The 532,617-nt window shown below is 40.3% G+C and overlaps 5 protein-coding genes and 3 long non-coding RNA genes across 18 annotated transcripts; 4 read left to right on the top strand and 4 right to left on the bottom strand.

Annotated features, from left to right (window-relative positions):
• Positions 1-2,961: 2,961 nt before the first annotated feature.
• On the top strand, positions 2,962-9,603 carry LOC121517830. 2 transcript variants are annotated; one of them, XM_041799885.1, is made up of 5 exons: positions 2,962-3,013; positions 5,125-5,457; positions 5,586-5,894; positions 7,222-7,444; positions 7,544-9,603. In XM_041799885.1, the coding sequence occupies exons 1-5, from the start codon at positions 2,980-2,982 to the stop codon at positions 7,707-7,709; spliced, it is 1,065 nt and encodes a 354-aa protein (XP_041655819.1). In that variant the 5' UTR covers positions 2,962-2,979; the 3' UTR covers positions 7,710-9,603. The 2 variants fall into 2 exon arrangements, with proteins under 2 accessions (XP_041655819.1, XP_041655820.1); XM_041799886.1 differs by having other exon boundaries at positions 6,948-7,444.
• Positions 9,604-11,063: 1,460 nt separating this feature from the next.
• Positions 11,064-15,692, top strand: LOC121517935. Its single transcript, XM_041800053.1, has 5 exons — positions 11,064-11,141; positions 11,447-11,779; positions 11,897-12,205; positions 13,948-14,107; positions 14,204-15,692. The coding sequence occupies exons 1-5, from the start codon at positions 11,090-11,092 to the stop codon at positions 14,364-14,366; spliced, it is 1,017 nt and encodes a 338-aa protein (XP_041655987.1). The 5' UTR covers positions 11,064-11,089; the 3' UTR covers positions 14,367-15,692.
• Positions 15,693-21,653: 5,961 nt separating this feature from the next.
• LOC121517851 (sushi, von Willebrand factor type A, EGF and pentraxin domain-containing protein 1-like) lies at positions 21,654-41,118 on the top strand. 8 transcript variants are annotated; one of them, XM_041799913.1, is made up of 13 exons: positions 21,654-21,765; positions 22,609-22,703; positions 22,832-23,020; positions 27,083-27,188; positions 27,349-27,422; positions 27,510-27,692; positions 28,455-28,634; positions 30,360-30,554; positions 32,319-32,393; positions 33,130-33,180; positions 33,511-33,571; positions 38,481-38,534; positions 38,812-41,118. In XM_041799913.1, the coding sequence occupies exons 2-13, from the start codon at positions 22,646-22,648 to the stop codon at positions 38,864-38,866; spliced, it is 1,281 nt and encodes a 426-aa protein (XP_041655847.1). In that variant the 5' UTR covers positions 21,654-21,765; positions 22,609-22,645; the 3' UTR covers positions 38,867-41,118. The 8 variants fall into 8 exon arrangements, with proteins under 8 accessions (XP_041655847.1, XP_041655850.1, XP_041655851.1 ...); XM_041799914.1 differs by having other exon boundaries at positions 21,663-21,765; positions 22,606-22,703; XM_041799916.1 differs by lacking the exon at positions 32,319-32,393.
• Positions 41,119-59,262: 18,144 nt separating this feature from the next.
• Positions 59,263-75,767, bottom strand: LOC121517951. The gene is made up of 5 exons (XR_005992605.1): positions 75,681-75,767; positions 66,252-66,346; positions 66,078-66,112; positions 62,729-62,804; positions 59,263-59,329 (listed from the first exon to the last, which is right to left on the bottom strand). It is a non-coding gene; the product is annotated as an uncharacterized LOC121517951 (long non-coding RNA).
• Positions 68,026-80,744, top strand: LOC121517950. Of its 2 annotated transcripts, none has more exons than XR_005992603.1 (3): positions 68,026-68,118; positions 77,102-77,247; positions 79,246-80,744. It is a non-coding gene; the product is annotated as an uncharacterized LOC121517950 (long non-coding RNA). The 2 variants fall into 2 exon arrangements; XR_005992604.1 differs by lacking the exon at positions 68,026-68,118 and adding an exon at positions 72,282-72,316.
• Positions 80,745-81,850: 1,106 nt separating this feature from the next.
• On the bottom strand, positions 81,851-126,438 carry si:dkey-261h17.1. Its single transcript, XM_041799412.1, has 8 exons — positions 126,217-126,438; positions 100,332-100,406; positions 99,028-99,254; positions 98,722-98,796; positions 94,057-94,168; positions 93,869-93,921; positions 91,775-91,921; positions 81,851-86,341 (listed from the first exon to the last, which is right to left on the bottom strand). Exons 1-8 carry the CDS (start codon positions 126,296-126,298, stop codon positions 86,144-86,146), a joined length of 969 nt encoding a protein of 322 aa, XP_041655346.1. The 5' UTR covers positions 126,299-126,438; the 3' UTR covers positions 81,851-86,143.
• A 10,452-nt stretch (positions 126,439-136,890) lies between these two features.
• LOC121518166 lies at positions 136,891-158,874 on the bottom strand. 2 transcript variants are annotated; one of them, XR_005992628.1, is made up of 4 exons: positions 158,824-158,874; positions 142,775-142,862; positions 139,258-139,316; positions 136,891-137,022 (listed from the first exon to the last, which is right to left on the bottom strand). It is a non-coding gene; the product is annotated as an uncharacterized LOC121518166 (long non-coding RNA). The 2 variants fall into 2 exon arrangements; XR_005992627.1 differs by lacking the exon at positions 158,824-158,874 and adding an exon at positions 145,317-145,456.
• A 2,651-nt stretch (positions 158,875-161,525) lies between these two features.
• plxna2 (plexin A2) lies at positions 161,526-522,339 on the bottom strand. The gene is made up of 32 exons (XM_041799400.1): positions 521,831-522,339; positions 475,727-477,042; positions 464,199-464,381; positions 383,243-383,377; positions 333,178-333,278; positions 313,533-313,656; positions 306,088-306,241; positions 297,184-297,280; positions 294,438-294,552; positions 291,821-292,021; positions 291,185-291,281; positions 290,755-290,954; positions 272,441-272,592; positions 265,310-265,427; positions 261,359-261,495; positions 256,767-256,934; positions 251,452-251,545; positions 236,126-236,365; positions 233,127-233,270; positions 230,668-230,902; positions 227,249-227,391; positions 222,566-222,834; positions 204,474-204,540; positions 204,147-204,293; positions 202,336-202,495; positions 197,810-197,913; positions 184,718-184,817; positions 176,738-176,928; positions 176,444-176,613; positions 176,052-176,264; positions 175,605-175,755; positions 161,526-167,257 (listed from the first exon to the last, which is right to left on the bottom strand). The coding sequence occupies exons 2-32, from the start codon at positions 476,906-476,908 to the stop codon at positions 167,162-167,164; spliced, it is 5,688 nt and encodes a 1,895-aa protein (XP_041655334.1). The 5' UTR covers positions 476,909-477,042; positions 521,831-522,339; the 3' UTR covers positions 161,526-167,161.
• Positions 522,340-532,617: the final 10,278 nt, after the last annotated feature.

The raw sequence follows: 532,617 nt of genomic DNA, 5'->3' as shown, positions 1-532,617 counted from the left end.
GTCAGCAGATGGAAGCATGAATTGTTCTAAAGTCTCCAGGTAGACAGCTGAGGGCGTTGACTTTTGACTTAATAAAGCACAGAGGACCAACATCAGCAGACAACATGGCACCTCGAACCATCACTGAAACGCTGAACTTCAAACTAGGGATGCACCGATCCACTTTTTTTCAGTTCCGATCCGATTCCGATAAATATGTGCCGATACTGATACTGATTCCGATATATATATATATATATATATATATATTTTTTTTTTTTTTTTTTTTTTTACGATTATTATTGTTGTTGGTATAATGTGTGAGGTTATATGATGCTGTAGTAAACCACCCAGCTCCTCTTATTAAAAAGAAAAAAAAAAAATACAAACACTGAATTGAATTTAAATGTATTCCAAACAAATTTATTTGAACTAGTACTAAAAAATAAATATCAACATTATCCAAAAAACAACAACAAGTGAGTGTAAGTTATAAATTCTTGTCTATAATGCTCTACAATGAACCTCCCGCCACTAGAGACCGCTGTAGCTTCAGCTAATGGCCGCAGCCTTCCTCTCTGACCCTTCACAGGATGTAAACAATGAGCCGGGCGGTGGCTAACCTGTTAGCATATAGTAGGAAGACCGTGGTATGGCAGTTTTCCAAAGTAGTAAATGGAAATAAAGTGGTATGTGGGCTGTCGAGGGTTAAGCTCATGTATGACTATTCACCCGAAGTGAAAAGAGGCCAAATATGAAAGCACGATATTAATCTGTAAAGAGGAACGAAGGCAGGCGGTGCTAGCTTTCAATGCTAGCGCCGCCCGTTATCAGGCTCACGTCACACCCACTCTTCTTTGTGTTCTCTCATCTTTAGACTAGTGTTGACTGTTCTAAATATAGATTTACGTTTAATCTACTGGGTAATTATACCGCTAAGAACATCCTTAACTAATACTAGCTCAGTTACACACAGACTGTCTCGTGTTAGACTGCGGTGCGTTCATGGTCTACCGCAAACTGTAGGAAGGATTTGGATCGGTCACTTGGATCAGCACCGTCAGTCAGATATCCGATCTATTAATTACGTCCATATCGGACCCGTTAATGATATTGGATCGGATCGGTCCCATCCCTACTTCAAACATCTTGGATTCTGTGCCTTTCTGATCTTCCTCTAGATTCTGGGACCTTGATTTACCAATGAAACTCAAATTTTTGTTTCATTTTAAAACAAGACTGGATCACTGAGCAATGGTCCAATTCTTTGACACTTATGACGTCTGTGGTTTGGGATTGGCTCGACACTGAGAACACAACACTTGTAGTCCATTTCCTGGACACGCCTGTGTCTCCAGCCTCAGTCTTCGCCTTGTGAAGCTCCCTGGAGTTCTTGAATCTGCTTTATTTGGCAATATGAAGGCTGAACTCATCCCTGTTGCTTGTCTTACCACACTTTTCCCTTCCAGTCAACTTTCCATGAATATGCTTTGTTACAGCCTCTGAGAACAGAATACCTTTTCAGCACTGATCTTCTGTGGCTTACCCAGCATGTGAAGGGTGTCAATGACCATCTTTTGGACATTTGTCAAGTCAGCAGTCTTCCCTGTGATTGTGGTTGTGGGTGCTGAACCACTGTTAGTCGGTGCCACCGTGGGCCAGCCAGCCCAGGCTTCTGCCATCTGCGGGTGGCGAGTCCACAAGGGGACAGACAGATTGGCGCAGCATCAGCAGTACAGGCCAGTCTTCCTCCCAACCCTCACCTATGATCATGACCTCTGGGTAATGACTGACCGCTCGGGCATCGGGAGGGAGCTAGGAGTAGAGCCGCTGCTCCTTCACATTTAAAGGAGCCAGTTGAGGCGGTTCGCGCATCTAATCAGCATGCCTCCAGGCCACCTCCCCTTGGAGGTGTTCTGGGCAGGTCCAGCCGGGAGGAGACCTCGGGGAAGACCCAGAACTCACTGGAGAGATTATGTATCCTGTCTGGTCTGGGAACATCTCGGGATCCCCCAGCAAAGTGTCGCCTGGGGAAAGGGATGTCTGGGTGGAGCTTAGCCTGTTACCCCCGTGACAAAGATGGCTGGATGTACTGAACCAGAGAGAGAGTGAGGGCTCAAGAAACCTTTGCAAACTGGACTTTTCCACAATATTCTAATATTTTGAGGATTTGGGGGAGCTGTAAGAAGTAATCATCAAGGTTAATTAAAAAAAGTCTTGAAATTTTCACTTTGTTTGAGATAAATCTCAAATATATGGAAGTTTAACTTTAAATCATGGGGGAAAATGAGCTTTAACATGATATTCTAATTTTTTAGGAGGCACCTGTATACTTCATATTCATTCACACCTATCCTCAGCCCCCTCTGAGCTGTGACCGTTTACTTTTGCCTTATAGTAAAACTACCTATGACTATAAGAGCACCCTGCCAACCATGTAAGATTAAGGAAAGTGATAAAAGATTGTAGAACATACATTAAAATGCAACTCAATGATCAAAAAGTTAAAATATTGCATGTGGTGTGATAAAGACTTCAGAGTTCAGGTTTACCTGAGAAAAGATTACATGTTATGAGATGATTTCAATTCAGGAAGCTCCATCAGTATCATGCTGACATCTAGTGGCTCTTTAGGAGACTGACAAAAGAATCCACAATGGCATTATGCAGTATGTTAATGTCAAAATCACTAAATCTGATTCCACAGATTTAAACACAAAGTGAAGAATTAAAGTGGCTTCGGCTGTGCTCATCATCTCAAATCAAGAACAATTCAAGACGAAGGTCTGTTGCAGTACTAGAAGAGTCATTTTTTCACAGGTAGAATGCTTTTTTATAACCTGATCTCAGGCTTCAGAGCAGAATGTGTCGTGTGCTCAGGATGTACTAGCACATTTTACGAACCATACAGTAACAGGAAGTTTAAACCCACCATAGGTCACCTCTTCAGTTTCCTGTGATGATCACTTTGAAGTTGTTCGGGTGGCTGTTCACATCAAAATGAGGATGCTGTGTCTGTTTTTGCTTTTTCATGGTGAGTCGGATGTAATTCTCTTTATTTCAATTGATATGCCTTTTTTTTAAAAAGAAACACAAGTTTCCATTGGGAAAGTAACAATTCATTTTTGACACAATATATTGTACTGTCTGTTGTTGTTTATTATGACTGTTTAAATGACCCTAAACTTTGTTTGTAACTCAAAGATGAAAAGTAAATACCTCATTTAGTTTAAGAACTATTTTCCTGAATGACAGCATACGTTTAGATTCATTTTTGCATCAGAATCTCAGAATTTTTCCTACCTTGTACTGGAAAAAAGGAGCATGATTTGCCAAATATGTGAAGCATTTGTTTCTGTCCGATAATGTTGGCACGATATTAGTATTAGCAGATTATAGCAAGATGAGTTAAATTTCAGTATTGACAGATAAGAAATTTTCTGCTGACATATATGGTAGATATAGCAACTGTACATATCATATCACCTGTAATAATGAGGGGTCCTGATTGAGATCCAGTTTTAACTATTCAAGGAAAATTGCAACTAAATTTTTCTGATACTTTTGACCAGATTTATTTAAGAAAGTTTGGACCTCAAATAGGACAAACCAAGTCAAAATTAAAGAGATAGTACAAACTAAACATCTTTTCAAGGGTTTTCGTAGACATTTTTGCAAAAAGTGTCTGTGCTATTCTTATGTACTTTTGTCTATCTAGTCACAGAGTTACTCTAATAACACTCAACAGACACAGATTTACTCTCATAACACTCAACAGACACAGAGTTACTCTAATAACACTCAACAGTCACAGAGTTACTCTAATAACACTCAGCAGACACAGATTTACTCTCATAACACCCAACAGTCACAGAGTTAATCAAATAACACCCAACAGTCACAGAGTTACTCTGATGACCACTCAACAGTCACAGAGTCACTCTAATAACACTCAACAGTCACAGAGTTAAATAACACTCAACAGACACAGAGTTACTCTAATAACACTCAACAGTCACAGAGTTACTCTAATAACACTCAGCAGACACAGATTTACTCTCATAACACCCAACAGTCACAGAGTTAATCAAATAACACCCAACAGTCACAGAGTTACTCTGATGACCACTCAACAGTCACAGAGTCACTCTAATAACACTCAACAGTCACAGAGTCACTCTGTTGACCACTCAACAGTCATGGAGTTACTGTGATAACACTCAATAGTCACAGAGTTGCGCTAATCACACTTAACAGTCACAGAGTTACTTTAATCACACTCAACAGACACAGAGTTACTCTAATAACACTCAACAGTCACAGAGTTACTCTGATGACCACTGAACATTCACAGAGTTACTCTGATGACCACTGAACATTCACAGAGTTACTCTAATAACACTCAACAGACACAGAGTTACTTTAATCACACTCAACAGACACAGAGTTACTCTGATGACCACTGAACATTCAGAGTTACTCTGATGACCACTGAACATTCACAGAGTTACTCTAATAACACTCAGCAGTCACAGAGTTACTCTAATAACACTTAACAGTCACAGAGTTACTTTAATCACACTCAACAGACACAGAGTTACTCTAATAACACTCAACAGTCACAGAGTTACTCTGATGACCACTGAACATTCAGAGTTACTCTGATGACCACTGAACATTCACAGAGTTACTCTAATAACACTCAACAGTCACAGAGTTACTTTAATAACTCTCAACAGTCACAGAGTTACTTTAATCACACTCAACAGTCACAGAGTTACTCAAATAACACTCAAGAGTCACAGAGTTACTTTAATCACACTCAACAGTCACAGAGTTACTCTAATAACTCTCAACAGTCACAGTTACCCTACTTTCAAGTCCATCAGTCCCAGCAGATGGCTCCTCAAATTGAATCTGATTCTGCTTGAGTTTTTTTTTTTTTTAACCTATAAAAGATTTTTTTCTGCATTTTTTTGTTGCTTAATGTCGTATTAGGTGGATTTATGTTGGTTCTATGTTTATGATTTAATAAAGTGTATGTTCTGCACCTGCTCTGTTTTTTAAATGCTCTGGTTTCTGAACAGGTGTTATATAAATCAATATTGGCTGACAATTATGTTCTTATTGGCCCTTGTTTTTCAGAGAGCCTGCCGCTTCGATGTGACACGAACCAGATCACGGCTCATTTTGCAGGAGAATTCATTCTTTCCTGCACATATGGTGCAGACAGTTATCGGTTTAGTAAAAAGTACTGGTGCCGAGGGGAGTCTAGAGACAACTGTGAGATTATACTGGATTCAGAAGGACGGGCTAAATCTACAATCACACACAGGTCTCGTATTGTGGATGCAGGAGGAACAAAGTTCTTTGTGAAAGTCACAAATCTCCAGTTCAGTGATACTGGTGCATACTGGGTTGGGATTGACAAAGTCTATGCTGACATCATGACTTCAGTTAAAGTGACTGTCACTGATGGTAAGTAGGAAGCATGATTAATGCAAATTTCACTGTGTCATTAATCTTCTCTGGACTGTATTTGGTCCCTTATTCTGCTATTCTGCCAAAATGAGTGCATTCAAGCATGTCTTACATTTCTTTGTCAGTTCCTGTCTCTAAGCCCAGACTTTGGCCCCTGAGTCCTCTGGAGAGCAGGCTGACATGTTGGGGACAGCCGGTGATGGTGCGCTGTGGTAGTGACTGGGGCACCAGCATCCGTTACACTTGGTACTATGAGCAGAACATGCTACGCCGCTCTTCAGACTTAAAGCTGTACTGTGGAAGACTGAAAAGGGACAACGTTGATTATTACTCTATCGCCAGTAATGACGTGAGCAGTCAAAGGAGTGAAACCCTCTCTGTGAAGGTTCTGATTCCTTCAGACAGTGACTGCATCTATGTCATTAAGATGCAAGGTAATAAACTCCTGTTATTATCTATGCAAAAATTTAAACTGCACAATTCTTTTTTCATGTGTTCCTCAAAAATGCATCAAAACATCGTGGCTGGACTTGAAAGGGGATGATCATGTCTGACTCCAAGCAGCCTGACAGAGCTTGAGCAGTTATGCAAAGAAGAAAGGCGTGCATTTTTTTTCTGCTTATTTTGCCATATCTTAGTGCAAGAATTTTTTAACAAGAGTTCAAGTATATTTATTAAGTATGTAAATTTCTTGTTCATATATGTTTGTATACTGGAAAATGGATGAGGTTATGGCATGCAATCTTGTTATATGCTCTCACTTATTTAAGCCAGTGTCAGTAAGCAGGATGTTAACCCACATAAAGTAACACCTATGTCGTTCATGATGAGACTGTGACATAATCTCACTTTTCTGTGTCTTGTAAACAAACCGCTTTGACACTTTTACATGTTTGCTCTAGCCTTGGCTCTTTTTCTTTTCTTTTGCTTTCTTTTTCTTTTATAGATCAGTTATGTTCAGTATAATTTAGCATTTTTGACAAAATCCCCAAAAACTCTTTAATGTCAACAGAATTCTAAGAGGTAACATCAATTAAATAAGAATATGTAACGTAAAATAAGTGCATAAATATTCACCTCCTTAAAGTCAGTATTTAGTAGATGAACCTTTGGCTGCAATCACAGCACTGAGTCTGTGTGGGCAGGTCTCAATCAGGCTCTCACATCTGGACACTGATATTGTACACCATTCTTCTTTGCAAAAGCTGCTCAAGCTCTGTCAGGTTACATGTGGATCCGGCGTGAACAGCCCTTTTCAAGTCCAGCCACAGATTTTATATTTGATTAAGGTGTTGGCTTTGACTCAGCCACTCCAGAACATTCTCCTCGTTGTCTGTAAACCATTTCTGTTTAGCTTTCTTCGTATGCTTCAGGTCACTGCCTTGCTTGCTGGAAAATAAATCTGCTCCCTCGCTGTAGTTCTCTTGAAGAAAGCATAAGATTTTCCTCCTGTGTTTTGCTGCATTCATTTTACCCTCTACCTTTAGGAGCCTTCCAGGGCCAGCTGATGAGAAGCATCCCCCCAGCATGATGCTGCCACCACCATGCTTCACAGTTTAACTCTCTAAGTTAAATCAGATGCACTGTACATGCTTACCTCCTCTATTCACAGTAAATCCAACAGATCTCATTAAGATATAAACATTAAATTCTGAAACACAATCTAATTTAAAAAGAATTTATAACGCACTTCAATCAAAAGCTGTATAGAACTTATTCCTGGGGTCTGGTCTGAGGCTTCATGTTCCTTTTTATCAATAGGTCAACCTGTTTATGACTGTGCTGACAGAATGACAACAACCACCATCTCAACAACCACCATCTCAACAACCACCATCTCAACAACCACCATCTCATCCACAATTTTAACCACGACTCCTTCCCTGACCACCTCCACATGCCCAGCTACCACAGAAATCCACACTGCAGCAACAAACCAATCTTCACCCGTCCTTCAGACTGATCAAGAACCTTTTTTCTGCAGGTAGCACAACTATTCCACTTTTCCCTTCCTTGAAAGAAAGAATAGCAAGAGATAAACTTCTTAAAATGATTACCAGTGATGAAATCTTTGTTTTTTTAGGACACTGATGGGGTTTCCATTGTGGTACACACTTCTACGCTGGATTATCTTTGCATCCTTGCTGATATTCTTGTGCACATTTCTCATTTGTATGAACTCACGACAAAAAAAACGTGCCAGAAGGAGGAGGAAGAGGCAGGCTCGATTCAGACATTTGGCTCGGTGACATCCATCATAGAGTGGCGTTTCTTTTCAAGTCCTATCAGCAGATGCCCTGGTTTTGTAATGTCAAGCTGAATCAAAGTTTTTTTTTTAGTAACGTGTTTATTTGAGTAGAGACAGGGCTGCAATGCATGGCAGCATGTTTATTGGACTGTCTCAATACTGCAGTTATGTTTTTATAAATTTTGTATGTGAGAAATTTGGATTTTTGGCACCACCACGTCGTTTATTCTGAAAACAATATCAGGTCCCTTTCAGTCACTTATGTCGTCTTAAGCTCCATAAAGTAATGGAGAAACATACCACAGACTTCCTAAAGTAGATAGCACTGAATTAAAATTGTGTGCACCTTATACACTGAAAAAAGTAAAACATTGGTTGAACCTAAAAGAAAATGAGGTAATCAATCACACGAAACATTTTGAATTGAATCAATTTTTTTTAATTAGGTAAATGTAAATTTTTTAAGTTCATAGAAACTATGTTTAAAGGTTTAGCAAACCTATTGTTTTAGATTGTCCTAAACTAAAATAAAAAATTTCCCTTAATCAACCGATATAAATATTCCACTCATTTGAACTCAAAATGTTTAAGTTCATACAACCATTTTATAAAGGTTGGTGGGGGCTGGAGCCATTCCCAGCCAGTTTAGAGTCACCATTTAACCTAATGAGCATTTTTTTGAAGGTTGGAGGAGGCCAGGGTACCCGGAGAGAACCCCCACGTGCACAGGGGGAACACGCTAACTCCGCACAGAAAGGCCCAGACCGGGAAGTGAACCAGCAGTCTTCTTACTGTGAGGCAACAGCGCTAACCCCTGCGCCACCATGCCTCTCACAAGCCTTGAAAGTCACCTCAACAAATTTTTCCTGACAACTCTTGCTTCTTTGGCCCAATGGGAGAGCAGAGATGTAATAAAGAGGACATATTTTGCCCTTTAAGACAAGTTTTTATTGGTCTCAGAGGTCCCCAAAACATGCCTGTGAAGTTTATTGCTGAAAAAACAGTAGTATAGGATCCTTGCAGGAAATGGATGTTGCTCTCCTGATGTTTCAGGCACTTCTATCCAAAGTTTGGGCTCTGACTGGGATTTGAACCATCAATCTCCCAGTCAAAAGTCAGCAGAGTAGCTAGGAAGGTCAGCAATCAAAATGTCCTTTTTAACATTTATTCAGGCATAACAGGCCACAACGGACGTGTTTCAACACGTAGGTCAATGCTGGATGCCCGTGCTGGAGTGTAGAGGGAGAGCCTCTCAGAAAGTGACGGCTGCTGTTGCATCAAGTGTTTTTTGAATCCACTCAGGATGTTGTTACGAATATGCATGAGCACAGCAGGCTTAATGCAATAAAAATACATTGATCCAATTTAATTTGGTGTCCAGCTGCCAGTTTAAATAAAAATAAAATAGGTTCAACCATCAAGATAATTTATAAGATTTAGATTTAATGAACAAATCAATAATTTTAGGCTGTTATAAAATGAAAAATCACATCAATCCTACAACAGCATTGTTTTACTTTTTTCAGTGTATAAACAGAACCATATAGGGAAGCCCTCATCCTTTCTCATGGACTCAAAAATGTGAGGAAAAAATAAATAGATAATTAAAAGAAAAGGGGAAAACAAATCCTTTAGCTACCTGTTAACAAGCTACAACATGGTGATCAATAGTGAAGCTAAAACATTAGCTAGCAGTCTGCAGCCATATAAAAGGCCTGAATTCTGCAGCCAGACTGTCTTGGGGAAAATTTTTACAATTTAGTCCAGGTGGAATCATTAACACTATTCTGCCTCTCAGCTGTATAAAGCAGGGACCCCAGGTTTGGCAGGTTGCAACATGATTTGGTACCAGATTTAGGTAAAATAATAAATGCTTGGACTAAAAGTAAAGACTAAAATGGGAGGACTTCTTATGGACTAAAACTAGACTAGATCTAAAAAGGATAGAAATGACTAAAATGTGACTAAAATGTGACTAAAACTAAAATGTGTTTCATTTAAAGACTAAAAATAAGAGTAAAATCAAAAATAGCTGCGAAAATTAACACTGCAATGCTGAAAAGTATAAAGAAGTTTTAGAGCAGCGTATGCTCCTATCCAGACAAGCTCCCTATCAGGGAAAGCCTTGCATATTTAAGACAATGCTAAGCCACATACCACATCCATCACAACAGCATGGCTTCACAATAGAAGACTCCGGGTGCTCAACTGGCCAGCCTGCAGTCCAGACCTTTAACCAACAGAAAACATTTTCTGCATCATTAAACGAAAAATCTGTCAAAGAAAACCCAGGACTGTTGAGCAGCTGGAATCATACATAAGACAAGAATGGGACAGCATTCCTCCCTAAAACTCCAGCAACTATCTCCCACTCCCCAGACGTTTACAGACTGTAGAAGAGAGGATGCTATATAATGATTAGCATGGCCTTGGCCCTATGATTTTTTTTTTTTTTTTTTTTTTTTGGAAGTGTTGCTGCCATCGAATTCAAAATAAGCCAATATTTATCATTAAATGGTAAAATGTCTCAGTTTTAACATCTTATATGTTGTTTTTCCTCAGTTATGAATAAAAAATAGATTTATGAGTTTGAAAATCATTGCATTCTGTTTTTATTTACATTTTACACAGCGTCCCAACTTTTTGGAATCGTGGTTGTATTTTGATTGTAAATAAGGGCCCAAAAGTTAATAAAATATCATCAATAAAAGATTTAAAAAACAGATTAAAAAATTGATAAAAGTAGCGCTGCTCTGAGAAGCTCTACAGACATTCTCTAATATGACAGAGTTCACTTTTATCGAACTGTGTGGGCCTGAAGTGTATGTTCATTGTGTTCCTCCATGTAAATTCACAGTGTGCTTTTACTACTTTGGTATTTCAGCTTAGAAATACATCACATTGAATTACATTGCATTGCATCTGTACTTAAACATAAAGTATGCCTTAAACACGCCTCCTGATGACATTTCCCAAAGGTAGCATACAAAGGCATTATTTAACTTATTTCACATTACATGATTTTGTTTAATTGACATTACTTTGAAGAAATCTGAGGGGGTGAATACTTTTTCAAGGCACTGTCATTACACACAATCAAAGTCATAGACTCAAGTCTGATACAAGGGACTGTGCTCATCATCTCAAATCAAGAACAAGTAAAACTCGGTCCACTACAGTACTAAAAGAGTCATTTTCTAAGGCAGATAGTTTTTGTTTCAATGTGACATTAAGATGGGGCTTCCGCGCAGAATGTGGTTCGTGTGCTGAGGACATAACAGCACGTTTCGGCGTGTCTACCTACCACACACCAACAGGAAGCTTAAACCACCACAGTCCACCTCTGCTGTTTTCTGAGACAATTACAGTTAAGTATACGGGATGGCTGTATGCATCAAAATGAAGGCACTGTTTCTGATTTCGCTTTTTCGTGGTGAGTTGGCTGCAAATCTCTTTTTAAATAGATTATGACATTTCTAAATGGGTTTCTATTGCCATAAATGAAGTATAAAGTAAATTTCATAGTCATTAAATGGGACTATTATTGCAACTTTTTATAGAAACTATGGAAAATCATCTTCCATGTCATTTGAAATACAAAAGTTATACGATCATTTATTTTAAGCAACTATTTTGTTGAAATAGTTTGTTTTGTAAAATTGTTGTTGAATACAGTTATTTATATGATGATTGAGTAACTGATTTGATTCTGACTTTATCTACTGCCTTTGTCTTTAGCGAGCCTGCTGCTTCAGTGTGACAAGAAGCAGATCACAGCTCATTATGGGGGAGACTTCATCATTTCCTGCACATATGAAACAAACCGTTATCTGTTTAGTAAAAAGTACTGGTGCCAAGGGGAGTCCAGAGACACCTGTGAGATTATACTGGATTCAGAAGGACGGGCTAAATCTACGATCACACACAGGTCTCGTATTGTGGATGCAGGAAGAAGAGGGCTCTTTGTGAAAGTCACAAATCTCCAGTTTGGTGATACTGGAGTGTACTGGGTTGGGATTGACAAAGTCTATGCTGACATCATGACTTCAGTTAAAGTGACTGTCACTGATGGTAAGTAGGACGCATCATTATGGCAAATCTCACAGCATCAGTAATCTTTTCTGGTTGTATTTGGTCATTTATCCTGCTATTCTGCCAGAACGAGTGCATTCAACATTTCTTTGTCAGTTCCTGTCTCTAAGCCCAGACTTTGGCCCCTGAGTCCTCTGGAGAGCAGGCCGACATGTTGGGGACAGCAGGTGATGGTGCGCTGTGGCAGTGACCAGGGCACAAGCATCCATTACACCTGGTACTATGAGCAGAACCTGCTTCACCACTCCTCAGACTTAAAGCTGCACTGTGAAGGATTGAAAAGGGACAACATCGATTATTACTGTATCACCAGTAATGATGTGAGCAGTCAAAGGAGTGAAACCCTCTCTGTGCAGGTTCTGATTCCTGCAGACAGCGACTGCATCTATGTCATTAAGATGCAAGGTAATAAACTCCTGTTATTATTTAGTAAAGAAATCAAACTGCACAAAAATTAAATACAAAATGTTTAAAACAGTTTAAAATTATAAGATTAAATATGTACAAGCTCTTTGGTATTTTGTCTAGTAAATGCAAGTCTGTGTGCATTGATAGTATGGTTGCAAGATGTGAAAAGGGTGCAAGAATGCAGACTTAACATGATCAGAAAATATGGAATGATGTAGGCAGATTTACATGAGGTAGATAAGATAATTTAAGATAGTTGATTAGTGCAAATGTGCATATGAGATGAGGCATTTTACCACTGAGAGCCTTCTAACGATATTTGAGTTACAGTGAAGAGACTGATCACTTACAGCATTGAGTACGCTTAATGGATTAAATTGGTAATTACTTTGGTAAATATGCATATGAGTTGAGGCATTTAACTGTGATGAATTAAGTTAGTTAACAGATTAATATGCATGTGCATACATGGATTTTACCACAGTTAGCTTCCTTACAGTATTTGAGTTACAGTAAAGCCGTAAGAGTGGGTGCAGGATATTTTACGTGAAACAGGGCTAAGGTGCTTGTTAAATTAAAGTTCTATATTCTGGTACTCTGTGACTGTTGAGTTGTCATCAGAGTGACTCTGTGACTGTTATGCATTCATCAGAGTGATTCTTTTCCACTAAAGTTGTCTCCGTTTATTGTCTGGCATCCTAACATTTGTGCACATCAAGGCTTAGCCATGGATTCTGACATTATTTTCTGCATCTTCTAGTTCAATCTGCTCATCCGCATTGTTAACTTAATCAATAAAAAGGTCATTCTGTTTTAAGAAAAGGGGTTTACATCTATAAAATGGCTACATTGTACTAAAGCCTGATTTAGTTTTTTTTTATGTCTTTGATAGGAATGGTTGTTATTCAGGTCAAAAATAAAATATGGTTATCACATCTTGACTTTACAACGGGCCATTTTGCTGACATTCATGGGCCCCCAGTTTGGCTGGGCCCCGGAAAGCCCCCCCCCCCCCCCCTCTTAAGAGCAGCCTTGATCATGACATAGCATATAAGCAATATGCCCTCAACTTTGCCTGGAAGGCATAACCCGCCCTCCAACAGCCTTCCAATAAGGCGAAGTCATGAGCTTAACCACTCACCTAATCACCAGTCACGTCTTGTAATACATTTTATTTGAAATGTAGGCTGCATACCTGACCTGTTGTTTACAGTGTTAGCTTGATTTGATACGATGGTGAAGGGTGATTGGATGAGAGGTTAAGCTTATGACTTTTTGACTATTTGAAGAAAATAAAAACATTTAAATAAAAATATGTTAATTTGACCAGAATGTATTTTTATGTTTATTTGAAAGTTGGGCCCCTAAAGCTTCTGTCAAGGAAGCAGCTGGCACATGTTCAAATACAGTTGATGGCCCCTGGTGTAAATGATGGAACTTTGGCAACTCCTTGTGGCCATTTTAATGTACACCACCTCTGTTCACAGTAAATCCAACAGACTGCACCAACCACATTGTCTGATTTCACTCTAACAAAAATAAATTTCATCATTAATTAAAAATTAGAAACAAAAATTCAGAGAAAAATCACAGAAAAAGAACTTCAAGGGAAAAAATACGCTACACTTGTGTCAGGAGCTTTACAGAATTTTTCCTGGGGTCTGATCTGATGCTTTACAGAATTTAAACTGCATGATAAACACATCATTTAGATTGATAATTCTCTTGTTATTCACTAGGTCAACCTGTTTATGACTGTGCAGACAGAATGACAACCACCACCATCTCAACCACAATTCTAACCACGACTCCAGCAGCAGCCAGCTCCAACATGAAAATCCACACTGAAGCAACAAACCAGTCTTTAATCTTCCTTCAGACTGAACCTTTTTTCTGCAGGTAGCACACCTATTCCACTTTTCCTTGCCCTGACAGAAAGAATACCAAGAGATAAACCTGATGATTAGCAGTGATGAAATCTCTCTCTCTTTTTAGGACACTGATGGGGTTTCCGATGTGGTACACACTGCTACGTTGGATTATCTTTGCATCCTTGCTGATATTTCTGTGCACATTTCTCATATGTACAAACTCACGACAAAAACACGCCAGAAGGAGGAGGAAGAGGCAGGCTCAATTCAGACGTTTGGCTCGGTGACCTTTATCATGGAGTGGTGTTTCTTTTCAAGTCCTATCAGCAGACAATGAAGCCTTGGCTCTCTTATGTCAAGCTGAACCAAAGTTTTTTGATAACTTGATTGTCTGGGCAGAGTCAGGGCTATGATGCATGCCAGCATGTTTGCTGGCCTGTTACAATGCAGCAGTTATGTTCTCATATATGTATCTAAGTTAAGAGCTATCTATTACTGCTACCAACAGTTTATTTAAGACACTTTATTTTGCTAATGTAGTGCTCTTTGTTCTCTCTCTGGCACCACCACGCCAAAGCATAGAGAGTCTCTCTCAGTCGCTGTTGTAGTAAGAAGCAAAAAGCACAGGGATATGAAACGCAGCCTTTTAATTTTGTAGAGTGTTGAATTAAAATGGTAAAAGTACCAAGATCACTGAAAAAGAGTTGGAATTCCCATCACTATTACCTATTATGAAAGAGTATTCTCCCTCTTTTGTTAGATCATTAACCAACCACATATCTTGGAAAGCTGAGCTCAGTTTCACACCTGTTGGATAAAGAAATCCCCTTAGGCCAAAAGATCTCAAAAAGCAACACATCATGCTGCAAACTAAAGCATGAGGACCCCCAAAGCAGATGACAGGTTACAAAGGTATTTCTGAGGTTTCAGGGTGCCAGTGAACCACAGTGAGAGCCACTGGCCACAAATGAAGAAAACTTAGACCAGCGGTGAACCTTCCCGGCCTACCAAAATGACTCCAAATATTCTGGGGAAATATTCTTTGGACTGGCTAGACAAAAGTTGAACTTTCTAACGTGACATGTCATAAAAATCATAACGATAGTCAAACATGGTCTGTGGCTGCTTCAGGACTTGGACCACTTGCCATTCTGCTCTCTTCCAAAATGAAAGCTGAGGAAGGATGTTCGGCCATCAATTCATGACCTCAAGCTCAGCAGGACAATGAACACACCAGTGAGTCCACTTCTGAATGGCTTTAAAAAAAACAAAAGGAAGGTTTTGGAGTGTTCATCTCTGTTGTTTGCAGATGATGTGGTTCTGCTGGCTTCCTCAGCTGGGGTCCTCCAGCAGCCACTTGGGCGGTTTGCAGCTAAGTGTGAGCGGCTGGTATGAGAATAAGCACCTCCAAGCCTGAGGCCATGGTACTCTGCTAGAAAACGGTGGATTGCTCCCTCTGGGTGGGGAGTGAGTTTTTGCCCCAGTTGAAGGAGTTCAAGTATCTCGGGGTCTTGTTCACGAATGAGGGTAAGATGGACCGTGAGATCGAGAGGCGGATTGGTGCAGCATCAGCAGTTTTGCAGGCGCTGTACTGTACCGTCATGGTGAAGAGGGAGCTGAGCCGAAAGGCAAAGCTTTCTACTTACCGATCGATCTATGTCCCAACCCTCACCTATGGTCATAATCTCTGGGTAATGACCGAAAGAATGTGATCACAGGTCGAAATGAGATTCCTCTGGAGGGTGGCTGGGCTTAGCCTTAGAGATAGGGTGAGGAGCTTGGACATAATGGGAGGATCTTGAAGTAGAGCTGCTGTTCCTTCACGTCAAAAGGAGCCAGTTGAGGTGGTTCAGGCATCTGATCAGGTTGCCTCCTGTGCGCCTTCTTGTGGAGATCTTCCAGGCACGTCCAACTGGGAGGAGACCCCGAGGCAGACCCAGAACTTGATGGAGGGATTATATATCCCATCTGGCCTGGGAACGCCTTGGATTCCCTCAGGAGGAACTGGACAACGTTGCTAGGGAGAAGGATGTCTGGGCTGACTTGCTGAGCCTGCTGCCACCGCGACCCGACCCCCGGATAAGCGGAGGAAAATGGATGGTGTTAGAGTGGCCTAGTTAAAATCTGGGCTTAAATTTGATTGAGATGCTGTGGCGTGATCTTGAACATGCCATTTATACTCGAAAACCCTCCAGTGTGGCTGAGTTAAAACAATTCTGCACAGAAGAGTGGGCCAAAATTCCTCCACAGCGATGGGAAAGACTCACTGCCTCTTGCTTACTTGCAGTTGTTGCTGCCAAAGATGGTTAGGTTTAAGCAACTACATTTCACATAGGGGCAGGCAGGTTTGGATGGCTTTTTATTTTTAATAAATAAAGTTGCCATTTAAAAATGGCCTTTTGTATTTACTCAGGGTATCTTTGTTGCTGCAAAGTGTTGCACAACCAGTTATTAGGTTTAGGGATGACATTTTCACATTGATCCAGGGAGGTTAGGTTCAGGTAATTTTTTTCTTTTAATAGTTAACATCATCTTTTAAAAACTGCATTTTGCTCAGTTTTTGTTGCTGGCTGACTCTGTCTGTGTTGCTTTAGTGTACGGGTGCACAGCATTTGTTTATTTAACTATCCTGTGTGTGCAATCGCACAACTTTTGTGTACACATGATAAAACACTTTATTTTGGTGTAATTTATGTAAAATGTCTATATGTGAATGTTCTTTGCAGTGCTTGCTACCATTTTAGGGTAGGTTTGTTTTGTTTGTCTTTTTTGTGTTGTATTATCTCAGTTCTACTTTGTTTGTATTGTTAAAATATAAAATTCAATTTAAAAAGGAAAAATATAGCTCATATAGGGTCAAACACTTTAATGGTGTCTATGTTGGTCCACACTACATATAGTCAAACCACACTTTTAAAATGTTAAATATTTTTTTTAAAATCTGCAAGGTGGGTCTCCTCTGGAAAGAGCAAAGCAGAGTCTTCTAGCAGGGCATTGCAAATGGATGAAAATATGCTTGAAAAATTCCTAATTTAAATTATTTCTGATTGAACTAAAGTTTTGTTTTGAGTCTCTTCAATTAATTCTCAACAAAAAAACTAATATGAACTGGTATGTCTGAATGTTTGCGCATTGAAATTGTTCAATAAAGCTCGTTTAAAAAAAACACATTTTGTATTTACTCGGGTTATCTTTTTGTAATGTTAAAATCAGTTTGATGATCTGAAAGATTTAAGTGTGACAAATATTTTTTTTTTAAAAATCAGGAATTTGGCAGATCAAACAAACACTGTTCGCCTGAGTGTTTATGCTCATTGTGTTCCTGCTTGTAAATAGGTCGTACAATAGAGCATTATGAAACAGAGGGCGTTTTTCCAAGCAGAGAAGAAAAGCCACAGATCCCAACCATAAAACATCTCCATTATGTCAAAACCAAAAACTGGAGAAGTGGTAATATAGAGTGGTATTTATAATGACTAATGCCAGTTTATCATGGCTCAGCCCTTCAGGGATGTAAACTCTACACCTTTATTTCCAGGATCTGATCTCATTAACAAACACTGACTCATGGGTGAGGTGGTTTATGCCACGGGAACATGCTGCCAAGTTAACAGGATAACATTACCAGTCACAGAATATAAAATGTTTAACAGCAGACAAACATGTCGTGACTAGGATTATTCTTGAACTTTTGGCTGGTACAACTTTGAAGTCTGATTTGCATGTTATTTAAAAGGCAGGAACTTGATGAAACAATTGGTTTGAAAGTTTGTGAACTTGTTGCTCTGTAGGAAAAGCATAATTTCCCCTCATTCAGCCCAACAAGGCTGGGTCCATGACATCACATGCTATAAATGCTTTGACTGGTTCACATTGTAACTGTTAAAATGACCAACTGTGAGCAATCATCAGATGAAATACATCAATTATACACATGTATGATTAACAGAGGAGATCCAGCTGGATTTTTTATGTGCTCTGATAAATATCTTGGAAAGGTTTCTTCAATGAATGAATCAACCTGATACCAGTATCAGGTATCAATGGCCTAAAGTACTCATAAAACCTGCAGTATCATTTTATAACATGATTTTAACCTCTTATTGTTTGAATGCTAGGCCAGTTGAAGTGCTGTTTGGTGATATTTCACAACAAATGAGGATGACTAAAGTCCAGCAGACTGCAGACTATACTAAATTGTCATGTGGAGGGTTATTAAATTTAGGTGTACTTTTTGGGTGAAACAGGAAATTAAGAGGTTGAATTTGTTGGTCGTTTTGGGCTATTTGATACAGTGGTGAATTACGAGTGTGTGAAGGCAGGGGTTAAAACAAAAAAGGGTACTGCCTGTGGCACTTTAAAGTTTTCTCTAGTATTGCACAGTTGCCCACTGGAGGGCACTCTGTCATATTTTGTCCGGTGGACGGGCAACCAAGAGGGTACTTTCTCACCTATTGTCTATTGGTAGAGTGTCTAAGAGGTCACTTTGTTGCGTATCCTCCACTTATTGGATATCCTTTAATGGCCTCTTGCCATGTTTTGTATACCAGTGAGGCACCAGTGTACTATGCATTGGAATTGTATCTTCCTGTATCCTGTAGCAGGGTAATAAATAATAATGGCACTTTATTTTCTTTGTCCTCCAGGGTGGGTGCTTTGTCACATTTTGGACCCTGGTGGGCACTTGATCTGGCATTGTCCTATGGGAGGGCACCTTAGAAGGCACATAACCACATTTTGTCCACTAGAAGGCCACCCATGAAGGCATTTTGTCACTGGAAAGGCGCCCAAGAGACGACTTACTATAGTTTAACCTTAGAAGTCCTCTCAGAGGGCACTTTTCCATCTATTTTTAACTGGTAGGGCACCCTGGGCACTTTACCTTGATTTGTCCCCTAAAAGGGCACCAATTAGATTACTTTGTCAGACTGTGTACCCTACTGGGCCCTTTATCAGGTATTGTCTAATGGAAGGGCTCCCATGCAGGGGCTTAGTAAATATTGTTCACTGGAAGGGCACTTCAGGTGGGACTTTACCATGTTTTGACCTCTAAAAGGGCACTCTGGGTGGCACTTTACTTTATATTTTCCACTTGTAGAGCATCCTAGATGGCACTTTACCTTGTTTTGTACTTGTAAAGAACACCCATTAGGGCACTTTATTAGATTGTGTACCCTGGTGAGCATGTTATCAGGTATTGTCCACCGGGAGGGCACCAATGAGGGCCCAGTGAATCATTCACACCCCTGGTGGCACTTTACTGATTTTTGTCCGCTGAGAGGGTACACTGAGGGGTCACTTTTCTACTTTTTTTCCTCTGGAAAGGGATCCATGTTAACCTTGCAAAGCAGATGGATACGCCCATTTCCTTGTTTCTCACTGACAAATCCATTTGGCATGTCAGGTTACACCCACGTAGGGATCTTTATCAGGTTTCGTCCACTAGTAAGGCGCCCATGAGAGCTTTTTACTGTGTTGTCCACTGATAGGACACCCTAGAGGGCACATTGCCACATTTTGTCCTCTGGAAGGGCACCAACAATAGCACTTTGTCACATTTGCTTTACTGGGAGGGACACTATGAGGGCATGGCTGGATAGCTCAGAGGTTTACATCACTGACCTTGATACAGGAGATTGGGAGTTCTAATCCCTGTCTGGGCACAATTGGCATCCAGTGTAGAACCTTGGGCAAGGCCCTTAATGCCATGAACACCTGCCTCTGCCTCATATGTTCATTGCTCTGGATAAAACAGTCACATGTCCTCCACTGGTTGGGCATCCTAGATGGCAATTTACCATGTTTTATCCCCTGAAAGGGCACCCTGTAGGGAACTGTGCTATATTTTCCCTCTAGGAGGGCACTTTGTCAATTTTTGTACACTGGTAAGGCACCCTATATGGAATTTTACCTTGTTTTACCCTCTAGAGGGCACCCATTAGGGGAATTTACACATACCCTGTACCCTGTTTGGGAATTTGTCGGTTATTGTTCACTGGGATGACACCCCACAGTGCACACTACCACGATTCATCCTCTTGAAGGACACTCACAAAGGCACATTGTCACAGATTGTCCACAAAAAGTTTGAAAAATACTGTTCTATAGGGGCAGCCACAAGGGCAAATGTTCAGTTTTGTACCCTGGAGTGTAAGGTAAGGTAAAATATTGCCCACTGGGAGGGCACCCTAGTGCAGTGGTTCTCAACCTTTTTTCCTTATGGCCCCCCTACTCATATCTATGAAAAACTAAGGACCCTCTGTAACCCACTTGAAAAAATTAAACATCAATTTTAATTGTTTTCACTGACTAAATTCCAACATAATACATCTACATACACTTATTATTGACAAAAGATTTATATATAAGCTTTCATTATTATGACTGACCACTCTAGAAAAAAAAAACAAAAAGGATCTGTGAATTTCTAAGAAAAAAAACTCAAAAATTCTTGTTTTGAAAGTCCATAATTTACAAGAAAAAATAGGGGTTTTGTTACGTTAAAAGCTAGAAATGTACGTGAACAAAAACATCAGATTTTTGAGACTACAGATCAGAAAATCCAATGACTGTTTTTCAGTTTGCTTTCTTGTATGTTTTTACTTTACACTGTTGTAAACTTGACATTTTTGAGTTTCTATTGTAAAAAAAAATCAAAAATTTTAAACTTGTAAATTTCATTTTCCTTCTTTACGATTTTTTAAAACTCTGAAATTGCGAGATTGATTTAAACATAATCTTTATAATCTCACTTTTTTTTCCTTACATTTTTTTTCTTTTTTGAAAAGAATGAACTGATTCTCTTCATTTTTCAAAATGCTCCAATTTGGGCTAATTTATTAAAAACGGCAAATTTACTGTTGGAGATAGAAACCTGTTCCCCCTGGGTTTTTGTAGATCTCCCCAAGAAGCAGCTACACACCAAAATTCATCAATCTCAGTAAAACTGCCTTTAAAGAGCACAGAAGGTGAGCTACACATATGTGTGCCATTTTTTGTTTTTGAGCATGTTAAGGGGCCAAAAAGGCCAGGGATGCATTCAATAAAAATGAACTGACTAATTTCTATAGAGCTTTCAATAAGGCGCAAAATATAGGCTATGTACATCCAATTTTGACAAGTCTAAGCAGACAGGGTCCCACCTCTGAGATTTATGCCCCCCCAAGGGGTGCCCAGACCCCATGTTGGGAACCACTACTCTAGAAGTTATCATATTTTGTCCTCTTGGGGGCTCAGGAGGGGTACCAATGAAGACACTTCAGCTTGTTTTAGGCATAGGTACAAGAGTGGCATCCAAGAGGGCAATTTTGCCCCCCCCAATAAAAAATATCAGGGCAACAGGGCGGTAATGTCTCTCTCTCTCAAAAAAAAAAAAAAAAAAATCCTCAAAACTCGTAATGTTTTGAAGTCAAATCACCAGCAGATCTTGGGGTGTCTTTGAAAAGGCACGTTTTTAAAAATATAACAAATGAAAAATTAAATACTTGAAAATTTATTTCGGATAAAGTTATGATAACACCCCTTTAACTTCGAGCAGATAATCTGACTTTCATTTCGGCTTCAGAGAAATGCGTCACTGTTTGGCCACGCCCACTTCCGCCAAGACGTCGTAGCAGTTAAGAGGAAATGCCGCCATTATCGAAGTAGAAGTTTACGGAGAGATTCCTCTGACTAAAAGCTTGTTAGGTGAGTGAAAATTTATCTACATGATTGCTAAATAATCCACTAAGGCTTGAGTAAAATTAAACAGGCCTAAACGTAACGGGACAACTAAATTATCTTTGTGATATGAGCTAACGAATAACTAGCTTGCTAACCCCGCCTGTGTTTACCAGACTCCGCTGCGATTTTACAAGTTTTAAGAACGCATCGATGATAAGCCAGTTTAGACTCTTTGTTTCCCACTTACTAACACTTTGTAGTAGAAATGTTAAAAACTGCTCAATTCGGCATTCACCACGTTTAATTTGACGTTAGTTCTGAGTATATGTCGTCAGTTTTACCATTAGGAGTTGCCGCCCACAACGTGTTTGTTAGAGGAAGTGACTGACTTAAAGCACTGAGCAGTGGTGGGCTCTGAATTTTACTGCCATATTGACATATTTTTATTTATTTTATTTTTTTAAAATAAGCCGAATTTGCCAGAAAGATGTATTGTAGCTAACAGGTAGCGGATAAGCCTGGTAAGACGGGCTTAATAAGCAGTGTCACGCCTGTTTGCTGATGTTGTCAGGCTTTGTAGGGAGTTTGGCACAAAGGTATTTTGCGACGGAGGAGTCTGCGTACTTTTTTTCGACCTACCTTGATCTAAGTGCATTTGTTTAGGATTATGTGGGTGTTTTATATTAAACCTGTCCAGTAATAGTGCTTTAGTTCTTATTGGATTCTTAGTTGCGTCTTATATACTGTTAACTATGGTTTAAAATATGTCCTTTGTACACGGAAATGACCTTATTTAAATGAGTTTATCGCTTGTATGAACATCCCAAGGTGATTAGTTGTGTACCTAAATTTGCATTGTTTTAGCAGAAACTGCTCTCAGGCTGCAGCCAAAACTGATCCCGTCATGGCTGTCAGTGTCTTCGTTCTCCTCAGCAGTCTTGGCCTTGTTTTCACAGCTCAAGGTGAGTGGCAGTGGCATAAGTAGGTGGCATCAATGTGATTACACCTACACAAGCTGCTGTTTGGTCTTACACCATCTTATCCTAGCTTCTTGAGTTATTCTTTTCTTTGTCTTTATCCATCAATACAGCTCAAGATTGTACCACACCTACACCAGGACCCCATATGGTTTTGAGAGACAAAGACATTGTCTTAGAAGAGTTCCCAGAGGGGACCAGAGTTGGCTTTACCTGTGAAATTGGCTACGAGATTATCCGTGGGTCGATATTCAGTACTTGCACAGCTGGGAAATGGAGTGACGTGAGCCTGGAATGTGACAGTAATTATAAGCAATTTTCACTATCACTTTTTTGTCAATAACATAGATGCTCTTTCAGCAAGGGATGCATGTGATTATTAGCATAGATTTTAATATGTAATTTATTGTTACATCTAAAAAGAAAAATGATTTTGTCAAAAACACCATTATTGATGCTCAGTATTATTGGCATCACATTGGCAAAGATATGCTTCAAAGGCAACTATCGGTACTGGTAGAGATGAACATTTTTGCCAATATTTGTAACCAATATACTGGCTAGCTCCAAGTTTATGGAGTTTAAGCCAGTGCTGACGGATCTACATCACCTAAAGATTTTTTTCTTTAATCATCCTCATTTTATAAGTTTATTTTGGGGCATTTTTGCCTTTATTTGGAGAAGACAGGGCAGTGGATAGCATCAAAATTCAGGGAGAAATAGTGGGAAATGACATGAGGGAAAGGGGCCACAGGTCAGATTTGAAAATCTAGCCAGATTAGCTTTTGTATCGGCAATGGATGTCCCATTTCTTTTATTTTATTATTGGAAAGTATGCTCTAAAGATTGAAGTTGGTTGATTCATTCACCCTAGAACTTTGAAGAGTGTCTTAAAGACTGTTATTTTAGGTCAAAACCCTATTTATACAACGGTATCAGCTAAATGAACTTGTAAATGTTGGCATATTGGGTATGGCAAAAAAATCCTCTATAATCCTTCACCCTTTCTGTGACCCTGACAACACTTGGTGTCCTACTTTGAAAACACAGTTTTAAGGACTGAAGTTTTACGTCTAAACTACTCCTAGGTCAGTTGTTTTGCACATGAGAAGAATGGGGATTTTTCTGTGTTATTCCAAGCAATTTCTCAGGATTTTTTCATGGAACCACCCTGCACTCCTGTTGTTTTGTACTTATGTCTTTGCATATTTATCACACTTAAATGTTTCAGATCATCAAACCATTTTTTATATTTCACAAAGACAACCCAAGTAAATAAAAAATGCAGTGTCTGAATGATTATTTCATTTTTTAAGGGAGAAAAAAAATCCAAACCTATCTGGCTCTGTGTGAAAAAAGTAATTGCCCCCTGAACATAATAACTGGTTTTGCCACCCTTGGCAGCAATAACTGAAATCAAGTGTTTGCAATAACTGGTGATGAGTCTTTCACATCACTGTGGAGGAATTTTGGCCCACTCTTCTTTGCAGATTTGTTTTAACTCAGCCATGTTGGAGGGCTTTCCAGCAAGAATTGCCCATTTAAGGTCACACCACAGCATCTCAATTGTATTTAAGTCCGGATTTTGACTTGGCCACTCCTAAACCTTAATTTTGTTTATTTTTAGCCATTCAGAGGTGGACTTGTTGGTGTGTTTCGGGTCGTTGTCCTGCTGCATAACCTAAGAGCACTTGGGCTTAAGGGCACAAACTGATGGCCGGATGTTGGCCTTTAGGATTTTCAGGTAGACAACAAAATTAATCATTCCATCAATCACAGCAAGTGGTCCAGGTCCTGAAGCAGCAAAGCAGCCCCAGACCATCACACTGCCAACACCACGTGTGACTGTTGGCATGGTGTTCTTTTAATCAAATGCTGTTATTTTTACACCAGATGTAACAGGCCGCACACCTTCCAAAAAGTTCAACTTTTGTCTTGTCAGTCCACAGAATCATTTCTCCAAAATCTTGGAGATCATCAAGATGTTTCTTGGCAAATGTGAGACGAGCCTTTGTGTTCTTATTGTTAGCAGTGGTTTTGGCCTTGGAACTCTCCCATGGGTGCCATTTTGCCCGGTGTCTTTCTTATGGTTGAGTTATGAACTCTGACCTTAACTGAGGCATGTGTGGCCTAGATGTTGTTCTATGTTCTCTTGTGACCTCCTGGATGAGTCATCGTTGAACTCTTGGAGTCATTTTGGTTGGCTGACCACTCCTGGGAAGGTTCACCACTGTTCCCAGTTTTCTCCATTTGTGGATAATGGCGCTCACTGTGGTTTGCTGGAGTCCCAAAGCCTTGGAAATGGCTTTGTAACCTCTTTCCAGGATGATAGATTTCAGTTACTTTGTTTCTCATTTGTTCTTCTATGTCTTTGGATCGTGGCATGATGTGTTTCTTTTTGAGATCTTGTAGCCTACTTCACTTGGTCTGACAGCTTCTATTTACTGTGTTTTCTGGACTATAAGTCGCTCTGGAGTATAAGTTGCATCAGTCAAAAAATGCGTCATGAAGAGGAAAAAAACATATATAAGTCGCATTGGACTGTAAGTCGCACTTATTTAGTGTGTTTCTGACACACCGTTGTCCGTGCTCTGATAGAGAGGTGGTTGCGTTGCATGAAGGCCCGCCTGCAAAGTCATTTATATTCATCTCATTGGCAACTACCAGGGCATGGAGACGTAAGTGCACCATTGACAAGCCTCTCCCGGCAGCACGTTGTTCAAGCACCCATCTGTGGACTCGTTCCTCCAGCTCTGGCCATCTTGCTTTCAGCCCGCGATTAGCTTTCTTTGTTTTCTTCATTGCAGTAAAAGTAACCTCTGCTTTTCGCCAGTCCCTCACAAGTTTCTCATTCACTCCAAACTTTCTTTCTGTTTTCTTCAAGTTAATGTTTCAGTGGTACAGGAGTAGCATATAGTTGTCACAAGCCTAGAGCACCCTCTAGCGGCTATAGATGTTGTTTACTCCTTGGTTCATGTCAGTCAGTATGAATTAACATTTAAAAACATGTTAAATTATAGATATTTTGATATATAAGTCACACCTGAGTATAAGTTGCAGGACCAGCCAAACTATGAAAAAAGTGCGACTTATAGTCCGGAAAATACGGTAAGTGATTTCTTGATTCAACAAATCTGACACTAATCAGGCCTGGGTCTGGCCAGTGAAACTAAACTCAGCTTTCCAAGAACTGTGGTAATCACAGTTAACTCATGATTTAACAAGGAGGGCTATTACTTTTTACATAAGGCCAGATAGGTTTGGATTTTTTCTCCCAAATAAAAAATTAATCATTCAGACACTGCATTTTTTATTTACTTGGGTTGTCTTTGTGAAATATAAAAATTGGTTTGATGATTGGAAACATTTATGTGTGATAAATGTGCAAAAACATCAGGAATCAGAAAGGGGGCAAATATTTTTTCATGGCACTGTATGTATTACAAGTATAAGTTCCATTAAAAAGGCTTTTAAAGCTTTTTTTTTTTACTCTTAATGTTAACAATATATTTTGAAGAAAATGTACATGTAATCCAGAGAAATGACTGAATGTCTGTTCATGACAGCAGTCCAACATCACTTCCTGCTTTCCAGAGTGACCGCACTCCCATTTGGGAGAAAACAAGCAGAGAGACTGAACAGCAATACAGTACATCAGAAAGCAGTTGTAAATTCTATTGTGTTGTGCTGTCAGAAACAAAATTTATGGTTTGTGACAAGGGAGTGTAGAGCAAGATCTCGACAGCTTTGGGCAAACATTTCAGAGTGGTAAATCGGTTAAATGCGGGGCTGGTGTTGTGTTTAATGACTTTAAGTTAGCGATTGCTCCGTGCCAGTGGAAGTTGAAATCTCCCTGCCTATTTACAGATTCTTCACATATTTACCAATGTATTAACTACTTTTTAAAAGTTAAGTTCCACCTCATAGTATGGTTAAAATCAATGCACAAGCTTTGTGATGTTAGTTAATGGGTTATAGGATAGGGCCATATGTCCAGTTTGATGGAGAGGGTCTGAACAGACACTTCAACACCTATAACTTTAATTAGCAATGTGACAGTGCCAACACCTTCCAGGAAAGTCTTTGGATTTGGGCTCCTACTATCCATCAAAGTGTATGGGTTGCATATTTTAAACTTCAAAATTGCTTAAGACCCCTTCTTTCCCATTAATCACCATCAATGTGAATGGGAATGTTCTTACCCAGAAAGGGGGAGAGTCAGAATATTTCAGAATAGGCTAAAATGAATTGAAATAGGATAAAATCATCAACCACCTTCCATGCATCCCTACTTTAAGTTAAATGAATGATTCTTTTGTGATTTTTCTGTTGTCACTTTGTGCATATTTCTTATCCACAATCAGGAAAGAGCTGCGGTTCAGCTGGAGAGGTGAATGACAATCGTGGTTATGTAGATTACTCCAATGGGAATCAGTTTGGAGATGTAGCTGTGGTCTATTGCAACACAGGGTTAGTAACAAACCAGTAACTGAGGCTTTATTTTCTTTGTGATTATTATAACATTCAATTCCAATATATCTGCTGCATTTTTGTTTGCTTATCAAATAACTAATGAAGTCCAATGGAAGGTCTGAGGTCATTTTAAAAATGTTTTTTATTCCCTTGTTAGTTACAGATTGGTTGGTAACAACAGAATCCGTTGTGGAGCCCAAGGCTGGATGGACAGGCTACCCGTATGTGAAGGTGAGCCATCCCTTTTTTGCACATAGTATATCATTTACAAAGAACTCTATGTATTTCAAATTTAACTTTTGTGCTTTTGATGTGCAGTGGTTACATGTGCTCCACCACCTCGGATAGATCGTGGCACATTCAGTCCAGAGAAAGAATCTCACTACAACTACAATGACATTGTGCAGTACGTCTGTGAGAGGGGTCTTACTCTGAGTCATTCCAAACCACTCACATGCTCAGAAAATGGAACATTTACACCTGAAGCGCCATCGTGTGAAAGTAAGGCTTTTGAAGAGTGAACAGAATCCTCTGATCTGATTCAGCTGAACTTAGACTGTCCATTTTCTCTATGGCTTTGGCTTTTTTTAATTTTAACTGCCCATAAAATGTCCCGTCAGTGCTTTTGCCCAGTTTTACAGAGTACATAGAACTTTTGATATCTAGCGGTTATTTACAATTTTGTGTTTTAACAGTTTCAAATTAAGAAAAGTGATAAAAGGGAATTTGATGTTAGAGTTTTAGTAAGAAAAGGTGGAATTATCATAATAACCACATGTTGGCTGTGCAACTTCTCAGCTTTTAGAAACCGTTAGAATTTTCCAATAGCATAAACAATCACTTTTAGAGGGTAATGCAAAATGTGCTTTCCCAGTACATCACCAGGGTCTGCTGGGTTTTAGAGGGTTTAAAAACTGTTAACAACCCACATTTTGAAAGTGGCTTTTAAATGATCATACTCGTTTGATCATTGTGCATGTTGTGATTGTATGTTATTTGAGTTTATATTAATTCTGTTCCTATGTCTGAGTTCATTTTCTTGTCCGTGTTCTATTGAACATCTTGATAAAAAGCACTTTGTCTCCTGAGTTAAGAATATACATGTTAAAATTATCATTAGAATTATTGTTATTCATGTTATTATTATTATTAAACTGTATTATAACATTAAAACTATGAATGATTTAATAATATTTATAATAGAAATAATAACAGCAGCAATACATTTCTACTGACTTTTATTTAAATTTTTGTCCTCTGCAGATTTCGAGTGCAAACCACCAAATATTGCCAATGCCCTCTGGGAGGCAGGTACTCCTCAAGCTCCTTATAAACACAAGGCTACCGTGACACACATTTGCAAAGATGGATATAAGATGTTTGGAGAGCCTACCTCTGAATGTGATAAAAATGAGTGGAAACCTAAACTTCTAGAGTGTAAACGTAAGTACTGAAGTGAAAGATTCTCTCAGACCTAGCAATAAAGTAAGTAAATTTGTGTTTGGTAGATTATTTCTTTGTTATTACAATACTTCTTGGCAATGCATATAATACCTTTGAAAAGCCTGATTGTTTCCCTTTTAAATGGTGCCACATTTGTAAGGAACATGCATTTGTGGGACGAGCAACTGAGCTTAGTATTAGTAGTAATTTGACAAATCTTTTCTGCCAGTGCCAAACAGCTTATTCTGCCATTGACTCTTCTTTGGTCCCAGAAATGTTCAATGGGGTGAGGTCAGGACTGTTGGCAGGCCATTCCACCCTCTCCACTCCCAAATTCTGGAGGTAGTCTCTGATAAACCCGCTTCTGGGGGTGAGTGTTGTTAACTTGGAGGATAGATTCTAGTCCTACACTGCAGAGATATGGAATTGCTGCTGGTTGCAGAATCTCATCTTGATATCTGCTTTGAGATTGCCCCCATTATGACATGCTTTGTTTTCCAATGCTGCCCCACACACCATCACACTGCCCATAGCAAAAGATGTTACTCTATCAGTGCAGCAATTAGCATGGCGTTCTCCACGACTTCTCCACACTTTGACCCCATAACCAAACTGCGGTTCAGGTTTTGGTTGACATTTTGCAGAGACCAGTGCGTATGGGCCTGATGGTGAAGGGCAGTCATGCAGAGATAGGCTGCATGTAGTCTGTTCCGGATCGTCTGGGCAGAGAGCCGTCAGCCATATTGCCCTGCAGACCTTGACGGCATATCTGTAGAAGACAGCCTACAGTTCCTGAGTGCCGACAAACTGAGGAAACTTCTTGGGTTGTTGTCTTCTTGGGACACCCACTTAGCGGCCTGTCTCAGACATCCAACATTATGCGGGTCGTTGCCTATAGTTTGGAGATGGTACTAGAGCTTGCTCTAAAAAATGCCTCAACTTTGTTTTGTGGAACACCAGCTTGAACTTGCCCTATTGCACGGGCCCTATCCAGATCAGTCAAAGTGGCATGCCGATTCCCGGAGCAGACACCTACTCGCCACTGTGGCAGGACCCATGCTCACAGGTGAGGGTATCAGAAGCTCAAAACAAGAGTCAATGGCAGAATAAGCTGTTTTGGAAAGATTTGGAAAATTTTTCATGGGTGCAACCCACATCCTCAGCTCTGCTGCTCATCCCACAAACGCATGTTCCTTAGTAATGTGTCACCATTTATAAGGGGAATAAACAGTCTCTCCAGTGGTATAAGATTTACTGCCAAGAAGCATTGTTCCAAAAACAAAAATATCTCCAACAGTTGCCTATTTACAAAGCCTACATTTCTAGATACACTGAGCGCAGGATTGAACCCTGATCCTGGTGCTTTTTGGTGAGTTTCCTTCCCCACTCACTCTCCCTATCTCTCCTCTGCTGTCCTATCAAATTGAAGCATAAAGTCTGAAAAATTACCTTAAAAAGGATGCAGCAGCCCTGGCTCAGTCTACTGACATCCATCCTCTGTTTGGCAGCTAAAATGTTTTAATTCTTTAAAAAAATTGCATATCTCATATGTGCTTTCACACATTGTGAGATCAGTCTATTTTAAGCATATAACTACAAACCCTTTTATGTAAAAGAGCAGCGAGAATTGATAACAAACTGCAAATATAAACACAAGCTAAGACATCAGTTAAATTGTCTATCCTTCAGATTTTCATCTTTCACTATCTTAATGTGTCTTTACAGCTAAGAACTGTTCCACACCTGTTGGACAACCCAACTCAAGTCTGAAGGACAAAGAAACATATTCAGGATTTTTCCCACACGAGACCAGAATTACTTTTGTCTGTGATGACAACTTCGAGTCTTCCGGAGGGTCCGCAGTCAGTACTTGTAACCTTGGGAATTGGAGTCCTGGTGTGACGCTGACATGCAAGAAGAGTGAGCTTGCACTTCCAGTTCCAAATGTCTTAGCTACAAATAAACATTGTTGCCAAGCTTTTGTGACAAAACCAGTCTAATGACCAGTTTAAGCTATCCTGTGACTCTATAGTAGTGTTCATTTTGGCAGCTATTTTTAATTTTAGTCTCAGTTTTACTCTTTACATGAAATGTCTTTTAGTTTTAGTCACATTTTAGTCTTTTCTACCCTTTATAGCTTTAGTCTAGTTTTAGTCGACGAAAACTCAAAAACATTTTAGTCTTGTTTTAGTCTATAAGAAGTCCTCATATGTTAGTCTTTACTTTTAGTCCAAGCATTTATTGTCTTACCTAATCTGGTACTGAGTCATGTTAGTGTGTTCTATGCACTCTGCCAAACCTGGGGTCCCTGCTGAGAGGCAGAAGAAATACAGTTGCATTGTTTTTTGACAGATTTACCCACAGTGAGAAATATATTTGGAATCTTCAATGAAAAATAAAAGACGTTTTAGTCTAGTTTTAGTCATCTTGATGAAAACTAAACATGATTTTAGTCAGTTTTAGTCATCACAGATCTATCTTTGTTAGTCTAGTTTTTGTCATGGAAAAAAAGGCTGTCAACTAACATTTTTAGTCATAGTTTTAGTCGATGAAATGAACACTGCTCTATAGATAATGAAGCCAGTCCAGTTACATAATTCAAAATAATCCTGTCAGACCTCTGCATGTATGTGTGGCAATATTTACAAAATATCACCATTAATGGTCAGTTTATACTAGCACTAGAAGCAGTTTTTCCAATAAAATGTTTAAATCTTTGTCTTAAACCATGTAAATGATTAAATTGACTATATAGCACAGAAACCTTTAACGCAAAAAAGGGGAACTCTTGTTCAAAAAAACATTCACATAAGTCAGTTTCTTGATCAAGCCCCCAATCAATGTAAAGTTCTGTCAGCCAAAGAAAGCAAGTTGATATTGTTAATTGTCAGTACAAAACCAATACATTCCAGTGTTTTGCTCCGTGTGCTCAGTTGTTACTGCATTCACAATAGCCTCATGGCATTTTTGCACCTATAGATTCTTTGCAGATGGCATTAAGTCAAATTCATATTCAGGGCAGGAAGTGCCCAGAGAAGCTTAATTGAAATACAAAAGTTTTGTGCTGTTTATGCCTCTGCCAGCAGTTCAAATTGTGGGCTACCTTTAAGTCCTAAAAGTAGGGACACTTGAGGCATCGAAGTTTTGAAGCTTATGGATTAAAAGCCTCCATGTTAAACACGGAGGAGCAGAGTCAGATGTATGATCTGTTTCCTCCAAGCTGTTTGGTTCAGTACAGTTTGGCACTGTGTTTTCACAGATGTCTGTCCAGCCTTACTCGTTGCAATGGGAAATCTGTCTCCTTTTGAACTACAGATCATTTGGCTCAGCCCACTAATAAGTGCTGGTCTTTTGGCTTCCAAACAGCTCATTATTCAGTACCAGTTTGGCTTTTTGAATGTATTATTTTTCAGTAGATGATTTATCTTGATTGTAACTATTATAAATCAGTCTATTTAGTTCACCCTTTTTTAAGACAGCTATACTTTCTTTATATCCATCCCTACAAAATTTGAATAATGTTTGATTAAGAAATGCACAAGATCACTTAAAATATAATCCCATATTGAATTTCAATGTTGGGGAAAAAATTGCAATTAGATTATTTTCCCAAATTGTTCAGCTGTAATCTAAGCACACCCCTCATGTCTGTAACACTGATTAATCCTGTTGTATTTCTTGCAGAGAAGTCACCTCCTGTTGAAGGGGATGGTAGTGATAATGGCGATGACAAAGACAACGGTGATCAGACAAAACCAGGTAGAGTTCATGTGTCAGTACAGTGTGTTTATGTGGGGCTAAAAGCTATGAAATAATAACGTATAATTATGTAACATTACGACACATGAAGCAAATACTCGGAACTATTTCTTGAGTGAACCACTGGGCGGAGTGACACAGTGCAGCAGCCATGTCTGGAGTGTAGTTCCGGCTTTGCATTTAACTTTAAAACATCTCCGTCTCGTAATGTTCCATGATTATTTCATAGCGTGGTGAATGTACAGGTCACAACTTGTCCATGAGAGCATTTTGGAGTTGTTGGATTGTGTATTTGATGAGTTTGATGAGGGAAAGCAAAAATTCCGTCTGCTAACATAGCGTTAGCGGTACAGCTGGTTTAACGGTCCCCCCAGAACTCGAAACAGCTTGCACTGACAACTAAAGGAAACGAACCTATTACTAAGACTATAGGTATTATGGTAATGGGCAAATTTGCGAAAATGTTGAAGTATCCCTTTAATATAATCAAAAACAATTATTGAATAATTTCCCCATATATTACCTGCTTAAAGTGACATAATATGTTGTGATATGATGGCATGTGAAATGTGCCAGGTGTTTGAATTAGCATGGTTTTCTGCACAAACGTAATGAAGATGGAGCCACAGTATTTAAATAGATGGTATCAGTCAGTAAAGCTGTTTACGTTATCTTTGGTGTTAATTTGTTTTAACAGTCACAGTTTCACACACCTTTATTTGTGTTTTTTCCACAGACGACAATAACAACAATGGTGGTAAAATCGCTGCCGGGGTGCTTTGTTGTGGTAAGTTTCAGCTGAATCCTTAAACAACATACAGATTGTAAAGAGACAAATAAAACTGCCTCAATGTTAAACTCTTAATCATTGAACACTCTTCATACAGTTAAAGCCTGGCTGTGTGTTTCCTGTAGTAGTTTGTCAACAATAAACATTACTCAAATATAATACTAACAGAAAGCTGCAGCTGTCATTTTGCTGCGATTATTTAATCACATTTTTATTTCCTGTGAGGATCTTCAAAAATGTACATGGCTCATGGTAAAACATCTTTTTTTTTCTTTTTTTTTATCCCAATATTTTTTAATATCATTTCTATTTTTGTTTTCATCAAAGCCGCTGTTGTTGGTGGTGGTGTCGCTGCTTGGACAGTTTACAAGAAAAAGAAAAAGCAAGGGTAAAATGTTATTTCATGTAACTATGCAGAGTAACCCTAAGCTTTTCTCAATCCCTCTGTGGCTTTTTAACCTTTCCTTCATGTCTCTGTGCTTTCTGTTATTTCAGCCGCTTCAGCTTTGTGACTGTCGAGTGTTAAATGTTTCATGTTTAGGTTGTGTGCTTTTGTAAAGCCTTTAAGTTTTTACTAGGGCTACCAGATATTAATGGTAACATTTTTATCACAGTAATCGTATACTGTTTTCTCCTTGCATCTTCCTGCTTTCACAGTGATGGAAAATAAGGGCACCACTGCGCCTTTGAATGTCACATTTCACTTTAAAAACTCACACACAGCTCAGTATAAAAGTCAAAAGCACCCGGTTATCCAGCTAAACGGTCAAAATCTAGTCATCAAATTAGCCTGCACAAGATTTATGAGGGGTGGAACTAGTTATCTATCCTTGGTTAGAAATACAGGTCTGAACTTCCACGTAAATGCTCCTTTAAGACTCTAATAAAGCCTCACACCACAACCGCCACTGTAGCATCAGTAGATGGTCTTCCTGCTGGACGTAAACATGAGAAGCTTCGCGGTTAGCATCTCATAGGAACATTGCAGTGTGGCAGTATTTAGAACAAGAAAATGGAAATTAAATTATTATATAAAATTATTGTATAATTATATAATCTGCAAACAAAGAGCTGTCAGAGCTAGCTAACTTTAGCCACACTCTACTCAGCATACTAGCCTCACCTCATACCCACTGAATGGGTTTGGCATTGTTTCAGTTTTTTCAACCTCAGTGCTTAATCAGTATTATTAAAACTGTACCAGTGCTTTGACAGTGCCTGAATTTATACTTTTAGAAGGAAAAAATAATAATGGTCAGTGGCAGTAAAAATACTTTTTGTATTTAACTTTAAATTGAGCAACATATTAAATCTTAAAATCAACTATCCACTAAGAACAAATTCTTACAGTTAGTTGATATAACCTTACTAAACTTTGATAAATCATATTTTCTACTAACAACTCTACGCTCTACTCCTAACTACATTTAAGTCTCTGATGTTAGTCCTATTAGAACATGCAAATGTCACCTAACAATTTTAACTACTTAGTTGTTATAGCTAAGTTGTTTATTTTATTTTGGTAATTTTTGAGTAAATTTAAATCATAAAATTCAGTATTAATAATACTTGATGATATGCACAAACACATGACATGCATTAAGTTAACAAAACATTTCATAGCCTACAAAAAGACCAACAAATACCAGAAACACACTAAGAAAGGATGAGAGAGGTGGCTTAAAGTTCCTGCCTTGTGTGATAAATTATCCTCTCTGCAGAGAAGAGCTTGTTAATACAACACATAGCGCACTGCTACCTCCTTCATTTAAGGCCATCGCCCACCAATGACCTCTCCCTCCCTCTACTGTGAATATAAACCAATAATAATCCCTCCAGATCAAAAAGAGCGATTTCCGTGAAACAGAATCAGAACAATCAGTTCAGGGGACTTCTTGAACTTTAACAGCAGTATGTTAACATGAATCAAGTGAAACACTAAACAAGGTTTGTGAATTGAAGCTTTCTCGGTACCGTAGGCCTAAATAATTCAGAGAAATATCTTCACAAAATGTTGAATGGTCAAGGGATTAGAAAAATAAACAGCTGTGATTCCTCAAAACAAAACTGCATCGGAGACAACACACAGTAAATATAATAAAGACGCATACGGTGCTATGTTGGTACCTGATTTCAGGACTCATCCTTACCACTGACGCAGTGACCTTGTGATGATTTCTGAGCATTTTCTCTACTTTAGGCTATTGAAACACAATTTAAATGCATGTTTAACTGGATGAAAAAATAGCCATTGGGGAAAATTACCAGTCAAAAGTAATCTGTACCTTGTGATAGCTATTTTTTTTTTAGTTATCTCTATTTTCATTTACTTATCCTACTTTCTGTGGTTAAGCTAGTATTTTTTTTTCACAAGTTCTTTACAGTCTGCCAAAATAAAAGCAGTTTTTTATTTAAACCTTTTAGCTTAATTTTTAACCTTAACTGAGTTATTTACACAGAGAAAGTGGAAAAGTTTAAACCTGCCACATTAACCAGGGGTCACTGGACCTCTGAGTCATTTTGTACATGAGCTCCTGCATATTCCCTTATTCATTAAACACTGTTTTTCATAGAAAAAGCACTTATGTATCATAATGAAATTAAAATTAAAAATAGTATCATTTGCATTTACTTGAAAAATCTAATTTCTTGACAGCCCTAGTTTTTAGTCTCCCATACACTGTTAATGTTATGAACAAACACTGGTATAACCCTCAAAGCTCTGGTCTGTACAGAGCTCTCAGTCCTTCAAAAAAACTCCTTATGTTGGTTAAATCAGATATGGAGTGACTTCCATTTTCGCTTCAGTTACACAGCAGTCTAGGGGGATAGACCTGCATCCCTCCCTGATTGCCCAACCAAAAGGCTAAACCAATTTAAAAAAAAAAAAAAAAAAAAAAAGGAAAAGGCACACAAAAAATTAGAATTACAGGGGGGGAAAAATGACCAGATTGCTAAAAAGAACACCACCAAATGAACAGAAAACAGTCTTTCAACACAAGAAGTTTGGAGGCCAAGGATGAACAATGGTGCTGTTAGAACCTCAGTCACCTACCAAAATAAGTGCTGGTACAGTTATACCTGAGTGTGATGAGTCACTTCTGTCTCCCAAATGCAGAGAAGGTATGGCTGGTAAAAATGGCTACAATTTTAGTTCTATATTAAACATGTTTATTTAACATTTCTTTTCATAAAAGTCTGGTATAATGATGAGATGATCTGTATCAGATTTTCAAAAGTAAGGCTAGTATTATCTAAACCACTCTAAACAGACTCCAGAAGAGCCAAACTCAAATGCCAGCCTCTGTGTGATACTTAGTTCAATCATTTACTTCAAAGGTATGGAGTTCAGTCATCTGGCCTTTGGTTCCCATTGGTGTCAAATATTTACATGACCACAAAGAAAGCTAATAAAATAGCTGCGTGAAAGAAATTAGTTTAATTTAAATTGGTGCACACAAAAACTTTAATTACCAGAGTTCATCGGCGCACATTTTAAACGATATATAAATATAAGATACAGACTTCACAGTGAAGAACAGGCATAGAAAAAAGGAATGGCACTGAAATATACTTGTACGCTCTTTATTTGAAGAGGTACTGTCTGATCTCTTTACATAGTCGTCTAATTCTGTCTTTATCAGAGAGGAAGTGGTTAGTGTGACACAATTCTGGAAAATTTTATCAGGAAACACATCATCTGGGTGGGGTAGTTTATATTTAATGCTTCACTGGCTAGATAAAGGAGTGTATGGAAAATTAAGTTCTTACTAAACCGCATTAAAACCACCTTATCTTAACAATGAAACATAGCCGAGCCTCTTAACTTTCCAGCTGGGCCTCATTCATCAACCATTCTTAGGAAGAATTTTGTCCTTTAACACGTTTGTGTGTTTCTTTTTTTTTTTTTTTTTCTAAGAAGTTTCTGGCTTAGCTTTCAAAGCTGAAGGTCTTTCACACTGCGTTAGTTGTTTTCAGGTGCATTTTTCAGATCAGTAGATTGATAAACATCAACACTCAAACCTTGTACACCAGGTCTGATGTGTCCATTTTTCTATTAATTACTAAAATTCACAGTGTAAGGCATACTGTGGAGATAAGGGGCACCACTGGGTCCTTCTGCCCCTGCAGATGCCTGTGAATTAAAGCACTGCAAAGTTGGAGAGAGAGAGCAGCTATGAGTAGAAATTTTGTCACTCCTGACCCTGTTTTTGACTTTATCCACTGTCCTCCTCTATCTAATAAAGGCACAAAAATGCCCAAAAATATATCTAAAAAAAAAAAACAAACAAAAAAAAAAAAAAACATTTGATGGACAGGTAAAGTTGATGTTAAATTTACAGATGATACGACCAAGGGGAGGTGAATACATAATCGAGAGTTCCTGCAGATCCTTGAAAAGTCTTAAATAGTCTTAGATTGCGTTTTGAAATTTAAGGCCATAAAAAGTCTTAAAAAGTATAGTCTTCTTCCACAAACTGTTGCATAAATATTCTCTATAATTCAGGGAATTCAGTGTTGGATGTTTGAATTTCCTTGGGGAGGACCCCTCTCTGATTTTATCTGACTCACTGTGATTTTATAAACTCAGCACTGTTGTGTGTGTGTGTGTGGGGCAGGACAGTATAGAACTAAAAGAATGAGTTGTATGAACTGAGTCTGACCAAAAAGATTTAAACCACTGCAGGTCATCTTTATTTTTTAATTTGCAATAATGTTGGAAAAAGTAAAATAAAATACCTCACTTGAGGCTTTGTGCACTGAAATTATCATAAATAAGTATTTGACATCACAGGGAGAGCATGGATCATCAAATTTCATGTTTTCAGACATAGGCAGGCCACAAACAAAGAACTGGATTGGCCTTTTTCACATTCTGTTAGCTGGTAGCAACTCCACATACTAATATGAGCAAAAGCACACAAAAGGTTGTTTTTCTCATGATTGGCCCATTTTAATCCTTTTCTTCTTTTTGCAACCAGCCAGCTGCACTCTAAAACAAGTACAACAACAAAATCTGCATTTAATAATGACCTTGCGTTTCCATTGTGTCTTACTGACTTTTTGGTTCCTCCTCTTAGAGATGAATTGATAACATTCTGCAACTTCAAGCTATGCCCACACACATTTAATGTTTCAGCAGCTAAGAGACAGAGGTTTTCTTTGTAATGGGTGGCTACTTCCTTGTGGGTGAAGCTGGTGATCCTCTCCTTTTCCTGTTCGCTCTTCTTGCTTCCTGTGTGCCTGATCAACTGCACAGTTAGTGGTAATATTGATTGGTGGTTATTGGATTGCAGCAATAAGAAAGGAGATGCTGAAGATAACGAAGAGGCTGTGCAGCTTCAAAGTTGGTAAGAAGACGGACCACTAAGCACAATTTTTTTTTGTAATGCCGAATGAAAAAACACTGCTGATCACGAACAGAAAAGCTCTGATATTTATTCTGTACACCATGATGATTTATTAACATTTCTGTTAACATTTCTTCCTTTTTTTGGGGTAGCATGGCCTCCCGTATCATGCATCAACTTCCTGCATTCTTTTTCCTCTTTCGCAGGGCTGTCAGGGATTTTTATACTCTTTTTAACTGTCTAACTTTGATTACTTTCTCTTCTCTTCATCCTGTAGTAAGCACAGCAGTCCTGTTGCTCCAACATTACTGCAAGTGAATACGTCTGACTAAGAAGAGGATTGTCAGTGGAGGACTCCTATTTGAATGTATTTATCCCGCCCAGGTGCACGTGGATGGTGAAGGCTCATGAACACCCCTGGAATATGTTTCCGAACACGAGTCTGGGATTGTGCATCCTCAGCAGATTGAACTCAAGCCTTAGCATATGCTCTGTGGGGTTTCTCTGATTAGTAGACAGGAAATTATATTTTGGTAGCTCACTCTAAATGCCTTCATTTTAGCCCTGCATAATTCAGCTCATGGTGGGATGCTTTGTACTTCCTTTAAAACAGTTGATAAACTGCATTATTATGGAGGAGATTTTGTTTTTAATCAGAGATGTAAATTTGCACTAAAGCGCACGGCTCAGCTGTTACACTTAAAATCAGATAAATGCATCGCTCAGCTTCAGTATAGCTGACTCCTAGCAGATAAATTAGTCCTTCAGTCTTGTACATTCAACCTCCACCATTACTGAAATAATATCGGATCTGTGAAACAGTTCCCAGCACTGTGCTTGAACATAAGTAATGTTCAATATGCCTTAATGAAGAAACTGTCAAGTTTGTTGTCTGTTTTTGTGGTTTTTCCTGTGTTTCATAAAAATGAACCCACACTGGGGTTTTTAATGGAGGCTTTAATGTTAGCCTGCTTTAGCTAAATCATTATTGAGAGTGTTGAGCTAAGTTTAAATTTGGCACGTTGGTTTTTTGTGCCCTGTGGCTGCACCAAACTAATTTTTCACTTACAAAGAAAAAATCAAATCAAAGGTTTTTGTTTCAAATTATTTTCCTAGAGCTTCAGTTTCAGAATAATTTCAAAAAAGGAGGTAAGTATTATGATGTTACATATTGTTGTATAAAATTTATCTCTGACCCTTTTTTTGCACTTGTCTGGCTTTTTAATCTTTATTTATTGAAAGTAAGTTTGTGTCTGGACATCTCATTAAACAGGTGCTGTATTATTTGTAGGAAGGGGTGAGAGCTGCTTTCATGTCAGCACTACTTTTTATAATAAATTAGTGAAATTAAATAATTCCACTCATGACTGTTTGATCCAAATGTATTCATTTATTATAAAAGACAAAGGCAATTCAATAAATGTAAATGCAAAGCTTAATTCATTTTTTCTTTATTAAACATTGAGCATGCTCAAAAGAAAATATAGTTGATTCTATTTAAATAATAGTCTCTGATACATTGCATTTAGGTTTTCATACATGCAGACTTTCTATCTTTGAGTTTAGTCATAAATATTTAATCAACACAGCAGATGACCCATCAACTATGCTGTTTTCCTGTATAACTACACATGAATAATGTATAATGGCATAGTGCTGTAACTTGGTATGCATCTATAATGCAGCATCAAAATTAAACAAGAATCCAAGATGTTCTTTTAAAGCTCAAGTTAGAAAATATTGAAATGATACATATTAAAAGCCTCTTAGCATTGAAATACTATCAGTACTAGAAGCCTGTCTTTTATTTAAGGTTGCAGTGCCACCTTGTGGATTTTACACTGTACTGCAACATGTGTTAATTAATTCCGAGCAATTGGCCGACAATTTTCCAGTGCAGGAATCTCAAAAAATCTGATTTACTCACTATAAAAAAAAAATGTATAAATGCGTATTTATACCCTCATCAAAACATTTCAAAGTAAAATATTTAACCTTTTACTTACTACTGATAGTTTCATATTTTTTCTTTGCTTGAATTTTTAAGAATAAGAATATTGAGCTTTTAATCCTAAAATATCTTTCTTAAAGTTTAAAGCAGTGTTATTATGAATGCCTAATCCCCTTTCCCAAACGGAGAAGTGCATGTGCAATACGAGCATAAAAGAAGTTTTAAAATCTTGGTTCAGGAATATAGACAAAGTCTCAAACACATCTCATCTCTGCTGCCAAACAAACAGAGCTTTCAGAAAGTAGACCACATGAAAGCTATCTTGGAGTTGCAACAAATTCAGTCACTTCTCTTACTAAGACCCGTTTCCTCAGATTTCTCAGTTTGCCCGGGTGACCAGCTCTTGGAAGAGTCGGGGTTGTGCCAATCTTCTTTGATTTGAGAATTATGGAGGCCGCTGTGCTCTTTGGAGCCTTCTGTGCAGCAGGAATATTTTTGTAGCCTTCCCCAGATCTGTCCCTTTTAATGATTCTGTCTCTGAGCTCTGCAGGCAGTTCCTTTGACCTCATGGCTTGTTTTTTTTTTCTCTGATATGCATTGTACTACATATTAAACACTTATTGTCCATGTTCATTACAGTGTATTTGCTATTTTCCTTCTGTTTTTAAACAACCGTTTTAACTTCCAATATAAAATATCTATTGCATTTTAGTCTCTAGTATTTTAGTGTATTTATAGCAGATTTAAATAAATCACATCACATTTTTTAACAATTTGATCAAAACATAACCTTGCAAAGCAAGCATGTGTCTCACTGGATGAATCCATCTTGCGAAGCTCCCGTCTGAGCAGTTTGGGCCCGGTTAGAAAGTGACAGGACCAATCAGCGATGAGGGGCAGTACTTTCGGGGGCGGTGGAGTCGTGACCTAAGCAAGAAGCAACAAGAGGCTGTTGTAGTTGTGGCGGAAGAGATAAGCGTGGATGCTGCTAAAGCACCAGTTTTATCAGAACTTGACGACATTTCTTCATTACAAGAAGAACAAAGAACAGCAGTGAGTTGTTTTCCATTCAAAAACGACAAAAGTTGGGTACTGACATTTCTATAGTTGCCATGGTTCGTGTTATGCTGTTCTATAGGGTGTTTACTCCTCTGTAGCAGCTACGTCACGTGTTTTGTTGCTCTGATGGATCCATAAAGATGTGACAGATAGAACGTTCATCCAATCACCCTCCGGGTTTTTTTATTAAAGGCTCTGCCCTTTCCCAAATGCCATCTATGAGTGGTTTTCCAGATGGATGTGTGAAACAAATCCATCTGGCGTGTCAGGTTAATCAAAACATCCTCTAGTGTACTAAACCTATACTAACCTAAACTTATTCATATCAAAAGCCGTATCAATAGTAAAGCCTTTACCTCACGCTCATCAAAAAAAAAAACACCTTATCAGTCCAAACAATTGGTAAATGTTTGCAGTCATGATGCTATTAAATTTCTTTTCCTATTAAATTTATCTCAATTAATGCTGTCTGTGTTTGATTATTATATTTTATACCTGTTTTTTAAGCTACAGGAATGCTGCAAACAAAATTCCCTTGTCCTAAATATAATAACCATAAATAACCTAGAAAATACCTATAAAAAACCTAGAATGAAAGTAAACTGAATTTTCCTTTTGGACTTAAAGTGTAAGCTGTAAACTCTTCTTTTTCTAGCACACTGTGTAGTTTCAGAAGGGCGTTATTTACATAAACATTAAGATTTAAAATTTTTTTATCAGCTTAAATAGCAGACTGAAATAAATGCCAATGTCTCCAACAAAGTTACATTATTGTCAGTAGCTGGAACTTTTGGTATCCAATTTCCATCTAGCTAGCTCCCATCTGAGTGCCAGTTTTCTTTCCTTCTGTTGTTATTTAATCCACATTTAAGAAGTCAATGGGTTACCAAATGAAGAGCCATTTGGGAGTTAAATAACAAAATCTACTAAGCTGAGCCAAATAATGTGGATTTCTTTAAAGAGAAAGATTTCCTGTCACAACAAACAAGGCTGGAGGAAAATCAGGTGAGCAAACATGGATAAGATCACAGTTCAATGTGCTAAACCTCGGCAAAAAACTGGACTAAACCAAACTCGACTTTGTGGAAACGGACCGTACAGGAGTGTTGTGTGATACTGCATGTCCAGGCTTTAAACTGAGGCTTTTTTCCATATTCTGCAAACATTAGGATTATTAGCTCCTTTCAAACATGCACTACACTCCAGAGTATATGCAGAGGCTCTCAGAACACAAAAGGGTGACTATGTTCACCCTGACTTAATGTTTAGTAAAGTTATGTAAGCAGCTGATGTTTTTTTTTTTTTTTTTCTTTCAATTTGGGTTGGAATTTCTCTTTAAGGAAGTGGTGGTCAGTCCTGAGGTAAAAGCAACTGGGCCTTATAAAGAAGACACTAAACATGATTAAAACCTCACCACAGTTCATCCTAATGCATTTAAAGAAAAGAAAAAAAAAAAAGCCACACCTCAGTCGCAGAACCGTCCTGAAGGTTAAGACGAGAACTGTCCTTCACTGTAACCGATTTCAAATGGTGCTAGAAACAGAAAGAGACTCTGAACACCAAAAGAAATCGGTCAACCTTGGAAAGAGGACAAAAAGCTTGAGTGGTCACAACAGACAGGAGGTTTGCAGCCCTCTGAGTGATGCTTCAAGGGAGTGATGCTTTCCAGGTGAACTTGTCTCTTCCTTTCACCCGTTCACATCTTGTGACGCTCCACAGCTGCTGGCTGCTGAAATACACATCCCACCCCAAGAACACTGATTTCAAATGGTGCTAGATGGATGACAATACTCTAAGCCACCATCTGAAACCAGCTTCCAAGGGGGGAACTTCTGACACCGGGAAATCATCTGTTGCTTGGGACACGTATATACTAGAAAGAATGGAAAATAACATTAATGATATGAAATACTGGGGAAAAAAGCTTTATCTTTGACAGAACAAAACACATGAAAGGGATTCTTTATCAAAGCAGATGTAGTTTAACTTGCACTCCCATTTAGACTGCTTTAAAATTCTTAAAGACTCCTGAAAATCATTTTAGAGCACATAAAAGCAGTTAAAAATAAAACACTGCAATACAGTCATAACTCTGTGTTAGCAGGCATTTTGAAGCAGTGACAAAAGACAGTAGATGTGAAAAAGTTGTTTATATGGCTGTGTAATGACAAATATCTGACAATATTATTTCGATCAGGACACTTGTTTATGATTCAGTGAATTATGATACTGATGTTTAATTGCCTTTTTTTTTTTTTAAATGAAGACCAAACGAATGTTTTTATAAAATCTAGAGAGGGGAAAATGCTAGGTTTTTCTATAAGCTGCAGTATTTTTACTGACCTGTATAAAATCGTAACTAGGTGTCTGAAGACAAATGGTGGCACAAGTCCTGAAGTCCTTAATGGACATGCATCAATACCTTTAATTCTACCCTGTTTTACTGTGAAATTAGGTACAATTTAAATGTTTGATCAATATTTCAACTAATTCATCTCCTCTTCTTGCAAAAAATGGCTACTTTTCTCATAATAATTAAATAATTTCACAAGTTCTCTGGAAAATTTGCAAAAATTGACACATAACGATGGGGAAAGAGGGTATTAAATTAGTCCGCATTGCAACATATTCAAAAAACTAAACACGCATAGTTGAAAATTTTTTTGAAACCTGGGTCGCAATCTGTTGTAGGTGGGTCCTGAGGCTGGACCAGTTGAGAACCATTGCACTAAATGATACCACAGCTTTTTGTGTTTTTAAGCAGTGAAAATATAACCCTGGTGAATCCATCGTGCAAAACTCCCATCTGAACAGTTTGGGCCTGGTTAGAAAGTGACAGGACCAATCAGAAGTAAGAGGAAGTACTTTTAGATGTGGCAGGGTTGTGACGTAAACAAGCAGCGACAAGAGGCTGGTGCAATTATGGTGGAAGACATTAGTGTGGATGCTGCTAAAGCCTCAGTTTTATCAGAACTTGACATTTCTTCGTTAAAAGAAGAACAAAGAACAGCAGTGAGTTGTTTTCTTTTCAAAAACGCCAAAAGTCGTGCACTGACATGTCTATAGTTACCATTGTTCGTGTTATGCAGTTCTCTATGGAGTTACTCCTCGATGGCGGTGCATCTTGGTAGCGGCTACGTCATGTGTTTTATTGCTGCGATTGGCCCGTAAAGGCGTGACAGACCTTTCAACCAATCACCCTACACGTTGTTTTTTTCCCCAAAGGCTCTACCCTTTCCCAAACAATGTTTCTAGAAGGTTTTCTAGATGGATGTATGAAAAAATCCATCTGGCATGTCAGGTTAGTGGAAATGGGGTAGGGCAGATCTCCAAGTTTGTGCACTGAATGTGCAGCCTGTAGGATTTGGTCATGTGACACAGCGATCAACTTGTGTCTGCAGACTGTAGAGGGTTTTACAAATTTCACCAATTACCCAGAGCACTGATAGGCTCCATAATTAAAGTCCCATTTTGGTGCTTTCCAAATGCAGCAGCATCTTCTTCTTGTAATTTATCTGAAATTACAAACATAAAAATTTCCTTTTCCACAGATGAACAACTGGTAATCTACATCTTGCTCTTTCACGCTGCGTGTCAGAGTTCTGCCCTTTCATTCCAGCTATTCCACAGACTTAAATATTTAAATGATCGATTATTGAACATTAATAAATCGATTCAGAAGCTTCCACCTCCAAATCACGATGTATCTAAGAACTGATTTTTTCTCCCACCTCTACTAAACACGTTGGAGTTCCACAGTCAGGATTCAACGGGTCATTGGAGCAGCTTAACACCCTTTAGGTCTGGAGTCATATTTTAGAGTGAATTAACTCACAAACAAAAATGTAGTTCAAACATTTGAGGTAAATGCCCTTTGATAAATAGACCATATATCTGTAATGTCAGAGCAAAGCCTTCAGGCACCGTTAGACCTTTGTGTGAATCATGAAGCTTAATTTCTCACTAAAATATTACAGTCATGCACAAAGTACCAGATTTTAAGGATTTTCATGAAATCAGTGCCATTTACTAAAATGAAATTTAATGACAATTTGGAACATAAAAATAAATGTAAAATATGGCAGTGGTCCTCAACCTTCTCAGCTAAGAATAAAGGTGCCAGAGACCAGGGACCCCCACTGTACCTGAAGGTGGTTGAAGACAGCCATGCATATTCAAGAACAGTCGTGTGCACACAAGGCCAACTACAAGGGGGGATAAACGGGAGAGCTTTTTGGGGCCCAGCTAGACTGGGGGACCATGGAGGTCAGTGAAATCATGGTCTACTGTAAAGTTAAGCTGAGGTATCCATATCTTATATTCAACCCAAAAATTAACCACTCTTGTCAAAGAAACAAATATCTTTTTATTTAGCTTTTATTTCTGTTTAGTATACTGGCTTTGAATTAATGACTTACAGAGGAAACACCCAGCAGAGTGTTCACAGATTTAGCATGGAGACAAATTTCCTCAGTTCTGCAGGCTGTTTATGTTTATAAATTGACATTTACTGCAGCAACTATCGCTTAAAGTTAAGAACAAACAGCTACAACCAGTAAACAGTAATTACTGCCACTACTTTCAAGGACTCATGCATCTTAGGAAGGGACATAAAAATGTACAAGTGTTTCATTGTTTGCCAAATTTGTTAAGGATATCAGAGGATGTTTGCAAGGAAAAAGCCAACACTTAAATATAATTAGAAATATTTCCAAAACAATATTTTGTTCATCGTTTGGCCAAATGAAGTATTAAAGTTTCAGCATGATAAATGTGATAGCAACATCTGATTTAATAGGATCCAGAAAGTAAGCATCTGCATCTCTATTATTTATTAGGTCTGTATTACCAATCAAATGGATGGAAGTATAAGAGAAAGATGTCTCTTCTGGAATAGCTGATTGAATGAAATGTGGAAACTCTCCACAGCATATTCTGTTTGCAGGCATGAATTATGCATCAACATCCACAACTTGATGACATGAATATGCATATCATTTATTTATAATCGACTGTTACACTGGTTCCTTCTTTCAGTGTGGGATTCTAACTTAAACAAGACACTGAAAGGAAAAACAAATAGCAAAGGCTGCTCTAATATTGTTTTTTTTTATGCAGTTTTACAAACATCTGTGTTTCATGCAGCCCATTAGCAATCACTAGCAAAGTCTGCATTGTCACTAAATCTGCTCGTTCATCCTGGGATATGGCTATGATGTCAAAAACTCTTAAAACATGAAAATGCTCAGTCTTATGAGAAACAGTTTACCCAATGTTGCCACTATTGTCATCCATCCAATCATTTTACAGTTAACTCTTCTAACTGAACTGTAGGCCGATCCTCCAGCCTATCTGTCGCAATGCTGAGTCTCTGAAATTTTGACATAAAATTCTGTGCTAACTGTGTTTCTTATTCCACGGATAACTCTGATATTGGCATTTAGAGGTAGAAAGACACAAAGAAATGCAAAATGTTTCCAAAAATAGGGATCCTGAGTAGCACTGTGTTAGAAGTATTACTCGCAATGTCAGAATTTTGAACCTTGACATGATGCTAGTTAAACTTGAGCATTATCAACCCCTACTTTGATACTACTTTCACGTTATTTCATCAAAAATCTGTCATATTAATAATTAAAATGTGTTTGATGCCAATATAAATTCAAAGATATGCTATAAGACAAGCTAGATAAGCTATTTTTGTGATTTATAATGTGAATGATTTATCTTTACAATTCTGGGAGCTGGTGTTCTTCTGCCCACGGCTGTTCAGTCATGATTGAATATATAACTGCTGACTGTTTAAATCGGCTATTTTGTTTGTATTTATTGTTCTTTGGATGATGACTGTATAATTACCACTACAAATACTAATACACAAGTCCTAGACCAGGGGTCATCAACTCCATTTTCACAAGGGTCAGCTTTTTCTTGACGGACCCTATGGGGGCTGGATATTGAAATACACTGAAACAAAAGCAATATTTTTGTCAAATTATACAAATATAATTTCTCTCCAAAATGAATGGAGCTTTAAGCCTTTCACAATGAGATCAGTCCTTTTCAGCTTTACTGCAGCCAGCCACCAGGGGGGGATTGAGATATTTTAGCTACATATTTCTGGAGCCTTCTTGATGTCCATCACTGAGTTTGATGCTTATATGCTGCGCTGTGATTGGCCAAAAACACATGCAGGAAACAAATCTGTGAAGATTCCCACAGAGGAGGGAAACTGCAATCTCAAAGAGCCTGATGTGGAAAATTATTGCAATAAACTGCAACTTTAATCAAGATAACAATAATTACTATGTGTTTACCATACCAAATTACAGAAACCCTAGCAGGCTTCTTGTCTGATAAGCCGCTAGGTAGACGATTTTCTTTAGACTTCAAGAAAAAAAGTTAAACTAAAACATGCCATATTTTTGCCCACTCAAATTTTCTGAATTTAACAATCCTCTGGCGTGGGATGGGAAGCTGGGGGGCTGATGTGGCCCCCCAGGCCGCCAGTTTTTTATCACTGTCCTAGACAATCAACTAACAGCCCTAGTGCCACATCAGGCCCCCGACAGCCTCCAACCTTACCCTCAGATGATTTTAAATTCAGAAAATGTGAAGGGTAAAAAATGTGTTATTTTTTAAAATCTCTATTGAAGCAGCCCCAATAACAGTTTCAATGCTAGCAGTTTCATATTTGATGAGAAAGTCATTTTTATGCATGTCAATGTTTGTTTCATCCTTGGGTCTAAACGAAAAATTTCAACCTTATAAACGTGCCAGTTAAAAAAGAGGAAATATGAAGCTAAAATATCTCAGTTGTCTCCATGTGGCTGGCTGCAATGTAGGCATTAGGGAGTGATCTTACTACACATGTTGGAAGAAAATAAAAATATTCAAACAAATATGTTAAATAGACCAAAACATACAGTTTATTTTAGTTTATTTTAGTCTATTTAAAGTACAGCCCTTATAGCATCAGCCAAAAAAAAGCTGGCCCTTCTTGATTAATGTAGTTGATGATCCCTGTCCTAGGCAACCTACATGGGGTAACTTTTTGCCTTTGACAATCAAAATATGCAGGAAAACTTCAGCACTGTCCAAAAAGCACAAAAGACCAGTGGTAATTTTGGCAGCTATTTTTCAGTTTAGTCCTAAGCCTGGCACACACTGTGTGAATTCAGTCCGATTCTGCCACAAATTTCGAGTTGCACTTTGTAGTCGTTTGTCGTGCAGTCTACACGAGGACACAGTAGCTGACCACGACCCAACTACAACCCAACCAGCTGCTCCCAACAGGTCTGATGAATTTCTAACATGTTTGATATTTTGGTCGTATGGCTGCACATACACAAGCCACTAGCAGAATCCTCAACTTTGTAGCATTTTTCCTTTGTAAATGGTCAGACAACATCAGCAAGGGAGGGATGGATATGCATGGATTAGTCTTCAACCACAGTGAGACTTTTTCAAAGTAAACTTCACAGATTTTTTGGCATTGTGAGCACTCAGGTCATGCACGACCATCACTCTGTACAGTGTGAGCACTAAAATCGTGGACAACTGTGCGTTGTAAGCGATGACGTTCCTCTACAACTGTCATAGGCGGTTTGAAATAGCATAGTGTATGCTGAGCTTTAGACTTTAGATTGAAATCTTTTGTTTTAGTCACATTTTAGTCATTTTCATTATCTATCGTTCAGTCTTGTTTTAGTTGGCAAAAACTCAAAAGCATTTTAGTCTGTTTTTTGTCTGATTTGTGATTTATTTACGGGGAGAAATATTGTGGATATATGACAGTTCAGCATGAAAATTCAAGTCCCATTTCTGTCTCCTTGATGAAAAGTACAGTTTTTATCATCAAAAGTCAGTATAAAGCTCGTTTAAATCTAGTCTTCATTATGCAAAAAAAGACGGTAGTCAAACCTTTTTAGTCATAGTTGTAGTCGAAGAAATTGACTGTGCAAAAGAGTTGGACAATGTTTAAAAGATGCTAAAATTTTGTCGGTGTCTGTATGCAATTTACAGACACTTTTAACCATAATTCTTATAAAACTGAAGTAGTTTTTTCCTTAAGTTCTGGTACTTTCAGATGCTATCAATACTATTGTATCATTAAAACACATGCATCAAAAAAGTATGAAAAATGTAGACAATCTTTACTATCACTGGACGTCTTTATGCTTGGTCAAACATTGTAGGTAGGCTTTTTATACTTTACAAATATCTAGCATTGTAGATTTGCACTAGACTTATTATGCCACAAGCTTCCAGTTTGTTGAAAATTATAGGATATCCCATGGTAAAACTAATACCGTGCAAACTGTGCTTACATCTGGTTCATCTGAAGGCTACGCATATGCAAATAGAACTAAAATCTTTCCACCAAACAGTTCCTCTTTGGCCTCTTTAATGCTGATGCATGCTAGCAGATCAGTTTTGTGGACATAGTTTTTAATTTATATGTCTCTTCTTTGTCTCTGACTGGATTAAGATGATGTTCCAGTGAAGCTGGACAGCATCTTGGAGGCTGTCATAGCCGTCAAACATTATTCACTGTAGGATGATTTAGGCTTAGATAGAAGTTTGATTCACTGCTCTGTTTCTGACTAGAAACGGCTGCAGATCAAGGAAGAGGGAGAGAGAAAGATGAAATGGAAAACCACTGAGAAAGTGCAAGAACACCTCTCTCTCTCTGTCTCAATCTATTTCTCTCTAACACGCCCACACGGCTGATCTGATACTTGATCCAAGCTTCGTAGATGTGTGAAGGGCCAAAAGAGAACAGACACACAAAACAGTGCCACTGTGTGTGTTACAGGCTTACCTGCAGCTCTCTGCAGACGCTTCTCGATGAGTCTTGTTATTCAGCGGAACGGCGCGATGGATAATCGCATGTTGCTCTCTGACCACTACAACAGGAAAAGCAAGGAAGTAGCAGTCAATCGCTGGCAATGTGAGCCATGACGCAGACATGCAGTTATAATACAGTGAGAGGGTGGGGCAGGGACAGGTAGTGGCCAGTTCACTGCCTTGTTGCCAAGTGCTTCAACAAGGTACAAACCTACCCAACCGCTACAAAAATCAATTTAGCTCCAGTTTAACTCCGAAATTACCCTGGACAATTCATTGTCTTACTTCTAACCCTCCTTTTGCAGCAGGATGCACACCCACACACTACCTCAGTTTCTATTTGTTTACAATGACAACTCCCTCAAATACTACTGCTCTCGAAGCTGATTAAAGTCAAATCTGAGGAAGCTTCCCCCCTAGTCTTAAAACATCAGACACGGCTGACTTTGATTTCCACAGTAAAAGGAAGGACAAATCCCCACAGTCCTTACAAGTCCTTATCAAGCTTCAGAAGCACCAGGCTAAGCCATTTTTTCTGTCCGGGCTGTTTGTGTGCGCGCGAGTGTAAGGCTTTATGTGTGTGTATGCTAGTGTGTTTGCACTGTAGCCACAGTGACGGCTCTGATCAGAGGGCCTGTCTGTCCGTAGGTGTCTGGTTCCTCCGCCTGGATGGCTCAACCCAACCCCGTCAGTTTTCTTTTTTCGGGTTGTTTGTTGCTTGTGTGCCACTGGACCTGTTGTGTAATGCTTATAAAAGATTTAAAGGGACAGGAGGCCTTTAGAGAGTGGTCAGCGACGGAATCAGGAAGCAACAGTGAAGCACCCTGGGGAAACCAGCAGCGTCTTGATATCTTAACTGCGGTCACTGTTTAGGGTATAATTGGATTACAATAGCAAAAGTTCAGTAGGTGAGAGAGTAAACTGCAGTGCTTTTCCAGCAAGTTTTAAGCCAATTCAATTTGATCAAAACAGAAGTTACTGTCCAAAATAAATGTTTAACAAATTATTTGGTGGCAAGGAAGCTTAACTATTGCTGATTAAGTTATCAATATTTTTGATACCTTGATACTACATGCTTAAAACAGGAGTGTTCAAACTACAGTCCAAACTGGCTGGCAATAAATGTAAAAAATAAATTCAAATATAAGCCGCATTAGAACTTCCAGCTTATGCTTGACTATTATACTTCAAAGTTTCAATCAGGGTTGGAAATCAGCACCCACCACCAGCCAAATGCAGGTACTTTTTACCAGTAGTATTGGGTGAATCTGCTCAGCTTACTAGTTACTGAAGCAGGTGAATAAGTAGCCTCACCTGGCAGAGAGATTTTGTTACAGTCAACAGAAGAGGTGCCAAAAAATATCAAGTCACGTCAGAATGGCATATATTAATGTCTACGATTCTCAATCGATTCAAAATTTCCAAGAGTCCGGGGCGCAGATGGCCTAGTGGTTTAAGGCTCGCCCCAATAATGCAGGCAGCCCAGATCCACATCCGGCCTGTGGCCCTTTCCCGCATGTCTTTCCCCGACTTCTTCCGATTCTATCCACTGTCCTACTCTATCATTATAAGCACTAAAAGCCCCAAAAAATAAGTCTTTAAAAAATATCCGAAAATCTATGTTTTTAAACCCCTGAGCCCTTAGCTTTTTTTTTAATAACAACTGTGTCTTGACTGGACTTTTGTCTTGAAAAGCTGATAAAACACCAACCCTGCGGTGCAAAGTCAAGCTCTGAACATCCTTTTCTTTAGGACAATCTGGGCTTAAAAATATGTGTGCTGGGGGAGCAGGTGACCTAGTGGTTAAAGGCGCTCCCCATGTACGCGGGCAGCCCGGGCTCACACCGGCCTGAGGCCCTTTACCGCATGTCTCTCCCCCACTCTTGACCCTGTTTCCGACTCTATCCACTGTCCTCCTCTATCTAATAAAGGCAAAAAAATCCCCCCCCCCAATTACATTTTTAAAAACTTATGGGACTATAAAGACAAAAGAAACAATCTAATCAGAAATTTCTATTTAACGCTGTACATTAATGACTAAGGGATTTTTCCTTTGCACAAACTTGTTTTCCCATCTCTTTGGGACCAAAGAATTAAAAATAATCATTCTGTGACAAAAAGCCTAATGGTCAAATATTTATAAAAAAATCTTGTTCTGTGAATTTGACTCATCATTTAAAGCAGTTCCTGTCTGCAGAGAGTCTGAGGGACACATCACAGCCTCTCTGTGTCTATTTCTCTCCATTACACGTCATTCAGCCTCTCTCTTTCAGTCTGTGCACACGTACTGTGCAGCAAAGCATGACGTGAAAACATAACAGCCTGCCATTGGTTGTCTAACCAGAAATCTGCATAAACGACCAAAAAATGGATTATAACTGAGTAAAAACACATACAATATCAGAGTTGCTGGTGTGGACTTAATCTTTAAAGATCCCAGAAAGTCACCCAAGTTCCAGGCTTGCTAAAAATGTTCTGTAAGAGCTATGAAAGAATGTCATTAGAATGGCACAATGGAGGACTTTCAGAGGAAAAACAAAAAAGTGGCTATGATTTACAGTTCAAAAGTTATTTAACTTTGAATAACACGTCTCTTCTCGTCATATACAACTATGCCAGTCTCAGAGGGTTAAAGGTACTCTACTATATCCTGAGTTTATTTTCAACCACAGGTTCACTGCAAGTGTTATATACCATGTGCTATCTCAGACACAGATCCTGCAGGAGGTGTACAGCTTGTTAGCTGTGCTTTTAGCATTAGAAGTGCTGTTAGCATTAGCAGCACTGTTAGGGTTAGCAATGCTGTCAGCGTTAACAGCTCTAGTTCTTAGTAATGGTATTGTTTACAGTGCTATGCTGTGTCTAACACACTTACCCACTGCCTGCATTGACTATGGAGACCTCGGACAGTCCTGTTTTCCCAAAAGAAAAGTTTTAAGTCTCACTGTTGACTCAACAATCCAAGGTAAGAGGAAGCCTGATTTTTGCCATTATCGCCCAGCCCTACACAGGTTCATATTTCACTTCGAAAACAACTGTGGCCTAAATAGTTTGTCTCTTTATAACAAAATGGACAATATATTCCCATTACTAATCTGTTTTGATTAGTAATGTTCTAGGTGAGTAATTCCACATCCAATTAAATGCAAATTATATTTGAGTTTAGTCGACAGCTAAGAAAACACATTCCACAAACCAACTTCACACTGTAATGGTGCAGAGTTGGTTTCTTGCTTACGTTAGCAGTGCTTGAACTTTACAGGCTTTACGTTTTATCAGGTATTTTTAATAAGCAGTAATATATTAGCAAGCATGAGCCTCAGAGGCTGGACTGTTTACAGTTGCTTGGAAAAAGAGTTGACAATTGTGATTCAGCTAACAAAAAACTGATGTGTCATCTGCATTTAAAATGCAACATATCACACTTTTTTCATTGTTTGGATGGCCTCAGAAAATCTGCTAGCCATTTTGGAGGTAAAGCACTGGTTCGTAGAACACCCAATTGTTTGGAAAGGCAAGTCAGAGGTACTGGAAACCATCCAAAACTGCTGTGGTCTAAGCCAGGTCTAACAATAGGAAGTTAGAAGAGCCTTCACTTCTCTGAAGTCACTACAGTGCACAGTTTACAAACTCAATGCTAAGAGCCAGCTTTTCTACACAAATGGAAAATACAGAGGCAGCTATAGTTCACAGCATGTTATTCCATCAACACATCTTGAAAAGAGAACTAGAGGAAAACAGAAAGAGAGAGAAAGAGAGTGACGCTGACTGTGGAAGCTGGAGCTGCAATGCAGACCACAGGCAGCCACATTCTCTCTTGCATCATCTCAGGGATGTGGCATCTCTCAGGTGTTGTGCTTTTAGCAAAGAGAATGAGGAACCCTGTTTAGTCTTTGGGTTTGAATCATTCATGCAGTGGTCAACCTTAGCACAGGTACGTGCTAGTGCCAGGGATGCATGCTGAGCTATGCTCCTTGTCACTGAGTGAACAGGAAGGCCTGATAAACCCTCACTAGGAGGCCAGGTTGGAAATTAACTTTTCACCTTCCTGCCACTTTGGTGGATTCAAAAATGTACAAGACACTCACATTTTTACCAGACGTTCTTTTTTTTAAAAAAGAGCATAATCCAAACTTTCTCCCACTTTTTAAACGGACTAGTTTCTAACTGTTTGTCTGATACCTATCCATGCAAACATTTGCTGTGTGACATACAGAGGAATGTTAACTCATGCATAATTTCCCTGCTTTTTCACATGTAAGAGAAATGAAAAATCTGTGCATCATTCCTGCAATCTCACCCCGGAATTCAGGACATTTGAGCAGTTTAAAAACACTTTAGGCAACACAGCTCATATGATTATGAGTCAATCTTAGCACACATTCAAATGTAAACATTTGACAGCGGCTCTGACACAGGGAGGAGGAGGCGGGGTTCAGTTAGTGATAAGGTCTGCTAGGTTCTTGTCATAAGTTGATAGAAGCAAACAAAAACTTGTACTCAATTCCTCTTGCTTAAAATCATTTTGTTATTTTACATTTATTTACCTGCCTCAGCGGTTGATAGGTTGAGCAAATTCACCAGACAAGGTTCAAAAATACCAGCATTTGGCTGGTGGCGGGTGCAAATGTCCCATCCTGCTTGGAGGTTACGGCTCTTGTGAAAAATCTTCTCAAAAAAGAGGCATGTGCCACTGTTAATTTGTGGACAAGTTCCTTGTAGCGACTGTCATTTAGTACGGATTCTTGCAAGACATGAGAACATGCTGATCGGTATACATCCAGTTTATAGACTCTGACAAACTGCTGCTGCAACATAGACCTTCTGAACAAGTGTGCAACAAAGCCTGTCCCTTTTTTCTAGGTTTGTTCTCAGACAGAAATTAAAGGCATAACATCAAATTAACAAGAACAAGAATAGGACATATGATCAACAAAATTAATCTGATATTAGCCTATAAAGTAGATACCAATTACTTAACTATGGCAATGTCTTAGACCAGTAGTGATTAGGTCTAACAAAAGTATAAAATCTGTCTAAAATAATCCCTAACAGGCCTGAGCCGAACCACTGCATTACAGAAGGCATTTACGATCATGTTTCAATCAGCTTCCACACAAAGGATCAGAATCTTTAAAAGGCAAACCCCAGTCGTCCTTTACAAGCATTCAAATCTACATCATCATCTACAACATGAGTTTTACAAAAAAAAGCCATACATGAAGTAAACCCATGCTAATATTGAAGTCCTCTTGTGTCCACAAACAGTGTCTCTGTGACCCCAAAAGCTTTGTGTCAGAGACCAGTGCTTCTAAACCAATCAGATGTTGAACTCCAGCTGCTTGCTTGCACAAAGCCAATAAAGAGCTGCTGTGCAGCTTGAAGAGCCAGGGGAGCTCCACCCATCCAATGAGAACCCAGCTTTGGCACGATGGCTTGTGATGCAGCAGCTTTAGGAAGTCCGATGCATGTGAACTGGAGAGGAGCCAAAGAAGAGTCACCAAGTGAGCAAGGTAAACAAGCTCTCTCTCCTCCTTTTTTCCTCCATCTCTCTGATCCTGAGCCATGACATTTACCCCTACCCTGCTCCCTTTCTCCAAGACATACAGAGAGAAAGATAAACAGATAGGGAGAGACACAAGCTGGATGAGGAGAAGTCCAGCCCAGAAGCATCTGCGTCACCCTATCCGTCCCTCCTAACTACGCAGAAACAAATGTATCTTGGGAAGAGTTTTGCCAAATCCCAGCAGCCCTTGAGGATGGAAACAAGTCACATGACTTAAGTGCCACTGGACAGAGACATCGAGCTTTTATATTGTGTGATAGCAACATACAGCTGGATGCTACGTGCTCTCTCCTCCCTTTAACTCCATCTTGAGTCAACTACAACCAGTAGGCCGACAATCAACAGTTCGAGCACAGACACATACCGTATTTGTACATATGTGATGTAAAAAAAATATCACAGCTTTCCCGAACTGAACAACAAACTTGGTCAGTATCTTTTGTAGATTGCTATAATAGCCACCTGGCTGCGTCTCCCTCATAATGGCATATTTAGGGTATAGTTCTGTTTCATTGTAGGTCGGCCGCACCAGGCATGGTTGTATTCACCTATCTGCACAAATGTAATCGCCTGTCTTCTTTTAGGTGGCAAACAGCGATGGTCAAATTCCCCGATAATTCTCTGCAAAACACTCCGGTCTGAGCTTCACTGTGATATTAACAAGCCTCCAGAATATTCTTTTGTTAACCCCTTTGTCACACCTCTGCCCACCCGACACACACCTTACACCATGCCATCAAAACAACACCCAGAGAAACTGTGTCACATCTCCAGCATCCATGTTGAAACTCCCAATATCAGCTCTCACACAACACACATACACAACCACACACATATAGATATAACAGCGACAGGCAGAGCAGATCAAAACTACCAAGGAGGAAGAGGAAGAGGAGGAGAAAGCGAGGTTCGAGGTTGTCCGAAACCATTGTGTCCACTTCAGGTGGAAAACTCGATGACTCTGGGCTTCTGTTATCTCGGCTTCTGTTTCTCCTGACATGAAAAAGTGACGTAGCAACTAATCCAAAATCTCTCTCCCTCACTCTCTGACTTGCTCTCCCTCCCTCTCTGTATCTCCCTCTTTCTCTCTCTCCCCCTTTCTGCTTGCCTCTAAAAACACACGCACTCTTTATTTTCATCTTGTTGCAACAGCAGAACTGCTATTAAGACTGCTACTTCGATCTAACACATATACACAGAGACAGAGCAGACCCTCGTGCATGCGCACGCACAGTTGTGCACATGCGCGCATGATCACGCTATTCCTCTTCCCCAGTGTGACGCAGCACTTAATTCTCTCTGCTTTTATACCACTGTTGTGGCTACACAACGCAACTTCTTGATCAAGCTGAGCCAGAAACACACTTGCTAGCTGCCACACAGGGCAAGTGAGCATGAGCAGACTGCAGTTAAAGGGACCCTACCACCATGGCTCCCTGTCCCTCACTCTGTGACGCTGCTGTGTCCCCATTTCCCCCCGTGTCCCCTTATAATTGGGTCTCTCTCTCTCGCTCTCTCTCTCTCTCTCTGTTTCCCTCTCGGCTGCTCTCCTCTCTGCTCTCAGTTAGACGCACTCTGGCTCCTACGTCTGTGAGGCTGAGCTGACTGAGTCTCCTTGATCACCTGACAATCCACTAGTTTTAAAGGCACATCACCAGCTTGTGTATCAGTTGCATAAGGATTCAGATGGTCTTTTGGCTTTTTAAATACAGTCTTACATGGGATTCCACCGAGCCCTTAATCTGCACAAAGGGGTATATCTACAGGATAGTCTGCTTTTTATTATGTCATTTACAATTTCCATAATTATTCTCTATTTCTCATATTTAAAGTGCTATACATGATCAATGTTGATATTTTTTGCCTGCAGAATGAAGCGTGTTTAAAAATATATAACATATAATAAGACTGACCATCACAACCACACTTTGACACTTTGTCAAGAATAGGTCGACCATGTTTGTACTTCCTCTTTCAGTTCTGGGTATTTCCTACCACAACTCAATCCTAAAAGAAACAGAGACAACTATTTATCCAATTTTTTAAAAATTAAAATAACACTCTTTACAAGAATTAGCAATTATAATCCCCTTAAAATGTATCAGGATTTATATAATATAATATCTATTAGAAAGTGTACTGAATCCATCCAAGGAGTGTAGCTGTTCCTTTAAAACCACTGTCTCCCTGTCTTATAAATAGTCTGTTTTGGTTCAAACGCCGGCACAGTTTATTTTAAGAATTTAGCTCTTTGTAGATTCATCTGATTGTTCACATACCTTGATCAGATGATTCCTTGATTGTTACGTAACGCAGACAACAGAGCTGCGGGGAGATAAAAGGAGAAAAACCCTTGTTAGAGTGCAAAACCAAAGCATAATACCCTTAAATCAACCAGGACTCATACAGCTCTTTTTTGACTCGCAACATGAATTTCAGTCACAACAAATGCGGACTTCAACAAGACACTTTGGCTGACCTGTGAGGCGTGACAGCCCTGTGAACGCTACAGTAGCCATCTCAGAGATAATTCTGCTAACTGCTTGAAACAGAGAGAGACTAAATAGGTTATTATCTGGGCTTGAGCGACAAAAACAGGCACAAGTTTCTCAAACAACAACCATAACTACTCAAAATGTGAAGTATACTGTTTGAATCCTTTGACAGATTCAAAATAGAGTTAAATTATCAAATCAAATTCACTCGTCTGCATTGGTGTATACAGCTGCAATACCGCAGACAATGTCCAGCAGGCACAAAGAGGAACAAGCTGGGTTCTGTCCCTTTTATGAGCTCGTCTGTTCTCAACAAGGCTGTTCTCATTAGGTCTGTCTGCATTTCTGAGGCACAGAGTCTCTTTTATATGCTAAGCTGAAATACAGAGCTTTGTTTCTGCAAACAAAAGGTAAACAAAGTTTTTTTGTTTGTTAGCTAACCACTGCCGCACCTATTTATGACAGTATGTGTATTCAACAAGTGTCTTAATGAATAATTCATATGCTTTAAAAGTTGGAAGAACACTTCCGCTGGGGACAGTGTTTATCCCAACTATGATAACTGTTGGCTACAGCTCAAGTGTTGAACTGCATTCAATTATGTTTCAAAATAATTTTATGCTGCAATGCGGCCTTACTGACCGCCTGAACCTTGCAGTTTTACGTCACATATTTCAAAGGCAAACTTGAGCTATTTAAGCCAAAGCCATAATCCCTATTGTAAAGTATTAAATTTTCCATTATCCTTTATTTACAGGTCTAGATTTTCATTTGACATTTCATATTGCTGTAAATTTTCTTGCCTGCAGCGTTTGTAGCTCGTGATGTCCTAATTCCCCACTGGAGCCATGGGATATGGAGCCCTCAGCTTCACCTTACAGGAGCAAGAAAGGAGAGCATCGGTAAAAGAATCAGCTTTCACCCTGCAGCTATATGGCAAATGTAAGGGATCTGAGGGATCAGAGCACGTTTGCTCAGAGCACACTGGTAGATGCTGAGGGTATCGATTTGAGGACTGAGATCTGTGTGCTCTGCTGGGATAAAGATGCCCTTGGTCTATATGTGCATCCTATCCAAGATAACTACAGTTACAGCAAGAAGTAGAGATTCTAGTAGAGCACTCAAATGCACTGCTCCTTCTGCTAAGAATGTATCACTTTGCACGCTGCAATCCAAACAATCAAACAATGGATGCTTTGTAAATTACATGCTCTAAATTTCTGGGATACACTTTCTATTAAAACTACACAGACGATGTATAAAGCAATTAAACTAACTGCACACAGTGGCAGTTTGAAATCCGAGAAGGGAGATTTGACCTCAAGGAAACCGCTATTTAAAAAAATAGAAAAGTCAAATGCAAAGAATAGATGTTGTGGAGTAGGCCATATTCCCACGGCAGCCATGTTCCTTTGACCTCAAGTTCAGGCTCGGAAATTAAAATGTTGTAACCATGCTTTGTTGTTATTTTCAAAGTCATTTGTCATATTAACATTGAGATTCTGACAGAGGGCGAGATGGGCCTATATTTAATGTTAAAAACATTTTTTATTAACCCTTCAGCTATTATGACATTGAAGCTTGCATTCAACCATATTCTAGTTATCGTTTATATTTGATACTTGAGATACAGAAGACAAGGCTTGTAATATGTTCATTTTTAACAGATTTATGTAAGACTGAGGGAAAACTCTTTGGAAGTCATTGTGCTTACAACCTAACATGACCATACAGGTCTTTCGACATTCTCCACTGTTACTTTTGAATAACTATCATCAAAGCAGCCATCAGTGAAACAATAGATAATTGTTTTCAATGTTGCTGTGCAACTTTAATAGTTTCATCACCATTAATTGCAACATTTCTTAAGTTAATCATTAATTAATCAGATTTTTTGTCCCACTTTGAATTGTCAAAATTTTTCATCAAGTAATTTCTGTTTCATTCTGGACTTTTGTAACATTTTAAACAAATGCCAACTGACATCCTTTTTGGATACAGACTACATTTATTTTGAAAGAAAGTACAGAATTTTTGGTAGATCAGACTTTGACATAAACTTAACAGACAAAAAAAGCTGTTATGGATTGGAAAGGATATAAGAAAACAGTAAAAATGGTAAACGTCTGATAACATGTGCAGATGACTTTTGACTTGTCAGCTGAGCTGTCTGTGAATATTTTAAACCAAAACGAGACATAGCGGAGCAGTGGTGGATGTTTTTTAGATTGCTGCAGCTGCAAAAAGACAACAGTGGTTTAACCAAAGAGTGCAAAGAGGACAACAGAGCATGCGATCAATGCTATAAAAAAATCTATGCACTGATTTTGGACATGTGCATTGCAATTAGGCAGCAGGATACTGTATTTTTGCAAATATACAAAATGTCAATAATTAAAGATTAATTTTAGCCGACACTGGTATTGTTACCAGTATTAAAATGTGTAGATCAGACCAACTCTAGGTCCTTAAACACCATTTAAAGCCTATTTTTACTGCCGATATTTAGAGCGAATACTGATATTAACAGCCAATATATTGTTTGTAAAAAGATATGATAACTCACATTTAAGCTAAAATCTGCAGTTACCGACATCATGCTGATAATATTGTGCATTGCAATTAATGCATTAATGCTGTCATCTCTAATATCTTCATATCTTGAATTAACAAAAGTGTTTTCTATTGCTTCTATGATTATCAAACATAAACAATAACAGGGAAGTGGCTGAATGCTAAAGTTAGCTTTAATCTGATTTTATATCAAGGGTTAATACAAGGGGATATGTGTTCTCTCTCTGTATTTTCCGTATCCTTCTCTATAGCCATTTGTCAATGAAGATATGATACAATAGAAATAGCGGCCAGAATCTCAATGATTTTATGACTTTCAAACTAAAAAATGACAGTAAGACGGGATAACATTTTAGTTTCCCATCCTGAAAAAAACATGTTATGACTATGTTTGTATATGGTTATGAGTCAATTACCAGATAAGACCTACAATCGTGGTCAATACTCTGGCTCAGCTGTAACCCAGCAACCTGCCACTAGTGGCCACTGTAGCTGTTCTTAATGACACAGCCTCTCTGCCACAATGCTTCTTACTGAAACAACATAAGAACAGTGTGGTTTAGCACTATTTTGATTCAGAAGAGGGAGATAAAGTTATCTAGAGGCTGTGTTAGGTTATACTCACATATAACTGAAAGATTGAGGGACAGTAAACAGAAATGTAGACACGAGCCTGCTAAAGAGATCAAAGGCTTGCAATGCTAGTGCTGCTAACATTAGCCACCTTCTGCCCAACAACTTTGCATGATTATGGTGTGACACTGATTTACTGTTGCAGAGTTAAGTTGGTTTACAGAATGTATTTACTTTACAATGTTTTGTCTGAAAGAGACAGTGCAAATTAGTAGACGTCAGGTCTACAATGGTGTCAATATGCCAGATTGTAGCCTTCGGCTGACTTCCATCTGTTGTCCCTGGTAGATCTTGCTTAAAAAACAGGTTTAAAACATGCAAACATGCGATAAGAATGTGCTGTGCACTTTATCTTGCTAAATACCACATGAAGTGTAGAGGAAAAAGCAAATATCAACAGACATGGCCATTATCATTTATGTAAGGTTCAAAACCCACGTTTTAGATTTTTTTAATGAAACGTTAAGATAGTTAACAATAGTTAAACGGTTACATGAATAAATTACCAACAATTGCATCAGCAATTAACATATTAATTTCACTGATTTGTTACAATATTTCATTTCTACAGATACTTTTTTCATTGGTAAGGGTGAGGAGTTAATAGATGAAAAGCAGAAAAACTACTACGATAAAGCAAATAAATTATGCACTGAATTTGTCTTGTGACTGGTAGCTCTATCGTTTCACTACCCCATTGTTAGAGCAACAGTTAAGGAGTGTTTATTGTGACAGCAGTTTGTGTTTGCACTGCAGGACACAGGCTACAGCTTTAAAGATACATCCAAGAGCTGGCCCTTCCTGTCTGCTATTTATGCTCTTCATCCAGTGGGCAGTGTGTTAATTTTAGCCATGTCATCTATCAGCCATGCCTGTTCCACTTCCTAAACCTTAATCTCTCCCTTGGAAAGCTGCCACGTCAGCTCCATTCATATTGTTTTTGGCCTTAATGGGAACAATGGGCGGAGTTTCTTCTGCATCCGAACATACAGGAGTAAAACATGAAAGTTCTTACAATTTAACAGTACTTTACTGAACGTAAACACTGAAATATTACTGTTGTTACCTCTTTGGCAGTTACTGCTTAGGCGAGGGCAAACAGGCTCTCTTGGGGATGTCGTCGTATGATGCAGTATCACGCACTGTGTGATAAAAGAGAAATCTCAGAGAGTTTTATCCTGGGCAGTTCCTCAGAAAATCCCAGGCATTATGAGGAGACATGTCAATCATACAACACAGAGAATTCGAATGTGTACACTACGTTCAGCAGTTTCTGTGATCAAAGAGCAAGGAAGGAAACAACAACACTAACACTGCAATAGAAAATTCTAGACTTTTATTATAACGTGCATACAAGAGTAATAAACAATTTTAAAAAGCTGTTTGCAGCTGTCTAATCGACCCTTTGTTGGTTCTCTGATTGGTCTGCTGATCCATAATTAACAGTGGTGGAATTGTGATATTAATTTTGTTATAGGAGCATGTTTATCAGGTATGTTTGGGCATTTTTGCAAGAGCAGCATGTTTCACGTGAAAATGTATTAACTGTTGATAAATGTAATAAATCACAATTAAAATAACAATTACAAATCTGCAGTTTTTAATGTAATAATCCTACAAACTTCACAAATAAGTTTGTAGAGAGGTAAAAATATCCAGCTTTTAAAAATTCTAATAATTTCCTACGAATGTACCATTAACATGAAAACTAGATGTTTGTGGTCATCGTGTGTTGTAGCCTTTTAACAATACAGCTTAAGTTCAAGTCACATCAAAAAACATAGTCATGGAAATTTTTTGTTTGCCATGAAACAGGAAGTTGTTTTTTCAGATTCCTTGCACTGTTAGAGCCATGAATCTTAGCAGAGTGGATTAAAATGTGTCAAGTATAACGCTCTAAGGAAATTATACAAAACGTACAAAAACACTCGTCACCCACCCAGTTTCATTGTGTCAAAATAACTTAAAATCTCCATCCACTTCGATTGTTTTAGTCATAGGAAGTTTGTTGGATGAACCCCCTCTGAGGGCGTAACTCAAGAAGAGCCATTTGGATTTTGCAGAATTTCCCAAAATTGATATTTATCCTCTCCTTTTCTCATTCAAAAATGTTGTACTAAGATTCATGGCTCTACCAGTGTTTTAAAACTCTGGGGAAAAACTTCATTTTGTTTAGGCTTAAGCTACTTGAACCCACTGGTAATTATAAAAAGGCTACAACAAACATCAACGACCACAACTTTGATTTTACATGTCCACATTACATTTGTGTTAACACAATTTTGAGGAACAGTGACTTTTACCTTCCTGCAAACATGAGTTCTTGCAAATGTAACAGTTTTTATGTTTGCAGTAGGCAACAGCTATTAAGCTTGTAGTTTTCATCCTCCATCTTTTATTGTTTCCGACATCGAAGGATAATTATGAAAAATGCCATTTTCGGCTTAGACTCTGTGCATGACCACACTGGCAATTCAACCTCTTCAAAATTCTCAAAAATTGTTTATTTATGCTCCAAGGTAAGATAGGAAACCTGAGCACTGACAATATGTTATGTTTCGGTATGATGTTTGTTTATAGTAAACTTACCGTAAAATACCAAATAATCGCCGGGTCCCAAATAACCGCCGGGTGTGGCAGTACATTTTGACAAATAAACGCCTGTTCCAAATAAATGCCGAGTGTAATTTATTTACTGATATGTGACTGAGCTGAGAACCGTATAGAATCAACTCCCAACTCCCCCTCCGTTCCTGTTCTTCTCCCTGTTTGAGCTCCGTAGCTCCGCCCCTCTCTTTACGTGCCTCCTCGCAGATGAGAATGTCCACTGAATTGAATACTCACAGTGGCAAAGCGCTCGTGGAGTGATTTTGCTCTGTATTTCCACTGAAATTAATGGCCGCATCACAGGTAAGAAAACACTTCATCTCATCATGAACAAATTCTACACAGGACCGAACACCGCTGTAACTCCACCATTGAATCAACTTCTCACTGAGCTGAGATACAGAAGCTACAGCAGCCAATAAGAACGCTCCCTGTGACCTGAGCCTGACTGGCTGCGAGTACTAGCCTCCTCATTGGCTGGGGCACCCCCGTCTCTTGCTTGTTTTCTCAAGTGAGATAGCAGCGCCATGCCCCGGTGCAGCCAAAAAATAAAAAGTACGACATTAACTTCAAACTGTCTGTCGTCAACTTTGTGTTTGTTTAGTTCCTTACCAGTATTTAAAATGTTTAGAGAGTGTTGAGTTGACAGAAGAAGACAAAGGTATAACTATGGTACTGTAATCTTGTCTTAAAAATGTAAAGGTAAAATTCATACTAGTGTAAATAAATGGTTTGATTAAATTTACCATATTTTTCCAATTTTTGCTAAGCAAGATTTTTGTAAGAAGGGGTTTAAACGCCTGTTCCAAATAGGCGCCTGGTCCCAAATAAATGCCTGGTCTGCTCGGGGATTGAGACAAATAAATGCCCGGGCTATTATTTGGTATTTTACGGTAGAAGCATTATAATGCTGGTATTATTATATTAATGAAATGTTGGCATTGCTTTTCTGCAACAGTAGCTAACTAGCATTAATTTAAACTAACAACTTAACATTAATGTTGATCTAATAAAACTAATTGGGATTTATTCACAGCCTTGAGTCACGTGACCTTTTCATATGTGACTGAAAAAAGCTTAAAACAGAGAAAGCTAGCATTGAACATTATGTGGTCCTGCTTCGTTAGGTATTTCAATTCTCCATCTCTTTAAAACAACACGTTATCGACCCCTGGCAGAGCATCTGTCTGTATTAACCCACTTTTTGTTCCTCTCTGTGTACGCTTTCTCCAACTCATATTCAAAAATTAAAATTATACTGGCAAAACATATAGCCTACAACGAAGACTGTCAACTTCTCCATAGTATAAAGTAGTAGGAAGACATTCCTGCCGACAGGGGGCAGTTCCATGAATGCGATGTCACGTAAAAACAATAAAAACCTCTCTGGTTTATCGCTTTTTGAAGTATTTTGATGACATGCTGCAGGACAACAGCCAACACTTGCTGATATTGGTGGCACCATGCATTGATAAATGTGAAATGATTTTTACAAGTTTTTAGAGATTTCAAGTCATCCTCTTAGATCCTGCTTTATCTTTGTCTTCATTCTTTCACTAAGGCAAAGTTTAAGAAAGAATTAAAACAACTTCATATTAAGATAGCTGGTCAACTCACAGAGTACTGTGGGAAGGAGCCTGCGGACAGGAGATTTTGTCGAACAGCAACCAAGGAGGGCGGGGCTTGACAAAGCGTCATTCAGTTTCTGAGTCTCAGAATTAACTGATATAAAAGTGGCTGCATTTTTGTGCACTTCTGTTCTGGATGCTGCTGCCTGTCTGTTTGCTGTAAAGTAAGAAAGTTCTTACCTTGCACTGACAGATGAAAGTATTCCTTGTTCACTCTGTGAAAAGAGAAAAGGTAAAATTTGTCTGGAAGGCAAGCAATTTCAACTTCAAAGCTTAATTTTCTTGTTTGGGGTCTTTGAAATGTATTTGCCCTGAGCCCATTTAACACAGAGATGCAGAACTGTTTTTTCTTACTGGTCAGCTGAATGCAGTTTATTCTGGAGGTTTGACTTCAAGGGATATCAGGCCATTTGTATCCAAAGCACAACAGACGGATGGTTCTGCTCCTCCTGTCATGAAAGTTTAACCACAAAGTTAGTGAAAACGAATCTCTATTTAGAAGCAGACAGCTGTCATTTGTAAACTGTGTGGATTTACATCAATACTTCCCCAATCAATTATCTGTCTTAAACAGACAGCACTGTTTCTGGTAACTCTGTGCTTCATTCAGCACAAGATGTACAGTAACAGTGCAGAAATACGCCATCCTGTGTTAAATCTGAGTATTGCTTCAGGAGGGTTTGTTTACATCAGGAATAAAAAGTGCGTATGACATAGAAACCTCTGGATGGATGGAGCTGAGTCAATGCAATGGTACAGCATGCGCACACACTTTAGATGAGGAAAAACAACAAAAGTGAGCTTTTAGAGAGAATTATTGGCAATTGTCTCAGCAGAAACTAACTGAAATAATTCTATTTCTGTATACGAACACTTTAAAAAACAATATTACATAATTTTAACTGTGGGCCTACTTACAATAAGAGACTATTGAATGAAGAGGGTTCTAATTGTGCATTTCTTTTCACATGCTACAATTGAAATAAAGCATACTCAGCTTGAACAGCCACTTGAAATGCTGGAGTGCAGAACTCTCTGACAGGTGCAATAACAACAACATCAAGATGCAATATAAATTTCCTGTAAAAGTTGCAAAAGCATGCAGCAGCATCAAATGATGTTTTAAATAAAAATTAAATACGACACAAAAGTTACAAAATACATAGGCTTTCATTCAAATACAACTTACATAAAACTTGATAACCTCCAACTGGAATTTGATCAAATAATAAACAACTTAATCAACAATTATCATATCTTAAGTGCGCATGAAAAACAAAAATTACTAGAAACATTTAAACTGACAAAATCTACATCATGAATAACATGACTACGCAGTACCGCATGGATGCTCAGACCACTCACTCCTGAGGTAAATTCAAGTGCGCAACATCCTCCTGCAGCAGCACGCATCCAGCACACCTCTCGTCTCCATCACACCCTGCTCCTTTGAAGAGCACAGTGAGGAAAATGAGATATAAATACGCTCAGACATGTTTTATAAGAGAGGAGCTGAGAGCAAATACCTTGCTTATTTCCGGGTAACGTTGGACAACTGCGCACTACATCGCATTAATCAAACGGCGGGCATGCGTAATTCTTATTCCCTTTGATAAGGAAAAAAAGCATAGCCGTAGTTTTAAAGGAATTAAACGTTAAACATATAAGTATTGAATTTACAATCTCTTCTTATTTAATATTGTAGAGAAAAATGGCATGTTATTTAACATGACTAAAAACAGCCTACCGCCCACAATAGACGCAATGTAACCTATATCCATATACATGATGGTGTATGATTCACTGGAGCAGGCACTGTTCTGGATGTAAATAGACTTCATACAGGGAAAGGAGATAACTTACCCAGCGCAGCTCTCTCGTAACACATCAGGGGTCTTTATTCTAACTCCTCCGTCCTCGTTCCTAAAGGCTCACATTTATCTCCCATTTATTCTCAAATCCACTCTGCTCCCCTGCACTGATGAAAACCCTTGTCCATCGACATTTTCGCAGCAACACAGCCAGGCCACTCCCAGCCTCACACACCCCCGTTTGCTGATTGGACGAGCCCTAGAAAAGCCTACATGGGATCACGTGCTTTTGACGCATGTTTACAAACAGGCGCAGAGCGGGAAGAGAGTGCAGACGAGACGAGAGAAGTCACTCCCGTCGTTTTGTTCTCTGTTATTCAGCGTTAATTAAAATATTACACCACATTCAGGTAAGATACATCATATACTCAACTGATATTTAATGATATTCAATCAAAAATAAATACTTACATTTAAACGTAGTAAAATTATAAGGTCAAGATATAGCCTACTCATGTAAGATACAGGGGGAAGTCAGCTGACTCATGCTTCTGGAAGATTCTTTCATGTTATTGACTGATCTTGCTTCAAAAACTGCTGATACATATATTTGAGACAATTATCAATAAATAAAAAAGACAACAGCCTGCGAAACTGAAGTTTCGGAGTCTTCCTCGTCACGGAAAAGTACTATATTACAGTGTACCATCTTGATGCGGAAGTTAGTCGTTTGTTTCACTTCCTTAATAACACAAAACATATACAAAAAGCTCGACATTAAATTGAAGTCTCCCTAATTTCTAACCAGTTGCACTGTTGATACAGTTAAGTGCATGTTTTAATCAAATTGTAAAGAAAATGCAGATAGTATTTCCTGTTGTAGCAGCTTTCTTTGAGATGCTAGCAGTGCTAACATTAAACAGCATCAGTTTTATTGGCCAAGTATGCAGGAGTGGAAAGTAACTAACTGCATAACTCAGTTTACTGCATTTGAGTGTTTTTTGGGGGGTATTTGTATTTCTTTTACTACATTTTGAAATTAGTTCCTTTATTTCTACATATGCAAGTTTTAACAAGAGAAACAGTACTTTTACTTGAGTACTATACTCTTATATAGGGGTCAACTTATGTGGGTTTTTCAGGGCCAATTTCGATGCCAATTATTAGTAGCTAATGGCATCGATAGCCTATATTTGGAAACGATATGCATTGATTATGAGGTTTAAAAAAAGTAAAATTACATAATCAAAAAGGAAGGAAAATAAAAAATTTAGCTCTTAACTTTTTCGGCATGAGAAAGACTCACTAAGTCAATGGCACCCAGGATCAAGTGTTGATTGGCTAGTACTCATGTCACACAAACCAATCAGATTGTGTTGTATACGGGACATTTGGTGAGACTGTGGAGAATAAAAATAAAGCCAGAGGAGAAGGCATACCTTTAGTAGAACCAAAGTAGCACACTTTTTTAAATTAATTAACTATATAGATTATCTGTCAAATAAAATGCAGATATCAATAATTGGCTAAATGCCAAATATCGGCCACAATAATCAGCCAGGCTGATTATCGGTCTACCCCTGCTCTTGTATTTGTTGACCAGACTGTAGCACACTGCGAGAGAATCATTCCATATCACATCCCAAAAAGCTGTTGGGCACAGCAAAAACTGAAGAGATGATATCTCAGTGTTACACATTTCAGAGTTGATTTTAACTCCTAAAGTGTAATTTTAACAACATTGTTATTTAAATGGTCTTCAGTGTTAAAGTAATTTGACAGTGACAAAGCCAGTGACTTTAGGTACTCATTGGAGATGAATAATTAATACTCTTTATCGGTGTACATTACCTTGCTATGGCTATGACTCTCTGCTCTGTTATTACCAGAGGAGACACACCTTGCCATGGATCAAGAGTTACTGCAGCTCTGTCATACTGTAAAATATCAAATACTTTCACGTCTAGTTTAACTATGTAGTTCAAAGCTATATACACAGTTTAAAAATGTTAAATTGAATTCTATTAAGACTTTAACACAGTCAATTCTGCTGTGTATTTGACTTTATTATAGAAGTGTGACTTTACCTGGTTGGAGATGTATTCGCTTGCTGTCATTGCAAATAATGAAAGATCATATTTTAATGTACAACTCCTAAGAAGCTGGCCACCAAGACCAGGACTTTCATTTAATTTAATTTTTAACCCAAGTTACTGTGCTTTTACTTGGGTACAATTGTCAAACACTTTTTCTACCTCTGGATTGTTTTTGTTTCTGATGTGAGATACATCTGGACCATGAGTGAAGTTATCCGCTAAGTTAGAGTTTCAGCCAGTGACTTTAGTTGTTCCTAGATGACACAGTGTTTATTTTTCATTATGCATTGCCTTGCTATAAGGTTGACTCTCTGATTTGTTCTTGCCACAGATTTTTCAAGAGTTACTGCAGCTCTTTTGTAATGTAAAATATACACCCCTTCAAAAGTGCAATTTAACAATATGCAGTATGGACCTACATACACACTTTTGATATATTTTTAACTCTGTACAAGTTTAATTACAGTCAATTTTGTTGTGTTTTTTACTTTATTATAGAGGTGTGACTTTACCTAAACAACCTGGTTGGACATCTTTTCTCTTGTTGTTCTTGTCAATAAGGAGGGATCACTGTACAATTCCTCAGTAGTTACTCAGTATTTAAAGTAATTTTTTAAATTTTAACACTTTTGACTTTTACTTGAGTAGATTTAAAGACCAGCACTTTTACTTTTACTTAAGTAAATTTTAACCAGAGTGACCGTACTTTTATTTGAGTTCCATAGTTGTGCACTTTTTCCACCTCCAGCTCGAGCTCTAGTTTGGTGTGCTTTGGCATTTACTGAGGGTCTATAACTTTGTTTAGTCAATGACGTGCTGTTTTAGTTGAGTCCTTAATTTAAAACAAGAAGTAAACAGCAGAGATGGGTGGAAGGCTGTACTAGTAATACTGCATTATTGTTTTGGTTAAGAGCCCCCTGGTGGTAGACTTTTACACATTTAAAGACTCTGTAAAGTAAAAATAAATCTGTATTTAGGTTTGTCATATGATAGATCACTGTGTTATGAACCCCCAGGTCACATTTCAGTCACATAAAGCATCTCCAAGTTTATAAAATTAAGCTTCAAATCATGAAAAATGAGGCAGTAAAATCTGCTCCAGGATGGTGTGGGTGTGTCTATTGAATGAGCTGAAACCACACCCACTCAGGACACGGGTAGTCTGCAGCATTAACCCCCTCACTCATGGTGTCATACTTGGAAAAATATTTTCCCCTAAAAACATGAACCAATAAACAAAACATGCATAACTATAACTTTGCAATGAAACATGAACATTATAGAATGATACAAGAGTACAGGACTGAATGCACAAAATGAACCAGAAGTCCCTGCTCCAGGTGACTGCTTCCTTCCACAATACTGTAGTGTTAGAGGGGCGGGGTCATTCTCTACTGTGGGCTCATGACATCGTGAGCCCACATATTGGCCCCGCCCACTTGAAACCAAGGCAGGAAAGAGATGTAATGGCCTAAATCCAGAATTCAGTCTCATGTAGATCTCAGAGTTTTCAAATGTTTACAGCAACCATATTCTAACATTTCTAGAGTGTTAAGACAAAAAACTTTGGATTTCGCTTTACAGGGTCTTTAAGGATAAATGTTTTAGGTCTGAACTACAGTTATATACTGGCACTGAGTCAGTATCAACCAAAATGATTTGCAAACATTGATGCCCTGCTAAAAACTAAACTCAATCGAACAATTTTTGCGAAGTGAAAACTAAACCAAACAATCCAGCAGCAAAAACTCGTTACAGAAAAACTTATATTGAAAACAAAAAGGTGAACATGAAACAAAAACAGAAACTGATAAAAAAAAAATCTACAGTCACAACCCTGGTACTCAGGAAGTGAACTGGCATCTGTCTAGCTACAAGACCTGTTACCTGACTTGGTCCAACCAGGACTTAAAACATCAACTCTCCAATTCCCAGGCCCAGTCCTCACAGACTAAGCTACTGCTGCCTCTATGATCATGATTGTGTAGATGTAAAGTATTGATCAAGTTTCTTAATTACTATGTTAAATTATATAATTTACATTCTACACTGAAAATCTATGGTTCTAATTTTACCAAGGTCAATGTACTTTTTTCCTCTCACCCAATGGCAGCCAGGACTGGCTCCAGAAACAGGATAGTGAATGGATAGTTTACCTTTTGCATATACTTTTCTGCTGTTGCAATAGAGTTGTCTGTGAAGGATCAATAGAGTTTACTTTACCTGACCTTTATCTTTTCTTGTCTTACTTTCAGTCACTTTTGTCACTTAAACTACGTAGGTTTTTTGGTATCATTAAGATTTTAGTGCAAGGAAAAGCAGCATTTGGAAATACTACATCCATAGAGCAAAATGTCATTTAACCTATTTTCAAAACAAAAAAGGTTTTGCTTTAGATCATTGTGAGTCTCTGAGTTTGCTGTTTTAATTTGCCTTCAGGCCACAGCAGGGGGCATCCTAACCCAACAATATCACATTCAAGCTACTCCTTCCTCCACGTGCCTCACTCTGAGTAAGCTTTTTTATTTTTTCATCAGACAGGGCTGATGTAAATCACTTGCAGAGTGTTGTGTGTATGCTTGTTACTAAGGGTTTACATACAAAATACACAATCCAGTTGCTGTTTCTAGAGGGCTAATATAACACCATTTTATCACCCTAATAAATTAGACCTACAGTGTGTTTTGTGATGATGTAGTTTCAGTGCTTAAGTTGGCTTTAGTAAATAATCATCAGTATGAAATAGAGTGCATAGTCTAAAGTTTACTGCAGGGTGTGATGTCCCTTCTGTGGACAGTTGCATCACTGGAAAAAAGAGAGACAATGCCTTCCAGATTGTTTCCCCTCCACAGATGTTTGGAATAAACGACAGAAAAGAGAAATACGCAGGAAACAGACGGGATATCGATTCAAGTTTCCGTTGTTATTTGATTTTTAGTTGTCTATGGAGACAAAATATTAGATCGCATCATAGCAGTTTTGTTCCCCTCTCATTTGTATCTTTGATGCTTTTCAAACTCAGCCAAGTCCCCTTTATTTAATCAAGGATTTTTGCCCCGTTAGAATTACTTGACTGATGCTACAGTGCATGGAAAAGTCTTCATAATACCTCAGTTCAAGCTAAAAATCACCTCAAGGTGCACATGCATGACAGCAACCTACCATTCATAAGCACTAAAATTCTTCATAGAGACTTTTATCAGGGCTTAAAGTGTAAACTGTCATTTTATATTAATCCGTTAAAATCTGACTATTCTTTGACACAGCTGACAGATGGGACATTTACATGTAGGATGTGTCTGGTCACTCCCTCCTGTGTGCGCATTAGTCAGAGGGGCCCCATATTTGTCTTACAGTGGACCCCTCCCTTAATGTGGATCCCAGCTTCAGAACTGCATAGTACATCTCCCATGATGCATGTTTTTTTTTTTCCTCAAAGTATGTGAAAGTGTATTAAGTTTCTCTCCGGTTTTCGTGCGTTTTGGATTTTGAGAGGATGTCCGTGTAAGCGTGGGCGGATGCTAACTGCTGCTTTCATGCGAGGGTGTTGCATGAGAAATTAAAAAAACCCTTTCACTGCTGCCAAGTTGTCAAAAACATAAATCCTCAAGTTCAAGCGGAGTACACTCCTGTTACATTTTAGAGACCCACTCAAGCCACTCAGAGCAAAATATTTAATCATGATTTAGTGGACTGATTGAGTTTGTAAAAACAAAACTATGTTAACAGCTGGGGCAGCTAGAGCTATGTTAGTTGTGTCCAAGTAAAGGTTAATTGTACCATGGTTACTTTTGGCACTTTTTCCACTGATCAAAAGTCTGTGAAGACTATTTGGTCATCTTGTGCACCGACTCAGATATTTTTTCCCACAGTTTGTGATTCAGCCCGAGGGAAATCATGCATGGTAATTACTTTTGTTGATTTGCAGATCTTTTAATGAGATGAAATGATCCAGTGCAATTAGTTCTGACAACGGTTTTGTTTACCGTCTTCCACAGTAACTGCTAATAAACAGATTTGTGAATTAACTTTTTATCCAGATCAAGACCCTGGCATTCACCATCCTCTTTCATTTCCTGCCCTAGGATATTTTAACCTATCTAAACTTTATTTTAACTTTAAATTTATAGGGATTGAGCACCAGGTGGAAGGTGTCTAGTTTTGGCTACTGTGAAGAAGAGTAATTAATAACATGAACTCACTACTGCACTTAAATAGCCTTTTTTGTGTATTTGTCATTGTTGCGATAGTTTTTTAATTCAGCAATTTTACTTTTTCTAAGGAATACTTTAAGGAGGTATTATATCTCACTTTAGAAGTAGGGTGAAGTGCTACCGGTTCAAGGCACTCTGATGGAGATTCTCCAGAGGCTAGGTCTAAACTTAGTGCACTGGGAACTCTCCTAGAATGCCTGGTGCATCACTGGCAAGATTTGAAATCAGGACAATGATCTTATATGATAAATTAATGTTTTTTCAATGCATTACAGTCCTTAAGATTTCGAACATGCATTTAAAAAATACCTTGTAGGTTTTGGCTTTGTTGTCACATCTTTGTACATTATTCTGTAAACGGCTGCTGATGGCATATCAGGAACTTGAAGGGTCCATCTATTTCATTGGGTAGGATTTCACTGCCACCCCTTTCAGCTTTGTTTCAAGGGGTAACAGGGCACTCAACATAGGGGTGTAGGGATAAAAGTTAGAAACATGACTTGGGCGGAGTCTTCACATCACATCTAAAGTTAGGGGTTTCACTGCAATTTATAAAATATGAGCTTTTAGATAAAAAATATGGTTGAAGACTCACAATCGCTTGTTTTTCCCATGAAGGAAAAAAATCATATCTTACTTTTCAACCACGTTAGGTATGAAAAATAGCTAGTACTCAGTACTTTGAGAGAACATTAAACAAATTTTCTTTTGCTTGAGCAGATTAACAGAGCAGTAATTTTACTACTAAGTAAATCTTAATCAAAGTAGCCGACTTTTACTTGATTGGGTGCAATTTCGTACACTCTTTCCACCCCTGCAGATATACTATTGCATTGCTTTGTCATTGCATACTATTTCCAATCTACAGGTGCACTGTAATATTCTAAGTTTTGCTTGATTAGCGCCATTCATTTGATCTAACACCTTCCAACAACTTCTTTTTGCTAGCAGTGGTGCCTTTAGTGTCAAAGTCATTACTGGTGTTATGGTTAAAAACGTTCCTATGTTAACTGGTGACTCTCAGTCGAGTTTGTAGAAGGTTGTCCTTTAAAAAAAAAAATATGAAGTTGCTTTTTCATTACACTGTCAAAAATACTCCAGGTGTGTATTACATGGAAAACTAAAGAAAAAGGAATTTGATAAGCCTACATTTACATTTGTGCAACCATGTCAGGTGATACAGCTGAAAGATACCAGTTGAATTGTTACACCTGTTAGCATTTAAAGTTGTATCTTAGTGTGCTTGATATTCTCACCAAAATACCTCGTAGACTTTATGTTTTTGTAATTGCTAAACCAGCTGTATTGTAACCAGAGGCGTAAAGAGAATAGGACTACAGTACTCAAGGAAGGGTTTATTATTATTAAAACTTGTATTAGAAGTAAAATTATTGACTTCAAACTGTACTAAAAAATTGCAAGTACGCAAAAACTACTTAATTGCAGTAATTTAAGTAAATATAATTCGTTTCTTTACAACTCTCTCTCCAGGTATACATAGCACGGCAATGTCAACAGGTAGCTAGCCAAATCATGCTTCTGTAGCATTTAGCAGCTAGCTAGTCCTAGCTATGCCTCTCTCAGCAGCTATACTGGTCACAGAGGTAACCTATGTAGTTAACGTGAAATAAAATGCAATGCTGGAAAAAATTCTTAACTCACCGATGGCTACGAGGCTTCAAACACTCTGTTCAATATTTCCAAGCGAACAATAACCCGAGCACTGAGGCTAAATGAAGCAACTGTTTCCTGATTAGGACGCAGCAGCGGTCCGCCATCTTTGTTTTGGTCATGAGGCAGCGAACGTCTTTTCTAATATTTAACAAAGTAATATCTGCTAGCTCAGGTGTGAATACAAGTATCTTTATATTCTGGGAAAAACCTTAATGGAATGTGAGTCTTACAAGTATTCTGTTTAATTATTTGAAAAAAGGGAAAAAAGAAAAACAACGTTTTACACCTGTAATCCTTAGCACTGTCAGCAGCTTGGCCATATTTCTGTCTGCAACTAAGACCATAAACAGAATTTTACAAAGAATCCTTATTGATCTAATTTACCAGATGCAATTAAAAAGAAATGTGTCCATATTATGCCCAATTTGCTTTTCTATGCTGCCTCCTAGTGGCCAAATCAGCTACTTGTGTTGGATTCTTCATGTTTGTTATCCATTTTCTCACTTTACTGTAAATAATCTGCTTTGTTACCTGGTAAAAACCTTTCCCCCTCTTTTTTTGGCTTCAAATAAAAAATAGGGAGATTTAGTATTTCTTTTAGACTTGTGTTGACTGATATGTAGTGCATATGCCCTTTTCTATCACTTACCTTGCTGTCCTTTTATTTGTCATATTATGTACATTTTTTTGGTCAAGTTGACTTATATTTATTTATAAAGCACATTTAAAAAATAGCAACAGCTTACCAATGTGAAGAAAACAAGTTAGAATCACAGTAACTTTAAGTAATATGGGGAAATGTATCATCTGAAAATGTATTAGTATACAGGCTTTGAAATGGAATACAATGCCTATAAAAAGCACTCGCTCCCCCCAAAGAAAACATTTCTTTAATGATAAAGTGAAAACAGGTTTGTACAAGTAATGTTAATGAAATAAAATATGTACTATAAAAGAAGTGGCTGCATAAATATTCATTCCTTCAAGTCAGTATATAGTAGATCTGCCTTTGGCTGCAATCACAGCACTGAGTCTGTGTGGATAGGTCTCAGTTATGCTTCACATCTGGACAATGAAATTTTACTTCTTTCTTCTTTGCAAAAACTGCTCAAGCTCTGTCCCTTTTTAAGTCCAGCCTTAAATTCTCCATTGGATTGAGGTCTTGGCTTTGACTCTGCCACTCCGGCCACTTTGTTGTTTTTAAACCATTTCTGTGTAACTTTCACTGTGTGGTATCTACCTTTACAAGCCTTCCAGGGACAGCTGTCGAGAACAATCCCCACAGCATGATGCTGCCACCTCTGGCTTCACAGTGGGGATGGCGTGTATGTGGTGATTCGCAGTGTTTGGTGTCCGCCAAAGTGAGTTTTATTCAACAGTGGCTTTCTCTTTGCCTCTCTCCCATAAAGCTTTGGCTGGTGAAGAACCCGGGCAACAGTTGTTGTATGTGGAGTCTCCCCCATCTCAGCTGGTGAAGCTTGTAACTTCTTCATAGTAGTCCTAGGTGTCTTGGAGGCCTCTCTCACTTGTCTCCCTTGAGGACGGCCTGATCCAGGTAGATTTTGCTCAGAGCTTTGGAAATATTTTTGTATCCATCCTCTGACTTACACTTTTCAATAACATTTTCTCTGTTTTGCTTGGAGTATTCTTTTGTCTTTGTGGTGTAATGGTAGCCAGGAATACTGATTAACCACCCCAGACAAAGGCACTCAGGTGATCCCCATTTCACTAATTGTGAGGCTACTAGCACCAATTGGCTGGACCCCTTCAAGAACTGTAGTTCTCCAGAATCTCAAGGATGGCATTCATTTCCCTTAATAATAACTTGTAAACACATTATAATCACATTATCCAGTACAGCGTTGAAAAAATGAGGGATTATGGGAACAAAGATGGCCCTGTTACTTCAGAGGTCATTCTGTCACATTTTTCCAGTCAGTATCCACACTGCTCATGATGTTCCAGCCAGGAAGGAAGCTGGTAAACATTCCTTATTGTATTTTTTCCTCCAGCAGGAAACTTTGTCAAAAGAATGACATTATGCAAGAGACAACAGACACTTGTAAGGAGTTTAAAGTCGAGGATTTGCGTGCAGATTTCTTTAACTGTTACTGTTTCAAATCCTTTAATTTGCAGAAACAAAGACTTGAAGGTCGCTCCTTTTATACGTCTTTCCGTGATACCTGTTACCTCCTCATGAACCTGAAAGGTTATCAGAGTTTAGTTTTCATCACAGACTTACTCTGCAGACCCCACCCTCTGACCTCAGGGTCCCAGCCGGTCCCTTGTGTGCTCTCCTTTACCTCCCACCCTTTCAATCCACCCAATATTATCTTACCATCAACGAGTTTAGAAGGGGCGTGCTTTGGCATGGAGAAGGAAAACATGACGTATTTGGCAGCTGCGAGTACGCCGAGGGGGGAGACACCCCACAATAAAAACAGCCAGCTGAGTTTTGTTCGTAATCCCAGATTCCACTGCAAATACACGACTCTTGGCCGGGTGGAGGAAAAGAGAGGTGGAGAAGCTGAAGAGCTGGAGGAGATGAAGGATGGGAGGGGAGTCGGCTGGAGCTGGGGGACGCGTGTGACACTGAAGGAAAGTTGTGAAGGAGAGGAGTTGGAATGATATCCTTTAGGGGTACAGGGGACGCTGGGTGGATGCAAATAAAGGGTTAGTTCACCAAAAATAGAGAGAATGAATGTATACTTTTTCATTTGGGGTCTGGCTATTAGGATTATCCAGGGTTGCTTACAGAAATGAAAAAATCTTCTTTATCATCTTGTTTGTTCTGGAGGATCCACAAAGCACACTGCAGGCTGTTTAAGTATTTACAGTGTTCACAATAAGGACAAGATTTCAGAGAGAAAAGAAGTGCTACAGAGATTTTTTTCAATACTGCATGCAGCACAAATTAAATTCCATTCCTCTGTGATGTTCTGGGCCCGTGGCAGTAAACCCAGAGATGCATATCACAAAGCAAATAAAACTTTCTGGGTAGAAGCAAAAAAATATGGGGTTTTATTGTGTTTGTGTGGATTGATTGAACCATCCCTTTAAATTTGGCATGAGGAAGAGCGCAAGGAATGAGTAAAAGTGGAGCAGACAATCAGAATTCGAAGTGGCAGAAGTACATAAATTCTTTACACCGAAAAAAATGCTCTGGATAAAGTGGAAGTTCTGAGACGACTTATTTAATGTGGAAAATTAAAAGTTCACGGTATTTAACACACTCATGATAATAATCAAAATAAGTCCCTTAAAACAAAGAACTTTTCTTCAGGCTGTTTCTCTGCAAAGCTTTATTGACCTCAGATCTTAGCAGGGAGACAATTTGACATAAACCAATGAAACTTCAAAATAAAATAACTAAAAAACATTGAGTAATTTCACTTTAATTTGAAGATCAGATGAATACGGAGTATCTCATCCCTGCTGCCAGGTTTCTGCAGCTAAATGTTATCAAGAATTCATCTTAATTTACTTTAAAATACTATATCTATGCCTGGAACCCAAATTGCAAAGCATCCAACCTTTATGCCTATCCCTGCAGGTTTCTGGACCCACAGGGCGGTGGCTCCATGTTGCGCTTTCAGGCTCCAGGCAGGGAACCCCAGCTTCCCTATTCGAGGTGAGGTGACTCCAGATTTTGGACTCTGGATCTTAAGGGGCTTTCTTGAATCGCTCTTTGTCTGGACCTAGAGATCTCAAAGTAGAGCTGCTGCCTCTTCACATGGAAAAGAGCAAGGTGAGGTTGTGTAGGCGTCTGATAAGGATGGTCGCCTCCCTGCAGGTGAGTCCGACTGGGAGGAGACTCAGAACTCGCTGGAGGGATTATATATCCAATCTGACCTGGGAATGCCCTGGAATCCCATGGAAGAACTAGAAAATGTAGCTGGAAGGAGGCACGTCGACGTTAACTTGCTTTGCCCGCTGCCTATGTAACCTGACCCTGCGTGGAAGATGGATGTATGGATAGATTTCTATTTGTTGTGTCTGCTTTGATTGTTAAGCATTGATGGATCTAGAAAAAAAACATGTGTTCTTGGTGTTTTTATTCCGTACATTTAGACAAAGCTGGGCAAAAGTCCATTTATCTGTAACCTGTTGATGATCTACTTTTTTTTCCAGTAAACTTTTAACATGAATGTGAAAAACAATAATGAAAACTTTTGATTTTTGGTAAATCTTGTTTCTCTTAATATCATTTTTGTCATTTGAATGTATTTGTTTTGTGCTAAACTAGCCATGGAGATGTTAAAGAGAGAGGGAAGAGTCCTCTGGGTCAGTGGTTCCCAACCTGGGGTCCAGGCACTCCTTTGAGGGGGGCGCGGGACTCTGTCTGCTCTGACATTGTCATAACTAGATGTGAATCTATATATATTTCAAAATGATTAGAAACATAATGTAAGAGGGTTTAGGGTAAACCAAACAATTATTATTATTATTATTATTATGTAAAGAGCACCCATTCATTTTTAGCAAAAAAAGTTTAATTTTTTTGGGAGGGTGGTGTATTTTTTTAGATTACAAAGTTGTAGATGTACAAGAAAACAGTCCCAGAATTTTAGAGTTTAAAAAGTTGAAAATTAACAAGAAAAAAATAGACATTTCTGAGTTAAAAAGCCCAAATTTTGACACTAAAAACTAAAAAAAAATTCAAGTGTTTTGAAATTGTAAGTTTTCAACAGTGTATGGTCAAAAATTTACAAGAAACCATCCACATTGTTATCAATGCAAAGTTCAAAAGCCTCCATCTGTGATGGTGTGGGGGTGTATTAGTGTTCACGGTATGGGTCACTTGCACCCCTGTGAACACATAAATAATGAAAGGTAGATAGAGGTTTTCAATCTAACATCCCTGCTTATTTTAGGGAGACAATGCCTAGGCATATTTTGCAGGAATTACAACAGCATGGCTTTACAGTGAAAAAAGTGCAGGTAAGCCGTATGCTAGCATGTAGTCCAGACCTGCCTCTAAAATTTATGGCACATTAAGAAGGCCAAAATACAACAACATAAACCCTACACTGTTGAGCAAATCACTATGTATATAAAGGAAGAATTTTACTGTTTTACTGTTGTTGTCTTCAGTTCTTAGACGCTTATGGTGGTGCTCCTGTCTCAACTTTTTTGAAATGTGTTTCTGGCATTTTTCAAAAAGACTTTGCAAATCACTGTGTTGTGTTTTTATTGTCTCAACTTTTTGGAATTGAGGGTTGAACTTCTAGAGCTAGAGAAGACAATGACAAAATTTTAAAAACACTGTCAAAGTAACCGAAGTAGAGGAGAAGCTCAATAGAGTGGAGACAACAGAATAAGTACTTGTGTCAAAGTAAAGTTGTCAGATCGATAAAAAATCAAGTTTTTCTGTTTGCAAAGGAAAAGTAAATGTAAAATCTACTGTGGTGGAAGTCTGCTGATGTCTCTAATGGAGACACACTGTGTGTAAAAGAAGCTGAGATTCACCTCACAGAGTTCAAGGTGAAACAAGCAGCAAGTAACAGAGATATCAAAGTGTATTTACATTTAGGAATGCACACGTCCACTGGGATTTACACCGTTTAAATTTGCTCTGTGTAGCAGTTGGATGGTCTCAGATAGTCGATGACCACAGTCAACCTCTTATATTTAAGACCACGGTATGTGCTTTTTGTGACAGCTTTATGCTTCCTCCATACAGCGATAACAGTGCAGCTCTGCTCAGTGGCCTTGAGGAAATATTTTCCTTGTAGGGTGTGGAGGGAGACAGTTTAGGGGAGGAATTCACATGGGGCTCGATGGAGTGATGAAAGGAGGGTGTGTTGGCGCAGAGATGGATGGGAAATAAACGAGAAACGCTGTCACATACAGTGAATGGTGACAGAATGCGAACGCACTGATGGATGCAGTGAGTCGACTCCGGTCCGACTCATGAACATGTCTTTACAAAAGACAGCTGGTGGATGTTTTCACCGCCCCACCCAAACTGTGAAAGACAAAACAGTGTGAAGTGATGTCATTACTAGAGCTCACACAAACCAGCTGTGCGACCATATGTTTGAATTCAGCGTTAGAGAGCGTACATGAGCCGTCTCTGTGGTTAAACCCCCATCGCCCTTCTCACTCACTCCTAAATGATTGATGGTTTTCTTATAATAAAACAAGGCTGACACCAATTCATAAAAAGTTATTTCTTTATTTCTTCATGTTAAATCCAATTCAAATGACAGGGTGCTAGTAAAATGAAACCATCACATTGGAATGTTAGCAATGAAATTATACACAATAGACTGAAAGGAGAAATCAATGCGAGACAGCACATTTATTATCAGAACATTTCCCTCACTCTAATAAAAACATGGCAGTTTCCTTTGTGGATCAATTTACAAAAGCCCACATTTATACTACTAAATTTTCCTGTGATAAAAAATATTTTTAGTCTTTTCTTTAAATCACAGCCTATCCATCATATCTTGGGATTACACTGGTTTTGTCAGTACATTTCTCAAGATCTCGAGTCAACAACTGAAATGGACTCCTTATAATAAGAAACAAGCATCTTTATTCTGAGACTGAGATAAATAAGTCAGGCTATTTAGAAAATAAACATGATTTGTATCACAGAAAAATAAGTAAAATAGGATGTGAGAATTTATGTCCTCATAGGCTGACTAGACAATTTTCAAATCTTAAGGGTGGGAGACCATAGGCAGAAACAAAATGCAGCAAAATGCCTATGACGAACTTTTACTTTGAAGGACACGTCTCCTTCAATTACATCTTTTGTTCCATTTCAAGTCCAAATCAAATTTTTCATAAAAATATTGTCTATGATATAAAAATTTAAGAAATTTGGATCATGATTCACCTGTGGACCAGTTAAGAACAACTGTACTAGATGATCTGACCAGACCACGAGACCACACCCCTGCTGTTTGTAGTAACAGTTTCACAGTGGAGATTCCACAGTAAGATCAAACAAGACGGCAGAAGAAAAACAAATCTACAATATCTTGAGACACTGGAAAGGCACGTATGTTATCATCACACAAGCTTGTTTTCTTTAACAATATTCTACTTGGCCTTGAGTATAGTTGTGTTGATATCTGCTACCATGCTCTCATTGGCTGTTGCAGGTATGCCATCGAACGCAGCCTGATCTGGGATCGTAGTTGTCAAACATGTTTGACTCTTATGATTTAATTTGAAGAAGACTTAGTTGGAACGACGGAAAAAAAAATCATTAACACCTCTACTCGAGGATTATTTGACAAATAATCAGTCGGTGGGGTGCAAATCGGGCCATAAATAATCTAACATGGAGTGAGCTTTAGGGTTTCCCCATCATTCTACAGTAGAAGCAGGATTGGAGATAGCTTTTAAGTGTTAAGATAAACTGTTTAAATGAAGATGAAATTTCCAGTTTAAGTGCCAGAATGAAGAAAAAAAAAATCTTTCACATCCAGTCAATTAAAAAAATGTCTCATCTAAGCAACTTAACTCTCCTTTCTAGCATATTTCTTAATGACTGTATATTAAGATGGATGAAGTGACAGCTGCCTGGTAGTGAAGCCAAAAGATTTAGAGCTCCCCCTGCTGGTTTGCTGCAGTACAGGTCATAAACCGCGCTTCCTAGATGTAAACAAATGGTATAAAAAACTATTTTTGTCAAACTAAGATGCGTTCATGATGGTCTACCATGCTGATTTGTTGACAAATGCGGCTCCTTACAGTATTTCTATCAGCAGAATAGAGGAGAAAAGGCAAAAGAAAACACAACAAAGCTAAAAATACAGTCATAAGTTTCCTGTCTGATTCAAATGGACACATGATTTTTCCTTCCTGAAGACTCGAGGGATCTATGATGTATTATCGGGGGCTTAAATGCATACTTGTGTTTGCAAAAGGGGTGTGGCCCATTCTGGAGCTATATTGGCTTCAGTTCTGTACAATAAAAGGAGATGGGGAAGCACTGTCCGTATTAATATACAATCAATGTTTTTGACCTTGAGCAGAACAGTTAAAGGCTATTTTGAGAGGACATGAACTTTGAAATCTTTGGCACAAAGAGTAAATACACTTATTAAAAATACTGAAAAAACCTATACACACTGTTCAATAGAAGAATAGCAATGGTAAAAAGAGCTTATACAGTATATAGAAAAAAGAATAACACTGACAAATGGATGGATCCGTCTAAGGCCTTTAGGAGTCTGTTGCTCTCACAGTCAGTCGCATGGTTTTCAGTAGCGACTGTGAGGAGGCCTGCCAGCTTTGTGTTTGCAGTGATAAGATGATAAAACAGACAAAACGGTGTCAGTCAGACTTCAACACTCCTCCCTCCTCACCGTAGGGAGCTGTCACTTTGTCGACATATTTTACAAGAATTCTACACTTTTCATGGCTTATGTTACATGCACAATCAGACTCATCAGTCACTCACATTATGTAGATCATCGTCTACCACTTACAAATGACCACGCATACGTACAGTAAGCGAGATAAAATGTGAGGATATACACGCCGTCCATGCACAGTACAGAGGCAAGCATACACACATGCAGCATCTAAAGCAGCATGCATTCACACACACACACACACACACACACACACATCAGTAACTCAAATCTAATAACAGTATATAAGAAGTGGATGTAGCCAGTGTGAAATCATTCACTGATCCAAGGATGTGTTTAAGTAAGTGCAAAATATGTATTTAGGTAACATTATCATGATAATTAAGATTGTTTTATTACAAAGTATTTCACAAAGTCCACCCTTCACTGAATTTTTCATTTATTTATGCAAGATTAAACTGTGACTGAAATATTTATTTCAAATGTATCTATCTAAGTCTGAAGTGTCAGAATAGGTGTACTCGGAAACGGACCAATCAGACAGTGTTTTCCTCACTCATCGCAGGTTTTTGTCTGCCTCTAAATGCTTTCATGTGAACATGGACTGAAGCTGATGTCATATGCAACAATGTAACAAATTGGTCCTTAATTCAGACCAGATCAAACGAACTAGAGGTGTAAAAACATCCTGAGATAACAAAGCTGCTTTTTCCCATAATAATGGTGTGATTTTCCTGGAGATGTCAGAGAAATAACCACAATTTAAATATAATCGCTGGAAATTTGAGTAAAATGAAATACATGCATGCATGTCCTCTCAGGGCTGCTGTAGTGATGCACTTTTAAAATGTTTGTTTTGTCCTGTCTCTTTGTTGAGTCCTGATTTATTCATCTAAAGTCCAAAGAGCATTTTCCATTGAATAAATTAAAGAGACAGAACATTTCTGGAAATTTAGGTCCTGATTTCCCATTAAAGAGGTAGCGGGTCAGTTAAGAACCACTGCCCTTTGTTTATCATCTATTATACTTCAAAAGAGAAGATATTATAGAAAACTAGCACCATGTTTAATGGAGAAAGACTTTAAATTAGTGACTGAGATCATAAAGTGATGATTGAGGTAATAATTCTATACTCAAGTACTCCCCCTGTTTCCCCAAGGCATTCATGACCTCTGAAAACAAATAATGCTTCAGGTTTGGAGGCTGTATTATATAACAGAAACTAAATAGGTCACTATATATGATGGCATCTTACAGCTCAATATCCAGTTACGAATAAGCAAAAAATTTGAAAAGCAACAAGTCTATTATGTAGCGTTATTGGGTCAAGATTATCTATAACCTGCGGTGTTTCTAATTCAAAAAGCACCATGTTCATATCCTAGCCAAAATACTCTTATTTGCAGCTACTCAAAAATCAACACTTTTTAACATCCATTTTTGGTTGATCAGTGTTCTCCTTTGCAACCAGTGACGTCTCCCCCTGCTGGCTGCAGGTTGAAACAGGCTACATCCACTCCTTATGTACAGTCTATGACTCAATCAGACAAACCAGAGCCCAATGGATTTTCTCTCTGAGAAGCTTTGTAAACAGATTCAAGGCAGTGTGATTTATTTCCTGTCTATCTAGGCCTTACAAGAAGCTATTTACTTTATGTGCTTGTTCTGTATTAACTAGTGGAGGATTTACTGGAGCTTTAAAACCAGATGACGTGCAGAGACATATCTGCAGTCATCACTGGAACCAGTGCTGATTAATGCTAACTCTTTTCCCACCCAGAGCTGCCCATCTCCTGTTCCTCAACAACCCAGGGACCGAGCCTTCGTCATCACCAACATCATTCATCACTGTCAGTGCCATAATCGTCAGACTACTTCTCCTGATGTTAATTGAGGCACAACGCCAAAGGAGGAGGCAATAATGGGGTTGTAATAAGAGCAGCATTGATTTAAAAGATAGCTCTGGTCCCTGAAGTTCACTGGAGTCTGTGGGTTTGGGCAGGAGTGGATTCAGAAAAAGGGGGCTGCATATGAGTGTGGGTATGTATGTGTTTGGATGGATGGGTGTGTTTGTAGGGGTAGTTCCTGGGCTGAAGTTATTTGGAGACTATTTCACAGCTCGGTGTCTGCCGTCTTGGCAGTGGTGGAGGTGCCGTTGGTGGGAGGAGGAGAAGGCTCGGTCTTGGCCGCCTCAGGAGACTCTCCGTTAACGCTGGGTTTGTCTGTGGTCTCTGGAGGGGGGTTCAGGGGGGCCACAGATACCAGAGTGTTCCCCTGGTTCTCCTGATCAGCTGGATAGGCTTCCTCTGCCTGTAAATACAGGACACATTAATAATTCAGTATGAGTCGAATGCAGCGTGGTAAAATGAAGTTTCATCTTTAGCAGGGTTATTAGTAAATGACCAAATCTCTTGAATTAAAGTCTCTTTCTGACCTTCAAACACAAGAATGACAAGGTTATTTATTTATTTATTTAGTGTTTCCGCCTGTGATATAACATTTTTAACACATCAATACATCGTTCTTATAAATTAACCTCTCCACATTATAATTTGATCCTTTGGGGCTCAAGTTATCTTAGATACAAGTGGGGGAGCTCAAAGGAAAAAAGGTTTGAAACCACTGGTTTACATGATTCATTACTATTTAGTTTAATGATATAAAAGAAAATGGATTTGTACAGAAATTATCATTGACATCAGGAATTTGTCAGATGGCTTGCCTCCACTGATCAAAAGTAACCATTTGTAATAAAACAGAAAATGTATTGGATGAGTCATGCTGCATCGTGATGCTTCACAGTGTTGAATTAAATCCTGAGACCAGTCAAGATGCACAACTCTAAACTTCATAGTTCCTCCTCCATAGATCCCTCTTCTATGGTACCTTCCCCTGTTTACTTTGCCGCCTCCCTTCTAACTTTTTGGACATTTCCTCTTGGTGTAATTTTTGTTTACTTACTAATAATCACATTCCAATCCCCTTTTTCATGTAAACATTCCTTTATTCTGTATTTAACTGGACTAATAGTCATTAGTCCCTTACTGCAGGGCTTTTCAGCCCATGACCCCCAAAATAAAGGTGTCAGAGACCAGGGACCCGACTGTACCTGAAGGTGGTTGAACACAGCAATCCACATTCAAGAATAGTTGTGCCCAGACTCACATTGTAAGGATTAGACATTACTTTGACTTCAGCATAAATCTCACCAAATGACCGTGCTTATTATTAAACTACTTTAATGCATATATTTTTTATAAAAATGGGTAAAACATAAAATATTACTAGTTTTGAGGAAGGCATCTGGTGACCACCTCTTAGTTTCTCGCAATTAGGGTCCAGACTAGGGCTGAACGATTTGCAAAAACAATCTAATTGCAATTTTATTTCCCAATATTGCGATTAAATATGAGATCATTATTAGGTTCCTCAACATATGCATTTTTCAACAAATTCAAGCAATAAATCATTCTATATTATAACCTACATTCATTCAGGATCACTCATCATACATTTAACCATTTTATTGCAAAATGTGCAAAATGCAGTTTTACTTGCTCCCTGGGTTAGTCAAGCAGCTGACTTTGACTTTCCAGGGAGCACATGGCTAGAAACCCCCTTATGGATGGAGAAATGACAATGTGTATTTAAAACAATGAAATTATTTCAAAGGTAATTAATCAATAGTAGCATGAACCTGAATATAAGGGTCCAACAAGCTTTAAGCTATAAAGGAGGTGGCTGGAGTGGAGGAGGTGAAGCTGGCTTTAAGCTGACTGCAGTTGGGGCTATGATTTCTGTGAACTAATGCTGAGCTTCATAAGTATTAGATAGAATGACCAAGCTATTTTTGCTCACATTGCAAATTTGATACCAACTGCTTTGTTGAAGGGGATTATCATTTTTATGTCACTCATTTTGACTAAAACAAAACATACATAAAACAGAAAAATGAGGATTTTTGTAATCCATCCTTTAAAATGAACACTTGAATGTTTGCATAATGTGCATAAAATCTCTGTCACAAAAATGAATGTATTAAACTGCTGTTTTGACACATTTCAAGTTAAAGAAATACCGCACCTCCGCGATTTGTAGATTTCAGCAGGCCATATTGTGATTTAATCTACTTTGCAATTAATTGCCCAGCCCTAGTCCAGACCCCCACATTCAGATCCACTGCCTCACAACTCTGAGTTTGACTCTATGGAAGCTTAGCTGTCTCTCTGCCTCTGTACTTTTACATTGTGCCCTGTAACACTGTAATAATGGAGTCCCAGTGTGATTTTGCAGAGTTATGAAAGCCTGAGAAGTGTAAGGTGTGAACAAACAGTGAAAGCTTCAACTACACAGAAAAGCAAACACATTAACACAGCGCTGTTTTGCTCTGCTGGCTCTGATGTTTACAGTGACGCTGTTTCACATCTGTTATGTTTCTCTGACCGACTCTGTTGCAAGCTCGGCAGCAGAATAACTTTACACAACCATTCGGTCTTTGGACATTTACCATACAATCCAGTAAAAGACACACCTTTGATACTTATTATTTGATCTAAAATGCAGACCGTGTCTTTTATACCGGTGAAAATCATATGCCAGTGTAAAAATCGGAAAACTACACTGTCTTTACTATCAAACGCTGCCTATGACCCAATGTTATTAACATCCCTTTTTAACTGAGTATTGCAAGCTTTTGCTTTGCTGGTGAAAACATGCTGTGATACACTGTCATGCAGGCCAGGCTGGGTATGCCATTCTTTGAACCACTTTTCTCTCTTAGTAAATCCTGCATTTAAAGAAAATGGTTTTCATAAAACCTCATGTGGTTTGACTGAAATGACTCCTCAATGTAAGAAAACCAGTGACCAGTGGAAGTTGGTGGCACATACTTTAAGCATATTGGTGATGGGTTAATATTTTTACAATATGCAATGCCAAAAATATTACTTTTAGGCTGACAGCTCACCTATCGTACCAGTAGTTTGCAGGATAACAAACTTCTCATGGTGAAAACAGATGGTACAAAGACAGCTACACAGCTGTACAGACACTGCACCGTGTGGACTTTGTTGAACATGATGGAAACTGTCACACAGGAAGACAGTTAAAACATTTTTCTCCCCTGAAACAGACTGCATCTTGTATTTCAGCATGATTTATTCTCTAGATTTCCTGCCATTTATGGTCATAATTTCCCAGTGGACATTCTACACCACAAGAACTCACAGAAACATGTTTGATATAGGTATGCACGACATTACTGCCATGATATCGTTATCAACAGACACGTACAACAAATACATCAGCTATAATTATCAGCCATATTTAGGCAGGACAACATATCTATATCAGCAGAAGTGTTTTCCTTTGTTCATCCTCATTCCTTAAACTTTAATGTGTTTTTAGGACTGAAGCTTTAGGCCTGAATTGCATTTATACATCAGTATTGGTTAAAATAAACTTGTTAATATTGGAATATTGGTAAAAGGTCAATTGCAATCACATGATCCAAAAGGTTTGCTGGGGGCAGAAAGTGGGGGACAGACTTTAGGAACAGATAGGAATGGAGGAAAGTTGGTGCTTAACAGCTCTAAATGGAAAAAATAGTTACATATGTACATTGAGTGCTATCCCTGCACTTTATCAAAAAGTGATTTTTACCCTAGTTTAACTGAGTTTCCTGCTGTGGAGGTGATTTATTTTACAAATACTCCTAGTGTCTAGCATTGTCTTGTCAGATGAAGGGAGACCAGAGTCTAAAGGTGTCTTATACTGAGCTTAGAGGCTTTTATATAAAAAATACAAATTTTATCACAAGCATGCTTTTGATTAAAACAGTGATAGACTATGAACCGAATAAATCTTGTGAGGTAAATAACTGAAAGATGATGAGCCAATGACAAACAAGCCTGTGCGATGAAGCGGCTTTTATGTTAGCAGCGGGAGCTAGCTCCTGTTTGAGTGCCATTTTCCTATCCTCCACCCTTTGTCATTATTTAATCCACATTTAAAAAGCCAAACTGGTGCCAAATGAGGCAGCTCTACTGAGCAGAGCAAAATGATCTCTTATGAGATGCATTTCCAATCAGAATGAGTGAGGCTGGAGGTTGGTGGGATGGACATCGGCCAATGAAAATACAGGCAAAATCAGAGTTTAATGTGCTAAACCATGACACAACAATACTGAGCCAAACCGGACTGCTTTGTGGAAACAGACCATACATGAGTGTTGTGTGACACCACTTGTCCAGGCTTTACACAGAGGCCTTTAAATTCCTGCTTGCTGCCGTTTCACTGTGAGTTTTTAAAAACATTTTGCTTCCATATTTCACTACTGTCGAAACACAAAATTAGCTAAAGAATTAAGAATGTTAACATTTTTACATTTTGAATGCTTGGCATAGTTGTAAACAGCTCGAAGCGTGGCCTTCCTGATAGCATTTCTCTACACAGGGCTGTTTTCTGCTTCTGTGAGAGGTCATCAAAGAACCTATGGTCAAAAAAATCCAACATTGTGTATCCCTAGTTTGCGATTTACCATTCAAGATCAGGAAGGCCGTGACAGGAAGAAGAGCACTAAATTAACCGTACTTACACCACATAGTTGAGGATTATATGAACCAATAACGATTTGTAACAAATTTTGAATTGGGACATGTACCCTGGCTTGTTTAAGAGGGGCAGATCTGATTTAAAGTAAGCTTTAAAATCGTCTTGCATGCACACTAAAACGTGGAAGCCATATTGATTTCTTCATACAACCAGGATTGGATATTGGTAGGTTTAAGATGCATTCACCTTTCCTTAAATTCATGATAAACTCAAAGGGGTGAGTGGTGAGCAGCGGAGTAAACATTGAGGTTCTGTGTACTCATTAGAAAAACTGTAATGTAGATGTATATTTAGTTAGGTGATGGAACATTTATTGCTGGTCGTGAACTAGCTGTGAAAGTAACGTAAACCATGCTTTAATAAATATTAAATATATTCAGAAGATGAATGACTAATCCCTAGAGTACTGCCATACACATTTAGACACATATGTACACTAATGCATTCAATAACCTCCCACACCCTTGCACTATTAATCCTAAACACACAAACACATGCTCTAATGTGGTCTGTATCATGTGATCCAGCTGTGTCTGGCTGCTAGATGAAACGGTGAGCTCTGCAGAGGAATAAAGCAGCAGAGAGCAGGGCGTGGGGCTTTGGATATCGCACACACTCTCTTTCTCTGTGTATTTTCTGTGATAGATGGCCAGCAACATTCCCTAATTAAAACGTTGGCAGCGATCGACTCCAAGGGAAGGAAACAGTGCTGTTTTGATTTCAGATGTAGTAAAACATGAACCCTACCACAGAAAGGCTACGCATGGTGTTACTAAATCTTTAATGAGGGATGTGATTGGAGAAACCAACCAGCACAGGGTTAAAGAATTACACATGTATGATAAAACACCTTCAGGTCATATTTGAGGTCACCAGCATCACTTTGAGATGGTTAGAAACATTAAAGGTGAACAAATTTGAGTCATCACACACTTATCAAACCAAACATTGTGCAGAATCCGCTGTGAAAAAATGCATTAGAATTCCATTCATGGGCTCTGTGCTGAATGATGCACAACATATGGTCACACTCCTGTGGAGCCAGCATGAACATGTAAACAGACTGAGTAAATTAGGTCCACTGTGGGAACATATAGGGTAGAAGAGAATAGATAAGATTACATTTCTTACCAGCCTCACTACCTTGGCGTCGGCCTTGCGTGGGCATTTGAAATAACCAACAGTGATTCCTAAGGCAGCAAGCAGACCACTGACCAGGGTCCCCACTAAGACAGAGGAACCCGATGAAGACGGGGTCTCAACTTTTGTCACACCCAGCTGCAACAACAGTGACAGGGATAAGGTGTGAATATGAAGCCATAAACATCCTAAATATTCAGTTCATTGAACTGAAAAAAAGGCCTGAGCAGAATCAGCTCAGTCATGCATAAAGGCTGCTAAATTAAAGGAATCTACAGTGGAATCCCAGGCATAAAGCATCGACTGTGTACTAAGATAGATAGAGCAACAGACACAGGGCGCAAAGCCAAAATATCTACAGTTCCTTATGCCTCCATGCTAACAGATGGGACATGAGTCAAACTTTAAAGTTGAAATAAATGTCAAATACATTTTTCTCAAACTCAGACTGGATAGCACATGTTCATCTTAATGATTTATGTCCAAGTTTTTACTTTTTCTCAGCAGTTTTTTGAAATAGTTATTTAAAATAAAATAAAACAGATTTACAGTTGAAACCAGAAGTTTACATAACATTTTTTTCTCACTGTCTGACATCAAAGATTTCTGTTTGAGGTCAGTTAGGATTACCAAAATTATTTCTATTTGTTAAATGCCAGAATAATAAGAGAGAGAATTTCCTATTACTTTCTTCAAAGTCAGACGTTCAGATACATTTCCTCAGTATCTGGTATCATTGCCTTTAAACTGTATGTATAAGTTTGCAGGAGTTTTGGCCCATTCTGACTATCGTGACAAAACTGGTTTAACTGAATCAGGTTTGTAGACTGCCTTGCTCACACATACCTCTTCAGCTCTGCCCACATATTTTCTCTAGGACTGAGATCAAAGCTTTGTGATGGCCAATCCAAAACACTGACTTTGTTGTCCTCAAGCCACTTTGTAACTAATTTGGCGGTATGCTTAGGGTCACTGTCCATTTGGAAGACCCATCTGTGCCCTAGCTTTAGTTTCCTGGCTGATATCTTCAGATGTTGCTTCAATATTTCTACATAATGTTCTTTCTTTATGATGCTATCTAGTTTATGAAGTGCACCAGTCCCTCCTGCAGTAAAACACCCCCACAACATGATGCTACCACCCCTGTACTTCACAGTTTAAAGGGAGTTTTCAGGCTTGCAAGCTTCTCCCTTTTCCCTCCATATAATGATAGCATTATGGCGAATTAGTTCAATTTTTGTTTCATCAGACCACAAGACAAATCTCCAGAAAATAAGGTCTTTGTCCCTGTGTGCATTTGCAAACTGTAATCTGGCTTTTTATGTTACTTTTGGAGTAATGGCTTCTTCCTCGCTGTGTGGCCTTTCTGCCCATGTTGGTACACAAAACCCATCTCCTTCCTGAGCGGTATGATGGCTGGACACTCCCATGGTGTTTATACATGCAAATAATTGTTTGAACAGATGAACGTGGCACCCTCTGGCATTTAGAAATTGTACCCAAGGATGAACCAGACTTGTGGAGGTCTCTTCCTGATATCTTGGCTGATTTCTTTGGATCTTCCCATGATGCCACACAAGGAAGCAGTGCGTTTAAGGTGTGCCTTAAAATACATCCACAGGCGCTGCCTCCAATTAACTCAAATGTTGTCAATTAACCTATCAGAAGCTTCCAAAGCCACGACATCATCATCTGAGGATTCCCAAAATTTTTAAAGGCATAGTAATCTTTGCAGAAAGTAAAAAAAAAAAAAAAGATCTCTAAAAATTCCTTATTCTGGCATTAAACAAATATAAATCATTTAGTAAATCCTGACTAACCTAAAACAGGAAAAGTTTACTCTGATTTAATGTCAGAAAGTTAGAAAAAAAGTTTATGTGTCTTTTTATACAGTGTATGTAAACTTCTGGTTTCTATTGCAACATCATGACTGACAGTATTGTTGATTAATGCAGCTCCCTGCAGCCTTTTCACCAGATAAGCACTGTAGAAGAGGAAAGGCAAGAGAAATACAAGAAAAACTAGAGGAACTAGAAGAACTTTATGTTATCATATTAAAGCAGATAATGGCTAATTATCTCTTACCTTTTCTTTCAAAGCAGCACTCTGGACAGCATCAGCCAAAGTACTCAACTTAGCTGCAGGAAGAATAAGTGTTAGAAATATAACAGTTATTTCACTTTAGAAAGTCAAGTAGTGTTTATATTGCATCACAAATTACAATAATGCATTATGACCTTAAAATGTCACAAACATGTGGAATAAACACGCACCATCATCACTGGCCACTTTTATTGTGTTGCCATCCTGAGAGATTTCTAGATTACAGTTTTCCTTGGTGCACCAGCCTGCAGGATTCTCCTGAATGATGCGTTTAGTGGCTTCCTGTAGAAGCATTAACCACCTTGTTAGAGGGAAATGTAAATTTCATACCTGTAAAACAATACTGCAGCTATGATCTTAACTTATTTTTGCAGCACGTCATAACAAAATTAAACATCCACTCAGTGATTGAGAAAGTCCAAAGTAATTTACAGCTTTCTGCACACACATTTCTGACATTTTTTCACCTCCTAAAGGTGATCAAATAAACGCATATTCCTGAGTTTTTCCCCACTAAGCATTGGTGCATAAAAGCCTCTGTGTGTGTAATGGAGACAAAATGCAACTTGGATGGAAACTTGCTGACCACACCTTCTTTTTTCCCACCTTAGTCCTAAACTATGAAATCACCTCATTGCACAATTTTAAGCTCTGAGACTTTGGGAACAGTGTTTTCATTTGGTGTAATGTGATCCAGACAGCCCTCAGTGCTCCCAGAAGACCACTATGAGCAAAACCCCGAATTCTCAGTTAGTAGGGAGTGGACCCACAGCTGGACTCGGCTCTTATGTCCAAATATTTGAGGTGGGGAGGAAGAATCTCCGGCAAAATCACCCCACTGGAACCGATTCTCTTTTCCATCTGTTTGTGTGTCACTAGCGACCCATAACATGTTAATCTCAGGACTCCCGCATTGTCTCAAAATGGGGTTTGCTTCACCTTATGTGGCTTCATGCACTTTTGAGTAGAGTTTCTGCAAGTCAAGACAACTTTGCATTTAAATAAATACACGTACAAAACAGGGGAGTTGCTTGATAATGGAATAAAAAGCAGGGGAAAAAAGAGGAATGTGTGTTTTTTATTTTGTCATATTAGACAGCGCCTTACATAACTGTTGATGACTTGGGGATTTACAGAGGTATTAACTAAACCTCCTCTTATTTTCCACTACTTCAGAGCATCTTTGCCTTATTAAATTTGTTCCACTGATACAGGACTTTCACGCCATTCACTCACTTTTCCCTTAAGAGAATAAACTTCTCTTTCTTTCACATTCTTATGCTAATCTTTTTTCTACATGTATTTTGAACTATCATCAGCTGGCTAATGCTCCTGGCACTAAAGTCCATGTTTAGTTTCAATCCGAGTTGGACAGATGACTTCTGCAGATGGTGCTGGCTCTTTAGATGATACAGTAATGACCCATATAGAGGCTCGCTAAAGTCCGCCAAGTAGGATTGGACTGCTGCTTCCGCTCTGTGCAACTGGACTGACAGACTGTACAATTTAAATTTGGGTTGTGCATTCCAAGGAAATTTACTATTTAAAAGTCACAGTCTAATTATTTGCAGAAAATCTGAACTTCTCATACACGGCGGGGATTTATATATTAGAGTTTGTAAGATGGATGCTATCATACAAAAGAAACTACCATTTACAGGCCAACATATTTAGCATTATGTTACAGCTATGAAAACCTTTGTCCCAATCTTTGTACCTGACAATCTCCTACTAGGTAGAATAGACTGGTTAACTGATCTTTTGTTAAACAATGTCAAGCAAAACACTTGCTTCCTAAGTTTATAGATACAAACCATAGTTCTACATATAAATACAGAATAGATGCTATTTGAAAGATTGCTACATAATGCAATAGGAACTCTACTATAAGCTGCTGTTCAGTTGCTGTATCTCAGTCATGTTTTGTGTTGCTTATTTGTGATGGACAAAAATTATTCTCTGCCATCAGTTGCAAGCTCAATGAAGACAGTCTGGCTGCAGACCACAGATCTTAAACTTGTCCCCTTGCAAATAACTACCGTGAGACGTGCATCCGTCACAACAGAAATATACCCTAAAACTTTCAAAAGCAAAATCAGATGGAACTTCCAGTTAAGGTTAGTATGGGTGTTGAGGTAAGGGCTTGTCACCCAAAAGTTAAAAGTCAAAACCCCAACCTGCAAAACCTAACAACAAAAGTTTAATAAAGCAAAATTAACAGTTTGATTAAGGAGCTCCTAATGAAGACACTACATTGCAACTACCATAGCTAAGGCTGGTCTAACAAGGCTGTATTAGCTACATACATACTATAGCTATGTAGCTAATGTAGCTAAATCTTAAGCTAATGAAACTAAGTTGGCTAAATAGGTAACTTTCACTACGTAATATAACTACTTCTAAAATAGGTCTAACAGCAGCAAATGTAGCATAATGTATGTTTAGCTTTAGCTACATTTGTTATATCACTCCATTACCTACATAGCTCATTTAGCCTTTATGGCTGAACTAACCTTTGTAAGCTATGTAGCTACATTACCTATGCAGCTACATAGTTGTTAGCTTAAGAGTTTTTTTTACATGGCTACTGAACCTACTTAGCTAAAGAAGCCTTAATGGCATTACATTAAGCTTTGTTAGCTATGTAGCTATGTTAGTGATGTAGGTAACAGTTACTACAAAGATGCAAGCCAATGTAGCTACGATAGATTTACCTAAAGCTAACAAAGCTAAAGCAAGCCATCATTCACATAACTACTTCTAAAATGGGTCTAGTTGTAGCAAATGTAGCATAATCTTTGTTTGGTTTCAGCTACATTAGTTATGTAGCTACGTAACCTACATAGCTTACATAGTTTTTTTATCTTAAGATAACATGTAGCTACTGTACCCATTTAGCGTGAGTAGCCTTTATGGCAAAAGACTAAGCGTTGTTAGCTATGTAGCTATCTTGGCTAAGTAGTTAACGTGCCTTCTTTAGCTTTAGCCTGAGCTGTGTTAGTTTTGTTAGTGCTTTTATGGAGGATAAGCTTTTTTCCTGTCAGCAGACTATTCTCTCAGCTTTATTAAAAGTTTTGTAGTTAGGTTTTACAGGTCAGGTTTTTGACTTTTAACTTTTGGTAGCCTTACCCTAACCTTTACCCTTACGTCAACCATAACCAAAATTTCAATCCATTGCTATTTTCAAGGTTTGGATGTTTATTTCAGTTCTGACAGAATTACACACACATTAGTGGTTTGCAAGGTCTGACATTTGAGGTCTGTAACCAGACTGTATTGTTTGAGCTTGCAATGGATAAAATAATAGTTGCATTAAAACTTTGACTCTATAAATGGTTAACTATTTGAAAATTCCAAAATAATTATCCATCTCTAATTTAAATATTCAGTGTTGGAGGTAATGAAGTAATATCTAAAAACTAGTGATGCACCTATTGTTAAAATCAGAGCTGATGCCTATACTCATGTTTAAAATGGCAGTTAAGTCGATGACCAGCCAATGCTGATGTGTTTTTGTCACTTCTTTCCAACATTTTCTCCCAAGCTTGACCACTGAACAGATCAGAGTTTGTCAAACAGGTAACATCTTCTACCTAAAAATGTATATCTTCTCTAATCAGCTGTTAGATGTGCTATGTCCAAGCATTATATAGATATGATGCAACAGATGAACATCTGCTATTCGTATTAGTCTATGCCATTATTTGTAGATGGATGTTGTCAGTCAAAAGGGCCAACAAAAAACTGAGCTCACGATAAGGTTTTTTGATTGAGAAGAAAATGGTTCAAAATAAGAATATTTTAATGTGGAATAAAAACCTAAAGAAGCCACATGAGTATTATCTGTAAATCTAAAAACCCAGATGCTAAAACCACACCCATGCTATCCCTTCTTCAGTCTTTAAGACCCCAGACCGAGAGAGGAAACATCAGCCCTCCTCCTCATTTGTCCCCTGCCAGAAACAAAGTCTGAAGATTTACAACGCCTGAGGAATGTCTGAGGAAAGATCTGCTTTTATCAAGTCCATATTTCCAACTGCAGCTCTTTAAAACACATCTTTTTTCCTCTCAGTGGAGTCAAGGCCCCTTTCTCTTGACTCACGATGAAGGGGTATTAATCACATTTTGTCTCCATCATGCAATCAAACAGGATAGTTTGAAAAGCAAAATTAAACAGAGTGCAATCAAAAGATAGAAAGACTGACAAACTGTAACGACAACCAAGTCTCATTGAAATAGAACACATTTTTCATAAGATCTATCAATGACATCTGTTTTTTAGATATAAAATTGGCTCTTTAATCAAAAAAATTTGCATGCCTTTGAGATTCACACAGTGGATGGGACCTCTGTTAAAGATTAAGGATAAATGTCTATTTGCCAGATTGATCAGAATGACATCTGCAAACAACTTTAGGAGGATGTTCATAGAAAATGTCTGGATTCAAAAGAAAAACTGTTGCATTATAAAAAAAAGGTATGATTTTTATTTGCAATGTTATTTTTGCTTCACAAAGCCATCCTTTGATTGCAGTTATGCCTTTATTTTGCAAACTGAATTCACAAAAGCAACAGCCACCTAAAAGTCTTGACAAAGGGAAAGGTCACTGAGGGGGCACTCATGCACTTGTCTCGTACCCCCTTCCCAGTCCCTCACTGGCCTGCACTCAAACTCTTGGTTTTATTCATCCCAAATACCCGACACCTAGAACATAATTAACTAAAATGCATAGTAGCTTAATGTCAACAGTGTAATTTCAACATCCCTAATAATAAAAGACCTCTTAATAGTGAAATGTCTGCAAAAGATCTACAGGAGGTTAGCTCATACTCACACAGTCAGTTGTTAGCACTGAAACCTTGATGGCACTTTCTGGGATGTCATCTTTTCCAACACACTTCACTTCAGGCTGTGGACACCGAAGAAAGGTAACCACAACATCAGTCATCCATAGTAAAAACACCAAAACACATCAAAACTAAGAAGTATATTTCACAAAAACATCTTTTCAAACATTAAAACCTTGTAAAGTGACATGTTTAGTCTCTCTGTGAGTTGTGTATTTACGCTGACGGCCTCCAGATGAAAAAGGCAAAAAGCGGTTAAAAATGCCCCACCTGAATATGATAACGATACTCACCACAACTGCTTTGACAACAACGGGCTCTTCTGGAGGTGCGACAGTGGCAGGAGCATCAGTCCCTGAGGGACCACCACTGCCAATCACAAAGTTGATAACAGTCGCGGGGAACCTGCTACCTCCAGGAGCAGCAGAAGCAGCAGAATCTGCAGCATCAGTCGCAGCGGCACCTGCATCCGGGGCAGCTGAGGCATCTGGGGCTGCACTGGCGGCTGAAGCGTCCGTTGCTGCAAAACAATACAGAGGTGTTTCTTTTAGACACAGAATCAGAATCAGAATCATTTATTGTCATTGTACACAGGTACAGCGAAACTGTATGCAGCTCCATTCAGTGCAATTATCATTTATCATTGAAACTGCTCTAGGATATGTGCTGTTTTTCAGTCTGTTAGTTTTGGCTCTTATTGTCTTGAACCGTCTTCCTGAGGGTAGCATTTGGAAGAGGTGATGGGCTGGGTGGGGTGAGTCCTTCAGGATGCCAACGGCCTTCCTGTGGCAGCGGGACCTGAACAGCTCCTCTAAGGAGAACAGAGCACAGCCTATGATTTTCTGTGCTATGTTGATGACCCTCTGGAGAGCTGTCTTCTCCTGAGCAGTGCAGCTGGAAAACCACACTGGGATGCAGTATGCCAGTCCACTTTCAATGGAGCATCTGTAAAAGGACACCAGCAGCTTCTTGGCCAGGGCATTGCTCCTCAGGACCCTCAAGAAGTGGAGTCGCTGCTGTGCCTTTTTGATCAGATCCGTCGTGTTGGTTTTCCAGGTCAGGTCATCATTTAGGTGCAAGCCTAGCAACTTGAAGTCCAAGACCCTCTTCCACACAGTCCCTGTTTATGTGTATGGGCTGAGGGTTAGATCTGTTCTCCTGAAGTCCACTATTATTTCTTTAGTCTTTGTTGTGTTGAGGACCAGGTTGTTGATGCAGCACCATTATCCATGATGACAGTTTTTTGACCTCATCCCCGTACACAGGTTCATCTCCCCCTGAGATGAGCCCAACTACTGTTGTGTGTTAAGCGTAGGTGCTTATGTATATCCTTATATCCTTACGTAGCACACAGGTGCTCAATATTAAGCTTTGTAACTTGTAAGATTCATAAACGAAATATATTTAACTGCAGCCATTGTTTTTATATGTTGACATATTCACTGAATGACATAGCGGAATTTTCACTTTCCACACTGAGGGATGAAACACCACGTGAATATCGTGAATTGTTGCATCTATGAGAAGTGCATGTTTAGCAAGCAACTTAACAAAACAGAAAGTTTGGGATATTTTCAACACTAGTTAAGGCTCCTACCAGCAGGGTCTACAGCTGGATCACTTGCAGGGGCATCTGTGGCATCAGGTGCATCATCTTGACATATAACACCATCTAAAAAGGAAGCAAAAACACGGTCATGCTTGCAAGAGTTAAAGCCTGTTGACTTTTATTACATCTTAAGAGAACACAGAACTTCAATATTTTTACTCTTCTTTGTCCTAGTTTGATTTGGAACATAATTTAATATCATCAACTACAGCTCGAATAACTTGGATTAAATTACATTCTCCTGAAGTGAAAGTAAAACACAAACTGTAAAAAAGTGTTTTGCACAAAAGCACAAATTCAAAACAAAAACTAGACTGAAGCTGCAGCAATAGCATGCGATTTATTTTAGTATGTTTGAGGCAGGCTGTAAGCCTCCTTGCAAACATCTACTGATGCAAATTCATGCATGACTCTTTGCCTATAAAAAGAATCCTCCCCTGTGGTACACCCCTATTTACTTCTGCTGTAAAAATTTACATAGGTCTTAATGGGACCTCAAGAGATTTTGGGAAGTGGGCACTTGTAGTGCTGCAGTTTGTCACACATCTCTATTGGCTTTTTTATTTTTTTACATCAGGCACTTCACTAGGTTAGAGCTGTAGCTGGGGCAATGGTGACAAAGATCTGGCTATGCAAGACTCCCCTACCCCTAACTCGCACCAGGTGTCTTCACTAGACTCCAACCTTAACTTAACCCTAACAAATCCTCTATTATCTGCCTAATCATAACATGGGCATATTTCAAGGGCTGGACAGGAGGGATGTAGGGTTTCAAGGGATAATATTCAAGCACACGCCTAGTTGAATGTCTGTGCCAGTGGGGTCACGGCAAAGGGTTCATTTAAGAGCCCTGGCCTGGTTAAGCAAACCTGTACCAGCTAAAGACGCCAAACCACTTCAGCATGTGTTCTCAGAAGCTCTAAATAATAAGCAGTCGTATATGGGTTAATGCTCACTGTCTGCAGCTTATACACACAGTCAAAAGGTTATTAACTCCTGACTACACATCCCTCCTCTGGGACTGATCATGTTCCTGTAATAATCTTGGGATTAGGTTGGGTGGAGCTAAAACCTTTCGGGCATAGAAGGTTAAGAAAAGTCGGAAAACATTTCCAAAGTTCATGTGAGGTCTTTCTGGGGTGATGGATGGATCGCTTCCTTAGGTTACCTTTTGAAGTCTTATGTCTGGTATATATCATGACAGATAAATATCTTGTGATCTTGGTATCAGATAGTGTGGTTAGAGTGCTCTTTAACAATCTAGCGTGTCTTGTTTTATTACTGTCAGATATAAAACTCTATTAAGTGCAACATAATCTATTATCCAAATCCCACTAATACCATAGCAGAAAACTGAAGCATAACCATGTGTTTATGCCCCAGTGGGAATCACACTGCCTACCAAACACAGAGATCTGATTCCCAGTTTTTACCAGAAGCTAACAAAGGAACATTCATCTGTCACCACTTTTCTTGGCACGATAGGAAACCAACAGTGTGTAAACAGTCTGAATTCTGACCAAAACTATGCCGCAATCAGTGAAAGATGTGTTTTGTGCACCACTATAGTGATTTACTACATCACCAGATAGTAATTTGTAGTCCTAAAAACATGTCCGACTTTCCCATGTGCTGGCATGAGTTTTGAATTCTTAATATGAAAGTTAGCACACCCACCAGCTGGAAAATACCAACCACGACAGTAGGCTTTGTCTCAAGCACTGTAGACCATACTTTGTTTTATATTTTTCCGACTGTTGTGTGTGTTGTCTTGACTGTGGCGTCAGCTGGTTGAAAATTGTCCAAGGCAGGTCATGGGCTGCGTTTTAGCTGGTTTAAATGGGCATCAATCCCAATACGTAACAGCGGCAATCAGCTAATTGCCCTCAGTTTGTGCTTCTGTTTAAAAGAGCAACAAAAATCTTCAGCCTTCACTCAGATTAAATAACAAGAACCTTTGTGAGTGTAAAGATTTTATAAGGACAAGAAATATCTTTGGAATGTTTTTAAATCAACTCAGTTTAACAGCTTAATATCGATGCAGACAGGAGACCGCATGGTTAGTTAGTTTTAAAGCTTTTACCTGCCTTTCATTTGGATGGTAAAAGCTGCAATAATTAGGCCTTGAATTATGACTCAATGGGCCAGCAAATAGCAAATGGGTGAAGGTAATTAGGAAGCAATCCTGTGACTTAACGATACTATGTACAACAACGTTTGGAAAGGGATTATTTCTTAGGTTAGAGAAGGAAAAATCTCTCTGATTTTTAACCTCAACACAATTTTTCTCCTGGTTTGATACAGTTTAGAAAAATAGTTATCTTAGCTCCTCAGCTATGCCAATGGCATACTGCTTTCTTCTTTTTATGTTCTTTAATGGTGTTCAGCAAACTGTAAGTGATGTAAATATTACAAGAGAAAGACAAAAAGGTGACAGGCAAACAACAGTACTGTGGTGACACACTTAACTCGAGGAGCCAGTAGGCAAATCAAATATATTTTGAAGCCTAACGCACACCTAGAACGTTATTTTTTGCATTTTGTAATATTCAAAATGCAATTTTTCTTTAATAAATGCACGTCTTCTTTTTTGATATCCCAACAAATCCCGGACCATGGACTTGTTACTGAGGCATTATCGTGCCTTAAGATTTTGATACCGTTATGTCCCTACTTAACATTCATTTCCTCTTAAATCTTACCAAGAACTGACCAACCAAAGGTGTTTTCACATTAGGCATGATGGTTTTGTCCCATGGTCCAGCACAATTGTCCCCCCTTCCTCTCTTCCCAACTGGTCTGCTTTCACATCAGTAGCAATGTTCTGAGCCTGAGCACACCTGCGCATGTACAAAGGCCAATTACTGTAGGCACTAGTTGGTTTATAAATCCGCTGCAAAGAAGAATGAAGAAGAGGCAATTGCATTAGCCAGCGGGATGGACCAGGAGTCTATCCTGCAGGCTAATGCAGATAATTTATTATTTTTGGACACTCCAACAGCGAGTCTCCTTCTACCTCCACATCTAGCATGCAGCGCAGTGGGTAAAATGGACCCATGCTATGTGGAAACATCTATTTCAATGTTATTGCTAATTCTTTACATATTGTTACCATCATTACTGACATTATAGCCGTATCATACAAAACAGGAGCTATGTATATGACCACAACTAGCAATAAATTACTTTTTCATTTGTTGCTTTGTTGTTTCTCTTGTCCTTCTCCTCTTCCTGCTTCTCTCCCACCTCCCCTCTAGCCCTTTCCAATCCTCTTGCAGCTTTAGTAGAGGGCAGTCAACATGAGTCTGGTTCTGCTCGACATCCCTGTTCCTTAAGGGAAGGTTTTTGTTGCCACTGTAATGGGGCTAAATACTGCTAAAGCTGTTCTCATGGTTATTAGTGCTGGTTTTTTATCATAATAAGCTACAGCAGAGTATGGTCTAGACCTGCCCTCTTTGCTTTGAGATAACTTTGGTGAATTGGTGCTATATCAAAAAAGATTGATTGATTTTTGAAGATAAAGAGATGTTAAAGGTTGACTTTATAATTCTACTTGCTGATGAATCTGCATTAATTGTGCCCAAGACTACCTCTTAGAGGGAACTTGGAAATGAAATGAAATGCCTAAGTAGGGTACGTTTGCATTCGAACTGACTATTGAAATTGGATTTTTGGGTCGAGTGTAATGGATCTGTGCCCAAGTCCCCAGGGTGGGAAATTTTAACAACCTACACAATGTTTTAATGGTTGTTCTTTCAAAAGTATTTAACTGTTAAACAATGGCTGGCAAGCATTAATATCTAAATCTTTTTAGAAGTGCAAACTTATTGCTGATGAAGTCCAGGGCGAGGTACAAGCAAAGGTAACAATCAAGTGACACCTTTGGTTACAGCAATAAACATGTCACCAAAGTCTGAATTCATTAAATCAATTAGGAGCAATTATGTTGTATTTTATGTTAACAAGAAATTCTTCTTATATGGCAAATGTAGACTTTATTAAGTGGATGGAGGCCTGGGCATTGTGGCCATGCTTTCAAACCATTTTGATGCAGTCAGATAAAGCCCTTAATAAATTTAATGGGCTAATTTAATGTTAGGGGACTATTATGAGCACAAATAAGTTAATCCAAGTATGGCCCCTGAGGATTAAAACAGTCCAGTGTTAGGTTAGTCATCAAAAACGGGGAATTTCTATCTGTGCTATCTGTGCATAAACCCTCCCCCAAGTTTCATAAATCTAGGTAAAACTGACTTTCAGCAGTATTCCTTCAAAACACAAAGGGCATTTCTAACACCTATGTCAACGTTGAATTTTATTTAGCATTTTAGATGTGTGCTAATTTTCAAACAGAATAGTGCATGTCTAATGCCCCAAAGATGGACTGAAGTGTGACAAAAAGCCCTGCCTTTGATTACAACAGGGCCAAATTGGTTCTCTGGCACTAAAAAGAAACAGGAGATAAAATCTGTGTTATAGCTAAGACATACTCCATTTTTTATTCAAAAATCTGACTGGAGTATTGAACCATGTTGATGCACTTTCATTTGTCTTTATATTGTCCAAAGCCTACTGCTGTATTTATTCATATTTTGAGCTAAGGGCAATAGACAAAGAAGCTGTACTTCACATTTTGGGATTTAGAACGTGTTGGGTAAAAGTTTTTCCAGCAAGTAAGACATCTTTACACAGTCACAGTCTATCAGTTTGGACATAGACACCTCTGACAGCTGTGTGAGAAACATTAGTGTGTTTCCAGCCTGGCCCCTCAGCATCAACATGAATCCTAAGGACAGTCAGACTCAACACAAACACAGAGGAACACATGTAACACTCTCACTCCATAAACACAACAGTAGACTCTCTCTGGAGAGACTTAAACAGGTCAAGAGAGCAAACGTCTGAGGCTGCAGTCCGTGTAACCTCTGGGTTCACTCCTGCTCCTCTCTTACTCGACTACATCATGTGGATTTCCTGCCCTGGCTGTCCTCCTTAGAGTGCTCGGCCTGGGTGTTCTTGTCTTTGACGTGGTGTGTGGTTATGTAGCCCTGCCAGATGTAAGGAGCTAAATCATAGGTTAAAGAGAGGATGAAATATGCTGGCAGCTGGTTAGGAAGCAGAATTCTTTTGCCCAAGTTTGACAAATTAACAACAATGAAAGGCAAGACAAAGGACGATATTTAGCACACATAGCCACCAACTGTTGCTCTGCTCTATCTATGAAACTTTACATGACCACAAGCATTGTTGTTGACATGCTGCTGGAGGTGTTTGCAGTTACTGCTGGTCCTCTTTAGCTGACCCAAATGTACTCCATGTACTTCACTTTAAATATCAAGGGAATGTAAGCAACTCCGAAATTCAGTCACACAGTAAACACGTTGGGTATCGGGTACATAAATAAAGCGATGCTAATCCCTTGGAGCATTGTCAAGAATTTCCCAACTGACAGCATTACATATGTAGAAATGGATTAAGAGAGGTTATTTCTGATATGACGAACCATGACTGCACTTTATCAATTAATGCTGGGATTCCTGGATCCTTTCTAAAATGAAATTATTCATAAAAATGTCTGATATAGAAACAAACGCATGAGAAGATAAGAGAGATAAATTTGAAGGATTAGCTCTTTGTGGAGTGTTGAATCATATATTTTCTTTCCGCCTTAAGTGGACTCAGGAGAGTAAGATAAGGTGAAGGGAGAGACTGTCTTATCATAAATTAACAAAATGAAGACAGATTTCTACATTTAGTTCTGTTCCTTCCAGACAACCTCCTTTTAACCCTCCTCCTCATGGGGAAAAGACTTCAAACTCCCCTCCATACACCAACAGACACACCCATAGACTGGGAACATAGAGCTGTGAGTTATTTCTAAAAGACTTAAATGGCAAAATATTAATTAAACCACAATTCATAATCATTACCCATATTTCTGATGCGACCAAGCTGATGGTAAATATCAGTTGTGCAACTTGTGGTTAAAATGTAGAAGCAATAAAACGCTAAGGATTGAAAATCTTTAGGGATGCAATAGTGCATTGGTCTAGCAGCCTTACTGGCTGATATCGGCCTATTTAACAAACATCAGCCCTCTGTAAATGATGCATGAATACATAGTGTTCATCTTTAGTTGTGTCTAATCAATTTGATGCTGGCATCTACTACAACTAATCGCTGAATCAGGTAAGAGATTTCTTTACTGTGCATAAGAGAAGTCACCTGTTTGATAAACTCTGATCTGTTCATGGTCAAACATGACAGAAAATGGTGGCATGATGGAGGAATAACACTAGAAGACACTGGTATCTGTAGCAGCCATTGACTAAATTATTTTCATTTTTAAGACGAGAACACCCAGGCTGATAGCTTACAAAGTGTGCATGACTATACCTGCATTTTTTGGGTTATTAATGGGCGCCTTAACTTTTTTCACTGCTGTGGTAATGAAACAAGTATCATTTTTAGGGGTATGATCCAGTATCTCATGCTTTTTGTTTGGTTTTAAATCTTGGGTTCAGAATTTGATTCAAAACTGATGTTTGAGAACTTCCAGTGACATGGGTCCTATAAGTTATTAGCAGGGTAGGAGGCAAAACAGGCAGAACAGCAATAACAAAGCTGTTTTGAGGAAATCTCCAAACACATGGCTAGCAAACATGAGGAAATTGCAAGAGGAAAAATGGACGGACAGGAGTACACAGAGACTCAGATTAGCAAAGATATTAAAGAGTTCAAACAAGACATACAGCAGAAGCTAGTCACTCTTAAAGATGAGCTGAAGAGAGAGATGAGGGGAGAGATTGCTTATCTTCAATAAGAAATAAGCTGCAAGCTGACAGAAAACAGCAACAAAATACAGGCAAAGCAGGTGAGCATCACAAAGGAACATGCGTTTCAGAGTTGGAAGGGTGGAAGGTGGAAGCTAACAACACACTGTCGGCGATTTGGGACCAGACACGGCAGATGCAACAGAAAATAACGGACCATCGAAAGAAGATCAAGGAGAAATAATATTAGTGTTTGGTTCAAGGGAACACAGAGCCATCGCACTAAAAAATGACATCGAGTTCGCCGCCATAGATCCATTGTGACAAATGTTTTACAGTTCAAAACAAAATATGTTGATCCTGAGAAATGGATGAAGATACTTATTGGGAAACCAATATTTTTTTTACCATGACTATCCCACTGAAATTGAGCAAAAACAAAAGGCATACATGGACGTCAAAAAACTTTTGAGGGAAAGGGGGATCCTGTTTTGAGACTCTACTTGCTAAAATACAGATACACTGGAACTGACTTAGGATGAGCAAGAGTGCCAATGAAGCTGCACGGGAAAGAGGTTACATGGTGGACTAACCAAGCGGGAATGCCAAGCCTGAGACAGGGAATTTGAGGAGAGGTGGCTGAGTGGCAGGGGATGGGAAAGGCTGAGGAAAAGGCTCCAAAACCACCAATTTAAAACTTAAATTGCTTAAGTTGGCACTGAAGAGAAGGAAAAAGACAGGTTTGATTTAAGACTACAATAGTGCCAGATTCACTGGTAAAAAGCCAACAGGCTACTTTATGATATGTGTTTGACTAAAAAAACAAACAAACAAACAAACAAAAAAAGAAAAACGGAAAACAACTGGGGCTGCAAGCAGCACTCAAGTGTCCTCATGCATGGGTCCAAAGAGGCTTTTTTGTAGGTCTTACGATGGCCAATATGAAAATCATAAGCCTATGCCTAGGCTGAATAGATCTCCAGGTTGTCTAGTATGAGAAAAAAAAATCTGGAGTTGCTCAGGTGAAATGCTTTGGATTAGTTTGATAAAATATGAAACTTGTGAATCGCCAAAAAATGCAAAATTTGACCTTCAGCTGGTTGTAGTCTGCTTCCTGAACATTTTACAGGATGACCCAAACAGACTTTTGTTCTTATCTAATTATGATACATAAGTGTTTTGATTTTCATGCCTGTAGCCCTTACCCAGTCCCCTACCTCACATTAGGGCCCCTGTTTGATGGACTTGCACAATTCCACCAAAATACAAACCTTTCACCGGTGGACAATAATCTGTAAAGTCTGGTGAGTTTTTGAGCAGGTTAAAGCCCCAAAATGAGTGATTCTTCTGTTAGAAAATTACACCGACAGATACAATAGGGTCCTCACCAACCCTAGGTCAGTGCTCGGCCCTAAAATACATACAAACTGATGGTCTGTGACAAAGAGGTGTTTATTTTAGGATCTGCTTCAGCCTGCTGTGCAATAAGAGGCTGCCTGTTATTATTTGACATTGAAATGTTCAAGATAACACAACTTTTGTCTTTGGTGTATTTGTTTTATTTTGATATAACATGTCAAAAATGTGTCAAAGGGAGTCGATTACTGTAAGTAAGAACTCCCCAAGAACACTTCAGGAGAGAACAGGCATTTGTCTAAGTGCTTAGAACAATGCTGGAACAAGCAACATGCCTGTAAACACACTTTTATATGCTTATAGAATTTGGTTGTATTCGGTGTTTAATTTCAGCATCTAAAATCTTACTCTAGCTTTTCTGTCTTGGTTTAGAAGAAGCCCATGGAGAAACACCGTAGTATTTGTGCTGGCCGGAGTCAAGAAAAAATCTCTGAGTATTATTCTGTGATTGTCTGACTGCTTCTGTTTTTGTTGGAACAGGTTTTAAAGATGCTGCTGTGCTCTTGGGTCTCCTTCCCTGCAGTTAGTAGAGAGTCAACCGAATCAGCAAGAACCTTTTAGCTTTATTAAGGCATTTCTCAAGGGTTCTTTCGGATCAAGTTTAATGACCACAAATGGACCCTGCAGAGATACAGTTTCATGTCCAGATTGAGCCATGCAGCCTGCTACAACAATGGATTGTTTATTGTACACTGCCTACCTTAACCACATTCTGTTACATTTTAGTATCTGTGCTTGCAATTTATAATAACTGAAGACAAGGAATCAAGATAATATGGGCCTATTACCTTTATTTCTTTGTTGTTGTGGTATTGAAACACAGAGGGACAGAATACCATCCCCACTCCCCTCTCATCCCAGCCATCTTTCATCTTTCTCTTATTCCACTTAGGGTGGGGAACAGCGAGCAAAATTTCAAGAGAAGCAAACACACACTGGACGGGCGCAGTCGGAGTACAAACAGGGGACAGCAGCTGCAGTAAGTCTCTCTAGGGAGCTCCTCCCCTCCTTGCATATGTGCTGCACTGTCAGAGAGCGGCGAAGCTTGTGACATCATGCATAAGGGGGAATAGCGTCAGTTTGAACTCTCGGGATTTTCACTGAACCTCCGCCCTGACTACAGAGACGACACCTTGGCTGTCAGGCAGTAATGAGCCACACCCTCCTCTTGGTCTTTATCCATATAGTCTGCTTCCAGATGTGCACAGAAAGACCCAAAAGTCTCCCTTCAACCCTGTCTTTTAGTTCCCACCATCAGGAACGTCACTGCCGTTTAAATTGAGCATTCCTTTAGTTTTAAAGACTATCAGGGGAGTTCAGAGACTAAGAATGTTCAACAGAAGGAATGACTTTGGTAGGCTAACAATAAGAGACAAATGGGGCTTAGACTGCATCTAAATGTGTTTTGGATTAATTATCAACCTTTTCTTGCAGCACAAAAAACAAAATTCATTTAACAAGAAATAAAAAGAGAAAGCAGCAAATGGTCATATTTAAGAGGGACAACTGAGAACCACTAGGACTACTTTTCTGTTGAATCACCAACAAAAATATTAAAAAGTACAAACCTTTTTTCTGCTTTTAGGTTTGAACAAAGGCCCTGCAGTCTTACAACCAACAAAAATACATCCTCAAGTTTAATGAAAGGGTACAAATCAGTTAATCTGTTAATCATTAAACACAGAATATCAAAAGATTCTGAGGATCTGGAGAAATCTCTGTGCACAAGGGACAAGGGCTGAAGTTCAATACTGGATGATTGTGATCCTGGGGCGCCTTAGGTGGCACCGCATTAAAAACAAGCATTATTCTGTACTCGAAATCACTGCATGGGCTCAGGAACACTGAGAAATCAATGTCTGTCAACACAGTTCACTGTGCCATCCACAAATGTAAGTTAAGTTGGATCATACAAAGAAGAAGCCATACGTGAACACAATCCAGAAATACTGCAGTCTTCTCTGGGAGAAAGCTCATTTAAAATGGGTTGAGGTAAAAAAAAAGAAAACTGTTCTGTGGTCAGATCAATCAAAATCTTTTATTTTTTGTTACAGGCTAAATAAAGTCAGCAGTGTGATATTGTGTGCTGTAGAAGGTATGAATTAAATTATTTATTTTAGTGAAAAATGCTGATGATTCAAACACTTTGATTTGGCTAAATGATGACAAGTCTTGGCAAAGTTTCCTAGAACATAAATGTGTCTGTTGGTGTGACAATTCTTCCTTGGTGCTCAACATTTTCAGACAAAGTAAATGCCTGCAGATTTAGAACTCATGTCCCAAATCATGACCCTACAATTATTAAAATCAGGCTGTTGAATGTGTGGACAGCTACAATTATGTTGGGACAGTTATGGAATCCACACTGGCCTTTGAGGAGCACATCAGCCTTTGTTTTGTCTTATTTTCCCATCAATAAAAATCTGATGACCTTATTCTTTTGAGCTTTTTATTGAATCTGTGTTTTCTTACTCCCTTGTTTCATGGTTTGGTAACCTACTTAATTTAGTTTGCACCAAACTAAATTGTACATATTGTCATCAGAATTGACTGTGACTGCTCTCATTCTTTGAATTCTGAGTTCTTTGCTGCAGGTTTTGGTTTGTTGCTCCTAAAGGGAGAACTTAACACCAGCAACACTTTGTACCTGTAGTCATAGCACTACTTAACAAAGCAGGCATGATATGATGCTGGGATAGTTTCAACAATATCTCAAACATTGGTCTTTATGTATTTTGTCTGGCTGAACTGTTTGTATCTTCAGAATGCCAAGCTGTCCATCTGCACAGCTAATTTACCTTTTTAGGTAATAATGAAGATTCCTTTAAAACTGAAAAAGTAAATAAAGTGTCAAATTGTCAGAGCCCCTGAAATCCATAAACAGTTCAAAGTACTGTTATTTGCTGCTTCTAAGGCAATCAAAAGGAAAAAATGCCTGGAATTCCTCCATTTGCTAGCTACCTGAATGTGAGAACTATTTTTGTTTCTGCATAGTCGGGTGGCAAAAGTTGACTTTTTCCATCCCGCCCACACCCCTGGTGTTTTCAGAAAAAACATCAGAGCGTTTAGAGAAAAATTAAAAGGAATTAACAACAGGTTTGTGGAATGTTATCGATGCATATCCCAGCACAGGATGTGGCTATCACTGCACGCGGTATGTGGTGACCTCTGGGAGCTGTAGGGGCCGACATGCTGGGGGCTGCAGATAACACACAGAGACACACGCTGCTGGGGTAGCATTACATCCACGATGCCTGTTATCATGGGGACACAGTGCTGAGTCTATCCTCTGCACTGTAATAGCTTGAAGTGATTATTTTACTCCATTTGTTACTCTAACTATTCTTTGCACGAGTACATTGTTGGTTAAACAAAAGGCTGAGAGAACCCTCAAGAGAGAAGAATGGCTCGGACTATGATTGATAGCAGCTACCTACCATTGTTTTTATTCCACCTCTAATTTACTCATTAAAATGGTTTCAGCAGGGCAGTGAAACCTAAAACCAGTGTTTCCAAAACAGCCCATCCAGTTTGTTCTTGGATTAGAATTTGGAAGCAGCAGCTGCTTTTAGAAGCCTTGTGAGCTCGCAGCTTTCCTCCATTCTATGTCAGAAGAACCAGCAGCAGATGGTCATGGACTGATTCCAGCTGCTGTTTTAACATGAAGCTGTGCGGGGAGAGGTTGTAAAAAGATATTGAAACCTATAGCCTTTAAACAATCTGGCTCTGATATGAGGGAGGCTGCAGAGCCAGAGTGGGAGAGGAAGATTGAGAAACAATAGCAGGATAGCTTCCAGAAAAGGCTCCAAGAAGGAAAAATCTGCATAAAATCAAGCTGATGTTTGCATATATAGAGAGAACTAATGAATAAGGAGTACAAACATTTACTCCTATATTACTATATCTGCACTAGCTCCATATAAAATCTAGAATAGAATTTAAAGTGCGACCACTTACTTACAGAACTCTTAATGGTTAGGCACCATTAGATCTCCAAGAACTCTGAGTGCCATATTTCCCCTGTTGAATATCAAGCTCCAAAAATGCAGGCTGGCTTACTGTGCTGACAGTCTCTTGAAGTAATATGGGAGGTAGATCCTTCAGTTATCAGGCCTCCCTCTTTTGGAATCAAATGCAAGTCTGGGCCCAGTAGGCGACACCTTCTCTACCTTTAAGGGTAAGCTTAAAGGTAGAGAAAACTGGACCTCAGCTTGGGAACCAATGATCTACATTTTATTGCCATTTTTCTTTTGTATACCCCTTAGAACTCTGGGTAATATAAGTCAAAACTAAAATACTCCTTTTATAGCCAGTCATGTTACTGACCTGTCCCTAATCTTACTACTATAATCGGCCACATGTCTGTCTGTGTTGATTTGTATGCCACACCATTGCTCCAATCGTCTCTGATCTCTCTCAGAAAACTTCTTGGGTGTACTGTTTTGAAACTGGTGCCACAAAAAAATCATAAATATTCACAGATTTTCAATAAAATACCAAATTGTTGTGCCTTTCTCTTCAGTCCCCCTTTCCTCTGTCCTGACTTTTCTGAGACACCTTGCTGACATCAAATTCAAAAAGAGCTATTATTTGTCATGAACTGCTCAAATGTCTCATCTCCAACATCTGATACGTTGTTTATGTTCTATTATGATTCAAATGTGGGTTTATGAGATCTGCAAATCAGTGCAGCCTGTCTTTATTTACAGTGTACCAACTTTTTTGGAATTTGGGTTGTAATCAGACTGATTTTGTCAGTTATGCTTGCATTACATGAAGTTAGGACACAGTGTGAGTTGATATAGCATTTAACAGTGAACAGGGGATGTTTGTGGGACTCTTTAAAGAGCGGCAGACCCCAACATCATTGCTGTCATGTGCAAACATATTTTTTAAGGAAAGTCTCCTCTGACACGAATCTGCTCCCTGCTGAGGTCTCAGACAAACAGGCCACAGTTGGGGCAGAAGTCATGGAAGTGGGGACGGAGGACTGCCTTGCCCAGCTAAAAGAGAACTTGGAACTGAAGGCAGAACTGTCAAGGGTTCACATGGAACTTCCTGATCAGGGATGGATTTGGTCACATGAAATGGGCATGACTGCTGCCGAACTCAGCCTGACCAAAAAAGAGCTGGTTCAAAAGAGCTGTGAATGGGAAGAAGAAAAGGAACTTCTCCTGGCTAAAATCGACTCCGCTGGTCCAAATCAGACACACCTGAGGGGGGGCGAGGTCTCTAGGAAAGTCAGCACCCTGAAGGGAGCCCACAGCCAGGCCCAAGAAGACCTGGTGAAGAAGAGCCGCCAATCAGAGGAGGAGACCTCCAAGATTAAGGCCTCTATGGAGCAGGCAAAAATGGACCAGAGGAAACAGAGACAGCTGTGGAAGGAGGAAAAATCCTGCCTCATCAACGAGCACAAAGAGGCCACCACAAGGTTAGAGGGGGAACTGAGGGATGCCCAAAATGAGCTCAACAACTACAAGAGCTCACGGGAGAAAGAACAATTTCAGTTCCTCATGTCTCAAATGGAGGAAAGGGCCAAAGCAAAAGCAGCATTGGACCAGGCTCAGGGCACCATAGAGATCCTCACATGCCAGTTGGAGGAGGAGAGATCCCGTCTCCCGGCAGAACATCTAGAGGACTCTAGGATGGAGACAGCTCTGAGAAAGGCTAGGGAAGACCAGGCAAGAGAGGGACAACAGTGGGAGGACAAAAAATCAAGGCTCCAGGTTCAAGTATCAGATTTGGAAGGGGAACTGGCACAGGCCAAAAAGGACCTGGCAAACAAGAAAAGATTGTGGGAGGAGGAGAGATCAGGGCTCCTCAGAGAAAGTGCTGACCTGAGGGACTCTCTGCAGCAGACCCAGATGATGATGGAGCGACAGGCGCTGGACTGGCAGCAGGAGAAATCCTCTCTCCTGGAGTCTATAAACATCATCCAGCAGACTCTGGAGGTTAAGGAAGTCAAAACAACGGAAACATCAGACAGTCTGAGTCAGAGACTGGACAATCTGGAGGTCAAGCTGGAGGAGGCTCAGAAGAAGAAAAAGAAGAAATCTTTGAAGGAGAGGTTTCTGAGTCTGTTTAGTAGAGATTCAGGGGCCTCGACTTCACCTTTGTACAGCATCAACCACTGACTCCAAACCCTCCTCTCTGTCACCTGTTAACAGGTGACTCTAGAAATAAAAAATTGAAATTAACTTCTTGTACAGCCTGCATATTTCAATAAAAATGAACAAAATAATTTACATATTGAATGAGTTTTTTTCAGCTATGCTGACTCATGTTTTGTTGTTTTTAAATTACGCACAGATGTCTGTGTAAAGATGCTCAATAAAGGACCATCTAAAAATGAATCTGAGTTTAAGTTTGCGTAAAAATATGAAGAATGTGAGTGTTTTTTTTAGAGGGGACACTGACCTCGTCTGACCAAAAACTTTCTTCCACTTGACTATGGAGTCTCACATGCCTTTTGGCAACCTCTAGTTAAGATTTAATCTGAATATTCTTCAACAGTGGCTTTCTCTGTGGCCCTCTCCCATAAAGATTTGACTGATGAAGAACCAAGGCAACAGTTGTATGTAAAGTCTCTCATAGGTTATAGGTTATAAGTGTCTTGGTTGCCTCTGTCACTAGTCTCCTTGTTGATTGGCCACCCAGTTTGTGAGGACACACATGTATACACATGTATACACTCTTTTATATCCATCTCCTGATTTATACTTTTCAAAAACATTTTCTTCGAATTGCTTGGAGTGTTCTTCTGTCTTCATGGTGTAATGGTTGCCAGGAATACTGATTAACCAGTGACTGGATGTTCCAGACACAGGTGTTTTATACTACAATCACTTGAGACATCTTCACTACACTCAGGTGATCCCTATTTCACTTATTGTGAGACTACTAGCACCAGTTTGCTGGACCACTGTTAAGTTAGGTCTGTCACTTTGAAGGGGGTGAATATTTATGGTCAATTTTATTAAATCACAGATTTTTAACCATTTAACATTACTATGTAGAAATTTGTTTTCACCTTGACATTAAAGAGTATTTTGTCAGAGGGGAAAATTATATTGAACATGATTGAACTTTGTGGTCCCCTGGGGGGTCCTGGACCTCAGTGTAGAGTTAAACGTAGCTTGACACAAACTTGGTGTAATTAGATTACTTCCTAAATTGTCCCGCCCTACTTCCCACTTTCCAGATTGACCACGCCTCTGTTTGGGCTGTTTAATCTAAATGGTAGAAGGTTAGAAAGCAGTTAAAGTAACCCAGGTCAATGCTTTTGTGTTGCATTTTGTATTTCAAGCAATTGAAGCACTATTTATGACATTTTTTCATCCTAAACTGTCAAAGGGGTGTAAAGTAAGAGCTCAGTGGCTTTGGGCTGAAATTAGAGCAGAGTGAAATGGTCTAATGTGGGGCTAATATTATGTTTCTACTGAATTCAATTCAGTGATGGCACTGTGACAGCAGGAGCTGCAGTCTGCCTGCCTGTTAACAGACACTCCACACATTCACAAATGTATTAATAACACTCAAAAGGTTAAAATTATGGGCACCGGTTTAGCTCAGTTGGTAGTGGAGCACCCATATACAGAGGCTGTAGTCCTTGACGCACTGATGGCAAGATTGATCCCTGGTCTTGGTGCATGTTTGATGCATGTCTTCCTCCACTCTCTCTCCCCATATGTCCTGTCTCTCTTCTGTTGTCCTATCCAAATAGAGGAAAAAGTCCCAAAAAACAACCTTTAACACTAAGCTTTTGCTCAGGATTCCTGTGTGTTCAAAAGAAGTTTCACCTTGCTGCATGTGGCCAAGGTGTTGTGCTCCTTAAGGTTTTATATTTGGTTTCTGTAAATAAAATAACACTGTATAGGTCTAGACTTGTTTTGGTGAGGCATATTGGGCTGACTTTTGTTAAGAATTGTGCTATACAAATAAAGTCTGTGATTGAAATTGGGCTTAAAAAGAGCAAATAGGCACAGTCTTATGTTTTCAATTAGGAAGTATAAAACATAGCTTCCATGAAAGGCCTTTTACTGAACTTTAATTACCACAAGCAATACTCAGGCAGTCCAAAGGCCCATTAAGTGCTTTTATTCCCCAAGGTAAACAGTATACCCTCCTTAAAGACAGCCTTGCATGGCTAACCAGCACACTCCTTGGTTTTCTGCTGGTGTTTGGCCTTACATCACCATAACCTTGGATCAATCAGCGTGCAAAGGATCACTGAGCTGTTTTCGTTCTTGAGCCAGCGTGAAAAAGCACAGATGACACAATGAGCAGAGAGGGCTTCCAAGTTCTTGTTTTGGATCGCGCACAATAATCTCGGGGCTTCTCATTAGCAGAGCAAAGGGGTGATTTCAATCGTATCTGGAGTTTCTCTGCCTCTCTGCTGCTTCGTCCCGCCAAAATCAGGAGGAGAAACCAGAGAAGAAGTCTCTCTTTCTCTCTCCTTTATGCTGGTAAAAAGCAACAGCTGTAAAAGTGCAGCAGGGTGCCAGGGGAACAAGGAACAATAAGCTCACCAGAACAGCAGTAATTGGAAAAGGAAGATTTGAACGCAAACGCTGCGCCTGCTTCTCATTAAGACTGTTCCACTAGGTAAATATTGTTGCTAGACGATCTATTTCTCCGAGTCAACTCCTTTTCCTGGACGATTCTTTAGTTAGCAGCGACAGTGGCTTTGTTTTCTTACCATTAATATGTTTTCTTTAGCTAAAAAAGGAGATAATTCAGAGAGAAAAGGCATTCTTTAAAGTGTTGAGATTCTGATGAAGGTTTAGCAGAAGAACACTGATGTCAGCCGGCGTTTGTTTGATTATTTCAGTGATTTCAGCTGCAGCTTGACCTGGCTCGCTCACATGTAGAAATCACTGAGGCAAACTGGCAGGTTGACAGAACACAGGCTCCGGCTTTAATTACTCTGCGAGCTCACGTGGCTCCTCAGCCATAACTTAAGGCCCTAGTGGACCCACACACCCTACACTGACATAAGACCGCTATCTGCCAGAGCCTTACGTAAAGAAAGACCCACGCCCTCCAGCAGATGACGTGAATCGAAGTCCAACATCACAGCATGGGATAGTAGGAATGCTGGTCAATAGCTGAGGGCCATGAGAAAGAGAGTGGCAATATTCTGCCCATGTTTACATTGGCTTTGAAGAGAAAGCTCATACAATAGAAACATATTTCTTCTTCTAATCCTGAACATTTTGACTTTTCCTAACAGAATGCATGAGCCTGAGAGATCTCATGTCTCTTGTATCCTTTGTGCTCAATCAGTTCAGTTTATATCATCTTGAATGGCATCAATGAAGGTCACTTTAGTGTAGGCAGTGCAGTGAATATCCATGCAAAGTTGATTGCTTTGCTTGTGTGCAAAAGAGACACACACACCAAATATGGAATCTCCCAACCGCAAGTGAATATCTTGGTTTAATGTGGTTCAATTCTAACAGCAATTGTCACAGCTCATTCTGCATCGCCTGGGGCCCTGACTTCGCAAAAAGAAACAGTCAGTACAGATGAAAAGCTGAACAGAGAGACGAGATGTTTTTCCCTTTCTCTTGAGCAGAGTCAAAGCTTGGGTTTTCCCCCTGAAATCTGTAGAGAGGGAGAGAGATTTTATAACGTACTCCAAGAGGCGCTGAATGACATCATCGAAACATTGCAGCCCATGCCCATTTCAACGCTACATATTTGCACGCCTGCATAACTTCTGAATGGCAGCCATAGGAAGCGGGAGCATAAACTTAATCTGTGTGCAAAGAAGTCAGCATCATCAAGCTGCCTCGACATGACAGGAATGTTTGTTATGATAAACATGCTCAATATTAAAAAAACAGCACAACTATATCACTACACCTAAACCTCCATTCACTCATCCTGTTACTGGTTTACCTCAATAAGTGTTTTTTTTTTCATCCTAATAGAACTACGAACACTTCAGACAAAGTTTGAAATATCCTCAAACTTTAAATTCTTGCTTCTGATTTTAAATGCAGCCAACTGCTGTTCAAATTCAAATACTTTTCAGAACTTTTCTGATACAAGATTTAAAGAAAAAGACAATTTCTGTTATATTAAACAAGGATGATATCAGAAAAAGCCCAAAAATAAAAGCAAGATACATTTATGTTATGTGACAGGTCTATATGTGAGGAATAAACCCCCAAATTGTAGGCAAACTCCAGCACACGGTCTAAAACACTGGCAACATTTCAGCACCAAGGAAAACAAAGAATTTACCCAGTACAGGATGGCTACAACTTCTAGTATTGCTGCTGTGGTATCACTATCATCTGATCCTTACTTGATTCACACAACATTTTTAAATTCTGACCTTGTGAAAGCCCTTCAACACCATATCCCTATTACTGTCTCCTATGAGCCATCAAGGGCAACAAGCAGGATAAAAGTAAAATCAGAAACAAGGGCGGTTGGTGGTCAATACAGGTAAAGCAGACAAACGTCACAATTGCAATATTTCACTCTTTCTATAGAATAACAAAGTTCTGTGGGGGTCAAATAATTGGCACTGATACCATCCAGGACCCCCCAGGTGGGGTGCCAAAGATCTATTTGGGGGAACGAGGTTTTGTCTGCTCTGAAGCTGAAAAAATTAGATTTGCATATATTGACTAAAACCATGACAAAGCAGATATTAAGTAGTTCACAAAGGGCTTTGGAAAAGAAAGGCATGCATTGGCCTTTTTAGGGTTTTATCAGTGAAACAATTGAAATGTATGTTGTATTTTGATGGCAGTGTGTCACTTTTTCTTCTCTCTTGGGTGGGGGGTGGGGGGGGGGGGTGAAGATTATACACAGAGCATGCAGGACGCCATATAAATCAGAAATGTTCATGCACCTAAACGCCCTGATGTGTGCATACCTGAAAATAGGGCTGAATGATTTGTGAAAAATAATCTAATTGTTTTTTTTTTTAACCAATATTGCAATTTAATGTGATTATCTTTGGGTTCCTCATCTTATGCATTGTTTAACAAACACAAACAATTAATCCTTTTACATCATAACCAGCATAATATTAGATAAATTAAATTAATGATGAAAGAGTTGAAGAAATATCTAATAGCAACTTTGGCTCATATAGCAAATTTGATATCAATTGCCATACCCAAAGGGATAATAATTTTTTTTGTTATTCTTGTTTTGATCAAGAAAATCATATGCATGAAGAGGAAAAGTAGGATTTTTCTAAAAAATGAAAACACTTGCATATAAGCATAATGTATAGAGCATAAAATCACTGCTGCAAATAAAATGTACAGCAGACCATATTGTGATTTCACCTAATTTGCGATTAATTGCCCAGCCCTACTTTGAAACATGATGGACATTACACAATCAACAACTACACAGTGAACTGCTGCCATAGCTTCACTATCTGCAAAGAGGACAATGCTTATGAAGTGGAAGTCTTGCAAACCAGACTGCTATACTTAACTGGCTCATGGATTTTTTAGACCTGCCCTCAATGGAGAGCGTGGGTGTGGCCTCAACTCTCATTGGCAAAAGTAAGCTGGGTGCATCATGGACTATCATCAGAGGAAAGTGAAATAATGGAATGACAATCAGATTGACCTCTAATTATGTAAGCATACCTTGTGTATGTAAGAAAACAATAATGATGATCTGTATCGGTGCTGGTTTGGCAATTGGGATCAGTTCACCCCAATGGCATCACTACACCATACACACAAATTCCTTTCTATGAACCAGACACAACAAGACTGAGGAGCAGTAAAACCCCTCTGTATTAATCGCAGAACAGTGTCTTAACAATGTCTCCTTTATGGGAAAAAGGCATCCAGAATGGAGCATGAAACATTAAAAATGTCTTTGACTGAACATTGAGGTCACCCAGGCCAGACCTCTGACCCATATACCGCTGCAGAAACATAGTCATATATTGTCAGTGAGGACACAGATTGTGTCTTGTGACCTGTGTGATGACGCAAATCGATGAGAAATTAAAAACTGAAACAGCCGCACAAGCACGCTCATTGTTGACACAGAGCGACAGAACAGTGTTAAAAGGCTTTTCCATTTCTGCTTTTTGGAACTATATGCGATCATGCCTCTGCAAATTCACACCAAAACGCCAGTTGGACACAAGTGTCAAGCATGTAGCAGGTCAGTGTGATTGGAGGACTTCTGTTGGATGTGGTGAAGAATGAGGACGGGTCAAAAGAGAGGAGGCAGCACTGTTGTGATATTCTAAAAGTGGAAATCACAAGGGTTTTGCTAAACCTAAAATAGAGGCAGCCGGAGAGTCTGTACCAGTGCAAGTTACCTATCATTAAACTGCTGCTGGTATGGGTGATATGCAAATGTTGTGAAAGGCCAGACACATTATTAGGAATGGCTGACAAGGAAACCCTTTATATTTAGATAATAAGATAGTTTTACAATCAACATCAGCAATAAACCAAAAAATATCATAGCTGTTTATTAGTTGCAACTTCAAATACAGTGCTTTCATCACAGCGTTAATTTCTTGGCGGGGAGCGCCCCGACTAATTAGATTTCCATGTAAATCTAATTACCATCTGTTAAGCTGCTGATGCAGACGGTATGTGGTTGTGCCTTTTTATTGTGCAAAATACCGACATGTTCCGCCACCTCATGATCTTTTTTTCCTTTAAAAGTAAGCCTTGGCTATTTTCTTCAGTCTGGGATACTCCTTTAGGCTTCCCAAGGTCACTCCAAACATTTACAGCGCCTGTGCCCATACATGGGAGAGCCCTAATGTTTCTGCAGAAGTCGTCACATTAGAGTGTAGTAAGAAATAGTCCTGCTTTAGGAGCAGTCAGACACATGCAGCATCCAAACCATACATCACCCTGCCATTAGCGTCAGACCTCAGACTAATTTGGAGTGGACTTTCCAGCAGGGTTCCCACAGTACTAGAGTTTTAAACTTCCACATGATAATAGTAAATATTAAATGACATTGATACGTTTTGATATGACGGCAACAAAACACAAGGACAGGGCAATTTCCCAGTTTCAATGACTAAATCACTTGTCTAAATTGCACAGAGCTCTGGTAATGCTTCAGCAAACAAAACAATAACACAATATGATGAATACAGATCAGCGCTGTTAGGTTCCACTGTTTGCTTCTTGTTTTAAAATGAAGACTGTGTTCAGTAAAAATGGCACCTCATAAGGCATACTATACAGCAGGGGTGTCAAACTCAATCACAGCAAGGACTGGATTCTGGATTCAGGACAAACCTGAGGGCCTAACAGGGTCCCCTTTTTAACCAAAAACTGTCAACCTTGTTTCACTGGTAAAAAAAAAATATATGAAAAAAAAGGAAAAAAACTTAGCACTGATGATAAATGATTTTGACATTTAAAAAGTTTAAAGTTTAAAGGCTCACAATCTGAGAAAAGTACATTTATTAGTTCAAAAAGGTCAACATATGAAATTGAAAAATAATGGTTTTTAATGGCAAATATATTAAAAAGAAGTCAAAATCATGAGTTTAAAAGTTCAAAATAAGAAATAAAATGTGTAATAATGAAATTTAAAGTTAAAATATGACTCAAAATTTTAAATTGTGAGTCTAAAAGGTCAAACTATGGGATTCTGAAGTCAAAGTTTGTAGTTGAAAATTTGAGGTTAAATACAAAATACTTGGTTAAAAAGGTCAAAATATCACTTGAAAATTTGAATTATGAATCCTAAAGCTTAAAATATTATAGGAGAAGTCAAAATTATGAGTTGAAATGCTCAATGTATGAAATTCAAAGTCAAAATCTTAAGTTTGAGTCCTAACTGTGAGATGCTTAATTGAAAATGTGACAACAAAATACAAATCATTTCTTTTCCCACATTCCTGACTTCTAACCTAAATATTTTTACACCTTACTTTTTTAGATTTTGTAACAACAAGGATATCTTAAACCATCAAGGATAACATAAGTTCACATTTTTATACTTGAGGAAATCTGCAGACTTCATACTGATGGGCCAGTTATAACAGAAATATGAGATCATCTTGTTGGCCCGATTAAACTGTTCCACGGGCCGGATTTGGCCTCCGGGCCGTGAGTTTGACACCTGTGCTATACAGAAACACATGATTTGTTTTCACTCATAAATGTCTCGTAATGAGGGAGAAATACACTGAAAGCGGTCCTAGGTAGAGCAGGCGCTCTAGTGTTGATTTCAGTGTGCACGCTCATGCTGGGACTGCTTCTAGGATACAACCGGAAGTGCCTTTTTAGTGTACTTCTCCCCCATTACGACAAATTTATGAATGCATGAACGATTTAAATAAACCCGTGGAGAACTCCTCTATATTCACCATAACTACCACCTTAACAGTACCTTCAACCACTGATCCCCAAAGGAAAGACCACGCTCAATAAACCACACACAATGCGTCCTATTTACATTGAATCAGGAGTCCATATATTAACTAAATCAATTATCTGGAAACCTACTTTAATATTCAACATGACTCCCACCTTAACTGAACCTTTAACCCCTGATCCATAAAAGGCAGGCATGCCCCTTCAAACTATACACAACAAATAAAACACACCTAAACTCTCTCATTTAACTTGTTTCTAAGCATCATACATTCACTGTTATCAATTTTGAGACTTACATAGCTTCACCTAACCAGAACTGACAATTCTATAACCCTTACACTTAAACCTTCACCAATTTTTTGCCATGCATTGATTTTTGGTAATGAGACTTGCACTGACAAAAGGTGGGTCCACACAATGTAAGAGTGTAAACATAAAGCACTTTAGCACACAGGCACTTTAACTTAACCAGCCAAATCCTCATGGTTTCTTTTTTTTCTGATCTGTCATGCATTTATTGTCTGTCTAGGTTGTTTATGGTACTCTTTATTCTTATCTGTCATTTATTCTCTACCCTTTATTTCTATTGTACCTCTGTTTAATTGATTGTACAGTGTTAACATCAACCTGCCTAGGGTCAAAGGACAGAAATTAGCCGCTGGCTACAATCCTATATATTTACATGCAAGTGTTTAATAATATGTACTGACCTTGATATTTCAAATAAAAATACACACAAAAATACAAATAATCTTATTTCCCACAACATGCCCAGTGAATAAAACACATACATGCCTATCTCAACATGTGCTTAATCACCTTAACATCTTTTCTTTCTGTCCATTTTTTTTTTTTTTTTTTTTTTTTACTTAGGGTAAACCTACTCATACATAGGTAGGTTCCCCTTCACAGATTTGCATGTTTTAACAGTATTAAAGAAGGGAGTGAAGTGAGCATTGCAATCAAGAATCTGACTGATAGATGTTGCTAATATTCCCAGTTTTACACACTGCACCTTTAAATGCACAGTAAGCAAATTCTGCTGCCAGAGGCCTTTCATTAAAACATTAACACAACATGACAAATCAGACCAGCTCCGCCTATCTCTGCTGTTTACTTCTTGCTGAAACTGAGTACCTAGTGCATCAAAAACGGCACCAAAAAAACAGGCAAAACAGCAAACCTAGATTTTGCTTTAACTGATGAATTTCACTTTGCAAGGGAGAAAAGCCATAAACAGTGCCCTTCTGTAGAAGTGCCCTTCTACAATGCTACTTGCAAAGCATGCTGGGGTCACTCCCAGCATGGCTCTGCCTCTCCTTTTAATAACGTTTGCTCCTTATTATAAGAAATTCAACGATAAAAGCTAAATGCTTGTTTACTGATTGGTAAATACACCTTATGGAGAACAGTTTTCAGTGAACAGAGTCACCAATCCAAAATAAGAAGTAAGCAGTGGAGGTTGGAGCGCTGAGTAGCCTGGTCTCTACTCAGCCTGAATATCTGGGAAGGCCCAGTGGGGCATGTTAGGGGTGGGATGGAGGTAGTTTGTGGGATTGAACTCACAACTGATCGCAGCTACCATAAGAAGACACATCTTTTGAACCTTGTAAAAATGAAGCACCCTCTCTAGCTTTGAAAACCACTGGAAACATTTGGGGTAATTTAAAATGCAATTAGAATATAAATGTAACATAGGAGTAGTCATTTTTAAAATTAATATAGACATTTCAGTGCATAAAATCAACATGTTGTAGCTTTAACCATGACCAACAATTACAACAATAAAACACTTACACATTACTTTAACTTAAAAGAAAACAAACAAACTGCCTGAAATGGTATGGACCCCTGAATTTTGTCTCCAGCAGGAGGGCGGGTCCTACAGAGTTTTAGCTCCTCAACAGTCATGGTTACATGTATTTAATGGAACTATAGATGGACTAATATCAATTTTTCTGGGCACTTAGTCCTACATTTGCCACTGCCAACTCCCCAGAGCAGATTAAAAGAATTATACAATCACACAAAGTCGTGTTACAAAGTTTCAGATGACTGTTGGCTTTTCTTGGGAATTACTCTTATCCAACTTTAACCAACTCTCTTAAATCCCTTACACAAGTAAACCTTAACCATATTCTTCAGCCTAAAATACATTATTTTAACTCTGAAAGAAAAGCTGGTCCAAATACTGTGAGTGCATTAACTGAATTTGCCAACTTAAAATAAAAAAAGACTAACACATGATAAAAATGTGAAGGAATTCATTGTTAAAGGACATTAAATTGATTGATCTGACTGTTTTGGGGGAACTTAGCCTTCACTACAATCACTTCTCTTACGCTAACACCTTGACTTTTACTGTAACAACCTTAAAATGCATTGATTCATTACACATGGACTTACGGTTTGAGCCTATAAGCAAGGCGGGGTCCCCCTTTGAGTATAAACAGATTTCAGCCCCACTACTTGCACATTAAATGAAACACACATGTAAACACAAACTTACTTTCACGGTTACAAGGGTGCATACATTGATGGAAAATGATTTCTGGAGAATTACTTCTAACTTAAACATTATCAACACTTCTACAAACCCCACACCTTAACCATGTCCTTCAGCCTAAAGTGCCATCCCCCACCCCCACCCCCTAAAAAAAAAGATAAGTCCCCAAGAAATGTTAGCATGTAAACAGATTTTTGTCTGTAAAACCAGGGCAAAATATATAAATTCACATTCATGCTAATTATATGCAACTTTTCAAGGAAGATGAAGATGAAACTATGGCTTGTTGTTGAATCCATATGCTTTGTGGTCACTTGGTAATATGTAGCAAACATGCAGCTCTCATACACTTATGTATTCATGAAATAGCTTTACGATTCAATGGCACCACTTCAAACACAGCTGGAACCAAAATGATCTAGTTTTGATTTTTACAGTTCGTGCATGTGCATGGTTTAAATCCTTCCAACACATTCAAACACATATTAGCCCCACCCAGATGCGCTGCAGGATGTAAAGCCTAATTATTCTGAACTGCAACTTTCCACTCCAGAGTAGACTCTTTGTGTCTGCAGCCAGCATGCCGCTAACCATGCCTCTGTGTGAAACCTCATAGAAGAACACATCAAAGCAAACCCCCAGAAGTAGTTTGTAAAAACAACTGTTGAAGTAAACATGCTGCTGAAGGAAATCTAGGCAGACTTTAGAGTGGAAAATAAAGGGAGAGTAGAAATTCCAAAACTGACTTTTCAGGGATTGGAGAATTTTAAATTAAATTAAACATTAAAGCAGCTACTGTGATTGATAATTTGAGAAGTACTTACTGCTGAGCAACAGAGCGCAGAGCACCAGGACTCCAGCCATCCTTCCCCAGAGCCCATTCATTCTCCACATGTGCGCAGCCATCCTCTCTGGTCAAACTCAGCAAGCCGGCGGGACTGTGTGTGAGAGTTAAAAAAAAAAAAAAAAAAGTGTATGTGAGGGCTGGGGGAGTAAGGAGTTTCCTGTGAGGTCTAAGTGAGCGGGACAGACGAGCAGGATAAAGCCTGGCTTGTGTTCTGTTGCTCTTTATACGGCCCCACTCCTTTGGCCTCTCTCTCTCGCTCTCTCTCTGCTGTTTCCACACCCCTTTTCTAAATGCCTGTTAACCCGTTTCCCCCAGTGCAACCGTCCCTGCCTCCACCCTTGTCCCTGCATTTGTGAGTGCACATGTGCAGCAAATCACAAGAATGAAATAATGAGACGTTAGCGGGTGAAACCTGACATCCTGTTCAGCTTTATCTTTATTGCAGGTTTGTTTCCTGATGAAAACGAGGGAAAGTTGATCACAGTGTTTTTGCAGTTTCTGCAGACCGTTGCACTTCAGGAAAAGTTTAGGTGATGCTCGAGTAGACATGTAACAAATATAGGATGTTCACAGGGGAATTGTTAAGACGTTGGGTGTGTTTTTACTCATTTTTAAGGCACAGCTAGTAAACAGGAAGGAGTTCTCCTCCTACATGTTGTGTACATACATGAGAAGCCTGTAAAAGTGGATGGCGTCACGTACAACTGTTGGCCCCTGTTTTTGTGTGTCCCCGGACAGATTACTAACACTATAATGATTCATTCATTCAACCACAAAACCACACATGCACGCTTACAGTACACACACACTGACATCATCAACACAACACACATGCTATTTTGTAATCGCACCACATCAGCAGAAAGTGAAAAACTTGTTACACAAATTTGTGTGTATTAGGAGTGTGTGCTGCTGGATATTCGCTCTTCGTGTTCATGCAGCGATGGGCTGTTCCAGAGATCCGGGCAGCCAGGCCACATCTGGAAGCACTGCAGTCCCACCGCTGGGGTTTTCAGGACTGCCTGGAGATTTTCTTGTCAAACAATGCAACCATGTGAGGCTGAAAGAAGCCAAGAGCAGGCTGGTGTCTGAGAACTGGTGCTCCAGATGGTCACCCTGTACAGTATGTTTCAGACCAGATATAGCTTAAGACTGTTAAGGGGCCAAAAGAGGTGTTTTAGGGGACTTTTTTCAAGTTTCAGTCACTTTACTAAATTTCTTCTAAAGCTTCTGCAATTATTTTCCTTCAGAAAGTTAAGCATCCTTATAATCAAGATTCATGTCAAACAAAGCGAAATAGCTGAGAACTTTTTTGTTTCAATCTTGATGGTTAAAGGCTTACAGCTCATAAAAATGAGCAAAAATCCACTATCTCACAATAGTAGAATATTGTGCAAAAGTCCCATTTGCAAAGGTTTCCCCTGCCTTCATTCTCTCACTCTGGTTCTGTACACACAACCATAATCACAGGGATCGCTGACCAGAGTTAATTTCATCAACTTCAACTATGACTAAAAATGTCCGTTGACAGTCTTTTTTTCTATGACGAAAACTAGACTAAGACTAACCAAAGATAGATCTGTGATGACTAAAACTGGAAAAAAGTAAGTTTAGTTTTTGTCAAGATGACTAAAACTAGACTAAAATGTAGTTTGCCAAAAAGGGGAGCAATGGCTTGCCTGTTTACTTATCAATAAAAGTCCATAATATAGATGACAGTAAAAACTGGAGGTCTGAGGCAATCTGATGTAATAAAAATCCTTTATTAAGCAGGGATGTAATTGCTCCCCTTTTTTGCAAACGACATTCTCGTCCATTTCCTGAAGAGCACCCGATTCTTACGACACAGTGTTGGATACTTTGACCCCATGTAGCATTCACCCACCCCCTTTTTTCTAGACTAAAATGTAATTTAGTTTTTGTCTGACATTAAAAATCCATGATATTTCTCCACTGTGGATAAATCTGTCAAAAAACATTGCATCTGTGTCTCTTTTGCCTCCTAGCAGTAGAAAGCAGGGACCCCAAGTTTGGCAGAGTGCATAGAACACACTACCATGACTTGCTATCGGATTTAGACAAGAGAATAAATGCTTGGACTCAAAGGAAAGACTAAATGTGACGACCTTTTATGGACTAAAATTGAAGTGTTTTGTAGTTTTTGTTGACTAAAGCTAAAAAAGGGTAGAAAGGACTAAAATGTGACTAAAACTAAAAGACATGTAATCAAAAGACTAAGACTAAAATTAAAAATAACTGCCAAAATTAACACTGCCACTGACCTAAGTGTTGTCCAGAGGATAATCACCAGCACCCTCCACAAGGAGGGTAAGCCACAGAGGGTCATTGCTGAAAGGGTGTTCTGTTCTCAGAGGCTGTATGAAAGCACATGCATGGAAAGTTGACAGGAAGAGAAAATTGTGGTAAGAAAAAGAGCACAAGCAACAGGGATAAGCTCAGCCTTCAGAGGACTGTCAAACAAAGCAGACTCAAGAACTTAAGGGAGGCTCACAAGGATTGGACTGAGGCTGGAGTCAGCCACCACACACACAGGTCCAGGAAATGGACCACAAGTGTTTTGTTCCTAGTGTCAAGACAGTCCTGAAACACAGATGTCATTAGCTTCTCACAGGGGCTAAGGAGACACTGGACTATCGCTAAGTGGCCCAAAGTCTTATTTTCAGAAGCACAGAATCCAAGGAGCATGAAGTCCAGTGTTTTCAATTGCCACAGTCAGTAGTGGAGGCCATGTCATCTGCTGCTGTTGGTCCACTGTGCTTGATCAAGTCCAGAGGCAACGCTGTCAGCCCACCAGGAGATTTTAGGACACTTCATTCTCCCATCTGCTGAGATGCTTTTTACAGAGATACTGATTTCATTTTCCAGGACCTGGTACCTCACCACAGTTAATCCAAAACTACCAAAAGAGGAAGATGAGAGACACCAGACTCAACAATACAGACAAGCTGAAGGCTGTTATCAAAAAAACCTGGGCTTCTTAACACCCCAGCAGTGCCACAGACTAATTTGCTTCATACCATGTCACACAGATTCAGTAATTTGGGCAAAAGGCGCTTCAACCAATTACTGAGTGCATAAATGAGCAGAATTTTCCAGACGGTCAAAATCTCTGTATTCCAAATCTTTTTTGTGGACTGTTGTTTTGTGATATCTAATATTTTGAGATGATGTATTTCTGATTTGTGTGTGCTATAAGGCATAGTCATCAAGACTTAAAGAAAAAAAAGTCTTGAAATATTTCGCTTTGTATGAGATGAATCAGTAATATATGGACGTTTCATGTCTTGAATTCAATCACAGGAAAAAAAGGGCTTTTTCCACAATATTCTGTTTTTCAATTATTCCATTCACACCTGTATATCTTAGGTGATTAAAAACTCTGACAAAGAGTAAGTTTTGTTTTCAACACGGAGACTATAACGGGGCTAAAAAGTTTGTGCTTGGATATTTAAAATTCATGATATTTCTCCACTGTGAATATACTGTATATAGTATGTTAGTATTTTTAGTATTTTAGGTATTGCTAGTGCATCAATATGAGTATTTTACATTTATATCAATACTACTGACTGATTAGAGGAGCTCAAGGAAAATAAATGTTTAGACTAAAAAAAAGACTAAAATGTGAGACTAAAACTAGACAAACTATGAGTTCTAAAAATGACTGAAATGCAACTAAAACTAGAGAAAAGTTCAATCTAAAGACTAAGACTAAATTTAAAACAGTTGCCAACATTAACCAGTAGAGAACCACTGGTGTAGTGCTGCTTTGATTAAAATGACAAAAATCCATGAAAATAAATGATGAGCATACCACAGCCTCCTAGCTAGTTGCTAGTTCACAACATTTATGTGTACAGAAAGTGGCTGAATTGATGTCAAAGCATGCTGGGATATCTGGTGATCAGCTACAGAGTGGGTGGTGCCACTTTTAACAGCTTGTTTTCCTCTGTCTGTAAATGCTATACCCAGGCATTTAGAAACAACAATGGTTTACTACTCAGTAAATACACCGTGTGGGGTGATGCATTTATTTACGCATTTGTGGATCCATGAACACATCTGCAAATCATTTTGCAGTGATCATAGCTCCTTATGACTGCTTTCAAAAAAATAATGGAATGAATGACACTGTAAATACAGGAGGACTGTGAAAACAACAAATAGATAAATAGAAAAAAAGTGCTTATCTAAAAAAATTCTTAAAATAACAGTCATTCAAAATGTTTATTTAAAAATGTCTGGTTGTAGATAGAGATGAAACAGTAACCGGTATTAGAGATAACCGTGATAAATCCCCCCATGATTATCAAACCATTCATGTTTTAATTATCATGATGAATGTTGATGATAATTGCACTTTAAAATCATGGTGAAAATGGTCAAAAAGGCATTATACGTAGGTTTATTCACTGAGGTGAATGGGGAGAAACACGTTCATGGTTCAACTGAAGAGATGTAAAACACATGGTATCAAAAAAGTGTCAAAAAGACTTGAATTTTGACAACTTTATTGACAAAGTACTTTTATTAATGCACATTTGATAAGGTTTCATGTTTACTTTTAATGTTTATACTTCAAAAAAAGCATAGGCTAGTCCCAGCACTGCTAATTTCATTTATAGCGTTGTTAATACCAATCTTTTCAATATCAAACTAATATCAAACTGAATCTATACATTTTAGGTGTCTGCAAATCCCAACAATAATACTGATAACTGTGATATTTTAGGTCATAATTAGCATGATATGAAATTTTGATATTGTTAAGTTTTCGAGTTGTAAAGATGTAAAAGTCCAATTTGAAGAGATTTTTGTTTCCCCTTCCACAAGATTCTGTTTCCCCTTTCTCAATCCACTGAAGATGTAACTCTAACTATTAATGACTTTGTTGAGTTGCATTGTGGTGACATGTAATAACATCCTGACAAAGGGAGAAGAGGGATATGCGTTTTTAACTGCTGATTAGTCAGTTTTTTTTTCAAGACAAATCTGTTAAATGTCTGTTTTAGCACTTCTCTAATAATAGATTTAAACTCATTCTCTAAACAATTACTTAATGCTATTAAAAGACAATTCAATAAACAGCTGAGATTTTAACTCCCAGAGCAAAAACTGAGAAAATCATTATTCTAGTCTTTAATCTCAAAAGAAGTTAAAGACAAGTTAAAAACAAATGATGAAATAACAATTAGAATAGAGCTGGTGTTAACCTAAATCCCAACTAGTCATTTTTATCCCTTTTAAAAGTATGACATCATTTTATTAATAGTGGAATCTGAAGGCCCAGAAGAGTCAATGGTTTTTGCATTCTTCAGGGTTATTATTCCAATTTTACTTCACTTTCAACAACATTACTCCTAATGACTTAACAAAGTTTAACTCTAAATAATTACTAATGTTTGTAGATCCTGAGGAATCCCTGCCAAAAGCAACCAATTCTTATGCTTTAATATGGAACTTGTTATTGAGCTAATGTTTGCCATGTGTCCTGATTCAAAGTATTAAACACTTTCAGGCAGGAAGAGGAACTACCAGGCAATTTTAATGAGAAAATTTCAGCCATAAATTGTCTATACTGCTTATCCCATCCTTGGTCGGAGCAATCCCATCAGGGGAGAGGCGGGGCACGGCCTGGACCAATCGCGGTCAATCACAAGGCTGACTTATAGAGACAAACAACCTGGTAGGCTCACACCTACGGACAATTTAGCGACACCAATGAGCCTAACAACGTGTTTATGGTCTGCGGGAGGAAGTTAAGAGTACCCAGAAAGAATCCACGCATGCCCAGAGGAATCATGCATACATAAAGTCTTAGTTTGACAGATTCGAAGCAGGAACCTTCACACTTTGATGTAATACTGCTCCACCGGGAGGCTCGAACAAAGCAAATCATATATATTAGAGAACTATTAATTTTTTATAAACAAGTTAACAAGTTAAATGTCATTTCATTTTTAATATTGCTAGTGCAGTCTTGGTACGTTGGGAAAAAAGAGTGTTATGACATGATTTTACACAGTAGGTGGACCCCAACCTGTCCAAACTGAAATAATTTAACATAACCTAACAATGTAAAATGTGTATAAAAGATATACAACTAGTAAATGTTTATAGTCCCCATCTCTTCATATCCACCTTCCAACATCTCCTCTGGCATGAAATTTGTTTGTGGAAGATTATCTCTGCACAGTGCAGTTAACACTTATTTGAATGTGAAGCATGTTCCTGTTTGCAGCTGAGGAATCCTGATTAGCAAAGCCTGGCAGAGGGACTCTTTCTGGAGGATTTAACTTATATCTCTTCCTTCCCTCCATCCCCATCCCCCTTTAGCCACTCTTCCTCCTAACATTTGACTTATTTTGGTTTAAAATGCACAAAGAATCTCTGTGCAGTGAGGGAGGGGGCACTGCGAAGATATCACGAGGATCAGCACATGGCAGTGGAGGCTCTGACCCTCGGGGACCTGTTTGGATGTTTTTCAGGAGTTTTTGGTGTTTAGTAAATCTCCCAGCCAGCTGGATGGAGCTATCATATGGGCATGACTGACATGAGATGGTACAGGCTCATAGGGGGAAATATGGGGGGGGATTAGTGGTAACATAAGCGCATATATTCCTAAAATGCAAACGTTTGAGAACTCTGAAGATTCAGTGGCTGTTTCCAATAATAGCTGTGCTGGTGGCCTTACTTTCCCTTATCTGTCTCTCTGCTCAGGGTGTTTTTCCTCCTTCTGCACTGGTATGTTACAATATCACATGCTGAATTCCAAGTGGTTTTGGACAGTAATGAAGCCATCTTCAGCAGTTCTGGTTTATGTGTTAACAAAGTGCATTAATTACATTTATACTGTATGCCGGATATTGGGGGTTGTTTATACTTTGCATTAAATTTCCTTTTTGGGGATGCAGAAGTTGACAACACTTAGCATGTGTGTCCACACAATGCACTCACAGTTCATTTGCAAAGTCAGCTGCCTGCCTTCTCTGCTGATAACAGTCGATACATAATTTCTGTGGCACTGAGGTTTACCATGGTTTGCTCACTCACTGTCCAGCCTCGCCGGTCACTTGTTGCCTTGAATTGGGAGTGAGTGATGTGTTGTTCAAGAACAATAAAAGTGCATGATGCAAGCTGGCTCCTGTTTGAGAGCAGTTTTCCTTTCTTTATGTTTTTTTGTGCTCAACGGACACAATAAAAGCCCAAAAGATCCATTTGTGGGCTGAAAGGCTTTTATCACTCATCCAAATCTCTCCAAAGACACAGATTTCCCTCCACTACGAGCAAGGCAGACATAAATAAACAAGGTTTTTGTTTACTGGCGGACTACCGCGGACCACATCAGTGGACTGGACAGTCTTTAGTGCATGCCAGTGGGTTGTAGCATCTACACTACCAAACCAATCTACACGAAGGCTTCACAGATCACCTCCATATGCAGTCTGAGCTATCAAATATCAAATATCCTGAGGTCTGTCAACACCTAGCAATATGGATTACCACTTAGTATCTGAATCCACAAAATGGATGTGAATCCATGCTAATGTGATGTATAAACAGGGTCTTAGTTATGTTGTAAACAAAAACAGCGCACTGCTCTTACTGTGTAAGAGGTTGACATTTGGAGAAATGAGGCCTGAAAAGTTGCGATCAGTTCACCCTTTCCCCACTGATAAGCAACTGAAAACAAGAGACAGTGACAGCTGGAGGGACCAAGCGGAAACCTCAGAGGTTGAAAAACAAAGTCAGTCCTGGGGAACAAAAACTGCAGTCCTTTGGTTGTCCTCTTGAGGCTGGCCACAGACCCCACCCATATTAAAAATTCTGTTTGTACAACAGAAATAAACATGCTTATCCCCTGGTTAAGAATGGTCCGAATTAATCATCTTTCTTTGTAAACATTGTACAGGTGAGTGACATATTTTTTTACTCAGCCATTTTGATTATATTAAGGCCTAGGTGGGTGCCTTTCTGTTGTCTGCCTGGAGCCTATGGGTCTGCTTCAGCTTCACTACTTTAAATGTTGCTTGACTGTTCAAAAATCTGTGTGAGACAACCTTTAACTTCAAACTGCACTTTGGAAATCAATGGGTGATGTCAATGAGACTATGTCCATGTTTCAAACCACCTATAAAAAGAACATGGGCAATATTTTATGGCCCAATACAGCCCATTTTACAATAAGCCAATGTCTGACAAAAGCATATGTAGGCAATCAAAAAGTTGGCTAGGTTTTATTTTCATACAAATGATTGCACTAGCTGGGAGTGGGTGAGATGAATTGTAATCTAAAGGGAGCTTTGGTGTAGCCAAATATGATTTTGTTTTCAAACACACATTACCATATGATAGTGTTAGACAATAGTATATAAAAGACAAAGATTCCCTACGAATTTAAGTTTTTCCATTCATGAAGTTAGCTGGGATGCTTAAGCCTGGCCCACTACTGTTTTGACTACTTAATTGAAAACTCACAAAGGTAAAAGTAGAGCTATAGATGTAGTCCTGAAGGTGCTGCAAACATGGGCTGCATATGTTACTGTACTAGCTAGAGGCAAGAATAAATTCAGCAAGAAATTAGACAGAACAAGAGAGCATTTATGCTCGTCTTGCAAGGTCTATGAGGTCTATTTGCTGTTGACAACACAAATGCAGATGCATCATGGCTGCCACATATCACCAGCATTGGTTTGGCACATTGGGTGCTTCATGTTGCAAAGGTTTGTCTTCCCTCGTGTCCTGCCTCCTCAACTGACCCAGAAATCGTTTTCTTCCAAAAGGATCTTCCAATGCATTCCTTAAATTCACATGAAGGAAGCAAGGATGGAGGAGAGAGGAGGCCCCCGGAGGAGCGCAGACCGAGGAAACATTTGTCTATCCTACTCAGAAGTCTTTTTACCAAAGGCACAATGTGATTGGTTTGGAGCCGCTGCATCTGCCCAAAAGCTGCACCTTTGATGGTTCATAACATTTTGTTTAAATTTTCACAGCACTGATCTGCTTATAAGAAAATCCTTTAACAACCCAGTCACTAATTAAACTGATACACCAGGAGCTTCACATCCATGTGAGGAGGAAAACACTGGAGAAACAAATACAAATGTTCTGACTAGAGCTGAATGATTTTTGGAAAATGATCTAATTGCAATTTTTTCTCCAATGTTGCAATTGCAATTTGATATGGGATTATTCCTTAACTCTCTTTTATTCCTAAACAAGGGCAGAACAATTCTTTAAAATAACTAATTCTGATTATTTTGACTCGTATTGCATATTGGATATGAACTGTTGCACTGAAGGTTTTTTTTTCTCATTTGATAAGAAAAAAGCACAAAAATGAAGGTTTTCTTTTTTATGGACTATTCTAAAAAAAATTTGGCACAAATTTCAGGTCAAAGAAATATTACGCCTTCTGCGATTTGAAAATTCCAGCAGGCCATACTGCAATTTAATCTAATGTTCAGTTAACTGCCCAGCCCTAGTTCTGACCACCAACTTTTAGTCTCAGCTGCTCTGTTTTCATGATTTATTAAGGCTTATCTGTTAGTAGATCTCAGAATTACCCATATTCACTGTCTTTGTTTGTAGCTCACATCCCGGTTAGTAGTTGTATATACCCTAAGCTCTCTGGTATGCCCTCTAGAGGTACCCTCTAGTAACAGCTACCACATATTGGCAAGTATATTTGAACACAAACATGAATGCAAGGTGAAATAGCAAGTAAAAATCCAGCCATGAACAATTTACACCACAGGAAATTCTTGTGAGAAAATCTTAGAACTACCTAAAAATATGGGACTGCGTTGGATTGGGGTGGGGTGGGGGGTGGGTCAGGCTAAGAATGAGAACAGCAGATATTTTCAATACATCTGGCTCAAAATTTAGAAAACTGGCAAATTTATCTTGCAATTTGTCCAACTTTACTTGTAAACATAGCCTACCTATTAAGCAAGCTGCTTCACCAACCCTGCAGCTAATGTAAATGTTATACATTATGATGGTAAATTAGATCACACAACTTCCTTCTCTAACTGACATGAGAGGAAACTGTGTGACATTTGCTGTGTAAATGTTTTTTTTATTGTTTCAAGCAGGGGAAACCACTGAGCATATAATGATATTATGCAGTTAATGGGGCTTAAAGCGAGGTTATCTGAGGCCAACCGTGCCACAATAATCAAATCTATTAGCTAAGATCAACAAACATGCTTGGAAGCTGCTGAGAAGCCTTCCTGCTTATCTTTTCATTCATGCAGGTTGTACTGAGGCTTAGCAGAGGGAATGTCAGGTCACTGTGCAGTGAGAGACATCAGTAATGATTGGACCAATGGAGCAGAGGAAACGATGAAAAATTCTCCCTCGTCATACGATGACACTACTGATGCTTCTCCATTCAGCCTGACGAGCTTCTCTCCTCCCATGTCATCCTGTTGACCTACCGATCCATCGCCACTCCCACATCTGAATTCCACGTCTGTTTCCTGCCATTCTCCTCGTGCATGGTTTGTCCTAACAACCAGGCGTCCGTCCACTGTGCCCTCTGTGTCCAGAAGTGTGCAGACAGACCCAGAGGTGACCCCAAACCCATGAAAGACAAACATGGAAATGTATTTATACTCACCCTTAACCCTATTGCTCCTGGTATCTTGTTGTCCATCCTCTCAGGTCTGTTATATAAGACCATGTGAAACTGGACAGGCCTGAGCAGAGGGTTTCCGCACCACAGTGACAGGGCAGCATCAGTATCTCACCGAGGGAGCTTAGTGGAAAAAGCAACAGAGAAAGAAAACTTAGTGACAATGATGTAGTAGCATAGCACAGCAGTCTGACCTATGTGAAACTATGCACTGTTTAAAGGTTAGCAAAGCCACCATGACTTCACCATTAGGTTTGTGAACCTCTCTTTTGGTGTCTGGAGGCATTTTAGCAGTGAATATTTATGTTTTATCAGACCAAATGTGACCATATTCAAAAGACAGGATGCACTGATTCATCTGCATCCTGACTGAACACTCACTGTGGTAACTAATTGTTAATTACCGAGGGGAAAATCAACTGAAAAGTACTGCTGTTTTCTCATAATGAAACTAGTAATAAACAATCCAGGTTTAAAGGCAGAATATAAGCACTAAATGTCAGATTTAATTTTAAAAATTAACTTATTTTTACATTTTTAGTTTTGTACATACAATAACTATGTCCAACAGTTTTCAAAGCCAAATGCCAAAAAAGGAAAACAAAATAACAATGTATTCAAACCATGAGAGCACTTTCAAGGTTTGCGCTTTTCAAAGTAAAAGTCCACTTTTGCATTTCTTTGGGAGAAACTCCCTTTGTTTGTGCATAATGCTTTTATTTTGAAAGGCTCCCAGTTCCACTAAACACTTTATCAAGTCACTTGTGGGGAGGTTTATCGGGGTAAAACTTAGGAAGAATGACAGAGCTAATACAGCGGGGAGACACAGCCAACACGCAACAAACTCATGCCTGGCAAGAAAGCTGTGACGGTGTGTGCCAGAGCAGAAACATGCAGCAGATTCAAGCTGCAAAGCTGCCAGTCTGAAATGGCCGGTTATGGTATGGGAACGGCGGGGAGCGCTCTGGCCAAATGAAGTCACACAACCAGTGTGAACCAAAACATGGCGGCCTCCTGGTGAGTTTATTGTCAAATTTATTCAAAATGCCGATATCTACTGAGTTTTTTGTTCAATATTTATATGAGAGATACAAACATCTATCCAATAAGTTGAATTTGTCTGATCATATCGGGTTTCTTTTAATAAAGCCTGACTGTATTAAATGGTCTGAGGGATTATTGAATCAGATTCTTAGTTAGATGTCCACAATCAGGTTTGTGGAAAACATAAGCTTAAGAGATTTTAATGTTTTTTTGTTTCACCAAAAACATTAAATACAGACTTGTGAACTTTGAAGCTAGTAAGTAGCTAACTCAGACTATATCATGCCAAACACATAGACTCAACTATACTAGTCTGCCCCTCACATGGTGTGTGTTTTGCGCTAGTGTGACTCAAACTAAATTTACTGGTGACACTATGAGGATATTTATAAAAGTTTTGTAGAAAAAGTAAGAGCATGAAATAAAAGTTAAAAACCTAGTGGTGGTGATCTTGGAGTCAGTCAACCCTGTTTCTGATATTATCAGTTAGATCTTCTCTGATCGCGTTCAAGCTTAAAAAATTATGGAAACAGTTCACGTGCAAAAAATATCTTGATAAACAAAACGTATAGATGTCAATTTCTTTAAATCTCAGCAGAGCTTATTTTAGCAGTCATCAAAAAAACCATTAACTGCAAATGCTATGATATATGTAAAGAAGAGTGAAGAAGTACAGCTTACTAATATCTTTTTTCTCTCTGTTCATTGCAATAAAAGGAAAAGTAGAGCTATAGATGAAGTCCTGAAGGTGGCGTAAACATGGGCTGTAGATGGAGGCTTGTGCAGAAAAATTCAATGAGAAATGAAACAGAAAAGGAGATTGCAGTTGCACTTTTGCTTTTCTTGCTTGGCTTTTTGAATTTTTTCTTGGATCTGCCCAATCAAAATTGGCATGGCACTGACATTTTTCTGAGCAGATCAGATCAGAAGCCTATTTGCTGTTGATAACAGGAATGCTGATGCATCACGACTGTCTCCAACAACTGTTTGACGCATTGACTGTGCATGTCCTCAAAGATTAACACAATGCGCTCTCTCTATGTATTGCAATAAATTCTGACTTTTCTGATCCGTCTCAAATGCTTAAATGACATCAATTACTAAACCATTGTAGCCACTGTGGCTTGTATAAGCGGCAAACCTTAGTGTTTGCCCCCTACTGCTAAGCTAAGAGAGTTTATCAGTCATGTACTGTATGAGGCTACTCTAAAAAATGAGATATTCAAGTATGTGAACAATAAGGAGAAGAAAGGGGCAATATTTCAGTCCTGGAATCATTTATAGCATTTAATCTCTAATAATCTAGTGAAAAACCTTGATCCTGTTGCTCTTCATTTCAGGCTGCATCAGTTTGAAGAAGGAAGGAAGACAACCTGAAACCACAAAGACTTTCAGGCTTTCAGGATACGATGTCAACGTCACATTATCTTGACACCACTGACAAGTTCTGTTGAGGAAAACAGACCGCCAGAGGAGACAGAAGCAAACAGTTGAAACAACAGAGGCCTCAGCCTCTTTTATTACATCATGTTCTTAGAAACCCAAAGAATGTTTCTGTGTAAACACAATATTCCCATAAAACACTCTTGTATTTGTCCTGCAGGAAAAATAAGATGAATATTTGACGCATAGTCTTGGTAATCTTGCGCAGAGCTGGAGAAAAGTTCCCCCCTTTTTCATATTGCCTTAATATGCATGACCTGCTGGCTTTATTGATTGAGAGGTTTGCGTTATTCCAAAACACAAGAATCCTGATGCCAAATCCCCTCCCTTTCCTTCTCCTCCCACCTTTAAACTCTCCTTGGTTTTCTCCATTGCCTTGATGCCATACAGATGTTCTTCTTTAGCACTCCCCTCTGGAGGGAGCCTACTCCTATTGTTCATTAAATCAGTCCCAAAGGCCCCTGCTGACCCAGCCCAGTGCACAGAGCGCACAGATGCTGTGTGCAACGGTTTCATGTGCTAATAATCATGCGTGAAACATCAAAAACAATACATTTTGGAAAATCCCTGCTTACAGAGAAGAAAGTTGAGCACAAAACTCTATCTCCTCTGACATCCCCACCTTCTGAAAACTTCCTTTAAAGTCTCCTCTTTGTCCCCGGCTTCCTCCTATCCTTTTCCCTTGTGTTTTACTTTGAAAAGGGCAAACTCTACTAGTCTGTAACTAGCCCTAATTGGCTCTGATTGGCTGGCTCGGCAGACATCTTGAAGTGATTTATGCTCAAGGTTGAGAGGGTTGTGAAGGTTAGGAGCGCTTTGGATCTTGGAGAGGTTTATTCAAAACCCCAGGAGCTTGAAATCCCTGATCGAGATTTAACTTGAGTGTATCTATTAGGGGTTTATCTATGCAGATTGATGCTGAAGAACACCCTTAAACAGAATGAGACTGAAGCACTAAGCTCTTCAAAAGGCATTTAACTGCTTAAATTTATCACTATGTGTGTTTTTTTTATTTAATAGTCCAGATTTTGCTGTAAAGTTGAGCCAAAACTTGAGCGAAAAAGTTCAAGTTGTACAACTTCTGGCTTTTATTTTCAGAAAAGGAAGACAAAAAGGAAATGTTTAAGATATACTTTCCTTAACTTTACCCATAACGGTTGTTAAATTAATACCCTGCTTGTGAAGTAGTATAATTTTAAAGACAGTTCTGCTATCCATGGACCACAGACAATGACAGGCGGCTGTTTGCCTTGCAGTAAAGTGTTGGCATCCAGTAAGTACATCATAAACTGTGTGTGTTCTGGCAGCACATGGCCAGATAAGGCCTGTGGAATTAATTCATTAGAGTGTTGACTGCCCACAGATGGCTCTCATTACATGTATCTGTTGGATTCATCTCTGCTGCCGGCTGTGACGGAGGTCACACAGTGTTAGACTTGGTAATTCTAACCAGTTGTAACTTTTATGCCAAAGCTCGATTTCAGATATTTTGTGGTCTCTTTGGCCGCAATAAAATCTACATAAAAGATCAAATACGGCTTTGTTGAAACAGATGTCGAATTTTTAGTTTCCCTGCAATATAAAGGCCGTGACTTTATACCTAAATTACTCCCTGTGAACTTTTAGCGTGCCTGTGCTTCAATGAAAATGAAGCTAACAATTTCATAGTTTGTTTTTGGAAAAATGTAAACTCTCTTTAGGCTTATGTCCTGCATTTACAAAGCTATTCACCCACACAACCTCTCCATAAGATGGCACTACAAGACCAGCCTTTAAAATCCATCTCATGTCACAAAGGGGAAAGGGATTTCTGCACGACTCAACCCTGCACTCTTGTGGCAGCTGCAAGAACTACAACAGTTGTTATATTTCCCAAAGATCACATATGGAGCCAACTAATACCGTGCTGTTAAACCTGTCTACATGTCATGACTAAAAGAGCCAGAGGAAATATGAGAACATTAGTATCATGTGCCAAACACAGAATAAGTATATCATAATATTTGGAGACCTTGAAGGAAATGTGTAAAGGAAAACCAGAAATAAAAGAACACCTTTGCTCTACAAGCATTCAAGATCAGATCAGTCAGCCAGCAGACTTTACCACATGCACCTTTTCATACAATACCCCCCATAAAACGGTGAAAGCGCTTCTTCTGGGGTACGATGAAGGCATGAGGTGTGTGCGTGTTTTGAAGCAGGGAGCTGCACACCTCCACCCTAGACGTTCTCTGAAGTGTTGCTCTGGGCTCGTCTGGAGACGCTCAGGTCCTCCACATCAAATATTCATTTCACAGAAAACTCCTAAGCCTTAAATAATTCTCAAAGAAGAGTGTGGAAAGAGAGCCTTTGCTAAGCAAGGCACGTTCCTATCTGGACAATGGATTCAGGGAAGCACGAGGATGGAGACGGGAAGAAAGGAGGATGGGAGGGAGAGAGAGAGAAGGACAGAATTGGATCTATTGTACCGGCCTGTAACAGATGGCTTGCTCTGAGAGGTATCAACTGGATACGCTGTGTACAACAGGCCACAGCAGTGTAAAAATTTAAACATGTTGCTGTGTAACAAAGACCGTGAAGTCAGTGTTTAAGCGTCGGAAAATTTAGCTTGAAGCGCTAAAAATTCTGTTGAGATATCACATTTGAAAGTCTCATTTAGCTTCTATTTAAACCTGAATGAAAATGTTTACCAAGACATAGCTCCTCAAAGCTAGGAATGTGAGGCTCATCACTTTCTGTTTAATCTCTCTGAGCACAAAAACGGTTTAAAATCAGAATCAGTCACATCTATCTGAAAATGTTCATTTCAGTGGTTACAAAAGGACTCTCTATTAGAGGAAGCCATTTTTTCATAATTTACTACATGATTGCTCCAGAGGGTTGGGGTTTGGTCAGGGAATTATCTACCCCAGCTGAAAATAAACACCTGCACCTGAAAACAGATAATCAGTGGCCTGCAATCAGTGACCGACAGGCCATCTGGAATTTGTGGAAATGCCAGAGCAGGCAGTTTGAACCAGTCAGAATGGATCTTTATTTCAATGATTAAAACACTAAAAATTATATTCAAACTATTAATGACACTTTTCTCTGGAATGTCTCTCACCAGAAACGGATGTCAACGAAGACAAAATGTTTGGAACCAGCCTGACTTTGTGTTTTAACCTTTTGAACCACACCTGCTTGTATTCTGGCCATTTGGAGGGTAATTTTGCTTCTATCCTCATTAAAACGGTAAAATGCAAAGTAAACATGGTCATGGTATGCACTGTTAGAAAGAAGAAAGTTTAAGGATTCAAATAAATCTCAGCAGAATAGACTGGCAGACACACAGCATTAGCAGCTGCCTTTTGATTGTGAAGAAAGCATAAAAAACAAACCAACTCACCAAGTGTGCTGCCTGGCTTCTGTCTTATGGCAGACCAAAAATCAGAATAAATCCTAGTGATTCTGGTCTCCAAATGAAGGTAAGGGTCCTACAAAAAAAGGGACCCAATTTAGTCTCAAAGGCACATTAAAGTCAAAGTCAGAGTACATGTTTTCAGCATGATTATTTACCAATCTGACAGTTTTAGGAATTCTGGCAGCCTGTCATTTCATCTCATGTAGTGTTTCCCAGTGAACGGCAATCAAGAACACACCTGAGACACCTCACAAACTCTCAAAAGAAAGTCTACCATGTTCGATATTTGTCCTTTCTTCTACGATTTGTTCTGTGATGTCTTTGATGTTTGACCACAGAGTGATCTACATGCTCAGCAGACACAAATGTAAACAAACAAAATGGTAATGCAAAAGAGGACTGATGAAGTTAAGATAGAACCATGAGACAGAGGTAGTTAATCAAGTTCTTGCAAAAAGAAATGTTTGCGAGAAATAGCCAACCCACTGAGTAACTTCCATTAGCGGTGGCGTCAATCGAGTGTATCATTCCTTATAACATCTGGATAGACAAACAAATGTAGTATAGTACAGTTAGGACAGTATGTCACCGTCTGCAATCTGGGTGTCCAGCCCAGCCCCTCTTTCTTCTAACATCAACACAACAGTCACAATGAGTGATCACATACCCCTGTGTAGTCTGTCAGCGACTTTAAGTGTCTGTGATCGCCTGATTTGACACAGTGAATGTCATAACAGACAAAAAAAATCTTGCAGGGACGCAGGTGGCCTCGTGGTTAGTTCGCACCCCATATAAGCAGTAGACCTGGCTTCAAGTCTGACCTGTGGCTCTTTCTCTGCATGTCATTCTCCACTCTCTCATCCCTGTTTCTGGCTCTATCCACTGTCCTATCTCAACAAAAAAGCAAAAAAGCTCAAAAATAAATCATAAAACAAGTTACTGTCTGACCTCAACTCACAGAGTATGCTCCATGCCTTTTCTGGTATCAATATGAAGTTAAGGGTCCAAATAAAACCTAACAACTTGATTTCAAAAGCCCACTTACTCAAGAAACATGTTTAAAAGGCACTTTGCAGACTCTGCTTATCTCCAAAGCAAACGTGTGGTGTTTAGTTCAGCATTTGTTACATCTGACAGTGGTGGACTGTGCAGGAAAGTCCATCCTCTCTGTGTACGATACACTCTAAGAAACAAAAAAAGTGTGACTTGTATTGGCTGAGTAATGTGTCAGTAAAAAACCCAGGGCTTCAGTAGCAAAGGTTGGGTTTGGCTGCAGCAGAAAATTGCAGACTGCAATCATCTGCTACAGCGACAAAAGGCCGATCCATGGTTCACATCAACAACAGTAGCTGTCAGAAATGGCACGCAGTCATCAATATTTGGTTCACCAATGACGCCAACAGTGTGACCTGACTTTAATGGGAACCTGGATCCGGCTGTTATAAATACCAGAGCAAAACCTTGCCGGATTATAACTGTAATTCAAGAAACTTTACAGAAACTAACCCTTGCAATATTTCTAACTTGGACAGAAACTCTCTTCTTAGACTTTTTAAATTCCAAGGCTGTCAAAAAATTACCACACTTTCATTCGCTTGCTACAGTACACATTTTAAAATGATACAACCTCTGTTATTTCAATAGTTGATGGTACTGAAAAGCACTGGAGCTTGAAAAAAAATCAGATCTTCTGTCATTTTAAACCAAAAGTTGCAAAAGCAAACGACAGAAAGCAATGCCTAAATAGCTCAAATATGCTGGTGAAGACTGTGAACAAAAGTGTTGCCAACATATTATATGCAATTAGACACTGGACAGGAGATTGTCTGCATTTTTTGGTAATTAAAATAAAGAAAAACAAACTAGGGTTGTTTGAGTTTCAGTGAGAGACTAGTGGAAATGAGATGCAACTGATGCCTGTTTCAATACCTCAGTAACAAAAATAGAAGCCCTGGGTAGTCAAGGTAAGTAGTTTCTTCTTCTGAATCACCAAAAATTGCAAGACAGCTCCTGAGTGGTGTCTAAATCACACAAGTTTGATCAATGCTGAAAGTGAAGGCAGTGCTTTCTATCTTTTGTCGAAGTTTTTGGCTAAAAACATGACATACAATTTTTAAAACTTTTGGTAGTTTTGAAACGTACTACAAATGTATCAAAAATATCACCATATCCACATCTGATATGATGAAAATCCCTGCAGAGAAGACCAAACTAAAATTTTAAAAGTCTAATGTGGATTCAAGGTTTCCAGAGACATTAAACATACTGACACACCACCTTCTGGGCATTTTCCCTAGCCTAAAAGCATAGAATAAACCATTTTTAAAGTATTGGATGGCGATTACCTATCTGCTTGGTTTACTGGGATTTCATTTCAAGGTTTTTGAAAACCTGCTTTCATTCACTGCTGTCAGTGGGTGTGATAACAACCGTCACATGATCTCATCTGATATGACCTTACTCTCATCTAGGCCTTCATTCTAACTACAATTACACCATACCGGATGGATAATCTGGCACTTATTACCTCACAGTATCTGAGACCTTGACTGAACGAATCTGTCCCCTCTGGTGAACGTGTGGCAGGTGGTGCGTCGCCTTGGCCCCCCGCCCCGGTCCTCGGCCCAGGCGTGCTGATAAGAGCTCAGCGTGGAGAATCAGACAGCGGCGCTCTGGCCTTTCAGGATGGAGAAGGAGAAAATGAGCCATGAAGGAAATCGGAGGTGATTATCTTTATTATCAGCCATGGGAGTAACGGTGGAAACGCCGACCTGTGGGAGGGGGAGAGCGGGATGCACAAGCTGTTCCAGCAGCCTGCTGATTGGCCCATACAAGCTCCAGTGGTAATTAACATCTGCATATGCAAACGAGTGCTCCAGCTAGGGAAATTTGGCAGGCGTTTCTCACCTGCACCCCTCGCCTGGAAGCAGCAGGCTGGCTGACTTTGTGTCGCTGTGTTAGCGTGCATGTGAGTGCATGGACACACACAAGCAAAATCAAATTATATGTGTTGTGTGACTTCATATTTATGTCACAACCCTGTTCCTAAGTGCACTTGTGTGATTTAATGTTTCATTTGCATAGCAAAAAAATCCTTAAGACTGCACTTTTCCAAGGAGCAGTTGGTATAGGTGGAGCAGGGCACCGGGTCGAATTCACGCCACCCACCCACCTCTTTGTTTTTGCTGTGCAGAGCTAAAAGAGATGAGGCCACACAGAGGGAGGCTGTCAGCAGGCCTGCTGGGAGAACCTCATTAGCATCATGGGGTGCTGGTACGAGTCGCGTCCAGAGAGAGGCACTGATTGTCTTCCTAGACCTGCTGATGAGGACAGTCACAGTGCCTCTAAAAGTGGGAGAAGTTGTTGTCAGCAAATTTGGGTGAATACTTTCTTTAAGGTTAGCATGAGGGAAGCAGTTTCCTTTTTTACTTGAATGTTAAGAATGCTGGAAAATTCCCCCTGTCTTATCCTGATAATTATGTAAAATTCTAACCTACTGACCATACATATGTCTTTCCAGGATTTGCCAGTTTTCAGCCTGTTTGACCATGCTTGGTGAATGGGCGGCAAGCTCATCTAGATGTAAAGATCTCATCGCCAGGTACAAGTTGCTACAATTTAGCAGATTTTTGTAACAGCCGATTCTGTAAAAAATGTCACAGAGAACACAAAATTAAATTTCCATTATAGAACTGTTACGAAAAATGACCAGGTCATACAATGAAAGAATGTAAAACTGGCATAGGCTACACTCAGTGCCTCTTTAATTATGTCTAATAGCCAGTAGGGGGCAACCCCAACGCTGCAAAGAAAGGTCAGCTTGCATGACACCAAAAGACAATAACATGACTTTTCAGAAGTCTTCCCCTTTAGTAAACATTTTCCTTATAGTTTATTTTTCTCAGCCCTCGGTTTTAAGTATTAAAGATGTTCATTTTGTTAAAACAAACCCACTTACAGGCTTGCCAACAGAATTGGCTGGGCCCCAGAAAAACCCAGTGAATTGCCCTCCTCAGTTCAGTTGTGATTTAGCTACAGTATCAATGTATTTTATCAAATGCAATGATAGTAGGAAATATTCTGGCTGACAGTTACTTCATTTTGGAGCTGAAAAGTGTCCGAAGCTGTAACTGAGCTCTAATGTTGAAATTATTAATTTGTGCCACTTTTTAACCACTTTTCCTGCCCATTTTTGCCACTATTTTGTACTTTTCATCATTTTTTATGCACTTTTCACAAATTTCTTGCTAATTTTATCCACTTTTGCCACCTTTAACCAGTTTCTGCCACATTGTAACCCCTTTTCATCCTTTTATTTCCTGCTCTATTTTGTCACCTTCTTCCCATCATTGCTACTTTCATAATCCAATTACACCTCATTTTCCACCACTTTTTTTGTATCTAAAACCATATTTGCCACGTTTAATCCCATTTCAAGCTTTTCTACCCATTCATGCAACTTCAAAGCCATTTTGGCCACTTCTTAACCATTTCCACCACTTTTTCTGCCCGTTTTTACCACTGCCCATCTATTTTTGCCTCTGTTATCCAATTGTGCCACTATTAACACATTGTTGGCCCTTTGTACCCATTTCTGCAGGTTTTAAAATCCTGTTTCAACCTTTCTCCCTCGCTTTGACACAATTATTTGCTTATTCTCATCAATGTGGATGCAATTTTCACACATTTTTATATATTTTTGCTACTTTAAAACAATTTTTGCCACATTTTAACCCCTTTTCATCACTTTTTTCCTGTCCACTTTTTGCCACTTTTAACCCATTTTTGCTACTTTTAAAATCCCATTTCACCTCTTTTCCACTGTTTTTTTTTTACTTAACACCATTTTTGCTACTTATAATCCCATTTCACTATCTTTTCTGCCGATTTCTTCCACGTTCAAGTTCACGTTTAATCCCTTTCCACAACTTAATCAATTTTTGCTATTTTTAAACCCTTTCCATTTCCTTTTCTTGCCTATTTTTCCCGTTCACCTATTTCTGCCTCTGTCATCTAATTCTGCCACTATAAACACTTTTTTTTATTTCAATTATTCACTGCTATTTTTGAATCTCTTTACAACACCTTTCCCTGACACTCCTTCCATTTTAACACATTTTAATTCTGTTTATAAGAAAATAGATTTCCTTATTTAAGATGGCTATGTACTATGGCATGAATTAATGACAAAAATGTATTTGTTGCTTTGGTAAGTGTGGTTATTATTCAAAAAAAAAAAAAAAAAAAAACTAACTAAATTATGGATATCAAAGCTAAGCTTTACAATGGACCATGAGCTTCTTGAGCCCCACGATTAGGCTGGGCACTGGAAAGCTCTCCCCTTTATCCCCCCTATGGACGGCATTGCCTACTTAGAAAACAGGTCGTAAATTGGGGTATTTTCACGGTGTGGCTTCCTGTAAATAGCTACAACAGTGTCTATAGTGACCTCTAACCCTTATGCAGACCTCATAATGAGTATCTGAAAACAACAACAACGAAGCCTGGCATGCGTACTAAAATTTATCCAAAATCTTGAATGATTTAGTAAATCTGAGAGACCACACACACGACAACAAACATCTTGTACTCTTTGGTATCCAATGAGATGATCAACAGATGACAGTAACAGATTAATTCACCAATAATGAGTCTCCACTTTCAGAACTAGAAATCCTGCACTGTCAAATACATCTTTTGAGTAAACAAGCTAACGTGGCTACTTGTTAGCTTCCTGGTACAATAATACAACATCAGTTGTGGTCAATCAGACAATCCATGTTGTGTGCCTGGCTGTTCTCAGTATCTTCTCACACAACAGGATTTATGATTGTAAATACTGAGTATGTTTCTATTTTACAATTTTGAATTGCTGTGACCTTGATTGCCTTCTAAGTGCATCAGTGAGGGTAAAAGCACTTAAAACACACCTCACACCACAGAAAATCTGGCAAGATAATCATTAGATTTATCAAATAACTGGGCCTTTCCTGACTTTGGTTGGAATGGGAGAATCAAGCCCAAAATTGGCCCAATTATCTTGTTAAGTGCGCCCTGTCAAAGTGAAGTCAAAGATTTAATGCTCCCACGACAGATTACTAAAAAATTATAAAATCAAAATGCAGGTGAAATGTATTTTTCTCAACCCCAGGCTTGTTTGATACTTGCTGTCAACCTGATTTGTGTTTGAATCATGCATTTTTCCCAGGAGGCTTCTTTTACATGAGTTTTAGATGCTATCAAAAATTATATATATGACATGAGTGACAGCTCCATAGAGGAATGCTGCTTCTGTGGTGCACCAGAATAAAAGAATCTAGGAGTAAGAGGAAGTAAAAATCATTAACACAAGTCATAGAACTTAGCATAAGCATGACAGTCTGCTTCAGACCAACGTCAGAATGTATCTGCTGTGGACTGTGCTGACTACGGGGATCTTTAGTGTTGTCTGTTAAAATGTTTTGTTTTTGCTTACTCAGCGTGACATCAATACCAAGGCCATTTCGACAGATCCCTACAATGCAGATTCTGGATCCAAATGCAGATGCCCCTGACAGGGGGGATGTCATCTCTGTGAAACAGGAAGAGGCTGAGGTAGACGGTCCACAGTCACACTGGCAGCCCAGCCTGTTTATGGTTTGTCCATTTCTGTGCTGTTCTCAAACTTTACGCTGCGACTTCTGCATGCGAGTCCAACAAATGGTGCTGAAAGAGACTCTAAATTATGCAGAGTACACACTGACGTGGCCTGTGTGTGTATGTGTCGTACTGTGGGGCTCTAATGAGAGAGAGAGGCGAGCTGGCGGCAGGTGAGATGGGCTGTAGAGCACACGGAGAATGACAGCTCCAACAGCAGGGCGCACGACTAAAAATAGACGCTGTGCCGAGAGCTCAGACACCTGGATTCCAAGTTGTTCATGATTTTCCTCCGTCCGACCAACTTCTAGCACCTCTACATCCATTATTTTTAATGTTTTGTGTTCAGCTATGGAGCTGCTTCTTATCCTGTCTTCTCTCTGTGAAATCTGGACGGTATCTTTTTTTAGTTTGAGTTTCCTTTGCCACATGTCTCATCCTTTCTCCCAACCATTTCTGCTCTCCAATGTCCCTCCTCACTTTCTACAATCATGAAAAGATGAAGTAAAAGATAAGCATGAAACTAACAGAACAAACACAATAGATCATGTTTTCTGTGCATTCTTTTGTCTTGTAGACTGCTTTTGTAGACCATAAATCAATAAAATTACGACATGGTAGCATTTTTGTGTAGCTAAAACATGCTACTCGTATGTAGCACATGGTGTCATCCTTTTCTCATCATCAATATATATAAACCTGTGAAACCATGCATCAAGTCCGACCGCCAGTACACAACAAGTTAAAAAACAATTCAAATGAACTGGGTTTTATTAGATCAGTAAGTTGAAGGTGGCTAGCATGTTAGCTTAGCTTTGAAATGTGATGATCTTGCAGTGCAATTACAGCATGACTCAGAACGTGCTAACGGCTTTGGATTCTGTGGTTGGCAGCTGCAGCCAGATATTTTTGTCCTATGCACTATAGGTGTATTTACTGACATTTATATTATTATTACCTGTCTTTTATTTTAATCTCTGTGTAGGGGTTCATACTGCCAGCATGGTAAATGCTTTGATTTCTGTTGTGGTACATTTGTAGTCCTAGCTGTAAGAACTAATAATGCATCAGCAGGTTTTGGTGTTTGCAGGAGAAACTATCCATGTGGACAGCAACGGCTAGATGTAAACTAAAGATCTCTTAAAGGTAGCTAGATAAAAGTGCAGCTGACGATGTAACAGGGTAAGAGTCAGAGAGCTGCAGGATTACTTTGAGTTTCATGCATGTTTAATGTGATTCATTCATGTAATTCAACGTTCATGCTTTCTAAAAAACTCTTAAATAACGACTGAGGTCCAGACCTTACAGACATCACCATCTCCCTCCATAAGAAGGACTCCAATATTACAAAGTTTCACTTATGATTTCATTATCCCAACATTTTGAGCCTTGTTTGAAGAGTTGGAGGGACTTCTTACTAACTTGGTAAAACACGGCAAGAGAAGACTATCTGCTTTAACAATTAAACGCTCTGCAATACACGGTCATGTAATGAAGACTGCAGCTCTGACTGTGGTGTCTCTCACCTGTTTAACTTTCAGGATGCCGTCTCTAAAAATGGCCAAAAAAAAAAGTTTGCAAACTTTGAGCAGATTGTCCAAATAACTGTTCTCCGCACCCAGACGGTTTAGAAACACTCAAAGCATACCGACCTGTTAGAGTTCTTTTTAAGGACGTAATCTTAAGTTTCAGTTTCATTTCCAGCCACTGATCCCTAATCCAGAGAAGCAGAAGGGGAGGGTGTGAGTGACCATAGATCTAGCCAAGTGGAGTGCGAGTCTCCCGATCTCCTGAACTTCAGTTTAAAAGCGCGCTACTTTGCTGTAAGTTGTTTCTCCACATCTGTCTCTGTTTACACTCTACAGAACCTCCATAATGTTCCATCTGCAACAATGTTTAATTTGCTAGACATCATACAAGTACTAGCCACATTCATCTTTAGTCATTAGTAATGAGTCTTTTATCAAAATCGCAGGTTTATACATCAAATCATATGTTGTATAACACTTAAATTATTCCACCTAATGGCCAAGTTTTACTGTGAATGTATATTGGTTCCAAATATTAATTACTGGTTTCATGAAATACAATTAATTGTTTGGTATTAGCCCTGAAAAACAATATTTTTTGAATGTTATAAGGTCCTAATAAAACATGCCAAACTATAAGTCATGTAGTAAGACATGCGAACCATAACAAATAATTTCAGTTCCTCTTAATGGCTATTATAACTGTTCAGTCCACTAGCCTAAAGTTAAGAAAATTTTAAGGAAACAGCTGTAATTGTTTATTATTACCTCCCCCAGGGAGGTTATCTGATCAGGTGGGTTTGTTAGTTAGTTAGTTAGTTAGTTAGTTAGTTAGTTAGATTGTTAGCAACATAACTCAAAATGTTATGGACAGATCTAGATGAAATTTTCAGGAAATGTCAGAAATGGCATAAGGAAGAACTGATTAGATTTAGGGAGTGATCCGGATCACCGTCTGGATCCAGGAATTTTTTTTAAAGGATTCTTTACTACTGAGAGACAGGCCTAATAGTGGCGGTCTACGCTGTTACCACTTTACACCAGGAGATGGCAGACATGAGTAACTTCAATCCCAGCAGCATTTTGGGTGTGTTTCTATTCAAAGTTTTGGAGTTTATAGAGTTTGAAAGACGCACGCCTGGTCGAGGAGACGAGTTGGAGCATAACAGAGAGAAAGACAGCTAATTGTAGCAAGAATACCCACAACGCTGGGAGGAACAGAGGAATATACACCCTCTGCCATGACTTCCAGTTGTCCGATGAGACCATGGGTGAGACTGTCAGTGCATCTGTTGGCACCGGAAAGCAATGCTTCCACCATGACTGTCCACCCGTAGCAAAGCCAATGCTTTGCCTCACCATGTTTTCACCCCACCGGGGAGGGAGTAATTGGCAGATGCCGTGGTGGGGGGCACATGGGTACGGATCCAAGAACTTTTTAAAGGATTGTTCACTATTGGAAGATAGGGCTAATGGCGGAGGTCTGCACTCTCCGAGTGCTTTACTAGTTTAAGATGTGATCACAGCAGCTTTGGATAATCAATGTGAAGTTGGTTGGCATAATGTGGCTAATTTTAGCAGTGCTAGCACTACTGACCTTCAGTTCCATTTGAAGGTTAACGCCCACATTCCTGTGCTGAATGAAATGCTTTGAATGAGTTTTAGCTGTCATAGCCTTTGTACAACTTTATCCTCATCTTCTTGATCAAAATAGTGATTACCCATGTGGTTCCTATGTTATGCTATCAGTACTATCAGATCACTGTTGTTTACATTGGGATAGAGAGCAATGTGGCAGCATGGCAGTAATCATACACAAAGCTGAGTAGAGCTGCTAGTAGAGGGCAGCTGTATTATAGTTTAGAGAGAGCATTTAGGATTGTAGGCCTGAACTGATTAAGAATATTTAGACTAAGGCTAAATGACATGTCATTCTGGTGCAGGTCTCCATGAGGCCAGGCGTTTGATTGTTTAGCTGGCTAATGACATAAATTCCTAATGAGAGCACTTCTTTTTTAGATTATGTATTTCATGTCTTATGATCTATGCACTGCTGGAAAGTATTATAAGACAGCAGGTGTCCCTTACAATGTGCAGGCCTAAAATCAGGATATTTAAAGACTTAAGAGAGATTATTATTAAAAGTTGGGCTGCTGTGCCATTGGTTTTGGTACATTTTATACATATTAATCAAATTACAGTCTAACACTTAATTTATCCTTGCTAACAGGGCTACAGTGTTTTCTGAGCAGAATCTTTATGATCTAACCTATGACTCTTATGCATGAATCTAAATGACAAATGGAGCACTGAGCACAGTGTGGTGTAAGGCACCTTACTTTGTTCCAAGCATGCATCAGAAGCACCTTGGGGTGTTTGCTCAAGGACACTCGGAGCTGTCACCCATAAATCTAACCTACAGTGTGATTGCTTTCTGGCCACAGAAAACCAACTCTTAGAACAAAACAATATGAAGTAATCGAAAACTTTTTTTCAGAATCAAATGCGTGGCTACAGAGCCACAAATCCCCTGATGTAGTAGTTTGCCTGACTTCCCCTCAAGATGAACTCAGAGACTTTCAAAGGGAGGATGAAAGTCATTTAACAACAATCAAGATCACATTGAGAAGCACTTAGGTCCAACAAGGTGTCGGGGATTGTTTTATTGTGAAATTAATAGCTGGCCATTCTTTGAAATTGAAGCTAAAAATCACCCCTGGCATCCTTTTTTGCCAACTCACATTAATTATTTCAGAATTTGCCTTGTAATCCAGGCTGAGAATCCTACCCAGAACGAATGGGATGTCAGCTTTATGCAACTACTTGTAAAGGCATTACAGGGCATTAAGTCCCGCGTGGATTTGAATTGGTCTCAGCAGTACAGGATTAGAAGCAGCGGGGATTAAACCTTCCCTAGAGGAAATACAGGAGCAAGGGTGGCCAAGGGATTCAAGATATAGAATACATATTGCTCGATACACTGCCTGCACCAGAAAGTTGACACAGGAATCAACTCCAGCTCAGTAAACTCAGCCAGACTGTACTTTTTCATTATTGCTGAAAACACTGAGTGAGCACTTCTCTGTCTGTTGAGGGTCAGCCAATCAGCTTTTGACACAGGTATGAAAATATTTGTTGGCCAGAATTTATTTATTTTCCCAAGGTGTGGATGATGATTAGCCAAAACCAAGATGAAAGCATTACTCCAATTGGGTTATAATCAGATGAAGACCATGACAACCATAGGTAAAAAAAAACACATAGACCATTCCAAAACCACAGTTTCTGGAGCGGTCACTTAAAACAGACTCATAATGTGAATAAATATGCATGAAGCCTAATATGAGGTCACTACAGACACCCTATAATAGGGCGGCTGTGACCGATTCACAGAGTCTGTCGTCTCTCTACCAGAAGGTCCTTGAACAAGACATTACACCCTGAATGGCTCCTACTGATGCATCAGTGGTGTATGAATGTGTATGGATGCATATGTATAAGGGCTGAACAATATATAGGTTTTTAATCGCGGTTGCACACATGCACAATAGTCACATTGCAGGACATACAACGTTAATCATGAGACGTGGAGTGCATCGTGCTGCCTCTTTGTGTTGTTAGATGGCTACAAAAGGTGCAAGTTTTCTCACTTCCTTCACTGATCTACAATAAAAGTCTGCCAACAGCACCATCGTTTGATCAAGAACCGAGCACTGCAGATAAAACAATAGGGCTGCAGGTGACACTGCTGCAGTCATGGATATGTCACAAGGCAGAATGATTTTATTGTATTTTTGTATGCTTTTATTCTGTGGTTTGTATACAGATCTTTATTTTATGGTTGTTGTGGTTTTATCTGGATTGGTTTGAATTGTCTTGATTTTATTGCATGTTTTCAGACCATACTGCCTTGTTGAGACTGATTTTCAGCTGCAAGACACCTGTGGCTGTACCTGCACTTGAAAGGACAAATTGGCGCACCAATAAGGTGCAGCAGTGGAGGGAGGGCCTACAAGAGCAGGAAGAGGGCCTGGAGGCACGCAGGATGGAGAAACGAGAGGCATGCTGAGGAGTGGTGAAAGTTGGGGGACGAACGGCTTCGAGGACAGACACCGCTAGCAGACGGGCATGAACGCCAACCAGCAGGAGTGAGGAAAATCCAGAGTGTTATGATGCAGAAGACACGCAGCGGCAGAGTGGGGAGCTCTGCCGCCGTTGTGAATATCCTTTGGATAGTAGTAACACTGTGGTACTTTGAGCACGACATGTCTGTGTTTTTTAGATTTGTGGTACACCATACCGGCAGCCTTTTCTCCCCGTGCCCCACTTGAGTGACTGTTTCAGCCTCATTGCGTTTTATAGTGCCTTTTAGCCTCCTTGCCTCTTTTTAGAGACTTTTAACATGTTTTACCAAGCCATTTTACAGACATTTTAGTCCTCTTTTAAAGACATTTTAACCAAATTTACTCTGCTTTTATTGGTGCAAAAGAAATGTCTGATGACCATTAAATCACTGTGTTGCACCAAATTCCTCGTCTGTCTTTTGGTCACTGTATTTAACCTGTCCTGACCCGAGTTTAAAAGACATGAGATTTTGAACTCATTTTATCTCACAAATTTAAGAGTTTTAACTCCTTACATTACAGGTACACCAGCATGACTCTCAATGCTGGCATTTGATAACGTGAGGCTGATCTAACCCTTAAATTCCACATAATCTGTTTGTGCAGCAATCCACACACAAAGCTCTCTCCAGACAAAATGGACATTCACTACAACTACACCCACTCCAGTTCATCTATGGCAAGTCACAGAAGCACCACTCTGCTCTGCTTGAGATATGTCTATTTTCAGCACCTGCTTTGGCAAAACTGAGCAATCAACGTAGAGTGGGTTAATCCAAATGGCGGGGAGAACAAGAATCCAACCAATTTCAAAACACAACCCAATGAACAGAGTCCTGATGGTAAATTACTGCAATACCAACATTACATCCCACCTTATAACACAAGCTACAGATCACCAGTTGGTCAGTACATCACAGAGCTACCATTTCACCACTGATAAAGAAAAGTAAACTTCTGAGGTGAAAAAAAACCCCACAGATTTTTGCATGAAACATCTGTTCTTTGTAGAAAACATAAACCTTTTCACTTTCTAATGTATCTTTCTATGTAACATCTGTAACGTTTATGAGGAAACGAGCCACTCCATGGAGGGGGAAGAGGTGCACCTTTTCACTCTTCACACTGTTCCTCCTCGTCCTCAGTGAGTGTCAGAGCTGCTGTCAGAGGACTGTGTCTGTTCAGAGTATGGGGGTCCAGACTGTAATCTGAAAATGGCTAAAAGACCCAAATAAGACAAAAAAAAAAAAAAAAAGTTTTGTCAGAAACTTCATTATTTTGCAGAAAGAAACGTTTTATAAGCTCAAGTTTATCCAACATTGTTCAGCCCTAAAATAAATGAATACGTCATGACTGATGGCCACTCTACATAGCAGCCTTTGCTATCAGTGTGTGATTGTGGGGTGAATATGTGTGACTGGGTAAGTGTGACCTGAGTCAGAGGATATTCAAGCTCAAGTCCATTTATCCTTCATAAAAATGCCAGAGAAGACTCAAACTGCATGGTAAAAAATGCAAAAACATTTTCACCTTTGAAGTTAATTTGTCTTTCCATTTCAAATGTTTACAGAATTTTTTTTACAACTAAATCACTTAAATGGTATTAAGGCTATCTCCTCCTTCATACTTTGTTGTATTGACACCATTTAAAAAATTCAGTTTCTTCATCATTCGACTGGAATGACTTTTCTCATTTCTAACTTTTATCGTTTTTAAAATATAGCTATTTTCATGCAATTTTCAGCTATTTCTATGCTTTTTCAGCTATTGAATGCAATTTTCAGCAACTAATAGGCCAAAATCAGCTATTTATATGCTATTTTCAGCTATTTTAAGGCTACTTTTAGCTATTTCTAGGCTATTTTCAGCTTTTTTAGGCTACTTTCAGCTACTTTTATCCTCTTTTGAGCTATTAAATGCCATTTTCGGCTACTTTTATGCCATTTTATGCTATTTTATGTTATTTCTGTGCTTTTGGCTATTTTCAGCAGTTCTTCCACAATTCCGCTCTCAGCATTCCCACACAATTTCAGCTGAAATTGCAATTTTGATCTAGTTATGGGTGTGATAGCTATGCACACTTCTGCTAGCTATCATCTCAGCTAATTTTATGACATAACCTGACATATTATTCTTGTTTTTGTTGGTATCGACTTAAAATGTACTTGCACAGAGGTCAGGAGGGTAAACAAAAATCTGACAACACTAGTAGCTACCTACTGATGCATGAAGCTGCAGCATGGGGCATTTCATTTTCCATCTCTTTATAACAGTGCATGTTTATATCAGTAATACCAATTTATTGTAAGTATTTTTTTGCCATGTTGGACCCTTACACAGCACCTGGACAGTATTTAAATCACTAAAAACAGACACTATAATTTAGCCTTAGTGATGTACTGGTATATCTGCTGTAGTGGAGAACCCTGGCATAGCCGCTAGGATTAAAGTCTACAAAGATATGGACATTTTGATGCAACTGGAATGTTTTTGGGTCAGTTGTGCTGCTGCTTGGGGAGAAAAAGGCCAGAATTTGTTCTTTAGACAGTTGCTATTACCTTACATATGCTAGTTCATGTTAAGTGTGAACGTTTGTATCAGGATCACTGTCAGCTGTCAGTCAGTGCTCTGGCTCCATCATGTAAAGTAGTAAGATTCTGCTCAGGTTGACAGCATATGACTGAATTAGGAGAAGTCTGTTAAACACTACTGTATTGCTGTAATCATGGCAGTTATGTCCATGATTTATGCGTCAATGGAAGGATTTTGCATTAATTGAAGACAACATGGTTACCTATACCTCCTTCCTGCCTCTCCGGTCCACCTATGTACACATTTCCCTCTTACAGCCTATTATGCATCTAAATATGTGGACAGCGAAAACGAATGCATTAGCTTGTACTTCAGTGGTCATTTACAGCCATCCTCTGAGGGAAAACTGACCTCAGGGTCATTTCATTTCAGCTGAACACAGTGACCCGCTCCTCCATTAGCAACCTAATGTGATTGGTGGCACACATAAGCTGAGCCCAGTCTGAACTAACAGGCATGTATGAAGACAAACGACCACAATTCACCATGTTTCAGACAGTAGGTTATTCTGTTAGCAGCTAGACTGAGTGGGAAAAGTAGGATCTTCCAGGGTGAAGCCGCAGCTGCAGTGGGGTTGGAGAGGATGGGATGGCCTTTGACGCCCAAACTCTCAACTAAAGTTTAGAGCAGCGACATAATGGGAGAAAAACGAGGCAAATGTAACACAGCATGAAGTGAAAGGGCCATATAAAGGCTAGCAAAATTATGAAAACAAAAAAGTAAGGCTAACCTGATGTATTTTGGCCTCACAATAGTCAGGAGTGACAGGTGTTACGGTTTAAAGTGTCAATTGGGGACTTTAACCAGAAAGCTACTGTTATTAAAGGCAGAGTGTGTCCTCGTGTATGCATCTTTGTTTGGCTAAAAAATACATGTCTGAATAATATTTTGATATTATACAAAAAAGACTGAACAAAAAAAGCATTCACAGGCAATTTACCGTCCTCATAACCTCTGCAACCACACACATCCGCTTAAAAGTCACCAATTAACACGGTCCCTTGCCACAACGTAACACGAGCGCAAACCAAGGCCAAAAAAAAAAACCCTAGGTGAAATCTGCCAGCAAACACCCCCCTTTCGGAGGCTATAACTCGCTTGGATCTAAACATACACACATAATACAAGCATTTACATGTTCAGGGGGACTTACCCTTTCTTGTGATGTCTTTGGGTGCGTTAGAAAAGTCCATCTTGCTTAAGAAGGTTCCTAACTGAGTGAAACGACCCGGAAGTATTTAAGTGTCGGCCATGATAAGGACTGTTCGAATTCTCCAAATGGTAAGGAAAGGAGCTTCATTATTTCCTTTATTATCTCCTTTAGCCTAGGAAACGCTGGACCATCCTTTACCAAAGGAGAGATGAAAAGACGACCCACAATGCTTTGCGTGAACTTCATTTAAAGTGACGCACCTGTTGACCGCTCATCAAAATAAGTGAATAACTTGAATAACTAGAATAACTTTACTAACCCCGATTTAAACCATAAAATTCAGTAAAAGGTATAATACACCTGATAAATGGAAAGCAGTAGGGGAGGAATATTACAGACATGAAAACTTTGTCATTCAACTTATGATCACGATTTCATTTCTTCTCATTTCCATTTTATTTAAATAGTTAACCGATCAGTCAGTATTTTAAACTGTGTTTGTCTTGCTGTTTTGAAATAGTAAAGTAAACGTTTTAAGTTTGTTAATCACAACCAACAAAAGCGATAAAGTCGGCATGTTGCTATATTGTGATTATTATATTTATCATCACAATTCCGCAGGGAAGACGCAGTTTATAGAGCTTTTCACAGAACGAGCTGAAAGGAAGATGAAACCAGAGTAGACTCTGTAATAAATTTAAATGAGACGAGAGAATTAAAAAAAAAAAATGATTAGGTAGGGAATAAAGCAAAAGTATTTAATATCGTTATGAAACAAAAGGACTTGAACATTATTCATCTCGTTGTATTGACTTAGTAGGAAGTTCAGATTAAGAGAAATGTTTCTGCTGTTCTAGATGTTCACAGTTCCTCTTCCTGAAGAGACTTTAGGATATCAAAATCTTAATCTCTGACGTTTTAGCGTTCACAGCACATAACAACACACCGAGTGGAAGTTGCGAATTTTGTAGTCCATCAACGTTAAATTGTAGTTTTTACACTAAAAATACACGTCACGTCCGTAACATCCGCCTAGGGAAAGTGCAGTCGGATTCCTTACTCACCACAGTTCTCCTTTCCTATCCTCCTACCCCCCCACCTTTCCTTAACCCTGTGACGTTTCTGGTCGGGGTTAAGGAAAAGTGAATAGGAAAGGACTTAGGAGGTAATTTTTTGGACTTTTCCAACGCACCCTTTGTCTCCAACGTCTGTTAACTGTAAACGCCCATGAATCCAATTTGAACCCACTAAGAAAAGGCGATCCTTCCGACTCAAGCTAGCCCTTTGGAAACACCACCTTTTAACACTTTCTTGTGCATGTCAGTCATATTATGGCAACTGCCAGTACTTCCATGAATATATTGCAAATATTAATTGCCAATTGTAAACCTAGCACCAATTTATGATACTAGCTTATCAAACTCGAGTGGAAAATCTTTATCTTTTAACGCTAACGGAGAGTGAGCTAGCCGGTGCTTTGTTCTAGCCTACTTGACCGGAACATGGAGCCTTTGCTGGCAGACATAAACGCAATTAAATTGTTTCCATCATTTCTCTTACTTTATTTTTTTTAGAAAATAAAAACCAATTCCATCAGTTCCTAAACCTCTTTAGTTGATATTTGAGGGGAAAAATTGAAAGCTGAAGCTCAAATGTGGCTTTCTAAATCTCGCATTATACTTCCTGTGTACAACCCTCAAAGCATTATGGGGATTGTAGGCTTTAGAAGATATTTGAGTTTAGGGTTTATCCTCAAAATTTGCCTTAATATGAATGTTCCTTAGTCCCTGTAAAGCAGTACAATTTTTTAGGTTTGTTGTATGACACGCCACTGTGTTAAGAACCACCAAGCCAAATTTCCGTCATGAAAAACATGTAAGTTTAGAAAATTAAGCTTCAAAATCAGGAAAATTGAGTCTGCAAAATCTGCTCTAGGATGGTGTTTGTGTGTCGGTTGAATGAGCCGAAGCAGCACCCAGTCACAAGAAGTAAGATCCTCTTAGATTTTAAAAAATGATCTAAAAACTGACTGGGGAAATTATCTGTATGCTTTGCTGGGCCTGTCAGCTGTCTGTGTCAGCCACCAGAGAAACAATTACATTTATGCCATGGCAGGCATGCAGTTTAGAGCTAAAGAGTCTCTGTTTGATTTTCTCATTCTATATTTAACACTTTAGGTATCCTTATATCCCATTTTCTGAGTTATATGAAGTTATGTCTCCCGTTCATGAGACATCTTTGTTGTTAAGCTGCTGAAAACTCAATTTCCTGATGTTCCTCTTCAAAATAAAAGTCTTTCATGATGATGAGCATTGGAGGCTTTTACTGTGACAGACAGGGGAGGGAAAGACTGTGTCTATCTTTGGATAATTTAATTTGCTAAACTTAAGCGTTGTAATGCTGATAGACAGGAGAGATTAAACTGTTGCTGCTTTGAGAGACAATCTCAAGTGAAATATGGATTAAAACACATCTTCAGCAGGTAAAATGTATAATCCTGCACCGTCTTGTTCATTTGAAAAATAGACAACCACTCCAGCTATTAGCTGGTGAACTCTGGCTGGAGCACAGCTGCCTGGCCAGAGCAGAGAGACATTTCAAGACATTTTATGATATTTCTTATACTTCAACAAAAGACATGAATACAAATTTCAGTTCTATGCAATTTTTAACCAGCAAAGTTTATTTATATATAACAACAGTACAAAGTGAATCCTTGGCTTGCAAAATAGGTGTGCTTCATATTTACAATAGGTACACAATAATATATTATCATAACAAAACCAAAGCAAATAAAAAAAACAAGAGAACAACCTTTTTTAAATACTTTAAGTTTCTTACAATTTTCACAACACTTTTATAAAACAAGAAGAACAGACAGCCATTATTATTATCATCATCATCATCATCATCATCATTGCCAGTAAGTACTATTTTACAGAACTCCAGTGTCTACAAAGGGTTTGTTTACAATGTGTTTTAAATGGAAGGATACTCATTTTATACGTGATGATATTTTGACTTGAGAGTAATATATTGATGTGGATTTAAGTTCCCCTGTTTGATGCCATAAAACAAACAAAAATGCAGAATAAATGCTTTGTTTTATATAAAGGAATGACACATGCCAGTCAGAACCACAACACCATCTCTTCGGCAACACCTTAGAGCAAAAAAAGTGCACAAAGCATCTTCAATTAGCCGTCAGCTCGAGCTGAAATGAGGTTGTTATTATGAGCATCTATCCATATTTCACAAAACTGGCAGTCAAATGGGATTCTGCGCTGCAGAAAGAGTAAACAAACTTCTCTCTTCTCAGTTCAGAGTGAATTTAGATGTTCCCAGGAATGAGTGTACAGCATGGAAACAAGCTCTAACTAGTAACAAAAAATCTCTTTCACAAAAAATTTAAAAAAAAAAGGTGCATTCAGCTGTGATTTAAGACGTGTACAAATGGGCTTACGGGATGAATTGCAGTCAGACTAATGATGGAGTGAATCAATATGAAATAACAGGCAGAACTAAAGCGTGAATTAAAATGCATGCAAAAATCTCACATAAAACAAAAAGGAAACATCTTGATAGAAATGATCTCCGAGAGAAAAATCAAAGCCACTCGCTAACCAATTTGTGTGCCTCTGATTATGTTGTCACATTTCTGAATACAGGGGAGCTCATCTAGGAGTTGGAAAGACTCTATTAAACATACATTTCATCCCTTGCAAAAAGGAAAAAGGCATTTAGGTCCTGTTAAAATGATAAAAAGCATTACTCCATACAAGCAATGTGAGGTATGAGGAGGATACAATTCTATTCGCTGAAATTGGGAAGACACCTTAATCAAAAGGAAGAAGTTTTGTGTATGTACTGTTTATGTGTGCCATTGTGTACCTATAGATGTTAAATATGGGGCTAGTGAGTAAGAAGGTGTTTTTTCACATAAGGGGGGAAATAATCCAACTTCTCTCTCTCACTTCTGCCCCCACTGGTCAGACACAGTAACAGCGTGTCAATCATCACCTCATCCTACATTTCTCCTTGCCTGTTAGTTTGATGTTTTTTTTTTTTCTTTCCATCTCCTGATCACACTGTGCACACAACCAACCCAGATCAAAGAGCAGCTTCAAAGCCGGGGCAGGAAACTAGAGCTAAAGGGGTTCTCTCTCTCTCTCTTTCTACCTCTCCCTCTCTCCTCATTTCTCGACACTTCTCTTCAAACAGCTCAGGCGAGTCGAGCGCTGGAAGAGGAGATGTCTGCCTGAGCCCGGCCGTACCCTCTTCACCTTTCCTTTTTTACTTTATCTTGCTAAGACAGTTTGCAACAGAGCGGTGTAGCCAGGTATCAGTGAAAAACTGTTGGGGTCCAGAGCACGGAAAGGACTGCGCCCGAGTTGAGGACTAATAAGATCAGGAACACTAAGCAGGTGGGTATCTAAGGCCACAGAGAAAAGAAGCACCGTTCACTTACTACTGGTGTTTGTCATGCTTTCAACAACACAATTGCAGTATACTGTGCAAACCTTTAAAACTACCTATTTTCAAGTACTTGATGTAAACAACAAGCGAAGATGTATCTCGGAAGAAAATGAAACCATCTTTCCAGAGGACGGGATCTACAGTTTGTTGCCATCCAGCTAGAAGGTTGGAAGGTTACATCAGCCTTTTAGCTTGTGACGTTTTGGTTTTAAGTCAGGAGACACACAATATGAAACATATTCGTCAATGTGTTTTTATGATTTCTTTCCTCCTGCTTTTTGTTCGTACCTTTCATGAGTTTCAAAACCAGCCATTCCAGCTATGTAAGCCTCAACTTGACCCAGCTCTGCACCGAAAATGAGAGCTTTGCTCCCTCTGTAAAGCATAAACCGATATTTTGACACATTAAGTGAACAGTTTGAAACAACAGTAACTTTTGGCACTTGGTCAAAGTAGACCCACGCAGACAGGCTTCTTATTAAGTTTGCAAGAAAATGGGTGGTGGTCAACTGGCCAACTGATACTGGCATTACTCATTGGCACTTGATGAAATCAAGGATGGACCCTTAGAAGACCTCTAAAGTGTGATAGCATGCATGTTAGGTAGACATAAAGTTGTTCCCAAAGAAAAACATTAGTAAAGGTGTGTGGTGTTTAACCTACAGAAACCTATTCAGCATTTTCACACGGTGGTCATTTTCCTTTGCCAACAAAGTAACGGTAGAAAGCAACAACAGCTAAGGTTAGCATTTAGCTGAATAAAGTCAATATTTTATAAGCTAAACTGAACCTACATTTAACCTAGGAATTAGCATTCAGCCACTTTAAACTACTAATTCTGTTAGCTTAAAATCAGAAAAATGTAAACATTTCGCCACTTTGTAGTTAGCAGGTGTGTTAGCTTCAAAGTAGCTGAATGTTGGCATTCAGCTACTTTGAAGCTACAAATTCTGCTAGCTTAAAGTAGCAAAATATTAGCAATCAGCCACTCTGAAGCTACAAGTTTTGTTTGCTTAAAAGTAGCTAAATGCTAAATTTCAGTCACTTTAAAGCTCAAAAGACGCTAAAATTCAGCCATTTTGTAGGTAGCAGTTATGTTAGCTTAAAAGTAGCTAAATGCTGACATTTGACCACTTTATAGCTACCATCTTTATAAGCTTGAGAGAAGTTAAAGGTGAGCATTCATTCACTTTATGGCTACCAGTTATGTTAGCTTTAAAGTAGATATATTTTGGAATTTAGCCACTTTGAAACTACAAATTTTATTAGCTTAAAGTAGCTAACTGGTATCAGCTACTTTGTAGCCTTTAGTAAACCAGATAAATTTATTTTATTTAGTTATTTAACCTTTATTTAACCAGATAAAAAACCCATTGAGACTGAAATCTCTTTCACAAGGGTGACCTGGCCAAGAGGTCAGCAGCACACGTCATAATAAATAATACATATACATATAAATGTTAGCATTCAGCAACTTTGCTGCTAACTGTATTTGCTAAAGAGTAATACTCACTGTATTTGGAGTGTATTTAGACATTCAGCCTTTGACTCCAATAGCTAATGGTATGATATGTATTAGTAAGAAAGTACTTCAATAATAATTGCAGCAAATTAACAACCAAAATTTTAAAATTAGCCGTTTCCTGGTGGTTACAATTTGGTTAATTTTTCTCCATATTAAATGTGACTTGATGCCTCTCTTGATTTTAATGCTCTCTGTTTATCATTGAACCAATCAAGAAGTAAATAAATACAAATATTAGCATTCAGTCGTTTCCAGCTAATAGTTTTATTAGCTTAGAAATAGCTAAATATTAGCATGGGGCCACCATGCAGCTAGCACATTTGCTACAGCTTTTCTAACAGAAAAGTTGATAAAAGCAAAAAAGTTTTTACAGAAACAAATGCTAGTAATTAAGTATTACTATGACAATATTTCCAATTTTACTGTTTTCATGGCTGGATTTGGTCATGTTTCCTTTACATTTACAGTTTATTGATGCTTGAAATCAACATTTAGCCGCATTGAGTGAAGAGGGTAGCCGCACGTGGCCCACGCCTGTTGCCCACCCTTGAGCTTAAGAGTCACTGAAAGTTGACATCATCTCATATACTGGGTGGGAAAAAGTTAGCATTTCATAGCTATTTCATAGCTTACATTGCTAGTTAAATGATAATTTTAACCAGAAAGCAGCTTAATGATAAAGTTAGCTGTCTTCTGGTTGTAGCCTATGGAAGCCCTTGGTAGACAAACATCAACACAAGTCAGGTTTCTCTGCTTTTACAGGACAAGTTGACTTATTTTTTGCTATCTTGAGATAAAACACTGCTTTCCAGTGTTACCATGTTATTTTTCTCAAGAGAATGGCTAAGATTGACATGATACAACAGGGAAAGAAGCACTGATAACTCGAAATAGACATAAATTAGTTAAGATCTTCAGAAAATAGCTTTACTTGTTATTGCATTAAATGTGTGAATAGATGTCTCCTTAGGGCTTCTGCATCAAATACACTATAAAATAATTTGTTTTGACATTGGCTTGATGTCATTCTCAGTTAAATATTAGTCATGAAGAGGGGAAATCAGTGAGATTACCCACACGTATATGACTTAGTGGGACAGTACATTATCACCCTAAGGGTAAAGACAGAGGAGAATGGCCACCATGTGAACATGTTTCATTGCTGCTGGCTGTCTCTAGCTGTACATACTGTGCTGTATGAGAAGCAATGCTAGCCACACTGAGGGTAAATAATGTTTGGGAAGCGGTCGGATGGTTCGGGGCCAGGACGGACAAATGGAGTTGTTCAATTGACGAGCTACTGCAAATATCTATGGAGCTCAGTTCAACTGAGCCCCTTTCTGTTTGCAAAACTCAAATAGACATACAAACAAACAAACAAATAAAACATTTGTACATTCACATACACTGATTGGCAACTGGTACATACATAGATGACCTAACTGCTGGAAAAAGCCTTGGACACCAGAGTGATGCTGATTTTAAGGTCATCTCCTAAATACACTTCATCTCCGTCATCCTCAGGTTTAGGTGCAAGCATGCTGGCTGAACCGTGACCACCGCAAGTGTTCACTCTTCCATGATGAACACACAGTTTCATGTTTCCTGTACACTTCTGATTGGATAAAGAGCATTAGTGTTGTGTGAAGCATCAGTCCGAGGAGGGGTGGCGTGAGAGAAGACGTAGACCATGGCCTGTTTGTGACACACCACCTCTGATGAGTGTTTACACTCTTTATGTCTTTATACAACATGTATGGGATCCTGTGTGGCATATTTCAACTGCAACTGATAATATTCAAATGTACAGGTACAAAAATAAAAATCTGAATGCGAAATCAGCTGTCCAGCTTGAGATCTGCTCTTCTGGGTCTTGACTTGTGTCCGTTTCACACTCAGAAGTGAGTCGAGAATAAAATCTGTCTCTCCATTTGCTCAGGGAGTCTTTTTCTGCACGACACTCATGCACACGCACACCCACGCACAACATACAATTTCCTGTCAAACTGGGAGAAAATATCCTTTGAGAAAAAGAAACAAAAAATAAATAAATACAAGCCATGTTGATGCCTTCTCTGCTGATGTTCCTCCCTCACGCCATTATCAGCTCCGGCTGCAGGGCCTCGTATATTATTAGTCTGTGGGCTCAGAGCTGGTGCCATCATGGGAGGAGTGGGAGAAATACAAACTAAAGCAGTTGAAGTCCGTCCGGCTGTGGATACAGAGAGGTCCCAGGTCTGGCTCATGGTTCAAGCTAGCTCCCATGATGAGAGGTAAGTAATGCCGGACCATATTTTTGAGTGGTCCTAAGAGATTATGGTCCCTTCTCTTTCACTCTCAGCTCTCGAAGGACATGGCAGAGATGAGCTGATCCACCTTGTAGGCTAACCGCTGCTTCCTCGCCTGTTCGTCCTGCTCCAGGGCCGCTGTGATCTGTGAAGAAGACAAAAATGTGGTCGAATACTGGGAATTAAAAACAAACTGTTTCCTTGTGTTTGCTTGTACAACTGCATCTGATAACTAAAGGAAATAATTTATTAAGGCCTGCTTAAGGAGCTGCTTTGATACCAAGGACAGGAGAGCTTCTCATGCTGCTTAAAATAGGTCAGAATATCTGCGAGTTTCCCAGTCAATGCTTCCACCGAAGCTGACAAACATGCTCATAGCTAGAAATGTGTTGGCAGAAAACTTTTACATTCGAAATATGCATATAAGCTGGCTCAACTTAAATGCACCAAATACTTCAGAATTCTGCTTCAACATTATTCAACTTGGATTTCTTACAGTGCACAAGAATGCTATTTTATCTTTATGACACTGAGAATGCATATTTGCAAAAACACACAGAAAAACCAAGGATTAATTGCAATAAAAATGAATTTTATGGAAACAAGCAATGCTTTTTTTATCCATCATATGTAAAGTTTAACTGTTCAATGGATTCTTGAGTATTATGGTCATCCTCTCATAACATTTTAATCCAGTCAGAAGCTAAAGCCAGCTATCAGCTACCCTTAATCAGTGGTAATTTATGAGTAAAGACAGATGCTTTTTGGATTAATTCTTGATTTAGGACATGCTAAGTGCACAGCTAACGTGTAAGCTAATACAGACTCTATACTAAATGCATCGCACCTCTTATCCTTATGACAGTTAGGAGCAAAAATAATGCATACCATCATTTTATCCAAGCCTAAAATAAAACAGAACTAGGTATGAAATTGTGATACAAAATAATTTTGGCTATGCCCAAAACTGAGAGATTTCTGGCTATCTTATATTCACTATTTCTCCTAATATGTCAGGATTTTTCATTGAGCCTCTTGCCATGAGAGCAACATTTGGAACAGTCCCATAACATCCTAACCTCAATCCATGATAGCATTTGCGGCGTTCCTGGCAAGAAGACTAATACGACTCAAATAGAAAGACAGATTTTCTCCAGATTTCAGCTCATGGATTAGAGACGGCAAACGTCATACAGCCACAGAATAATATTGGAAGCTGCAACTTTTACCCCATTTGGCAACAAGTCCTAAACCAGGTTGAAAACATGGACTCCTTAGACCAGTGGTTCTCAACTAGTGGGTTGGGTCCCAAAAGTGGGTCACAAAGCTCTTTCTAGTGGGTCGGGAATGTGTGCCGGGGGAAACAGTCATTTCATACATGTATATTTGTTAGGGTTTCCTATGATTACGAGTGAAAGTTTTCTCAAGATTTCTCCCTTTTTATCTCCCTTTTGTTTAGAAATGAATCTGGTTCATCCAAGATAACATGGAACTCTTAGAGAAATTACCAAACTCCCATGCTATCTTGGGAAAATACAGTTAAATAAGATGCACACATGCAAGTCTTCTGTAATGATGTGCTTTTCACTGTGTTTGTTTTGTCCCTTCTCCCTTGTTCAACATGTTTTTATTTTTTACTTAGGGTGCTCTTTTGTCTTCATGGTGTAATGGTAGCCAAGAATAGTGCTTAACCAAAATTCATGAAATAAATGAAGATTTTCTTTCAAATTTGGGTCGTGATATCTCTTAAGGAGGAGGTGTTGGGTCCTGATGCCTGACCAGTTGAGAGTTACTGCCTCCAATAATTAAGATATACACTAGCTGTTCTTTGTTCCATCTAATATGTGTGTCTATACTTCTTCCCATTATCTATACTACTTATCCCATTCAGGGTTGCAGGAGGCTAAAGCCAATCCCAGCTGTTATTGAGTGAGAACTTGGGTACAAGGTTTTGGTAACAGCCACTTTAATTTTAGTGCTGGACTGCAGTGATGTTTTGTGCTGAAAGCTAAAGCTGTTAGATAAGAATGAATGTATATTTTTTTATAGTGTACCAGTATCAGACAACACTAAAGTCTGAGTATAGGAAACAGAACAGGGAATTGGAAAAAAGGTATCAGAATATCTCTGGAGAACAGCCCGCTCTCCTTGGTTTCTATATGGACGTCACATGAAAGAATAATAAGAGAGTTACATCACTGCCTTTGTCTGTGACAACACCAAGGAATATTTGTGTATTAGCCTTTCCCTTTTTATCTTCGAAGCCCGTTTCTTGTAAATTTGGCATTTGTCAAAGAGGTTCAAAAGGGATTCAGACAGGCTCTCCTCTCGGCTCTCTCATCTAGTGTCTGCCTTGTCAGGATGAATCTCTGTCAGGGTGACACCAACACACATGGCAAAGGCCTTTAATGTGAATATAAAGCAGGGAAAATATATTACAATATGGGCCACGTCTTTATCACCTTTGATATGCATCTCTATATCCCAGCACTGCAGCCTTTATTCCAGTGCATTGTTTCTGGTTTGGGTACCTGTTTTCCACTACAGATTAATCCAACATTGCACCACAGTAGGAACACAGTGTTGGACTGAATAATTGATGATTCAAAAAGAATTATTAATTGACCACTCTTATGCAATGTGACATTTAAAATATTCCGTGGGAAGAGATAAATAATAAAAGGTTTTGAGGACAAAAGTGTCACCTAAAAACAACACGTTTAAGATTACGCAAGTCCCTTTCTTTCTCCTTTTAGATATTTGATTTATCCATTTATATGCATGCAGGTTGATCTGAGGCCAGGTTACACATACAAATCCCTACCCTTTTTTACATGCTTCATTTTCATGTTTATAGCCTAACTGCTACTGTTTGTTCTGATGTGCTCTATTTGCCTTTGTGGTTAAACTTGGTTTTATAAAGTAAAGAAAACTGAATTGAAAAAAAAACAAAAACAAAAAACAATGTGCTTTCAATATGTTCTGCAGCACTGCAACTGACAGGAATGCCATTTACATTAGGATCTTACTTAAACTTTAAACCCCCTAACCTCAGCTTGTAACTGTTTTACATCAAGTGTAGCTTTTCTTGTATTAAATTTTAATCTCATTATCCTACTATTATTAGCATCAGTAAATGTATTAAATCATACGTCTTCAAATCAGTCTCTAATCTGCATTTTTAAAGGTGGCTTTGTCTTACCTTTAATTGCTTAGAAAACATTTAAATATTCTATTAGTCTGACTCATCTAGATGATGCAGTGGAAGACTGATTTACTTTTGCAAGCATACATCTTAACTGGACCTAAACTGGATTCTGAGCATGCTCTACCGCCTCCTTGCCAGGGTTCTGTCCCAGAAGTTGGACAGCACAAATGTAAAACAGAAAAATTCATGTCTTTGTCTGTCTTGGGATATCATCACGAGCTAGGGGGATTCTTAAATGACAAAAGTAAAGTGAAAAATAATCTACAGAGATGTGAAAATGTTCGTGTTTTGCCATTTGACATATATCCAGTTAGCTGCTAGCGATAAAAATAGCATCTCTCCTGATCTTTTCTGCCCTTAATTCATCTATTACAGTCTACTACAAAGGACAAAAACCATTTGCAAACAAATAATTCGCTCTACAGAGAGGTTGCTTGGCTGCAACCAACCATCTTTCCATGACCTGTACCCCTCCAGGGCGCAGAGGCAGGCAGGTAAAAATGTAGCTGACCCCCCTCACCCTGGACACGGACTTTAGGCCTCATGAACAGTACTCTGGCCCTCCCATTGCAGACTCACTCAGAATCCCAGAATCAGTAGACGAAAACCATGCATACCTATATGGACTTTATGTGTGTTTTCAGAATCTATCTCTCTTTTTCTGGCTCTCCTTCTTCATTTTTTCTGTTTCTCCATCTTCTCTCTTTATCTGCATGTCCCTCTATCCCTTTACAGCCCCAACACAGCTTCAACAGATGGCTGCTAAACTTGAATCTGGTTCTACTTGAGGTTCTGCCTGGTAAAAGGAAGTTTTAAATGTTGCTTAGAGCTGAGCTCGTGATAGATTTACGTTAGTTGCAAGTGATCCATCCCATGTTCATGTGTGAATCGCTGCCATCTGGTAAAAGTTTCAGTGATCCCTTCTGTAGACTGAGCAGGTTTCAAAGATCTTATATTGCAGATTCTTTAATATGAGAATGACAAAACCCATTCAATACAGCAATTACATCCAATTTGCAATATGAGTACAAACCATCAGAATTAGATATCTTTAAAGAATTTTTCAGCCCTTGGTTAGGAACAAAAGAGAGTTCAGGCATAATCGCATATTAAATCCTAGTTGCAATATTGAAGAAAAAAATGGCAATTAGATTATTTTCCAAAATCGTTCAGTGACTATAAAGTTAATCCTGAATCTTGTATCTTGAACTCGCTTAAATGGGCATATCACCCCTTCCTTAGACAGCCATACTTCTGTCAATGAACTAGTTTTCCCTCAGTGTTTGTATACCGGGCCAAGGAAAGTTGAATATCCTTATCAAACTATAACTGTAGCATGCATTTAAATGTACTGATTATAAATGAGATTTACGCCTCAGTGAATCTTTGAAGTATAAATGTTGAAAGGCAAAAGATTTAAGGGGTTTTGTTTCAGTGAACTGTAGGTTTTTTTTAAGCCCTTGGTGCAGCAGTAGCTGAAAACATGTCAGCAATATTCTTCTTCTTCTCTTTTATTGCATAGCATGGCAAACCTTTGTTTGCAGCCTGTCCTGTTGCAGAACACACTATCTGTCTGCCCACCTACCATCTTCCTCTCATCTGCTTAAGTGCTCTTAAAGCCTGGCAGCTACAGGCAGAGCGCTTCCTCCTCTTCATCGTAGCCCGATAGCGATCTATTATTAATCTGCTGCACTGTATGCAGGTGCAGCTCCCACTGCCATCTCCCAAATCCATTTAAGTAGGCTGCAGCTCGGGCCCGGTTAGCCTGACACCAGCCCTTTGTGAAGGGGCTGAGTAAGAATGAGCAATGGTGCTAGGATGTTATTTTTTTTTTTATGCAAAGCACTTTGGGAGATGGCGGATACTGCAGGAGTGATGGGGTACATGTGTAGAGTGCATGTGCGTAAAATTACAGTGTTTTGCATATGTCTAAATGCATGTGTGCATCAGGAGGCTACAACTGCAGAGGCAGCAGAAGGGAGTGTAAGATTCATGGGTAGTGGAGGGGGAAGCTGACTGGATAATGGGGGAAAAGAGGAGGAATGTAAAGGAAAGAGGAAGAGAGAGAGAGAGAGAGAGATAGTGTGGTACAACATAAAGGTCAGGCTAATGCTTCCCAGAGGAGGAGCTGACATTAGAAGCAGAATGTCTCCATAAATGCGTCCTCCTCCCCTATCTTCCTCCCTCCTTTTTACGCTTTCTGTGATCTGACAGTGTGTTGCCCATGAGAGCGCCATATAACAGATAGCCCACTCTAACTCAACACAGGCGAAAGGACAGCGCAGCATGCTGAGAGCTTGTAGATATTCACTTTCTGCTGCACGGATGAGACGCACTGTCTTGTTAAGCTCAGGTCTCAGCAGGCCTCTGGGCTTTAGGGAAGTCTACTGACGACTCTGAGCTGACCTCACTAACCTTTGACACTCATGAACAGTCTGGGAACACAGAGGGCAACATACACCAGGGTTAAAGTGAACGGAAATCTGTGAAACGCCTTTTTTGTTCAATTTGAGCTCTCGATCTGCTTGTAATTAGCGGATGATTTAGTAAGGCGGCAGCTCATTACGCAATCAGTGCCTGGGACTGCCCTCCAGGTGAAAACTAAAGGTGGAGGAAGTCAGTATGAAGAACAGGGGAAGGGGAAGGGTTTGTCTGAGATCATCACGCTCTGGAAATGAATTACACTTCACAGAAACAGAGGACTTTAATATAGGGCAGAGTCCAACTTTACGTAAGCACTGATGTCACGATAAATTCAATTAAAAGCTATTTCTATGATCTTTCTACACTGGCAAAGAGACCAGCTTTTACCTTCACATACACTTTGGGGGCTGCTTTATTTCAAATACACTAATAAAAAAAGAAATATTTTGGTCTAATTAACATATCATTGTTTTAACTTTTTAATTTTCCTCTAAAATATAGGTCATTTAAGCTTTCATGAGATCAGTCCTTATCACCTATGCTGCAGCCAGCCACAAAAGGGCAATTAAGATATTTTGGCTTCATATTTTTAGCGCTGTCATGTTATCCATCTCTGGGTTTTTTAATTCTTGTACGTTGTGTCTGGATTGGTGCAAAAAATGTGCAGTAAACCAGGTTTTTACTTTGATTCTCAGGCAGGGAAACTGCACACTCAAAGAGCCTGAAGTGGAAAGTTGACATGAAAAACAGCAGCTTTGATCCAGAACCCACTGATAAGCATGTGTTTATCATGCCACCTTTTAGAAATGCTATGCCCATGTGTGGACCTGCCTATAGAAATGGCTGGACCCTTGACAGATCTAGTAAACTGGTCCTTTACTAATATCCCGAATACACATGAATGTTGGATTTTCAGTGTTTGTGCTAGCCTCCTGGCTAATATTCACCCCTTTAGCCTTACTCAGATCAGCTGTAGCTCATCCGATCATCAGAGATTTGGTTTATGTCAATTACTATTCGAATCACTGTCTGTGTACATGGACATAAAGTCATTTTCTTTTTCTCAAAAATCACTTTGGTGTAAGTTAGTAACAGAGAGTTTTCAGTCTAACTTGGGAGAACAGCCGAAAAAGGAATTGCTTGGAGTGCATGATGTAAACTCATTTTGAAATAAGGAAAGACAGCAAGGGGACAAGGAGGCGTGCAGCTATAGCGGTGTTTGTATACAAAACAGGCAGTCTGTTTCTCCAATGGGATTCCCAAAAACTTCACTGAAAATAATAGTGGAGGTTTAAACTCACAGGGGCATCAGTTCTGATTAAACTGGATCTCGCTCCAGAGGAAAACTATTTTAAGGTACATATCATCTAAAACACTTGACTCCTCACACTTTAATATTACTATGCCTTTTCTGAAGTAATAGAGTATTTTACCATCATGAACTCCTTGTGTGTATTGACACAGGTTTAACAAAATCACTACAGCTACAAATGCTGGGATGGCAGTCCTCAAAAACAAGTCACTTACAGTACAGTCAACAAAAAACATAGGTGGCAACAGACACTAAACTACATGATGCAGTGAATGCTTCAGATAAAAACAAACCAGCATCCAGAGAAAGTTTATCTACACCTGGAACGGCTTACATACAGGATAATTTTGGGTTTCTTCAAACACCAGAAAGTCAAGAGCTGAAAATGAGAAATACAACGTGCTAGCTGGGCAAAAACAAGGTAAAAGACTGCAGCAACACAGCCAACCTCCAGCTACACATGACAAGACAACAGACAGGGTTCCTACACAATAATACATTTTTTTTGAGACCTCTTTAAGACCTGATTTGAGAAAGATGTACACCGTTTTTTTTAAATTGTGAACATCAAAAAGGAAAAGCATGTAAGATTTCTCCCCCCTTCTGACAGAGCTGAATTGTCTAGTTAAATGCACTGTTAATGAAATATCAATTGATACAGGACAAAAGATTTTTGGTCATAAACACCCAAAATTGATTATTTTCGGCTAATTTAATGCATCTTTTTTGTTAATATACTGCACAGAGATAACTTTCATGACATTCACAATAAGAATGTGCTCCAAAAAGAGGATTAAAATTGAATAAATGCAGGCAGAAAAAAAATAGACTGGACAAAGACATGTCTAAGTCAGTGCCTTCGAAAATCTAAGACCACTCACTAGTAAAAAGAAGTCTATTTATGGCCTCAAAATAAAAAAAGTCCAATTTAAGACAATTTTAAGGATGTGTACTTGAGGGCGGTCTTGGTTTCGAGACTGGTCTCAAGACCCCATTTTGAATATCTTGGTCTTGTCTTGGAATTGAGACATTTCTTGTCATGGTCTCGGACTGGCTGGACTCGGGATATTCCATCGAGGGCGGTCAAGACCACTGCTGATGTGCTATTCTTTGACATCATAAATGTGATGATAAGGAGAAGCCCTGGCTAAAACAACAAATAGCTTCAATTCATGTGTTGGCTTGTCTCGGTCTTAATTCCCAAAAGTCTTGGTCTCATCTGGGCCTCGGTGAAGTGTGGTCTCAGGCATGCCTTTGTCTTGAAAAGTGTGTTCTTGACTACAACAATACAGTTTGTATCATCCCAACCAACACTGAGAGACACTGTAAAAACCATGTCTAAATGCTGTCTTCTGAGTAAATGCTTCTTACATGTAAATGCATGTCATAATCAGAGCAAATTTGGTATCCATGTGAACAGTGCCTTAGGAACTCCCAATAAGATTGACTTCAATCAGACAGAAGAAATATTGCACATAAAATCATATATAATACCTCTGCAGGGTGCATCTAAACTATTCCTGTAAGTTGAAGGAAAGCATCACTCACCTCTTCACTGTACTTGCTGACGTAAGAGTAGATCTCATTGAGAGCGCTGAGCATGTTGAACTCCGTAGAGTGGAGTCTGGCCTGCTCTGCCAAATAAGCGTTCATGTCTTGGTCGCTAATGGCTGGCAGCCGATTGATGTCGGCGTAGTACCTGAAGGAGGTAGACGGGGAGGCAACACTTGGCATCAATTTCAGTGACTTACTAAGTCGATGAAACAGTCCAACTGAGACCTAGTAAATTCTTCTTTTTAAAGGCATAATATCACTTTCGCTAACAATGAGTGCCTGATAAGAGTCACTCACTGGAGGCTTTTACTGAATAAAACTGACAATTGTAGGCAAGAAGAAAGAGAATTATGAATCAATTTCCCCAAAGATCCCAGTTTTTATTGTAAGAGGATACAAAAAGAAATGACGGCGGGGATCAGAATGGTGTATAGCTCTTACCTCTCTACCCAGCTCTTGTAATTGGGGATATCTTTAGCGTAGAGCAGCTTATTGGATGGGGAGTCTTTGCCCAGGCGGTGCTCTGAAGTGGAGCAAGAATCCATGAAAGTCTGAGCTACTACAGACAGACAAGCGTCCGTGATGCTGCTCTTATGGATGTCAAACACAAACTGCGGGTTCTTGATCACATTCACCCAGAAACGCAGCGGAAGGCTGGGAGACAGAGACAAAGGGAATGAGTAAGCATCTCTCATGGTTAATGAATACTCCAGCTGAGCTTTACATGACGCAACCTAAAAATAGACTCATCATGTCACGTTTGGGCAGCTAAGACATCATCTAAGGGCATGGTTTTTGTGATTTTGATGTGAAGTCTCTGAAAAAAGTCTCACCAGTTGCTTTTCCACGTGTGACGTACGTCTGTGTCATGGATTCCATGTTTGTCTGCCTGCTCGTCCAGGAAGTCAAACATGTATTTGATGGCGATGGGAAGTGTGCTCCCTCGGTGAACTGTACTGAACAGCGTCTCAAACAGATCGTCCACAAATTTCTGTAGTGTACCCTGAAAGAAAAGAACACAAAGCAGTTAGAAAGTCAGGATAAAAGACAGACAATAATTGACCGAAGAAAGGGATCCCTAATCTAACAGATTAGAGCATGCTGACTTATAGAATCTATCAATGTACCTTGGTGGCTAGTAGCCTGGTCAGATAAATCTCAGAGACCATCTTGCTGCCTCGGTCTCCCTCCTTTTGGTCTCCATGTTCATGGTTCTTCACCAGATGCCATACCTTCACACCACTTTCTAGATCAGGTGTGATCATGGGGGCACGGGAACGCAGGCTGTCAGGACTGCCCGTGTATCGGAATGAAGAGTCTGTCCAGGAAAGAAAATGAGGGTTAAGAGAATTATCAGCAAGACTAATGGACTTTAAGAACACTAAACTTTTGAAAGAGACACTCACAAGCTCTGTACCCTCACAAGCAAACTTTAAAGGTATCATTTGTGTATTTCAAAACTGGATATATCTTTAAGAAGTTACTTTCATTCATGAGAGTGAAGTAAAAGTCCATCTAGGTTTGTTGCTCTTAGCTCTATATTCACACTGCCAAGACTTTGAGCTTGTTTAGGTTTCACTGAGAGTCTCAAACATGATTCACACAGATATTTTTTCATGTAAACCCCTTCCTGTCCAATTGTTAGCCCAGCAAATGTAAAGGAAGAGAGACAGGACACAATACATGGAGACCCAACATGATAAAACAGACTTGAACTTCTATAGCACTTTGCTAGTCAGCTGACTACTTGTAACACCACAGGTCACATTCACACGCATTTCAGACCAGGTTGATGGGTTGTGCATGTTGCCTGCATCTCCCTGCTGTCACAGTCCTGTCTTCCATTACTGTGGTTATCTTCCCTGTGACATGTCCTACTGATGTGGAAACAGAAAGCTTCAGTAGCAGTTGATGTTAAGAGAATGACTTTATTACTATTCTACCACTGTAGATATAGCCAGCCAGCTAACTCGCTCTAAGCACGCTATTGGCTAATAACACTCATGGTGCCTTATCTAATCTGCTCTTGCCTGGCTACACTCTTCCACTCTTTCTCCAAGCTATTCTTGCAACCCTCCTCCACCCCAGCTTCTCCTTCATTATCTGAAGAGCAGGAACTTGTGATGATTCTGCTTAATGCATAAGCGCTAATTAATAACTGCTAAAAAAGGAATCATTTATAGCTGCAAATCGTGTGTGGTTTTTGACAAAGTCAAAGTTAATTGGGTTTCAGTGACTTGCCCAAGGAATACAGCCTACTTGGCCACAGCTGCCCCAAAGATTTCCCAAACAAAGAAAGGACTTTGTTTGGTCTAAAACGCTTAAAGAAATAATAACTGGATTGACTTTGTGCTGCATATCTGTATCTCGATCAGTCGTAGAAAAAGTCATTCTCAGTTGGAGTGCTGAGGAAAGAGAGGAGGAGGAGAGAAGCTGATGGAGACAGTCTTGGTTTGGGAGACTGGTGTGTAAGTGCTACATCTACTGGAAATTTACTCTGAAAGTCACATTATACCTTTAACTCTATTTCATTTCCTTTTAGCATCTCCTTACAAGTCTTTTCCGGCTCTATGTGATGTTAAGAAGGAGATTGCAGTGTTTGTATAATTTAATAGAAGGAAAGAGGACTGAAAAAGATGAGAAGTTGCGGCCCTTGCCATTACATTGATTATTCAAAGCTCTCTTGAAACTAGAAGTGTCGATGACTCACAAGGTGAGAGTAGAGAACATCTCACCCCGGGATAACTTGACTGCATAAAAAAGCCAGGTTTCTACTAAAGGACATGACTTTCAGTCCCTGCAGCCACTCAAGTGGCCTAAAGGTTCCTCCAGCTATTGTTGCCTTGTCAACCAAGGCCTAAAGACCCTTGAAGAGCTTTTGAATGAAACTGCTGGTGTCTGCAAAAGCCATGCTATTTTTCTCAGCATTAAGACCCGCTCTTATTCTATCCCTTGCACTCTGTCCTGTTTAAATAGTCAGCTTACCCGTGTATAATGTTGAAATAGGAAACCAATACTTCCTTGGAGAGTTGTAAATATTTAAAGATGAGTTGGCAACACATCCATAGGGTCAGACTACTTGCTGCTTTGCCAGTCTCTGAAATGCTGCGATTGCCTGACCGGTGAGAAAGAGTTAGCACTAAAAAGTCCCTTTTGAAAGCTCATTTCCTGGAAAATGGATCTTTTTGAAGAAAGAAATTCCATCTTATTGTAAAAGTTCAACCCCATGATCAAGGCATTTTTGTAGTCGAGAAAAAGTCAAGTGAACTTTATATCATCCCTTCTTTTGCCACCTTTGATGTCTTTATTTAGACCCCTGTCTCTGCATTGACAACACACTGAAAACCTGCAAAAATCCCATCATTTTAGGGACAGGTCTTCCATCTTTGATTTTTCTGATAATTGTTTGACTATCTCTTGTCATTTCCTACATTCATCATTTCCCCTTCCTCCCTCTCCATATAATCCCTGCCTCACTGACTGACTGAGACATGGTTGCTGCTGGCTCCTCTTAAAAGCACTTGTAATTGGCTGTCCCCTGCCACATTATACCAGCGCCATGTTGAAAACGTCCCTGTCACACTCTAATCAATGCATCAAAAGATCTTTAATTTGCTAAGAACCGAAACGACCCTCCTTCATCCATACATCCTCATCGTCTCTGCTCTCGTGTTCCGGCCTCCTCGCTCAGCGCTCCTTCTCAATGATAGCAGTTTCACTTTCTCTAATTAGCCCAACATCTCCTCCTGGCAGACGGATCTCTGGAGGTTTTTAGGATCTGAGGATCTCAAGGAGGATCTCTCTGACCTGGTTTCAAAGGCCGAGCTGAACAACAAAGCTTTTCTGCTGATGATACAGCCACTTACACCTTTCAAATAAGACCGACCTGCACCTCCAGACTCAGCACAAGGAAGGAAGGTTTGGGCAAGGGGGAGTTGAATTTATGAACCTGGGTGCAACAATGGATTGAGGTCGCAAATCCAATCTTAATCAAGTCACTGTCTTTTACGGTTCAGCTATTTCCTCATCCCTTCAACCCTACCTTAATCCTCAAAGTTTTAACAAACCCCAAAACCAGACACAGCAAAGGAATTGAAGACATACATTTTTAAGTATCTCACAGATTATCTGTTTATCTTCAGATCAGAAATACTTTGCCTAAACCTCCCATGTTTCAGCAGCAAAGCCGTCCGTATGGGTATAAAAGGGAGAGCTTTATGGGGCCCAGCTGGACTGGGTACCCATGGAGGTTGGCAAAATCATGGTGAACTGTAAAGTTAAGCTGTGATAACCATGATTTATTTTTAACCTGAATAGTAACTAATGATATCAAAGCTACAAAACATGATTTTTATTTATTTATGCTGTAGGACAAATACAACCTTGATTAAACCATTTTCTTAAAACAAAACTACCTTGTTATTGGGAAAGTTAACAGTGTGGATGGAAACAGAGAACTAAACCATTTGGAAAGTAATGTTAGACTTCAAAGCTAGGCCCTGTTTTGCAAAAATGTCAGGATACCAGAAAATAAAACAGAAAAAAACTGAGACATCTTGAAGGAAAATAAATATTCAACACTGAAAAGAGGCAAAAAAAGGGGGAAAAGTGGCACAAAAATGGCCAAAAAGAAGCAAAAATTGGTAAAAACTGACAAAAGAATTGTCTTGACAATAATGAATAAAAATCAACTGTAGTGGGTGAAAAGTGGCAGAAACTGAATAGAAATACCAAAAAGAAATGGCAAAAAATGAGCATAAAGTGGCAAAAGAGAGAGACAATAAAGGGCAAAAAACTGCAAAAAAATGGGCTAATAGTAGCAAAAAGAGGCAAACAACATTAAAATGGGTTTAAGGTGGTTAAACAGTGGCCAAAATTTACTGAAAGTGGAAAAAATGGTTCAAAAGTTGCAAAAAGTTGGGAAAACAGTCCAAATGGGTTAGAAATGGCATAAAGAAGTAGCAAAACTGGCTGAAAAAAATGTTGAAAAGTGGTTAAAAAGCACAAATAAATAATTCATCAGGACTAGCTGACAACTTTTCAGCTCCAAAATGAGGTAGCTGTTAGCCAGGACGCTAGCACCAGTAAACGGATGGATGGAAATGCTTTTTCTTTAAATCTGAGATTCTTGGGACAATGAAATGTAAAAATAACATATTTTGTTGTTTAAAGCATATGGTATTGGAAAGTATCAAAATATGACACATTTTGACAACTTTCAAAGTAATGATGTCACACACCGCCAGGGGCGCCGAAAAGGGGAGAACAAGGAGAAGGATTCTAGGGGCCCATGATTGACAGGGGCCCCTAATACAGTTATAATACTGACAAAATAATATGACACTCAGTAATAAACGTACAATCACACATACATTTTATTTACAATGTACTGGTAACACTAAGTTTATTTGTTTTGGAAACATTTTTTAACGCCTGCCCCCCCTCTCTATTTATGTAAAATGGTTCAGTCCACCTGCTCCGTCAGACAGCCTGCAGAGCGCTAACTTTACACAGACAGCGAGTGGAGGCGGACACGGCAGGATGCCTCAAAAGTCAGGGAGTTAACAAAGACAAGAAAAAAAGCTCAGACAGGAGAAAGAAGTGAAGAGTGAGAGACAGTTTGTCACCCACTTCTTTCATAGGCAAGGTGAATCTGTTAGTGGGTCATGTGATGGAAAGTTCTGGAACATTAGCCTGTTGTCTATTCCTAACTTTGTACATACTTCATGAGCTAGCTCACTTTTCTCCCCATATTAGCTCATATTTCTGAAGAAAACTCTGGATTTATACATTTCACTGTTGTTTAGTTAAACTGACGCATGTTCTGAATAGACACGTCAAGAGCAGCAGCAGCAGCCGTCCGTCAGTCCCCCCCGACCCACCTGAACAAGCCCAAGTACCCCCTGAGGAAGGAGGTGAGCAGCTGTGTGTTAAATTAATCAATTATTATGGAGAAAAAACATTAAAGAATAAAAAATCATTCTGAAATAAAAAAGCCTAGTCTGTATTTATTTCAAAATGATTTTAATGGTTTAAAAAACATCAGCTATCTGTGAAATATAATGTTTGGTCAGTAGTTGAGACTCTCACCCCCTGCTTTGCAGTAGGAACAGAGAACATTTCTAGTGCGTGCAGACTGGGTGACTGCTCTCAATCCAATCAGAGAAATGTTTGCATTTTCTGGAAATCAGAGGGTTAAACAGCAACAACCAGATAGCCTCATATATGTATTTTTTCACCACAAATCTAATGCCATCAGCTGTGAGTCTACAGTTTTAGAGATAAATTAGACCTGCATGTGGGGCTACAAGAGGGAGACAGAGAGCAGTGGAGTACTGGTAGGAAAATCACATTTTCCTTTGTTATTTTTGGTCAAATCACTGCAAACACCATGAAGTTAAACAAAATGGTGAGGCCACCTGAAATGGTGATTATGATGCTATTACGAATGGTATTACATTATAGGAAATACTGAATAATGTGAGCCTTCTTTACTTGGTTTAACATCTGCTGCTGATTTTATTCATTATTATTATTACTATTCATTTATGTATTTTTATTGTTTGTTTGTTGCATCTTGTTCTATAGATGATAATGCTCAAATTACAATAAATCATAAAAGGCAATTGACCATTTTGTTTTTGATGGTGTTTTTTGCTAAGATTTTTTTGAGATTTTTATTTGTTTCTCCACAGATTATATTTGCATTTCATTTTGATGGAAGAGGTTATTTTGTATTTAAGCTTTGTATTTTCAGGTAATTAATTAAGAGAATTTTATGTTCAAGTATTTAAAGAAAGAGATGGGTTTTTGATGAGAGAGTATCAATTTTGCAGCAAATAATTGAATCTAAATGAATTTCATTGTATTTTCAGTGTGTCCCCTACCAATTAACTCCCATCATGTTGTTCTTTTCACAAATATGTAAATGATGGTCAAAAATATCATTAAAATGCATAGTTTTATGTAAAACAGTATCAAAATTTTCCAGCAGCTGGCTGTGGGGGGCCCAGTAAGATTTGTTTTCATGGGGCCCAAAATCCCTGGTGGCACCCCTGCACACCGCACCTCACAGACATGTATTTACACATTTAAATGTGACTTTGGAAGAAAAACAAACACGGAGGACAATCGAAATCTTCAGCTTGCTGTCCTAGTGTGCATTACACTTGAAGCAAAATTCAAAAGAACAAAAAAATACGGGTAAAATCCTGGCTGAGATGAAAGTAGAGTTGTTTGTGATGTTTCATTTAGTTCGTGACACTAACGTTTGTTGAGATGGGATGCTAAAGTTGACACAGACTGAAAGTTCCTGATGAGAGCTTTAAATAGCTCAGTGAAACAACTGAACAAAAATGTGTACATCAACACTTTACAGAGGGGAAAAACAAGTTGAAATTGGACATGTTAAGTGAATGCAATCTCCTTCACTGATTTGGAGAACTTCAGGCAACATGGATAAAAGTCCATCATCTTAGTTCATCCAGATACACTGATGCTGATACAACAGAACAAAGCTGATGTTCATTATTGCAGTATTTTTGATATACTTTATTTAGCTCAAGGGATATAAGTTTAAAAGTCTTCCAATAATGTTGTGAGGTTCAGTTAACTTTTCTGAGTAGAAGAAAGAAATGTCTCGCTGCTTTATAGTTTTATAATGTCATTACATTTCAAAGCCTGTTCTTTTTTTAAACTTCCCCTTCAGTAAAGGAGTTGAATCAGTACGTTTACTTTTATCGTATCTTCTTTGAAAGATATCTGCACTTGTACTGGAATGAAGTATGAGAACATGTACTCCTCCATCTCTGCTCAGACTAAATGGGGCCTTCTTGCTGCAGAGCCCAGCTCCTGGACACATCCAGGCTGCATGGGAAGCTGATTTTAAGGCGAGATCAGGGAGGGAGGGGGCGTCGGTGCCTGGGGCGCAAATTGAGTCAAGATGCTAAGTGTTGAACGGTAAATTGGTATGAATCCATCAGCAGGTGTCGAGGTGCAGCTGTGCCTGCTGTGCCAACCTATGATTGATGAGGGACGGGCACATGCCAGCCGAGGCTCTGCTTTCCATGCTGTGCACGTTCAGCGCCTGAACGCTTGTACACACGAGAGAAGAAGAAAGAGAAAAATAAGGAATGTAGAGCCTCTAAGCAGATCATTCCACTTCATGATGGATGAAAACATCCTCCATGAGCAAGATACCGGAGACTAATTCATGCAAAACTTTTAAAAGAATTGGCTTAATGCAGTGTAGTCCAAAGACGCAATTTTACTGGCTGTTTTTTCTTGTGTCTATCCCTATTTTTTCAGTTCAATCACTTAAGATAGTCATTTTTGACATGTTGATCCAGAGGTACCTGAACCTACTATAACCACTACTTGCTCTGAGAGAGAAGGCCGCTGTGAGCTCTTTGTGTTTAAAAGCCAGCGTTCCCTTTCTCTCCCCTGTCCTGATAATTGGCCGTGCTCACTTATCTGTCTCTGTTTGTGTGAAGTATCATTCACACAGAATAATTAGTAATCACAAGTCGCCTCGTGCTGCTGCGTGTGTCTGGAACGGGACCAAATTCGACACCCGACAGCACAAACTCAAAGCACATCTGACGCATGTGTGAGCTTGCATGCATGTACGTCTGCTCTGCACAGAATGCATCTTCGTTACAATAATATGACGGCTTTAAAGCAGAGTCTGTATCGCTCAATTTTCCCCTCCTCTCTTCTTCTTTTTCTATCTGTATTTTCTCCATTCTTCCACCATCCAACAGAGTTTGGACCTGAACTGAAAAGCAAACTGCTCCACGCTCAGTTGGAGAGAGAAAAAGGTTGGGAAAACAAAGCTGAAGCAAAAAGAACACCAGCATCAAACAGAGCTGACCACTGCTTTCTTCAAATGTGAAACCACCAATATAAAATATATCCTGATGTTAATATAAGTCAAAAGGAGCTACAAAAACGCATCTGTGTGGAATTAACTGTTGATTTACTGTTTAAATATGCCTGCGAATGCATTCATAATCCCATAATATACGATGTTTGGCATCCTGAAATCAATGCCATCGACTTTTTAAGCATCAGCAAGGGTACAAAGAGCAACTAGTTTATTGACTCACCATATCTGCTGATGGAGGAGCGGGATATGCTGGCTGAGGAGGGGATGTTGTATGATGAGGTCTGCTTAGGCACCAGAGCCACGACACAGCGGTCTGACACCTGTAAGAAAGGACAAAAAGAGCATGAATTTGACAGCATTGCATCTTAACCTTAAACAAATCTGCATTAAAAACCTTAAATATATATGTGACATGCAACCAAACATGTAACTTTCTACAGTCAAACTCCTCCTGGGTTTGTTGTTTGCAGCTCAGTTAACACTGACAGGAGAGCGATTCTTTTAGCTTGTCTGTAGCTTTTATTTTCCATGTAAACCCATCCCTGTCCAACCATCAGTCCTGCCACAAACTGTGGGAAGAGAGATAAAGCCTGCTCACCAAGACAATCATGCTGATTTTCCCCATTCCCCCAGTTCCAACCAAACAGCAAAGACCTGATTATCGAATTACTTGAAAGGTTATCTTGATAGATTATCCTGCCTGTATATTGAACACTGAGGACAGCCAAGCAGGTATGAGCAGAATTCTTATGCAGAATGATAGCCAATCAAGAGGCAAGCTGCTCAAATGAGGAAGCACAACAAACACAGCTATAGCAATGATAGTGAACTTGAAGCATCAGTAGACATAAAAAAATGGAGGACCAGCTTGTCAGTTTGTAGCAAAAACACAAGTATTTATATTAGATGTCCTGTAAAATATACCATAATCCAACTTAAAAGGGAGGGAGATGCACCAAAATTGCCACCACAGTTGATGCAGCAGGTGGCTAACAGCTAGCCACATGTAGCTTGTTATAGCTATAGTCCTATTTGAATAAGTAAGATTTTGAGATTTTGAGTGGAGACTCTAGTTGTTGATGAATACATATGTTAGTGTGTGATGTGCTGTTAGTGAATCTGTCAATAAATATCGCTATGTGTGGGGCCTCACATTACAAAATTGGTTAGGGTTTTAAAAATCTTATCGAGTGTCCAAGCTTTAGTTATCTCATAACAGGACAGTTCAATGACAACCAACAGACTTTCCAAACAAAAAGAAAATATTCTGTTTGGTCTAGACACTTCAAAATAATAAGAGCCGAATCAGCTGTAGACTCCACATCAGAACAGAGGTCAGTCCTACAAACAGCTGTTTGCAGGACATTCAGGGACGCCTCGCAGACGTGTTCAAGTTACAACCACTGCACCAAACTTTGAAATACCTGTCAGATTACTAATAGAAGAAGAAGAAGAAATGGTAGAATACAACAGTGCTAACTGAAGCACAGCTATTTAACATCATCGACTCATAATGCCATGTTATCGGGTCTAGACGTGCCCTCAAATGGGTAGCTTGGTTGTGGTGGAAAAGCAAATCCCAGGCCACGCTTGGCTACCACGCCGAGTCAAACCAAGTAGAACAAAGTCGCTTAATGTAATGGTAAAGTCCCATTTGTGGAGGTCTTCCAGGCCAGTCCAACCAGGGAGAGATCATCGGGTAAACCTAGAGCTGGCTGGAGGGATTTTACTCCATCTGTCCATGAGATGCTTTGGAATTCCCCAGGAGGAACTGGAAAACATTGTAAGAGGAACAGATGTATGGGTTGACTTGCTAAGCCTGGTACCACCATAACAGGGACAGGTCATACTACAGGACAAAACTATACCTGCCCATTTGATTGCTTCACCCTTGCAACCCCAAGAAAACCTACATCACACCCAATTTTAGTGTTTTAGCCACCACACCTTCTTTTAGGACCCACAAATATAGAAGATAGTCATAGAAGATGAGCCTCCAAAAGAGCACCAACAGACTTGGAGTTTGCAGGAGGAGGATGCAATGTGTAAGAGTAAAAGTTTCCCTGTTTTTTAAGTATTATATTCTAATTTAATGTAAGGTATGCAAAGTTCAAACTTTGTACAAGACTATTCTTAGTAGGGAGTGTTTGTGTAATGTGGGTAGTACAGAGTAGACTACAAGAAGGAGAGCGAGGCCCTCAGTGAATAGTCCCGTAAGCAAAACATTTCCCAAACCCCTGTACAACCCCTCCTCTCCTGTCATATCTCCTCTCCCTGCTGTTCTCCAGCAGCCCTGTGGCTTTTTTCCTCAGCTGAGCAGAGTGCTGCGGCTGCATGATGGCTGTACTCAACACGACTGTCATTGTCATCCCCTTCACAAACATTAGAGACATGATGTAAGCTTTGGAGCTGGGATAAGATGCTCAGAGGGAGAGAGAAAAGAGAGAGAGGACAAGACAGGAAGAGAGAGGAAGAAGACGACTAGAAAGCTGAATGCCTCATCTCGTGTACACTTCACACCCTTTAAGAAAACGGGGGTACGGGGGTTTAATAATAGCATCAGAGCAGCATGGAGCCGGAGTCAAGGAGGAAAACGGAGAAGAGAAGAGGCTGCATAAAAGATTGTGCATCGTGAATAAAGGACAGAAAATGAGGATCATCCTTTCCCCCCTGTGCAGTTTATATTTACAAAGAGTTCTTGGCTCTTTATTGTGAGCTCTTTTGACTTCAGAGAGGCAGAAAAAAAACTGATGTGAAGACATTTAAAAGCAGGTCAAGGCACACACCTGTTAATCTGTTATTTATCAAATATAGCTGTTTAATTTTTATAAAAATAAATGGTGATGTAGACTTGGTTTTAAGGACACTGATTGAAACACTGACCTTCAGGTAAACCCAGTTTCCATCAGCATACTTTTTATTACTTGCCTTTACTTGTATCATGGGTACTGGAGGCATGGAGGGGAGAGAAAGAAAGCCTATGAAAATCTTCTCACAACTATTTGGCGCTGATTTAAATTGCAAGGGGGATTTGTTGCAATAATGAACAAATACTGAGTTTACCCATAGGCCACTTGTTATATGACAAAGAAGAAGAACCCAAACAAAGGGCAGACTTGGTAAGTTGGATCACAGACAACCTGATTAGATACCCTCCTGTACTTCAAAGAGCTGACTGGGTAACCAGCCAAAATGCCCATCTCTGCCCTGGGTGCTTGCTTTATGGTGACTGCTACTTGACCTACATGAACTCATGTATCCTTGCAAAAACACACGCACTTCAATCAGCAGCTAGCAGGGAACTAAAGTCGAAGAAAACTAAGCGTGGCCGATGGATTCCACGTATATCATCTGACAGATCCACCTGAACGGACCAGACCAATCAGCGTGACTTTAAGGAGAATGAGGTGGTAGCTATGGGAGAGGTTTAGTTGCATGGCTGGCAAGTATGCAATGGTGGCTGGTGTGGTAGTTAGCTCAAATGTAGCTATAGAATAGAGGTAGTTTTCACCAGAGCTGGACCAGCCTCAGCATAAGTTTGTGGTAGTTACAGGCGGGGTTTAGTTGTACGTTGCTACAAGCTGATATACAATAGCTGACAGTGGAGCGACTGGATGCCCCACTGAAAGCTTTTCTGGGGGGAAAAAATGTTTTTTGATCTTTCCAATGGATTTTGGCATGAGTTTGTTTCACCAACTGGCTCCACTTGACAAAGAATGATGTTTGTCAAGTCACCCTCCAGGATTTTTCAAAGGTTCTGCCCTTCCCAAACACAGACTATGGCCAGGTGGATCAACGCCTTGTGTCAAGTTACCAGGTAAGCAGATACATTAATGACAACGTATGCCAAATAAATGTAATTTAGTATAGCAGTCATCTACTCTGTAGTAGCATTAAAGTCAGTATGAGGGTGCAACTAAAGCTTTTAGCAACAAAGTGGGAGGCTGTGGTGGTGGAGTCGAAGCTCTGCCAGCAGCAGAATGGTGTGATTGGTATTAATGAGACAGGAATCACAAAGGATGTCACTTTTAAATGGCTTGCTTATTGGTACAATGAGCTGTGATTGGCTGCTAGAGCTGGGAGACAACAATTTAGTCAGCTGGCAGGTCAGCTGATTGCAGCTGAGTGTGTGGCATCTGCATGAACTGAGGCGAAGCTTCATTTTAGGTCATTATGAAAGGAATAAACTGGTTAACTGCAATCAAACAACTTCTAAGTTAAGGTATAAATGGTCACCAAAGTTAAATATGTGATTAAATTTGCAAAAACATGGTGTAAAGCAGTGGTTTGAAAACTGGGGGGTCAAGACCCACAAAAATGTGTGTCAAGGAAAAAAATGTGGTTATTTTTAGAAATATGGGTTGAAATTTCTCACTAAGAGAGTGGTGGTAGGTTCTGAGGCTGGACCAGTAGAGAAGCACTGGTTTAAAGAAAGGGTTCTCTTCTTCAGAGGTCTTCCAGCAGCCAAAATATGCAATTAAACAATCATGAAACTGCACTTTGACTTTTTGAAATCTTTGAAATGCTACAACTGTGAGTGCACCAAAACATCACTTTTCAGATAAAACACAATACCCAACAGAACTAAAACTTGCATTTCTTTTCAGGGAGCCAACACAACAAACAGCTTGTTGGCTGGCATTTACAGCCCACCCTTAGGAGGGATTTCTGCTTCAGACCCGGCAAAGAAAAACTGACGAGCCTCGAGTGGAGAAATAAACAAAAGGCAAATGCCAGGCTCCGAAAGGAATACCTCAAAGAATTTACAGAGAAGCAGAAAGTTCCTCTTTTCATTTGCTTTAGCAGGACTGTGGCTCTTCCATTCTTTGTTGGAGAATAAGCTGGTGGACGTCGGGATCAGCGTGTACATAGTTCTTCCTTGCTCTTGAGCGCCAAATGCCTCTCATCCTCCCTCAGCCGTGTCCTCACCCATTCCTCCCACTCTCTTTTCGAGCTAATCTCGGCTGTGCTATTAGCTGAAGTTGCCATCTGGCCTCTAGTAGCCACACTGGAGAGACACTCAAAACCGGGTATGAAATCTGGAGGAATCCTCTTACAGCTGCAGCTCTGGAGCCTGGGCCTCTTGGAGAAAAATGAAAAATGGTCTTCCTAGCACCCCAAACCCCCAAGATGGGCATCTTTTCTTTCTTTCCTTACCTCCTTCTTATTCCTCTCCACTTTCCTAAACCTAATTTCTACAGCCCTCTCCATCCTATAGCCTCTTCTTGGCTGAGAATGCACCGAGAAACTCTAATACACCATCAGCGAGGACTTCCGTGAAGTTTCTCTTCCTGTGATACATTTTCTCTGAGGAGCATGAAATAGCTTCTCTGTCCCCCGTTTTCCCTTTGCACCTCCCTCCATCTCCCCCTCTTTCTCTCTGCTTTTTATGGCTGACAGAGAGGCTACAGCAGAGATGGGTCCTTGTGATAGAGTAAATGATTGAAGGCGTGCAGATTCGCCCTTCAGGGATAATCCAGTGTGGGGCTGATAGTGGGCAGGTGTGATAAGGGCTGTGGGCCCTGCCGGTGATAAGGCCTTCCATTAGACGGTGCAGAGCAGACCAGACAGCAGAGTGTGGTCAGCCTCTATCTCTCTCCTCCCACAGCCCCAGTCCTGGCCTGTTTCCCTTCGGTGTCTCATCTCTCTGGGACTCGTGCCCTGAGATCAGATCTTTATCACACCTGTCGACTCTGCCCAGTGGCTTGGAGACACACAAGGTGTGCATATGTGCAACGTTTGATGGGCTAAAATTGGTGAATATAGCTATTTATTTGGTGACACAAGCCTGGAATGTTCCGGAGCCTTGCATGCTGGTCTTTTTGATCAAATTCTTGATGGGTTGTGTTAATTTTCAAAACCAATCAGCTAACATTAGCTTACAACATCATCTTTGGTGGGGACGGCCATTATTCCAGCATAACTTTCCACCGTATGTAGACGATACCCTAAAAAGAACTTCAAAGCGCCAAATTCATTCACTTTCAGTGATGTAACCGTATTTCTTTTTCCTTCAAAAATGATCACATTTTAGGGAAGCATCATTCATTTGATGAATGTAGACACCCAACAAATATAAAAGGTAATCTTACATCGCAGAATTCCCTCGCCAAATCTGGGTGGCCAAAATTCTCATAACCATTTGCAAATCGCTATTGAAAACTAAAAAAGAAAACGACAAAGCAGACAACAAAACACACAAAGATAAAAAGTTAGCTTCAGTAGCAAGCGCAAAAGACTTTTCTTGCCTCTCCCCATCATCTTTGTGCTGTTATAAAGCCTCTAGATTTGAAAGCAGAGAAGGTATTGATGCAAATGCATTTCAAAGGCTATGCATGGATATAGAGAAGTCAAGAACACTGGCAACAAAGGTCTCTTTAAACAGCGTCAGTGATGATTCAAACGGGTCACGGAGGATCAGCTATGCTCTGTTTCTTACTAAACTATTTAGAGTGTCAGAGATGATTGCAAGGGCAATCTCCTCTTCGACTCAACCACGACATGGGAGACATTTTTCACCTCAAAAGAAAAGTTTTAGATTTATAATTTTTTTCATTTTTAAAAAGTTTTCATATCAAAGAGCTGTAAACGTTTGTATGTCTGTTAGTGGTGTTATCAAGCTGAGAGATAGAGATCATAGGCCGTAAATTAGGCTGTATAGTGAAAGCAGAGTGTACATATATAAAGGCAGATGTGCCACTGTTACATGTCGTTTTTACAACCAACAAGAGGAATGAAAGGATTCCAATATTTAGTAATGCAAAAGTAACACTACCCAACAATGATAGCAGAGGTTGCTATGGAGAATTGGCCACCAGTATTTGCTTATCCCATTCATACGCATCCATACACATTTGCCAGCCACTAAAAAAGCAGTCTGAGCAATTTGGGGTTAACTTGCCCCAGGTAAGAACACATTAAAATGTGACGGTAGGCGACAGTGGTTCAATAGGTAGTGACAGTGGTCCTGCAATCAGAAGGTTATAGTTGGATCCCCAGCTCCTGCAGTCACCGAATCAATGAATCCTTGGGTAAGACACTTACACCCAATTTTGCTCCCACTGCTTCAACGGTGGCGTGTTAATAGGTATGAATGTGTATGAATGGGACTAGTTAACACTGATGGCCAGTCTCCATAGAAAACTCTGCCGTCAGTTTGTGAATAAGGAGTGAAATGGTGTGAAAAGGTAGGTGTGACCAGCGGTTTAAAAGCCCTTTGAGAAGTCAGACGAGTAGAAAAGTGCTATACAAGCTCAAGTCCATTTCCTACTCACCGTAGAAGCTGGGATTTGAACCCACAAACTTTTAATTGTGAGACACAGGCGCCCCTAAGAGATCTTGTCACACCCTTAATAATATGTAGCTCCAAATATTTTATATTTTTACTTGCTTTTTACATTGAATTTATTCTATAATGTCAAATCAGATATAAGACTTTCATTCTGTGTTCTTCTTATTTTGCATCTTTTCTTGTGTGTTTTCCTCTTACTTACTTATGCTTTATACACTACAGGCTTTTCCAGCTATCACAGATTGTAAAACTAGTCTGGCACTTTATGATGATTTTTCACTATGAAACAAACCTTAACCTGAAAACAGAAGTATGAGCTAGATTATGGACTCTCTGAACTGTTACACACCTTATCTTTATATTTACTTACTAGACAGCCGTTTATTTCACTTAATGATGCACTCTTCTATGTTTTTTGCAAGATATCTTTTTGGACTTTTTATGCCTTTATTCAGAGGAGGACAGTGGATAGAGTCAGAAACACAGATGAAAGAGCAGAGGACAGACTTGTGGGAAAGGAGCCGCAGGCTGGACTAGAACTCAGGCTGACCGCTTACATGGGGAGCGACCTAACTGCTAAGCCATCTGTGCCCCTCTGCTCTGTCTTAATCAACAGTTTCAGCCATTGCCTCAGTCTGATTGGAGTTCCTTTTCCTGATATGTGGAATTTCAATACGTCTGTATTAAGATTTCTTTTGTGTTTCACGCATCTGCTATGTCTTCATGTCTGCTGCAGATCTAATTTCCTTTGGGATAATAATAAACTTGAAATTAAAGAAGAATCCAAACTCTTTTTTAGAAATCTGTTCTAAGAAACTTAATTCTTTTGGTGATTACCAAAGGCTCATTGCTACCGACCACCAGGTATCAGCATGCCAAGGCCTCTGCCTTCGCCTCTGTAGGCGGTGGGCTCCACATCATGGAAGATAGCCCTGCCACCAGTCGCTCACTGCTTGCTCCAGGGTGGGCTCCCCTGTGTCCTACTCTTGGGGGAGGTTGCTTTGTTCCTCTAATGCTGCCTAATGGAGATCTGGCTGGGAAATGTTGCTGGTGAGGGATGCCTGCTGCCACCACCATGCAGCTCCAGATAAGTGGGGGAAAATGGAAAGATCGATGTTCATAGAGGTTTATACAAAGCTCAATATTGGGACAACAGCCTATTGGGTTCAGGAAATCTTGGGCATTTTCTCAGCATGCGACTAAAACCATCATAAATGTGAATGGTCAGTACTACTGGGAAACTAAGCAGAAGCATCAGTCAATGTCACATAGCATGGTCTCTCATCTGCATTTATAGATTCAGCGTTTACATAGAGATCAATGTCTATAAAGTGAAGGTTTTAAGGCTCAAATATCTCTTTCCTCTTCAATGAAAAATGCTACTAGAAAGCATCCAGATCAGAAGCACCTTAAAATTGCTTTGCTATTTGTCATATCTTTAGATTTTCTAACAACTGGGACCCATGAGCCAAGACATCCAGCATTAGATTAATGACTACTCAGTATTCTAGTATCCATTGGATCTGGGGCTGTTGAAAATAGCCCCTAAATGTCCCAAGTGATGTCTTCAAGGTGGGTAACAAGATCTGCTGTACTTGGCAGGCTCTCCTTATGTGGTCATCAGAGTCTGCTCTCCTTGTTTCTCTGTTCCCTTCACGGTGCAGGAGAGGACAGACGGAGGTCACCAGTCAGCAGGGGAGGGAAGTTTCTTCACTTTCATTCTGATGCAGTTTAAAGAGGGAGAAGTTGACTTTTAGCTGTCTGCTTCTGAGGAAAATTATTCTAGATATACTGTCTCCTTCCCTACATACATATGTACCAAGCCATTATTAATATGCAGTAAAAGCATCAGTCCACCTGTCTTAAATCAACACTTTGTCCACCTGCGTCAGTGTAATTACTCTTACAGAGCCCTGGTGAATACCAACCAGCTCTTGTTTGCAGTTTTGAATCATCATTTATAACCTGAGCACTCTGAAAACCTCAGTTTGTCTGTTAAATATGCCTGATTTAGCCAATCATTTGGATCCCTGCGCACTGCCTGGGTGCTATCCTGCAGGAATGGGGTTATACCGTGCCATGTCTTAGGAAGAAAGAGGTGTGATAAAACTCTTCTTTCAACAGGGAGCAGGATTAAACAACAAAAAGATCCAAATCAGCCATCAGCCTCAAAGTCTCCAATCTTATAAATCTTTTATCTCAACTCCTGTGTTTGAATCTGCTGAATATGTGTGTGTGCAAAGACATTGTTTGCATATTTTGGCATGCTATCTGTGCAAGAAAGATTGTATAAATGCAGAAATAGTGAGCACAGGATTGGAAGTAGTCCACTAACAGCGAGTACCAAAGTGTTGAATAAAGATTAAATTTAAATGTGTGTATTTATGTTTTTAATTTGGGCATAGCAGGGAGCTGGGAAGGTGTGCATTTCCATATCCAGGTTATGTAAACTATTATTTCCCATGTGGCAGGGGTAAATAGCCAGTGGGGTTTCTTGGGATGCTGGGAGCACCTATGAATTTTAATGCCTCTGTCTGGTCCCAGTGTCTCTGCTATGGGAGAATTAGCAAAGACTCTGGGTGATGCTCCATCTCACTCTGCATATTTCAGACCCCCTTTTCAATATTTCCTCTTTTTACTTCCTCACTCTGGGGCCTAATGAGCTGTGCTCCCTTGTTGTGATCGGCAGCCAGATGTGCTGTTACAGCTGCCAATGCAATGGCGTGGTGTGTGACGCAAACGCAGACTGACAAGGGCCACTGCCAGCTCGTCAAAACAGTAATGATGCACAAGAGTCTATACTGTTCCCAGCTGCCCCTATCCATTTTTCTCTTTCTCATCTCTGTGTTGCCCTGCAGCTCGTCAGCATCTCCTCTGAAGTTCCACCATGTCGGGCTTTACATTCTGCACAGGGACCCTCACATCCGTGATCAATAGCCATCCTCAGATCTGCTATTGAGCGAGGGGGGAAGTGAAGCGGCCACACGCGTGCGACTGTGTGCCCCATAGCATCTCCCTTGGCTAACGATGGCAGACAGACTGCGACGCAAAGGATGTGAAAAACAACAGAGAGGGCCATTATGTTGTGGAAGCAAACAAACTGCAGCGCTTCATCAAGGATTAAAGGACTGCAGAGACAAGAGAAGAAGAGGTACTCAGACCATGAGAGGGACACTGGAGGCAATAATGGCAGAAAGGATGCACATTGCCAGGCAGCGAGAGAAGGGAATAAATGGGAAATGGGTGAGAACAATGCAAACAAGTCAGAAATGTTACAACAAAATCTGACAAAATTGGTTGTGGTGTTTCCACTGCAGGAAATCTCTCCAGGGACTAAGAACTTTTGGAGCAATTTAGTGGATTTCAACACCACAATTCAAGGTTTACACGAACTCTGTGGGGGTTTACTTCATGCCCTGAATTCTACTAAAGAGAGGTGTTACTCTCTGTATGTACAATGACATGAGGGTGGGACTTTCGGCATGAGCATTTGTGATTGGTGGAATGCTAACAGCATAATATGCCTTATCTTCATGGGTGTACACCTGGTTGGAAGGCAGATAACAGACTTGAGGCAAATGATCTCTTAGGGCTATGGTTATCAGATTTTTTGATACTTTGGTATGTGTTGATGCCACGTGTTTTTCAAATGATAAATCCTCTGCATTTTTAAGCTGTTTTAGAGAATTTTTTTTTGCTTTATTAGATAGGAGACAGAAAACACTGAAAGGAAAGAGAGGAGGATGGTATGAAATGGGGATGAGAGAGTGGGGAATGAAATGTGGAAGAGGAGACACAAACCGGATCTGAATCCAGGCTGCCCAAGTGCACTAGTGGGCCCCAAAGTTATTCCTAATGGTCAGTGGAATTAAAACAGTAGTGAAGCAAGCAAAAGAAAGATAGCCCACTGTCATAAATGCAAAAATACAGAAGGCTAGCAACATTCAATACAAGAAAAGTGGATATGAGCTGATAAAAATCCCCCACTGTATCGAAAACACCTCACTTAAATGCATAATCTAAACAATCCAATTCCTTGCTGTAAATCTATAGAAGATGCTAATGCCAGTCTGGGCCATACGAATGCTAAAAATCCCTAGCATGGCAAATAAAGCACCGCCTCTATTCTAAAAGAGGTTTGGAAAGCTGGCCAAAAGCCTGTTGCACGTCTTGATTCCAAGATGGCAGTGTCCACTTATGCCATACCAACCCTGGCCAAAACAAATGAATCACAAGAGTCATGGAAACAGAGAAATGCTAACCTTGCCAAACTGATGGAGTGGCCTGATTCCATGTCCGCAATAAGGCAGATCCATCTTGCAAAGCTTCATTTTGAAACATTTGTTTTAGCCGGAAAATGACCAGACAAATCAGTGGCATTTGAGGAGAACAAGATGGAAAGTACAGGATTAATTAAGTTGCACAGGGCTCGAGTGAGCTTGGATCTAGGACCAGGCCTCTGGAGTGTAAGCTTTTCTTGCTTGGAAAGATGTGCTTGCTCTTCTCCCTATCGGATCAGACACTGATCATGACTGACACTAAAGAATCATGTTTTGACATGACAATGGCTGCCTGTTGAACCTGTGATATATAGTTTATTCCTTGGATGGGTGCACGCCTACTATGTCACTCTGATTTTCCAGTATAATTTTGACAGACAAAACGCTCATCCAGTCACCCTCAGAAACTTTTTTGAAAGGTTCTGCCCTTTCCAAACACCATCTATGGGTGATTTCCAGATGGATATAAAATATATCCCATGCAATTGATATATGAAACACTATTTGGTGTGTCGGTTTCAGAAATGGTGTGAAAAACTAATGGGACAAGACATATCTGCACAATCAGAATATAAAAATGATCAACTGAAACTTTGTAAGTGCAACATCAGGGACCAGGGACCCATGGTGAAAAGGCACTTAAGACCCTTGTCGCTGGGGAATATTTCTGCAGCTCTAGTATCCTAACAGAAGCCTATGGAACTGGACCTAGACACGTTCAGTGTAAGCATGGCTGAAACTGAAATAATGAAGGTAAGGACAGAAAAAAAGGAAGACAAAGGAGAAAGAAGCAGCATGGTGCCAGCTCCTCTGAAGGACACAGTGACGTGTCCCATCTTCTAATGACTCCTGCAGCTGTTAAATGACCTGGCTCGCTCTGCTGGGGCAGGAGGTCAGACTGATCCTGTGAGCGTCAGGGCTTGAACCTCAACAGACATTTTCCCTATTTTCTACCTCTAGATGGAGGCTGTCCCCTTGCCACAAGGTTTTGGTCTTCGCCCCCTGCTGCAGCTGCAGCCTCTGATCTGGCCTAGAATCCAGCCTCTTGCAGTCTGAACGCAGATGGTCCCCCTTGGCTGACAAATGAGAGCCGGTTGAAAACAAGCAGTGGAAGATTCGAAACCTGGAGATCCTGTTTTTCTGACTTTTTCCTACTAAATTACATCCCTCCTGCTCTCTTTCAGTCCCCCTTTTTCAGTAAGATGATAGATTCCTCTTATTCCCTCTTTTCCTCCTCTTAAGCTCTCCACTTCCCTCTCCTTGTTAGGAGGGGAACAGGTTGCATTTATGAGCCCTAAATTGTGGGGTGTGAATCATGCTTTCACATGTCAAGAGAGAGAAGCACACATGCACAGCAGGACTAATTGTTGCCGGTGCAGAAGTCACAGGGGCAGAAAGAGAGAGAAGAAGAGAGATGTTATCCTCCTGACTGGAGCCGCTTCCTCTCTCCGGGGGAGGGAGAGTCGTCTGAGAAGCTGAGGGTTCATCTCTCCTGCCACCTGTACAGTAATTGTCCTCTGTTCTGTCACTCGGATTAAGCAAGGCAAGGGCATGCAAATGAGCAGCAAGAAATTGGCTGCCAAAAAGTCGAGAGCAGGAAACATCAAAGTTGGGCAAGGTATGTGGTGCAATTTCCATAATAAAAGCCACGACAGAAAGTGAACTGAAATGAACCCCTTTCTCGATAAAATTTGGAGACTTAATTAAGGAAAACATTCAGCTAAAGCCTGTGCATGTTTACCTGGTAGTGCATGAGAGTGTTGAGTCTCTTCCAGTCGTTTTCTATCTTAGTGGTGATGTCTTCATCCTGTAACACCACGCGAGCCATCCGCCCCTGGCGCCACTCTGAGGAAACAAACAGAAGAGTTATAAAACCCCTGCATATGCAAACTATACATCATGGTTAGCCACAGAGAACGCCATTTGTCTTGGTTTCAGCGGTGGTTTCAGTTTGGTGTCACATGTAATGGATACATAAGAAAACTTCCATGTGGTACAGATATACATCTGCTTTGGATTAGCGCGTGAGTACAGCGGAGTACTTTTGCGGAGGAGTTTATTACATCTAATCAAGTAATAGCAGTTTAAAGCTCCTGGGAGAAGTTTTAAGGTGGTTGTGAAACAGTGAGATTAATCCTGATATATCTAAAAAAGCAAAAAACACCATCAGTGCCAAAACGGATCTATTTCCAATGCCTGAAACTATTGAAGCGAGGTAGGTTTCAATGGATTTGCGTGTCCTAACAACACAGTATCAGATGCAGTCCACACTGCTTTCTTTCAATCTGCCTCTTGTGTAAACTATGTGACATGTAGAGCTTTTATTTTGAAGGTGGAGATGCAGATGAAGTGCAGTCCTTTGTATTGACAAGGCTTTGACAGCAGTGAGCCAAACAGTCATGCCTCCGTTAACAGAAGTCAGACCACAATATGTCACTCACGGATATGGATATGATTCCTGCACTGCAATCTCCACCTTGTACGCTGCAAAAAAAGGCAGGCTTAATATAAGATAAAAACACTAAATCTAAGAAGAAAGGTACTCAAAACGAGTGAAATTATCTGTCCATGCATCAGGATAATTTGACTTAATAAGATATCTTGAAATAAGATTGGTAAATCTAGAAATAAGTACGTTGTTACAAGTTACAAACTAAAAATAAGAGATTAACTTTTAAGTAAGATAAATTATCTAACACTTCTTAATCTAAGTTTTTAAATCTTGGTAAGCAGCAAATAATCTCTAGTGTAAAACAACCAAACACGTTCTGCTGATTGAAAAATGTGAAAATCTGCTCCCACAACCTATTTTGAGCTCACTCGTTTGTTTCTCCTTGACCATGCCAGGGCAAGCAATAGAAAATAAAATAAAAGCAGGCCATTGGGTAAAAAGGTAAATTGTGTTGCACTTCTTTGCTTCTGACCTGCTAGTGCACTATTAAGAAAAACAATGCAGTCAATCTGATTTGGTGCTGGCGCTTATTCTCGTTGAATACTTTTTGGACAAATCAAAATGTTTTCACAGGAGCTTAATTTGCCTTTTGCAGTGGCTTGCTTTAACTTCATTCATAGTTACAGTACTGTGCAGAACTTTAAGGCTTTTTAGGCCAAAAATTGTGACGAGTAATCATGGCAATCGGGGGTTGTAAGACTCTGAATGGAGGTCAAGGGATGCTTCCCAAAACTAAAGACAAATTGAAAATGCTTTAAAGTGGCATAAGTGATTCATTTTTGTAAAAAAAAAATCTTAAATCAGTACAATTTAAAATAAAACTTTAGTTATTAAGTGTAAGTTTGTATATGATGTTTTTTACAGCATTGTATGCTTTCTGGTGGGGTTTCTCAGTCTATGACCCTGTTATTTTGGGACTGAAAAGTTTGGGAGCCCCTTTCCTAGGGTATTGTCCGGGTGGGTAGTAGGGTTGCCATGAGCCCCTGGTTGTGCTGTGGATGTCCCGAGGGTCTAAAAACCACTGGCGGTCTCCAGGAGTGATACCACAGGAGAAAAGACCAAGACAAAAGAGATGCTGTTGAGCTTGACCTTGCTGAGTAACACACATGTGTTAAGCTTGAATCTGGCCAACCTCTTCTCCTCTCCATCTATGGGTTGTGGTCCTATGATGAATCCTTAGCACTCAACATGCCTAAAATTTGATGATGACGAGGTCTCAAAATCCAGACTTGGTCACAAAATCAGTTTTGTACCTAAGACTCAGCTTGGACTGTGTTGTGTAGAACCACAGACAACATAAAGAACGGACAGTGCCACACGTGTCAAAGCCAAACCAAATCTCTCCCTGCTGATTGGCTGCAGAATAGGTCATAAACCTTACATCGTCCATGTTACCAGATCAGACACTGATCAAACCACAAAAACTTAGTATAGAATATAAATAAATATCAGAGCAGCAAGACATTTTTCTCTCTTGTTGTTTTTTTTTAAAGATCAATTCTGGGCTCGATGTGCTGCAAGTGTGTACTAGGGGTGGCACTTCATGCATTTCATTGGACATGCTACAGCTGTGCAGGTGTGTTTAGTGCTCTAAAAAGCCATGATTGACAGCCCAGTTAATAAATGAATGAAGCTTCTGAGGTGCTGTAACAGATCAGCAAAGCAGGGGACAAGTAGCCAGTCCCCACTGAACAGATTCTTGCTTCAAATGTTTAATATTTCAGCACCTGCCACAAAGCTATTTTGGCTTCATTTTTGTACAATGCAAGTTAACCTAGGCATATTGTCCATCTTTATATACATGAAATGAGTAGAGCAGGTTTATGTCTCAGATATATGCAAGAAAAACAATTTGAAAACCTTTAAATAATGGCCAGTTTTTATTATTTTGAATCTGAAAATGCAAAAAATTCAATGTTTCATGGTCAAATTCATGGTTTTAAATTGTTGAGTTTTCTTTCATTGCTGTGTTTTAACAGAAGCTCACAGAAGTTGTTGCATGCTTCCTTTGAAATTCCTGTCTTTGTAGTGTTTTTCTGAGCAGATGTAGTAGACAAACCTGGATTGTCTTTGCTGGTCAGCTTTTGTTTGTTAAGTGAATTTGCTGCTTAACCAGATAAATAAAAAACAGGTGATTAGATTACTTTGGAGTGAACTTTAAGTGCGTTACCTTGCAAAATAGTTGTAAGCTGTGCTAATATTACCAGAACTTCCTTATGCCACTAAAGCACCTCTTTTCAAACCTCATTTGCCTTTCACTCAGTGAAACATGCACCTATATGACTCCCAGAGAGAGCTCTCTCCACACATTACCCAAATCAGATATCAGCAACTGGTGCTCTCGTACAGCTCTTGTCGTGCGTGCGCTCCTCTCACAGACTTGGATTGACACCGATCTTAATTAAACATTACACACGAACATTTTCAAGATGTATATGCAGGCAGGCTCCACGCTTTAATTGGTACTTGTGTCGTGGAAATGGCGTGCCATTAGCATACGCAGCAGTCGGCCCGTCAGGGTCAGAAAGACGAGGAGAGTGGAGCAGACAAGGAGGGATGAGAAAATCACCTCCTTTTAAGAGAAAGAAAATAGGGAGAGGGGGGAACAGGTGGAGGGGTTTGAGAGAAGAGAGGCTGACGGCTCATTGTGGGGTAATGAAATGATAATAAGGGTGTTGACGGGGAAGTGGACAGCCATTGAGGCTCTCATGCTGGGAGTGATCATTGATTTTCTCCTCTGTTGACTGGGTTTTATTACTGTGTGCCTCTGCCAGGTGACCACATGATACTGCTGCCTGGCAACCATCTAACATTAGAAAAAAACACACCAAAACACACAAGCAGACATGTTCAGACTCAATTACTTCCAAGGCATCAGATAAAGAATGAGCTATGGGGATGCAACTAACCATTATCATTATCTTTGATTAATCTACTGATTATTTCTCACTGAAAAGTTGAATCTTACAGCCAGTAAATGTCAAAAATGGCCAAAAAGCTCATTACGATTTCCTAAAATTGCCTTCTTTGTCCAGTTGACAGACTGAAATCCAGAGACTGCTCGTTACTGTCATGAATGACAAAGAAAAGCTGCAAATCCTCACATTTTAAAGCTAGAAAAAGCTAATGTTTAACATTCCTGCTGGAAAAAGAGATTCAATGATAAATTGGAAGTCCAAATTACTCAGGTTTAATTTTCTATCGGCTATTCAGTGGTTAATCATGGCAAAAAAAGTGAAGAGGAAGGAACAAAAACAGGACAGTGGATGGACAGACAGCCAAATCGCAAGCTGATTTGCATCTGACAGAGTTGAGAGGCTTTTGTTCTCCCCGCCCATACAAAATTGGGGAAAATGGAGGAATAGGGGAAATGAAAGGCAAGGTACGCACAGGAAAAGCGGCAGACTGCGTGGGAGTGGAGCCCGGCCTGACGCTGGCGCGCCCGTCTGTCAGCTTTTACCTGGGTCAGCCAGACAGCCACGTCACAGACACACATGCACAAAGACATGCACGCTCCTCTATCTCAATCTACTGCATCTTATTGGCACCGGCGGGCAGCTGAGGCAGCCAGACGGAGGGATGCAGCACACACTGTCAGTCAGTTTGATAGAAGGCCTGGCAGCAACACCGTGAGGCTGGCTGTGCTGCTGGAACACAGCTTTTATCACACTAATGCACTGATAATCTGTACACATGGCTAGCTTTTCTCTCACTGATACATTAATCAGGGAGTGTGAAGGACTTTACACCTGCTTATTTCATCTGTGGCTGTCTGCATGAGTGTCTGCGTGTAGGTAGGAGTGTTCGTGGCGTACCGAGGTCCATGTCGACAGCTCGTGGTCGCTGAGAGTAGGGCATGTTCTTGTAAACAGCGTCCAGGATCTTCTCCTTCACTTGGGTGATGGTGTCACAGTTCAGCACCTTCACCGGGATCTCCGGGCTGTTCTCGTTGTCGGGGTTCACGCAGTTTAAGATCTGGATTGAGGAGAGATGAAGAGAATAATCACAGGAGGAAATAAGGCAGCAGAGAAACAAGGCTAGAGGGGTCCTGTTACCGCCTAGACTCGGGGCCAGCTCGAAGCTTCACCCTCATTAGAGTCTCCTCGGAGCATGGCGGGAGCTTTGAGAAAAACCATTTCCGCTCTCTCTGGCAACCCAAAATCTAATTTCACACCTTCGGCGGGACACCAATTTCCAGCTCTGCCGGGGTATTAGCACGTAATGAGCCAAACTCCCAGTCGGAGCAATCAGAGCATTGTCATGTCGCATGCTGGCTGTGCGGGTTTTACTGGCCGTGCATGCATGTGTGTTGGTGTTTTCTGATCTCTGCAGCCACGGACTCTGTTGTTGGACCAACACTGGAGACAGTGGGTTCATTAGCTAATTTTATGCCGAAGCAGGAAGGAGAAAAATAACATGGAGAAGACAGCTATGCCATCCTAGAAAGGGTTTTTGATTTCTTTTTGTTCTGATCTCATTTAAAACTCATGAGAGTAGTACTTTCTGGTTGTGGAACTTGCTGAAATTCAAACTGTGGTATTTTAATGATAACCTTGCAAAGCCAATGGACCAGCCAGATTCCATGTCCATCATCAGGCAGATCTGTCTTGCAGAGCTTATTTACAGACTCAGTATGACTGGACCAGACAGTGTCATTTGAGTACAGGAGTAGCTTCTGTGGTCTAACTGCACTGAAAGCTTGTAGGTGAAAAGATTAGTTTGAATATAGCTATAAGCAGAGAATTGGACAACATTGCTTTAATAACAACTAGAAGCATTTCAGGGATGTAAAGACTTTTTACCTGACCAGCTTAGGCAAGGGTTTAATTTACCAACTGACTAAAGTTTATGATATTACATTAATGATACTGAGGAAGAGTAAGATTACTTTTAAGGAAATGAAGCTCAGTGTTAGCTCACGCAGGACACATCAGTCATACAAGCTGGCTGACAGCCAGCTGATCAGAATCATTGCCTCCGAGCTCCCACAGCCAACCACAGCTCTTTCTCTCAACACAGCAGTGTATTTAGATATGATGTTGTTCTCACTAATCCCTTTTTGCATTAATGCTGATGCACTACACCACTGCTGCTGCTGGAAAATCTTAACCTCCTCCACCCCAGCCTCCTCCTTTATAGTATAAAGCTTACTGCACCCTCATATTCATGTTACTATGGATTCATTTTTTTCTGACTAATTTCATTGTATTCAATATGCATTGTCATAAATGTATCCATCCATATGGGGGATTCCTGCTATCATTCCCTGGGAAGGCAAAGCATGCTGCTTAACTAATCCAGGGGGCATCTTTTGAGCAGAGCCTTCTCCGTCAAGTAAAACTGTACATCTATTTTGCAATGAAATGGTTAAATGTATGACGAGAGTGTTCTTGTCTGACACACACTTGTGGTGTTGTTTATCTTTCGTTTCCATGCTTCTCCGCACAGGCAAAACCATAGAAATCAAGGCATCAGTGTGTGCCTCTCAGCCTAGCAGCATTTTGGCCAAAATCTTGCATTTGTTGAGTCAAGATCCTCGTGTTTGTGCAGCATGTGTGTCCTGGTTCAGCTCGAGCCTGTGAGGCTGCGTTCAGTATTCCTGTGTGTCTGGTGGAGTGTGTCGTACCAGAGTTTTGTACTCGATCTGCTGGCGGATGAGCTTGTCTTCACTCAGGGAGTAGCGGGCCTCTCCAGTGATGGCGTCGATGGGGCCCTTTTCCATCTGCTGCTTGATGGCGCAGTACAGCATGAACAGAGGCTCCCCAGCACACTCCTGTGAACAGATACGTGGAGAAGTCTGCAGCGTTAACACCAACATGACAAGACTGAAAAAACCCTAAAAGTCCTACTTCTGTATATTATGTAACCATGCCTTTAATGCAGAGAATTAATTAAAAAAATCTAGATAGATTTTCCTGTAAACACTCGCTGATGTGTTGCTTGGTGTACTAACCTTGAGGAATTTGTGAAGCAGGAAGGCGAACCAGTTTGTAAGCATCTTCTCAGCCACAGATTCAGTCCTGAAATTACAGGAAAAACAAATTTTAACTCCATTTGTTCACTTGATACTCCTAACTTTCAGATAATACAACAGTTCAATAATTCATGAGGTTATGTGCGAGACTTCAGGGAGGTTATCTTGGCATCCTGGGCCGCTGCATCCTGCTCATGTAGTGCCTGAAACGCTGCGGTCACAGTGAGTGAGCAGAACAGAGCAGAGCAGACACGGGGCATATGTGTGTATGTGCACGGTTTACGTGCATGAGCAAAAAAAGTGTGTATGTATGAAATGTGAGAGAGCGAATACGTGTGAGCGCTCATGTGTGGTTGCACACAGTGGGACATCAGCAGCTGTGACAAGCCTCAGCTGTTGAGAGAGACGAGTGCTGTCACAGCCAGGTAACGCCTGATCACAGCCAAAACCATCTCCTCTCCTCTCATTTTCCCCCCTTCCTCCCCTCCTGCACCTCCTCTGCCTCCCCAGTCAATCACACATGGAGGTGAAGCCTGCTGCTGGGCTTGATTGGGCATGAAAACACACAAGTGTGCGATGACCTCTCAACTGTTTCTACCAGGGAGCTCAGGAGAGGGACGGTGTACACCTCCTTTATGATTCCCCCTCACATCTTTCTCTGGTCGGCAGACAAACATTGGCCTTCTGCCTCATTAGCTCCATCATGGAAGACTAGAGGAATGGGATTAAAAAAATAAAAAGAGGTAGCAAACAGCCAGGTGGGAGCAGTTAACAAGCATGAAGCTTAGATGAGAGTGTTCGTTTGTGCTGCCCGTGTGGACGAGCACCTGAGGTGAATGGAAACAACACGCCACAGCCTCATCTTATAAAGATAGCTCCTGTTCTGCTCTGTGGCCTCGTCTGTTTCACTACTGCCTAAACCTGCATGCAGAGAGAGTAAAGCCTTTCATGCTTTTATATTTTATTGTAAATCAAACACAAAGATTTTACTTTTCAAAATGTTTTATCTACTAGTATGTTGTTTTTGATGGAGTTTTGATGGAGGTGGTTACTTAAATGAACATTTTAAGTGGTTTGCATACACATAACTTACATTTAAGCAGAAATTTTAAATATAAACCATGGTTTGATTTCAAATTTAACTTAGTTTACTAAAATACTTTTACAATAACAGATAAGTAGACTGCTTTAAATCATTTCAAATTCCTCTTTGTTTAATGGAAGCATCCCTCAACCCCTGTTTGTGTCTCGGGACCCCCCACTTTGGGATCCACTGGACCTGGTGTTTTTTAATCAAATAACATTTCACAAAGTTTAACCCTGTTTAGGAATCACCAAAAACCTACTGGGTGGGTTGCTCCTCATGGATAGAGGCTATAGTCGTCTAAAGAAGTGGCCGCTTCTGTTGCCACTTGTAACCCATTTTCCCAGTTTTTGCACTGTTTTTTGACATTTTTGTTCTGTTTTGCCACTTTTAACAGTTTTTCTGCTATTTTAACTGTATTTTGCATCTGTTTGTCCATTTTGTGCCACTTTTTGCCCACTTTTGCCATTTCAGTTGTCAGTTTAAGTCACTTGTGCCAATTATGGCCATTTTTGCCCCTTTTAGCCCATTTTGTAACCATTTTTGCCATATTTCACCAATTTTTGTCTCTTTGCAAAACCGTTTGTTTGCTACTTTTTGCCCATTTTGCCACTTAGCCCATTTATCAATTTTTTGACAGTTTTTTTGCCCATACCACCTCTTACCCCTTTCAGCCATTTTTTCTTTTTTTAAAACAATTGTTAAATTCTTTTGTTGACATGATTTTGGCCATTTCTGCCACTTAAACCCTATTTGCCATTTTTTTTTTGCCACATTTTTCCATTTTTTCCACTTTTTGACTTTTTTGCCACTTTCTGGTAATCATTGCTTCTTACTTTGCTACTTTTCACCCTTTTTGGTCTCTTTTCCCAATTGTTAAATTTTTTTTTCTGACATGTTCTGCCAATTCTTGAAACTTTTACCCTATTCTAACCAATTTACTTTTTGCCCATATCACCTTTGTGTCACTTTGTTGTTGTTGAGTTGCCCCTTATTTGTGCCACATTTTTACCAATTTTTGGTCTCTTTCACAATTATTCAACACTTTTCCATCCATGTTTTCTTGGTTTCTTCTACCTTATTTTCTAGCAACAATGAAAGTAATTCTGTTTGAAGAAAAAGGTTTAGATTTTGAAAAAGGGCTATATTTTACTACAGCATAAATAAATAAAAGCCATTTTAGTTTCTTCGTTAAGATTCGTTATTTTACAGGTTATAAAAAAATGTGGTTATCACACCTTAATTTGACAATAGACCATGATTTTCCTCTCCTCCATGGGCCCCCAGTTTGTCTGGACCCCAAAAAGCTCTCCCCTTTACTCCCCCTTAATGGGTGGCCTTGTCCATCAGTATAAACTAATCGTATTCATTGGCATCCATACACATTTAAATGTCCCTGACACAACAGTGGGGTTAAGTGTGTTGTCTGAGGACACATCAACATATCTGTAAAGGAGATAAGGATCAACGCCAACTCTATTTACTTAGCCAAAGTTGCACCAGATGTATTTTCAGTAATATAAATGAGAAAAATTAAATCAGACACAGACTAAAAGAGCGAAAGCTCAGAACCCCTATTATGCATCAGTCAAACATAACTCAGTTTTTACAAAAGGAATGAACATGTGTTTAGTCTGGGGGACTATAAAGCCAACTTTTCTATTGGTTCACATTGCAGAGAGGGTTTTTTTCAAACTCTTGTTTTCATTCTATTATGGATAAGATTTTTCTCTACATTTGCATCATTTTTGGTGGGCCTGAGTGAATTACAAGCAGCATAGTAGCTGTGTGCTGGGAGGTTTGAGGCCTGCGTAAACTACACGTCTTTTCTGTGTTATTAGACTGACTGAACATTAGATTGAGGTAGCACTGTGGCTCTGCCTCTTTTTAATACCAGTGGGTGACATCACTGAGGCTATGTCCACTTTCATACAGCAGAAGTTATGTTTCTAACATGTTTCTTAGCTGAAATTCATGGATTTATTTTGGTAGTATGAGAAAATATGATTAACTCTCAAGGTGCATCACTGAAAGATAAAATATGACTTTCATTTGTGCAAAAAGATTGTGAATCATGCAGAACACATGTTAAACATGTAAGCTGCACGTGTAGCTTTTAATCTTTTTATAGTGTGAAGTGTAAGTCACACTTAAAGTCCAACTTCTTACATGTACTCTGTAATTTTCAAGAGGTGTTATCCACATGTGATCACACATGAAAATCATAGCCTAGTGCGGTTTCTTTCTGAATTAAGTATCTCTCTCCTCTTTAAACACAATAGTATTCTAATGAAGGACATTGCAGACCAGCTACCGGGCAGATTGAGCATTGCTCTGCAGAAGAGGTTGGTTTTTGTCGGGATGAATTTTTGGTCCACACCATCATCGCTGTCAGCTTTCTCTACCTTAGCTGTTAGACGCCGTAATCACAATTCAAGATGACACAATTGTGTTAAGCCTGTGATTGTCACATGGTGGAAACTGATCGCTCCATGTCAGCTGGTATGCACTTGTTGAAAATATGAATGGCAATGCATTGAACAAATGACCCTGTTAATGTAGCAGGAAATGACTGTGATTACTCTGGTGTATATGATGGAGAGGCCTCACTTTGCTGCACCGAGGATTAACAGGGAATCGAAGCAGGCAGGTATTAAAGACAAGCGAGAAGGCTTCTGTCTCCTTACAGCTAAATAATGCCAGAGATGATTATACCTATTCAGGCTCTGAATGGACCTAAAGGGAGATTATGACTATAATGGAGATAATTGCATAAAGTCGTGTTTGAGAGCTATAAGCAAGAGTCTGGGACGGAAGAAAGAGTCCCAGAAGGATTGTCTGAGCCAGAGGAGGTTAAGACAGCCAACATTTTAGTCACTGAGAACAGACAAAATGTCAGTCATTCTATCTGCCTCATTAAGCTGAGATTGAGGGACATTTCTCCTTTTCCTATATGCAAATACAAAACTTTTCTGTGGTTGTTAGACAGAGGAGCAGAGGTTATGTTTTGTTTTGGAAGTTATGTGGCAGAGTTGTGATGCTGCAGGGAACCCCTCTGGGAAGGAGGCTCTGCGATGGCCAGACTTTTGGCAGCTTGCTGACAAAAAGCAGAAGTGGATGACAGTTTATTCAAAGTGTGGGGGAGGAAAGATGGAGATCATTTTTCTAATGTCAATGACAGAAAGAGAGTGCTAACATTTCTGAAAATCTGGACAAATGCTCTTGTACATGCGTCGAGCTTGGCTTTCTATTTCTTTAGATGGTATGGCGTTAAAGCCGTCACAAGGAAGACGTTTTTGTCTAGAAGTGACTTAGTTTGAACAACAGGGTGCAACGTTATCACAAAGTCTCTAACCTGGCTGAGGAAACACCTCTGAAGCAACTCGTGGATTATAGATGGCTACATCCAAAAGCCTCTACACCATTAACTGAACTCTGAATGGAATGTAATAAGTAAAACTCATTCTGTCTTAAACTGGTACATTTAAGTATGTAGAGTCAGTGTTTTGATCTGGTCATGGTCTGATTAAACTACTGCTTTTCTACAGTTGCATCCATGTCAATAGCTATCTGCTTAGAGTAAAACTCAGCCCCCATAACAATCACAAACTCATGCCGAAGCAGGTCGGCAGAAGATTGAAGAAGATTTTCCTCTTAACAGACATGATCTCTGGCCAATATCAGACATTTTTGCCACATTTCACCCATTATCTCTTTGCACAATTGTTTAATTACTTTTGCCTATTTTGCCCCTTTTTGCAACTTCTACCTTATTGCCAATTTGAACCACCTTTCGCCCATTTTTGCCAATTAGCCCATTTATCATTTTCAACTACTATTTGCCTATATCACCTCTTATTTCTAAAAATTTTCACCCATTTTTTTTTCTCTTTTCACTATTATTTCATCCTTTTTTGCCACTTTTTGCCCATTTGGCCACTGTTTTGCCCCCTTCTGCTACCAAAACCCTATTTTGCCACTTTTTCCCCAATTTCTGCCACTTTCTGGCAACTTTTTTCACATTTTTTCCAGTTTTTACCCGTTTTTGTCTCTTTTGACAATTGTTTAATTTTTTTTGCCACTTGTTGCCCATTGTTTCAACTTTTACCCCATTTTTGCCAATAAGCCCATTTTATCATTTTCAGCTAGTTTTTTCCTATATCACCTCTTATTGCTAAAACTATTCCCCGGTTTTGGTCTCTTTTCACAGTTATTCAATTCTCTTTTTTGTCCCATTTTGCCACCTAAACTCTACTTTGCCACCTATTCCAATTTCTTTTTTGCCACTTCCTGGCATTTTTAACCACATTTTTGCCAATTTTCACTCATTCTTTTCTCTTTTGACAATTGCTTAATTCTTTTTTGCCACTTTTTGCCCGTTGATGTAACTTTTACACCAATTTGCCACAGTTTTTGCCACTTTTTGCCATCACCAATAATTTTTTTTGCCTATTTCCCCCATTTTTAGTCTCTTTTCAAGTTTTTTTTTTTTTTTTTTTTTTTTTTTTGCCACTTTTGACCCATTATTGCTATTTGTTTGTCCTGTTTTGCCCCTTATTGTAAATTTTGGCCACTTTCTGGCCATTATGTCTCTTATTTGTGCCACTTTTTGCCACTTTAGCACACTTTTTCCACTTTTCACCATGTTGTTTGACTCCTTTCACAATTATTCAATTCATTTTCATGTATGTTTTCTCAGTTTCTTCAACTTCACTTTCTATAAACCTTACATTTGTGAATTGCCTGTTGTCAGACATGATCTCTGGCCAATCCAACTGCTTTGTAAGGTTACTCTTGCATGAGCTTTACTTTAAATCCCAGGATATGTACTCTTTATGTAAGGCCTGCCATTCCCTATTGTAACACCACACTGGTCGAAGCCAGGCCATAAACTTAACCATTCCTATCATAGCTTTATATATGAAAGGGACTACAGTACATTAAAAAAGACAAATGCATTCTGACGGGCAAGATATTGGGATAATAAAATGATTAGGTACTTGTTTGAAATTCCTGATTTTATTTTATACAAATAGATTAGCATCTTATGAAGTGTCCCTCTGGTGGCCATTGAAAGGAATGCAGGCTTAAGGCACTTCATTAACTTCCGAAATAAGAGGTTATTTCCTCATTAAATGATGCACAGCGTCTGTTGTAATGTAAGCAGACATATGCAGAGTACAAACAGAAAAAGTAAGACGAACTGTATGCAGAAGCTCAACCTTGCAAAACTGCAAAACAAAAAGTCTTTATTGGGAAACATAATAAGGAGCCACAACGAGAGCCTGAGGCTGCGTTTTCACGCTGAATAAACCTAAATATACTGTGGATTTTTTGGACAATACCCCAAATCCCTCTGTAATTGCCCTCCTTCCTCTACGAGAATCCACGTTCACCTTCCTTTGCCCCCCTCCTCCTCCACCATTGCTTACCATGTTCTCCTCCCAGCTTGTATTAAACTTGAGCGTGTTAGAAGTTAATGGAACCTATTAAGCTTTTTAATAAGCTCAGCAAGTCCCAAAGAAGGAAGTCAAATAAAGCTTTTTTTCAAGGGGGCTGCGCTGACTCCCCCTTTAATATATCTCCCTTTGAATGTACAGGGGAGAGACGTACTTTGTTCTCCTCCTTCTCCTTTTCTTCTCGTCGCCGCCGTTCTCCTCAGCTGCCTGCACTTCCTACTTTCTATTAATTGAGTTTCATTAATGAACATCAGGATTTCATTATCCCACATGGTGTTTAAGAGGGGCTTCTTACACCCACCGCCCCCCAATCTCCGCTCTACTAATGGCAGCTCGGGTGGAGGCGGGGGGGCTTTATTAGCAGGCAGTGGAATGTCTTTCAATGAGACTAATGCCAAACACAATACTCGCTCTCTTAATAACTCTGTACTCCATTGCTCTGCATGGGCGGAAATCTCATTACAAAAATGCTGAGGAGAAAAATAATACAAGATTGAAAAGTCTCAAGGTGATAGAAGCAATGTTCTGTGATTCCATTAAAAGAACATTATAAAGAAAAGAAAGGAAAATAGGGGAAGAGAGAGTAATCTTTGGAAAACTTAAGAAGATAGAGAGAAAAGAAAATAGTTTAATGTGGACAAAAAACAGCTTTATCTGAATGTTCTGGTTGGGATCATGAGGACTTTCAGTATAAAAGATGAGAAGAAAGTGAGGGCAACGCTGTGAAATGACATGAACTCTCTACTGGGAAGGCTTGGATGACTACTGAAGACGTTTATTACAGAGAGAAAGCAGACATATTTCACTAATGTAGGAAAATACAATCCAAACAGCATGAGGAGACGCATCATTCCCACTGAGTGAGGGAATCAAACACACTGTCGAAGCTTAGATATTGCTTTCAAAAAGCTTTTAGCAGAATATGAGTGTCTGCAGTGAGCTAAAACCCTTCCCCATCAAGACAAAGAAAAGCAGAAGGCTTCTCAAATCTTTAAATACCAATAAGAGCAGAATCTTTGAGAAATGAGCCTCAGAAGGAGCATAAGTGCACCCTTCAGACGTGATTTCAAGAACTCAGTAGAATAGGGATATTATGTCTCTGCTGCACAAAGGGGAGACACGTACTACTGTTGCTCTGTTGCTGATATTACTCGCAAAAACACCAGGCTAAAATTCAGTATGCAAGTACACCACTCAACACATCAGTCCATTGCCTTCATTTAGTAAAAAACAGGATAAAATATAATGCAAAATTGACATTTATCACTTTTTAAAAACCTAGGGAAAAATAAACGTGCTCTCACTTGTGACTACTATTTTGTCTGTTCTGTTTTTGTTGTTCAAGTCAGCAAAAGCTCAAGCCACAACAGAGGAGGAAATACAAAAATACACCATCAACATATGACATGATTCCTGCTACATGCTCTGAACTACCAGGATCTTTTAAACGATTAACAGATTCCTCCAATAAAACACAATCAATTGTTTTCAAATTCAGCCTTTTCTGCCATGAAGGTTTTCACATCAATTCATTATTATTCTACGATACCCCACTTCAGCTCATTCAGCTTCTTTTAGGAATTCAAATGAATGGAAATGTCATTAAATATTCCTGTGAAATGCATATTGATGGGTTACTGTAGGCATATTTGTGCTACAGAAGTCAACGCTGCTGCCAGAAAATGGCTGAGATCGGGATTCAGATGGACACTCAACAGGAGTAGAGTGGAAGGGTGTTGTTTTAACATCCATTTTATTCCATCTACCTTTAACCCTGCAGACCACATGAGAGAGCCATACTGCTTTTTTTATCAGAGATCTACAATTATTATTCATAAAGCCATATCTACTGTTAGAACTCAATATTAAACTGAAGTGAATGTGGACTGATAATCCCATATTATCATCCCAATAAGGTATAGATAGCACATCAGCAATTAAACACTCAAATATAGGAATAAAAAAGCTATCAGGAGATAATCTGTGCATGTGAGAGATACAGAGTGTGTGCGAGGAATACTGAGAAATGCATGTTGATAGAGAGATGCAGCATTAACAGTCAATGAGTGTACGTGCAGCCTCTTTAACATGCCGCTCGCAGAACTTGTACATTTTTCCATGGAAAGCATTCACAACCTCCGTTTACTTTGCTGAATGACATGATTATTATTTTTTTTAGGTGCAACATCAAAATTGAATCCCACTCATCTGCTTCTCTTTCACATTCCTCACACTTTCCTCTCATTTTTCTTTCAACTTTCCCATTTTCTGGTCTTTTTCCTCGCTGTGGGCAGAGATGGCAGGGTACTTCATCTTCTTACTTGTGCTCACCACAGAGAACAAGGCTCAATAATTAAGTATAACTTCCTTACTTAGGCAACCACAATCTACCTTAGTACTGCTGCGGTCCCTTATTTTCCCTCTGAAACATGTGCACATACTGTTCCTATACTGACTGATGGCTTTCAAACATACTGTGAAGCTTTAAAAAGGAAGGAAGTAGAATTTTTAGGGTAGTTAGAAGTTTCCTGTGTCAAATAGTGATAATTTATTAACTTGTATCTTTAAAGGACAAGTAAACCCATATAATGGTTGACAAGCCAGGGTACAGGCAGAGGCAGTGATTGTCAATAGACAAGCAAGTGCCAAGAGCCACATGAGCTCATGAACTATTTACCAGAGCAGAGACTCAAAACATGCAAAGTTTGCAATGACAGTGGGAACCCCCCCTAGTGGGCCCTATCTGACAACTCGCCCCCAATGTACATTATCAACAGGCTGGCCAGGCAAGCGCCTAGTGCCACAAGAACTGATGAACTATAAAACACAGCGGACTCGAAATGTGGGTAGTTTGCATTGACAGTAGGAACCCCCCTAGTGGGCCCTATGTGCATTATCAATAGGCAGGCCAGGCAGATGCCTGGGGCCTCAAGGACTGATGAACTATAAAACACAGCAGACTCAAAATATGGGAAGTTTGCAATGACAGTAGGAACCCCCCTAGTGGGCCCTATATGACAACTCTTACCCCAATGTGCATTATCAATAGGCAGGCCAGGCAGATGTCTGTCTGGGGCCACAAGGGCTGATGAACTATAAACCACAGCAAAGACTTACAATGTGCAAAATTTGCAATGACAGTAGGAACCCCCCTAGTGGGCCCCAATATGACAACTCTCACCCACAATGTGCATCATTCCTGAGAGAACTTTGTCTGTCAGAGATTTTCGTCAAAAGGAAATTAAGGTTTATGGTTTTGGAGGTGAAAAAATGAGAGGTGAAAAAGGGGGGAAAGGTCATTTACAAGGGTTTTAATGTTTAGATGAAAAAAAGGTACTTGGGTATTTTTTGCAATTAAGAAAGCATTTCATTAAAACAACTTTGGAACCTTCACTGGCAGAGGTCGGTCATATCCAAGCTTTATGGTGCATTATCAGTAGATTCTGTTAAAGCTCCTTCATCTATCTATCTACATGAACAATTTATCTTCAGTCAAATATCTCAGTACAGAACTGAAAAAAGATGTGCAAAGCACCTACAAGCAAAGTGTGCTCTTGTTTTATTTAAGAAAATGCGACCTAGTTTGGCTAAAACTTGTGCTATACTATAGCTACACAGAAGCTAATTGCTACACTGGAGGCAACCATTACTATTGGCTCCCAGTACTACTAATACCTGCCTGTTGCTATTGCCTCATTCTCCTTAAATAACACTGATTAGTCCAGTTCATTTTCAGACCTAGATCAATTTAGCAAGATGTATTTGCCTAAGGACAGACGTAGAATCTGGCTAATCCATCTGCTTTGCAATGTTAGCTCATATTTTGATTGTGAAATGAGATGCTGACTACAAACACACCTTTTGACTTTGGATCCCACAGTCAGACAAGGTTTATCCTTCCATTGGATGAAAATCACGGACAGTCTTCTGCTCAGCTTTGTGCTCTGGTTATGTGAATATAATACTCAAGTATAAAAGAGTCTGATTAAACAGTTTATTTGTAGTGCAGAAGACTTCACAGCAGCTCGTCAGCATTGGGGCTAATGGTCTGTTTTTTTTTACTTAGAGTAAAACAAAAGTGATATTTTGAGGATGCTCCCCTTGATGCCTACAGTATTGATAAATTCTGTTGGGATGTTAAAAGGAAAAATGTAAAGCTTTCACCAACAAGAAAACATTTATAAGTGGTAAAAATCTCAACAACTAGATGTTAATTCTGCCAGCATATACATATACTATATGTTTTTCATAAATCCCAAGGAGGACTCCAAGGAGAAAAGGCTGGGAACCACCACATTACTGCATGTTCTTCCCATAAGACCCAATAAAACAGTCTACACCAGTTAATTTACCCTGCTTACAAGTACCGCCAGTGTGGCCAAAGCCTATTAGAGCTTCTTTCTTTGAGCCGTTGTTGACTCAAAACTATTAAAGCACAGTATGAGCCACGGGGGTGAAATGTTCTTCCAATGTATGATAAACATGGGCAAACTGGTTTATTACACTCAGCCCCACATTGACAGTCTTATGGCTGTACATACACACAAGAGCAACAAATTAGCAGCTCAAAGTAGTCCCTAAATAACAGACTATTTACTCCTATTTGTCTGGTGTGGGAAGTTTCTAAGTTGATTGTGCCAAAATAAAGGGGTATTCTGACATGTGTTTGAACATTTTCTGATGGATGAACTATTTCTTTGTCAGTTTTGTGGTTCTACTTGTGGCATTAAACAAACATAAAGCATGGCGCCAGCTTCATCCTTCATTAAGTGACTATTTGGATTCATTGTACACATTAAATTTTGATCACTCCAGCGAGCCACTGAGAAAACATGAGGCTAACATGCTAAAACGCAATGACAGATGGAACTATTTTTGCATCTTGGTGTGTGCTGCCTGTGTGATTATGGTTGTCTCTTAAAAGGTCGAGCATGCCAGCTTGTGGACATATTCCCCTTTGGAGGAAGCATTCGATGACAGCTGAGTGGCGAGAGAAGCGGGGCTCCACGCTACGACTCGAACATGTCTTGGGATGCACTTTTAACCCACTGTAATATAAATGAAGGACAGGAAGAGGGATGGGGGGACCTGGAGGTTCTTCCTGTGTATGTTGGCTCACTCCTTCAGCAATATGGACTGTACGCTCATTAATTATTCATTTCGAACAACATCCACAGTGACCCTAACTTCTTCTCATCTGCTGAGAGCAAGCAAGACTCAAATAAGAGTTTTTATTGCTTCAGATTTTGAATTTTTTATACCCAGCAAACAGATTGATTTTGACGCACTAGGATCTGTTTGTTACATGCTGTTGATTAATTGATCTCAGAGAACAGAGGGGGGTATTCACAAGCATAATAGCAAGTGCAAAATCCTGTTATATATGACAATCCTATTACACGTGATATGATGATTATTTATTTATTTAGAGTGGAGAAGAGCTGGCAGATGTGACAAATAAAAGCAGAAACTGCAACCAAGAGCAGCCCAGCCGCCTCTCTCTGCGCCCGGCACAAACATAATTACTGCTAAGAGACGTGTTCAGTTTGACTAGCATCTCAGACGTGTGTGAGCGTGAGTCATCTTGTTTGTTCGACTGTCTGCTTTCCTCCTAATAAGGCAATGAGGAAGACAACAAACATCCAAAGACCCATGTCAAATCGATAATCCCCTGAATTCTGCAAGAGGAGGAGAGAAATTTTTTTAAAAAGTGAGACATTTAGCCCCGCAGGCCGCGACGGGCTGACCTGAGGATTACACACCACCGTGCTCCTAATGAGAGAGGATAATGAAAACTTGGAGGAGATGACGTGGAGGCCCCGCTGTCCTGTGAAATAGCTGCCTAATCCAGGTCCATTTGATGCTTTGTCACTTTACTCTGTTTTTCAAGCTCTTTATCTGTTTGCTTCTGTGCTTTTCTGTCTGGCTGATGTTTACACTGATTATTAGTGTTTGTTTTATTCAAATAGAGACACTCAGAGAGAGAGAGAGAGAGAGAGAGAGTGTCCTCTTCATGCCAGGGTTGGTTTTAATTCTTACTCATCCAAACACATAAAGGTGTCTTTCTATGTCCTTAAACTTCATTGTGCACTACGTAGGGAATACATTATTTCATGGTAGTGTGAAAAGCTGATTAAAAAGGTCACTGACCAAGCAATATATCCCATCATGCATTGGACTGCAAAGCTTCAGAGAGCACAATATAAACACTTACAGCTTTACAAATAGCTAAATTAGAATCCAAACAAGCTGTTTTCCCATACAGTGAAGTTTTGTAACTCTGCCATTGTCTGAAAGCAAACTTTTAGAGACTTATCAAAGCCAGGCCTGGCCCCTGATTTGGCCAGGCCCCTGAAAAAACCCTGTGAATAGGCCCACCCCATTGTGATTTATTAATGATGTCAATGCATGTGTGCTGGATTAGCAGCATTGGCGCCAGCATTTGTCTTGGCTTACTGTTAACTCATTTTTGAGCTGAAAAGTATGCCAAGCTATTACTGGGTTCTAATGTTGAAATTATTTACTCATGCTACTTTGTAACCCATTTCACCACTTTTTCCCATCCATTCCTGCTACTTCTTACCTATTTTTGCCACTTTATGGAACTTTTTCTTACTACATTTACCCATTTTTGGCATTATTTGGCTGACTTTTGCTCAATCTTGCCTCATTTAACTATTTTTTACTCTATTTTGCCACTTTAAGCCGTTTTGCGTGTTTTTTGCAGTTTTTTTTTACCTCTTTTAACCAAATTTGGCCACTTTTATGCCACTTTGTTTTCCAATTTTTCCAATGTTTGGCCAATTTTTGCCTAATTTTACTACTTCAACCTTTTTTTGCCACTCTTCTCCCATTTTTTAGTCTTTTTCTTCACTATTATTACATGTAGACCTGTAACTGAAGTGCACCTCCATACAATGCTGACATCAAATGATGACGATGTCACCCTATGAGGATGCAGGTGTTTCTACAACACGTATACACTAAAAAGTTAACCTTTACTGGAGAAACTTCTACCAACATTTAGAATCTGTTTAGTGCAGAGTTAATGATTTTAGAAAGAGTGATGCTGTTGAATGATGATGACAGAGAAAAACCATGGTCCATGCATACAAACAGATGAAGTGTGGCACAAAAATGCTGCATTATTTTGGTGAAAACACAGCACTGTAAATTTATAAAATATATTTATTAATCCCTCTACTGATCCCTCACTGGCTTTGCAGCCTGTTTAGTTGTGCAACAGCAAACACTGGAGTGTTGAAATCTCAGTGTTTAATATGTCAGAGTTGATTTAACTCCCAATATGTATTTTTGATTTCATTCTTAGTGAAAAGGTCTTCAGTTTTGAAAATTTTGACAGTGTTGATCCATTCAGTCATGTCCAAGCACAACCTAAAATCTGAGTTTTCCCATCATATCCTTGGGCAGACTGTTTGGCTGTATTTCACAGGTTTCCAGATGTACTTTTTATGTGTTTCATGTTGCATGTTGTAAAGTGATCACTGTTGAGACACCTTTGCTCATGTTTAGGTGAATTATTGTTGTTTTTGATGTTAAAAACTTCTGCACCATGAGTGAAGATATCCACTGAGTTGGTAAAGTTCTGCTTGTAGCAGGGAACAGTCTGTGGTAAAGGGTGGTGTTGTGACCTTCAGCTCAGGTCATACTTTAGCTCTGCATCTCTGTCTTTGCTGTATCCGTTCCATAAGACACAAGACTTTGATCAATGTGAAGTAGCAATCTTTATTAAATTTAATGACTGCACTGCACGGTAGCAATAATCAAAATCATAAATACTTCAACTTGAAAGTGAATTTAACAAGGAACCTGTGAGAATTATATAAACTTAACACTATAGGAGTTGAATTATGATGATTTTGCTGAGTTCTGTATGATGTAGTTTTGGCCATTGGCAGCTAATTTATTGTGAAAACTTTATATCTAACTGAAATATCATTCTACTCCTTATTTTCATGATGGTTTCATAACACTTTTGCTTTGAAGCATTGGAGAGGGATCATTAATATTTTTTATTAAACATTTTAAGATGCCATTTTCACAACATCAGTAATGATGTAAGTCAAAATGGATGGGGCATTAATACATAAAAAGAAGTATTGCTGCTGCACATAATGCACAATGACTGTAACATGGCACAAGGGCAAATATTGACTACCTCTAGGAGGTATCTCATGAACGTGCTGCCATGTTATACATCAATAATTTGTAAAGACATGGTTTAATGGATGAATTTGCACACTTGTATAATGTGATTACATTCTAGACGCATTTAAAAGTGCTGAAAGGTCGCCCCATACTGCTCTGTTTTACACTTCCACTGCTTTTTTGAGTGTTCCTCTTGCACTATCTTAAACCTTATGCTTCTACCACTTAATACTTTTTTTCTTTTCATTTATTATTCCTTTTTATGTGTGAAGAATTTTAGTTGAATAATATCTTTAAGATGTATTTTTGAGCCTTTATTAAGATACATCAGTGGATAGAGTCAGAAAGAGGAAAGAGAGTGAGAGCCACAGGATGGACTTGAACCTGGACCTTCTTGGAGGACTAAAGGATCCATTAAAACATGGGAGCAGTAAATAACACCAAGGCCAGTTTGGTAGTATTTAAAAAACAGAAGGTTCAGTTGGATTTTTGCAGACAGCTGTTAGAAATTCTTTTGTACTTCTCTTCCCAAGAGCATTTTTAAATAATAAAACTAAACCTTTTTCTCCTTTAATTTGGGAAATAAACTGAGCTTTACTTCTACCAGGTCCTTTGGTGCATAATTGTCTGTACTTCCACTTAAAGGAAGACTGTGTGTACTTTTAAACCTCTGATAGACACTAGGGGAATAGCTCACTTCTTTATAATAAAAATGGTACACAAAGTCGTCAGCCTTTAAAAGCCTGTGTCTCGTACATTCTTTACCTCTGAGGAATGTTTTGCCATCCTTTCACCTGTTCCTTTACTTCCAAAGCCACAGAGCCAGCTAAGGACACCTGGGAAAGGACTTAGCAGGTGTTTAAAGTTTTAGCACATCACCCCAACTCCCCCGGAAAACAATGTACACTGGAGACACAGTGAGGGGGGAAAAAATAGATAAGTCGAACCGCTTCTGAATGTTTTATAGAGAGCTGGAGCCTGGAGGATAAGTGAGACTGACATTGGCATTGAGAGAGCGAGGATGGGAAAGACAGAGAGCGAGGGAGGGAAAATTATGCAGAGGTTTCTCCTGATGTGAGTGCTCGCCGTTTACAGGAGCGTACTGTAGACCCACTGTAGCACTCACAACAAGACTCATTCTGTGAAGCATCTAGGCGGGAACGCGGGGGAAAATCTGAACGCATCCGCCCACAAGAAGAAGAAGAGAGGGAGAATATAGCGCTCTTAATCAATCCCCATCCATCTGTCTATATGCTCCTGCAACCTACGACAGTACTGAGCAACCATACATGTTTTAAATAAGGCCTATGTTTAGGCATGCATTTCTATCTCCAGGGTATAGAATCACATTTGACTGCATATACATATAGTAGAAAACAGTATATTTATAGCAGTGGCTGTAGAGCAGATCATTATGCTGAGGATTAAGGGATTTAGAGTATAAATATGATTAAACATCATTTGTGTGATATCTTGAAAGGGATACTTTGGTATTTCTGAAATGGGGTTGTATGAGGTACTAATCAATAGTTGGTATTTAAGCCATAAGAGATGCTGGTCTGCATGACCCCTTTAAGGAGAGGCCAGCAGGAGAGCAAGCATGGAAGTTAGGCTATGAAATTATGGAGATGGAGCCATTGCACCATGTCATTTTGGCTTAATTTAAGCAAAGAATGCGGCAAAGGAAGACATAAGTTGTGCTGGAGTAGTTCAATAGTCACATCAATCTTTATTTGGGTTACACCAATTTATAACCAATGTTATCACAAAACACCGTGCAAGAGAGCAGGCCTAGACTGGATCTTTAAAGACCCAACATTAAAACCACCAAGAGCACAGCACAAAGCTACTTCTAGCTGAGTTAATGTGATGAGGAAAAACTTCCTTTACAAGGCAGAAACCTCAAGCAGAACATGACTCAAGATGCACAACCATCTGCCAAAGCTGTTTCGGGTTTATGGTAAATTTTAGAGGTTTCCTAAACATGCAGTTTCCAGGCAGCTGTGTTGCTCTTTTAGCACCATTTGTTTTTGCCCTATGGAGACTGCTAGCTTAAGCTTGGTAGCTGAACTCTCAGCCTGCTGGGATTGTTGTAATACTAGCTCACAGACCAAAGCTTACTCTCACTCTGCACTCCACCTTTTACACATTATTGTTGAATAAGGAGCCTTTATGATCAAACCAGCTCCCCACAAGGCTTATTTATACTGCCTGTTTTCTTTAAAAGCAACATTAAGGAGAAAAGCGGCTAAAAAGCGGCGCCAACTCCAGCTGGTGTGATCTGATCTTATGTATTCCAGCACATAATGAGCAGCAAAGCGACCGCTTGCAGTCTGCAGCAGTGGTAGCTCGTGGTCATGATATTTCTCAGCATTTTAAGAAAACTGAAGAGTGAGCACTCAATAATGTCCTTTCAAGTTCTTTTACGGCTGTCTTCTTCAATGCTGAAGAAGACTGCTTGCTTATTGTGTCTTTTGTACCACCTTACCCAGAATTAAAAGTACTTGAAAGGATATTTTCGAGTACTGACCCTTCAGTTTCCTTACAGGTCTTCTTGGTCGTGCATCTTAAGAAGCTGGATTATTTGAGCGTGCTCCTATTCTGCCTGGTTATGTCTCAGTATTATATAATCGTGTATTGACTGTACCAGTATGTAGGAAGGGGCCAAAATGTTAGACTAAAATACAGGTATTAGAGGTGTATCTTACATTCTGAACCTTAGGATGGAAAGAGAAAGACAGGCACAGACAGAAAAGAAAAACAACAGTGAATAAGATAAATCTATGGCTGTCCTGGCCATAAATCCTATACGGCTAGAGTGTCAGTAATAATTGTAACCATATATGTAGAATTAGCAGTAATAACCATGCATGCTAATGGACTGAAAAGTGGAAAGGAAAGCACTGACAATTTCTTCAGTACAGCCTACATTACCCCCCATCATTGCATCATTTTAGCTTGTTATTTTCACTTAAAACTGGGTCAATTATGGAGCAAGTGGCCCCTTCAACAGAAATGTATAGCCTTGCTGCCATGCTGGCACTTTGTCAGGTCTTCTCTTAAAGGGGTCAAGCTGACCTGCATCTCTTGTGGCTAATGCATGTTGTGCTGACGAGAACCTTATACAACTACACTATAAAAATGCAGAACTATTCCTTTAAGGCTGGTGTGCATCAGTTTACTTTCTTCTTTTATGTCATATCCAAACAGGACCGAAGACATCATCTAATTATGTCGGACATGTTAGCTAAAAATACCTCTTTAACTGGGATATTTCCAGTAAATCTAAATCATAAAGTTTCATTAAGAGGGCACTAGCTAAAATGATCCTTCATGCTTATATTTGTGTGCTTGTTCACCTGCGCAGTAGCAGCTTAGGATGGTTCTTGCTCTCCAGGTTGCGGTCGATGAGGTCCGACAGCAGGTGTTTGAGGACATCGGTGGCATACTCCAGGCGCCCTTGCAGAGCAGTCATGATAAGTGAGGCCACGTTGCCACGGTCCCTCATGGAGAAGGAGCGCTGCATTTCCAGCGTTCGTATGAAGGTGAGCAGAAAAACTTTGTTGTTGATGAGCTGGCCAAACAGCTTCAGGGCCTTCTCCACGTTCTGCTGACCATTCCCTGACACCTGCACAGAATAAAGCAAGTTAGCGCTGCTAATAAAGCTCTAGCGGTAATCTTAATGACATTTCTGCTCATAAGTAAACTAAATGAGTTCTGAAACTCTGCTTTCCTCTTGACCTTGTCGCACACAAAATAAAGATTTTTTTTTCTGAGTACACCAAAAAGCCTTGCTCGTGTTTCACTGCAGGCAGACAGAAGTTCCCACTCACAGTAAGTAACTGAGAAGATCTTAATCAATTATTGACCAGGGTCTGTTAAAAAGCATCGCACCCTGAGTTAGCAGTCATTTCACTTTCAAGCCAAATGTCAGAAACATTACCTGGCAAAGACAAAAAAAGGTCCACAAAACCTACTTTCTTTCTTCTTTATTTTTCATTACACTACTTTGTTTTAAGAAGTTTGTTTATCTAAGTCTGTTACTCCTTTCTGGAAAAAAGCAGATAACGGATTACTATTGCACTAAAAGGAAAAAAAAGAGACTGCACTTGGCGTAGACTATAATTCTAGTATAAATTTACTCCTTGAATCTCTCCAGAAACAGCTGTTACGGTGCTCTCTTTCAAGTCACCAGACTTCAGTACCATAAACTGAAATAACCGAGCCTGTGAGTTAATGGACTAACCTGTCATTTTGTTCATTATTTAGTTCATCTGTTCTTTTAATGTGACTTGTATGTTCTAATTAATCAGTTAAAGTGCAACACACCATTTCTCTTACAAACCAGTTACACTGACACTCATTCAGAACGATCCCTGTGGAGGAAGACAACCAACTCGTGAGTTCTGACAGGTTAAAATGACTGTTTTGGTCACCGGAGAAGTCTTTGAAGGAAGCAGATTATGGTTTGGGCTCTTTAAAGTTTGTTAGCTAAGCATTTAGCTCTATTCTAACTTGAACTGATAAAAAGATTTTAATCTATGGGGCACTTCTGAGCCAACAAAGGTAGTAGAAGCTGTTGTTGGGATCAGGTGTGAACAGCCCTTTTCAAGTCCAGCCACAAATTCTCTATTGGATTGAGGTCTGGGCTTTGACCTGGCCACTCCAGAACATTCATCTTGTCGTTAAACCGTTTCCGTGATGCTTTAACTGTATGCTTTGGGCCATTGTCTTGCTGGAAAATAAATCCTCACCCGAGCTGTAGTTCTCTTGCAGATTATCCTCCAAGATTTTGCTGCATTAAGTTTACTCTCTATCTTTACAAGCCTTCCAGTGCCAACTGCTGAGAAGCATCCCCACAGCATGATGCTGCCACCACTGTGCTTCACAGGGAGGATGGTGTGTTTGTCGTGATGCGTTTGGTGCCCACAAAACAAAGCGTCTTGCCTGATGGCCAAAAAGCACCACTTTGGTCTTACCAGACAATATGCAATTACTCATTTAACGTTATATATTTTCATTGAACTGATATTACCTTGTAGAAATCTGTCATTACGATATTAAAGAGGTTTTTCTGGATTTTTGGTCAAAAAAGACAAATAATATGGATCATGACTGATTTATAAAATCAATAAAAGTACAAAACATCCAAGAGGTGAATACATTTCTAAGTGTTGTAGGTTAGCATTCCTTTCTAAGTTATTTTGCCAAGCGTTTACTTGTGTTCCATAAGTTTGAGCTACTGCTACTTCCAAGCTTATGTAAAAAAGTAGAGCTGATGTTAGCTGTTGTTCAAAAGTAAGCATTTCCATTTTCTCCTTTTAAATTGCCAAGCATTAATCCCGTCCCTATCTTTTACTTTCAATATCTTAAACTACAGCGAGTAAGCTAATTTAGACAGTCATGCTGATGTTAGTCATTGTTTTAAATTAAAGGTGGCATTTCTTTTGTGGTGAATTTATTACGCTTTGACTTTACTTTGTCTTAATGCTCCACCATGACTGTAAATGACAGCTGCTTTTTAGCAAACGTGGAAAGTATTGCTATTGTTAGCTGCTGTTTAAAAACAATTCATTGTGAATGTTAGATTCACATTATTCAAAGTAATTCATCCTCAATGTAACCACACTTTCTTAGTTGATTTGGTAAGCATTCATCTGTACCTTGTGTAGGATCAATACTAAAATATAAGCGACTGCCACCTCCTAGCTAACGCAGAAATCAGTGCTACTGTGTTGTTTTAAGATAGCTATTGGTCATTTGTTTTAGTGTTGACTGCTCTCTAAGTCAGCCATGCTGTTGTGAAAATTTTCCTCTACCTTATGTCCCTTTCCCACTGGTCGAAAAACCAGTTTAAACACGCTAACAATCGGCTCCTGTCGGCAGTGGGAAAGGCTCTAATCAGCATTCAGACCCGCGTCGACTGACCCTGCAATGGACACGAGTTTTTAATCGGCTCGCCTCTGATCAGCTACAGTGGGAACGTCACACCCGGGTGAATGCGGGATGACTTTGGCGTAACGTGCCTACGTCATAATATCACGTCCATAACTTGGGGTAACAAAAAGACACCAGCAGCTGAGGGACGAGCATTGTTGTTTTTTGGACTCAGCTGTGAGATTCATATTTGCAAGATGACACAGCACCAAGGCACAGAGATCAGAGAGCTTCTATTGATTCGTGGAGAAGAGGAGATTAGGCGCCAGGTCACGGGGACTGTGCAAGACACAACTATATACAACAACATAGCTAAAATGTTGAGTGAGTGTTGCAACGACTCTCACAGTCACTCACTTTAAAGAGATTTATCTTAGTTAGAGCGCAATGAATCTGTCTCTTAAAGAGGGAAAGTACTGCACATTTACTGTTTTTGTGTTTTGCCTTTATTTCATATACGAGTGCATAAGAGCGATTAGTCCTCCTTGATATCAACATCGTGCAGCTGTGTAATTTCACAGCATATATGAATACTAAAATGCTTTGCTAGATCAGTCTTGCTATAATGAAGATATCCGCTGAGAAAAATATTTTTTTCCTCAGACAGATTTAGCACAGACAGCCTTTAATTTCTCCTGCCTATCTCATAAAGCACAGCGTCCTGTCTGTGCACAGCTGGAAAGAAAGCCTTTTCAAACAATATAATCTATCCTTTTATTCTTTTTTATATTACTTGCCTGTTGTGACCTCATAGGTCCTTTTTGTTGTTGTTGTTGTTATTGCACAGAACCTTTATTCTGTCTGTTGCGCATTTAAGCCTGATGTGCTGGAGGAGGCAGGAGTTTAAAGGCAGAAGGTTCACAGCATGGCAGCGCAGTTTAATGGCGCATAAAAACACAACAATGCACATGTCATAATGAACATATCCGCTGAGATTATTTTTTTTCCCCAAGGACAGATTTAGCTCATTCAGTCTGTTAAAATCCCATGGATTAGCTCGTAAAGCGCTGTGCGTCCTGTCCATGCACTGCTGGAAAGAGAGATGCTTTTTAAACGATATAATCTATTAACCTTTCATTTATTTATTTACTACATTATTTGCCTCTTGGAAATGATCACATTGGTTCTCTTTTTTGTTTGTTATTACACAAAAACCAATGTGATGACATCAGCTCGGAAAGAGGAAAAAAAAAAAAAGCCACGCAGCTCGTCTGCTGGCAATGGGAAAGGAGTCACTTGCTGATTGTTAGCGGGTTTACCTGCGTTTAAAACCCCGCTTTTACGTGCTAATTTTAGTGGGAAAGCAGTATTTCAGTATGCAAACAAAAGCACTACCAAAACTAAAGCTCTAGCCACCTACTAGCTAACATAGCAGATAAGAAGCTGAATGCTTACACCGGCTGTTGTCTAACAGTGGCTAAGAGCTTGTCAACTTGGGTGTTTTAACAAGAAAAAAGGCACTATCCTGCTATTAAATGCCTTTAGACAATAATAAAATGTATTTGAGTTCCTAAACCTGAGCAAACATCAGAGAAGGTCAGCTTATGCTAAATACCTTTGACTTTCTCTATCCCTGATATTTTCATCCTCTGTACTCCAACTTGTGTGTTCCACATAAAACAAGCGTATTTCCCAGCACCACCCTGGTCCCACAAAGAGCAGAGCAAAAAAGTGTTAACCAGCCTGTTTTAACCCCCAATGGAAGAACCCACAGTCCTGCCTGAGGATTGGGAATTACTCAGTTCATTACCTCTCATACTGCAGCCACTGGTGGATGAAATAGCCATGTGCTAGGACCCTGTTATCCATGAGGGAACTTGCATGTGCGAGTACATACTTGTATGCATGCTACTCAGCATGATTGGCTATATATGTGTGCAGAAGACCAGCGGGTAGAGACGATAAGTGGCACACACTCCTTTTCCCCTCAAGCACTTTGCTGCTTATGGAGTTACCCTGCAGGGAGAGTGCTGAGGGCAGACACAGTCTCCCACTCTCTCCCTAGCTCTCTTTTTCACCTCAGTTTGACTTTTCTCACCCTCTCTTTATGCATTTGCTGCTTATACGTCTCAGACATCTCTTATTCCTTGTTATTCTCTTGTTACCTCCAGCTCCCTGAGGACAGGATGATCCTCAATGCCAGGGAAGAGGACCCTCATGGCGTACGTCCTGTAGTCCAGATGGGGGATTCCGGCTCTGTCCAGGTCACTGGTAAGCTCATTGATGTCTGTCTGCAGCTCAGCGAAGGCTGTGGAGGAAGAAAGAGAAAGTTTGAGACATGTGGCATCAGAATAAAACTTTAATCCCCCGGGACCAAATACGTGAATCCCTCTCATCTTCGCGGTGTTTACTAGCACTAAGATGAGGCTGACAGTTAAAGCCCAAGATAGTCTTCATGTCGGAAAAACTCAATATTTCATATACCTTATGAAGAAAAGAAGTCCTCACCCACACACCTCCCTTTCTCACCCATTTTATCTACCAGCCAGTAAATTGGCTGTATGCGGCCCCAAAGAGCGCATGTCATCTCGGTGTGAGGCTGCAGGTGAGCACTAGTTAATTGGCTCCATCCAGACTGACTCCTGTTCGGGGCCCACGGCTCTGTTGCTCTGCCTCGCCGCCCTCAAGGGAGGCTCCCCCCCCGTCTGCAGCCTATCACAGGAGCAGCAGCAGTCCCACAACACCTTCCTTAAAACTCCTCCAGTCTTACCCCCTCACCTCGTGGCCCCTCTTTGCGACTCATGGGTTTTAAACACCAGCACACGGGCTCACAGGCACACAAGGAGTGGATTTTCTCATAAGGAGGAACCCAGGTACCCATCCTAATCCACCCTTCAGGGCAGGACACTCCTGGCCACCGCTAATGGTTAAAACATTAATCTTCTCCTATCCCAAGGCTGTCTGCGTGTGACTGATTCCCCCTGTCTCTCTGCTCTGTCTGTCTGTCTTTCATTAGCCCATTCTGGAAGTTTCTTTCCATTGATGGCAAAGAAAATCAGGGTTGGCTTCAGGGGATAAATAATAAGGTCCTGTCTGGCTTATGAAATCCTCCAGACACTGTCAAACATAAACCTCACTTCTAGCATCTCTGTGATTGGCTGTAATGACCTAGTGATGACACCAGCAGCCAACCAGCAGACTTTCTTTTAAAGCATCCATGTAAAACTCAGTGGTGCAACATCTCTGTCTCTCTCTGTGAACTGCTGTATGTAGCAGTAGCAAAAGGTCAGCCTGAGGTTATCTGTGGTTGTCCCACCAAGCAGAAGGTCAAAGATCAGATGAACTACAGCACTCTCACTTAACCCAAGCCACAAGGGAGGATGTGTTTCAAAGCAGACTGGAGTTTGATTCTGTTGCAAGGACACTGACGACCTAGTGCCAACACATAAAAACATTTACTGTTCAGCCATGCAGGACTAAAGCACTTAAAACCCCAACTAGAATTGCTTTGGAGCTGATACCAGGACTAGAAATGCTTCTAATATCATCTAGATGCAAACTAGAAGCCACTTTCCATTTTAGCTTAGAAATCAAATGGGACATTTTTACTGCAAACTGGATGTACAGTTTAACTTAGCAGAGAAGGCTCTGCTCAAAAGACACCCCCCCCCATATGGATGGATACAATAATGACAGTGCAAATTGAATACAATAAAATTAGTTCAAAAGCAATTAATACATAGTAGCATGAATCTGATTATGAGGGTGCAACAAGCTTTATGCTATGAAGGAGGAGGCTGGGGTGGAGGAGGTTAATCACTGCCTGCAGCAGCATGGTGCATCAGCATAAATGCAAGTGGGGTTAGTGAGAAGTACATCATATTTGGATGGACTACTGTCTTGAGAGAAAGAGCTATGATTGGCTGTGGGAGCTGGGAGGCGATAAGAAGGACCAGCTGGCCTTTAAATGATCACTGCTGGGCGAATGACTAGCTTATCCTGCATGAACTAACTCTGAGCTTTATTCCTGTTCAGTATAAACACATATTGGCATTTCAATCAGGACCACTTTGTCAAGAAACACACATGATTTGAGTCTATAAATATTTCTTTATTTGCAGTTGTTTTTCAGCACTTCTGCTTTAATTTATGTTTTGGCATGTGGCTGCTCTGGGATCCCCCTGCCCTTCCATGAGCCTATGTCAAGCAGGAACAGCACACATTCCTGCTCCTCTCATGCCAATAAGGAAGCATAAGCCAGAAAGAGAAGCAGTAAAAACCCAGGGCAAGAGTCAGTGACAAGAGAATGACATTGATTAAGTCATACGCAGCATAAAGGAGGAGCTGGGGTGGAGGAGGGTTGCAAGAGCAGCTTGCAGACAGAATGGCAGAGCGTAGCCAGGCAAGAGCAGTTTAAATAGGGCAGTGATCTTAGAGACAGGTAGCCAATAGCATGCTTAGAGCAAATCAGCTGGCTGTCAGCTGATCAGGGCTTGCATGAGATCAGCTGACCACCTGATTTGGTGTTCAATTTTGCAGGATTAAAGCACTTAAAACCCCCAAACTAAATTTGTTTTGATGCTAATATCAGAACTACAAATGCCTCTGATATTATCTAGACACAGAATAGAAATCCCTTTTCCATTGAAGCTTAGAATTTAAAGGGGGCATATCATGAATAATCTTCTTTTCAGAATTTGTGCACATATATTTGGGTACACATACCTTGAGTTTTTATTAGTTTTGACAGCTATTTTTAATTATAGTCTCAGTCCTCAGGATAAAATTTTCATAAGTTTTATTGATGTTTAGTTTGAACACATAACAGCAATTAGCATTCACTTTGGCAGGATTTAAGCACTCACCCCAAATACAACTCCATATAGGGTTAATGCTATGGATCTAAATATGTTTAAAATATCTATTTAATTTTAATTGCACTGGAATGTAAATGGTATGTTTATAGAAACAGAATCAGTAGTTAGAAGGAAAAATGATATAGCATCTCCACAAACCAGACATAAAGTGCATAAAAAGATAAACGTAGCATTTACCCCTTCAGTTAAGACAAGAATAAATTGTAATCAGCATAATGTGCCTCCTGCTGTGAGGTGGCTGAGGTTACTCTAATGAGAAACTCTGTATTCATGTAGCTTTTTGTGTGCAGAATACAAACTAGAAAGCAGCAAGATCTGCAAGGACGAACGAGGGAGGTCACATGCAGGGTTAACTGACTTAATCTATGTGCTGCGATGTACAAGCAGGATGACTCACTGACCCAGATTTGGAGAAATTTTCTCTGCATTATTTAACAGACTCAGACCTCCAGGAAGTTACTTACTATACTATATTCTCAACCACACATTTATGCTTGTTATGTGAGTACAGCCTGCACGAGACATGAATTCATCTCCTCTATTCAGGTGCATGAGTGACTGAGCCTCTGAAATTACTGTCTGTAAATGCATACATCAAAAAGCAGAGCCATAATCACACTCACTCTACAACGTGAAGTCAGAGAGCAGGCTGCTGCACTGAGCAGCACTCTATCCGTCTGTCTGCTGACTACACTCGTCTAACTCACCTTCTTTGCACTCCAGGGCGACGCGTGACTCCAGGTTGTCCATTTGCATCTGTAAGCGCTTCAAGGTAAGGTCGTTTTCGCGTGACTTGCGCTTGTAGGCGATGAGAACGAGGATGACGATGATGAGGAGGAGGCCTCCGCCGGCGGCGATGCTGACGATGGCTGGAAGGGTGAGGAGGCTGTCAGACATGATGTGGACCGCACCTGGAGAGACGTGGAGACCGCCTACCTGGACCTGTGGAGGGGCACAAGCACGTATTATCAAAATTTATCTGGAAAAAGACTTTAACTTTGAACATCGTTAAAAGGAAATGCAGGAACTTTTCAAATCTATGCTCTACTGTTTTTGACATGTTTTGGGGTCTAAATGACTTAAAATATAAGTGTCTTGCACTTTGCTTCAGCAGGCACCCCCAAATTGGCTCTACTGCCTCCAGCTCTATTCCTGGTCAAATGTGCCAGGTTAATAACCTGATAGCTTGTTTCACATACCTGAGGCATGGGGAATATTTGATATCAGTCTAGGCAACAGCCCACTGGGAAGGTCAGAACCTTTCAATAAGGAACTTGGAGGGTGATTGGGCAAACATTCAGTCCATCCGAGAAACCAAACATCCAACATAGTAGGAGTTCCCCATCCTGGGGAAATGTACTACATAGCACAAGCTTGACAGGCAGCTGTTATTCTTGTTCACTATTTGTGGAGTCAGTTAGTAAATCAAACTCTTGCCAAAGTCCGTTGGGGGAAGAATAAAAACATCTTTTTTATAAAGAAATGTGGTTCAGCTCTGATACAACTGCCATTACAGCTGTTTCCATGCTAGTGTCTTCTTCATTGGCACGTGATTTCTCTTAAGAAGGCGGTGGTGGGTCCTGATTTTTGACAAGTTGAGAACCACTGGTCTGCTGTGTCTTATCTACTGCCTGAGGGCAAAATGTGGCCAGTGGTCTATTTCTAATTGGCCTGCAGCAAATCCTACAAATAAAAAGTAATATGGCCCACATTGAAACATGAAGCTTGTGCTTGACTGTATTGTACTTCTAACTTCCAATATGAAGCTGAATTAACACTGTGATAATCTGTAGACAAACATTTTGACTAGTAGAATTGGTGAATATAATTACCACAGCAATAGCCACAATAACTTAAGGCAGCAAATAGCAGCACAAATTGTGCTTAGTTGATCAAAACCTGTTTAACAAAGATTATTATACCAATCATCTTCAGGCACCAACACTCCTACAAAGTTTGCAGCTTCATGCAGTTTGATCTTGCTTAGTGTCTGAATGAGATGACCCATTGGTGCCTACCCTTCTTCTACAAAGAGTGCCATTCTCATCCTGACCAGGGGTGGATCCAGTGGTAGCCTGGGCCAAACAGAGACCTGCAAAATCTGACTGGCCAACCCTTGACCAGCTATTTGTCTTGTCAGCCATTAATGGGAAGCTATGAAGCATATTCAGTCACTAAGCTTAGCCTAATCTGTACTGGACTGAGTTTACCAACTTTAAGACTCTAAAAGTGAGATATATCTAAGTAGCCATCTTTATATTTGTCTCTATGTGGCCCTCCCTGGTCTACCTCTTCCGCCATCATTACTTTTTTGGTGTTATTGAATGACTTCTATGTTTAAATGGTTACTTTCTTTCCAACAAACTACTATTATAACATCCGATTACCCAACATAAACAGTAATAGTCATAATGGTTTGTCAGGATGCTTAAGGCCTGTCTCAGCTCTGACTCTTGGTGTGCTTCTGGGCTGACGGGAAGTTGGTCTGAAACAGTGTTTTCCATATGGCGACCACCACGGAAGGGCTTCAAAAGAGAAGCCTTCAGTAACCAACAGATGACATCACTCAGACTTTATCCACCGCTTTCAAGTCTATGGTCGTTTCCCATCAGGGGACTGTTGTCTAACACTTTGAAAAACAGCCCGAGCCTGCTTGCTGTCTGTCATTAACTATGAGTCATTTAGACCCCAAATTATGTAAAAGTAAGGCCCAGGTTTAAAAATACCCAAACTCCGGTTTCAACCCACAGAAAGATGCATCACCTTCAAATGTTTCAACTAATCCAATCCCTGTTCCTGAGTTCTATATCACATGAAAATGATGCAAGAGCTGAACCAAAACATGGGTAAATATTTTCTGCTGAAATTGATACTGAGTGCAAACACATGCGGACACCTGCACACTGACATTAAGAAGAAAATAACTGGGTCTTGCACTCAATAAATGTGCAACCAACTAAAAATAATTGCTTCAGATTCTGGCTGAACCTTTTGACAGCTGGAGCACATCTAGCTGCTCTCCCTTTGACCTTTTTCCTTTTACTAAATGAACAATGATGAGAGGAATAATGGAGCAGAGGCCAAATTTTATTAAGAAGAACTTTACGAATGCAGGGACAGAAAGAGAGAGAAAGTTAAGAGGATAGACACCCGTGCACATACTGACCATGACTTTGTATTGTCCGGTGAGGTTGGGGGGCTCACACAGCAGCTGGCTCTCGGACACAGTGACGGAGCAGGGGGTCTCTCCGATCAGCACCGTGTAGTTAAGCTTCACCCCTCCTGACGCCGGGGGAACCAGGTTTCTGCCCTGTGGGCACATGGAGACGCACAGAGGGAGGCGCGAAATTAGGAGAAAAACTCAAACACAGCTCAATGAAGATCAGACAATTTTACAGAATCCACGCAGCCAATATGTCCCCTCGATGCACTGTAAATTAGATCCCCAGGTTTGGACACAGCTGCGGCCGGACGTGGCGACATACTGAGATCAAACAAGGTGATACATTGCACAGAAAAAGAGAGCAGGAACAGCTGGCAATCGGGACGAAAGATGAATTATATTCCTCAATAAAGGATTAGAAGACTTCAAAAAACGTGAAAAAGGAAAGCCCGTAAATCAACCAAACTACTCATAATGGTAAAGGAGGCATGTTTTTTTCCTATTGTAAGCTTGGTCCACCATAAAAAGTCAGATTTTGGGAAGTTAGAGGATGTTTGGCCTAGCCTTTCTTATGAAGGAAAACACAGTCTTCCTCTTTGTTATACTAGTCAAACTATTTAAGGAATAAAAAGAACACTTTAATGTTATTTTTTTTCTTCTAAATAGGGAATATATATTTTGTTTATGTGGATATTATTAATACTCTTGCCTCTAGGTTATGACAAAAAGTTGGTTTTATGCACAAGAACAAGTCAAATTTTTGTTTTTCTCTGCAGAAAGAGAATTTTGAAGCTGTGTTTTTGTCAGTAATTGATCAATGTGGCGTTCTAAGCCCTTGGACTCATTCTGCTCTCAGATTTATAACTATTGATAGAAACAGAACTCATCGTAGTGTTATTTATGAAAGTTTGTTGGCCTTCTATTGAAAACAGGCTCAACAACCATGAGTACTTCTACATTTACAAGGCTCTCACTTGTAAACTACCACTCTAAATCACAGTGTTGTTGGAGTGGAGTTTGAAAACCTGCAAGACTCGCTCTGGTGATTTTTCTTTAAGTCCCTTGAACTTGGACTGAACTTGGTAAAAACTGCATTTTCTTTTCATGCTCTCAGCTCTGACACATTTAAGACTGAAGTTTTTGCCATTTTTGCTTTTTAGTCTCTTTGATTAAAATTATATTTGTTTTATTAGATTTCTGTTGTTCAGTCGTTTTTCGACTGATTATATCTGTTTGTTCTCTTTGCTCGTTTTAATGAGCTTGTAATCTTGATGACATTGGAAATGAGGGAAATCTCAGTGTCCTTTCCAGAACAAATACAGCTCTAATATGAAATTAAATGTTGAGTGAGTACTAGAAGCAATGGTTCATATTTACACTATAATACTGAAATGTTGAAGGCTGTTTAAAAAAATGAGTTGTGTTTTCTTAAACAGTACTTGATCACTCTAAGTGTTTTTTTTTCATTGCACACAAATTATTTAACAGGCATCTTGCTATGTTGAAGTTGCAGGATGTCTCTAACTGAGTGGGTGACTTCACTCATGGTGCAAAAGTGTCTAATGCCCAAAGGCATTCTGGGATGCTTGTCAAATCTGCATCAGAGCCTACGGGCTGTAGCTGGGGTGGAGGTGGGTTGAAAGTGAAAGTGCTGTGCTGATTCAGGGCAGAGAAAGAGACCAGAAATCTTCCAGTTTAATTAGACCACAGGAATAAGGAGAACGTGCATCATTTAATTTGATTAAAATGCATATCAGGTGTGAATCATTAGGCTTTAGACTGACTGCCTGAACTAGCTTGCAGGTGTCGCTCCATTTTTATACACTGATGTTACCAAAAATGTAAACCATTTTGCAGCCTAGTGATATCGCCCTGATGACATGAAGCTGACAGTGTGTCTAATAGGGATGCAACAATTCAGTTGTTTTTTTGGTGTCAGTTTTCCACTGTTTTGGCTTTGCCAGTAGGAATGTTGTTTTTTTTTTTTTTTTTTTTGTTAAGGCAATCCCTTCTCAGGTGTTTTAAGTAAAATTTACAGAAGCAGCATGGAGTTGCAATGAATTAACTTATTTAATGTGCAGTGTGTTTGGGTACAGGTGTAAGTAAGGTGCCTTTTAAGCAGAAGCCATATGGACATCTGTGTGATGGATGCAGACATGAGGAGATAGCAGCATATGCCTGCTTATTGCAGGAATTTATTGGTAGTAAAAGTATTAAACATCCCAGTGGCACCTTTTTTAAATGTTCTGAGTGTAGTTTGGTCTTTTTAACCTCGAAAGTAGCATGTGAGAGATGAGAGCTCTCTGGGCTGCAACTGTATGCAGCATGAGGCCAAGCAGAGCTGCACTAACACTACTAAAACTCTGCATAGTTTTCTTAAATGTGACTAATAAACCTGTACCCACAATGAAGCACAAAGTAGGGCTGCTCAGTTATGACAAAATCACTATCAGGATTATTTTGATTGACACTGAGATCATGGTTAACAGTTACCCTTGATTTTACAATGCCTGCATTTACCAAACTTAACTTTGGAAAATAAGCAATACATGAAAATAAAATATCACAACAAAAAGTGAAACATTTACCACTTGACAGAAGCTATGGACTAACTGACAGGGAGCCAAAGTTGTAATTGGAATTGCAACTTGATGAATTGCAAAGCCCTTGCACATAGTCTTCTGAAATGGAAACTCTTCCTTCATTTGGCTATTTGCTGATGTTAATTTCAGACCCTGGATTAAGCATTTACTCATAGCGATTCACATGCAGGCACATGCAAACAAAGGCAACTCAAAGCAATTTTCAGTAATTATTTTCATTGCCAAACTTTGAAATCAGCCATATTAATTCCCATATTTTTCTCCATCTTCCGCTCCACATAGAAACTCTGGATGACAAGTCAGTGTCTTTCCCAATGACACTGCGGTAATTCTTATGTAGAGGTCGGCATCACTTAATGTTTTGCAGATTTAAAGGCATGCAAAATGTGCATTCTTTACCTTGAGAATAATGGGCGAGCCCGGTTTTTGCTCGAGGACACCTGTGGTGCTGAGAGGCTCGAAGTAAGGGTTGGGGTAGTAGAGGAGGTTGGTGTTGTTGTAGACCAGCAGCGCCTGCACGTTGTTGAAGATGAACCCAAACTCATCAGCGTGTTTCACAGTGTCCAAACCCGGGTGATACTCTGCCATGAGGGAGGGAGCGAAGCAGCTCATACTGGTGGTGTTCAACACTTTACACACCTGGAGAGAAAAATAAAGAGAGGAAGAAACAAAAGTTAGAAGAAAGCCTTAAGTTCTGAGATGCTATTGGAACATATCAAGCTTGATTCTGAGGAACTCTGACATTAGTACTACTAACAGAAGCTTATTTCAGTCTGCATTAGCACTTTCTTTCCCCTAAAAACAGACAGTCTTGTTAAAAAAATTACAGATGAGATGCATTCAGAAACAACAGAAAAAAATGTCTTTGGGAGCATATCTCACAATATCTCTGATGAAATCACAAAAAAATAACATGAGATGCCATACCATGTGTCAACTGACAAGTTACAGTAATACTACTACATTTTTGCAAATATGACCCTGCTAGCATCTACAGCCTTGCAAAGCGTTTGCATATGGAGAATGTGTTTAAGCTAGGGATGGGAATCACTAGTGGCCCCTACGGTACCATGGTATCATGATACTTATGCCAAGATTTGATATCACTGAAATTTAAACATTTTGCAATACACTGAATATTTTAACACCATATATATTGCAAGATATTGCTATCTATACCATATTTTCAACTGATTAGCTGATTTAGCATTGGTCTTGCCTTCACTTATATCGCATTACCGCAATATTTTATTTTCATGTGGCAAAGCATATAGCCAATCATATTTCAAAATTTTTGTGTGGCCAACAGATTTTTTAGAGGGGGCTGTGGCCACCAATGGTTACCTGGTGGATTTGCCCTTGCACAATGAATAATATCTGCAGGGATGAACCCTGTGCTGCAAGATTGTTTCTTTTTGTCCAACTTCTGTCTCTCTCTTGTTCTTAGCTTCATCCGCTATGCCCTCTTCTGTCTTTCAGCCTCAGACATCAAATAATGGTACCAAGATGGGTTAACTGGCTTCTTTTTAGCTAAAGGCTAGTGTGTGAACAAGTGCTGTAAAGATGCACACACTTCTCTTTAAAGAACTGCAGCCTGCTGCCAGAGTTACATAGTGCTGAAAGCAGGCGATTAGGGCACTCTGTGGAAAAGAGGTGGACACTCTTCTCCCTGTAGAAAGTAATTGTACTGTTAGAACGACTTTGAAACTACAATTATAAGAAGGGAGAGTTATGAGTTGTTGCTTTAAATGTCGGAAAGTTTCCTAAAGCCCAAGGTGAAGCACTCAGACGGCAAAATTTCCCAACCATCATAACCTGAAGACTTTATGGATTTAAAATAATTTTGTGTCTAAACAATTGGTTTAATTCTTGTGGATGTAGACATTAGCTCATCCTGGAGAAGCACAGAAGAATTTTGTTTTCATTATTTCCATGAATAAAACACACAACATAAAGTTTACGCTGATCACTTTAAAAGCCGTCTGTTTGCTGTTACCTTAAGTGTGATCTTGAAAAATTGGCACTGACATGAACCCCAAAGGGAGACCGGCAGCTTAACAACAGGCATATAAATCCATTCTTTTCCAAGGAAAGAATTTATTCAGTGTCATTAAATCCATCTTTATTGGATTTGGAAGCCTCCATAAAAAGCAGAAACAAACTTCTGCTCCAGCTCTACTGAGAAACTCTGGAGGACAACAACGGCTACACAAAGGATGGAGGCATCGCTGCTCTGTCTCTTCAGGTGGAGGCTGAGCTATGACTTTTTTATTACTTCTCACTCCACTTTTCCCCGATGAGAGACCTGTCTTCCATCCATCCTCGCCAGCTCAGCTCTAAAGGGACGGAGAGCGAGGATTGATTGCTGCACGGCACTCGGCTCACGGAGGGTTTTATCTCCTTTCGCTCACTCTCTTCCTCTCTCTCTGGGGAGGAAACTTAATTAGAGGTAAATATCATCAAAGCTGGTGAACGCCGCTGACTACCACACCTCCTACCTGTTGTCTGCTGCTCGGGAGTGAGACGGGGAGATCGATGTAAACTCATTGTGTGCAGGCTACAGCATAGAGTGAGACTACAGTGGTGGAAGAAAGACTGGTTTTCTTGTTTGCTATCCTGTATTTGTTTCAACTTTGTGGAGCAAAAACAACTTACAGCAAACTTTGGAGTATTGTGTGTAAGGCGTGTGACTTCAGGCTACAGCAAAGGATTATTTTAATCAAGCATTAATCTGTTAATCATTATTGTTATTCGGTGTTGGGGAAGCTGATTAGCGAGCTTCCAATTACCTCACAGCTGAAGAAGGTGAACTACAGCAAAGCCACCCGAGGGACACAGCACGTTATGGAAAGCTGCAAAGCAAAATAACTTCATGCAACTGTAAAAGATGATTGAAGGAAAACTAGAGGTAATACGAAATCAGAAAATAACAGTTCTGTGCAGAACTTTTGGTAATATTTGGGCCAAAAATTTGAGCTACTGTAAGGTGCAGATGTGTTGATTATTGACACAACCTCGGCCGTGCTCTGGATGTCCTCGCATGTTTCCAGGGGTACAGGGAAATAATACAAAGTCCACAGCTTAAGGGCAGAGCTGATAGGGCTGCCGTAAATCCCTGATTGTGCTGTTGATGTCCCAAAGACCCTAAAACCACCAGTGGTCTCTGGATGTACTACCATGGATGATAAGGCCCAGACAAAAGAGATGCCGTTGAGTTTGACTCTGGGCCCAACGCTCCTCTCCAGGCCCAGGTTGTGACACGAAGGTCCCTGTGGGGAATCTGTAGTGCCCTATAAGCCTAAAACTTCTGCACATGACTGTATATTACGTGTCCTTTTTTTGATAATATGTCCACTTGTAAAAGACCATATACTTATGATAAAATATCTCAGTACTGTTGGGACTGTAGAACAGACATACCCCTGTATTCAAAGGTCACATATAATGCAAAATAAACTTTTTCAGCCTTTTCTAACAAAAATATGTGCCCCTGGCCTTACCACAATCCCTCCAAGAATCAGAAAATCCATTCCCTAACCCCCCCTTTCTCCACCTTTCAGAAAATGTGTGCTGAAACAAGCCATTCTCAGATTTCTCCTCATGATGTCATGTGGGGAGTTAGCCCCGCCCCCAGGTTTGGCTGGCCCTCCCTGCTTGGAAGAAAGTCCTGCCCTCCTCTCCCGATCCACAGCTGTCAGCTGAAAGGAGGATCAGGAGAGCCACATCCATTAAGCCACATCCATTTCTGGAAAGGGGCGGAGTCAGACAGCTCAATAACATTTAAAGCCACAGACACAGAAACGACTTGTTCTGAGCAGGGCTGAAACAGAGGGGTTTTTAGACATGCAAAAATCCAATACTGGAGTGTCTTTTCTCCAACAAATTTCACAAGCATGTTTTGGGGACCTCTGAGACCAATATAAACTAGTCTTAAAGGGGTAAAATATGTGACCTTTAAGGTGGGATAAGTGACAGCTTATTGTTTATTGTTAGACATATAAAACACTGATAATCAACTGGAGGCTTAAGGGCCACACAAACTCCTCACAGATTCCCATCTGGCCCCCAGAAGCTTGATTAATTTCAGAAAATGTACTGAGGCAAAAAAAAAAAAATCACTGAATTTAGGGTATCTTTTTTTCCTTTAATCACTACAGATATTTATGTAACTCCAAAATCAAGTGAGATTGGAACATAAAAAATGCAGTGTAAAATGTAGTTGTACTAGTTGTTAAATTGCTTCCAAACACGCTGTAGATACAGTTATTTTTTAAATTAGCTGTTTGACATCTCAGAGAATTGTGTATCTTGAACAATTTCCAAATATTTCCAATTATTTGGAGCATAACCCCATTTTTTCACAGTCCAAAAACAATTTCAAATAATCTAACACAAAGCAAAGCAGTTGGAGAAACTCAGACAAAGAAAGTTTCATACTTTGGCAGAAAATGACCCCAGCTATTATCACAATTTATCCGACTCAATGGCTGTTGATTATCCACTGCTGAGGCTGATAAGACCTATCAGTTGGATTCAAGCTAACACTTCTGCAACACTGTGTTAGTGTGTGAAAGAGAAAGCCTTACATCTACAACTGCCATAAAAAACAACACCATATACACATGCTCTGCACGCTTGGCCTGAGTGCTCTGTAGCAGCTTTCTCTGCTCTTGTGTGACATTTTTCTGTAGAATTCCCACTTAACAAGATACAGTAGCAGCACATAACAAGAGAGCGAGAAGATAAGCCTTTTTAAAAATAGATAGCACTGCCAGATAGGACTCTGACATACTTTCACCAAGTTTACGTTGTGCGAGTGCATGGGCGTCTCTTCACTACGAGCCAGAAGCTCTGAGTACAAATTAAAAAGCACTGCCCTGAAAACCCAACAGAAAGAGAGTAAATAAAGAAAATAAGCAGGAAAACAATGTGTGATAACATTGTTCACAGCACAACACTGACTCGCTGCTCAATGATTAATTAATGAGCCAATGTTTCCCATAATGCATATATACTCACATACATCGCATACAGGAAGAGAAAGGAGGAGAAGTTGTCACTTGACTAATGTGCATCTAAATAAATAAACAAACAGTATGTTTTCTTGATCACTGTGTGCAAATGAAAGGCTTTAATGTAGAAAAGAGTTCACAGGAAGTTTGATACAGGATGCTCTCCCACTGTTGGCACAGCGACATGTCATATAGACAGGCCCAGATGCTCCGGTAGCGTCCTCGTGACTGTCACGTTGGATCATTTGCAAGTCAACGACGGCTCTGACTACCATCTGCTCTGCCAGGGATGGATACTGTGAGTTTTTTTTTTTTCCCTTTATTTTTTCATTACACTGTCCTCACTTACTCGCTCCTTTTTTATATCCTTAAATAAATCCTTTCCTTGGCTGAATTCAGTCAGGATGGAAAAACTGCTGCCATCATTTCAAGATGTTTTCTTGGCCGAGTGTGAGGTGTGGAAATCTAAAACCGTGAGTGAAGAACTAGTGATGGGAAAGTGGGGCATTGTGGGATTTAATAAAGACGTATAGCGTATGTTGGTGAGGTAGAAATGTATTTAAAAAAGAGATCAAAAATAAAAGGATGCAAACCCTGTAAAGCAGGGGTCATCAACTCTATTTGAAATTGAAATAAACTGAAATAAAATCAATATTTTTAGCCACTTGTAAAAATATAATTTCCTCCCAAAATTAATGGAACTTTAAGCCTTTAACAATGAGATCAGTCCCTATCACCTATACTGAAGCCAGCCAAAAGGGGGCGATTGAGATATTTTAGCTACATATTTCTGGAGAATATTTGATGCTTATATACTGTGTTGTGATTGGCCAAAGACACATGCAGGAAACAAATCTGTGAAGATTCTCAGAGGAGGGAAATTATACTCCTAAAGAGCCTTATGTGGAAAATTATTGCAATAAATTGCATTTCAATCAAGATAACAATAATAAGAAAGTGTTTACCATGCCAAATCACAGAAATCCTGGCATGCCTCTTGTCTGATTAGCCGCTTCAAGAAAAAAGTTAAACTATACTAGCATGCCATATTTCTGAATATAATAATACTCTGGAAGCAGGATGGGAAGCTGTGGGGGCCTGATGTGGCCCCCAGGCCTCCAGTTGATTACCACTGCTGTAACAAGACAGGAGCTCAAAGTTAAAAAGGGACACAGAAGCATGAGTTGATACATCGATAAGTCGATTATCAAGCAGATGTTTTCAAACTCAAAGAAGAAGCAACTGAGCCAGCCTTCTGTTACCACATCTCAGGGTGATGTAAGTGTATTCTTTTAAATAGTTTAGGTTTTGGATTGATAGTTCTCTGAAATTTAAGCTTCGTATAGAGCAGGGGTGTCAAACTCAAGGCCCGGGGGCCAAATTCGGCCCGTGGTCCAGTTGTATCCGGCCCGCAAAATCATACAGTCTTTCTGTTCTCACTGGCCCAGCGGTACGAGGTCTGCAGATTTCCTCAAGTATAAGAATGTGAACTTAACCTTAAGGATTTAGAATATCCTTGTTTAACTATAAAAATCTGGAGAAGTATAAATAATTAGATAAAAAGTCAGGAAGGTAGGAAAAGAAATTCTCATTTCATATTTTCAATTTTGCATCTCACAATTCTGACTTAAAATGATTTTGCCTTTTTTCATGTTCTGACCTTTTTATATCATATTTTAACCTTCAAGATTCACAATTGAAAATTCTAAGTCATACTTTTACCCTTTAAACTTGTGATTTTGACTTTCTGTCGCATTTATTTGACTTTATTAAACATGATTTTACCTTCAAATTTCATTTTTTTGATCTTTTGAACTAATAAGCCTGACTTTTTATCTCAAACTCTGAGCCCTAAAACTTTTCATTTCGACTTTTTTCATCTCAGAATAATTTATCATCGGTGTTACTTATTTATCTTTATTCATATTTTACTATGGGGAAAATGAGGTTGACAGTTAATGGTTAAATGTTGACCTTGTTAGGCTCTGAGGTTAGGCCTGAATTCAGAATCAGTGATTGACTTTGACACTCTGGGCCTGACTAGTCCGGCCCTCCAGACATCTCATTGGAGCAAATCTGGCCCCAGACTCGATATGAGTTTGACACCTCTGATCTAGAGCAACTTGTACAGAAATTAAAGTGGTGAGTGGGTTTTTATTTCAGAAAAAAAGTTTTGTTTTTTTCTTTTGGTGCAAATAAAAGACTTTTTGCTGCCACTGTTAGGCCTCTGATTGATCACAGTGAAGTTTTATACATGCACATATTCTAAAGTTATTTTCTTGTTGTCATAACTAAATTTCATAACCAATCAATTTTAAAATCATGCATAAATGATGCACACTTTGAAGGGGACACTGCATAGCAGGGTTATTCAATTAGTTGGAATGGGGCTAGTTCCTGAAAAAGGATCCCATATACAGTATGTGTAATAGTCTTTATAGCTTCAATCAATCATTCAAAGTGTTTTGGATTTTCTCATCCTAAACAACCTCCTTAGTTGACTCAAGCATACTTGTCTCACTAGTAGAGATGCTGATTTAGCTCTCTCTTGTTCTGTACAAGTCAGAGAAAGAGTGCCATGTCCTTGCTCTCAATGAGGTCAGCCCCAAAGTCTAAGGTGCAAAAATTCGAACCATCAAGTGGTGTCAAAGTTGGCGTGAGTTGTCTTAAAAGGCCTTCACACGTTATATTCCTTGCACATCAATATAAAATAATTCCAGAGTAAGCACACAGACCTTGCAAAAATTGATAAAAACACATACTTCTCCAACCAATCAATGTTGAACTCTCTGTTTTTAAAGTTTAAGAGACATTTTTTGCGGTTTACTGGCTGAAATGCTTGCAAGAATATCATCGCAGGTGCTGAAATGTGAACGCTGAAGTGGAAAGAAGTGCATGTGTCAGGCAGGAATGAGAAGATATGTATTTACAAGAATACTCGCAACAATCTGGATTGTGACCAACAATTGGAAAATGAATTAGGCAGATAATTACTGAATAAACTTACATTATTTTGGTTTTAAAATAACTTGTATGGATCATCTTTAAGCATGACTAGTTTACTTAAAGGACCACCAAAATGACCTGTGGGGCCTTACCTGGCTGCAGGGCCTCAAATGGAATAGTCTGGATGTATATCATTGTGTCACATACAGTAATGATAGTATTTCCTTTTTCACTTAGTTTGCACTAACTGGTGGGTTAGGGCCCAAAGGTGGGTCAAACCATGTTGCAAAAATTCTATGCTGTAGTTTTATTTTGACAGACTTGTCTCCATCTCTTTGTTCAGAAATCTGGGCTGTATCTGGACAACAAGTAGATGGCGCTGGCTCCTGACTCTAGGCCAGTTGAGTACCACTCCTCTATAGTATTACTCATCTCTTAATCATTCATTTCTAGTGTTATAAAGACATAAAGGAGTCATCAATACCAATTCATTTCTAAAGTTTGATCATCACTAATGAGAGAATGAAGGCACAGAGAGCAGCAAAGTGGAGCACCTCGGCTGAGAGCTCTGTCCCTTGTTAACCCCATTCTTCTCTCTATTGTTGCGTTTTGTCCTTTTCTTTCTATACTTTCTCTCCTTTGTCTCCAAATGGGAGAAAATGAGAAAAACAGAGAATCTGGGTCCTCATTTGATGCTCCAGAATTCAAACAAGGCCAGAATTCATGTGTCAAGGCAGATTAATACGCTAGATAATTCTTTAGGTGCACATTTGGTCATTTCAGACAGTAGTTTTAAACAAACGTGATTTAAGTCGACCTTAATTTGGCTTTGGAGCATCAATTGAGGAAATAAAGATGCTTTTTTGCAGCCTGTTTGGTAAGAGTAAAGTCACTTCTGTTGCAGATATGAAGAGGCGGAAGGGTGGGAGACTTTTAGAGTGAGGTTGGACACGCTGCATGTGTACATTGAAGCTATTATCAAATTAATGGTGCTGCAAATCCCGGTGGCATTAGAATTTCTCTCTCATGTAAAGATGAGGTGAAAGGTTATCATGTGGAGTCAACTATCGACTGGCAGCTTGCTTATTCTAAAGCATAATTACTTTCACTCTTATTTTGTTTTTCTTGACAGGGGCAAAGAGCAGGCCTTTATACCTGCCCTTTCAAAATAAAATAAAATCACATTAATATAAAAGCTAATAATGTGCGCTTTTGGTGTAAGGGTCAAAAGGGCAACAAATGTGATATTGCATCGCTTAGATTCCATGCAGTATTATATTTCCTCACTTTATACCTTTGATTTATGTCAGATATTACAATAAAAACAAAATCCTATACAGCATACTTCCAGTAATTCAGAGTATACAACGGTACATTTATTCCTTGAGGCCATGTTAGGGAAAGGAGCTCCTCATTGTTCTGCATTGATAAAGCGAATCGAGGTCAACAGATAGAGAAAATAATTGGAATCTTGGCCTCATCTGTCTTCTCCTTCTCTCGTGTTGGACCGAGCCAGGGTGTTTTAAGGCACTAACGCTCCAGCCCCTCTGGCTGAATACATTACCATGATCTACTGTGCTGCTACAGCCCACTCAGCCTTCCAAAGGTCTCTGGCCGGAGATGTGGTGAGAGAGAGGCGAGAAGGTAGACCGGCTGTGGCGAGCTGCGAGCGTAGGAGAAATGCGAAAGGGTCACAGTGTCAAAGATCACGCGGAGGCTATGATTCGATAGCCGGTCACTGGCAGTTCCTCTGCTCCTGCACTTTGTTACTCCTACACGGGGTCTGTTTTCATGCCCGCCTGCTGTTCCTAGTAGCTGCTAATCCTGGCATTAATTCTAACTTCAGTTCTCGTTCATCCTCAAAGTATTCATGTGGACTCTAGCAAGTGCAAATGTGGAGCCTGTAGCTTATCAGATATGTCCTTCTACTTGTATGCTGAATAAGGAAGTGGATCATGATGCACTGTTAGCATATATTTGGTCATATTTACAGGATTTTGGCCCTCCTGACAGCAACCACAGTCTTCTCTAGTCTCTCTATGAGTCTGTCTGATCATTTTATTTGGACCATATGAAATGCTGTGATGTTTACCTGCACTCACTGAGTGTATGCACTCCTTGTGCAATGGAAAAGAGCCGTCCTTCATTGGGTTTTTCTCGGTAATTTAACTCAGTATACTTAGACCACTGCAAAACTAAAAGCAGAAAGTCACAGCTTTTCTGGTGCACTCTCTTTCTCCAGAGGAACGCTGTTTGCATTCTAATTCTGGACTTGCTTCATCCGACAGAGAACAAACTCTTTGATACACATCTTTGAACTTCAATCTAAATTTTGCTCTACTTCAACTGTCTCCTTTAACTTATTCACTTGTATGAATGTGGAAGATTCAGACTGATTATAGTGTGATTTATACGTCTAGGTCTAATCTACGCTGTAGGTTTGCATAGCCTGTATGGAAGCCTTTGTATGTAGGTTGACATGCACTTCCTGAAAAATGTAACAATGCATCAAATGTAAAACCCTTATTGGCCCCGTGATTGGTCTGCTCAGTAGCATCAGGTGATTGCCCATCTTCTGTAAAATGTGTCATATTGTGTGTACTCTAGTCAGACAAAGACTGCTGCAGATGACAAACCAGTTCAACAAACAGACCTGCCAACATCCATATTATTGAAAGTGCATGTCTCCCGGTGCAAAAAAAATATCTTCAGATGTCTCCTCTCTTGTCTTCTTTGCAATAACTACAGTAAAACAAGCTGCTACTAAACATTTATCAGCTCCAACTCCAAAATAACACGCTTTATATCAGTCGCCATGGTTTCCTGTACACGACGAAGCAGTGAGTAGGTGGAGTATTGAAGAGCTACTCAGACACACCAACGCACAAGTATGTAGGGCTCACGATGTCGTAGGCCACTGAGGCACCGTAGCTAAGGCGTAGAGTCCACACAGAAGTATAAATCGGTCACTTCGGTAAGCACAGTGTTTTATTTTGGAAAGATGAGGTAGGAAAAGGCCTTTTAGGACATTTCTGGACATCTCTTGGCATGCTGATGGAATATTCTTTTCTTTCCATGGCACAAACACTCAGAACCGTGCAGCACTTGAGTTCAGACTCCAGTCTGAACCAAGTCCTAATTTGCGGGACTCGTGACTCAACTTGGACTCATGACTAAGAGGGCTGGACATGGGCATTGATTGGGCACTTCTTTTGGTGATTCAGACCAAGGTTATTACAGTGAACTTAAAACCAACTAAATAATTAAAACTCAAAAACTAAGTGAAACTTAACTCTTTGATTGCAAAATTAACTAAAATAAAAACGAGAGACAAAATCTCCTCAGTTTTAATCTTTAGCAGCAGTAGACTGACTGACATGGACACCCAAGCCTGGAGAGTGTTAAATAGCCTGATTTTGATTGGAAATACTTTACAGAATGGTAATTCTGGGTCTTGAGTCATGTATAAACATCAAAATGAAATGAATAAAATGCTTGGCCAGCCCCTGACAAGTATCCCATGTTGCCAAAAAACCTAAAACTGACACTAAAACTAATAAAAACTAAAATTTAAAACAAAAAGTAACAACAAAATAAAAATAAGAAACTAATGAAAAATCCCAAACTATTGTAACCTTGATTCAGACATGAACAGTCAGATCTTGACTCCCCTCAGACTTGATTTTTTTTTTTATTATTTTGGGGGATTTTTTTGCTTTAATTTGATAGAACAGCCAAAGACAGACAGGAAATATGGGGGTAGAGAGTGGGGGAAGACATACACCAAACCAGGAATCAATCCCACTTCTAGTGTGTTGAGGACTAAAGCCTCAGTATATGGGTGCCTGATCTACCAATCGAGCCAAACTGGCACCCAGACTTGATTTTTTTAAAAACATTTTTTGTTTTCTTGGAAGTTTAGTCATTTTTCTATGTATTGCTAATTTTCTGGGTTATTTCCTGGATGGTACAGGATAGGTAAACATAAGCCTTGAACTTCAGCTTATTCCTATTTTGGTTGGTGATGGTAAAACCTAATATAAAATGATCTTGTTTGACAGGCAGAGAAAAAGTTGCTGGTGATGACAATGAAAAATCCCCACTTCCTTCCTTTCCACTAAATGGACTGACCCTGCATCATTAGTGAGCAGTGAACATTCAGTGTTTTTATGTCAGATGATTGAAAAATCAAGCCTGCCTTGTTTTTTTCTCTCAGAAGTGATCGACTCTGACACTGACAGGTTAACGGCGGATGTTAAAGAGGTAAAAGTGGAAGCCCTCAATCTATTGGACAACCAAAAAGCCCTGATGATGCATGTAAATTGTATGTTCAGCGTGTCCACTAACATTGATTGTAGTAATGATCTGCGCCTCTATCACTCAGTGTAGCAGACAATCAGCCTGATTGGCCGGGACATGATAAAGGCCTGGCCGACGCTCTGGTGTTGAACGCTCTCTATGATCAGCAGCACCTTGATGTGCAGAGCCTCAAACAATGACACTCAGTCCAGGCGTCTTAAGTGTGCAGAAATCTTTCTGGGACAGGAGAATGTTCTGAGGCGGGAGAGAAAAAAACCCTTTCAGCTTTAATCAAGATTATGATAAATGTTTCAGCTGTGAATCTGGTGACAGATACAGAGCATTTCACATAGAAAATTGTCCTTTTTTTCCTCCGCCGGTTCCTTTGTGAACGTGTGCAGGTGACACAAGGGAGGCAGAGAAGAGAAGCAATTTAGCGGGAGACAGGTGATCATTTGAAGGCTGCCTGACAGACAGCAGCTCTTATTGCTATAGGCTGCTCTGCTGTTTGCCTTCCTCCACCGACAAAAGAGAGGGAAAACGGGGGGAGAGTAGGGGGAGATGTGCTGGAGGATGGGTAATTGTAACCTTAGCATTTAATAGAAATTCATTCTGTGTGGCTGTGGGGCCAATCAAGACAGTGACATAGGCTTCTTTTGCGAGGTGGGGAGCTTGAGGAGAGGAAGCAAAGCAGAGATGAAGAAGCCTCTTTCAAAGCCTCGGAAAATGACAAATCAGACAGCGCAGCACCCACACATGAGTCAAATCCAATCCCTTCAGGTCTCCAGGAGTCTCTCGCTCATCAAGTGTTTTCTTCTCTAAACACAAACCAGCACAGATCTGTTTTTTCACGTGTAATTACTCGGCTTTCAGAGCTCACAAAGGTCTTTTAAGGAAAACTGCATCCTTACAGGAGGAAACATTGCCGCGCAAAAAAGCCCAGGGCAGAGTTTGGAGTTTTTAGTTAAGGAACATTCACTAAGCAAGTCAGACACTTAGGGACAATTTTAGCCTGCTAATGTGAGGGATGAGGAGCTGGAATTTGCAGAGGAGGAAGAGGAGGCACATGGGGACATATCTGCTTAAAAATATACAAGTGAGAGATGACGTTAAGAGATTTTCAGCATGTGTGCATCTGTACCTAAGTAATATTCTATAAATGGGGCAGGAGATATAATGTACGGAGTCACAGAGTGCTACAGTAAACACGTGTAATCAGCATGTGAGTGAATCTGGGATTTAAAGTTGGCTAATGAGTTGTTGCAAAATAAATCTCTAACATTAAATTACTTTAGAGTAGTAGTTCACAACTGGAGGTCGAGATTGTCATATGAATTCCTGACAAATTCAGATCTATTCCCAGAGAGTACAGAGTGGGAGTGGCCGGATTTGAGGCTTTTTGCAATTGATTATTTGTGCAAATAATCCCTAGGAGTGTGGTGTTAATAGAATTATTTCACTGATCCCAGTCAAGATAGAGTTTTAAAATCTTTTAGCTTCAAATATCAGACATGCTAGATCAAGCTGTCTGCAAAAGAAAACCCGTAATAGCAAATGCAAGCAAGAGACCGGGAAACAGGCATGGTTCTAGACTGCTTGGATCGGGGGTGCATTAAGAAATACTGACTAGTAACTCACTGCCAGACCTTAATACTTAATATTTCTTACTGGGGCTTGATTTAGGCAGATCCTACACATAGAGTGATGAATTGTGCATGCATTTCAACACACTGCACATGTGGTTGGTGTGAGTTTTGCATGTGATCAGATAAGAAAATTGCAGAGGGTGCAATATTTCTTTGACTTAAAATGTGTTAAAATACCGGTTTAATACATTCTTTTTTTGCAGCAGCAGCAGAGGTTTTATGCACATTATGAAAACATTCAAGAGTCATTTTTTCAAGAACTGTTTACAAAAATACTCCTTTTCTTGTTTCATGTATGCTTTTCTTAATCAAAATTTGTGACATGAAAATGATAACCCCCTCCAATAAAGCAAATGATAACAAATTTGCAATATGAGCAAAAACAATTGCAACTACATATTTAATCGTTCTGCCCTAGTTCATTCTAACTGATGAAGATTAGCATTAGTTCAAGGAAGTCAAACCCCTAGCTGCAATCAGCTGATAGTCAGCTGATAACAATTATTGCCTCCCAGCTCCCACAGCCAATCACAGCTCTTTCTCTCAACACAGCAGTCCATTTTACATATGATGTAACTCTCACTAATCCCTGCTTGCATTAATGCTAATTCACAATGCTGCTGCTTAACCTCCTCCACCCCAGCCTCCTCCATTATAGCATAAAGCTTGTTGCATTTTCATATTCTGATTCATGCTACTAAATAATTGCTTCTGAAATAATTTCATTGTTTTCAATACACATTGTCATTAATGTATCCATCCATATGAGGGTTTCCAGCCATGCGCTCCCTAGAGAGTCAAAGCATGCTGCTTAACTAACCCAGGAAGCATCTTTAGAGCAGAGCCTTCCCTGCTAAGTAAAACTGTATATCCATTTTGCAATAAAATGTTAAAATGAATGAATGACTGAAACTCATTTGCATGTACTTAGTAGTGTTTGTATTGAGTAGCAACAAAGAAGTTTGTTAAACATATCAGTCCACTTTTTTAGAGTGTTACTAGTACAATGTGTCCACAGAGCACCATTCTTTTGCATATTCTGCTCTCCCTCCCCTCTCACACTATCCCATTATTCCCCCTTTAGTCCATTCATCTGCCCTCCCAACCTTCCCCGGACCGCAGAGAGGAAAATCTCATCCTCTTAATTAAACAAGGAGCCCCAGGACAGGGGCTCAAATGCAATTTGTAACGATTTCCCGCAGCCAGAACTTTGATTATACAAGGGCTCTTTATGCTGACCAAAGACTTCTGACCACAGTTAATCTTCCATTGAAAGCCATTAGGAGCCTCCTTGCCCCCGATCATGCACACCTCAGACAATCCCCCCATCGACCCACCCTCACACACTTTCTCCACTCTTCTTCAGCTCGCTCTATTACAGCAAAAGAGCCTTTATAAAGCTTTAAAAGTGTAATTTTGAAGTAAAAATGTTGTTCAGGGTGACTAGTGAGACAGTAGAACACAAAGTCGGGGGTCTGGGTTGTGGAGCTAAGATTTTGCCTGGAGAAAATTGAGAGTAAACTCTTAATTAAATACTGCATGCAGACCACTCTCACTGCCAGCTGCATTATTCAGATGCTCGTCGGAGTGCTTGAGACGGCCGGGTTCAAGCGGAAGTTAGGGAAGCGTAGAAAGCTGGAGGGGCTGTTGGGGGAGATAGTGCTTTTTTCTTTTTTTTTAACTCAAGCTAAACATCACTTAGCTTGCTTGTATAGCAGTATTTGGCGAGTCAAGCAGCACCTAGTTAGCATACATTTTCCAGCATGTGACGTTCAGGCAGGGCATAGCGATCTAGCCCTACGACAGAAATAGAGGTACTTACATTGACGGACTCTCGGCCAGCATATTTGACCCTGATCCTTGGCTCCTGGACCACGTCTAGGTTGGTTCCCGTCACCATCAGAGGGGTGTGGCCACTAAGAAGAACATCAGAAGGCACAATGTATACTCAGTTAGTCTAATTCCTCCCCTTGTCTTCTCTTTTTGATAATCTAAGTGGGAGAAATAAAGAAAAAGATAAAGGGAGATAAAAAAGGAACAGAGTAGTTCAAAGTTAGTTCTAGAGTAAACTTTCCAACCCTCATGTATCTCTTCAAAATATTCGCTATCAGTCAAAAATAAGCGCATCAAACCAGCTTTCATCCTCACTTTCTTTTGAGCGATAATAGCCTTTGGAGTGGAGGATGATTAGAGAAGCTTTTCAACTGACTTCAGCTCGCTACAATCAACTGGTGCACATTTGGGCTCGAAAACAGTGAGGTAGCTAGAGAATATAAAAATGCAGCGGTGGTCCCAGGCTTCATAAGACAGCGGCTCAAACAAACAAAGCACGCAAACAAAGCAGGAGGGAAACTGCTGGATGTGCGGCTCTCCCTGCAGCTGTTTGGCTTGTTGTTGATGTCTGTTGTCTTTGTTGTGGCGCCCATCAGAGTGGCGTGCTGAATAAAGATGGCAGGCAGGAGATGTTCAAATAATAAACGTGGGATGGATCTGTGTTATTAGGCTAACAATGCCGATGATGAGTTACTGAAAATGGACTTTATGCTGTCTAAAGGCTCATTAAATATTGAAGTTGGTTATTTCCAGCTGTTTCTCTGTCCAGACATTTCTGTCAGACACCTACACATCAATCAAGCCTCCTACTGATCAATGCAATCATCTATCTGTAGATCTTTTCATACACCCTTTATGTTCATCCATCTGCCTTATGGTCCAAACAATCATCCATTCATTCATCCATTCATTCAAGTCTCCATTCATCCACCCATCTCCTTATTTATGCATCCATATATCCTTCAATCTTCCCATCCATCCAAACATACATCAATCCAACCATCAAATTCATCCATCCACGCAACCACCCATGTTTTTCTTTTCATCCATCCATTCACCTCTTCATTTTTCCACCCATCATTCCATATGACTCTATAAAGTATATCCATATACACATCCTTGTTTCCATCAATCCATCCAAGCATCCATTTAACCAGATTTCCATCCATCACTCCTTAAATGATTCTACATACATCGATTCACACATCCTTGTATCCATCCATCCATTCGACCAACACAATCAATGCATTCACCCAAGAATCTCTTCACGCATCCATTCCTGTTTCTATTTACCCTTCAACAGTAACTCTGTCCAACTTTCCATCTTCACATTTATCAGTCCATAAATTCATGAATGACTACCTACATCCATTTCCACAAACCTGTTTCCATTCATCCATCCATTTCCTACTTTATAAACCCATTCACCACTTTCATTTAACCATCCATCCACCCATCCATCAAGTTCAATTCAATTCAGTCCAATTCAATCCAATTCCATCCATCCCCACTGAATTCCATACATCTACTCAATTCAATCCATCCATCAATGCACCCATCTAGTATATACACATCCGTCCATCCATCCATCAGTGGAAACATCTATCCAGCCATCTGTCTGTCCGTCCCTCTGTCCTTCCAGTACTTATTCGTCTGTCCATCCATCCATCCATCCATCCATCCATTTTCATGCATTCATGCATCACTGTCCATCCATTTTTTCATCCACTATTTATCAATGCATCCATGTTAATCCAATATCAGTTGCTCCATTTATTCATATCCAACCCATCCATGATGATTTTATATCCATCCATACATCCATCAGCGGAAGCATCCATCTATTCCTCCATCTGTCCATCCATCCATCCATCCGTCCATCTGTCCATCCAGCCATCCATCCATCTCTTTAAAGACACCACCACCAATTTCACTTAATCATGTATCAGTTTATACTTCAACCTTGTCACTCTTTGTCCATCATTATTCTCTATCAATTTATAATCTCTACTCATGTACCCATCCACCATTTATTTCTAAAAATAAATTAGTGAATTAAAAAAAAAAATCTTGCTATCCATCCATTGATTGATCTAACCATCCATCCTTAGACTAAAAGGGTGGGTCATCATTGTTCTGCTCCAGGGTCCCTATTCTTGTCTCTCAGCTGTAGCCATCTGCTGTGGACTCACACCTCTGATGGCACATTGTTGTTCAAATCCTCTTCCTCATCTTCATCTCTCTCTTCCTTTAATTAGTGTATGTTGTGCATGTGTGTCTATCTGTCAAGGATGCCCAACAGATGGATCAAACTCGACTCCAATGGGAATATCTCAGTCTTAACAGCACCCAATCTGTGAGCTGTGGCACCTCTATCAGATCCAGACTAATTGGAGGAGAACCCAACTGTAATTGAAAGTGCAATATTGACTTGTGTCTGCTGACTGTCACTGGTTTTGTCTGGCTGGTGCTAAAGATGTGAAGGGGGATGGGAGTGCTTAGAAGGGTGTTGGAAGCTCAAGGTTGGTGGGTCACTTGATGCACAGAGTTCTGACCTAAAAGTATGAATCAGCGGAGGCATTTAACTTCAACTTTGGCATTTTGACCACTGCCACCTTTTATCTTTTTACCCAGAAGTGATTATATGGTCACCACATCTTTAAGCATAACCTGTTGTACTGCTGATTTTTCTTTAGACCTTGCATTTCAAGCTCTTTGGGTGAAGCAGAAGATCACCAGGAAAATGTTAACTTAATCAATAAATCGATTGAAACATATGTTTCTAAAGGATAGCATTTTTATCTTGCATTTATGTTCCTCTATCAAGTATCTTCAAGTCTGTACATGAAGCACGTATCTTTACATGAATTATTTATTTTGAAGGGTCATGCTCTGGGCATACTTAAAGACAGTAGCATATAAGAGGATGTAGAAAAGTCAGCAGGAAATAGCTCTTTATGAGTGAAAATTGACAGAAGGGGGCCAGCAAAGACTCTGATTTACAGTGGCGCTATATTAACCCTGTTTGGAGCCTATGTTTAAAAAAGCAGTGAGCTTCTTAACGTCTAGCTGTTTAAGACAAACCAAATAAATAACTTTAGGTGATATAAACCCAGCCATGTCTCTAAGCTGCCAGGGAACCAGGACTGATGATATTCAGACATGCTTTTTTGCACATCTAGCTTCATAATTTAACTGCTAAAGTTGTACTGGTTTGAGATTGAACAATGTGTTGAATTGAAGAAGACTTGAAACTACAAACTGAGACCAAAAAAATTCAAGAAAATTAGCATATAACACAGAGGATACATTTGAATGCTGATGATACAAATATATACTTAATCATCATCCCTAGAAATTGCAACTAACAAACTACAAGCTGCATTTGATGTTGTCCAGGGAAACCTCAGCACATTAAGACTCTTTCTAAATGACAATAGGACCAAAAATGATGCACCTCTAATGGTCGAAGTCACAAATTCAAGAAGCTACTCTGATTTTTACCCAAAAAACAGAGGTGACTGAATGTTTAAACATAATTACCAAGGTTTTTTCTCAAAGATAATGCATCTCTTAGGCAACATACAGTATTTGTTTAAGATAGAAAGTTGGGGTTAAATTTGGTTTCCTCTATTGTCACAAACACTTTTTCTTTCCATGCAAGAAAGAAGCTTTTCCAAGCTACAGCACATTTTGTTTGAAACCTATGATATGATATGAAACCGATGAAACCGGTGATATTCTTTACATGCATACTATATCATCCTTACTAAAAAATGCTGGACTTGGTGCTCCATGGTGCCTTGAGATTTGTCTTTGGTCTGGGTTTTTGCACCTATCATCGTTTTTTGTATGAGAAAATGGTTTATTTTTAGTTTGCAACAAAAGGATGGCACATTGGTATATCTTAGCGGTGTGTGGTATATGCGGTAGATGGTATAAGTGATATAAATTTGGCCTACGGTAGAGATTTGGACTCTGCCGACCAATCACGATAACGCTTGTTAATGACTTCATCATATCTGCCTCAGCGTGAGTTAGCAGGCAAAGCATGTGCTTTTTCCTCACAAAGTCTGACAGCTGTACCGCAACTAAGTCTGTGTGCTGTCTCTGTCAGCCTGCCTGGGGACTTTAACACAAGCTAAGTGCTGCTTTGGCTGGTCACAGAGGCCAGCGCTGCAGCTCTTCATCTTGCAACGACATAAACAACTGTTTAAAAGTCTATTTTAACTTATGACTTTCCTTTTAAGTCCACAGTGAGTCAAAGATCCAGGCTGCGATGTTAAATGAGGTCAGAAAAGCTGCTGTAAACTAGCCGTATTCTCTGGTTCGGCAGCCAAAGCTAAGCTAACTCAATGCTAAACACAATACTTCCGACAAGCTCTTCAAAATAAAAGTCCGCAGCTGTTATTTTTCTGAAACGCTTTTATTGTGAACGCCTTCACTAGGAAACATGTTCAAGTCATTAGCAGCTTAACACACCTCATCAGGTTAGAGATGAAATGCAAAAATTGGGGTGCAGTTAGACAGAAGTCAACCTAGAGAGACTTAAAAAAAAAGGGGGGGGGGTTAATAACACTTGAATTTGGAATTAAAAGCATTATCTCTTTTTAATTCTTTAATACCGTGATATAATACCGTTATTATCAAAGGCAAGAAAAATACCATGATATGATTTTTAGGCAATATGGCCCAGGCCTAGAATATCTTCTTTTTAAAGCCATTCTACATGAATTGCTGTCTTGTCTACCACCAGAGCTAACTCCAAAATTTCTTAGTGGCTGTAATCTTTGTCGCTGTGGAATCATAGTGGAAGAAATTCCTCAAACATCATCTGTCTTTGGTCAAAGATCTTTTAATGTTTGTTCCATAATCTTGGTATGAGCTCCAGGGTCTCCTTAAACTTTTGTGTTGTATTAGTAAGAATTAAAAACCATTTGATCAGTGTATGCACCAGTTTACAGCTAAAAGCTGCTGATTTTTCCACTGAAATAACCTTTCTTGGTAATAGTCCGTGTTTATCATATGTGCGGTTTCCCTATGGCTGTTGTCTTGGACAGAATTTTCCTTGTTAAAGATTTATTTTTTTTCTCGATGGAAATACTCCTGGTTAAATAAGGGTTAAATAAAAGAAAAAAAAACATCAGGAAAAGGTGAAAATTTAGGATTACACATCTATTTGCAAGACTTACATTCTCCCCCTACAGGTCATAGGAAAAGTACATGTTAAGGTATTTCCACATTGGCTTCACCAACCAAATGACTACTCCACTTTCTCTAAACAGTCTGAGATTACTACTTTACCTTGCAATGCTCCAGTCAGGTTCAATACGCTGGACCGTGGGGTCTTCTATGTACTCGAAGGTAAGGCTCTCCTTGATCTGGGCCCGGTCCACGCTCACGCTGATCTGCACAAGGCCGACCCCAGACAGGGAGGGGGCAGAGTAGCACACAATCTCCGTCATAGTCCGCCTACGAGAAAGGTATCAAAGGCATCAATCAATTGATGCGTTTTCAAACATGTGCAGAGTATCTGCATGCTCGGCATTCTCCTTAGAGGGAGAAGTTCATTTACTGCAATTTCTGAGAATAACATCAGATGAGACAAACAGTAAACACGTCCTCCACAACTGAATATGTTATGTTTTATACCCAAAGCCCTGTTCTGTAATCATCTAAATAAAAACACAGGAAAGAACAACTAATCCTGCCATAATAAGAGCTCTAATTACAGTGTTGATGATATTTGTTGTACAATTAAACAAGGAAAACTTTCAATGTTTTTCAGTTGCACAATCTCTCTGATACATCAACATATACACATAGTTATAAACAACCAAATACACAGAAAAGTCTCTGCACACAAACACCACTGTCAGATGTGTCTCCATATTTTCCCTCCCTCTCCATGGCTCCATGTTGTACCTGCCCACCCTCTGAATTTGTCCCAATTATATCAGCAGAGGAGAGCTTGTACTAGAGCCCCCCCTTCATCTTCCTCCCCCTCCCATGCCAGGAATACAGCAGAGAAACACAAACCAGTAATTAGCCTCATATCTCATTAAAGCTGGCTTGACTCCTCAACCTTACAACATTACAGTCGGACTGCTGCAGGAGGACTACAGGAGGGGAGAGGAGAAGGAGGACGTGTGGGAGAAGCTAAAAAAGGAAGGGGTTGAAAAACATGGAAGGAAGCTGAGAGAGATAAGAGCAGAGGGGAGTGAAACGAAATGAACAAAGTGATAGGAAGATAGCGAGAGAAGTATGCACGAAAAGGAAGAAAGATTCAGAAGTGCAGCAGGTTCTCTGTGAGCTTTTACTGCAGGGTTTGATGCAGTAGGTCATCAAAACCTTATTAAGATTTACACAAGTTTCTGACAGGGAGAGAAAGAGAGGGAGGTTTTCCCCTGGGGGACTTCTTCGTAATATCAAGAGAGAAAAAAGACAAGAAAGCCTTGAAATATAGCGGCTTATTTAATGGGAATAATATGCATCATCTGGGGAATAGGAGCCTCTGTTTTTTCTTTTCTTACTCGCTCACAGCACGCCGCATATCTAACGTTCCCTGACAGTGATGTATGCAGCAGCAAGGAAAAGTTAAAGGAACACTGAGTCAAACAGCACAGATGCTATCTGTATATATTAAAGGTATCAATTTTTTGGGTTGTTTCAGAAGGCAAATTCAAAAAGTTATCACAACATAAAGATATAAGGAACAATGCAACTACGCCACAAAGAAAGACGAATGGGCTGTTCATGTTGTTTTTGTTACTTTTGTGCTTTTAAAACTGTCTCACTGTTTTGTTGCTTTACTTCCAAACTTTCAGAAAAGAGATCCAAACTGAGCAACATGACAAACACAAAAAAGCTCTTGTGCAAGTTAAGCTGGAAGGATATATATTTGAATTAACAGTTGTTGAAAAAATCTCTCATTCATCAATTTATTGAATGTGAACTCAAACTTTCTGATTAAATCTTCTTTAATCTGCTTTTATTTGTAAATCAACTGTCTCAGCTGGTCCCAGTCATCCATGTGCACAGTTTCTGACCCTTGCTCTTATCCTGTCATGTTTCTGCTCTCTATCTATTATAATGCATTCCCAAGAGACAACATCCATCAGTTGGTCTTACAAGAAATAGCAACCACCCACAGTGTATAGACTTCATGGCAGAGCTTCATGACAGAGCTTAGATCAGGACCAAGAACTCCAGCCCAACCCTAATCAACAGTCAGTTACTCTGATGATCAATCAACAGTCACAGATTTACTCTAATGATCAATCAAAAGTCACACAGTTACCCTAATGACCACTCAACAGTCACAGATTTACTCTGATGACCACTCAACAGTCACCGATTTACTCTGATGACCACTCAACAGTCACCGATTTATTCTGATGACCACTCAACAGTCACCGATTTATTCTGATGACCACTCAACAGTCACAGAGTTACTCTGATGACCACTCAACAGTCACCGATTTACTCTGATGACCACTCAAAAGTCACAGATTTACCCAGATGACCACTCAACAGTCACCGATTTACTCTGATGACCACTCAACAGTCACCAATTTATTCTGATGACCACTCAACAGTCACAGAGTTACTCTGATGACCACTCAACAGTCACCGATTTACTCTGATGACCACTCAACAGTCACAGAGTTACTCTAATCACCACTCAACAGTCACAGAGTTACTCTGATCACCACTCAACAATCACAGTCACTCTGATGACCACTCAACAGTCACCGATTTACTCTGATGACCACTCAACAGTCACCGATTTATTCTGATGACCACTAAACAGTCACAATGTTACTCTGATGACCACTCAACAGTTACAGAGTAACTCTGATGACCACTCAACAGTCACAGAGTTATTCTGATCACCACTCAACAGTCACCGATTTACTCTGATGACCACTCAACAGTTACAGAGTAACTCTGATGACCACTCAACAGTCACAGAGTTATTCTGATCACCACTCAACAGTCACCGATTTACTCTGATGACCACTCAACAGTCACAGAGTTACTCTAATCACCACTCAACAGTCACAGAGTTACTCTGATCACCACTCAACAATCACAGTCACTCTGATGACCACTCAACAGTCACCGATTTATTCTGATGACCACTCAACAGTCACAGAGTTACTCTGATGACCACTCAACAGTCACCGATTTACTCTGATGACCACTCAACAGTCACAGAGTTACTCTAATCACCACTCAACAGTCACAGAGTTACTCTGATCACCACTCAACAATCACAGTCACTCTGATGACCACTCAACAGTCACCGATTTACTCTGATGACCACTCAACAGTCACCGATTTATTCTGATGACCACTCAACAGTCACAGAGTTACTCTGATGACCACTCAACAGTCACCGATTTACTCTGATGACCACTCAACAGTTACAGAGTTACTCTGATCACCACTCAACAATCACAGTCACTCTGATGACCACTCAACAGTCATAGAGTAACTCTGATGACCACTCAACAGTCACAGAGTTACTCTGATGACCACTCAACAGTCACAGAGAAACTCTGATGACCACTCAACAGTCACAGAGTTATTCTGATCACCACTCAACAGTCACACAGTTACCCTAATGACCACTCAACAGTTACAGAGTTACTCTGATGACCACTCAACAGTCACAGTCACTCTGATGACCACTCAACAGTCACAGAGTTACCTTGATGACCACTCAACAGTCACAGAGTTACTCTGATAACCACTCAACAGTTACAGAGTTACTCTGATGACCACTCAACAGTCACAGTCACTCTGATGACCACTCAACAGTCACAGAGTTACCTTGATGACCACTCAACAGTCACAGAGTTACTCTGATGACCACTCAACAGTCACAGAGTTACTCTGATGACCACTCAACAGTCAGAGAGTTACTCTGATCACCACTCAACAATCACAGTCACTCTGATGACCACTCAACAGTCACAGAGTTACCCTGATGACCACTCAACAGTCACAGAGTTACTCTGATCACCACTCAACAGTCACCAATTTACTCTGATGACCACTCAACAGTCAGAGAGTTACTCTGAACACCACTCAATAATCACAGAGTCACTCTGATGATCAATGAACAGTCACAGAGTTACTCTGATGACCACTCAACAGTCACAGAGTTACTCCACTGACCACTTCACTGACCCAATAACTCTGTGGCTGTGAGTATACATCAGAAAAAAATGACTTTTTAGAATTAAAGAAAATAAGAGTTAAACTTGATATTTCTGATCATTAATTTGCAACTGTTATTTTTGGTGCAATTTGTATATTTGTACCATCTGTTCCATTTTTTGTAAATGGTTTGTGTGTTTCTGCTAATTATGAAGCAATTTGCCCAACAGGGGCACAATAAAGACACCCTTGATCCTTGAACTGCTCTAAAATCAGCTTAATCATCATGCAAGTTACTAACACAGAGCTTTGTGTTGCCCTAGAGATCCTGTGCTTCTTACAGATCTTCTAAGAAGACAAACAGACCTTGGACCCATAGTAAAAGAAGAGAACAAGACCCAAATGAATGAAATCTAAGTATTAACTTGACATTTTAAGGTCCTAAGCCGGTCAAAGGAGGTTTGTGAATATCCACATGATAATATAAGTGGACCTGTAGACTGAAAAAAAAAAAAAAAAAAAAATCCAGAATTATGGCTCTCCTTCACATTTAACACCTCTCAACCTTTCCCACTAATCTTAATGTGCCAGTACAATAAAAATCCTTTCCTCATGAATACTCAGTGTTAAACAAAAGCCCGATCATGCGGCTGTTTTAGCAAATTAAACTTTATGGCCTGCTAATAGCACTTTTACGGTATAATTGGGTGCAAAAGATGGAGTCTCACCCGAAGAATTCGCAGGTCTGGTTTCCAAACTGAACGTTGACGCTGCTTCCGGCGCCGAGGTTCTCTCCTATGATGGTGACTTTGGTGCCCCCGGACTCTGGACCCCTGCTGGGGGACAAACCTGTGACCGTGGGGGTCTACAGAGGAAGGAAAGAGAAATTGTAAAAGGCAAGGGAATAAGATTGAAGCCACAAGGCAAAAGATGGATATTTCCAAGGGTAAAAACAGGGCAGTGTCTCTGTGGCACTTCTTCAGACCTTCATGTATTAACACAGATCTCCCCCTAGCAAATTACAGTTATTCATATTGCCAGGCCAATGGCAGTGGAGTATAGCACTGATGGGAGAAAAAAGGATAAAACCAGGAGCTCTTAGAGTCCCTGAGAGATCCTCCTCCTGTGCGCTACACTTTGCTCGGGTTGTGTCTGAGTGAAGCTTTTAAAAGACAGACTGAAAATAACTAGTGTTTACAGCTGCAGGCAGCGGGGCCGCGTCGCACTCTCACACATATATGAGCTGACAGTCGTCATAAAGAGAAAAACACATACACAGGCAAACGTGCACGGATATAAAACAATTAAAACAGACTGAATGCATACTATTTCTACGCCCCTTTACAAAGTGCTCAGGTATTAGGGGCTGCAAAGACAGTCACACAGGGAGTATGTCTTGCAGGGAAAACTGAGGAATGCTTTTGTGATGGTGTCTTTATTTTTAGGTGGCTTGCATTACATGGGAATTGTGAGTGTCACCAATTCTAGTTTCTGTGAAGTATTCTTAGAAGATTTCCACAGTTTCCCAAAGAAGCAGCTGGTGAGAAAAAGGTAGGCGAGCTGAGAGCATCACGTCTGCAAAACTAATTGTGACTTGCAGGATGGGAGCAAATGCAGGTACTCAGAAAACAACAGCAGTAATTAGCAACTGCTATAATTGTTAAGGGAGTGTTAATAGTGAAGGTGTGAGGGTGTGAGAATTGAAAAGTAGATTATCTGTTAGCTGCAGGCTGGGCAGGATGCTAATGACAGAGACGGGGAAATATGTGTGCGAGCCTGAAAATAGGAGGCTGGATGATGTTTACTTTTAGTGCTGCTTTTTATTTTATAAGTTTGTTTGTTCTTAATTCATTCATTGATTTTTGTTTAACATGCAAACCTACAATTTTTTATCTCTCATCCATTATCAACTCGAAAATTTCAAGTAAATTTGGCTGATTTTTTTTTTACACTTTTGTCAATCTGTGACATTTTTTAAGCGTGAATAAAGTCTGCTGCAAATGTTCTGTTTGAGTCTGGAATGCAGATTTAGTATTTGTAGTTCTTTCATGATTTCATGATTTTTTTGCTTCTGTTATGGGTGAGTACATTAAGAAGTTAAAAGGTTTGTTTTTGTTACAAAGAATGTTTGTTACAAAGAAATTCTGTGGTTTTCCACCTCAGAAGTTAACTTTTTTATCAATAGGTTCTTTGCAGATAACACTACATGATTTTCACATGGAGAAATGCAACCAGAAAGGCCGTGTTTTTTGCTGTTTCCAACTATGTTTAGCACCCTCCAGCATTGCTTGTTGTGACGGGAAATCCCTCTCTTACAAGAGATCCATGTCAATTGGCAGAGCTCAGTAATGCTGGTTGGTTGCACCCAAACAGCCCTTCATTTGGTACCAGTTTAGCTTTTTAATTGTAGATTAAATAACAACAAAACCCGAAAGAAAGGAAACTGGCACTTAAACAGGAGCTAGCTACAGTGGCTTACATTAACAAGCCTTTTAGTAAAACAGGCTCATTCATGAATGACACTTCATAACTCAGCTGCTTGCCCTACAAGGTTTACGAAGTTGATGGTACATCACTATTTCAATTAAAAGCATGTCTGTAACAAAATAAGGGTTTTTTATATGCTAGGGGCAGAACTAGCCTTTTAGTTCACTTTCTGAGTAGACAATGCTGGACATTAGGTCTGCAGGACTGAAGTAAATCAGTTAAACAGTTGTAAAAATCGTAGTTTAGGAATCGTATTCAAGTAGAAATTTTCTGATGATAATTGCAGTGTATATTTCCAGGTAGAACTGGGAAGAACACCTCTCCTCCATTCTCATTTGTTCCTAATGACTGTTCCCTACTTTCTGACCCTCAACGGACATTTGGGATCATGTCTGTAAATCACTGTGCAGACGGAGTACATGGAATTTGAGGGTAAGGGTGCACTTACACTTGGCCTAGTTGCGTGCTTGTCCCCAGTCCCAAATTTGCCTGCATCCATGCTGCTCAAAGTACAACTAGGCCTAAGCATGGGTATTTTATCACATCATGACATGCAGTTGACAAAACTCAGTCTCATGGAGTCAGAATGGAAAACTTCAAAGACAACAAGATTGTAAGTTTACTGACTTTGTGGCCTTTTTATGAGTTGTTTTGGTCATAGAGGCCTTCTATGGCTCCACGATTGTTTATAATGTGTATCAAGAGGGATGACCCAGTCACTTATCCAACATACACATTGCATAACCAATGTTTGTGTGCATGTGCATGAGCCCACCTCTTCATTCTGTAACAAGTTCAAAGAGGTGGACCTGCTTCACTGCAGAATGAAGCATTCACACAGGTCAAACAAACTGAACTTTGAGGCTAAAGAGTGTGTGGGCTCGGTACAGATTGTCTTGTGTGAGTGTACCCTTAAACAGTCAAGTAATACTCTTTTACATTTAAGCAAGTGGTTTCAACTCAATGTAATTGCAAGCAATGCAAATGTTAAAACAAAAGGGGTCTTAAACTTAAAATTATCTGAAAAAAAGGGTAAATTACACAATGTTGGTTTTGATAGCCAGAATTTGGATGCAGCTATGGATGTTGATCTGCAAGATGAGGGTTAGGACAGTTGGGGATGCACACAGGATATCCTTTGACTGTCTCATTCACTTTAGCCTTGGGCACTTTAAAGCCTTTGTTCTCAACTGGTGGTTTGGGACATGTGCCTGGAAAAAATATGTGGGTAAAAGTGTATGATGTGCTTTTATTTTGAAAGATATGTCTCCATCTTTTATTCCATTACATCTTTTGTTCCATCTCTGGTCAAAATTCCCCCATTTACCATGAAAAATTTTGGTTGTAATTGGAAAAAACACTAAGGAATTAGGGTTGCAACTTGTCTGACAACAGTCCAGCTGAAAACCGTGTCTGTAAAGGATACTTTCTCTGAATTGACAGCAGCAGCAGCAACTTATTTTAGCTTAAATTCCAGTTGGTCTTGGCTTAAAATTTACCAAGCATTAGATAAAAGTGCACCTTCACTAGTGCAAATGATGTTATAGAGAAATACCAAATTGTGTTTTAGTTAACATGGATACTGAACTGTTTTTATTCAAGTCAGAGTTTGCAGCTGGAGTAATGAAAAAGTGGGGCTGAGTAGATGCTTGATGTACGCAAGAATCCAGTGAAGAATTGATTAGGATATATACAGACTGTTTAAGCATTCAAAACTGACCAGTAATCAATAAAAACATGGTAGAACATTCCCTTTAATGCTGCTCTGCTAGTCAGTGCTAGGGAATATGCTAATTTGCAAAGCTTTATATTCATGGTGGTAATATTAATTTAATTTTATGATCCTGTCTCAATAAAGGTAAACATAATCTGTATTCACAGAGCTGCAGAGATCATTATCAAGGACCTGTTGACAATGTTTTGCTGCTAATGGAAGAAAATATATATTTTTTAATTTACCAGTAAACATGCACAGAGCAGCTTAATTAAAATGTCAGTTGGCATGGCAACGCACACCCCTATTTGCCTTCGGTGCATAAACACTTTCACTGCAGGAGAGGTGCAAATCACTTCTAATTGAACTTACTGTACATAATGTATCACCTAAATGAAGCTTTTTAGTTTGTCTTGAAGCAAACTATTGTGTATATGAAGTGAAGATACGGAGCAGTGTGATGTCACTGCAGACCCACCACAAAAGAGTAGAGCTGTGAGGAGCGTGCTCTGAGTTCTGGTCTGCACTCTCCAACACACAGCTGGACCGGGCCTGGTCTGCTGTCAGAAAGAGCCGGATCCATCTCACATACAATCCTAAAAAAATACAAGAGAAAAGACAAATTAAATAAAAGAATGTAAAGATTTTTTTTTTTTACATATCACACAGCTGTTTCAAATTTGAGCAGAAAAGAGGATGATTAAAATCAGTTATGATCAACTGAGGTCATCACGCAACACCTGCAGTCATCAGAAACCCCAAACTTGTCAATGATTACACTGTATCCTATGATTAGGTTATGAGATCATTCGTAGAAAACACCAAACCTAACTAGCAGCATGCTGGTTAAAACTAAACATCATATTCATGCTCAACTCAGCCAACATTTTTAATAATGTATTTTGAGGCTTGGGGCTATATGAGTTGGACAATTATATCATGATGCTCTGCTCTTTTTTCACTTACTAAGCTGAGTGTTATGTGAATAAATAGTCTACAAAATGTTATATGTAATTTGTTGTTTTCATCAGTATGGGCTTATATTTACATGTGTATTGTTATTTACAAAAACAGAGTGTATTGTATTGTAATGTACTGGGTCATGTTGTATCATACGATATTGTATTGTGTTGAAGACTAAATTGTATCATATTGTGTCATGCTGTATTGAGTCATATGGTATTCTACCATATCCTCATGTATCAGTCCTATCCTACTGCATCATATTTTGTAGTCTCAAAAAAACACTCATATTGTGTCTCTCCCTTGCTTTATATAATAAATTGTACCATCTTCCATTATTATATTGCATCTTATTGTGTCATGCTCTTGTATTATATCATACCCATGTATTGTATCATCAAGTCATGACATAATGTGCCATATTGTAATGTACCCTTGTATTACATTGTATCATATCATATCCTTGTACCATGCCACATGTATCATTCCCTTGTATTGTGTTCTACTGTATCATACTCTTGTGTTTTATTATATCTTATCATATTCTATACTGTTATATTGAAATCATTTTATATTGTGTTGTATCATATAGTTTGAATTATATGGTGTTGTACTGCATTGTATCAAATTGTTTTCAATCCTAATGTATGAATAGTGTCACACCTTTTCATATTGTATGGTATTAAACAATGTGTTGTAATGTATCCTACACGTGTGGCATCATAGGATGCTGTATCATTCATTATTATATTCTATGTTAGTGTGCCATACCTTTGTATCAGATCATACCTGTGTATCATATGACTTATTGTATCATATTGAATCATGTCATACCATTGCATCGTGTCACATTGTACCATATCGTTGCACTGAATTGCAGCCTTGCATTGTACTGTCATAATCTTGTATCGTATCCCATAGTACCACACTTTTTCCAATCGTATTGTATTGTATAATATCATATGGCATCAAATAAAACTCTTTGAACATGTTGAACTCTTGTCTGGTATCATATCCAAGGATTCAAGGATTCTTTATTGTCACTCCATACCACGTGTTTACATGAGACAGAATGAAATTAAGTACTGAGGCCCGATAAAATCAGCTAAATAATTACCCAAGCAATTAAGAGCAAAAACTAAAGCTAAAAACTAAAACATGCATAACCACATCAAAACATACATTCATACCTTCATCCGCACAGACACTTACTCAAACACTATCATGCCCCACACACACTTTTTTAAAACTGTAATGTGATTTTAAAAACATATGAGAGGCACACATATTCTGTACTTTGCTTTCCAACTGTGTTATACCCTTGCTTCATATTGTTTAATACATTACAATTCTATTCAACCACATCGTATCTTCCGTCATGGTGTATCATAGCCTTGTGGGGTACCACTGGGACAAATCCCACTATATGTCATGTAGTATACTATCCTTGTATGATATCATACCATATTGTATGCTTGTATCCCATCAGCCACATTATATCGTGCTGTACTACATCTCACATAATATAATATTATATGGTATATTATCATAATGATGCATCATATGATATATCCTGCTGTATCGTTTCATAGCCTCAGTATATGTCATATCCTTGTACCGTATTTTATCCCACCAAACTGTATTATACCCTTGCATTAGGGCTGGGCAATTAATCAAAATTTAGATCAAATCATAATATGGCCTGCTGCAATGTTCAAATCGCAGAAGGTGTAATATTTCTTTAACCTGACATTTGTGCCAAAATACCAGTTTACATCTTTTTTGGAGCAGCAGAGATGTTATGTATTACATATCATGCAATCATTTAAGTGACTTTTTTTTAGAATAGTCTGCAAAAAATCCTACTTTCTTCATTTTTTTACATTTTTCTTATCGAATATGATAATGCTACAAAAAAATTACCACTCACGCCAATACAAAAACTCATATCCAAATTGCAATGCCAGTCAAAATCAGCACAATAAGTTATTTTTATCTAAATATTTTAACCCTAGTTTTATCTATTATTGTGCTGGTTTTGATATAGAATGACTTATAGCTTGTGTTTGTTGGAACTAACATAAGATGAGGAACTTCAGAAATAACTGCATATTAAATCACACTCGTAATACTGGGGGGAAAATCGCAATTTGATTATTTTCCCAAATCATTCAGCCCTACCTTGCATCACTGTTTGATATATTCGTATTGTACAGTGTCATAATGTAAGGTGTGGTACTTTCCTTCCATATTAAATTGTATCGTACCCTTCTATCCAAGTAACATACCCTTCCCTTGTATCATATCATATTATATTGTTGTATCCTACCATGCATTATATCAGATGTATTGTAATATGCTTATTATATAATACCCTTTTATTCAATTGTATTATAATAACATACCCCTGCATCGAATTATATTCTATTGTATTGGATTGCATGGTATGGTATTATATGGTATAGTATTGGGATATTTTACATAAACCAAAATTACAATATCTACAATTTGGAATAAAACTATTACAATATGCTATACTTTTACAGCATTATGTTCCTAAGACTGATGTTTTACAAAGGCTGCCGTGAGTCTGCCTTTCTAGTGGTTTCAAAATTAACTTCAGGCTCAGAAGTTGTCTATATGTTTGAATGCCTGAGCGAAGTTGGGTGAAAGTAATCAAAACACTTCTCTGCTCGATATCGATTTATGCTCCACTCTAAATGCAATCTTCTTCTGTTGTCTCACTCATTTCATTACGTGACACATCCAGACATCGACCACCACCACCTCCCCTCCTCCATCTATGACTCACTTTCTTTAAAAGAGTCCAGAGCACCTCTCCAACTCACCCAAACTGAACCTGTGACGTAAATTTCCCTCCAACAACCGTGCCCTGCTGTGCCAATATGATTCGAAGAATGTAAATCACATCATCGAGATCGATACAGCTTTATCATACCATGCGATCGGGTGTCACTGTGCGCTGCAGGTGACTGGATCAAATGACATAATAAAACGAGGACGCCTATTGATCGGCAGTGCCAGGGAGTAATAAAGTACAAGAGGCAATCACAGTGTGGAAAGAGAGATGGAATATGTGGTGAGGCAGATGGCAGGGGCAGGCAGGAGCAGAGCAGACATATTATTTCTCCAACGCTGATCGTCTGAATTACAACAAATGACTGTGGGAGCCTTGTTGGATGAACTATGTGGAAGAGAGAGGCTAAAGGAGGGTTTGCTCACTGACAGAGTTGGTATTTTCCTCTCAATAGGTCTGAAAGAAACCCACTTACTTTCATACCTGAGGGCCTGTCCTTCTTTGTGAAGCTGTATATTTTTAAGGAAATATGTTTTACTTTTCAAACCTGAGCCTCCAATTGAAGCTTCTTTGTCTTTAACTCTTACAACAGTCTCCCTTAAAACCTCAAAAAGTGGATTTCTACTAATGAGCGCTCAATTTGGGCACTTTAAAAATAGTGCAGAATCATAAAAGTAGTAAAAATATACTTTCAGAGTGCTGAAAAACACAAAAGTTGAGACTTTTTCTTCAAAGCAGGAGTGGCTTTCACACACTTCTCTGAAGTGGAAACTTAAAAGATACATAAATATGTATGTTTTCTTTTTTTTTTTTTATGTCTGCAATACGGTCCGGTCTACCCTGAGAAGACTGAAATAGGCCTGGAAACAAACAGCAACAGCCATGCATATATTGAACCTGGAGGCCCCTACGGCCTCAAGAGACTGAAAATTAAAGTCCAGCTCTTCACAACTCTGGCTCAGTCAAAGTGAGTATCATAGGTGAAAGGTGAGTTTTTTTAATTTTGCCCGGTCTATTTTTTACATGCAGTATAAATGAATTCCCTAGCTTGTCCTCCATTTGGATTAAAGTGGTGTCAGATCAGTGCACTGCTGACAAATTGTCCCCTACAGCCAAGTGGCACATAGTGAATTTTAATTACAACTGGCCATTAAAGAGCTAAGAACACAGAGATACTGTACTCTACATCATCTTCACTGCCCATGAACAGTCCCAGGAGGTGAGAAACACCCGATCCAATAATAAATAGACATAAAAGGATGTAGTGCATGCATGTTTGAGTGTACATGTGTGATTCATGGACTGTAACAGCACCATAAGAGTGGGAGTATTTGTTACAGTAATGCTGCAGTGCTGAGCTGTTCTCTTTCTGAGGCCAGAAGTAGGCCAAGGAAAGAATTAGGGTTAAAGGCTCCTCTGAGAGCCATGACTGTGATAGCCTGTGTGAGTGTATGTGTGTCAGCTGTGCCTCAGTGTGCAGCTATACATTTAAAACTTTGCACTATTCCCAGAAAGACTTGAAGTCAGTGGAGAGAAGAGAATTTCACACTAACTGAAGGATTATTTCTCAGCAAGTCACCCCTAAAAACCTTTCAAATGCTACTGTGTATTTCTATAGGAATATTTTACATCTGTGACGCTGTGTAATATATTTTCAGTTGCTATTTTTGTATAGAATTTATTTCACATATGTGCCTCATAACCTCTTAAATTCCATGGCAAATCCTTCAATGTATATAGGCATTAGGCTGTGTGCTATTTCCTGCACTGGCAGCACCTATTTAACCTACAACCCAGTGTTCCATGATTCTTCCCCATAACTGGCCAATCAGAATCAAATGGGGTGGTGGGGGGGTGGTGGGGTCTTTTATATCAGGTTTCTCAGCAACACTGTTTAGGCTGTGTCCTAAATCATACGTTTTACTGACTCCTGCAGGTTAGCAGGTGCAGTCATCTCGAGCCTAATCCACACCTGACATGCATCTTAATCAAACCACATGACTCTCATCCTCCTAATTCAGTGGTCTAGTGAAGCTCCAAGTTTTCTACTTCTCGTCACGTTCTCTGCTCCTTCCTGAATCACCACAGCACTCTTGCTTTCAACCAACTTCCACCCCAGCTACGTCCTGTAGGCTCCACCAGGGGTTTTAAAAAACTAGCTCATCACACCTAAATTCTGCATGCAACATAAATCTGTCCTAACAGGAAATCCACCGGCTTCATCTCTATTTCAAATAAGATATTTTTAATGTCGCCAAATTACTTTAACCTATCATAACTTTAGTAAACAATATTCTGTGATCTTCTGCTCTTTATTACAAGACACTGAGCATACTCACATGCAAACATCACATCACAGTGCCCCTACTGGCAACAGGAAGTGACACAAACGGGGGTATCTTCATTCCTCCTAATGTGGTTAGCCTATTAAGCTCTGATTTTGAAAGAAAGGCCTTGATAATTGGCCACAACACTGACATGTTTCATTGAAGAATGTCTCAGTGGCGATGGCGAACATTTCAACGTCTCACCAATTTCACAGGAAGTATGTCCACTTCTCAAACCAAACATCTGTTTGCCTTCAAATTTCACATGTTTAATCAAGGTCTGCCCATCTACATATTCAAAAGTTAATTTTATCATTTTAATGTAGCACCCCTCCTGGCAACAGGAAGTGACACAATGAGGCCATTTTTTAATGACAATGTCCTGTTTCACAGGAAGTCACTGTATATATATATATATATATATATATATATATATATATATATATATATATTTATATATAGTATGTAGTATGTTTGCAGTCTTAGGCACAACCTCAGTCTTTCTGAGGGTACAATTTCCAACTCTAGAGCTGCTGCCTATCCCTTTTCACTGATTTCTTGTTTTCGTGGTTAACTCAGAGAAAATATTGAGCACCCTGAGCTATTTAAAACGGACCTTACGGACAACATTGAGGGAACAGAAGCCATCTCACAAAGGAAGGAGAGGTGGGCACTGCCAGCACACAAAAAAAGCTTTAAATGCAGACAAACCCTTGAGGTTTTTTTAGTCTTGCTGTACCACTTAATAATATTCACCTCTTTCTTAGAAAAATACATGTCCTTGAAAAACAAAGCTCAGGACAATTAAACATAATCCTATTCCAAACATTTTATTTAAAGAATTTTATATTCCTAAATTCCCCTTACATCACCCAGAGAGGTTAAACAACCATGAAACAGTGGGTTTCTCACTCCACACACGTCTGCGTGTCTACAGCCGAGGGGGAGATGGGCGAGCTGTGAAGCACCAGGAACGTTTCATTAGTTCAGGGTGAACGGGACAGGCTTTAACGTGATGTATGCACAGCATGGGACAATTAGGGAGGTAAACACAAGTAAACACACACAGCTGTTATGGGATTGTTGCAGACTGGATGAGCTATAGAGGGAGAACTGGGCGAGAGCGCTGCAGGCGGAGAACAGAGGTGTCAGGGCCAGACTGTCTGGACCTGCTCCAGTATTCATTAAGGAAGAGATGGAGGAGGAGGCAGCTTCTGTCACTACACACATTTATCAATCAAAGTCTGTTAAGTCCTATACGCCATACACTTTCAGTCTAGGTAAAGGACAAGTGTTGGGAACTGATTTACATCATGATCAAGCTAGTGTTTCTCTTCTTATTGGGAAATTTTTAATTTGTGTTCCTTGCAAATTGATATAATTAACCGAACATTGCACAAAAGACCTTCCACAATTTTAGTCAACTTCAAGGAGAAAAAAAAGCCTCAAACAGCACAGTTAACATCTAAGAATAAGTACAGGTAAATATGTATTCACTTACTGTTCAGCGATAATGTAGCCATCCTCCACAGGGGTGCACCTCACACCTGCCACCTCCACATTGCCTACCATGTCTGAGAAGGCCAGACCCAGGTTTGTGCCATGGATGGTCACCCTTGTGCCTCCCTCTGGGGGTCCAGCCACCGGGGTCACCTAAGGGAGAGAATATGTAAAATGCCCTTAGTAAAAAGTAATATTTGAATAAAATTCTTACTTAAATCAGATGCTTAAGGATGATATCATACATATTTTAGAGAGGATAGATTATTACATGGCTGATATGACCACAAACATAGTAAACTTTTTTAAGGGATGTTTTTTGTTCATGAGGCTGGAAAACCCATTTTAAACAACTATGGCAATGTCAATACAGTCAATATGATACTTTTGATTCAAATAACATCATTTCATGTCAAATTTGTGAGATTTTAAACATTAAAACAGCAGATTTAAATATGTCTTCTCTAAATATGCTGTTAAGTACTGATTTCCAACCAACAATGAGGTCAAACTCCCTCTGGGTTTGTTGTTCTCAACTCTGTGTTAACACTGACAAGATGGTACTTCCTTAAGCTTGTTGATGTGATGCTCAGATGCTATAAAGGGTTCCATTCATATGTTGGGTAAGCCTTTTCCTGTTCAACTGAGATTTTCCCACCCACTCAGGCAAGTTGTATGTAGAGGTACAATGGTGGTTGTTGGTTGCAATAGAACAACTGTTGAAGAACCAATGATCTTCCCACACTGAAGCAAAAACTCTATTGGTGTAAGGGAGTTTTCACATCTACAGTTCGACTGAACATGGATCAGTTTGGCACATTGTTACAACATTACATCAGCTTTGAGCTGCATTTACAAAGGGACATTTACTAGCAGACCAAAATTTGTGATGTGGACCTGGGATGGATCCATATCAAATTGATAATTCTGGGATAGAAATAAACTTAAATAAAAAAGAAAATAAAACACAAGGAGGAAATTTAATGTTAATTATCTTGTGCAAGAAAACAATCTTGATACAGGTGATAGGGTTACCAGAGGAGGACATTTAACCCGAGATAAGAGGAAAAAGACATTTGTTTCTGAAGCTTTTCCAGGACTGCCTGTGGTTTTTAACTAAAGATGCATCATATTGGATTTTTCCAAAATTTTCTAATTAATTTTAGCTGATATTGGTATAAAAACTGTATTTACTTGTAGCTCAGACCTAAAACTTAATTTCTTAAAACACAAATGAACTAATAAACAAATTTCAGTCCTTAAAACACACTTTAAAGTGTAAGGAACAATCATAAATAAATAAAAAGACTTCAGCGGATGTAGGTCTGTTGGTCTAGCTAAAAATATGAATTTATCTTTTCATACGGCCCATATTTACAGCTAATAAAGGCAGATTTTACAGCAAAAATAATGGCTTTAATTACTGAGACAAAAGTAATATCTGCCGATACTAGGGCTGGGTATTGTTAGGAACCTCACGATTCAATTCGATTTCAATACTTTAGGTTGTGATTTGATTTGATATTGATTTAAATGCTTCAGTGTCGATAGTAAGAAGTAGAAATACACAAATAACCTGTTGACAATTTTTCAATAATTATTTTCATGCCCATGTGAGCATATTTGGTAAGTCACCTCACATTAAAAGCAATAAAACATCTGAAAATAAAAATTTGCACAATAATAACTTATTTGTGCATATGGAGTGCAAAAGTAAAAAACATGACAGTTCTGTATAAACACTGAAAAAGTTAAGTGCATGTAAACTTAAATAATATTTCTGTCCTCTTGGAAATTGTGATAAACTTCACATAACATGGTTATGGTTAGTTGTTGTTTGGTCGAGTGCGGTCTCCGTCCACACAACGCGAATCACACACACAGCGACCCCCACTGGCCAGGAGGTGAATCGTTTCAGAGGATTTGCTGAATCAATATTGAATTGGGGGAGGAAATATTGTGATGCATCGATTAATCGATATTTTTACCCTACCCTAGCCGATACCGATATCACACTGATTATAACGTGCACCCTTATTTTTAACACATATTTGACTGGTTAAAGTGGCTGATTTAATCCGAAATGTGCAGTAATTCCTGCGGTTAAGTCAGATCAAGTTCGGTTCATGTCCTCACAACATACAAACCACACTACTGCTGAGCATTATAGCCTGCTGCAATTTTCAAACTGCAGAAGGTGCAATATTTCATCAACATGATGTTAAAATACCACATGAATTTAAAGAAAACTGCAGCACAGGTGTTATGCTCTACACATCTTGCAAAAATTCAAGTTTCATTTTGTTTAATACAGTTTGCAAAAATTACTTTCCTAATTTTTTGTACATGCAAACTTTATCAAAATGAGAATCACATATAAACGACCATTCCCTTCAGTATGTCTTTTTTGCAAGATGAGTCTACATAATCGCATTTAGTGTTTCTGTAAAACTGCTCTGTCCTTAACGGCGCCAGATTCCAAATAAATGGGACTGAAACCCACCTCTTCAAGGAGTCTTTGTGTGTTTTTTTGGTTCACACCACAGGTCAAGTGATGGCTTTCATCCCACAAACAAACTGGCAAATGCACTTGACCTTTTTCAGCTGCTCCAGACAGGTCTGGTGTGAAAGCACCCCAAAACACTTCGTAGAAATAAGAAATTTCTCAGCTTTTGGCTGCATACGTAAATGGAGTTAAGTCCTGCAAACAGCTGCACTGGAGTGGAACACAGAGGATGAGACGATGCATCTGTTTTGCCAGAGAATCTGCTTTTTACATGCATCATCTACTGCATATCTACTCTGATTATTGCATATTATACCTTTAAAGAATGTAATGATCAGAAGACGTCTGCTGTAGACAGTGCTGACTATCATATCATACATGTTTAAATATTATTGCACTAATATATCTCTAATCTAGCTCACCTATAATGTTAATTTTGCTTTATCAGTCAGGCTTTAATGAAAACATGTTGTTTTCTTTAGTTATCCACCTGTTTGTCATCATATGAGTACCTGTTTTCATGGATGCTCAAGGGTAAATGTGCTCTTACGGTCCAGGTGGCTGTAAAAGCAATTAAAAGCTCTCCCACGCCTGCGTTCCCAGAATGTCAGAACATGCTATGAGTCACTGTGCCGACAGCATCACTCTCCACTCACAACTGCAGCTAAAGTTTAGCCATTCTCCTTAATCACACACTTATAAAGCTCCTTTTTCACCCTTTTCTCCTTCAGATTTGCCATAAAAAGCTAAATCCAATAAAGGTAGCTTGATGATCCAAACATTGGGGGTGATTATTAGTATTCTGGATCAGCGTCTGCTTATAATCAACTGCATTTGCAACGGACGATAAACCTAACAAGGGGTTGTATTAATGCGCACTGCAGACCCCCTACTCATAAAGTACAATATGGCTGCCCAGCATGACCTTGGCACAGGGTGGCATGCTGCCTTCTGTGCTGCAGAGCCCCGTCGAGGCTCCGACCTGGCCTTCATCCAGCCCTTTAAACAAGAGAGGAGGAGGAGGAGGAAGGGTGAGGGCACAAAGGAGTGAAAAGATGGACAGACAGACAGACAGACGGAGGAGACAGTACTGCTTTTGTCGGACAGGGAAGTAAAAGGAGACAGAGGAGTCAAAGAAAGAGGAGGGCTGTGGGGAGGAGGTGACTGTCACTTTGCTGTGTGGAGCTGCTAGCGCTGGGTAAACAATCAATATGCCATTACTGGCAATGCAAGCAGACGGGGAAAAAACAAGTTGTGCCCGCTTACTGAGCTGCAAAGCGCCACGTGATGACGACCCTACCCTCCCTGTGCGCCCTCCCTCTCCCTTTCCCCCACGCTCCCACCAGGGCATTGCGGCTTCCCTGTGGGACACCGGCATTGTAATCTAGATTCAGTGGACATTAATTGCTCTGGATGTAAAGTAAGTGTGTCACTGCGCCGCCTGAGGGGTCTGAATACATGAATCTTTTAGCACTGCTTGGGCATGCAGGGTATAGAGGGGGGAAAAACATAATGGCTAAATATATCCATGTCAGGCGATGGCAGCAGCTATTCGAGTAGACTTAGTGATGGTTACATAAGCAATGTAAGGGCCTGAGAGAAAGGAGGGAGGAGAGGGAATCAAAAGATGGAGAAAGACGCAGAACCAGAGAGGAAAGAGACTTAAAGTGCAGGATAAGGGATGCCATCATGTGCTGTCCACTCGGCTCTGACGGATGGTAGGTGAGGCAGGGATGGTGACAGGACCGGGATGCTATATCACAGCTTGGGACGCTAAAAGCTTGGGAGACATCCTCCGTCCAGCCCTCAAGGCTGAAATGGAGCCCTTCCCACGGTGGACTGAGCACAGGAAGACAGTCTAATCCATGCATGAAACCCATTTGACTGTGCTCCCCATTGGCAGACGGAGACTTGATTCATCAGTGGATCATAGAAAAAGCAGCACTTTAAAGGCTCACGCCACCGATGTCTGCCAGGCTGGGAGGCGTGAGAGAAGTGCTGCTCTTTGTCTTTATTTCTTACACAAAAACAAGAACTATGGATGACCCTTCCTTTACATGAGACTGGTCTCACTCGTGTTCTTTGTTGACGACGGGGGCATACTACAATAACTGAAGCTGGAAATGGTGGGATTTATCTTTTTTATTTTGCTGCTGCTCTTAACTCTTTTATATCTTCAAACATTCAATGGGCTTAAAGTAGATAAACAACACCTAACAGGCATAAAAAGGAGACAAAAACCAATAAATTTACCAAATATGATCTTATTTTAGATTTTTAAAGTCCAAGAGGTCTTCCCATCAAAGCTCAAGATTGTTCTAAAAGTTACTGACACCAGGGACACTCTTTTGTACCCTTCAATCACAGGCTGATGCATAAAAAAATAATGGGAGTCACCTCTATCACTCACATCTAAGGGCAATTAAGTCATCAATCAGTCTAAAAAGTGTGTTTTTGGACTGTTGTAAGATGGAGTAAGTTTCATAAAGATGCATCTCAAAGGTAAGGTAACCCTGTATTAAAACTAAGGCTGTCGCAATGACAATTTGCAGTCATGATTAATCACAGAATTTTTGTTTTTGTGACTAAGTTCCCTTTTTGTTGCATTTTTAAATTTCACTCTTAAGCTCAAAACACACTGGCACCGGACTAGCCCGTTGCATTGTCAACGGTCATAGTCCCCACTGGCTACTGCTGTGCCAGGCACTTGATACCAAAGGCCAAAACCCACTTGGGATTGCCTCACTGGGTAAGTGATAAAAAACAATAGGAGCTGTGGTAGTTCACTGGCAGCTGAGGCCTCCACTTTATCCTACCTTTGAACAAAAAGATGGCGCTCAATGTCTTTTTCTGTGCTCTCAAACGAAGCTGCTACTACGGCAGTTGAGATGGACAAAACAGCTGTTCTCTCAGAGAAACAGTCTACCAGCTGCAGCCAGTGGTGTCAGGAATAGAGCAGTGGTCGCCGCTGAAAATAGTGCGGGCATGTCGGACGATGTCAGTGTGTTTGGAGCTTCGTGCTTTTGTTTCATTTTAAATGCTTGTACTTAAACCTAGGGTAATTGACTTCTTGTCTGGATACAGATCTGCTTTTATTTTGAAAGAAATCAAGGAACTTTGGGTAGACTGAAGATTATGACTTGAACTCAACCACAGAATCAGGAACTTGTTACAGATTGAAAAGAAAAAATGAGGAAAAACTAATGGATAAAAGTCTAATAACAGAAGGTGCAGACAACTTGTCCACTGAGCTCTGTTTTTTTAAAGTAAAACAAACACAAATCCGCAATCCACCTACAGCGGCTGCGCTGCGTTCCTCCGGCGAATCGTACTGTGGAGCAAATCGCCCTCTCTCTTATCAATCAGATCAGCTCCAATAGCTGCGCTCCGGTCAAGAGTGTCCAGTACTTTGAAAATACAACACCATGCACGGACTCCTGATTGTAAATCACTATATCAACATTATGTCACATCTGCAGCAAGAGCAAAGGGTCACTGGGGGGTCACTGGGTCACAGAGCTACATCTGCACCATTGACAAAGAAAAGTTAAATTTGGAGGAAATCTAGCGGAATAATTTTAGATGAAACCACATGCACTTTAAGCAAACATTAACCTATTAACTTCCTAATGTACTCACCTAATGGCAGAAGCAATAATATCATGGACTCATACCAGAATGGGTGATAAATTAACCCAAAAATAGTAAAATACTCGACTGTTGACATACTATTCCTGTGTGAACTTGCAGTTCTCCCATGATCTCTGCCCTCTGATCAGGGCTGTGTACTGCAGCTCTACAGAAAAAATAGAAAAGGAGTCTCTAAACCCAGTTTAATTGGCTTACTATTGGCTTCCACAAGTCAATTGTCACCATTGGCACCTTCAACAGACCCAGGTTTAGCAACAGGTTCGGGACATGGAGATACTACTCCATAGTAAAACATACAGCATAGGAGTGGTAGATGTTACTTGCAGTCTTTACTGAAGATGGATGATTACTACACCATCTATCCCTGTAAAGATAATGCAAAGAGGTATGAGAAAAGCACTGTGACCATAAAATATTCACCAATCAAATGTAAGATAGGGGCCATAGTTATGGGGAAAAAGTTTCTTATTGTTTTTGCAGCAGAAATATTTTACTCTAAAAAGTTGGAGGAGTGTCTCCCCATGCAATATTAAAGCCTGTATATGTATGAATGCATGTATGTGTAAGTCTTTCATCATCCCGTCTCCCTCAGGCGAGGTGACACAGTCTCCTGTACGCACCAGCTAGCTTGTATTTCTCACAGTAACATGCAGACTTTTAAAGGGAAGGAAGGCGAAGCTTCATTGTACATGCATGCACACTTTGCTGCCCTCCCTCCCCTCCACCCCCGTGTTTACACCCAGTGCTGCCATGCCGTGCTCCCAGTGTAATCCTTTTAGGCTCCTTTTTGGCAATGTCACGCTGTAAATAGAGGGTTATTCCCAAAAACAGCCAGTCAGCCTGCACGTTGCACTCCATGCTCCCACTCTTACACTTCCAGTAGCATCATCTATCTTCCAGCTCGGGGGATCAGAGCACTGGCCACAATTTTCTTGGCAACGACCACAGAAAGACTAAAAAGGAGTGGGATGGCCTAAATTGAAAAAGACTGGAAGGAGAATTACAAAAAGGAAGAGCTCTTTTGTGAAGATGACCTGCTAGTTTGAGGAAAAAGAGAGAAAAAAAAGAGGAGTCGCACAGAAATGGCCGTCGAGGTGAAGAGCCCGGGGTCGTCTGTCAGTGTTGTGTTGACTTATTCAGCTGAAGTAATGGTGGGGAAAGTTGTGCTGATGCAGCTGAGGCTACACTTCATACATGCAAAAGAGAGCAGAGCACCACCCTGCTGCCTGCGGGCCATGCAAGCCCAGCGTGCTGCTTTAACTGCAGCAGCTGACCGAGCTGCAAGACAATTCAGAGCTGCTCATATTTAAACACTGCTGTTTGAATTTTCACTATCAGCATTTTCCTGTGCATGCTTTATTATCAGCCTTTGCAGTAGACTTTTATTGCAGCATCGCCTCAAACATTTAAGATCTACGACATGACAGAGGATGGATTTCCGTTATTTCTGGATGTTTTGCTTCTAAATGAAAACTCCTTATTACAATTTAGCAGCTCAGAGCTAATCTCTTTGTCTTTGGAGTCTGCCCGCAGTAATTCGAACTTGTCACATTTAATTGTGAGAAGCATTTAGTGGGCTTGATAAAAACCCCACTGATCACTTGTTTCCTGAACAACCTACATCCTAAATACTTTATAGGCTCTTTAATGCCTGTGTTCAGCCAAAGAGATACAGTTAAGTGATGGAAAGGAGTTTCTTAGTGTGCAAAAAGGAAGGAAAACAAGAGGGATATAATCAGATAAAGGGCACATTTCTTTTCTGGGTTAACTGATATGTAGGGTTTTTGTGACGGTGAAACACAACTGAAATGTTTTCTTAATGATTTTCTTGCTAAAGATGTACATCAAACTTCCTTTGGGTTTGTTGTTTTCAGCTCTGTGCTCACACTGACAGAAAAGGACTTCCTTAAGCTTGTTGATGACGATTTAAGTTAATATCGCTTATGATCTGATGTTTTAAATCCTTTACATCGAGTAGAAATGAAAAGAAGTTAAACACTGAAGCAACTTTGCACGTTACTGCAACAACTGAGGAATTATCCCAGAAACACTTCAGAATAAAAGTACCGTATGATAACACAGGTAGTCTTACCACAGAAACAAACTGATCGAGCTTTTACTTTGAAAATCCAAATGGAGGTTTACCTGTCACGCCAGCCTTGAATGAACTGACAGACAAGCAGTGCAGAGACCAGACCGCAGCTCTGAACATGAAAGTTCTTCAATCTCTTGAGTTATGAGCTGACATTCAGCAGCTCTGACTGACCTACGCTCACGTTCATGTTTTGAAAAATGAGGTGATTTAATGTGCTTACACACAACACTAGCTCCTATTGGTTGTGGACGATGGTTGCGTCACTGGGAAACACAATTTGCATAAGACCAGACTAAAGACAATATCAAACATTTTTGATATTATCATAACACCAAGACCGAAGAAAGACCGCCTTAAAACTGCTCATATCAAATCTTATGACCACCTTACATCTAAGTTCCGCCTTTTTTAAAAAGATTCTTCTTTGTTGTGTTTTGCTTCTCTAGGTTGAACTGTTGGCTGCATTGCTCAACATTGCCCCGAGACTGGCAGTGTTATTGCTACATTTTGTCCGTAGCCATAAGCTTTGAGACATAAAATGTATGAAATGAACGCAGAGTACCCTATCTGTACACGTTTCAATGAGCCTTGATTCTACCTACTGAGCCATGGCCGTCCTACTTCTACAAAGTTTGGCATCTCCATGCAGTTTTCTCTGATTTTGTGTCTGAATGTGAAAATGAGCCGGTGATGTTCTCGTCCTGAAAAGGGGCATAGCCATTTGGGCCAGGACTGACCTAACCGTGCAGAGCAGATGGATTCACCAATTTCCATGTTTCTCACTGGCGAATCCATCTTGCAAAGCTCCCATCTTAACCATTTGGGCCCAGTTAGAAAGTGACAGGACCAACCAGCGTCGAGGGGCAGTGGCTTTGTGCAGTTGTGACATAAGCAAGCAGCGACAAGAGGCCATTGCAATCATAGCTATGGGTGCAATTATGGCGGAAGACAATAGCGTGGATGCTGCCATAGCGGCACTTTTATCAGAACTTGATGACATTTCTTCGTTAAAAGAAGAACAAAGAACAGCATTGAGTTGTTTTCTTTTCAAAAATGACTAAAGTCATGTACTGACATGTCTACAGTCGCCATGGTTCAAGTTATGCAGTTCTCTATGGAGTTTACTCCTTGGTAGTGGTGCACCTCGGTAGCGGCTACGTCATGTGTTTTGTTGCTCTGATTGGCCTGTAAAGATGTGTGTCATCCAATCACCCTCCCAGTTTTTTTCAAAGGCTCTGTCCTTTCCCAAACGCCTTCTATGGAAGGTTTTCCAGATAGATGTGTAAAACAAATCCTTTTGGTGCGTCAGGTTAGGACTGACCAGGGTTGCCCTGAAATCTGATTGGCCTCCTTGAAATGCTTACCAGTTGTTGGCTACTTGGCTTGTCAACCGTTGATGAAAACTTTGACTATTAGATATAAGTATATCTACACCTACAGTGGATTGGTTTTACAAACCTTGATAGATAAATCTGAGGTCTATCAAAGTAAGCCAGTCATTCTTATATTTTTTACCGTGTATCCCTCAGTGAAAGACGTTTTGATACCCTGTTAGTACCTGGTAGAAACAGGGTTAACTTGTTGCTCAGTAAGAGCTACACTGGTATTAAGCAACATGTTGTGTGGCTAAAGACTCGCTCCGCTGTGCTACATCTCGTTCTGGCTGGTGTAATGAAGGGAAGCACTCACGCAGTACAGTGAGGCAGCTCTCTGAGGGTTACACTAGCGAACAGCCGCACTGTGATACTGACTGACAGGCCCATCATCCCTTTGGTGCTCAAAATATCTACAATAAGCCTGAGCGAGCGAGAGAGAAAGAAAATAATCCTACATTCTCTGTGTCCTTAGGCAACAGCTGGATGTTTATATTCTCTGTCACTGGGAGGCAGGGAAGCCTCTGCGCTGTTCTCTAAACTAATACACAAGCCATGGCCAAAGCCTATTGAGGAGACGCCTTTCATATGCCCGTCCAACTCCCAGCCTCATTTGATGCCTTTCCCCGTGCTGTTAGCGGGGGCTTACATCTCTTCAATATTAATGGCCCGTGGTGGGAGGCACCGTGGCACTTAATAGAAACATTAATTATTCAAAAGGCCTATCTGGTGGTAGGCACATCTACTAATGTGCTAGTATGTATACAAATCAGCTCATGATGGGGGCTTTGGTGCATACAATCACAACCAAATTTATTAATAAATTCAGCCCACCAGGGGATGTCTGCTCCTTAAAGAAACTGTAATCACTGAGAGATGGAGGTGGGGGGCAGGCAGGGCGCGGCACGAGCCAACATACACCGCCAATCACGGGGGGAAATACAGAGCGTCTGAGGTAAACGTGAAATCATCAAAATTAAAGCAGATTTATTTTCCCCTGTAAACAGACGTGAATTCAGACAATCCACAGGGGCTCCTCTTCTCCCCTGTCATTCCCTCTTCCCGCCTTTTCACGGTTCACTTCCTCTGCTGTGTCCTTTGTTCTCTCCGTTTCCTCACTTCACCTCGCTCAAACCCTCCATACGCTCCTCGCTCCCATTCACAATTCAAAGGGAAGATTCACCTTGCAATACCTGCTTTGTAACACATCAAGAGGAAGACAAGAATCATCTACTATATTTGTGTCTGAATAATTTTGTTTAAGCAGAATTTTACTACTCCCTGCAACTTTAAACTTGGTAAGCTGATGTTTTTCTAGTGGAAAAGACCACTGGCACTGTGTTTTCCCTTCAACCAAACATTTCTCAGTCAGAATTTAAAGCCCCACAGCCTCTGCAGACAGACAAATTGAAATATCTCTGCCTTAAATAAAAATGGATTTCTGTCTCATCTTTGACCATGAGCGAGTCTACAAGCACTTACTATGATTCTGACCATCCGACACATAAATCTGATGTTCTCTGCAGATATTTGGGATGGTTGAAATGTGGCCACGGCTCTTCTGGAAATATCTCAAGGTGGTATGAAGTTAACAAAAGCCAGGAGATATAATCAATACACCCTCAGACAATGGATGGATCCATAATTCAAGGAAAAGTTCACCTAGAGCTGCTTATTTTAGAAGTTGACTTTTCTCTCAGAGTTTTTTCTCAAAGTTCTTTGGCACCAATACTGAAGATTCAGTTCTCAAAGCAGCACACGAGTTGTTGACTGGACAAGACATTGCCCTTTAACCCACAAAAAAAAAAAAAAAAAAAAAAAAAAAAAAAAAATACAAGAAGTTTTAGTACTAAAATTTCTTTTTTTATATACATGAACTATTGCTTTAGAACTGCTCTACATTTTGTGAATGTTTTAGTTAAACCACAAAAGACTGATATGATGTGACCCTCTGCAGCATGCTTATATAGGGCAATCAAATACTTCATGCCTACAGCAAAGCTGCAACTTACTGGATTTGCTGAAATACTTTATGATTTTAATCTAACACACTTCAAGAGACAAAACTTTTAACTGGAAAGAAACTTGCTCTCTGACCGCAAAGACACAGCAATCAATAGTTGTCCAAACTGAAGATTAATTTGGGGTTTTTGTGCCAAAAGATTTGCAAAAACGGAAAAAAGAGCCATGAACTTTCTGTTGTGCACAAATTGAAAAAATGTCAAGAGCTTAGCACGTTGTTTTACAGAGATAATTTTACACTTCTCAACTGCAACTGTATGTACATCTTTTATGGCTGAACCATAAACTATATATTAAGATGGCTGTAGCAACAGCCGCTTGGGAGTGAAGCCAAAATGTTTGGCACTCCTCCTGTGATTGGCTGTAGAACAGGTCACAAACCCTGCCTCCTCCATATCAACAAATGGGACAAATATGGAGTTAAAATCAGAGCTGGGCACAGTTAATCAGACATACTTCACTATCAATCCGATAACAAAGATGCTAGGTTGGATAGCAGTCAATCTGTAATTTCATTCAAAATTGACTTGAGTAAATGTTAAAGCACCATCTTTTTGTAATGCCAATAGAAACAAATTCTTAAGAGGTAAAGTCAAAATTACTCTCATTGTCTGTCCTAAAAATCTATATGATAGAAACTTTGTGATATATATCACTGTAGCAGGGCTCAGGAGATACGTGATAATATAAGAGTGTTCCCAGGTCAGACACTTGAATTCTGGCTGGTTATTCAGTTCTCTGTAGTACAGGAGGCAGTGTGCTGCCTCAGTTGCCTAGCCTTATTTGTTGCATCAGCTAGTGCCACATAGAGTCGAGAAGTTTTTATATCATTCACAGACTTTCTTTCTCTCCACTCTTTCTTAAAAATCGAGGACAGCGCACATTTATTAACACATCTACTAATACACATGTTACAGATGTGTCAACAGTGTTACAATATTTCTTAAAGCTGACATGTCATAGTTTAAAGTTGTCTCTTAAGAAAGTTAAGAGAAAACAAAGTCGGCTGTCTTGAGTGGGCAAGGGAATTTAAGTGACTAAAGTAATGCAAACAGAAATCCAATTTAGTATGAAGTCAAGGTTTTTAAAAGCTTTTTTCAAAGTAAAATCTGCTTTAAAGACATTGTAAAACTAAAGGAAGATTATTCACCATTTCCAGAACAAACATGCCCAGCTCTGGCTAATGTGAATCAATTAATATTTTTTCAAATCAGGACTCCGTCATGGTGGTTAGTTGTCATGGGGGTTTACAACCAAATATGTTCTTCTCTCAATAGTTTTGTTTTACATATTCAACATTTACATACAGTGACATTAATGCTGTGGCATCTAACTACGCACAGGTCCCAGATGCTCTGGTCCAAGTGCTTATAGAAAGGTGCTAATTTGCACCACTTATCTACAAGATGCTTTAAGAAGATGAAGTTAAAGTTGAGGAAAATGAATGAAGAAAAATGACTTTCTAAGAACTAAAATGCAGTTGAGAATACAGTTCAGTTCTAAAAATGGATTAAATGAACGATATTTATTTATGCAGTTTAAAAGGGGTTTAACTTCTGCAAACAAAAATAACTTTTTCAGTCGCAGGTGTGAGTCTAGAAAAATTTCAAGGTACATGCTGAGACTGTTTTCTTAATATTCAGTATTTAATGAGTAGACTCAAGCCATTGTGAAACTGAGTTCAAGAAGTCATTTAACGGTGCCTTACCTTGCTGATCTTTCTGGTAAAATATTAGCGTATCATCAGCATACATTTAGCAGTCAACTGCAGGACAGATCTCAGTCAGGTCACCGTTGTACAAGCTACATAACAGTGGATCCTGAACTGACCCCTGAGGTTTCCCCAAAGCTGTTAGAGTGGCACGTCAGGGGCCAGTTCAATTAGCTCTGGTGCATTACACCTTTTAGTTGAGGTAGTTATTTGGTGCTAAAATAGAGCACAGCACTTTCCCGGGCCTGATCCAGCTCATTGCATACTGGGTTCCCCAGAACCTTGTGGGCTGGTCCAGACTTGGTGACCGCGTAGGTCTTAAAGGGGGCAGCTGGGAGGATATCTGAAGGGATGGGGCATGTGTGTGGCACAGGCCTGCAGGATGGCTATCCGGAGGCCAGAGCAGTACAGGACCAAGGTTGAGTGCAGCAAAGTGCCAATACAGCATTTGCTCTCATACCTGACCCTCCTGATTGATGTAATTGTTTGATGCTAAAATACAGCAGGTCTGGCTCCTTGCAGTGTTCTGACCTGGAGGTGAAAAATGAGCAAAAACATACGAAAAACTAACCAAACAGTCACTGAACTTACCATAACTGCATTTAATTTAGAACTGGCTCCGCTGTGGACCCTACCAACCTAAGCTGTCAGTATGTAAATCAAACGCATCAGGAAAAACCTCCTATTTTCAAAATCTCCATTATTCAGAGAATGGACGACACACTTTCGAACAAATTTAACACTGAAAGGTGATAGTCGGTATCTTTTTGACACTTATGTTTAAAATTTGTAAAATCTAATAATTCAAAGATGTAAAGAGTGACCAATAGCACCGATTGGTGAAAAAAAAAAAAAAAATGGAGATATGAGGTTTTGGCCTGACGCCAGCGATATGTGCTGTGGTAGCAAAGATGGCATAGTGTTAATTCTTCAGTTCTGCCAGCAAGCTCCCTACGCTGCCCGTCTTGGCTCCTAATTTCATCACTAGTTCGATATGTTCAGCAGGCACATTGGCTTCATTTTTGTACAACAGAAAAAGACATTGATTTATTGTCCATATTAATATATAGCCAGTTATGCAGACCTTCCTCAAAAATGAAAAAGCAGCATTTTGCTAATTTTCTGTGTTATTAAAACGACGCATTTCTGCCCCGCAAGATCACCAGCTGCTTCGACTCCCCTTAAAGAGTTTAGGTTGCCTTGGTAACTGCATGCTGAGCTCCTCTGAAAACACAGAGGGGGGTGAAGTACGTCCTGCTGGATGCCAATGCATGTGCTGTAAAATGACTAACTGTGAGCATAATGGAGTTACACAAGAGCATAACTTAATTCTCCGAGATGAGTCTGAGATATAGTGATACACAGACGGAATTAGAGAGACAAACAGCAATACAGAAACAGATACGGAGGCAGAATTTTAAAGAATATTAAACATTACTGGAGCGCTCCGCTCCTCTCTGGAGCTCTGTTTCTGCCTTATCTGCATACAGTATAGCAAATCAATTAACCAAGTCGTTAACTTCACTTTTTAATTGGCTGGAGTTACATGCGAGTGCGTGTTTGAGGAATAAGAAGGCGAATGAATCGATGCTGAGGTAGAGGGGGGTCTGCTGGGTTAACCACAATGCACTGGTGCGTTACCAAGCCTAATTAAATAGTACGTCCTCCAAGCTTGTCTCCCCTGTGACAGCACACCCACAGAAGGGGGGTTTGAGAAGTGGCCTGAGCAAGCAGAGAGCCACTTATGGGGAAACAAATAAGCACTTCCAGGTCGTGACCTCAGTGGTGCTGAGGTGGGGGACATCCAGCAGCCGGACCGGGATGCTAAGGATGGAAAACAGAACATGCACTGCTCTTTGTTGTGTTTACAGCAGCATATCTAAAATACCAGTTAGGGTGCTTACTTACTAGAAGTTGATTTCTTTTGTTTTTTTTTTTGCGTTTAAGTGCTTTTATTTAGTTCTTTTTCAAATTTAGTGGTGACAAAGCTACTTTCAAAGAGATGAAATAACCTTGTGAGATGACAAGAGACGTTAAACTCCAAAAGCATTCATGTGTGCAGGCTGCAAAGATAGAAGGCAGACGTCAAAGAGGCACACACCTTTGAAACTTTCTATCTCTAGCCTGTTTGAGAGAGAGAGAAATACGTGAGAGTCACAGAGTGTATTTCGGGGCCCTCGCCCTTGGAAAAAGCCTGGAGGGAGGTAGAACTCACACATGAGTGTGCCACTGTAAGCATAAGACCTCCAGCCACAGTGATACATCCGCAATCACAAATAAACACAGAGAGGCTTACGCTCCTCTCTTTTTGGCAAACAACAACACTCTCGAAATTAAAGAGAGGCTTCCACAAAAGAAAAATACGAGCCAGGAAGACATCAAACGGCTACAAATCTGCAGGCATTAGGTGGGCTCAGCACCCTAGGGAGCCTCTCTAAGGCTCATTTTAATTCTCCTTGGGTCCAGAGGAAAACAGAGCAGAGTAGAAAAGCTGCTTCTCATGCTATAGTTCTCAATGACACCTCATTGTCAAGAATCCTGGATGTCTCTAAAGTACTCTGCTGTTATCAGAAGTATTGCGTAACTGTTTTCATTCTGTGATCATGTAATCTGGGTTTATGAAGTGCTTTAGAGAATACAAAGCAGGTCTTTTATTATGTAATCGTTGCTAGTGTCACTAATGACAATGTGTTATCTCACTGTTGTCAAAGGTGTCCATACTGTGATCCTTTTTTAATACCAAGTGTTCATAGCAATGAATACTGAAGCACCTGTGAGGAACATTTTTTGGGGGAAGGCAATTTTGGTGCCTCCTTTTGATCAAAATAACCTTCAGTCTCTTGGCTGATTTAGTCCAGTACATTTAGTTAAATCTGGTCTGTGATGGCTGGATTGTTTTGTCTTTTGCAAAGGCACCATGTTAGGCCAGGTTGAATTTTGGCCACCTGCTTTGGAGACATCTTTTTTTACACAGAGCTAGCGGACATAACCACTGCGCTACGAGCAGCCATTCCTTTTGTAGGGCCCAAACACCGAGGGTGCAAGGACCAAATCGAAACATTGAAAGACATAAACATTTTAGCTTTTATGTCCAGTGTGTCCAGTTATGTACATCTGGATCTGATACACAACTTAGAAGATAGCCTCTTTTGTTTGAATCCACCCATTTTTCATGTGAGCAAAAGTAGCAGAACATGTGACTGACAGATATGCTTTGTTGCCCAGGTGTGTCCTATTACATCTACATTCAAATAATAAATAGCACTGAATATCTACACTCAGTCTCACATTTAGGCTTTGTCTGTTCACACTGCATTTATAGTTAGAGATATAACCAACATAAAACCAGAGAGCTGTCTATGGATAAAAAACAAGAAACTGTGAAGCTGAGAGAAGATGGAAAATCCATCAGAGCCATTTCACCAACATTGGCCAAGTAGTACAACCATTTGGAAAGTCCTGAAGACGTGTACTAAAAACAGACATTGGACGGGTACACCGGGGAAAACAGCATCAGTTCACAACAGAAACATTGTGAGGACTGTAAAGAAAGACCCTAAAACAACTGTTAGTGACATGAGCAACAACCTCCAGAGGGCAGGAGTGAAGGTATCACCATCTTCTGTTCACAGAAGACCTCTTCAGCAAAAGTACAGAGGCTACACCAGAAGATGCAAACCACTCATTAGCAAGTAGAACAGGAAGACTAGGTTAGAATTTGCAAAAAAAAAAAAAAGCCAAAAAGTACAGAGACGAGCCACAGAAATTTTTGGTCAAATCATTATGGACTGATAATGTCATGGCTTGGGTTTGCATGGCTTCTCCTAGCCCAGGCTCATTTGCAAAATGAACTCAGAAGTCTACAGAGACAATTTGTCTACCAATTTAGAGAAAGATGCAACCAAACTGATCATCATGCAGCGAGATAATGACCCAAAACACACTGCCAAAACAACAAAGGAGTTCATCAGCTGCAAGACTTGGAAGGTTTTAGACTGGCCAAGTCAATCTCCAGACTTAAACCCTAAAGAGCATGCATTTGTCCTGCTAAAGAGGAGACTGAAGGGAGTAACCCCCCAACACAAACAACTGAGAGAGGCTGCGGTGAAAGCCTGGGAAAGGTTTGGTGATGTCAGTGGGTCACAGGCTTGATGCAGTTATTGCAAGCAAAGGATTTGCAACTAAATATTAAGTCTATTTAAGTATATCTGTTGCAGTTCTTTTGTTCACCTAAAAAAGTGTTGTTCCGCAACAAATAATGCTGTCTTTTATGTTGTGTATCAGATCCAGATGTAAATACCTGGAAATAAAAGCTATATTGTTGATCTCTCATCTCATATTCATCTTTTGATGTCAAGGTAAATGTTGTCAGTCTACAGCAAAAATAAAGGCACTGACCTCAGAGTTCCAATACTTTTGGAGGGGAGTGTATTTCTTACTTTATACAACATTCAAGTATCTCATTATGCTCCAAAGCCTATGAAATTGGCACAACTATTAGGCATGGTGAAAAATATGATGCTATATTGATTCCAGACATAAGCGTGGAAAACTGACTGAAAATTTGACCTCTAAAGTTGACCTCTAAACCCACTAAAAAGTACAGCCTTTGGAGACCATTTCACCGAGAGATATGAAAAGTGGTACATATATTCACCTTCCAGAAACTTCTGATCATGCCAAAATCCAAACAGATTTTGAAAAAAATGTCCATATCCTGGGGTCTCTCTAGGATTAAGTTGTTGATCTTGTACTTGATCAAACTCTAAGTCATGTGAACTTTCCCATCTTAACTGAAGTTGCTCTGTATCACCTCAATGCATCATAATCCTCCATGAAGACCTAAAACCACCTGCAGCAGCAGCAGCCTGCCTCTGAACCTGATTATTGCACATTGATCGGCGCTCGATGTGTGTGGGCTGGCAGGATGGACAGCAAGAGGATTATGGGTACTCACCTCGGTGATGCGTGGGTTGGTGCACTTCACGTTCTTGCTGGACAGGTTGAGCCAGCGGGTGGTGTAAGGGTTGATGGGAGGGCAGTGGTGCCGCAGGGTGCATCTTCCCTCGCCGCTGCACCAGCCGCACTGGAACTTTCTCTCTGCCTTTAGACACATGCCACAGCTGTCCCGCTGGGCTGCACACTTGTACAGGTGCACTGTGGGATATGGGAGAGTGTGGGAATATATTGTGAACACACAATAATGTGAAAACCTACACAAAACCCCCTAGAGAATATGTTTTGTTAAAGGAGCAGAAGGTCTGCCAGGGAAGAAATATCCCCTTAGGCTGTGGTTCTATTTTTAGATCTTGATATTTGAAGATAAACCAATGATTAATATACCATCTGAATATATATGCACAACAGTGCCCTTCCTTTGTTCTTACCTTGGATATTCTCTGGGTTATCAATAATAAAGTTGCCATTCCACACTACTGAGAAATCCACAGGAAGCTCGCTGATTTTCATCCCCTCGTACAGATACTGGAGGCCACAGAAGGCGGAGAAGACAGGGAGGGAAGAGACAAAAAACAGAGGAGAATTTTAATGGGATGTTTGGGAATTTGAATTCCCAGGATTCCTTGTACACGCAGCGCTCTGTCCTTCCAGTGTTGCCCCACCGTTACATCATTTCATCATCAGAGAGCTGACAAAGTGAGAAGCCATGAGAAATGGGACGGCTGAGCAGGAGCTGGAGCTTCCCCTTTGGCCTGTAGGGATGCTGTCCTTAGCTGCCTTCGATGCCCTTAATTCCAGCCTGAGTTTCAGTGAGGAAGTGTGTGTTTGTGTATTTGAAAGAGACTGAAGGGGAGTGAGAAGAGAGGAAAATGTGTATATCTGGTGCTCCTTTGGGAATAAACTGCATAAGTTAGTGTGTGCTTGACTGGAGGGCAGAGCAATGCTGCAGCTCTCTCAAGTGTAATAACCCACGTTGCTTTACTGACTCCACACACAGAAACATGCACATGCATCGCCCATTCAGCCTAATTTGGCAAGATCTCTGCAAGTATCAGCCGACCCACCGAGCTGTTTTGGCACTGCACGCTGGAGCTATTGAAGCGCAGGGCGGTGACTCGGTGGCTGACCCCCTGGATGTGGAGGACGCACTCGTAGCCCCGCTGGCCTGACTGGGGCTGAGGAAGGTTCCTGGCTTTCAGGGTGATGGGCTTTACTTCGCCTGCAGGGATCAGGATCTCCTCAGAGCGGACTAGCTGGGGGCAGTCCTGGAGGAAACAAACAAGGGGCAGGGAGCATACGTCAGTGGCATCAAAACAAGTAAACAAGAGTGTTGATCTTTTTGGTGTTTAGGTCACTAGGAACCCATAAGAAGAATGAGAGGAATGAAGTGGAAGAATAATGATGCTGTATGCAGTTGAAGTAAAAATCCAGCAGTAGTCCCCATGCCCTTGAAAAGTTCTTAGCTTATATATGAGCATTAAACACCTCTTTTATAAACTCTGAGTTATGATGGCCAATGCTGAGCACCTACAGGCCTGGAATCCTTATGGGGGCCCCACTGAGAGCATCTTCGAACAGAGCACCCTTCTCCGCCCTTTTCTCTGACTTTCACCTTAAATTTAACCTCTGCTGGACCTGCCTACTAAACCTTAAAAAAGGTTTCATTTTTGTATATGAATTTCACATAACTGGGGAGAAAAGATGTTAAAATGTTCTGGACAAAAGTATTAAATTCAGGTGTTTCAACCAGAAGGGTTTAGGAACAACAGCAACAAAGTCGTGAAGCGGTAGACTATGTTAACTCCCACAGCGGGGACAACGACTGCTAAGGCACATGGTGCATTAAAGTTGCTAACACTCTGCTGATTCTATAGCTGAAGGGTTCAGAACTTTCACGGGTATTAGTGTAAGCACAAAAATTGTGCGGTGGAAGCTTCACTGAAAGGGTTTTCATGGCTGCACAGCTGCATACAAGCCTCACATCGCCAATCCCAACGCCAAGCGCTGAAAGGAGTGGTGTAAAGCTCACCGACACTGGACTGTGGAGCAGTGGAAACATGTTCTGTGGAGTAACGAATCACCCATCTCTGTTTGGGCAAGTCTGGGTTTGGCAGACGCCAGGAGAAAAGTACCCGCCTGAATGCATTGGGCCAACTGTGCCAAAAAGTTTGGTAGAGGAGGGATAATGGTATGGGGCTGTTTTTTCAGGGTTTAGGCTAGGCCCCTTATCTCCAATGAAGGCCAATCTTAATGCTTATGCATACCAAGCCATTTTGGACAATGCTATGCTTCCAATTTTGTGGCAACTGTTTGGGAATGGCCCTTTTCTGTTCCAACATGACTGTACCCCAGAGCACAAAGCAAGTTCTGTAAAGACATGGTTTGATGAGTTTGGTGTGGAAGAACTTAACTGGCCCACACATCGAGCACCTCTGGGATTAACTGGAATGGAGAATGCGTGCTAGGCCTTGTCCTCCAACATCAGTGCCTGATCTCATAAAGGCTCTACAAGATGAATGGGCACAAATTCTCACAAAAACACTCCAAAATCTTGTGGAAAACCTTCCAAGAAGAGTGGAGGCTGTTATAGCTGCAAAAGGGGGGAACCTCTTTATCAAAGTACATGTATTTGTCATTACAGTCCCTGTTGCTGTAATTGTCAGATGGCCAGATACTTTTGTCCATACATACTTATGTGCTGGTAAATTCACAGCTAAATTAGACATTTGTTTAAATACATTCAATGAGTTTCATTAAGTTAAAAAAGAGAGAAAATGCCTAAGTACTTTCTGTTGAAAAAGCCAAAGGAGAAAAATCAACATATGCTCAGGCTTTTTTAAGCTGTCTGTACCTCCTGCATGTGATTGACTGGGTCAGAGTGATCCTGTGTCATTGTTAAGACACGTTAAGCTCAATAACTCCACAGATAATAGAGTGTTAATTGCCGCTGCAGAGAACAAGAGAGCTGAGTGAGAAACGCCAATGCGGAAATAGAAGAGCTTAGATGGCTGTCTTTCTGAAGACATGCCCTGAGGCTGACACACCGAGCTGGAAGACTGAGCAGGATGCAGGCAGGACGAGAGAGAGAGAGAGAGAGAGTATAGATGGATAGGAATGAAAGAGAAAGGCACGCTAGCTGGCTCGATCACATGCATATGTGTGGTTTATGCATCTGTGTGTTTTCATGTGCATGTGTGGGGTTTTGCATGCATTTGTGTTTTTATTTTGTTTATGTGCTTGTTCTTTTGAGGTGCATGTGTGTGGTTTTGATTGTGTTTTTTGTGCTCTGTGTATGTTTTTAGTGCAATGTGTTTGGGATGTTTTGTGCATATTGTGTGGATTTTGCATGTGAGCGTGCATTTTTGCACATCTTAAAGGTTTTTGTAGAATATCTGTTCTTTTTTATGTGTATTTGTGCATAGGAGTGATATTTTCTGTGATTTTTCTGTCCTTATGTGTATTTTTATACCTCTCTGTGGGGTTTTGATGCATTTATATGTGGGTTTTCTTTTGCATATGTGTTATTTTTATGCGTTTCTTGGCTGCTGTTCTTGTGCATAGAGGTCATTTGTGCATGTGAGTGTTAGTGTGTTGTTCATGCATACAGGGTTTATTTTCATGCATGTGCTGTTTATTTGCATGTATGATCTTCTTATGCATATGTGTTTTTTCTTCACCCACCTCGGAGGCGTTGACTCGTCCCTCCTGGAAGGAACAGCTGGAGGGGTCATGGGTGCACAAGTTGCGGTACTTGCACCAGTGGCAGCGGAAGGCACTGTTCACACATGACAGACACCTGCGTGGACACACAAACACACAGAGTGAGGAAAAAGCAGCAGAGTCAAGGAGAAGTAGAGAGTTTGCCAAAGTGGGGGAAGTGCCACAGAGGAAATGAGTTCAGATCCCAAGTGGGCACCTGCTGTTGTTGTGCCCTTGTGGTTGGCATAGTACCTAAACGCTGCTGGGGCCAAGTTCTCGCTGCATATATTTTCTGCTGCCATACATTAATATTACGTGCCATGTATGTGTGCTGCACGTTAGCCCTTATAACCAGAATCAGATGGAGGAAGAGAGACAGGGAGTAAAAGAGTGGAGGAACGTTGAGTAATGAGGACAAATAAGACATTGGCGCAGCTTGATCCTGCAATTACCATTAGCCCTGCATTGTCAGAGTGTGGCTGTAATTACCAGCTGTTAGGTGTGTCTTTGTGTGAGATGTTTTTAGCATGTACAATAAGTAAGTGTGAGCGTTTGTGTCACTACAAGGGGATAAAGTGTATCTCTAAGAGGTGAGAGAAGTCTTTGGATCGAAAACAGGATGGAACTAAGAACACTGACTTTATAAAATGATTTTATAGCTACCTGTACTTTAATGTGTTTTTTCAGACAAAAACCTTTAACACAAATATCTGTTCTTGCTGCTTAAAGCTTCACAGCAGTTGTTTTACAACAGCAGTGATACATTTAAGGCTAATGTTCTAATGTGACAGATAGAAGGTTTTTCCAATCAGTTTCTGAGGTTTGTTTTTTAAAAGTCCTAAACATTCTCTATGGGAGTTTGGCAAAATGATTGTGAAATATACCCATGCAATGGTAATATGAAAGAGTGTAGCCAGCGTGTCAGGTTATTTCTGACTTGATTGATGTTACATAACTACCAGCTAATCAGCACTGAGGCCTGGCTAGCATCACTTCCTCTTGCATGCTGCTACTGTGTTGCTCTTTTCTGTTTCTCATGTTGACAGAGTGAGTGCTAAATTGTTTATTTTCCTTCGTTTTTTAACATGTAGTTTTACTTTTGTCACATTAAGAATATTTTTTGTCATAAAAACCCCAGATCAACTCCAAACATCACCTATCATCACCACTAATAATCGGTATGGGTATCAATATCAACTCTGAAAAACCCTTCTGAACTCAGGCTTCATCATTAAGTATTTTTTTGTCACTGTCTTCCAGAATTGAAGATAATCATGTACTTCCACATAGAAAAGCTACCTTTCCATCATCTTCCTGGTTGAATTAGCTAGCCATATCGACAAAAGTAATCTGGATTCTCTTAACCTCTTCACACCCAACACTAGTGGTATATTGCAAAGTACCATCTTTGGCACCCAGGGCACATTCAGTTGAACCGCACAGTAGAAGTCTTTCATTTATTATTTAATTAGAGAATTATTTCAGACAAATGACCTTAGAATTATACTTCAGTACAGCACTTAAGCACTGCTCAGCACTGTGAGCTGCATGGATGAGTGGAGAACAAAACAGGAAGTGACAGCCGGCTATAAGACAGCTGTAAGTCATGACACACTCTGTATGCTCCTATAACAAAGACAACATATACTTTAAATTAATTGTGAAGGCATTTACAACACTGTGTTTCCGAACAGTTGTTCTGAGTGTGTATTGTAGTCTAACTTGGCACTCCCTCCTTCTTTGTCTCTCTGAAATACGTTCTGAGTTATACACACCGGCTTAATGTGAAATATTAATCGGTGCAAAAGCTTGGGAGGGAGCTCTGGCGAGCACACTAATTCAGAAGAATGGGGTTGATTCACCTTCTGGCACACAGAGAGTACAGTATGTGTGTAAGAGGGGAGAGAGAAAGAGCAGGAGCTGATATAAGAGCGTGCATGCCCTTTTCAAGTGAATGCATCTTTCTTTGTGTGTCTGTGGCTGTGTATGTTTGTCGTCACTGATTAACTGGGAGGATGTGAAATCTGGTAATTGCTTTTTGTGCTTTCAGACGGCAGACAGCCATATGAAGCTATAGGGCAGAGTGTCTGTGTGTATGTGAGAGAGGCAGGATCGCATTGCCAGCTTTTATCTGGCAAAGGAGACATGGCTGCAACATTTTGTTTTACAGCCGAGAGGATAGTGAAAGGCTAATATGACGCGCTGAGATATCTGCCCCCCTGCTAGCGCCACTGCTGTGATGCCCTCAGTCTCCTTCCTGTGATACTCCCAAGTCATCAAGGCCTTTTGGATGTAGCTCAAACAGAATCTGCCACACTGGAGTGAAGCGAGCAATTGCACAGGCACTGCCGACACTGAGATCTCTAATTCAGGGATTGAATCCAGCATCACTCAATCAGCGACAGACACGGCATGAAAACAGGCATGAAATCCCCACTGAAGACCTGTTAGACAGAGAGCTGCATGTTTTGTACAGCAGTGTGTCTGAGAGGAAGGCTTCATTAGCCAAAACAGAAGAGGAACTTCCTGTTCTGGTGCTCAGGGAGCAGCAGGCGATCAGATTACATTAGTCTTTACAGAGGATATTTTAAGGGCCAGCTTAGGTTAAGGACAAATTGTAACTAATTCCCAAAGCATTGATCCGGTGGTTTTTGGGCAGCAGGTCTAAGGCTTTGTTTTTGTTAATGGAAAAAATAATGGGCTAGAGAGAAAACAGAGAGGTACTCACAGTTGGTGCACGCTGCAGTTGTAAAACTTGACTTCTGTGCTGATGAGCATCTGACCTGTCTCCTTTGAATTGAGCCTGAGTTCAACGCCCGACCAATCTGAAAGACAAGAGATCAACATTTAAAACATGCTCATACATCATTAAAGTGTAGATCTGCAGTATTTTCATCCTTTGTATGGTCACAGAAGGCGTATTTTACTAATCCACAAGGGTAAACTCATTTTTTAGTGGTTTTCATGCAGTACTTTTTACATGGTACCACCTTTAAATCTTGTGATTTGCTAGTAAACCTTCAAGTAGAACACAAGATATCCAAGACTTACGCCTTCACCTGATGGTTATATGACCCAGTGAGGTATACAATTGCAGGACAGTCAAAGTATGGTGGTGGGGTTGTATTTTGAGCCTTCATCTTGTATGCCATGAATTTGTCCTTGAGTAAGAGTGGACAAAGTTTTAAAGATAATACCTCAAATCATTCTTGAGATATTGCTTTTTCAAGCACAGAACATCATGAGGTTCAAAGTCCTTGGCTTTTGACTAAAGGCCTCAAAAATTCAAATAGTCCATCCTTGAGTCAGAGTTGACATTTGCTCAAAGTAGCAAGAAAATCCCTCAAAGAATTCCTGAAATATGACATTCACAAATGAGATAAATAGAAGGGTTAATGGCCCTCATTTTCAAGCAGCAACCTTCAAAAATCCCTCATACTGATCTTGTGATATTGTTATGGAGGAAATAGAAGAATCATAAACGTCACGGAGACACACTGGTTCAGAGATCTGTAGCTTTTACTGCACAACTGGGTCTTTGACAGAAGAAAGACATAGTATATAGACAAGAACATTATTTTATACTCTTGACAATAGTCACTGGAAACCATCCATACATGTGTCAATCCTTACAAGGCCATCTCATTATTCCTGGCTTGCTGCCAACTTAGGCAAATACAATTTTAGCTGTGTTACTTGATTCCATGCATACCTTTCATGGAAAACTCAAACTAACAGGTATCGTTTTCACAAGGACAGGAAGACATGAGACCCAAGGCCCTAAACCTCTGACCTACAACCTCCAAAACTGTATCATTTCATCCTTGAATCAGCGAGGACATTATTGTAAAGTTCAAGAAAAATCCCTCAAAGCATTCTTGCAATTTCACTTTCACAAGCAGAGTATCAACAAAAGAACCAGCAACCTTGTTTTTGACCATCAACCTTCATAATCCATTCAATTTAACCTTGACTCAGATGGGACATTTGTACAACGTTTTAAGAAAATCCTTTAGCCTATTCTTGAGATGTTGTTTTCACAAGCATGGGAAGACATGAGGTCCAAGGCTCTAGAAATCTGACGTTCTGCCTCCAAAATCAACAGTTTTTTCTTGAATTTACCAAGTTTGACAAAAATCTGTCAACATATTTTTTAGGTACTGCCCTGGACGTCTGACCTACTACCTCCAAAATGTACTCTGTGAATCTCTGGGTCAGGTTTGATGTCTATAAAAGTTTGAGGAAAACTTCAAACCGTTCTTGACAAATTGCAGTCATAAGCAAGCGAAGTACACAAGGCCTTAGAACCTTGAAATTCAATACAGTACCTCCATAATCTAACCAGTTCATCCTTGATGTTGGAGTGGACATTTGTATGAAGCTCAAAAAAATCTCTTAAAGCATTCTTGTTCACAAGCAGAGAAACAATGACCTTGTCTTTGACAAACAAACCTCAAAGTCGAACCAGATTAACCTTAAGTCAGAGTGGAAATGTGATCTTTGACCTACAATCTCCAAAACGTAATCAGCTAATCCTTAATCAGGGTGGACATTCATAAAATGTTGAAGAAAATCACTGTTTTCCTGAGGTTTCACTTTCAAAACAAGAGAAGAACACAAGAACCTTGACGCCAAAGTGGACAAAAATCCCTTGAAGCATTCATGAGATTTCAATTCCTCAAGCATGGGATCAACATGAGTTGGGATGACCTTGTTCTTGACTCAGTATCTCCAAAATTCAATCAGTTTATTCTTGAGTCAGAATGAACATTTGCTCAGAGTTCACTGTTTTCTTTCGGTAATGCATTTATAGAAATGGTACCTATGTACAGCCAGGCAATACAAAAACATAACGCCTCCAGCCCTCCTTATCTCAGGTATGGAGAGTTCAACATAAATGTGTTTTTTTCTTCAAACTTGTCAAGTACATGGTTGCAAAAAGACAAAATAGCAAAACATGATTAGCTTAAATGTCTTGTGAGGAGCTTCTGGTTTGTGTTGAATTAAGCGACCTCTGTGTGAAAGTTATACCTCTTATCTATTTGCTGATTTAGTACTTTAAATTTGTAAATACTGTTTCTACACCAGAAAATCTCACCCTGTTTTCCTGTAATAGACTAAAGTATCACTTATTAGGAATGCAGTTTTTTACAAGAAGTAAAAAAGGGTGTTTGACACCTTCCCTGCGGCAACATTTCACACATAAAAAAAAATAATACCCACTAAAGAGTCAGTCTGGTTGCTGATGGTCTTGTTTGCTTTTTCTAGGTCATATAGAGTCATTCATAACAATTTCAGTTTGATAAGTAGATAAATCTCCTCACACGAGCTTGAAAGCTCTAATGCCAGGGGTGTAAAAAATACTGGAAAGAATGTTTCTGTTTGTTAAAGCTCTGTGTGTTACTGAATCAATAGTTCACAGGCCAAAAGTTTCAAATTTCTGTAGTGTTTAAACCTCACTGACAATGGAAATCACTGTTGTAATGCCTTTTAAAAGGCAGAGTGGTAGAGAGCCAAAGATAGCCATGACTCCTTCAATACAGCGAACTGCAACTCACTGAATAACAGCTGATGGATTTGATAAGTATTGTATGAGATTTCTTCTTCTTCCAAGACTTCTTGTAATGTATAGGAAAAGACCACTGTTAGGTCTCCAAAAATCATTTAACATGGTCTGTTTCATAAGACATAAGCCTCTTGTGAGGTCTTTACATGGTCCAAGTTACCCCAGTGCTTTATTGGTGTCATTTTACGGTGCATTACAGTGTTGCAGAAGCACAGGAGAGCATGTTATGTAAATAACAACAGGGGCTCCTCATATCCAAACAGCCATGCAGCCATTGTGGGTTTTTCTTTATTTAACCCTCTGAGGTCAGTGCATGGCACTGCTGCATTTTCGCTCACATCTTTATCTTTTTACGTTGTAGAAATGCGGTCAAAAACTTCCGTGAACAGGAGAATCTCATCTTTCACTTCCATCTTCACTTGCCATCCCACTTGATTTACATCCAGAGTTCCAAGGCCAGTAAAAGGGCAACGAGCACATGTCGTCACCTCTTAATGTGCGCCCTTTGTCCATTAACTTGTGTGTATAATTGGTTGAATCCTTTGTCTGTGAACGTTGCCAACAGATTAACACTCTGGAATCCCCTAGACCCTCCCTATCACAGTTTTCACAGGAAAGGCAAGAGACTAGAGCGAGAGGAGAGAAAAAGACCTGTTGATCTCCGATGATGGTGAAGCAAAGCTGAGGTCATTATTCAGCCTTATGTATCTCATATTTGAGACATTTGGTGAAAATAGAATGACACAATATATGGGCTCAAAAAATGATATAAGAAAAATTCATTTTAGACATTTTTTTCTGCACTTACTTATTTCTTTATTCATGTTTCACAACTTTTGTGAGGCTTAGATTTTTGTAAACCTGTTTCAAGCACCAAAACAGTTCATCCACATGAGTGAGGGTGTGTTTTCACAAGAGACTAAAACACTTTCAAAGATCAGATTTCAAGCATTTCGGCTGAAATGGGACTCAGTATGAATAAAGCTGAGATTGACATGAAAATTTTGATATAAAGCATTTGGGAATCGTGTTTTTTTGCAAAGTGAATTTAAAGAAACAATATAAAAATTGAGGAAATATTCTTAGACCTCAGAATATTAATGGAAGGGTACCAACCAATGTGTCCACGTGTGTAAAAGCCACCTTCACTGCTAACAGCAGCTACGAATTGGAACAGGTGACAGGTGTATGAAGACAGCAGCAGATCTGACAGACTTTCTACAGACTTGTGGACTAAACTCTAGATGAAGTCGTATGTTGATGCAAGCTATTTTGTCAGCATAGCATGTTTGGTCCATGGGGGCGTTGATGGCTATAACTGGATCAGGTTTGGATTGTTGCATTCAAACTATGCTGCTCTGTGTTGATGGTTTCTTTACATGCATACAGTTAAGGCAGCCTGAGGGACAGTTTGATCTCTTGTTATTTTGATCAGAACTAAAATCTGAGGCCACTGCTTCACAATAAATGTGTTTTTTATAATAATTAGAAAGAACTTGAGTAATAAAATCACTGTTAAATCCCTGATGCCATGGAGTTTCGACCCCTCATTATGCCTCTGTGACATTCATACTGAAGGCAAAATGTCGTGAGGCATGAATATCATGGACAGCTTAAATGGGACAATGGATGAGAGGTGTTCCCAGCAGAAACTTTGACACTATGGATGTCAGCCAATCACAGTGCAGAAGTATAAACAAGCTATTAAAGGCAGGAATAAGGGGATGTATACTGAGGAAAGATGTTAGAAATTTTAAAAAGACATCATGAAATCTTGCTCTTGTTAGATTTTACGAGCTGCGTATTTTGGCATACAAATTGGAAAACATATGAAAAATTTATGAACATATGAAATATGTTTGATCTCTTGTATGTTTTGTACATATGCAAGCCAAATCTAAAGAAACATGGCATCATAATGTATGTGTACACAAAGATATCAGGATCTGAATGCCATGCAGCCATTTAGTCTGATCAAATTTAGTTTTCCTGCGTCTTGCTGAACAGAGATTTGGCTGCGCTTCTGTTCTTTTTAAAAATCATCCTTTTATCTCTTCCTACGAGGATACAGACTCCATAAATATGTGTGTGTATTTCTGAGTGTGTATGTGCAGAACAGCCTGAATTTCAGATGACATTCAGTGTGTAGGAGGCTTGAATGACCCTCCATGCCCCGTTCTCTCCGCAGCACCTGTTGGGAATCAGGCTCTGTTTCACACGAGTCTGTTTAGCAAGCAAGCTAGGCTCATCGTTGACTTCTACTGTTACACATTCGTCTCACAGGATCCGGCAAACAGAGTCAGACTGAGCTAAACCTACTCAAGGATTCTCGTCTTCCTTTGCAGAGAACGCTGCCAAATGATTTGTTTAATTTCCAGCTCAACATCGTCAACATCCTTCCGCTCTTTCTTTAATTTTCCCTTATTTTCTGCACTTTTAATCTCATTTCCTGCACTCCCTCCTTTTCCTCAGGTCATTGCCACTGCACGATCGATGTTGATGTGCAACAGATAGAAATGCTCGCTTAGGGACAGAAGATGGAGGATGATGGTGAGGAGGTCAGGAGAAAGAGGCCTAAGGGGATTGGATGTGGAGGTGAAACAGCCGGGAGTGGGGAGAAAAGAGTAGAAAAAGGTGGTCAAAGGAGGTGGAGGAAGGGGGGAATGGCAAGATGGATGGATGGACAGCTAGATGGATAGAGGGAGAGCTTATGGGGGGATTGGCTGACATTTACCTAGGGGAGAACATTCATATTAGCGTCTGATGCAGAAGTCCCCATGGGAGCTATGGGCAAACAGGCCTGTCATTTACTCACAGGGAGGAGGATTACCAAACCTCCAAAACACACACTGATTTCCACACATTATATATTATTCAGGATGTTTGGTTTCCACACCCTGCAGCCATCTTGGTTAGCAAACAACAGGTATTTACTGTCAAACAACAGGTGTTAGTATTCATAATGATATATGTGTCTGCAAATAAGGAAATGCCAGATCTGCTGAGGTCTATTTACTGAAACATGCTGCAGGAATGCAAGGAAAGGTCAGCACATTTCTATGAATAGGATATTAGAGGTGATTAGCATATGCTTATCCTGGGACCTTAAAGTTGTTCCAGGAGTGTTTAAATCACTTAAACTATGAATGTTAGAAACTCTAGACTTGTTTCTAAAACAAGCTCAAATGTCTGATTGGCTTTTGTGACCTCCCCTGAAATTTAGTTTGAAGCTAATGCCATCTTTTTATAATGGAGGTTTAGGCATCAACTCAATATAAGCACTCTTTAGGAATGCAAGAGATTATGTTTTGTGATTTTGTCTTTCCATTTGTATCATATTTTTGTGACACAAACTTAAAAATCAACAATTATTGGCACACATTTGAATAGCTGATTTACTGTATAGGAGTGGAACCTGTTCCATAACACCCCCTTAAAATTGTTCCAACCAAAAAGTCCACCAGAGAAAGTTGTTGAAGTTTGGTCACCATATGTATCATGTCAACTTAGATACTGTATGCAAGCAGATGCCAATTCCAGGTCTTTGAGTTGCAACTACATGGATGCCATCTTGGAGAAGGGTAGCTGCAGCTGATAAAGAATGAGAATCTATAAGGCTGGAAGGTCTATCAGTGGTTAGAATATTCATAACTTCCCAAAATATATGTTGGCTTTTCAAGCCTTTTGTTATGTCACAAGCTGTAGGCATGTATCTATGATTTATGACAGTAAGTTAACGGTGAGAATAAATGTTTTCGTACCGAGATGATCATTTTTTTTAATACTGTAATACTGTAGGAAAGCTCACCGTGGTAAAATGGCACATATCATGAGCATATTTGCACTACTAAATCTATAAACTGTGACTCAAATGCTGTAAGACAGCTCACTGCTGTAAAATGCCTCAACTCATATGCACATTTGCACTGATCAATCTATTTACTGTCCTCAAACAATTTAAGAAAGGTCACTGCGGTAAAATACCTTGCATAATATGTTTATTTGCACTAATAATTCTATTCACTGTACTTAAATGTTGTAAGACAGGTCACTGTGGTAAAATGCCTCATTTTATATGTGCTTTTGCACTATTTACTTAATTTACCATACTAAATGCTATAAGAAAGCTCACTGCAGTAAAATGCCTCACCATATTTGCACATTTGCATTAGTCATTCTATTAACTGTAACTCAAATTTTGTAAGAAAGCTCACTGCTGTAAAATACCTCGTCATATGTGCAATTGCACTAATTATTCTATTCACTGTACTTAAATGTTGTAAGACAGGTCACTGCGGTAAAACGCCTCACCATATTTGCACATTTGCATTAGTCATTCTATTAACTGTAACTCAAATTTTTATAAGAAAGCTCACTGCCGTAAAACGCCTCCCCATATTTGCACATTTGCATTAGTCATTCTATTAACTGTAACTCAAATATTGTAAGAAAGCTCACTGCTGTAAAATACCTCGTCATATGTGCAATTGCACTAACTATTCTATTCACGGTACTGAAATGCTGTAAGAAAGCTCACTGCGATAAAATGTGCCATGTCATATGTGCATTCACACTAATTAATCAATCCACAATACTCAAATACTGTAGGACAGCTCACTGTGGTAAAATGCATCACTTCATATGCACATTTAAACCAATTAATCTATTCACTGTGTTCAAATACTGTAAGAAAGCTCTCTGTGGTAGAATGCATCACTTCATATGCAAATTTACAATAATTTAATTACTGTATTCAAATGGTGTACGACAGCTCACTGTGGTAAAATGACTCAAGTCATGTGCACATTTGCAATAATAGATCTATTTCCTGTACTCAAATACTGTAAGAAAGCTCTCTGTGGTAAAAAGCCTCACCTTATAAGCACACTGCACCAATTAATGTAATCCGTCTTAAACTGACATAAATTGACATAACCATGGATGGAATGCTTGAATTCTAGTATTTATTGCATTAATTCTTGAAGATCTTTCAGGACCTTATGAACTTTTTATTACACCATATCTTTGGCCTTTTATCTATACTTTGAAGATGTTATTGTGTAGAGTTTCTTCTTTTGGATTTACATGCCAGTGTATGCTTGAGCTGTGCAAAGTGCACTACTACCCAAGGCAAATTTCCCCTTGTGGGAAAAAAATAAATAATATCTTATGATATCTCATGTAAAGATTAAAGTGTCTTTGAGATTTAGAAAAAATTCAAGAGGAAGTCTGCCATTTTATTTATCTTTAAGTGTAAGGACATCATAAGTACACGCAAATATCCATTCATAGTCATGGTAACATGGAATGATAGGAAGCAGAATTAATGTTCAAATTTACACAGCATTATCAACACTTTGTTTACAGCAAGATAATGCATATTCACACCATGTTTTGTGTTCTATGGTGCCATACAGTGGATTCAGAAAGTGACAATTCCCTCCTTTCAGGCAGTGAAAGTCAGGTGAGTGAGGATCTATTTAGCACTGCTCACAGCTTTAATTAAGTGTTTTTCCAATGTGTATTTATCAGGTATCACTCAGGAACAAACAACAGACTGCCTTGGCTTTGATAAGACTCTAATCCACCACATCAGCCTCCCCATCGTCCCCAGGCTGATTGAACTGCATGACAGGCCGCTGCCTATTAGCCCTATCTAAGGTCAGTAACGTGGTGATCTGCAGCTCAGCCACAGGCTGAGGGACCTCGATCTGATCCTCCATCAGCTCTAATGGGGCCTGGCCTTGTGTGTAGCACACTTCACAGCCAAAAGACTGATCCTGGATCAGCAGGAGCTTGTTATGCAGACAGGGCCTGCTTCAACTTGGGAGTGTTGAATCAATAAAGATGTTTTGGAGTGTGTGCAGATGATGAGCCCAATGCAACATAAATAACAAACAGAGAAGCTTGAATGAGGATCGTAGCGAGACTGTGTTTTCATCTTATTGCCAAAATCAGATCAGAGAACTGCGTGTGGACTACACAGAAAATTCTCTCTTCTAGAAACAAACTATTTATCACACTTCCCTGGAGTTTGGAGCATTTGAGTCTGATTGTTGCCTGTACCTTGGTCTGTGGGGATGAGAGGGACATCCTTGGCAGCAGGAGACACGCACAGGATCTGGTTGCCATTGACTTGACCTTCCACCTCTGTCAGGTTGCCAAAGGAGCAGGTGATGCCTGCAGAAAGGTCTGGAACATGGCTCACCCTCACCAGCAGCTGTACGAAGAACAAGGCATGAGACAAAGTTTTAAACACATGGTTACAAGAAAGTATAGTAAGTTAATTAGTCTAAGCAATGTGTGATGTGCTGCTTTACAGATTGGGCCACAACTGAATCATTTGTATGTATTTATCAAGCTTTAAAAAAAACTAAAAACCCTATTTTCATCGTGGATCTCAATAAAAACTATGACCAGAATCAGAATTAATGCACAGACAAGACAGTCAAGTCAACAAAGTATGATTGTGTTTTCTATTGATTGAGATATCTTTGTCTTGTTTATCTAAATAAAAAAGACACCAATGTCTGAATCACATGTATTATTATCAGACCAATTCACTTTTGATTATACAACAAAAGCAGTGGGTGCAAAATCTTCAGGTTTAATGAGTCACACTGCACCATGGTACATGGTGTGCTGCATATAAGCATTATGAGCACAGGCATTCGTATTCAAGACATCAACTTTATCCACAAAAAGGACAAAGACTATCTCCATAAGTTTAGTTTTCTCATAAAAAAAGAAGTCAGGCTTGTTTTTGTACCTACTGCTTAAAAACATATACTGAATACAGCTCTAACCCTTTAAAGCCTCAAATAAAAGCCAGACTATTCTAATTTTTTGGAACTGAGATGTTTATTTAACCTTCCACTGAGATCCAAAAATTTAACATTTGCCACAAAATTTCACTTTTTTCTATTACATTTAGTTCATTTTTTAAATAATTGTTATTGAGGAAAATATTGATCAGGTTGATTAGATATAAGTCTCACAAAAGTGGGTATCAAATATGATACAATTGGCATTAGAGGGTTGAGGCATGGTGTTAAATCCCAACTCCTTCATTTTAACAGGAAGTTTCCACAGACTGAATATTAATATGGACACTATTAGTAAAGTAGCATTATCCATTGGTTTTGAAGTTTATCAGTGGCGATTGTCATATTGGAAAAGGTGCCTCAAACTAACTTTTGTTAAGCCTGGTAAAAAACGATCTTTTATTGACAGAGGTTGTACTGTAAATTTGAAAATCAACACTGGTGGTCAACTAGTGGATGGGTCCAGTATACAGTAAGACCAGGGACCAGGCCCATGTGAGCAAATAAGGGTCAGCCCACTTTAACGGCAATTTCATTTATTGGTATTATCAAAGTCAACATGCTAGTTCCATTAAAAAAGAAAAGTTTTTATTGCTTTTTTAATGGTATTCTATTTCAACCCTCTGGACTCTAAGCCATTTTTTATCTGTTTTGTCTCGCCTGGACTTGTTGTCTTAAAAAGCTTGTAAAACATCAACACTGCACGGTCTAGCTCTACCTTTTTCTCCCCAGGACAACCTGGGCTCTAAGAATATGCCTACTGCCTAACCAAACTGAAAGTTAACAGAAGTCAAAACTCAAAATATTTTGTGTGACACACCATTAACAATAATGACTAAGGCTTTTGTTTTTTACACAAACTTGTTCTCCCATCTCTAGGGGATGATAAAGTGAAAGGAAAACAATCATTCAATAAAAAAAATCTACAAAATATTCACATATTTACCAAAAAGTCCTTGCACTTTTTGAATTGGCTGAATTTGACCCATTATTCAAAGTTGTTCCTGTCTGTAGTGACACGGAGGGTCACATCACAGGCTCTCTGTCTCTCTTTCTCTCCATTAAGAGCTATTCAGGCCATCTCCACTATGATCTAAGAGTAAGGACATTCGCAGTTTGGCAAAGCATGATGCGATGACGGAACAGTCTGCCATTGGTTGTCTTAGCCCATGAGACAAAACACTATGGGGGATAGCATTAGCTGCTTGTGGTAGAAATAATCGAAAATGGATTTAAAAAAGACGTTCAATGTAAGAGTTACTGGTGGTGATTTAATCTTTAAAGACCCTGGAAAGTCACCCAAGTTCCAGGCTTGATGGAAAAAAATCTGTAAGGGCTACGCAGGCATGGATGGCGTCATTAGAATGGCATAATGGCAGGCTGCAAGAGGAAAAAAAAAATATGATTTATGGTTAAAAAGCTATTCAACTCTTCTTGTTATATATGGAATCGCTGGTCTCAGAGGGTTGAATGGCACAGCTAATATTGACTTTACAATATCGGCACTACTCAGCCAATCAAAACCTCAAACCAGGTTTGCAAGTGAACATGGAAACAGGCAGGAGGGCAGTGCAGACAGGAAAGTTTACAGAGGGATAAAGGAAGCAAATCAGTGACAGAAGAGACAGGAAAAAATGGACTGTTATTTGTTCATTTCCTCCACATAACCAACAGCATAACCTAAACCCTGGGACTTTTGCTGCCAGCATTAGGAGGCTCATGGAACTGCCTTTTTTTTTACTTCTCTATTGGCTTCATTTTTCAATTTTACATTCAAACTTTTACACCCTAAATGCTGTTTTGATTGTTGATCATATGCACACTGAAGATGTGCAAAAGCTTGATTAGAAGTGCATTCAAGATTGGCGATTGTTCGAAGCCTAAGCATTGGTGCTCTATAGCAAAGTAACTGGAGAATTATTCCCCATTTCTTATCCCTAATGGCTTGAGAACTTCAATTTTCAGTGTAGATGATATGATAGGAAAATGTTAAAACATAACAGCTTGAAGGCAGCGGTGTAATAAGCTCCAAACAGAATGTAAAAAGAACACTGCTGCTGGCAAATCTGTCCATCCACTTTGCCAAGAAGCGCTGCTGCTTCTTAAAAATGTTATCAGCACCATAATAAGAAAAATAAGGCTGTGATTAGATCTTAATCTTCTCTTTGAATTTGGAGGGACTCATATTTGAGGTGGGAGCTGATATTCTGATTCAGTCAGTGTTCATAACTAAGCAGCCTGAAGAGAAAAAGGAAAAGGAAATGATAACTTTGTTGATTCTATTTTTGTGTGCTTTTACTTTTTCTCTCACAAGGACACATAGTTACATGAAACAGAAGTAGAAATATAAAAAAACACCACTCACACGTGGTGATGTAGCGCACATGCAGATGCTCACAGAGGCGTTTGAAGTCATCCTCTGGAGAGCGGTGACACCGGGGCTGGAGCGTTCAGCTGCTCTGCCTATAAATAAATGTATTCTGCACGCACTGGGTGTGTGTGTGTGATCGGGCTCTTCAGCCAAGAGAGGCTGCCTGGATAATTATCACCATGGCATTTCACAGCCTTGTTCCATTAGCTGTTGTTTTTGGGCCATACCGTTTGAAGTTTCTCTTTGTTTTATCTGCCTCTCACTAAACACCGCGGGGCTACTGGGACAGGCGAGGCAGCTGAGCAGCTTAACTGTACGACTTTTCCAGAGATGCTGACTGTTTCTGCAGCTGAATACACGGCCTCCATCGTTAGCTGCTGTACTCCTGTACCCATTCCGAGGATATTTAATATTGTTTTTTGTTGCAGCTGAGGACCTCTCGTCTCCGTTTTACTCTCACCGTGTTTGTTTTGCACCACTCTGAGGTGAGATCCTTGATTACAGCGATCACAGCAATCAATGTCTTTTGTTCAATAAAGAATTCCCTGAGTTACCTCTCACATTAATTAGCTCTTATCGCTCTGTCAAGGCTTGCATACACACAAACACTCAAATTTTGCAGCAGCAGCAGAAAGTAAGCTCGTCCCAGAGTGTGACGCCTTTGCTCTTTTCCGTCTCCGTTGATGGTGTTTGAGGATGTTTTGCAGCCTAATTGGTGACAGATTTGTAATGAAGGGGATTTGGTTGATTTCTACTTCAGCTTCTGCTCACATGAAGAAGAGGCGAGAGAGTGTTGTCATGGAGATCGCCGCCGGCCCCTGAGGAATTCTGGTGTTGTGAGATGACCCTGTCGCCAGAGTACAAACTGTTGACATGCTGTCTGAAAAACGCCTGTGTGTAAACTGGACAACAGGGTGATGTCCTCTGAGAGAGAGAGGTCCACATGCCAGTCCTGACTATCAAAACAGGGTCATCATGTCAGGATAAAGAGGTCTGGACAGTCCTGCCTCTGTCATCATCTCATTATGAAACATGGAGCTTAGCAGCATTTGGTTTGGATGACAAGACTATAAAAAAATATTACATCCTGGACCCTGATAAGTGGAGGAATGTTCTATGAAAGTATGCCAAACATCTCTGTAAACAGACTGAAGTGTGCCAGTACTTACAGATTACAAGAGCACGCTTGCTCTGAGGATGTAAATAAAGAGCTCGCCAAGTATCGTGAAACAGAACTCAGCTTAGAACAAAATGTATACTAAGAGGAACATCTCCCTCTGTTAGAATGGGGCTGCTGTGGATAAGTGGTTTAGTGGTACATTTCTCATTTGTGGTTTGATCATCGGCTCCTGCAGCCCACACGCCCAAGTTCCATTAGGCAAAATATTGAGCTCCTACTTGCCACAAAAGGTGTAGCCAAAGGCAAGAGCACCCATAAGGGGGGCAAAGGGAGAGTTTTCCAGGGCCAAGTTAAATAGGGGCCATGGAGGTCAGCAAAATCATAGTCTATTATAAAGTTAAGCTGTGATAACCTGAACAATAACCACTCTTACCAGAGCAACAAAAACAGTAAGTTTTATCTCTTAATGCTGTAGTTCGAAATAGCATTCTCAAGATGTAAAGCCATTTCCTTTAAACAGCATAATCTTTTTAAAGTAATGTTAAGAATGGGATAGGCAAATTAAACAAAATATATGGAGAGTAATGTCAGACACCAGGATGCCAGAAAAAACGTAGCAGAAACCATGATGATTTTAGTGAAAATTACCTAATTATGAAATGATACAAAACAGGAAACAAGTGGCAAAACTTGATAAAAAAGGACAATAAAGTTGTTAAAATGGTTAACTGGGGTGAAAAAGTGGTGGGAAAGGAATCAAAAGTTGTAAAGAGGTTGAAAGTGGCAAAAAAAGGCCAAGTGGTAAAAAATGTAGCAAAAATAGGCCAAGAGTGGCAAAAAACAGCAAAACTTGGTTTAACATGGCAAAAATGTTGTGAAAATGGGTTGACAGCGGCAAAAGTGGGAGGAAAGCAGTTTAAAGTTGCAAAAAAAATTGTGTCGAAAATTGGTTACAAGTGACAATTAGTGCCAAAGCATTGGGTAAAATGGGTTAAAAGTAGCAAAAACTAAACTAACTAAAAACAGGTTATTGGTGTCAAACAGGCTTAAAAAGTGGTGAAATTGTACAACTAAAGAATTTCAACAACTGACCCATAACTGGTCGAGATAATTTTCAGCCCAAAAATAAGCTGTCAACCAGAATGCCAGCACCAATGCATGCGGTCCAACACACATACATTGACTTCGTAAATAAATCACAGTCATCACTGTGTTTCAGGGGCTCAGCCAAATTGGTGCAATATTTAATGTAAAAGCTTTTTGAGTGGCTGAAGACTAGAAATGTGCTATCTAATGGCGATCAATTTATCATTTTCTTTACCATTTACAAAAATGAATCAATGCACATGACAGTATTATGACAGTGATGTAATGGCCATTAAGCTATGCTACAGGGGCAACTAGTGGCAGGCTGCATTACAATTTAACTCAGAGCATTTGAGGTTGAGCATTTGGGCATGAATTAATTAAAAAAAAAAAACACCTAACAATCAGGGATGTATGATATTGAAATAATATAAACATTGGCAGGTATGAAAATTGCTGCCGATACTTACAACCAGTGTACTGGCTGTAAAAATCAGTCCATACTGACTGTAAATATTGGCCGTTTGTAAAATTTGGTATGTTGGGTTCAAAGATGGTGTGTTCAAGAGAAATAACTGTTTCTTTGTTCATCCTTAGAATTGACAGTGTGTTTTAAGGACCAAAGTTTTAGGTCTGAACTACATCAATATATTAGTATTGATCAGTATCAGCTAAAGTTTATTTGGAAATACAGCAAATCCCAATAAAGTGTGTCCCTATAATCAGTTTAACAAATTAGTAATTCTGGAACGTCTAACCCTCTAATCAAGTGTATTCCTACTTTAAATCCCCCAAAAAGTCCCTCTCATTCCACCCTTCCCTTCAGCGGGGCACTCCAAAATGAGCACAGCTGTTTGCTTTCATGAATGTGGGTGGAGATACCGGGTAAGGTGCATGGATTATTATAATGACTCAGTAGGAGACATTTTAATCATAGGCACAGATTGTGAATTGAAAGCCAAACTTTTTGTTTACAGACATTGAAGAGCCACAAAAAAAAGACAGTGTTGGCTAATTTCACAATTTGTTGGTTGGTAGATGCGCTGGATGCCCAAATATATACGCACAAATACAAAAAGGTGTTTTTTTTTTTCCATTATATGTCCCCCTTAAGATCTTGCCCAGATGTACTGTGCAGCATTTAGCATTGGTTCTAAAAGCATTGTACTGCTATAGCACTAAACTTTTCAAAGGCATAGCCAACTCTCAGAGAAACTGCTCCAAGAGAAATCACTGCAGGAGTCTGCTTATGGGAAGAGATGCAAAAACGTATGGTTAGCATAGTGTGAAAACTAGTGTTTTTAAAATAAATGCTCCTTTATTTCTCATCATGTTTGGATGTTTCTGTTTTGCTCTGAAATTACTTTAATCTGGCGTTGCATCGTATCTTGATTGTTTCTGTAAAGCACTTAATAGGCTCGTTTTTTGAAATATGTAATTTCAATAAAATGCATGACTTATTATTATAACACTTTTATTTGTATTGCCTCCGTCTTAGAGAGAAGTTGCCTTTCTTGCCTAAATTAGCACCAGGGGAGAGCATACATTTTCACTCCTGGATGTCTAATTGAAGCAAGCAAATTTTGATGAACCAAAAATGCCTTTTTTTCTATATTTTGGGTAAACTGTCTATTTAAACAGTGTAGACTTAAAGTATGTATTATGCATGTTCATGTACAGATTTCACCCAAACTTGGAGATGTTGAATCTTTCACCACGGATTTTCTCTCTGGAACTCTGGTTATCTCTCTGGAAATTCTGCACTGTACTCGGCTGCACTCGGACAACTTTTACACCCACACATACACCCACACAAACATGTCTTGGCACACATATTGACTGCTCTGTACCAAGTGAGCATATGCACGCTGAAACGCCCACATAGAGCTCTTATGAACCTTCCCATCTAATGTTTATGCATCAAGCACAATCAAGACGAGGCAAACTGCGATGTGGGATCATTTAAAATCTTCTGCCTCTGTACGTGGGTAGGGAATATGTAAATGGGAGCTAATTTTTCATTGTAATGTGTGCAAGTAGTGGCTGAGAGTGGTGGTGTTTCAGCACTTTGTAAGCTGTAATATAGCGGGTAATGTGTGTGCAGACTTACAGGTACGCTGGGCTCTGACACCGCAATGCTGTCTGGGTACACCGTGGCCTTCACACATTGGTTGAGAGAGGCGGCGAAGCGGTACGGCTCATCTGCACGCTCACAGCGGTTCCTCTGAGAGCAGCTGAACAGACACAGACAAAGACAGAGGTTAGAGGTGTTTAAATAAAGTCGATATACAAAGAAAACTTAAAAAATTTCAAAATGTTTGGATTAGAAAGTTCTACCTGAAACAAAAACATAATTGAGTATAAATGAATTAGACAGTAGGAAGTGCTGCCTAAGTCAGAACAGGAGAGAAAATGATTAAATAGAGTGAGGAAAAAAGTATGAAAACAAGCGAAACAAAAGGGATTTAAATGAATACTCATGTTACAATAAACGCTGCAGTGAAAACACTATGTGACAATTTAAGTTGGGTGTAAGAGAGACAAATTGCCTGCAGTGTGACAGAGATTAAAACCTTATCCTGCTACAGAAGGAAGGGGAGGAAAAGATGAGAATTAAAAATGTCAAAACAGTAACGGTAAACATTTTCCAAGAAATAGGATTTAAACAATGTTATGACAGAATGTAAAAAAAATAAAGCAGCATGCTGTGAGGACATAGTGTCTCTTTATGACAGGAAAACCTGCTTATATTTCAGAAAGTGGTCCCAGAAAAAGCCAAAATGATGAATCTTAACTATGGACTAAAATCTTAAAATCAATCATATGCCCCTTTCAGCACACTTTGGTTAAGCCTCTGCAGTGTCTCCCTGCAGCCACAGCTATGTAAAAAACGTCCACAACTGCTCCTTAATGTCTTATCCCACTTTAAAAAAAATAGCAAAAGAATTTTGATTTTTTGCAACATAAAAGTACCTTTAGAGAGTTCTTTTATATCACAAAAAAATAACAATAAGGTTCTGTAACAAGCTATACTTCAATGGCAGTAATCTTGTAAAGGAGTCACTTAATTCATGCAGGACATGGTAGTCATAAGCCCAGCCGTGATCAGCTGACAGCCAGCTGATTCCAATTATCACCTCCCAGTTCCCACAGCCAATCACAGCTCTTTCTCACAACACAGTGGTGTATGTAAATATGAAGTCCTTCTCACTAATCCCTGCTTGCATTAATAGTGATGCACCACACTGCTGCTGCAAAAGCTGTGGCAAAGCTTAACCTCCTCCACCCCAGCCTCCTCCTTTATCGCATAAAGCTTGTTGCACCCCCATATTCCGATTCATGCTATTATGTTTTATTCCTCTGAACTAATTTTACTCTATTTTGTACGCATTGTAATTAATGTGTCTATCCATGGGGCGTCTAGCTATGCACTTCCTGGAAAGTCTATTCCAAGGACCATCTTTTGTGCAGCATATTTTTGGCGAAGTAAAACTGTATATCCATTTTGCAATAAAATGGTGACGTATGACGAGAGTGTTCCTGACTTAAGTGATTACCCAACATGAACAAGTGGTGGCAGAAGCAATGTAACTTCATCTACATTCCAAAAGTAATCTTCTGTTTTCTTAACCTGCCATGCCACGTAGACTGTTTCATATGTCCGTTGCATGGATATATTTCACATTCATTTGAGGACGCCCCTTACAAAGCATTTGTGAAGGGCGGGACTTTTCAAAGAATTCTTGAAAAGTGATAGGACAAAAGTTCTGTTGGTCACATTCATTACGGACCAATCAAAGGGACAAGAAATATGAGGTAGCAGGAAGGTAAACCTCTGGTAGTAGCCTGAGCTTGACAGACAGGCGATGCCATATGTTTTGACTGGAGGAGGTTGTTGGTGGATAAAACTCATGCCGAGGCCAGTCCAAAGAGTATCAAAACATATTCTCACCCTGAGAAGAAGAGCTTTCAGTGTGTTTTCTATAAAGGATTGTCAGTAAGTTCTGATAAAAATGCTGCTAAAGCTGCATCCAAGCTAATCTCTTCAGTGGCCACCATTGTTGGCTATGCCCATAGCTACTGCCTCTTTCTCCTTTAAGGATGCTGACTGGTCCAGACTGAGAACAAATTTATCAGCTTAAAGCTTTGCTAGATGGATTAATGGTGTGTCCCAATATGATCAAAACTGAGACAGGACTCATAACAGGGATATTCAAGTCCATATAAATGCATTCAGTAACTGCTGCATTCAAGATTATGGAGCTCTATTTATTTAAGATTGTTGTTAGGCTTGTACACACCTTTATTTAAAGTAAGGAAAGTGGGTAGAGGCCTAAGGCTGCTCTGTTGAAGACTATATTCTCTGCACACCGAGCATGTGATTCAACCATTGAGCTAAACCAGAGCCATGCAGCTCTAATGCTTTAAGAGAGTCCAACAATGCCCCTAAAAGCTGTGTATTCCCATTAAACCACCGAAACAAGTGTTGGAAACAGCAGTAGAAGCACTTCCTCCAGTGGGTGATCTGTAACGCCGAGTATGAAGCCACAGCACTGCACGCTACACGCCCACATTATATTCTTCAATCATAACAGTGGAGACGTAACGAGTGCAAATTACACAGCGTTCACACATAAGAGATCTTAATGGTCAGACAGGGTATCTGGGACCACATGGCACCCCCACAATCCACCACATCCCTCATTAAAACCCATCCGCCCCCGCCTTCTTATTAAAAGTGTGTGTTCCCAGCAGCCCATTACACCAAAGGCTCTCTATCCTCATCCAACCCGGCAGGCTAAGTGTCCGCCTAACTGCCTGTCTGGTCACAGCGGCTCTAATTGGACTCGGATGGGTCAGACGCTGTCCATGGTGCTGATGTGCCACTACAAGGCCTGTCCATTCTCCACTGGCTGCTCACTGCATGCGAGTGTCAGAGCCTGTATCATGCTTCTTAACCACACGCTCGCACACATACAGACTCAGAGCTACATCTTCATCCGCAGCCGCTGCCTGTGTCTGCGTAATTATGTTGTCAGAAGTTCAAGCCATTTACAGCAGACTCACATGAAGGAGCACAAGCTCTACACACACATAAAAACACTCGTATGCACAATACTCCCCAGGGATTTTAGAGAGCAGGAAAGTGTAGAATTAGTGGAGTTGTGTGAATTTCCAACTGGGAAAGGGCGGGCCAGAGCAGCAGGGTTTTTTCCTTTTTCTAAAATGATTACCTGGTTTCCCCTCCTTTACCTCTCTACTCCTCCGTTTGAAATGTGACATTTTTTTTCAAGCCAGCTCCTCCTCTGACCTCTTTTTTTTTTTTCCGAAAAATATCAAAAAACACCAAGGCACTTGTCTTTACAGAAATGTGAAAAAGCCTTTCCTAAAGCTCATTCTTAAAGGTACAGTGCAATATTTATCTACCTATCTGAAACTGCATATTTTTTTATTAACTGAGAATAATTTAATTTATCCATGATGCATGTTGCACCTTGCAGGGACCAGATAACAAATACGCAATATTTTAATACTTCATCAGTCTGTTGCCATGGCGTCAGCAAATATCCTTTGTCTTCAATAAGTACCCAGTTTTGCTCTCATGATTTCATGATAGTGACACTGCCTCCTGCTGATCTCGTCTATTCAGATTGACTGACTCTGATTACTAAGTGTGTTAATTTTGATTTAGAATCCCAGTTATGAGCTTTCTCCTGAGTTTGATCGTATTCCTGATACTGTGTTTACACACACACAGAGAAATCTGGTTACTCTCATGCTTGTGTACATGATAAATACTTGTATTAAACTTTTGGATTACTGCATCTAGTTTGCACAAGTGCCTGTAATGTTTATCTTAATCACACAACCCCTGGAAATTTAGAAATCTGAGAAAATAAGCACATAATGTGCATTATTTCATGTTTAGCACTATTAAATGCCAACATAATGCTGCAGATATCACCTCAGGAGAAGAGAGATTCGCACTTCAGCTGATCATTATCCAGTGTTTTGCAGATTTATACAGAAGGCACTGGGAATTCCTAATCAATAAAGTTCAATAAAATAGACAAACTCACTCTGAATTTATCAGGCTGTGTGCCATAACTGATCAGAGGTTATTAGAGTTTTTGTGTGGGAATCTGACTTTTAGAAAACTGTTATATTTAAGTTAAAACGGGGGTAGAATTAGTAAGGTAGGGCTGTAGGTGAAAGAAACAGCTGCAGAAAAGTGACAGAGGCATTAATACATTAATGGATTAATTATGGGCTATATTTTTTTCAATATCTCAATTAACCCTTGGAGGTCTAAGCACTCGCCGGCACGTTTTGCTATGTTTGTATAAATATCATTTTTATTGTACATCATAGAAATGCGGTTCAAACACTTCCATGAACTGAAGAATCTCATCTTTCTCTTCTGCCATCACTTGCCATCCCACGTGATTCACAGCTGCAGTTACATGGCCAATAAGAGATCTATGGGCATCTCTCACTCAGCGTCATTGGATGAATCTTTTGTAGAAAAGTAGCATGAGCTAGGCAGGTTTTTGCTGTTGTAGTTTACAGATGGTAGAGCTTGTTGGTGGATAAAACTCACGCTGTTTAAGAGAAGTACAAAAATCATCGTATCTGCAAAAGAAAAAAAAAGAAGAAAAGAATAAAAGGCTTTTAAAGTGTTTTTTGCTTCTCCTCGAAAGAGAAAGGCTGTATACATCCTTAAAAAAACTGCCACTGGTGGCTACATCCAAACTTATCGCTTCGTCGACTTGCAATACAATTTTAACTCGTGCTTAGGCAGCTGAGGAGAACGGCAAAACATCTGTTCCGCCATGAAAAACGTTCTTTTTTTTTTTTTGCACTTGTTGTAATAAAGAAATTCGGTCTAATTTCGATAAGACTGTTGCTCTCCAATAGCTACATCTGTGCCAACAGCTACACTGGCAGCAGCCAATGCTCCTTCTTTGCAGGAATCGCTGGATGGCTACCGCCTTGTTCTACTGAAATGACGCTGATTTTTCAGTTCCAACCAATCTCAGACCTGTCATAATTGTTTCAGATTGGAGCCTCTGCCTGATGACACAAGGAATTTGGCTAATCAATCTGTTTTGCAAGTGCATTGATTCTTTGTTTTTGTTTTTTTCTGGATTTTTTTAAGTAATTCAAGAGCTCTGTCTTTTTTTAACAATACTAACAGTTTCAAGAACCTCCCTAGCTCCTTGTTGTTTCTCTTTTTTAGATATTTGACGTATTTATCCGTCTTTTTCCTCTCCTCTCTTCCATTATGTTACCCTCTTTCACAACTTAAAATCAGGTGCCAGTTTAGCTCAGTTCGTAGAGCAGGTGCCCATAAATAGAGGGTAGAGTCTTCAACGCACTGGTTGCAGGAGCAATTCCTGTTCCCTACTCTCCCAATATTTCCTGTCCTCCTTTGCCTGCCAGATTTAAATAAAGGCAAAAAAAATCTTCACAACTTGAATTAACACACCTTTCTTGAGCAAGGCACATTCTGACAGCAATTAGGCGCTTCTTTTACATCCACAATAGCAATAGAAGAATCATGCTTTCAGGTGTGAGCTGTGGTGCAATGTTTTATGCATGTATCTGAGCTGTTTGGGTGCAGATGCGAAAAAAAATAACTGGCTGGTCATTAACCAACAAAAAGCCTGCATTGATTTCCCTCACTGTTTTTTTTTTTTTTTTTAAATAAAATGCATTTCAGTTGGGGTAAGTAAGATGAGAGCGCAGCACGAGGGTGAGAAAGCAGGGTGGGGTGGTGGGGGGGGTTAGCAGGATGGCTGGCTGCTGTTGCCATGGTTTCAGGAGATGGCCATTATCTCTGTGTAGTTAGAAGCTGACCCCTTGCCTCTCTCATTAGCTGAAGTGCATGCTACTGAGTGTTGACTGGAATTCTGCCTCCCTTATACTCTCCATACTGACCCCCCTCCCTGCGGACAACCTCCTTATCCCTCTGTCTGGCGCCGGCCTGTCAATCAAAAGCTTCACCGGTGCTTTGTTTCCCATCAGTCATTCCTGAAAAGAGGCTTTAACAAGGAAACATCGTGTTATAGAGGGTGATCCACACATTGGGTTTGTTTATTTCACATATAAACAGACACGCTCCCATGAAAATGAACACAAACCTACGTTCTTCCATGTTTATGCACAGATTGACAGTACAAATGCGCACACTTCCTCCAGTCTGTCTCCTGTAATAAGCAGCTCATAGATATTTTCCCTCCGGGGCCCTCTGGAGGCAGTCGGCCCGGGTGTTATGCTCTCTAAGCCCTGTCCATGGTGCTGAAGTAGCTGCTCGCACTTCCATCATTACTCCTCTCTGGCGTCAACAACTCCACTGACTGCAGTTATGAGTGGCAGCTAAATTTCTGCAGTCATGTAAGGTGAGTGGGCAAACAAAACTCATAAACAGGAAAAAATAGGAGCAAGGAGAGCATGTTGCTTTCTCTGTTTTGGCAGATTGTGTGGGCTGTGGCACTGGAGTTGGAGCTCTGGAGTACAAATAAAGCCCTGACACAGTGTATGTAACCTAATATAGTAACCTATATCTTCTATATCTACTGTACTGAGGAATACAGGGCGCCCCCACAAAAATCAACAGTTTTGAATAATCAGGCAGGAAGACTGAAGTAGGCTCACGTTTTGTCAGTCAAATATCAGCGCTGGCTTTTATGCAGCGATTCAGAGTAATGAAGCAACAACACTGCACTGTTTCACTACATAAATGAGTCTAAAAAGACCCCGCATGTGTAATATAAAAAACAACAAACCTGGTTATTAAAGCACTGGAAAAGCAGGACTGAGAGCTGAGCTGCAGTCAGTATGTTTGAGTTTGTTGATATAGTTGAAATTAAGGATTCTTAGAGGGTTCAGATTTGATGCTGTCATTCCAAAAATAGGCTAAAAAACAGCAATTTAAGCAGCAGAAATCTGTTTCACTCACACTGGTTTAGCTCAGTTGGCAGAGCAGGTGTCCATATACAGAGGTGCATTTGAAAAACTACACTACTGACTGAGGTCTCCTTCTTTTCAATCTACACAGAATCATCGGTAAAATCAATACAAAGACTAAATGAGGCTGTTGTGTATTTGTTTTACAACATTTGGAGTGAGCTGTCTTTGTGCCACTTGTAGGCAGCCTTTCATTGGCTGTGAGTTGAACTGCTGCTCAGTTGAGCAAACTATCAAATTAAAATCCCATGTGGTTAATTATTTAGTTAGAAGTAACAACTTGATAGATTAAATGAGAAAGCAGTAAGCTGAAGTGTTTAAATGTCAGGTAATTGTGAAAGAAAACTGCTTGGATGCACAGTATGTGAAGTCTCTCAGTCAAACACCCAACAAAGTATGAGTTAAGGATGTCCCACTTTGCCCGCCTCTGCTCTATACTATTTGTTTTAAATTGAGGAGTCTTTTAACAAAAACGGCATACTGTGCATTTACTAAACCAGGAGTTCCCCACCCCCTTTTTGGACCCCTCCTTAAGACTCAGATTTTCACTAAAGAAGCTGAACTAAAAGGCTAAATTTGTTCTTACCGAAATACCTTTAATAAAACTATACAGCAAGCATGTCATCGTGTTTTAGGTAATATGTGGAAAGTTAAAATTGACTGGCCAAGCCTCACACCCAAACTAAATTCATCAGTACTCCACGTTGGTTTCATGGATGAATTTTACATAATGATGAAGAAAAGCTATTAAAAGGGATACACATAAAGCAGCCTTTCTTGCAACATGAACTATGAAGGGCACTTTTAACAGCTTTTCTCCCTTATTTTGTGGAATTCATCAGTGTGACCAAAATGTTGGTAGCTGTAATGACTGTTACATGTATTATTGCATGGGATATATCTCACATTCATCCTGAATAACTTCTCATACAAAGAGGCCAAGACTTTTCAAGGAATTCTCAAAGGATGATTACACAAATACTGCCACATTTAATGAGAGCCAATCAGAGCAATGATACAAAATGAGGTAGCAGGCATGTGCAGCTTTGGTAAGCAACATGTGCTCAGCAGGCAGACCCTGGCTCTTTACTCCTCTTTCAATAAAGAAATGCTGTCCAGATCCGATTAATACTGCCGCTAAAGCTACATCCGAACTAATTACTTCACTGGTGACAGTCATTGCCGCTGGCTTACAGGATGACTTAACCCTGCCTGTAACTACCATAGACTTGTGCTGAAACAGTTTGGGAGAAGATAACATCCTATTCTGCCATGAAAACTCTTTCAATGCATTCTTTGCTAATTTTTTGATGAATAAATGTGGTCCAGTTCTGATAAAACAGCTGCTACACTGTAGCCAAACATGAGCTCATCCCTACACTGGCAGCAGTCATTGCTACATGCTTCCAGTATAACCAAACCCTGCTGGTAGCTACGTTCTCTTCAAATGATTCTGATTGGTCAGATCCGTTCTCAGACCTGGCACAATCATTTCAGAGCTCTGCAAGATGGATCTCCCTGATGGCAGACATCTCAATCTGGCCAGTCCATCTGCTGACACTGATAACATGCAGATAAAATTATACATCCCTACATTGTTCTGGAGTAGTCCTTTTTTAACTAAAACAGACATTCATTCCAAGTAGAAAGGAGCCAGTTCAGTCTGTTCATGCATCTGATCAGCATGTCTCCCATGGCTTGGAGACCACAGGGCAGACCAAGAACTTGCTGAAACGATGATACATCCAATCTGGCCTGGGAGTTCCTCAGAATCCCTCAGGACGAACAAGAAAATGTTACCGTTGACTTACTAAGGCGGCTGCCACAGCGCCAGACCTCGGATAAGATGGAAGAAGATGGATGTGAATCCAATATAAAGTAGCTCTAGCATGAGTCTTTCAAGGAAACCATATGTGACATGTTTGTAGGCTAATATAAGAGTTTGGTGTGCTTTATTAAAAAAATAAATACTCTAATTGCACAGCTTTATTTGATTCCAGTGACATCCGTGCAAGTTAAATGTTGCCTTAGCATAGGTCACAGTAATATGTGGCTGTAGAAATGACTCTTTACACAGCAGTCTGTGAAGGAAACAGACCTCAGGGTTCGTTCCAGCGATGCCTGCTTCTTACTCAGTTGCCCTAGACAGGCAATTACACTGTCGTCTCTGCCGTGCCGAGCTTTGATAGACACCCAGACGTATTAACACACTCACACTGGCCATTCCTGTGTACACACTAACACACATCGACACAAACCCCCTGTAAGGGACCGTAGTGTTAATGCACACACTTCAAACCTGCACGGACACATACATATGCATAGTAACAGTTCCCATGCAATAAATCCTTTGCACGTTTATGCACACCTTAACATACACACAGGCTGTGGCCTTGACAGCAGAGCAGGAGCGGCAGGCGACAGGGAAAGATTTCTGTTCCTCTATGCCCCCCCCCCCCCCCCCTTCCCTTACCACATCTAAGGACTGCAGTGAGAGTGTGAAGGCCTGTCTGATTGCAGCTCTAGCTGTGAGCACCATGTTTAAAAACAGGAGGAGAGAACAGAGGGGGAGCCATTTTAAAAACCACCTCCCTTCCTTCTCACACTAGAGCCAGAGAACAAAAACGCCACACAGAAAGGAGAGGAAAATGAAAGAAGAGGAGAGGAGGGATGCTTCAGTGGCAGCGTGGGGGGTGAGCGGGAGCAGGGTGGGAAAATGTAGGTACAGGGAGGAGGAATGAGATATATATTGAATATTTGATGTTGCTTAACAAAGCTTTAGTGGTCTTAAGTGGGGAGCCGTTATGTTGGAGAATCAGAGGCATGATTTGATTTGGTTGAATGGGATCTTTGTCTGGGGACTTTCCTGCAGAAACACATGTTAATGTAAACATGTATGAAGACTGACTGCAGTGGGACTGTGGCTCCCCATCACAAGAAGAGGAATCATTAGGTAAGCAGTGATGTGAGGGCTGTGCTGCCTACACAGCCTCCTCCTTTACAGAGCGATTCAGGGCATTTGTTTCTTACTGCTGCATCCCTAAAGTGCAAGAATATCCATTTAAATGCAGTCCGCAGGAGGCATGAATAAAAGGGCGAGTAAAAAAAGAGATAAAAAAAAGCAGAGGTTTTCAATTTCAAACCACCACAGTTCCAAGCTCCACTTCCTGTGTGGGCTCTGGCTGACATGTGAAGGCGCAGTTTGAAACCCAGAGTTCATGTCAGGGGTCAAATCAACCGCTGCAAGTCGCAGTCGTCCCCCCGTGGCGGCTGATAATGTCACCGCAGGAGAGCGCAGACAGGACACGGAGCACGGCGCAGCCACGACCCGTTTGCCTCGTCTTCTCATGGACTCAGACGCTATTGTAGTGCCAACACAAATACAGCCGGTGCACAGATACAGTATGTGGATCATGCAAAGCAAAGTGTGTCAAGCTCTGTTCAAGGTGAGGGTGAGGAAAAAGAGATAAAGGCAGACAAAAGATTGACAAAGAGACCTTTTTTTCAGTGTTCTGCATCAAGGTACAGCTCTGCTTGAGTGGGCTGAGAAAGAGAAAAATGGAACAAAAGCCACAGGAAGCTGTGCAGGGATGGAAGCAGAACACAAAGGAAAAAATACAGACATGCTGGGTTCTTAAGGATCATTTACTGTGTTTTATATAGCCTGCAAGCACACATAATGCCCATACTGTATGCAGTATTTCATGTGGCCAACCTGTACTAGCGCTATGTGCTAGCAAGAATCTATGGAAATATTGATAGAGCTGCATGTTCCTGATCGATATCTCATTAGGCACAATTGGGAAGATGGATGCAGCTTCCCTCTGACTGCTAACCGTGGCTGAGGCTGATGAGTCGACCATTAGACTCACAGTCTGACATCCACAATGGGCTAAGGCAGCCACTTTCATTGCTAAGCTAATTGTTGTTGCCACTGGTAAATTAGAGGAAATTTTATGGTCGGTGTTGGGAGTCATTTGCAGCTCGGTGATGAACAGGCCGCGTAAACAAACAAGGGAAAAGTTTCCTGCCTTAAAATCCAACATGTCTCGTTTAAAATCCTGCCGTCAAATTCCAGAATAAGGTTCTTCTCTTAAAGTATTGACTCTGCCTCATCCTGTTGACAAACTGTACCCATATAACGTGCTCCAACCACGCCGCCGCAACAAATCATATGACAGCGTTTACTCAGCTCATAACACAGATTTGTGAGAAGTGGACAGCTGTGCCATTCAGGCTGCTGTGTGGGCTGTAACCGAAACAGATCTGAGCAGTTCAGCCACACGCAGACTGACAGAACAATACAATACAGTATCACAGTGTAGTAAAGTGATATGAGATTCTGCTCAGAACAGCACTGAAATGCTGACTCACTGTCTGCCGAGGCCTACTACACCAAATAGCCCTAAGCTGTCATACACGCAATAAAGTAGGGCTCATTTTGACAAAAGGAACACTTCTTATGCACGTATTACATAATATCTCAAAATGATGTGCCACTTCAGTACCAGAAAATCTTTAGCTGTGTTCTTATGTGATGATTTTGACTGAACTCAGCCAAGTCTACAATGTGCAGCTTTTGTGCAGCGGTGTAGCTCTTTCTAGTTCTATCTGCATGCATATGACTGCACTCCTGCTGGCTACATCATGGCAGATGATCTTAGCCTACCACGATGGCTGTCTAGTGTCCACTCCACAAAGTTAAAGTAAACTCATGTTTTCTCAAAGTGCCGGAGTATGACTTGATCAGGGTGAAAAGCTGTTAAAAAGTGGTCATCATAAAGGCCGGCTCAGACTACACAATTTTTTGGTCGTTCACAATGGCACCATGCCAGACTATGCCACCAAATCTTGTCCTGTCTTGGCCTGGCCACACTACAAGAGTGATCCCGACCGCTCACCGTATGCTGACATCACCACTGTCTCCATGACTGAGTGCGAGTTCACAGGTTGTTAGGGGGCAGGTTATGTATGTATAAAAAGGACAACAATATGGACTAGCTCTCCTTCAGATAGAACTTAAGGTATGCATGTGATAACATAAATAAAATAAAACAAAATTTACACATTAGTTTCAGGGAATAAAAGGGGATAAAAGTGGAAAATCTTGTAAATGATGATGCAAAGATAAGGAGCAAATGTTCTCCTGCTGGTAGACGTCAGGATTTACGTCGTTGACATCAGGTCAGGGTGTCAAACTAGACGACGATGTACAAAAAATTCTGACATGCTGGTCTTGTTGAATCGTGGTCGTGGGGCGTCTTGGACGCGTCGTTAATTATGTCACACTACAAGACCGTTAGTCGTTCCTGATGCTCTAAATCGGGCCCAAGTTTTGACGATGAGCTGCAACGTTGCAGCTGGGCTTAAATCTGGCTGAATTCGTGTAGTCTGAGCCAGCCTTAAGTGTGACCTAACGCAATCACACTGCGTTGTTAGCTATGAAGTCGCACTTGCAGTGCACAAGTGGAGGCAATGTGTAATATCAGCAGCTGCACTTGTGATAATCACAGTGCACTTCTCATTAATTTACACTCGGGTTCTAGCGGTTCAAAGGGGTTAACGATTCAGATAATACCTTGGTTTTGGGGTCACAGTTACATAAGGGTTCGGTCCATCCAGAAAAAAGCTACACAGAGTCCCAGAATTGTTATTCTTAGGTAACTGACATTAGTGCAGCTTACAATTCATCCCATTTAGTGTCATTTAGACCTCCCTGTAATAGTTGGAACAGGCAAAGCCAGAAATTAATAGCCTAATATCTTCTGTTTTTAAATGATAAAACCAATGCTATGTTAAAATGCAAATAAAACTGCATGCATTTTTTGAGCAATCCATCATATCTATGATCTATGAAATGCTCTTTGATAGTTGAACCCCAGACTAGCTTATGTAAACACAGGGTAGGACATTCTGATAGACCATCTCTTTGCTTTGTAAAACCACTGCTGAGAAACTGAGGAGAGGGGCAGCGAAACGATAGGTCTTGTAGCTCGAGTAGCTCTGCTGCTCTTGGTATCTTGTGATAAACCCTCCAAAAAGAGGGATTACACCACAAGAGACAATGAAAATCGATTAATTCAGTTAGCCTTTGTGGAAGAGGGAAATACTCTGCCAACTAACCAAGTTAATGAATGACAAAATTAACTTAAAGCACTAGGTAACATTAGCTTTGAAAAAGGAATGAATCGTTGAAATATCTGTAGCCACATGTATAAATGGCTGCATTAGTTAGCCAATAGTTAAGCGAACAGTTAGCTTAGAATAACCAACAAAACATGAATTGGTTTATCCCTTTCTACCATCTATCAATCTGTTCTTTTCAGCTAGCAGTAGCCAAAAAATATTAGGCAAGGCTAATGGATAAACACTTAAGAAAAAATGGATGAAATGTTGTAAAGGACAGTGTAAAAAGAAGCTGTTGAAATAGCTAAATCCTTCTTTGCTTGTTGAGTTGCTTCCTTAGCTAACACTTGCAGAAATAGCAAAAGTGCAACATTGCATTGCTCCATTGGTCACAAATGGATGCAATGCAAGTAAGCATCAGCGACAGCTAGGGATGGGAAACTGCATTTAACTGACTCGTCTAAAGAGAAGAAAATACTTCAAATTCACCAGAGCGTCACTGTGTTAGCCATGCTGTACAGAGTATATCAAGCTCACATCATCCGCTAACATTAGCAGCTAGCTCCGCCAGCCTTTGTTCCTCTTTGCAGATTAATATCGCGCTTTGATATTTGGCCTTTTCACTCCGGTAGAGTTGTTACATGTGAGCTCAACCCTCAGCAGTCTACATACCTCTTTATTTCTATTTCTTACTTAAAAAAACTGTCACACTGTGCTGTTGCTACTACACGCTAACAGCTAAGTTTCTCATATTTACGTCCGGTGAAGCGCAGGGGGAAAGCTTGGACAGGAAGACAGTGGCCATTAACTGAAGCTACAGCGGCCTCTAGTGGTAGGAGGTTCATTGCAGTTTAAAAGAACATTATAGACTGGGATTTCAAGCTCATGCTTATAAAAAGATTACAGGTAATTAGCCAAACCAACTGTTAAATCTTGCACTGACTAATTTGATTACTACTGCAATACTGTAACAGTAAGCGAGTATTGTAACACAAAGCAGAATGATGCAGTGCAACGTTCTACCCCTTCGAGGAAAAAGGTAAGAACTCAATAACAAGAGACAATGAATGTGGGACAGGAATATTTCCTTGATTTTCTTCCACTTTTCTCCCTCTGCAGAGCCTGTTTAACAGAGTGGTGATAGCTATGTAATATAATATCCATATCTGTGCCAGAATGATTACGTTCTAATTTGAGTTGGTGCGCATTGCTGCATGTAAGACAGGATAAAAACATTACTGACATATTAGCCAAAAATGTTTTTAATAAACTTAAGTTTATAATTGAAATATTCAGCTAAGGAAGAGAAAGTGAAATCATTTAGGCAACATTAGTCTGAAATATGTTTGAATAAACCAAAAATTGTTAGAAAAATGTTTATTTTGTTCAGCTCCAGCCCCTAATCAATATGAAATGACCAAATAAGAATTTACAATGATATTTTAATGAAAACTATCAATAGTCTTAATAGCATACGGCTCAGACTCCAAGCGAACATGCCTGCATGACTGTGTGTTGGCTTTAGCACTCCTCCCATACGGCCATGGAAGAACTTAAACTTGAATGGGAACCAGTGATTTGGAGGAACTTACTCCACTGGTTAACTGATGACCTTGGCTCTGGATCCCTCCAGCCTCCGCTCTTGGACAGAAGTCAAACTTGCGGCTAATCCTGACAAATCTCAACAAAACCCTCTCGTCTTCTCCTGGAATTTCAGAGTGAGCTGAGAGGGGCTGAGAGTGGGACATTTGGAGATGGAAAAGCCTCTTTTGGGCATGATTAGAGAGCTAATCTAACAGGGACGAGGAGCAGGCTAAAGGAGAGAGAAAGAGTGAGAGACTGACAGACTGACAGACAGACAGAGGGGAAGCATCATCACAGCTCTGGTGTTTTTGGATCGTGGTCAGACAGAGGCTGAGCTCTCCATTCACAGGACTGAGACTGAAGAGCGCTCGAGATGATGAGCTCCCTTTGAGCTGCAATCAAAATGCTGCTCGGTTTTGTAGGCCGATGAGTGTGCAACATCAAACACTCTTTCTCTCTTGCTCATTCTCTTCCCCTCATTCTTATCCCATTTTTTTTCTACTCTCTTTCTCATTCTTCATGCATTCAGAGGATGCCTAGCAGCTGCTGGTAATTAAAGAACTTTAGAGTCTCATACCACACTGAATCACAAGAGGAAGAAAGAGCGGGGAAAGACTGAGACGCCACTCCTGGACAGCTTCTTCCTACACCGTTCTCTCCTTCTCACTCATCACCGCAAACCAAGCTAATGTCCGTCTATGTTCCTAATTAGACACCTCAGAAAGCCGCACTTCAGTGAGTATACACGCAGCAACGTAAAGACAAAAAAAGGGGGCGAGGGGTGGGGTGTGAGCAGAAGAAAAGGGGATGTATATTGTGGATGGCAGCTGAAAAAGGAAAAAGAGGGGCTGATCAAAGCGAAGGGTGTTTATGCGTGGCAACCATCCCTCTCTGGAGTGTGGAGGAGCTTATTCCAGAGGGGAAGAGTGTCTAAATGGGAGACAGCCCAGTGCTGAGATGTGCTGAGCTGAAAGGAGATGAGCAGCACATGCTAGCTCTACTACAAGGAGGGGAACATGGAAAAGGGAGGGGGGGGTATGAGTTCATAAAATCAACAATGACTTAGGAATGGTTGGAGAAGAAGTGCAGGAATGGAAGAGGAAAGGAGGCAGAAGGGAAGCGGTTGTGATTACGGCTGTGGATGGCACCACGGCTGGCGAGAAATTTAATTTTGGATGTGTGGGATGAAGGGGGGCTCTTCAGCAGAAGGGTGCAGCTGTTTTTTTTCTCCAGCAGTATTTGACACATACTTGCTTCTTTTTCTGGATGTGTTGCACACTCAGGCAGTCTTCATGCAAGTTCAGACCATGTAGCAAATGCCTTCAGGTTCAAGGCTTTGATCAGACTTTATTTTGCTTTGTCATTAGATGGGAGATTAGTCAGTTTAGTCTGTGCAAACTCGATGTGTTGAGATAAGCCTAAAGTATCATAGACGGGGAAATTCATCAGTGAGTTTAAGTCATCCGTAGGTTTCAGAGGTGGACTTTTGAAGCCCAGTGGTGGCAGTCAACATACTGAAAGTGCTGTCTCAAACTAACATTCAGTCAGCCTTCTTAAAGGCAAAGAGCGGGAGCTAAAGTCTCCCTATTTGCTATAGGCAAACAGTTACAAAATGTTTGTCAAATAAGCCACGCCCCTTATTATCCATCATAAAATCAGTTGAAGTTATAAGGTAACAAATCAAGACCTTGTATAGTGTTAGCTTATCAAGAACTGGGTGTCTATGTGACTTCGCTGGCATTTGGACACTTGAGGAACTGCAGTTTATAACACTTTCACATTGGATTTATTTTTCAGCACTAGAGACCCACTCTGAAAAATGTGCTTGTTGCAGCATCCTTCAATTATTCTGTTCTTGTCTTCCTTCTATCTTTGTCTGAGTATCTGTAGTGCCAGATGCTTATTGCATTTCATTGCTGCTTCACACATAGGTTTCTAATTATGTTTTTGACTATGAAACATTTCTTTTGAGTTGGTGGTGTAGTGGTGCCTGCAGAAGATGGTGTAATCTGGGAGCCCATGTCCCCAAATCCAGAAAGGCAAAATTGACAATTAAAGTAACTAGGGCTGGGCAAGTAATCGCATATTACATTAAATCGCATCATGGCCTGCAGCAATTTACAAATCATATAAGCTGAATATTTCTTTAACTTGAAATGTGTAAAGAAAAACAGTTAAATATATTGAGATTTTATGCACATTATGCAAACATGCAAGTGTTAGTTTTAGAATGGTTTACAAAAATCCTCCTTTTCCTGTTTAATCAATATTAGTGACATAAAAATGATAATCCTCTTCAATAAAGCAACTGATCACAAATTTACAATTTGAGCAAAAATAATTGCAACTTTTACTTTTACATATTCCATCGTTCTGCCCTAGTTCATTCCATATAATTGATAAAGATTAGCATAGTTCACAGAAGTCAAACCCCTAGCTGCAGTCAGCTGATAGTCAGCTAATAACAATTATCGCCTCCCAGCTCCCACAGCCAATTACAGCTCTTTTTCTCAACACAGTGGTCCATTTAAATACGACGTACCTCTCACTAAACCCTTCTTGCATTAATGCTGATGCACCATGCTGCTGCTTAACCTCCTCCACCCCAGCCCCTCCTTTATAGCTTAAAGCCTGTTGCATCTCCATGTTCAGACTCATGCTACTGATTAATTGCTTCTGAAATAATTTCACTGTTTTCAAAACACAATGTCATAAATGTTTCTATCCATATAGGGATTTGTAGCATATTAAATCACAATCATAATATTGAAAAATAAAATCATATTTACAATATTTTTGAGAATCATTTAGCCCTACTATTAACCCAAACAACTGATCAGTGCACTCTGAGCAGAATAACATGTAATTCTAAAATAAAGCTGCTTGCTAGTGGAAAAGAAAATAACATAAATTCCAGTGTTTTTTTTAAAACATTACATGACTTCCTTGACATTACTTTAAGCTAAGTTTCTATTAAAATCAGGAAACTATTTGTATAGCTGTATAGCCATTATTCTGCTCCTGCACTCTTGCCAGTGTAGAGGCCACACTGACAGGCATCTCCTTTTGCTAAAATATTTCCTACTAAAAACTACCTATTTCAACTCCACTTCAACAATACTGAACTTTTCCTTTAATTTATTACTGCAAAAAGCAGGGGTTGGTTTTGTTACTACCTCTAGTGTCTGGATTTGAACTAGAGATATTGATTTTTTTACACCCTAGCTCTTTAAATGCATTATCTTTTCAGATTTTCTCTCGTTGAGGCCTGTTATTCTGAGGCAGCACGAAGCGAAGTTTTGTCAAGGTGAAATAAGTCAAAGTGCATTTACAACTTTCTGTTATTCCATCCATTTTTGCTACGCCAACTTTTCCGACTCAGCCAAATAAAGAAGCTTTCTTTGGCAATTTTTCTACTTCATTTTGCCATTTGCCCTCCTTTTTTATCAAGAGCAAATTAAAAACTGCATGTATGAGTCAACACAACCAGAAGCAAGAATGGCCAACTTCGAACTTGTTTTCCCTCTCTGCAGTAACTCATCTGGTGCTGACAGGGGTCCTGCCATGCTCGTTGCAGGGTCAGGGCAGAGAAAGGGGGTATTAGGAGCAGAGACAGGTGGCACGAGGGTCTGCTGCGAGGAGAGAACAGATGGCTGATCTGACGTGAATCGGGGTGCTGACCTTTTCTCCCTGCGGTACAGTACAGCGCTCCACACAAGTGTTGGTGCATGTACACAAAAATCAAAACCAGTGTGCACTCACACAATCAGATGAAGCCCTGAAACACACTCAAGCAATCAAAAACCAGCTGTAACACTTTTTAACATCAGCACCTCTTACATAGCTCTAATTATGAATTCCCCTAACTTAAATGAGTCCACTTCCTACCACACCTACACAAAAGCATATGATTAACAGCCGAGCATGAGGCTAATGTTGTGGTAAATGATCCCTGTGTGAAGGCACGCAGAGTGTACCGAGCTTTAGCCGACCCCTCCTGCATCTCCACACTGGCACATGCTGAATTACCTTGTCGCTAGGCAATTATTTGTCCTGTCCCAGCTTTGGAGTGATGTAAATTACTTTAAGTGCACTTTGCAGGGGCCTGCCATCACGATAATGATGATTGCGGCGGGGCTCTGACACACACACAAATATTCAGCTATACCTTTAGAGAGAGAGGGGCTACATTTAGGAGGGGACGTGAGAGGAGGATTCGAGGCTTGGCAGCTACGAAGAAGACGCTCAGAGCGATGAGACGATGTTTGTGCATTAAGGAGGGATGGAGATGGAGCTGGGTGTCTTAAAGATTCTTCATCTTTTGTGTGCAATTTATCCTCCAAACCATTTCATCTAAGTTCATTCAGCATCACAATAAATGACTCATGCAAATAGGAAAATAAATATACATGCTTTTTCTGAGTTTTCTCCTTCTTGTCCATCTCCTGTCTGGGTTTTTAAAAGTTAACTTTCTTGTAGTACCTCCAAGCTCCAGCAGGTGTCACTCACATGGCTTATATGCTCTCTGTATGACTGCAGCTAGAACAGTGGGTGGTCAATTTCTCCAAACTTCATTAAAATGCCCAACAGATACTAATTTTTTTTGTCATCAACAAATTCAGAAAATGTCATTTAACATGCAGAGGCAATGCCAAAAGCACTTATGGTGTTTTTATCTAAGAAGACAAGTAAAGTAAAGAGTCTCTTTGTCTTTTCTTTTTCAGAGTCCACACAGGTTTAATTGTTCTATTTCCTGTAGATACAGAATCATGCTGAAAATAAAGTTTGCGCCTTCAAGGCATAACTATTTAAACAACTGTGTATTGTCCTCAGCTGTGATTCAATTGTATTAATCTTCCTGCCTTTGAACGCTGGAATTTAGGGTCATTTTGGGGAAATATTCAACATAATCTGAGTATTAAGACTCTAAAATCACTGGATTAAGTGTTTTGTTTGTCCAGTAGATTGGTTTATGCCTTTAATTATGTGGAAATAAGGCACTACAGACAGCTCAATTCCTCTATAATGTGGTTAAAAAATACAAATAAAAACCACAGATGTTAAGGTGTACTCACATGTTATGCAGGACACACCAGCCGCAGTGTGGGTCTCCAGAGCTCAGGCACTCTCCACAAGTCCCGTACTGCTCACACGACTCGATGGGAACTTGGGTGACCTGAAAGCACACAAAGGGATCTGGGTTATAGTTCAATAAACTTGACAAGATACACAAACAGAGGCCTCAGGGTAAAAGTGTGGGCTGAAACAAGGCTTTTCAGTCACAAACAAATAGATGAATGAACAAGATTTTGGTTTCTGTTTAAAGCAGAGTTTGTAAAAGCCACAGCAAGGGGCTCTCAGTCAAAATAATAACAAAAGATAAGGAGTAGATATGCACTGCTCAGCTTTATTCACTCCCACTGCTTCAGTAAAAACTCCATAAAAACACTCCATAAGGCATATCTGCTTTCACAGATGAAATTCACATAGTGAGGGAGAAAAGCTGTTAAAAGTGGACGTCCTAGTTCAAGTGATACCAGAATGCTTTGAGTAGCTTGCAGCATGAACCAGTAAGTCCACTTTTACATGCTTTTGTCCCTTATTATGAGAAACTTCATCAGGGAAATGATTCATGATTGTAAATATTTTCTTCGTAGCAACTTCACTTATTGCTTTTATTTATACAACAGCAATAAAGCTGTTATAAAGGAGGAGTTGGGGTGGAGGCAGGTTGCAAAAAGCAGCTTGCAGAGGGAGCAGCAGCAAAAAATCAGGAGCAGAACAGGCATCAATGACCACAAAATGATATTGATGAAGTCATATGTATGATAAAAGAGGAGCTAGGGTGGAGGTGGGTTGCAAAAAGCAGCTTGCAGAAGGAGCAGCAGCAAAAAAATCAGGAGCAAAGCAGGCATAAATGATAACAGAATGACATTAAGTCAGAAGCTAAGTAAAGGAGAAGCTGGGGTGGAGGAGGGTCATGAAAAGTAGTTTGCTAAAGGAGCAGCAGCAAAAAATCAGTAGCACAGCAGGCATCAATGACCACAAAATGACACTGATTAAGTCATACGTAGCATAAATGAGGAGCTGGGGTGGAGGGTTGCATAAAGCAGCTTGCAGAGAGAGCAGCAAAACAACAACAAAAAAGTGGAGAGAGCAGGCATAAATGCTAACAGAATGTCAGAAGCTGAGTAAAGGAGGAGCCCGGGTGGAGGAGGGTTGCAAAAAGTAGATTGCAGAAGGACCAGCAAAGCATAACCAAACTAGTGCAATATAAAAATGGCAACATGAGTGTGATTTGCTGATAGTGTGCTTAAAGCAAATCAGCTGGTTGTCAGGTCTTAGGGGCTTGTGTAAGATGAGCATCTCTTTATGCTTGATTTTTACACTATAAGAATCAATAAGTCAAATAAAATCTTAAAGATGGCTGTTGAATTAAAGCTGTCTCAATATCATAAGCCTAAATAAATCTGGGAAATATCTTAAAAAGATGCAAACAGAGTATGGGACAAGAAAAAGGTAAATACGAATTTCATGGCGCTGCATTAAGGACCAATCATAATGAAAACAGACTAAAGGAACAGATGAGCAGAGCATAGACATTACTTGAGACAGTATAATGAATAAACGCTCTGCTGAAACACATTGAAAATGCATGAATTACGTTAAATCCATAAGGTACCGAAAGATATTAAAAACTGTTAGAATGTCATTTTCAATCAGTTCTACATACTGCACCCACAAGTCAAACCATCATCACTCTACGTCAATATGCTACTCATGATTCCTCCCACATCACAGTTACAACAGTGTTAATCTTGAATGTTGACATGACGCTCGGCATGATGCACCACATATGTCTGGGTGCACCCTGCCCTGTATGTCAATATGTGAGATGTCAACTGCACGGGCAACTGTTGCCTTTATGCAAAGCCAAAGAAACAGCAGCGAGCAGGTGGGATCAGTTGGCCAGAGAAAGCTGTTTCTCTGCCATCAATGGGCTCTTGTCTGCAGCAGGGCATCTGTCCATGTAGGTACAGGCTGAACAAACACACCTACACATGGAGGAGGAGGGGAAGACACTCTTCTCAAGTTTATGTGTCAAACTTGATAATGGCAACGGAAAATGTGAGGAGAAAAAATGTATGATTATAAAGGCTTAAAAGCTTTATAACTGCAGTACATACAGAGAACAACAGTTATTAACTACTGGGGACACTTCCCCCCAAGCATATGTAAAAATCATTCCTTTAAAAGAAACAGACGATGGCAACATAATTGTACAAGTGAAAAGCAATTACTAATGGTGTACTGTGAGTTTGTGCTTGAAAGAAACGACTGGAGATCAAACCTCGTATTTCAAAGCAAAACATGTTGAAAGTGTCAACAGCCAAGAATTTGAATAAGCACTTTGAGCTCAAAGCAAACACACTCCACACCCACAAATCCACACTGCTCCACACAGGGCTGTTTGGATGACAGTCATTTGAATGGAGAACAAACATCCTTGTTTGTGTTTTACATTAAACTTACACAAATGCGGACTTGAGAATTTACATATTTGGACACAAAACATCAGCTAAGCATGAGAATCAAACATGCATCTCCTCTGCGGGACTGTTTTCAGCTGCTATAAAGCATGCACTCATCCTTCTGTCTGCTTTATATGCATTTGTTTGTGTGCGTGTGAATCTCGCTGTGCCTCTGTCTGCGTCTGTCTGTCTGCCAGACAAGGTTCTGCTCAGCCACATGGCCCTCAGTCTGTTTGTGCAGCACAGAGTGCGATATGGAGGTCAGTGTGAGTGTATGTGTGCGCCTTTGAGTGTCAAACGAGGCCGTCCAGCTCGCACCTGCATCCACTGTCAGCAGGAGTAAATGTGAACACTTTGTCTCGCACTTCGCCACACAAACACAAGCAAAAGAAATGAGTCACAAGATGAGAAGGCTTTAAAAAAAAAAAGTGAGTTTCAGAGTCTAACGCGGGGTTAATTTTCAGCTGTGTCTGTCTTTCAGTTTCCTGGCAATTGCCTGGTTGGATAATGACAGCAGACTGTGACAGTGTGTGCCCTGTTCAGCTCGGATCAATGCCTAATAAGTGGCTCCTCTGCAAAACATGGGGGAGGGAATAAAAGGTGCAAAAAACACCATTTAAGTGTTGTTGTCAATGCGAACCCCAGTGCAAATCGCCCACAACTGGGTGATATTAATTGCTCTTAGCACCATGGGCTCAAATTAACAGTTAGCTACAAAGAGATAACAGCTGGGTGTCAATCAATGGCCATTTCCCACTATAATGTAAAAAATAACAGCAGAAAAGAAAAGCAGCTCAAGGCAGGATATGTGATGTGTCGTCAGTTTAGCACATTCACACAGTGGCCATTTTTTAAAACATTACACTCCAGACAGAAAATTCAAATGGCTAATTCAGTCTGACAAAGTGTTTTCATTCAGCAGCTTCTCACTTAATGAGAAACTGTAACAGTTAGAAGTGAAATCCAAAGTGACACAGGGCTTTATTTGGAGGCTAAACAAAATATTTGCTGTGGCTGCTGGGAAAACCAGCATCAACCAGCATGGAAATCAAGCTGGACATTGTTTTTGCTGGCTAAGTTTGAAGTCGGTTTATATCGGTTTAATGCTAACTGATGCTAGTGTTTGATGCTGGTCGATGCAGGTGAATTCCATACAGTAATACCAATATGATGGTGGCATTCTTTCTTTAATCCTGGTTTATCACATATGGTTACTGAAGACAGTTAACAAAACCTAACCATTTTCCACAGCTAGCTTAAAGTTCACTTTACTATCAGCTAACAAGCAACTGTTAGCTAGCAAATACACACCATATCTACCAATATTTTGCTCTTCACAGGACTGCTTAACTTAAAGAAGATGGAAAATAAAATACTTATATTGCATATATACATTTTATTGCTCAACTGCTGACAGGAAACTTATAGTCAGAGTAAAGGTCAACTCAACATGGGATAAAAACATTAGATACCACAAGACATGTAACAAAATCTAACAGAAGCATTTAACTAATTTCTAGTTAGGCTACATTTCACCAGTGGCTAACTAGCTTAACTTTTAGCTGGCAAATGGACACATCTTTAGCCTAATGCTACTCACAAGGCTGTTTCATCTACAGCCAGTTTAAAAAAGAACAAACATCCTTATGTTAAACCATAAACTTATAGATGAAAAGTTAATTGTTAAATTCAGTTTGACTTGTTTAGCTACCCCTGATGTGCAGCTACCTTCAGTGTAAGTAAATAAAAAACAGACTAATGGCTAACTTTGACAATAAAACTATTTTACATTATTTGGTAGCTAAAGTACAAAAGCTAACAGCATTCAGCCTCATTCTTTCCACCATTACTGTTAGCTAGCTAAAAATACAGTTAAGATAACTATACTGTTAGCTACTTGTGAAATTATGGTTAGCTTGCCTGCTAGTTTTACTGATAGCTAGGAATCAAAACTCGTTATGTCCCAAATAGCATACTTCTGTACTTAATACTAAACAATTTGAGTACATAAATGTGTATCACATTCAAACTGAGAAGTGAATGCAGTAGTACTGGCACACTTAAAAACATCCAAGAATTTAGTTTAGGACAAAAAAACGCCTCACAGGCTAAATGAACGCCATATTGATAGTGACGCTGTACTGCTAGCATGCTAGCTAACATTAGCATCCACTAGCTAGTTAACACTTTATTAGCAGCAGCAGCGCATTTCAATCAAGAAAAAGGTATTTAAGGCAACATAAGTTTGTTTTATTGAAGAGAATTATCTTAACATAAAATTACATGAATATAGTAGTGAGTGAAAATAGATGTCAGATTTTGCTTATAATCGCATAAGCCTGTAGGAGAAGAAGAGAACGGCTGCAGTTAAAGTGTCATCACTTCCTGTTAGTGCAAACAGCAGTGAGGGATCTGCGACAATACTAACCCGCTGTGATTAAGTGCTCTGTACTGCATTAAAGCGTACTCTATTACAGTAAACCAACAGAAGTATGCAATTTGAGACACACTTTCTTTCCTAACACATCAAAATATAATGTTAGCAAGGAATCTGGTTGAATGCTTATGCTGTTTAGTGACTGCAACAGGTTCCAGTCTTTTGGATGCATGATATTTTCAAACTCATTTTGCCTGATATTGATGTATGCACAGCTTTTTTTATTGCAAAGAATACCAAGTGTCTCCTGTGCTAAGAGAGGATGAGTCTAGTAGAGCTGACAGAGGGGGAGTGAAGCAGACTGTCTGGTACTTGGGCATTCATTCAAAATGTTCAGTCTCACAGTGGGCCTCCTTGAGTGTGTGGCTTCCTGGGAAACTTAGGGGGTTGTATATTTTTGGTGATATTTAAGGTTGATATATGATTAAAACTGCAAAATGTTAGCTTTATGCACTGGCCAAAAGTTTCATAGCTGCTGATATCGACATTATTCCAATAATTTTGTTCATCCTTATCCTTTTTATTAACTTGAATTATGACCTCTTGTCCCTTGGACTGGCACGTCTATTGTCTTTCAGTTGCTGGACATTTGGCAAACTCCAATGCTAACAGTTTTTAAGGAAGTTTTATGACATGCAAAGCTGGAACTAAGCAGTCTGTCACTATAACAGCATTGTAGCTCCCCAATATGAGCATGATATTAACAGCTGGTGTGCTGAATTGTATAGTGTGTGAAATATAATAGTCTACAAAACTGTCAGCTGTTGTGATATCTCTAAGCTATATATGTGTACTCCAGCTTATGTATTTTTCTTTGTTTTGTCTTTGTTCCTCGAAAGCTCAACAACCCTCCACCTGTCTGCTGGTCCTAAACCCTGCGGCAACCAAAAGACGAGCCCAAGGGACAAAGAGAGCTATTGACTCAGTGGGACGTAGACAGTCTCTGTGTTGTGTGGCAGCCTCGATCGACCGTGGACACTCCTGTTAGATTAACCCCCTGTCACCTCAACAAACTCCATTCGTGTGTATGTGTCTCGCGTTGCTTCAGGACAAACAGGTGGCTTGCTGTAATGAGCTGCAGACGAGGTCACATCAGCAGCAGAAGCCGTGGCTGATGACAAACAAGCCCACCAGGAGCGAGACTCAGCTACGGGGAAACAGTCAGCTCAGTCTGCGTGTATCTCAAAGTGTCTGAATCCCCTCTTCACCTCTCAAAAAACAAGGCCTTCAGATCCTTCTAGAAACATGTGCAAGACTGTTGAGACTTTGGAGTATAACTTTCACAGAGGCCCAACGCCATGAAAGGGTTACAGTGTGGAGACAGCTGTCAGCGGGGGGGAAAGTCGGGGGAGATGGAGAGGAGGGGGTGTCCCTTATGGAGCGGTGTCTAAAGACAGACAGACGCAGCCCCGCTGTCAGCTGATACAGGCTGAAAGACACAAAAAAAGGTACCACGGAGGAGGAGGAGTGAGGTAAACAGGCAAACAAAGGCCTGTGAACTGAAAAAGCACAGAATAAGAGAGAATGTGTATTCATCTCTGAGCTGTGTATACTGTATGTGTTTGTATTGATGTTGAGGCCAGCATGGGCCAGTAGTGGAGGTGCAGGGGTGAGGGGGGGTGGCTGGGGGATCACAGCAGCTGTTGCCCAGCACACGCTACAGTCACTCAACACAGCAGGGCTGCACAATGAAGCCCCTTCTCCCACTGTGCTTGAACGTGTGTTTGTACGCACACATGCACAGCGCCATAACGGATGTGCACATCGTTGTTCCTGTGTTTTCAAGGAAGACAAAGAAGCTCTGCATGCGATCTGATATTGCCTCCAACTTTCCCCTGCTCTCTGTCTCTGTTTCCCAAAGAAAAACACATCCATACAGTAGCCACAGCTGACCTGAGGTAGACCCAACATTGTCGAGGAGCAGCACCACTGAGTTCTGGTAAATGAATGCTAATAAAATTCCCGCTTCAGATGACCCAAGCAGGGGGTTATTCAACCAAAGAGGCTACAGCGGAGTCGCACACTGGAAAGAACCTGGGGGACTGACTGACAGCCGCGGGTTAAAACAACAGCTTCCTCTCTTTCATGTTGAATAGGCTCCAGCTTCCATTCATAATGTCAACCCTTAACTAATGCATGGCTCTCGTCTCTGTCTCCGAAACCTATACCCAGCTGGGGATTTGTGCACTATTAATAATGCCCAGCATGTCTGTCTGGGCAACCCGATTAAACCAAACTACAAAAAATTAAAACAAGTTGGAAAAGGGGTGCAACATAGGACAATCTGCCAAAGCTGGAGAATCAGAGAACCAAATTGTATGTAATGCCTCTCCTTCTGCTTTCTGACAGAGAGGAGATTCAATAAAAACTTATACTAATACTGTGACAGTGTTTCTATTTGAGGATTAATATCATGCTTAATGTGGTTACTTATCACTCTGGTTAAGTAGTCATGCACAAGTTTAGCCCTCAACAGCCTACATACAACTTTATTTCCATTTTCTAGTATGACCAGGCCCACCTAAAGAAGTGGCTGGGCCTCTGAACAACCCAGTAAATGGGCCCTACCCTTGTATGACTTATTTTAGCCACCCATTTTTTTGCCATTTTTAAACCACTTTGACCACTTTTCACCACTCTACACTAATTCTTACCCCTTTTCTGCCTTTCCTAACCCATTTTCGTATCTTTGAACCCATTTTTGCAACTCTGTAACCACTTTTATCACTTTTTTCTGCAACTCTTCTTCTGCTTTTAACCAATCTTTTTACCAATTTTCACCTGTTTTTGCCTTTGTTTATTTTTTCCCCCTTAAAACCTTTTCAGTTCCTTCTACTTCATTCTCTAGCATCCTGACGTTTGTGTACATCACAGCCTAGTGACGAAGTCTGACATTACTTTTAAAATGCAGCCTATCCAAACTGTTAACATTAACAAAAAAGGAAATTCTGCTTTAAAATGAGGGGTATACATTTTGTAAAAAGCTATTTATTCATTGTTGATTTGATAAAAATGGATATTATTCAGGTTAAATATAAAATATGGTTATCACAGATTAACTTTACAGTGGACCATGATTGTGCTGACCTCCATGGGCTGCCTATTTGGCGGGGCCCCTGAAAGCTCTCCACTTTATCCCCCGTTATGGACGGCCTTGAGTATGACACTGGAAACTTAGCTGTTTATGCCCAGTTAAGTGCCACGGGGAAAATTCTGGCAGCAATGCTGTGGCTATTAACTATAGCTACAGCGGCTACTAGTAGGGGCTTCATTAATGCTGTAAAAGAGCATTTGATCAGGATTTTAGCCTCGTATTTATAAAATATGATTTGCACTTACCAACAGGTTGTTACAGAAAAAAAAGAATAAAAAAAGACTACAATGCAAATAGAATTAACTTGTCAACTCAGTTTTTGTGCATTTGAAAAAATTTACCTGGTAATTAGCCTTCAAAACCGAATGAAAAGGATTCATGATAAAATCTCGGTCATGATCCAGCCATTAAAATGAATTAACACCTGTTATTTTTCCCATATTTATTGGTCTGGGAAGATTTTTTTTTTTTTGGGGGGGGGGGGTATTTCAGCTACCCTGATTTTGTGTAATAAAGTCATCTAAATTCATCTTGGCATCATTTGCTGCCATTGGGGGCCACCAACATGAGAACCTTCACTGCGAATTTTTTATAAATAATGTATAAAGCTTATTTTTGTTGCAGCTGTCTCTGGAGAACAAAAACTTCTACAACAACAAAAACCAGGGAGGTGACAGTGTTGTCACAGAGAGCTGGAGGTTTGGGTATTGCATAATAAACGTGTTGCTGCCTTCCTAGAATAGGACAGAATCCCCACTGTACATTTCTTCTTCTGTTGTTATTTTCAGCCACCTGTGAATTGTAACTCCAGTTCAGCTCCTCTGACCTGCTGCCCCGAGTCCCAGCCATGCTCACAGCCCCTCTGTGATGGATTGGGGCGCGGGAGCAGGACAGGAGAAGAAAACAGTGAAAAGAAAGACTGAAAAATATATAAAAGAGGACAGAGAGGAGCGGAAGCGGTCAGCTGCTTTGTGTTCAGATGAGGCCGGGTCTCTGAGGTGCCAGATGTGCTTTGCAACACCGAGCCAAAGAGAAACAAGAGACAGAGAAAAATCCCAGCGTCACCAGTAATGCAGAGGAAACGATTTTGCAAGCAGTTGCCAAGGAAACAGGCCTGGTTCTGACCTCGGGAACACCCCCACATCCACCACAGACAGCCCCCCTAAACCTTGAGCGGTGTACGGTAAACAGCTGGCACCTCTGGGACTTCCTGCCACCTACACCTTCTCTTAAACATGTATAGACACACACGCAGTCACACAAATACACACCGTGTCGGCTCTCCTATCCATTTTTAATGAGAGCTAGCCAGGCTACCACGTCACTGGAATGAGGCACATCGATCATGAACACAATACCCATTCCAGCATAAACAGAGAAAGAGAGAGAGAGAGAGAGAGCAGGGAGGGAGGTATTGGGGTGTGTTTGAGCTTTCTAATGACAAAGGCACAAAAGCAGAGCAAACACTGAATGAATGAAAACCAATGAAATACATGCACATGAGTCTCTTGGTCCCACAGTGACCCTGCAGTCAGAGTTTCCTGTGTTGAGCCTGACTACACATAGATGTCTGGGCTAGTTCCCCACTCTGTATAATGCCTTTGGGCTTGTAATAGCCAGGGCTGGAGGCAACATGTTTTCAGGCTGTCTATTCATCTGTATGTCACTGCATAAGTATGACTGTCTGAGCCATTCTCAACGCAATATCTCAGGTGGGCTTTGACAGATTTTTTTCAAACTTTGCACAAATAACTCTGACCAAAGGATGAGCAAATTGGATTTTGGAGATCAAAGGCCAAAGGTCAAGGTCATTAACCCTCTGAGCCCTATGCTTTTTAACCATTTTGTCTTGCCTGGTTCTTAAAAAGCTTGTAAAACGTCATCCTGTGCTGCACAGTCAAGCTCTAAGCATGCTTTTTTTTTCAGGAGAACCTAAGTTTTAACAATATGTACGTATTTACAATAAAAGATCTTGTTCTTATTTGTAATGGCTGTTTTTGTGCCATTATTCAAAGCAGGTCCTGTCTGCAGTGACACGGGGGGACACATCACAGGCTCTCTGTCGCTCTTTTTCTCCGTTATGAGCTATTCAGGTTGTCTTCTGTGTAATGACGTTTGACGTAGCATGACGGGACAACAGAATAGCCTGCCATTGATCACACGGCCCATGCACAATGCACTGTGGGAAACAAACAGACAATATGGCAGGTAGCACTAGCAGCTAACAGCAGAAATGATCAAAAACTGATTAAAAATTGATAAAAAAGGCATTCAGTATCTGAGTTTCTAGTCTGGATTTAATCTTTAAATGTCCTGGAAACTCACCCAAGTTCAAGGCTGGCTAGAAAAGCCTCCATGCGGGTTAAAAAGGCATGGATAGCATCATTAGAATGGGTGAATGGAGGACTTCCAGAGGAGAAAAAGTAAGTGGCTATGATCGATGGTTTAGAAGTTTGTCAACTTTTTAGTAACTTGTGTCTGCTCTTGTTGATTATATCGTCGGTCTCAGAATGTTAAGCATTGCATTTATTTCTTGTTTGTGGATGCAAAATCTTAAGGTCAAAGGTCAAAGTATTTGGACCTCACATTCACCCCTTGCTTGTTAATGGGATATGTCAAGAATGCTTTGAGGATGTTCTTTAAACTGTGCACAATTGTCCACTGCAACTTGAGGATGAATTAAACACATTTTGAGGTAAAAAGCCATTGTCACATACCTACATATACTTACTTCAAAAAAGGCAAAAAGCCCCCATGGTTATCAGTGATAAGCTTACATTCTATTTTACTTAACTTGTAAATGTTGGTTGTTTTCCCAAGATCTTGTGAAATGAGCACATTCTCATGGGAAAACCAGCTTTGTTATCCCGATGTAAGAGAAATCAGGCAAGATCTCAAGAAAATAACCAATATTTACTTGTCATCACAGGGAAACACAGTTAAATAAATTAATGAATGTGCCCATGGGGCTTCCATACACCATGGGCTCTGCCAGATTTCTAGGCACTGTTTGGTGCATGTCTTCCTCCGCTCTTTCTCCCCATGGTGCCTGTCTCTCTTCAGCTGTCCTATCCTAATATGAAAGCAAAAAGCCCAAAAATCATAAAAAAGTAGCTTGGCACAAACCTACACTTAGGCTTGAGACTGAACCAGTTGGATTTGTTTGTATGAAACACCTACACCATCAAAGATCCAAACTGGTTACTGTCTTCACAAAATATTTTTTCCCTGTGTTTTTATATTGACAGACCAGTAGAGTTCTGTGTTACCTTGACATGTTTCGACTGCCAGCTTCCTACAGATTTCCTCAGAAGTGCCATGTGATGTGTCTTATCAGCTTATCTTTACAGGTTTGCCTGTCCTGTCTAGTTTTTCATTTCGGCAAACACAAGAGCGAACACCTGAAAGAATGTGGGAAGGAAACATCTGGATATGATCCAGCAAAGACAAAGCAGAAAAGGAAAACCTTTCTTGCTCTTCCTTTTAAGGGTTGTCATCTCCTCAACTCACAAAATCACTTTAACTCTACTCCTAAACAAATCCACTCTATAATGTTAAGAAGGAGCTATCCCATTAAGCCTTTTTAAATAATATTTTCCTAGAAAAGAGATGCTAGAAAAGAGTCCATGTATCTGCCACCTTCTTATGCCGTTTGCCCTCTTTAAATTCCCTAGAAATTCTCTGGAATGCATGTATAAAAGGAGCTCCAAAGTGGGAAATACACTGAAATAATTCGATAGCTGTGTTTAACATGGATCTGTAAATAAAAATGAGAATAAATTACTTCCTTTGGGGGTTATTTTTGGCATACGAGACAAAAGTCAGAGAGTGGTTCAACCTAATCATCAATACCCATCCTTGGCAGCCTCAGAGACAAGAGGTGAGGGGTTCTGTTTAAGTGTTGTGGCTAGTCTACGGATAATCAGGTCTCGAGACTCCCACTAATTACACCCAGCTTGATTAGGAGCAGAACAGGGGCATCAAGTGTGCGGTTGTTGGGGGTGCACTGGTGTCGATCCCTTGGGGGGGCCTTTGGTTGACTCTGCTAAGACACCCCAACAGCTGGGACCTTTGATGGCGGCTTAAAACCCACATTCCTAGAGCAAATGTGTAAAAGTAATTAATTTAAACCACATGTGCACATAAAACAGCAGCGCATAAAACTCCTCCTCATCATGTACATAAAAAAACTACAACCTTTATCCCCTGGAGACACGCTGCTGCTATCTGCTGCTGTGTTCGCGCTAAAAGGAATCGCTTTTAGAATCCTTGTTTTTGTTGTTGTGCTTGTTCCAGATGTCAGAAGGCTGCCTGACAAGTCGTTTGAGAGAAACAAGTTTAGTGCAGAACTACACAATATTGATTTTCTTCCACTGTATTGCATTTATTAAAGCACTATCTCCAGCACCAACGCAGGATATGTTCTGGATAAAAGGATGTTAGGGAGAATTCAATGGGATATACGGTACCGTTGTGTGTTTGTGGTTTTTCTGAAGGTCAGATCCTTTTGTACTGGGTGGTTTTTGCAGAATAACTGATTTGAAAGTAGAGCAGATAGCATTCAGAGTAGATATTATTCATTGATTCGGAGAGGCTAAACCTTGGAGGGAGAAAAGGCTGAGGCGGAATGAAATGATACGGCGTGCTTCATCTACAAACAGCCATCTCCTATACGCTACTTCAAAAATGATTTGGTGTAGAAATGGGAGCTTTTGACCTTTATTGTCACAGCCTTTATTCCGCTTTGTATATTTACCCACTCAGAGGCATAACACTACGAGACATGCACACACATATTCATTTTGCTTATTGGATTTGGCCTTAGCTCCAAGATTTGGGTCAATTGAAAACATCAAGATACTGTATAAACACAAGGCTGGGTTTAAATACAGAGTGAAAGGGAGGGGGGAGTGGAAAGGAGACTGTAATAACCCTCTAAAGAGTAGAGGATATCTAGATATTATAGTGTGATGAAGCTGGAGAGCTGTATCCAAATCCCCATGCCCAAAACAAACACCCCCACTTCTCCTCCATACTACTACCCTGCCACCCCCTCCCCTTCAGTCCTGGCCAGCACTGGTCCCTGGCAGCTCATCAGAAGTAACAGACTGGTTAGAGACTAACTGCCAGGCAGGAAAGAAGGGGAGGACCAGGTCAGGCGTGTGTCTTATGACCGTAGTTTGAACTCTGAGACTGAGGGGCCATTATGTGTTAAAGTTGACCCCAGGATGATAACTAGGTGTTTAAAGTGGTAATAATACAGTTCAGCGTTTCCTTCATGATATGCCTTATGATGAACGGCCATTGTTGTGGTTTCTTTGGTGGAGTTTTTGTGGCCTTGGCTTGACTTTGATGGCTGATCCAGTGTTTCAGCTTATTTCAATAGTCATAGTATTGTCAGTGTAAGAAGAGATGGAAATTTCCCATTGAACCCAATGCACTGTGTCAAAAAAGTCCAATAAAGTCCATCACAGCTTAATTATCTATCTGGGGCACATTTTCCAAGAATGATTTGAGTGATGTTGATGAATCACAGATCAAGAACTGCAAACTGATCCGATGGCTAACAAAATGTGCATGGGAAATGTTCAAACAGAGCTTTGTAAAGCTTTCTACACCCCACTCTATAATGCTCACTTGTGTTGCCATTACAGTAAAACAAAAGAAGTTACAAGTGGCTTATAATAATGCTATCAGAATCTTCTAAAACTACCAATATAGATAAGTGCAATTAATGCATGTATGCTTACTACTAATGTTTCCATATTGAGTAACGTACATAGGATTGTTTTCAATAAATTCATGCTAATTCATTGACCAAATACATGATATTGAGATGGCTCTTACTCAGCCACATTTAGGGCTTCATGGCTCTTCAAATGGAGATTTTCCAGAGGCCCAAACTTTAAATTTACCCCAAATGCCTTGCAACTCATTGGCAAGATTTGAAGATTACGGCAACAAGCTATGATTTATTGTGTCGGACTACTGTTACATCTACTAACATAAATACTGTCAATGGCCACTAATGATGCATCAGGAGTTCGAGGCATAATCACAACTACCCTTTGTAACTCTGCTTCAAGAGCAAAGGGATTAAGGATGAAATGGAAAACAAATGATAGGGATAAGACTTAAAAATGGAAGGCACCACTGTAGCTCAGTTGGTAGGGAAGGTGTCCAGAGGCAACAATCCCTAACACACTGATTATAGGGTCAATTCTGACCCTGTCTTCCTCTCCTCTCTACCCATAACTTCCTATCTTCTCAGCTTTCCTATCATTAAAAGACAAAAAAGTCCCATAAAATAATCTAACTTTTATTTATCCTTGTGTTGTTGTCCCTATGAGTATGAAATGAAGTACATAAAAGATACCATCATCTGCATACGAGGCAAGTTTTGAATAAGGGATTGTTTTAGAAAAAGATTGGATTGTATTTTTGGGCATTTTGCCTTTATTTTGATAGGACAGCTAGAGAGCAAAATATGGAAATATGGGGCGAGAAAAAGGAAAGACACCACCCCCCCCAAAAAATGGGTACCTTATGGGTACCTGCTCTACCCACTAAGTTACACTGATGCCCAATTTGGGTATTATGTGTACCTGTAGCCCAGTAGTTTTCAAACTTTTGTTACTCGAGGCACACCTATGATCATGCCAAAATCTCAAGCCACACTATAATCATACCCATGCAAATTAGCCCCTTTAACATGTGTCAGAGTGTCATTGGTTGATGCACAGTAATTGTAAAAATTCCCAAGGCACACATAGACTTGCCTCAAGGCAAACCAGTGTGCCTTGTGACATCATTTGAGATCCACAGCTTTAGCCCCAAATCTCCTTTATCGAACCAATCCCAAAGAAGCCATAAATTAAGAGTCAGATATTCATCTTTGCACTTACTGGCCTCTTTTCAGTTACTGTATGTGGCACATATCTGTTTGTTGGTACAAGTGACTGCTGTTGCCTTAGCTCCTCTTTTTCTTATTTTAAACGACACCTATGCCACATATTTTCCTCATATCCCAAAGCACAAATATCACAGAGATCACCATAGTCAAATTACCAGCATATATTATAACATCATCTGTGTATTGCCTAAACTACTTTGACAGAGTAGAGTTAAAGCAACTTATTTCTCCTAACTTTTAGGCAGGTTGCTACACTTAGCAGTCGGATAGCTCAATGATTTTCATCACTGACGTTGATGCAGGAGATCAGCCAGTGTGGGCCCTTGGGCAAGGTCCTTAACACTATGGGTGCCTGTCTAATCTGCATTTCTTTGGATATGACTGACTGATAAATGACATTGTTGCAACACTTCTTGCTATCCCAAAAGGAATTTTGTGTCACTACCAGCCCAAGATCTCCTTATTCAGTCAACCCTTTAACATCTGTTGATTGGTGTCATTACAGATAACACAAAACTCCTGAAAAGTTCCTAAAATTACACAGTAAGCTGCATGTGTTTACTCTTTCAGCAGATTTTTTTCATCCCAACTTCACCTTGAATTTTCAGCTCCCTTTTAAAAACAATCAGTGAGAGGTTGGGTGAGATGATGTGTGAACACAATAGGTAAGAATCTGGATATTTCATCACAGGTGGAGTTGATTGGCATCAATCATTCATGGAGCAATCACTGCAATCACTTTGCATGTGATGCACTCTTTTCTGCCTGTTATTCTTAATGTGATACATAAAATCACATACAACACTGATATGAAAGCAGAAAGTTTTATGTCAGCTTTGCCTGAAATTTCCTAGAAAAGAGCTTATTAACAGTCAGAAATTTCAGGCTTGTACATGTTCATTTATTTGTTTACAATTCAGCCCAGGATCTATCAAAACCCTAAATGTTAAGGGTGCTTTTTACACTGGTGTGCTACTACTTTTACCAGTGATCCTGTTTCATAAATCTCAGATAGCACAGCAGATGGGCCATCAAAATTTGAACTAGTTCACTTTTGTTCCAAACAATTTTAAATATACATACTGGGAACTCCAAAAAAGAATTTTAAACAATTTATCACTTTCTCTGAGCTCTGCATATGAAGAATCCAATTTCCCTCTGGCTTCCTGCCCCTGTGCAAAAACATGCATAGAATCCCTCCTTTCCTGGATGTGCACATGGACACACAAACTGCATATTTGCACAAACATGGCTTTGGGTTCCTACGTATGTTCTCTGGACCGACTGCCAACTGTATGGATTAAATACAAACTGGGGCAGTGTGCAATAAGTCAGGTTGAGAAAGGATGGGGTAGTCTTATAATCTTTGAGTGTGCGTGTGTGCTCGGGTATTACAGACTACAGAAGTAGAAGGAGGAGTCATGGGGAGGGAGATGTGAGGTGGTGGAGGGTGCATGAGCATAGAAATAATGGAGTGAGGGAATCGACCGACAGGGGGATGAAAAATCCAACCAGTCGATACAGCTAGGAGTGTATCAATTATGTATGGCTTCAATCCTCTTTTTGGGTAAGGAGAGGAGGGGACGGGTCTGACCGAGAGGGTATATTTGTGTGTTTCAACTGTGTTTTTGTACATATTGAAGACCATTAAAGCTCTTGGTGCTGACAGCTTTGAAACACTCCCAAAACTGTTCAATAACTTACATCTAAATTGATATTCTTAAAAAAACAGAAGCTGTCTATCTCTTAATCAGTCTGATTCCACCCTGATAGCCACACTGAATGAAATTATGCAGACTAAAAAACACAATCCTTAACTAATGCATGACTTCCCACACTTAAAAGCACAATGTCAAGTATCGCTAATGATACCTGCACTGTAAGATCTCATAAGCGCCCTTTTATACCAGGTAAAGATGTTAATATGGATGCTGGTGATATTATCTCTCAGCCTCTGGCCCTTTCTCGCCTTTCTTTTTCCACTTATCTCCACATATCTTCCTTCTACCCCCCCCCCTTTCCTGAACCCACTCTTCCACGCTCCCGTGTTCACTCTCCTTGGTTGCTCCCAGTCGAGGTGGCCTCTTTGCTCAGTAATTCAGTCAGGGGGCTAAAAGGAGGAAATTACATCCATGCTGCCTGACCACTTTGAACTCTCAAACCCCCGTCTACCCCGCTTGCTCACTGGCAACTGGTTTAAAGGCCCACACTGACATTTAAGAGATGGACACAGGGAGCTGTGAAAGTGCCAGGGAGTGTTTGTAAATGTGCATGTGTGCAAGTGTGTGCAGCCATGTGCAAAGACAGTAATAAAAAGTGACACATCCTGATTCTGTATGCTAAAATAAGGCCTGGTGAACCGCTCGACAGACACTAGTTTTTTGCACTGGAAAAATGTCTTGTGTTACGTTAAAGTTAAAGCGCTGCACATCAGTGACAATGGATATTAAAAGAATTTTAAAGAGATGTTATAGTGAGAACATTTTCCTCAAAGTTTGTTTCCTTATTATAACATTAGCATCTCAAATAAAACCTGCATATTTACCAGTACTACAGAGATACTCGAGACCATGAAAGAAATCAGCAATGAGGGATTTAACAATGCCTTCGAATAAAAAAAATCAACACAAATATAAACAAGTTTCATAATTTTGACAACATGTATTGCATTTATCTTTATCATTTTTTTGCTTCTTTTCTTTTATTAAAATCTATACAACCCCAAAATAAAAAGGAAGTGTAATATCCTATTCATATAATATCCTTCTGTATCATATTGTGTTGTACTGTACCATACTGTACTGTACTGCATCGTATCGTATGGTATTGTATAGGGGTGTAACAGTCCAGAGTTTAGTCTGTCCCTCAGTTTTGGGGTCACGGTTCGGTTCGGGTTCGGTTCATTGATAAAAACATAAAACCTCCCAGCTTTACAATTCTAGATGCCCCTCATCTATTATTATTTTTTCCTTTTACTAACATTAGTGCACACCTTTTCTACATGTTCGAAATACACATTAGAAGTAATCAGTCCTTTTTTTCCATCTAGTGTTATTTGGAGCTATTAGTGACACAGTCTGTGATTTATTAAACATAAGACAAAAAAAGTGGAAAACAAAAAAACATATGACAAATGAAAGGTCACACAGCAAACAGCCTAATATCTCCTGATCAAGAAAAAGAAAAAAAAAACAAAAAGAAAACGAAAGTTGCAATGCATCAAACATATGATTATGAAGTGTGCTGATACACCGTTTTTCTTAAAAAGCTGATGCAGTGGTGACTCTAAATCCTGACTCAAGTTTATCAGTAATGTATCACAGACTAGCTCATGTAAACACAGGAAGTGACGCTGCAACAGAGTGTGAGCAGGTGGTTAATAACGCATTTGATGTTGGTGTTTTCTGCTTCTACTGGCCCGTGTATGGTCTTTAAAATGTATTAGCAGTGGTAATATCTTCAAACCTTTGTGCTTCCACATCCAAGGGCTTTTTAAAAGCAGCACGGAGATATAGAGAATGAGAAAAGGCTAGCAGGCCTCGCCAGGCTGGAGCAGACTTTTCTTCTTAATGTGTTTTAATATGCCGGCTACTTCCTCTTCTTTGTTGGTTGCTTAATAGGGATTAGCAAAAATTTACTGGCATTACTGCCACCTGGATTGGTGGTAAATACTGGTATATATTTATCATATTCCCTCCTTTAGAGTAGTTCAGACTTAGTCGTTGTGGTACTACATGCACTGAACCATGATGGTTTGAGACGTATACAAAAACTGTTACAGCCCTGTTATTGCATCATACTGTTTAGTATCAGGGCTAAACGATTTGAGAAAATAATCTAATTGCGATTTTTTTCCCCAATATTGTGATTTAATATGCAATTATTTTTTGGTTCCTCATCTTATGTATTATTCAACAAACATAAGCAATAAATCATTCTACATCATAACCAATGCAAAATTATATATATATTTAACTAGGGATGAAAGATTTGAAGAAAAAATATATAATTGGGATTTTGGCTCATATAGCAAATTTGACATTGATTGCTATACTGAAGAGATAATAATCTTTTTATGCTATTCTCATTTTGATTGAGAAAATCATGTACATGATCAGGAAAAGTTGGGTTTTAGTAAACTATTTTGAAAAAACACACTTGTATGTATGCACAATATGTAGAGCATGAAATCTCTGCTGCAAAAAACAGGTATCAAATTGGTATTTTGTCACCAATTTAAGGATAAAAAAATATTGCACTACAAATTGGAGCAGGTCATATTGTGATTTAATCTAATTTGTGATTAATTGCCTAGCCCTATTTGGTATCGAGTAATATAGTATCTTATGTATTGTATTTGTCATGGTAAGGTAGTGTATCAAATCACATGATATGGCACTGGTGGTATCATAAGGTGTGTTATTATATCATATAGTAATGACAGTACTGTAGGGTATCAAGTTGTATTGTATGGCATGGAAATGAATGTTATGGTATCACATCATATGTTACCGCATTGATGGTACTGTATGGCCTCTTATTGTATGGTATCACATTGTACTGATTTATATTGTATCATACCACACTGTATTGTATTTTATCAGTCTGTGCAGTATCATATCAGATAGTGTTGTTTTGTATTGAAGCAGGAGTTGAGAATATTGCTAAATCCTACCAGCTTTTGATTGGACAAGAGCAAGAAAGTAAAATTAGGTGGTTGGTCAAGAACGCAACCAGTATTAACAGAATATGGAAATCCAATCTAAATGCAAATATTATTACTATTTCTGATTCACCAGAACAAAATATACAACAAGTTACAATTCTTCCTTTCACTAAGACAGAACACTAATATTATGGTAACATAAAGAACATTTATAGCTAATAAGTTTAATAAAAGACTGAAAAACCATAGCAAATGTATTCTGTTCAATAAAACAGAACTTGAAAACCTATCATCTGATTTTAAACACAATTATCCATTATAATTCAAAATGACAGACATAAGCACCATGCCTTTTAGTCTTGATTTATGTTTTTCGGTATCTCACTGGTAATCTTCTGCATTCTCTGAGCATCTGGTGTGTAAATAATGACATATCGATCAGCTGTAGCTTGAACGTGGATCACCAACAAACCATTCTAACAGGGAGAGGAGCTGCTAATGGATGCTACAGGTAGATTACAGCTAGCTACATTTAGCTTGCTTGTTGCATGTAAGTGAATGGATCTGTTAGTGTTGGGCGTTGTTGGTGATCTTGTTGCAAACCACACACTATAAGAACAAAACTGTTAAATCTATGCCATCATGTGTAGCGTCTATTAACACTCTTTCATTGTGTGCCAGGCTGAAACATAGTGATTGTAACACCTGTAATACTGACTGATCAAACTAAAACTTTACTGCTAAAGGAGGCTGGGAAAACAGTGCAATGCAGGTCTGATGTTTTACAGGAAAACTGAGCTCATACCTGGTGACCTTCCTCCACTCCGCCGCCATCAGACATGTCACGTAGCGGGCAGTAATGCTAATTATAGCATGTGTCTGTAAAACAGCCACTCCGTCTCCTAATAGACTAAGGACTCATTAACATCATCTGCAGCGGGAAAATCTTCAGTCACTTCTGATGAAAAAGGCTGAAGAGGAGAAAGACTGGAGTTCAAGTGTACTTAAACATCACTAGACGGGAGTTAATGTATGTATATGTGAATCTACATAAGTGAGATGGTTTCTATGAGTGATACTTAGAGCACGGACTCACTGCATTAACAACCTGTTACTGTTAGTTATGCTTACATTTAACACCTGCCCTATCTGTGGGTTACCATCTGTCTGTCAGTATGCCGACGTGTCTCCTTTAGCAACATTTTTATCCAAATCTTTGTCCTTCTGCTTGGAATCTTTTCCTCACTGGCAATTAACCCTCCATTTTTAGCCCATTCTTTCTGGACTGCTTGTGTGTCACATCGCCGTGCCTCTTTGTCTCTCTTTGTATCTCCGGCCTGTCTGCTTCCGTCCAACACGTCTGTGTGTCTCTCTGCGGGATCCCAGACTGTCAATGCAGCCAGTAATGAGGTGTATGCTTCAGTCAGCATGTGAGGAGTTAATAAGGAAGCAGCAGAGGCCATCACACATCAACAGGCATGAGCGTCAGTGTGTATGTGCGTTTTGGAGAGGGTGTGAAGGCTAAGGCAGCCTCCCTGGCACACTTACAGCTGTCTGTCGACCATCGGGGGTATTGATTTGGAAGGGGAAGGCAGACCGAAATGAATTCTGATCCACACAGGGACTCCGCAGTGCACGTCTCTCTGTGTGTAAGGCTTTTTTTTTTTTTGTTTCAGAGCATGTGTGTAACAGTATGTGTGTGAGCATGTTTGTTCTCTTTGTCTCAGCGCTTCTCCCAGTCTACATGATGTACATACAAATGAAGGGTTTGGTTACACCCCACTGCTCTCAGGGCTTTTGCACAAGTGTGTGTTACAGGGGCGTGTGCGTTTGTGCTCAGACGAATGTTAGATTGTGCACATGAAAAAGAGAGACAGTTAGGGGGGAGGGGCATTGATAACTAGGCTCAGGTGGTGAGGGACACTTCATCTAATTCCAGACTAAGTGCATATGTGGGCATGCACAGTTGTTTGGGTGTGAGTTCGTGGGCTACATTTGCAAAAATGCATGCATATATTAGGGCTAGTGGGCAGAAATCACATCTCCATATTTATTAGCTGAATGTCAATACACAATACATACTGCACATTGTTTTTCAATCATGGCAATCCAAGAATAATAAGTCTTGATTTGATTCTAGTCAAAATCAGATGATACTTAAACCTGATGATGCCACAGCAACAAAAATAGAAGTCCTAGACACCTGATATACAGGGGAATTTTTCATTTTGAACTAAAACAGAGCAGAAAAACTTCTATGGGCATTGTTCAGACATGTGACTGTGCAGACAGCCTAGGTGCAAGTGCTGACATTAGGATACTATGCATTTTAGTCTGGAGCTACAAAATATGATCAAGAAAAATAGAATAATAGAATCAGCCTACTTTAAAAAGATACCAGCAACTCTGACAAATAAACTGAGTCACCCAGAGGACTGAGAAGCATCTAGCTGCAGACCTCTATGGAGGGGCCTTTTGAGCTCCTGTGTTGCAGACCTCTACAATGGGGCAACCTCCACTCTAAGGCAGGATAAATAATGAACTAGAAACCCGATTTCCATCTGGATCAGTGGTTCTCAACTGGTCTAGCCTCAAGACCCACCAGCCTCTTGCGACCAATTGCGACCAAAATTTTCCCCAAAAATTCTACAACACATGCTTAGTTAATTGAATATGTTGAAGTTTGTAGCATGATGGACCAAAATACATGATAGGAAAACTATAGGGGACAAAACTGACACATTTTTCACCCCCTTTTCCTATCATTATGTGTAATTTTTTGACAAATTTGCAGAGATCTTTAGAAATTACTTCATTATTGTGGAAAAAGTAGCTTTATTCATTGCAAAAAAAGGAGAAAAATTAGTTGAAATACTGACTAAACATTTAAAGTAAACCAATTTCACAGTACAACAGCGTGAAATAAAAAGTATCGATGCATGTCCACAAAGAACTCAAGGACTTTTGCCATCAATTTTATTCCTGGCCTACTGAAAACTGCTCTGCGACCCACTTTTGGGTTCCGACCCACCAGTTGATCTAGATGACGCCTTTTCAGGGATGCCCCTTATGTCAACAAGACAATGCCATGCCATATTCTACGAGTTACAACAGAACACAAGTCACAATACAGAGCAAAAGGACTCAACTGAACTGCATGCTGCCCAGACCTATCTTGCACTAAAAATGTATTATGCATTATGAAGAACAAAATATGGCAAATGAGACAATGCCAAGTCACATTCTGCACGACTTACAACAGCATGGCTTCACAATAAATAGCATAGCAGTGTTAATTTCGTCAACTACAACTATGACTATAAATTTTCATTGAAACCTTTTTTTTTCCATGACAAAAACTAGACTAAAACTAACAAAAATAGATCTGTGATGACTAAAGCTGACAAAAACTAAGTTTAGTTTTCATTAAGACGACTAAAACGAGACTAAATTGTAATTTAGTTTCCGTCTGACATTCAAAATCTGTAATATTTCTCCACTGTAGGTACATCTGTCAAAAACAATGCAACTGTAGCTATTTTGCTTCTCAGTTGTAGAAAGAATGGACTCCAGGTTTAGCAGGGTGCATAGAACACACTACCATGATTTAGTACCAGATTTAGGCAAGAGAACAAATGCTTGGACTAAAAGTAAAGACTAAAATGTTTGAGTTTTCATAGACTAAAACTAAACTAAAACTAAAATGTAACTAAAACTAAAAGACATTTTATCTAAAGACTAAGACTAAAATTGAAAATAGCTGCCAATATTAACACTGGATCACAGGGACTCGACTGAACTGCATGCTCTCTGACCTCCAACTAATAACGTATGTTGCATTAAGCTGCACACTACATTTTTGAGAAACTTGAGACCTACATCAAGCAAGAATGGGAATAAATTCCACTCTTAATACTCCAGAAACAATGTTTGAATATTAAATATCTTGTCTTTGTGCAGTAATCAATTGATTATAGGTTGAATGAGATTTGCAAATCAGTTTTACATACATTTCAAATAATGTCCAAACTTTTTTGGAATTGGGTTTATAATTCTTCAAATCATTGGCATTAGCTGCATTGATATAAACAATATTGCCTTACCCTATCTCATTTCAAAATATGTGGACATAATTGAAAAACTGGACAAAGTCTGGCCCTAGCTTCTATATCTTCTTTGTATGCACATCAAGCACAATATCCTCCTTACCTGGGCCTCATTCGTATAACATTAACGAGAGCCTACAAGCATTACCGGGGCTGAGAGAGCCCTTCAGACCCTATAATAGCGTGTGTGATTTAATCCAATTTGATTCCATAAGAAATATACAGAGACAGCAGAGAGAGAGGCTATAGGCAAACACATCCCTGCAGTAGAGTGAAAATTATTAGATTTGCTTTTAAGAAACCGCAGGGTGAGGGGGAGAGAGAACGCACTGACTGATCTCCAGTGGTGTGTCTAAAAAGTGCCTGGGTGTTTCTGTTTGGCAGAAGAGGAAAAAAATCAACATAATGAGCCCAAACTGCCTTTGTGTCTCATTCTCTCCATCTCTCTCCACCCTCTGCCTCCTTCTCCCTCTCTCTCTCTCATCCCACGACTCTCAGACAGCTGCTTCTGTGCAGCCAAATTAACTGCTCCCCAGTTGCCTTTGGAAAATGTGAAATAAATAAGCGTTTTTCGCCTCTAAGGGATACAGCACTCTTGGTTTAAACTTTAAACAGCTCCTCCATTCAGCGTGTAGGTAACAGTATTTGTCCACCACAAATTTGTCGTGTCGTTCCTCCATCCTAAATCTCCCCCACACAGCTCCATCCGTCACTCCATGGCCCCCTATCTATTTCCACTGTGTGATCCTTCTGGCTCCAAATATCCGATTTACAAGTCAGCAAGAAGGGTAATATTTCAACAGGCTGTCTGCAGACGTGCTGTTTAAATCACTGGCCTTATCTGGCCTCTGCTCTTTCTAATATTTTTCCTCAAATATTGCATTAGAGATAGGTTATCCTTCCCTGAACATCCATCTTCTCCCGTTAGCCTAGTGTGTGTCTGCATATGTACGAGCAGACAGAGATAAATGTTTGTGAGTCTGTGTGTTTCTGTGTGAGTGCTCCAGTATATCTGAGCTCTGCTCATCCACTTTAATAAAGACAGCAAATATTTCCTCCTGCATGCACCGTTATTTTAATGTGGCTGCAATTAAGGATTATTTTTGTCATCTAATTACCCGCTGATTACTTTAATGGTGTATCTGTTAAAGGAATAATGTCATATTTTTGAAGTGGGGCTGCATGAGGTACTTGTCAAAAGCAGTGATTGGTAATTTCTCTTTCATATGGATATCATTATCAATCAGAGTCTGTCTAACAGAAGCGGTATAAACTGGGAAGAGCTTGAGCTATATGATAAATCTACAGGTTGTTTGCAGATGATGTCAAGATATTGATACCAGAAGATATAAGCTTAAAATCAAAGGTGTCAGGGCACAGATGGCCTAGGAATTAGGTCCCCCCATGTAGATGGGTGGCCTGGTGGCTCCTTTCCGCATGCCACTACCCAACTCTCCCATCCGTTTCTGACTTTAATCACTGTCCTCCACTCTAAATAAAGGCATACAGTCCATATACTGGCCTTAAATATCAGCCAAATGTACCATAAGGTGCCCCTGTCTACTTCCCCGCTCCTCTCTTAGCTTTCTTGATTCAGTCTCTCTTAGCACAAGAGACACTTGGTGTTAATTTATGAAAATGGTGTGTTTACATCAGTATTGGTGAAAATGAGTTTCAAAATATTGTCATATTGGATATCAGCAAAATCCGATATCGTGCATCCCTACTAAGAAGTCAGTTGAGAGTTAGAAGCGTGGAATTTCTGCATAGAGAAGCTCTATTTTGTTTTTTTGCCTTTGATGGCAATGTTCATTTTTAGATGCTTGTGGATGTCCATCCAGCCTTGCTTGTTGCAATGAAAATTCTTTCTTTTCAGATATCTGGATCATTTGGCTCAGCTCAGCAATAATCGTCAGTCTTTTGGCTCCCAATCGGCTCTTTAATCGGAGCCAATTTGGCTTTAAAAATGTATATTTAAAAAACAAACAAAAAAAAAAAAAATGAAAGAAAGGAGACTGGCTCTCAAACATTAACAAAGTCCTACTTTTTTTATATCAAAGAGCTGTTCATAAACTGGCTTGTTCATAAACGTAACATCAACACTAGGTTATTTACCCTACCAGGTTTATTTGCAATAGTATGACCCAGGGATGCACAATATCAGCATCAGCAGACAATAGCTTAGAAAGGCAAATAACATATTTGCAGATATCAACATTTCTGCTAATATTCAAAACCAATATTTTGGCTGTGAGTATCAACATATATTGACTATCAATTTTTGCCATCTGCACTAACAAGTTTGTAAAGTTTCAGGCTGGACCAGTATGCCAGTTCAGGTCTTCTTTTTGTCAATTCTCAATTTTTTAACTTCAAAGTTTGCTTTAAGTACTCGAGTTTGTTTCTTTGTTAATCCTTATATATTACAACGGGTTCAAAGGACAGAAGTGATACGTCTGAATACGTATTTGAATATCAGTACTGATATCAATATTGGCTAAAATGAATCTGTAAATATAAGCATATCAGTTATTGACAAAAAAAAATCCAATATTGTGCATCCCTACGGCCCTGTGTCCACAGCCGCCTTTTAAAATGCTGGCAGCACTTATTTTCATTCAAAACCAGTGTAGTCCAGCGTTCTGAGGGTTCAACACCCTGGGCACAAAAATACGCACTCAGAATCACCTGTTTTTGTTGTCGTATTTGAAACGCTCTCTGTTAAAAAAACAACGCCATGCTTGTCGATGTCACTTCTCACTCACTACCCAATGAAAAGCAAGAAGGGGCGGGAGTTCTGACTGGAGTGGAAGACAAAGTGATCTGACTCATCTTTTTTCGAGGGGAGTTTTCAGGTCTGTAGCTGCTGCTCCTTTACACTGTCTGCATGTCTTCAGGGCGATATTTCTTTGAAATACAGAAAGATAGAGAACATAGAGCTTTTTTAAAATGTCACAGATTCAAAAGTGAAGAAAGTGGGATCAATGTTCAATGTAAGACTCCTCAAGATTCTGTTAATCTGGCTAGACCTGAAGTCGGAGGTCTACAGGACTAAGTAATATACGATATAATTGCCTTAAATGCCAGGCATTTTGATCAGCTTGTAAAAAGAAACACTTATAAAGTGTAGGGATCAAACTCAACGTTTGTAGTAACCTCACATTTGAGTGTCATCAGGACCACATGATTGCAAACGACCGATAGCCAAGCTCCCATGCCAGCACTCTAGCTGGTCTCTCCTTAAAGAGGCTGCACTGACAGGCATCTCCTGTGGCGAATATACTTAATATTGGCAAGTACCTCTTCAACAATACCAGACTTTTCTTTCAAAGCAAAAATAATTCGAATCAGGGATCTGGTTAGGAGTCTGTTTAATGAATCCTTGCATTAAAAACAGTGAGATCTAATTAATCAATTATCAAAATATGTGGAAATATATTTTCTTGTGATTTACCAATCTACAAACTGGTTGTTTGATTAAATATTTAGCTTTTAATTTCACCTTGTCGTCCTGATAATTACAAACAAAAGGTCCCGAGTCAGGTGTAAATGTTGAATCTGGTGCAAACGCATCAATCAGTGACATAAAGTGTGGCATAAATATAAATATTCTGCCCAGCTAGAGCCCAAAACGCCATCAAAAACACATTCGTATTTGCAGTGACATAAAAACACACATAGAGAAAGAGGCAGGCACACAAACGTGCAGCGCACACCACCACATCCATCACTGGGTTCAGGCTGACAGCTTTGTCAAAGTGAGCCACAGGGGAGAGAAGAATGGCATTGTGGGATTGAGTCCTCCCGTCGGACCCTGCACTGACAGGAGGGAGGAAAAGGAGAGAAAAGAGGGAAAATTGGGGGAACGTACCAGGAGAGGGCTGAACCGCCATGGATCACCCATCAAAACCAGCAGCTCTCCTACTGGAGCCTGTTTACCACAACTGGCCATGTGAAGGACGGACAAAGAGCAATACCGCAGACCTGGCAGCATGACCGCGTCTCACAGTAAAACACACAAGCAGACACAAAAGACCTCCTGAGGGCTCTGCCAAACTGCAGCAAATGAAGCAAGGATCGGGGAAGAATACAAACATGCACTCAGTGACAAATGCACAGAAGATGCATGTCTGAGCGCACAAAAACACACACTTATTCAGCCTTTCAGGAGGCAGCTGGAGGTGTAGTGAAGTGAGCTGTCAGCCTCCTATCAAACAGGAAAGATCAGTCTCCAGAGCGAGCCTGAGACCTCCAAATAAACACCTTAACCACGGCGTCGGGGACCCAGCCTGCTGCTCTCCCCTGATGTGTGGGCTCTGCTTCAAAAAGCTGCTGCACTTCTTTTCTCTTAGTGATTGCAGCCCCCGTTTCAGCTCTAAGGACAGATGGAAAAAGAGACAGCTAAAAGAGAGGGAAAGTGAGACTTGCAGACATGGCCTCCCCCAATTATAGACCAAACACTGCCACTCTATTCACTTTTTTTTTTCTTTTTTTTGCACCAGCTCCTGACAAACCCTGTCGTGATTCCTTCAACCAGCACTCGTGTCTCTCCCTGACACTCTCTAGGCTCTAATTAGGCTTGTAAATAATTATTGCAATTAAAGCCTACAATTAGGAGAAGTGAAGCACTGCCATTAGTTTCACAATAAATGTCATGAACATTCTGCATAGGCGCTGGGAGGAAACAGACAAATGCAGTCCCATTATAGAGGCAGACAGACAGACAGTGAGAGTGAAAGAGACAGAAAGAGAGAGAGGAGAGGGGTGAGGGTGGGGCAGGGGGGGTGAATAAAGACAGTTGACATACTCACAGCTCTTAATTATAGAGCTGATTATTCTGGCAGGACGGCTCCTGGACTGACTCACACTAACAAAGTGACAAAGTGGGCACGCACGAAGATATGCTAAACACGAATGTGAGGCATACACATGTACACATGAAAATATGGAAGATGATCTGAATTCAAGTGGAGACTGAGAAGTGGAGCTTAATCAGAGATAACTAGCTCAGATTTTAAATTATGAGGAGCTTTAACAAAGTTCAAGGATCAGTTCAGTACCCTGTGATTATATTCTGCCATAAATAGAAAACATTTATTCAATATTTAGTTCGGCCAGGAACACTTTGTCAAGAAGCACACGTGATTTGCTATATAAATATTTTTCTTTATTAGCACTTACTGCTGTTTCTTTATATCTGGCTGTTCTGGGATCCCCCTGCCCATCCACAAGCCAATGTAAAAAGTATCAAGCAGGAACAGCACACGTTCCTGCCTTTCCTGTGCCTATAAGAAAAGCCAAAGGCAGCAAAAGAAGCAGAAAAAACCTCAGAGCAGAACAGAATGACACTGATGAAGTCAGAATCAGCATAAAGGAGAAGCTGGGGTGGAGGAAGGTTGCAAAAAGTGGCTTGCAGACAGAGTAGCAAAGCATAGCCAGGCTAGAGCTGTGTAGACTAGGGTGATTAGCCAATAGCGTGTCTAGAGCAAATCAGCTGATGAGGGCTTGCGTAAGATCAGCTGATCACAGTTAAATGGCAGCTCTTGACTCCACTGCCAGTCTGAACTAACGCTATATGCTTGTTTTTTTAAATGTGAAATAATTCACCATTTTTAGATTGTTTTGATTTCATGATTTCCAACATTAACAAACATTGTTGTTGTTAAGAATGTGTACTGATAATGAGAATTAAAGCAAAATATATCACATAAAAAGTTTACCTTAATGATGTCAATTTGGTGTCAATTTTGACCGATTTTCTATCATTTTTGATTAAAAATGTAATTCTGTTATCTGATTGCAAAAACCAGCACAACAGGTTCCCTACAACACCCTTTCACATAACTTTCATGACCAACACCTAAAAGTTTTATTAAAAATGGAAATGTTTTCTTGTCTTGGTGGGTCAAAAATCACACAGGGGTGCTATGGTCATAACCATATTGGAAAATAATTCACAACTTCTGCCAAATTTGACCCCAAAATAAAATCTAGTTTCATGAAAATGAGTCGTATTGTTTATGATTTTATAAAGAATTGGATTATAAATTAAACGTACTGTAAAAGGAAAGGTCCATTTTGACCAGCAAGGACACCAAATGTGATATTTGCCATTAAAAAACTACAACCAAAATAATTTTGATGATTTAAAAGAACTCATAAAAACATTAAATAGTCTCATGCAAATGAGCCTCACTGACTGTAAGTTTTTTAAAAGTGTAAAACGTGAATGTATTGATGTTAAGTTGTCAAAAATGGTGTAATGCAGAATGTGATGCCATCAGGCTTTAAAATAAGCAAAACTAGATTGGGTCAAATTGACCCACAATAAATCCATAGTCTAAGCAAAAAAAACCAGGATAAGAATGAAAGTTAAACTTAATAAGAAGAAGAAAAGAAAAGGGAAAAAAGACAATAGGGGCATAAATATTTTCTTTGGAACTGAGCGAGTGACAGACCCGACACAACTGTTATGTGTACTTATCAATCTGAAGAAGTGAAAATCACAAATTGAGTAATGTGTGATGTATTCCAGTTGCAGCTGGTAAAGTGTAAAAGACTGAGTGGATTTTTGCTCCACAGCATCCCTGCAGGGGGGCGGCTTCGGGCTGTCCCTGACAAAGACAGAGCAGACTGTGAGCCTAAATCCTCTGGTAGACGTTCTTAAGTGGGTTATTTAACAGAATCTATTTCCACTAGGGGAGAGAAGCAGGTGACTCTGTGTCTGTCAGGATTATATTCAGGGACTATATGTTACAGGAAGGCACACGGAGCAGCATTTTAATGTATGTATACATCCTTTCTTAAATTCAAATGTTTGCTAATTATCATTTTCTGTCTTTTGATCTTCATATGTGAATACACTGAATTTTTTTTTTTTTTTTTTGCTGTCTTTTGATACTCTCTCTTAAAACTGTCTATTTTTTAATGTTATGAAGAACTTTGAATTAATTAATGTATGAATGGTGCTCTAGAAATAAACTTGCTTACCTTACAACTATGTCAGCATGTGAGTTCATGTTAATAAACCACCCATTTTTTGGCAAAACCGTCCCTTTAACTGACAAATAAACCCCAGACATCCATCTGAGAATTAGTTGACAAAAAACTACGACCACAAGTGCCAAATTTGGTCATTGTTTTCCAATAGGATTTCATTTTTATAGTGTCAAGTCATAACTCAGGACTTCATGAAACCGCCATTCTGATATTGCTTGCAGCTTTTGCTAGTGCGGCCTTTTTGTGCATCTCTGTCACAGCAGGCTCCATTTGGATACATCCACCTGTGTGGCCTTTCCTGACGAAATAAAGAGCGGAGGGCTTTCAGTGACCGGCTTAACCCCTGCCTTCTTTGTTTCCTATTGCTCATTCTAGCTGCAAAGCCATTCCTTTTAAACAGTCTATCAATGATTGTACGCTTGTGCACCACAAGGCAATTGAACACCATCCATGAATGGAATTTATTCTACAGATTTAGGGCATCTGATACTAAAGGATATCTGATGCATGCAAAAGGGGCTGTGATTGGATGACAGGCATCACTTGATGGACATGATCAGTACATGACGAGCTGTGCCAGATGATCTGATCTGGGATCAGAATAGGGGTGTCCAGCTGGAGACCAACCAATCTAGTTAAAAATACGGGATGTCCCTGCTAATACAGGACAACTGGCAAACTGCAAACTACTGCACATTTATCTTTATATAACTACGCCTAGAAAGGTACCCTTCATACCTTCACATGCATGTTTAAGTATTGAGCACAATTATTGAGTTTCTTTCTCATAATTAGTCACCTTAAGGAAGCTTAGATTTAAATTTACAATGTGCAAAATATCCCATGAATCCCTCTTGGTTCAACAAGAGCAGACTACATGTTTTAAAAAGGTGATATTTTTCCTCCAGAGGCCACATTTGTGTGTGCAACAGTCAGCTGGCTAATGGCAAACTCAGTGAGACTGCAGACAGACAGAGACAGAGGTGTCAGAGAGTCTAAGGATCAGGTATCCTTTTTCCTCATTATCTCATATTATGTCAGAGGGCCAGAGAGAGAGAGAGAGTCCTGCGGGGGAGTCTGGGTGGGAGACAGCCATGGGTTTTTTGCAGCTGGTATTGAGGGATGTGCAGACACAAACACGATCGCAAAGACAGATGCAAACAAACTCGCCGAAAGGGTCTTGAAACCCATTTAAGTTGGAGTTGACACGATTGAGTCTATTTGAAGGCCATTTCTTGTGAAGTCGATGTCGAGGCTATAAGGTGTGTTTTTTACTGCAAAGTCTGCTAACGTCGTCTATGGAAAGAGCTGCAACATTCAGAGATCTAATGTGAGTCATAACATTCTGACCTCTGGCATGCTTGATAGAAGTCTAGGTTAAAATGGTAGAAGTGGGCAAGTTGTGCATTTTGCTTCTATATGATAACTTTAGCTATAGTGTAGGGGTGTGATGATACACTCAGCTCACTAGAGGACACAATACACATTAACGTTTCATAACATACCAACAAGTCACCACCACATTAGTAACATCCATGCACAGGCACACTTTCATATGCACACAGTCTAATACATAAGGTGGAAAAATACAAGTAGTTGGTCATAATCTACCAGGAAGAAGAAGAAAGGTGAGAAAACTATGGCAATGACTTGGGTGCACATTGGTTTAGGCTCTGTGCGGACAGTTGATAACCTTACAAAGCAGATGATTGGCCAGATTCCAGGTGAATCCATCGTCCTACCTGGGCTTTAAGAATTTGTGTGATGCAGTAATGTCACTTGCATTTTTTAAATGCACAAACTTGTTCTCCAATCTCTAGGGCAGTGGTTCCCAAAGTAGGGGTCGGGAGACACTGAGTGGGGGTCAGGAGAGGCCTTCCAAGAAACAAAGAGTAGTTTTAAATGGTTTTAAATTGTGTATTTTGAACATTACTGTAGCAATATGTGCATAAAATTGGTTAAATTAAAAAACCATAGCCATTTGTTGAGATTTATGCTGAAATCAAAGCAATGTTTAAAAAGTCCTGCACATGATGATTCTTGAATGTGCATGACTGTGTCCAACTATGCCACAACCAATCGTCGGGAGACATTAGGGGTCCCCGGTCTTTGTCACCATTGTTTTGGGGGTCGCCAGCTGAAATGTTTGGGAACCCCTGCTACAGGGGCCCAAAAAGTTTTAAAAATTAGTCTGTGACAAAAATATCTTCAAAATGTTTATGTATTTACAAAAATGTCCTTCCACATTTTTGTATTGACTCTATTTGTGCAGTTATTCAAAGCGGTTCCTGTCTGCAGTGACACAGAAGGACACATCACAGACTCTCTGTCTCTCTTTCACACCATACTGAACTATTTATGCCTTCTCCACCAGGATCCACACTGTATAGAGTTGTGCAGTTTGACACAGCATGATGCAATGACAGAGCAGCCTGCCATGGTTGTCACAGCCCATCACAAAGCACTGTGGGATACAAAAGGGCATTTAGCATCAACTGCTGGCAAAGATGTTCAGAAATGGATTACAAAAATACTAAAAAGACATTCAATAGAGGATTTTGTGTGGATTTAATCTTTAAAGACACCAGGAAGTCACCTAAGTTTCAGGCTTGCTAGAAAAGCCTTCGTAAGGGATACAAAGGCATGAATAGTGTTATTGGAATGGCAAAACAGCCTGTTTCAAGAGGACAAAAAGTAAGATGCTACTATCAATAATGTCCGAAGTATTCTACATTTTATAACCCATCTCTTCTTGTTCTATATGACAACAAAGGTCTCACAGGGTTTATATGTATAATCATTTCAAGGTCTACAATCCTGGTCGATGCTTTGTCTATGACGCAACACAGCTGCCTGCCACTGGTAGCTACTCTAGCTCTAGTTAATGGCTACTGACACTGCAGCAATGCTTTTTAAACTTAAGATAAACAACAGCAAACTGATAGCACAGCTAGCAGAGCATAGTTTACCACTATCTTGATCTGGAAAATGGGGATGAAGTTGTACATAGACTGTGCCAAGTTGTACTCACATCTAGCTCGAGCATTGAGATATTAAGGACAGAAATTCTGACGTTAACCAGCAAAGGGGATCGAAGGCTGGTGGTGCTAGCACTGCTAACGTTAGCCACATTCTGCAAATCAATTTCCCAGCATTTGCCCACTGATAATATGATCCTGTCTTAAATAAAACATGCTCAGTTTGACTGTTTCCTGGGTGTTTTCTTTATTTTAGACTAGGCAACCTAATGTTATAATTTGCATTAAAGCTGACTTTGAAATATTCGCCTAGAAACATTGGTAACTAAGACGTTCTTTAAAAACAGGTTGAAAAATTCTTGAAGTCTAAACATGAAGTGTTAATGGTTATCTTATTAGTATAGGAAAGCAGATTATCATAATTTAACAGGATCAGCTCTATGACGTTAATATCATGCATCCCTGATTGACCTTAGCTGACTCGCATGTGGAGGTGCACAAGAATGAGGGGGGATGGATGGGGAACCGGGGGGTATGAGGGGGTTCAGGCTGAGACCTGGGTGCACAGGCTTCTATTAATTAACAGCTTGATGGAGGCTGACAGGACGTGTGCTGCTATCAAATAATGAGGTTAGGATTGGCCAATGGTTCCAGGGCACAAAACCTGATTAACACTAATCCTGGCTTAAGTCAATTAACAATGCCTGCTCAGGGACTCATGCAAATGAGGTGCCTTTGTTAGGTGGGCGACCACAGGGGGAGCAAATAAAGCTCGCCATTCAGACATGTAGACCACGGCTACATTAGATGAAAAGGGGGACGGATACTCCTATCGGTCATCATGAGAAAGAAACATCAGTGGTCAGGCAGATGGACGCTATGAAAACATGATTCAAAGAAGGGGCGTCTTTAACCGACCTGAGTGAACCCATCTGTTTGATGAAGAGACTCAGTCAACCCTTGAACTTCCCATAACCCCCTGACCTCCCTATGCTGAGAGACGGCACGTAAACAGATACATGCATTAAAGCAAACACACGCATCATGTGTGTCAACATACAACCACATAAAGCTCACAATACGTCTCATACAGGCAGGAAACAGCACATTAAACATGGATGAGTTAAATAATCACCTTGTTGACGAATGACTTGGTTTGAAAGTTATTGAAGCTGTTCAATTTGAACAGCTGCAATATTGAATGACACAGATTACATAATAGAGAAATAGAGCACCTATTGGCAGACAATGAACTTTTTTGAAGTGTTGAGTGGGCTGGGAGAGTGTAAACATAAGACTATTTAATCGTCAACATTAAAATCTAACATTCAACTGAAAAACAAGCCATCCAGAGGAGACTGTCGACTAATCAAGCGCAGATGTTGCTGCTCTCCTGAAAGGATTAAAAAGGTAAAAGAAGCCTGTTTCACTAAATTCCATCCAGGTTGACATATTGAGTTTACAGAGAAATTGAATGGGTGTCCAATCAGTGTGACCATGACCTTTTCACCCCAAAACCTAAGGGGATCAGCCTTAAATCCAAGTGGATTTTTGTGTCAAATTGAAAGCAATACTCTCCCAATGTTGCAATCTCATCTGGGAAAGAAATGTTTGGGAAAATTCCAAGTCCAGATGATATATATAATCCCTCCTGCAAGTCCTGGGTCTAACCAGGGTTCTCCTTCCAATTGGATGGCCTGGAAGACCTTCTCTGGGAGGCATTCAGGAGGTATCCACGTCAGATACCCGAACCACCTCGACTGGCACCTTTTGACATGAAGGAGCAGCAGCTCTACTTTGAGCTCCATCTGGATGTCTAGCTGGCCCAGCCACCCACCTGAGGAGTCTCGCAATCTCATTTTTTTGTCATTATCCAGAGTTCGTGACCATGGGCAAGGGTAGGAACAAATATCAACCAGTAAATTGAGAGCTCAGCCTTCTTGGTCAGCTCCACTTGCACTGCAGCGGTCCAGTACGTCTGCTGTACTGCCAACGCTGCACCAATCTCGCGACCCATTCTACCCTCACTTGTGAACAAGACACAAACATACTTGAACTCCTTCACTTCAATCAATCAATCAATCAATCCCTACCGGGAAGGAACAATCCACTGTTTTCCGGCCTCCAACTAACCTCTCCAATGCCTACTGGAGGTCCTCAGCAGAAGAAGCTAACAGAACCAAAAAACAGAGAAGAAATTCTGAGGTACCCAAACCAGACCCTCCTCCCCCCGAGACCCTGTCCATGGAAATCACAAACAGAACTGGATACCACTTCAATTCATAAGTATGGTTCAAAACATTTCTATGAGGGATCACATTGAAATGTGACCTTTGACCACCCATATCCAATCAGTTAATCCTTACTTCCATAAGGGCATTTGTACCAAATTCAAAGCTGTTCCCTAAAGCCATTTCAAAGATATCTTCCTAAGAATCAAGAAAAGGAAGGATGGAAACAGATAGGCAACAAAAACTCATTATGCCTCCCACCAGGGCTTTTACAAGAACCAAAACAAAGAAACTACCTAAATTCAAAAGGTTCTGAATTCATGCAGTCCAGATTAACATCCACAAAACATAAGCAAAAGAAAAGAAGTCAACCTGGGCCAAATTACTTAAAACTACTCAAGAAGACTCATACTCATCTACACTGACAGAAAGCTGAAGATTAAGGGAGCTTGTCAAGTAGGTCAGGGATGAAAATGTTTGCTTGAGAATGAAAAGCTAAATGGCATCATCAATAACATTGGATGTGCATATTGACAGGTGAATTTATCCTAATTTGTCCAAGTGTCAATATCAAGTGAAGCTGTCAGTGAAGCAGCAAAAAAGCCAAGCCCCACCACCAAACCCACCTTGGTAAGAAAGCAGCCGTGCGATTGATTTGCTGGCCCTCACCCCAGCGGCTGCCAAGCTGACCTCCCCCCCGTTACATCCCAGATAAAACATGATGGCTGATCTATCAAGGCCGGTGTCTGTTGTCTGACTGATAGCAGGCTTTGATGGAGTTTGTCTATTGTTGAGATCTGTCGAAAAACAGAGGCCAGTAGGTAAGCTGAGGCCATCGTTCTCCTCTTAAGATTAGTTCTGATGATGGTTGAATGAGACATGGTGTGTGGTCCACATGTTGGCACATGGAATCAATATATTCTCATGCACTGTTTGGACACTCAAGCTTGGTTCACATTGCAGGAGTTTCCACCAAGGAATACATAGGTACTCAGGCCTTTTCAGCCTCAGGGGCCAGGGGAAAAATAAAAACTTTATGGGGACATTTTTTAATGCCTAACTGGTCACTCCTTTGGGTTGTATTACTTTCTGAAAGTAAAGGGACTTGGGGTCTGATTTGACTTATCAGGCACTAGCAGCATTAAGAAGATTTGTTTACATATCTAAGGTCTCGTTTTTACCTCGCATTAACATCCATTCTGATTAATCAGATAAGCCACTGAATCATATAATTTCCATCTGACCTAGTGCATGTTGTTTTCATGTGGAAGGCAGCAGTGCTTACCAAGCTCATCAGTTAGTTGCTGGCAAACCACTGCAGATTACATCAGGTAAAGGGGCAGTCTTCAGTGTGGTCCAGGACATATGACTATACACTACCAGACCAAAGTGGATAAAGGCATCTAAGACCTCCTTTGTATGTGGTCAGAGATATCAGATCTCTTGCTCCATTCAGACATTGCATTACCAGGGATTTATATCCATTATCGGCATTTGGATAACAAGATACCATCTCTAATGGTTTGTGGAGATGAATGTTGATGTGTAATGAAAACAGGTGGATATTCAATAGCTCAGATACCATATCACTGACATCGAGCCAAACCCTGTATCTCTGTTTTTCATTATGTATTTATTTATTTTCATAGCATTTCAGTGCTATTGGTCGCCATTTACATCTGTCAAGTTATGAACTCATAGAAAGTGTCAAAAAGATGTTGGCTATGACCACTCAGTGTTGAATTATTAGAAAAACAGCGTTTTTAAAATGTCCCTAAAAGATGTTATTTCAGAGATGTGAGGTGTTTGTCCAACATCAGCAATATGCAGATGGTCTGGAATGCCTTTATCTGTATTTTTTTTTATTTGTGTTGACGATATATGTGCCGAAAACATTAAAGACCCACCTAACAACTGATGTGGTCGATAGAAGTCTGCTAGTACATAAAATGCATGGCTCTATTAATGCATTTACATCCTAGGAAGGGAATTGTGGCTCTTTTTAGAGATCTGTACCATTTCACTCAGCTTAGGGATAAGAGATGGCCTTTTTTTTTATCTCCAAAACGGCTCTTCAGTTGGTACCATTGGTGGTTCATTTTTAAACCATGACAAATTCGGCCAAAAAAAGGCCACCTCACACCACCTCAAAAAGAGCCAGGTCTAAAAAACAGGCTCGTCCTTGAACAACACATCACAACTCACGTGTAACTTGTCATTTTGGATTGACCTGTGATTTCAATCTAACCAGTACCCCACAAGGTGTACTTGCAAAATAGTTCATCAGCATGTTTCTGGCAAAATGAGGGAGAAAAGCTGATGAAGACACACTGCTAACCTCTTAGCTTGTGGCTAATACAACCTATTCATTCCATTTGCTGGCAGGGATGCCAAAACATTGTAAAGAGCCATGGAAGTGATGTAGGCGTTTTGTATGTATAACAGGTGACTACTGAGTTCTGATATCAGGTCATCACTGAGGACATATTGTTAATGTGTAGTACGGCTGTACATACTTAAGTGCAATCACTTCATATCCAATGCTCAAAACACACTGGTCATGCAAAATGTGAATATTACCTCAGGCTTACCTCTGATCTGATCACCCAGAATAGTTCTGTATGGTAGGTATGAATGGTCTAATTGGTCTAATCCTGCCAGGATCTCAAGACCTTGATGGAAATGTAGACAATGAACTGCCCATAGAATTTTTAGATCCATTGAAAAGTGAATCTTTAGAGAAGAAGTCCTGAGTACTGTTGATGGAGACTCAGCTTATTATTCAATATGCTGCTCTGGAAGGAAAACTTTATTTCAGGCCTCAATATCAGTCCTAAGTATTTCTTAACGTACGGTGAAATGGCCTGTAATTCAACCATGGATACAACTGGGGAATTAGGGAACATTTAAGAAGGAGAGAAAGCTATCTTATACCCTGTGGGATGTAGAAAAGCATTTCACATTCAGGTAAAAGAGGAGAATTATGATTTCTGAACCTCAGTTGTGAGGCAAATGGAATTTTTGGGAAAGACTTCAGAAAGACTGAGATGACTTTGGGACTTAACGGAGCTGCTAAGTGAATCCAGTCCACTTGAGTGATTGCTCTTTTATCCTGTGTCTTTGTTATCTGCGCCATATCGGTGGGCAGTTGGAACTCTTTGTCTGGGGGTTACTGATGGACAGATTGGTGGGAAGCTCAGAGATTAGGGTCAGTGGTCAAAACCCTGGTCATGTTCGTTTTCTGGCAGCTGCAAGCTCACCAGAATACGAGGTTAGGCTCAGGCAAGGAAAAGGTCAAGGGATGGCAAGGGAGGTGATGGTAGATGAGTTTTATTTGCTTGTCAGTTGCCCATTCTTTACCTTGAACTCTTGCCGTACTTCTTTTCTACCCTCTGGATTCTTGTTGCGCTGAAAAGTGGGTGCAAATCCTCAAGAAAATGCATGCAGGCGCATGCACGCATACTTAAATCTTTGAATGAGTGGCCTGGACATAAGCCAGTCCAATCTGCTTGTTGTGAAGAGTGTACACAGTAAAACCAGGAAACAAAAGGCTCTGCTGCTGTCTGCACAAGCTGTAACACCTACAGAGCACAGTGTAAAGCCTGGCCACGAGCCATCATGTGTTCCATGGCCATTAGCACATGAAATCAGCGTGTCATACACACCAAAGTCCTGCATAATGATGAGCTAGTAGCATGTCAGCCAATCTAAGCCTGGACGAGGTGTGAATGAATCCTATTTCCCCCTGTCTTGATAACCACTCAACCCATTTCCTCCCAATCTAACCACATCATGCCAAACAAAGGTTAGGGAGGGGAACCAGAAAACTCTAGGGGGTAAAGACGGGTGGAGGTGCGTGGAGGAAGAACAGGTTGAGAGGAGGCCTCGAACTGGAAAAAAAAAAAAAGGTTAAAAAAGGAAGGAAGAATCCATGCATGGATTTCAAATTTCACAGCTGAGCACCTGAAAGAAATTGCCAGGCTTGAAAAAAAAAAGAGGTGTTCTTTTCTTTTCTGATAATCTGTGAGCTGTAATGTTGCCGTTCCATACATGGAGACGGGGTTTGGGAGGAAGGATGGCGTACCAAGGATTGAAGCTGAGGAGGTTTAATGTTTGCTAAAGAGCTATGGGTGTGTTGGAGAGTGACAGAAGCACATGGCTGAACGCCTCTATAGGGGGAGGACTGAGTGTCTGTCCGTGAAAGACGGGTCTGTTTTACAAGCCAGCTCAGTATCCCTCAGTTGGTCATGCTAGCGAGAATTTCACACTTATCCTTATAAAGAGTTGGCAATTAAAGGGCCACTATTTCACTGGGAATGCTATTAATTCTGTTAGGGTCTATTATACTCCTGTGTGCTAGAGCCATAAAACATTACAAAAACCATTCAGCTCCATTACAAAGTCAACACCTGCTTCTTTCTTGGGGATTTAATTAAGACATGATAAAAACATTGCCACTTTTGAGTTTTTTCCCCTTCATAGAGGTATTTTCAAAAACCTTTTGAGGCAGAACTAAGGCCACGCCACAGGTATCACTTCAAAACCCTTTCAGATGTTAAATCTTGATTGTTCCCCATGAATAATACATTACAGCCCTGGCTCAGCGTATTGGCCGTTGACCAAAGCTACCGACATAATGCAGTCACTGATTCTAAACCGTGTGTGATGAGTGCTTGCTCGACTGCTGGGTGCCAGCGGCCGTGACAGCACAATAAGCCACAAAGGGAATGAAAAAAGAGCCTCATAAAAATGTTGATAATCCAGGCCCCAAAAGGCCCTATTCGATCCTGGAGTAGTTGTCGTCATTTATCCCAGTGCGCTGCATTGTGTTGATAAACCGACAACAAAGGGAACAAACTGCGCTGCAGGACTCATGTGGGGTACGATGTCAGGCATGTTTGTGAATTTATTGGTCGGCTTGAACTTGAGGAACTGCAGCGCTGTACTCTCGAACACATAAATACACAGGGGCTCAAGGTGTCAAAGAGATGCAGGAGACTCGTTGGCATTGCAGGCTAACACATAGATGTTATGTGGTGGAAAGACAATGTCAATACATCTTATTTTGAGAAACGGGAGTGCTTTAAAGTTCAAGGTTCAAGGTAATATACCCATAAAGCTCAATCTGTTAAGCCATGAACAGGAAATACCACATAATAAATGCTAGAATAAACAGAAGTCCAGTGGTCAATAAAGCACCATTAGAGACATTTTAAATGATAATAATTGCGACAAATTACAATACCATGAAGGTACAATTAGTCATTTGAAAAGCCAGTGGCAGTGAGGACAAATGGATTTTTAGTCTCTTTGTGCTGCATGCAAGCAGGCTAACCCTGCAGCTGGACACAGCCAACTGAGAATCAGACAATAAGGGATGGCTGAGATCAACCAGGATGGACCTGGGTGCTTACTCTATGCAGGTACAGGAACCTGTGAGCAGGTCTGCCCATAGAATTGACTGGGCCCATGAAAAGCCTAGTGAATGGGAGTTCCCTAAGATCAGTGCGTATGTGTTGGATCAGTTTTTACATTCTGACTTAAATTTACCTCATTTTAGAGCTTAAAAAGTGTGTTAACAAGATATTAATGGGCCCTAGTGTTCCTAATGACTGATTAGTGCCACTTTTCACTCCTTTTTAATACTTGGCTACCTGTTTTGTCCCTTTTTCTGCCCTTTTGCCACATTATGCCTATTCAACTTTTTTTTTCACCCTTTTTCAACCATTTTCAGCTGCTTTTTGTGATTCCTTCTTAACCTTCTGGGCCTTCAGCTGTTTTTGTCTCGCGTGGACTTAATTTCTTAAAAGCTTGTTTAACATCAATCCTGTGGTACGCAGTCAAGCCCTAACCTTGCAAAGCAGATGGATGTACCCGTTTCCGTGTTTCTCACCATCTTGCAAAGCTCCCATCTGTTTGGGCCCAGATAGAAAGTGACAGGACCAATCAGCGATGAGAGGCAGTACTTTTGGAGTCGTGACTTAGGCAAGCAGCAACAAGAGGCCAGTGCAATTATGGCGGAGACATTAGCGAGGATGCTGCTAAGGCACCATTTTTATCAGAACTTGACGGCATTTCTTTGTCAAAAGAAGAACAAAGAAAGGCAGTGAGTTGCTTTCTATTCAAAAACAAAAGTTGTTGTGTACTGACATGTCTATAGTCGCCATGGTTCGCGTTATGCAGTTCTCAATGGAGTTTACTCCTCAGTAGTGGTGCACCTTGGTAGCGGCTACGTTGCGTGTTTTGTTGCTCTGATTGGCCTGTAAAGATATGACAGAGTGTCCATCCAATCACCCTCTGAGTTTTTTTTGTCAAAGGCCCTGCCCTTTCCCAAACGCCCTCTATGAGAGGTTTACCAGATGGATATGTGAAACAAATCCATCTGGTGTGTCAGGTTAGTCAAGACCTTAGCCCTTTCAGGATTGCACACTTAACTCAGACAGACAATCCTTTATATTTATAACTAAGCTGCAGTCATGCAGTGACTTCCACTGGCCATACAGAAAACCCACACTTGAAATAACCCATGAAACACCACGAATTTTGGCTCAAGCATGTGACAAGCATTGTAGGAAAACAACATGGTGGCTTATGCTAAGCTAGAATGCTAAGCTAACAGTTGGAGAATCGATCATAAATGGATAAACAGACGATCAGTATTGGAGATATCACCACCGGGTGGAAAGGTGGATTGACACAACCCCAGTTGTGCACTGGATGTCCTTGCACATTACCAGGGATATGGGAAAATAATCTGTTAAAAAAAATAACAGAGTCCAGACCTTTGGGGTGTGGTAAGGGGTGGATGTGGGGAGTAAGCATGGCCTAGGGTACTATCCAGGTGGGTAGTAGAGTTGCAACGGGCCCTGTGATGAATCCTCAGCACCCTATAAGCCTAAAACTTTTGCCTAAGACTGTATATTTTTAGGTCCCATTGCCAAAGCTCAAGAAGACACGGGTTTACTTTAATGCACAACACTGATTTGCTTGACCATAAAGGTTAGCTTCCACTAGCAGGAAATAATCTTGTAACATAATTTGCATTACCAGTGACTTGTTGTCATAACTTGACTGAACTAGAAAGATAAGTAACTGAACTCACAAGACCCCATAGCACTATTAATACATTCAAATTTGGATGATTTGAGGTTTCTAATAGAACAAGATTTGGATCTTCATCTCTCTTTAAGCATCCTGACAGAGAAGGAAACAAAAAAAGGAGTGGCTGGTTATGAACGGGCGACAGACAGAGTGAAAGACACAAATTCCAGTTGGTGGGGACGCAGCCAGAACAAACACTCATGCAGATCCAGTTCTCTGAATTTGCATGAGCTGGCAGAAGCACCAGTGGTTTAGCTTTGCTCCAGCTGCCATTCACACATGAATACTCTTTCTACCTGTTTGATTAGAGCCTCTCCTGGACTTGTTATGGTGTCGGAGTATTGCTGTAGGCGCATTGTATCTGGCTGTATGCAAAGTAGGGTTTAAAAGACAAAGGTTAAAGCCCCCCCTAGCTTGGCATGTAAAACCTAGGCAGATGTTATGTAGTACATATCCAAGCCTGCTTTGTTACAGCAGTGGAAGATTGAAGGATATGGTATTCAGTTTGAAATCTACAGCTTTTGATGCAATATTAAATTCAGGGAGGTGTTGTAAGACATTTCAGGGGGGCATTTCATATGACGCAGAAAGAGGAAAAGGGAAAACGAAAGGCGAGGGAAAAAAGTCGTGTCTAGAAGGCGGCTCAGCTGAATTTTGAGAAACAGCTATGACCTTTTTCTCTCCATCGCTGCGTTTGCCGGAGGCACTGCTACCCAGCAAGAACCAAAATCGCAGGATTATTGTTCTAAATATAGAAGCAGTCACACATTCTCAACACAACATGACTCAAACATGTGATCTGGCAGAAATCCATACGATAGATCTTCAGGATTGCAGGATGCACACGGACAGTTGGAAGACGCAGAGCTCAAAGCATGAAGCCGGAGATGATGCAACGAATGTTTTTGAGGTTTTTCAATTGAAGCACAGTAGAGGATATAAACAAATATCTGAAGAGATGAAAACACGCTGATACATATTTCAGGGCTGTCAGTAATGATACAGCACCCTACAGGAAGGCACGCTGCTCCCAGAGAAGAGAAAGTCAGTGAGCCAGGTCTTTTCATCAGTTCCACTGCGCTGCCTCGCACTGGGTCAATCTCAGCACATCATTAATATGGTGGATGCTATTGTCATTACATCTACCAAACAAAAGCACAGTTTAACATGGCAGCAGAACGGATCGAATATGAAACAAGGAGCTATTAAAATATGTTTGGGAGTGAGCGATGATGGTGTCTGAAGTGGGAGTGCGAGGAAGGAAGAAAAGCGAGAGGGAGCAGAAAGTTCTTTCACACTGTTCCAGTCTGACACTGAAGAATATCTATACATATGCAGTAGGTGTGATCTATATATGTGCGGGCGAGTGAAAAAAGCTACATGAAAAGCCTTCGAAAGCCTTCTGGAGACTCCATTTGAATACTGAATGGGAGGCTGGTGCTCGCATGTGTCTGTAATTATAGTTTTTTCTCATGTGATTGCGAGAGCCAGTGCATTATGTCGCTACCTATGCAAATGAACACTGAAGAGAGCATGTGTGTGCGAGCGGGCGAGCGTGTGTCCCTGTGGGTGCTTGTATGCATGTTTGTGTTTACAATGGCCCTCACACATCCCACGATTCTCCGCTTCGCCACAACACACGCAGGCAGGTGTGAGGACGGGGAGAGAGCGACAGCCCAGATTGTGGAGCGCGGCCTCGCTGAGCAAATACTACTCGCACTCCGTCTCCCAATTTCTCTTTCTCGCTCTCTCTTCCTCATTCACAGTCTGGCTCTCTCTCTCCCCTGGTCTATCTGTATTCTCTCTTTCCCACTGTGCCAAGCACACAGGGCCTCTTTGTTATTCAGAGTAGGAAATGCAACTGGAGCCAAATCTGCCCTGCATTCTGTTTGATATCATCCCTCCTTTGTTCTTAGCGTCTCCCATCACCATGTGCTTGGCCTCGAACGGCATCAGCCAGACACATGGGAACAAGCGGAGCTCAGACAAACACAGATCTCGTGATGTCCTGAATGTCTGACTTAAAACGAAGCTTGAGGTGACATTTAGGCTTATGATTACATAAAGGTCAAATAGATCTTCCACATTTCACGCCACAGAGGGAGAGGGTTTGAAGTCGGCTTCTGAGTATTCTACAGTGTATACTGCGTATCCTCTTTGTATGATATCTAGTACCAAAGACTCTTTGAACCAGTGGATGATGTACCCACTAGGAGCAAATGCATAGGTGCTCATCAGAGAGCAACCACAAAAGGTCTGATTTCTCATCAAATATCCTTCTTTTCACTGGATTTATTACCATAAAATCCATAATCCATCTACTAGCTACACTACGGTAGCTGAGCTCTCAGACTCCAGTGATAGTTGTGAGGCAGACTCACAGCCTAAGAATCCCCCTGTCTCCTCCAAACACTTGTTGCCCTTACTGAGGAGTATTTCCAATCAAATCCACACTCCACAAGATTATTAACCTAACAGTATATCCCCCATTTTCTTCAAATGCACAGCTATGGCCTTACAGGGGAGAAAAGCGGTTAAAAAGTCAAGCCAGCCCTGCCACTCTGGTCTGCATCATTACGTATTCCAGCATGTTCTGTAATACACAATGAATGGAGTGAATTTTCAATTGTGTCAATTGCTCTCATGCAGCTGTGGTAATGACACTGTATGTCTTAGCCCTTTATACTGGCATATAGGCTGTTGACATGTTTCTTATTGGACTATTGGATTAACTGCTGGTTTCAGATCTCACAAAATTATTTCATAAATAAATCATGACCCAGTTTGGATAAAAATTGACAATATAACAGGGTATGCTTTAAGATGTGTCTTCTTTTGATTTGCAAATCACTACTATAAAAATGACATAATATAGAGTCATAGCAGAGCCTATCAGTGATCAGCAGTGATCCTAACACTGCTGGGAGTAATGTTTTACCCTAACTATCTTTAGAGCAGTGATTCTCATATGGTGGGTCAGGACCCAAAAGTGGGTCAAGAAATCCAATTCAGTGGGTTGCAAAAGTTTGCCTGGTGAAAACGTTGTGCCAAAAAGTCTATAAAACACTCCTGTTTTTTTTATTTTATTTTATTTTTTAGATATGATATACTGTCTGAGTTCCAAAATGTGCTTTTATTTTCACCAAATAAATCTAATTGGTCAAAAAAGTATGTAATTAATTATGAGTTGCAGTTTTTCATCAAGGAATTGCTGTTGGGTCCTGAGATCCGACCAGTTGAGAACCACTGTGTTAGAGTACTTTGTAACTAACATAATGCTTTCATTTTGCAAGTAGAGTCATCTTTTGGTCATTTTTTAACTGAACAAATTGTACAAATGTTTAATTGTTCACCTTTGCTTTTAATTACCCCATTATAAATGAAGGTCCCCCAAGCATCTGCACAGTTTCTGTTTCTCTCTTTCTTTTTACCTCCGCCAAGGAGGTTATGTGATCAGCAGGGTTTGTTAGTTAGTTTGTTTGTTAGCAACATAACTCTGAAAGTTATGGATGGATTTTGATGAAATTCTCAGGAAATGTCAGAAATGGCATAAGGAAGTAACTGATTAGATTTTGGGAGTGATCCCGATCACCGTCTGGAACCAGGAATTTTTTAAAGGATTCTGTACAAGTGGGCAATAGGGCTAATGGCGGGGGTCTGCCCGAGTGCTTCTCTAGTTTATGGTATGTTTTTGGGCTTTTTACCCACGCCGATGAAATCGGCAGGGGGTTATGTAAAGGGTTCTGTATCTTTGTTTGGTCATTTGTTCGTTTGTTTTTTTTTATGTGTACAAGAAAAATCCAGAAGGGAAAGTCGGATCGCTGAGCCGGTCACCAGTCAGTCACAGGGCTCACGTAGGGGCAAACAAGAAGCCATGCTCACAATTTCAGGCAATTTAGAGGCACCAGTTAACCAAATGAGCATGTCTTTGGTCGGTGGGTGGATGTTAGAGAACCCATACATGCACAGAGAGAACATTTAATTAACAACTAGCTTGACTGATGAGCAATTCTGGTGTTGACTTGCAAAGCTGACAACATTTAACCTGCTTCGTAGGCTACATGCGCATCCCTTTTCTAAATTTTGGTCACGTCTGGCTTCAAAAACACTGTGATGCAGCTAAAACAAAGGCAGATTATGTGTGGTTCCATCTGGGTTGAAGTGAAAAGACTCACTGGCATTTACAAGAAAACCTTCATAGATTCTCTGAGAGCTCCTTCCTCATATAGAAAATTAAATGTTGATTCAGAATCCAAACACAAACCATGTTTCATTCAAAATAACCGATTTATGCAAAGAAGCTGAAGTGTGGGGCCGTGCGAAATCCCAATCCAGTTACACCACCAGGTGTGACTATCGAGTGGTATCCTTGAACATGTAGGGCAAAGTCCCCAAAGTAGCTGATAGCATTTCAGTATGTGTGTGTGGTTGTGAGTGAGTGTCTGCTTCGATCCTCTCCAACCCCTGGAGAGCAAAACAGAAGAGTGTACATGCTGAATGCTAATAATATTCACCAGCATCACTTCTCATTCAGATGACTAGCAGTTATGTGCTCGACATCAAAAGCTTGTTTCATCTGCAGAATAAGTGGAAATAAAGGATTCAGTAAATATGGGAGGCAGACTCACTACAAACCCCTCTTTACTTGTGGAATCTGTGTCATGCAATGCTCGAGTCATCATCTCTCTGTACATCTCTAATAATAGGCAGGCGCGTGATTGCAGTTAATCTTGATGATATCCATTAAGATAATTAAGTTCTGAGGACTTTCCCCAACTTTCCATAATAGCTAAGAAAAAAGTAGTAATTAAAGGAGTATAGATGTCCAGTTTTCATAAGACTGGTGGAAGCTGAAAGCTAGATTGCTGGTTAGCAGCTTTGCGAGCTGGTTTACCAGCTAGTGGTTAAACAAAACTAAACTAGCCAATAGAAATCAATAATGCCCCAACTGCAGTATGAACTGAAACTAAAATGGACAATGTTTTCTAAGTTTAAATAGTGGTAGTTCCATCCAGACTGATCCACGCCGTTATGTATGCCAGCACTGGCCCCTTGTAATTGGATGTCATAAAGTTCACCTGGCCAGAAAAAACCTCAGGTTGTGTGCAGCAGTAGTGGCGGCTGCACTTGCAGTCATGACTCATGGCAGTGCATTCTGTAGCATTTTATACAGGCATATTGGTTGCACCTTTAAACGGTGTGTAGGGTGCTAAGGACTCAGCAGTGCCACAACCCAGGGCTGTAGGGAGGAAAGAATTGTTAGAGTCAAGCTAGACACATGTCAACACAAGTGTGTCACTCGACAGCCAAGGTCAAGCTCGACGGTATCGCGTTTGTTTTCGGTTACTTCCTGCCGGGTTACCATGAGCCCCTGGTGGTGCTGTGGATGTCCCAAGGGCATGAAAATGTCTGGACAAAAGAGATGCCGTCCAGCCAGATGCGTGTCAACACATGCGTGTCACTTGCTAAGGCCAAGCTCGACGGCATCTCTTTTGTCCAGGCATTTTCGGTCCCTTGGGACATCCACAGCACCACCAGGGTCTCATGGCAACCCGACTGGACAGTACCCTAGGCAGTGCTTACTCTTCACATCCAGCCTTTACCTTGCTCTTACGATGTGGACTTTGTCATTTTTAGAACAAATTATTTTCCCATGCCCCTGATAATATGCAGGGACATCTAGAGCTTTCCCAGGGTTATGCCAATCCTCCTTTACGCCCTCAGGCAGCTTACTTGCCACATCTACACCTTATTTCAGCCTAAATTTTCAGCTGAAGCATGCCTAAAAGTTCTGCACCTACACATAATATGCCACATTTTGCACTAATTTACTAAGAATATCTCAACAAGGGGCAAGCGCTTCTCATTGTTTAATCTCACCTTTTTGGTTAATGTGCAGAAATATGGTTCATAAAGGAGAGAGCAGGGATTTGGCCTAAGATTTGCTCAAACACTATGTCTGTAGTTTGTCTTACTGAGAGTCTCAGCAGAGAGATTAGTGAAAAATGGAGCTAATAATGGGGATTTTATTCCTTTTGTCACTGTTACATTTTTATTCTAACAGCAGGCGACTGTCTGAGCAACTTTTCAGAATTTCTCTTAAAAGTGGAATTTAAAATACAAAACACAGCTGTTAGCTAGTCACAGATGCTGAGTAGAAAAAAACAACCGCAGATTACAGTGCAGATTACAGGAAATATGTCAACCTCCTCCCACCAATATCTGAATGACTCCTTCACACCACATTCTCCCACCGTGCCTGCTAACCTGTGAGCCCGGTCCGTACGGCTGTTGAGTGTGTTAAAAGCAGAAATAAGCAGGGAGGACGGCAATCTATCACCTAACACTGACAGCCTCGCACGTCGTCTGCCTCTGGGGCTGCTGCGCTGCCACGCTCCCCCGCAGCTGCTCCTCCTCTCATCACTTCTTCACCTCTTTTCATCTCTTTTTCTGTCCTATCATGTTTCCCCTCTCTTCTCATCTCCTCACCTCCACTCTCTCCGTGTGTCCTCCTCTACCCTTGTCCTCGCCTCTTCTTCCTACTTAGTATGTCAGCTGCATTGATGGCTATCGGCTGCTTCCCACCCGCCCTGCAATGCTGTGTCACTTCATTAGAAGTGTGAAAGGATGACCTTGCACTCTGTCTCTCTTCTTCTCTCAGTGTCTCTTTCTTTTTTACTCCGTCTCAGTCGCATGCTCCTCCAGCTGTCCCTCCTCCCTTCATCACTCTTCCTCTCATCCTCTGCCTCAGCCGGCAAGTGCCCTTCATCTTTCTTCTCTTTAATTCTACCTTGTCTTTTCCTTGTGTCTCCATTTCTTTCCTCCTCCCTGCCCTCATTGTTCTCCTTCATTATCAAACGCTGTCACAACGTCCCCCGCTGTGCCACCCAGGTTATTTATAGCTAACAGAGGGTGGTGGTGCTGCTGATGTTGAGAGGTGGGCCATCTCCAGCCCTGCTGGAGCTCATTCACACGTTCCCTGACATTTAAACATATGCACACGCACGCACAGACACCTTTAAACTATACATCCTCACGGGAAAAGGCGATGAGAAAACACAGGATAGCGTGCATGTGCCTTACCTGTCTCTCCGACATGACGTAGAGATAGTTACGGTCCAGGGAGAAAGCCATATCTCTTAGGACGGGGCTGCCGTCCTTGATGACCGATATCGTCTCGTACTGGACACCACCGTGAGGAGGCCCGTCAACGCGGATCTGAGAAACACAGACACACAAACAGGTCAATGATTGCTATTTATACCAGTGTGACAGCAGGAAGGGGAAAACAGAAGCAGAGTGATTGACAGGTACGACAGACGTGGGTCAAACAATATTTGTGAGACAATCTATCATTGTCAGAGAGCTGCTGGGAGATTCAGGCAGGGGAAGAAGTTTCCATTTAGATGGCTTGGGTATGGATAAGGCACCAGGAAATCAAAATCTGTGCTGAATATTTTTTGGGATGTACATCTTAGAGTAATTGCCACCCTAGTTTGTTTCTAATTAGTGGAAAACAGTTTTATTTTGTTAATCTTTACGATGTTTTAGAGCTTTGTTTTGTCAGAAAGCAGAGACAGAATGTTGATGAATCATACTGCTACAAGGGATGAATAAGCATCCAATAAAATCAGTCCTAAGCTATCTGGCAGCCACTGGTCAGTGCTGTTTTGGACGCTATCTCTTGTGATTGAGTGTATTTAACGACAGAAACATTGAACATTTTAATGGGAGAGGTCTTTTTGTTCTTTCCTTTTCCCTTCTGAAGTAGGGTTATGAAACGTAGGGGAAAAAAGTTATATTGCAAGTTAAATTACTTGGTATTTGGCACCGGAACAACCAGTCAGTTACACTGACTATGAATATTTTGGATCACACCAGGCCCTGAGGTGCAGATGGCCTAGGTTGCATCCCATGAATGCAGGCGACCCAGGTTCAAGTCAGGCCTGTGGCTCCTTTTCAGCATGTCTTCCCCCATGGTCTTATTCCTGTTTCTTACTCTATTCGCTGTCTTCCACTCTATAATAAAGGCATAAAAAAGCCTAGAAATTTGTATAAAAATCAGGTCAATCCTGGTCAAATGCTCAGTTTTAGCAGTAACACAGCTACCCGCCACTAGCTTCCTCTGTAGCTGTTCTCAATAGTTACTGCCATGCTGCCACAACTTGGCCAGGTGGCACTGATAGGATGGGGGTACGGTGTCATGGCAGGGGGGGTGAAGCGAGGCAAGGCTAAGCAACACCAGCTGATGACTTCAGCACAGGAGAAGAGGAGCAGTTCATTGAAGTCACCTCAGATTCAACAATGTGGTTGTGATTCATGTCAAAGACATTCTCTGAATTTTGATTGTAGTGGAAAAGGAGTACCCACTGCTAGGCAGGAGAGCCTCACTCACACTCATTCCTTTTGCATCACCCTACCCATGTGAGACCCAAGACTCAAATAGATCTGTAGCATAAAACAAGCCCACAGCAGTCAATGAGACCAGTCTTTAAAACTCTGTTTCAATGGATGGGTTTAAATGGAGGGTTTATGTTGCAGTAAATTCTTTTAAAAATGGGAATTTGCTCGCTAAAATCATGAATGACAAAGTGTCATGCGTTCGAATACTTTTTCATACTTTCATCTGCCAAAGGGGGGTCCAGCAGAAGAAGTCTGAGAACTACTGATCTAACTCTTGATATTTAAAGACATTAGAACCTACAGTTAGGTGCACTTTTGATAGCCTAACTAGTTGATACACCACATGATACTGAATTTCTCAAATTACGTAAGGTAAGTGACAATAAAGAATTAAGTTGAGCCAGCATTTCCTGGGGCTCAACTTAAATAGCTGGCAAAACTACTTTACATCGGCCAACTGATACTGGAAACATTTTCTGCCAACTCAACAATTTTGCTGTTGACGTTTTATATCAACTTAATGACAACAATGACAATTAAGTTGGGCCCCTCAACTCAATTTTATGCTGGGCCCTCATATTCATAGTGCAGGCACCAATCCCCATTCAACCAGATGTGCATTTCAATTGCATTAAACTGACCTATCCAAAGAGAAGAAAAGGCTTAGAAAACAGTCAAATTCATCACAGGGTCATTATGTCAGCGAGCTGAGTAGAGTGTGGCTATAATTAGCTGCTAGCTTCTTTCCTTTTTGCAGATTAATATCAAACTAAATGTGCTTTGTTTATCACTTAAATTGAGTAGTTAGAACCCCAAGAAGCCTACATATAGCTTTATTTCCATTTTCTTGTTCAAAACACAGCCACACAGCACTGCTTCCATGACACACCTAATGTTGAGTTGCTCATTTTTACATCAGGAAAAGTGTAAAGGGGAAAGCTAACCCTAACCCTTTGGCAGTGGCCACTAGCTGAAGCTACAGAGGCTACTAGTATCAGGACACTTCATGACAGTTTCAGCCCTGTGTTTCTCAAAAATGACCAAATTTTTGCAAATCTTGCACTGGCTAATCCGAATTTAGTCGTTTAGCTGGCTGGCTATGTGCATCCCTAGTTCAGACCAGACAAGCAAAATGCAAGTAGAGAAATACCACCCCTTTACTCCCACATATGACCACACATGCATGGGAGTATATAGGAAGCAATGGTTGCATCTTTGAAACTGTACAGATCTACTTATGTAATGGGTCATACATGATCCTTTAGCATTATGCTATGCATAGGAAATTCCCAGTTTTACTTCTCTGTTCAGCACTAATCTAATACTGCATTACTTAGGCCTTCTGCTAGCCTGAACAAAGACGACAAATAATATATTGACAGACATGAATTGGATGTATTACAGACAGTACTTAAAGACCATGTCCAGAGTTCTTCCCCATGCTGAATGCCACTGTTTTCCCAGAACTTCTTCAAAATCTCACCAAATAAATTGGCGTACCCTTTAAATGCCAATCAATATCCCCAGCAAGTCCCTCCCTACCTTACTGCTTTAAAGAAAACATGTACATTTGCCAACATTCAGCTTGATTTTTAATAGAAGCACAAACAAAACATTTGGAGACCAAAGGGTAGAGAAATATATTTTCCATACATTGTTTTGCAGCACTCGTGTTGTGAGATAAATGTCATGCCCCTCTGATTACATGTAGGATGGGGTTACAACAACTGTTAAGAGTTATTGCCTGATATTATTAGACCTTTGTGGAAACTTTAGCTCTGTTTTCCTTTCCTCTTTCTCCTGATGAATGACGTATTCCCTCAGTAAAGCTTTGAACTTGAGGCCAAGACCACCTCACTACAAAAACAGAGCGAAGGCTCAGTAATGACTTACATAAGCGACCCGACCCTCACTGACCCAAAAGGGCCAAAGCTCGACCCGATCCACGTTTATTCATCGGACAAATCCATAAATCTCTTGGGGTGATGTGGGGGCTCCTAAAGGTGGGCGTGAGAGATGTCTCTGTGATGTCACATGTCAACAGGGCATCCTCCACCCATGAAAGCTGATGTCTCTATCATCTGTCCATCCCCGCCTGCCTTCCTCCACCCAAACATTCATCTAGCTATTGAGATGGTGACAGCAGCAAAGAGCAGCCTGACTCTCTATAAAACATCACAGAGGGGAAAGTCAAGGTCATATGTCTGTCAAAAGAAGATCAACGGCGAGGGAAGGCGGGGCTGCAGAGCGACTCTGCAATGCGAGCCTTTTGTGTAAGGGTATGAATGTGTGTCACACTGCAGGATGGTGGAGTAAAAGAAACATGATGTAAGTTCAGCACAAAGCCCCCGGAGCTTTGCCTCCAAAGCTGGAGGGTTAGCCGAGTACACGACAGCAGGCGGCACAGTCGAGGGGCAGAGCTCAAAGTGGTTGAGGCCTTCCACGGCTGACCTACGTCTGACCTTGGCAGACTAATCCAAACAACGAAAAAGAAGACATATGTGAAAACCATATGTAGGAGGAGAGAGGCAGGATGTGGGGGCCGTGCCAGTCTTCATCTAGTTACTGACACTGCGGTGTAGAGAGGGAGACCTCGGCAAATACGCTCATCCATAAAGCATGTCGGCGCGCGGCCAGCCCCGGCGCTGTTCTGTTAACTACTGTCAGTGTGGGCGTGTGCGTGTGCACCCGTAGGAGCAGTCTGTCACGCCGTGATATGTGTCCTAGCAGGCCGCCACCAGGGATCACAAGATAGCCCGACCTTCCCCCCTGCTCGCCTGCAGTTCATCTGAATCAGATCGCTATCACACACAGGCTCTCACTGCTGTCCAGGGGCCTCTACATTCACAATTGGCTTTGAAAAACACTCTCAAAACACACCGCTGTCTGAGAACATGTCCAGAACAAAACCTCGGCTCTTCAGGCAGGGGTTTTGTTTCAGACTAAACAAAAGAAAGAACATGGCAGGCCAAGCAATTATGAATGAGTGAGGAATTTGGAGACATGGTGATGCTGGTGGAGTCTCTTTTTCATGATCCTGTTGAATGTGATATTTACACTCACTCAGCAGGAGCTACACTGTTCATTCTTTTTGCAACAGAGAGCAAAGGCTTCTGTGTTTTGTGTCATCATGTTGTATTTACACTGATAGCACATGCAGTGTATCCTGCACCTTAATGTGCCCGTGGGAATTTAAAGGTTGCATGATCCCAAAACTATACAAAGAAAACAAAATATAGCTGCTAAAGCATTGCTTTCAAAACTTACATCAACTTATAATATGCAGCTTTTGGGGATATATATAAAGTAAAATATAAAGTTAAACCAAACGGTATCGGATCGGTGCATAAGCTTGTGTATTTGCTGATGCCAACACCTGCACTTAAGCACATATTTCCAATACTGGTATCGGAATCTAACTCTTTCTCTGAGCAAAACCAAATCACCTAAAGGTCTATAGCTGCATTTCAAAAAAAGAGCGATATTTCCACTCAGTACAGTTGTGCTTTGAATGTGTTTCCATTGAGTTTTCGGCATGAGCCTCGCAATTCTCGTAAAATCTCATCTCGCGAGACTCCCCTGCCAGAATCTGTTGCGTGTTGGTACAGTTATGATTACATCTGCAGTGGCTGCCTGGACAATTCTGACCAAAAGACGAATGCAAGTCCGTATGTATGTCAAAAGCCACATGTAAGGGTATAAGTATGATGTTAAAGGTGACATATTCTACCCCTTTAAGACAAGTTCATATTAGTCTCAGAGGTCCCCAAAACATGCCTGTGAAGTTTGTTGCTGAAAAAACACTCCAGTTTGGGATTTTTGCAAGTCTAAAAACCCCTCTGTTTCTGCCCTGCTCAGAAAGAGCTACTTCTATCTATAGCTTTAAATGTTAATGAGCTGTCTTTTTCTGATTTTTGGGGGGGATTGTGGAAGGACAGGGGGACATATTTTTGTCAGAAAATGTCCCCTTTAAGAAAAGTCTGTGCCTCCTCCTTTGTCCGCGCCATGTTGGCTCGGAGTGAACTGGTCATGTGACACGGTACGTTACATCCTGTGACGTGTAAATGCAGACAAAGTGTTTCCATTGCACTATTGCAAAGTATTTCTATACTAAAACATCTAAAAACCTTCTCATTAGAGCGTAAGAAACTTTTTAGCAATTTTTAAGAGATATTTCAAATTCAAAATTTCAAAAAACAGGTGTTTCCATTACCAGTTTTTTATTGCACTATTTAGATTTTGTGCATTTCTAAGGGTAATGGAAATGCAGCTTATGTAACTCTTTAAAACATGCCTGCTTTATTTTGTCTCATTGATTTGTTTTGAATGATCTGAGGTCCAAATTGGACTATTTTTAACGAAACACTCTAATTGAGTGAAACTCAGGTTGGTATTTCTCATAAAGGAGTTAATGGTGAGTCCTAAGGCCCAACCAGTTGAGAGCCACTCATCTAAATGACACAACATTGCAGTTCTGAAAAAAAAAAAAAAAAGGTAAAATGGACATCTGGCTCCTCAAACAGCTTACCCATTCACTCCCCATTCAAACACTGATGGCTGCAATGTAAAGTGGCCATCATTAAGTCAATTTATACACATCCTTGTTGTTCATCTGTAAGTTTCTGATTGACACAGTACCTCCTACACAAGTTAAAAAATGTTGACACTTAAATTTCAAGTGGAATTTAAACTAATAAAACACCTTAAATAAGTATATAATTCAGGAAAAAATGTAACACCCCTATGAGAAGTTTTTAACTAGCATCTGTTTCTCTGCCACTCTTTCATTTGTGTTCTCTTCTTTCTCCACATAGCTCAGTTTAAGGGCTCAAACAAAGAAAATAGAGTCTGAACCACTCACACTATCCCTCTGTGTACACACACATCAGATCCAGTTGCTTTTCACATTGCCGAGCTGCTTTTCTATACTAGCTGTAAATCTTGCAAAGTGTGTTACATTCACATGTATGCAGACCAACACACCCAGCAGTGTCAGGAAGTGCAGAAAAGTGCACATGTGTGTGAGGTGGGCTGGTTGCAAAGTAGCCTCACCTCTGGGTGGGCGATAGACACGCACTAAAAAAACACGAGCAAGTAAATGGAGGAACCAGCGGACCAAAAATAATTCAGTCAAAAACTCCATCTGTTTACCGCCCTCCCTGACTCCCACGCTACAATCCAACCAGCCTGCAGTATCCAGCACCTGAGAAAGCCACTCTGCGGCTCCAAACATTCATTTCCTCAGCATCGCTTTCCTCCAGCTCTGCCCTCTCAGGTACTTAAAATTATCCCCTCTCTGCCCCATTTGACCCTGCATTATTTATCAGGCTGGGCGAGAAGGCTGCTAACAGGTTGGAATCATACCCTCCAGCCCGCCTGCCCTTCTATTTCAGGAGGACCCATCCACCGAAACCAGGCCCCTGCGCCCCAGAGAGCTGCCCTCGCCGTGCCCTGATCTTACGCGGTCCCCCGTTTCAACACCACAGCCATTAGCCAGTCTCTCTCCATCGCCGGCGTCAGCGAGCTGCAAGCGAGTAAAGTGAGGCGGAGGGGGAAAAAGGTGAAGATGTATGAGAGTGTTGAGAAACATTCTCCATGCACCCCAGGGGGCTCCACGGCCTGGATAGTCACAAACTGTGAAAGTAAACACCAGTACAGTCCGAATGAGGGAAAAAATGATCAGAAGCCTTCAGAATATTCATAAGGAGTACACAGTTTTATCCAAATGCAGATGTGACTGAGGACAGGAGGTGTCACTGAGTAGGAGGGTCTTAATCAAAAAGCACAAGCAAAAAAAATCCAAACCACTTCAAGATTTTTAGATGAACCTGGACTACATTTTCTTTACCGCTGTGCTGTTATTGATGACACAAAGTTCTTAAAATTCTACCAATGAAAAAGTGCAGGCATGAATCATCTTGGGTTCTTTTTGATGAACAAGACTTTGATGCAGTTATAGCAATATTTCCTGGTTAGGTTTTGCAAAATGGTTAGGACATATATTGCTAGCAATATGTATTTGAAAATTTTGTAGTTTAAATTTATGATAATGATAGTTAATCAATACACGTGCAAGGGAACTGGTTGGCCTAGCAGTACGCTGGCAACCCAGCGTAAAGAGGCTTAAATGCACCAAGAAACCCCAGGATTTCCTACTCTGCTTTCTTGAATCTATCTCAAGTCCCATCCTCTAAAATAAAGCCTTAAACTCATACAGAAACAAATGTGTGCAGGTCACTTTCAACATTTTGAATGTGTAGTTAAATGTTGACAAGAACTCCTCAATTCAAGCATTTATTTGTTACTTTCCTGACAGCAGAAGCCTCTCTATAGACAATGAATGTAAAATAAAAATAATCATGTTTTTCCACTGCTAAGGGGCAAGTCCCCAGGTTTCCACATGCTTCAAAAAAAGGACTTAAAATGGAAGTTTTGTTTCTATGTACAAACTTTATGTCACAGCACCTAGTCAGGCTTAAACAGCAGGGAGGCAGGGGACTGGCCAGCAGGGAAGCCATGGCAGCGGCATCAGAGGCCTCCCCTCGTGGCTACAAGGGCCCGTGCCAGCAGGGTGCTTTTGATCCGGCTATGTAAGCAGCCTGGAAAAATGTTTGAAGAATGACCAAACTCCAATTCAAATTGCCCTTCTCCCTCTTTCTCTTTACCTCTTTCTCTCTCTCTTTCCCTCGGCCTCGCTGGTTTTGAACACGGTGCCAGACTCTGAATCCCTGACCGTGTGTGAAGCAATTTGCTGAGTAAAAAGTGCTGAATAAATCCCGGGTAAAACATACATCAAATGTGCGTTTGCAGTGCATTGTGGATGCTGCTCCAGCGAGATAGAAAGGGGAAGGAAAGGCCAAAAATTGCATGTATAAATGCAGCTGCTGCACAATCCTGCATTGTACGAGAAAAAATGACATAAAAAATGAGCCCAAATTTAGATTTAAGGGAGAAAAAAAAATCTAACATAAACACATTTTAAAAGGAAAACAGTGTGAGCGATGATTTTTCTGATTTACAGATTTGGCCTCTGTTTTACAGCTTGTCTCCAAGTGTTTGTTCAGCATTAGCCACTCAATTAGAGAAGAATGTCTCTCCTTTAATGGCTGCAGCTGCTAACTATTACCTGAGAGCCGCTTTCTTTTTCACATTTGGAAAGAAGCTATTTTCTGACCCCAGCCTTGAGGGAGGTTAGCGTTTCTGAAACAGGACACTCATGAGTGCAGGTGGCTGCCAACACCAATACAGCTCCATGTGAGGGTGAGCATTATTTTACCACCGTATTTCATCTGGCAGAGCGGAGCGTAACCCACGCATGGGAACCTTTTACCGAACTACAGTAGTGAAAGCCAGCTCTGCGCTAACACCTTGTAGCAGGATAGGATTAAGTCAAATTGTAGGCCCTCCACCTACACGGTGTACAGGAATAGAATAATAAGAGGTGATTTTTGGGAGATTGGGCCTTTTTGGATGAAATTTGGAAGCACGTTGTACTCAAAGTGAGAGAAGAGAAGAAGAGAGGGTTGTAGTTGAACTTCCAAAGGAACCTTTCTGGCAGCTATCGCCTGCATCTACACTAATCCAGATCAACAGTCTTAGATGTTAAAGTTTATCTGGCTGATCCAATGCACTGGATTAGACTCCACAAAAGCACAAAACCACCACTCACATTTCTCTCAATGCACTGACCCCTAACAGAGACACCATAGAGGAAGCTCTACCGAGGAAAGAAGAAGGTTTTCAGTCCAGAAGTGTCTCAGCGATGGAGAAAACACACGGGTCAGCGGGATCTGACAATGACCATGATAAAGCTGATCCAATCACTTCCAATATGTCTGATGGGACCAATCTCAGCCTCGGTAAATGGCCTTGAATTTGATGCTGAGATTGGTCGGCACCTTGGGCCAGATGACAGGTGACAGACGGCTGACAGCGTTTTAAGAGCCGGTGGAGCTTGTCAGGAGGCGTCCATGATTTGAAAAGCTTTTGTGACGGCCAGCAGGCGCTATCACTGCAATGGTTTTGCATTGCAGGCACAAATTTGAGGGAGAAACAGTTGTTTTCCCCAAAGAACTTATAACTTGTCTTTGGCTTTCAGTGCCTACAAAACAAACATCCACAGGTGTTAGAGCCCATCAAGTACAGAAAATGATCTTTAGCAGGAAAAAGACAGGCAGAAAAAAATGCTAAGGCTTTAAATATGTCATTATTTAGATCTTATTTGGTGATTTAATTAGAATATTTGACTAAATTGCTCCTTTTGTGGCTCAGTGCTAGCTTAAATTCCTAAAACCACAATCTGTAACCTATCCAAGCACACAACTAAGTGTTTGAAGACATGTAAACATCTTGTTTTGTTAAATGGATAAGGAATTTTGGTCAGTTAAGCTTATTGAGTTAGCTATGACAGCCAGAGCCAGAAGCAAAGCTAGCAACCTAAATGGTAGCCTGGCTAGCAGCAAAGCTATCAGCCAAGCTAGAGCCATGAAAGGCTGTCATTGAGATAGTGACTTGAAAGTAGGGCTGGGCAATTAATTGAAAATTAGATTAAATCACAGTACGGCCTGCTGCAATTTACAAATTGCAAATGTTGCAATATTTCTTTAACTTGAAATGTGTCACAATATCAGTTTAATATTGTCTGGAAAAAAATTCTTGCTCTACTAATGAACATGTTTTTCTTATTTAAAATGAGATTGACATAAAAATGATTATCCCCTTCAATATAGCAATTGATATCAAATTTGCAATATGAGCCAAAATAATCACAATCAGATTTTTATTTTAAGAAGTTTTTCCCTAGTATATAATATCTAATTATTGTGAACATTATAATTTAGAATGAATAATTGCTTGCATTTACTGAAAAAAATAAAAATAAAATGAGGAACTTTAAAATAATAGCATATTAAATTGCAATCGCAATGCTGGGGGGAAAAAGATTAAAAAAAAAAAGATTATTTTTGCAAATTGTTCAGCCCTACTTGAAAGTACTTTTTCAGTATTTATACTTCGTGAAAGAAGAGCACCAAAACATTTTAAAGAAATAACCAAACATAGCCCTCAAAAAAAAGCTAGCAGCTACTGATCTTGTTAGCTTTAAAGAAACACTTATACATACACAGTTAGCTAAAGTAACCATAAAACATCATCCTTGCTAGACAGCACCAGAATGAGCCTACTTCTCAGAACTACAATTAGCAGTATTTTTAGCTATTCAGGCCCACAATGATAATCAAATGTTGTGTCTTAGCAACTGCCTGCTATCTCTCCTGCTGGCTGATAACCATTCAAGCACTATTTGTTTAGTATATTACTCAAATAGGTAAAGAATTGAATCAGCTAGTCAGTTGGCTAGCCCAGTTAGGAGTACATCGAGCAACCAAGCTAGCCTTAAGAAAGGCTGTCTTACTTAAAACTAACCAACTTAGTGTTCTGACTCGGCCAAAATTTATGCACTCTGGTGATATTGTAAGTTAAAGTTAGCTACAACGCAGCTAGCAGCCAAGCTAGCCCAATGAAAGACTGTCTAAAGAGATGAAAGTACCCTGCAAGAAGAGCACCAAAGACTACCTAAGATACAAACAAACATAGCACTGCAAAGCTAGCAGTGGCTAATCTCAATAGCTAGTGATGTCCTAAGAGTTGAAGAAACATTATGTTGTACTTTGCTAACTAGATTAACTAGTTATCTAACTTATACAGCAACTCAGGCCCACAAGGCTAATCAAACGTTGAGTCTAAGCAGCAATTTGCTATTAGTCAGGGCTACAGTTAATATCTACTACTTCTATAATGCTCGAGTGTCTGGATGTAAATGAGCACAATAAATAAATGGCAGTAGCTAAAAGCTGTTGGTAGTATTTTGATTTTAGACAAATAGTGATAGCACTCTGTACCAGTTTTGCTGTGTCAGGTCAAACTGGCATCATTGAACCTCAACTGGAGCAGTGAGTGACCAGAACAGCTATGTAGACATTAAACTTCAGGGGTGGACGACTGGTGTGGCTAGCAGTGCTAACATTAGCCACACGTGACAGATCAATTTCACATCGTCCATCTGCAAACACTGCAATAGTATGTTCAGTCGAATTGAATACATTTTGCAAAGCGGACTGTTTTCTGAGTCAAGTTGATTCTGATTTCAAATTTGCATTTCTTTGAATTTGAATGGAAATTAGTCATCAGGCTGGTCATGTGAGACTATATTGTGGTTTTACTCTGTTAAGTCTCTCATTTTTTCCAGGGAGTAGGAAAAATTCAGAGGTCAAATCAAGGCCTGGACTTGAAAGGTTTCAGTGAGCCATGCTGTTCCTCCTGCTTTACCTTTCGTACAATGCTGCAGCTCAAATAAACAAAAATTAAGAAACATGGGGTCTACTTGACTTATAATTCAAGTTTCAACTTTTTTTGGGGAAAAAGCGTGGACTATTTACCCAAAGGAACACCAGAGTGGTATCCAGTCCTGGCCACTCTAGCCCCATCCAGGTTTAAATCCAACACCTTCATAGAAAGCTTCACACAGAGCTATCTAGAAGTGTTTGTAGGCATGTAGCTATTAAGTGAGTTTCAGTTCTTCCATTACATGGCTGTGTGAAAGGATGGTGGCACTGGGGTATGAGTAGTACTGACAGATCCACTGTCCATCCCCCTGGTGATGGATGTGTAATACCCAGCCTCGGATGGAGTCAGTCCCTTTGGGCATTAGTTTGGGCCACATCAGGGTGAGTGGACTGGTAGTATGAGTCACCCTGGGGACGGGGGGGATTCATCATCGACACAACACACCAGAAAGTTACAAGAGCACCACACGAACAGAGACACAAATCAACTGGCTGTATTCCACAATTGGCAGAACACTGTGTACCATCCAGCATCTCTATCTATGTGCATGTCTGTCCTGGAAACCCGGCTTGAAATGTAGCAGACTGCTATTGTATTTCTTCTCTTCCAGTGAAATGGGTTTATAGTATTCTGCTGCTTATGTGTGTGTCTCTCTCCCCTTTCTCTCTTTCTGTTTCTACACACTGGGAGAAAACATGGAGCCTCTCTCCACCTCGATAACGCATCTAATCCATCACCGGTGTCAGGCTGAAGAATTCTGGTGTCAGTAGCGAGCGGCGTGTAGAAATGCTCTGTGTGTGTGTGTGTGTGTGTGTGTGCGCTATGGCTCCCACCAGCCCAGCACGGCGCCTCTTTTGTTCCTCTTCATGTTGTACAATATAAGCTCCCATACGGCGCATGTTAGCCTGGTTGCCTATATGCGCTACGTGTCAATTCCCATCGGGGAGAAGAAGGCCAGAGAGGCATCTTTCTTGAGGTGATGAAGGAGAGGAGCACAGGGGAAGTGGAGACGGAAGAGGAAAGGAAAGTGGACAGATGTGGAAGTTCAAGGAAAGGTAAGAAAGTTACAGAAGTTCAGGGATAAAAAACTTCAGTCACAAAAGAGCCACACTGTATTTTTTAAAACTCACCCAAGCCCCTAGGCCGGACATAAACTGTATGACTGCATAAAAGTTGTGGATAAACTCTATTTCACTCTGTACAAGTGAATCATTTATGACTGGGATGTGTGCAATTAGCAGAATAAACAATTAAGGCTGCCACCCTCAGTAGTTAGCCATGAAATGGCTTTTCATTCAAATTAATCATTCATATTTTTTGTCAATACATGCCTACAATCCCAGTCAAACCCTCTGTCTAAACTGCAGCACAGTATTTACACAATTATGAGCCACTGCATCTCTAGTTATGCTGCCATGATGCTCCTCTACCTGGATGTAAACAAGGTAAGTGACCTGATAGCATTGATAGCACACCATAGGAGCAGCATGTTTTGGCAGTATTTTCATCTTGAAAATGGAAATAAAGCTGTATGTAGGCTGTGTAAGATTAAACTGGCACATAAATACTCAATGAAGAGAAGTTAGAAACCAAATGAACCACAAGCATGTGGACGTTAGCATTCAAAGTGTATTGAAAGTCAGCGATGCTAGCACTGCTAAAGTTAGCCAGATTCGGCATGCCCTGACCCCGGCTAGATTTTACCATTCCTGACTTTGTTTTTACTTAAGACTTGTCATATTTAAGTATTTGAATTGAGCACCTAGGACACATAGACAGTGCGATATGATTTATGGCCACGACCCAAGTGCTGATGAAGTATGAGTCAAATCACAACTGTGCACTGACAATTGTCAGTCAAGTTTCTGTTGCAGACTTCCATAGACAAAAAAATGAAGTCATATCATTGTGCCTAAGTTGTCCGATTTGCATGGCTCAAATACAAACACTGTCAAAATTGCTTTCACACTTCCTCTCTCACACACATAGCATCACCAGCAAACACAAGATATCTAGTAAGCTAAGTCTTAACTTACAGGCAAGGCTGAAGTCTGCTGCTAATGTTTCTTATATAAAGTGCATTTACCTACTAGAGATCAGCCAATGCTTGTGTTAAACTGGAGTTTCTACTCCCAACTAGATACCAGTGTTAAACCGATGCATCTGTGCATCCCTATGTGGTACTTTAAGATGTTTAAGATGTTATTTTGTAAGCCCAATAAGATAAAAAGCCCTTTAGCTGGATAATAAGCTTGTGGTATGGCAAAATCATTCTAGGAATGAGTCATGATGCCAAATATTTGAAAAGTTATTTATTTATATGAAAAAATGACACTATCTTAAGGCTTTACTTGCACTTAAAAATGCACAACTTAAAGCTGTTTGCTAAATGCTAATCGATATAAAGGAAGTTAAAGTCGTCGTGCCAGATTGTTCAGAGGCTAAAAAGCTAACAGCATCTCCTACCCCAAGATATTAGATATTTTACTTAGTAAAGTAAACATTTTTTTGTCAGAAAATAAAAACTTGATGCTAAATCTGTAAGCCACCTTATAGCAATTCCCATTATTTAGTAGCACCAAGCTAAACCCAGATGTACATCCTGGTTCGTCTGGGAGAAATTGGAATTTTCTTCAAATAACTGCCAGTTTCAGTTGTAATTTTCCTTGAATTGCACTCCCATATTTGGTCGTACCACCACATTTCAAAGATGCCGGAGAGTCATGATGTGGTCAGCCCTTGCATGCTCCACAGCTGGCAAAAGAAAATGCAGCATCAGTCATGTGACTCATTTCAGGAACAATCTAAAATTGCAGTGTGTACCCATTTTTCATCAGTGTGTGTGGCAATTACTCTGTATGTTTTAGCAGGCACAATAGGCATATTGATTTCCCTCTCAGCTTCATGCAGAGCATCTAACACTGCATCCAACATATTGTCTCATTTGATTGGACAGAAAAGCAAGATATGCCCTACAAATCACACAAAACAACCGTTCATAAGACCATTTTTTCCAGCATTGATTGTAAGTGAATATCAAAAGCAAACCTCTCATTAAACTGATTCCCAGCCGGTCTTAACAACCAATCTTACAGCAGCCGTCTCTGTAATAGCTCCATCCACAACTCATTCAATTCCATTTCAGCTCTGTAATATTGCCATCACATAACTCACTACCCTAAACATGATTATATCAGCACTTTCCTCTGTTTGCCCCCGAGTCCAAATAGAAACCAGAGACCGCATTGCACAGGGCTCTGTGGTAGGATGAGATCAGGCTTCGACTTTAATCAGCCCAAACACACATATTAAGCACCCCGGCACAATGCGAGGCCTATATTTAGCTCCACATTAAAACACTGCGAAGGGGCCAAAGTGTTGGTGATGGAGGCAGGCCAAGGAGGTTCAGAGAGAGCACAAAAAGGAGGGATGTGGTAGGAGGGATTTTCTGCTTAGCCTTCATAAACGGGGGGTTCACCAGTGCGGAGAAGCCACTGTTTCTACTCAACGGGCACTCGGAAAGTGTGAGAAAAATGGTTTGTGTACTAGAAAGTAAAGAGCTGATTCCACAATAAGTTTCCCTCTATTGGCTGACCCGACTGCAGAAAGTCCATAATGCGAAGAGAGATGAGGAAATAATTCAGAGAGTGGGAATGAAAATTGGCAGAAAATGTAAAGGGGAGGTGAGAAAAAGACTCAGTATTGTTGCTACTTCCAACAGAGACACAGCAGTGCTCACACAAGAATCATAATTATAATGAATTAAACAGCACATAAAAAACTTTCACAACTTCACGAGAACCTTGTATGAGTTGGATATAATTTCTCACAGTCCTTGTGAAAGTTGTTCATTCCTACAGGTCACTGAACCTTGAGTTACTTTGCTTTGGCATCCATATTTATATAGCACTTAGCATACACATACAGTGTTAGCTAAGGTGCCCTTTCTTGTTCAGAGAGCTATCAATGCAACTCTAAATGATGGCTTAGCAGCATTAGCTAGTGTCATATTTTTACAGAGCTGAATTCACCCCTGCCAAGGCTCAACATCCAATGCCAAAATTACATCACTAATGGCCAGAGTTAAACTTCTGCAGCCAAAAAAATCACAACCTCAGTTGACATTTGATCAGCTAGTGGATGGCCCTAATGGTCAGTATAAACAGCTGAAATGATGCTGTGCAACTCTGTCCGAAACATGTAAAATGAAAAGTTACTGCTACATTTCTTAACAGACGTGCAGCAAATATCAGATGCATTAGTGATGTACCTAAGCTAATTATTTCACATCAAACTAAATGCAAACTCAAACATATAGCATTAGTTCAGGCAGGCCACAGAGTCAAGTCATGCAACTTCTCATCAGCTGACGGTCAGCTGATTTGCTTCTAAGCATGCTAGTGGTGGATTGCACCCAGGCTGCCTTATTTAAACTGGTTTCTCTTTGCCCTTTTTCTACAACTCTCCTCCACCCCAGCTCCTCCTTCATCATCTGTTTTCATTGATGCTGAGTTTACTGCTGCTTCTCTCCCTGCCTCAGGCTTTCCTTGGATGCACAGGAAGAGCATCTTTCTTGTACTTCAATAATAACCACTCCTATGAAAGCAACAAATATGTTTTGTATTAATTTATGCCTTAGTATAAAGCCTTCTTCAGAATGAAAATAGGTTAGGCAAAAAAACTGATTAACTGAGACAAAAATAGGTGAAAAGTGGCAAAAATGGCAGCAAAGGTGGTAGAATAGCATTAAAAATGGCAAAAATGGGTTACTCGAGGCAAAAAGTTAGTGGCAACATGGGTCAAAAGTCCGAAGTAGGAGTCTTTACTGTTTTGGGTTTGTTGTTCATAGCTCTACGTTAACACTGACAGGACAGCATTTCATTGAAGTTGCCAATGTTTTGCTCTGGCTCAAACTCATTTTAAATTTTTTTTTTTTTTACCCCTCCAAAGGAGATTAGCGAACAATTTAAAGAGAACAGACTTTCCAGGGAGAAGGAATTATTTTGTTAGGTCTAAAATTCATCAAAGGAATAAGCTGCAAATAAACTCTGTGCTGCACATTTGAGTAAAGACCATGAGTATTTGCTTTAAGGGTGCTTTCACATTAGGGGCCCAGTCCTGAATCTGAGTGGACTTGAGCCCAAAGGCCGGTTTGTTTTGGTAGTGTGAATGCAAACGAGCACTGGGCCCACTTGGGGAGGTGGGTGCATTTCAAGTGGACTCTGGCACAGTTCAGATGAGATGTTAATGCAACCGCACCCGGATACGGGACAGAGCGTCGAATCAGCTTTATGATGTCATCGTACAAACTAAACTTCTTTCCGCAGCACGGTGGTTTGTTCACATTTTTCCTCAATAAAGGGTGGAAATCATCAGAATCCAGTCAATAAACGGTCTGTTGTGACTCACCTTATGGATGAACACAGGTTGGAGTCAGTGAGAGGAGATGCAAAGGCAATAAAAGTATCCTGTCACCCAAAAAACCGCTGTATCTGTGCAGCACGAGCCCATTTAATCCTCTGAGCTGTAGTAGATGTGCAGATACAAAGAGCGACATTACTGGCATCTTAAAAAGTGATTTTAAATCATCCATTGCTGCAGGATGGACTTATTGCTGGGTCAAAACAAAAACAATCTTCGCTCAGGTCAAGACCCCAGTGGTTGCCATGGTAGCCTCTTCTTCTCTCTCCTCCTTGTTGGGGTTGTAAACCAGCTACAAGCACACTGCAACCTGCTGTTTCAGACTGAGTAAATACGCAAGTGGGCCCGGGCATGGTTGAGCCCCAATCCCTCTCGATTTTGAGTGGTTAGTGAGGCAGAAATTACGTCAACATGGTTGGTGGAGTTCCAAACGTTTAATTCTCAACTGAGAGAGGCAAGAGCATCAAAAACAGCTGATTCTGAGGGAGTTTTGTACATTGATAGGAGAAAAGTCAGAGGTTTCAATAACTGGCGGCCTTTAACGACATGGCTTCTAGTGGTGCTATCCTTATAACGTATGTAGAATACCAGGACGACACACATGATGTAATGATTATACACTCCCTTTCACAGTTATATTTAACAACTCCAGGCTATCACAAGAAATTTCAACAAAAAAATACCTCTTAACAAAATCCAACTTCTATTAATGGAGCCTTCTCTCTAGGGAGGATGGTGTTTCAAAGGTGGAGCTCTCACTTCTATGAAGTAAGCGTTCAAGGAAAGAAGAAAAGCGCTCCTTATTTTATGAGAGTAAATAAGCGAGGGACAAAGCAATCACACGACTATTACAAACACTACACAGAGCCGACGCTCTGACGGTAAGACAAAAGTTATTAGAGGGATGTCAAACAGTCTGAACCAGAAGAAAATATCACACCTCCTGTTTTCTCCCTCGGCACACTTCAAAGTAGATCACAAAGATGCGAGAATCAAAAAGTAGCTCACAAAAGGTTCAGGTGAGGGGCAATTTAGCTGGAATTGTTTCAATTCCTCCCTCCGGATTTGTGAGATTTAAATGTGGGGCAAGATTGGCAGGTGGAAGTGAGATTTCCTGGAAATTATAGCCAGCGGGATCCGCGCAGCAAATGAGAATATAAAAGCACTTCAATCAAGCCCACCCTTTACACCTGTAGTGAGTGTGAGCTTTAATAACCTCCCTATACGTTTCATGCTGGGGCAGATATTACTGAGACGTATTTGCCAGTGGTGAGTGAGCTTGCTATTGATGAATGCATTACATTTCTATGAAGCTTTGGCACTCAATGAAGTCTTCATCAAGGCCACATTAATGCGGGCCCTTTCTGACATGGACTAGACCCATTACAGATGAGCACGTAGCATGTAATGAGACACGAGCGTGGAGGGGCCTGGGGTGAACCATGGGACATAGAGGAAGGAGAAAATGCTGAGGTAGCACAAGCACAGAGGACAGAAAGATGGATATAAAGAGAGAAGACAAGAAAGATTATGGAGAGGGGTAACAAATAAGGTGAAAAATCCATATTTCTATTTATTTACGGCACCATTCCTCATCAGTCGATAAGTTATTTCTGTGTTTTTCTGTACTGTGAATGCATGCAGTACACACTGAGTTATTTTCCCATGGATTCTGTTCTGCTATTTAATCTAACTAACCATTATAGATTGTTTTTCTTCAACCTACAATTCAGCTCCACGTTACTGCTGCTCTCACATTCACAAGTTGCATGAAAGGAGATTGTCTCAAAGAATACCTCAGCAGGACTAAATTTATCCAATGAACCCATTATGAACTCAGCAGTGAATCAGAACAAAGAATAAAGATATTTTATGAACCAAAACTTTAGATTAACCACGGGGTATGTGGTCTAAACTTAAAGGACTTTTATTGGCCAGTTATTTAATAAAGAGCACTTGAATCCTTCCTCATTTCTATGTTTTAAAGATTTATAAAATCCTCTAACTTTGTGAACTTTGTACAAATTAACATGCCTTAAAATCTATCCTCAAAGGTAAGGTGGTGGGCAACATCTGTAAAGACTCAACAGAGCTAAAATATTTCATAACTTCATATGTGGGCAAGTAATGATGACCTTAAAAGGAGTTGACTCATACTCTTTCTATGGGTTTGTTGTTCTCAGCTCTATGTTAACAGTGACTAAAACATGTTTCTTTCACATTCGCTCCCCTGCTATTAGCCCTGCCAACTCGGATTGGGCGGTATTCATTTTTTAATACCATCATACCCTCTCCAAACTTGTTGGGTATTACCGCCACACTTTATTTTAGCGCTTGCCACCATGTACACGCAACCAAAGCGAGCAGAGCACATCTCTAGCAGCACTTCCTTCATTCCTTTGCACCATTAGAGTACGATTTAAAGATAAGTATTGTTGTTTCTAAAATTAATATGTTTTGGGGCTTTTTATGCCTTGATTGTTAGTAACAGGACAGCAAATAGAGTCTGAAACAGGCCAGATTTGAAATCTGGCAAAATATAACTGTTTGGTGATTTGTGTCCAAAGAGAGACTAATCAGACACAAGGAAAGACCCTGTTTGGTCTAGCTTCAGGACCCACCAATCCAACTTACAACTCAGAGTTATTCAAAGGAGAATATTGCAGGATATGCATGCATATGTCTTATTTTGTTTGGTTTTTTTCATTAAAACAAGGAAATCTTGGTCAAATCTCACAATAATCCAGCTACCCATTTCTTCCACTTATCCGGGTCCGGGTCCTGGGGGGTAGCAGGCTATGAAAGTCTACCTGGACATCCCTTTTTCAAGTGACACTCTCCAGCTCCTTCTGGGGGATCCTGAGGTGTTCCCAGACCAGACAGGTTATGTAATCCCTCCAGCACATTCTGGGTCTTCCCTGAGGACTCCTCCCAGCCAGTCGTGCCCGGCAATACCTCCACGATGTGGTGACCAGAAGACATCCTGACCAGATGCCCGAAACACCTCAACCGGATCCTTTCAATACGACGGAGCAGCAGCTCTACTCCTAGCTCTCTTTGGCTGTCTAAACTCCCCACCCTATCTCTAAGGCTGAGCCCAGACACCCTCTGGAGAAAACTCATTTCGGCTGCTTGTATCAGCAATCTCATTCTTTCGGTCATTACCCAGAGTTCATGACCATAGGTTTTCTTCTTGGCTCAGCTCCCTCTTCACTACAACGGTTGGAAAACAGTGGATTGCCCCCTCCAAGTAGGGAGTAAGTCTTTGCCCCAAGTGAAGGAGTTCAAGCAACTTGGGGTCTTGTCCACGAGTGAGGGTGGAAGCTTTGTTCTCCTTGGGAAATTATTACATTGAAATTTAAATATATATATATATATATATCATAGGAAAAGTGAGTTAAATAAAATGGATGTGTATGTGCTTTGGGATTTCATACATCATAAACTCTTTGACACTTTTTTTCCAGGTATGCATTCCTGACCCACTGAAAACAAGTCCACAATTCAGTTGTGGGACAAGTTGAAAACCACTAGTCTAAAATATGCCAAATAAATAATAACCAAATATTTGATTGGACTCCACATCTAAATTAATGTCAGCACTAAAAACAGCTGAACTCAGCTGGGACTAAATATTATAGAAAGTATCGAATGAAATTAAGTGATATCACCCATTTGCTACAGCTGTGGTGGTCACCTTATTGAAAACGCCAAGTCATTCAAATCCCCATTTAAAGCCCTGATATTTACGCCCCTGTGATGTTCCACCCACACTGAATGCTATGATGGTGTAATAAGAAACGAAGCAATCCCTTCTCTAAGCCAGAATCAAAACTAGTCAGAGACAAAAAAAATGGAGCTCTGAATTGACAGAAGGGGACACCAAAAATCAAGTCATCGAAGGACCAATACTGATACTGCAGGAAAGAGCGTGCAGAGGGACCTAAAAGGTCATGAGAGAAGGCCGATCTCTTCTTTACATGACACCAGACCAATACCATACAACCAAGTCATACCACATACAGCTCCATAGATACCAATGTCACAACCTTTCACCTCATATTACGTCCAACCCTAAATTCCCAGCGGCCATTGGACAGCCACGACTCCTTCTATTGGTATCCCACAAAGAGACATGGGTAAGACGGACACCACACTGGGGACCTTTAACCCCTGCCGGGCAACAGACACATAAAGTACTGGGGTGGGGGAGGAGGATAAGAAAGTGGGATGAACTGTGAGCGGACAGGGGTTATCCAATCATTCCTCTGCAGGAAGACAGGGATGCTACTGATGAGCCGGGAGGGTTGGTGGGGGGGTTCTTGGATTGTCTGACCTCATTCAACTTGCTCGCAAGAAAAGCAGGCCAAAGCCCCTGAACTGGACAAGGGTTGTCATAGTAACCCCTCTCCCCTTGGGCACAGGAACAGCAGGGAATCAACTGAAAGTGTGTATCTGTGGGAATATGTGTATATATGTGTGTGGGTTTGGAGTTATGTCATCACTTTTGTTTCAGAGATCTTTGTCTTAGGATGAGCTGGTTAAGAGAGTCTGTGGCCACTTTTAGGCCACCCAATCAGTTGTGTCGGGGTCAGTTTTCCCAAGCGTTGGTCCTCAGTACACCAGGAGGGACATAGGCATTCCAGCAGTGAGAGTCTTTCAGCATACAAACAGGATATGTTGGGTCATGACTCTACTTAAACCTGATTTATCTCTACAGCTTTATTGCTTTCTGCTGCAGTTACAACACCATCATTGTGCTTTTGGTGTCAAGACGCATTTTTTTCTTATTCTGTAACAAAGACTCCATTCACATTTTTGGAATTCTATTATTCAATTTGAAGACCTTTATCAAAACAAATCAATCATCACTGAGTTAGACTCACAATGTAAGTTATCGATGTGTCGGAAGTGTGCAAACAGATTTTATTGGCCTTTTAATGACTTTATTGAGAAGACAGACCGAGTAGATGGAGAGAAAGTCTACTTGTCCCAGCAAATACAACTTTTTAAGATTGGTTTTAGTTATTTAGTTACCACTGTTGTAACTCTGTTGTGTTTTTATTGTCCTGTCACATCTAAACACTGCATCCTCCTGCACCTTCACAAGTGGAATGGCTTTAAATGTGGACCAGTTTTAGGGGGTCTACACTGCAGTTTTGCACTACTTGACTGCCGGACCACACCCAGTTTTACGGCCAACCATCCAAAGGTGGATGCTACTTCATATGCTATCTAAATAACATGATCACTAGGCATGAAAATGCCAGTGGTTCAGAGTGAAAAATAGTAATGATACTAGCATTGAAAGCCTCCTGCAAGGTATAATGACATCGCTCACAGCATGAACCAGGAAGACCAATTTTAAACAGCTTTTCTCCTTCATTGTGAGAAAGTCAATCAAAATGTTTGTTTACTGTTTAGTAAATACTCCTTCTGGAATGCCATTTCTAATGAAAAGAGTTCTTCAATTCCAAACAAGAAGGAAGTTGGAAAGATTGGCACACTGATGGGTGCAGATTGCCAAGTGTTTAAGTTGCATGCCATGTACGAGGGCTGCTAAAGTTGAAGTTTGGACTGAGCTCCTTTCCAAGATGTTGCTCCTCTTTCCTCTCTCACAACTTTATCCACTGTCCTCTTCTCTGAGTAAAGGCATAACAGCCCAAAAATTATTGTGTGTTTACATTATTTTAACCATGTGTTAAAAATGTCACAAATGTTATTAAATCATTAGATCATCTGTGCCCCCAAAAATGTTTCAAATATTAAAGTTGCATTAATACACAGTACAGCTTGGTGATATAGCCTAAACTGAATATTCATATTTTTAGGGCTAAATCCAACAGGATATATATCGTTATATTTTGAAATCTTGTCTAAACTTTGCGTGAAATGCTGAGGCAAATCATACTTCAGGTCAGGAGTCTTTATGGGATTTTTCCATCCTGGCTTTTGAACAACACTTGCTGTGGCCATCTCTTTGGTGATGTATCGTGTTAATGCCGCCGTAATCTCTCTGTCATCACGTCTCTTTGGAACCAAATCGTCCGTCTCCATCTCAAACTATCATCCCTCGCTAACTCACTTTGTTTACTTTCTCAAAACTCTTCATGCTTCCCTCATTCTCTTTCTGATACAAAATGTGCAAGTGTGGAAGGGTGTTTTCTGGTATGGGCGAGGGAGTGTGCTGCCTGCTATGAATGAGGGATTTAGGAGACTGTGGGAGAAGCAAAAGAGAACTGCTTGCTGACTGCCTCAAACTGCCACGTAATTTATTCTACATACAGTCAATTTATATATATCATGTGGCAAATGCGACAATACATTGAGTAAACAGTATATAAAGTTTTTAATGCCCAGCAGACTGAAGTACATTCTGAAATAAACATCCCTTTGTAACTAATAGGAAATGTGTTTTGAATAAGAAGTTGATTAAGAATTGAATTTAGTCATGAGATAATGCAAGATTCAGTGCCCTAATTGTGATGTTTCTAATGCAGGCTTAGTTGTCACTAAGCCCCTACACACAAAAAGGCAAGAGCCAATGTTTGCTGATTCTGTATTACTAATCACCCTCTTTGATTTACTGAAATCAAATACCTTCTAATATGATGAAACTGCACCCTAAATACCTGCCACCTGTGTAACAGGATATCTTTATTGTTTATAATCCGGTAATCAGACGAGTAAGCCTTTATTTGATTTATTTTATTACCTCAGTATTGTATGATTGATATCATGCCCATGAATGGCCGTGTGTGTCTGTGTGGTCTGATTATCAAACCATAGGGATCAATGTTTTCAGCATTAAATGTCTCTGAGAACAATGTGCATGGAAAAGAATCACTAATTGAATTAAAAAATGGCTTCACTGCTCATAATTTATCCAAGCCTGTGTGGCTGACATTTATCCCTCCACTCTGTAAAGTATGTCCAAGTGAGCATGTGTAATGCTGTCTACGCATAAAACAAGCTAATGACTTTCAGGCATATCGCTTCCATGTGAGAGGAGCCAACGAGGCCTTGATTCATTAGCACGCTAATTAGCAAACACAGTAAAGAATGACTTGTGGTCTCAATATTTCTATGAACATTTATGACATTTACTGCAAGCAACGCAAACACGTAATCGCACCAGCACAGGCTTGAATACACAAAGACTGAGATGACTCCATACGCTGCTGCTGCTGCTGTGTACCCCTGTCTGTGCATTACGCATGCAAAACAGCAACAGGCCCACGTCTTCCTGTAGACCAGCGGATCAGACGCTCTCATCAGTAGAGACATGTGTTGGTGACAGAGTATCTTCCTTTATCCCACATACACACTCCCTCATCCTCTCTCATCCCCTCATAACTCACACCCAGGCTCTGAAGCAGCGGCGGCGGAGGAGGAGAAAAACGCTGCGTGTGCAGAAAAGACGAGCGGCGTGCACTTGGGTCAGAGCGAGTTGAAAAAGAAAGGAGAGAGAGACGAGGAGGGATGAGAGGAGTGTGCGTGCGTGTTTGTGTGCACATTTTGTAGTCTATGAATCTTCACTAAAGCTCTTTAAAATTGCCCACCAATCTTGCGTCAGGATTTAATGCCCGCTTCTCTCCAGAAGGAATAGACCAGCCAGTTAAAGTATGCTAATTCAGTAGCACTAAATACACTGCTTTAAATGTCAACCTTCCATTATTACGCACACTCGGCCTGCCTCTGGACTGGTACAGAATCATAAGCGCACACGCAGGGACACACAAACACAGGCAGCATGCCAGCACACAAACACAAATCAGCCTCCTGCAAGGACACAGGGAATATAAAGACTTATAGATCACAATCACTTTATAAAATCAATACCTGTATGAACAAAGGACATTTGCCACAAAGATTCATCATTAAAGCCAATTTGATCTATCTGATGATGCACTGAAGGAACAAAGAAGGGGACGGTAAACAGGAAGAAGGGGAAAAATAGCAATAAGAGAGATGGAAGGATACAGTAGGAATCAGAGCCAGGCTTTAGCCACAGCACACACAATGTAGTCAAGCTTGTACACAGCCAGCCAGAAGCCTGGCACTCCTCCCCAAACAAGGGTGACAGCACCATTAATTCTATTAACCCTATTAGTATTCCATCCTCATCGCCTAGCTGGGTCAGTACACACCTCCATCACACTGCAAAGCCTCTGCCTCCCTCCTACATATGCAGGGGGAAGAGCAGGGCAGTGGAGGGTTTCAGGGATGGCTGGGTAAATAGGAGCCCAGACAACGGACACTTCCCTTAGTAAGGATGACCAAACAGCTCCATCACACTGTCTGTTTGGACGAGATGGCAGATGTACAGTGACAGGTGACGATCAGGACGAGACTTAAAAGTGCAGGATGGTTACAAGCCTGCAAGTTTGTTTAAAAGCTATTTTGGGTAGATTGGTAAAGAGCTTTTATTTAAATTTTTGCACATCAGGACATTCTGACAGCCATGTTAATAGAAATGCTAATGATTTCAATAACTTCCTTTCAATGGAAAATGAACACTCGTTCTCAAATAAAGCTGAATAGGTGAGCAAAGACATCCTGGTTTGTCAAAGATGCATAATTAATAAAGTTCTACTCAAGACTGCTTTTGCTATGATGGTTACATCAAGACAGTGAAAGTGAAGCTGCTCAGAAAAATTCAGTCATTGTTAGACTTCAGATTTATAACATATATATATATTGACCATTATCACTACTGGTTAATAGTTATGACTACTTATGGTGAGGTTTGATTAAAAGCCCTTCTCAGGTTTCCTTACCTCACCAGCACAATCTCACATGTGTACTATCCTTGGGAAACATAAATGCATAAATTGTAAATTCTTTTTTTTCTTGTGCAAACATAAATAAATAAATAAATAACTGTGAATTATCTGGTACAGTTGTCTTCTGAGAGAAAAATAAGTTAAAGAAGCTCCAACTTTGACACTGGGCTGGCTGCAGACCACAGATCTCAGACACCAACCCTTGCAAAACCACTACTGTGAGACCAGAGGTGAAATAATTTGCAAGGTTTTGGACAATTTTTTTTCAATTCACATTTATTTAAATTCAGGATTAAATTTATTAGGTTATGGAATGTTTTAGAAATACTTAAGCAAACGGTGGTTTGCTTTAGTTTCTTTAGCTTTAGCTAGCTTCACTAGCTACGTAGCTTTGAATGAAAATGTAGTTATGAAAGCTTTTGCCAAAACTAACAAAGCTAAGCATTTGCTAAGCAAAGAATTTTCAAACTGTTTCTAAAACACGTCAAGCTTTACCAAATGTAACATTATCTAGGGCAGATAACGCACTTGTTTCAGCTTAAGCTACTTTTGTTATTTAGCTACATCACTTACGAAGCTTAAATAGCAAAAACAGCCTTGTTAGCTTTGGATTTACCTTTTTAGCTACACAACCTACTTAGCCTACATAGCTAATGTAGCTACCATAGCTTTAGACTGGCTTCTTAGCTACGTAACCTATATAGCTTACGTTTCTAGCTTTGTAATGTAGCTTTAGCCTTAGCTACATTAGCTAAGTAAGATTGTCTTCATGGAGAGTGTTTAAACAGCGTTATTAAACATTTTCTAATCAGGTTTTTCATGTCAGATTTTTAACTCTTCACTTTTGTTATCCTAAGCCTAATCTTTACCTTTCTCCTGACCATAGCCAAAAGTTTAATCCAACATTATTTTTAAAGTTTTAGCTTGTATTTCTGTTCTGGCAGATGTGGTGTCTCACTGTTGGTGCCTGCAACTTTCTTGGCAACTTCTGGTAATGAAAATGTAAGTTAAAGAGTCTGTGATGTACTGTTGTAGAGTATATTTTGTCTTTAATTGTTTTCATGTTGTTTTCAGTTGTTCAGTTGCACCAGAGTTTAAGCTGACCTCATAATGGAAAGGCACCAATAATCTGTGTTAGACCTTAAGACACTGCCCAGACCCTCACATAAACTTCATCTGAACTCCCAGCCAATTTCCACATAATAAGAACTGTCAGTTTTATTCTCCATTTCTTACAGTTTCAGTTGCTCTTTAAAGGTTTCAAGGCCACACCAGACAGGAAGGATGATAACAGTGACTCATAACTCGCTCCACAAACAGAGTATCACATGCTTGTGTTTTATAAAAGAGGCTTGAATGAAAGCAATTCAAAGCCGTCCTTGAGTTTCACAGACTCAGGATATTCTTGTGAAATGTGGGGATATTAAATGTGCCATTATCCTATTATTGCGGAAACTGTTCACAGCAAGAACAAATTCTGATAAAATGAAGCAGAGTGTGAAGTAACACTGGGGAACAACAGGCAATTAAATGAAGTGAAACGTACTTGCTGTTTCTAAATTTAACAATGGACTCGCAGCACAACAAAACCTGTCATGGCATGGCTGTGGGTGTGAACGATAAAGAATCAGTTTAAAAGCAATAATATTTTTCAAGTCTATTTATTTAGATCAGAGGAAGGCAACTGGTGGCCCCTCCTCACTCATAGCAAACCTCAAGTCTATTTTAGGAATAAAAATGTAAATATGGAGAAAACTTTACAAAAATATGCCATGAAAACTGGAAGCATTCCAGCAGTAAAAACTGCAATATCTGGTTCATTTCCTTGCAAATATTAGAAAGAGAACCTTTTCATCATAGAAGAGGCTTAATAAAATTCATATAGGCTACTTGCATTGCAACAAAAATGAACAATAAAGAAAATTTGTCATTGTGACAGTGAAACCTGGATCTTTGAAATGCACATAGCAATTATAAAACTGTAATCTGTGTTTTTCCTCTTATTGTATGCACCATATAATATATAATCTATTTGTACTCTGCTTTGGCAATGCAAATCTGTCTTCTAGGTCAGTAAAGCTCCTACAATTGAACTGAATTGAATTCACAGAGACAGCAAAACAACAAATGTTCTTGCTCTGCTGAAATAAACCAAATGCACATAAATCAAATAGCATGTTTTCATGCCTTTTATTTAGAGTGCAGGGGGGTTGCTGTAGGGTGGCAGGGGAACAAAATGAAGCAACGAAATCTGTGCTGTGATTTAGCAAGGTATGTATCGGATGTGTTGGTACCAAATTTTGATAATCTTCCATTTGACTTAAACATTTAAATAATGGTATCTGTAGGTTTTCGTGAATCTAGACAATAAAAAAATGCTTAATACAAGGGGGGTAATTGAATTTCTCTTTTGTTACCTCAACTCAGTCTGGTAAAAGAGCAAACATTAGTATACTGTTGCTAAAAGTGGATTTTTTTTGTTGATTGTGTTGAATTATGAGTAATTATAATTGAGTTGAGTGTCATTCAATTTGAACAGTTCAGCTCTTCAGCAGTGGGAATTAAGTCTGGTTTAGTTTAGGTTTAGTTTAGTTTTTCCTACTACAGTTTACATTAGTTTAAGACAAGTCAAGTTCAGATAAGTTAATTTAATAGAGTAACATTACAATCATTTGTTAGGTTTGGTTTGGTTTATTTAAATTGAGTTTAGTTTATGTTTGACTTTAAGTTTTAAATTTATTTAATTTCAGTATATATTTAAGTTTATGTCTGAAGTTTTGATAAGTCAATCCAAGCAGAGTCAGTTACGAGTCAAGTTACGTTAAGCCAAGTTTGAAGTTAAGTTATCTCAAGATTAGTTTAAATGTGAAGTTTGGATAAGTTAAGTCAAGTTAAGTCACGTTTGAAGCAAAGATAAGACAAGTTTAGTTAGGTTAGGTTTAGTCAAAGTTTAAGTTTAAGGTTAGACAAGTAAAGTTAAGATAAGTAATGTTACATTAAGTTAAGTTTGGTTTATTTTTTTTAAGTTTAGTTTAGTTAAAGTTTTGGTTTGAAGTTAAGATAATTCCAGTTAAGTCTAGTCTGATGTCTAGATAAGTCAAATTAAGTTGAGTTGAAGTTTAAGTGTGAAGTTTAGATAAGTAAAGTCAAGTTAAGTCATGTTTGAAGCTACAATAAGTCAAGTTTAGTTAAGTTAGGTTTAGTCATAGTTTAAGTCTGAGGTTAGACAAGTAAAGTTAAGATAAGTAATGTTACATTGAGTTAAGTTTAGTTAACTTAGGTCCAGTCAAGTAACATTAATTTAAGTTACATTTTAATAAATTCAGTTTAGTTTAGTTTATCATAGTCAAGTTTAATTTAGCTTACGTTTAGATAAGTTAAGTCAAGCCAAGTCAAGTTTAGTCATTTTTTGACATACAGAGCTCAATTCACTGGTTGAGTGACAGTAAATAAACATTATGTCATTGCTATCTTGGGTTAAACACCAAAAGATAAACAAAAAAAGACAAAACAGGATTGAAAATGTGCAGGCTTTGCAGCCTCTGCTTATTACACCTTCCCTTTTTACAAAGATTTTTTAACTCAGCTTCCTTTAGTTTTCTGTGGAGCTTTAAAAAAATATAATATCCAAAGTCGCCCATCTCTGATTTAGATGATAAAATCATTTACTCCTCTTTCTACTACAGGTTGTCCCAGTCATGCCGCCATACTCCAGAAGGAGCATTCCAGACTTAGCGGAGGTCTATGTGGCAGCCTAAAGACAGCCATCTCCTCCCATCTTGCTCCTCTCTTCCTCCCCGTCCGCCTCCAGCTCCGGGTGAGGTTGCCGACAGACACTAGCGTACCAAGTATGTAGGACAGCGCCATTAGGGCATTAGTGCCGGTCAGCAGCCAGCCAGTCTGTGTGAGTGTGATTGTGCGTAGTGAAGAAATTGGGGATGTGCAATAACATCCCGCGGGGGAGAAAGGGAGACACAATCTGATGCTGGATTTGATTGGTGCATATTCTAAGGATCCTAGAATTAGACAGGAAGCAGCAAGGTGCCCCTCAACTTATCAGTAGCTGCACCTTGGGGTGTGTTAGCGCGTATCTGTGGACGACTTTAATGTGGATGTGAGTTTGCGGCATGCATAGTGCTATGTGTGCGTAAATGGGTGTGTATACTTTATTCGGGGAGGCGTATAACCACAAGGAATTAAACTAACATCCCCCAACCCTTATTTTCCTCCTGCACTGCTACCACACTCTGTGCTCTAGCCTGGAGCTACAGTAAGAGTGAAAGTATAAAGGGTTGTGACAGTCTTTCCTCTCCTCTACGTATATACGGTGGGCTATCTCGGCTGTGTCTGCAGTCCCAGCGAGCAAGCCTGATCTTTCCCGCTGTCTGGCCTGACTGATTCATGCCCATATTACCTGAGGGATTAGCTATTTCCTCTGTATAAATCCACTTTTGTGAGGTAATGTCTAGCATTAGCAGCGGGGGCCGTGGAGGGTTTTTGTTACACTAGAAATCTTCTGCCAAAAAAGCATACAAGACTAGCGTGAAATCCAAAAAGGAAGCATGTTACAGTATACTGTCATTTTCTCTCTTGCTCTCGCTCTGGCCTGATTTAGATCACTCAGCAGAGGGGAAGCTTTCGTCTTCTTTCACACGTTTATGCTTTGAAATTTAAATTTCAAGCCTGGATGTAATTGATACCTTGATTTGTACTATCATTCAAACAAGCAAGATCAGGTACAAGTTCTTTTTGGTCTCTTTTTGCTAAGCTGAAAAGACCCACATCAAACAATAACCGCTTTCTCCATTTCCTATGTTTCATGAGCTGACCACAGACTCCGGCCAGACGGCTCCATGTTTTGGTACCTCGGTCCAGATCCCCCAGTACACTCTCTGGCTTCCTGCTATCCCACAACTGGCCTTTCTGGAAAAATACACCTCTTTTCTTCACTCCTTTCTCTTTCCTTCTCGTCTCTGCTGTTAAAACCACATTCATGTTTGGGTCAACACAAACCTCACCGCTTGTTTTTCTGTCTTTGAAGGCGGCAGAGAGGGGCGGGGGGAGTTGGGGGAATAGTGGAGGCCTTGTGGGAGGGAGTCATAGCACATTGATATAATGCGTCTACAATGCTCCCCCCTCTGACCGCTGCTTACACTCTCTTTGTTCCCCGACAACAAGAGGCCAAATAACTGCGTCCATATGTGGGGAGTAACCAAGAGAATGAAGGAGAAGACAGGAGGAGGAGGGAGGAGGAGAAATGGGGTGTTTGGTTTGTTAACGGTTTTTGGCAGACTTGGGGAGGTATTTTCTTAGACAGTGGATACCCCCCCGAGACACACAGACACCCTCCCTGAAGAGACTGTTTAAAGGAAAGGTCAGAGTGCATTCAAGATGAACCACAGGGACTGTGGATCAGGACTTGATTCACTGTCCCATCCTGTGTGGAGTGTGAGAGAAGAGAGGGAGACGAGATCCGCAGATGGTGAGAGGAGTAGCATCGCACACTGTCAACATGCCAACACACTCCCACCTGTCAAGTATAAACGCCATGTCTGAGACCCTGAGCTTCAAAATATGACAGTCTAGGTGGTAGAGTCAGTGTGGAGCATGTGGGGATATGAGGTGAAGTTAGCCATAATCAATAAGCCTCTTTAACATCCATTATGCTCTATGTTTGATAGACTGACCTTTCTGTCCTTTATTGTTATTATATATTTTATTTTAAGGCTTATTTATTTAAATTATTCCTTGTTAAAGTCAATAAATGCATAGATACCGATGTTGTAAAACCATTATCTTACATGGTTTAATAAGCATGATTTCAGTGTCAATCGCAACTTATGTGATTATGATTTTTGCCATAACTAAGCAGCCCTACAGCCATCAAAATAGAAGCAAAAATCCCTAAAATAACTTTTGAAAAACTCATGAAACAAGACAGTTCAAAATGATGATTTAACCCTTAGAGGTCCACTGGCTATTTTGCCATTTTGTTAATTACCTTTTGACAAAATAAACCACTCAGAAAATGTATACCATACTCATGTTTAGTGTAATCTTTTTTGGCACTACTTCATCTTTTCAAAATGAAAACTGTTTTTGTTTTGTTTTGTTTTGTTTTAATCTACTGTATTAGCTATAGGGCCTCCAAAAAAACACAACACCCCACAAAAGTGGATTTTTAAAAATTGTTATTAAAACCAATTTAAAAAATAAATGCTGGAATTATGAAAAAATACCAGTGCCAGTCCTGCATCGTCCACTGTCCCCAATGTGTAACACTGATTTTTATATCAAATTAAAATGATCATATTTTCTGTTTTATTTGTCCTATTGACATCAAACAAAAACTGAAAAAAAAATCTTAAAGATCACGCTTATTTCATGAAGTGATTGCAATGCAAAATGTGGCTTTGTTTTCATGCTGTCATGTGACAAAAGTAGTGAATGGTGAAATCACGCCGGCGTGATCGTGGACGGCTAAGAGCTACAAAGTTGGTGCTGCACATATGGCCTATAAGCATATAGCGGTCAGGTCAAGGCCCATTTCAAGCAGGTTGCCTGGATATCAGTCCAACTTTTAGCTTCATTCCTGCATGTTGTTCCCCACTCTCTCTCCCTGATGTGTTTCCTTGTCCTAATCTCTCCAAATAAAAACAAAAAGCCCAAACATAAATCTCCAAAATTTGGTGAGATCTGCAAAAGAAAAGGTTGCCAACAAACCATTCACATTTTAGTCCTTTTGGACATGCAATGCTCATTTGCACGGTCATAAGGCTGCAAAAACCTGCAATTATGTTAAGCTCAAGTCAACGAATTGTTTACAGTAAGGGCAAAAAATGATGGTTCACATTCCAAAAAGCATCAGTGTAATCAACTGACAAATCCATCCATCCATCAACCTGTAAATCCATTTTCTTCCAACTGGAAGAGAGACAGCAGCCTAAGCAAGTCAACCCTGACAACCCTCCCTAGAGCAACATTTTCCAACCCCTCCTGGGGGGCCCAAGGCATTCCCAAGCTAGATAGGATATACAATCCCCCCAGTGCATTCTGGCTCTACCCCAAGGTGCCCTGAAGACCTGGAGGGGGAGTTGCCCTGGAGGGATCACATCATGACAAATCCAGCACACCACGTATGATGTAACTCATGCATATTTGGGTTCTCACAGAATCAGAGGTTTTTTTTTTGGTACAATTGTGAGAAAAACATACTGATTCCTATATTATGACCATGTAAACAAGTAGTCCTCAGCAGCCAATACTGGGTGCTTTACACTGTATTTCAGACCCATAGGTCCAGCAAACAAAACATAAATAACATTACAGGACAACAACAAAAGGATTAAATCACAGTTTACAGACAGACATTTTACCAATATTTTTCCTGCTCACTGGTTGCAATATTGCCATACACTGGACAATATGTCGCCAGGATGTACATGCAATTTAGATCAAAATATGACTGGCATTTTTAAACTACAGTTCTTTTTGTGAGCTTAAATTGACTCTTCTTTATATATGACCATTGGTTTACTTGATTTGAGCTTCTTGTATAGAATTTATAACATCTAAATTCTGCCCTGAAGAGAGCTCAGCTGCCACTATGCCTTTGTACTTCACACTGAATCCCATAGAGAGTGTGTCTGTGTTCCATTGCATTCATCATTATAATTTTTCACCTTTGTTGCTACATCTGTGATAAAATTACTCTGCCTGAGCATTAGAACAATGCAAAAGAAGCAGGTTTTTGACCATATCACCTCCTCTAACAGCCATCACAAGCTGTCTCACAGCTCTTTTTGAAGCATAATGGACTTTTACTTCAAACTGAGGTAATGAACTGCAGGATAGGGTCAACACTAACACTTATGTGGCCACACACGTAACATTTGGCCACTGACCACGCTGCTGTTTTCGACGACTTGGAAGTGAGAACAGGCTTTAATTATTGCTTTACACAGAAAATAGTGTTGGTATCAGTTTCATCAGGGAACAGGATATCCCGCCGTAACAGAGAGGAAAACAACTGGCTCCCTTGTTGTCTGAACAGCTGAAAGTTTTAGCACCAAGTACATAAACTGGATCAAAGTTCAGAGCTTGCAAGGTAAACAGTGAAGAAGTGGTCAGTTAGGTTTGGTTATTTTACCAAGCAAAGGCTGAAATTGTTATTGAGATTAATCCTACGGTGTCCCAAGAGGATCACTCCTATGTTTATGTATGGAGAGTCTTGGGTGTTAATGCAGAGCTGCAGATGTCATATGTTCTTTCATGCAGGTGTAAAGCCACAAATGGTGGAGTGGTAGAGGCAGGGGGGGGTTGCCTGAGGTCAAAAGCCACTAAATCCTTTCATAAGCTAACTCACATGAAAGGATCAGAGTGTGCTGGACGGTCAGGAGGAAATATTAACCATGCAGCCATGGTATCATGAAGTATTTCCTGCTGGATATAAAGTTAATCCCTCAGATTTAGCCAACAGTGTGTCTTTAACCAGATTACCTCACGATAATCGGCTAAACACCACCGCAAAGATTTCAGTTTGGTGTCTAGCCATAATAGTTTCATGACATGGACCAATCCTGTGATTCCATATTAATAAGAGTGTCTAATCTGGAGAATATACGTAGGTCTCAGACATCAACAAAGCCAGGATCACCTACTGTAATCCTCTGGGTGCAGCACAATGGGGAATCATAATCTCAGTTCCTTACAAAGGCATGAAGCTGGTGCTAGGCAGATGATGTGTGTGTGTGCATGGCAGCATTTTTTTGTGTGCAAACGTTCATACATGCATAAATGGTTTTCAGTCTCCTGGGTGTCTCTCGGTCTGTGCCCCTCCACTGAGCACATGTGTGAGGCCAGACAGCGTATGTGGGGGTTTAGGGGATGAGTGTGAGGAATGCGGGGGTCCTGGGGGCAATGACGGTGGATGGAGCGAGGTGAACAGACAGGCAGTGATATGGAAAGACGGGGGAAACCCCCCACACCCAGAGCTCGCCCCATATGACCCTCTTCATACACCTCATCCGTCTGCCTCACACTTTCCGTTTATTTATCCTCCCGTTCTCTCGATGCTTGGGTTATGCCAGCTGAAAGGCAAATGACTATAAATGGTGCATTCCTTTGCCATCTGAATGTGTTACTAAGCGTGTCTACCTGAACCTGTCTGCTCTGAAGATCCAAGTAGGGCTGCATGACAAATTACAATTTTTTCCATCATTGCAATATAATATGCTAGAAACACTTCGCAAAACATTTCAGATTTCCCTGAAAAAGTTATGAGAAGTGTCAAATTGATGAAAAATAATAGTGACTGAATATATTAATCCTGTAACTTGACCTAAGGGACATTTTATATTCTTCTGTCCAATAAATAGTTGTTGTGTTTCTTTTAAAAACATCCGTTAGAAAAGGCTTACTATACCATCATATCTTATCAAGTCATACTGTATCATATGTTGTCATATATAGCGGTCACATGGCAAAGTATAGTTTTGTACTGTACCATATCATATCATTCATAATGTATTGCATTGTATTGTATCAAAACATAACATTATGTATTGTTTTGCATAGCGTCTTATGATATTTTACTGTAACTCATCAAAATGCAACAAAATATTCAGAATCATACTGTATTGCACCAAATTTAATTGTACCAATTACTAGTGTCACCTCATGTTGTATCATATCATTTTCTGTCATATCCTATAACAACATATTGTTCTGTGTCATATCATATCATGGTATCATACACTATTGTATTGTTTTGTCCCATATCCTATTGTATTATACTATCAATTCATATGGCAAAGTATTATCTTTAACTGTACAATATCAACCATACCTAACATATCTACCATATTGTATTTTGTCTTATCTTTTTGTATCGTATCGTATTGTTTTGTATCATTTCGTATCGTACTGCATCACATTGTAACATGTCATATCGTAACGTACCATAAGGTATTGTATCGTAATATATTGCATCCTATCGTGTTGTATCGCATGGTAATGTAACATATTGTATCGTATCGTAACGTATCGTACCTTACCAGAATGTACTGTATCGTAACTTAATGTATCGTATTGTACTGTACCGTATCGCAACATATCGTATTGTATGGTATTGTATCATATCGTATCATATTGCTACAAATGAATCCAATTGTGTCACAGGAACTGGACTTTACCAATTAGTACTGTATCATCTAATATCATATATTTATTGTATCCTATCATGTTGTAATGTATCGTATCATACTGTATTGATCATACTGTGTCATATCATATTTTTTATATTGTGTTATTGTCACAAAGTATCATATCGAATTGTAATGAAACCAGGGTAAGCTAAGGTCAAACTGACCAAAGACTGCACCATACTGTACTGTACCATCCAGTGTGGTATTGTCTCAAACTGAATTGATCCATATTGTATTATATCATAACAAACTGAACTGTGTAAAGTCATATCACGTAGTATTGCACATTTATATCGTATCGTATCACATTCTACCATATCTTATTCCCACTATCAGATCACTTTCAGCCTAATTCAGCCAACAGCTCTTCTTAGATAAGTAGATGTAAATCTAGTGCTAAAGGAGAGATCAAGAAAATGATGACTGTGTTGTGAGGCTGTATCGCACTTTGTTTGATATGGACGATGTAAGAAAACTGTTACAAACATAGATAGTTTAAACCAGGCTAAACAGCAAAAGGGCATCAGGAATGTAGCGTCATTGAGTGCCACAGTTATTGATCCCTTTCCACACCTTATTTCATCACTGGAATATCAATCAATATTGACTCACATCATAGGAACAGGGCTCCATCCAAATGGCACATATGCTAACTCTTTAGCTGCAGCAAAACTGGAGTGCAGGAAAAGAAGGAGCTGAGGAAGGCAAGAAGGAGGGTCACACACGAGGAGTTGTGTGAAGGCCTGCCGTCCCTACTTCCTGCCAGAGATCGCTCTGAAGGGAGCCCCTCGATAATTCAATAACAATAATCCCCAATGAAGGCCCAATAAAGCAGGCTGCTGTGGCGCGGAACTAACTGGCCGCGCGCCTCCTCCTCCTCCAAAGCATCCGTCCATCACTGATTGGGGGGAGAAGCCTGGATGGCGAATTGGGGGTAGCAGGGTGTGTGTGTGTGTGTGTGGGGGGGGGGTGTTTGGGGGGAACAGGCCCAGCTGACGTGCTGCCTGCAGCCATCAGACAGACAGAGACAGGAATCCCGTCTTTTCCCCTCCTGTCGATCCCTGAGCCCACCTCGCTAGAGTCCTCCTCCTCCTCCTCCTCCTCCCCACCGAGCAGGAGGAGTGCAGCTGCCTCCCATGGTTCCCCGGATGACTGAGCGGCCATGACCGCAAGCCTGGCCTCCAACCCACAACACAGACACACAAAATTAGTCATACGCACACACATATAGGATCGCATAGACAATTGACACCTAAACAGAGCGTGGTATTGGAGTAGCCGCGTCTCGGCAGGGGTCAGCTATTGATCATGTTTTGGTCAAATCAATCACCTGGCCTTTAATGTGGCGTGACATGGGATTGACCTCTGGAATCCATCGCATTATTATTTATAACAGCCATGCTCCAGAACTCAAGGGCCCTCCTACCACCACCCTAGTCTGAAAACACTTCTACTGAGGTGGTAAACCCATCATGGAGCTTACGTATAATCCTTTAATCATAAGGTTACGAAACCTGTTATTACAGTGACCTACATGCTTGTGCTTATTTGTGTTTTCTCTTATCCATGAATCTACATGCTGATGATTTCATTTATCCTGCTTTATTCTTGCATTAAGACGATCAGAGCTGTTCCCGCATGTGATTCACTGTATTGTTTCTGCACCAGTTTGGTTGCTCAGTCAACCGGCGTCCGGGCAAACCGCCGTAGGGTTACTCAACTATGACAACACAAACAATACAGTAAGTGGCTTAGATGAGACTAAATTATCTGTAATGCCTTCATAAGGCCTGGAGATGTAACACAGCAGACAACAAACAGTAACTAAGGTTTAAGAATGTTCTAATTAAAGTTAATGAAAGCATGGGACCGTCTCATCTGTGTTGGGTCTTTGATCTTACACAGGCGGCTAATTTGTTCTTTCAGGCACTATTTTCATTCACGTTTGTGTGTACAGAAGAGTGAAACTAGAAAATACAGAGGCTTTTAAAATGTCTAAAAAGCCTGATAAAATGCCACATTTTTGTAGTGTAAAAAATTTGGCAAAGAAATATAATTTCGGAACTCTTTTCACCTTTAGTGTAACTTCAAGTTCAATAGGAAAAACAATGAAAATCTCAAATGAGGTCTTTCATACTTAATTTACATTAAAGTAACTCTGCGATTGGCATCCCAAAGAACTGGAATGTAAAATAAATCAACAAGTAGAGAGTTGGGAGCCAGTGTAGCTCAGTGGGTTAGGGTTAGGCGCCCGTAAGTAGAGTCTATAATCAATTCCTGGTCTTGGTGCATGTCTTCCCCTATTCCTTTCCCCACAGCTCTTGTCTCTCTTCAGCTGTCCTATCAAATAAAGGTAAAATGCCTACAATAAGTAAGTTTAAGGCAAAAGAGTTGCATACAGTAGCTCTAATGAAGCACAGTGGAAGTTCAGAGTCAGTCTGCTGTTTCAGTGTGGACGCCGCAACCCCCCTCCACCCCAGCCACCTCCATTCAGTTCATCAGCATCTGGTCCAGATGGACTGCTCATCTCATCCTGCATACCTCAGTCTCACCCTCTAAGCAACCTTATTGGTTCCCCGGTCCAGCTTCTCAGAAGTCGACTCCTCATCTGATCCTGCATCCCTCATCAGCACCACAACCAGGGTCTAGACTCCTATTCCTCACTACCCCTTCAACTACATGAAGCCATCACGATGGAGTCTAATTACCAAAGACATTGCACAATTCTCTTTCACTGAAATTTGTAAATAAATAATTGTGAAACTTGCATTGAGTCTCTCCTGATTAAAGTAAGTCTACACACTCTTATCATAGTGTAAAAAATAATGAAAAGAGGTGTCATGTCAGAACGTTTTGCACCTAAAATTTAACAAACAATAACACAATACAACAGAAAACATCTTTTGGGATGAAATAAATGAAACCTGGCTGCATAAAATATGTGCACCTTTAGATGAAAACTTCCTTGATGTGTAGATGTGTACCTTGTGTAGATTTGGACATGCTTTGGGCCATTATCATGTCATAAAGTGAAAAAAGGCCTTGAATCTTCAGCTTTATAGCTGAAGCTTTTATGCCAAACAGACTGGTTTGTTGAACTGTTCATGACTCACTCCACCGTAAATAAAATCCCAGTTCCAGTCGAACTAAAGCAGCCCGAAAGCATGATGCTACCCCCACTATGCGTCATGTTGTTTTCGTGCCAAGACATAAATATACCGGAATAAAGGTAACAAAGTTCAAGTTTGGACTCCATAACTATAACACGTTTATCCAAGTGTGTGTTGCAAAATTTATCCAAGCCTCTTTACTTTCATATGAAAAGGCTTCCATCTTGCCAAACTCAACCATCCTGTGTCCAGACATATGAAGAACACAAGAGAAAAAGAGCACCGTACTCACAGGGCATGGTGAGACGGTCTGGCTGCTGACACAGCACCTCCATTAAGAAAGAAGTGATGTGATTTGTTGTTGTGATGAGGCTTGAAACAATAGTAGGTGACTCTTGCTTGTTATCCAAAACAGTGAAAACAATCTTAATGCACAAGAATTACATTTGTTGACCCTTTTTATCCTTTCAGTAGGTTTAGACTTTATAAAACATATACCTGAATTTGACACTGGTATCATGGCTTTGCCATTTTTTAACTAGTAGCAAATAGTGGCTTCTTTAGCTTTGTTAGCTGCATTAGTACATTTTCAAGAAGGATGAGTTTTATTCTGTAAGCTGATGGCTACGTCAAATGTTAAAGTTTCAAAGGAGAGATAAGTTATTTTTGGTCCAAACGTTGACATTTACTGTTGATCAGGCTGTTCCTAACCCAACCAATTTTAGTTTGAGTATTTCTGCTTGTACGCTTTCCTGACAGTGGCGGTGTCTGACAGCTGTGGTCTGCCTAGTTAGGCATCGGAAAATGGGGCTCTGCAGCCACTCTGTTTTGAGCATGGAGTGGGCAGCATCATGCTGATCAACTGTGATTTTATTTAAGGTGGATTGAATCATGGACAACCAGTCCGTTTTGAAATGAAACCTTTAGTTATCTGCAAGAAAGCTAAAGATAAAGGGTTAAATTTCACCTTTAAGTGTAACAATGTCCCAAAGCATACATCCAAATCTATAAAAGAACAGAAAAAGATAAACATTTTAGACCAGTCCAGCCATAATCAAGCCGTAAATCCTACTGAAAATCGGCAGGTTGACCTGAAGAGTTATGCACAGGAAATGCCCATATAATCTGACAGATTCTGAAAGCTTTTGAAAGAAAGAGTGGGCTAAAGTTTCACATTCTTGCCACAAGGTTTTTCTGAATCCTCCAAAAAGAAAAGATTGTCATCATCAAGTTAGACTGAAGGATGAAAAAGTTCTGAAATATTTTTACATCACAACATGTCTCTGCAGACTTTTTAGAGCCTCTGTAATACTGTCTAACTAAAAACCAATACCTCACATTTTTTTTTACTATTAAAATTACTGAGAGTGGTCAAGTTTCCCGTAAATTGAATGTTAAAGGCCTGGAGGAACTTTGAGCGTCTCTTGGACTTAGTTCCGTTAAATTTATTGGATGACATCACACATATAAAGCTAAAGCACATTAAAAAAGTTAGTTTAAAATCCAACTTTGTCACAACTAATTTGTAGGACTCGTCTTACATCCTTGGACATCTGTTTTTCATAAATTAAACAAGAGCTTTGGTATTTGCATCTGACAGCCTGTGGTTTTCCTCTGAGAAAGAAGGCATCATTTTTAATGTTCAACATATTTCAAAATTCATGTGATGAAACATAAACTTCAGCCCCTCGGGCCACACAAACTGCAGCAGAGTAGGTGAATGGGACTTTATATCCTTTCTGTGTTTTAGTGGATGAGTGCGTGTACAGTATGTTTGCATTTACAGACATACGTCTGCATGTATGCGTTTGCACATGCATGCTTTTGTTCCCCTGTTGAAAGATGCGGGCTGTGCTGTGAGGGGTCTCAGAGAGGCCTGACAGATCTGTGACAGAGTGAGCCTGAGGAGAGAGAGGCCTCCATGTTAACCCACTCTTGTACAAGTTAACTACTTTTAAACGGTCCCACGCTGAGCCGCCGTAACACATCCTGGTACGCTTTGACACAGCCCCCAAAAACCCCTCATAACAGCCCCGAAATGAGCCTTCCACGGCCAAAACCGACCTCTTAGTCGCATAATGCCACAAGAATTTGCAAACACAGGCATGCACGCTAGCTAGCAAACACACACGCACCCGCAATCATTTGCACACAGCGAAAGTCAAAGCAAGGCTGTCATTAAGCCGGCAGACGGGTAGGCTGAAAATACAAGCAGACACAGAGCTAACAAAGCAGTATGGGAGGAAAAAAAGGCAGCTTACTTAAGCTGTCTGAAATAAGCAGTTGTTCTAATAATGGGGAGGCCATGAGCTAAGACTGTGTGAAAAATAGACACAGCGTGCAGTTATTGTGTTATTGTTTAGCCTTGAAAGCTCCAAAAAAGGACTCTTCCCTTTTCAGAAAAGTATTTATCCAGAGATCCAGTCCAGTTAAAGCACCTTCTATATGTGCAGAAAGCTAAATAGGGTGGTCTCTGTGATTGGTCACAGCTGGCAAATGCATGGTGAGGACACTTCCTTGCAAGAGGATCTTAGAAGAGGTGGATAAAAGGGTTAGGTCCCGGCCAAATGGGCACCACATTTGGCACCCAAACCAGCTCTCCTCAAACATATTCCTTTGCCAGAAGTGAAAGAGAAGCTTAAACATCTTCATTCAGCTCCCTGAGTAGGGTTTTAGTGCCGCTTCATTACTTTTTTAGAGTAAATATTAAGAACTGGAGAGCCAGCGCTGATTCATTTCTTTTAGCCACCCAGCAGGGTCAAAAGAAGGTAACTGACTGAAATACTTCTTAAACAAAACTGACAGCGCCTGAGATTTTAAAGCCACAGCCATCAAGGGTTTTTCATATTCCCATGATCCTCCACAGAGTCTGAACCCGAGCAAGCTGGACTGATGTTGACACGGAGGTAAGGGGGAAGGCGTGTTTACTTAGAGGAGCTGAGTATGTGCCGTCTAATCCGCTTCTTGTGGGAACCTGTAATGCCGTCTGATACCTGTTAAAAGCGCAGACACGTAGAGGCCTCGGCGCTTCGCCCCGCGGTCATGACTGTGAATGGCTCTTCCAACAGTGGTACAATAACTCATTATGAGTCACAGACAGTCGAACGTTTAACCCACTACATTAGCGCAGTAAACACAGGATATGGTGGATGTGGGGAGGTAGAGCACATAAACACAAATAAGCACGTACAGACTTGTGTACAGTCAATTAGTGAGAGGAAGAGAAAGAGGGATCAGACTGTAAGAACAGGCCCTGGGCAGTCTTTAGTCAGGAGAGGAGTGCTGACCAAGACTACAGCCACTACAGACTGTACAAAGCAGACCAATGACAAGGAACTATAAGACAGTGCAGCAAATAATCCTCAGGCCTGACATGACTCAGATTTTCTTCAGTTGACTTTGTCTGGCTGTTTTACAAATTCTTTACAAAACAAAGCTAAAAGAAAAAACTAATACACCAACATTGGTTGGAATTTATGCTATCTCCAGATAGCAGCTGCCCTGAATTCATTTAGCATCAACATTGGCTAATTTGGCCCTTTGACAAACATGGGACATTGGAAAACAATATGACATGAACCTATGTAGTTAGCAAAGCTTTATTAATTGTGTTTTATCAATTAAAAGCTGGCATTGGACATCTAACAGGTGGTTAAGAGAAGAGATTCATTCACAGACAGAAGATGTCACACAAAAAGAAATAACAATAAAAAATTCTGCCGTCAAAATGACTGTTGTTTTAATTGTTTTACAACTGGTGCGTCTTTATTTTCAACAGTAGAGTTCTGAGGTATAAAGGACCATAACTAGATTGGGCAGACTGAATTGCAGCGTAATCTCAGAATAATGTAAATGCAAACTACTTTATTAAATGTTTAGCTGCTAACAATTATCTTGTCTGTTTTGGAAAGGAAGGATTCGTACTGATTATTATCTACTAGATTAGCTTGTAGCCCTTTCTCATGTGTTGTTTCCACGGAAAGGACTGATAAAACTAAGGATTCCAATTTAAACTCATTTACATTGTTTTAACCAGTCTTTGCATTTGATTAACACAGAAGGAAACCTAAAAGTATGCTAGGCAACTTCAAACAAGCTTACATATACCTCTGTTCCTATTGAAAACTTTAAGAAACTTTAAAAAAAAAACAATTTCAATTGTGTTATTCATTGTTTTTTGTTTTTTTTGTTTTTTTTTTACCAGTTTTATCAATTAATACAAGACTTAAATAGTTGGAAACTTTAAATAAACTACTAGCAAATGAGCTAACAGCTTACTAGCTTTGTCTGTAGCCCTAACTGAAGTATTGTTTCCATTGCAGAGACTATAACAAACTTGTTTTTTTTCACCCTAAAGTGCTTTATTCTATGATTACCAGTTTTATTGTTCGATACCTTGAAGGGATGCTAACCTTAGAACAGGCTAGTCACCAAAAAACAAACTAGCAGCTCACTAGCTTAGCTTGTAGCCCTTTCTCATGTGTTATTTCCACAGAAATGATTGATAGGAACTCAGAATTTAAATATTAATTAGTGTACATTGCTTATAACCGTTTCAAACATTTGATAAACACAACAATAATCCTAAAAGTAGCTAGGCAACTTCAAACAAGCTAGCAGCTCACTAGCTCTGTTTGTAGCCCTTTATATAAATTCCTGTTCCTGCTGGAGACTTTAAGAAACTCAATTTTTTCAATTGAAAGTGTGTTATTAAATGTTTTAACCAGTTTTATCAATGTATACAAGAGTTAAATAGTCAAAAACTTTAAATACATCAATAGCCAATGAGCTAACAGCTTGCTAGCTTTGTCCGTAGCCCTAACTGTAGTACTGTTTCATTGAAGAGACACAAACTCATTTTCTTTCACCCAAAAGTGCTTTATTCTGTGTTTTACCAGTTTTATTACTCAATACCCAGAAGCAATGCTAACCTTAGAGCAAGCTAGACACCAACACACAAGCTAGCAGCTCACTAACTTAGCTTGTCACTCCTTCTCGCGTGTAATTTTCACAGAAATGATTGATAGAAACTGATTCAAACTGAACTCATGTACATTGTTTTCACCATTTTTTATTATTTGATAAACTCAATAAGAATACTAAAAGTATGCCAAGCAACATCAAACAAGCTAGCAGCAGCAGCCTGTAGCCTCTCCTGGAGCAATGGGGAATTTTAACTGTTATTAAGCACTTTCACTTCATTTAGTGATTTTAGGTTTTTATTTGTGCATTTTCAAGTGGAGGTAAAAACTCAAGCTTACTGTGAGACAGAGTTTGTAAAGATTAAAGCCTTCAGTGCACCTGCATTGTGTTCTCAGTGACAAAGCAAAAAAAGAAACGATGCAGCAGGAACAAAACACAGTCTCTTCTACTTGCTTTCAGTGGGCAGCACTTAACTAAACTGTCCACACATGGCTACTCAATGAAAGACTTTTAGCAGGCCTTTTTTAGTCGTTTGAAACAGCACTCTACTGTGCTGTATTTAAGCCTCATCCTTCAACGCTTCCTTTCTGTCTGTAAGCCCCTTCAGGCCTTATCAATAAGAAAACATGGCCAGAACAAAGGCTCTGGGATGTGCCTGGGCCTGGGGCGTTACACTAGCCTGACTGGACAAACTGTGCTCACACGCCCACTAAGCAAACATACATCACAGTGCTGAGGCTCATGTTAGTTAGCAGTAGTAGCAGAGAGATGCCACCACACAACGCAGACCTCAAATGCTGATGTTTTAATTACATCTTTGCTATTTGCATTTCATTTTGCTGCTGATACTTCTGCGCCTCTCTTTGTCCCCTAATGAAGAAGAGAGAAATGTCAGGCAGCCAGAGAGGAGACGGAGTATTATGTTGAGTCTGTCCCACATCAACATCAAACAACAACCCTCCAATCAACCGAGGAAGTGGCATAATGAAGATGTGAGTTTGTGCAACACGGTGCACAGGTGTGTACGCAGGTGTACGCTCATGCATGTTTGTCTATTTAACAGGAAGATTTCACCAGCCTGTGCACCCAACAATAGGGCCAATCAGTCTCCTGGATCAGGCCTGATTAAAAGATGAGCTCACTCTAAGAGAGCATGTAGCGGTGATATCTCACTAAGAGTGCAATGAATCGCACCCATATGAAGAATCAGCACTCTGCTCGATTGTTTCTTCAAAAACAGACTGAGTGAACACTTGTGCTAAAGCGGCATTAAGAGCAGGAGAGGAAGACGAAGAAGAAGAAGAAACCATTTTCCAGAGCAGTTTGAGTGTTCCATCTTAGCGGCCTTGAGAGAGATGAGCAGAATAAAAACAGTGTAAAATGGTGCTATTGTCATTACCCTCTGCGGAGCGAATTGGGAGAAAGATTGTGAAGCAGGCTAATGAGCTGGTTAAGGTGGCAGTAAATGTCATTCCTCCTCTGGCAGGCCTCAGGCTGCAGTACTGCTACAGGCCATTACCTGGACAGGGAGGCAGAAAGCCTGTGTCAGCACTTATTGTACTGCCTGGCATTTACACACAGAAGTGAGGAGAGAGAACTGCATATATACTGTAACACCACAACCCCTCTATATAACATGCATTACATTAAAAGCCTAAGTGGATCATGTTGAGGGAAAAAAGCGCAAGCAGAGGAGACACAGTCTTTAGTCGTTTTTAATCTTCTTTCCATTGACAGAAAGTGTAATGAGTAAAGAGCTTTTCTGGCTGCTTTCCACTCAGGTGTTGACCGTGCTCTGCTGGCTTGTTAGCTGCACGGCCGGTTCGTTTGACCTTTGGTAATTTATTCTCAAGTCCATCTGGAAGGATTGGATTTCCAAATTGGATCACTGTGAGTTTCCTGAAGAGTGGACAAGGACAAAGTCTGAAGGTGTTAGAAGTTTTTGTCAAGAATGGACAACATCCGACAAGCTCCTTTTGCATCTTCATACGCAATCAAAGAGAATAGTTTAAGAAGACAAACTTATGCAATTAAAAATACATTTGAGAAAAAAAGTAGTCTCACTGCAGTTAGAAATGTTTGATTGCATGCTGAACGAATCTGGAATTAAAAATGTAGCAAAGCAGAAAAAGATCCTTACAATTCAGAAAGAACTTCTGATTAAAAAACTTTTTCTTCTAAATCAGAAAGTATTGTTTGCTGTTGAGCTGAATCTCTGTCTTTGTCTTGATCAAAGTAACACACTTGCAACACTGAAGGCAAAAATTGCAGCATTTTGGATCCAAAAGCAAATCTTTCAGCCTTATTTTGTATTGTGCACCAAATATCAGCCATCATTACATCTTTTTACTTCCATATTTAGTCTGCGAAAGCATAATGTCAGTGAAGTGGTGGTCTGTGATTTCACATTGCTGCAGAAGCTAGACATGTAAACAAACAGCGGGGGATCTATATGCCCACACTCAGATATGCATACATACATAGTACTGCTCTGATTTCCTCTGTAATGCCTGTGGTACTACCCCCCCAGTGGCTGCACATAATCGGAATCACTACCGTTTCCCGTTTTGCCTCTAGGACATAAAGGCGAGACATAACTGGGGTGTAAATACAAGGCTTTGAACTGGCAGTCTGCAAAAAGCATTTAATTTACAAACCAAACTTTAAGATTCCAAAGCAAAGCATGCATTTGCAAAACAAACTGTTGTTAAAAGTTGTATCAGTCCTTAATGACCTATAGGGTCTTTGCAGATAATGCCACGCAGTGGTGAAGAACTCCTCTTGGGGGGCAATTCATGATTTTTACTTAAAGAAATGCTACCAAAATGCCATTTAAGCAGCTAACAACTTTAAAATGCAAAACTGTAAACATTCTGAATTCTTAAGCTACGTTTGTGTCACAAAAGTAGTGAAACATTTGAACAAATATTGTCTTTCTTCAAAGAAACAGCAGCAGGCAGGAATTAAAAAAGCCTCCATCAAAAACCTGGACCAGTGGTGTCACACAATGTGGCCACAAAGTTGTCCAGAATGGTTGAGTACAGTTTTGCCCTGGCTTTGCACATTAACTCTGGTCTTCGCTTGCTGTGATGGGAAATCCATCTCATTTAAGAGATCCAGATCAATTGGCTCAGCCCAGTAGAGTTGGTTATTTGGCTCCTTAATGGCTCTTAATTTGGTACTAGTTTGGCTTTTTAAATGTGGATTGAATAACGACAAAAGTAGAGGAAAGGAAACTGGCACTCAAACAGGAGCGAACTACCACGGCTAACACAAAAGAGATGGGTTAAAAATGGCTACAATTGGTGGAAAAGGTGATGAAATGGGACTTTGAAATTGGCTTACACGGGTTTAAAGTGTCGAAAATGGGTAAAAAATTTGGTGAATTGGAATAAAAAAATTGGTTCAGACTGGGAGAAAAAAAAATGGTGAAAACTGGCAGAAGTGGGTTAAACTGGCATGGTTAAAATGGGCATAAAAGTAGTGGAATGTGGTTAAAATGGGTGTAAAAAGCACTGAAAAGTGGTTAATACTGGCAAAATGTGTCAACAGATGCAACAATAGCCAGAAAGTGGCAAGAACTGGTTTAGAAGTGGCAAAAACAGGCAGAAAAAAGTGGTGGAAATGGTGAAAAATGGACAAAATGGGTTTTAAGTGGCCAAAATGTGATAAAATTGGCAAAATTTGTGGGAAAAAGTGACGAAAATGGGTTGAAATTAGGCAAAATTAATGTTAAGTGGCATGTGGGTCATTTAAAAATATTCTTTGTTTTTTGAAAGCTTTAACAGACCCCCTATTAGCGTCTTACGATCTCCAAGAGGGCCCCGAACCCCACATTGAGAACCACTGTGTTAAACTATGGCAGAGATCACTTATTGGAAAAGTGTAGGGATCATATTTAATGTATGTAGTAATTTTCTGATGGTAAGTGCAGCATAGAGGTCCAATTAGAGCTGTTAAGTACTAACTTGCCTCCATTCATATTCATTTCTAACAGCTGTAACTCACTTCCTGACCACCAACCGACATTCAGAATCACGTGATTGCAAACAACCTATATGAGAATGACAATTTTCTCTCAATTAACAGGTTAAATTCAGTGTAGAAGGGTTGTACAAATAAGACATTGTATTGAAAAAACACTTCACTTTCCTCAAGAAAACAAAACAAGATCTACAACTAAAGCTCCACAGGGGTAAGGAATATGTTTTTTGTTAAATAACAATAAAAGTTGACACTTTAAGATGATGTGGGAGATTTGGGATAAACACTTGATGGCAAAGCATATGGGAAGATTCCTCTAACAATGGGACATAAATTATTGAAGTCAGAAGCAAATTTGTTTAATATGAAGGATTTAATAGATGTTATTGTTCCTCTGCAAAACAAACTAGAATGGGATTCATCAAAAAACGTCTATGTTGGAAGTGGCGCTACTGTCATGACCCTCAAATTTATGCTTCAAGGGAAGATCGGATGTTCCCCATTATGGAAACATATTTTGGAACGTATGGAGGCTTGGATGGAGCATACACTGCCCAGATTGCAACAGTTATGTCTCCTTGAGGACAGAACTGTTGTCTTATTCAAGTAAATGTTCTTAGAGTTTTCACAACTGGCTCAACGATGTGTGCTCAGTTAGTTCCAGGATGTTGGAAAGAGCCAAAACCTTGTCACTTAGAGTGTAGAAGAAAGAGCAGGCAACAGATGCATGTGAGAATTATTATATATTCAAAAAGGAAACAACTGGATTTTATCAGGATGTTGATGAACTCCCTAAGGTAGAGATTTATTCTTTCTTCTGTTTTAAACTGTACTGTAACAATTCCTTTAGTCAGACAGGAGTGTTTTCTTTACCTGCTTTACATGTTTCAGCTACTTCCTGTAGCTTTCCTCAGAAGCGTCACGTGATGGTGCTGTGACGTGTCTTGTAGGCTGCTTACATGGTTTTGCCAGACAGTGGGGGAAGCTTACGCCCCCTACTGTCTGACGCCTGAACTGTTAGATGCGTTGATGAACTGTTAGAGTACAGATATGTAATCAAGCTTGGCGTACTGACGATACCTTCTGCAACGCTGCATTCAATTATCACCCTCTTACCAAATTCTGTTGCACGCCTGTTTTATTGTTTTTACCCACACTCTTTTCAAAGTTTTCCATTGTTGAACATTTGTCAAAAAAATCTATATATTAGATTTAAAAAGTTAATTCAAGTTAATTCTTGCATCTTCCACTTTAGACTGAATGATAAAGAAACACAACTATTGGCAAAGTATGTTTCTTTATCAATAGAATTTTCTTTGAATTTAATTCATTAAAAAAGTCAGATTGACAAACAACACAAATGTTGCATCTTTAAATGATCACAATTGGGCACTGGTGGCCTGGCGTCCCTTTGCCCTGTTTGCAGAAGCTGTTGTCCTTGAGGCGGATGGCCAGGGTTCAGGTATGTGGCGCCTTTCCTGCATGTCATTCCCCGCTCTCTTCAGCCCACTTCACAGTGCCGTTTAGAGCAGTGATATTTATGTCCCTCTGTGCTGTCTTAAGAGGTGGTACTAGAAGTGCGACATAGGTGAAAATAGGATCAGCAGAGCCAGCACTGTTATTGTGCATGTCTGGTTGTTGTAAATGAAGAGCTTCCATTGTCCTGTGCTCTCTTGCCATATGCAACGCTAAATCACAGTGTAAATTGACAGACAGGGATACGCAACTTTACTCTGTTGCAGAATCAATATGAATGTCAAAGCATAAAGACAGCAAAGCTTCATAATGGCACGGGGAATTGCACTGTCAAACACTTTGTCTGACCCTATCAACTCTCCCATCCCTAAAATTGAGGCACAAAACCCCAAAAATAAGCCTTGAAAGAATTATTATGACGAAAAGGTGGCAGATTTTCAACTAAATGTTAAAGATGATGCTTAATTTAAGTAAGGGAAACAAACACCTGGATGCTAATTTACTGAGTCAGTAAATTAACTCTGTTAAGATCAGAATGTAGTGACATATGAAATCAGAAGAGACAGCAGCTGTTAAACCTACAACACAGGCAACACATTCTTTCTGAAGCCAACTGCAGCGCTTGAAAAATAAACACAATATGTAACAGTAAATCCTTGTGGGTGTAAATATGCCAACACTGTCAGTTTGACAAGAACCTTGTTTATTTTACTCTGTCAGTGTTTCAGTCAATACTGTCACGTTTTATGGAGGAGACAGTCGGGTTCATTGGTGGTCCCTCCAGTGTATTCTCAACCTCTGCCTGCCAGATGCTTCTTTTACGCTCACCTTGGCTGGAACCCTGTCAGAAAAGCCATCGCCCTGAGAAGATATAAAATCAAACACACAGACCTTTTGCACACTTTCACACCTTGAACCTAAGTGGACCGTTAATCCAGCTTTTGTGAAGTCAGGAGAGCCCTCCTGCACCCGCCGGGATCGCTGAGGACCTCAAACAAATAAACTTTCTTTGGTTTTTAAATAAAGCCTACAGCTCCTGTGGATTTAAATACACTCTGGCTTTGCTTCCCCACTGCTTTCAATACACCTCTGGGTCCAGTGTATGGAGCCGGGCTGCTGCCCATATGGTCCCCACTGGATTAGGCTAAGAGGGCCCGGCCACATAATGGCGAGGCCTCGGGAACCATTAAAAACCTATTAATTGTGAAGTTTGAAGACCCTTACGGCAATGATATGCTAATATTTCAGAGCACTGGAGACGGACTGAGGAGGGAGACGGAAGAAGAGAAGCAGACTGAGTTAGGATAAAAAATGAGAAAATGGTGAAAAAAGAGAATCTCCAGACGCACTCGCACAACTCTGAGTAAGAGGGAGTTATGGAGAATAAAGAGAACAAGGGGAGAGCAGAGGATAGAGAAACTGCAGGCGGCGGAAGACAAAGAGATCAGTGTAGTGGAAAACATGGAGTCTGACATTAAAGGGATGCAGTTCAACTTACTCGCTTTAGCTCCAGAAATGCATGGCTGAAAGATCTACAGAGAGATTAAGAAATACAAAAAATCCTGACTGTAAGATGGATGAGGAGAGTGGAAAAATAAAAGATGAACTAGGCGTGCAAGAAGCAGTGACACCACATAGATCCTGCCAGGACTGTTATTGAATAAAAAATAATGAGCATATTGCACTTTGTACAAGAGGCAACACTGGCCTTTAACAGTAAGTGCAAGTATGATAAAGCAAGATGGTAACATGTAGACTTGATTGGGCCAGGGTTGACAATTTTATCATGTTCAATTCAAAGAACATGGGGCATTTTATGTTACAAGTGTTACTGGCCTCTTACAATAGGTGGTGCTGTAACAAAAACATCAAATCTATGTTTAAATGTAAAGAGTGGCAGACCCTGAACACACATGTTTGATTTGAATGAAATCAGATGTTCATATATCAACTTCCTGTGAAACTGGTGACATACTGAAATGCTAGCTGTAAGTTCAACTTACTTTAGCACACCAGTGCATGTTGGGGTTTGTGGCAACCATTGCTACATAGTGATAGCTGGCGTTAGTAACCTAGTGTAAGCAACCCCTGAAGTGTGCTGCAGCACAGCACTGAGACCATATAGATCTTCACAGGACTGTTAGTATTCAAAAACAATGACCATAATGCACTTCATATAGAAGGTAGCACTGGCATTCAACAGTAGGTGGTGCTACTGCCAAACCATGAAATCAATGTTTGAATGTGTAGAGGGGCACACCCTGGTCATACACATTAGATTTGAAGCAAATAAGATGTTTTATTTGAGAGTTATGTCAACTTCCTGTGAAATTGGTGACATATTGAAATGCTCGACATTGGCAGTGAGGTGTCCATTAATGGAGCATTCATCAGGGCATCAGTTCAAAATCGGACCTTGATAATTTCAGCACAGTAAGAGGAAAAAAAAACAGGTGGACCATTATTGTCACTTCCTGTTGCCAGTAGGGGGCACTTTGATGAAATGAAAATGTTATCACATGTTAAGCCATTTAGCTCCATAAGAAGGCCTTATTACTATAATTATGGTGAAGCTGGTGGACTTCCTGTTGGGATTTTGTTATGGGTCCAAAAGGCTTTTTTGTAGTCCTCATTATGATCCATATGCACACCAAAAATCCTAAGTCTAGGTTAAATATTGTGTGGGGGGCTGGCTGTTTGAAGAGATGTTGGCCATGATACGAGATTCTAAAATCTGTGCAAACTACACAAATATATGGGCAGTATGTCTGAACCAAAACATTGCCAGTGCTTTTTTGCACTTTCAACAGTTTATCAAAGTTTATTTGCAATTTCTGGCATTAAAAGATATTAAAGTTCCTAAGACTGGGTGCCAGGATTTCTGTTTTGTTGCTGTAGTATTGAAACAAACATCTGTATTGTTTAATTTTTACTAGTATCAAATCAAAGATCAAAATTCCAGTAATGTGACGACCCTACTCTGCATAGCTTTGTATCAAAGAGTGGATGGGAGGAGAAATTAGACCAGCTAAGTCCCAACCAAGCAGATTACCCAGAGCTGGCCAGGGGACCAGAACACAGATTTGGGATGCATTGGCCAAACAAGCTTTAGCCTTTTCACTGGCAATTACTCACAGTATACATTTCAATGTGTAACCCTCGAATGAAGCTGACGCTGCCCTGGCTCTGAAAGGGACTTTGGCTAATCTGAAAGTTGCCACTGTACCAGAAGCTTATACAGTGTGTTTTCAGCTGAGCAGAGCTGCTGTGAGTGTGAGAGAGCTGTTTACTTCCAGCTCTCCTCACCCTTGATTTCCTTCAAAGCGAACCCGGGCTACTTGTTATTCATGGAAAGCCACTAGGATGTAATGCGGATGTCATTATTTCAATGTGTAGTATACATGTCACATTACAGGAGGAGAAATCAACACATCAGCATCAATAACCAGTGCAAACACAATAAAGGAAGTCATGCAGGAGCAGCTACAAAGGCTGGGCTTTGTTGCGTGTGCAGATATTAGGTGTAATGACTCCTTTCTGTACGTGCATACAGGATGCTGATGAAGGGAAAGGAGACTGGACTTGTCATTTCCGCGCCGGACCCTCGGGAGCCAGGTGTCCCTCTTTAATGGAGGCATGTGGAGTCTAACGTAGGTTAATGAGCTATACAGGCCCCAGAGGAGACAAGCATTATAGGCTATATGAGATCCCCTCTCATCCCTTCATCCCTCCATTTGTGTCAGACCCTCGGAGAGAAAGGCGGAACAAAGGAAGAGTGTGCTGGAATGGAGAGAGAGAGCGAAGGAGCGAAAGACAAACCAAAGCCAAAGAGAAACACAAGTCTGCCAGCTTTTAAAACAATTAAAGCCTGGATGAGATTCACTACCAAAGGTTCACTGCCAAGCAAGGCCCAAATGTGGCAGAGGAAAGGGGAAGCTGAGCGAGAGCACGCTTAATCTGAAACAGATTCCCTACAACAACAAATCAAACCACACGCACACACGGGAAAGGCGACACTTTACGTATTAAAGCTCGGCAGGGAGGGGAAAAGCCTGTGGAAACATCAAATTGTAATGAAGAACAGGCTCTCTGACTGCATAAGGCAAAAAGAAGGAAAAGACGGAGGAAAGAGAGCTCTTAGATATAACGTAATCCCAACTGCAGATGTCGTCTGAGCTGGTTTAAGGACTGTTTGTTGTGGGGTTGTACTGCGTGCCTCCTCTTTTTGTCTCACTGGAAGATTTGGCTTACTCTGCATCGCTGTGAACTGAGCATGAGCAACCATATGAGCATGTTGCGTCGCTGTCCCCACACATGAATGCACGCTCTGTTAAAAAGCAAGAGAAGTTGGGATAGAAATCGGCTGCAGCCGAGGAGAGAGGGAAGAAGGGGGAAGAGGACGGATTACTGTGGAAGATGAGTCAGGAGGATGAGGGGAAATAGAGGTGAAAGGAGATAAAGCTACAAGAGAAGCAGAAGGAGAGCAAAGGAAGAAGTCATTCCCAGGTTTGAGCCCAAAAGCAGAGAGTGTAGTAAGGTTTGTGGCACACATTCCTGTCCTGATCCTGTAAAAACCCTGTCTGTTACTCCAGATCTGATATGGAAATAAGAGGCCAGATTGGGGCTTCCACCGGCCTTATAAGGGATTGCAGCCTGGCCTGGACGGATCACGGCTGAGGAGCCATGGAGAATGAGAAAGAGAGAGTGGGACCTGAAACATGTGGAATTTGGGAAAAACAACAAGGGCAAAGATGCTGAGGAGTGGATATGCACGCAGAGAGAAAGGAGATAAAGAGAAAAGTCTTAGACAGCAGACAGTGAGACAAAGAGCCACAGAGAAAAGAAATGGAGATCCAAACCAAAGCTTTTCTGCCTTTTTGATGATATTCTTGTTTTTCTCTCCGTGTGATGTTGTTTCAGTGATCTCTGCTCTTTGAGGGGTGGATTCATCAAGGCTCCGAGAACAGAAACAATTTCCTTGTCGTCACACAATGGCAAACTTAACAATAGAACCCAGAACAGCTCGATTTGAACAATTCATCCTGCTACCATTGTATGAGACTGAGTCCCATAGGTCTGTTTTATTGTTGGATTTCTCTCTGCCAGAAAGAATAACGTCGCCCTTGAGAAGAAGCGCAGATGCAGAAAGGCAAACTCCTGAACAAAAGGACAGATGTGTACAGTGCTAAACACTACAGCTGCACTTAATACAATAAATCCAGTAAAACCAATGCCACAAATGATCAGCAACTGATTATCATCAGCCATTTTTTATTATAAAACTAGATCAGTAGAATGGAATGAATCAGGGGTCATCAACGACATCTAAACAAGGGCCAGATTCGTCTTGAGGGGGCCTAACTTTCAAATTAACTGAAATTAAGAAAATGTGTTGGCCCAAATAGCATATTATTTTATCAGATGAGTATCATTTTATCATGAAAGTATTTAAGTCATGATCAGTGAGATCATTCAATATGGGAAATCAAATTTATCAGTTGCGCATTTCTAGGACTGCCATGTTTCCCTCACTAGGTTAGACGTCCTGATTGGTGAAAAACAAACTGAGGAAACAGGTCTTTCCTTGTGATTCTCAGGCAGGAAAATCACAAAATTTCCAAGAGCCTGAACTGAAAATTTGACACAAAAACTGTAGATTTAATGAGGACTGGGCTGATAAGTACATGTTCATCGTGCATCATATTCACTAATAATATCTGACAGGTGGACCAAATATTATGGATTCTTTCCAGTTTAAAAGAGCATTAGACCAGGATTTCAAGCCAAACAAACTGGTAAATCTTGCGCTGACTAACACGAATTTAAATGTTTTAACCGTTCCCAAGGAAGAACAACACCGTCAACTCACCTGCAGCTTCACTGGGTCGGTCATCCTTCTTTAGTCAAAACAACTGTGTTAAATTCCCCCAATTTGTTGTTCATATTGGTAGAATAAAATCTAGTTAGAAAACTACAGAAGGCAACAAAATGTTAGACGATGATGTCATCAAGTCATTTGTCAAATGACTGCTTGGCGACTGTAATAAAACCTCAAAATGACATGTTTAAAAGTAAACTGTGAATGGACTTGGGCGGATAGCACTTTTCTAGTGATCTACTCCACCATCTGTATTATCCCATTCAATTGTATTAAAGATCACATATTTTACCCTATTAAGACAAGTTTATATTGGTCTCAGAGGTCCCCAAAACATGCCTGTGAAGTTTGTTGCTGAAAAACACAGAGTGCAAACGAGATCATGTTCTGAGACTTATTCTCTTATCTATTGGTATATTTGGTAGGTTTGGGCACAAGTATCTGACCATTAAATGTGGCTGTCATTACTTTAGTAACATTTCATTACTTGCACGCTGCAGACACGCTGTTTTAGGCTACAATATTTCAACTCGATTACAGCAGCAACAACTGTCAGAATTGCTCTGTAAATAACATTTTCGACTGAATAAGATGATGTTTGTGCCCTTTTTATCAGGCTATGCTGCCACCTATAGGAAGCCCTGGTACACTACAAAGCTAAGTGGACTTAACTGTTAAACTAGTTGCTGTGTCAACACATTAAATCAGCTGCATCATATCAGCCAAATCACTCATAGATGATCGTACTGGCAGCATAAAATGCAATCAGGGCATCCCTAGTAAAACCCATCTCCAGTGATCATTTCTTATTAAACCTCAGCAACAGCTCTGAGTATCTTGTTGTGTGTTATCCCTTTACTCTGCACGCTGTTTAACACTAACAGCATTTCCTAGTCAAGATGTTCAGACAGTTGGAGCCAACAACCTGCTGAGAAACCTGATCAGCCACGCTAATCTGATCAGCCGCACTGTGTTCAAGTGTGTCTTATTTAAAGAAGACAGCACTCCCAGCGTGGTGTAACCCAAACACAGTCCTATCCCCTTTCAGCCAAGGATCCTGGGGAGCAGACACAGTCATCTGATCTCACACACCTTCCAATCCAGCTCCTCTAATCCAGCTCCCAGCCCAAACATGGCATACATACCTGCAACCAAATGTTCACCCCGAACCGCAACAATCTGGGCTTATTATCGTGAAAACTCATGACACAAGTGTTTCTCGTTTCCTAATCAGTTGGAAGCCATAAGCCCCCCCCTTCCCTGCATCCCCTCCCCAGTGTAAGTGCGTGTGCGAGCATGCATTTGTGTGTGATGAAACACTCTTGAAATAGAGTGAAACACGTACTGTCTTTTGAATGTATGATCAAGGGAGTTTTGGAACAACTCCTCCATACAAATAAGTTTGGGAAATTTTAGATAGGCACAAAAACAAAGGAAACCGGGTCAATATGTAAACATTGTTAAACCAAACAGGTCAACTCACTGTTTTGATGTCACATTAAAGTTATATGACACAGTAAAAAGACATAAAATGCCACTTAAGATGACATGAAGGGCACTGGATGAGTTAAACAAATCTTGAACCTTTAGTCTGGAAGTCTGTGTACAGTAAAATCAGAAATTCATCTCTAGCCTCATCATTTATGTTGGAAAAAACTTTCTGTAAACATGTATAAAGACCTGTTTGGCATCATTTCACAAGCGCATCAATCTCTCAGACACACAAAGCTTTTCCTTTGCAATATCTCCTCTGTTCCTGAGTGTGCCACTTCGCCTCCTTCCCCTTCCCTCATTCAGTGTTCCAACTGAGTGAAACCATTTATAGGACTGATCTCCATTAAGATATGCAGCCAAAGTTGATCTGGTTCTTATTTCTTTGAAGTAAATTTCAGCCAAAGGCTTCTGATTGGTTCAGATATTCTATTGATTTTCCTTTATTAGTGTCTTCGCAGGTGCCGTTTTGGCTCAGTTGGTAAAGCAGGCGCCTGCAAGAGCACACACACAGTCCTCGGGATTAAATCCAAATCCTGATCCTGCTTGGTGCATGTATTCCACCACTGTCTCGCCCAACATTTGTTGTCCATCTTCAGTCGTCCTATCAAAAAATAATCTTAAAATTATGACATCAAAACCAAAAATCTGTCTTTCGTCATGTGAAGGATTCACGTGCAAAAATGTATGCAATAAACAAGTTTGACCTTCTTACTGACACACAAATGAGCTGAAAAAAGCATTGCTCAATTGGTGTGAACACAGAGCTGAGATCAACAAACCCAGAGTGAGTTTGACTGCACTCCTTTTACTCAATAATACAGTTACAAATGGCAAACTTGCTATATAAATGTTTAAACGTGCATATTCTACCTTGGTTTATGCAGGACACGGAAGTCATACGCCCAGTCGTTATCAGCCGATGGCCACGTGATCCTAATAATCACCTCCCAGTTCTCACAGCCAATCACAGATCTTTCCTTAACACTAATCCCTGCTTGCAATAGTGCTGATGTACAAAACTGCTGCTGCTGCAAAGCTGAACCCCCTCATCCCCAGCCACCTCCTTCATTGCACAAAGCTTTTTGCACCCTCATATTCAGATTCATGCCTCTATGGATTCATTGCCTTTTAACTGATCTTATTCTACACATTGTCATAAATGCATGTGTCCATATGCCTGCTGCTTGACTAAGCCAGAAAGCATCTTCTGAGCAGAGCTGTCTCTGCCAAGTAAAACTGTATAACTGTATGTACAATATAATGGTTAAATGTAAGATGAGACTGTTCCTGACTGAATTTATGAAAACTACAGGCTACCGCTATGTTTTGGAAGGTGAAACCAGATGTTTTAAATTTATTTTTGCTTGCTTGACAGAGGAGCTTAGCACCTGCCAAACTGCAAGTTAAGTGGTATCTTGATATTTATATCCGAAGCTTCAGGCCAAAGGCCAGCTGCCACATTTGATAAGATAGGAATCAAAACATGTTTGATGATAGAGCCTGCACAAATCTTCAGCTGCATAAACTGTGTGCACATCTAAAATTAAAGACATTCATTATGAACAAAAGACACAGCACCTCAGGGGAGCAACATGCAAATGATATAGACAAGATCTTTGCCCTCTAACCACCATATTTAACCAATACAAGACAAACCCATAACTGGTTTGTCTGTTTTTCTGCTAATTCATCACCACAGCCAGCTAATATAGGCCAAACACATGCACACAAACACAAGACCCGCCTCCTCTATCACAGCACCCCGCTGAGCCAACAGCTGCTTCCAGCGGCACCAAACTGAGGCAGCCAAGTACACCAAAACACTTAACTGTGACTGACGGTAGCACTTTATTCCCCACAGAAATTGTTAACTGCCCCCTTTAAGCTGAGAAAAACGGAGGAATGTTGATGGTTTGCTGCTGCTGTGATTCCATCAAATCATCACCTCTCTGCCTGGACTGCTAATCCAATCTGACACCGTACTCCCATGTCACTGAGCACGGGGATGAATCAGAATTTCCTCCAGCCCTGACCCTTATACCTTTACTCAACTTACCAGGGGCCCAGATAATGTTTTCCCAACCGCTAACCATTAGTGTTTAATGAATAACAGCGGTGTCTGAGCTGACCTGTGGCTGAAAGCGGCCCCCGAGCCCCCCCTCTTTTCTTTGATATCATGACCTTGTTAATGCTCCCTCTGTGGCCTGGCATCGATGCTGCAGGTGCTTCTCAAATCGCAAACATGCCCTCTGTATTTTCCCTTCCTTCCTCACGACATGGCACTTCTCCCCTTTCCCTATTTCACAGAATCTGTCAAGCAATCTATCCACCCACACTTCCCGACTTATCACATATTCTACATGGACTATATTTTTTTCTCTTTATTCAAACGATATCTGTGACCTCTTAAACTCTATCTTCCTCTGTGTGTCTCTATTTCAATCTCAGCAGTGAGTGTGTGGTGTGTAATGGCATTATGTGGCTGTGACATTGTGCTTTATATCGATGCTCCAGGGGTCAGGCTGTGGCAGGTCTATGGAAGGAACATATTGAAAGTCAGTTACCTTACATACATTGGTATTCAGGGTGTAAAGTGCTGATGTTCCCATATATTTTCCCTTCTGTTGCTGCTTCTGATACCTAAGCTTAACCATGGAGAGCTGTTCCAATACCAGTGCTACAACAAACCTACACATATCTTTATAATTGTCAAACAGTCATATACTACTAGCCTTCATAAGTGATGCTTTTGCTATCATTGTTTTATGGCTTCTCTCAGTACCATAATTTGTGTATTAAAATGGACACAGCAACACCCGGCTGGAGGTGAAGCCAAAATATCTATAGTACTCTCTCTTAATTTGCTGCAGTATAGGTAGGTCAAACACTCTGATTCCTGCAGATCAACACGGGTCAACTGTAAATCTGAAAATAAAAGTCAGATCAGCTGTAGCCTAATGCCTATTTGCGGTTATTAACAGCTTTATAGCTAAAACAAGGGGCTTTCTGCTGAGTTTTCAACCAGTTTAGCTGTATAGAACAGGAAAAGTGAGAAAAAACATGACGAAACAGTTGCCAAACTTTCCGTGAATTGAAGTGTCTGCTTCAAACAAACTCTTAAATGTAAGTTTAATGTGGTTAGTAAATTGGATGTGGTATCAGTTCCAGCTGCCAACTAACTTCTGATCATGGAAGCATTATGGCCTCACTTTTAAAGTGGAAGGTGACAGACACACACTGTCTATATTAATATGAAATCAGTGCCCAGAATTTCGAAGGAACTTTTAAAAAAGGCTATTAAATAAGCTAAATGCCCAGAATCAAATTAGGCTAACATTAGCTCCTGACCAGTCTGAGAACTCTCTTGTGCTAGCTTAAAGCTGGCAACACATCAGATGATTTTCAAGTCTTCACAGATTTATAAACCTGGGGGACCACAGAAATAAGGACAGTTCAGTTTTTCAGCTTATAATCCTCTGTACCCACACGCTATACCCACACGGCTTGGCCAGACCATGAGAGCGCATGTAAGATCTTACAGAAACTCATGAACAAACGTGACTACAGATGGAGAAGCAAGCATGGAGGACGATGGCTGAGATTAAGGTATAGATGTGTTTGTGTTTGCAAGTTGTCAAAGTATTTTACGCTACATGCTCTGCCTATTCTCAGTGGTTTTGTGGATATTCCAATGGCGACCTAGAATCGTTAATATAAAAAATTTTAAAGATCAGGGAAGCTGGAGAAAAACAGCACTGACACCACACGCTTGAGGATAATTTGAACAAATAATAACTTGTGACAAGCCTTGAATTGGGACACACCCAAACAATCGAGGGGGTCAAATGTTGCCTAAAAATAGTCTTTTAATGTGTGCCTTTGCTAACATTACTTTCAAACTAGAAGCTTACTGTTTTGTTTTGTTTTGTACACAGTAGTCACTAATGGCAGCCAGATGCAATTTATCACTTTCTAGACCAGTGGCATGGCATAGCACGGGGGGGGTGGGGGTGGGGTGGGGGGGGTGGGGGTGGTTGTACTGATTACCCTGGCCCACAGTAGGAAGGGGCCCATGAGAAGCCTGCAATGAAATTGTGTTTTTATTATGTCTTAGTAATTAATGTCATTATTGAATCAAAAGTGACTAAATGAATCGGTCAACAGACTGGAATTCATATCAAATAGAGTAAAATACAATACTTGGGGGCCCTGCTCCTCCTTTAAAAATTTCCAAATGTCCAGTGCAAAATAATGCAAGTAAATTTAATTTCACCATGGTAAAATTATTGCTCATAAAAGGGGAAATTATGATTAAAAAAATACATTAAAATGCAGAGATATTTGTAAAAATGACGCATTTGTTGATTGGCTTGCTGGTTAAGGGGGCCATGTGTAATATTCTTCCTGGGGCCCAAAATCCCTAGCTACGGCCCTGCCAGTGTTCCCAATCTTTGTTCCTATGAGCCACCTTACTTGCACTTTAGACAAGGTTAGGCCCCACAGGATCCCCACAAAAAGCAATACATTGCTGCCAAATATTTAAATGAGTTTGAGTAGTTATTTTGCTAAAATAGTCTTACATAAACTTTTCTTACAAAAACTACTCATAATGTTTTAATACGATTTTAAGATCTCAGATTCCAGGTTGGCATCAGTATTGTAGCTTACTGTTTCAGATCAGAACATGCAAGTTTTGTTATGACTCCATGCTGGTAAAAGTCAGGGCCAGAGGCATTTTTTATCCATGTTGTCCATTGGTCCATTCGTTTGACCATTCATTCAGTGAGAAGGACTTTCGTCAAATGATGTCCACTCTGACTTGAGAATTAACTACACACACTTTGGCGGTCAAAGCTCTGGGAGAAAAAACACCGAAGCCCTTCTTCTTGACCCACCACTTCCAACTCTGGAGGCACACAACACCAGGCAGTCATTCTATCTCTTCAGATTGATTAGTGCCATACTGCTGCATTGGCTGGCATACTGTACCCTCTGTCAACACTACTGGGGTAGTATGGCAGGGGGTTGATGTTGGTATTGATATTGGAACAAATCCTAAATAAAGGAAAGTAAATGATGAATAAATAATGCATATACTCTGTGCTTTCTCTGTGAAAAGATAAGTGGAGCATTATTAATGCGAACACCACAGAATACCAATGGACAGGTCTTTAAAAAAACAAGACCGTGGTGTTTTAGCGGATGCACTGTCCAGTTAAAACAACTCTCTGTGCGCCGTGTTACAAGCTATGCAGAGGAAACTGTCCAATCCCATTAAGACTGCAGACGTCTCCACTGGACGGCCGTACTATTAAGAGGGAGTCTCGGCTGACAGCTCTGTTTCATGACAGCATGAGGCCAAGACCTGACATGCAGCTGTCAAGAGCAAGACATGCCCCGTGCGTGCGGGCTTCTGAGGGCGTGTTTGTGCGCAGAAATGACAAGCAGGTAAAGCCTGAGTGAGTGGAGATTACCAGTGGCTTGAAATATTATCACATGCTATTAGCACTGTATCACTGTTCATTAGTCTGATGGCAGGCTGGAGTTACTCGACAGCCCCGCGGAGAGAGAAGGAGAGATTGAGGGAGAAATAAGAAGATGGAGCATGTGCGGAACAAAAGTAGAAAAGAAAATTGGAGCGGGAGGAGAATCAGGGAGAGTGGCAAAGCCTCAATTTTTCACTGTCAGTGCAGGTTTTGGAGGTAAACAAGAGCATCTCAAGGGAAATGGCGTATTTAATGTCGCAACAAAAAGGAACACAGCGTTCTACTACAGTTCCTAATTCTTATTGTCATAGCATTCATAATAAATGATAACCAGATGACTATAGGATGTCAGAAATCAAAGAAATGGTGCCATAAAAACTTCCTGTGTGATCATATAAATACATTAAACAGCGCTGTCACCCCGGCGAGCTTAACTCTAAAAGGCCTGATAACTGCTGCTGTCTCGCATGAAGAAGGAGACAGAGGAGCAGTAAAGCTGTCTCACTATCAGACGGGAACATTAGTTGCTGTCACACTCAGTTTCCCTTTGCACAGAGACAACAGTTTAGTATATCATCAAAGCAGAAACAATTCTCATTTCCGAGATCTAATGGCGCAGCGCTACTTGAAAAAGCTCTTGAAATGGAAGCACACATTTGCAAAGAAGATGAGAGAAATACTGTTTTGGCTGCTTGAGTAATCTAGAATGATTATGCATGCTATCAAACACATAAACAATGCGTGTTTTTCCTTTTTTCATTCTGTAACTGCTTCTAATGAGGACGATCATTACCATGCATGTAAAGTAGGGAAATTCATCAAGAACTTCAAAAAGAATCTCTCTGTAGCAGGCCGAGAGTTTTCTCTGCAAGTTTACAAAGTAATAGTTTGCTCTCTCATCCCCCCTCTGTCCTTCCTATTCCCCCTTTTATCTAATTTTGGAGCACTCCACGAGCCAGCAGTAATGAATTGGCTAATCACAGTTATCTGGCCCATTCAAGTGCTTTGTAAAGCAAATCAATAAAGCCTGGCACGGAGCCAGCCATCCACTTTGACAGACGTTGCTCGCTAATCTATTTCTGGGCTTTTTTTTCTGTCCTAGAGATGTTTACTTGCTCTCTGTCTGTCCCCGTTTCTCTCTCTGTGTACTTCAGCAAGGTCAGCGGGGAAATTGAAGAAGAGAAAAAAACTCATATTGCATGCCAGCTGGCAACTCAAAGGACAAAAGTCAAGCGCTGAGTACTTAAAGTTTGTTTGACACGGGGAGGAATTTTCTTTATGATTGGTAGAGCTGTTGGAAGTCATTGGAGCTGTGAGACTTTTACCGCAGGCAAGAGAAGAAATAACAAGGCCCAAATCTGAACTCTTTTGTTACCCTAGAAACAGATCAATAACAGTGCCGATGCTATTGATAAGAATTTCTATGAATTTCAAATGTTGCCCCTGTGGTGCTTACACTGGCTGCAAACTACACAGGAATATTGATAAGCTGCACGGCCTGGCCTCCTTTCTCACAGCTCTCGTGCGTAATGTTTGGATATTTATTTCTAATTGCATGCAGATCATTCAAAATGCATGGGTCAGAAATATTCATGAGAAGCTGACAGGTGACGTCATTCTGGGAGAAACATTCAGTAACATGTGTAGCAGTGTTAATGATTCCATTTGCCTTGTGCTTTCGGACATAATTTGTGTTTATTTTACTATTTTATCATGCATGTAGTGTTTATAATAGAGCATGTTTTCATTCGTTTCCACTGGGATTGATGCATAAGTCCCCCCCTGCAATGTGCTTTCTGCACTAAGGCAACATAGTCCAATAACTCCTGCCTTTATTTTGAAAGGATAGCATCAGTGGGAAAAGGAGAACAGGCCAGACTTGGTCCTGGCTCACTTCCTTGGTAGACTAGCTCATGGAAATGGGGCCCAACACAACTGTTGATTTGTTCTTTAGTGATTTAGGCTTACCACTTAAAGTTAGCTAAAATGCTAGCTCCACTATCGATCTCCCTGGTGTACCTTTTTCATTGATATCTACACATAGATGCCGCCTAGGCTGCTACTGCTCTACTGCTCTACATTACAAGTATGTAGGTGCCAACATCGAGAGCTGTATTTCTACTTTGTAGAATTCTATTGAAGGGCACAGTAAAAGGAATCTATAAACTTGGCTTTTGGTTGACTAAAGAACATCTTTGATAAATGTAGAGAGAGAAGACTGAGTGCTACACAGGGTCAAATAGTGAAGAAACCTAACTAAGATGAGATGCTCTTCAGGATGAGGGGTCCAGGAATTAAAACAGCCAAAAATGAACAAATGACTTGCCAAATTATGATTAATGGAGTCTTCAAGAAGATCCAAGGCACTCTGATATGATTAAAAGCCCTTTATTGAACAGGGATGTCTTTGCATTCCAACTCCAATTAGTCACAACAACAGATGTCTGGTACAAAAACATATTCTTATAGTTCAACAAGTTGTTCTAAACTTTTGAGATCAGTCACCACAAACTTTCTGTTCAGATAAAGAAACAAAATGCATAGACATTCCTGTTTAACAAAGGAATTTCAATCATATCAGATCGCCTTGGATCATCAGTTCTTGACCATGGGCTCTATTTGCTGGTAATCTGGCAGGTCATTCGTTCATTTTTTCCTGTTTTAAAGAAAACCTTGACTGACTTTAATTACACCCATCAACTACCAATCAACTGGTCGTTCAAAAGAGCTAAGAACATTTATACTATCCATGCATGTAACATGTATTTAGTTACTGAAGTGAACTGAAAATAAGTCTGTAAGTAAAGAAATAAAGGAAAACTTTTAGGGACAAGGAGATATCCATCTTCTTTTGCTTATCCGGGGCTTGGTCACTGTGGCAGCAGGCAAGGCAAGGCCGCGAATTCTGGGTCTGCCCTGGGGTCGGACATGGACATGCCTGAAAGACCTCCACAGGGAGGCGACCAGGAGGCACCCTGATCCTCATCTGATGCCTGATGCGCATGTGAAAGAGCAGTAGCTTTACATCGAGATCCCTTCAGATGTCCAAGCTCCTCACCCTGTCTCTAAAGCTGAGCCCAGCCACTCAATCTCACAGTCCATTCAACCTTCACTTCTGAACAAGACCCCAAACAAGGAGATATCTTTGTCTCATACTTTAACTTGTAATGAATGCTTTGAATTTTTGACCATTCATTGCAAAGGTAAATGAATAATCCTTTGAAATATATGTCATATAAACAGCCTTATGAGAGGAAGACAAAAGACACAACCATTTGTCTCTAAAGCTCCTACAGGTGCCTGTGGTTATCAACACATATTGGTCTGGCTACAGTAGCTGTTTGACCCAAATGCTACTATGCTTCCAGCAGTTAGATTGGGCAGAAACCAGATTCCAAATAACAAACTGAACCAACTTAGCAAACAGACTTGGGTTCTACCAATTGAACCAAACAGGTTAGGTGTGATGGCTCTCTTAATCATGCCTACTCTTGTCCAAAATAGCACCTGCCACTCTTAAAGTGGCATCTACCAGTAGATGCCTGTAGCTTGGGAACCAACTGTTAGGTAAATTATTTATTTCTTTGCTCTGGCATTTTGAGAGCTAATACCACAAGAGTGACAGTGGTAGTTCTTGTGCTTTTGTTTCTATTAGGTACATTTGACGTTTTAATTCATGTCATGCATTCTGCACTGCGCTGCCCCTGTGCATTTTTGAAGTTTATTACCACAAGAGTGGCTGTGAGAGACCTCATATGCTTCTGTTGTTAGAACAATTAGCATGCCTGTGCCATAAGTTAAAGTTTAAGCCTCACATAAAGGAAAAGAGAGCACACAACTGCTTTACATGTAGCCTTCTATACACTCAGATCATCCGTCAGCCACAGCAGGAAGACATGGATCTGGGTAGTGTGCTATGTTTGATGTGGCTTTCAATCCTAATGACACAACTGCTCCAAACAGCAGTAGAAACCACACAATCCGCTACCGCAGGCATAGAATGACTCCCAGGCTCCCAGCAGCAGTGTTAAGGCAGAGCCAGTGATCTATGTCTTATTTTCCCTTCAGGGCCCCGAGAACTTAAACATGGAGACACATGAGGAAACGGTCATGGGTAACAGAAACAGTCCTGCCATCAATTTTATTTGTGGCCCTGTCAAAGAGAAAATGTGATCAAAAAATTAGCCAAGTAATTCTCTTTCTACATGTATCATCTCTGGTGAGACAGTGCCTCTAATCAACAATAGGTTAATTAATCTCTCTCATAAATTCCAATTATGGAGCATACTCAAAAGGGTAATTTATTTTCTACAGAAAGAAAGCCAAAAACAAATCTGATGATTAAAATCAAGTCATCTGTAAAAAAAGAAAACACGTTTTTTGGTCGCTAAATTAGAGACAACACTTTCATGAACATGTGTAGTCCTCTTTCTTGTGTCTTCTGGGATGGGGCTCCATTGGCATGGCTGCATACCATTGCATATCTCGCGGCTAAAATAAGCCTATATGTATATAAACCATCTGTAGTAAAAATGTATGCACTGTGTGAGCATTTGTCTCGTGTTGTTAGATAATGAAAAACGCTCCCTTCGAGACACTGGCAGAGAAAAGAGCAAGCAATTAGAGAGAGAGAATGGAGAGGGAGACGGAGAGAAAGCCGAGAAAGCAATAGAGAGCTGTTTGAATGTGATTAATGAGATCACTGCAGGGTAGGCTGTGTCACTGTAATAGTCTGAGCAGGGGAGAGGAGGAGTGAAAGACTGCGAGTGAGAGTGGGGACTGAGACACAGAAAGGGACGGGAAGAAAGGGAAAGAGAGGGGACAGTGGGTTGACTGGCCAGGCTGCGTTTAACTCACAGCTATGGGAAGAAAGAGGGGATAAGAGAGAGAGGGAGAGAGAGAGAGCGTGAATCAGAGAGACTTAGAAGGAAAAAGCAGATATAAGACTCAGATGAATGGAACAGCAGGAGCTCTCAGTCTTCCCTCGGCCTTCTAATAGTGGAGTGTTTAGAGAAGCCTGGACCTGGTCTGGCAGATAGAGAGGCTTGTACTCCAAAGACAGCCATGAAAGACACGGCCTGCTGCTGTAGCCCGAGGCTGCCGCTGGCCGCTTCTTTATCCGGCTCAGGGTTAAGGACTGCGCAGGAGGGGGTCAAGTGGAGGCCGGGTTCTGGAAGGTCACGCAGACATCCTACCAGACCCCGATGAACAAGCTACTCATTAGCTAGGCTATAGACGATATGGTAATTAAAAAACTATGGCAACCACCTCCAAACACAACCCCCCCAGCACAGATCACACTGATATACACATTCAGCCTAACTCAATGCTCAAATCTGTGTCATTCTTCTGGACTTAATACTTAAGTTTGAATTCATTTGCCTAAATGAAATCTGTTACATCAATGAAACATTAATCATCATCAATTTCAGTAGAGTTTAGACTCTTACCAAACACTTTAGAGAGCTGAAACTGAATATTTATAGGTTTATGTGCTGGAAAATGTACCAGTCACTTTCTGAGTAAGGGGCTAAAGAAGCTGATTTATCTCTTGGGACAGGCGATGATTTTTAATAGGTATTATTGCATGAATAATCAGAGTTCATGCTGTTTGCTGACTGCCATTAATTTACGATAGAAGAAGAAAGCATTGTATTAATGTACGGACTATATTTCCTCTCTTCTACATGCATTCATTTAATTTTGTGCAGTTTGTTGTTGCAACAGTCTAACTGAGTTGGGAAAGAAGGCTTTTTGGTTTTCTTCCCCTCTTTCTCGGAACAACCTGCAGACTGATTTAAAATTTTGACTGCTGATATAATTCTATATATGAAATAAGAGTCTATAAATCTATGAGCAGGCCTTTTACACTAAGACGTTGCTCAAGTTACCCAACACGTTATTTTTGTATTTATCGTGGGCTTTATGCTTACTCTGAGTAACTGCTACCTGTGGGATGTACAACTTTTTATCTCTCCCTGCCAAATTCAACCAACATAAGGACCTAATGCCAGGAGATTCTGGTACTGTACCATATAAAATAAAAAGTACCAAAAAAACAGATAATATACTGTGCAACACTAGCTGAGAGAGATGATAAATCATCTGATTATAAAATGAGTACACTAATTGTGGGCCTTAATAAATCAAGATTAATCTTGGCAGCTCTAATTAGTTATACATTTCAAACAGCCAAATTGACCATATTTTTAGCAGAAAAAAAAAATGACAGAGAACCACAACGGAGTAAAACTACATGTAACACATGGACATGATGAACTGGTTCCAGTTTGGTTCCAAATTTCTGAGATTCATGGAGTCAATGAGGCACAGTTCTTCTTTTTGGTCCCTAACAGCAACATTAAGGATTAAACCTCAGAGAGAATTTTGCAGCCCTTGAAAGTTTAACCAAAATCACAGGGCTTACTGCTTAAAAGAACTCTAACATTATGTCATTTATGACGCAGCACATCAGCAAAGTTGTTGTATGAGGACTGCGTCATTCTGCAGTAGCCAATATAAAGTTACTAAAACAAATAATGCCAGAGAGAAGTGCAACATGTGCAGCTGATGACATTTTGAAACATCCAATATGATAAAGCATTTACTTCAACATGATATGACTTTAAGATAAAGCTTCCTTTACCATGTAGAGATGCACTGGCAGTGAAAATACGGGCTAATACCATGGTACCATGTACCATGAAGAAGCAGTTTAACCAATGCCAATATTGATGCTTTTTCACTATTTTATTTGGAGTCCTATTTAGCCAACACTATCTCTTGCTTGACCATGAAAACATCTTCTTCCCATTAAGATCTTTTCTTTGATTCAGCAGGTAGCCTTATCAGATATAAGTGTTAAACTGATTGGACACAACAGATAAAAATCTGCAATGACACGCCACATAATTTGTTGACTTCTGCCAACAGAGCTCATATCAGCCAATTTGAATGTTAAGCCCATGCATTGGTGCATCCAAAATAAAGCCAACACAGCAAGCTGTAGCAGCTGTGACATCTCTGTATTATCCAAAACTCTAGATTAACACACCAAATGAAAAAAAGACCATTGAATTTTGTCATTACAGACTATGATGGAATGCACTGATGCTCTGAGGTCCACATAATGACAGTATGTCTTTAAACTTCTATTTGCTTTTCTCCAAGAAGCGCTGCTTTACTCTAGGACATTTGACTCATCCTCTTTAACAAAGTGCTGCAGGTTGTGTTATGAGAAAAAATGTTCTCTTACGAGCAAAAGTACTTTCTGCAGGCTTCACTTGGCTCCCAGCCTTTGCCTGTAGGAAAACTGCGGCTGTATTTCTTAGTTTAACATGATTAAAACAATTGCATGCAATCTAGAAAGGAGAGCCTTGAAGGTGGAAGTAATAGACACATATTGGCAGCTGTCACTTCAGCTAAAAGGCTCCTTATGTCTCCATGCAGCCTGGCAATTTGTCATTTGGTGGAGTTTGAAATGCTAGTTGTCTGCTTCATAAACAGGTGTATTGAATTCTGCGGTTTTCATTAAAGCCTAAACAAACAACAAAGACGATAGTTTAACAAAAGCCTGCAATGATTTGTTCTGTGTGGGAATAATTGGACCACCCCATTCAATCTGAAACAAAGTGATTCAACGGCTATTATAGAAGGCATTCAGGGAAAAATAACAATTTATAGTGTGATGATTGGAAATAAACCTCACCTGGTTGCAATTGTGATGGCACTTTTAACTTGTAATTGTGTTTCTTTTTCATGTCAGCTCAAGGTTAATGCAAGTCATGCGGTGACAATTGGAGATGTGTAATAAAGGTATGAAAACGATTAAGTCTTCATGCTTTTGGATTGTTTCTATGCAGTCTCATAAAAAGGCCACTAACGACAGGCTGGTTAGAGCAGCTAAAAGTTTCTCAATTAAATGAGCTTGGTTAATGCTGGTATCAAACTTATTTGGACTGTATGCATTATGCTGTCCCCATAGAGCTTATCAGTGGCTGTGAGAGACCTAATATGCCTCTGTTGTTATCTGAGTTAATGGCTTGCTGGATCATAAAGAGAAAGTTTACGCCTGGCTCATCACCAAACACAAGAGCGAACACACAACCACTAGACTGACTAATGAAAGAGCTGAAGAGTTTGAGAACAGATTTGTTTGGTAGAACGCTTTCTTCCACATACAAATCCAGGTCAGGCTTTTCCAGGTGGCACCAAAGCAAGGCCAGAGCAGATCAAGCAGGTGAGTCGAGACTGGCAGAGCTCTGAGATCATATTCTCTTTGAACATGACAAATCCAAGGTCGCACTGAGGGAGAATTCAGCCTAATGAGGACGGGGGGCTGCGGAGGTTTGACCACTCATCCAGCAGGGTCCTATAGAAGCAGCTGCCTGCATTTACAAGCCTTTCAAGTCTGTGACACGTCGTGCCCTACAATCAGCTGCTACCCTCAGTGACACGTCATGTCCTGGTGCTATTTAGGCCAGTCTTGGAGCCAGGTGAGTCAGCCGTGCACCCTCGGCTGTGTTAACCAGTTCAACAAGACTTGTCCGGTTAAACACCTGAACCACCCTTTCAAGTTGTCTCCCCTCATTTGCCAGAGGCTTCATCCAAACCAATTCCTGATTATTCATCAGAGCGTGATGAGAAGAATTAATTAGGCCGAAAGCAGCACATCATCAAGAGCCGGAAGACTTTTTTTCATCCATGGTTTACTGCCGATACAAGCCACCACTAATCAAGACCTGATTTCTATTCAGCGCTCATATTCACCACCGAGATTTGTTGAATAAAGGAAGCACAGCCAGCAGACAGGTCAAAGTGTGGGCATAAATATACCTAAAAACAGACATGCCTTCATGACTCAAATACACATCCTGTGATGTACTCATGAAACCAATACAAGCATGAGTAACATTGCTTAATGAAGAACACAAGAGAGGATACCACGTGGGAATACATCTCTTTGGTGTACGGTTCAACAGCTCTTAACCCCGTGCTGCTCCATATGAGAGCACCATGATGGACAGACCTCATTCTCAGTGTCAGTGAGTTGCCTCTGATTAACATAAGAATCCTCAACGTGCCTCTGCTGAGCTTGCTTTAACCTCCATCCGCATTCTCCTGCCCGAATGTCTTTCAACATCCAATTTTACATGTGCAGCCGTGCCCTCCATCTCCATCTATATCAAAGGAAGTGCTCCCCGCAGCTCCCCTCTTCCTTAACGCCCGCATTGCTTCCCACCAAACCCCGGTCCCCATGTGGGATGTGTCTGTGCTCAAGCACAAAGCGAACCACACACAGCCAATTCCAATTTAGATGATGCAATTCTTGGGTAATGTGTATCCTGAATACACTGCATAGCAGATTGCCTATCTCTATAATTTGACCCCGCAGAGCCCTGTAGCAGTCTATTGGTCTCCCGGTACATGCGAGTGATAATGTGAATGATGGAGCCTGGTGAGTGTAATATACAGCCTGGTGAGTATCGATGTAAATCTAGAGCTGGAATTTAAATAGGACATTAACTTACGGTAAAGAATCAGCTGACCAGAACCGCTTCTGGTCTTAGAACCACAACAGCTTTTGTTACTGTTTTGGATTATGACTGATCCTGATATTTCTTCTTTTTTTAAGATTTATTTTTTGGGCTTTTAATGCCTTCATTACATTGGACTCTGGACAGACACAAAAACACATGCAGATGTGTAGGGGGCCTCTGTGGGAGCATCTGTATGTCTAAACTAGCACAGACAGAGCAACATGTGAGTCTAAACCCATGGGAGGATGTTCTGGGGTGAACAAATTTACAGATTTCATTTCACCAGTCTGTGAATCTGTGTCCAGCAGGACAGTGAGCCTGTGACTTTATAGCCCTGAATTCTTGCTTGCTTGCTGAATTGATAGCTTATAAAAAACATAGATATTAGACATAGATTTTTGTTAAAAGTCATATTAGTCTCAGTTTATTTTTTTCTGTTAATGTGTAGAATATGGCATATATTATTTTATCTGTGCACTGCTTTAACAATGCAAACAGATGTTTGAAATCTTGTTGAAATGAACTGATAATTTGTAGCAATCATTGGCCATTACTGATGGAAATGAAATGAAATTATGGCAATTATATCACCAGCTAAAACTCTTCTCTCCCAACCCACCTCTACTACACTACATACTGCATTGTCAAAGTCAGCATTGAGCCTTTCTATGTTGTTCATTACCTGTATGTATCACTGAATCATGAAAACATCCCCAAAATCAAGCTAAAAATGAAGTTATAAGGCTTCTTTTGATATTTTCGTCTTAAAATAACTATAACCTACTGAGAGACATTGACCATTAAAAGGGATGCACAATATCATCAGCAAGATATTGATATTGGTATAAGCAGATATTAGCTTGAAAAGTGAACAGCAGAAAATTTCTGCAGACATTTACAAAAAATTCTTGAGGAATCATACCGTCAGCAGATAATTATGATTTGATCAGGAAATAGATGTTAAAAATCTCTTTTTTTTAATATAGGTTGAGTGTTTCAACATGTTTAGTTTCCTTCATGGATTATGTAATGTTTACTTGTCTATTGTCATTTGTTCATGTTTTCAACCTATTCATTTTAGAGAAAATAAATGAAAGGAAACTTCAAGAATTGATTTGTCCTGCATCCTCTGGCGTCACCTCAGCCCTTTCAAGTTCAGGCAACACCTCCTGATCAGCTAGAGAACTTGACATATACCCTTATTAAACTATATTTAAATATCAATATCAGAATTGTTATTGATATCGGCTGAAAGTAATTTATAAATATCAGCATATATGCAAAAATCATACATTGTGCATCCCTGATAAGCACTGATGTATGAAAAGAAACTTAAAAAAATTGAAATACACACTTTACCCAACATAGCCGCTAAGTCCTTATTTGTTTAAATAAGTAAATATCACAAATTAAGTGATGTCTAAATCATGCCAAGACTAACCAGGCCTGACCACTGATGCACCATCACATTCTACAATGGCACAAACACTTTACCACAGGGCTTCTCAACTCAGCACCCGCCTTCAACTCTTAAATGAGGAGCTCCAACCTAAATTTTGTAATATATTTCAACTAATCAAATATATTTGATGAAAATGTTCCATGTGAAAAAAGCATTTTTTCAAAGAGTTTTGTAGATACATTTTTTGCCAGGCATACATTTACAACCCACTCTTGGATCCTGACCCACCAGTAGAGATCTACCAGTGTCAGCGCAATGTAAACATACCCATACCAACTTTAGTCACTTTTATGGCTTATTTTGGTTAGATTTGACTCTTTTATACTCTGCTATTGCTATTAAAATGATTGTTGAGACACTGTGCACTGCACTTGTGCATGAGCAACTGTATCATGCTGAAGGCCAACTCTTCCATCTGTGCCAGAGCCCAGCACTGTGCCTAGCCAACAAAATGGACTTAAGGGGGTCAAGCATGCTTGAGCATGGTGAGGATTGCCTGGTGAGAATGCGGCTTAAGACTCTGCAGTCAGGGATTTCAGAGCACTATAACACCATGAGATGCAGCTTCAGATTTAATAGTTTTTGATAGTATAGCTTTTCTGATTTTAAGACTCTTTATGCATGAATGGGGCTCTATCAATACACTTGCCTTGCACTGCTTTAGTTTAGAATTGGTGAAAGGTGTCTTTTGGTCCTGTTTGGCCCAGACTGGAACTGGTTTTACTGTAGCTTAAATAAAAAAAAACACAGAATATTGATTGCTGGCTAGAAGCTTTCTGCTGAGGTGAACATCTGCTGCCCTCCACAATCAATCACTGCCTCCATTGGTGCCACCCAGAAGTCCACACCCCATGCAGTACATTAACTCCATAACTCTTGTATGATAGTACCAGCTTTCACTCTAGACTGAGAATGAGAACACTTCACAAAATATAGATTGGTTTGTTTGATCTAACATCACCCAGTGAAATTTTAGCACTTCACACCCAATACACACAATCACAGCGTGTGAGTGCTTCCACGCTCCGCGAGGCTCACAGCTGTAGTGCTATTGTTTCCACTGTATATGCATTCTCTTCACCTTGGCATCTGCTTACTCCCCCACCCTCTTAACCCCTTCTTCCTCCGTCAATCCCTCAGCAAAAGCCGGCCACAGGCAGAAGTATCCGCCAACACTATCCCTCCTGCTTTGCCATGCATGCTCCAGCAAAGCCCAGGAAACAGCAGCATATACAGCAGTTGTCTGCAGAGAGAGGGATGTGATGGGGGGGGGGTATGGGATTGAATGGGGAAGCGGGAGATGGAGGGCAAGGGAGGGGGGAATTCTTTGGGAAGGGAGCCAATCCAATTACAGGCAGCGGTGCAGCCCTGGTTTCTTTGGCGGCACTAAATTCACATTTCAACGGTCTCTTCCTCTCTCTCCCTCCTCGTTTCCTTCTATCTCTACTTTTTCTTCATACTTTTTTTTCGTATTTTTTCTCATCATGACTCCCACCCCCTAACCACGCATCCCCAGTCACAACACCACCCCCTCCTTCCCCCAGCTGTCTGTCTCCCTTGGTTGCATTGGAGACATAAAGGTATAGAAGCGTATCATCAGCGAAAGCATCTTGTCACCCTATAGCTGTGTCATGCTCTGATCTGACGGCAGCCTGCAGCATCCCAGTCTGAGTCTCACACAGCACTGTAGGAGCTTATCAGCCTTCTGCAGGGGAGCTGCAGCCGGGGCTCATCAGGTCACCCAATCCCACTGCCCTACCTGTGACACCTGAGGGAGTGAAAGGATAACACTCTCAAGGTAAACACATGCATATTTCAGACTCACTGAAGCACACTTTAAATAACTGTGGGAAAAGCTTTCTTCTGTCATACAGTGTAATTGATTCATTACCTGTTAAAATAGTAACCTTATCTTTTTGTCATGCTGGTGAAGACTGGGACAATAAGATGCTAATTGTGGTCATTTTTCCCCCTGGAAAGTCCTTGCTTGCAGGATCATTTGCCTGCATGCAAATCAAGCATGGGCCTTGTCCAAAAATGTACCTGCATGCAAATTTCTGCACAGTGGCGGCTGCTCCTGGCCTTACCATGTGATTTCAAACAAATGGGGTTCAGGTAAAGTCCAGAAAACTTCACTTTTTGAAGCTCTGTTGCACAAAACGACTGGCTGAGAATTTTAATTCCGAGCAAGTGTTTTATTTCTTGTGTACTTAATAACTGCCTGTCACGTACCTTCAAAAACACAGCACTGAGGCATATTGATTGTTATTTTAGAGTACTAATTTAATAAATAAACCTGCTGAGTGTCTCATCAGAGAAAAGGGATGATAACCAAATAGCACAAATAAACCCAAACAGATGCTATTAAAGTGCGCTGTGTAACATGTAGCTTTTGGGCATTTTATAAGTTAGAAATTGATGTTGGCGATTGTTCATATTTACAGTTTCTTAAGTTTTGACAATGAGTTGGAAATTGTTTCTTTACTTTCAGAGTTGAGAAGCTCCAGTCACCCATGTGAAGTCAGCCAGAAAGCTGGTCTGACACCTCAAAGCCTACACTGGCACTGACCACAGCAGCTGGCAAAAGCATCCTGGGTCTTGGGCAGAAGGCGTATTTTTCTGATTTTCTTAACATTAAAACATCACTCATTTTGTCACAAGAACTCTGTAATTACAAGTGTTGTATTCAAGCTTGGTTAATTTTTCATGGATCAGACTTTCAGAGAGTTTTAGGTCAGATATTTGAGTTTTTGACTGTTAATATGTACAGTTTTACGGCTATTAACAGATCAGACATTGGATATTTACACTACAATGGAATTTAAAAGTTCTAGCAACAAAAGCAATGATGCTTTTATGGTTAGAATATAACAGATAAATACACTTTCTGCCCAAGATTGGGATGCCTTAGTTGGGTGCTGTGCCGAATGCAGATATATTTTTGTTATTTTCCTTACCATCAAACATAACGCCTGAGATCCTTTAGTGGTCTGAGTCACTGCAGGTCAGGAGGTGTCCCTGATGGACTTGCTTGCTTATTTCACCTGGCTGAGCCTGGAGCTTGTCAACTCCAAAAACAACAGGGAAAAAAATTCAATGTGATGTCAATGTTTGTTAAGCTGTAAATCTTAGTACTATAATTGGCAGTGTGTCTCGATTTGCACGCCACACTGTTGCTCCAGTTGTCCTTGATACTTCTCAGAAGACTTCTTGGGCGTACTGGTTTAAAACTGGTGCCATTAAAAAATTAGAAACATGTACTGATTTTCAACAAAATCCAACAAGACAGAAGGCTAAAAGATGGAAACTACACCAGGCTCACAATTTTGTTTTTTTATAACTGAGAGAGAGAGTGGAAAACAACTGGACTTTGTTGAAACACGCCCACAAGGAGACGTATTTGGCATGCCTAGATGTGATGATACACCTGCTCCACAATCCCTGATTAAAGTAAGCTCTCTTTAAATAGTTTGTCCATGTGCATATCAAACAAGATAACACAGGAGATGCATCACACATTGATATTAGAAATCACAGTTTCTTTGCTGTTATTTGTTGATTGTAGTTGACAGTGCTGCGTAAACATGTTTGAATGTGTCTGTCCCCATGCAACCAAATGATGTGATGCTTTGTTAAAGCGCCACAATAAAGTGTGTGCACTAAACTGTGTAAATAAGCCAAAAGGCACAGCTCTAATGCTCACCTTATTGATTTGTTGGCCAATCACCACATATACACACTTGCATGCAGAGATGATGAGCCATTATGCAGTTATTTGGGGAATACACCCCTTTCCATGCAAACTGAACTTATTGCATTAAGCAACTTGTGATGAGGTTGGTAACAGCACGGTGTACATAGTGGCTGAGAAGCACGTTGCAGTTTTTATGAAGCACAAACTTTCCAGAGATAAGGAAACAATTTCACCTCTTTCTGGCTTTGACATAAATGATGTGTAAATAAGGTCGGAAAATATTGCGTTGACATTGCTGTTACTAAGCCATATCATACAGTATGTATCATTTGTTACCTTTACCCTTCATAAAAAAAGTGCTGATTTTTCTTCTACTAAGATGTGGATCATTTTCTGTGGTTGAGCGCCCTACAGGGTTTTCCTGCTCTGGCCACTGGACCATGGCGCCCATTCTGTAGGTGCCCTCTTGTATTCCGATGCCCTCCTCCCCCATGTTAGCGTTACTGTAGTTATAGTCATGCCCCTTTGAGAAGCCAGCCTAAGTACACAGCAGCACGCAAGGCTACTTTGCATGGACAGAAGGCAGACAGCAGCTCCAGACAAGAGTGTGTAAGGAAGCAGTGAGATAAAAACAATATGCAAGCAACAGCAGCACAGAAGGGAAAAAACACTCTTTTCTGTCTCTTCTCATTTAACCAAGTAGGAAAAGATGCTAAATTATTAAACAGCTCAAACAGGGGATTACATGGGATGAATATTCTCTCTACCACAGCTTGATTGGTGTATTGATTTAATTATGAATAGAAGGAGACCAAAATAGCCCAGGCAGACGCCATTTGTGTTGCAACGCCAGCCTTGAAATAACAAAGAGTGTGCCAAAAGAGGTATCAGATTGGTTTTAGCAACTCTTTTTCCTTTTTCAATATCTTTCACTGAGCCTTGTGCAGCTGTTAGTAGGGGGAGGGATGTCTATATGAGCCAGTTATGGCTCCGTGACGCACTCCTGCTGTCACTCCAACAGGCAGCCCCATACAAGGAGGAGCCAAGTGAATACTGACAAATCCTTCGACCAGCTGTCCAAATGCAGTCTAGACTGCACTGTCAATATGTAAGACAAACTAGTGGGACAGAAATGCACCCACAAGGGCAGGAACTAACCATCATTTTTGTTATTATTCTGCCATTTTTCAAGCAATCAATAAGTCATTTATAGATTCAAGAAAGTTGTGGAAGTGCTTATTGCAATTTCCAGAGTCCAGAGTGACATATTTACATGACTTTTAGTTTAAAACAGATAAGGAAACAAAGATGTTCCTTGCTAAATAACAAGATAATGTTGAAGATGCTAGAAACAGTCAAAGGCAGATACTGCCTACATGAAAACACTTCATTTAGGTTGTAACAGTTGCCATACAATCACAGCACTCAATAAAGTGTAACGACTGCTCTACAATAAACTCCATTTACAGAGTCTATTTGATAATGTTAGAATTTCTAGCCATAAGAATGTCTGAAATTGTAACACCAAAACCTACCAGGGTTCAAATTTCCCCACCAAAACACTTTAAAAGTTGTTCTCATTTCTTGTGTACTTCAGAACTGACAAAGCTTCAATTTCACTTTTTCCAAATCTGCATCATGAGTTGATTTCAGAAACATGATCCTCATTAACTGAAGTAAATTGACAGAAAATGGGTTTCATTTTCAGACTCATACCACCAAATTGTGCCAGACCGAAGCCACTGAAGTGTTACATTCTACTTATGAACTGAAACTCAACAAAAGAGGAGGCGCTCCTCCAGGGGAAGTTATTGACCAAAAAATGATGAGATCTACGTCTGCAACAAAACCACAGCATAAAAAATGAAATCTTGTCTGGAGGTTGTTTAAGGCAAGGGTGTCCAGACTAAGGCCTATCAAGCCTGTGGTCTGTTTTTATTCTGCCTGAAGCACATTCCAGAGTTTAAAAGGAAAAATGGTATTGTAAGCCTTAGTTTCCACTCCAGGTGCTGTGTAAATTCTGTAAAGAAATATTTTGACAAGAAGAATTCGTTAACATCGGTGTTTACCGTACATAGATAATATTCAGGTATGCCTCCCAGCTATATTTTACCACTACTTTTTCCTTTTTTTTCAAATCCATATCTAATTATTATCTATGCACAACAGAGGCATCCACTTAGACACAAATCCTATGTACAAGCAGCTCAAATTCCCACTTTGATTGCAGAGTATTTGGTGAAATATTTCAAGTGACAAGAGACAGTTGAACATCTATGCAATATACTGCTAATGGATATTTTGAAAGAGCTAAGGCATACAAAAAAATTAAACTACAAAATGAGGCAGGCATGACCCACCCTGGCTAAATTGAGACAACAACATGGTAAACAATGGTCAACATATCCATCCATCCACTTCCATTTGCCAATCTGGGCCGGGACAGTGGCAGAAGGTAAAGCAAGTCAACCCAGACCTCGTCAGATGAGACATGTAATCCCTCCAGTGAGTCTTGGGTCTAACCAGGGTTCTCCTCCCAGTTGGATGGCCTGGAAGACCTTCACTTGGAGGCATTCAAGAGGCATCCAAATCAAATGCCTGAACCAACTCAACTGGCTCATTTTGACGTGAAGGATCAGCAGCTCTACTTTGAGCTCCGTCCAGATGTCCAAGCCTAAACACCATCAAGAGGAATCCCATTTTGACCGCTTGAACTTCTGATCTTATTCAGAAGTTCATGACCATAGGTAAGTGTTGCAACAAAGATTAACCACTAAATTGAGAGCTTTGCCTTCCGACTCAGCTCCCTCTTCACCACAACAGTCCGTGGCAGTACTGCCAACGAAAGGATTACGGCAGCAAATAACACACTAATTTGTTACTTTATCTACTCCGTCTTGAGGTCATCTTCCCTCCTTGTTGCATTTAGCATCCTTCCCATCTAATCTAGAGCTGGATCCAGTCATAGCCAGGGCCAACTATATAATCTGGCAACCCAAGAACAAGTGGCCCTCTATAGTCATTAAGCATATTCAGTCATTGAGCTTTAGACTGATTTCACTGACTTAAATACACTAAAGTTGAGGTATATCAGCCCAGTCATCCTTATATTCTTCTGTATGTTAATCTCAGTGGATAAAGTTTGGACACCCCTGGTTTAAAACTTCCTCAGGCTCTAAAAATTACTGAAAAAAATCAGCGGCATATATCCAATCCCAGAGGCATATATCTTCTATCAGACAATAAGAGACGCTGAAAGGCAATCAGCAAAACTTTTGATTGACAATCTCAGTACAAGCCAAACCCAGAGCATATCACCTGCTGTCCTCGATATTCAACCCTGTCAGCGAGAAACCTCATCTTACACCTTTTCCCTGTAGATGGGGTGCAAAATATATCATTATTATCTGGCCAGCAGCCCATAACCCCTCTGTGGCGTCTGTATTCTCAGACCAAGGCTAGGAGGTTTAGCGCTGTGGCCTGCTCTGTCTTTTGCCTCTCAGTGGGCCACAGGCAGAAAGGTGCCTATTAAAATTAATGGGCCTTTGCAGGTTATTCAACACTGCGACACTGGAGCTCGCTTAACAAGGAACTGGTAATGACCACTACAGTGAGCCGACCATCACACATTAGCCCTCTCAGACGCTTTGACAGCAAGCATTAAATATTAAGGAGATAAGTTCCTCGTGACCATGATCCATCTGAATGGAAATAGGACCGCTTCACGATGTCTGTGCCCCGTGGACCACTGGACAGCCTGAGAACGTCTTACGATGATATAGAGTGCAGATCGCTTACAATGCTGAGCGGGAGGAGGAGAAGATATGTACTCACCTTCTTCAGACGTCCGCTCTTTGTGCCTACAAAGGCAACACAGTAGCCGTTGTAGACATAGGAGGTGACAGAAGTCATGCGGTCCCGAGTCTCGGTGTAGAGCGTGTGACCGGTCACCAGCTGAGACCCACCGAGGGGCTGATTGATGTCCAGACCGCAGAAATTGTCATCAATGGGCACCGGCTATGGACAGAAAGGACAACAGAGGTTACAGAAAAAAGTTTGAAACTAAAACAAAGAAAAGACTTCAATAAAAGAAAAGGTGATCATGACTTTGAGACAAATGTGTCACATTAAACATAGAAACCCTTGACATGAAATGTAACGCGCAAGGAGGGAGCGACAAAAATAGAACTAACTTAGGGAATAAGATATTAGGAGAGCGGGGAGGCATTATAGAAAAGACAGCTCAGTAAGGAGGAAAGATGAAGGTGACAGACTGAGACAGAGGCAGAGAGCGATGGTCAAAGTTGCAGTGTCAGAGAGCGTCTGAAAGGAGGGGTGAGGGAGGTGAAACTGAGAGAGACAGAGACGGGAAGAGGGAGGTCAGAGCGAGGTGGAGGTGTGCGGACGAGTCTCTCAGCCAGACAAACGTTTGCCTTTCTGTTCCACTTGGCAGACATGTTTCAGCTCTGCCTGACTGAGCTCCACCTTGCTCTCACCGTGGCTCATTACCCCGGCCTATCATCACACCTCTGCAGGAAGACACAGACCGCATGATAACTATGAGAGCAGGCAAAACACTGCTGGATGAGCATGCAACCTTAAAATATGCATGTGAGCGAAGAAACTGCAATTAACTGCCGTTACCCATTCATTACAAAACATTAGCATAAACTCTTGTTAAGTATGACTGCAGTTTTGAGGCATATTTGCTGTTTACCTTGCTTTGAATATTCAGAAAACATCTTTTTGACCGACTCAAGAAAAAAAAGGAACAATTCAAGTGATTAGAAACTTTTTTTGTCAATCATTACTTTGACAGCATCGGCACTTTACAAGGAAGCTTAAAGCATTTCTGGAAGATAAGGTGTAGGAAATGTTCAGATTGATCATTAAAAAGTTGGAGGATGAGCTATTTGGCTGGAAACACTTCACATTAGAGGCTGGGAAGAATATTGATACATCTGCAATTGACTTCCTGGAAGATAACAAGTCATAGCCGGGGGCTGTGGGTGACCTGGGAAAGGCATGGCAGGAGCCTCCATTGAAGGCAAGGCAAGGCAAGTTTATTTGTATAGCACATTTCAGCAACAAGGCAATTCGAAGTGCTTCACACAATCTAACTGACCATCTAAAGTGCCATTAAAAATACTATAAATGCTATGATAAAGTGCCTGGTCCAGGTAACTGGGCTGTGGTGCAACAACCAGGTAGTAGCTTTCTATGTTGCATATTTCCTTTTTCAGTGTCTTTAAATTGGGATGTTCAGCTTTTGAGTCTGACAGAATTAAGAAAGGACAACATAGCTTCACAAAGCTGACAGATCGGCCAGATTCCATGTCTGTCATATGGTGCATCCATCTTCCAAAGCTTCAGGCCTTTAAGTTTGTGTGAGTCCAGGATTTCCTGGACCAATCAGTGTCATTTGAGGAGAATGAGGCAGTTGTTACTGGCATGGTTTAGCTGAACTACAAGCCTGCGAACAAAGGCAGCCATTGAAGAGATTAGCTTGGATGTAGCTGTGGCAGTAGTTTTATCAGAACTGGGCAACACTGAAAGTTTTTTACCGGTGCAAAAATGTTTTTGTTTTTCTCTCAACCGGCTTCGGCAAGAGTTCAACTTAACAACTGGCTCCACTGGTAGTCGAAATGTGAATTCCTGTTACATAGTTTAACCCTGGGGGAGATCCTTGTTTTTTTGCAGGGCTTGCATACTGCATGACTCCAGTCCAACTCCTGACTTCCGGGTGTTTGCAACTTTGCAACTTTTCAGTCTAACTGGCAATGGAGTTTCTCAACCGTTCATGCTGGTTTTATTTAAAATATGCAATACAGCGTGTGTAGCTTGGATTCCAATAGGGCTGCATGATAATGGCAAAAATCAAAATCAGAATTATTTCAATTAATATTGAGATCATGAACAAGTTTTCTTTGACCCTGGGTTGCTAACAGTGTTTATTGTCTTTTTCTGGGATGAATGTGACAGCCTCTGTTATGGATTTTTGTCTTAAGGGGCTGGCTGGAGATGTAGTTCCACTGAAGGGGGTGTTTGAAAACTATCTTTATTGTGGCCCAAGCTACAAGTATGAATAAAATGAAATTGTTAAAAAAAAAAAATGAAGCTAAGCTTAAGTTCATGCAGTTCAAAAAAGTCATACACCCAGTTGATCCTTATTACTGCCACCCGGCTTCCACAGCCAATTACAGCCTTTTCTCTCAACACAGCAGTCTATTTAAATAAGAAGTCCTCACTAATCCCTGCTTGCGTTAATGCTGATGCACAACACTGCTGCTGGTGGCAAAGCTCCACCTCCTCCACCCAACTTCCTCCTTTATAGCATAAAGCTTGTTGCATCCCCAAATTCAGATTCATGCTACTATTAATTAATTGCTTCTGAACAAATTTGATTGTATTAAATATGTATTTTCACAAATGTATCTATCTGTATGGGGTCAAAGCATGCTGCTTGACTAACCTAGGGAGCATATTTTGAGCAGAGCTTTCCCCACCAAGTAAAACTGTATATTCATTTTGCAATAAAATGGTTAAATATATAAAGAGAGTGTTCCTGACAGATTAAATATATTCGCTGTGTTCCCTGAGGAGCAGCCATAACAGTGTGAGAAATTATGCAAGTTATTTTGCATTCTGTTATTTTATTGCCTTACTCTTCAAAACCATGGTTCAATGGCTGCCTTTCCATCATTTTCTTTATTTCCCTCCTTTCAAACAAACTGAAGTAGGTGCTGTTGCTCCCTCTGCTCCTCACTTAATTAGAGTGAGAGTAGTATTGGTGGGAGGAGCTTACTTTACAGTACTTTAAAGGAAGTGGAAAACAAGTGCAACACACCATCTAGCATCGTAATAATTGTATCTCAGTTGTCTTGTTTTCATGATTGTGGGAGCTAAAATTCTAACTGAAGCTGAAACACAATAAAATTTAGCTAAATATTGACATCAAACCATGTGATGTCTGTAAAAACTGCCCTCACAGTCTTTGCAGACAGACTGCTTCCCTAGCATCAATTCACATTTTCACAAGGAGTCCTTGACATTATACTGTCATACTGTTTTTTGAGCACATCCTTACCTTCAAGTAAAGACTTAGCTCTACCCTCTACTCTTATCTCAAATCAAATAAGAGTTGCTGAGATACAAAACAGTGATCCAGCATTGAAGGAGGTCAGCTGACAGTGTGTGAGTGGCAGTGGCCTAGAAGTGCCATGTGGATTAAAGCAAGATGGGCAGGCAGGCTGAACCCTAGCACCACTTCCATGCATTTATGCTATAGTCTCCTACTCAAAAACTGAATTTCATTCTCCTTCTGAATGTATAACCACTTCTCTTTACCCTCAACTCATTAATTCTCTTTCCGTCACTCCAGCTCTCACTCTTCTGTCTCCTCTCGGTCTTCGTCCCTGTCAGGATGCTACGTTGAGTGACATTTCCCGCTCTGAAAGGCATTTCAGCTTCTCCCTGCACACTACGCACCATGGCTGTAAAACCTTTCAGTACTACTGTACGCAGATTTTCATGAGCAGAGTAAGAGCAATAATGCTGACAGGGAATAATCGCCCCGGCTCTTACAGTCACGCCCCCCACTTTATGGCATTTCCTTTTCTTTCCTTTGACCAAAATAGCTCTGGATGCTAAGGGGCACTCCACTGCGGCATCTAAACCAGGAAAAGAGCTTACATTATTATTCTCGCTCATGGTTACAGAATCAAATGTACCATATATAACTGCCTTTAAACATGTGCTGATTAGACATGGACACACACAATGGTCCAGAAGGCAGCCTGGAGAAACAGCCTTGAGTTCCAGACAGTGGCTTATCAATAGCTACTCTCTTAAATGCATGCAGCTATTTCCACGTCTGGTCTGTTTGGCCCCAAAGCATTTGGTTCTGATTACATCTAGATTGTTTCGATGATGCGTGCTAAGCAGACTTGGCAGCCAAATCAAATCCCCCTGGTCCCCATGCATTTGAGTTTTCGTCTTCACCTAGTCGCAGATTAGTTTGGGTTTTTTTTGCCCTTGCCTTATCACAAATCTCACAAGAAGTGAAGAAATGTAGATTTGCCATGTCTCAGCTTGTTTCATGTGACGCGAATTACATTGGTTATCTTTAGCAGAGCTTTGGTGGGACAAAAATAACCCTGTGTGATTAAGCCTTATCGAATAACTCACAATACAGTAGGATATTTAATCTATGCTGTAAAGACTGTTTTCAGCTGCAGACTATATAATCTTGTTAAACAATGGGCTCAATTTTTCCATTTGGAGTTGAATTTGAATGAAGGATGAAGTGGGTGTGACAGGATATCAGCTCTCAGAGATCACCTCCCAGGGTACATCAGTGTTATCAATACTAGCACCCCTTTGCTCTCACGACTGGTTAATTAGTCGTCAGGGCATGGGCGCAAAAAAGCAAGACAGGATGGTAGTCGGAAAAGAGAATCCCGTCACGGCTCTCTCTCCTCCTCGGGAGTGACTACAGAGACGGTGTGAATCTCCAGATGGCAGAAGGCTGGACGGCTGGGTGATAAATCTTTGATTGGCTGCTGTGTCTGAATCCCCTGGCTCAGCTTCAGATCCGTTCCCAGCCTTAGCCTTAGCCTGCATGTTAACGTACACACGGTAAAAGGTCTGCAGGAAGGGAATGACAACTGAAGGTGTAATTAAGGTTCTCCTCTTTGAGTTCACTCGCTACCTGCTGTTGAAAACAGAGCGGAGGAAAAACACTAGGAATGCATGTGTAATTTACTCAGAAAACCAAGCAAAATACAATTAAACAAATAAAATTCCCCTTTCATTCACTTCATATCTAAAAATCCCTTACACACAGATTTGGGAACAAATGTATTCAAGAGAAATGTACACCCCTCAAAGCAGCCACCATGCTTGGATGAGGATTTAACAGCAGGCAGACAGCGTAAGCATGCTTGACATATCTGGTTGTTTAATGTAATTTGTATGGGCTGTAAGAGTTCCTCATCCATCATCCATCTGCATAATCCATATTATTCTATGGATTTATTGGCTGCTCAATGAGTGTGAGGACAAAGTCTTAAGGGCTGTCGTTTACATCTTCTTATCTCTGTGGCTGTGCATACAAAGCTCACATCCTTGGAGTACAGTATGAAAGAGATCAAAACGCTGGCAGTGCATGTCTAAAAATGGGGTGGAAAGTTCCATTTTTGCCCATTTTCCTCTTGCATTGCAGAGTGGAATTTGACAATTATTACTATTTTAATTCAATATTTTATCTTCAGTGTTGGACCTAAGACAGCTGAGTTTGTTTGGCTAAGATTACAGCCACAGCACCAATTAAGCTGCAGGATAACCTCACTAACATCGAGCCACTGACCGTCGAGAACACAAGCTGATACCTGCAGGACCGACACAGACATGGTGGGAGTGAGTGAAGAAAAGGCAAAACAGCATTTTACACAAAGTAAACAGGAATATTTATTCTTTATAGCCCTATTCTGAGTTGAAGTCTGTGGAAAAACCTCTGTAAAAGTGTTTTTAAAGACTGCCATGGCTCTTACAAGCACAACTTAAATGCAACCCTCATTTCACTTCAACTGTACAGGGATTTAGCAACGATAGCCTGCATTTATTTTACAGTGATGATGCATTTTCCACTGATCCACTGGTAACAGGTGGTCAAAAGTATGGGGGCTTATCTCAGATCAAATGTGTCAAACCAATCATGTGGGGGAACATTTGTCCATCTAAAAAAAGGTAATGAATTTGATAATACATTAGCTACTGCAACCCCCAAATTACACATATTCTGGAGAGCAAATCACCCCTTTTTTAGTTTATCTTTGTAATTCCAAAGCGCAGGTCATCTGTCTGCCAGCAGAACCGATCTGTTGTAATATTGGCAGAAAGTTTCACACCTGCCAATACCAATATTCAGTTAAAATCTAATACCGTGCAAATAATATTGCACACACCTAGTCACAATGGGTGGCAAAAACCACGCGTGCTTACAGATTTGGTTGGTCCCCCTGACAAACCAAGAGGATGGGCCCTTCCTGGTTGAGTTTCTGAGAGTATCAATACATGCATGTTCAATCAGTAGCATTGGTGCTAGCGACAAGTTACTTCATTTTGGGCCATTTTTGCCACTTTACATCAATTTTTGCCACATTTTAATTACCTCTAATCACTTTTTTACCACACTTTTTACCACTCTCTTCACCTGTTTTTGTAACTGTTCACCCATTTTGCTACCTTCAATATACCATTTCCCCAATTTTTCCACCCATTATTGCAACTTTTTCATCCAATTTTACCACCTGTACTTCTAATTTTTCCCACTTTTGCCCCTCTTAAACTTTTCCACCCTCTTTCTTTGCCCCTTTTGCCACTTTCTGCCTATCGTTGCCTCTTTTGGCCCCTTTTTGCCACTCTTTTGTACCATTTTTGCCCAGTTCAATCACATTTTTCTACTTGTCATGCTCAATTTTAACAATTCTGATCCATTTTTGTCCCTTGTAACTCCTTTTCAACATTTTTTTCCTGCCAGTTAATGCCACTTCAAACCTAATTTTGCAACTTTCTGCCTGTTTTTTGCCTATATCAACCCATTTTCACCACTTCAAACTATTTTTTTTAGTTATAACCAATTCCTGCTACTTTTAAAATCACATTTATGACTTTTTCCAACCATTTTTGCCATTTTAAACTATTTCTTATCTGTTTTAAGAACCAGGGGTTATATCTCTAAGAAGGCTATATACTATACTATATACTATGGCATAAATAAATAAAAATTTTGTGTTACTTTGATAAGAGTGGTTGTTTATCAGTTAAAAAATAATGATAACATGATGAGCCTTCTTGAGTTGAGTCCCCTAAGCAACCACCTAACCTGATGGTACAATTGTAAATTTTACCGATATATGATTGCTGATATATGACATATACTGCCAATATGCAAGCTGTATATATCAGCAGAAAATTTCATGTCTACCTATATTTAACTTTCTAAAATATTATCTTTTTATACCAGTATACAACAAATAATCATGAGCAGATCAGAAGCTCACAGAGGTAATAAAATGGCCAAAGAAAGGTTAGTTTTGGAAGTGGAAAACCACAGGATATTACATAAAACAACAAGTCTTTCCTGGAGAGAATAAACCTCGCTTGATCTTGTGATCTCTGGCAGGGCTTCAGAAAAGGACCCAGTGGGTAGGGGTGCACATATGCTGCACTTATGGGCACAGACTATGTGAAATTGAAAGATTTCAGCGACTTGTTAGTTAAAGCTTTATTTCTCTAGAGCTAGCACTGTCAGCTGATGAAACTTGTTGGCTTGTATGAAATTCCTACCAAATGTTAGACTTTCTCAGAATTTGTGACACTCTCCTTTATTGCATAATACCAAATGTTTGCGTGAGCTGTGGCCTTTTCATAACTAACAGTAATTTATTGAGTGGCTGAATGTTAACATTAGCTGTTAATGACTCTCCATAATGGGATATCTACAATTTTACCTGAAACAGAAAAAAAGTCAGTGCCACTCTGTCTTCTTCAGCATTTCGGATGATGATCAATCTGAAGCTGCAACAATTTGTCAGAGTCCTTACATTCAAGAGGACCTGCAGCCTTGAGCACAGCGGTAACATAATAGCAACTGAACCTACCAGCTTGTGCTTGATTCACAATTAATACTGTCAATGCCTGGCATCTTCCACAGTACAGTGGGATGATTGGAAATTCCTCTGAGGAAGCTGAAAACTGTTTTTATAGGTTAACAGGCTCCCATGGACAGAGAAGCCCCAAACCTCCGGACAGCCATCACCTTGTGCCACCATTTTTCCAACCTCCATCCTTTCCCTTCCCCTGCCGTCTCAGTAGAGCTAATAAAACCCAACATCGTTAGTTCGAGATAATGTCTCCCTTCTCCTGACAATCACCTCTGACATTGTGCTAATGGGGAATTTACTTGTTTTAATAAGAGTGGTCAATTTAGAGACCTGAGGGGATTAGCAACAACGGAATCTGATTAGAGGTTCTCATCATCATGAGAGGAGAGATATCATTAAACTGCTGAAATACATTAAGACCTACAGAACAGCTCTGTTCACATGCCTCGTCTTCATACATGCACTCACACACTGTAAGTGACTAGTCATTCTTAGCTAGTCATTAATTCTTAATATTCTTAAATTCCTATTAGCAATTACAGAATGAAAGCACAGAGGACTGTAGCCTCCTGGGAATGAGGGGAAAATCAAGAAACGTAATTCTACTTGACAACATGTAACAGATACATGGCCCTGTATTATGGGATAATTGGGGATTTCAGAGGGAAAAGACTGCTGTGTGTGATCTATGCTAGAATCAGAATCAGAGTAAACACCCCCATGACTGCTTTTTCTCGCTTCACTCTAAAAGGGGCGAGTTTGTTTGTTTGTATTATGCTGGAGGAGAATTTGATCACTTTGATGGTTGCCAAGAAAAATAAATCATCCCCAATTTGTGAAGATCTCTCATTGAAATACACTTGAAAGGGGGTGTTGTCTAATATCAGAACAGCAGAGCGAATTTGGCATAATAACATGTAGTGTGAGAATAATGTGATAAGAGAGGGCCGCTTTTGATTGCAAGGCAGTCAAAGGCTTTTCTTTATGGCTGCTGTGTTTATTTTATGTTACAGCATCCGCCCTAAGACTTAAACAGCTTTGTCTTTGAGGCTCATTAAGAAGCTTTGGTTGTTCTCTGACTGGTAAATGTCTTAGATTAAAGAATGGAACAAGATTTAAATCAGGAGGCAGCAACCAGTGGCCAGGGGGCATATGCAGTTTGTCTCTTTAGTCAATGCATCAATGTTCAATACAATTAAACGGTCAATATAATGAAAAATATTGACAAAATCTAAGCTGCTATGCTACATAGACTGTTGACATGTCCAACATCCCACAGATGCTGTTAAGGAAGGGAAAAGCTTTTAAATAATTGGTGCCAAATAAGTGGTGGAATTAGTGAATTTATTTGAGATTCAGGAGATACATGTCACGAAATGCGAGAATATCAGTTCTTGAATATTCCTGCTCTTCATTGGTAATTTCTTATGAAGATGACTCGTTGATATTTCCTCCACTCATATGTCCTGAACCTTGAGCACTTTTCCAATTTTTATTAGTTTGATCCCATATCTTTAAAAATGACTCAGTAAGTTTCAATTAGTTTTCTTTGTTTCATGCAACATCTGTTTTGTAATTTCCATGTCACAGTGGATGCCACGGTCTCACTGGCTGTTGGCTGCCAAATAAACTCATTATGTGTAATGAAGTTCCTAGGCGAATACTGTCACATCTGACTGAACATAAATTATAACTGTCTTTAGTTGGCTAAAGTGAAATAAACACTCAAGAAAAGTTAAATAATGCTCTATTTAAGACAGGATTGGTATGAGTTTTTTTTTTTTGTTTTTTGTTTTTTTTTTTACAAATTTGGCTAATGTTAGCAGGGTTAGCACTGTTGACCTTTGACCCTGTTTGCAGGTGAACATCTATATTCCTGTCCTGAATGTCATCACTCAATGCTTCAGTTATATGTAAGCATAACTTTGTCACAATTTTTAATACAAAAATAATGCTAAACCGTGCTGTTCCTGTGAGATGCTGTCAGTGCTATCAGTTCACTGTTGTTTAAATTCATTTCAAAGGGCATTGTGGCAACAAGACAGTCGCCATTGAGCACATACGAGGAGCTACTAGTGGTAGACAGTGGCACTACAGTTCAGGCAAATCATTAAGTCAGGACTGAGGAGCTAAGCTGATACAAATATTCAAGATTAGGTTAACCAGCTTGTAATTAAAATTTGTAAGACTTATCACTTGAAGGCTGTTCAAAAATGAGTTGTGTAAGCTTAAAAATCCAAAACAGCTATTTCATCTCTATTTTTCTGAGTTAATAGAACACAGTTTTGTTTTAAATGAACATAACTCAGTCACTTTAAGTATTTTTTCTTATTGTACTCAAATCATTTCACAATCATTCCTTAATCTGCAGAGTTTTCTAGAATGCCTTTTGGCATTAGACACTTTTGCACCATGAGTGAAGTTATCCACTAAGTTAGACGAGTCCCATCTGTGTAGATGAGGTTTCAGCATAGGAAGGATGAAGGGCACATTTTGGGTCAAACTGCACCTTTCAGTCTTAAACTGTAGGACTGAACAGTTGAAGGTTGTTTAAAAAATACATTGTGTTACCTTACAAAACAAAAACAGCTATCTCTCCTCTATTTTTCAGAGTTAACAGAACCCATTTTATAGTTTTAAGTAAACAGTACTCAATCACTCTGCTTACTTTTTGTAATTGTGCTCAAATTATTTAACATTCATCCATTAATCTTCAAAGTTTTCCCAGAATGCCTTTGGGCATTAGACACTTTTGCACCATGAGTGAAGGTACCCACTCAGTTAGAGAAGTCCCACCTGTGGGGACCAACAACAATACATAATGGATGGTATACTGAACATGATGGAAGAGGACTTACTGGTTCAATGTGTACCTTTAAGTTTTTATCTCTTGCATAACTTGTATAAACTTCCTGAATATATCTGTACTTACTATTTGTAGTAACTTAATATTTTAGAGAAAAGACATTAGAATACCTGTTCATTCAAGCACTGTTTAGCCCTACTTGTATGATCATATTTATTTCTGGTAAATGTCTTTTAATGTAAGAAAATTAAGATGTAATTACCTCTTATTGTTCTTTTAATGTGGCATCACTTAATGCATTTGAATAAAAACAAAATTCAAATACACAATCATAACCGTTAATGGCTCCGTTCATTGCACTGAAAATGTGGCTTCAATTGGCTTACATTTGCATTTAACTCAACATGATTTGCTCTAATTGTGTTCAAAATTATAAATGTCAGTACAATAAGTTCTGATAAAGCTCTTTTTGCTATTTTTTACTAAATTAAAGGGAATTAGCTGTCTTATTAACAGTAATATTAGGCCCTCTGGCAGTAAAACTAATGTGGCCCTTGTAGCCAAAGTTGCCCATTCATGATATAAACGCTGTTAGGCCTCTGCAAAATTTAGACCATTAAAATATGCAGTGGATGAATGATTCTCTTTCGCTCTTTTTCATTTATATTTATCTTTTTGAAGGCTGTGAATATAAAGTGTATGCTGAACAGCAAAGCAGTAATCCTGTTTTTAGTTTCTACAGATGTGACAGAGTGGACAAAATGCAAATACTGATTTAAATTTCTGTAAACAAGCAGCTTTATGCTGTGCACTCCTATTCTGCAAATGAATACCCACGGTACATCTGCATGTTTGTGTGTGATTTGTCAGTGTCTGTCATTGTAGCTCACCGCTTTGGTGCACTGCACATCTTTCCCAAGCAGCCAGTTGAGCTCCAAGTTTCCCTCTCCCTGGTAGCAGGACTGCAGGCGCTCCTTGATTCTTGCATTAATGTCTCGGATGGTGAAGACACACAGCGCTGAGTCATCCGGTGGGCGATGGAACTGCTTCTGGCCCTTGGAGAAGATGGTGAAGAGCACATCATCTTGGGCGCTGATGTTGAGCGAGGCAGCTAGAACGCGGCCGGGCTTGCCAAGGTAGGCCGCTTGCAGGAGACGGTACTCGACTCCGTTCTTCACACAGCCGACGGGGAGGGAGACGTAGGAGTGAAACTTGCGGTCGTCTTTGCAGAGGCGGACGATGCGAGAAGTGTAAAAGAGGTCGCTGGTGGATCCGCTAGATGACATGCTGTTCTCCGGTGTCTCCGGCTGCACTGTCAGGAAGTAAACAAAGTTGCCACTGGCGAAGCCGTACACGTAGTAGATGTCAAAGTGGGACACCAGAGCCAGGGTGTCGGATGGTATCTTGATAAGCGAGGACACAAAGTCAGTGTGCAACTCATAATCAAGCATGGCAGAAGATTCAGGGTCATGGGGAAGCTTCCGACTAGAAATGGTAGGAAAGTAATCCTGTTTTCCATCCACAGCTGTGCCGATAAACAAGGTGCCATCCTGGCCTTGTGAAGGCACAATAACCCCATACATGGTTCCAGTCTGGTTGACACTAGAGAGGTAGTGCTCTTTCTTGTGGGAAGGCTCCACTAGGATAAAAAGGTCATCCAATCTGAGAAGTTTGCACACTCCCTGGTAGAGGCTGCCACAGGCCAGCAACCGATTTTGGGAGTAATCGATGAGCAGAAGCTTGTTGACATTGTTGGTCGAGACAAGAGGCTCGGAGCAAGGCTGCACAATCAGAGGGGGGTAGCAGGCCTTGTTGTCATCCTCTGGGCCTGTGTCATGGGAAACAAGGAGGGTCAAATTGCCTGAGAGCTTGTACACGCGGTTGACAGCTCCAATATACAACGCCCCTGTGGTTTGGTGAACCGTTAGGTGGTTGAAGACCCACTCCCGACGTTCAGGGTGGAAGCTAGTAAATGTCTGCCCACTGCAGTAAACAGGGGTCACTAAGAGCCAGAGAGCTAACAGAGTAGCTGTAGGGGATAAAGTCCTGCGTGTAGCCCGCCGGCCCTCCATGTTTAACGGGCCTGCGAGAAAACTGCAGAACAAGCAGAGAGAACAGATGAGGGGAAGATGGGAGGACACCTTCTCCTTTCACTTGTTGAAGGCTAACTTGCAGGTCAAATCTTCACAGGGGTCTTCACATTTTTCTGGAAGAGAAAGAAAAAGAAAAAGGTGTTAGATCTCACAGCATGACTCACACTTCCAGCAAGGGAAGGAAACACATTTGGCCAAATGGAAAGACTCTTCATTAGAGATTCCACTGCTTGAAAAGGTCAGTTCAAAGTTCATCCTCAGTAAGGCGATGAGCTGTGGAGAAGAGGAGTGGAGGTTTAAAGAGACAATGAGCGGAAAGCGTTATGGTGCACATTCCAAAGGTGGTGCTGGTCGCAGCAGGAAAGAAAGGCAGGTTACAGCAACGGAAATTAGCCTGACCTGACTCATACTACGGCTCTGGCTGTCACACACTGAGCAAGCAGTTTCTAAGAACAGAATAACACAGACTCACAGATGCAGGGAGCCTTGAACACATGGCAATGACTCACCAAAGACAATGGAAAATTTATTTCATCTTATTCAAACCCAAGTCTGAAAGCACTACTTATTCCTTTATTTATTTTGCATGGTGGCCTTTTAAAGCCATGAAACATTCAAGCTTACAAAATATTCTAAATAGATGACTTGCATCAAAAACTACCAAAAGGTCAGAGAAGATACTAGGGCTGTAAGATACTAGAGTTTTACTCTTGATGCTTTTAAATCTCTTCTTAGGGAGTTTACTTTTCTCTTAGGGAGCCTGTTTTTACCTCTGGCTTCATGACTGCAGATGAAAAGTGGTCTTTGACATATTTACAGAGATGGTAAATATCTGCACTGGCTTCATAAAATGAAAGTAAAACAATGATAATACTGATAATGCTATGATCACCAAACACATCCATTGTTGCCACTGTTTTTCCAAGAAATAAAACTGCTTAAAAGGGCATTTTTGGGCTAATGACTCCTCAGTTTTGTAAGTCTTTAATTGTACAGACAGGTTTCATCTTGCAGTCTTCTTCAGCGTTGACAGTGTTGTTGATCTGGAGGGATCTGACCGCAGGTCATATATTTCTGAAGGCCATTCTCACAAACCATTCATCTCAGATATCGTGCATCTCAAAATGAAGGTGCCATAATTGCCGGTAAATTCATGAAATAACCCCAATCCACTCATTACCGACAAACATTTCATTAACAAAAGAAAAAGGTCAGAGGTCTAATCCAGGATTAAATTATGCAAAGATGTATATGTAAGATGCAGTTACACGAACATTGGTTTGCTTTAGCATCATTAGCTGTAGATAAATCTACACAATTAACATAACCACATAAGACAATGTAGCTAAGTAAGCTTCAGCAACATGAGCTTTAGGAAACATAGTTAAAGCGAATGTAGCTATGTAGATAATGTACCTACGAAAATGAGATAGCTGTTTCATGAGCTTAGCTTTAGCTAGCTACAGTAGCTACATAGCTCCGTTATCTATGGCTTAGGTAGCTCTAGCAATGTGAGCATTAGCAAATGTAGCTAAAGCTAATTTAGCCATGCAGATAATGTAGATATCTAGCTCAAGTAGCTGCTTTGTGAGCTTTAGCTGTTAGCTATGTAGCTCAGCTAGCTATAGCTAAGTTAGCTTTAGCAAACATAGCTAAAGCCAACTTAGCTATGCAAATAATATAGATATGTAGCTCACAATGCTACTTTGTTAGCTTAGCTTTTGCAACGTTAGCTGGGTAGCTCCATAATCTATTGATGGATTAGCTCTAGCAATGTGCGCTTTAGCAAATAAAGCTAAAGGTCACCTAGCTATGCAGATAATGTAGATATATAGCTGCTGTGTGAGCTAAGCTTTAGCTATGTTAGCTATGTAGCTCAGTAATCTATAACTGAGTTAGCTTTAGCAATGTGAGCTTTGGCAAACGTAGCTAAAGCTAACCTTGATATGCAGATAATGCAGGTACACAGCTTATGTAGCTGCTTTCTGAGCTTAGCTTTAGCTACATAGCTATGTAGCTCTGTTATCCATGTTGCTTATGCTGCTAACAGAGGTATGAAATCTACATTGGCTGCGTTAGAATGTTTTCATGGTCGATGAGCTCTGATTTATTAAATGTTTTATAATCAGGTCAGACTTTTGTCTTTTAACTTTTGGTACAGTTACCCTAAACCATTACCCTAACCCTAAACTGAAGTTTAATCTGATTTTGAAGGTTTAAGCATCTATTTCCTTTCTGAGACATACAGCATCTCAGATGAATGGTTGTGAGAGTGCCCGTCAGTAATAAACAGGCTGCAGCCAGACTGTCTTGGTAAGACTGGCTGTATAGCGCTTTGAAAAAGTGCAACAATATAGAGGTCCTAAGCACCAAATACGGGGAACTTTGTTGTATTAAGTCATTAAAAACAATCAGTTCAACTCTGATATACTATCTACATTTCTAAAATGTGCAGGTATTATTACCTTTACCAGACAAGGTAGTTGCTTCTGTATTGCTAACAATTTGAAATGGCTCATTCTTCTTCTATATCTTATATCTGGCTGTTTTTAAAGCTTTGAGACTTTTTAGTACTACCTACATTGTCAAATCTGAAATTCTGGCATTACAAGATACAAGAGCTCTTAGTTGAGATTCCAGTGCTTCTTCTCTTTAGAGGATCAGCCTCCTCATTTAATTCCCATACTCACCCCTCCCCCACACTTCTGAACCGTACTTTAACCAATCAACCAACAGCCTTTTCCATATCTATCTCTAAAAACATACATCAAGCAAGGTCGGCAATTTATGCTCCCCTGCTAAGGCTGGACTGAGGAGATCTCTCTGTGTGCCATAAACCAAGAGCCGAAGCTCAGTGCAGTCTGTCCCCAGGAGTTAATTATCTCGTCCATTGGAAAGGAAGGCCTGGATCTTATTACTGGAACAAAGTGAGAACAAATTGGGAGCCACTAGCTCACACCCCTCCCCGTGCTCTCCCTGCTCTTCAAGGGGCCCCGCTTTACAGAATTTGAATCTATTAATTATTTTTTCTAAACATGGCTGTTGTTTTTTCCATCCTTTTATCCTATTCATCTCCTGCTGACATGATCAGATCGTAGAGGGATTAATCACGGGCGGCACAACAATCATCTTTAAATAAATCAGCTAGCGCATTAGATCTGTACACGGCTGCCTCATACAAACACCAGACGACAAAATATACTCAGTGCATGTTTGTGTGTTTGCCTCAATCGCTCAGCATTATCAGTGTACTCGATCAGAACCGAGCAGTGTGAGGGGCTAACAAGTGGAGACAATGCCAGTGCATCCCAAAATCAAGTATGATTAGGCGTAGCGATCCAACAAGGGTAATTACTGCGGAGCTGGAGGAGGTAAGCTGGGGAAAGACATGGGGACGCCAGGGGCTCCGGCGTGTCAGAGACGGCCCTACATCGTTTGTCACGCTCCAGATTTGCATTTCCAGCAGTGAGGGCACGGAGAATCAAGGGTGAAAGATGTGGCTGGAATAATCAGCGACTGCGCCTTGAATTAACAAGCACTAGCAACTGATAACAGCGCAGTAGCAGAGATGGTGCACATCTCATCAAACACCAAGTCCTACAGAACTTGGTGTTTTTTTCCCAATGTTAGAAGTTGTGTCCGAAATGAGTTTGGAAACATAAGCATGTCAGATATCGGCAGAAAATCTAATATCGCGCATCCCTATTTTAAACAGACTTTATTATATCTTGAAGGCATTTTCAACTGCAGACAGAAAACAGCAAATCCTGAGCTTCTGTGCACGGCTCCAACTACACAAACAAACGGATCCTGCAGAGGGGTGTGTAGCTCATTAGCTACGCTATTAGCATTAGCAGTGCTTGCTCTCAGGGTAGCAATATTTACATAGTCCTGTCTGTCATACAGCCCGGACAATATGGAAAGAAAGGGAAGTTTTCAGACTCACTGTGGAGACTACAATCCCAGGTGAGAGGAGGCCCAACGTCACATGTATGCTAATAGCGCTAAGCTAATGTAATGTACAGTGCTGTGTACTTTTTATTGCATATTTGTCACACCTAAATGTTTCAGATCATTAAACACATTTCAAGTTTGGGCAAAAATAACCCTTGTTAATGCAAAAGGGTTACAAGGCCATCTCTAAGGCTCTGGGACTCACTGAACCACAGTGAGAGCCATTACCCACAAATGGAGAAAACTTGGACCACTCGCAATCCTTGACAAGAGTGGCCGGTCCACCAAAATTACCCCAAAAAGCACTGATTTTTCAGGGGTCTACTGAAAAGTCATCAGAAAACATGGTCACTGGTCAAATCACAACACCTGCTCTTCTTTTGCATCGTAAACCGTGACATATTTTGATTTATGATCATTTTTTCGCTGACAAAAACGTTCCCAGCTTGAGCCCACCATTGTGTTCTTTTTTCCTTTTACAATTTCAGCACAAATTAATGTCACCCTTGTACTTTATGTAGTTACATGATTGTAATTAGCTGATAAAACACTGTAAATATGCTAAAAAAATGCCCAATTTTAAACACAAATCTAGTCAGTCTTATAATTTCAAATAATAATTTACATCTCCTTAGTGCACAGTAGACTGACGTAGAAAAGAAAATGGTTTGAATCGAAATTCTGACTCAAATCATGCCCTCCAGTTGTGAGATACAGGAAGATTTACATCTCTTGTATACAACTGCTACAACTGTGTTTGATTTGCGGCACAGATTTGGGATTACCTCTGAACCGTATCTGCCCTTTCATAAACCACATCCCAGATCTGGTAATGGCCATCTCGAGGTCCCTCCTCCCTCCCCCTCTTGTGATCAACGGGTACGCTACTCAGCTCAGACTTAAATATAGACCCTTAGGGAGCGTATTGATCCATGTGTCCATAAACACAGCTCCTAAGGCCCAGTCAAGCTGTTCCTGGCGTGTGCGCAGGCAGAGGTGTGGGAGGTGCTCCGTCCCAGAAGCACTTTATTAGCATGGTCATAAAAGTGCCAAAGCCTCTAAAAAAGCAGCCAGGGCTAGACCCCCACCCTCACTTTCAGCTGCCTGCGAGCTGCAGCGCTCCTTTGTGTGAGTTTGTACATGCTAGATGTGCAAAGTGGATCCCTTTGGTGGTATAATCAACCTCCTGCTGAGCCAGCTTTTCACTCAAGCCCTGCAGCCTTTTGCCCTTTAGAGCTTTTGCTACACCCCCGCCCCTTCATCGTATATGTGTATACAACATTGACTCCCATCCATCTTTTCCCTCTATCCCTTTTTATTTCCTTCCCAGTCATCGGGAGGAATATACGCCTTACTCACTCATGTTGTGGCAACAGCTGCAGAGGCAGAAAAAGAGTGACTGCATGGTGTAAATTAACAGCATCACAAAGGTTATCCTTTCCATTCATATGGTTTCGGTAACACAGGGAGCGAAGGCTTTGTTTAAGTTGATTGTACGACCAGCTCTTTGTTGCTCTTGACAGAGACCTCTCTGTGCAATGCAGCTGAGGAGGAGACTTGAAAAGAGTCAGAAAAACATCACATCACCCTGTGTGCTAAGTTCAAAGCCATGCTTTTCTTTAGTTATGAGGAGTCAGAATTAGCGGGAAAGTCATTAACATATAAATGCAACCAGGAATGATTCATGCTTTAATGCAGTTACCTACTGACCTAAAAAAAGAGGGATGGCTTTCTAAGTGAATATAATTGCAGCAGCATAGCGTCTAAGTCAGCAGATTAAGTTATGAAATGCAGGAAAATCTGGTGAATAAGATGCATTTTTAATACCTATTTTTTCATCTAAAAAGTTGCCTGCATACTACATACTGATGTGACCAATATTAGACACGAGCAGCCTTATTCACAATGGAAAGGTTACTTCGCACATCTATTTCTCAGGACAGGTGCGTCGGAGGGCAAGGTATCCAGCAAACATTTCAAAGGCCTAACCTGTTTCTATTTTTATTGTGTATTTATTCTCTTGGGGAATTTTAATCCCCCTTTTTTATATTATCAATGATACACTTGTACATTGCAATTTAGGTGTCTATTAATCTTTCATAACATTTACTCTCTCAGCCAGGTAGCTGATGTCTATTTTTTATCTTTGTTATTTTGGTCAACTGAGCTCTGACGTCATGAGAAGGGGGCTGCAGGTGTGAGGCCACCTCCTATTTAATATGTCCTGCCCTTTTGAACAAACTGATTGCCTGATGAAAGTCTAGTACCGAAATGTTGCAAATAAATACTCCTTTTCTTTGCAGGTTGGGCAGTGTCCAGGTGTTTGTCTTTGACTTGAGCTGCCATTACCACAAGTGCAGTCGCCTCTCTCGGCCACATGGCCTAACTGGATTGAAATTTGCTCCCATTTCTTGCACACTGAACCAGGCTTGTGGTCACACTCTTTCTCTCTTATAACTTCAAAATTAAGGATGCATCAGTTTAACATTGGTATCAGACGATATCGCTCCTGTCGATAATCAGCGACCATGGGCAAATAATTTGGCTTTCACAGCTACTAGTAGCCGGTGTTTTAATCTGGTATACTTAACTGCTGATGGAGAAAAGAAAGAAAGTGATGTTTTCATGGTCAGAAAATGCAGACACTGTGAGAGTCATACAGCAAAAAATATTATGAAGAAACATTGGCATGGGTTTTAGTATTGGCATCAGTGAAAAAATGATGGTTTGCTGCTGGATAAATAAACCTCGTGGAGTGCTGGATTGATTGGGAAGGCATTAACATTTATGTATCCATCCATGTGGGGGTTTCTAGCTATGCGCTCCCTGGAAAGTCAAAGCATGCTGCTTGACTAACCCAGGGAGCATCTTTTGAGCAGAGCCTTCTCCACCAAATAAAACTGTATATCCATTTTGCAATAAAATGGTACATACACTACACATATGGTCATAATGACCAGCACCTACAGCATCTGGCAGCTGTGTTAAGGGAAGCATCTCCGCCATTCTATATATACAGGAGCACAAACATCACTTAAGCACGGCTCTTGTCAGGACTTTTCTTTTTTTTGGTACCCTAACTGTGTCTCTGTGCTGCATGAAGAGTCTAAAGTGGCAAAAACTTGCAGCCTAATTCAGTTTTTCTGTGGTTTTAAAGAGATGAAGAACTAAAATGTCCTGTGCTGCAGCTCGACATAGTGGTCAATGGTAGCTGCCACTGTTCTACTTGAGGCATACATTATATGAATGAATGCTATGAATCAGTAGCTGGCAGGATTGCAAGCACCACATGGTGGAAGTTGATGCTACTAATGGGGCTACACAGCCTTGCTAAAGCTACATGTGGTGGACCAATTAATTACAATGAAAAGACCCGACTAAACAGGCTGCATCGTTTATAAAAGTGTGACTTATATTCCAAATTTTACTGTAATCACTGTTGGCATCAGAACTGCTGCTCTGACAACAACTGACTCTGCAAAATCAGCAATATTTTCTCACATTGTGTGTGAGCAGTTGTCTGTCTGTTTCTGACAACACCAAACACAACAAGTCCTGGTTCTGTTCAGTTTGTTGACGCATCACAATTGCGGCCGTTGTACCGAAGAAGACAGATGGACTGGCATGATGACAAACTGTCAGCACTTTCACTGTGTTACATCACATGAGAATATGGAATTCCAAAAAACTCGACGTATCACAGTCATTGTCAGTAGATTTCCATTTTGACACTCATCTTACAATCTCTTTGGCAGACATGGAAGGCTACGAAAAGAAGAGCATCGAGTCAAGAGAGACAGAGAAGCACTCCACAGTCACAGCACACATGCAAGCTGTGATCCTGGCTCAGAGAGAAGACTTTTTTTCTCTGCATAACTTTTATTATAAATAGTCAGGAGCACAAAACACTACGCTGGCACACTGATCCAGGCTGCTACTGAGCCCTTGTTAAACAAACTTGTCCCACTGGCCGCTTGTGCGCCGTCTCTGTTTGCTGCTCCCGTAGATGAAACATTGGTGATTTCCCCAGCTGCTGTTGTGCAAGGCGTGCACACGTGCCAACTGCGGTCAAAGGGAGCTGCATGCATTGTGGCCGATTATCTCATGGAAAGATGCTAAAAAGCAGAGGAATGAATTTGCAAGGCCAGATATGAAGAAATGTGAAGTGATGAGCAATGCAAACCAACACTAACGGATGGGGGCATAACTGCCGTGGGGCTGTTCAGCAGCCAGAAAACTGAATCAGGGTAGAACAGACTGGAGGAAGGGGCCTCTGGAGAAGGAGCAGCGCTAAACCTTTATCACCCTGGAATAGGCATCAGGTCTTCCGCTTTTGTGCCTTTGGATTTTTTTCCCTTTCCATCCCCACATACTAAGCTTCTTAACAATGCCGCCAAATATGCCTGATCTCCTAAATTCATATTTACAGCAATTGTATTGCAAAAGATAAAGAACATAAACCAAAATCCGTTTACGGTGCTAAATCCATTGTTGTGGGATAGGGAAAGGAAATAAGAGATTGTGATTTCATGCCTGGGATTAATGTGTTATTCCCTGGATGATTAATGTAAACCGTGAAATCTTAATGCTCAAGTAAAAGTGATGCGCTGCAAATTAAAGAGACAACTTGGAACACAATTTAATAAAAACCAGCTCGTCAAGGAAAGTAGAGGGTATAAAGGCATAGTAAAACACTTTCTCATTTCAGGGTAAGATTTTCAGTCAAAGTGAGCAGTTGCACAGTAAAAATAGAAACTTTAATCTCCCCTAAAGGAAGCAGCTCTTCTATAGGAGCCTATAAAAAAGCGATTAGCAGCAGAGGTTAGTCCATTAGTCTTCTCTCTTTGCTGCTATCAAGAGCAGAGATAATGAGAGGACTCGCTGGCATCTTGAGTTGTCTAGCTGGAGTGATATTTATACATCCTTTTGTCTCAGTAGGAAATGGATTTCTCTGCTCAAGTGCCAGCTCTATCTCTTGGCATCCAAGAAAATTGAACACATCATGTCTTTATCTATCCATATTCCAGCCACCACAAGGAAATGACACAGTATCAAAATAGAGGAAAACCCTCAAGTAGCTGCTATCATTCCTCTGCATGGTTTCCTGTTCTGTGGTTGTGGAGAGAGTCAATTAAGCAGAATATTTCTCTCTGTGGCAAAAATCAGATTTCGGCCACTTTGATAGTACTTTTATCCGGCTGCTCTAATAAGTTCCTAAAGACTCTCCAGCTGGTTCAAAATCACAAGGACAAGGAAACGAGACAATAATCAGCCCATATTACATTTTCCAGCATAAATTTCTCATCCACAACTCTCTCAACCCCTCCAAGAGCTCAAAATGGCCTAATATGAGTCTAAAAGATTGCCATGCCAGAAAAGAGAGCCTATTTTTGGTAACTAATGTCTCCAAAAGTACAGGAGGGAGAACCGTTTATTATCAGGACCCTCTCCTCTGTACTCATCTTGTCTCCAGAGGGCAGACTCTTGACTTTTAAGAGAGGTATTATAACTTTTCTTTTTGATAAATCTGAAAGTTACGGCTGGCTCAGGCCTTCTTTGTCTTCTGTTCTATAACAGCGTCTAGTCTGAGCCAGGGCCAGCCAAGGCAGATGGCTGTTTACCAATGACACCGTGTCCTAACTGCATGCAAGTGGTAGATACTGCATCATTGCATCATATCCCATTGTATCTACAGCCTAAGGTCAAGGGCTTCATGCAGTGTAGGGGGGGCACACGCCTCACTTGGCTGATACTAAATGAAACATTCATCCAATCACCACTTGTGGACAGTTTTAAAGATTCTACCCTTCCCAAACACAGACTGTTAGAGGTTTTCCAGATGAATTGGTGAATATCCCATACAATGGACCTATCAGGCCTGCCAGGTTACAAGGTTTCTGCCTGCTTGCCAGTGTTGTAAAATTCTTGCTTAGGCTTAGCCATACATCATGCAGGAAGATCCCGAGCCCCCTTGTACCCTAAGATCCTCTGCAGACAATATGCCTGACTCTACCATAATTAAATATCAAGCGTATAGCATTACCTTAGGCATGCATCCATATATTTGAGATCAGCTGATTTAATGCAAGCCCTCATCAGCTGACTGCCAGCTGCTTTGCTGCTCCCTCTGCAAGCTGCTTTATGCAACCCTCCTCCACCCCAGCTCCTCCTTTATGCTATATCTGACTTAATCACCGTCATTCTGTTGCCACTGATTCCTGCTCTGCTCTGGGTTTACTGCTGCTTCTCTTCCTGCCTCAGACTTTCCCTGCAGGTGTAGGAAGAGCAGGAATATGTGCTGTTCCTGCTTGATGCTTGCCACCCAGGCTTGTGGAAGGACAGGGGGATCCCAGAATAGCCAAATATTAACAGGCTGCTAAAAAAGAGAATAACTTATAAATGCAATTATGTGTGTTTCTTGACAAAGTGGGCCTGATTATATCAGACATGTGTCTATCATTATTAGGCTATTATTAATATTATTATTAACTCGCTGCTCCACTTGAACTGCTATAATTAACTTTATCAGTCCCCCTAATTCACTGTCATTACTTCTAATTTTAATGTTACAATGATCGGCCAATCAGCATGCTTTGATGTTCCTGCTAATACTCTTACTATTAATAGCACTGTAGTTAAAAATCTCTTTTACTGGTTGCTGTCATTGCTGTTTTGTATCTCCCTCTACTTCCTCCCAGAACCCAACAGTCTCAGCAGCATAAATGTGGTTCTGTCAAAGACTTCTGCCTGTGAAAAGGAAGTTCTTCCTTGCCACAGTTGCACTGCTAAACATTTCTGAGTGCTGTGCTCATGCTGGATTAATGCTGGGTCTTTGTAAATAATATAACAAAGAGCGAAGTCTACACTCACTCTTTTTGTAGTATCTTGAGATAGGTTTTGTTGCAAAGTAGTATCGTGCAGATCAAATATGACTAGTTGATTTATTGATAGGCTCTGATGCTAAAAAGAGACTGTGGATTTAAGACGAGTCTAAACATTGCTGTTACTGAACAAATTTTCCACATAATTTAACATTGACTTTCTTAAGCGGTTCTGCTTTTGTTTATATTTAGACAGCATGTGCTAGGCTGTGAGCTGCAGCGAGAAGAGCTTCAATTTAGTGGTGCTTAGTAAATTAATGTGCACTTTCCCACAATTAAGCATGTGCTCTAAGGGCACTCTAACTAAGCACTCTGCAACCACTCTTTAATAGCTCTATCTTTGTTAGTGACCCGTATCAGTGCTCTGGGTTTAGAGGCCCGCAGCGAGGCCTTCAATAGCCGTTCAGTGAATTGCACCCATTGAAAACTCTGTGCATTTCCATTTTTAGAGCTATGACTTCAATGAATGTATTAAAAATGAATACTAAAACACAGCTCAGACAAAAACACGCCCTGTGAGCTGATTCATAAAAAAGTCTGTCATCACAACATTGAAATAACAGCCTCTGAATAGAGGCTTATCCCTGAATGCAAACAAGGGCACGTGTATCTAATCTTTCCTTTAACCCCGTCTCTGCTGAGCCCCTCCTTTTGCTTCACACACTTCAAACTCTGTTTGAGCAAACACACGCTAGCATTACACTTTAAAACCTGTGACATCCACTAAGGGAGATTATGATCATTGTTATATTAATGATTTTTGTTTCTCCTCCCACAGCAGCCACCTCCTGCAAATACAGGCAAGCACACAGTCACTCTGGTGCTCTTATACAAGCTTAGATATGCAGAGATCCACACCCGCAATCAAAGATGTGCAGATATAGACAGGGGTACGCAGACGCTCATCCAGCATAGCTGCACATAAATTATCCCACTTATTTTTTTCAATCTGCGCCGCTGCTGACACAACTAACAACCCCCATGTACTCCTCCTCTTAAATCTGAGGTGGGATCCCGGGGCCTGATCTTCTCAAGCAGCTCCACTTCCAGGAGCTACGTGGTGCGCGCCTCATCATCTCTGTCTGTCATCCTTTGGAAGCAGCTTTCCATTAGGAGGCATTTCCATAAATCTAAATTGTAAAGAGGCTCAGCAGGAAAAGGAGGGAATCCTCTGTGGGCGAAGAAAACAAACAGAGCGGGAAGTCTGTGGAGGCCAAAGGATCAGGTATTTTACATCAGCTCAGGTATAGATTGGAAGTGAATGAGGCTCTTTGATTGACACAGTACACAATTTATCAAGTCGGAGGGCCTTAACTATTCCTGAAACATGCTGACCCCAGGTGGCACCATGCTGTCACTTTGACAGTCAATATACACAGGGCTATAATGAAAGTCATATTTGGAGGCATGCAGATCTACGAGATGAACAGTAAGAAAAACCTGTGGTGTGTTTGAGCAAAAATAATCATGCTTTATGAATTATTCAAGACACGCTATCAAAATCATCTGTAAACACATGTAAAATTTTAATCCCCTGTGATCCTAGGAATTTTAAATAGTATTAAAATTAGGGATGGGAATCGCAGGAAAACTCACAATATGGTATGATACAATCAGTATGATAGGATAGGATAGGATAAGACAGATATAAAACATGACATTATACATGGTGTAGTCAGCCTGTGCGGGGTTGTCCTCCAGGAAATTTTGAACTTACAACACTTAATTTCCTACAATCTGGTGAGTTTTAAACAATGTGGTGTGAATTCAATTTTAAATGAAAACAAAGACCTAATTTTGACTAATTATTATCAAAAATGTAGCTATTCCATATGAAGCTCACATTGATGCAAGATTTGATCCATGGTTTTCAGTGTTTTCAGTCGGCAAGTCTTGAAAATTGAAAAGTAGTACCTAGTTACAGTTACTGCTAGCAAAAAGTAACTTAGTTAGTAACTGAGTTACTGCATTGTATAAGTAACTAGTTACTTTGAAAACTAACTCAGTGGTTACTTTTCTTTGCTTCAATCCTCATTATTGTACACATCACATTCATTTGTGTACGATACAGCACAGTATGACACAATGCCATCCCATACAATATGGTACAATACGATATCATAGAATACTGTACAATACCAAACAGTACAATACAATATGACATGGTACAATACAAGAGGATACGATACGAAACCATAACTTACAATATGGTAAAACACAATACAATATGGTATAATACAGTGTATGATACAATAAGATACGATATGTTATTGTATGGTACAATACGATACCATAGAGTACTTTACCATATGGTATGATATGATATGGTAAGGTGTGATATGATATGATACCATAGAATATCACAGAATACCTATGGTGACCTATGACATGATACGATATAAACTAATAGGACAGGATAAAGGGACACCAAAGACCAGGTCAGGGACAAGGCTCCATCTGCTCTGAGGTTTACATAATCAAATTTGCTTATATTGACACAAATTATGACACTTCCTAGATAGGGTAAACAAGGGCTTTTTGGTAAGAAAAGGTGACAATGAAACGTTATCAGTAAAAACAATCAAACTGATGTTAGGGCACAGCTTGTCTTTGACATGACGGGGGGATTCAAAGGAAATAACACTTTTGAATTGCTGCTATACATTACGATATGACAGGGTAGGATATGATACAATATAATACCAAAAGACTATGCCATAAAATGTTATACTAAAATTCTATGATATGAAAAAATACAGATAAAAACAACAGAATGCAAAAGTTAATGATTTTATGTTTTGTTGCAATGCGTGCTGTATAACACTATGTATACAATGTGATAATAAATGATACAATATCACACCATTTAATGCATCATATGACAAGATAGTGTATAATACAGTATGATAAAATATGTTACCAATTTTTTCTATTGTTTAATACTATTCGATGTGATATAATGCTGTGCTGCATTGTTAAACAATAGAGCTTCATGGAATGGGTTTCCATGGCCGAGCAGCTGCATCCAAGCCATACATCACCAAGTGCAACGCAAAGTGTCGGATGCAGTGGTGTTCCACTGGACTCTGGAGCAGTGGAACCGTTTCTGGAGTGATGAATCGCGCTTCTCCATCTGGCAATCTGATGGACGAGTCTGGGTTTGGCGGTTGCCAGGAGAACGGTACTTGTCTGGCTGCATTGTGCCAAGTGTAAAGTTTGGGGGAGGGGGGATTATGGTGTGGGGTTGTTTTTGCAGGAACTGGGCTTGGCCCCTTAGTTCCAGTGAAAGGAACTCTGAATGCTTCAGCATACCAAGAGACTTTTGACAATTCCATGCTCCCAACTTTGTGGGAACAGTTTGGCGATGGCCCCTTCCTGTTCCAACATGACTGTGCACCAGTGCACAAAGCAAGGTCCATAAAGACATGGATGAGAGAGTTCTGTGTGGATGAACTTGACTGGCCTGCACAGAGTCCTGACCTCAACTCGATAGAACACCTTTGGAATGAATTAGAGTGGAGACTGAGAGCCAGGCCTTCTAGTCCAACATCAGTGTGTGACCTCACAAATGCACTTCTGGAAGAATGGTCAAAAATTCCCATAAACACACTCCTAATCCTTGTGGAAAGCCTTCCCAGAAGAGTTGAAGCTGTTATAGCTGCAAAGGGTGGGCCGACGTCATATCAAACCCTATGGATTAAGAATGGGATGTCACTTAAGTTCATTTGCAAGTCAATGCAGGTGAGCGAATACTTTTGGCAATATAGTGTATATTTGAAGCTGATGTATTGACTTATTAAAATGTATTTTTGCCCCATATGACAATTATTGTTTTAAGTAGACTTGTTAGGCACAGTGCTCTCTTATACTTACATTTCATGTAGTCTTCAGTTATATGACAGGAGGTTTGAGTGAATTCAAAGATAAATTCTAGTCAGTTTAGTGAAGCCACAGATTTCCGTTGTGTGGTTCGAAAAAACATTTTTATATTACATCCTTGACTTCCCCTCTCAGGCCAAATCTTTCAGCACATTTAAGAGTTGTCGAAGCAGACAAGTGGACTTGGCGACCAGAACAACTTGGCTGGTGCACCAGGTAGCAGGTGCAAAGGACAGCCAGAGGGGCATCGGTCTGAATGAGCAGGCAATTGCGCGTCCTGTGTGGAGTAGACTGGAATTAAACGAATAAATGGCTCCGTTCATCTGGCCTTGCTGCAATCAGATTACATAAACGCTAGGTCATTAATGTGCCGCAGAGTTGTAGAGTGAAGACCAGCCAAGCCAAGAAGATCGAGATGAAATTAACCCAAACGAGGGCAAGCTACAGCTCGACCTGTCTGTTTATTTGTGTTTGCATGCGAGCGGCGCATTCTCTGCTGCTTGTTTATGTGCCCCAGTTTGAATAAAAGTATTTGTTTTCTTTATCAACAGATCCTCCCTGCAGAGGTGTTATCTGGCTGCAGCTGCACTCTGCTAAACAAATCCTGGACTCTGACCTTTGGTGTGCAGTTTGCCTAACCAGAATGAGGCACCAACGATCTGAGCCTTCTGTCAAATAATCATGCCAAATCCACAGTTAAGCACCACAAAACTGCTCTGCAAAATGCCTGAGATAAGACACTCCATAGAGCATGTGTGAAACAGGGATGAAGATCATATGACTGCTTCCATTTCAGTAGCTCCACATATATCCACGTGACTTCTTGCACCTCCTCCTTGCTTCATCATTTGTCTCATCGGGATCAGAGTCTCGCTGGAGCATGGATCAGTAGCCACAGCGGCTACTCAGAGAAGGAGGGATTGAGAGAAAAGGATGGAGGAGGAAGAGGAAGAAGGAAAAGGGCAGTAATAAAATACAGCAGGAGACGGATTGAGATAAGGGGGCAGAAAGACTGAATGATGGCCTGTGAAAACAAAGCAGGGGCCTCGGTTTGAGTGTGTGAAAGAGATAGAGAGATGAAAGAAAGAGTGGAGCAGACAGGGCGAAAGAGGAAATGAAGGAGGGAACGTAGGAAGGGAAGACAGGGAGCCGAGCAGCCATTACTCCAGCTGGGTAACAAGCCGTTACAGCCACAGCGGCAGCCACAACTCCAGAAGTTGGCACGGTACGTCCGCTATTATCTGGAGCAAATTTACACAGCCTGGCTGGCACACTCTAGAGGAGTGGAGAGAGGGAGGAAGGGAGGGAGAGAGGGGGCCGGTCAAAGAGGGAGATGAATGAGAAGAGACATGCAGAGAAAGGAGGTGCACAAAAAGCTTGATAGTATTATTTTGGTCTATGCTATATGTACTCATTAGACAATGAGAGCTGTTATTTCACAGCAGCCAAAATCCGGGATGATTATGTAAGAGTTTCTGGGGGGAGGAAAAAAAATATGGGAATCCTGTCAGTCAAAGTAATCCCTCCAATTTCTCCAGCTACTGCTTCATCTAAGAGCTGTATGATACGGCTCGGCCCAGCTCTGTAATCACATGCTGGCTGAGAGGATGAGGCTGCTCCGGGTTGGCTAACACCCAGGGACTGGAAGCACAGCAGGAAACACACTCTTCCACTCAGCTGCACCATCAAAAAAACACTGTAAAAGATCAGCGTGAAGTGCTACATGGCTCAAAGGCGATAGGCTAGAAAGGTGAGCTTAAGGTGGTGTGTTGTTATGAGTATGATGACATAAAATCCCCTCAGATGGGGGATGTGCGCTGACTGACAATCATGATGTAATGCAGCCATGTAACTGGGAACGCTTGCTGGGCAAGCTGTGGCTCAATCTAAAATCAATTATCTGTCAATTCAATTAACATGACTGTGGAGTTTGTGTGATCTTTATTCCCCCACGGCTCTGAATGCTGGAACAGTTAGCTGGCAGCCTGCATGGCACTGGCATGGAAAGAGAAAACTACACACTAGGCAAAAAACACAAAAAACACCAACTGCTCTTTCATGATCAGAGAGCTAAAAGCATAGTTTTTAATCTATTGATAACGCAGGAGACAGTCATCTAGGCTGTCATGCGAATGTGTGATTATGTCTACAGAATCACTCAGTGTGTGTACACAAGTTGCTGTCTCTTTCCGATGTTAGTCCTCACACTAATCCAGAACGGCAGACAGCCTTCTCTGGGACTCTCTCCGCCGGGTTAATGATGTTTACAGCTAGCCACGCTCCTATCATGACATTTTGACAAACACAGCAAGATTGTATAAGCATGCACTCAGCCTCCAAACCATTAAAGGTTTTCAGCTGTCACCTAGGAGCCTTGAGGGCAGACTGAGTTGTTCTCATACCTTTATTTGTTGCAATATCAGAATTTTAAACTTTGATACCATACTTTCAAATTAAATCAGTATTGACACCTGTTTTGCTAGAATGCCAACAAAAAACAAACTCCACAACACCGAATATTGGGTAAATTCATGTTTTTAGTAACCAAAAGTGGCAGCCAAAACCTAAACACCATCTAAAACACAAATATGTTGATATATTTAAACATTACCAACATATACGTGCATTATGGACAGTGTCACATGTTTTTCCTGTTTGCAGTGTTACTTTTACATCTTTATGACACACAAGAACTGCAGAAATATTGAGATTATCCAAATCTGTGAAATTCAATGGACTGCCACAGCTAAGCCGCTCACTTTTAGCATCCTTTGCTAAAAAGTACAACTGAAGATGGGTAGTTTGCTTTTTGAGTACCTTTGATCCAGAGTTTGTATCTAAAAGTATCAGTTTAGAGCATTTTTTTACCTTAATATCTATAGGAAACTCTGTGATAGTGAATACAATGCTATTTTACTATTAGCAGCTAGGCTAGTCAATGCGCTGACATAAAACCATGATGTATGAGCCCTGAAATGTTACCTTTTCATCTAAACAGTAGCTAACATAGCAGTATTACATTGTGGCTACCACAAGAAACTATAACAAAGTGTTTTCATTGAACAGTCATGAAACTGTACCAAACAACAGAGCAGAGCTAGCTTGCAGTGGATAGCAGTTAGCTTTTTCCAGTGGCCCTTTTGAGGTTGTAAGATATGCTTTATTCAAATAAAGAACATTAAAACTGTTAAAGATACAGAGCAAATGAGTGTCCTGTTTAAAATTAACGTCCAGCCAATCAGACGTTTTCTCTTGATGACTGGAGGTGGCGTAATGAGAGGCAAATATAGATAACATTAGCTAAGCTTGCTTCTAGGAGTAGACTGTCTTAATGTCAGGACTTGTTTTTAATCTACATTTTCAATTCTATACTGTAGCTACCACAAGAAAGTACTGTTTAGGATGCTGTTTAGTAGATAGCTGCACCAAGCTAGCAAACACTCAGCAGTTAGCTCTTTTCAGTAGCCCTTTTAAAGGTAGTAGGATATTAGCTATCAAAATGAAGAACGTTAAAACTTCTGCATGCCGTGCTGTGCTCATTAAGTCAGTAGGTAATGTCCACCCATCCATTACCGCTTAGTCTGCTTGGGGTCATAGGGGGCTTGAGCTAATCCTAAATTTCACTGGGTGAGATGCTAGATGCACCTTGGACTAGTTGTGGGGGGGGCCAGAGTACCCTGACAGAACCTACACATGCACGCTGAGAAGCTGTTTGACAGGGGTTCAAACCTCCTTCTGTGAGGTGACAGAGCAGCCCACTTCACCCCTATGCAGCCTATAATAGCATTAGGGGTGGGAATCACTACTTACCCCACGATACGATATTATCATGATACTTGGGTCACGATTCGATATTATTGCGATTTCAAAATTTTGCAATACAGTGAGTATTGTGATACCATATATTGTGAGATCGAGACCCTTTTTCCAACCGTTTCCCTGCTTGCAATCCTAATGTCCTTCCCCTGGTGCTGCCATGTTTGTCGTACTAACTTTCTCCGGCTCTGTGACCGTCACCTCTGCCGACCTCACTGGACAAACAATTGTCCAAACAATAATTTTATTTTTACATTATTACAGACTTGTGTTTATATTAGTAATTAATTTGAAAAAATCGATACTTGGTGGACAAGGCAATGCAATATATCACCAGACAAAATACCGTGATACTATGCTGTATTGATTTTTTCTCCCACCCCTAAATAGCATATACATGTGTGGTAGTGTATCAACATTTGTTGCTTTGTTTTGGCTAAAAAAGTACATGACTGCTACCTTAAAACATTTTAGTTCAGAAAACAATAAGAATACAATCATTGATAAATGATGCAGATATAAAAATTAATGGCCATTTTTGCTATTATCAAGCAGCCCTAACCAGGCCTATAACATGACCCCAAGCTGGAGATTGAACAGTGTTTTCCTCCTTTAGTGAGCTCAGGGTCAGCAGTAGCTCCAGACACACTTGTCTACCTTATCTCCTATGGTGAATTATTGCAACTGAAGCACTTTGAGGAGTTCAACCTGCCCTAACCCCAACAACCCCACTCTCCCCCCACATAGACTGAGTGCAAAAGCATAAACATCAAACCTTGTCCTCAGACTGTCTGCTTCTCTGTCTTCTCACTGAGTTCGATTAGGAGTCAAAGAGCTGGAGGTCATTAGAGTTTGACTGAAGCCAGGCGCCTTCTGTGTGGTAATAGCACTGATAAGGCTTCATGTGAAAAAGTGAGGAAAGAACTGTGTTTATGATGTCTGTCTACTCACAGTAGCAGCTATTTTTAAGGCTTGGAGTGAAAAACATTTCATTCACTATCAACTGGTGGGTAACCTCACCATTCAAACAATAAAGAAACACAGTAAATCTCACTTAATGTATTGTTTGTATTGTTTGCAAAGGAAACCTTCATTCATGATTATCAAGACCTGCAGTGACCCCAAGCATAATGGTTCCTGCCTTTCAAACACACGGTCTGAGCACCATTAAGGCCTATTTCAAGAGCTTTTCCGCTCCTGCACGTCTAACAGATGCATTATCACACAGTTGCAAAGGTTCCAGCCTCTCTCCCGCTCTCTCAGTAGGTTTTTCTCTCCACCTCGGCCTCTCTAATTTCATCAGAGGTGATAAAACACCACAAAATCAAGTCTGCGGCTAGTTACTTAGCCCAATCTCCCCTTTGGATGAGAGGCAATAACAGCATGTGGTGAGGAAATTGGGTGCTTACTCACACAGAAGGATACATGCCTAGCAAGCAGAATGCACTGGTTTCTGTGAAGACTCTGGTGCACGAGCCACCACAAAGCAGAACAATGGTGCTCCTTTCTCTGCCTGTGCAGCAGTGATTTTAGCAGGCAGCAAGGGGTCGAAAAGAGCCCATATGTGCCACAGCTGAAGCACGATTCTAAGCAGCATATAATTTAATAATCAGCTTGCAGATCTTAACCTGAAATATTAAAGAATTCAGGAGATTTGCCGACCAAAATATAGTGTAATTTATGCTGATCAAATAGGGAAACATCAGGTGAAACAGCTCTTAGCAGAGACAGATCTGGAAAGCTATCTTTAAACATTTTAGGAACGCTTTAAATCTTGCACAGCCACGATGAGCTCACTCTACATTTGTATGCAAGTCCAACTAGGTCTTGCAATGAATATGAATAATAAAACAGTAGTGAGCACTGCAGTAACCATTAGCTCAGCGTTGCACATGCTGGGTGTTTCAAAACCCACCTGATTGTCCCCGTGAAGCACAGCAGCCACTGCCAGGCCGTGCCAGGACAGAGGACAGAATAGGATGAGACGCGGCTCAAAGAGCAAGCTGGCTGGCAGACTGACTGACTGAGAGTCTGCTGGATCAGTGCTGGAGCGCACACGCATGCCTTCCGGCTTGTTCCGTGTGAACCTCGTACAGGATGCAGTGCTGGCTGGGATACGGTGGAAAATCAGCAGTGGCTGGTTTCCTTTGAGCCAGTGTCCTGACTCCTGAGAGCCCAGCAGGCATGTCGCCACAACAAGCACTTTTCTATCAACACAGAGACGAGGAGTTAAGGAAGACTGATATCAAATTACATACACACTGAATCATTTTTTATACAACTTTAATGTGCTACTGAAATATGGAACTTCCTAAGTAGAAAATAATCTGACAAGACTTAAGATGCTTCAAAACAAATTTCTCTCTGGTTATCAGATCTGACAGCTAGATTTAAGTGTTGCCCAATACCCTTCGATAACTGTGGCAGGCTCTATTAATGAAAGAATAAGCCTTTATTACTCAGAGGGAAATCTGTTTTACATCAAAAGCATACAGTAAAACATAAACAGCAACCATAGTAACAAACATATGGGAATTAAAGTGATAAACATGGAACTAAAATCATTAAAAATACATCACTAAAGCATCATGTGATTACATGTAAGTCGTGTTAAGCTGTTAGTTCATAAAAATGCTAAGTGCCAAGTTCACACTGAATTGTCAGAACTTATTAGGCAGTTGATATGTGGCATGGGCAACAAGGATATGACGGCTCTTTCAATTCATGTCCCGGCTTGTCAAGAGTGCATACCCAGGCCAAACAGGGGCAATGGGTCTGTGATCATGATGTGCACCAGTCTGTCAAGCAATAATGCTACACATTTTCCCATCTTCCTACCCTGTAGCATAGTACAGTCAACATTAAAACTTTCAAGCTTCCTCCACAGTAAGACGGTGCTGAGCCTCTGCGAATCTTGCATTGGTGTTAACTAGAGATGTTCCTAGACGAATAACTTCCCATCTGGTTAACTGCGGTCGGCTGACAAGTCTAGAGTTAAGAAAACACCCAAGAATCATTCAAATTGAGCATTATTTCAGACAGGACTACAGCAGCAGGTGAGTGTTAGTAGTGCTTGCACTACTGGCTTTCCTGTGCAGAATGTTGTTAAAAACCTGATATCCTATCTTTGACTTTATTCCCATTTTCCTATGACATGCTATCAGTGCTACCAGTTTATCATTGTTTACATAGGGTGAAAGAGCCTAACAACAGCATGGCAGTAGGGATGTGCACTGGAAACCAGTGCAAACATATCTGATACCTACCAGACCGAATTACAACACAAATATCAATACCTCATTTTGATACCCTACCACCCAAATGTGACCCCATGTTACCTCAAATAAAAGGCAGGAAATATGTTATGGAATTTGTGTGATTTATGTGTTAAGTTACACCAGTTTCCTTTTCTTATCCCGTGTTTGATTGGCACCTTATAGATATTTCATATCATTTATGATACCCAGACAGCTTTTGGTCTCACGCTGACTTAAACACACTTTGTTTCTCTCAAAAGTATCAATTCAAACACCATTTAGGCACCCGCACCATATAAAAAGTATTCATCTTTCAGAAAAATCCAAACAGTACCCAGCCTACATGGTAATAGTTTTAACCAAAGCTACAGTGTCTACTAAAAGGTAAGTGGACTTGAGCTTTTATAACACTTTACTAGTCATCTGACTACTCAAAGAGCTTTTACACTGTAGATCACACCTACCCATCCATACCCTTTCACTCCACATTCACACACTGATGGCAGAGGTTGCTATGGAGAATTGACCATCGGTATTAGCTAATTCCATGTGCACGCCACTGCTGAAGCAATTTGGGGCTAAGTGTCTTGCCCAGGGACACATCGAACATGTGGCTGCAGGAGCTGGAGAATGAACCCACACCCTTCTGACTGCAGGACAACCGACTCTACCTACTGATCCACAGTTGCCCCTAGTGGCGGGCAGCTACAGCTCAGCTTAAAATAGTAAAGTAAGAATGAAGAGTTAGGTAAAAACCCTTGTAATTCTGGTGTTGACTACCAATGGATCTGACTTTAACTGTCTGGCCAGCTAATTATCATATTTCCAGTGCTCCAAGGCACTTACACCCCTTATAAGAGCCTTTACTAATGTTATGCTATTGTTTTTTGATGTGGTATCATCATGTTTCTGGATCCAGCTGGTTTTCATGGTGGTGTAAAATTCTTGTATCTGACTCATAATTTAACTGACACTCATTTTTTTTTGATATTGCATTTTAGGATGAGTGGGAAGCACTTACGGATACTACAAAGTGTACCCATATCAGAACATCTTTTACAAGGACACTCTAAAATAGGCAAGACTCCCTCATAATATAAAAATAGTAGGAGCCTTTTTGAGACTCAGCATAAAACACATTCACAGCAATGACATATAGCATGTGCGAAATATCATAAAGCCCATTTATTACACATGTGGCACCATCGCTCCCCACCTGCTGAAAGCAGGACGGGTGAGCCTTGGGGAGGTGGGATGTGGAAAGGGAGTAAGGAAGGAAGGAATGTCATGGCGACCTAGAAGGTCTATGATGAAAAATAGCATGTTGGCAGAGTAATAGCAATGCATGGTATTATTCAATGTAGCTGTGAAGGTTGAGTATTGTGCTGTATAATGTGCACGAGATAGAGGCAGCATTTGTATGAGCATTATCGTCTGGCGGTGTGATGAGAACAGCAGAGGATCAGAGGGGGACGAGGTCCAATACTCATTATGTTCAAAGTCACAGGGACAGGAGGGAGAAGAGAAATGCCCCAAGGACTTCTTGGGATTATGTTTTGTGGCCTTAAAAAAGCCAGGTAAGATATAAAACCTAGGACACCACTGAATATCACTTGCTTTGTGAGCTTTTTAAAGCCCTGCCTCTCTTAACCCTTTAAACTCTGTAAAAGAAATGAGCCCAGCCATCTCTATGCTGGCATTCCTGAGTGTCCTTGTATTAGTCATAAACCCGGAATATGTAAAAGAAAATATATAAAGGTTATCTAAGTCAAAATAATAAAATACAACATACAATAGGACATGATCACAAAACGTACACAATGCAATACAAAACAGATGATACACGACAACACGACACATCCCGACCCAACACGACACAATACGACACTATACGATACATTAGGACATGATACAAAATTAAACAATACGATTTGACATGACACGACACAACACGACACATCCCGACCCAACATGACACGATACAATGCGTAATGACCCGACATGAAATGAAATGATACGACACAACATGACCTGACCCAACACAACATGACACGATACGAGATGATATGATACGTTATGACAGGATATGAAATGAAGCAATACGACTTGACACAACACGACCTGACCCAACATAACATGACACGATACGATACGATATGAGACGAGACGATACGTCTACATTATGACACGACACGAAATGAAACAATACGACATGACATGACACGACACGACCCAACACAACATGACAGGATACGATACAGTGGGACATAATGCAAAACAGTACGACAGATGCAGTGTGATTGCATTGCAATATGGTGCCGTGTGACAGGTTACGATGCGATACAGTGCGCTATAATACAATGCTATACCGTGTCTTACAATTCCCTGCAACATTATATGATATGACGATATGGTTTATATGATACAGTGCAATACGATAAAATTGGAGCGATACGATGCAGTGCAATACAATAACATACAGCATAATATGAGATAATAGGATGTCATAAGATGACAGTGCAATACAATTCACCAACTGGCTTCACTGATAGTGAAGAATCATGTAATGACATGACAACAGCTGCCTGTCATGCTTGGGTTATGTAATATACTTTTGTTGCTCTGATTAGCCTATAATGAGTGTGACACACAGAGGGTTCTGCCCTTCCCAAACACCGTCTTCGGGATGTTCCAAATGAATTTGAAATCAATCCCATGGCATGGATATGTGAACTAGTCTATCTGGCATGGCAAAAGATCTATATAAGCATGCTTTTGCAAAACTACTTCAGCATTTAAAATGACTGTTTATTGAGCAAACAAGCTGTAGCTTTCTACTGTTGATGCCGTAGCTTTCTACTAAAAAAGAGGGATGGCCGTAGGTATTAAAGGCTTGAGTTTAGCTCGATTTAAACTGAAAATTGTTCAAACTTCTCTATCTTTGTGGGTACCGGCAGAAACTTCCCATGCCTCTCTCCGTCTTCACACCTGCAGTCTTTCACTACTTCAGCTCTGCCCTTTAGGTGAACCAAGAAAATTCAAGCAGCCTAGACTGAGATAGAGGTGACTGAGGCTACCCTTGAAAAGCGCACATGTACAATACTTACTCTGAACAAGACTCACTGGCTGTCAGAGCCGCTCTGAGTCTGTCAGCGCTCTATGAAGAGATACTACAGCCCGTCCACTACATCAGTGAACCTGGGAATAAGTGCTTCACACTCATTTTCACAGGCCAGAGGCTCCTGAATCTGTCGCCTGCTCTGCTGTAGATATAACAGGGAGATAGTCGGGCCATCCATATTCGTCAGACAGACACTGGGGAGCATCTTTTATATGTGGCCACTGAGGCTTTTACGACTGTCCGTCAGTATTCTTCATGTGCTACATCTTGATACAGGCACCCAGCGGAGAGCGTTGGATCTGTGGAAAGCATGTCATCGATGTAATCACACAGACTCGCATGCGCATAAGTAGGTCTTGAGGGGGGAGAAAACATTGACATTCATAGCAGGAGTAGTCTACATCCAGCTGTAATGTGAAATGGGATGTATTTCTTACAATCTTCAGTGTTGGACAAGAGAAATACATGCATAAAGAGCTTAAGTGTAAAAGCTCTCAAGTGGAGTATTCTGCATTAACTTGCAGCCACCAGATCACAGATTTTACAAGCACAGCCTCCCTCTGAATGCAGCAGTTGCTTTCTGGGCATTAAGTTTGATCAAAGCCTAATCTCTGCTTGTAAGATGATTAAAATTAGCATCTGTTTTATTGTTAAGGAAGCAGGGCAGGCTGGGACCACATCCCTACAGTGCAAGTGAGAGCGAAACAAAAGGATGGTCCAAAAAAAGAGAGGAAATAGCAATAAAAAAGGGAAAGGGATAGGGCGAAATAAGAGAAGAAAGAGAGCTATAAAGAAAACAGACGGGCAGTAATAACTGAGAGTGAATCAAAGAAAAGGAGGCATTCCCTTGTGTGGTCAGTGTGTCCGATGCCAAACCAGGGCGATTGGAATTCCTCAATGGCTGCTTTGCCTCGCGTTCAGACCGCACACATAGATGATGAAGCTGAGGGAAGGACGCTGTGGCTTTAAAAGCGATCATGCTGGGCCACGGGCTTAGTGAAGCAGGAAAATGAGGCTTCGGCAAATAAGCCAGCCTCTCTCCATCCAATTGAGAGATGTAACCGAAACCTCTCATTGATAAGTGTGCTGTGGAAACGATGCCTATGTTACGAGTCAGCAGCGGGCAGCCTGAGTATCACCACATTTCTTAATCTGGAGGAGATATGGGCGAAAATGGAGTATGGGGTATGAGGAATTTTCCCCATTTCAGCCAAACAAAACAGCCCTGCTGCTACTGCTTCTCCCTGTAAACTGCATCAGCAGCATGCAAAACATATAATCATACTCCAGCGAAAAAGTGCAATAACAGGAATGAGGAAAAAAAGCGATAAAATCGACTATTTGCTACCCTGGAGAAAATGTAACGAAGGGGAAAAAAAGCCTCATTCAGCATTTCATCAGAACATAAACAGGAGCGGCTGGGGCAGACTAACATGCTGAAGTGGGCTAATTAGGACACTTGGTGGTTGGTTTACTGCTGTTTCAGTCTGTCTGAGAGAAGAATAGGAGTCTACAGGAGAGGATTTCACACATAACATTTCCATATATACTTCCACCATCGCTCAGGCACGACTCAGCTATACTTGTTTTTTATAACCTACGCAGGGTCACAGTTTTTTTATCCCTCCGCCTGGCACACAGCACTCTTGACCTCCATGAAATCAGTCCTGCCGTCCGGTTCCGTCACTCCCTTCCAGCTTCCTCCTCTCTTCCTGTCTGACTCAATGTCATGAGTTTGAACACCCACACCTCTCTGTTTCTTCCTCTGCTTTCTAACAGAGGCCGTGCATGATGGATTACAGAGCATTTTTCTAAAGCCAAGCCCTCAAAGTGTTGCTTGAAGTGAACCCTGACCTCTATTATGTCACAGGGTCAGCTTAATCCTACACATTCTTACTCCCATCATGCCAAATAGGGCAGCTTTAATGACTCAATGCTTCAAAATGTAATGATGATGGCTCTCCTCCTAATTCAGATAGCAATATTTAATGTGTGCTCATTAGTCAGACTGTCAAAAAAAAGTCTAAGTCAGAAAAGACTAACAAAAACCTTAAGTAAGGCATTTAAAACAAGGCAGAAAGTCTAGCAGTTAGGTCTCAGTCCCCACACACAGACGCTATAATCCTCAAAACTGTCAGCCTGGGTCCGACTCCATCCCCTATGGTTTATACTGTGAAACATTTAAAGTATGAAGCATAGCACAATGTAAAGATCCTGTGCAAATGGATCAATGGACAGCTTTGAAAGATGAGAAAGAATGAAGCTCTATAAGAAAGAAAACAGACACCAAATTGCAGTAAATGATTGCACTGATCATGAACTTTATCCTGATGTATCATTGTATGATTGGTGTGCAATAAATCAGTTATCTCAGCATTGTTGCACCATAATAGTGTTGACCTTGTGGGCCCTGTATGATGTATCAAATCAAATCATATCATATCGTACTGTATCATTTCGTCTTGTCTTTCATAAAAGTGTAATTTTGACTGTCATAGTGACAGTACAGTGCTGCTACTACACTCAACCTTGATAAAATCTATATGAAAGTTTTGGTATATTGTGATGTTATAATGAGTTGCATATCATGCACTGTGTATTGTATCATACCTTATCACATCATATTCTTCTGTATCATACCATATTATGTAGTAAAGCGTCTTGTTGGCTCACACTGTAATGTATTACATGAAATCTTTTTTTATCATTTCATATTATATTGTATAATGTTTCAACCATCGCATCAATCGTAATCAAATTGTTTCATATTGTATTGGCTTTCAATTAAGCACTATAGTGGCTGCTATTGTTTAAGCATTGTGCTGCATTAGATCAAAATGATTAAGGAATGATTAAGGCCCTTCAATTTCATAGTAATTTATATGGAAGTATTGGTGTATTGTGATATTGTTATCATGAGTGCATGGCATAACATGCATTATGTATTGTACCGTATCTTATCACATTGTATGGTTCAGTATCTTACCATATTATACCATATCATATGGTATCACAGTTACTGTATCGTATAGCTTCATTTCATATACTGTATAGTGTCTCAAAGCATTGTATCCTATCATACGATCTCATGTCATATCAAATCGTTCTGCAGTGTCATATCCAATCGAATTGTATTATGCCCTATCCAATCATATTGCATCGTGCTGTATCCGATCATATTGTATCGTATCATATCAGATCAAATCAGCTTTACTTTATGAACCATCCCAACCACCATAGAGCACCGTGCCGCATCAGATCGAAATGCAAAGGAATGCCTAGGGCCCTCCACTTTATGGAAGTATTGGCATATTATGATATTCTATTTGTAAGCCACGTGTTCTGCATTGAGTATTGTATTGTATCACATGGCAGTGTATCTCATGTACTGTAGTACTGCATCATATCAGATTAGCTTTCACTAAAGCTCAATACTGTCAGATATACAACTGTATCATATTATATCATATATATGATTTATGATGTCCTCCTAAATTGACATCATCATTTTTTGTGCTTAGAATGTTCAGATAGTTTTTGTGATGTTGGAGTTGCACTGTTGGCTTGTTGTTGGGGTTTTGTCTTTCTTGTGATGTTTTGCCATTGTGTTTGATGCTTTGTGATTGTGATTCTGCTTACTGTCAAATCACTTTGTTAACCTCTGTTTTTAAAGGTGCTATACCAATAACGTTTATTATTATTATTATTATTATTATTATTATTATTATTATTATTATATCCTGAGATTCCTAGCCATTTAACCAGCGAAGACTTTTGGATTCTTGTGGTCACAAAACTTCATGGTATGATTAAAGAAAACAATTATCATAAAAGAATGTAGGTGAGTGGTTCAACTAATACCCATCCATCCATCCATCTTCCACACTGCTTATCCGGTTCAGATAGGCAGAAACAAATTTGCATTACTTATTTCAAATGGAATCAACCTTTTGCAGTTGTTTTCACGTTGAACCCTGGTTGGTTGTTTTTCACTGACGCCAAGTGCCACCCTCAATAGACTTTCAGGGTTTTTATACCGCATTAACTGAATTTAAAAGCACTTCTCAATAAAAAGCTTCCAGACAGGTCAGAGACTAGAAGTGACACATAAAGGAATAACTTGTTCATCATATTTGACATGTCTTACCACTGCTGCTCAACTTGGTGAGTTTTTATGAGATCTGTCTGCAGGGGTATTTGGAAGAAAAATTCTAATAAATCTTTCCACTGCGGCTTTCCTTTTAAAGGTTGATCACATTCCTCCCAATATCACATCTCCTCGTCTTGATCAGATACACGGTCTTTCATCTGCACTCTTCATCTTACTTAAATTAATAATCAATGGTTAAATTTTTCTCAAACCCAGTGAAATCTTTCAAACGACACCCTCTCAGTGTTGCTCAGGGTTTCGGTTAAATTAAGTCATACATCTCCTAATGCATTTTAGATCGAGCCATTATACTGCAGCTAATTCCTCTCCATTTGCTTTCATTTAAAGACTTTCCTAGTAAAAACCTTTTATTGCCAAATGTTACAAGCAGCTCGGAAATCGCATTAAGTTAGAAACAGGGCCCTTTTGTCGCTCCGGTGGTGTTATAAAGGATGTGCTGTTAAATCGTGGAACAATGTCTCTGGTGGTGAAATCAGCCTGCCTGTCCTTGTGTTAACAGTTGAATTCTGTTTTCTTTGCTCCTCTTTCTGTGATTGGTTGTGTCAAAGAGAAATGTACAAATAAAGGTGGGGATGTTTGCCTTGACACAGAGATACTGTACATGTTAAACGCCTCAGGGAGATACGCAGACAGGCAGACACGCAGCTTTTCAGTCTTTAAGCTGTTGAAGCTTCTGATGCGTTGTACAACACAACCCACCATCACTGTAGCCTTGGCAAAACAAACAAAGGCAAGGTGCCCTTTATCAGGCTTGTCAATGTCTGCACATGAGGAAGCTGCGAAGGATTTACATTGCGGTGAGATGTTGTTTGTACTCAAACAAGTATGAATGTGCTTATGGGTACTTTGAACCTGGTCAACGACAACCACACAGCCCCTCCCTTGAACTTGATTTTTTTTTATACTCTTTTTAGGATGCACAGCAGAAAGCGGGCCCAGGTCCCAAAACGCAGGTGAATTTGAAAATGTGCTGACACTTCCCGGCATCTAAGCCACCTGCCAGTCCCCTCTGGCATCCCTCCAGCCTTCTCACTCTCTCCGTCTCTCACTCTTCCCGCCTCCTAAGTAAACAGGAGAGAGCAAAAGAGTGAATCAGAGGAAAAAGGGAAAGCTGACACTGTATACTGTTAATCACCGGCGTTGAATAGACAGGATAAACCCTTGGCCGGCCCAGGGTAATACACCCTGGGCCGGATTATCCAATGGGTGTTATGGGCACAAGCCCAGGGTCCCACACAAACTGGGGCCCTGTAAGACTTGGAAAGAAGAAAATTTCCTTGGTCAAATAGCTCTAAACAAACCAGACATCAGGATAAAGCAGAGGACTGTTAATCACCCCCACATATGGCATTCAAAACAACAGTCGCTGTGTACAATTAAAGAAATTATAATATTGCATTCACCTAAGCACCACCCTCAACAAATAACATTTTTCACTGTTTAAAGTTTTCACACTGAAAGAAAGACAAAAAAGACATGAATAAAATGTCAGCTATAGCAGCTGACAGCCCGGATGAATTTAACCCATGGTTATAGTAATAGAAACACTAGAGCAAAATTTTAAGTATGTTTTTACTCTGTCTTTGTCTGTTACCATCCTTAATGCAAAGAGGCCAACTTTTATGGAAATAAGGTACTTTTCCCAAAATAACAGCATAATGGCTCAGCCTCTCTGCACCAGTGTCTCTGCAGAGGCACATCAGCATAGGCCTGCAGTGCTATAAGGGAGGCATTTAAAGTTCTATGTGTATTTTATGACTTTAGACAGTGTGTTTACCAACTTAAACTATTTCAGTGCAAGCAAAATTTATGTTCAGACCCAATCCCAACTCAGCCATGGTTTCTAGAACATGACAGTAAGCCCACTGTACTCCAGTGGCCTCCACAGTCACCATGTCTCAATCCAATAGATCACCTTTGGGATGTGGTGGAATGGGAGATTCACATCATGGATGTGCAGCCGACAAATGTGCTTCAGCTGTGTGATGCTATCATGTCAATATGGACCAAAATCTCTGAGGAATGTTTCCAACACCTTGTTGAAACTATGCCATGGTACTATCAAGGTGTACCTAATAAAGTGGCCGCTGAGCAGGAAGGAGGAGGCCAAATCACAGAAGTTGCAATAATTCTTTAATTTGAAATGTGTCAAAATACCAGTTAAATAAATCAATTTCTTTATAATGATTTACAAAAATCCTCCTTTTGTGTTTTATGTATGTTTTTCCTAATCAAAATGAGTGGCATAAAAATGATAATGCCCTTAAACAAAGCAAATGACATCACATTTGCAATACGAGCAAAAATAGTTAGCTCATTTTAAAACTGACGAAGCCTGGCATTACCTTACGAAAGTCATACCCCAGCTGCTTTCATCAGGTAGCCAGATTCACCTCCTCCACCCCAGCCGCCTTCTTTATAGTTTAAAGCTTGTTGCACCCCCATATTCAGATTCATGCTACTATGAATTAATTGCTTCGGAAATAACTTCACTGTTTTCAATACACATGGTCTTATTTATGGAATTATTTTTTGCTTGAATGTGTCCAAAAAAAAACATATGATTAACCCAAGAGTAATTACATATTAAATCGCAATCACAATATTTTGGAAGAAAATCACAATTAGATTATTTTTGCAAATCGTTCAGCCCTACCACTGAGTGTAAATGAGTTACCACACAATTTGCTTTTTTAAAATGTTTTTAATTATGGTTCCTATGGTGAAAATTTACACAAAAATCACATAACCTTCAAAAAAAATATCAGACATGTCTGACTGGTTTTAGGAAGCAAAAATAAAATGTTTTGATCTTTAACATGTTGTAAGGTTGAATAAATTTGTTGACATTTTTAATCAACATTTATACTTAAATTGTCTTGAAAACAGTGCATATTAGTGCCTGAGGATTCAGCGGATTCATGCATGAATAGTCAGCAGGCCTCTGGACCCTCCTAAGTTTGGGCTAAGCCCAGTATATATGACTCATCTAGTTCGCTCCTGCTTACAGTGTTGTTCTGTGTGACTCCTGTATGATGGAGGAAAGCTACAGGTGTTGATTTCATCATTTTGTATCCTACAGCCTATAAGTGTAAATCCAGTAGAAGCTGCAGGGGTTTCCAATAAATAGCAGCCTATAATTTAAAACCTTGATTGGCTGCAAATGTGTCGTGGGCAGGGGCTCAAAAATGTATGTCCAGGGTCCTCTGCATCCTTAATCGGGGCTTGAATACTCCCCTAAAGAATGAAAATGCTTAACTGCACTGATCAATTGCTCGCTCTTCAGCGAAATGTGAAGTTTGTTTGCAAAAAAACAAAAACCTTCATTGAGGAGACTGCAAAAGCAAATTGTTTAAATTCAACATTATGCCCCCCTCCCCACCCCCCCAAAAAACAAAGCCTAAAACACTGTGTATGCTTTGTAACAAAATGCAAATTCGCTTCACCTCTTCACCCTTGTCAGCTTGAACATGTTCGCCGTGAGATGTGGGGGAGGGCTAGCGGCAGTGGAGGCAATGAGGCTTGCGCAAAGTACTTAACAGTAAACATTGTACCTACAAGCTCAGAGGGCTTTCCACAATAAGAAAAGATCGTCTTAATTCCCCCTTCTCTTTGCGAGATAAATGAGAAAATAAAGGTGTGCCTGCTAAAATAAAAGGCAGCCGCATGTCAAATATCCTTTGAATGCAGCTTCTGTTGGCCGCATTAGCTTGCCGTAGTGTAAATCCCTAACTGTTGCAGATTAAGACAAGAAAGGATGCACAGTCACTGCTTTCAAGTACAAACCTGCCCGGTCCCCTTCCCTTCCTCTCTCTATCTCCACTCACTTCACTTCCCTCCGGCTCCCCGAGGCAGCCAAATGTTTCATAGCAGTCATATTTAATCAGCATCTTCACGGACAACACAAGGATTTCAAGTCCTCTGCTGCAAAAAGGCTCGGCTGTCACACTCTGAATAAATGTCTCAGATATTCCCTCTCCTTAAACGCTCCAGAAAAGATGATTCTTCTGACCTACATTGCAGCTGATGTAGTGATTTTTTGATAATGTGTTTTGCACGCCGTGATATCTCATCATGTCACTTACTCTATGTTAATGATTTTGCTGTCTTTCTGACGCTGATGCTGCCGTCATGATTCACTTTTTATGAGTTATGACATGAGGAAGAGTAATGTGTCCGTCTGGGCCAGCTCCTGCTGTGTTTCCCTTTGATAGCCCGGGCCACTCGGAAGTAAAAGCAGTGAAACAACAGCATAACTTCCTGTCTGATGGATTAATCTTGATAATGTCTGGCTGGCAGGAACAAATACCAGTCATTTGCCAAGTACGCTGCTGCTGGATTTAGTTTATACGGCGCTATTCACAAAAGCCATTTTCTTGAAAACATTTGATAAGGCTGGTTCAAGAAAACAGGATTTATACTTTCCAAACATTCCACAGAAACTTGTGCTCTCAGAGCACAACGCTGTAATCTTTAAGGTCAGGCTGAGGTCAAAACCAACAACAAAAGCAATTACGTTCATAAAGTGTTATTAACGGTTTTCCTCCGGGCATTCAAAGCAAGTGACTACATATCCTTGCAGACTTTGTGTGGGCTCCGTGACAAGCTGCCTTCCTTTTTTAACTACCTTTCATCCCTTTTTTTCTCCCACTGGGTTTACTGTACGTGCATCAGAGTTGTGTAGTCATGCATAAACATAACTGCTATCCCCGGGGATAATTTACTTCCCCTGGACGGGACACTATAAATCACCTTGGGCCAAAGTAAAGAGTCTGGAGTTGAAGGACTGGCGGCAGTAGCTTTTAGACCGAACATTTTTTTCATCATCCTTTCCTTCCTTGCACCATCACAGCCTGAATAAGCAATCCATTTCCATGTTTTTAAGCCACATATGCTGTTTTGCAAGCAGCAGCTGACTTTTCAATGCAGCTATTTGCTCCTATATATCAAAATCTATAATGTGTCGGCCAAATTTGCTGTTTTGACAAGGTCTTTCATCTTCATTTCAGCACATTTACTCTCAAAGTTGGAAAACTTCATCAAAAAGAGCTGCTAGATAATAGAGGAGAGGGGGTGGACTTTTCCAGACTGCACTTTCTGTTTGCTGTCTCGCTTAGGAATGAACTCGGATGGCCGTGTTTCTATGTTTCTTTTTGTTTTGAATCTTCTCTTCACCACAGGGCTGAAGATGAGTAAAGGCCTCACATTGAGACGAGCCTTCCACCCAGATAAGGCCATGCCTGGCTGCAAAATAGTAACAATGATGACAGTTAAGGTGCAGGTATGCACATGCCACTGTGCCTGGAGCACAAGAGGGGAATTTTACTGTTGAATATGACCCAATAGATAAAAGAAAGACAACATATGTTACATTAGGTGACCTGCTGTGTTTATGCAATTTTGCAGACACTTGTAAATCATGTTAGAAAATAACATGCTGCTTTGAAAAGGCTGAGTAGAGGCTGAAAAAAACTGGTTGCTTCCATTGGTTATTTTTAATGCTTGAAAATAATACGTGTGGTACATGTCAGCCAAGGTGACTGCCAAATTGCTATACTGGGGATAGAAAGCATTGTGGTTGTAAGCAGTGCTTACTAATTTGCAGTACAGGATTTGCAAAGGAATTAGAGGTCCTGCTTTGTCCAGAGGGGGCGCCAAACCCACACAAAACAAAAGTTCTGAACAGCAGCTTTAATCTAACCCCACTACATGTAAATTAAATGTCAAAAAAAAGTTGATTCATTGATTTAGATCTGACTTCAGTCACACTTCCTAAGTCAGACTGGCACATCTAGATCATACAGTTGGGGGTCGATTTATTCCTGCATGTATACACCTTAACCAGCCCAGGCCTTCTGCACATGCTCCATAGATCTTAGCCAAGCTTCAGCCCAGAAGCTGGACATGATAAGCAAACTACATAAAGATGTCAAAGAGGCGAATGCAACAGACAACTATTGAGTTTTTGACACTGGGACAAGGAAAGTAGTGAAATTGCATGGCCTAATCAAGCTATAACCACAGCTTGACTAATCTGTGCATGTAAACAAACCAAAAAAGCATCAGAATGTTCTGATAAAGAAAATAAAACTGGTGGTTGAGGTCATGAGCTCATTACAAAAATGTACCAATGTATGTTAATACTAAGGTATTAAAGGGATATTTCAGTATTTTCAAGATGTGCCATATGAGGTACATAGCAGTATTAATGGTATTGGCCTCTAGTGATCTCAGTGAGCCAGGTGGGTACAGTTTCTCCGTGGAATTTTGCACGTTTTTGGTAAAAATGGGCCACAAAAAACGTTGGCTAACATTGAAAACTTCGGAAGCATGTTACTTTTTACCAAGAGGGCCTATGTGTTTTTGTCATTGTTTTTCAATGCAGGTTTTGGCTACCACTTATATGCTCTTGCATTTCAAAACACTGAAAAACAGAGAGGCTTTCTGGGTATGAAGTAAAATGCTTCAAAAAATTTGCAATGCTTAAAAATTAAGCAATGCTTAAAATCACTGGAGGCCAATGCCACTCCTACTGCCATGTACCTCATACAGCCCAACTTCAAAAATACTGAAATATCCCTTTAAGTTCATGAAACACGGTATAATTTCCCTGTCTGGTTTTATCCATCCATCCATTTTCTACACTGATTATGTCATTTAGGGTCAGGGGGGCTGGCACGTCTTGGTGCTCCACAGGAAACTGTACAACCAAATATCATTACTGAGCTATACAACAAATTAAGTTACTGCAACAGATTTAAAGGGGCTATACTGCATGGATATGGATATGGTGTGCCTTGAGATAAAAAAAAAAACAGGCTGAAAACCATTGCACTAGGCCTTTTGTGCCCTGCAGTCCATAATTTTAAACTCGCAAGTCCTCTCATCAACACCTGAGATGTTCAAGTGCAAATGCATTTATGGATATCTGATTTCTGCAGCCAGCATCTCTTGTAGACTAGAGCTGCACTATTTTGTAATAAAGTGTGATTATTCTGGACAATATTGTAATTGCAATAACAATAAAATACATAAATGGCAACATGAGTACTTGCTTGGTCATCAAGGGAAATGGAGAGAATCATGATTGTTTCGAAGTGTGCATTTCTCAGCTCAAAACATATCAATATTAAGTGGCGTAAAAAACATAAAACCTGAAGTTTTTACAGCACTGCTTTCAAAGTAACATAATATTTCTTAATGAAATAAAAGTTTTTCCCCTTTTTTAAAAGTAAAGGTACTTCTGCAAAGTGCAATGGTGGAACTATTGCAAACTTGAAGACCGTCCTGCAGGCATTTTTACAAACCCTTCAAGTCCTTCTTTATGCAAAAAATAATTGCAACTGTTAATGTGATTATGTAACTGCACAGCCTGACATTACAACTGAAATTACGATTAATTGTGCAGCACTACCAGGGCCATTTTTCTTCTCATTCTACAGGGCTAAAGATGAGCAAAGGCCTCACACTGAGATGAGCCCTCCATCCAGATAAGGCCATGCCCCGCTGCAAAATAGCGACAATAAAGACAGTTAAGGTGCAGGTGTGTACATGTCACTGTGACTGGGAGTACAAGAGGAGAATTTGTTATTGTGTATGACCCAATAGAAAGAAAAAAGAAAGAAAAAAATGAGTGACCTGCTGGGTTTGTGTAATTTTTGTGCAGATACTAGCATGAGTAAATCGTGTTAGAAAATTACACGCTGCTTTGAAAAGGCTGAGCGAGCTAATGGCTGTAATAGGCCCCTTTGAGTTGAAAGTGGTCCTGCTTGTAATTGGACCACAGTGTATGTAGTAGAGGGACAAAGCTGCCGTTTGGCCGGGTTCCCCCTATGGCACATGAGCGCGCAAGACAAGCAATGTCTGCACCCTTCCTTTTTTTTTCCCCCCTCTGTGGTAACCATGGTGACAGTGGTGGGCAGGCATGGGCATCCTCCTCACCAGGGGGCAGTGTGGGCATCACAGCAGGAGGGCCGTTTTTTTGCTGCCTGACGTGGTTCTGCTTCACACAAAAGACACATGTGCAATGCAATGAAACAAAAATAAATGAAAGCGGGCACAAACACTTTCAACCAGGCACGCAATTACTCACAAACACACTGTCATCTGCTCCTGACAGCTGCCCCTTGGCGTCAAACACAAGCCCCCCTCCTCCCCTCCCACTCACTCTCTCCCTCTCTTTTTGTTGCTCACTTATTGTCAAGTTTCCGCCAAACAAAAACGCACATCCTCCCATGACACCAGCTAATTGATTATTGATGGTGCCAGCCTAAACTGACTTATATTCAAACGGCTGAGAAATGAGAAAACGGTTGGGACAATGCTTTCAATGCCTTTCATGAAAATGAAGTAAGTCAAGGCATTTGTATGTAAAGCTTGAGGTCTTTCCTCCTCCTTTTTTCCCTCTTTTTGGTGTTTTTGCTTTCATGAGCTGCATTAAACAGCCTCGGGAGCACTTTGAAGGGTGAAGCGACCGAGTGGAAGAAATGTAGAAAGTGTCCTGGAAACAAGCAGGAAAACTTTAAGTGTTCAGAGGGAAAAAAAATCATAACAGCCCTCATGGCTTGCTGTGGTGACAGCATGACTTCCAGCCAGTGTGAAGATCAGCGACGAACAAACAGCCTGACTTGTTATTCTGCGGGCCCCTGTGCCAGGATTGCTGGCCTTATCGCCGGCATCGCGTAATTTTGCTACACGTGGTAAAATATAGGATGGCTTGTGACAGCAGAGATCCGATAAAGAGTGAGAGAGAGCGTTGGAGCTGGGGGGAATGTGGAGATGGGGCTGAATGCCTAAGCAGGCTGTTGTGCGAGGGAGGAGAGACGGATGATTGTTGCAGGCAGATTGAGGCACTAAAGAATGGCAGCGGCGAGGGATCCTGTCCCGTGGAAATGTGTCATGAAGGCAGTTCCATTAACATCTTAATAAAGGCTTCCCAGGCCCTGGAGAGCCCTCGTGAGCTGACTGCCTGCTCCACTCACACGGGGGCCCAAAGCCGCTCTCGCAGCGTGTCAACGGGAGAACATTTAAGTTGTGCCAGTATTGCATTGTGAGGGTGTTAGGCCTCCCAAAGGAGTCGCCTAAATGCCTACCCGCAAACATGCTCTGCTAAATTCCTTTATTCCCCTTTGCCTCCACTTTCATTTACTGTCCATTTCTCCATCTGTTGGATTCAGCGGCCGTACAAAAGGCTTTGTTTCAGCAAGCTGGCAGGCCTTTGGGGACAGCAGAGTGCACACTGGGGTTCATTGCTAACTTGCTGCCATCAATAGAGAGAGCAGGGTCTGGACTGGCGACGGTTTTAGCCTGGCAGAGGGACGACTGTTAGCCGTTCCCCGACGGTCCTCTAGCTGGGGCCACTCACACATGCACGGCCTCCTCTTGCATCCTAACAGATATGGAAACAAACTCTCTCAGCACGCTTATCAGAGGAAAGAAATCCAAGCACAGAGAACACGACAGCAGCAAAGGTTGCCTTTTTCTTTCAAGTGAAGCACGGCCTCGCTGCGTACGGTGAAAAATAAAATGCAAAGGAGTGTCATTGATTTTTGCACTCTGTGCTATGTGTTGCTCATACCGGGCAAGCTGCTACTTAACAATGTCGAGGCCTGTAGTCATCAATTCAAAACGGTCTCAATGATTCAATAAGTCACAGAAGGCAGCACGCACAACTACTCAAGATGATTAAAAGTGTTACAGCAGCATGACTACACCATTAAATGTGCTCCTGTGGTATTTTTATACATCTCTTATTGAATGGGATTATCAAAGAGTTATGTCTTAAGATCTACGACACTGAAATGTTTTGAGAGAAAATCTTTACAGGAGGATATTCAACAGTAAATCAAGCCTTTGAAACCTAACAGAGAGTGGAATAAGAGTATCAGGAGGCATCAAAACAACTTTTTATCCAGACGTGTTTGTAGTAAGACTGCTGGCAAAAACTTCTTAGAAAAGTAAATGAAAAATCATTTTTTCTTCATGAAAGAGATCTGAAATATATCCATGATGTAATAAAGACAGACTAGGAATCAGTCTGCTTTGCTTTCCAACATAACTACTGTCAATATCAAGTTGTAACATTGTGAAAACTCTCCAAAATCTGCTGCAAAACTTAGCCTGCTAGATGTCTGACTTTAAGTACCACTAGTGGAATTCAGGGAGTAACAATACCTGTATTTAAACTTTCACAAGTAAAAACGAACTATTTCAAGACTGTTTGACACCAAAGCAACAAAAATAGAAGTCCTCAGCAACAAATATTGGGCAATTTCTTATTTTAAATAATCAAAAATTACAGGTGAAGTCTGGCAGCTGCACAAATACAGCATGTGCAGTACAGAAATGTTGGCAGCTACCTGTGCTTGTGCAATTTAGACAATGTGCAGATGATTTTACTAATAAAAAATGGCAGCTTTTTAAAAGCTGTGGTACTTTTAAATGCTAGTACTGATCATTACAATTACAGAGGTTATATTAATCTAAAGCATGTACCAAAAAATAAAATAAAAGTAGCAAAAACTTTGACAGCCTTAGTGATCCTCACTGCAGCAACTTGTGTAAAGCCATATATTCACAGAAGGTGGGTGCTTGTTTATCTCAGTTGGTAGAGGAGGTGCCCATCTACAGATGCATTGGTTGCAGGACTGGTTCCTGATCCTCGTACTGTTTGGTGCATGTTTTTTTTCCTACTTCTTTCTCCCAATATCCCCCAGCTGTTCTGTCATAATAAAGGCCAAAAGGCCCAAAAGTAACTAATAAAAGAAAGTTGAAGGATCCATCAAATTGTAAACCATCATCATCATTTTTCTTTGACTTGGATGTGATTTTATTTGGTCGACAGTGTGGATATGCAATGTTACATTCTGGATAACAGCCTTCCTTAGATGTGGCTTAGCATAACCACAGCCTTCAAGCTCCCATTAAAAGCTCTTAGCTGGTAATGAATAGTACTGACATCTCTGGTGATGTCTCTATATAAAAGCGAAAAGATAATCACCACTTACTTAAGGTAGTTAAATAAAGCATCTGGGTAGGTGTCAGCCGAGATATTTGCCAAAACAGCCATTATACATTATCCACTACAGAAGTTATCTCAAGACACTTTACAAACAGGCCAGGTCTAGACCATACTCTCTGTTATGGCCTATTAAAATAGACCAGTGTTAATAATTAATATTATAATAAAGATTATACCCTATTACAATAAAGACCAGTGTTTAACACCATGAGCACAGCACTAAAAGTATTAAGCCCTGTTACAGTGGCGACAAAAAACTTCCCTAAGTATAGGGCAGGACTGTCCAGCAGAGCCAGACTCATGTAGACAGCTCTCCGCCGAAGCTGCACTGGTTCTGGAAAGGGCAAGAAGGAGGGATGGATGGATGGAAGAAGGGAGGAAGAGGAGAGGGACAAGACAAACAACAATACAACACATGAAAGATAAATTTATGGTAGTTGTGGCCATGAACTTGTCTTCCATTTTGCAGGAAACTTTACTCACTGTTATACAGGACAAGATCAGCAAAGGGATTAGACCATATAAATCCATGCAAGAGCACAGGGTGCATTTACATAAAGATATATTGGACTGCCATTGCACGTCTCAAAGTCCAGCACATTTAGATAATATGTTAAGGGTCAATTTATCCTTGCATTCATATACCTAAACCAGCCTTGGCTTTCTGAGGAATGCCAAAAACAAGTGGAAGAAAGTTGGAGGGCGAGCAAAACAAAGATTTCAAGGTGGCAAATACTAAAGGATTTTTGGAGGGATAATAAGAGTTTCCGTTGTGTTGGTTAAAGGATTTAAACAGATTTAAGTACAACTGTATGACCTGTTTGCAGCTTGCTTGTTGATAGGTTTGCATGTGACGAATTAGGTCAACCAGAGAAACGGTAGCTTGACTTACATCACGATGTTCTTACCAAGACTCGAAACTAGTAAAATATGTACCAAGGTAAGAAATCTGGGCTGCATGACTGCATGCTGTTGCCTCAACGCAAGAAGGGTGCTGGTTCTAATCCCTGCCACAGCCTTTGCATTTCTTCCAATGTAAGTGTGAGTTCTTCTGGGTACTCCAGCTTCCTCTCACGGTCCAAAAATATGATCGTTAGGTCAATAGTTGACTCTAAATTGGTGGTAGGTGTGAGAGTGCCTGGTTGTTTGTCTCCAGATGCCAGCCCTGTGATTGAGTGGCGACCGGTCCAGGGTGTACCCTGCCTTTCACCCAATGACAGCTGGGATAGGCTCCAGCCCCCTGCTATCCGAATGGGGTAAGCGGTGTGGAAAATGGATGGATGGTAACGCATCCCAGGAAAGTATTATAATGTCCCTGTCTGGGTTTATTCATCCATCCATTAACTGCATCAGTTATCCCATTCAGGGTCACAGTGGGCTGGAGCTGATCTCAGCTGTCAGATGGGTGGACAGGTCGCCTGTCAATCACAGGGCTGAAATATGGAGACAAGTTTACACTCACAGATACGGGCAATTTAGAGGCACTAATGACCATATCTTTGGAATGCTGGAGGACTCAGAGCAGTTTTGAGGTAACAGTGCTGACCCCTGAGCCACCAAGCAGCCCCCGGCTTCCTTGGAATCACTAGAGTCGCCCCCTGGTGGCCATTAGAAAGCATGCAGGTACTTCTAAGAGGCTATGTCCACTACTTTCATACCGTTTATGTGCCAGAACCCTCTGTTTCTACACTCCTGAATCAACATTTCAGCAGAGTTTTGCCTCTAAACAGAACGCTTGTTAGGATAATCATTGCCTCCCGAGGATTTCTTCACAACTGAATCTCGTGCTTGGAGCTTCAGAGACAGGTAGAAAAAAAACGTGTTGTTTACAATTATCCACGGGGGAGATATGGCAAAAAGGGAAGCTGTAAATGAAGCCAGCTGTGACTGAAGCCAGACTAAAATCTCTCACACTATAATGTTCCCCCTGGCTGCGCTCTACTTGATCAATGTCACAGCAGATCCACATCTCCCTTACGTCAATCCTCACGCGTCCTCTCTCGCCATTAAAACTCCACAACCCAGACACAAACATGCACATAACAGGGCTGAGTGAGCGGAGCGTGTGTGGGTCAAGGAGATTGAGATCTTTGTTGTGACAGCTGGACAGTTGAGAGGTTCAGATAAACAGCCCACAGTGAGTGAAGACGAGGGCTGGGAAGGGGGGGATGGAAAGGGGGGGGACAATTTCATTAAAACAAACACTCACTCGCTATTTGTACACTCCAGCAGATAGGGAAAGGGAGGAGAGGACCTATGTCTGTGGGAGAATGAGTCAGTGAACTCACAAAAGCACCATTATCTGCATGTGTTTGCAAGAAAAAGACAGTTAGGATGGAAGGGAGGGGGCGAGGAGTGGAGTAACGGGGGGCTTCATTCAGAATACACAGCCGCCGAGCGCATTTGCAGCATTCACTCATTAAGAAATAGGTCAAGGATTCTGCCTGCATGCGTAGCGACTTGTCAAAATCTCTCAAGCTAAAGTGTGGTGAGTCTGGCTGCCTTCAGGGGGGAATCTGAAGCTGAGAGCTGCTGTGTGAGTGCTGCTGGTGACACAGCACACAGAAGAGCACTAACAACTCATTTAGAGGCAAATCATGCAGTTGAGAAATTAGTTAGTTGTGCCATCATGGTAAAAAAGGGGGGGAACTTAATGGCAAGTTGTGTTTCTTGCATCACGATTGGATAATAAACTCTGCTCCGTCCAGTTGGGCACATCAACAGAGGACGCTCGTGAGCCATGTGTGACAATCAGCAGAGTTCATCGCTGATACTGAGAGGCTGATGGTGAAAGTGGCAGAAAACTTGGGACACTCTCTGAAGCATCCACGGCTCATTTTAGAGGTCAGCTTCCTCTACAAGTGCTTTGAAAGTAGTGCCAAAACTTGAAGTGAAACGTTAGCATCTTGGACAAATCAAAGGATCAAACATCTGAAATTCCCCACCTAAACTCATGCAAATCAACTCCAATGTCCACAACAGTAAATACAGAAGCCCTCGCTGACCATAGCTCCCCCATGAATCCAATCAAAAATCCTGCATCCCCCCTAGAGAGGTGAAGCAAAGAGGCAGCAGCAGAAAAAGCATCAACCGTTCCCTCCACGGAGCACCCGTCTAACTTCGTCCAGCCGAAGCAATTTCTCTCCAGCTCGGTGAGGTTAACCTTATTGATTGGACGAATGTGTGATGTTAGGGCTTTCTTGCGAGGCTCTCTCGGACGGCGCACCTTCAAAGGCAACACTTGAAAGTGATTCATTGAGCTGAATTCTTAACAACTTTTGCTCATATCCTCCATTATTTAAAAAGAGAACAGACTGGCATTGCTTGCAGAATAAATTACGACTATTGACGACAGCTTTGGAAATGTTTTTAACTGGTGTTATCTTTCCTTCAAAGGGTGCTGCGATAAATTCAATGTCATATACTGTGAGGAAAGTCATCATGAGGACAAAGCTGAGCCAAAGCAGCGCTGATAGAAGTCCATAAAATAGTCATATAGCAGCTGCCGGTCAGGCAGAATGTGCTTCTTTTCATTAGATTGGAGTTAATTGGCTGAATATAATCAGCATGTGATAATCAAAGCAATGCTGAGTGCCGGTTTGTTCTTCCAACGGCGGCTCTTTGGGGTCAAACTGCTGTTACACTTTGAGATGGATATTAAAATAACGACACCAGGGGGGGTCACGCTTTAGGAAAAAAAAAATTCACCAAGAAGAGGCGGGTTTGATTGCACTAGCAGAGGGATTAATATGCTACCCATCAGCCGTAGCAGATGTAAGTCATTTTCATGCAAATGCGAAGCAATTTTCTACTTAAGACAACATTTATTTTCTTTAGAGTCATTGTCATGGGTGCTTGGCGGAGCGCTGGCAGTGTGACACAGAATGAAGATTTGTAGGTGCATCTGCTGAGCAGGACAGATGAGGGCTCGAGTGTCGATCTGGAAACCTAAAGTGATGCCATTTGGCGGCAATAAATCAGGTTTTTGTTGTTTGTTTCTTTGTTGGAATTTGGGTCTTTGATTTCACCACATAGGGAGAATAAAACCAGCGGGGGATCCGTAGGCTGTAGACAATTTAAAAGGGGTTGGGAAACTTATCCCAAGTGCTTTTACTTTTAAAAATGTAAAAAAAAAAGTGGATCAGCTTTTGGGTGAAGACTTGTTGCGGTGACACTGGAGAGTGCCACCAGTCAGCTTATTCCTAAAGTATTCCTAAAGCATCATGTGTCTGCAATTGCATGAAGGACACAAGACCAATATGCTTCTGTGATGATTGCAAGCAGCAGGATAAAGGGCAAAAAATACCTCCTTCCTTATGAAACTTATAAATTCTGCAGAACAAGATCCCAGTCCAGCTCATTTGCAAAAACTGGAAGTATCATGTCTCTGAGACAGGATGTAATCCAATGACACTGGTGTAAAAGGAGGAAGCTGATGAATTAGAACAGAGCATTAATAGTGATACTGGAGCCAGCTACACCTAAAATCAAGCTAAGGGTGCACAACAGTGCTAATAAATTCATTTCACATGCACTAGTAGTTGTAGAAACGTCATATTTCATGATGCATTTTTGACAATTGTTAGCTAGAGTGAAATATTCAAACAGGCTGCTACCTCCTCAGAGCCCTCCTGCAGCCTAATATAAAAAAAAATGTCTCTCTTCAGTTGTTCCACCGCAGTGTCGAAAATTAGCCCGAACGCCAACAGTTAGCTTGTTTCTGTCTGTAATGGGTATTTAAGGGAATTTAACAAATATTTACACACTGTAAAGCAGATTAGGCGTCAACGGGCGTCACTCACCTCTTCATGTTAACTGAATCCCGGTGATCCTGATCCCTCCAGCGCGCGCGGGCTCCTGTCTTGTGGGCTTTAACTGATGCGCGAGACTCAAATCCACTCAAAAAAGGACGGGGATGCTTCCAAATAGCGTTTTCTAAAACTGTGTTACCCACACCAGTTCTCCCAATTCCTTAATTTCAGCTGCCCGCGGAACCTGTTAAGCGGCGGCGGCGTCATTCATTCAAGTAAAAAGAAAAAAAACCGGCATTACGGCGAGTAATTTCAAATTCAGTGCGTAAACTTCGCACCATCCGAGCTGACCTTCTAACGTTACTTCACCGGACCGAGTCAATGAAACGGCACATTCCTTCAGTTCGGGTTTCAGCGGTCCTCCGGGCTGCTTCTTCAGTAGTAACAGCAGCACATGCAGGTTTATGTTCGAGCCGTCATCGTCCGGCGGCGGAGTAATTTCGCAGCGTCAGTTCAGCCCCGCAGCAGCAGCAGCGGCAGCGGCGTGCTTTTCTCACAGGGCTCTGCCGGACTGACAGAGATTAGCAGCTCCATCAATGTACAGTAGTGTGTACGCTGCCACTGGCACACATAGACCCAGCCCCCTCACACTCCTGCTCACTGTGGAGTTAACTGTTTCCGCCCTAAGAAAAACATTAATAATGACTACAGTCAAAAAAACACTTGTTTGTAATGCAGGAATTCAGCGTTACAACAGCATGTTATGCACGAGCGTGCAAATTAGACATATTTAAAACTACACTATTAAAATTAGTTGGCTGTTTGAATAGACCCCCCTTGTCCTTCCAAAATAAAACACCTCAATGACAAAAAAATGTCCAAAAGATTAAAATATATTTAAAATAACCCTCATAAAAACAGATTCACTACCTGCCTTTTTGGAACTCCTTTTAACAGATTAAATTTTCATATATTAAAAAATTCACAACTGGATTCAGACTTGGGTGTTGCATCACATTTCTAAAAAGAACATTTCTTATCTATCACATAGTTGTGCCTCTCTCAGAGCTCCCAGTGAACATGCTTTCATCCTGCTCTGTTTCTGTTAAAATACTGCCATCTATGGGCCAAACATGCTCCTAATCTACTACTCTCTCTCCTCCACATCCTCCTCTATCTACTCTCCCACTCAGCCCTTTTAGCTTCTCTTTTATGATTTCTTAATTCCTACATCTTTGATTTCATTTTTTCTCTTTAGGGGCGGCCAAAAATAGTCTAATATTTAACAATTTGATCCAAAGAGCCTCATCCACCCCCTTATGTTACAGTTAAACACCTTCTTCTGATCCATGATCATACTATTATATCATACACTCACCAACCACTTTATTAGGTACACCTGTTCAATAGCTATTTAGCCAATCACATGGCAGAAACTCAGTGTTTTTAAGCATATAGACGTGGTCAAGGCGACTTGCTAAAGTTCAAACAGAGCATCAGAATGCGGAAGAAAGCAGACATAGCATGGTTTTCGGTGCCAGACAGCTGCTCTGAGTATTTATGAAGCTGCTGATCAACTGGGATTTTCACACACAATCATCTCGTTTGCAGAAAATTGTCCAACAAGGGGAAAATACCCAGTGAGCAGCAGTTGTGTGGATGAAAATACCCTGTTGATGTCAGAGGAGCATGGGCAAACTGACTCAAGGTGATAGAAAAGTAATAGTAACTCATGTCCAAATCCATTTTTGATAGCCTCAGAGGAGGCAAACCCTTATTAACCCATATTTATTTCGATTTATATCAACAAGAGAGTCAAAATAGCAAAAAAAAAAAAAAAAGATTAAAATCCATGACATGTGTAAGCCTCTTTGTTTTTAAATGTTTATTTTAAGCCTGTCAAGATCCTGTCTTGCTCAGACAAAACAGTGTGGCGTTCCCAAAAATCTAAGTTTTTTAAAATCTATTTATTTTTAATTTAACCTTTATTTAACCAGGATTTATTCCCATTGAGATATAAAAAAAACTTTTACAAGGGAGTCCTGGCCAAGACAGCAGCATGATAAATTTCACATATATGACATTAAAACAGGACATAGAACAAAGGTTACATCAATCAACAAATCAGCAGCTTTCAGCAGAAAAACATGTACACACACCGGTCAAATGTTCCCTAATTCTAGCTTTGAAATCTCCTAAACTAACACAATGCTCAAGTTTAAGATGACCCTGTAACTCTGACAAAGACGAGGGAGCAAAAACATTAAAAGCTCTTTAACCAAAGACATACATACATGTTTTTGGGGCCTTGGTCCCTCCGGTCCTACAATTCTCTTGTGAGGCCTGGACGTTGACAAATGGCCACAGGTGCCAACTGGACTCCTTTGTCATGACTTCTCTTCTGTGCATTATTGTGTGTCATTTGCAATACCTTGTACCATGCTGATGTGCTCAGGAAAGCAAGGATGGGAAGATATGATACACACTACATTGCCAAAAGTATTCGCTCACCCATCCACCCATCCACAAACATTTGTGAAAGAATGGGTCGCTCTCAGGAACTCAGTGAATTCCAGCATGGTACTGTGATAGGATGCCACCTGTGCAACAAGTCCAGTTTTGAAATTTCCTCGCTCCTAAATATTCCACAGTTAACTGTCAGTGGTATTATAACAAAGCGGAAGCGATTGGGAATGACAGCAACTGAGCCACAAAGTGGTGGGCCACGTAAAATGATGAAGCGGGGTCAGGGAATGATGAGGCGTACAGTGCGCAGAAGTTGCCAACTTTCTGCAGAGTCAATCGCTACAGACCTCCAAACTTCATGTGGCCTTCAGATTAGCTCAAGAACAGTGCGTAGAGAGCTTCATGGAATGGGTTTCCAAGCCATACATCACCAAGTGCAATGCAAAGCGTCAGATGCAGTGGTGTAAAGCACGCCGCCACTGGACTCTAGAGCAGTGGAGAAGGGTTCTCTGGAGTGATGAATCACGCTTCTCAATCTGGCAATCTGATGGACGAGTCTGGGTTTTTCAGGAGCTGGGCTTGGCCCCTTAGTTCCAGTGAAAGGAACTCTGATGCTTCAGCATACCAAGAGATTTTGGACAATTCCATGTCCCAACTTTGTGGAAACAGTTTGTGGATGGACCCTTCCTGTTCCAACATGACTGTACATCAGTGCACAAAGCAAGATCCATAAAGACATGGATGAGAGAGGTTGGTGTGGATGAACTCGACTGGCCTGCACAGAGTCCTGGCCTCAACCCGATAGAGCACCTTTGGGATGAAGTTGAGCGGAGACTGAGAGCCAGGCCTTCTCGTCCAACATCACTGTGTGACCTCACAAAAGCACTTCTGGAAGAATGGTCAAAAATTCCCATAAACACACTCCTGGCAATATAGCATATAGCTTACCTGATACACATGATACATAAGAACAGCAGCTGTGCTTTTACAGGCGTCTGGTGTGCTTTCCTGAGCCTGATCCAGCTCACCACAATGGGTGCTGAGGACCGATCCAGGGGCGGGACCCACCAAGTGTGTCGGCAGCTAGGGGGATACCTGCAGAGATGTGGCATGGGCCTTATGCAGGACTGGATGATGGCCATTAGGAGGCCAGAGGTCAAGGTTTACGTGATGAAGTACCAAACCTGACCTGTCAAGGTTAATCACATTAACTGTGATTAACCAAAATCCACAATTAGTGCATTTAAATTCTTTACTCACAGTTAATCACATGCTTTATTTTCCCTAGCAACAGACTTTGGTTTAGCCATGGAAGTGTCTCCCTTCAGGGATTTAAAACCTTGCAGACAGCTCAGTGTAAAAGTCTGAAGTCACCTTGTGTTACCAAACATTTACCTTTTTACTGTTCCCTTATTGCCATTTCAGTCGATCACAAGTTCCTTTTTCTGTGGTTTAGTTCATGTTATGATCTTTGATCTACCTTTAAAAGCAGGTAAGTATGAGACTTCCAAAAAATCCAAAAAGATATAAAAATAGTTTAAATGCAAAATAGTTGAATTTTAAAATGTGCGGACAGCCCTTGTGTATGTTACAATGGTAGCATATGTTACTGAGTTTGACGTCTGACAGACAGGCCTCATTTCACTCTTTGTCATTTGATAATCTTTTCTTCCTGTGTGTTTTATACATTAAATGCAATAAGATTTTTACATCTAGCCACTCTGGTTTCCTTTCTGCTTTGGCTTTTTGCTGCCCATCAGTCTGCACGGTTGACTGTTAGGGGCCAATACTGAGGGCACAACTGGCTTTAGGGATTTCTTCACTGAGTGCTTATCTTTTCAGTAGGGTTCAAGAATCTTATTGTTACTTTTAATAAGCTATAAGCCTTCTGTATTGTAAACAGGCACATGCAATATTGTTAAAAGGTCATCATAATGCAGACTTAATCAGTGAGATAAAGTGGATCAAGTCCTATCATAGACTAAACTGCTGTTCCAGGTCGAGAAGATAAACAGTTTAACTATGTGGTTTATCTCTGATGTTGCAAAAGAGAATGTGGATCACTGAGTGCAAAAGATATTCAAAGATCAATCAACTTTAGCAAAATCTGACCAGTCAGATTCTAAGTCAGGATTGTCCCCTACCGTCTAGTTCACACACACCCACACTGCGGTGTATTTATCTCACTCCTCAGAGTAACCAACTGTAGAGATAATAATCACAGAAAAACAGAGTTTTAAATCCTTAAAGTGTTTTCCATAATCTGCCATCATAACAGCAACTATAGAGCCCTGCAGTTCAGCTACAAAAAGCTGAATGAGGACACAACTACATTTGAAGTATATCCTAACTGTCCTTATATGGCACTTTGGGTTCAAGTATGAATAAAGCGGCACAAAGGAATCCATAATAGCTTGTTGTCTATTCTCTGCTGTGTTGAGTTGCTAAAATCTTAGAGGGTTTATGTTATTCTGGCTGGAGACATCACTACACAACGGGAAGCCATCCAGCAAGTACTAGCCCAGCATTCTTTTTATTTTCCCTCATATAAACCTTTAATCAGTGATTTCATTAGTAGCTGCCAAGAGCTTTGTTTTTAGTTTTCTTTGCATCACTAAGACCATTAACCATTATCAGAGTGTCTGGTGCATGCATCCACTATGGATTACAGTACATCTTCACTGATAAGCAGTAGACACAACTCACTCATCTATATGCAAATAACAGCCTCTGCATTATTGCCAAAGCTTGCAGGTTTATTTATTTACATCTATCTAGTTAGTGGCCAGGCATGGTGTGCAATGAAGCCTCTGGCATTACAAATGCAAGAGGGTGAATTAGCCATGCACAAAGATGCAAGCAGCACCTCATTTAACAGCTTTTCTCCCTCATTTTGTCATAAACATGCCTTTATGTTTGGTTCAAAACCAATAACATGAAGAAAGAGTGAAAATATTAAGAAGCAGGACTTAACTGGATTACTGAAGAAAGAATTTAGTAGCAAAAATATAACAGCATATAAACATTACAAACTAGAAGAGCACTCGGAGAGTGCAGACCTCCACCATTAGCCCTATCTCCTTTGAGGCAAAGCATTGGCTTCGCTATGAGTGGACTACCATGGTGGAAGCATTGCCTGCTGGTGCCAAAAGATGCACTGACAGTCTCACCCATGGTCGACTGGAAGTCATGGCAGAGGGTGAATATTCCTCTATTCCTCCCAGCATTGTGAGTATACAATTCGCTGTCTGTCTCTCTGTTACGCTCTGACTTGTCTCCTTGACCGGGCTTGCGTCTTTCAAACTCTATAAACTCCAAAACAATACCAACAATACCAAACCAGTCCAGAGGACAAAATCCCACATCACCTCTGTTTTAGTCTGAGCTACTGGATATCAAATTGTCTGAGGCATTAGGCAGCATTAAGGATTACCCCATGGTCTCCTGTATCTAGAACACTTTTTCCCAAATGGTGTGCCAAGGCACACTGATTTACCTTAAGGTAAGTCTAGATGTGGCATTGGGATTTGTCTGAATATTTGTTAATATTCCAACGAAACATCAACTAAAGATACTGTTACACAAGTTAAAGAGGCTTTTTTGTATGGTTACATATACAGTATGGTGTGCCTTGAGATTTTTGCTTGATCTTAGCTGTGCCCTGGGCAAAAAAAGTTTGAAGAAAACTCCACTAGAAGTCAAAATTTAAAATTCTGTATTTTATGAGACACCAAAAGAAAAACATCTACATTTGCTGACCCGTGGATTTGAATGAACCTCCGCTGAGCATCACTCTCTTAAGGAAGCATTTGATAAAAACAATGATGTAAAATCTGCTTTTTTTGAAAGCTAATGGTCCTGTTCATTACCATTGGAGCTTGCATCATTTAAAAACATGTGGGATTGAAAAGCACTGAAGTACCAAAAATGTTAACAACCTTAGAAGACTTATTTTGTGTAACAAAAATTGACTGACATCAAAATAGTTACACAACCAAACTCTTCTCTCCCTGCTTTCGTGCCCTTAGTGGGTTATGACAAAAAAGTAGGCTATCCACATTCTCTGATGCATCAATAATGCAGAGTGGAGAAAAGGGAGCCAGTGTCTGCCATCAAAAGTATTGCAAAACTGCCAGAAGGAAGAAGATGTGGAACAAGCAGTGTAAGTACACTAAAAGCACAGTGCCCACTTAAAGACAGGGTCAATAGCTGGAGGGCGTCCATATTGGAATTTCAGCACACTACCTCTCAAATGGATCTTAGTCAACCCTGGGCGGCAGGGGTAATCAAATATAGACTTTCTCAATTCATTACTCACAGCCCTGTTTGGAGCGGCCATGTTTGGAACAGGCTGTGATTTGTTTGATTGGAACATAACTCAATTCATATTGAAGGGACGGGCTGGGCAGAACTGTCTGGAACACTTTTAGGCTGTTTAGTGTAGAGAAAAATGATAGATTAACCTATTTGGCAAGGTGAAGCTGGGTTATTACATGCTGTACAATATTATCAGTCATCTTTCACTTTAGGACACATATCGAATGAGTGAGGCTTGCTGCAGAATCTGGGAAAAAAGTGAAAAAGAATGGGAGGTATATGCTTTCAAATATAAAGAATAAGATGCTTAAAAATGATAGTGTGAGCAACTGAAGGATTTATTGATAGTATGATTGGTAGAAATATAATATCTTGTTTTTCAATATATATGTAGTCAACTAAAATTAAGATTTTCTCGTGTATTTTTCATTCTTTATAAAGAGCTCTTTTTATTGTCACGTTCACAGTGCAAAGCTCAACAATCTTCTATTCAACTTAATTTGCAACTTTTCTATCATTCTTTGAAACCAAGCTGAACCCGTGAGTGTTTCATCTGAAGCTGCAGTTCCACAAGTGTCCACAAGGAGCTGGCTGCAAAGCACTAGATGTCCCAGTAACACCCATATTAAAAGGTAGATTTTAACAGCAGAAATTACCATGTTTGCAGCCTTTTACAGTAATGGCTTGTGTCATTAATAACACATTTTATAGAGGGGAATTTTTTTTGCTACTCACCAGTTGTTTTTACATCAAGGCTAAAAGGTTATGCATACATCTGCATAATTAGGGGCAGACTGAGCTGACTCACAGACAAGAGGCTAAGGCCTACATCATCTCCAGCTCCTTGTCTGTTTCTAGGTTAACCATAAGTTATTTTGAGTCAGAAGTTCCAACAGGGGTCCTTAGCGTTAGCTTTCGCTTTTATTTAACACTGGCTAATGGGTTTTTAAGTATGTAGTTCAAAGGGATATTTTGGTATTTTTGAAGTTGGGTTGTGTAAGGTACTTGGCGATAGTAGTGCCATTTGCATCCAAGAGTTTTCAGCTGGATTTCATTGCCCTTTTAAACAGGACTCGCTTGGTGAAGCTAGGCTATATAGCACCACAAACTGCTAAAGCTAGCTAATGACATTTAGGTTAAAATTAGCAAAAAACAATGTTGGCTCAGTTGCATGCTATATCCAACATGTTCTACTTTTTCACCTCTGAAGCCTTTGTGTTTGGACCTAAAACAACACTGAACAAAGCAATATAATATTACAACAATATAAGGATGGTAAATAATAAATGAACTCAAGCTTGTACTTTGCTACATCTGACTATTCAAAGAGCTTTTTACACCACAGGTCACACTTACTCATTCACACATTGATGGTGAAGGCTGCTATGTAGAGTGCCCATCAGTATTAACTAATTCCACTCATATGCATCTGTACACACGCCACTGATGCAGCAGTTGGAGCAATTCAGGGTCAAGAGTCTTTGCATATGAGTGCAGGAGCTAGGGATCATTCACCCAACCTGGTTGAGAGACGACTGACTCTTCTTACAGTGCTCTACCTACAGCTGGTGGTCTGGAGAAGATCTCACTTTGTGAATACAAAGCATGTTGCAGTATGGTAGCCAAGAAACGACAAAAGGAAGGGGTTAAAGGGAGGTTTTCTGCAACTTTTTTTTCAAGCAAGGCAGCTGCTGTTGTTTTTCCTACAGTGAGCTTCAGGGGAGTGATTATCTATAGCTGATAGCATTCATACAAGTTACTGGAACTGATTCCTACTCATTGTTCTGTTAATATAAACAATTCAAGAAAAACACTACAACTGCAGACACTTTAATGAGCACATCAAACAGGGGTGTTACTTATATTTTGATGTTTTTGAAGTCTGGTTGTTTGTTGTTTTCTCTGTCAAACCTCACTATGACCTAGAATTGTAAATATCAAACGTGTTTGATATGATTGCACCAGCCTCTTGTTGCTGCTTGCTTACGTCACGACTCCACCGCGCCTGAAAAGTACTGCCCCTCAATGCTGATTGGTCCTGTCACTTTCTAACTGGGCCCAAACTGTTCAGAGGGGAGCTTTGCAAGATGGATTCGTCAGTGAGAAACACGGAAACGGGCGTATCCATCTGCTTTGCAAGGTTATTAACCCATTGCTTTCTGAACAACCTGACTTTTAGACGATCTGGTAACAGGTATTAAAGTAGAGCTGAGGTGGGTCTTTATTTTCCTAACAGCTACAACACATCCACTTATCAGTCACTTCCAATAAATCCCTTATGATGCAACATTATCCAAACCTGTCACGCTCTATCAAATCTAAATGGATGGGTTTTTTGTACCAGGCTGTAAAAATGTTGATTTTTCCTTTAAAATTGGCATTTTGTTGTGAGACCTGATGGGGATTCCTTGGCGTTTGAATCCAGCTGTAAGTGGTCATTTGAGGAACTGCAATGTTTCTGCACTGGTTTAAATATCAACACTAGAGGCGGCTGCTTTGATTATCCATATTTATATGCCTATGAATCATGGCCCATTTTGTTTTCTTGCTCCTTGAAGAGTTTTAATTTTATGCAAAGATACATCCTCTGCTTATTGATTTGCTCATAACTTACAAATGCAATTCTTGTCACAGACCCTCATTAAAGCCTTGTCTCTTAGTTGGCAGAGCTGTAGATAGTCCAAGTTTTCATCAGTAATATTACAGCCATTTTTAGTCCTGGCAGCTCTCCGACCGCCCAGGAGCTGAAAGCAAAACACATATCACAGGTCACTAAAGTGTTGTCAGACAGGCTTTGGGTCTCCATTTGTCTGTTTATATTCATAATCTAGCCCTATAGACACAGACTGTTCCTGAGGGATGAGGTGAGGGAGAAAATTCTCAGGATTCAAAGCCCGCAGCAGGAAAGGAGGTTAATTGTTAGAATTATGAATGTGTGATGTGCAGTACCTACTGTTTATCTCTGGATGTACAGGGCAGCCGGGCGCATGCGAAGAGAGGAAGAAAGAGGCTGCGAGGCATGTGTGACGGCAGATAGAGAGCGGTAATTCGTGGCAAAGCACAAAGCTTATTTGTTGGAAGATCAGTTCAGTGAGCAAATCAAACAGTGGTCAGGTGGAGGGGTGTGCACAGGGCCGGGAATGAGGCTCCCAACGGTAATACAGAGGGAAGGCCTGCTGCAGCGCTGCCGCTTGACCGTTTGCTGATCAAAGAGCTTGCACGCAGCGATTTCATACCAAGTTGGAAGGTTTCAAAGAGGCCTCTTGTGATGCCTTTAATTCTCTCTCCCTGCAGCCATATTTGAAGATATCACGAGGGAATGTGGCGACCTGTCGACTTCACTGAGGCTCCATTCCCTCTCTTCTCTGACCCGTGTAAGCATTCAGCCAGGCTGGAGAGGAAAACAAATACCAGAAAACAGTTACATGAAAAAATGAGCTGTCAATCTAATGTTCATGAAGCAAATTACATTTAATAGTGCTAGAAAAGCCTATAATTTTGTGGACATTCATACAAACATAATCATTTCTGACATTTCTGATTATCTGTTCTCCAATATTCAGACATGTTTTTATATTTTATACATGATTTCATGTTCAGAATCATGATTAGAAGGATGACAGATGGGTCCAAACTAAGCAGCAACCTCCACTGTTGAAAAATGAAGACAATGTGATGCAAATAGACTACAGTTCCTCTAATGACCACTTGAGGCACTTGATGAAAAGGCTCATTAACACCTATGTTAAAATGCCTATTTTGACAGCAGAAATAAACATGTTTAAGCTAAAAGAAGAAACCGTTTTGATCAGAATAGCTCATTTTGTATTGATACACACTGTACAGGTGATTAATGTTTCAAAACTCATCTATTTTGACTATCTAAGGGCTAAGACTTGCATTTTAAGCACTGGAGATAGGCTTCCATAATCAGGGATGTGGCTTATCCGAATGAAGAGCAAGTGTATTGTAGCAATTTGGACTAAAAGCTTACCTCCAGCTCTCTGCCTACTACTATGTTAGCCAAATAGCATCTCAGATATGGCAACCATTAC

Source organism: Cheilinus undulatus, linkage group 11, assembly GCF_018320785.1.
Source record: "Cheilinus undulatus linkage group 11, ASM1832078v1, whole genome shotgun sequence".
In the NCBI taxonomy this organism is placed as follows: Eukaryota; Metazoa; Chordata; class Actinopteri; order Labriformes; family Labridae; genus Cheilinus; species Cheilinus undulatus.
The sequence above is the reverse complement of the archived record's forward strand: the minus strand, read 5'-3'. Positions and strand labels throughout refer to the sequence as shown.

Excerpts from the sequence above, each read along its gene's own strand:
- LOC121517830 (XM_041799885.1), top strand. The coding sequence starts at position 2,980 with ATGAGGATGCTGTGTCTGTTTTTGCTTTTTCATG. Across the intron at positions 3,014-5,124 it reads TCTGTTTTTGCTTTTTCATG|AGAGCCTGCCGCTTCGATGT; the intron begins GTGAGTCGGATG and ends CTTGTTTTTCAG. Across the intron at positions 7,445-7,543 it reads CAAGAACCTTTTTTCTGCAG|GACACTGATGGGGTTTCCAT; the intron begins GTAGCACAACTA and ends TTGTTTTTTTAG.
- LOC121517935 (XM_041800053.1), top strand. The coding sequence starts at position 11,090 with ATGGCTGTATGCATCAAAATGAAGGCACTGTTTCTGATTTCGCTTTTT. Across the intron at positions 12,206-13,947 it reads CTATGTCATTAAGATGCAAG|GTCAACCTGTTTATGACTGT; the intron begins GTAATAAACTCC and ends GTTATTCACTAG. Across the intron at positions 14,108-14,203 it reads ACTGAACCTTTTTTCTGCAG|GACACTGATGGGGTTTCCGA; the intron begins GTAGCACACCTA and ends CTCTCTTTTTAG.
- LOC121517851 (XM_041799913.1), top strand. The coding sequence starts at position 22,646 with ATGGCTGTCAGTGTCTTCGTTCTCCTCAGCAGTCTTGGCCTTGTTTTC. Across the intron at positions 27,693-28,454 it reads TGAAGCGCCATCGTGTGAAA|ATTTCGAGTGCAAACCACCA; the intron begins GTAAGGCTTTTG and ends TGTCCTCTGCAG. Across the intron at positions 30,555-32,318 it reads GACGCTGACATGCAAGAAGA|AGAAGTCACCTCCTGTTGAA; the intron begins GTGAGCTTGCAC and ends TATTTCTTGCAG.
- si:dkey-261h17.1 (XM_041799412.1), bottom strand. The coding sequence starts at position 126,298 with ATGGCTGCGCACATGTGGAGAATGAATGGGCTCTGGGGAAGGATGGCT. Across the intron at positions 93,922-94,056 it reads AAAAGTGGCCAGTGATGATG|CTAAGTTGAGTACTTTGGCT; the intron begins GTGCGTGTTTAT and ends TTCTTCCTGCAG. Across the intron at positions 91,922-93,868 it reads GTGCTGCTTTGAAAGAAAAG|CTGGGTGTGACAAAAGTTGA; the intron begins GTAAGAGATAAT and ends CTGTTGTTGCAG.
- plxna2 (XM_041799400.1), bottom strand. The coding sequence starts at position 476,908 with ATGGAGGGCCGGCGGGCTACACGCAGGACTTTATCCCCTACAGCTACT. Across the intron at positions 383,378-464,198 it reads AGAGCGGACGTCTGAAGAAG|ATCCGCGTTGACGGGCCTCC; the intron begins GTGAGTACATAT and ends TGTGTTTCTCAG. Across the intron at positions 265,428-272,440 it reads GGCTACATTATCGCTGAACA|GATTGTATGTGAGATGGATC; the intron begins GTAAGTGAATAC and ends GTATTTTTTTAG.